At 37.8% G+C, this 553,957-nt stretch overlaps 6 protein-coding genes and 4 long non-coding RNA genes across 26 annotated transcripts; 2 read left to right on the top strand and 8 right to left on the bottom strand.

Annotated features, from left to right (window-relative positions):
* Positions 1-3,068: 3,068 nt before the first annotated feature.
* Positions 3,069-32,275, bottom strand: AASS (aminoadipate-semialdehyde synthase). Of its 3 annotated transcripts, none has more exons than XM_068189869.1 (24): positions 32,163-32,275; positions 30,107-30,327; positions 28,860-29,036; positions 28,187-28,271; positions 27,394-27,461; positions 27,134-27,280; positions 26,072-26,150; positions 25,853-25,980; positions 25,532-25,680; positions 24,245-24,367; positions 23,983-24,094; positions 23,400-23,459; positions 23,239-23,306; positions 18,021-18,142; positions 15,703-15,832; positions 14,733-14,843; positions 13,369-13,477; positions 12,851-12,991; positions 10,778-10,945; positions 8,558-8,653; positions 6,815-6,930; positions 6,553-6,641; positions 6,045-6,221; positions 3,069-5,599 (listed from the first exon to the last, which is right to left on the bottom strand). In XM_068189869.1, exons 2-24 carry the CDS (start codon positions 30,317-30,319, stop codon positions 5,481-5,483), a joined length of 2,787 nt encoding a protein of 928 aa, XP_068045970.1. In that variant the 5' UTR covers positions 30,320-30,327; positions 32,163-32,275; the 3' UTR covers positions 3,069-5,480. The 3 variants fall into 3 exon arrangements, with proteins under 3 accessions (XP_068045970.1, XP_068045971.1, XP_068045972.1); XM_068189870.1 differs by lacking the exon at positions 32,163-32,275 and adding an exon at positions 31,586-31,610; XM_068189871.1 differs by lacking the exons at positions 28,187-28,271; positions 30,107-30,327; positions 32,163-32,275 and having other exon boundaries at positions 28,860-28,975.
* A 24,286-nt stretch (positions 32,276-56,561) lies between these two features.
* Positions 56,562-59,184, bottom strand: FEZF1 (FEZ family zinc finger 1). Its single transcript, XM_068189868.1, has 4 exons — positions 58,289-59,184; positions 57,990-58,124; positions 57,558-57,690; positions 56,562-56,963 (listed from the first exon to the last, which is right to left on the bottom strand). Exons 1-4 carry the CDS (start codon positions 59,084-59,086, stop codon positions 56,659-56,661), a joined length of 1,371 nt encoding a protein of 456 aa, XP_068045969.1. The 5' UTR covers positions 59,087-59,184; the 3' UTR covers positions 56,562-56,658.
* A 9,462-nt stretch (positions 59,185-68,646) lies between these two features.
* On the bottom strand, positions 68,647-353,548 carry CADPS2 (calcium dependent secretion activator 2). Of its 12 annotated transcripts, none has more exons than XM_068189853.1 (30): positions 353,091-353,546; positions 296,792-296,905; positions 261,073-261,405; positions 240,334-240,414; positions 238,533-238,769; positions 234,211-234,332; positions 216,780-216,891; positions 206,139-206,278; positions 177,897-177,963; positions 172,242-172,350; positions 170,880-171,083; positions 163,203-163,339; positions 159,446-159,633; positions 148,406-148,507; positions 144,228-144,291; positions 142,030-142,153; positions 139,496-139,516; positions 128,721-128,824; positions 124,968-125,124; positions 117,726-117,867; positions 117,477-117,596; positions 109,502-109,657; positions 107,119-107,266; positions 106,101-106,115; positions 103,486-103,560; positions 100,031-100,114; positions 99,884-99,916; positions 90,189-90,296; positions 73,380-73,484; positions 68,647-69,603 (listed from the first exon to the last, which is right to left on the bottom strand). In XM_068189853.1, exons 1-30 carry the CDS (start codon positions 353,412-353,414, stop codon positions 69,433-69,435), a joined length of 3,897 nt encoding a protein of 1,298 aa, XP_068045954.1. In that variant the 5' UTR covers positions 353,415-353,546; the 3' UTR covers positions 68,647-69,432. The 12 variants fall into 12 exon arrangements, with proteins under 12 accessions (XP_068045954.1, XP_068045964.1, XP_068045962.1 ...); XM_068189863.1 differs by lacking the exon at positions 353,091-353,546 and adding an exon at positions 352,609-352,705; XM_068189861.1 differs by lacking the exon at positions 353,091-353,546 and adding an exon at positions 298,872-299,708.
* On the top strand, positions 88,255-88,895 carry LOC137473836 (uncharacterized). Its single transcript, XR_010999014.1, has 2 exons — positions 88,255-88,578; positions 88,622-88,895. It is a non-coding gene; the product is annotated as an uncharacterized lncRNA (long non-coding RNA).
* Positions 335,601-337,394, bottom strand: LOC137473837 (uncharacterized). The gene is made up of 2 exons (XR_010999015.1): positions 337,048-337,394; positions 335,601-336,523 (listed from the first exon to the last, which is right to left on the bottom strand). It is a non-coding gene; the product is annotated as an uncharacterized lncRNA (long non-coding RNA).
* A 5,684-nt stretch (positions 353,549-359,232) lies between the features above and the next one.
* LOC137474963 (uncharacterized) lies at positions 359,233-361,604 on the bottom strand. The gene is made up of 2 exons (XR_010999587.1): positions 360,850-361,604; positions 359,233-359,371 (listed from the first exon to the last, which is right to left on the bottom strand). It is a non-coding gene; the product is annotated as an uncharacterized lncRNA (long non-coding RNA).
* Positions 361,605-420,779: 59,175 nt separating this feature from the next.
* LOC137473835 (uncharacterized) lies at positions 420,780-430,693 on the top strand. Of its 2 annotated transcripts, XR_010999013.1 has the most exons (4): positions 420,780-421,512; positions 423,462-423,704; positions 429,729-429,841; positions 430,562-430,693. It is a non-coding gene; the product is annotated as an uncharacterized lncRNA (long non-coding RNA). The 2 variants fall into 2 exon arrangements; XR_010999012.1 differs by lacking the exons at positions 429,729-429,841; positions 430,562-430,693 and having other exon boundaries at positions 423,462-424,785.
* SLC13A1 (solute carrier family 13 member 1) lies at positions 429,835-460,919 on the bottom strand. Its single transcript, XM_068189866.1, has 18 exons — positions 460,791-460,919; positions 460,424-460,699; positions 460,238-460,318; positions 453,262-453,395; positions 451,348-451,476; positions 450,471-450,607; positions 446,441-446,628; positions 445,779-445,836; positions 445,623-445,689; positions 444,967-445,127; positions 442,254-442,373; positions 440,983-441,081; positions 440,792-440,893; positions 434,942-435,045; positions 433,930-434,039; positions 433,145-433,306; positions 430,800-430,937; positions 429,835-430,699 (listed from the first exon to the last, which is right to left on the bottom strand). The coding sequence occupies exons 4-18, from the start codon at positions 453,358-453,360 to the stop codon at positions 430,556-430,558; spliced, it is 1,818 nt and encodes a 605-aa protein (XP_068045967.1). The 5' UTR covers positions 453,361-453,395; positions 460,238-460,318; positions 460,424-460,699; positions 460,791-460,919; the 3' UTR covers positions 429,835-430,555.
* Positions 460,920-479,482: 18,563 nt separating this feature from the next.
* On the bottom strand, positions 479,483-529,879 carry LOC137473832 (V-type proton ATPase subunit S1-like). The gene is made up of 10 exons (XM_068189852.1): positions 529,723-529,879; positions 523,803-523,929; positions 523,632-523,700; positions 516,664-516,857; positions 515,580-515,623; positions 511,980-512,065; positions 492,428-492,669; positions 491,796-491,849; positions 484,955-485,192; positions 479,483-480,195 (listed from the first exon to the last, which is right to left on the bottom strand). The coding sequence occupies exons 1-10, from the start codon at positions 529,833-529,835 to the stop codon at positions 479,986-479,988; spliced, it is 1,377 nt and encodes a 458-aa protein (XP_068045953.1). The 5' UTR covers positions 529,836-529,879; the 3' UTR covers positions 479,483-479,985.
* Positions 529,880-534,121: 4,242 nt separating this feature from the next.
* On the bottom strand, positions 534,122-551,989 carry IQUB (IQ motif and ubiquitin domain containing). Of its 3 annotated transcripts, none has more exons than XM_068189849.1 (12): positions 551,876-551,989; positions 551,043-551,305; positions 550,058-550,207; positions 549,775-549,950; positions 549,388-549,543; positions 547,221-547,431; positions 543,391-543,566; positions 538,820-538,990; positions 537,246-537,422; positions 535,595-535,843; positions 534,988-535,173; positions 534,122-534,374 (listed from the first exon to the last, which is right to left on the bottom strand). In XM_068189849.1, exons 2-12 carry the CDS (start codon positions 551,269-551,271, stop codon positions 534,213-534,215), a joined length of 2,043 nt encoding a protein of 680 aa, XP_068045950.1. In that variant the 5' UTR covers positions 551,272-551,305; positions 551,876-551,989; the 3' UTR covers positions 534,122-534,212. The 3 variants fall into 3 exon arrangements, with proteins under 3 accessions (XP_068045950.1, XP_068045951.1, XP_068045952.1); XM_068189850.1 differs by having other exon boundaries at positions 551,043-551,301; positions 551,876-551,930; XM_068189851.1 differs by lacking the exon at positions 551,876-551,989 and adding an exon at positions 551,591-551,606.
* Between the last annotated feature and the right edge of the window lie 1,968 nt (positions 551,990-553,957).

Raw genomic sequence — 553,957 nt, 5'->3', positions numbered from 1 at the left:
TCTTTATTCAGGTTTTACACTTTTCTATTTTTTAGTCCTGTGGTCTTTGCCAGGGTTACATATTTGGTAATTCTGAAGGTTCAGGAAGAACAAGACGGTGATAGGACTCCTGAGTGCAAGCAAAAATGCAGTGTATCCCTAGTGGAGTGCTGTGAACAAATAGGATCTAGAACTATTTTAAATTGCAGAGTTTGGGGGTTGACAAGAGTTAAAAATATGCATTGTCCCAAATGATGCACATTTTTGTAAGAATTACATATACACATTTGTCACAGTGTTCAGGCACAAATTTGGTGCATACAAAGGTGTGCAATGGTTGTGCTTTGCGACATGGATTCTTTTCTTTTTCAGGTGTCCTGAGGGTTCCTTACTGTTTCTTCTAAAGCACTCAGATTTGCTGACAGACTCCATTTATACATCTAGGCTAACAAGGACAGCAATATTATGTACTTCTCCCTACTTATTCAAAAATTATAGAATTTTTTTTGATATCCTAATCTCTAGGGGTGTACATACCAGAAAGTTTAATTGTGATTTTATGGCCAATTGCAAATCATATTCCATAACCTTATTAGCAGATACTATACATCTGCACTTCAACACATTAGCATCTCATGTGCTACTTATTCAGCCTTTTCTTCTGGAAAACTGGCTTGTCGCCTTACATATCAAATAACAAGCATGAAGTTACTTCTGCTAATGTATTTACTGTTTCATATAGTTGTATATACAAAGTAAATTTTTGTTAATTAATTATTAACAATTAATTTTGTTATGTTTTTTCAAGCATCTATGGACCAAAAGCAAAAAAGGAATCCTCCTTTCTAAAATGCCATCTTGACATAACTGTTCCTTTCAACCTAAATGTTTTGCAGACATTTTAAAATTGTAATCCAAGGAATCAGCTGTCATTCAAAGTTTCTTCCAGAGATGTTTGTAATCACATTCATCATCTTAGCATGTTGACAAGTTATTTAAAACATAAGTGCTTAAGATAATCTCTTTACTCACACATATTGGTTCTGATCTAGGAAAAAAATAAGAATCATAAAAAAATCTTCTATAATCTTCAACTGTGATGGATTATAGATTTTAATAAATGCGTGTCAGTTCCTCTCTCAGACAAAGGCCATATTCTAATTAATTTTTTTCTTATAATCCAAGCTACAGACTCAAAAGACATACAGCCTGCCTATTCAAACTGGGTCAAGTGTGGAGAAGATGTTATGTATCTCTGGCAAAAAGTAAGATATTAATAAACAACATCAGGTTAAGCTTTTTTCTTTACAAAGCTGTAAGTCATGTATGACAGGGAAAACTTGATTAGTGATCTTCCTCCTAAGAAATCATAGAAGAGTAGAGAATTTAGAAAGAAAAAAGAAGAAAACAAGTAATTTACTATCACCAACTTTTTAGTGATTGTGATGTGGAGATTTAATACCTATGGAAAAGGTTTACAAGGATCAGCAGTAACTGCTGAACAGAAGTCATAAAAACTCATCACTATCAGTACAACAACAAATCAGCTAAAGACTTCAAAAAATTGTTGGACTTCAAAAATCAGTTGACAAAACTTGTTAGCAATGTTTTATCACAGTGCTTTTACGTGGCTTTACAATTCTTTGCTATGCCCTAGGATAATGTGAGTAATTTCAGACAGGTTGAAATTCTCTGTGGTAAATGCTTACTTCATGATGAGTTTAGCAAAGTTAAACTCCTTTCTCTCTTATTCTGAAGCATAAACAAAGCACGGCTGGGGAGGAGAGGAGCAATATTGTCTTGGTGGGATTAAAAACAGAAACAAAGGCCCCACTGCTACCCTATGTCTGAGGTATCATAGGTTACAGCCTTAGTTTTCACTACTTCCCTGCAGCAAGGCCCATGTCCAACCATCCACTTCTCACAGGTTTGTGCTTTGGTGGACTAGGGTTTCAAAGGGACAAGAAGGAAGAGAAGTGTCTCCCACAACATTTGGTAACATCATGTCCAACTCCCCTCCATTTCAAATTGCATTCTTTCTTTTCAAAGCCAAAACAAGTCAGGGGGAAAAAACCAAAAACTCTTATGGAATGGAATTCTTATGGCTAATGGAATTAATTTCTTTTTTTCTGGAAAATCACAACCTGTACACAGTAGTTTAGTATTAATATATATTTGAGATGGTCTGATTTGCCTTGATAAAGTTAGTTAAGACACTCACAGCTACATTTCTTTTTTCCCCTCTGTCATCTTGTTAGTTTTCCAGCCTAATCACAACCACTAGGGCCCATTTTTTTCCCTCCCATAAATAGCTATTTTGCTACGAGCTTACACCCTTTTCTGGTAGTGTCACTTTTGTACTCCAGTCCCTCCAAGGGATATAATTCTCACCTGTATGAAAATCTGGGGCTGAGAGAGTGAGAAACACAGAGCCAGTCTGAGTGTAATGGGGCTCAAGCACCTCCATCTCAAAAAGAAATTGTGAACTTACATGTCATGAAGATCTGGCATTAACATAAATTCCAAAATGAAAAAATGAGAGACACGCAGTGAAACAATCTGTTCCTTGAAGCCTGATGTGAACAAAGAGTTTAAAAGCCTTTCAGCATAGGCAGTGATAGCAGAAGCCGTGTGTTCAGCTGAGCAGTGTCCTCAAGGTGAGACAGGCTGTGAGATACCAAGGTTCCATGCCTTCCTGGGGCACAGGGAGATATCACACATCTACTTTTCTGTAGCTTACCACTTCGGTAGGTGTCCTTGTGCCCAAGAACAAAACGTGCTGGAAAAAAATGTGCTTGAGCTGAAAATTATCTAGATACAGATATACCTATGTATCTGTATATATATATATGTATATAAATATATATAGATATATCTTTATATATATATGTATATAAATATATAGATGGGCATGTTTAAACAATCCTTGAAGAGTCTTCTCCTATGAGTCTAGCAAGAAGTATGCAGACGTATTTCAGGCACACAGAAAAGTCCATGTGTAGGCATCCTTTCAATGTAACTATGTGAAAAACAAAATCCCATTCAGGTACATCCCATTATTAGACTGTAAAGATGAAATGACAACAAAACAGAGGAGTTCAGATTTATTTTTCAAGCAATCTCATGTATAAGATACAATTATCTTTTCAGTAATATGCAAAGAGAACTGAGAAGTATAATCTTCATACAAAAAGATGAGCAATAAATCCACTTGCATCTAAACATGGAAAACAAAATGTAGCATTGCACTGGGAATTAGAAATATATTCCAATACAAAATTTTTCAAAAATAGTAGCAGTGTTTCTTGATGAAAACACTGCAGTTCTCATTCTTTAGTGCTCAAAAAATATTAGATATTTGCAAAAAAATCCGATTTTCATCCCATACTGCATTTCCAAGGCAGAAAAGCAAGTACAGTGCATGATCATATACAGAGGACCGAGTCTGTGGTTGTGTATTTGTGGGCTAAGGGAGGGAACAGAGAATTCTCAAGTAAGATCCTGGTCTCACCAAGCACTGGACTGGAAGGGACCAGCAGGTACAAGTATAACTTAACCCTTAGTTGTAGGCCATTAATTTACTGGAGAAGGAGGAGGCAGCAGAGAGCAGAACATCATTGCAGTCTCCATCCATACCCCAGCTGCATCTACCAGCCTGACAACAAACCAACAGCCCGTAAGGTCAGTGGGAAGCTGAAAAACTTGGTAGAGACAGGATTTTGTGTAATATATGCATGGAACTGTAACAGAATCCAAATTCGACATTACATTACAAAAGCATTGTTTCAGTAGAAAAAGTCCTTCTCTTTCGCAGTAGCATCTGCCCTTCATCCTCCCTTCTCTCTTTGGCTCCTTTCACCTAACTCACTAGCAGTTGCTACTTCATTGCATCTGCACAAAGAAAATCCAAATCCTGAGTAGCAAAACCTGAAGATCAAAACTTGAATTATTGTTATGGCTGCTTTTCCCACCATGCAAAACAACACCTGGAATTCCAGCCTCTCGGAACTGTGATTACAGCACTGGTTCTTAGGAAGGAAAAGGCTGTGCATTTATCAGCAAAGGGCGTTTGTGAGCAAAGCTGAAAGCACACAGCTTCCTGCATCAGTATTCAGCTTTAGAAAAGGGAAGCTCTAGGCAGCTGCTCAGGTACCTGTGCAAATACAACCTGCCCAGAGCATTACACCTCACAGACCTAACTGGTGAAGTCTAAGTCATGCTTAGAGTTGCAAGGTGGTGTAGAAATCCCTAAGCAAAAGCCAGAGAAGCAGCCCTGAAATGAAAGGATGCAATTGGTGCTATGTTACAGAGAAGCTGCACTTTGGCTAAAGTTCAGTTGTGGACTGATGTGGCTAAACTGCAGCTAGAGTAGGGCTGACACATCTGACAGCACAGCATTCAGCAGCAAAGGAGCTGGCAAACTCCATCAGGCTAAAGTGACACTGTACTGAGTGGTAGGCATAGGTTCCCAAGTGAATGCTTCAAAACCATGCTAGCAGAAGGACAGAAGCTAACTCAAAAAGTGGCAATTTAAACCTCTAAACCTAGTGCATTTCAAAGCTGCATGTACTACACAATGTATTCCCTTTGTAACAGTACTTAACCTGGATGAGGCACACAGTGTAAGTGGGAAGAGTAAACATGTCATTTGCAGCATCTTCTAAGCACAGTAACTGTGTTGTATTTCAGACTGCCCTTCCTAGTTGCAGAGCTAAATGCTAATGTGCTGTCTCCTCAGCACAAGGCAACACGTAACAGCAGGTATTTCAATATATTGCAACCAGCTTCCACTCTGTAACATGAAAGGGTATGGGGGGAAGCTTGCTTTAAGTTTCCTTCCTCCTCCAATTAATTTAAATTTACATTCATTATAAAGTGGTGAAAAATATCAAGATCCAGGTTTCAAATATTTAAGAACTGAACATTTTCAAGATTTAACAGGATCTTATTCGCTAGTAGTGCAGAATTTCTAAACTATTTTTTGCATATTTTTATTGTGAAAATATTCATGAATAATGCTAAAGTGAAAGAGACAACCAGACTTAAAATTTAAGTATCATTTTCATCTCAATTTTTCTGAAAAATTATTTTTACCACATGAGCAATCAAACTTCATCAATGGAGTTCATTACCCAGACTTTTCCACCACAAAATAATCCACTAATAGATTTTTCTTTCAGTTTAAATTTGTTGCAATAATAACCGTATACACTTAGAAGATAAACTCTAATAACAAAAAACCCTTCTGAGATATTTTAGAAAAGATATCAGGAAAGGACTGATTGATGCTGAAACATGTACATGAAAGCTTAACAATTTTAAGAGGGAAATATTACAGTCTGTGAGTATTGACAGTTTCTACATCAAGCCTGGTCTTACAGAAGGCAACATTTGCATATGAAATGGCAGGTGTTGCCTTTAGCTGGTCCAAACTGAGATTCTAAAAGGGGAGGTGGGGGAACAAAAAAAAAGCCAAAACCTGATTAAATCCACTGTTTCAGTTACTGTTTGATAATGCTGCGAGTACTGTACATAATGCCTTCTGCCCGAACACGTTCAAGTATTGGCCCGTAAACATTCTTTGTCAAAGGTATGACCATGCCTTTTGCAGTTATTTCACCTGAAATACAGGCATTAACAAAACAGTGTTAGTGCTCTACCGGGTTTATTTGAGAAAGCTTTGGTAGCTGCACCGTGGGGTTTTTGTGGGGGTTGCTGTGCTGGACACAGCCAGATCGAGGTGCAGGGAACTGCTGAGTGATTCAGCCCTGTCGCATTATCAATTATAATTTATTATGCTAAAGGTTTTCTCTACACTAGTGTAACATTTCATATTAAATGACTTAAAAATCTTTGTGGATTAAGCAGTAAATTAAGAGTTGTCACTGAACGTCTGAACATCCAAACATGCAGATTAAAAATTCCTGTAAAGAAGACAGGAAGAGTCTGACAAATTAAAATAAATATACATAAATATACTTAAGAGACACTATATATTTACTTTCTACAGGCAAGAAGATAAAGAGGATTGAAATACTGTTACTGGAGTTGGAATAGCCACTTACCATCTAAAACCATTTTAGCAGCAATAGCTGCGGGGTATCCTACTGTTTTAGCCATTGCAGAATATCCTTTGTTATCCCCATAGACAACCAGATCAATAAATTTGTCTTCCAAATGGCCAGAAGGATGCCTGAGACCTATTTCACTTCTCATAACAATCATATCTCTCTCTCCAGTGCCTAAGAGAAAAGCACACAAACTATTTATTACTTTATTATTTATTACAGTCCCATCAAGATAAGGTTCCTGAAGAGCCAGGCACATACACAACATGCATATCAGGGAAGTGACTCAAGGCAAGGACTATTAAAGAGGACAGAACACCAAGACCAAACTAAAAGTGTAGCAGGAAAAGAAAAGGATAAATTGGGGAAATAGGGAACATCACAATACATTGAAAAACCTATCATGAAGGTTTATTAATGAAGGTGAGCAAACTAATCCAATTAAGGCTTATAAAAGATACTGCCTTGTTCCATTCAAATCCATGAAAAAGAATTTTTCACATACCAAAGGGCAGCTTCATCTCCATGTGCTTTGCAAGAGCCCCTACAATGGAATCTGCTGCTGGAACCGGTTCATCTCCCAATAAACCTAACCTGGCAGGACAAATGAGGAAGTCTTACATCATTGCCTATCAGCAGTATCATCTCAGTTTTTTAATTTCCCGTTGTTCAGCATACCAGTTTGACAGTCTTGATCCAAAATGGCTAGAATTGCAAACATTTCTTTTTTTAATTTTTAAACTTTCAAAATCATTGGAACATTTTACCATTCCACTGCTTCCAGCTGACTTTTGTCCTTCTCCAGTTTGCTAAATACAGCTTCTTTAAGAACATGGTGCTCAACAGGTGACTTAATTCCAACCAGTTTGCACATGAGCTCTTTCTGTTTGAAAACAAGAAGGGTTCATGAAGGCCTGACATCTGTTCCCACTCCATCTCAATCAACGTTCTGAGAACCAACTACTCTACTAAGATCAGTTAAAATCCAGGACTTCTGTGAAGACAGCTTATGTGTACTGGGAAAGTGAGAAAGCTTGAGAATTTTAATCACAACAGGTGAAAATAGGGTTTATCTTTTCCTAAAAAACTTTGTACCCCACCCCTCCACTGCTTCCCCCCATATTTTAGTCTTATCCCTTCCTCTGGCAGCAAAGAAAGAACACAGAAACCTGCATAAACAAGGAACACTAGGAGAACATTAGGATGAAAGAGAAGCCACCTGGAGACTGACAGAGTGAAAATTTAGAGATAGGATATCTTTCAGTTGGTCTACAAATAGACAATGTCCCTTTCAAAAGGAAGGAAACAGACCAGTAAGATGAACAAGGCTCTGGCAATTCTGTGAGTGTTACCTAAGAGATTTCTCATGATACTTGTGCATATCTGAATGCCATTTTGTGCCAACTAGATGCTAATTATTGCTTGCTTCATTCACAGCAAGGTGGATAATAAAAAGAACTATGAGCAGGATATGAAATAAGCAAGAACTGCAGAGTCTACAAGCTCATGTTAGCCTTTCTCTTCCACTTCCCTGACAGAGTAGATAAAGATGTAGAAACATCGCTAAAAAATGTTTGCAGTTAGAATATTGAGTTTATAGCTATTTTTACAGATTACGTAACACTGTATACTTATTCATTGAGGCTAGAAGAACTGGAAATTCCAGCCATCTTTGCAAAGAAAATTTGAAAATACCAACTCTAAAATGGAAAGTAGACAAAAAATTATGTCAAAATTTAAAAAATTAAAAAATTTTTAAAAACCCATTAATTCCCATATGGCCACCCAAAAACTCCTGGAGTTTGCTCATCTTCCCAGTACTATATGTTAGTCAGAGACAAGCAAGACTGTGGCCTTTTCACCTTCTGTTTTCTTGGTTCTGAGAACACTCAAGACATTCTTCAGCTCTTTCCACCCCACACTGAAATATGAAATACCCTGTTTGTCCACAGAGACAACAAAGATGTTGATGGTCAAATGTAGCAGCAGCACAGAGTCATGTCTTGGCTAAGATAAAGATGAAGTAAGGCACCCAAAGTCAAGAAAGAAAAGCTGCATAACAGAAGACCTAAAAAATGCTGGACAGAATTTTAATAGAAAAGAAATTAATATACTCCTTTATGCACAACCTCTTACTTCTTGATGCCCTGAAAAATACTTTTACACCAAAGATCATAAGCCAGTAACAATATGGACACTGCAAACTCAGAGCACTGAGGATTAGACTGTGACTAACAAGAATCATAAGACAATTCATAAAAACATGGCTATGGTTTTCTCTAGCTGGGGCCTGAAAGCCTCCAATGTCAGACACTCCAGAATCTATCAGGGAACCTGTTCCAGCACCTTATTCCATTCCTGCTGAAGAAAGTTTTCCCAATTTCCAGGAAAAAAAAATCAAAGATCAGGATGCAATATAAGATTTTCATTGCTAAGTACACCCAAGCCCAGCAATAAGAAAACCATCAATAAAACAGTGGAAAGAAGACAGAGTAAGCAGAGTAACTCACCCAGGTTAGAGGTGGTGTAGTTGAGCTTAGCAAAGGATAAGGATCTGGGTTAATTAATCCTAGTTTAACAAAGCCCCCCATAGTTCTGGAGTATCCCTGAAATAAAAGAATAACACAATTAAATATATTAATTGCTTGAAACTGAGGTATTCCTCCTTGGTTTGAATGCAGTGATAGACACAACCATAATTATTCTCTTGGGAAGCCAGCCATAATAACCTGATGCCAGTGAGGTCACTGCCACAGAGCAGTGTTTTGCCCAACACCTCTCCACCCTTCTCTACTTTTCAATCCTTTTATTTTAATGGTTTATTCTTCCATGGCAAGTACCATTGGTTGCTGAGATCAAAGGGCTCAGCTGGCCAGCACTAGCTGAAATCCCAGCCCATCACTGCACGGCTGTATCAGCCAGCTGGCCCATAAACAAACTACTGAATGCACAGAGCACAATGCTGAACTCTGCTCATCCAGTTTCACACCACTGGGATTGTGTGGACATCACACAGGCTGCTTTTAAAGGTAAGAATCTTGTGTGCTTATTTCTCATCTTCAGGAATATCAGACAGACAAAGCAGTAGAATGGTTTAAAAGGAACTGCAAAGGTTGCATTAGGTTGCACAATTAAAGAAGTCTCAACTGATTTCTGTTTACTTTTGTTTGTATTCCATTAACATTCCCACACAGCTGCTGGATACCTGAGAGCACTTACATGCAAGTGACTAGAAACACAAAAAAAAGCAGAATGGAGTAAATAAGAAAGAAGACTAATTAAATTAGGCGTCACTTATTAGGAGCACTAGGTTATGTGCTCAGATGGCCTTGCAGTGAGATTCTTCCGTGTGACACCTCTTTTTAGACTGACTCCATTAGCTACCTAAACTTAATCCCTAAAAGGCACTTTTAGGAGATGATTACCTCCTCAGTGAACAGACTGGCTTCTGCTCTGCAGCACAGCAGCATGTGCAAAGGGCCAACACTAACGTCTGTCCTGCTCAGCACTCTGTGCTGGCATGTCAGTACCATGCAGGTAGAGGTATGGAAACCCTTCCCCTCAACCCTACCAACACCACCCCAGCCCAAAGCACTAGCCCTGCTGTGGGGGTTAAGGAAACAGCACTAACCACAGGAACAGCATTCTTGCAGCACACTGACATCCACTTGGCATGTCACCCTGACAATTTTGCAGTTCCTTGTACTAGCACATCCAAAGAAGAAAGTTTTACCAGGCACCAAATGGAATAGATATTGTCACATTAGGATTCGATTATCAGATAGACAGCTCCCACATATTTTTACAATCTCTTCTGAAAAAGAGATTGTATCTAGACTGACAGAAAGAGAGCTACTGCAACTTATAACCCTTTTTCCCCCATACTGGCCTTCCTTCTTCTTCCATGCCTTTATCTAAGCAAGCTTACCTCCCAGAAATACAGTATTGCAACAGGGGAATTAAGACAAAAAGGACATACAACTTCCTCAGGCTATAGACAAATAAAAATAACTTAAACCCTAGCATAAACCTTAACAGACATAATACAAAATCCATAAAAGTTTTTTCAAACCTTCAATATGTTTCTAGGTTCATTCCTTCTTAATATATATGGATTGAAAAAAAATTTTAAAAGAAAATCTGACAGAAAAACATTGAAACATTTTCATTCTGCTTTGGACATCTAACAAATGAAAGGAAAACACTCGATCAGTTAGAACAAAAACACATTTATCTCTTAACATTTTACTTAGCTGACCAAAATTATAAAGATTCTCAAATTTAAGATTTCTAGTTACTTAATAAAAAACCTTCTCAGACTGATGGAAAATCATAACTTTCTGTAAGATTTTTACATTATGTTTTTCATGGGAATATCAGAAAACAGAATTATTTATTTTTTTACATCTTCTATTGATCTGACACCAGATACAGAGCCAGAATAAAAAGAGGAAACACAGACAATGCAAGACAACTGAACAACTGTCTAAAGCAAATAAAATTATTTTTCCATTTGGCAACAAATACCTGTTAAAAACAACAGGTAAAGCAACATTAAAAAAAAAAAGATAACTGCTTTCAATTGCCTCTCAGCTGGGATAATGGGGAGCTCATAAACAGCAAGTGCAGACCTACAAAAGGCAGAATTTTAAATATGCATTTTTATTGAAATTACAACATTCATCTCTTGAGGAAAATAATAATTACTAATAATAACACCAACAACTTACTTTGTATCTTAAGGTGCCTCTCAGTAAAGTGCGAGCTGTCTGAATACCATATGGCTCAGCATATTTTGTACTGTCTCTGTTAGGAAAACCTTCAAGGTTTAATCCTGGGAAAAAATCCATTGGAGTAACAGAATCCAGTAACGCTCCTCCAGGTGGAATATTGATAATCTAAAGTTTGTGAAAGAAAAGCAAATATTATTTTTGTGCAGTTGTATTCAACTTATTTTAGAACAGAGAAGATAAAGTATGCTCAAAAACAGGAAAAACATGTTTGGCATTCAAGTGCAAACAAAGGCCCAATCTAAACAAAGCAGTTGCCCAAGCCATTTAATCATATCTGGTGCAGGAAGAGCATGCAATGTGTCAGCCATCAAAGAGCTAAAACAAGCCATGTTCTTCTCACACACACAGTTAATTCCTGCTGCATTTATATTAAAATGGCATGTTCCCATTTCACTTACATTAATGTGATTTTGGAGCATGTCTCTAACTGCACCAGTGTAACGGGAGATTCTACCCATGAGCTCCCTGCTTTCTGGTCAAATAATTTATTATCTTGTTTAGGTTTTGTTTGGTGTTTTTTATATGGGAGAGAAAGCAGATATAAACAGAATGATGGATATTTGTTGCTTTTTTTTTAAAGATTAAAATAAATCAAGTGATATCGCATGGATATAAAATTATTGCCCATGTGTATCTTTACTTGAAGCTACAAATCACCATGGAAAGGAAAAAAAAGAAAAAAAAAAAAAAAAAAAAAAAAAAAAAAAAAAAAGGGTGACTAGTTCTCTTACCACTCCCAACCACAGCCTTGAACCCTACTTCCTTTAAGCAACTGAAGCCCAGATCTGCAATGCAGCATCAATACAAACTCATTTTCTGACTTCTGAGCAAAGGGACAAGGTTTACTTATAGAAGAAATACTAAAGCAGTGAAGCCTGCAGCAATGCCGAAAGATATTGTTGTGTTTGCCAGGAAAGACAGGTGTGTGCAACAATCCTACACAATGGTCAAAGACATAAGTATTAAGTGGCAAGGAGGAAATTTACTGACAGGTTCATTTAGTGCTCAAATAATGACTCATTCATATGCATGATCTAATTTTTCTTAGCAATGGGTGAACCCCATTGGAAATAAATTAGAAATATTTTAACATTTTCCAAGAACCCTTTTCATCTGAAACTTATACTTCTTTGCTTTTTAAATAATGATCCAACATACAATCCCTGCATTTATCCTTTCTTACTTCCATAAAAACAGTAAAGCACCAAAATTTCATAAAACATAAAAGATTATATTGCAAAAGATTTCTAAGTTTTGCAGATCAAAGAGTTTTAGGTAACTAGCTAAACTTTACAGTGGTTATACAAGGCAGTCTCCTTGACAATTGCAGTTAACTACTCTAAGCAAGTGACAGTGGAAATAGATAGTGCTGGAAAGCAGAAGTGTGATAATGGCTTGCAATAGCTTTGCACAAATCAATTACAATGTTGACATCAAACAGAAGCAGTGACATTTGTGAGGTTAAGTCTAATGACTCTTGCACAAACAGCAAAACAGAGCTTCTATAAAATAAATCAAAAAGCATTTCACAAAACCCACTCAGTGGCTTATTGGTATTACACATTGCACCAAAAGAGAAAGGAATCAAGAGTTTTACTATGCACTGTGCAAGTACAAAATGAAGCTGTTTGATTTATCAAGACAACTAGACAGACAAGCATTCTCACCTTTGTTTCACAGGACCAAAGATAGGGCAATTAAACAGCAAAAGCAATATCCAACAGGAATGGAAGTTGAACCCAGAAAAATCAACTCCAATCCAGTGCTTTGGTCTTTAGAATAAATTCCTTCCTGGCAATCAGTTTCCAAATAGTAAGTAAGAATTAAGCTGGCAGCAGCTAGGTATCATCATGCTCCAAAACATAGGACTAAGTGATTTATGCAACTGGCTTAGGCAACTGACTGCTACTGGCTTGAAAGTAAACAGCATCTTACAAGTCCCAGTTCCTTCCTTAGCCAAATACCATGGGTTTTGTCTGGTTTTAAATCAAAATTTTCCCATTACTTCACCTCTCCATCTTTTAAATATGTAGCAGACTGAACTGTATTCAGCAACACTCCTTGTGGACTCCAGCTGAACTTGTACCTCAGGGGATTGTCAGAGTGCTCTGGAGCTGGTAGGCCACCGCAGAAAGAAGTGTACGATACAACCTGTCAGTTTTATCCACAGGAAAGAAACAGTGAAGAGAAGACAGATCAGGATACATAGAGATCTACCCATCAGTTCTTAAAATTTCTGTTTCTGTTATCCCCCAAATGGGCCAGATGAGAAGGATCTACAGTGGGGAGGGGAAAACTGGAGGCACTGTTGGTAAAGGAGAGGAAACCAAAAGATACACTGGGGCAAAGCCATCTTAGTTGATGGTCTCACCAAGTGAATTAGTAGCTATGAAATTCAAAATATCAGAAAAAGTAAAATGTCCAGAGTCGGTTTCACATCAGTGACATGCTCAAAACCTGCATGGTGTTCAAAGAACAACTTTACTAATATAATCTTGGCAGAACTACGCACTACCCGCTAACCTTACCGTAGCACCAACTTCTTTTGCCTTGTCAATACATTCCATCGCCAACATGTGATCAAGACCAGGATCCAAGCCCATTTCACTGACAACTGTAATACCAGCAGCTTCTACACTAAAAATAACAGAAACACAGTGCCATCAGAATATTCACTGGCCTTTTATTCCATACATCTGTCCCATCTGCCCAGTGAATCTTCCCCAACACAGTAAATTCTGGGCTCTGTCTGCAGCTTGTGGGAATAAAGAAACAAAAGCAGATATTAAACCTGAAAAGTGACAACCATCTAAGAGCCTTCTAACCTTTGTTTCTCTTCATGTTCTGCACCTAGGTGCTGGTAGAAAAAAATTTTTCTACCAGCTATTCCATATCCCACAATCTTCTGGACAATGCTATAATGCAGGAAGGTAGCAACACAGAAAGCAGCACAGAGTTAGTCCTAATTGTCCTAAAGAGCTCCTACAAGGAAGAGAGACTAAAATGCCTGCTTGCCAGAATTACAAGTATTTGGGGTTTTTTTTCTTAATAGATGCCTACAGTCCCAGAGGAGTTCACTTATCACCACAAACCGAGGATTTATTTTATTTTCAACATCAGTTTGTCTTTTGACAAATGAGAAGTGCCCTTTTAAAGTTTTTTTTTCCTGAGAGCATGCTATATTCTCAATAAGAATGGTAGGAGAGGCCTCTAAATATCCCTCACTTTCTGCAACACTGATTCTCCACCAGTCTAGCTTTTTCTATTTTATCTTTTGTAAAGACACGGCATGTACAATTCTTCACTTGAAGGCACTTCAGATTTTCCAATACTGTGACTCAGTGGAAGCTCCATGCTCAAAACAACTTACAAGCATATAGTAAGTAAGACAATAGAAACATTAGTTAGAGTTGTCACCAATTTGAAAATTCTACAGTGCGTGTATCCAAAAGAAGAGCACGAAGGAGGAGATTACTGTAGATACAATTAGCAAAGAATGAGTTTTTATTAATGGAAGGCAAAGGATGACAAACAAGTTTGCTAATAGAATATGACAGCACAGCTACTCAGCTTGCATATCAGCCCAGTTCAAGCATTTTAACAGGTCTGAGGGAAAAGGCACATTAACATGAAATAGGATGACACAGGCAGAAAAATACATTCCATTATTTAGAGCATTAATCTAATCAGGTTGGGGTATGCACACATTGCTCCACTCTGCAACATGCACCTTTGGGAAAGTTTCTTGGTCCTCCATCACACAAAGAGAAGCAGAAATAATTCAGAAAGCAGTAATTCACAGTAAGTGTTGCAGGTGTAACAGACTGCAAAATATTCAGATAATGCATTAATGAAGGAAGGAACACCAGGGAGATGCTACTTCCACACCTACCTCTCCTGAAGTTCTTTCATGGCAGGTGTTAAGTAGCTGGCTGTTACCAAGTTCACTTTGTTGTCAATACATTTCTTAGCAACAAAAGGATGTGCTGAATAAGGCAGCAAACTACAAAGGAAGGAGAATCATGCAACATCAAAATTCAACCAATTACTTATCCTGTCACTGGAAAGACACTCAAATGTCTTTCGAAGGCCTACAAAAGAGCTCAAGTAATAGCTCAAAAAAACAGTCATACTTACCTTGCCCTGAGCAGTTCCATACCTCTGAAAGTGAAACACTACCCTATCAGGACGGCATTGTTGCATGCACTCAGAACAGGGCATTGAACAATAGAGAAGTCATTCTTGAGACAGCATCTTTTGTCACACTTCTCTGTGAACCACGAACTTCTCTCTAAAAACATTTTCTAAACAAGCATGCTGGAGGTTTAGAAGATGTAAAACTGCAAAACTGTCCTTGAGAAAGCTTGCATTACAAAGATCTTGGTGAACTACTTTGTGAAAAGCGCGCTCTATGTGGAATGGAAGCAACATTCATGACAGCCGTGGCAAAAGAAACAAAATGGCAAGGACTATGAAGTTCCTTCCCCTGATACTGGAATGAGTTCTTTCTTAATGGGATATTCTGAAGAAATTACCAAGATGCCAGAAATTTGCCTCCTCTTGTGAACAAGAAAATTTGATCCCAGGGACACATAAGCTTGTGGATGCAACTGGTCCTTCCTTTAACAAGGAAATCCATCTAACTGGTGAACACTTCTGAAGAAGTCAAAACCTCTTTTAAAGTTCTGATGCCCTGCTACATGAAAAGTCAGCAGCTAGTTACAACTAATTACATACAAAAATACAACCCTACATCTTGGCCATTAAAAAAAAGTTTATGTGTTGATTTAGGTCAATCAACTAGGAGAAAGAAGCAGCATGACTTAGGGTTGAGCCTATCATGTTTTACACAGAAATCTGACCTGATCACAAGGTCGTGTTTTTTCACCAAAGAGGACAGCTTCTCCTCATGCTTAAGGACATCCATATGAACTGGAGTAACATTTCTGTACTTCTTTGTCAGTTGTTCAAGTTGCTCCTTCATGACAGATACTGTTTTAAAAGTAAAACAATAAACCATTACCTATAGATGAAGCTAAGTTTAAAGTATACCCATGTATAATTGTGCCATATTTCCCAAAGAGGAACAGTTGCATGCATGTTTTCCTTCACTAACAGTTGAAGAAAAATCAGGCATTTAGTAAACAAACGTGTTCAGAAAAGCTTTCTCAATCCCTCATTCCACATATTTAAAAAGAAATATTTTGAAATTCTCTTTCAATACACTTTAACAGAATTCCTATTTACAATAAAGAATAGCCTAATAGCTTAAAAACCAGTTCACATCAATAACCATTTTTAACATGACAAAGATAGAAACATTAAGCTTTAACTTAGGTCAAGTGTGAGTAAAAGGTTCAAACTGACTACTTTTAATATTTACTTATGGCTTAGTCCTCTCAATCCCAAATACCACATTATAACTAAATGGGATAAATCCAGTCTCTGCCTGACTTCACTTAACTACCATTATAAAGAAAGTAGAACTGAAAGAGATCCACAATACCACCACCAGTATTTGCCACCTCTGACTGGTTTCCCATCCAGCTCACCATGCTGCCAGCACAAGCCAGAGAGAACAGAAAAGGAATAGCCAAAGAAAACAGCACATAGGGCACAAGTTTCTGGAGAATTACAAGGCATCAGCACTACAAGGAAAGCAGAACTAAAAAAGAGAACAATGGTAACACAACCAGTATTTGCTACATCTGACTAATTTCCTTTCCCAGCTCACCATGCTGCCAGCACAAACCAGAGAACACAGCCAGGAAAAACGAACAGTGAAAGAAGGCAGCAGGCAGGATACAAGCTTACGGAGAATTAAAAGCATCTGTGCCTCTGAGCTGGGGCCTTATTCCCTTATGGCCTTTCCACAGTCAGTGGGAAATAAACATTACCAGAAGGTTCTCTATACTCTACAAATCAAATTGTGCTGAGGGAAAAGAGCTAGACAAAATCATCTACAAATTCAAACTAAAAAAAAGTTGATTACATGAAGGTTTCCCAATTAAAGTATTCATCAACTGGATTTAAAGTGGTGTAGCTTAACAGTACAAAACCAAACATGGCACTGTGATGTGCATTTTGTTTTCTGCACCTACTTGCCTGCTGTCAAATATTAAACAAGTAATATGTTCATGTCTCTTTCTTTCGGAGCGTGTGTGCTGTAGAAACTGCATGTTTTTAAGCTACCCAGATAAGAGGCTATGTTTGTTCAGTGCCTGGCAAAACAGATCTTCCAGTTCACCTGGTTTCCCTTCCTGCTACTGCACTGCAGGGAGTGGATGCAACCTCTGTAGTCACAAGGAGATGGGCACTGCACATTGCTGTAATCCTTCCCTCTTCACCACCTCAGGCAGTGCTCATAACTAGGGTGCAGCTTTCCTAGATTTCCCCTCTTCCTCCTAGTAAATCTTTTCCCAGGGACTAAAAGCACTATGGTTATCACCATGAAGGGTAGCAAAAGCAGCCAAGTATGAAAGTAGCATGAAGAAAAGAGAAATCAGTGCAATAACAACAACAATCAACAGCAATAAAAGTGTAAGTTCTAAGGGAAACAACTTCTCAGCAAAGTATCTTTCAGGCAATAAGGCAACAGAGCCTGAGTTTTAAATCTGAAGTCCCAGAATCAGGGTAAAGTCATCATTAAGGGTACAGACAAGGATTATTGAGATACCCAGCCTGAAATATGCTACATATAAAACCAAAACAGAGGAATAAAAAAGTAGGCATTTGGTGCTCATGGGAAAATCAGGGTCTGAAGTTTTAGCACCAAGACACTCGTTGTAAGAAAAGCAGTTACTTCACTCATACAGATGTCTATAAAAACATTTTCATAGTCTTGTTGTGTGAGGCTGAAAACACAGCCAAAGACCAACAAAGTAACTGACTATCTACAAAACCAATACTGAGCTGAGACCAAAGCAGGTTAGAAGGAAAAATCCTTCTAATATCCTTAAAGATTACACATGCAAACAGTTAACTTTTAACTTGTCATTTTTAAATCAATTACTTAAATTCAAAATGCTCACAAAGCTACAAAATCCTTTTCTGCTGTGCATAATAACAAAGATTTCCTTTACCTCTTCTCAGAACCACATCCATTTATTATTTATGGGAAGGGTTCTGCCACATGCTTCAGTAAGACATAATACTGCAATAAAAACAAATTCTTACATACCAACTGTGATGTCAATGTTGGACTCTCTAGTGAGATATTCAAGCACAGGGCCAGAAACATAGCCAGATCCCAGCAATAAAACCCTCTTCTCATCACTCATCTTCAGTGACTGAGCCTGTTCCCTAGAAGGTGTTACAGACAAGATTAAAAATTGCACAGAAGGAAACTGTAAGCTGCCAAGGTTAACAGAAGAAGCACGTTTTAGTAAGTCTACAAACCAAGAGCTCTAGTCAGACCAAGAGTCAAGTTCCTAGCTACCTGATCCAGGACTACCTAGTAGTGCTTCCACTCTTCTGCATAACTTCTAGTTTCTTTCCTCTGACAAAAAACATGGTCAAATCTATCAACATTCCCACCACTTCTCTGATTTCTTCTAGTTGTTCATCAAAACTTTCCTCAGTTGTATTTTTCCCAATGGCCAAATTACTATAACCTGACAACTTGAGGGCTACTAATGTCACGTTGGGCAGTCAGAAAGGGATTCCAGACTCTGCCTTGCTCCTTTTACATCACAGTAACTGTTAAAGGACACAAAATCATGCTTGTGAAAGAGTATTTTGTGTAAATTATACTAAGTCCATATTAGTTGATCACAGGGACATGACAGTCAAAAAAAAGTCAAATAAAAGTTAATGCCCAGCCAAGAAATCATCATTGCAGACAAAAACTCAGATCTGAAAACCATCACAGTGTTTCAACCTAACTACTACTACACTCATAAATAAATTTAAGTAGATCTCCTGTTGATTTTCAATATAGAATGTATTCACATCAGATTTTGCATTTCTTTCTGTCAACCAGAATAATGCACTCAGCAGTTTAAATATGCTCTCAGAAATTCATAAATCATAACAGGAATACATATTTTGGTTGTTTAAAATTAGTTTTCCTTTTAGCTTTCCTTTTTGCTTAAATTTGCATTAAGTTGTAAAATCAGGATTGTGCAACTGTCCAACAAATGACTACATAGATAAAAATTATTTAGCAAAGGAAAAAATTCTTAAAGCATTCCTTACTTTTGAAGAAAGCTGTTCACTGGCCTACTGTTTAATCTAATTAATGGAGTTTGAGCTTTGGCTTTTCTTATCCCCATACCCTGAACATAAACTTCAACAAAGAGGTAGGACTTTCAAAGATACAATCTCATGGGAATCTTCATAAGCATATAAGTAAGATACTCAGTTTTCCCTTTGTCCACTAAGAGTTTATACCAGCATTGCAGATTATGCCTCAGAAAGAATCCTGACCTTTAGCTGACAAGATGATGTCCACTCTGCTGAAACCTGCTGTCATGGTTTGACACTGGCACGATGCCAGTGCCTCCATGAAAATATACTTTTTAAAATAATTGTTGTGAGATGTGATCAGGAACAGAGCAGAGCAGGCCCAAACTTAGTAACTAAGGAAAGAACTTTATTAAACTACTACTACTATAAAAACTACAAACACTAAATCCTGGATGAAGACTTTCTAAAACACCCCTCCTCCTCCCACCTAATTCCTAAACAAACTCAACAGTGAGACACCACCCAGGATCCTGATCAAGTTGCCACCCTTCAGATATTCGAATACTCAGTCTTTCAAGGGAGACAGGAGTCTCTCCTGTGCCACAGACCCCCCCCAGGAAACACAATTGCCACCCTTGTGTTTCCATGTCACACATGGCAATCGCCCGAAGAAAATTTGCCATGGTGACACTCTCCTTTCCATGTCACAGTGCTCTCACCACCGTGCATGGACAGACTGCTCATAGGGCTCCTTTAAGGATGCTTTGCCGTGGACCAAAAGAGACAACAGTTCAGTTTCTCATTTTGGGACTACAGTCCCCCCCATTTTCCCCTGGGGCTGAGGGTCCAAGAATAGAGGTCTTCTGCTCCTCTTCTTCTTCCTTGAAGATAGAAGGCTTCTCCACACTTTCCCTCTACTCCTCTGCTGGTAATCACTGAAACAGGTCTCCTGGCACACCAACGCACCACCCTAAGTGCAGCTTCTGTTAGGAGAATTTGGTTCAGCCTATGGCTAACAAGAGAAGTCCAGCCACAAGCCACTCCATCATCTCCTTCCAACTCGAGAATTTCTTCTTCCATCATCTCGGATCCCAGACTGTCTCTCTTCTACTTCAAATCAAGGAGGAGTAATATTTTACAAAGCCTTCATTTCTCAGGAAAGGGTTAAAAGCTCAGACTCCCTGGACGGCTGATATCTCTGCCCAGCAGCCGATACTCAAGGCCAAGGCTGGGCGCCTTCCTCCCCCCCCTTTCTCCTCCGCGCCGGCAAAGTTACAGGTGCCGTCCGGACTCTCTATCTCTTCTCTCTGGGGGGGGGGGGGGAATGACAAAGACATCTCCGCTTCTCTCTACCCTTCCGTCCACAGGAGCTGGCTTGGTTCCAGTCCTTCTACCCCTCGGCTCACCTCGACCAGGCCGCATGGCTTCCCCTCCCCCACCCAGCCCCATGGCTGGGCAGGGGAGGTCTGCACAGCACCTTGACCGGAACCAAAGAGAGCGAGCTCTTGGGAGTTCTTGCTTTTAACCCCCTGTGTTCTCAGAGGCGTATCCCTATCTTCAGTGGTCATTTCAGGTGCCAATATCCAAACTTGACCACTGATTGGTTTGACCCAACTTCCTGAAGAAAAAAAAATCACTTCCATGTCAAACCACGACACCTGCTGACCTTAGAAGAGGACCAACCATATGCCTGCTAAATAATATTTGGTTCAGATGTTTTGGAGGCTTCTCATGGCAGCCAAAAATCAATATTTTGGTTGTGTTTTTTCATTTCAAAAATGGCCATAACAATGATAGATGATGTAGAAGCCTGCTAGAGCAACATCTAATAGCGAGACAAACCAAAGCACTATTGCCCAACCTAAAGCATGGCAGGAAGTATCTGACTACATTTAGGGGCACAAAGCCTCAAATAATACCATTGAAAAACTACTCTGAGTGAAGAGAGTTAAATCAATACTAAACACATCTATACCATATGTCTGCAGCACATTCCAGCCTACTGTATCAGTACGGTAAAGCTTGAATTACTCTCCAAATTTCAGATGTTCCATCCTCCTTTGCTCCCATTCCAGAGCCTTTTTTAAAAGTTATTCTTTTCAGATAATTAAATCTGAAAGGTATGTACCAATGTATCAACTCTCTCATCTAAATTATTACTATAGATTACTGTAAATTTTGACCTTCATAAAAGTTTTACAGATTTCATTTTAAAAAAAAATTAAATTATTATTTAATAAATTCACAGAAATTCTCCCAAGCCCATCATATCCTTTTATATTGCAAACCCAAGGACTTTCCTCCTCTTCCTCCTATCAGAAAATCTTCCAGAGCTGTACTATTATGGGCAGAGAAAGAAAAGAATTCTTCTCCACACTTTAGGGAACAGAAGCGGTAGGTAGCTTGGAGTGCTGATGAAGGAGAAAGTCTTATACAAAAGCTGGATTTTGCAATTTAACTTGTCATATTTACTAAAACTTTTCTAGTGTATAGAATGAAGTCACACTTGAATCAAATACAGCATGTTTATTCTAGGACAGGCAAAAATATGAGCTGCCAAATGACCCATAAAGCATGAGAACAGAATCTACACAGCTCCAGATTATGCCTGTTCTCTATAAATGAGTTTTAATAATTCAGTTACAAATAACAATCTACACTGTTAATGTGATGTGCCTTTGCAGCTGTGGGTAAGAAACCAAAAAGAGTTAAGAAGCAAGTAAGGGTGCAAAGATGTAGATGAGTTTGTTTGGTAAATCTAATGGCACCCAAGACAGTTCAGCTCATGCAGTCTTGCTGTCCTATGTCTGAAATGTTCACAGACTTGAAGGAGTACTAGCAATTAGTCCAAATAGAACCCTCAGAAACTAAACTGGATGTAGCATAATACTTTTCTAGAGTGGAAACAAGTAATTCCTACAGGGCCTGAACAAGAGCACATCTCTATCTAAACCATCACGCAACAAGCAGTAAAACCCCTCTTTCATTTGCATCACCTCTGAAGTTTGCAAAATGAAGGATGATATTGTTAGCAGGTCGTCCTTTTCTGAGAGCAAAGTGAATTACACTACTGAACAAATGAACATCACATGCAGCAAACAGATCTGCAGAAATATCAAAAATCTACCCAAAAAAAAACAGCCTTGGAAATGAAGTCTCCAGATTCTCATGGCAGTTCACAAAAGACCATACAAGTGATTATGGAGAAAGCTAAAAAAAATACCAGATCCTTGCACTGTTTGAGGAATAAAAAAATTTGTTATTGAGACAGCCTCTTGAAGGGGGTCTATCAAAGAGCACAGAACAAAAATCACTATGAGCTGAAGCCTCTGAGAGGCAAATAGCACATTACTTAGTGTGAAAAATTCACCTATAGTTCATCATGCACAAGTTCATAACCAGAAGTCCCACACAAAATTGGAGAGGTTTGAGATGCAGAAGTCAACACACTTTTTTTAGTGCATAGTGCATGCAGTGCTTATGGTCAGACCAATTCAAATTTTTATAAGATGTACAGAGTAGCTATTACTGACCATGAACATGAACCCACTTATTGTGAAACTAACATTTTTCATATGTAAACTATAGATATTTGATAATGGTAAGGGGACAAGGGGAATGGAAGGGATGTGCAGGTTATTTATACTTTTGTTAGCTTAATTCATTCAAGGCTACCACTGGCACATAACTGCTGTGACAGGGTGTGGATGAAGTGGTAGCTGAAGCTGTAGGTGCATGAATATAACAAAAAGTCTGAGAGTCCCAGAGTCTCCTCAATACATCCAGTCACAGCACAGCACTTGAGCCATACAAGAAGTAACTAGATTCAAGGAATATTCGAGAGCCTTTTGCTTTCAGCCATTCCTTTCAAATGACTGTATGTTACATCCTTTTCAAAAGGGCAAGGAGTAACAGAGTAAATCTAGCATGTGGCTGTTTTCTGCCTCTGGTAAAACAGTTTTCATAATCCAAGACAGAAAAATGACCACTTTCTCAACGTCAATATAAGTTACTAACAGCACATGTTAATGATTTAGGCAATGTGCATGAAGAAATAAGGAGATCATCAACCTAGAAGACATTTAGACACAGTGCAGTGTAGATGCATTCCACCAAGACAAAAGAATAAATGAATGTAAAAGGGGAGTCAGAATGGAGAAAGGGTGGCTTTGTAAATCCTGAATCAAATAAACTTTAAGAGCCTAGATTACCTGCTCTCTCTCAGTTTCTGGATATATTGATACTTAGGTGTCAGTGAGCCATTGGATGCAATCACTGCCTGGAAACATATGAAACAGATTTTGAGGGCTTTTTGTGCCTGTATGTTTCAAAGCAGGAGAAGACAAGAGGGGTGCAAAATTGCAAAACTTACATCTCGAACAACAGGCGAGTAATTCTGTTTTTCAAGAGGTTCTGAGCCTTCTGATAACAGCTGTGGAAATAAGTTATTTCAAATCAGGTCATTTTATTAACAAATATTTCTCAAAGTAAAACATTAAGATTTTAAGCAACATTTAAATGCATGCAACAATATCAATATCTTGTATATTTGAAATACTTCTGGCTGCAATCAGCATCACTTGACTTTTAGGAAAATACAGGAATTCAAACAGCAGTCTGACTGTGAGGAATTGTTGAGTACCCAGGAAAATCAGATGTTTACATCTGGTGCAGAGCCCAGAAGCAATGAACTACCTGCCAGAGCCTGTTTTCTGCCTACAGAAAGTGTTCTTGACAAATCTGTAAGACATCCAGGTCACTCATGTCTCATTCATATGTTTCCTTTTCAAAGGATTCCCTCAAGACTTCAAAAACTTTTTCCTTTTTTGAAGTACAAAGTCAGTTATGTTCTACAGCAGATTCCTTTTGAATGTTTACAGGAGACCAGAAAAGCAACAATCAAGCAGATCAAATTCTGAGCCTTTTACCTTCTTTTCGGACACATAAGATCTTACCATCTCTTCAATATAAGGGAAAAGCATATCCCCAAAGTACTCTGTTGCTTCTATAGGAAGCTGAGCGGGCAGATTCTCAATGGAACACATCAGAATCCCCGAGCCTTCAACACTGAAAGAGAGAATACAGCTCTTCTAAACTGCTTCTTAGTACCTGAAAGGTACCACCTTTCAGAAGTGTTATAAATGCATTGTTTTTTCAATATAATGTTTCACTCTACAAGTTACAATGGATAACAGTACAAAGTAAGGGCTCTCCCACCTGTCGTGAGTAATATGCTGGTCAGCATCATACATACAAAATGGGTTGTCAATTGTTGTACACTCAGTCATAAATTCTATCGATCCTCCAGTATCTGCTGAAATGTCACATATGGCCAGAAGTCTAAAGCAATTAAAATAAAAAGACAGTGGGATAGAGCATTATACAAATTACTACAAAACACAGGGATAAAAGGTCACAAGTGAATAGAAAATAAAAGAAATGTGAGAAGATCTATGCGACTTGTAACCTTCTTCATCTCAACCAATTTAGAAGTCAACAAAGCACAAAAAATGGTATCCAGAAATATTATGGAAATTTGTCCCTATTATAGTCATCAGGTTTGCATTCCTATCAACAGCATCCAATTTCATGGAAAGACTGGCAGAATCCCTTCACCCATGATCTTTTCTCTCTATGCCCTGTACTGCCAACACCCCCTATTCATTTTCCATCTACCAATTCCCTCAGGTCGTGCCTATGAAGTCCTGAATTAAACTAACTTCCCATCCTAAATGGAAGCCTAAAGAAGTGGCTGCCTCCTACCAGTTCAAAGATAGCAGGTGCAGATGGAGCATTTATTAGCCTAATGCACAACCACTGGCTCCACTGAAGGTTAACTCTTCAACTCTTTATTTGTCATGTGAGAGAAAGGTGTCAAGAGCTGGCAGAGAAGAGACAAAGACCTGATTCCTCACCAGGATGTATTTTCATGTCCTCCCCAGTCTGTGATAGGGCTATTAGAGAAAGGGTAGCTCCCATCCCTACGGAAAGGAGACTAACCCTTAATTTGCACTCCACATTCTAGCCTTAAAAACTATTCAGGGCTGTGCATTCCACTACCTGCTGCAGAAATAAGAGGTGCTAAGGAACAGTTATTGAACTTGTACATGCCAGATGACAGGGTAGGAAGAACTTTCCCTAAAACTCTGCTCAGGCATAGAAACTTCTACCAATGCTGGTGCAGCAGGTACATTCCCAGATATCATCCAATACTTTTGTTTGTATTGGATTCTGTATGAAAATCAGTGGCAGAACTAACTCTGCAGAAAGACAGCTGATACCTATTAATCATTTCTACTGTGATGTTTTCAAAAACTCCAAACTGTGAAAACAAGACTGTAAAGCACAAAAGAACAAGAGCAAAATCAATGGGGCACCGTAGAACATGCCACAGAACAATGTACAGTAAACAGAGTAATTTACCATATACTGTGGTGAAACTGCCTAACATTACAAGTTAATCATCATGCTGCAAAACTGTTACAAGTGAAATGAGTGTCTTACCTGTGTGGTAATTCAGGACAGCCATCCATTGCACCAGCAGCAGATTTAACTGGCACCAGCAGCTTCTGAGTGTCCCGCCGACTCAGCAAGCGAGGACTATTTTGTTCCCAGTATATGCCATTAATTAAACAAGTTGTGTAGGGTGCAACCTGCAAAGAAAGTTACAGATGCCTGATGTTTTCATCTAGTATTTTAAGAAGCTGAAAGCACCTGGTCTAGGATTTTAAGTTAATGCTCTCTCATATTATGAATATGCAGAAGTGTAGTAAGTACAAACACTCTGTGGAAAACCTTTCATGAAAGAACAGAAGAGATGCTCACATCAATGTGAAAGCGAGAAACGTAATTTTCTGGATGTTTATCATAGTCTACTGGATCATATAGTCCATCACGTTTCCTTACAAGATGATGGTGACGACTTAACACTGTTCCATAGACTTTCCTGAGGTCTGAAGTTAAAAAAAAAAAAAAATAAAAATTAGCTCTTATACTTGGACAAAAAGTGTTTCAGTGTCTTTAATCACTATTGTCACTGCATACCTCCAGATCTGGAAGCTTCCTTTAACTCATGTGGTTCCACAAACTCACATGGGAGAGCACTGAACATTTCTTGAGCACCCTGAAATCATGAAGTAGGATTTACAATAAGTAGACCATAAATGTAATGTAACACTGCTCATTTGGTGTTTGAAAACAAATACAAAATGCCACATACAATTTGACAGCCCTGCCAGAGAACATCTCCAAAGATGTACACATTGTTTCACACATACCCCTGCTTACCCAAAACTAAGTAGCTTGGGCATTATGTGCAAGGAATTTACATCATTCCCCACTACTGCAGAATGCCTAAAACACAATCCAGTGCCTGGTTCTTATTTCTAATGGCTGAGCTGGGAGGCCTCAACTCAGCCACAAGAGGATTTTGCTGCCACTCTGAGGAGCAGTTTCTCTTTAGGAAAGATCCCTGAAGCCACTCCTCATCAACCAGGCTGTTCTAAAGGCCAAGAACTACAAAATTACTTCCCCAATGAGCTGTCATCACAACCAGATTTTCAGACACACCAACATTTTGGCTAGAAAGAACACATTTATGCAGGCAGTGACTTCGCTTTATGGCTGGAGCCTTGTTAACTGATCTTTGTTGCCAAAACCAGGAGTATTTTCCCTATGTCACAGAAAATAGCCCTGAAGTCAAGCATTTGTAAACCAAGTCAATGATATCCACAGATAAAAACTCAGCAGGTGTTGGAAAAAATAATTCTTTCCCCCATACTTTAATGGAGTGATTAATTTACTTTGTGAGCACAGAGTCAACAGTAGGGAGAGAGCGAGAGAGAAACCATGCAGGTTGGAAAAGAGAGAGAAGCAGTAAGATTTAATCCATGTTCATTGATAAGAAGTTAGCATGACAGCCTGGTTAGGCATGACCTCATATTAAACATTTTCATTTACGGTAGTTAAAAATTGTTACTGGCAAAGGAAAATGTGAAGTTCAAGCAAACAAAATGAACCCATCAACCCATTTTACCTGACAGAAATCAAATGCCAAGAATTTCTATTAACAATTATACAGCATTTCATTTTGAAGACAATTCTTACCTTAGAAACATTACCAGTGCCCGTGAACACAAATGTTAAGGGCCCCACTGACTTTGGCATCAGTCCCAGTGAAATTTCATATCCGGCATCCCGTACTGCCTGCACAGCCTGACCGCTATTCCTGTAGTTATGTGCCATCCCAATGTGCTGAAATCAAAGGCACAGACCAATCAAGATATTCTCCATATTCAAATACAGATAACTAGCCAATGCCAAAATGTTATTTAGCTAAAGAAAAATACATACACACATACTCTTACCATGAAGGGAGTGTGATGACCCAGAGCCAGAAACCGCAAACCCAATCCATGTAGAATGTTGATCATTCCTGTTGTTAAAAAAATACAAAACTGGAACATCAGTCTTAATTATAAATACGCACAGTTAGAAACTGCAGAGACTGCCTGAAGCCTCAAATCATCCCAGATATTTTCCCATGTTTTTATAATAATACTTGTAAAAAAAGTCTACATAAAACCAGAGAAGGAGAAATTTAATAGCAGTCCATGACCTTAAACTTGCTCTTAGCCCATTATGCATTTAGGCACCATTTAATATTCAGATATCCTTTTATGAGGTGTATCCACATCACCGGATTCCAAAGAAGGAAATAAAAGAGTCTCCTGAAGAAACAGTGTTAAAGTTCAGTAGAAAGAAATGAGAACCATGCCACACAAGAATCAGATTAAATGCATAACAGTGACAAACAGATGTTGTTCAAGCTCTCAGGACTGACAGCAGCCTTTTTTTTTATCAAAAGCCTAATCAGTTGATCTCTTGATATCTAATCTGCTCCAGATAGTACAATGGACAAACAGGACTTCAAGACAACAGCATAAAATATTAGATTTGTCAGGAATCCACATGACTATTTGACATGTCGCCGCATGAAAGTAGGAGGCACAAACCAGAATGGAAAAAGGCTGTTAAAAGCAAGAATTCAAAATGCAGTTAAAAACACATCGCAAGCCTCAACTTTCAGGAAGGACGGACAGCCAGAAGTATTACAGGAAGTCATTCGCTGCAAGCCTGCCTTTACTTTATACACTATACCTGCTACACCAGCCCACTTTCCAAAGGCCACAACTCGCATTCCTTTATGATCAACCATTTTTTCATAGTCAAACAGTCGAATTTCCTGAAAATACACAGCAAACCGAGTATTAAAATTTTCAGTGAATGCAGTCTGTGGCACGTTGCTCTCCCAGGAACTACCTTTTCACATGCCTTTGTCATTCTTAGTTCATAGAGCCTGATGGGTTTATTTATCGTAACAAGAATAAAGCATAAAAATAAAAACATAACGGTTGCACTGCATTTTTGTTTGAAAGCTTCTGCACTGTCCATGCCCTCTTTGTGCCACTCTAGCTGCTGCAGGTCCATTCACATCCTCTGCCAAGAGGCTGCTCATTTCAGTGTGAACTGGCTGCCTTCCTCTGAAATGGCCAATATGCACTCCAGCTTAGTAACTTCTCAACAACTCTTCGCGCTCAGAGAGAAAGAGACTCTCTTGAGCACACCATGCTCACAACTTACCTACCTCATGCACATGAAGAGACTAACATTGCAAACACAAGATCTTCTTAGCAAGAAATACTCAGTTTCAGGAAAGGATACTGAAAACTGTCCTCATTAGCCACCTACAAGTACATGTGCTGGAAGTAACATGTAACTCAGTTTCCATCCCATGTTAACTGACAATGATCTTCAATATGACATAATTTACCTGTCTTAAAATCTCATCCAAAAGGGGCATGTTTGCCTCTTGGGCTTTAATAGTGTGAGAGAAGAAGGCATAGTTCTTTTTAGGGATTAATTTGTCCTCTGGAGGTCTCTTCACACCTATTATCAGAGAAGCCTCAGAAATATCTTCTTGAATAATGGCACCTGCTTTGACATATTCCTATGAAAGACAAAAACCAAAGAAAATTTTTCTGTGTTTTTTCTTATTCAAATCTCAGCATATTACCAACTAGAACAGAGGAAAAATAAATAATTCTACCAAGCAGAAACAAGTTACTGCATGCAATACATTCACAAAATTTTTTTGATAAAGAGGTATCAAGTATCAACTTGAATTACCATGCCATTTCCTATTAGATGAGGCCAAATTATAATTATGTGTTAGCAAAGTACTTCATCTTAAATTTACAGACTACAAAAAGGATATTTTACTAAATTTGAAGTATCCTGCAGTATTGCAATAATGAACAGTCCTTTGTAAGGTGCTCAAATACTTGGAAATAAGTTTAGAGAAATATGAAAAATTCAAATTTGAAGACTGATGAAATGTGATTTTATAGAATTGTATAAGCTCAAGCCCAAGATGAAGAGTGATTTCTAAGGATATGCAATAGTATGATCTGCACTTTGATGCGTACATGCAAGTAGTCACTAATTTCCTACTTTTCTTTCAATTTTCATCTGTTTTCTCAGTTATCTTACAGCAGAGAATTACTGCTGCTACAAAAAACTGTAAAAGCTCTCTGTCCTGAATCTCACAGCATTAAAGAAAAAAACTCCTCATTTCACATGAAGAATAGGATTGAAGCAAGAGTGGAATTCACCAGATTCATCTTTCCTGTTCTTTTTAAAAATACAGGGTTTTTTAGAATTCTTGCCTTCTCACAAACAGAAGACAAAAACACCAATATTAAAGAAATTCCCAAGCTTCTACTTCAAGAGAGCCTAGAACTTCTAGGGAGAGTGATGACAGGACATTAATAAAATTAATAACAGAAAATTAATAAAAACAACTCCAAAAACCCACCATGGTGCCAATATTACATTAAAAAGCTAACCAAACTACTCCTTTTCCTTTCGACTAGCACAACTCCTCATTTAGCAACAAAATTTACACGTTTCTGGGGGATTTTATATCTTTCCTCATGAATGGCCTTTGAATATTATTTTTTCTGTACTATGGTTAACAGCTACACTATGATTTTGCTTGTGTCTCAAATGGGACCTTACCTTTTCATGGATGGCTCTTCGGTTTGACGGCTGCACCAAGACCTTGTATCCCATCTTTGTCAACTCCTTAACATGCTTTGGTGCTAGAGGTGCTCTTCTTTCCCATGCATTGACATCTTCCCTCCTGATTGCCAGCACAGACTTACGATGATGCCAACACTTAGCGTAGTGGAACATACACCTACCATTTGTGTGACTAAAGGCTCGGAGCATGGTAAAGCCTGATGGCAGCAAAGACAAAGTAATAAAACAATACAGGTACATATACAGTTCAGACATTGTTTGTGCAAAAGTTTGTGCAAAAGTTCATTTAGCATCTGCTGTAAAACACAAACCAGATACTTCATACTCTAGTTACACCCTACTGTTGTGAGACATTAATTCAATTTCAGTGAATTTTGTTGCATCTTGGTCTGATGAGGTGACCTTAGAGACAAATTTTCAATTGTAATAATTGTTTTGATTACTGTAAAGGAAGGCTTTTAATGTGTTCTATGCAGCTAGTTTTTAACTACAGGGCTTAAAAAGAATTCTGGAAACTTAAACTTTCCAATTATATTCATTTGCCACCATAAGCCAGGCAAAGACCATCAAAATTTGCATCAAGAACAGTCCAAACTAACAAACACACAGAAAGAAAGCAGAACACAGGCTGTATGGCAGGCTGTTGATTAAAAGATAAAAACCCAGCACTAATTATTTTTACATAACTAATGCTTACACGGGCCAAAAATGGAAGATAAGTTCAAGACCTTAACTACTGAGTAGCAGTGAGCATATGTGTGACCAGGAACAGCCATTTTTCACCCTAATATGAATTTTCTGCAAAATGGAAAAGCTTCACTAGAACAGATTCCCACTGCAGAGGAAAACCCCTTTATCTTCCATCTCATCCTCTTTGCTCCCAGAGAAGCCTACATGCCACTGCTTATTTCTGTAGGGGCACTGCCAGGTCCAGCATCAAGTATCCAGGAGCCTGAGGCCTTCAGATACTTAGGCGATTTAAAAGATACGAATCTCAGAGATAGGCTTCAAAAATGTGAACTTTGTTTCCAACACGATTTTAACTGATAATACCTGTATGTCTGTATCTGAATCATTTGGAAAATCCTGTTTGTTCTCATGCCTCAAACTTGTAAAATCTCTATATACCTAAAGACTTCAGAAGTCCTGTTTAACTCCAGGCTTGCTGAAACAGAGGGACTAGCACATGAAGGACGGCATGGAGGGAAGCACACAGTCATCTGCAACAGCTCCAAGTGTGGTCTTCCTACCATGGCTACGTTTGTCCACCAGCAAAGGTCACTGCACTCAAGTTGGAGGTATTTTGACGCTTCTCTTCAAGCATGCTAAGAAGGTTCTCAAAGCGCATAATAATCCCTCTCAAAAACCAGGCAGCCTTGTCACACCATGTCACTATCTCTGCACACTAAGACATAACGATGAGAGCAGTTTGTACTAAAACACTGCATCTCATACCCAAGCCTGCAGTGAAGCAAATTTCCCTCACACAGAGGACTTGCACAAGGAGAGAAGCGATGCCTTCCAGAGGGAGAGGCGACCGTGGGTTTCCGGGCAGGGAGCAGTCGGGTGACCTCCAGCAGGTCAGAAGTTCGTCCGCGTGCCCCCTTGTGTGTGCTCAGGCTCAGCAACAGCGATATCCACATCCCATTGTAAAAGTGAAACTAACTGCGGCATTCCAAGCCTGCAGCGCTGGGAACCCTCCGCGGCCCCCCCAGCACGCCGAGTGACCGCGGGGCCGCCACCGCGCCGCTCCCTCCCGGCCGGTGCTGGGAGCGGGTCGCACCCCCGCGAGCATCACTGGGGCTGGGACGGTGACAAGCAGCACAGCGAGGGGCCTCCCGCCGGCAGGGGCGACGCGCGGGAGGGGAAAAAATCCACGGCAAGCGGCAGGGAAAGGCAGAGGGGCGGCGACGGGCAGGGGGAGAAGCGATGTGCAGGGGCAGGGGGCAGGGGGGGCGGCGCCGCGGCGGGAGGGCGGAGGGCAGCGGGCAGCGCTGGCTGACACCCGGAGCGCCGGCAGAGCCGTACCTACCTCGGGCAGCGGGGCAGCGGCAGGAACGGCCGTGCGGCGCCGGTCCCTCCTCCGGCCGAGGTCCGGCGGCGCCGCCGCCCCGCGCCGCAGCCAACCGCGAGCCGGCCGCGGGATACACCTCCCTGCCCGCCAATGGCGCGGCCGCCCGGCGCCCCCCGCTCCCCGCAGCGCCGGCGCCTCGAGGAAATGCGCCGTTTATGGGAGCTGAGCAGGAAACATCCCGGCGACCCAGCGGGGCATGCTAGGAGGAGGCACTTGCCTGAACCGAAAGCTGACCGGACAGGAGAGGACTTTCTTTGTCAAGAGCTGTCAGCTGTGAATATTCCTTGGGAGTCTGGAGCCCTTACCAGGCCACAAGCCTTTCCAATGGAGGTGTTACAGGGATAACGTAGGTGTCCCTGTGTCATCTCCCATGTTGCATGTTCTGCTTTGTCCACGAGCCAGCTGCTTAAAGCACTCTGCTCGAAAGTTGAGGGATGTATTTGAAGTTGCAGTGTAATTTGAAACACTGACTTGAAAACGTGTCGAAAGCATAAGCATGAGCAAACTGGGGTTTTCTTCAGCTTTTTACATTGGAAGATACTTTCTGTATATGACTCCTTGTAACTGAAGGGTCTCGTATCTGAGCCACCCCTGAATACCCTAACTACTGTGATAGTGGTTAAAAATTTTCTAAAAGTTCCTGCTGTCCTGAGACCTGGGACATGATCTAGACACCAATAGGATCGACTCCTGTACATGAGAAGGAGAGGTTGATTCCTAATTATAGAGGATGTATGGATATATGTAGAGCTGTAGTTCTGGTCAGCTCTGCAAAACTGTATTTTACAGAACAGTAGCTAAAACCTCTTTTTACCACCAAAGCATTTCACTTTCAACGTATTTCTGTTTGCAAGAATGTTTAGAGATACCTTCATGTGTATATAAAAGAGACTTCACTTTTAGCTAAAACTCTATATACACTACTTTGCTTGGGGTCAAAGTATATTTTGTGTCATTTGAAATTACTGAGGTTTGTACATTTTAGTTTACTGATGTTTTTAGAATTTTCTTCTAGAGAAATGAAGTTCCAGGCTGGGCCAAAATAGTCAGCAAACCAAAAATCATCCTTCTTTAGTCACAGAGATATACTTGGTGACTCTGGCTTCACCCAGCAACAAAACCCTACATGCAAGCAGAAAGCGCAGAACAAATAAGGATGTGAATGAGATACTGCCAAAATACCATTTGGAGAGTTGATTTCTGCCACAGATTTGCCATCCCTCTGAATGGAAGTTGAGAATTTTATCAGCACCATTTTAATCTCTTCCTGTATCCAAAACAGACCAGAAGAACTGTCTTATATTTGAAGCATAATGGGCACTCCAAAAGTGAAAAAGGCAGCCTAAGCAGCCAGCATGGAGTCATGCTGTGACAATGTAAAGCCAGGTAAGGTGAATCCCACCTGCACTGTACTGTGTTCCAGATATGGAAGACTGAATGGCTTAAAAGGAAAAAAAACAGATCTGGAATCTTGACTTTACAAAACATGCTAATATAGAATTAGAGCTGTTTTCTGTAATAAATACCTTCTGGTCTGTGTGGATTGTGATTCCATCTGTCTGAAAAATCCTAATTATAAGTTCTAATTCTTACTCAGCTGGAATGCTTTTTACTCAGCACTGTGGGGGAAGTGCTGACTTCCATTATGGTAACAATAAACTCCCAGAACACATAGAGAGAGGTGGACTTCATAGATTTTGTTCTTAGACTATCACGTATAAATCTTGAATCTGTTGAAGTCAATCTGTTGAAAAACCCACACCAACTTCTGCTGGAATAGGGCTTCTCCCTAGGTCTCAAGTGAACAAAGGATTTGGTGTCCTGAAGACATTATTGCAGACTGTGTATCTACCTCTCAAACTCTTGTTTCTCCTTTAATTCTGGTTTTATACTGCAGAGATCAAGAAGTTCCCAGAAGCTTTCAGGCTTTCAGTCAGAATGAGGCTATTGAAAGACATGACCTTTTATTCAAAAGCCACTACCTGCAGTGGCTGTTGACTGCCACTGTGAATACTGACCTCACAGCAGAGTACTAGACATCACTGAACAGCACAGTGTTGTGTTCTCTACAATCACATAGAGAGTATATTTACATTCCTATTGCCCAGTGGGGAAAATTGCCTTCTCAGCATCCCCAAAGACCTTCCAATTTTAGTAACAGCTAAGATGTAGGATATGTGTGTTCTCATTCGTAAACACTAGAATTCACAGTGGCATCATTTATGTTCCTGTTCACTGTAAAACTTTGTCTTTTGCATTCACAGTGCATACTCAGACTGCTGCGTTAAATTGACATGTTTTTTTAAGCCATTCTCATAATCCTTAAGACACTGTGTAAGTATTTTTAAATAGCTCTGTAAATAAATCTAAACACAGAAGAAAATTACAGCCTGTGATGTCTGGTTAGTCAGCAAATTAGTGAATTGGCTGATTAGAAGACAAGTACCAATTCACCGCAAGAAACCACAGCAGCTCAGCTAAAAACACCGGATATACTTTCATAAAAATCTTCATTTAATCTATTAATTAGACTTACTGATGCTCACACCAGTAGGGCATTCAAGTCAATAACAATCTACCACTAATTATGGATCCATGGAATGAATAAAATCAAAACTGGGGGCTTGTTTTGAGATAATCAGGGGTTACTGCTTGAAGAGTCTGTTAAAGCAATTATGCTGGAGCTGTGTTAAAAGTGCAAACCTGATTCTTAGGCTCCTTCAGGAAATAATGGCTATCACTGCCCTAGCTCCTGCAAGTGAGGTTTGTCAGAAAGAGCTGAACTTCTGAAAAAAGATCACAACAAAACTCAACTGGTTTTTTGCATTTTTGTACCATTAGTGTCTTTATCAATTCGGTTGTAGGAGCATGTGTATTGTTCACATTTTAAAGCTGATAAAAATGACACAAAATTATGGTTCAGCCTACAATTCACATTCAGACAAGTGCCAGACCAGATGTTCAGGACTTCTTCACTGAAGTTTTTTTGCAAGAGTTCTTGATTCTTTATGGACTTTTAAAATCAGAGATATAAAAATTATTTGAACAAAACCATGAAAATAGTAGGAAATATATAACATGTATAGTGACAGGTTCTAGACCAGCAAAACTATTTCTAAAGCATGAAATAGAATTGAGCTGCTTTAAAAAAATAGCTATTTCTTTAATAAGAATACTTCTCATTCTTCTGTAAAAGTCAGCAGACTTAAACAACACAAGGTGTGTGCAGGCACAAGAATGAAGTTGTATAGGGAGGGAAGAAGTAAAAGGAAATGTCTGCTTAAGCCACAACTGCTGATTAAAAAAAAAGCGTGTTAGACTATTTGTCTCAGTATGGTTGCTTTTGACATCCATTGAGAAATACATGTTGGAGCAAGTCCTGAAACACAGGATGTAAAATGTGCTAATCCACCTGTTTTACTGTGTGAATTTTATGGCCCAGTTCCTTTTCCCTTGCAGTCAATTCCATCTGCCCAGGAATCTGCCCAGGACCCTGAAACAAAAACTGCTTCTTTTGTGTTACCCATAAAGAATTACTTTTGTATGACAAAAATACATCATAAAACACACCATTAACTGAGGTACGTAACCTTTCTCTGTAATTTTCAATATTTAGATCTTTAATCTGTTGTGGTTAAAAACACTATAGAGAAAATGATAGACCCACTACATGACTATATGGGGACACATTAATATGCACATATAACCATATGCATGTATACATTCTCATACTCAGTGTCTTCATCTTCTTTGGGAAAACATTTAAACTACATCCAGTGGACACATTTGGACAATCAAAAATATACTGAAAGCTACAGTGTCACTTAAGTTCTTTAAAAAGAAGGATTAAAAACTTTATATTGTGCTTGTGAAATCAAATCTTTGTGTCTTGGCCTTGTACATCCCATATCATGAGATAACAAATAGGTCCATAGCAACAAAGTCTACCACTAAACCATTACCTGGATTTCAATTCCTGATTAGAAAGAACAAAGCAAAACAGAAAACAAAACCAACAACAAAATTTTATTAAAAGTGTGAAAAAAAAACCCAAACCAAAACAAATACCAGCCCACCAGCCCTTGAGGTCATAGCATGACTTAAATAGGTTGGTTCTGAGTAGCTCTTTAATGAGAAAACGTAAATGCTTACCATTTTATCATTTAAAAGAAAGATATGAGAGTGAATCAAGGTTGCCTCTGAGTTCACAAATTAAATATTGTTTATCTTTGTGTGACCTCAGCAAATTTTAGTGTTTGGGGTACTGTTTTAACATAGGTATAAAATTCAAATTACTAATGTCTCTGACTTTATTTGTTAAAATAGAAAAAAACATTCACTTATTCAGGAGATCAACATGGAGAACAGCAGCATGAATTAACTGACTTATAAGGAAATTGTTTTGCCACTAAAAGAGATTCTATGAAACAATCAAAATCAAGGTGCAGAATGCAACTCCACTTGTTAATGGGCAATAACGAAGTAAAAAAAATTCTCAGGAACAATTTTCTCTCTCTCTTTCAAATATAAGAAACCAAACCACATTTCCAAAGAATTAATCAACAAGCTTCACAATCCTTTTTAACAAGAGTGTATTGTTGTTCTGATGTAAGGATTGACAGTTTACATGTTTGCTGCTGTATGCATAAAAAAACTCTACATGCTTTCCTCACAGCCATATCTCTGGAGACTTCAATCTGTAAGACACCGCAAGTGAGGATATATAACAAATACACAGTTAAACATACTTCATATTAGCTCTTTGGAGCATTTAACCATGTCCTATCTTCTCTTTTTCCTGAAATACCTACAGACATATTATAGTTAGTCTCTGCTCCATATACAACACTCAAAAATGCTTCAATAAATTAGGGTTTCAATACAGTCATACTGTTCCCTTGAGATTCAAGGGACCCAGATCTCAGTTATATCTGCATCCTTTTAATCACTTTGGAATGTAGTGGGCTTCTAAAGCCCTTCAAATGTATAGAAACAGCTCCTCTGAAAATAACCTTTGTTTAAGGAGTTTCTTTTCCAGATACATTACTGCAACAGAGCTCCAGAGCATCCCTGTCCCCAGAGCCCTGTGAAAGGAGACAGAATAGCAGGTGGGAAATGGAACAGGAGCATGACACGATCTTACTTGGCATCTGGTGATCTAGAACTCTGCTCTGGTTTCCAGGCCTCATGCAGAGTGCTTTATACATTTACATAATGATCATGGAGAATTTGTTCATTTCTCCATAATGATCATGGAGAGGAAAAAAAAAAAAAAAAAAAAAAAGCAGGAGCCAAACCTTACAGTGAGAAAGCATCAGTGACACCTGATGACAAGCATCAGTGGGTGACAAGCATCACTGGGACCCTATCACTATGTACCAGAAGGGATGAAAACATGGCATGACACACTAGAGTTTGTTTTCCAAAACAGAGTATAGTATTATATTTTGGTCTACATCTGAATATTGTAATGCTTTAGGAGAGTACTTTGCCAGTCTTGAGAAACTGTGGAGAGTACTTTTCTATAAATACATGCATATGTGTGTATGTGTACAGTGTGTGCATACAGAGAGTCCATCTTCTGAATTTTATTAAAGTAACACAATCCACCAATTTTGCTTTCCTGAAGGAAATCATGGTAGTTAATAACAGAATGAAAGAATAATTTAAGTTGGAAAAGGTTCATGATAGTACATTATACTTTATATGTGATAACTGACAAGAGTGATCTTCCTGATTATAACAGAAAAAACATATTTTGGTGTAGTAACTGTTCAGAAATAAAAGAGAAAGAAATTACCAAAGTGAAGGGTTTTCCAATTTTTTTCAACGTTTCCCAACAATATAGTTCCAAGATTTTGATAATTCAATTTGAAATAATCTCGCTTCAAACAAAAATTAAAGTCCTTTGTTTATTTTGAATTATTATTGCCATTCCAAAATAAAATTACTTCATTTTATAAACAAAGGTTTTTAAAGTAAGAAATATCTAAATGTTTGGGTTTTAATAATTTTGGGACAGCCATGGAAAAACTCAGTAAAAATAACACCAAATCTGAGTTTTTCAGGTGAAACCAGATGTCTTAATATTGAAAAAGTAGTCTCCACAGGGCAGGAAATGTATTATTTAAGTGACAGGTCTCCGAAACCTCTGACTATGTTGAACTGAAGTTTTTTCCATGCAATTCCTCCCTAACATAAATTTAATTGACTTTCAGTGAACAAGCAGCTGAGGCAGTGTCAAACATTACCAAGGGATATTATGCTCTGCCAATTCCAGTGTGAAAGCAGGGTACTCCAAGAAAAGTGGTAAAACACAAAGGACCAGTGCAAAAGAACTTGTCAGAGTGAGTTTCAACTCTATCAGGTTATCCTGCCTAAAAAAAAAAAATTACTTGAGAACTTTAGAAATACAAAGGAATGTGACTTTTAATCCCTACACATTGGAACAAATTCAATACATAGCATTGGCTGCTGGCTGGCTCTGGTGAAGAGCTCCCTCAAAGGGACAACTGTGCTCTGGAATGAGGATTTGGCAATAGGCAAAATTCTTGCCAGCAGCACACTGCCACATTGCTAGCAAGGTAATTACGGATAGTCTTTAGTGGCAGCCATAAATAGGATGTGTCAAAAACCAAGAAATTTTTCCATGTGTAAGAGAGAAGGATGCTATTTCTCAAAACATTTTGATAGATGGGATTTCTTGCCACTTTTCAACCAGGATATAATGCGTATGGTGGGGAAGACATTTCCATTGCAATAGTTGAAAGTGCTGGTACGTATAGAGCTGATAAAATCCATGTGCTGCCACTTTGCCAGCTCTTAGCAATACAGAATATTTCCACTTGATGGCACCAGATTTTTTTTAACCTTAGTTCAAAATAATTCTCTAATGAGATTTTGAATTCTGAGGAGATAATCTGGAAAAAATATTTATTTTATGCTTTGTTCTGAGTACATTTCTTTTCTTAAAAATCTGGACTTGTTTATAAAAATTGCAGTGAATTTCTTAGCATTGAGCAGGCTTTGACTCTTCTATTTGACAATGACAGTCATTCAAACTACCTGTTTTTTCCCCAATGCTTAGAGAGTATCTTCTTTCAGCAAAGAAAAGGTTATGTTATCATATTGTTATGAGCCAGCTTCTGAACGTGGATGAAAAATGAATTTTAAGATAAATAAGATAAATTTTGTTTCGGGCCCAATCCTGGAAGCTCCATGTGCATTTGCTTGTTTTAAAAAAGAAAGGCACCCATAAGATCATAGCAAAACAACAGGTAATTCTTTAAGGGTTAAGTACCAACTTTGATTTTTATCCTAAATTACCTGTTAATTATTATTAGCAATTACTGACTAGTGATTCTCCAATAGCCTTAAATACTTTAAAACTACTTTTAAACTCTGCTTTATTGTTCTGTTTAGGCAATAGGAGTGTAAACAAACAAAAATGTCATTTCAATAGTTGTCCAGTTCTTGGGGATTGCACAAGCGTCAGGCAATGGCCGGAATCATGTACAATGTACCAGATAACAGTAGACAGTATACTGGATAACATTAGATTACAGTAAATTTCCATTTGTTGTTTCTCATCTCCTCTTGCAACAGTAAGTTGGGTGAGGCAGGGCTGAGTCCTGTGTTTGTGCAACACCTGCAAGGGGAAGGGAGGATGATGTGGCTCATGACTAAACCTCCCAGGTGCTACAGTGGCATGAATGATGTACATAACCATCCATTCAGGTTCTACAACTGCAAACAAGCATTTTAGCCACATATAATGATATCTTTAATATTTCTGTCTATAAAACAAAGTATGTGGTACAGCACTGGGGTTTGGAAGGATGAAGGGCGCAGTTCTCTCTAGGGAGAGAATTGGGAAGCAGGGACAGAACAGCTTTGTTCATGTCTTCATCTAAAATTAGGCTACTAGGTAAAGGTAATTCCAGAGGCTGCATTTTTAGGTCTCATAGGAGTAGACTCTGCGATGTGTGCTCTGCAGTAGAAGAGCCCTTAGGATGTGCTGTATTTATTGGTCAGGTGCAAATTGACTGCTTAGTGTGTAAAGCAGGGCTGACATTTCCCAGGTACATCCCATTTACCAAGTGCCTGTGACAAAGCTTCTCTTTGCATACACAAGTGTGTACTGTACTTAGATGTTCAGATACGCAGCATGATGGAAGCTACTGTCACTGCCACAAACAGGCTGCCAGATATCCAAAGGTCTCACTTAATTTATGAGGAAGAGTACTTCTATGTAAAAGCCTAGGTAGAGGCTGCTTTCATCTACAAACCTCCCTTCCCTTCTGCTGCCTGCTCCCTTTTCCTGCTTTCAAGGTCCAGACTTCTCCGAGTTGGCCTCTGAATTGCTCTTCTGATCTATAAGATTTAAAAGATTATACAATACAGCATGATCATCTACTGCCAGTCCACAAATCTGTAATAAGACTGATTTCCTATCTTCAGGAGTATCTTTCAACTTTAATTTCCACAAGATTTCTTTCGCTAGTGTGAGAAAGTAAGCCACTTGCCCAGTCTTGGATGTTAAGATTTCTACACAATCTTAGTTCCAATTGAGACCTGCTTTTGAGGTAAAACCCCTCTCTTTGAGAAAATGAGTATTTCATGTAACTGGGGTTCTTGGACCAGGAACTGAACCCAGTCACTAAAACAACATCTGTCATGGTCTGTTTTCCTCCTTTGCATTCTAGAAGAACAGCATGGAAGAAAACTCGGTCCTACAAACATGTAAGGACAGCACTATTCATTAACATTCAGTTATTATTTTAAGCAAGTGTTCTTTTATAATTTCTGTCTAATAACAGAAATCAGTTATTTCAACTAACTATAAAAAACCCCAAGCCTTTCACTTTTTCATTTTACTTTATGCTCTTCTGTGTCTTCTTCCCTGCGCATTACTGTTATTCAATTACAACATGACATTTCTGGTGTTTCATTTTCTGTTAGAACCTGAAGAATATTGGTGAGGAAATCTAAGAGCCTGTGAAAAGAGCATGAGCCTTCTTTCTGTCTCTGGGAAATACAAATAGCAATAATTTCTAGCTAGATGTTTATTAGAGATGAAAAATAGCAACTGTGAACAATATTTCTCTTTTCCTTGCACTGAGGAAGAAAACTTCTGGCACCATAGCATCTTTCCAAGCCACTTCAGCTATCTAGCATCCAGTCCAAAGCAGCTTCTCTGGGAGCAGAGATCCTGGCAGGGCACATCAGACCCAGCACACACTGCAGTGCTGCCTTTCTGATAAAGTACATGGGATTTAACTAACAGATGACCCCTAGGACAGAGGTCTGACAGCCACATTCATTTTCCATGGGCTAATTAATCTCACTTAAACCCTTCATTTTCCCTGTGTTTTAGGGACCGCCCTTTGTTGGTCATGTTAGTCTTAACTCACAATTAAACCAGAAGTTATTAATGTCACACAAAAAGAAACCAAACTCAAAATTACGCTTTTGCCTCCCGTATTCAAAGAACTACATTTGCCTGCGTAGTATCCTGACAACATAATCATGATTTAGCTCTCATGTCTTAGCAATCATTTACTTCTGCATAGCCTCTTTTTTTTTACACATACTTTGTGTTTAATTGTTGTTATGAAGTTACTAGGAAATTCTGTCTCTGCTTAGATTCTGTATTATTCTGGCTGTAAGACACTGATTTGCTCACTTTTTGTTAAAGGATATTTCTGATATTGTTTTAGCAACCACACTCAAATCTAGGTGCCAAATGCCAGTCTAAGTTTAGAGGCATGGTCTGGGCCATTTTGCATCCATATTAACTATAGTGGAAAAGCTCAGTAATGACCAGGATACCCCCATATTTTACCTTTCCCAGATAGGAAGCTAGCTTACCCTGTCCAAGGTAAGTGTAGAAGATGCCTAACGTGTGCAGTAGGGATAAGCTAAGAGTTTGGGCACCAGTAGGAGTTTAAACTCTGAAGTATGAACCAAGGCATGAACCAAGGTCCAAGAAAACATATTTTTAACTGTTGGACTGGGTGATCTTACAGGTCTTTCCAACCTGTATTATATTCAAATTTCTGATTATTCACAGGCTTTCAGAGTATCTGTCTACAACTCTCCATTGCTCTAAGTGATCTTGTCAAGTTGTCATAGCATCAGTAGAAAAAAAAAAATTAACTGACCATGGGTCTTGTGCAGACTAGTGCCAGCAATGTGTTCTTCAAGGACTTAAGAAAACAGAAGCTGAAGAGACATGAAGTGTAAAGAGTTAATGATGTTAATCTGTGCAGGATCTGAAGCAGCTAAGTGGTCTGCAATCCAGGAAGCTGCTCGTTTCTGAAGAGTGTTGGGCAAAAAGACAGAGATACTGGCAAAGCAAGGGGCTCAAGTGGCAAGCTTACTGAAGCAGAGAGGGAAAAAATCGGACAGGTTGTTTACTCATGCCATTTGAGTTTTATTGTTTTGTAAAGAAAAGGGCCTTTCATACAAAGAAGTGTGTTGTGTGAGAGAAACAGGAACCCACAGAGGCAGCTAGTGAGTGAGTAACCCAGTTATACCTACGAAAACAAGCTAGATATTTCACTGATAAATGTGACATGGTGATGATAAAGATCACAAGAGGATGACACTCAAAAGAAATACAAAAGAAATCACTATCATAAGACAACTTCATATTAAAAAAATAATCATTAGAAAGCCATAACAAGCTATTCAGAAGAGCAGAGAGAAATACTTGCACCAGTTGAATAAATAGAAAGGTCGTACCTGCAAATAATTATGCAGACACAAAATGCAGCAGTATGGCACCAGACATTTTAATGAAAACAGAAACCAATGGAAACAGAACCAAGTAGGAAGGGCAAAGACATTGCAGATTTTTTTATCAGGTGTGGGTTACCATTATGCAGGAAAGAAACACACCATTAGTGAAGCTATGTACAAAGTGAAACAAAGCAAAACATTTTACATTTGCACCCCTCATAGACAAACCGAAAAACAGGTCAAAAGCACTAGGAAGTGCTTTGTGGTAAAGCATATGCAAATATCTAAACAGATCTAGAGAAAAAAAAGACATTTAAAATAGATGTTGAAATGAAAATAAGATGTATCTGTTGAGAAATAAGGTAGATAAAGTTTAGCTCATGCCATGAGATTATTACATTTTGGAAGGTTTGATTAAGAGGGTATACAACACAGAAGGCACAGAAAGAAAATTCGACCAAAGGAAATATCTGGTTTTCCATATAAGAGGACATGCTTGCAAACAGAGCACATAAAAGTTGATATGTTTGCTAAAACACCTACTGGTAAAGGACATCTCTCAGCTGGAAGAAGAAAAATTTAAAAGAGAGGGTATTGCTATTATTAGCAAGAATAATTAGTCATAACATTTCTGAGTATCATCTGTTTTCTGAAGAATGCATAGTATGTGGGTGGAATTAGGTAACTGGTGCATGTGACCATGTGCCTACCACAAAGTCACAGAAAGGTGTTACTCAGCCAGTTTAGCACTGGGTTCTTTCGACTATAGGCACGTAACTCAAGTGATTATCACTACTCCTTCTATACACAGTTACCAAAAAGAAAAGAAAAGAAAAGAAAAGAAAAGGAACAGAAAAGAAAAAAAAGAAAAGAAAAGAAAAGAAAAGAGAAGAAAAGAGAAGAAAAGAGAAGAAAAGAGAAGAAAAGAGAAGAAAATAAAAAAAAAGAAAAGAAAAGAAAAGAAAAGAAAAGAAAAGAAAAGAAAAGAAAAGAAAAGAAAAGAAAAGGAAAAAGAAAAAGCACATCGAAAGCAAAGTTCATTAAATCAGTTTTAGAGGAGATGGATCATGCTCTGGAAATGTTTATTTCTCTTCAGTGACTTTAAAGAGGAGTCTGGACAATTAAACTGTGAACAGTTTCTGTTAGGACAGATAAATGTCAGACAAAGCACCAGAAGAAATGCTTTTAAATTATTTTCTGTATCTATTAGACAAAATACCCCAAAAATTAATGTATTTTGAAGTCTTGCTTGTACCACTTGTTTAGTTTGAATATTCCTAAGTTATTCTCCCTTGCTGCAAGCACTTTTACCCAGGACAATATGTTAAGTCAGGCCCGTCACTTTTTATAGAATTAACTTAACGTGACACTAAATACTGAGAAGTGAAGACGCTGAAAAATAAATATAACAATCTTCTAGAAGCTGCTGCAGGCCTGGGTTATCACACCAGATAGCATCAAGAACATGGTCCTGTGTCTAAGTGGACCATATTGTTGAAGATGTCCAAGCTACTTGCTACTTCTTTAAATTTACACCCAGTCTTCCCTTCAGCACTCCTCAGAAAAATAGGGAGTGGACTGCAGCCTTGGGCATACTCTATACACCCAGCACAGGATTTTTTTCCTGCAGTTGTGCAATACATCCAACCCTTCCATACAAACACCACCTAAATTGCATAAGCACACGTGTGCACACTAGCTGCCTCTATATTAGTGAATAAAACATGCACTGAACTCCTTCGCAAGAACTTAACCTAACTGGCAAGAAAACCACAAAAACAACCTGTATTTAAATTATTAAATTTTCTTACTCTCCAAAAATAGAGTTAGCTGCATCCAACCTGCCCAGTGGGAATGGTCTGTGATAAATACGAATCCTTAACTGTGTTTGGGAATTATTTGTCTGGCTCTTATTAAACCATGCTAGTGACTGGACTAACAACTAAATTTCAGAGCCCAAGAGGGTTCCCTCAGATCTATTCAACTATTTTGGAGCTAGCCAGTATTCATGGTTCTGTACACAACCTGCACAGAGTTTTCCTTTTTGCTAAAGGGGAGTCTGTGGCTGCATGACAGTGTTGTCTATGAACAGTTTCTATTCTGATGCTGGAGGACTTCATGCAAGCCAAGGGCTCATGTGCAAGAGTACCTGACAGAACCAGGTTCTGGGTAGTGAGGAAGACACAGGTCTCTACAGGAATGCACAAAGCTCCAGACCAAACATCCAGAAATGACTGTATGGCTACAGACTTGAATGAGTATATGCAAAGTACTTTTTTCCTCTACATGTTTGTGTGAGGGTGAAAGGGGGTGGGGAATAAAAATTACCTATTTATGTAAAGGGAAATTATGAGAAAAACAAGTTTTTAATCTTGGGTTTTCCCAAAAACCTCCTGCTGAATTTCCACTGTTTGCTTTCAATTACCAGCCACAGAAAACAATTGCTTAAATCTCTGCCCTTCACATCTAAATCAACAAGCAGAGGTTTAGTTCAATTGGATTTCACAGAGATGACAGGATCTGTCAGTAACTTTAACAATGAAGATTTTCTCCTGTGTCTAGTCTTACATGCCAAGTTTCTTTCTGCTTAGCTACAGTCTTAGACACGATCCCTGTAATTCCAGTGCAAAAGCCTAACACAGACTGTTCCTTCAAAGCAGGGAGTGGTCTGTTTTGTATTACAGTTTTATAGCTAGAACAGGTGTTCTATTCCCCAGCTCATCATCATGAGGAGCATGCTCCTCTTAATTAAGAGAGTCTATCATCTTGTTATGACCCACTTTTGTCTTTAATATGGACAAATAGAAAATGATAGCATTAGGGGTCACAATGGGATTTAAAAATCAACCCACAGTTTTGGATTCCATCTGTCTTCCTTGACAACAGGTTCCTTCACTGGTGTGAGGAAGGTTCAGATCAGAAGAAACCAATAACAAAATAGCTTCTCAACTCATAGATACTGAATTCTTGCATATATTGGTATGTCAAAGATCAGGAAAATCTCCTGGTTTGGGAAAGCAAAGAAACAAAACAAAAGGAAATTATACTCACTTCCAAGGATCATACGCACGCCAAAAAACTTGAATACTGGGGACTCCTTCAGCAGAAAGCTCAAAGATGACCTGAGTTAGATTCCTAAGGATCAACTCATGTTTCAAACACTTCTTTTTACTGGATAAGAGCATGTACAAGATGCCCCAAGAAAATCAGCAATTCCTTTACGATGCTGTTAGTGTTAATAGCTAATGAACTGTAAAAGCAACAAACAGTTGTGGAATTGGGATATTTTTTTCATTGATTAATTCAATCTTAATTTGTTTCTGTTTCACTAAGAAGCTGCTACCTTATTCTGAGCTACAGCTGTGACAATTAGCAGCAGTATCCCACTGTGAGTATGAGGCTGATTGCATGGAACATCTGCAGTGGAATGACACTGCCCAGATATCTATTGAAGAGATCAGATTACTAACCCCAAAAATTAAGGATTAGCCATAAATATTTATTAAGCAGCACATTCTGAAATAGACTGTATCATGGTAACATTTTATGGGTGGGAAACACTGTCTCTCTGACTTATTATACCCACAATTGTTGATGCCCATTTTCGCTCAGTTGGTCACAGCACGGTGCTAATAGTGCCAAGGTTGTGGGTTCAACCAAATGGGCCATTCATTTAAGAGCTGGGCTTGGTGATCCTTGTCCAGCTCAAGTTATTTTTACCAATATAAATAGAATATTTAGATTTCATCTTTCTCATTTTCTGTCTTCAAAGTGTTCATATTTGGATTTTAACATAACATCTTCCCAAAACAATTTCATATCAAAGTGGATAATATTTCAGTATATACATATTACCATCTTTCCAATACCTGTGTCTCACACTGATTCAACTGAAGTTGGGGGCAAAATGTATGTTCCATGAAGCTTCTGTCTGAAGTTTTAATAAAAGTAAGTTATTTTATTAAAAAACTGCACAACAGTGTTCAGTATTATATACAATTGTATATAATAAAATTGTATATACAAATATATACAATTTAAGAAGTGGATTTAAAAAATCTGTATCTAAATTGTCAAGATTTTCTGCTGCTCATTCTGAATAATTCATTATGCAATAACACAGAATACTACAGTGTGTTGCCAGATTTTTAGAAAGAGTAACAGAGTAAAAGCTATAAGATACTTGGGAACATCCAGATCAAATTGGATATGGTGTTCCTGACAACTTGGAAAGCCCTTTGGAGATGAAAAATTATTAGTTACAAACTGCAGTACCATAAACCATTTTTTACTTTTTTAGATTCCTGACAACACAGGATAATTGTCTTCCAAAAATGTTTTTATCCAACTAGTTGGGCTCGAAGGGGAGAAAGGGTTGGTTTTTTTTTTTCATTGCATTTAATAGGATTTAAATTCCACTCTCAGGAAAAAAAAAAAAAAAAAAAAAAAGCCAATCTTCAACACAAAAAAAAAAAAAAACCAAAAACTCTCCCAAGCCCCAGAAACCCTCAGTGGGATCAGCACAATATAATTTTACATTGCCTTTTCAGTACCACAGCCTGGCAGAAGCCTCAGTGCTTGAGATCAAGGGTCTCCAAATACAGCTCTTCATTGTGAGGATAGCACGCAGCCTACAACTGCAGCTGCCACATTGAGTAGGTGTCAGATGACTTACAGTGAGTTTACCCTGGCACATGGGCTGCCAGTTAATTCAGGTTCCTCAGTGCAGAGAAGAGACAAGAAAGCAGGAGAGTGTCTGCAGTGATCACCACCGTCTCATCTCGCTCTCAACTTCACATCTGATCAGCCCCAGCAGTCTTGAGATCACCGTGAGCCTCCTTTTGGCTTCCCAGGGGTGGATATAAGGATATGGTGGCTCTCAAATATTTGAAGAAATTGGTAGGCGTCCAAGTGTGAGGAAGGTTCTCTGCATTTGTTGCAAATATTTCACATATAAAGCAAGAAGCATTCCCTCTTATGCAAATTCATAAAACCCAAAGTATCATACATTGAGTGGGAAATATGGGGTAGTTTATAAAGTTATATTTTCTTATGCTAGCCTTCACTGGGTAAATGCATTTATACTCCAGTACTATTACTTTCAAATACTAATTTTTGATGAAATGATACAGGTATCCAAAAGAAATTCCTCTCCAAGGAAGATACTTTTTGAAAGCAAACCAAGAACAGCTTTCCTGATTATCCCAAACAGTTTGAAATGTAAAGTTTGAACAATTCAATAAAATCAAATTAATTTGGGATATTTTTTAAAGAGGTGAGAGAAGTCTCCTATGCACTTAATTTTTATGCACTGAAGAATCCAGAACTATTCTGTTCCCTCAGCTGTGCTAGCTATTAGAAATAACAACTGTTTTGAGATTACCTGCAGCAGGTACAGCCTATCTGCCCAGGCACTTTGCTAGGCTTGGAAGTCCTCACAGTAGAATAGAGACACAACCATGGGCTCCAGAAGAAGTCATTCCAGCCTTCACTAATGGGAGCTCAAGGTTTCTCAAAATCTACCAGGTGCAAGCAAAAATGGCGTTTGACAATGAAATCTAACAATTGTAAGAATTCAGCTCATCCAGCAGGAAGAAGTCCTTAATCTGCACAACACAAGATAAACTATACACAGATCCAAGGGAAAAGCTGAAAACAACACAGCCACACAGTATTTTACACAACAGTATTTTTCCTCTCTCTAAAATGAGACACTGTGCAGCCAGGAATGCAAGGCACAGAGCTGCCAGTGATGATACCACACACTCACTGGGCAGCAGGACTGGGATTTCAGCTCTGCTTCCAAAGCTGCTGTATGTGTGCTCCACAGCACCCAGCTAAAACAGCAGCTCTGTTTCCTCTGATTGCCCGACCCAGGAGGGCAGGGGAAGGAGTCCTTTGTGCTCACTGTTCCGCCAGCCACATCAGTGTTTTCATGTCAGCTGCAAAGCAAGCTAGGAGGCTTGGAGAGTGCTTTCACTCGACATACTCCATGGCCAAAGGACTAGGATGGTCTACTACAATGCAGGTGTTGGTGCTGTGAGTCAGGCATGCAAAGCAGGGTACAGCTTCTGGCTATGTGGATAAGTAACCTTACCACCAAATTACTGTGCAAAAAGTGGTCACTATCACCATATGCTGGGATTTCATCTTGTTCACCCAGAAGACATCATAGAGAATGATGCTTCAGCAACTGGATTGTTTCAGGAGGCTGCTAGAACTCCAGACTGTCTGCACTAAAGGAAGTATCTAACATAGGGACTGAGTCTCTTTTTTGTGCTGCTAGAGGCACCTATGTCTCTCCATTGATAGTACAGAAAATACAGACATTTATGATCATTTACTTGCTATTAAACTGCCCAAAGTCATAAGCATTGCCCAAAGTAGACAGGCTGGTTTGCCTAATACCTTGAGCAAGATTTTTCTGAATTGAGCTTTGCTAACAAGAATAAAAAAATCTGAAAAACAAAATTATTCATAACCTAATTACTTCATGTGGATGAGGCAACCACTTGATTATAAAAAGTGGTGAGGGGGTAACTGTCTCTAAACCTTGGATAAAACAGTGGGACACTTTACAAGTTGGTGCTCCATGCTCCTTAGGAAATGAAAACAAAAAAGCCAGAGAGATCTGTAAAAGAAGCAGATGGCTTGAACAAAGAACATGACCGAAAAACTAGCTGGGGAAGCAGGAATGCTGGTTAGCAAATAATCTCATAATTCCAGAAATTATCTTCATTTGTGCACTAGGGTGAAACCAAGATCTTTCAAAAACCTGGGGACTGGGGACACCAACATTAAATTAAATTTAATTATTCATACCTGCCTATGAGTTGCTTAAGCACAGTAAGATAATTTTTAATTAAGCCACTTCTAAAAAGGCTTGCAAACTAAAAGGCTCGTGCAAACTAGATACTGAACACCTGTCACAGAACCAATCTCTTGCTGCAGATTTGGGACCCCCATCCAGTGTCCAGCCCCCTCCTAGATCTTACAGCTTTTTGACATTCATGCAAAGAGAAGCAAGCCAAGGAAAGCAGGGACAGATACTCTGATTTAATTATATGGGACAGGTATTCCTGAAGTGCTTGAAAGCACCTGAAACAGAAGGGGCGTTTTAATGTGAGCACGACCCCCTCAGGCAAGAACCCAACCCATCAGTCTCTTCCTTGCCCTTAAGCAGGTTATCTCTGGTTTGAAGAAAATTCCTCCAAATATAGCAAGTTTCTGTATTTATGTTTTGTCAACATCTACTTATAAACTTCTACAGCAATATATAAATGCTGATTTGTCAATTAAATTTCTCAAAAAAATATTTTAAAAAATCTTATAAAGTAACACCCTCTGTAATTACTATGGAGAGAGATGCAAGCTAAATTTAGTAAATGCAACTTGGCTGTGTTGTACTCCTCTGCACAAACTAAAGTAGCTCTTTGCATGCAGTAACTTTCACAAGTTGCTGATTGCTTTTTCAAGAACCATGAGTTTTGCATTGATGAGGACTCAGCTGCCTGTCTTGTGGCAGTTTTGTTTTGAGGTAAATCAGTTTCTGCTCTAGTTATAATCCTTATATATTTTCACAAAGAAAACGTAACAGTATGCTACATTTCTAAAGGTATGTGAGAAGCAGCACACTCCACAAGAACAGAAGAAACACTGTTTGTAGGGAAGGGTGTCTCTGCTTCTTAGAACTTGCAGATCAAAACAGTCCATGACTTAATTATAGGAAATCATAATAATTACACATTGCCAACAAAAGTAATTATGAATTTGTTTTGGTCTTCACCTAAAAGTTCTAGCCAGTGTTACTGCATCTTTTCAAACTGTATAAATTTGCAATGTATGCCATGAATTTGAAAATGTCATCTAAATTAAATTCGCTGTCTCTCTTGAACTGCTTCATGTAATGCAGTAGCACTGCTGGACATAAGCAACAGCATTGGCCATCAGCTTTTAGTATTCAGTTAAAGCAGCCAAAATGGTTTTAAAAAACATATTTTTGTTTATGATATGCAGATTAATGTATTTGCTGGCAAAAAAAAGAGAACAAATGGTTATGTGATTCCTGCATTCCTAATTTTAAAAGGAAATATATTGTTCCTTTTAAAATATACTCGGTTAGAAAATAAGATTTCTGTTTCCTTCTTATTTTTTGGTGAACACAGTAAAAAAAGCACTATTTATTGAGGTGTTTCTTATATAAAGCTAAATATTTTTCTAAATATATTGTGGTTCAGATTTTGTTTAACTTCTTCAGCAGACATTGTTTTACAAATTCTTGCTTGCTTGGGAAAAAAAAACAGCTGAAATTATTTATCGTCCAAGAGTTTTTAATTATTTTTGTTTAGAAAGAAAGTTCTTGTTCAAGGTTATTTTTATAAAATCGGAGTTAGACAAGGTTTTTTAAGTGGAGGTATACACTCTTCAGATATTTCATAGTAATATCAAGAGGTTAACAGGGAGTTTAGAAATATTTTGAAAAGGTTTCTTTTTGTGCCATCTGTTGTATTTAATCCCTATAAGCTAAAGTACTATGAATCAAAGTTTCTCTTTCCTGTTGTGTCAGTCTGCAACTAAATCTTATAGTCCCATCCCTGAAAATAAAAACTTACCTGTACTGTTGCAGATAAGTTGCTCAGGCTTACATTTGCAACGTATCGCTCTTCCATTTTCCATACAAAATAAAATTTTGTATTCCATACAAAATCTATGTATTAATTTGTAATATAATTATTCAAAAAATCAGAAAAGCAACTTCTCTATGTATTTTAATTCATTGGTAACTGAAGGTGATTTTTTAGAATTCACATCATAATGCTGGTGAAATATTAACCATCTAAAACACAAAAAGGGAGGAGTTTCTTTGTATTTCCATGGGCATGATTATTGGATTTAATACCATGCCTAATCAAATAGGCAAGGATTTGACTACAACAGAGTGACTGAAGAGTGAAGCCATTAAATAACTTCCATGGACGTTTCAAAGGAGGATAAAAGGTAGACCCAGCTTGTACTTCATAATACAACAAAAAGTTTTAAAAAGAGAACTTTTGTATTGTTTCAAGAGTTGCAGATTACTGAAGCAAAAGGACTTTCTGCAAACTCACAGGACTAAGAGTGAGTACAGCCATGTGTTGCAGAGGGTCACAGAGTGCTGTGCAGCCCCTAAGTGGTCATCCAGAAGTCATCCAGCCTGTACCCTTGGGCCAGAAGAGAAGGGGGACCCAGCATGGAGTGGAGCTGGAGCTACCACTACTTTCATGGAAGATATGGGAGTTAATACAATAGTAACTGTAGTTACTACTACAGTTCCCAGCAGGTTACAACACAATTCTCCCTCCATAAGGATGGCACCTGAGCAAACCAGTAGCTAAACAGAGAGTGGGTGGAAAGATTTACATAATTAATAACTATTTGGTATTAGCATGTCAAAACCCCAGGAGCAAATCAGGTCCCTTTTTCTTTTACCAAGCTCCAAAGGACAAAATGGTGACTGTCCCATTCTAAGAATGGCAGAGGAGGTACAGAGTTAGGAGCATTTTCTAATTGTTAGTGGTCAAGCACCGTCCAAATAAACTGTTCTGATACTAAGCTCTAATCAACATGCCTTCATTTGAGATGGCTCTGGATGAATTTGTTGAATTTTTTTTAATCTCTCTATTTTCACCACTGTATTTGTAAAGACTGGGAGTAAAAAATGATTAAAAAACATCAAAATTATTTTAAAAATACTTCCTTGACTAAATACTGTCCAGTATTCATTTTGGGTACTTTGAGATATCCTGGATTTCTATATGATGATTTCAGAAGCTATTAAAAAGCTGTGGATTTAGTTTACATTTAGTTTACACTTTGGCATGTATGGGGTTTTTTAAAAAACAAAAACACACAGTCACACCCCCTCTAACCCCTGCCCCCAACAAGAAAAACCCACAAACATTATTATTAATATCTTTGTCCTTTTTTTTCCTTTTTTTTCGGGGGGGGGGGGGGGTGGTGGGGGGGAGAATTTTTTTCTGTTGTTGAGAAGTGTCTAATCATGAATAAAGCACTAGGAAAACAAAGTCAATACCATTTCAGCTTCAGAAGGAACTTTGATGCTGTGAGAAGATCCTGCTGTGCTGTATTTTATTTCTACAGCAATATACAACAGCTTTGGTAATTCTGCTAGCTCTTTCAGATACATAACACTTTCAGTATTGGCACATGCTTACAAAACTGTAGTATCTGACAAGCACAGAAGAAGTTCAGTCCCATTTGAGAAATCCTGGGTGGGGATGGGGGTAGAGGGCAACAGCTCCTCCTTTCCAAGGGCTTTCTGCTCCAGGGTCCCATAGGCACCAGACTTGCCTGCCTTTCGTTTAACACTGAGGTGAACATGCTGTGATTGGTGGGAGGTGGGCTACACTGGTATCAGGATGCTAATGCTCAGCTCTGCAGCTCTGGATTTTAGCAGATCCAGACACGTCAAGGCTCTTCCCTCAGCATCCATGGGGGCCTGATAGAATGAGGCTGACCAGTTGTCAGACAGAATTCAGATCATATGGCGATGATGCTGATTGGCACACAGAAATGAGAACATATAAACTTTGCTTTAGGTAGAGATGGCTCCATTTCTCCTGTCAAAATTATTCACATTTAAAAAAAAAACAAATTAAAAATTAAAATCTTGTCTCTAGTAACGAGAACTGTTAATAGTTGTACACTTCAGATATACATAAAATTATAGCTTTTGTCTCTCATGATGATATCACCAGCTTTGAATTGCCTCTGACCATTAACTAGAAATTCACTTGACCTGAGATTAATCTTGAAAGAGAGGAAATGAAAGGTAATTCCGTGCAGGCCTTCCAAGACATGAATTAATACCAGTCTTTCACACAAACATGGTTTTATATAGTGAAATAACAAATGAGCTATCCTCATCTCCCTGTGAAGTCCCACATCTGTAGTGTTTACTGTGAGGTATCTAGGAAGAGAAATGCTTAGCTATGCTCATAAGTGGCTTTCTCTGCTTCACCTTGGAATGAAGCTAGACTGCCTCATTTCCATATCAAAACATGGTTACCCCTGCATGCATGTTCCTTACTAAAATATTGTTCTTCACCAGGAAGACATAGAAGAATCCAGATTATGCAGCAATTGCAGATCTTTTACAGGAAAAAAGGCAAAAAAACCCCAATTATTGCTTATAAACATGCAAATGGTCTGTGGTCAAGCAACACTGAAATTCTCTCTCCTCTACCTATAAATAAGGGAAAAATTACAGCTTCTGCATGGGGAAGACTGAACCTTCATTTCTCCTGGCATTTGGAAAGTAATCTGAAGAAACAAAATTGAGCACAGGCATCTGGGTAACCAGTGCACATAATCTCCAGTAGTACCTTCAGGTCTCATGTATGTGTTTGATTTGAAGCAGATATTATGTGCTCATCACAAGGTGGATAGATTATATTCTCCTTTTGTTTCACAATATATTTTTATTCATATCCCTTTGTCATGATATAAAATACTTTTAGGATTGATCCAATATTTCTACGGTGCTTGAATAGTTTTGAAATGGTTAAAATAGTTGTAAAATTATGATATTTTGCTTCAGTACCTTGGACTATCACACTTGCTCAGCAATAAGAAAAGCAAGTTGGACTTCTGCCTAAATAAGAAAGCAAGCTGGGCTTCTGCTTTGAAATATTTCCTTCAAGCACAGCCTCAGAGGAGTGGCACACCCGCATCAAAACAGTGGGATCTTTTGGACTCCTTACCTTTCATTATATGTCACAAAAGTTTTCTTTTTAACTACCAACACACTGCAGCCACCTGATCTGGGAGAAATTTATCTGTGCAGAAGCCAGAATGACACTCTTCTAGTCCCAGGATCTGAACAGAGCTGAAGTGTCCATAGGGCCAGATCCTCAAAGGACACTTGCTCTATCACCACGGTTCTACAGGAGCCTCTCCTCTCCGCCCTGCTTCATCCCGACTTCCAGTTTACTCGGGGTCACTTGAAGCCTGTCTCAACTCCCCTTCTTCCTGCCCCTGCTGCCGCAGTCCCTGGGAAAATCGGGGAGCGGCTCCTGGTTTCCCCAAGGTCTCCGAAGGGGAGACGCGCAGAGGGAGGCCCACGCCGCTGCAGTCCGCGCTTGATAGCGGCTGTACCGAGGACCCTCCATCCAAATCATCGGCCGCTTCTCCCCTGGAGCAGGGAAAAAGCGGCGCCCCGAGGGGCTGAGCCCTGCCGGGGTCCCGTAGTGTCTGCCCGAGCTGTGGATCTGACCTGTTGCTTTGCGTTTTACACGCAGAGCCGCCTGCTCAGGAGATTACCGCGGTAATCTGACACGTGTGAAAGGAGAAAGATGCGCTTCCCCTCTCAGCCGCTTTCAAAGGCTCACGGTGCTGACAGAGCCGCCGGCCCCAGTTTGAGGACCACACCTGCTGGTTGCGGGCACCCCCGGGGGGGCGTCCCAGCAGGGGCGGCAGGAGCGGCGCCTGCAAGGCGAGATCCCTCTCTTGGGTGTAACGCGTTAGCTATAATTGTGACCACGACGCCTAGCCAAAACCCTGGGAGAGCTCCAGGTGCACAAGATCTGGGAGAGACCCGGGATGTCCCATCGCCCGTTCTTGCAGGGCTCACTCTGGGGCAGACTCGCAGGCGCTCCTGACAGGTCCCCCGAGTGGGGCAAATCCCCAGCGCCCGTGGGACACCCTTCGCTTCTTCCCGGACCGCCCCGCGTGGCCGTCCTCGGGCCCTACCTCGGAGTGAAGCACGGCCCGGCCCCCTGTCCGAAAAGAACCCCGGAGCCTGAAGGGGGGCTGTGGGCACAGCCCTGAGAGAGCACAGGGAGTTGAACGGGCCCGCCTGCCCCGCTCGGGGGGTAGCACCTATCTTCCGTGCCTGCTTCGGTTACCCCGGGAGCGGTATAATCCCAGAAACGCCCTCCCACCGCTCCTCAGGCGCCCACCGACGGGCGGGCTTCGCTTTCAAGGCTCGGCTTGGCAGAGTCTGCTGAGCAGCTAATAACATAACAACCCTGCTTTGATCAATTCGAACTAATTACCCCTCTTAATTAAAGTCTTTAGCGGTTGCTTTAGTGTTTTGGCAAGGGCGAGGAGAGCTTTGCCGTGCGGCAGCGCCAACACTGCGCTCTCCGCCCGCCCGCCCGCGCCGCAGCCCCCGCCGCAGCAGTCACTCCTTGGCAAAGGTTTATTTCCATCAGGTCAACGAATTCTTTTTTTTTTTTTTTTTTTTTCTCCACGTGCAAGAATCAATGCGAATTTCAAATCCGTACATAGAGAACAGTTGTGTCCATATAGATACGATATTCAGGGGGAGAGGGAGAGGAGGGAACCAAGAAGGGTGGGATAACCAGCAGACAGCGAAGGCAGGGCAGGATCAACACAAGGGGAATATATATACATCGAAATAATTAAAATGGTGCAGCATTCCCGGCTCGAGTAATACAGCTTCCCAAATAAATACAGCAGAAATTGGCTTGGCGCTTTTTGTTTTGTTTTTTTTTAACCATCTCTCCACCTGAGATGCAACGACAACAAAAAAGTAGTCTGTAAAGAACAAAGGAAAAATTAAAAAAAAATAGGAAACAACCAGTCCCATTAACGTTAGTGGCGATATAGAGCATAATACACAAAACCGCTTAACAGGTGCATGCAAAGAGGCGGTGGGGCTCGCACCGGCGGGGCCGGCGGCCGCCCCTCACGGCTGGAGCGGCGGCGGGCCCTGCAGCAGCGCCCCGGGCGGGGGCGGCGGGTCGGGACCCCCCAGCTCAGCGGGGGGCCGGGGCAGTCCCAGGGCGCTGTCATGCAGTTTACGGACGTGCTTCTTGAGGTCAAAGTTCCTGCAGAAGCCTTTGCCGCAGGTGGGGCAGGTGAAGGGCTTCTTGTCGTTGTGGGTGTGCATGTGGAAGGTCAGATTGTACACCTGGTGAAAAGCCTTGTTGCAGATATTGCACTTGAACTGCTTCTCCCCGCTGTGAGTCAGTTTGTGGTTTTTGTAATTGCCTGGGAATGAGGAAAGAAAGGCAAATGGACCTGGATTTGAAAGACGGTCAATGAAAAGACGAGAAAACTATAAAAGCCACCCAAACTCTGTCCCATCACCAGAGTTCTGCTTTAGGATGAAACGACCGCAAACCTCCCGCCTTCTCTCCATCCTCCCCGCGGCTGTTAACACACGACAAGGAAAGGATCGAATAAACCAAAATCACGACAATTGCAGAGATAAAACTCCTGGGTTTAGACTTGACAGCAACGCGGGGAGAAAAAGTAGCTAAATTCTTGTATTTGGAGGGGGAAATAAGAGGAGAATTCGTTTGCCGAACCGCGCTGGAAGCTGCATGTTGCAGTGAAGGGAGAACAGGCGCTTCCAGCGGAACGACTGCCCCGCCATTCCCCCGAACAGAGACCTCTGCCCCGCTTCGTGGGGCAAGGCATGTGTCAGGGCTAGCCAACCTTAAAATTAACCTAAATATCTATTAATAAAACTTGAACACAAAATTAACTCCCCACCACCCTCCCTGTCGCAAATTGTCCCGACACTTGACCTGGCTGGAGAGGGGGAAGCCGGGGAAGAGAGAGGGTGCTGGAGACTGGTACCTTTCTGGTGAAATCCTTTGCCACAAAATTCACAGACAAATGGTTTATAGCCGGCGTGTATTCGCGTGTGCGTGTTCAGGGTCGAGCTCCGGTTAAAAGCTTTGCCGCACTGGTTGCACTTGTGTGGCTTTTCCTGGAGGGAAACAAACACCAAGTCACGGCTTGTTTGCTGTCTTGCGGGGTCTGTGTTCTGTTTAGCGGGATTTTATGAGCTGATATGTGGAGCTCTGTGTGTTCAACTGACGGCTCGCAGATGCCGGTGCGGGGCTCCCCGCCGTACCTACCGCGCTTGGGGCAAAGGAAATCTCCCCGCAGCTGCGGATTGGCCGCCCCCCACGCCGCTGTTTCGAGCGGCCGGACAAACGCCGAGCTCCCCGAAACTCGTGAGCGGAGAGTCTTGGGCAGGGAGGAAGGGACAGAGGATGGGCTCACCTGGGTGTGGATGATCTTGTGCCGGCACAGCGTGCTCGCCTGTCTGAAGCCCTTCCCGCAAACTTTGCAAACAAAGGGTCTGGCTCCCGTGTGTACCGGCATATGGCGCGTTAAGTTATAATGTGCATTAAATACCTTAAAAGAGAAAGGAGACAATAAGATAAAATTTTGATTAGAAGGCCAGAGTACCAAGGGGGAGCCGTCGTTTAAAAATCAAGCAAGCAAGCGACAGACAGCCGGCGGGAAGATAGACAGGGGCAGGAGGCTGGGGAAGGGAGGCGGGCTACGGTTCTACTTGCCTTTCCACAAACTTCACACGTGAAAACTTTGGGCTTGCTGCTCGGGGAGCCGCGGCTGAACTCCGACGTCTTATAGGCGATTTTTTCCGAGAGGATCTGAGCACTTTCTTTCATGTAGTGCTGCAACTGAGCCTGCGATAAGTCCTTGAAGGCCACCCCCGCCGGGTACTTGTCCACGGTCGGTAGCACCAGCTTGTTCCGCTCCGCCAGGTAAGCCTTGGGCTGCGGGTGCAAGGGAGAGCTGAGGAAATAAGAAGCCACCGGGTGGATGTTGACACTGGAGGACGGGTGACAGGGGCTGTCGCTTCGGTTGAAATAGCACAGGGCTCCCATGGCGTGGAAGGAGGAGTGATTGACCACTCGGGGTCTTACCAGTTTGTACTGCTGCAAGGGCAGGGCATCGCGGGGGAAATCTCCTTTCAAGCTCAGGGCACAGTTCAAGAGATCGCCGCAGCTAAAGGAGGGCGAGGAAGAGGAATCTAAGTGAGCCTTCCTCGGTTCCGCTCCAGCCACCGCTGCTTTGGGCAGGGTATCGTACGCCACCGGGACAAAGGGGATCATGCAGGGGATGGAGGAGTTGAGGTGCAGCGGATGCTTGGGGTCGCCTTTGGCCACGGAGCCATGGAGGAGCTGCGGGACGGGGATGGAGCGGGGCTCTGGAGTCCGCGCCATGATGCGCTCAATGGAGAAGGCGAGTGGCTTGGGCGTGCTGATCATGTTGCTCCTGGCAGACAGGCTTTCTCTGGACGGAGGAGTCGCTAGGATTTTGGTCGCCGTGTGGTTGCCACTATTGTCCATGGCCGAACTGCATCTGTTCTCCCGGTTTGAGCCGCTCTGGTAGACGCCTCTTTTTTTTTTTTTTTCCTTTTTTTTTTCTCTCTCTCCCCTCTCTCTCTCTCTTTCACTTTCTCTGCCCCTTTTCTTGTTACTGATCTGCGAGGAGGGAAACCAGCATTGCCGCCGCCGCCACCATCACCACAGCCTCCGCCAGCGGAACCAGCCTTCTCAGTCCAGTGGACTCATGCCAGCCCATCACAGTTTACTTTGGCGCACCAATGACTCGGGGACAATCGCTACTTATTTCTATCAATAGAAAGTGTTGTGTCAATAACGCAGCCAAGATCTCGCCAATCGTTAACTTCCAAGAGGAGAAGGTAAACTAGATAATTGCTCAATTCGCTTCCAACAGTCAACAGGAAAAGTTTTTCCCCCCCAGCAAGCGGCTACTTTTCATTGGCGCCCGTGCCTCCCCCGCCCAGGGAAGGAGGTGGCCCTCCCTCCTTCTCGCCTCTCTCCCCTCTGCCTCCCTCCCTCTCTCTTTTTATTATTATTATTTGCAATCTGCTTAACCAGGCTTTAGAGGCCAAGCAAATCCGAGATCAATTTTCTTGTTTGGCTTTAAATGACATCATCTAAAATCATTGTCCAAGTGCTAAATAGGGATGTGAAACCCAATTCAAGGGCAAGCGCCAGGGTGTTTGTCAAACAAGGTGCTGCAGAAGAAGCGGCTGGAGGGGAGGCTGTTTGTTTCCTTGCCACTTTCCAGCCCGAGCTCTCTTTGTGCGTGCGTACGTGTGTGTCTGAGGGAGGGAGGGAAATGGCTGCTCTGCTCCTGGGACTGCTCCTGGGACTGCTCACTGCTTTAAAGAACAAGGTCAGGTGGCGGTGAGCTTTTGGAAAACACAGTAGACAAATAAGCGGGGAACTTGCAACAAGCAGACTGCGAGACCAGCATGTGGGGAGGCAGGAACTTCCCGGGCCAGATGGAATGAGTGCTTGGGAGCAAAAGGATGATTCAAAACCTGGGGCAGGGGAAGAGAAGAAAAAGGAGGTAGGAAGAAGGAGTGCCTTTTAAATCCGAAGCCTTATTTATATATTTATATTTTTGTATGTATATACATATGTAGCCTGGATATACACTAAATATAGCTTCTGTGTTCTTACAGAATACATGCACAACACAAATACCGAAAACTCAGGGTTGGCACAGATAGAGCTCACACACTGTTTATAGATATATATGCACCCAAACAGATGCAATCCCCATGTATTTAATAGAAGCTTGACGGCCCTGGTCGGGGCGGGCAGCGCCAGCGGTTGTTCGTTCTGTCAGCGAAGCGGGGGTGGTCGGGGAGATGAGAGGGGCAGCAGTGGGTACGGGACTTTCTGTGTTCCCGCCCATCCCACCATCCGACAGTTCGGGCTCAGGACAAAGTCCCATTCCTCCTGCCGGCCTGAGGTTCACTCGACTGGTGACCGAAATAATACCCAGGAGAAACCAAAGGTCCCTCCGTCCCTGCCACCCCCGGGAGCGAGCGGGAAGGCCGCGTTCCTCAGCGGAGGGACCCATGCAGCAGCTTCCGTATCAGAGGTCCAGCACTGCCCTTCTCCGAGGCAGGGGGAGAGAGGCAGGAGGTATCGGGTTTGCTAATGGAGAGAAGCCTCCAGCGAGACAGGGAGGCCCGACCCCCACTGCTCGGGTACCACCCCAGGAACAGGCAAATGGCAGTGTCTCCCCCCGCAGCCGCCGGCCCAGGACAACCGCCTGGCGAGGAAGTGAGAGCAGGGAGGAAGGGCTGGGGGCCCAAGGAGAAAGGGAGAGAGAGATGGGGACAGGGAAGGAGGGACGGAGGGAGGCATCCTTGCCCCCGGAGCTGTGACCTGGCGGTTGTGACCTCAAGCCACCGCGGTTCCTTTTGAGGAGAGCAAGGCAGCGGCTGTTCCACGACGGTACCTCCGCGGCCGGGAGTTCCATGCGGGGCACGGAGGAAAAGAATATCCTGCGGTCCCCAGGACAGACGTCGAACGACGGGCAGTGGCCCGGACACCATTCCCTGCACACCCTGCGACCTCCGTGTCCGCCCCGTCCCTCCCGCGTCCCGGAGCTCAGGCGGGCGACAGGAGCCGGGGCTGGCCTCGGACGAGTCGGGATGGACACAGCCGTGCGGGCAAGCGTGAGGATCCGCGCTGGCCGCGATGCCTCGCTCCGGCCCTGCTCCCTGTTTTTCCCTGGCCTGGGGGCCGCTGACCGGGGCTGCACCGCTCACGTGCTTCTCCCACGCAATTCCCCACGGCAGATGGGTCTGGGCGTTAAGATCGTAATTGCTGTCCCGGATCGGGTTGCTGCAGCCGCCCGCCTTTTACCTGGAGGAAGGAAGGATCGTGGACTCGCGGGGGGACGCAGCCGGGCCCCCCCAGAGCCGTGAGGGGCAGCTTTCTCGGGCTGCCCGCTTCTCCGGAGTGTCGGTGTATCTCTCTGGTACTTTGTGTCTGCCAGAGGAGAATTTCCTCCTTCAGAGCAATTTACATTTAATTCAATCTAGGCAAATTTCCTCTTGATTGGTGCTAAAGAAGGGAATTATTGTTGAGTGGGTTTTAGAGGCTTCAAATCTCATATACTTAATATGTTAACAGCTTGTTCTTAACTGGTCTTTTTGGGATTGACTTTTTGACAAGTGTTTGAAAGTAAACTATGTAGTGTCATTTGAGCAGGGTAAATATCCCAAAGCAGCAATTACAGCCCTGCCATTGCAATTATACTGGTCTACTCAATATTGAGATACACTTTTGAAGAAGCGATAGCTTTATTATTCAGTACTTCCTTACGAATATACCTCCCTTTCTTTCGGTACCTCTCAGGATAATTTACATAAATGCCTAATTTTCCGTAGCGATCTAAAAGCAAAATTTTTCGGGGGCGGGGGGACGTTATCCTCTTCTGTCTCGGAGATGGAGCCTTGCTAGGTGTTGCCTGCAATATAGTTACTAAAAAAGTTATGAATTTTTATTTACTATAAAGTTACTAAAATCAACCTCGACATGTCCTTTTAGTCCTGTCCTGAGCTTTGCCTTGCTCTCGGACCGCATCTTTTTTTAAGTTTTACATATCTGCCAAGCCGCAAATATCCTGCAGTCGTGCTGGTGCAGCGTTGTTTTTCCCGAGGCAGAGAGATTTACCACATCTGAAAATCACAATAAGGAACCTCTCGGCCGGTTTCTATTGGGGGAGCACGGCGGGCTCGGGTTCCCTCCAGGCTGGCAGCATGTACCGAGTCCCAGTAGAAGGGGCCGGCGGGGGAAGGAGCCTGCCCGCCGGTCTCCCGCAGTTACAAACCGTCGCAGAAATTAAGGGCAAAAGTTTTGCCTAGAGTTGATTTCGTGCTCTGCCCGGGAAAGCTGCTGTTCTCTTTTTCCCCGTAATCGGCTTTGTGTTTCATTCGTTCCTAAGGTATGTTCTTGATATTGCTCACTTGCATTATTATCATAACGTATCTCTACATGCACTCAAAATCCGAGTCACCGGCGAATTCATCTCGTCGTCAGGATTACTTCAATCCGATCCCAGAGGCGATTAGAGGGAGGTAAAATACCGCCTTAGAGCCTAATCTTTAATTTCTTCCTCCTTAATAAAATGAATAATTCCATTGCGTTTTTAAGTAAAAAATGAATTGAAAAGGATAATAACTCCGCTAACCTTCTGTTGCTTGTATTAATATTTTCCTGGGAGTGTTTTACCGTAACCCTCCTGCCCGAGGGGGCTGCTCCCTCCGTGCGCCCGGAGCCGGCTCCGCACGACCGGGTACGGGCGGGGACGGCAACATGCCTCCTGGTTCCGGGACGCCTCTGAGCACCCCGAGCGTGGAGGGAACCAGGGAGGTTACAAAACATCCTTCTGGCCACGACATCGGCGGACTCGACGGCGGCTGGACAGACCCTGGTAACTATTATTAGTCGTCATTAATAGCGACACTGTCGGGATTCGCTGCTAAAGCTTGTGTTTGTTCTCGCTACGCATCAGTCCAAGACGTTCCCTCCCGAGCCGTCGGATTTTTGAAGAGGTGATTTACCCCGACGCGAGGGACGCCGTGCTCCCCTCAACCGCAGCGCCGCCGGCCCGGCCGCAGACCCCGCCGCGGCGAAACGCGTTGGCCCTGGCTTGTTACAATTCGGAATTAGCCCCTGGCTGCTGCGGTGCTGGAGGGCTCGCTGTTTATTCCTACTCAGAACTTGTCGTTTACTGTATTTTGAAGGGAAGTAAAAATATGAACGGGGGAGTTATAGCGGGGGGAAGTGGACCAGCCGCCGTCACAGTCTATCACCCGGCGCTGGGGGAGATCCCGACCGCCATCCTTTTCGGTGGGAATCTGCTGCTACCGCCACCCGCCCGGCTGCTGGGATGGTGGACGCGGCTCCCTGGCCCACCCGACCCCGGCCCCGGCCCCGGCCCCGGCTGCCGTTCTGCTCTGCGGAGGTCGGCCGCTGAGCCCGAGTACACCTCGCAGCAGCCTCGGGCTCTGAGGTTTCTGGATGGTGGGCAAAGGCGCTTGGCCTTTCCCAGTTTTTAAGTTGTAACACTTAGGCATTTTCTCCACTGATAATTTCTCCAGTGGAAGAAAGTAATATAAATATGTGCGTGCGTGTGTGTATATACCTTCCGAGACTATGTGTAATCTTCCCATACAGTGAGGGTATGTTGACGTCCTTCTATAGCAGTTCCACCGCAAGCAAAATAATAAAGTATTGCTATTTGTAACCGAATTCATCACAAAAGAAAGACATTTAACGCTGACCCGCAAAATATAAGTGCTCCCCGAGGTAAAACAAAGTTTGGCAGTACAGTACATTTCGTACAGACCCCCCTAAATGGAAAACCAAACTGGTGCAAATTAAGCCTTTTCATGCATAAAAAGCCATTAATCACATATAAACGAAATTACAAGTGACCCTCTAAAGCAGCGCTTCCGGCCCTCCCGTAATTCATGCGAGCGATTTGACTAAGTGTGCCAGCTCCGAACGTGGACTGCAGCTATCACGTCTAATCTAATCAGTCCGCCTGTGAGGGGACCCGGCGGTGTCATCAACTCCAAAGGGCCCTTGGTGGAAGTGGCTGGGAGAGGCCAGCGGCAGCTGGAGCCATGAATGACACTTTCTCATTTGTTCCTTTCCCAGTTCAACAAATGTTTAGTCCCGTTACTGCTAAATGAACGCCTTGCGCTCTTTGGCTGGGGGAAGCTATTTATTTTTAAGATTCCTGAATAGGATCAGGAGCAATTAACTTATTTTTTTGTTTCCATTTTCTGTCGGTGTATTGGGAGGTAACCTGGAGCAAAGCGAAGAGCCGGTCGTTGTGTGGGCGCCTGTGTGCTGTATTCCCGGCACCGGGATACGCCGGGCTCGCCGTGGCGACAGGAAGGTGCCCGCCGGACACGGAGCGGGACAAAACCCCGCTCGTTTATGGCGGGACCCGTTTCGATGTGCCGCTGCTGAGAGAGGGGGAGAAACCAAGTGAGAAACGTGAAAATAAGAACGGAAGTAGGAGTCGTGCCCTGCCGCAGCCGCTGCTGGACGGAGCCCGGGGAGGATTCCCCACCTTCTCGGCTGCTCGCTCGGGGCCCCTACTCGGGAACAGACACAGGGGACAACTGAGCCACCCTCGGAACTGAGGGGGGAGGAGGAAGAGGTGGGCGCGACACGACAATACACCTGCTAAGGCCGAAAACAAACTTTTTGTGTGTGATTGATTTTTTTGTTGTGTGCATTTTTTCCCCCAGTCGCTGTTAAAGTCCTCTGGAGGGAGGCCGGCCGTGGTGTCTCTGCGGGTCTCAGAGGCGTCCCGGGTTCCTTCCGTTTCGCACAGAAGCAGCTCCGCTCCCCTCCCCACCCGCTCTCCGACTGCCCCGCCGCTGCCGTGCGGCTCCCGCCGTCTGCTCCGCACTCCTTTGCTGGCGGTCAAACATCAGACTCAACCCTCTTCGGTAGGTGCCTAAGGGGCATTCTCTGTGCAGGAACCCGCCTCACAGCCTTACACTCCCTCCCCGGCCCCCCGCGCTCATGGCCATGTCCCTCGTGGAGCCGCACTTGCTGCCCACTCCGAAGTTGACACTGGTGTCCCGCCCGACCTCTGCGCTGGGAGTCTGGTGGGTCTCAAGAAGAGTTTCCCAAAACCTGGAAACATCCGGCACCTGACCCAAGATCTCCCGGGAGCCCAGGAAGCGTTGTTGTGGGTGCCATGTCCACAGGGCCAAGGAGGGAGGGAGGCCGCTCCGCTGGGCGCCTTCGAGTGGCCCCCGGGGTGCCCCGGCAGCCACTCACCCTCTCACACTGGCTGTTCCTCCAAAGCTGCGCCGGGGGCTGCTCTCCACCCCGGGTCGGGTTTAAAGGGAGGGGCCACTCTACAAGCGCCAGTCTCGGCGGCCGGACCCGCCGGTGCGGGCTCGAAGGACGCGGCCTGAGCCGGAGGCTTTGCTTATCTGGAGGTGGGAGGCTCAGTGCCCCAATGTCGCCCTGCCGCCGCGGTGCTCCCCCAGCCGCTGCCTTGCCTTGCCTATCGCCTCCTTGTCTCGGGTAAGCGACAGCCGAGGGCAGCGAGCTCTTGGTTCCACGCACCTTTTGCCCGGCGGCGGGAGACCTGCGAGCATCGCTTTCCTATCCCGGCCCCGAGCGTCGCTCGCAGCGGCGGCGCGCACCTGGTCTTGGCTTCTGATTCGACTTGTAAATCCCTGTTTATACCACTAAGACTCAGGGGGAATGAATTAAACGAGACCGCTCCTGTCCCTTTCCTAAGGGCTCCTTGCACTCCCCGCTCGCTTAGGACGCGTGGAGGTCCCCGTGGAACCCCGCAGCCCCGGGGGAGCGCGGCGGGCGCGCCGCTGGCTGCCTCAATCGAAAGCTCACAGCGAGCGGTGATGCCGTCGGCTCGGGACAGGCACACAGCTTCGCTTAAACGCCTAAGTTAACATGTAGAGGCGGCCCCTGCACCCTCCCTCACCGAGCACTGCCCTGGCTGCTGGAGGCGACAGTGCCTAACGCTGAAGCTGTCACGCAGCTACTCACTGGCCTTTTCAAGCATCATGTTGGTTCAAGGTTTCACAAATCTAGGTACTAAAAAGTTGTTTGCATTTGGAAGAAATTAAAGGACATTTGAAGCACTGTCTTTTCTGCACCTGTCTTCCATTGACGTCTGCTGCGCTGTCTCTTTAACAATAACTTATCCTATACTTTGTGTCTGAGTTAATTTCTCTTTCCCAAACATCTTGAAACTTCTTCACCGTTACATAATCTATGTATTTTTTTTTATTCTCATCATCTTTGTTTTGGGTTTTTCGTTTGTTTGTTTAGCATTTCTTTACTCATCTCTTTCTCACAAATATATCTGTCTTGTGAAATTTGAGTAACTCGAGCCCACTTCAAGCCACAAAAAGTCATAGTCTTGTCTTGTTTCTTGTTTGGGTGGGTTTTTTCTTTTTTTTTTTTTTTTAATTATGTCAGGATGTAGACAGGATTAACTGCTCTCGAAGGTATAGGGAGCTGGGGGGGACTCTCCCAGCTGCCTGGAGAAGGCCCCACCAGTCAGTGCCAGTCTCACCACACCCAGCCAGGGAGCAGGGCAGGGGAAGAGGTGGTGGCAACTCAGAGACCAGATCATTAACATGTTTGTAATGGTCAGAAAGCTCTGAAGTCAATCTATGGAATAGGTTCTAGACAAACAGGACCCATAAACAAGCACATGTGGGGCTGTAGCTGGGGTGAGAATCCAGCACTCCTTTCACTGGGGCAGAGGCTAGCAGCCCTGAACAGCGCTGAGATTGAGTCCCTGGACAGAGGCTGTGGGTGGGGGTCCTCCCAGGTGAGAACCATCAGGACCATGAAGGCCTACAGTCTCTTGAGGACCTGACAGGTGAAATTAATATAACCTACTCTGTAATCATCCAAATTGATAGGGAGAGTTGTTTGCCTCATCAGGAAATCCTTCTTGGTATGGAGGCAGCTTGGGACAGAGGAAAAGCCCCAAGGGGAGGCGAGTGCAAATCACTGTTTCCCACAGGGCTGGGCAGAGAGGCTAATGCCAGGTCACTCTCTGTTGAAGGAGACAGACCCATCACTTACCTCCTGGGTTGTCCTGGTGACAGGCACTTCTGTCCTGGTGTTTCGAGGTCCCACTCCAGCTCTATACACTGTTAGTGGCTTGCTAAGGATAGTGTTCAATTTGGATATTGCTTCCTATTCTTGTTTTACCTTGGAACCTTAAAAGTCTAATGTCTTCTGGTGAAAGCCCTGCACAGACCTGGCACAACTCTGCACTAGGAGTCCTTGGCAAGCACTGCAGGGCCACTGAAGTGATACCTGCCTTTACCTCTTAACATCTGTCTTCTCCACAGGCACCTCTGCAGGGTCTAAGGAATGTCAGGATGGGGAGAGGGGAAGCAGGGAGGCTTTTGCAGAGACAAAACTCCCTTTGTGTCTGACACTGATCTTTCTGCTTCATTGGGTTTAGGAGATGGGTGTTTCATTGGACAGCCTGGCTTCCTCTGCACCCTGCTGTCTGCCACAGCCAGACTGGGGCTGAGGCAGCAGCTCCTGCCCAGGCAGGCTATCCCTTACCAAGTCTGGGTCTCAGCCAGAGTCCCAAATGGCTCTTCAAGCATCGTCAGCTTCCACACACCAGCACAAGAAGGACAAATGACAGGAAAGGAATATGCAATTATTTTACTGCTATCAAAACTTAAATCAGCCATCTAGCAGCCTGGTAATGGGGAAAAATAATGCTTGGGCTCCCCGTGCCTCCTTCAGCCCAGCAGAGATGGTGATGAAAAGCTGAGCAGAATGGTCTACCTTACCAGCTTCCAGTTCTTCCTTGTAGTTGAATTCACCTCAGCTCATGAGATGGTTAGGCTGGTTTGCCACAGAAGAAAATTGCCACTTAGGATTTCTCTGTAGACACCTAGGAGAAGTGTAACTTGCCCTTCCCTGCTTGGCTGAGCTTCCAAGTGTGCTGAAAGCCACTTTTCCCTGCACCTCTCATTCTCAGTTCCTGCTTGCAATAGACCCCTGAAATCCTACAGACTGTTCTTGCACAGAAGCCTCACATCAACCTTGTAAACCCACCACAGCTCCTCAGTAAAGTCCCTTAGGTATAATGCTATGGCTCAACATGGACCTCAGTAACCTATTATTACTTCTTTGGATGTCATCTGTGGTCTTTCTGATTTTGTGTACATAAACTCAGGAATCAGTCATGCTCCCACAAAACAAATAATAACAAAAAAAGGTTGCTGTGTTTTTTATAAGCTGTGTGAGTTTTGACTGATCAAAGTTTGAATTCTTTCTAGTTCATCCTGAGGGCATCAAAAAGCAGGCAGAGGGCCCTGTCTGTTCATCTGCTACTGAGAGGTTTTTGTTTTTTTCCTTTATCAAGGCATTGTGTCCTTGAGTTTGCTATATATATCTGCTCCATGAAAAAAACATATTTGCTATAAATATCTGCTCCATGAAAAAAACATATTTGCTATAAATTACTATGTAAATGAAATAATTCAAAAACCTCATTCTCATGAGAAATCATACAATGGTTCAAAATGTTTGAAATACTGAAAACATCTTTTAATTGTAGAATTCTATACAAACTTGGGTGGATACATAAATGGCCACGACAAAATGTGTTCTTATTGCCTGAAAATTTTCACAGAAATACAAACATAGATGGCAAGCTTACTGACATCCAATGGGATGAGATATCATTAAACTTGCAAAATGAATAGACACGACACTCCTAAGCAGTTTGTATGTGTTTGACTGTCCTTGAAAGTTCTTCTGCTTATATACCAACCTCAATGTACAAAGAACCAAGATTAAAATTTTAATGCACATCACATAATAATGTAAAATTAAGCACAAAAAAGGTGAACAAATTGTAATCCTGAAAATACACTTTTTTTTTTTTTTAAACCTAGGGCATTGTCTCATTCCAAAGATGATTTCCTGTATAGTTGTGTTTTAAGTAAGACACACATCTTGTTTCAGCACAGGACATCAATATCAGATGGAGATACAAGAATGAATGGTAGCAAACATAAGGGAAAGAAATGTAATCACAAGTGGAACTCAAACTCCATGCCAGTGTTCTTGCAGCCTTAAGCAAAGCTATACATAAAAATTTGCTACAACCATTATTCTCAAAAAGTCCTTGGCACTTTTCCTCTGATAATCTTTCTTTTTTAATGGAGCAAATTACATTTCTGCACCGATATCATAAGGCAAAACTATAAAAGCAATTACAAGGACAAGTTGCCAAAAAACCCCCAGGCAAAGATAAACCCCACCCTCAGACCATCACCCCCCAGCTCTGAATGCTTTGTGAAATAAAATCATCCCTCTTCCTCATCACTGTCTTTCATTGTAATGCCCTGAAGTCCTCCTGCATCCGTGACTGAGACTGTGGCTTCCTCTACAGTAAGCCGGCTGTGCACGGTGTCGTAGGTTTTACTGTTCAGCGTCCCCTCCATCACGCCTTGCAACCTGAAGTCTCGGTAGGTTTTCTGTGGCAAAAGTAAAACATCTTGAATTGGACTCCAGCAAGTCTGAGTACTCTTTCACTATATGCTATATACTGGTCATTTCTAGCGTGCCAGTGGCACAGGTTTATTCCTCCTGCAGGTTAGGGACCTATCACCTTGATAAAGATTTTGTGGTCTTACTTTTTGGGCTGTGTGAGATTCCTACAAACTCTAGAGATTCTCATTTGATGGTCATTTCTTTAAGAGCTTGTATTTTGTGATACAGCATACTCTAACTGCTGATTTCTCAGTAACTTCCTTTTCTTTAATTTCTGCAATAAGACACCAGCTGAGAATTTTTTCTAAATACCTATTGAAATGTGAATCTGGCTACAGGTAGTTCAGTTCTGTAATTTCACAGAAAATGTAAATGCCTGACCTTTTCCCCATAGTGTAATTTTATTTCTATTTCTCTATACATTTATATGCCAAATGTGGAAAAATAATGATTATGTATTACATTATAATATGATATAAACTCTAAAAATGCATACAGATTATGATCTATACTATACAGTGCCAGAATTTCTGAGGTGACTACCTAGTTAATTTACATTCTAAGTCTCTACATTTTGATTCACATCTACTTTTTTTTTCATTTCAGAAGATTTTGTTTCCCTGGTATTCATCCTTCCTTTTTTCTTTGTTTTTCCATCACCTAAGAATTCTGAGTGGAATTGTTTTATTCATCAATGCTATGTTCAAGTTAGCACATGGAAAAATCATCTATGGACTTTATTTTTAAATTGTAACACATTTGAAATAATCTTTCCTGATATTACCCATAAAGGCTTAAAAAGTACACGTTGATCTAGGCAGTTTCTTATTTTGTGTATGCTATCACTACAAATTCTCAATGTTTTGGAAGAGAATATGGGGAAAAGAAAATGGAAGATAATTAAGGGCTATCAGGCCTATTCCTCTGCCTGAGGAGGAGACCATGTACGACCCTTAGAGAAAGAAAAGATTTGATCTTGTTTCACTCAATACTTCAGAGAACTGCAAAAGACCACTCTTAAAATGGGTAACAATTCAGTTGGGAGGTTTTTTTCTGCTACTATGATGATTATTTAAACCTTGTTTGAATCACTGCAACTGAGATTTATTTGACTTTCACAGGTCAACGTCAGAGTCAACGGATGCAGCTTATGTTTTGCTCACACACTCCTGCGAGTACCTTGCCTGGTCTTTTTCAAGTGCCACCGTTGCATTCCCTTTTTATAACACTGTGCATTCAATTTGCTTTGATGTTGTTAACAGGTCCTACAGCAATTTTCTTCACTTTTTCATTGTATTCTTCCCATTCTCAGACCAGCACTCTGGGGTTCAGACATTGCTCTTCTCTTGACATAGTTTTGCAGGATAATAATGTTCACTTCCAAGCTTAATTTTTCATTTCTCCCTAACTTTCTTGGTCCTTGACCCTTCTTTAGTCACACCCTTCTGCACGTGTCTCAGACATCTAATGAAACCCTTATGCCATCATGAGCCTTTAAAGAGAATAAAGGGAACAATGTTTCTTCTTCTAGGCTTTCTTTATAAGACCACCACTCTTGTTGCATCCAAATCTGAAAGAATTGTATTTCTCTTACTCATCCTGTGTCCTTCAAAAATGACCTCCTACTTATTTGGGATTTTACTGGTGGTTTTTTTTTTAAAAAAATATTATTTTAAAGATGTGACAGAAGCAATACTGCTTCCTATGTTTTTTTTTTTCTTTTTGCTTTGTTTTGTTTCATTTGTTTGTTTATAGTTTTCTTTTTCCCTAAAGCAAACACAAAAATGCCTTCATTCACTCTATTTTGGAGGAACTGTGCCTCCCCACATCTCTCTGGAAAAGTTTCTTAGGATACTCTTCTTATGATACTATGATACAGCAGGAAAAGTTTCTTATGATACTTGATACTTCTTGAACCATTGTTTTGTATTTCCCAGCAGCCTCCTGTCTGCTGAGTTCCCGTTTTACCAGTTTTATCTTCACCCACCAAAATTTTCTGTTTTCCAGAACCAATATGATTGACATCATCTTCTTCAGTCTTTAATATCTACAGAAGGTGCCATGGAGTAACACAGTTGGAATTTACATGCAGAGCAAACCAGGTATATGGGCACAGAAAGGCCACTGCCAGAAGCAGTGTTCCCATCTCCAGCGGGAGCCTCCTGCTTTTGAACAACACTGGCTAACCAGTGTGCCTGGTGGCAGAGGGAAGGCAGGTTGGCAGTGCTGCTCATTCACCTGAAATTCAGTTTTGTAAGAGTTTCTTTTACTCTCCCTGGTGATATTTCTCTTGTACAATTTAGCCTGCCCATTCTTAGATCTCACAGGGCACAGGTTATAGATCCTCCAACACCTATCTTCTTCCTCAGAGGATGATAAATACCATGGAAAGAGACTTTTTACAAGGGCATGGAGTGATAGAACACGAGGGAATGGATTCAAACTGAGAGTAGGTTTAGATTAGATATTTGTAAAAGTCTTTACTGTGAGGGTGGTGAGGCACTGGAACAGGTTGCCCAGATAAGTTGCGGATGCCCCATCCCTGGAAGTCTTCAAGGCCAGGCTGGGTGGAGCTTTGAGCAGCCTGGTCTAGTGAAAGGTGTCCCTGCCCATGGCAGAGGGGTTGGAACTAGTCAATATTTAAGGACCCTTCCAACCCAAACCATTTTATGATTCTGTGATTCATTTGAGAATAGCTTTAAAATTTTCACAAGAGCCATCATTTTAACAAGGAACAGCAAACTGCTTTTGCCATTTGGGCACATAATCAAGCGAAAAGCCAAATCTTGCTCCCAGAGAAATCAGTTAAGGTCAAAAACAGCAAAGCTAAGCTTGGGTGTTTCAGGGAGCCATCATTATTATGACTCTTTTCTAGCATTTCTCTCTGTTCTGTTCCTTTTTGCTAGTGAATCCTGAAAGCTGCAGTTGCAATTCCGGTGACCATGAATTAAAATGCTTCTGACTTTATAGTCATGCATGAACTTCATGAGAATTTTTTTTTAAGAAAACAAGGTCACCACTGACAACAGGTGTTTCTTATTTTGTACAGATAACAAGAGTGTCCAAAGTTAAACAGGATAGAATTAAAAGGAAAAAAAATCTGAAATGATTTTCTGTCTCTTGCCTAAGGGTATCAACTAAGATCTGAAAGGGAGTTAGGAGCAAACTTTCTTTTATGGTAGGTTAACCCATAATTGGCTATTGTAAGGCATGTTACACTCTGCTTGGAAGCATTTGACATTGGCCAATGTAAATGACTGAGGACTGAAGAGAAGGGATTCGTATTTCTGTTGATAGTTATCCCGGAGTATGAAAGATTAGAAAATTTAATACATTGAATGCTTCAATTAAGCCCAGTAGAGACATATGCACAAAAAAAAAAAAAGTTCATATTTTTAGGAGTAAGAGGAAAATGGAGAAGGAACATTATTGAAATTATTCAGGTAAAACGAAAAATCGGTAACAAGACAAATCATTTAATAAGAATAATCATACAGCAATGCTGTACAGCTAGCTGCAAAATTCCTTGGAACTATCTTAATTGTCCCCAAGTCTAGAATTTATGAAAATACAAGTGCACATATATATTTAAAATTAAGGGGTTTAATAAGTTATTTTACTCCTGGAATTTGCTACAACTGTGGGGAAAAAAAAATCCCAACCCAAACCCACACATTTTCTAAGCTTTGGGTTGATCATGTTATTACTTTATTATTTTCTCTCTGTATTATGCAGTCTAATGCAAACATATTTTATTTACCTTCACTATCTTGATGAGAGTCTTCAGCTGGTAGATGTGAAGCTGAACATCTAATCTGTCAGCCAACCACATGCATATGACTTTCATGGAGTTGCTATACCATTGCTGAAAAGAAGGATAATAAAAACCAACAACAAACACCACCAAACAACCCTGCAGTATTCATTTAACAGATTTGGTAATGAGAGGTAATGAAACACTTTGAAATGATCACAGATCAGCACTTGAAGTCAAAAATGATATAATTTCCTGTTATAAGAATTGCATGGGTCAGTGGGAAATCAAATAACTTGACCTAAACCATTCTTTACATGAATTAGCACCTGCCATTTTATCTTTCAGTTACAACATATTCAAGCAAAATAGTGTTATGCACTTTGTTATCTGTCAGTGAGAATGGATATTAAAGATACAATTACAGGAGAGAATTGACAGCTAAAACAGCCAGGGTAGAAACAGGTAGGGTATCTTGAGAAAGAATTTACAATAACTAGATTTTTCAATCCAGACAGGAAAACAGTACCAGAGAATAAGAAACTCAGCTTTTTATTTTCTTTGTTTTCTTTTTTTTTTTTTTTAATCACTTCATCATTAAGTAAAAACCATCAAAAATCCCTGGAAACTGTTTTTAAATATGATCAAAACACCAATCCACCCTTCCCAAAATAACTGTATTAAGGTTTTGGTTTACATTAATTACTAATTATAATTACAGTCTTATTTCCTTTTTATGTCTTAGGCATGGGTATGTTTTCACTCAACACTTCACAAATGGATGGGTTAAGAATAAGCCCTCTGCTGTTGGTGTCTATGTTACTGTAAAAAATGCTCAGTTCCAAATAGCTACTGTAATAGTTCTTTCACATTAACTGGATTAGAAGAGATTTTACTAAATATAGTTGTAGCATTTTTTCCCCCTCCTGTAAAATCACAACCAGATGTCATTTAGTCAAACTGTAAAAAAGAAGGGATTTTTTTTTTATTTTAACAGCAAGTGATTAAAAGAGTTTGTGTCATAGCTGTGTTTCTAGTCTCTTTTCCCACAGGAAGAGGCTTAAATTCTTTTCTAATATAATTTCCTGTGTCTTTGCAAAATACAGATATGCAAAGAGAGGAAACCGTGCATATTTAAAAATGAAGCATGTTAGGCAAGGTATATTTTGTGAGAGTAATTCAAAGGAAGTATCTAACATGTCTCATTATCCACCTCCACATGAACAAATAAACCAAAATATATACTGAAAATATGAAGACAAATTACTTGCTACTGGATGTAACAAAAGAAAGAAATAGAATGCTTCCATCAAAATGTAAGCTCTCTGTAAAAAGCTTGAAAGACATACAGTAAATAACTATAAATACCTTTTCCTTACAGGGAAAAGTCTCATTACATTGTAACTATCAGTTTTAAGAGAAGTTTGAGATTAGATATTCATATAATAATTCTTCTGTTTATTTTTTTGAATGTGTTAAATTATATTTTAATTAAAAATCACTGAAAAGAAATTTTACTTTTTAGAGTTTCTCCTATTAATTTACAATTACAGAAGTGAAAAAATGCACCACAAAAAAGGCAGACAGCTACAAATTTCATCAAAGTAGTTTGATTTAGCCACTATATTGTGGGACTGATTAGGTATCCATAAAATACTGTTTTTAAATAGCTGAATGACATTCTTTTCCTATTTACATTATTTCATCCCTAACATGCATGCTGGTATTGATTTCCTTTGTAGATACCTGCAAAATATTTTTAATGTGACAGATTTGTTACTAAGTGGTAAACTACACGACAGGTGTTGTATGTATACAGATGTCTAGAAAATGAAATACAATTGTGGTTATTAATTGGGGAACTCTACTGATCTAAATAAACATAAAAATTCCTACATCAAACATTCTACCCAAATGCAATAAGATAAGAAATTATGTTATCACTCAGACCCTCTTGTTTTTAATTTTTAACACAATCCTAGTAAAGAGAATTATTTCAGTAGGGGAGCTTTTTGAAAACTGATATTCTCCAGAAATGCATCCGTTATGTATTTTGTTTGTATCAAGTAGAATGCAAAACGGGCTCAAACTTGCTCAGATAAGCAATCTACAGACATTATTGAAAATTCTGAGACTGATTTTCCCATGCAACAAAACAGACAGATTACTGACAATAGATTGTTCCAGTTTTCTGGCAAAATATTTTAAAACCCAACCAGGACGCTTATTTAAGATGGATGCAGTAAAACTTCAACTCTACATACCTGTGGTATTCTTACATGCACTGAAAACAAAGCTAAGACATTGGAGGACGTTAATTCTCTACTCAACTTTATGAATGAAAGCAATATAATATGTTTTCCTTACTAGCTTTGATGCATTAAATTTTCAGTACAAATGTTTAATTTGGTGATTGTGAAATTATACTACAGTACCTGCTCTTCTGTCAACATACCTTGTTCAGGGAGTGACTGCTGTTTTTTTAGAAAAAAAGTATTTTTATTTTTTCACAGTATTTTTAATAAAAATCCCTTCAGTATATTTTTAGAATTCTCCCAGAGGTACTTATGGGTAGGATTCTTGTTAATGATTGGTCTTATATCCACCAGTTTTGAGGACTTAGTATAGGCTGAAGCTGCATAAACTTAAATATGCTGAACTCCATAACAAGAAAATAAAGATTTCCCTATAACTTCTTTTTGAGTCTGTTAAAAAGCACAGCACTGCAAATTCCTCTCAGAGAATCCAAGGCCACACATTTTGACAGCCATGGGCATGTTAGAGAGGCAGGGATGAATATCTTGTGACTGACAGGAATCTACTGCAAACCCCAAAACTTCAGTGATTGGATAATTGTCCTGAGATTACTCAGTTAAAACAACAGCGACAACAACGACAACAATCACTTTTAACCAGTTTTAAGAAAAAGTAACCTTCCCATTAGTAACAATAGCAGTGAAAGGGCAATGCATCTCTTGCAGATGTTCATTATATGGTACTACTGCCACATTCTTTGCTGTTGTCTATGCAAGAGTAAAGCAGTAAGTGCTTATTATACATTTTTCCCAAATCAGCAGATAACAGCAGCCAACCATTTTAACAAAAATGTTTGCCTCCCTATTTCCTCCTCTCTCCTTATTCACAGCCCATCCAGCTTCTGTAAGGGCATGCATTACTCACTTCATTTTCCTGAGATACCTCTTTCAAAGTAAAAAATAAGAGAAAAGGAAAGGCTAGGGTTGACTCTGTGAGACCCTTGTATTTATTCACACTTATTGTGCATGACTGTACACTGGTAAATCATATTAGCAGCCCGTCTCCCCATCAAGCTGCTACTTGCTTTCCAGCCCTGGGAAGGTTCAACAAATCAACAGGAGCACGGAAAACAGAACATCAGTCTAATCTAGTGTTTAAGGTGAAGTTTTCAAACCCAATCTAAGAAGATCTTTAGAGCAAGCAACAAGCTGAAGGGCTCAGAAGGTGGTATTGACAATGAAAGAGTGTTGAAATATTGAGAAGCGCAGCACTTGTGCATTTTTAATAACAAGAGGGTCAACAAGGACACAGCTCCCTCAGTGCCAATAGTTGCCACACCAGGGCTATAAACGCTCTCAGTTCATCAGATTTCTTAAACAGTTCATCAGCTTTCTTAAACATCCTAAACCCCCTCAGCAGACCTTTAGTCTTAAATTAACAAACCAAAGCAATGAAAGAGGGTGCAGCTTGAATGGCCAGCATTGATCCCCAACGGGGCTCGGCGCAGCTACAGGCACTGAAAAACTCGTTCCATTGTCAGGAGGAATTGACAAACCTCCTCGCCTAAATAGTCCAGCTCAGACGGGCTGGAGGCACGCAGCTGTAAAGGGCTCCCCTCGCCCCGCTCCCAGCGCTCACAATGCGCCAGGCATGAGCTCTTTGTCAGGCCCAGACTCTGCAATTTTCTAACAAGGATTAAAGTTGTTTCTCGGCAGGGCTAGTGAAAAGCGATTTAGCAACATACCGTGCTTTCTTCAGGCAAGTTAAAGAGAAGTAGTTAAGGAATTTCATTATTCTGCTGACCGGTGGAAATACAAAACAAATATAATAAATATTCACCACCTTTTTGGGTGTCTCAGCTATAACATTCGCAGAATGGTTCAATTAAATATAACACTTATTGGCTGAAAGCAAGCACTTCAAATTTATTTTTGAAGATTTATAAAAAGGTGCAGCTGTTTGCCACCTGGAATGAGGCTCAATACATAGCAATACACAATGGTTTAGTCCTTCTAGGGCTGGTATCCCTAACGCCTAAGCCACAAGACCCCGTTGAGTTTCTATACCTTGACTGCTCTTGATAAATGGGCATTGTCATAATGCTTTCTCCACTGAGTATGGCAGGGGAACAGCTTTTCTAGGAACTGCATTTTATGTTCCTGCGGAAGCCTTTATTGCACTATTGATCAGGAATTTAGTCACTCAGACAACAGGATGTTTCTACTTCCTTCAGCTTTGCATGCCCTACCAGAAACAGTAACAAAAAGTATACTTCTCACTAAAGACACTGAACACTAAATGCAGCATAAGCTAAAATGAGAAAATAATAATGAGCTAATATAAGACAAAACATGAGCATGTTAAAATTTAAGTGCTAAAATGCCTAGTTTTTATTAAAGGTCAATGCTGTTATATTGCTTCAAGTTTATGATAGCACTACAAGCAGACCATGGAACTTTTAGGACATTTAAAAAATGTTAAACACTAAAAAATAAAAGTTATTTCTTATAAATGCAAACAGCAAAAGCTGAAAAAGGTCCTGATTTAAGTTGTATAATTTATTTACCTTTTTACAAAATTTGAGTAGTCATACTGATTACCTTTGCTGAATGTTAAAGATAACGAGGGACACAAATGTCATTCATAGTGTTTGTGAAAATACTCAGAGGCTTAGAAATTATAGCTGTATTTTCAAATTAGGTATAGATATCATCCACTTAAATGAAGATTTTTACCTCAGTAATGATGAGTTCATAACACTCTTCTGAAAGCTAGGAAGTCACGGTAACTCTGAAAGCACCCCCCAAGTCAAGGGGGGATCCTCATGATGCCACCATATTTATTCCTTTTGCATCTTTTTTCCCCCTAGGAACGTCTATTTGAGATAAACTGAAAGAAATTAAAATTAAACTACGTATGAGTGGAAAATCTGTGGAGTTGGCCTTGTTGGAACAACGGGGTTAGCAGGAACGACAAACAAATTAAGCTTTTTCCCTATACAAAAAAAAAAAAAAATCAGATATTTAAAAGTCCTTGATCTAGAAAATGCCAATGACTAAACCAATATTGTGTCAAATGCAAAAACTCTATCTCTATTCCCCATTTTGCTACAGTCCCTTCCTACACTTTCATTCAAGGACTTGTCCAGAAGTCCTTCCATTGCTATGTCACTTATTTCTGCTGCAATGCTCCTGTGTTCCCTCATGAGCTCCTCCTTTGCTCTGAGACTCTGACACATTCCTCTTTCATCTCACCACTGTCTTACTCTCCTAATGCTTGGCACCATTTATCCAGGAACCTTCCTGGAAATATCTCAGGCTTTCATTCAGCTTCTGTGTTTTGCTTCCTCCTCTGGGCCTAAGTCACATTTGAACTTTATCTTTGGAATGTGCAAACATGTTGACAGCCTAAATTACAGGTATATGTATCAGGAAAGGAGAGGTGAGAAAGGAATCAGACACCACTGTCTGCTTCAGCACTCAGACTTCTGATACAAGATTTTGTCATTTTAGTGATTTGAAATTACAAACTCTGTTTGGGTACTTGGGTACTCACCCCCCCCTCCACCCACTTTAATTTTTTCCTACCCTTCCCACCCTCCAACCCCTGTTTGGTTTTGTGTTTGTTTTTTTTTTTTTAATCTGATTCTAGTAGATTTAAGAACTTGCTTCTTGCACTTTACTTGGCCAAGGAAGAAAGTTTTTCTTTCTTCCAGTGGGATGCTTCCTTTGCCTTTCCTTTGCCTTTCCTTTTTTTTTTTTTTTTTTTTTTTTTTGGTGCCATTACTCCAACCTCCTAGGAAGCTCAGAAAGCATTTTGTTTTTCTTAAGAACAAATACTTTCGTCTCTAGCCAGTCTCCTTTCTGCCTGTTTGAATGAAGGATTCCCACTGCCACTCCCAAAGCAATCAGAGGAAAGGAGCTCAACAGAAAAAGGAACCCAAACCTTGATGGAAAGACCTTGTTCAGAAATACTTTTGACAACAAACAAGTGAACAGTTGATGGATGGGATATTTTGATGATAAAAGGAAACAAAATTAATTTTCAGAAATCAATAACAAGAAGAAAAGAAAAACCATGGCTCATTTAAAAGCATATTAAGCATCTTTGAAATTCTTGATCAAAAAGGATATTATAGTTCTGAAAAACCAAAGAACATCTAATGTATGAAAAGCTTATCTTTTAGAAAGAAAGTAATTTTTTTATATTTTTGGCTTCTAATTAGAAGATGGCTAGTTGCTATAGAACTGCTGCCAATTCACAAGTAAATACACACTTTTAATGCAAAATATATAATACTCATATTCCCCTGTATTTCATATTGATTGTTAAACAGCAATTTACAATATTTATGCTACTTTATAATGTTTGTGACCTTCGTTTTTTTTCTGGCTTCTTCACATATGGCAGATAAGCTGGGAAACTGGAAGTTTGCAAAATTAGCCACATGTAACTTCCTTCCATATCTGGACATATGTAGTGTTACTGTTCTGATTTTAAACAGTAGGTACTAGCATGATGGTCATGACTGTGAGAGACTAACAGTATAAGCAGTTTCTCTGCTCTGGATATGCACTGCATCTGTGAACAAAACTTCCACAGGTTATTCTGGTGCTAAACTCTGTGGAGCAAACACTGTCAGTCTTGCTACACTGTGTTGTGTGGCAATTTGGGTATATCCACAAACATCCTCCAAGGCACAGAACAGGGAACATCACTTGAGTGACCCTGAAATGAAAGCCAGCTTGGATCCTCAAAATAAACAAATTAACATAATGAAAAATGACCAAGTTGTTACTCATTATAACACTTGCCTCTTGCTATCAGGCTCTAGTTTTAAAAGCCTACAGATGTATTTAGCTGCACAAATGCTGAGCAGTCTTCCTAAGTGAATACCTAACGTTATAGAATCATAGAATGGTTTGAGTTGGAAGGGACATTAAAGATAATTCTGTTCCAATCCTCCTGCCATGGGCAGGGATGCCACCCACCAGACCAAGCTGCTCAAGGTCCCCTCCAACCTGACCTTCAACATTTTCAGGGATGGGGCATTTCCCACCTCTCTGGGCAACTTGTTCCAATGCCTCACTACCCTCTGAGTAAGTACTTTTTTTCTAACATCTACTCTGAACCTACAGTCTGTCAGTTTAAAACCACTGTCCCTTGTTGTGTCACTACATACCCCTCTAAAAAGTCTCTCTCCCTCCTTTTTGTAAGCCTCCTTATGGTACTGGAAGTCTGCTGTAAGGTCTCCCTGGAGCCTTCTCTTCTCCAGGCTGAACAACCCCAGGTTTCCTAGCCTGTCTTCACAGGAGAAGTGCTCCAGCCCTTGAATCATCTTTGTAGCCCTTGGTAAGGCTATAGGTCTGGGTTCACTCTGCCTGTAAGGTATACAATCAAGACACCCATCTCTGCTTTAGCTCACTCATACAGAGCTCCCTGGGGACTTCTCACTCCCTGGAGTGAGATATCATCAAAGGGACCACAGGAAACCTCCTGTTAGCTGCATTCCTCCCTTAAAGTAAGAATATTCTTCATCTCAGTACCAAAAGCAAGATAGGCTGAAACTGGGTCAGAATTTGTGCTGTAGCTTTTACATTCACTTTAGTACTTTTTGTCCTAGAATCTTCTACTTAGACTCCCTGCTCCCTGTGGAGTGAGGTCAAGTACATATTTTTATTACAGTATTTAAACCATCCTGAGTTCTTCTGAGTGAGTATTTACAGGCAGCTCATTTCCTTCCACCTCATCAATCTTGACTCATCCATTTACTCTTTATGTTATTGCAGTGCCATGTGACAGAGCTGGATGTAGCTGTGAAGCTGACAGGGAGATGCACACTGCTGCAGCTACTCCTCTCTTATACCACAGGAATTGGACACTACACTGGGCTTCCCTAATGTGGAGCAGAGGTCCAGCCTCCTACCTCCCTATTGCATCTCTCCTCCCCCTTCTCTTTGGATGAAATGTCCCTGGACTGGGCAGATGCCTGGTTTTCTCCTTTCCATCCTGGACCCTGTTGCCATGAACACTCAGCTATGTAAATTTTACAGCTGTGTTGGCGTGGTTTTTTTGAGCTGATTTTTCTCTGGATTATTTTTACTTTTTTTCCTTGCTCTTTAAGTGCAGTATAATGCAAAAGAAAGTCAATGCAATGTAAGTTAAGAAACTATAACTTGAAACACCTGAAAATTATTTAAAGAAAATCATCTCTATATAGTTCAACACTTCTGCACTAAACCAGTGCAGCACTAAAAAAATCAGCACTAAAACTTCGGTTTCCCATGATTGAATAGGTGAAATCTGTGTCAGAGCACCCTGCAGCATCCTTATCTATTCTGATTTGTAACATAGCAACCTCTTTCTGTTATGTCTCACTTGTTATAGTAAGACCAGATTATTCTTATGGTTTCTGGCACTATTTTCCTTGTAATGTGATCAACAATGTGGTTGTGTGCCTATTTGTGAACACTTATGAAGAGTTTTGTTTTACTTTCCTTTTTCATCTAAGCTTGACCCAAATGAAATACAAGTATAAACATCAAACCTGCAAGTAAGGTTTGAGAAGCCACAAGGTTCTCCTGCTGTTTATACGTGTGTGAATTACAGTACATCAAGAAATCAATATTCCCTAGATGGTGCTTGTGCCTGGCACTTCATGGTGAACAAACATTAGGTAAGACAATACAAATGGTACAATGCTTATTGATTTCTCTTTACTGTGTAGAATGTGAAAGCTGCAGCCACAGTTAACACTTACTGTCAGTCTCATCTGAAGTTTCAGTGCTATTTTATATTTTTATAGTTGTCCATGCTCAATTGATTCTATTAAGTTGCTAGACACATTTCAAGCCATCTAGATAAGAAGAAAAAGTGCAGTGCCTGGAATGAGATGCTGCTACTTTATGCCTAGCAGGATAAAAAGGTTAAAGGACTAAATTGGGCCTGGATGTTGGAAGGAGCTCTCTTTGATTAGATAGAATTGTTATTGTTTTTAGTGAATGGATATTGTGAGTGATGGATAGATCCATATAACTAAGTTAATAAATGAAGGAACAGTATATACCAGAAATGCCTATGAGGAAACTGTACTGGAAGCTCCTAGTATTATAGACCCTCCCCAAACAAACAAGCAAAAATCCCTTGCGGTTCTATTTGATTGAAAAACTTCCCTCAGAGAAAAAAAAAAAACCAAAAAAACAGATTGGCTTTAAATTATTAAGTTTAGGATTTTTTTTCTCCTCGTTTTTCCTGTTGTGACTTGTAACACCCATTTAAAATTGCTTTTTAAGAGCAATTTATACATTGCTCCTTATTTCCTTTCTAATAAAGTGAGCTTCTCACACAAGTCAGGGAACCTAGGGGGTAGGGCAGTATAAGGAATTCTGAATATCAGGCTATGAGTTTTAGTGCCCTAAAAATAATCTTCTATTTCCCATTTATACTGAGAGAGCACTTTTAGCAAGATATCAGAATAACTATTTCATAGTTTCTTACTTCCCAGCTGGAAAAATTTAATATGATTGAATTGGTGTGAAAAAGGTGTCAGACATCCATTCCATGAATACTAAATGCAGACTGGACTATGGGATATTTAATGTCTTGAGAAAATAACTTTTAAATCTTTTTGAGTTGTGTGGTACAAAACAAAATGGAAATTCAGGAATGAAGAATGGCATAAAGAATGAAGACGTGAAAGTGTATCATATCAAAACCATATAAAATACAGTCATATTATGTCATTGTGTTTCTCTAGAGAAAACACTATCAGCTGCAGTACAAAACAGCTTACAAAGTGCTGAATATTCTGATCCTGAAGCAGGAAACTCTGAAGCACATGCTTTACTTTAAGTGTGTTGTAGTTGTACTGATTTCAACGGTACTGAGCTTTGCTGCAGTCACAGCACCATAATCAGCACCCTCCAAGAGTGGGCACTCTTTTTCTCAACATAATACAGAAAAGAAAAATCAAAGAAAACTTCTACACTATATGAGAACAGATGGAGGTTACATTTTTCGGATTTCAAATGAACATTTTTCTTTTATAGAGATTGCTACCTTGAAAAATGAGGCAAGTCTATTTGAAAATATCAGGAATAATTTAGTGAACTTTAAAAATACTCTGAACAGTTAAGTTTGCAAGATGTTGCTTCCAGAAGCAAAAGAAGAGTTTCCTATATTTGAGCATGTCAATATAACTCACTTTTTCAGTGACACTGCCTACAGTTTTCTTTAAAATTCTTTTACCAAAAAAGAAACAACTCTTTCAAAATGACAAAAAATTCTGTTATATCATGAGACAACTACAGAGTGGTTTTCATATCATGAGCTTTCTATTTCCCCTATTAAATAAGAGATGTAATTAAAGATGAGTTAAGACTTTGGTGAAAATCTAAAGAGCATCGGCAAATCTGAGCACTGCTCAGCTTTTCAATTGCTTTTCTACTTCTCGGTTCTTTTAAATGGTTTTCTATGGCAGGAACATTTTTCTTAATTAGTCACAGCTAATTACTGTTCTGGCATAGACAAGTAATCAGAAATGTCAGAGCTGCAAGGCTACATCTCCCTAATCCTTTGATAATAATTTAGCCTCCTGGGAGGGCCTCAAGCTGTGGTAAGTAGTGGCTGACAATAAGGCAAAATTAGGTGGGCAGCAGACCATTAGGATAGAAAAATAAAAAGCACTACCAAATCCTGCTGAGCACCATCAGGCAACTAACTACACTGCCAGATGAGGTGCCTGTTTAAGCCTGTGTTGTTAATTAGCTGATTCTACCAGACCTGCCACATATGTCCAGGTGCATCATGCAAAGATGTGTATTTCTGGGTTTGAGCCAAAGGACAATTTTGCACTGTGATCAAATTTCAAGAATCTGAGAAAGAAGCCCACATATTTCTTGAAGATTACTCTGAGTTATCAAAGAAATAAGAAGATCAACAAGCTACAATCCATTTTTGTTGAGTATTTTTTTAAGTAATTAGGCACGGTCCTCTCATGTTTCTCAGAGGTTAATACAAACACAGCTTTTGATTCAAATGTGGCCTTTAACCAAGTAGACCTTTTGTCAAATCACACACTTGCAAATAATTACAAAACAACAAAAGTGAAGATTACTTATTAAAATTAGCGTGACAGGAAGTAATTTGAGAATAAGGAAAAAAATCACAACTGAAATTTTCTAGAAAAACGTTGAATGCTAAATACTACAAAAACAGTGCTTTTGAGGTAGACATAAGCAACACAAGGAGTTGGTACTACTGAAAACTCAATTTAAATTAAGTGTTCCCCTTAGCTGTGTAACACCACGATTTGCACATTTTCAAACACTTTTTTTTGTAATAGGTCAAAAAACCCATAGAAATTAGGCAATTGAGTAAAGCATTTGACAAACAGAATGAATAGCAAACAGAAATTAGTCAGATGAGTACTTCATATCTCCATTTAGCCATTGAGCAGAGCACATATCATAATAACCTTTGAAGAATAATTAACACCTCAAATAATTTTAAGTAGTCCATCCCTGCTACTAATGGAAAATTAAAGCAATGGTTAGAATATGGGAACACCACTAGCATTTAATAAACATTCCAGACAAAATACAAACAGTTTTTCAACAGAACAAGAATATCACACTACATCTCAATCTTTGAAATACAAAAGCCAAAACCAGCTATGTAAATCTGGAGTGCTTAAGCTTTTAAACTGCTTATGAAGACGTTCAGTCTTTCTGTACTCCAAAGACAGTTGTATGAGTTCCCTCCCACAAGTCTTACACAGCTTGTTGAATTGCTACCATGCATGAGGCCACAGCCTCCAGGAAGTCCTCCCACTTGGGCAGTCCCTGCAAAGTCAGCAGGAATACTTCATCACTTCACACCAGTTTAACCCCCTGAGGAGATGGGCAACATCTGCTCACAGGTGCCATCTTGTACAAGATAACTATGGGCACCACTTTGCCAGTGCTCACCTTTCCCGGATGTGCACTCTGGCTATTGTACGTGTTTCTGGTACACTTGGGAAGAGGTTTCCCAGAAATGATAGCCTAAAATATTGGAAATCTTTTCAGTTGTATCAATGGTTGAACGGTGATGCATTAAAGCTGTTCTCTGATACCATTCTTTATTTCTCAGAGCAGCAATCACTTATGGCATAAAGATTTCATTGCACATATAGTCTTCATAAAACCGTAATCATACATCTGTTTACACCTTAAGTTTTCCACAACAGACACAAATATAACCTGTTAGATAACGCTCTCAATGGCAAATACACCAAGAAGGAATCTGCAGCAAAAATGTCTGAAATGATTTTTTTGAATATCCATACTTCACATGCAATTCACAGGTAAAAGAAAGTAAGAATCTACCCAGGTGGCACTTAGGAACTAGACATTACTACAGAAAGTAAGTATTGCATCAGTGTTTTAACAGAGCTGTATGCAAAACTTAAAAACTGCTTTTCCAAGAGATTTGTCAATAAAATCCAATTTTGTTTAAAAGAAATAGTTTTTAGTTTACAAGTCTGATGTATTTTAAAATGCTCAGGAGTTCAAGATTTATTAGTTCCATCTTAAAAATTCTAGTAGAAACATGAATCTAAGACAAGCCAATGGAAATAACCTGGCATGTTTATGGACACAGCACTGCACTTATTAAAGTTAATGGTAAAAGGCCTATTGATTTTGAAAAGGTAAAACCAGATCCCACGGGAATTTCATAGTTGGGTATTTTTAAAATCTGGTAATTTTGTGATCAGATACACAGCACTGTTTTTGGTAGACAGCACAGATGCTCTTACATTATCCATGAAACAGATTGTCTTTATAAATAAGAGAGGCATTAATAATAAATAGTAATATTCTCTATTTATTCTAGGTTTGTGAAATTATATTCTAAATATTTAATTTCTCCATTCACCAACTTGACTTACTGTCTTTTCTGAATACAAGTATTTCAAAAATTATTTACAAGAAAATAAAACTAAAGTAATATACTTTTTCTACAACATTAACCCAGAGCCACTGCAGAGCTTAATCATATGCAATAGATTACAAACGTTTCAAGTGCTCTTTAAGAAATGTGATGTCAAAAAACAAATAAACACTACTCTTCATCCCTCTCATGCCCTCAACTATAAGCTGTCACTGCATGAGAGTAGGAGATAAATGTCCTGAATCCCTGTGACAGAGGGAATTTGACAAGCAAAATTCTCAGCTGATTTTAGGAAGATCATTTCCATACTGCCAAGGAAGGCAAAAATTCCCATGTCTTTGATAAACTGACCAAGTGAAAAATCTTTGTGACTTCAAACCTGGTGGCTAGTTTTGAGAACAGGAAGGCAGCACACTGACCTGGGAGAGACCAATGCTACCAGAAGCACCTGGACATATTACGCCGCCTGCTGTCTATAGTCCTTCTGGAGGAGGTAATAATGAAATGTATCCAGAAGCTAAGTTTTTCAGTGGAAAGGAAGGAAAAAAAAAATCCATCTTGGTTCTGCTGCATGATCAGCAGATGTAGTGAAGCACAAGATTTAAATGATTTAAAAATGGTGCAGAAAAAACTACCAGCTCAGTCTTTTTTCAAAGTTACTAGAGATTTGAACATCTTTCATATTTAAGGATTGTATCACAAGCTGAAGCATTCTCCTTATTTTCATATTTTTGTATAGCAGGGCACTGCTTTTATAGGCTTACCAAACACTGCCATAAAACACCACATATTTATTTGTCTTCTCTCCAGTTTGAAACTACTCAGGTAGATTAAAAATGTTAAAACTCCTAGCTTTAACATATTGTGACTCACTGGCAGGCATTTGTACTTGTATCAATATTATTCTTAAATTTAAATAATCTTTTTTATGCACATAACTTGTGTGATAGACATGCTGTTCACTTGGTCACCATAATAGCTATTAGCATTAGCAGCTCTGGATCAAGTCAGTGATATCTGGACATAAATAGTTGGCCATTATACATTTTTGTGGGGTTAAAATAGTGTCTCAGGCCTGATCTTCTCTATATTTATAACTAAGACCTCTAGCACACAGAAAAGTCAGTTTTTTTGTTATTATGGATGAGGCATTTCCCTGGCTGAAGCACAGGAAAGAGTGCTTTTCCTCTTTCACTATGCTGATGATTACTTAGCTGATACTAATTCAATGTGTTTTAAGAGGAAAGCAACTGTGATCTACAGCTCTAGCCAGTCCAATGGCTTTACATAAAAAAGCAAATATATTTTATTCTTTCTATTGAAATATAACTTGATAAATTTGAATTTATAAAAAGAGTACCTAGGTTTTCTAAAGCAATAATTTAAAAAAACTGTTCAAAAATAATTTCCAAAATCTTGCTCAGTCAAAATGTTCTAAATTTGAATTAATGTCAGGAAAGGCAAATTAACAGAGTGAGATGACTTTGTTTTACATTTCTGCATGCTATGAGCTTCCATATTTGTTAATGCTTTTTTAGTGCTGCATCTGTCCAATCAATATCTCCTAGTGTGATGCTACATAGAAATGTGATACCAGCATGTAGAAAGAAAAACAGACACAAATAGATGTCTGATACAAATACAAACAATACACATTATGTATATATTTTTTCTTTTCTTACAGATACAAGTATTGATCCCAGCAGGATACAACGTATACTACGGAGTAAAAGGGGACAGAAATGGGTTTGCAAACTCAAAGGCAAGTGCTGTATCAGAACTTGTGTCCATACAGAAGATGTTTTCTTGTGCTGAAAAGCTAAATTGCTGAAATGAAATTCAGGAGAGGTCCTGAACCCATGTTAAAGCCCTACCGAAGCCCTGCCCCTGTGTCAGTGCTAAGCCAAAATCATGCCAGGAACTGTGCTGGTGACTTAACGGTGTGGAGGATCCCTTGCCAGTTCTCAGGCCGTGCCCAGGCCTTGGCCAGTGCCCCACGTTGACAGTCTGAAAATCAGTCCCATCCCACTACATCAAAAAAGTCAATGTGCTCTCTCCAGTAAGAGTTAGACTTGGCCTTAGGCAGATAATTTTATTAACATTCAGGAAATGACAACATAAGCAAAATTAACTCCAAAGAAAAACAAAAAAATAGAAACTTGAAAATGAAACATATGCTTGCAGATTCATTGCAAAAGCAAACTGAAGCAGAAGTTGCTAATACGGTTTTAGTACTTTGTGAAGGTGCCAGCTGGATGGATGATAATTTTTCTACCCCTGCAGGGCATCAAAGCTTTTATAAAATCATTCTTTTCACACATATTAGCACTTAGCTTATTATAACAGATGATACTTTTTTTTTTTTTTTTGTTTAGTAAAGATGCCTGGGAGTGTCTGGAAATATAAAATCTGAGAGTTAAGTCTTATTTTGACCACCCAGCCTAACAAACAACAAACACTGACATGACATACCATGGCTGAGAGTCTATGTTATGGGACCTTCTGTGACTGCCACAACTGTAGTGTCACAGTAAAGGCTGTGAATTGCTGTTATGAAAACATTTGCTGTAACTTGCATAATTAAATTAAACTGCCAGCAAAGCTTTCTAAAATACTTAGGAGATGACACAAATAAATGCATTTCAAAGTCTGTATTACGTTCCAGAATTAGTTTTGTAATAAATTCTATTTCACAGTGCTAGAGACGACTTCTTTTCCTGTTCAAATTCCTATTTAATTGTGACAGAGATAATTGTCACATAAACTGATCCCAGCTTATAGTTAAATAGCTCTTATTTTATATATATTTTACATGTGTAGTGCTTTAAATTTATACAGAAGATACCATTTCAGCTGCCTACAGCTTCTCCTTCAGCTAATTAAGGACATACTAGACATAAATTAGTAGTCAGAACTTGAATTAACTGAAATGTGATCATTTCTAACAAAACAATGAGGAATCAGGGCAAAGGAATGAATGGAAGAAGGCTGCAGAAGTTATTATCAAAGCTGAGGAAAATTATTGCGTGCACCTTGAGGATGAGGATTACTCTGAATTTGCAGAAGTCAGATTAAAAATTTGGAAATGAGTTTGAAAATTCAATAAATGTTTATAAAAGTCAACTTTAAGAAATTAGAAGTCTTAAACTGGAAATCCATAAAACAAAACTCTAAAAGTCATTCCACAGAAGTACCAGCCAAACCCACAGATATACCTGGCATCTGTATACTCTTTCTGTATACAAGCAGGCAGTGATATGTAGAAGTCCTTAATTTAGTGAAATTTGGTCTGCAATTGAATCCACAAACCACACCAATCCAATCCTCTCCATTAACAAACTAAAATCAAAAGATGGAATATAATTGGACTCCTCACAGTGGAAAAATTACTATTTCAAATAATAACATTCTACCAATTTTATTTGTCTTCTAGCACTGAAAAGTTTCACACAGAAAATATTTAAAGATAGGCCACACTTGACAGCTGAACCTTGTAAATAATGAACAAAAGAAAAAATTATCAACAGAGAAGAATATCTAAACAGCCTGCTGAACACCATCGAAGTCCAGCTTATCCCTTCTGATGTAGTAGTGATACCAGCAAACTTTGCAAGGCTAGTTACTTACATCAAATAACTTCTCTATGTACATTTCCTCATTGACCTTTTCTCGAAGGATATCCTGGTTTTGCCGAACAAACATAATGTAGGTGTCTGCTAGATCCATTCCTGGTTTCTGTGAAGAAAACAAGTGAGGGGAGAAAGAAATGGGAATGGAAAGACAAATCCCTCAACAACTGAGACTTAAAGGAAGTTAAGCATAATGAAAAAAAGTTAGAATATTCATACATGTACAAACTGTATTAACAAAACCTGCTGTAAATTCTGAGTTAGTTAACATCTTCAGGAGGTTTCACTATCAATGTAGTTCTGCATGTTTTAATTTATGGAAGCTCTAAGTCATAAATCTACATTGCCATATGCAGTTGAATCAAGTCTTGGCTCTGGCAACTTCAATGTCAAAATGGGACATATTCCCCTGATTTTGATAGTGAGGCTTTCCATAGATAGCCACTCCAGCCCGAGTGTGGAGATCCAAATCCTGCTATCACATTCAGAAAATACTTAAAAAAGCATTCAGATCCTTTTTCACTGCCTAAGATTTCTTCTAATTTACTTCCTGAGTACATCTGAATTTTGTGTTTCACATTAGCTTCAACTAACTGCAATTCAAACTAAGCTCAAGCACATCCCTGAGAGCAATGGCATAAAAAGGCAGTTTTGAGTGTAGTCCTGTACACTTATGTTTTGTAAACTGTTGCACTGGTGCAGTCAGCCCAGAGGATGGCTAGGGGAGGAGGAAGGACCAAAATTTTTCCCTTCCTGTACCAGTACATGTTCCGTATGAATAGCAGAGCAGGCATCATTTTTATACCACGCCCCCTAGGACATGTTGTGTGTATGTGGTACTACAGCTGCACAGGCACAGTGGTGGCTGAAACTGCTCTCTCCTCTGAATCACTCCAGAATCCAGCTGTGATTTCTGGATCTCTGTAGCCATGAAAAGTTGTTCCACAATAACACTCCTAACAGCCTGCAACTTGCCTTTTACTGGCAGCGTATGCAGAGCTGCTAAGGAGTTCACTTTTTTCTAAAAGGAACCAAGAATGCACACGGGCACTATGGGAAGTCTTCTGCAAATGCTCTCTATGTGAGCAAGCTTGTAAAGTATTACTTACTCCCAAACAATATTTTATAATGTTCCTGGCATGCAAAGGAATGCTTATTTTATAATACTTCATAGTATTATAGTATATAGTATAGTATTATAGTTTGAACATGGGCCTTAATATTTGTAGAGGATCCAGATTTTGCTAAGATTCCATAAAGAATAATTAATAGTTCTAAGGAAGGAGGACAAAAACAGTTATACCCAGCCCCTGAATTCCCAAGCATAAGACATGTCTATTTCTCAGTAACTGTTATTGTCTGAAAATAGGATATGAACAACACGGTAAAATATTTAGCATATATTTAAAGCCATTATGCATGAACATGCCCATATAGTTAAAATATTAACCTATCATTAAGGCTTCCTTTCTAGTCTGCAAGTGAATATTCAACTTTAATTTTTTCTTATTTCTTATTATCTTTTATGTAATATTTTGTAATTTATATGAACAAGTTTGAGCACAAGAGGGAAGGAGTGGTGCAACATGACCATACTAAAACTTGTCCAGAAACTGCTGTCATCCTACTACAGTAACAGGGTGATAGCATTCTTTCCTCAAAGCTGCAGTGAGTGAAACTCCTGGCTTATGAGGTTCAACACTTTTTACCCTGAATCTACCACTGACATATAGGGGAATATGTTCCAAAAAAAATATATATTTTCTTTTTCATTTATACATGTAAATATAAGGCAGTTTCATTTTTTAAAAGTAACCGTTAAATGTGGAATGATGGTCAGCTTTCATGCTTGTAGCATCTCCAAAACTCAGAGTGAAAAACTGAAATATCTCCTACATTTGGATTGGTCATTCCACAGGCAATGAAAGCTCATTGCAAACTCATTCCATCTATATATGCTTAGATGAAACTCTTTAAGAGGAAAGGAGGACCATTGATATTTATATCTGCATCACACATCTAAATCCTAAGCACAGATTAAAAAAATCTAAGACTTCAATAGACGAAACATTTTCTGTTGCAAAACCTGATTGACAGAAATCAATAGATCTCCTTCATAAAAAAGTACCTTCACTAAAATGTCATAGAAATGCTTAAGACAAATCACAAAGTGAAGCAGATTTAAAACAGAAAACTCCGTATTTTACCTTGGCATACTCCTTTGTGATGGCACAAGAGAATACAACCAGTATTGAAACCTTATGAACTTTCTAAAAGCTGATACAGAATTTACAGGAATTGGACCAGAGTCAACTTGGACGAATAATGGAAAAATATTTTGAAATATTTTTGAAATATTTGAATATTTTGAAATCTCCAGAGATGGGTGAAAGAGATAATCTAGTAAATGAAAGGCTGATTATAGTTCTTAAAGTTCTATTCAAGTGCATATTCAAGTGGAAGATTCATTAATCTTCCACTGAATTCTAAAACCTAGTGGTTCTGCAATTAATACAATATTTTCTTTTACTAAGTTCAATAAAAAATGTTCATCTTGCAGACAGCCAAAGCAAGAAAAGTAACATTTCCCATCAGCATTAACTCCATTATCTTTGAGATGTTTACCTAGTCTTGAATATGTGACATATGGGAATTTCACACCTAGTGAATATATTTTCATGTAGCTTGTGGCACAGGAGTGTAATCATTAAAAGAATATACACAAGTAAGAGTAACCGCAACAGCTGGTGACATTTACCAATTAGAATTACAGTTCTTTTAAACACTTTATCCTTCTTAATGTGTGCAGGATAATTATCTTTGAAATTGCTGTGGAAAAAAAATTAATTTTCCTTTTAAACAGTGTATGACTACAGAAAAAGTTAAGTCTGAGTAAGGCAGATTATCAATACTCCAACGTATGTCTGTTTTAAACCTCACCAAAATCATTGAGGTTAATCTTTTTTGCTCATGGTGGGTGAAGTACACATTAAACACTGAATGAACCAACAGTACATCAAATTCATCATTATCTCTTCATAATGCATTAATTGAATTTATTTGTTTTCTTTAATTTGAACTGAAATTGAATTTATTTTCTTTAAATTGAATTTGTTTTTTTCAAACACGGGCAAAAGAAAAGCAAACTATTATAAGAATCAAAATAGCATTAATGCTGTATATTTAATGTTTTAACTTTTTTTATAGGGACTATGTAATATTTGAAAACCTCTGATAACACTATTCTCTACTGATCTGTTTTAAATTATTAAGCATCAGAAAAAATCCAGGTTAATACAGAATTAAACCAACAAACAACAACTAAGAAGTTTCATGTACCTTAGAAAACAAACAAATAGAAACTGAGATATATTTTAAATAACTGTCACAGTGGGCATTTAATTGAAAAGACTAAAGCATTCCAGTCTCCACATCCATACTCAATAATAATAAAAAAAATCTTCTCAGAATCTATGGCAGAATATCTGCTGAAGTTAATTAGAGTTATTTGCATATCTTTTAGAGAAAAATTTAACCTGGTATGTTATCCAGGTAAGTATAAAAAAAAATATTGTCTGTAAGTTTCCCCAAGAAAAAAGGTGGTTTTTTAAATGATAGATAGAAAGTTATTTTAAGTTTGTTTTATTCAGAACAGCAGACAAGCTGTTTTGCCTATCTGAAAATGAAAGAGAACCAGACAAAGAGATGAATAGAGAAACTGAAAACACAAAGACATCAAATAAAATACCAGGAAATTAAGAGTTGTAAATAGGGTTACTTTGTCGCTGGTTACACAAGTAACTGAATACACTGGCGAGTGAATGAGTTTAAACAAGGGTGTAGGCTTCAGCACATTCTTTTTTAGGGTTAATCACTAGTTAACCTGGCAAGATGAACATGCTGTTTGGGGAAAAAAAAATTAAAAATCCTTGTTAATTATATATTGCAAGTGCTCTTACTTCCTGCTGCTGCACCTAATCCCACAGGTGCAGGTTGTCTCCTACTATTCACTGGTAGGTGGGTCCTGACCGCCAGGCACTTTTTCACAGCAATAAATGCAGATAAAGAAGAAACAGCCTTGTTTTCCCCATTTGAACAGGAAAATAGTATCATAGTGTCTATTTAACATGGAGGAAAATGTTAAAATACATTATTTGTTTCCAAGATGTTGTAGAAGCTGTTTTATGATTGATGTGCATGGTTCCCACTGGCAATATTTGCCTGAAGCACCTAGTGAAAAGTAATGCTGCATTGCCTTGATTTCCAGGGATTCAAATATTTTGCTGCTGAAAGATTGCAGTGGGTTTAATATTGCCACTAATATTAGGCATTTTCCTACAGGCGAGGTACACCTAAGCTTCTGAACAGCATTTTGCAGTGCAACAGTTTAGCAAAAATCTCAGTGAAAACCATGTACATTTTTAATACTTGAGTTATGTTTATTCTCACTTTGAAATTTGTCACAGAACATTTCTTTGTATCAGAGTATTAAATGAACTTATATTACCAAAAAACAAGAAACCAGCCTCAACCCACTACTCTGGTTTTACTGAGTTGCTTTCCTGACAAGGCATTAATGTTTCAAAGATGAGAGCAGATGCGAAAGACTAACTATACAATAACAAAATCCATCCAGTTTTGTGTTTGCTCTCCTCTCCACCTCTTTCCCCTCCCCTGGAGGGAGTCATTTTAAATACAGCATGGTTGTAACAATGCAATGAAAAGGAGAGATGAGCTGGAGGGGGCTATTGTGAGGAACACAGGAGCTCCTTATTCAGTGTCCACCACAAAATGAAAGAGCATTTTGGAAAATTTCACTGCTTGAAAGTTCTTCTCTAAATACTGCAAGGCTCATCATTGGGCTATGGAATTACAAAATTAAAATATCATTAAAATAATTTTGGAATAAAAACTACTTGTATCCATGGCTAGATCATCATCACCATCATTTTTTAGAAAATTAAATACATAAGCCAGGGAGGAAGGTGCACCATTTGCATAATCAGTCCAATATAAAGGTAACATTTTAATTTCACATGGTTATAAAATAAATTGTTTTGTTCAAATGAAAAAATGCAATGCATTTTTTCTCTCTTGAAAACATCTTCTTTAAAAGAAACAGCAACTTTGGCAAAGAGGAAATGTGTCTACTTTGAGAACTCTCATGGAAAATTTAAATTGATTCTGCAAGCATTTACACAAACACCTTTTCATGTACATACAGTTTTACTGCATTCATGGGGAAACACAGGCATGCAAATGTCTGCACCAGGATTTTGATTCTTAGTGCAAAAAGTCTTGAAACCACTAAAGCCCCTATGACAAAATTTGGTATTAAAATATGCTTTTTTTCCTCCATAAAGTTATATTTTACTATGCTATATTAGCTTTCCTGCTGATTAGTAGTCATCCTTCTGATTGCCAGTATCTCAAAAATACTGCTGACTTAAAACAGATGCTGCAGGGCTTTCCCTCCAATTCTACAATAGCTTGTTTTCACAGATCGGAAAACAGAAGGGACAGTTCTCTGGTCTGGGTATAAAGAGGAGAAGGAAGCCAGGAGAAGCCCTAAGCGTAAGGATAATACCCCTTCTGTGGTCTTTTTTTAAAAAATCGAAAGCTAAAAGAAAATCCAACTTAAAAATGACTAGCATTGTATGGCCACACCTGAATAAACACCTATTTCCCTCAAAAAGTTTTTTTCTTCTTAAAATCAGCTAAATGAGGCCATGCAGTACAAGTGTGATATCTGAAAATGAAGGTATCTGCCTGGTAGGAGGCAGAGTTCCTTCTTTGGCCTCTACAAGACCCCATAAGTCAAATGCTGGCACATGTGTGAGGCCCCTTTTCATACCTTTGATCCCCACATAAAGGCAAGAGTGGAGCGAGAGGGCTGGCATTGTGCGAGCTGTGCACTGCTGTCAGCCCTGGCTCCTTCAAATGGCCTCTCTGCACTTGCTATGACAGGTGGCCCATACGAAGAGAGGGAGGATTAGGTTCCTTCTGTGCCCTCTAAGTAACTGGCATAGATTACTGGCTCCTACAAAGGGATTTAAACATACCTTTCTGAACAAAAAGCAGTATATACATGAGCATGTAACTGGATGCTCAATTTGTATGAGTAATTGGTCTGGTTGTATTTGTCAATGCAGCAAATGTGTGTAGAAATGACTAGCCAAAGACACAATTATTTGTATGCAAAACTGACTTACATGATGAGAAATTGAACACAATGAAATAATCTACATGATTAAGGAATAATAATCATTTGAGATTAACAACATACTTTCTTTTAACCTCAATTTTACTGCATTCTTTCCCTATTCTCATTAATTAACTGGCTTTGTGAACAGAATATTAAAAAAAAAAGGAAAAATGTTACTTATACATCTCCTATGGATTGCATGGACTTTAAGTGAAACTAACAAAGGATTATAGTGGATTTAGATGAGTTCTGTATTCAAATCAGCTTATGCATTCCCAGTTATCAAAACATAGCATTAAAAAGAAAACCAATGTCATCCTTCATGCACTACTTGTGACATTTATGTTATTTTCCTCCAAACATTTGGTGTCTTCCACCTGCACAGCAGCCACATTTTTTTTCCACTGCAGAGCCTTGTACACTGCAACAGTTACCAATAAGGCGAGTGTAACAGCAACTAGATTTTTTCATTATTATTTTTAGGAAACCACAAGAAATCACTGTTATTCTTCCTAGTGTGGGTAATTTTGCACTACTGCTACTATTTCTGTCGGGGTTTCAGTTACCAAAACATACGTAGTGTCCATACAGCCCTCTATGCATAGCTGGGGAAAGCATTGAGAGCTCCTTGGCACTGCATATGTCCCACTTCTTATAGGGCATTCTGAAAAATTGAGGCTTATGTTGCATGTTTTCTTAAACAGTTAAAAAACCCCACAAAACTACTTTTTTTTTGTCTTCACTGGATGTAATTAATCATAATTCTCTAGCAAGAGTAATGAATAGAGGGGTAGACAGCAAGGGTAGGTAGCATTTTTACTAACCTATCTGCCAAATGAACCATAAGCCTGTGTCTATCTTTCTCACCCTGGTCCTGAGAAATTGAGGGATGCTGTCTCAGGATTGTGCATCCTCATGTCCAACTATTTATGGTCTAAACCCTCTTTCAATATTAATAGAATTAACCTTTTCTTCAAAATGAATAAAAATAATCCGGGAATGTCTTCCTTCCTTTTGAATAATTTACTATTTTTATTTACTTTTATTTAACTTTTTTATCCCCTTTACCTCTTATCCTCCATCTAAAACATTTTGCTCAGTGCTACCTTCATTTTCTTCTAACATCTTTTTTGCCTATTTTATTTCTTTTTATTTCACTACACACCAGCATGTTTTTCACTGTTTGCCAAATCCTGGTAGTCAAAGATGAAAAACTCTGTCAAATCCACACACTCAAACAACCCCCTACAAGCCCCCTGTCCCATCCAGCCCCCCTGCCTTCTCCCCTAGATGCACCAAGTGATCTCACTCAGATGGAGGTGGGGCACAGGGGCAGAATGCCATTGTCTAACACATGCAAGTCTGCACATATTTGTAACTACATCAAAAGAAAAGGCTGACTGTGGTCAATTTAAGTAACTTTCACACATATGGTAAGGAAGGAAAAGAAGAAATTTTACAACATATTAGGTCAAAATAAAACCATCAGGCATTTAATTAGCTTCAGTGCAGGTGTGCTAGGTCACCGCCACACTACCAAGAGCTCAATGCACATTCCTCCCTGTGTGCTGCCCCTCACTCCACTTCTCACTTCAGCTGTGAGCTCAGGTGATGACCTTGTGATGTGACGACTTTCAGCCTCCTCTTACAGCTGGAATTTTTTGCTTTGACATCTGGTGATTTCAGGCCCTATTCAGACTGGACAGCTGCCGTCAGTTGTGACAGTAAGGGCTCTTGGCCTCAACTGCATCTTCACAACAAAAGAATGTGAAGAAGCAAGAACAACCCCCAGCCTATGAAAATCTTTCAGTCCAGGTAAAAAGACCTCCAGAGTTTGAAAATCTTTGTCTGGTCAGATCCACATCTTCCCTGAAGCACAGTTTACATTTGTAGTTTCCAGCTGTGGAACTACAGTCCAGTTTAAATGCTCTGCTGTGGGAAAGGTGTGTGAGAAAGCTGGGAAGTGAAGACATTGTAATACTGCAAGGATCTTGACAGCCTGTCAATAATCTGGTCCTTTCTTCAAGCCAAGCACCACCACTCAGTGAATGTGAGAAGGGCAGTGGGGCTGCAGCAACCATCTCCCTGCTCGCCTCCCTCTTTCTCTGGAACAGTGAGCGCAGCCCCGTGTGGCCTGATTTGCAACATTCCCCAGAGCTTGTGGCAGAGTTATTTTTCAGTCTCATTTTTATTGTGAACTTCAACATTAGTGTATCCAGGCCAATGGTAAAAGACTTTGATGTCTCCTCCTCACAGAAATGTAATTTGGAGAGTTTTCCTATTACCTGAAAGAAGCCAATGAATTTCTAGTTTGTCCACTAATTTTTTCTTTGGGCCTTTAGGTCTTAGGTGCCTCAACAAGGACCTTTTGTGGCAGTTACACAGCACAATATATTAACAAAAGGTAAACTAAATTAACTGGATTTTATATGAGGTCATTTCTTTGAATGAAAGCCTACTTTTTTCTTTTTTATAAAACAAAAGAACACTTACAAAGGTTAAAAAAAACCCAGGCAAAAAAATAAGACAAAAGTCTGAAAACATTATCTGACAACGACAGAAATGTTACAATTTATCTTATGAATAAAACAAATATAAGGATAGCAAAATAGCAAATTCCAGAAATAGAGATTTTCCTTTTATTTAACACGCATGGATTGAAAAAAATCATTTAAGCTTGCATTTTTCAGGACAGAACTCCTGAAGGTTTTGCTGACCACCACACAGTTTAGCATATCTGGCATTCATCTATATTTTAAGCTAATATTTTTCATTTACATAATAATTGCCACTTATGTAATAATCACAGTCTTTTTTTGCTGTGCTGGGAAAACAAGATTTTTTTAGAACTGCATTAAGAAGGGATGAGAATGCAGACTTATGAGAGAACAAGTGATATTGACAGTGAAAATGACAATATTACATAACTTTGCTTATTTAAAGAAAAGATATTCTACTCTCATGCTCTAATAAAAATATTTTAACAGCTGAATTTTGCCTTTACGTATGAAGAGCTCAAACAGTTTCCCCTTTATTTTTACTTATAGCAAACAAACATTGCACAACCAATGGTAAATCAAATAGAGACTGAGCAAGCAAGGGGTTAAATAAGCAGACCTGAGTCCTGAAGTAAGAAATCAAGAAATAATGGATATTCAAGTACGATGCTTTTACTTGTTGCCTATACTACACATTTGAACAATTTATCCCAACAAAAGAGTATCTAAGTTACAATCCTCACTCTTCCACAACTGAAAAAGTGCATTGAGAATAACCTTTCCACAGTTTGCTTTGAGAGTTACTTATTGCACAAGGGAAATGAAACGTCCTCTCAGGGTTGTAGTGGCTGTTTAAATACTCTGTGTAAAGCTGTAATGAATCTCTGTAGGAAAGCAAAATGTCAACACAAAAAAATTTGAGCTAAAGCTCCCCTAATTTCTGATTATTATGAATAATAGAATAAATAAATCTAAAAGGGTTATACTTACCGGAACATCAACATATTTGGCAGCTGCTTTTACCTTTAGAAAATTAAGCATAAAACACACAGTAAGTACTTATTACTAAAAATTGCACACATTTTCAGAATTATGCACAGAAAAAAGAACAGAACCTTTGAGAATCCAAACACTTACAGTGAATGAAACTAATGATGAGAAGAAAGTACCTTCATCATATCTTGACAATTTAGACAGCACACCTTCTAACACTGAAACAACCTGGAGGAAAAGCACAGAGAAAAATCTAAATGCACAGTGTGAAAATAAACATTTGGAATGAGAATGTGAACTTTTCTTCCTCATATTTGTCTTAATCAGCAGGTCAACATGAACTGTAAATCTGATCACTTTCTCCACCTCACAAAGTGCTGAAATCAAAGATAATCTTCTTTCTACAGCTTCACTTATTGATCAAACAGATGGAAACTGCTGAACCACAGCAGAAATATAAACCCAACCCAAAGTGTCTCCTGAGGCAGGCCTGCTTCCAACACAACATTGCTGCCTCTAGAACGTAGTTGAATATAGCAGTGTGTGCACCCAGCATGTGTTTGGGTGGAAATCACATGTCATTTTCTAGGCCCACAGTTTCAAAGATGACGGAGCACAATTGCTAGAAGCGGTGATTGTGATACCATGTTTCATTTATTTTTGCTGTTAAACAGGAAACCAGCTCTGATTTCACCTGAAAGTATAATAGCACTGGTTTTCTGTCAGCAGCATGAGCTGTTGAGCTGCTACTCCATGGCCAAGAAGGAGGCAAGAAAATGTATGCCCAAAGTCTCTGGTATGATGTGGTTTCTCTCCCTTGGACTTCCACCTGCTATTGTCTGAGTAGCATGACTCCTTAGTAAGAGGTATGAATAGGTGTTTTTGACAAAATTTTGTTCTGACCAAAAAAAAAAATCTTATTATTTGCATTAATGACAGCTTAAATGTTTAAACTCCCCCAAATTTGCCTTAAAGCAAACTAATTTCCTTTTCACATCCCTCTGTGATATTTTGTTGCTCAAGTGATTCACAGTATAATACATAAAATATGTCAGCCATTGTATTCATGCACATTTATTTTACACATATAAATTGCTTTCCAGTTTATATAAAGATTGTTTTAAAAGTCATCCCCTGCTCCCAAAACAGTCATTCCCACAACCAAGAATATCATTTTATGAGTGTGAGGACAGAACAAAATTCCATCTGGCATGCTGTTAATGGGCCCTGTAACAGTGTCACAACAGTGTCACTTCCAGAGGAATTGAGATTATCACTTTACAATAAGCCCTGCTCTTAACAGTTCAAGGAGCAGGAGGAAGTGCAAACCTACATTTGTCATTTATCAATCTAACCTGTCATATTTACAGTGATTAATTAAGACACCAGTATATAGATGCCAATCAAAGAATAAATCCACATGACAAGAGAGAGTGGCAGTTGTTTCTGCACCCGCTTTATTAGACCAAATACCAGCTTTCTGCTTTGCAGTTGCATGCCTGCGAGAAGCTGCTGTTCATACTTTAACTCATTTTATCTGCTCGACAAGGATTCTTTCTCCAGAAAATGTTCAACTTTATCATGCAAAGATTGGCTAAGGAAAAGGCTGATTTCATAAACAACATGGTGTCCACAGTGCCAACATACAAATCCAATACAAGTGGGACACAAAATAACAGAGAGCAAAACATTTCAGCATCGAGGATGTCTGTTTAAACAAATGGCTTAGTTATGTAGCTGGAAACTTATTTTCTGAGATATCAGTGTACAGACTTGTGAAACTCTAAAAGTATTTCTGCACACACCTCATTCTATGAATTGGTTACCCCGAGACACACTGTGATTTGTTTCACTCTTTTGTGATATTCCTGTGATTTCCTGGATACTTTAGACTGATGTGTCTTGTGTAAAAACTGCCCAGTACAGTTTTTAACAAGTAAAACCTCAATGAAGGAAAGTGTTATTTTCAGTTTCATAAATGACTTGCAGCTAAAAACAATGGTTGAAACACTTATTTCACTGAGACTCAAAGGAGGTAATAAAGAGGTAAAGGCTGGAAAATAATGAAAATATGTTAGATGCAAAAGATGAATGCATATGGGTATCATGCACATTGATGTGCATTTTTTCTGGCCAAAACCAAGAGCTAAACCTCAGCCTTCCTTTGTACCCTCAGAAGCCTTCTGCCTTGAAACAGAAGCAATCAGAATGTCACTGTTATTTCATACCTCACATAAGGAGACACTGGTTAAGCTTCCAGTGATCAGCCAATGACATGGAATATTTGCTTCCTGTTTTGAGATTTCAGCTTCTGGTAATACTGTGATAACTAATAATGCAAATCCCTCTGTATTTACAGCAGTTGTCTCTAGAATTTCTTGTACATACATCCAGAAGGAATAGGACTATATTTTTCCATTTTTATAATCTCAGATATTAAGGGGAAAAAAAAAGTTTAACCTTTAATAGCACGATTTTTTCTGATCTAATTCCCCTTTCTTCCTCTTCCTTTTCAATAACACTACAGTAAGAAACTGGAAGATTACTTAGGAGCAATGATGGGCAACATATAAAACTTGAAACTGTTGAGTTGAACTGCTTATAATTATGTTTACATCAAAACTTCACTTTAGACCAAAAATGTGTGGCTTCTACACAGTTATCAATAAGTGGACACATTTATTTTAAACTTCTATAATGATTATACAAAGCCTTCCTCTTCAACTAGGTGTCAATCCAAAAGGCAGATTCCCATCCCCCATAGCAAGCTGTGACAAGCAAAAATAAAGGCATGATGAAAATATGACCAGAGTCTTACTTTTTGTCACTAACTCACAAATTGTAAATATATGGCTTATTCATCCTACTTTGAAAATCAGATATTTCTGGGTAGTTTGCAATGTACTGATAATAAAACTTCTTGTAACAATCTTTTATTTTCTGCCATTATTTGCTGTGTCCTTTGAACTATTCAGGATGGAAACTTTTTTTTTGTATCAGTCACTTAAGACTTTTACTGGAGTAGAGGTGCTACAGAAAGACAAGACATTGTTTAAGTTTTCTTCACTTATTCTCCAAGTCCTTGTATCAAAACACATTTTATTTTTAAATATGAAGGCCTAAAAATCAATTTCAAAAAACAACAACTTATAAAATATTTTTAATTAAATGGTTTGTGGACCAAAATCTTATTAAAAAGTTCAACTCTGGATAATGTCCACCTCTAAATACAAAATTTAAATACTAAATGCTAGGAAGAAAGTTCTCATGTAAGAAATTCAACAAAAAATAACACATGGTATTATGTAAGACAATATTGATTTAGTCCTATCGGTTCTACAAGCTGCTAGCAATTCCTGTGTACAACAGAAACATAGAAGACAAATTTATCTCAATAGCAGGCTGCACAGAAATTGTTTACTCAATTGTTATAAAATTTAATTTTGTAAATTCAGTATTATTTGCACAAATAGTATTTACAAATTGTGTTGTCCCCTACAATTTTCCTTATTTCCATATAGGAAAACTGTGATATTTGAATATATCTCCAAAGTTCAACCACTTTCTGATATTATAAATTAAAATGTAAACAGTTTTACCTTTGAAACAAGAAGTGAAATAATTTCTTTAACAGTTTCTTCAATCAAGTCATCTATTTTTGAATGGTATTGTTGCTGTAATTCAAAAGATAAAAAAGCATTAGCATGTATATGAACACACACTTTTGTCATAAGTCATAAATGGTGCAAAGCTGATAACCCTGCCAGATCAGATTTACTTAAAATTATCATTTTGAACATCAGAAGAACAAACCCTTGAAAATGATCCACCCAATCAACAGTTTCTTACATTCTGTGTTGAAAATTTTCCCATGTACACTGTTGAGTTAAGCAGCTAATGGGGTTATTATTTAGATGAATTGAGTTCTTATACTTATTCAGGCGAAGGAATGTGAAGGATAGTTTTTGTCTTCTCCTATATAATTAAGGTGGCCATGTATTTTTTTCTAAAGGGTTGGTTTAGCTGGAGAAGCAAAAAGACTAGAATAAGATTTAATTAATACAGCATTTCATGTCTGACAACTCTCATTCATAAGTTATTTTAAATGTCCTCTAGAAATAAAACGAGCTCCAATTGTTCATCCTGAAAGAGCCTTTCTGTTAGCACAGTGAGCTTCAGTTTATACAAATCTTACAATATGCTCAAGCAAGGGCAAAATTAAAATTTCATCAACAAAGCAGAATAGATGGTAACAAATTAATAGGCCATAGAAGGCATAATAAAACAGACTTCATTCTCCATAGACTTTTTCTTTTGATTTTTCATAAAGAAGCTGCCTTTAAGTAAATGCTTTTAAAATAAATCCGAAAGACTTTTTAGATAATCCTACCGAGCTCCCTTCTGAAATTAACGGGAACTAGGGATCCTATTCTGTCAAGGAGGCACATCAATTTAAACAGTAATTCTTCCTTTAGAAACATTTATCTGACAGCAAAGATTGTCCCCAATAGCCACTTCACAGAAAATGTGACTTGTAAAGACTAACCCTATCTTCCTAGTTCAAGGCTACTTGGAACAGCTAACAGCATAATGCTTGGAGCAAAAGTACTGAGGTCAGTGTAAACATCAGCCTAACTTAGCAGCTGCCAGCTGAATAGTTTTCAGAGTTCTAAGTTTTTAAAGGCATTTTTCATCCATTTCAGAGCTGCCATACAGATCAAAACATTCATTCTGATCTGCTGAATATTTTTAGGAATGATTTTCTAAAAAGCACAGATATTGAACTTGAGTTAAATTAAGAGAGAATAAAACTATGAGATGTGTTTGCCCACATACATGTGTCTGCTACAGATACTAACATCAAATGTAAATTTTTGCTTTTAATTTCTTTTCATGTTTAAGAACACTTGAAAAATGTAAATACACAACTCAGACAAACAGCTGCAGTCACACTGGAACAGTAAAAGAGTATATTAAAAATACATCAAAGAACTTTCTACATTTTCGTATTTATTACAGTCCAACCATATTAATATCTTGATCAATAAAATATTGTCTTGATCTGCTAAAGGGTCTAATCACCCCAAACAATGTGTGACGTCTGTTGCTTAGAAGTCTTCAGAAGGCAATGCTTTCTTACTGTCTGGAAACCATAAACAATTATTCTCCCACTGATGAATGTCAAAACTATATATACTCCTGTGATCCATAAAAAATCAGTAGTCCCTCCCAGAAAGTGTCTGCAACTTTATCTCCGCAGTACAGTAAATGACTTATGTTTGTACGATCAGTTCCTATTTTTTTGGTGAGTTTTTTTCCTTGTATTTTTTTTTCTTTCTTTTCTTTTTTCTTATTCTTTTTTCTCACCACAAAGCAAATATAATTTTGTAGAAATGGTGTATAAACAGTAACTTCACTTCTGAATAAGGCAAAAAAAGAAATTAATCAAGCTTTTCAAAAACCACGAAGTTCCAAAACCATGACATTTCTTTAAAAATATTTTTTAAATTACATTAATCTCATTTTTTTCATTATTTATTTTGAAAACCATGAGATCATAAATACTCTAATCCACTCCTCTTCAGTGCTGATTTCCACTAAAACAGTCACCCCCAGCAAAACAAAACTTCAGACCCTGGTGGACGATGATTTGACTCTGGGCTTTAAGAAGATGGCTGAACTTTGGCTCCTAGTGGACTGGCTGACAGTGCAGGAGGCATCATCCAGAGCAGGCAAGAGGAAGGGCACATCTGGAGAAGGGGGCTGTGCCATCTGTGTGCAGGGCATTATAGAGGTACTGGCTTTGCCTGTCCCCAGAGCAGCGTGTGCTCGTGTGTGTTTGCAGGTTACTGCTTGTACACGCATGAAAGGTGAAGTGGCAGCATCAGCTCAGAGCAAGACCTGATAGTTGTGGTTTACTTCTGATGAGCCTCACTGACAGATGAAAGAATTCTAAACTTTGTGACCTGGTAAGACAGGACACTGAGTCTGAAAAGCAGAGAAATGAAGACTTCATCTGGGATCGCCCTGGAGGATGAACAAGGAAAGAACTGGGAAACTGATGATCAGTCTGCGGCACAGTCAGACTGTGAAGGAATTCTGAGGGCCTGGCTAACAAATTAACATGAAAAGCAACATTACCATTTAAAATAAAAAGTGGCTGTTAATATTAAATGAAAATATGCAAATTAAAAAACAATGAAAAGGCACTTACCCATTGACTAGCAAACTGGTTCATGTCACGGAAAACCAAAAGGAAAAATAAAGACGACAGGGTGGAACAGGAAAATGATGAATGTCTCATTGGATTAGGAAAAAAAAGACAATTACATTGAATATGCTCACTTGAAAAGATCAGTCAATGAAATGAAGAACTGCAAAAATCAACTGAAAAACATATGTCCAAATAGCGTAATTGTGAAGGTGGCTAAAGCAGATATACATTTTTTGATGCCAAATTCTGAAAAATGTTTTTACTGTCTCTCCAAAACCAAATCAAACTAATTACAAACCAAATTACATGCTAATGCATTAGCACAGAAGGAACAGTTTAAATTTTTTGCTGGTGATCTCACCAATCTACATAGCATACTCTTTTTATTTCACAGATTATTCCTGCTGAGAGTGACAACACGGGAGTGATGGAAGTCAGTGAAGTTTACATTTCCTTCAAAAGCACATCAGTGCTCCACTGTGAAATATCTACAGTCCTGGCAGCAGACTACTGCCAGAATGGACCCCATCCTTGGAGACCAAATTAAAAAACCCCATTAAATTGCCTGATTATTTCTTTCCTCTGTTTTCAGCATATTCCTAGGCATGAATGCTGTGTCTATAATCCATTTAAAACCAAACCTTACTAAATTAAAACCTGTCTGCAAAGGACAATATTTTGGCTCTATTTTACAATCACAAAGGAGTCCTGAAGTGGGCTCTTTTTCTGTTGGAGCCTGAGAGAAATTCCTGGAGGGGCTGTGAGTCAAGAAATCCTCTGAATGTTCAACACACTCACAGGTCAAAGCAAACAAATTACAGAAGCACTCTGTGTGCTCTCTGGTGGAAGATGAGGGGTTGTGTTTTGCATGATGCTACTAGGGATCAGCTGATGCACACTTCTGTACCAACAGAGCTATGTGATGCATCTCAGTTAGTTTGAAATTAATCTAAGGACAGTCTGCAGTATGTTTCAGATCAACCAAACATAAGAATTAAACATACAAAATTCCACTTACCTCTTGCCCCCCATCCAGTATGCAGAGTTTAGCTGTCTGTTTCTTGGCGTCAACTAAGACGTTAAACATTGTGCACAGGTAAGAAGGTATACGCAAGTCTGTTGATTTGTTTGTCTTTTGCAGCTTCATTTCAAATGCAATTCGTGTTCTGTTCATTAAAACACAATTTAATGTGAGTATCCCTGATAATCCTGAACAACCACAATAAATATGTATAAATTTTACTGAACATGTTGGCTTAACAATATACATATGCATGAGAACATTTTAGAATTAAAATTCTGTAAATTCAGAATATCAACCTTTCAGTAAATAATTGCCCTGATGGTAATCTCAAGGTTTAGCACTTCTTTAGTGAATTCAGATGAACAATAAAAGTATTATCTTCGTGCTTTTTAGATAACAATATGTTTCCTTGTGTTTCACATAAAACAATGAAAATACCCCTTATTTTCCAGGTTTTCTATGCTAAATGCTGTTTATTGTATAAAATGCTTGTTTCTAAGAATATAATGAGAAATTCCTCTTCTAGCCTTAATGGAAAGATAATTTTAGCAAAGAAAATGAGTTTAATATGAATAAAATATTAATATTTATATTGAAAATTAAGAAATTTTAGGAGATGCATAATATAAGCTCCCAATTTTCTTCTCACAACAGTGTAAATAAGGAGCAATATCACTGAAATAAACTGTCATTCAACATACTTAAAGTGTTTTATTTCCACCCTTATTTTTAAATGTGGGTTCGAGAAATTCACACAATATTTTTAGAAGATGGGAATAGAAGAATCCTATTTAAATTTTAAAAGTTCTTAAGATCATATTAATATCACAAGAAGAGTTATAATAGAAGGACTCCATAATTTTTAGTGTTGCTACTCTAATCTTTATTACCTGACATACAGTATCTTTGACCATACAAAAACATAATTAGTGTATTAAGACTGGTATATTAGGTATTAAGTTTAAAATAATGAGATATTTTATAGTCATGTTGATGAGACAGTAAAGTTTTTTTTTTTTCTTTTTCCAGCTCAAAATCAATATAATCCATGTATTAGTAGCACTGAATGTCTTTTCTACTCTATGTTTTTTTAGACTAGGATTATACTAATAGTCTTCCAGTCCTTTAAGATTTCACAATTTTTCTATGATTTCTTAGATAACTGTAATTGACTGAGCTTCTATGCCAAATTCTTTAGAACAGATGGATTGCTTTAATTTTAGTGTTTCCTACCTTTCTTTGTTAGAGCTTTAAATTTTATTCCATTTCCTGTGCCATTCCACTTTCATAATAAAATAGAAAAGTTCTTTTAAATGTTTCTGGTTTTTAATAATGATTTAATCACTCTAGCTCTAGGAAAAGGCTCATATCCTTAAGTTTTACTCATAGCCTGAACCTCTAGACTCATAGCCTGAGGTTCTACTTTTTCCTACTGTGTTCAGAGAAAATGATGCAATATTATGCCATCTGTAAAGATTCTCTGCTTGTTTAGCCTTTCTTATCAATATTTTATTGATATCTGTGTAATATTGTAATATTACATAATATTGTAATATATAAAATGTAATATTTACATTTTATGATCAACCCAATTAAATTATCTACAAAATTTATTTTCCCCATTCTATTATTTTTTTTAAATCTGTATTTTTATATGTGCAGATTAAGCTTTCTGAAGCACCTGATTGTAGACCTCTTTAAATTTTCTAGACATACAGATATTTCTTCTAAACTCAGTGATATTTACTGAAAGCTATGGCAGAGGTCTTTTCAGATCACCCATAATTAATTTAAAAGAATATATCAAGAATGCTAAGATACAGCTCAAGGAAAAACAGCACTACATTTTCTGTAATTTTCAGAAGTTTAGCACTATAAAACTTAATTTCAGTTGGATGACTATCAGCCAGCTTTCTTATGTTTGTTGTATAAATGCAGAAATATTGTCACTCTGTGTTTGTAATATATTTCTTAGAGACAGTACTCTAAAATTGACAAATTAAATAATACTATTAACTGAACATGAAGAATAATGTAATAAAGGGAGAGGGAAATGCGCGAAAAGAGAAAGATTTCTTCTAGCAGAATTCTGAGTTCTGTTAATATTTGCCACTAATATGGAATAGAAAAAATCCAAACTTGATTTATTCTCTTCCAAGGGTCTATTCACAACAGATAGAGAAATTCTCCTTGGTATTTCCTAGATGTTGCCAAACTGCTGATTGCCAGATACTGTAAATAAACAGAAGTCATGATCTCTTTAGAACTGCCCTGGTGACAGTATTCTGGTATAGATATACCTCTGCAAGCCAGTATGAGCCCTCCTGTGTCAATTTTCACATCTCTCCTAATTTTTAAGTGATCATTTCAACTGTACCTTTTAACGCAGGCTTCTATCATGTCAGTGGCCATGAGTTTAAGTCTCTGCTCTAAATGGTGGGCAAATTCTGGTTCTGGCCAGTGGAGATCAAAAACAAACATCTGCAGAGCATCCAGCTTCCAGAAAAGATCTTCTGATGTAGCTGATCCATTGCTATAAGAAACAAAACAAAACAAAGCCCCCAAGAAACAGAAGATAAATGTATGGATGTCTATCCCAGTTGCCACATATTTAAGGTAATAAGATTTCCTTATCACACCACCTTCCTCCTTCATTTATGTGTATCTTTTAGCACAGTTACTTTTATTTAAAAAATGTGAAAATGGTAGTGGGAAACTTAAAATATATCCCCTTAGGGTGAAAAAAGTGAGCGATTTCTCATTTGTTGGCTGAGAACTATGGCTGGATAGGGAGGTAGATGGGATGCTGGGGAGCATAGAATTTCAATAGCTCAAGTTTCAGATCAAGATAGGAAAAAATATAGGGCACAGGAATAGTAGGGATATTTTGCAATATAGTAAAGATTTTGTGCATGTATTTTCTTGCCTTCATAACTCTGGTAGGTAAGTCTACCAGAGAAATGAGTATGCTAGTAGTAATACTGTAAAAGAGATAACCAGAAAAATAGCCCCTTGATAAATGCTCATGAATTCTAACTGAGGGAATAGCATCAGATGTGGGTGGGAAAAAAAAGAGAAGAGAAACAATTTAAAGAAATTTTTGTACAAACAAAACCAGCAGATTAATATGGCTCTATGCCATCTCAGATTGCCCATAATATTTTAAAGTTCTTAAATAAATTTAAATATGATCACTTGTGATAAATGCAACAACTTAAACTAAGCAGTAAGTTCATTTACACTTCCACTGTCAATACAGATTAATTTCATTTTCATGGTGTGTTATATTGCAATGCCTGAATTACCATTTAGGATTAGTGTATGCTATGCAATGTTGAATTCCAGGATGTGAGTGACACAAGCAACCAAAACTCAGTCTGACAGTCCCAATTCAGATCCAAACAGTTTAAATACATCTCTACTATAATTTTTCTTCTTCTGCCTTATGACTAAAGAAGAGAATTATCAAACTGTTAAGTGACCCCAGCTCTCATGGAAGGCATCAATGAGCAATGATTGTGCTCAGGACAGAGCAGGGTCAGATTCAGAATGAAACAACCAGAAAGGATCTCTAATGTCTTCCCACCTAATGCACCCCTCAGACAGTGGCACCACCACTGGGTCCCACCAGGGTAGCCAAGGCAGTGGGCAGTGAGGTGGATTAAAGCACAGCTCACATTCAGGGCCCTGAAGTGCAGCAGGATCAGCAGGAGCACTGCTTCAGTCGCACACTCGCATCCATCACCTTCCAGACACACACCCACGTGCCCCTTGTCCTCTGCTACCACAGCCAGAGCTGTCATCTGCAATGCTGCCTTGGTGGCCAGTGCAGCTCCAGACCAGGCGAGGGGACCATGACAAGCTGGCAGCAGGGGCTCCTGCCTAAGGGAAAGGCTGCCTCTGTGCGACCAGCTCTGGCTCTGGTTTTAATGGTGCAGGTTTTGATCTCATCATGGAGCATAGCAGGATATTCCACAGTCCAAACACACTTTTTAGTTTAGACTTTTTCGATATTATACGTATTTCCTCCACTTATGTTACACAGTAACTGTTATTTTGTATTGTATTGTGGTCCTGAAAGAAAACAGCAGCAACAGGAAAAAGGCCCATGGGACTGCTGAGGTTACAGCTTGCACAGGGGTTCTACCTGCTGAGGGACCACTTTCATACATCCCTAAGTTTAATTAAGGAACAGAAAGAAAAAACAACCAAAGCTTCTGGAAAATTTATAATCCTGTTAGACTGTTTTTTAAGTTATATGACAAGCAAATATTGAAGATATCATTGCATCTGCTGTGTATGCTGGCTGTGAGTGAAGCTGTAGATGCTTTGTTTAGACCTTAACTGATTCAAAAGTGACTAAATCAAGTTTTGAGATGATTTGGGTAAAGAATAAGACAAATCATATGGGGACAGAAATGGGACAATCTCAGTATTTATATAACTGTTGATAAAAACACATATTTTCTAGAAAACAAACCAAACTTTCTCAAGAAACAAAACAAATAATTTCCATCATCAGATCATAAAATTTAACCTTTTTATTCTCCCATAGTTGTTTCTTTTTCACCTGATGGAATTCCAAAGGAAATTCTTAAGGACTCAGGAGGACTAATGAATTCGTAATAACATAAATGTATTCTTATACACATTTACTACTTCATTGTAGTAGCCACTTAATTTTGTTTAATTAGACTACCAAATAAAGTTTCACAAATATAGTAAATGTAATAACAGGCCCAGTTCATGAAGAATTCATTCTCTGAGAAACACTAATTTATTTCTTCTCTTTTCACATCATTTAGAGTTTTCATCCTTCAATTTTTTATTCAGCATTGTCCAATGACATTGGAATTTGACTAACATATTGTACTAATAAGATGAAGAAAATAAAATGCTACAACAGAAATTGTTTGTTCCTGGTTCACACATCCTAACACAAATGTCTAATTTGTTTGCTAAATGCTGCAAAAGAAGAGCTAAACTCAGATTTTATGCCCTCCTGGCACAGGGGTAATTCCTGCATTCAAATCAAGATTGAATCTGTATCCATAATTTGAGAACTTTTTTTTTTTTTCTTTTTTTTGTGAAGGGACAGGACACATTCTTGGCTATTGAAAAGTTTTTATTTGAATGTGCATGGTAAAGCTACTTCAGTCTAAAGAAAGGAATAATATTGCTCTACCAGGAAACTGAACTGACATTCTTTCTTTAAAAACAATAATAGTTACCCATAGTTTTAAAATTAAGTACAAACTCTACTGCTTTGCTGGCCAAAACTTAACTTTTCAGGTACTGTCTAGTTGTCCATTCTTATTAATCATGTCATAGCAGTAACAAAAGATTACCCGGAATTAAAAGAGGCAAACATTATGCACATCCTGTTACATTCAGATTTATTTTAATGGGAATTTAACTTTGCAATTGGTAACATTTTGACTGGGAGAGTGAACCAGGTATCCCCAGAGGTCCCTTTTAAATTATTTTATGACTTTATGCCTTGCATCATACTGAACACAGCACAAAAGTAAGATGTTTCTCCAAGAAACTGCAGCATATCAAATCTAGGAATTGCATGCAGCCTTAATTCACTTAACCACTGACAGCTGAAAGAGGCAGCTTCCCACTGGGCTTGCCAGGTACCTAAGCAGTAGCAATTAGTCAAACAGCACACTAATAAAGAACACTGGTAGCAAGATACTCCCACGCATGACTTCAGAGTAGATGTAGAATGAATAATTTCTTGCCTACATATGAAACTCCATAGGGTGGCTTGGGATATGAAGATGTAAGTATTTAATATCTAAGAATATTATCAATCAACCCAAAGATTCAAAAGCAACTGGTTTCATTTCTTCTACTATCTACCATGGACAGGGATGGTAATTTTACAAATTACTGCAATTGTTCTTTTTAAGGCTACTACTGAGATACTACCCACTAGTGTTTTGGGAGGACCACTTACAAAACACGGCACAAGCACTACGTCCATTGTGAGCCCCCAGCTTGTGAACTCCAGCTTTTCATCCTTTATGCTGTCTCAAAATACATATTCAGGGCTCAGAAAGTCAATTGAGAATTTCTTCAACAGAACAGGATTTTCAATAATTTCAGTGTCAGTTGCACTCAGCCCCATCTCTCTACTTTTCACCAGCAGATGAGGCAGAAGGATGAAGCAGAACCTTTGCAAGCATCAGTTAGTGTAAAGTCCCTCAAAGACATTGGGGACAGAGCTATCCCATGACTTCCCTCAGCTCAAAACTGAGGCAACCTAAGGATAAAGCAACCCAAACAAGTTTCTTAAGTCTTCTTTCTTACTGCATATTAGTATTTTTGGAAGGAAAGAAATTTGCCCCAGAATATAAATTTGTCTTCCAGAACGCTCAATAGGACCTAGCTATTCAAAATTCCTTATTCATAGAAAGCAGATCAGCCAGATTTCACCACGCCATCAGTCCTATGGCCACACTTCTAAATATCCATCCTTAGAAATGCAGGCCATGGCCTCCTACCACTTTACTGGAGGTAAGCTCTATGACAGGAATGTATGTGGCACTGCAGACACAACTCCTCAGAACAGAGATGAAAGATGGTCTCCTGACTCCCTCAGCACTCACAAACACAGAGAGGCCCAGCACAGGAGCTCAGATGCATTCAGACCAACTCGCTCTATATCACTATTGGAGCACTGTGACTGCCCCAGCCTTTTCTCTCTCATCACTCATTATAGCTGAGCCATAGCAGGAAGAATATAGATGACACATTTCCTTTGATGTTGCTTTTTCTGGGTGGAAGACAAGACAGGACTATTCTCCTATAAACACATATCTTATTCCAGGTTTCCCCAGCCCTGAATTTTCCTGAAGCTGATGTTTTAGACTGGCACCTGAAAGCAACAGACAACCTCAGGCATATATCTACAATATTTCTGGTTAGTGACACTATGTTATGTCTGCACTGAAAAGAATAATCTATGAATTAAACTATAAACAATTAAAATTACCCACATATCTAACTTAAAAGTCAGGTCCAGAAGACACAAAAAAAAAAAAAAGAGCCATTTAAAATTATATCTGTGAATTAATGAATAAGGAAAAACTCCTCATTGTGGCTGATTGAAAGCTTTTACAGAATATTCAAACACTTTTACTCTTTAAGATTATCTTCAGCCAAATGGAAGAGTAATTCACAGTGATCTGCATGTCTAGCCAATGTGTCCTCTGAGTTATCTTCTCCAGAGACCAATCAAGAAAAACACTCATAACAATTTCCCCTTTTCATATCTCACTTTCCAATGCCCAAAAAGAAGTGGAAAAAAGGTAATGATATTTCTAAATGTGGTTATAAGTAGCATATATTTATTGCTCCAAAAAAATGATCAAGGACAAAAAAAGAAACAATTAATTAAAAAATATAAACAAACTTTTCTTGTAATGTTCAAAGGAATTGTAGCAACTTTAAAGTGAAAATTGGTAAAATCTATTTTCATCAATAAAGCACACAAATGGATGCCCAACTGTGAATATATTTTCACTTCTTTCTCTTCAGCAAAATACTTAGGTAGGCACATAATAGCTCTATTGAATATGAATATACTTAAACATGAGCTTGAGAGCATGGACACAAACCTTAGTGAAGTCCGGAGAATAATAATTCTCTTACTGGTACAGATAAAAGAGACACAGTACTTCAGCAAACCTTTAGCACAGTTGGCTCACAGAGTAGTCATTCTCATTCTTTTTGACTCTAGATTCTTCATTGTGTAATTCAAATTGATAATGATTAATTGGCCAAAATCATCACTTTCAAAGAGAAAGAGGAAAGTCCTGCAGAACTCTATGATATACATTGTCACCTTCTTGCCAAATCATCAGTTTTGTGGCCAGGAGCAGGCAGCACAGTGAACTGTGGAAGAAAGACTTGGGGGAAGCAGTGGAGTGAAGGAGTCCACTTGTGCTCCTGAATTAGATGACTCTGCTGACTGTATGTATAATTCAGTGTACCCCTCTAGTCCATCTAAGCTGGGGTGTTCATCACACTGAAAGGAAAAACTGTCAGAAAGCTCTGGGTTTTGCTTAGCAGATATTGGAACAAAGGTATTGGGTTACTCCTTGTTGAAGAACTTAACTAGCAAGTGTGTTCTTCCTGAAAAAGATGGGAGAAGAGGGAGAAAATAAAACCCTCCTCCTTTCTGTTACACAATAGTGAAAGTGACCCACTTCCTCTGCCAGAAACTGAGCCACTGTTACCAGGAGGAAAAAGGAAACTCCTTAGCATGGGAGGAGGGACAAGTGACTTGCAGTGTTTTTGCTTTTTTTTTTTTTTTACCCAAATATATGACCATTATAAGAATTTACTAGGCTCTATCAGAATGCAGATAGGCTGATTCTTAAAATATTGCCTGAATACCAAAGTATTGTAAAGGTAACTTCATGCTGCCTGCAATCGAGACTGTCAATTCATACACATTTTATAAATATGACCTCAAAGCTCTATGTTTTGGGGAAAGAACATTAAGAGGTACCTCCATCAGAGCCAGAATCACGGCAGATCTCTTCTAGAATGCTGTGTGGGGTGGCTGAAAGAGGTGATGGCCTTACAAAGGTCACAGCCACAGTAAGAGACACTGTTCACCCCTGCTTCTCTTGAAAAGCAGCAGAATGATAGCTACTTCTGCAGGTGCTTACAGCATGTCAACCTCACTGCTCACCAAGTGCTATGAACATCTCACTGGTTGGTTTAGGATTTTATGCATACTGTGTCATATATACCATTAAACTAAATACAAGAACATGTGCAAGGGGGATGAGCTCATGGCTGAATTTTACTGTGTTTGCACATGTTTTGACAACAGTCTAGATATATTGCTGCACAAACCCCTTCATTTAGGAAAGATCTACTACTATAATCCTCCAACCAGAATCTGTATTAATTAAAAATTCAGTATTCAAAACACAGGAAATTTCATCTGTACAATTTATTTTTACTGGATGGGGCTGCTAGAAAGCAGACTACCAGAGTACATCCAAGATTAGCAACTCTTAACTCTGAAAGCTATTCTCTGGAAAAAAGTGACCTTTGAAAACCTGGGGATAACAGAAAGGAATTTGAGTTCCCGAAGGCCAATTAGTTTGTATTCAAAGCTGAAATGACTTGCATAAGCACATCAGGAGAAACCTAGAATTACTATAGTAAATACAAAAGGTACCAAAGCCAAGGATTAAGAGGAATTCTGTCACTTTTTAGGGGAATTAACAGCAGAACAACAATGATAATGCTCCCTTTTTACCAGGAGTCACATGAAAAAAACAAGGGATAATGGGTTAGAGTTACTTCTGGGGAGTTTCAGATTAGAAAGTAGAGGAAATTTTTCACAATGAAGACAGTCAGCCATTGGAATAATCTCCCCCAGAGGAAATGGTGAATTCCCCAACATTGCACATTTTAAATTTTTTTCTGGACAGGGCACTAGGCTATCCTAGACCATGGTCTTGCCAAGAAAAGTTGGATGAGATGATCCTTGAGGTCCATTTCAACATGGTATTCGATGATTGTATTAACTCTTGCAGAAATAGATCTAATCCTATTTAGAAGTCTGTCACAAAACTTGAAAAGACAACACTTGTCTTGAAATGGTATTATCAACGTATGTGTTTTGAATGCGTGTTTTTTAAAGTCTTTCACATTCACGCTTTCCTAATGTAACTTTTGCTACAATAAGGTTCTTGAGCCTTTTTCTGACATATATTAATGTGTCCTTAGACAGAAATCAGACCTATAACTATGGGAATATTTCCACAAAGCATTTAAATGTTGGGGAAAAATCACAAAGTAATATTTTTTTTCAAGTAGACAAAGAAAGGGATGTACTTCTACCCTTGGTACTTATTAAAAGTTTACTACTTTCCTGTAACATGGTTATTTAATCTGATGACAATATTTACAATCAATGACTTTCCAAACCAATATAAAATGAGTTAATTAAACCCATGCAAAAAATATAATGGGCTGCCTCATTTTACAAAAGCACAATCTAAAATCAATCATCTAAAAGGCTCCCCACTGCTTATTAATTCAAAAGAGTCATTAGGCCGTTTAGAGTATTAAACATCATTCCTGCTATGGCAGATCTTTGCAAAGTTGATTTTCTACGTTATCAGGTTTAAGACTGCTATATTTTAATGCACTAGAAAGCAAACTCACTAACAGTCCATGCTTGGCTCACTCCCAAGAAACAACAATTTTCAACTAAGAGAGGATAAACACCATGCAATCCAAATACAGCTGCACAGAACACTAGCAAGGCCATGCAGAGCTGACATACAGTCAGAAAGTTATTGAAGAATACACACGTGGAGTCATACAAAGAAGTCATCCAGGTTGGTGTAGTAAAGCTAGGTATTTGTGGAAGATTAAGAGGCAAACTTGGAACTTTTGGAAGAGCTACATTAGGAAGACTGTTGGTGATGCTCCTGTGAAGAAATAAACAATGTAGGAATACAATAAAAAATAGAATATTTAGAGGACAACAGGGGAGAACCCCTTATTAGACAGAAAGCTATAAGCAGGTGCTTTGTTCAGATTTTGTAAAAAGCACTTACTTGACAGGTTGCCATGACTCTTGTTCAAGACCTCTGTGAATGGACTGAGCAATTGATGATTCCATGAGATCAATGTAGCGGACGACCATGGGAACAAAAATTTCTTGCAAGTGCTTGTGAAACTTTCCATTGCACAAAAGTGCTTTAAAAAACAAATGAGAGACAAAAATGTCAGACCTTTTGTTACAGGAAGAAGTGTAACTTAAAATGTTTTGTATACAAAGGCATTATGTTTTTGTACACAAAGGCATTATAAGAATAAGATCTAGCTTTGTAGGAAATACAGTTCAGAAAAGATAAATGAAATGTTCTAGAAGGACAGTGTAGTACATTTCAAACTGTCAGTATAATGAAAAGTAGGTACATACTAAAGTTCTTTACTGAACCAGAACCTTTTTTGTATCTTCTTAAAATTAAAAATATGCTTTGCTGAATCTAAACATTAGCAATTTTGTTCATTACTTTTACACCAAGACAGGACAAAAATACCTGAACGAAGGAAAAAAAAAAGTATTTGAATGCCATTTATAAGCAGTAGAATATTACCTATTTCACAAATGGGACTTACTACATGAAAAACTGCATACACATATAAACTGAACATGCTCCAAATCTGAAAATTAGTTTGCCGTCACTCCTGCCTGTCCCTGTATTTGCTGAAGTGCTCTTTCAGCAAATGCTAACTCTTAGCACACTAATGTCCCATCCCACCAAGAGAATATATGTTTAATGTTTTGAATGTGTCTGCAGACACCCTTTAATCTAGCACTGTAATAAGAACCTATGAGAGTATTCCCATGTACATATGGAAATCATAGAAGCTCAGCCACTGAGAAAAATTTCATGACCTTGGCAATCTTTGTTTTCTCTTGTCCGTGTTCTGTTGTTTTAAATTCTTTTGTGGGTTTCTCCTCCCACCCATTCCAGCATACAGGCTTCTTGTATAATTGGATGGGCACTAAAAAACACATTTTGAGGAGGCTTCCTCCTCTTCGTTGGATCACAGAGCTCACCATAGACACCATCCTTTTTTTCTACTATCAATGCCACTCCACGTCTATAATTTCTATAAATTCCAGAAACTACTTTGCCTTCCATTCCTGAATGATGTCCAGCCCAAACTGAACATGGGAGAGATGGAGACTATGGGGAAAATGTGCTGTCAAGTTTCTGTCCCCTATTGCTACTTGTACTGCAAGGAAGTGCCCTTGTTGCTGAATGTCTGGACACTGTGTTACTTTATTCCTTGAATAAAATGATCTGAAAGCAAAAAACTATTTTCTTGGAAACATTCTTGTAGAGTAATAGGAAATATTGTATCAATCACCTTTACATGAGGAAACAATATTATGTGATCAGATCTCTCTGGTTTTGTGTTTTGTGCTTTTCTTGCTAAGAATTTTGAAACTTTCAGCTTATTTCCAACCATTTTAGACATAGGGGTGAAGATATCAGATACATGAAGTTTTATAATAACAGGCAGCTAGGTAGCAGGCAGAGATTATTAGGGTTTCCACTGAGAAAAAGGCAGAGGTATAGGATCATCTCTTTATTAAACACTTGAGAATCCACCCTTGAGAATACCTATGAGTCCATTACAAACATGATCCATTATTTACACTGCTCCTCAAAATAACTGTTAACTAGTTAGTTCTGGCTTATTATTTATATATCAGGAATTCAAAAAAGTATTATTTTTCTCTATTTATAATTGTCTTCTATATCTTAAAACTACAGCACCTTTTACCAGCAACAAAAATGACTGAGGAGGATTTGGATATTAATACAAAGATTGCACAGTAAACAACTGATGAGCACTGCCTTTGAGAAACAAAAGTTTGCTGGTATCCATTTGCATATTAGACTGAGTTTTCAAGGCAACTTTGAGCTGAAAAATAACAACAAGAATACAACTGTGCCAATTAAATCAATCTTGCTGCTTTATAGTGAACCAGTGAAGAACTGTAATTAATAAGGCAATCACAGTTACTTGAAGGGATAAGCTTGCAGCTTAGTGTTTTCTGAGCACACCGCAGAAATGCTCTGCTACAAGCAGTGCTCTGGGAATTATAGTAATGAAGCCTCATGGGCAGGAAGGTGACTTGTTATTTCAAAGCCAGCATGACATTTTAAGAAGTCACAGGCAATAAAGGTGTTCAACTTCAAAAGCTGAATCACTTTCCTGACATCATGACACCAGTCTTTACAGGGAAGTGAAATTTTCCAAAATTATGCCAAGACTTACACTTCAACTCCATGAAATTTCCTCTGTATGTGGGTACACACTCACAAGAGAACTGTCTTGGATCAACAGATCCATGAGCATTCTGTTTTCCCAGGGTTCAGGACTTGGCAGCTGTGATTTACCCATCTGGAGATCTCCATCAAGGATCAATACAGGGCAGGGAAAGAACTCAGAGCACAGACATAAGTGATATAGCTGAGTATCATCAGACTCAAGGCACTCTACCCTAGGATTAAAATTGATCTTGCCAAAAGGTACCACCTGTGCATCAAAACAGATGGAAAATGAGAAATCCTTGAGGAAACGCCACGCTTCAGATCCCTCAACTACCACTTGTCTTCAAAGCTATGTAGCTTAATTCTCCATTGTCTTTTAAATATAGACACCCCACACCCTCTTCATATGAGCCATCATATGAGCCATGCATATTCACACAAGCAACAATAAAATGAAAGCCTATGCCAGAGCAAGGTAATGCATAGGCAATATTAAAGGAAAACACATTATGGGAGCAGAAACAGAACCCTGAACTAGATATTCTTGAAATATTGAAGTTGAAGAAGAAAATGATTAATTTTTTTCCATATTAGGAAATATATTAGCTGAAATATATTAAAATACAACAAGAAAATATCAAAGATAAATCTAAAGTCTAGTGATTCAGTACTGAAATGAGGTTTCATCTCTAACAGTAGGAAATGAATCTTCTGTGCGTGTGTACCACAGAAGCGGTGAGGCTTCTACTGCTTTTACTAATACAGGCACATCTTAGGAGTTTTCCTGGAGTCAGCATGTCATGCTGTTCTCAAGAGCTTCTGCAGAATCAAAGGCAGGGAAGCATGACACAGATTAACATGAGTCTCCTTTCCCCTGACAAAACTAGCACTCTGTCGGAGAGTCTGTAATTATCCTGTGCTTCATAGGACTCTATGGAAAAGATAACTTGAATTTTCTTGTGTATTTTTAAAGCCAAAATAAGAAAGAGTATATTTGAAGAAGGAAATATCCTTGAGAGTCCAGATTATATTTCTAGCAATTGAAACTCAACCATGACATGTGAAAAGAAAGTTTATATTCCTGTTAGTTTGCTGTTTATAGTCTGCCTCCACAGAGAATTTCTTAATCAACTAGTTAAATGGCAGTAAAAATTGCAAGTGTCCCAATTTATATGGAAATTATCCTGTATTCTTACATATAAGATATGTTTTAAAGCTGAAATGTAGAGGTTTGCTTTGTGAAATCAAGGTTAAAATTTATTTAATCTTTACAAGACAGAGTGACATAAACAGGGTATTACACAATTTACCTTTGTGTAAAAGTCCCATTAGGAAAAATGATTATTGCATATTCTGGAAAGGAATAATGTAGCTTGAGTTAACTCTCAGTATCAGTCACCAAGACATGTAGCTCTTAGCTGAAGGCAGGTTATGATTTCAAAGCAGTTCCTAATAGGACTGAGTCCCTGATCTAAGATACCCTCTACAATGAATGAGAACTGTAAGGTGTGAGGTATTGGGGTGGGTATACAGTTTGCTCTGATTACCTTAAATTCAAGTTGTTTTCTAACTTTACCCTCTAGTTTAAGATAGGGTACAATGTTATACATAAATTCTAGTCCAAAAGGGGTACACAGTCTGTAACAAAGCAGGAAGGTGATAATTCTGTTTTTGGTGGTGTTTGCCACTCTGCTACTAGCAACAAATAGTGGAAAAAAGTGTATCAGAGAATTCCTGTTTAAGTCAATAACCATAATTATGGCAATGGCTTTCAAAAGGAAAACACTCAACATGCTGTTTTTTTCTAAATCAGCTTCATCAGACTCTCTGCCCGTTGGAGCAGACTGTGGCAGAGTTAGAGCAGGTGCACACACATTCCACTGAGTAATACTTGAAGGAGAATGAAGACTATGAGTCACCTTTATAATACTACTGGTTTTGACTGGTTGATGCCAAGGTAGCAATGCAATAGTGCTGAGCAATAGCACAGGACAAAGTGTCAGCAAGTGACACTTGCAGAGAAAACTTGGTAAGGAAATGATCAGAATACTGAATATAGAGTTGGAAAACCTCTATAACAAGCAAAATATGTAGACACTTCATCTGACTAGGCATATGCCACTAAAAGACATCTCTCACACCACATTAAATGAAGAGGAATTAATATGTCTGTCTTTTGGGCACTAAAAACCAGATTAATCTGAAAAATAAACAACTACAGAATGTAAATAGCCCTCTAAAGCAGGCCCCTTCAAGCATAATTTATAGGCTCTCTGGACAAAAAGTATCATGTTCATTACAGAAAGTAAGACACAATCCTGGGACAAGTGTGTTCTTCCCTTTATGAACATCTAATTCTGGAAAAAGTAATTTTGCTGTCCTAGACAGATGCAGAGTACTGCTATCACTGTACAGTCTGCAAAGCTTTACAGAGTCAGACATAATTGTGTGTGGACAACAGCAACTCTGTAGATCATTAACATGTATATTATAATAGCAGCTACAGTAATTTTTTCAAATATTTACAATTTGAAAAAAAACACAAGAAATTTATCTTTAATCTATTATTCATCTCCACAATGAATGTAATTTTTTAATCCCTTTTTGGAGTTAGCAGAGAGATGTTAGATGTCAGCAGTTAGATATTCTCATGAGAGCTGTTCTCTCATGAGAACAGCTGAAGTATTTTACAAGATGGGAAGATCATCCTCCTCCCTCCATTTTTTAAAGTTTTTCAGTTAGACTAAATGGGAATGGAATTACTGATGTACCCTTCCCTGTGGAATAAGGTCAGAAAAAAATGGAGAGTCTTAAGGTGACACAAAATGGAGTCCCTCATGAAAGAAATGAGAAGATTCAGTCAGGACTTCCCCATCCTCCCCTCTCTTCATAAAAAATAATACACCATATTGGAAAATGAGTTTTTTCTCCTTGTTAATTGAATATTGACTTTGAAGTATTCACCTTGAATCTTGTACAATGTATTTTACACTGTACAAAATAGCACATTCACTATTATTTAAATATACATGAATATCAATTTTCATGATCTCAGAGTTGTTTTATTATACTTTCGTGACATAGTTATAAAAATAGTTTCACATGAAAGTTTTCTTTGATGCTGTAAATATAAGATTGTTTCTTTATTGTTAGGAGTTCTCTCATGTCAGGTTTACGTGAAAACTGATTCATGCACCAAAGATTTAGAGCTCATTTAATGCTCTCAAGATAGAATAACATGCAGGTGTCAGTCCTTCAAATTTCAGTGAAGATTAACCTAATATGCAATATGGTGACCTAACTGTTCTTCATTTGAAAGAAGTCTGAAAAGTAATCTCTGATATAGCCAGAGAGTGAGAATAACCCAGTGGGATTTCCACCTCTTCATTTCCTAATGAGTTTTTTGATAATGAGAGGTGACTCTGCCAGTCACTGTGGGCTCTATTATGGCTAATTTACTCCACTTCACTCTCCTTGTTAATTATTAACACTAGCCTTTTTATCCTCATGAGACCACATTCCAGTTTTTCCCTTTTTAGATTTTTTCTAAATATATGTTTATGAAGGTGATAGTTTTCAGGAAAAGATTTTCACTTAGGGTAAAATCAGAATTATTTATTTTACCTTGGAATACTGTAAAATTGATTATATAAGCATGGGAAGCTCTTGCTCATGCTTTTAATGCAGTTATAAGGTGAAAAGGCTGGTAATTAAAGAATAAGCACTGAGGTACGTTCCACTTGGGAACCACTTCTTGGCAGAATGGTCACTTGCCACTTGCTAACATGTCCACTGATTAATAGGTGACTAATTTCCATGGTTTCTTTCCAGCAGTTCTGGAAAAAGTGTGTAATTTTCCAGATGGCTTTCACCTGACAGAAACTGTCATTTAATATATCTATTACCATTAGGGAATTACTGAAATTGGTATACAGGTGTGATATTTCATACAACAGTTGTTTCATGTCATTCAGTTAAAGTTTTACAATATTTGTAATAGTTGCTTTAACATGGAAGTTTTCACAAAATGTCTTTCTTAAGCCTATTCTCGTAATTTGGCAATATTATCCATTTAATCTTTTAAGGAAAGAAAAATCAGCAGCCTATTAGCAATCTCTTACATGTGAGGACAATCCTTGTTTGTTTCTAACACTTCTCTCAGGTAGGAACCAAGCTCAAAGGAACAAAAATGACACAACAACAGAGTTAAAACTGGTGTCACAAATCCTTCTTATAAGACTACTTTAAAATACCTACAGAGTTTTCAGAAACCAAAGAATTGTTTAAAGTGCATGTAACATCACAACTAGAGATGTGCTTCCTAAACTGAAAATGTACGATGGTAGGAAAATAGGCTGAATATCCCATCTGAATAAGGCTTCAGATTTTTAATCTGGATTTTAGATGATTGGACACCACTTAAAGTAGTGCACAATCCACCTTCCAGGAGCCCAGCTCTTCTGAGATCTGCAGCAAGATTGAAAAATTCCTGCACCCTTTTCAGCAACCTTCTCAACTGCCATCATGGCAATTTTAGTAAGTTTCTGAAGTTGCAGTTTGTCCAATAAAGGATCCAAACAGAACATTTGTTGTGTGTATTTTATTCCATTCATGCTAATACTACTATACCTTTATAGACATAACTAGTATGAAAGAAGTTTAGAAGGCTTAGAAGGAAATATAAACTACAACTTCATTTAAGCAGTATAGATTACATGCAAACTATCAATACCTCTTCTACTACTTGTACATAATTGATTCAAAACTAAGTAATTTGTGAATACCAAGTGGTTAATGCACTGCCAGAATAAGGACTGAAATGGTGCAAGGATAGAGAGAAACTGCTCAGCTTGCAGGAAATGGAACACCAGGACATGTATCATAAAAATAGGCACCGTCACTTTTATTTTGAGCATTATCCTGTTTAGAAACACATTTCTAAGGTGTGGGTACATTGAAAAATCTTACGCAAACAGTATGTTAAAAAAATTAAGATCTTACTGTCATTTCTGAGGGCATTATTCAACAGCTGGAAAAGTGGGAAGCTGTCCCAGGAGTCTTGTGGCTGTGCCTCAAGTGCTGAATCCATATCAACAGAATACAGAGACAAAAACTTCTCTGCATGCTCAGCCAACAATTCTGGCCACCAAGCGAATGCCTGCAAACATGACAAAACAGAATTACTAAACACAAGCCAAAGCCAAGAGATGTGTTCTGTCTATGGTAGAACACATCTGAGTATGTCATGTCATGTCACTTCTCATTTGGGGAGGAAGAATGGGCTAACTGAAAAATGTGAAAATATTTTATAAAACTTTGCATCAAAAAAGTAAGAAATCAAACAGATTATTGTGAGAAAGGTCATATGATCAGAATAAAAATACAACACCAAAAAAATCAGAAAAAGAGAGTATAAATGCCTTTTTTTCGAGAGAGCAAAAAAAGCATGAAAGCCTCACTCTTGAAAAAATGACTGGATATGTTTCTTTTGGCTTCATTAAATTCTAAAGCAGATGAATTTATTTTTAAAACAAATCTTTATGAATACATTTTTCATTCATTTGGTAATCAAAAAGGATGGTTTATTGTGAAATTTTATTACTTGAAGTCTGAGGGGCTATTTTAACAGCTGGAGAGTGATTTTAATTCCTATTTTTGCCTTAAAGATGTCAGCTTCTTCTGAGGAAGACATCCAGTTTTTCTTGTGCAAAGCTATAAATCTTAAGAAGTTCACTAATGTCTGTACTCATTTTCAGTAACTTAACATGTTGGAACAGTTTTCTGTCAAAAATTTATATTCTTAGGCAATCCTTAAAGCAGAGAAGAAATCTATGAAAAAGATCATCAGCAAGTAAAGCCAGTTCTTCATTAAAGACATATAACTATTGTACCTTTTTACCATACATAAACCTAGGCTTTCAAATGTCAGTATTGGAGCTGAGCATTGGATCAGGGGGAGCTTTGTGATCCTGGAGTTAAAGATGAAGGTGGAGGGAGTTTATGAAACAGGATGAACATTGAATCCTACTGAGAGTGTTTTGCTCGGGGTTTATAAGAACATATGACAGTGAGAAATGCCTACACATGCAACACAGGAAGATGTCATTGCTTTCAAACTTATGCCACTCATTTTGAATATATAATTTTTAATATTTTTGAGTTGCCAGCAGGGAACATATCTAGCTTGATCTACACAAGAGCTGAATTTCCGCAGCTTCAAATAAATTCAGAGAAATCTTCACTTGTGTTTATGAAATGTAGGCCCGGGGTGGTGCAGACTTATGTAGTCAGGTCTGAAAGGCATAAAATAAAAGACAACTTCTGTAAAGTGGTCTACAAATGTGTTTTTCCATCATGGACTTTCTGTAGTTCTGCCTGTAATTCTGATGACTGCCTGTAGTTCTTTCTGACATGGGGCAAATAGAGAAATGATGAATTGGCAAAAGGTTCTAAAGAAATGCTGATCATCTCCTCCTATTACTGAAAAGTACTTTCTGTGTTCCAGTGGTAGGACTAAAGGATGACAACTGGCACCATAGTGAGGAGGAGAGATGATGCTTCAAAAACTTTGGCAAGAGTTTAAAATTGAGTCTTTCAGTTTCATCAAACTGGAAGAAATGTCTTAATGAACCTGTTTAAGTAAGAGTTCATTAAAGGAACAGACTCCTTACTCTAGAAAATAACTACATGAAAATAAAAAATGTATACAGGTACCGGCAGGGGACCCTTCTAAGCAAGCAAAACTCTTTTCAGAAAATATTGCCAAAATTTCAAAACAAAGCAAAAACAAAACTAGAAAATGAGCACATTTTCTCTCAATTTTCTTCCTTGTTGTAAATGACACTTCAAACCCAGACAGAAATTCTTCTGACTCTCTCTCAAGAGCAATGCATCATTACTTGGGCAGCAAGAGAGAAGAATAGGAAAAAAAAAAGTTAAAGCTAAATGTAACAGCACAGTTGCTATGGATAATAATAGGCTAAAAGCAATTAGCAATTGCTGACACACATTCTAGGAGAATAGAAACATTGCCTGAATTAAAGAAATAATGGAGTTCTTAGATTCTAGAAGGCACATAAATGTGGCTATGCAACACCAGAAACATCAAAACAGTTTCTGCTACATGTTCAATGCACAGTTCCATGCTATGAGCAGAGCAAAACAATGCTTAATTCATCAGAAATCACATACCTCTCTTCCCTTTGAGAATCCCCGACATTTGTAAATGTTATGAATTTAAAAAAAAGGGAAAAAAATCTAGTATTAAAAAAGTGATATATTATTTTACAGATTACTGATCCTTTTTGTCAACTGTAGCATCAAACACTGAATATTTGCATAACATTATGCTATGAAGTCTCCATACTTAATATTCATTTTTGAGTAGGGAATGTATAATTTGGCAATGATATATTTTAATACTGAAATTCTGTATGCCCTATAAATTTCAGTGAAATTGAACATATATTACATGAATGAAGGAAGGGGAAAATAACCTTAGCATTACCTTTCTTCTTTTCAAGGTACCTTAGATTAGATTGCGAACTTTTGCTGAATAAATTTTTCTGAAGGCACATGCAATATACTTATCCTGAAAAACATCACATCTCTGACTGCAAATAAGTAGTAAAGAATACAATCTTTGAACAGAGATGCTTAATCATTTATGATTATTTGATCTGGGTTTTGTTTCTGTGTTCTTTTCCACATAAGTCCAATTTTCTTATAGTCATGCAGGTCCTCAAAAGACAAAGACCACAATATATACATTTTATTAAGTAATCATTATACTGTAACACAGTAGCAACAGTAGTGTAGAACAGGACCTCCAGGGAATTAATTTCAAATCATCAAAACAGCTGTTTCTTCAGTATATGATAAAACATCTATAACAAGTTCACACATGACAGATGCAAGCTAAAACCCAGATTCCATAGTGTGATATAAAACCAGATGTTTTGAATGATCATATTTTATAACTATATATGCTAAATAATGTTTATCCCTTTGCATATTTTCCAAAAAAATATTTATTGAGTTTTTTGAGAACATTTTAAAAACAAATTCCTGAACCTTAGAAAACTGTATTTATTAATTAAATTTCAATAATATATACAGGTGTATCTGGCCAAGTTAAGTTTTTAATTCCTTGACATAAGAAGTGCTAGAATTCTAGCTATTATGGTTTCTGTATCATGAAGCAAAAGATGTGAAATTAAGAAACATAAAATTGTTTTATTCCATTTCTTCTACCTTACAATGCCATTTTAAAAAGCACAAGTTTAAGAGCGTACTTTTCCAATCAAAAGAAGAGCAGTGGGAATGAGATTATTATACCTATTATTATTTTTATATCTATAATCTACATCTATACAGCATGATGAAAAACAGCATTCAGTTCTATTTTCTTTCTATTTTGAACATCAGGTGAAAAGTTGGAAGGAAAAACTGCATAAGGCTATGAATTTTTTCCACACCATTTCAGCACCTCCAGCACAAAGATGCTTTCTCTTTTTTTATGCTCTTTAATTTTCGTTTCTAAACCTACAGTTCATTCAGGTGAATTGATGTAGAGTTTTATTTCACTTCACTTTACATAAGCTTCAAGTCTCTAATTCCTCTGTAAATGTGAACTGCCTTAAACATATGTCAGAAAGGAAAACTAAAATGTTTCTTGACAGACTTGCTTCGCATCAGAGGAGCGAAAATCCACAAACAAACCATTCTCTACAGCAAATGTAATTACAGCCTCACCTCTGAATGATGCTCTTCATTTTGCTGCAATACTTCGATACAGAGTTCTGCAAGGTGAAGAACCTCTTCCAGTTTTCTTGCAGGTGTTGCTTGATTCATGGTCTCTATATGAATATAAAACGTAAACCAAAATCGTTTCAGTTACAAATATGATTTACAGTAAGACAAAATTATGTCAGAAACTAATGGGAAACTGCAAACTGACGAATTTCGAAAGTAAAAGAAATTTCAAGTGTTAAGGATAATGATTTAATACAGATAAACAGAGCTGAATGTCCAGATTACTAAAAAGAGAAGATAATTCACAAGAGCATCAGTGGTCACTGTAAATATTATCTGATTTAATATGTGAGAAATAACAGGTGCATCAGTGTATTAGATGCTCAACTTTTGCAATAAGGTAGTCCTTTTTCTCTTCAAGGCCATATATACAAAGACAGCAGAGAGTGGAGACCTTTTTTGTTATTGTCAGTACAATGTCTTCTCACCAGTTGACACATTACTGTCATCAGCAAAATTCATACCTTTTGCAGCAGTCAATAATTCGAAATTTTTTATCAAAAGAAGATACTTCATTTTAAGTATATTTAAAAATAAGAAAAATGCAAACCACAATAATTCATACAACTAATTTCTAATAACTAATAATTCAAATAACTAATTTTCTACCTGCTGTTCATCAGTAAAGGTGAATCTGAATTCTTTCCGTACCATAGTGAAAAGCAGCATTATGAAATAAATATCTTATAACAGAATTAATACAAGCCTACTAAAAATTCCACCTAGAAGAAGCACAAATGCAAAAGTTACAAATTACATGAGGCACCTCATTCTACCCAGAAGACTTCAAAAGGGAAAGAAACAGCAAAGGTAAATCAAATGTCTGAAATACTTACAGGGAAATTAAACAACAATTAGTTTGCAAATTAAAAAATCATAGCACTAGATTTCAGGAAAAATCACAGGAGATAAGGGAAGAGTCCAACAGAATTTTTTTGCAAACATTTTAGTCAGTAAAAGTAACTTGTCCAACGACATAATCTGCATTTTTAGGGATAATTTCAGCATTAGCTATTAGAACTTGTTTACTTAAAAAGCTCTTGTTGCTAAGCATAAATGTATGGTCACATTAACCAGGTCTGCAGAGAACTTTTAAAGCTGATGACAAGGGCAGTGAGGGTCTCAGGAATTCTATTTTCTCTTTTTTTTTTGTGCAAGTTTATGGATCGCATGGATAGTAAGTCATGTGAATACACATCTTCATATGCAGAAAATTCTGCTAACATTTCCTTCCCACTTTGCATTCATCCTTACACAGACCATTAGCAGATTAATTAAACAATTCACATAATATTCTTGGTGTTATTAAGAATATTAATCTGCATGCAATAAATATTTTTAACACTTAACATTTCTAGAACATTACAGACATTTTAAAGGCAGGTGATCTTGTCCAGTTCTCCAGTCCTAACACATTAATGCATATTACAGCAATGAAATATACAGCTTTGATGCAATTTTTTAAGAAACACTAGATTAGACTCTCCAGCAAACATATACTTCAAAGTGACTAATACCCCACATTGTTTTCATGTAACAAAACAAGCACAAAAATTAGTTATTGAAGCAACTACAAAGAATTTTTTTCAAATCTTATTAGAAGAGACCACATAACCAGATATGTTGAAATACTTCTTTTTCTAAAAGCAGAATTTAGCTGAAGAAAGAGTTAGTGTAGAAACATGGGTCAAGCACAAAGCACACACAAGGCACAAAATTACATTAATAATGCCAAGATAACTGTTTTCAATACTGCACTGTATTGCCTTTACAATTCTTATACTGTAGAATGATTATATGAATATAACAACAAACATATTGAATCAAGAGAGATTAGCAAGGATCAGCCAAGTGCCTATTATTTAGGTTTTATATTGTAAAGACTACTATTGGATTCAGACTAAACCAGTGGTTTCTACACTCACCCTGGACTGAAACTGCTCTTTCTCCTAGTGGTCAGTGTCCTCCCCTCTCTGATCACATAGCAAGTACAATTCATACAGATAATATACATCACTAGTAGTGTCACTGATGTTAATGAGTCTTAGGAATAAGCCAGTGATATTAAGAGAGAGCATGACTGGAACATCTGATTTCAGCATAAACAACTCATTTTATTACACATTCAGCCTGATCTTCATTACCTCACCACTAACCAAGTAAACAAAATAATTGCATTCATAATTGCATACATTCCTAATGAAACTAAATAAGCTGTAAAATATTCAGAAATTATATCCTAGAAGGGCTCCTCTACATTATTAAGAAAGCAATTCTAATAATTATGTTGAATCTCATGTTGCATTTTTGCTCTGGAATAAATTCACTTATTCCACACTTGCAATTAGCTCAAGATGGCCTAAAAATGGCTGTTGAACAGATATCATTATCACTAGGGAGAGCACGAGAAAAAAGATTTACCACCTAACTGTGAGATTATCTTGCCCCACCACTGTGATAAGATCACAGTGAAGAGAAATATGGTCTCAGGCAAGTACCAATTACCTTGAACAAGGCATTAAGGAAATACAGTTCTGGTCATCTGTGCTGAAGTGATGGATTTTGATCAGAAAAGGAAAGGAGTTTTTTTTTTGGTTTTTTTTTTGTGTTTGTCTGAAAGGCATCATAAACCTAATAAAATGAAGGATGAAAGTGAGCATCAGAAATGTTCACACACAGGCAATGTAGGAATACAGTGTTCCCGAAGCAGAAACACTTGGGAAGGAAAGGACTTACCTTTGATCAGGGATGATACTGGCAGAAGAATACATCAGTCATGACAAATGATTTAAACTAGAGATTTTCAAGTTTTCAGTCATTGTGGGACTAATGTTCAGGAACAGTTTTTTTCAATAGGATTAGCATGTTTAGGAGGAAAAGGAGTATGAAAACTGTAAATACACCTTTAAGTTGAGTATGGTAGGTTTCCAATTGATGTTTCATGGCAGGAATGACTAAAAATGTGGGCTTTACTAGACTGAATGAATTCCAATTTCATGTTTCCATAAAATTCACCATGCTATTTACTAGTTTACACTGAAACTATTTATTACTAGCTAAAACTATGCAAATTACCCTTAATGTTTCTAGCTTTTCACAATATTTTAAAAATCATTATTTTCTTAGAAGATTTGTTCATAAGAAAAGGTGCCAGAGAATTGAACACAGTCTGTAACCTTGGACAAATGTCTCTAATTTTTTTTTGTTTACTTTTTCACAGAATAAATCAGTATATGCTCTTTCTTTTGCATGATATAGACTTCCCCACATTTCACTTAAGCTTCATATAAAGCCTCCTTTTCCACATGTAAGTTTCCACACCACCTAGCCATTTTCTTCTGTAACTAAAACCTTTCAAATTCTAGGGAATACGTCTTATGGATCTCAAACAGTTACATGTGTATATACACAAGGGGCTATGAAGTAATTTGAGAAATAAAGAATGAAATATTATTATTTTTTTTAGCCAAGCAAGTAGTGTATATGAAATATGAGTGGCAATAAATTCTTTTTTGGAAGTTTTAGAACCTCCAAAACACCTGAGCCAAATACTGTGCTTGTCTTTGTAAGCATAAAGGAATTACAGGAATGGAAATCAGTGCTGTCAGTTTTCATTATATTCATGATGTCTTTCTTCCAGCAATTACTAAAGGTTGTTAAGATGTGTTTACACTGTTCAAACGAACAAGTTGCAGCAGGAGTCGAGTCAGTAAATATGCTGCTTGACATCTTTTAGAAAATAAACAGAAAAAGCCATCAATCATCTGTTTCCAGCTTCACATCCTGCCAAAATGAAAAAGCAAACCAGGCTTTGCAAATAATGGATGTTTTCTCAAGTATGCATTACCAGTGAGTCACATAGGTACCGAGCAATATTGTTAAATGAGCTAAGTTAAATGAGTGAAGCACTACTGAAATGAAAAAGTGACTGCTCCATGAACCAACCGAGCCTCGGGCCACAAGGGACTGTCAGATCATCCAGTCTCACCTCTTGCATCACACAGGTCAGGGAACTTCTCCCCAGTCCTCCTTTTGAGACAATCAGGATGTCTAAAACCTAACAATAGTGTGTCTAAAACCTACCTTAAGCTTTCTTTCCACAAGAGACTTGAAGACATCCTTAAAGACAAATGCACAATTCACCTCTCTCATTTTCTCCCCAGCATGTAAGCTGTTAAACATTTGTGATTAATTTCTCATTGACATTTGCTGCGCACAGGAATCTGCTCATTAAAGAGGTATTTTTTTCTTGGTTATGAATACGATGCAGCTAGGATACTCCTGACTCTGGCCTGCCAGTTTCCCCCTCAGTGACACAGCATATATCCCTTACTGGTTTCCCCTGCCTTGTATTTCATTCTTCCCCCTTTTCTTCAAACAAGCATGTCCAGAACCAGTCTCTCAGGAAAGCCAACCTGTCTCCAAGCAGAGGTATTGGAAAAAAGGCAAGAATGCTGAGAAGCTCCCAAGTTCACAGCCTCAATGGGCTTACAGTAAAGCAGGACACAATGTAATTGATAAAACAGACACATCATCATTTGAGCTTTATGGAGCCAACTCTGCTCCAGCAGGGCCCATTCATTTGGCTTTTTAACATGTGAAGCCTGCAAGATTACTTGAAGCTAGTATATTACTACACCTGAACTGACTCTGAAGAGTTAACCCAAAACTGCTATAATCTACCCACAGATAATATAGATTTCACTGTGCTAAATTTTTGTGCAATTTCTCACAGAATTAATTCTGCATGAAAAAGTAAGGACGTAGATCTGGAAGAACATTCTATATTTTTCACATTAAAAAAAATCCAACCTTATAGAAAAAGTGGAATTTAGCTTTAATTCTGAAGCTGAAACCAGTCTTTACATAATTGCTTTCTAAGATTTCAGCAGTATTTTAAATTCTAAGGGAAAAAAATATAATTAATTACCATTATTAGCTATGTACAGAAAGATTATGAGATCTGTAAAAAGTTAGAGTTCACATCTCCTATTCCATGAACTACCATTTTATTAAGTGTTTCATGCTACAATATTTTCTGGTTTTTACAATTTATTATAGTATTCAATGGAATTACCTTCATGAGGCAATCACATGTTTTGTTTTTTTAAAGGGAAACTTGGCTCATCGAAAAGCATAAAAACAACAAAATCAAAAATGTAAAAGCAGAAGAAAAATCTAATTTTTTTACCAGTTGATCATCAAAGCATTTTATATAAGATTTTTTTGTATTCCGATTTTCGCAACACAGATACAAGCAGTTGGTATTCTCCTTCTTTTTCTCACTTCTAATTTCACTTCAAAGGAGGAAAGAACTAATATTGTCAGCACTTCCTGATACTGTAGAATAAAACTCAGAGATAACAAACATGCCAAACTGCAAGGCTTCATGAATAAAGAGAACTGGATAGATTAATAACTCACCTATCAGATGGAGAGAAAACTGACACTTGAAAATGCAGACTTAGTAAAAAGTATTTTTAAATAAACAGAATATTTTAAGATTCTAAATTTTGGAGCCTTACTGAAAAATGACAAGAAATCTAATGCTAGCAGGCAAGGGGAAAGGAAAAGCGATGTTGAAAATTATTAACTAAAACAAAATTTGATGAAATTACTAATTGAGGACATAAAATGAACAGCAAATAAAATAAAATGTAACACAGATTTGCAAAGGTAGGCTGAACTAGACTTGTGCATTTCTATATAGGATATTTTTGTATAAAGGAAATTCAGTAGATCTTATCTATTCTGACTTTAATGAAGCATTTGATACTGCGCCTCATGGGAAAACTACCAGTTAAGCTGAAGAAAATGAGGATTTAAAAAGAAACTGTGTGGGGTATAAAGAAGATGCCTCAAGTGAAAGGGAATACGCAGTGCTGAGAAAGTGCAAAAAAAGGATTCTTGAGAGATTCCTTGAAGATTCATGTTAGCTTTCTTAATATTTCCACCAGGGACTTTAGAATAAATATTAGAAGCACAATGACAATGTGTAAAACACGGGAAATAGAAAGATGCAGTAAGAAGAATTCAACAATTCCAAAGAATGGGAGAGAGAAATATATCAAAATACCTTCAAGAGTTAAAGGAAAACATATTAAAGTCCTTTAAGAAGGGACAATACATTTTGACACAAAATGATCAAAACTCTAAGACTGGGTTGAATTAACTTTTCGCAGAAGGGCTGTGTGACACGAGCATGATACAGATATCAGAACCCCGTGTCCCTTGACTATATTAGATAGAACATTTCTGGTATAACAGTACTGCTAGTACTGTGCATGGGGATGACTTTGCACAGTTCTTGTCACCAGTGTTCAAGAAGGTATTCAAACTAATAAAGACTCCTGAAATGATAAAATTGAAGAACAGGCAGCTACTCTGAGACAAGGTGATGAACGCCTAGGTTGCATGAGTACTAAATTCTTGTCTAAAAATGCGTTATAGGGCATGGAGGAACCGGAGATGATGAAATGCTAATGAAGGATGGAATTATCCCTCCCTCATTTGGGATAGAGGACAAGGTTGGCATGCTTAAGTTTGGGAACTAATTCAACTGTAAGGTGATGATACACCTGTACAGCAAATAGCACCTGAAATGACCTTCCTGTGGGTGAAGCAGGGGACTAAAAAGAGGAAGCTCAGTGACAAAGACTCAGCCCTACTGTTAAAGGAGGATGTAGATATGCTTACAAAGGAGTATCAAGATGCAGACCTAACAATCTGGGGATTCTTGTACAGGTACAAACCTGAAATCAGGGATGTTTGCTCATATCCTCATTTCCATTTAATTGCACAACAGACACCAAGAAGGTGCTATGCTGCTGTGCAACCCACTTCTGTTTGTTCAGTGAAATGAACATGCATGGAGAGTTCTAATCAAGTCCTCTCCACGTACAATGACTCTCTCCACTTGCCTTCTCAGCTTCAATAATGTTTGTAGTGTTCTTCTTTTTAAGCCAGACAGATCCTTCTGAGCCTTGAGGGCATTTACATATGACCCTTCCTTTAGAAACTTGTATGTATGTAATGAGTATGTTAATGACTGATGTCTTAAAACCCACCAAACTTCCGAGTTTCTCCTGACCTTCTCTTGTATGGAGTTAACATTTATTCAGCCTTTGGCAGCCTTTCTGATAGAAACAAATTTTGGCATGACAACTGATTTGTCTTTGAACAATTGTACACTCCAGAATAAATATTTACTCCAATTTTAATGGAATTTATTCTTATTCCTTTTATTCAAATGGTTTGACAGAAGAAGCCCAGTATACTGAGTTACTACAGAATTTTAAAAGTAGTGAGTTAAAAGACTACAATCTGTCTATTTCCTCAGAAATTAATATCCATGGACAATGACAAATACTGCCCTATTTGCTTTTCAGATATTTACCACTTTAATCCCTTTTATATTTGCACAACAAGGTAATGCCCCTGTGCTGAAAAATGTATTTATGTGTAAGTTTCTGTCTCTTCTCAGGCAATAAGAGCAGCAATACCAAAATTAATTAGTCCTCAGCCATTCAGTTTTCTAATAAATTTAAGGGGGAAAACCATTAATTCATGAGAAGGAATAAATAATACATTTTGTTACTCTGTGTGTATGGATGTGTATAAAATATAAGTAAAAAATAAGAAGTCTGTGTAAGGAAGGCTATCTTTTTTGAGGGAGAGAAAACAGGTGATGGAGCCATGTAAGTTCTATAGGCTCTTCATAGGAAGTATGCAAAATTCATATGAAGAATGCTGTTTGTCTCTGGCCTCAGAATCTGGCAGGTCAATTTTTGTTCAACTTTATCTATAGGAAGAGTTAATATAAGTTAAATACTGAATAAGAAAGGAATACATGCCATACAAAACAATTTAAAAAGTGCTTTCAGGTAGTGAAATCTCAAAGGCAGCATATGCTGAAATGAAAATGGGTCATACTTAAAAAGAGATTTTCATGTATTGATGTAGTGATTCATATCCTTTAAAAATTATAAACCTTGCTGCAAACTATCAGAACATTATATGAGAGTTCTTAGATACAGTTCAAAATTATAATAGTAGCTTTCCTGCTATTCTCTTCATAATGGTAATTACACTGACTGAGTAGATTAGCTACTCCATGAGAAATTCAGCTGTACATGTTATAAGGAATGACATGATGAACCCTGTATAATTGCCATGGCAAATGTAATTTTTGTTAAAAAATCTATTCTATATTCATAACAGTACAATGATGAGGGATGCTCAATAAAATGTCATCCTGACTGTAAACAAATATTGTTGATGGAAATGCTGCTTATGCCACCATGTTTGCTATTAAGAAAGTAACCACTGTCTTTGGGAAAACATTCAGAGATTCATTCAGCTGAGACTGTGAAAATGAGAGCACCTGGGGAATAGACCTGGGAACCTGGCAACCACACGGCCAAAAAAGAATCTGCATATTCACCTCTGTATTACCTTACGAGGACACTCCTCAAATTCAAGATTCATTATCAGTATATAGTGCACAAGTTAAAGGGTAAATAACAGTTATCTAGAAATAGTTTTTTTTCATTTTCCACAAAAGTACAATATATGGTATTAGAGCTAAGCATATGTGCATCAAGTTCATGATGAAATCTGTAGGAGTCCAGCTAGAGATAACAGCTGGATTTGGCCCTAAAATGTCATCATATTGGGATTCATCCCAGTGGCTTTGTCTTTTGCATCAGAGAAATACGTTCAATGCTTCACAAAATTCCAGTGGATACAGTCTATCTCCTTTCAATAATTTTTTTTTCTGAGTTTCTGATTAATTTTCAGTTGCATTTTTAGTCAGAACTGGTATTTGATTAAGCAACTAAATTATAAACGCAGCCTATAAACCTCTAGCTTCAGCTAACTCAGACAGTGAACTTACTATATGTGATATGCTTTCCTCTCATCCATTCTCTAATCTAGTTATTTGCCAGGTCACTTAAGGGACAACTTCACTATCCTGTGTTAAGAAGGGCTAAAGTTTCTTTCAAAGCATTTAAAATGATTAAAATCAGGTACTGTAATTTATTTATTTATTTATTTATTTATGTGCCTGTAACTTTGTCATCTATGCTTAATGGTTTTGGGTTTCCCACATAAAGAGCCTGAGAAAAACTAAGCTTAGCAAGTGTGTGGCACAAGGAAGATTTGTACTTGAGGTGATACACTTTGTATAAAAGTGTATACATTGTATAAAAGTGCACAGGCAAGGTTTTGGAGTGCAAAGGTGAAAGGAAAAAAAATCTCTAAAATGTCCCAAATGATTTTAAATTAATTTCAATTATTGTTTCTGAATTTCTAATTTCAAGAGATATTTTCTTTAATACCTAGAGGTGTAAAAATATTAAACTGAATATTTGTGCTATCTAGCTTTAGGTATTTTACACAGAAGGGAAACTGTTTTTAGGGTGTTTTGTATTTGATGCTGTGAGGTTGGCCTTGCACAGAGAAACTGCTGAAGGACCTTCAGAACACTCGGAGTCCCCTGCCTAAGGAACCTCTCCTGTTGATGGGAGGGGTCAGCAGATCATCTGAGCAATGCGGGCTACCATCAACTCACCCTAACAGACTGTGGCATGAATATCCATTCCACCAGCACACTGCCTACCCTCTTTAACAATTCCAGAAGATCTCCTATTTACAGGGCATTTAAAGCTTTTAAACAAAAAACAGTGGAAGTCTTAGAAATCAGTGGAATTTTTTTACTTCAGTTATGGATACAGTAGTTAAAAAAAGTAGTCTTAATAATTTGCTGGTAATTTTCAAGCCCCTCATCAGCAAGGAGCTTCTCTTTGAACTACCTTCATGCAACTTTGCTATCATCACACCAGTATGTCTTTCCAGATGGAAAATTAGTTCATCACAAGAGAACTACCAGCTCAATGCCTCTTCCCATAACTGTGGTTGATATTGTTTGTGAAACCCCGCAAAGCGCCACAATCAGTCTTTCTTTGGCTATCTATGTCAGGTAAGACAAAGCAGTGCACAGCTCTATTTCACAGTACAGGTATGCACAATCCCTCATACTTCTATTCAGTCAGTTCTACTCAGCTGCAAATACTACATCAGCTGTGCTCTTTGTATGATGATTTTTAAATACTGGGATATAAGAACTCAAAACCCCCTCCCTGTACTGTTGGAGAATATACACCATATCATCATGAAATCAGGAACACAAAGAACTACCATCCATGTAACCCTCAGCTATACCTATAATGTATCACTAATAAAAGCCATATCAGAGAAATGTAAAACCAGTTTTACAAGATTAGTTTTCCTAGCAATATCTTCACTAATAAACTGACCAATCCTGTTATGAAATGGATACAATTTTTGCAGAGGACTATGAAATTATATTTCTCTAAATACACAAACTGTTTTTGAATTTAACAGAATTAAAATTTCCTGAATCATTTAGTTATACCCCTTTCACAGAAAATACAACTTCACCATATTCCAAAACAGAAAACTGCTGTGCCTAAAATGATATACCTATTTATTAGCTAAACTGCTAATAAACAGGTACATCATAATTAAGTATCAGTGTAAGTACATGGACTAAACTACAACAAAATTAATTTTAATATTCACAAATGTTCTGGTCAGTATCTTGGTATTGTTCAAATCAAGAAAAATAATAACAACAGACACAACACACAACATCTGTAATACATGCAGACATGCACACAAATAATAATCACCTGAGTCCTTTTCCGCTGTTGCTAAATAAGAAAAAATAGGAAAGGAAAAACATAATTACAGAAATAAAACTCATATAATTAGAGAAGAATAAATACCACATAAGGAGACAATAGCTTCTTAACGTCTTGAGTACATCACACAAGTGATGGGTTTTTTCATGTGAGGGAGAAATGGTGCATATTTCTGAGTAATATATTTGCATTTACTAGCCCTATACAGTCTTTATTTCAAGCTCAGGCACTGAACTTGCATCCATATTGTGCATGGGAATTCATAATCATATACGAGAATATTATTTGTATTAGAACCTTCTTTGTATCTCTACTTTTTAGGTATTTGCTATTGGTGTATATAGCTGATATCATCTTGTAATATTTATATTTATATTTATATTTTGACTGACTGACTAATATGATGTTCACTAAAGAAATAGTCAAAGGAGAAAAATCTCCAAAAGATGTGCCAGCCACATTTGAGGACATCAGTAATATTATAAAGATAAGGACTCTATGCTTTCTGTATGCAATTTGAGGAGTAAGCATTCAGTGCAAATTCTAACATAAATTACTAATTTAATTCTAACATAAATTACTTTCAAGAGAAGAATGTAATTTCAGTGCACAGATACAGAAATGCTCCTATAAACCTAAAGAAGCAGAATGAAACCTATTGCTGAAAAATATTACATTTATATTGGTACATAAGTAGGGTGTTTGTAATGACCAGAGTATCAAAAGATACCAATACAGGTCTCATTGCCATTGAAATCCAGTGCATTGAATTTTCTGATGTTATGATGCTGGAGTCCTTTACTTTCAACAGTACTTTATTCTCAGAAAAGTACTTCACCTATTTCTCTTTATATATGCAACGATGTGCCGTGCTTTGAGTTTACAACTACATGAGTGTAAAACTATTTAAAAAATCTAGTTGTGTTCCAATCAAAAGGCAATAAATCCAAAAAAGAAAACTGCAAGTCAAAGTATGGGAGTAAGTTTCATGTGCTGTTCCAGCTTACTCAGTGTTAACAGTGTGAATATCTCAAAGTGCAAACTGCTACTTCAGGGGAAGTCCCACAATTCTCTAGGATACAGTAAAAAATCTTGGGAAAAGATTGATTTACATCATGGCAAAAATCTTTCCAATCCATTTTATTGTCAGTGTGTTCAGGTATCTTTTGCAAGCTTTTTTCATATTATAAAAATGTTTCTATATTTTTATCTACTCATTGTTTCAACAGGTTTGATACACGACTTAAATACTGAACATTAACATTTCTCTTTATGAATACAGAAATATAAAAATAAGGAAAACATTCTTTTTTTCCTTTTCATTTTCCAGAATAGATTTAATATTCATCCCTTTTTTCTTTAACACAACATGATATCATAATTAATTATGATAAACTGGTTACTAGGATGGTTTCATGTTGTTACTTCCATGATATAATACTGGTTGCTATAGTGATGAGATGGATCTTTTGTTAATCACTTGTGAGATTGGTTAACTCATGTTTTTCAGAGAATTTGAGCAGAGATAAAAATGGGAAAAAAGTTGGCTTTATAATATTGCTAAATATTTGAGGCTTCTTCAATTTGCTCTTAAGCTATCTCTGTTTCTTCTGGTGTATTGCTAGAAATATATGCTATTTAAAAATTAATATGCATAAAATTTGTATTTTAAAAAAAACCCCAGAATTAATACTACAATATTTTCCTGAGATTAACTCTAGCTCCAAAAATCCAATGCATACAGCTTTCTGTTCTTGAATACATTTGGACAGGAGTATCTCTAGCTTTTTGTACTTTATGGAGAATAAAAGTCTGTCTTGACAAAGCATTTGACTATTATGACTTCCTTTTTGTTCTACATATGGTTTACAAATAGTAAAATGACACTGTGCATCCTGGCCATTTTTTTAAGCAAAATTTTAGTTAAATTCATAATATACTTTACAGAACATATCGAACTTTCAGGAAAACTCCTGATTACCTTCAAACTTAGTATTTTGTCCTCTTAATTAATTAAATCAGGATGTAATTATAAGGTTTTAAAAATCAGATTTTTATTATACATCTGATAACAGACTAGTAAAAATAAATAGCATTTATCTATTTTTCTGCCTTATAAATACTTCAGAAAAGAATATATACACAGTTTTCAAATTTCAAGGCAGAGACACTGCTGTTAAGGAAAGAATTTCCTGTCAGTAGTTTAATCACTAGAAATAGCTAGAGAAATAAAAAATAACCCATAAACAACCTCTTAAATTTATGAAGAACTCGAAAGTAAGAACAAAGGGCAACTTAAATTAGGAAGTCCTAGTCTTTTATTCAAACAGGGTCCCAGGAGGCATATTAAAGCAATGAATAGGAAAAAGCTCCACAGTTCACCAGCTGAGATTTTAATGAGACATTTCCCCTTGCTGTGGAAGGGGTTTGTTCTGGAAAGGGAAAAGGCTGCTCATGGAATATGCAGTTAATAGGCATTGTTGGCTTTTACAGCCACTTCAGCAGTTGATTGCTGTACTAACCTTCTATTTTGGCATATTCTGTAAGTCGAGTGTAATTGATCAAGGCAGCCTTCTCCAGACATTTTCTAACCACTTTCTTCACCTCTTCTGCTGGTATAGGAGTGGCAATATCTTTCATTAAAACCTGTGTCAGAGACAATTATACCACTTCATTAAAATTATTTCCCCAACCCCACAGAAAAACGATAAAATTATCCTAAAGTTACTACAGATCTGATAATTATTGAAGGCAGAAGTCAAAAAGGAACTATTTCAGCTGGTGGAACTTCATCTTTGAAGGTTTCTGTTCAGCCCTGATTTGACTGCCTGTACAGTATTTATCCCTCCTGTTTGCCAACTTGCAACATGCCAGTCAGTCTTTGGGTGGCATCGAGACCAATAGAAGAAGAGAATTCCATGGATGGGCTGGATCATGGTTACCACTGAAGATGTGATTGTGGGAATTGGCTTGGTTCTCACCTGTGGAAAAGCTTCCACCAATGCAGAACCCTGGACTCTTCAACAGGGTAAAGTTATTGAAATTCAAAATGTCCTTGCTGTGAAAAAAATGTCATCTATATAGTGGACAGGGACAACATTGAACTTCCAGCAGAACATTTTACTGTGGACAAGTAGAACACTCCATATAAATGTTTTCAAAACATGTGAGTTGTTACCTCACCTATTGCACCTATTGAGGTAAACCAAGAATCCATACCCCTTTATATGAATGCAGCATAATATACTCAGGATTACTATGTTAAAAAAAATGTTGATAATTCACTTGCATTTTTATTTTAATTCTGCACTCCATTAACTTTCAACAGGTAAGTGTAAACAAAACTCAACTATTTTTATCACATTTTCATGTAAATAATGAAATTTCAGATTTAAAAAAATGCTTCTCAAGTGGATCCCTGGACAAGCTACACACTTATATATCTAAAAGTTACTGTTAAAAGGAGGGAGCAAGAGATGCAGTCTCCAAAGGAGGTGGTAGGAAAGAAACAGGTTTAGCAGCAGTGAAGCTATCAGGAAGACATTGCTGTGAAGCAGACTTCTAGAATACCTGCACACAAATATGATTTCTCTGTCTGTGTTTCCTTGCTTTTTTATTCAATAACTTCTGGTTATTGACAAGTGAATTTACAATATTCAAAATCTTTTGTTCTTGGTCTTATTTTTTTTTTCAAATTTTACAAAGACAGGTAAAATAAGATGGTTCTAACCTATTCTGTGTTCACAAATGTAGGAAAGCACATTTATTCCCAGTCAAGACTGACAGTGGTGCTGCTTGAGCACCAGTTAGGGCACCATTACCATTTGCAACAGCAGGAAAGGGGACAGGAAATGGATGTTTCAAAAAGCCCAAAGCAGCACTACACTACACAGCACTACAATCACCGAGATGGTAAGTGAAATAAAACATATATACCTAGACTCCCTATGTGTTTTCTGAACATGGCAGAGGTTTTCTAAGACAGAATTTCTATCCATGAAGTGTTCTGCACTGCAGAATAACTAATATTTGCCAGGATCAAACCTCTCAGATTTTGGCAAAGCAACACAGCCCGGGAACTAAACTTTTTTTGAATTCATACCTTCATCAGACTCCTGCTGATACAATTCCTTTGGAATCTCTGCTGGAATTTAAAATCCTTTTTACACAGAGATGACTGAGATGCTTTTATCATTATGAGGTATTCTCCTTTCCAGTCAGTACAAGAGGATTTGCTGGGCAGGAATTTATGTTTATAGCTGCCCATGTCAGATTTGCTGTGCATAGCTTTTGCTACTTAAATTGACTCAGATAAGGCATTTATAGACTATTACTTGAATTATAGAGAAGGTTTTTAATATTACATATGAGTATAGACAATAACAGCAGCATAGAAGGCATAAACAGCAGGAAATGGGGGCTCTAGAGTAGACTTGTACCACTTTAGGGGTAATGCTGGATAAGTGTTAAATATAAAAGGAACAGAGTCACTGACTACAATTCAGTGGCTTGAAGTGAAAGTCCAGTAAATAAGTCCTGCAGAAAACAGCTGTTTGCCTCTGTGGAAGACAATGAGAGAAAAACAAAAACAACCATCATTCCAGTCAGCAGTTCACACCAGCAGTAAAATACCTGAGAAGACATGAATCTGCTTTCAGCAACCTGAATGCAAAAGAAAAATGCAGGCTCAGCAGAACTTAAAATATGTTCTCAAACTTACCCTTTCAAGTAATGAAAGTGTGGCTTTTAAAGCACCTTCAGGACGTCCAAAAGGGAAACAGTATCTTAAAAAGTAAAAAGGAAAAAAAAAGAAAAAAAAAAGAAAAAAAAAAGGAGAAAGAAAAAAAAGTAAGAGGAACACAAAATTATCAGAATTATAAAATCTGATTTATGAATTTACTTTAAGATGTATCTGCATACAACTTGCATTATATTAGCAGAAGACTCCCTTAAATGAAGTACTAAAAAAAGCAGAAAGCCACTTTATTATTCTACCATGGAGTACATACATATAACAGCAGTATCAGCCTACCAGCATTTTAGGCCTAAGTGCAGAAAAAACACTAAAAGGCAGAAAGCATCACTTTCAAATTATCAGCTATGAAGCATATTTAAAGCTTTCTGATGACTTTAATTGTCATCTTCTTGGAAAGAGGTACTATTTCTCATGTAGCCATGACTGCTACTGGACCTATGAAGCAGAATTCTGCATACTGTATTTTATTTTAAAATTGGATTAAGACAAGGATAAAATGTCAGATATTTTAATTTCTGGAGATATCAATGCTGGCAGATATTCTGTGTTTTTTCTATTATATTAACATACCTTGGAAAAGCACTTATCTTAAATTTTAATAGCTACAACTTAAACCATAACCACTCGTAAAATCATGTAAATTAAAAAGTAATTGCATTCACAGCTTTATTTTTTATTTTTGTCTGCTGAATGATGCAATATAGCAGGTCAATGAGAATACAATGCTCAGGCAACTGTAACCTCTCTTAATCCTGTCTATAAATCTTACTGGGATATCCCCAATTGAAAAAAGGATTTTTTGCTTTGCTGAGATTATTTTTTTCTTATTATTACTCACTGAGAATGGTAGCCTCCTATTGTAATGTTTTCCACTAGTCAAATCTTTTCTAATGATAAAAGGATTCAGACCAGTGAATTTTAGATCTACATTTTAGTCAGCCAAAACAAAGCCTTATAAATGAGGTCAAAACAGGATTTCCTGCAGCAAGAATTCCAGTATTTACTTTTGTCTCTGTAAAGACTCCAGAGATAAAATTCACACAGCCAGGCAAGAGGTTAAAGTCCAAGACTTTCATGATAGCTTTCTCAGAAATATTGTCTCTTCCACATTTGATGCCTGAGAGGCTGGCAGAGATCAGAAGTCTCAGTGGGTAGACAAGGTGACAGAGAGGAAAGGTGTAAGTACCTTAAGAACTACTTTAGATGACAGCCACTAGCACAGGATGGGCTGACTGCATGTTAATCATAACGCAACCAGGCTGATAGCAGTGAAAATGAAAATTACAAAGGCCATAGGGAAGTATTAAAACTGGAAGGTGCGGGTCAGTTGGCAGGCAAGGGAGAGCATCTTTTCCAGATGGGTGTGACCTAGTCACTTAAGTGGACACAGTAAATGTTCAGAGCTGCTCTGAGAAGGCAGGAAGAGACATGCACTCTTCAAATAAACTGTCCATGACAGCTGACCAGTGCACACAACACTAAGCAATGGAGAGAGGGCAAAGCTTAGAATAAGTATCAACATATTGCAGAGAAAAAAAATGCTGATGATCTTTGAAAGTCTGTACCACTGATCCCCTAGTTAGAACAATTAGTTGATTACAAAATGTTAAGTGAGATTAGAGGAGGTGCAAATTCAAGATTTCAACTCTAGACATATGCACTTGACTGATATCTCATTAGGACAAGGTATAATGATAATATTTTGGGACACAGGTTTGAATTGCTTCCTTGAACTGCTAATTTAAGACCCACAAAAAACATATTCTGGATTCAGTCTCAAATGTGAAGAGGACATAGTTTGAGAGGTGTAGAGCAGAAGAGGTGCTCTGTAGCAATAAGACAATACAATTTAATAATGTAGCAAAAGAGAACAGACCAAAAAATTCAGTACACGTACATTTAGTACATGTATACACAATTTCAGTAATGGGATCTGTGAAAAAAATGAAGAACTTGAAAAACAAAAGCAAAAGATACATTCAAAAAAAGCAAGAAACCTACAAGCAGCCTGAGGTAAAATTCAAAAAAGTAGGAGCCAAATGCATGCCACAATTAAGAAACCAAAGTGGTAACAAACAATCTGACACCCTCTCTGTGATTCCATGAGGAAGATAAAGAGGTTACCATAGGGAATCTGGCATTTAAAAATAATAAAACTTATCTGAACATGGAGGGCACGAAAGTCTCTGAAATCTCTAGGAAATGTAACAAATAAACAGCATGGATGCCCAAACTGACAGTAGAAAGGACAGTGGAAACAAGAAACCAGCCTGGGAGATGGTGGGGCTACCTGATGACAGGGAATACAGGGCATTCAAGGACAGTAAGGCCAAAGAGAGAAAATCAATGTATACTCTGCATAAATCCTCTCTGTTTAATGTAGTTTTCCAAATATTTTGCATTTCACAGTTATCATAACAATTTTGAAGAACTGAAATATGGAGTTGTTTTAATACCATGTTTTCATAAGAAAGCAATCTGACAGACAAGGTTATTCTTTGTTAATCAACAGCAGTGATCCTTACACATCTCTTGAGTCAAGGTTTTATTTAAAATATTACTTCTATTGCTTTGTCAGGATGTCCTACATTGTGACTTTATGTGCTTTATAAAATCAGATTCTAAGGCACTATCTTTTTTCTTTCTTCCAGCAGTATGCCAGTATCCTCGTTTAAATCCAGACATTTCCCCTATTTTTTTATTTTATTTCTAATATTTATTCACAGTAAGAAATAGTAATTACTCCTCACCTGACAGAGTACAGTTTGTCTGTATTGATTAAATAGGATTTTAAGGCAAATCTTAGAGTACTCTGAAGGATGAAGTCATTCATGTTTGAATGACACAATTAATTGCTCTCAAGGAGGACTTTCTAATGCTGTTTAAATTTGCTTGAAATCCACCAAGACTGAGGCAGAAAGGTTCTATGGTCACTGTTGCAGCCCAAGCTCATCAACGTAACTCTAATGTGTAGGTAAGTGGACAGGATGGGGATTTTTATTTGTTCCAACTCAAAAGATCATTTAGACTTTATTAGACATTTAGACTTATTTAAACTTTAGACTAGTTTTGTAATTAGTCTCATGCATGTGAAGGCCTGAAGGTAGGGAGCACTGTGTATCATTTCTCTTGCAAGAGCTCTTTGTTCCCGAGGAAGGGAGGAATGAGGAAAGGAAAGACCGCTGTTTTTCCCTGAAAGGAATAATCTCCAAGGAGAACCATAGCTCTCTTTAGTTTAATAAGGATATGAAATCCCAAGTGAAGGCAACTATGTCCTCTATGCTCAAAAAAATCCCCAATGACCTATGATGCCACTGAATACCAGATATTTACCTCATCAAACCAGAAAGGCATTCAACAAACTCATAGTCAACCTTGCCAAACGAAAGTTCTGTTTCACAAAGAACTATTTAAACTGTGGAACTGGCTGTTATGATGTGATACAGAGACAAAAAATTTCTATAAATACAGTCTAAAAGAATTAGATTGACAGAATAGCAGCAGATAGGGTGGCTCAGTCTGACAAGTAACAGGCTTGGTGGTCTGCAATTTTTATAAGAAGTTTCGGAAATCATCAATTGCTACAAAATAGCAGGAAATCCCATGTTTCCTCTGTGCCTCATACTCCTTCTCTAAACACCTTCTGCTGGTTTTGACAGTCCTTAATATGACAAACTCCTTATTGAGCGTGATGACCCTTAACTTAAGAAAGATAAGTATATAATGAAACCAAGAAAATTACATTAAACAGGATGAAAAGTTTTAGCTGCCATCTATTAAAGATGTTCTCTACTCATATGATTTTCTTGATCCATAGTAATCCAAAAATAGTTATGGCACAGTCACTTTAATTCAGACAGTTTTCTTGGTTAGACTTATACAAAGCTTGAACTTTGAAAAAATCAACAAAATCAAGGACTGTATTCTTACATAATCTTTTCTATCACATTTCCAACTCACATATTACACAAATAAATTTCAAGTACGACCAGTTGTGTAAATAATTTATTCCATATTTAAGCTATTCCTTTGCAAGCAGACCATTTTATTTTCACTCCACTCATTCAAGACCAAAATTAAACACCATGAGACAATTCTTACAGAAAAAAATGTAGCATTCATCGAATAAATTATACACTCACCTGAAATGGCTTATTTGGTTTTCCAAAAGGGAGGAAAGTCTGTCCTTAATTTCCTCAAACCTTTCTTTCTCTTCCACAGATACTGTTCCAATTCCATCTGGCCTGTAATATTAAATGTTTAAAAATCATTGATATCTCTTCATGCTGATTTGTCTTTGGACAATGATCTTTATTTTTAAAGTTTTCATTTAATATGAGTGTTAACTCCCCTTTCCTCTTTCTCATTGCTTCAAAGGATAAGCAGTTACTTGTAAATATAGTTAAAGAACAGGCTGCAACTGGACAAAGAATTTAACTTTTGAGTTGAACTTTTCAATTGAAGTCCTAAGTTTCTCCATCATCTCAATATGAACACAAGTTAGCATAGAATTCTCTCAAACACTTTGAAAAGACAGTATCTTTTCTCAAGAAAATTAGTACTATTGTCACAGTAGGGAGGTCTACTCAAATCTTTTTAAATTTCATCTCCTTGAATCTTCTGTTTATTTTCCTAGAGGCACAATATAGCCAGAAGTGCTTTTAAAGTAAAGGTGGGAGGGAAATTGCAGCGAGAAAAGCCACAGCAGGCAACACCTAGGAATCCTGCATAGTGAGGATAGAGTTTGATTCCCTCTCCTATATTGACTAATAGTATCATGTAATCAAGACATCCATATAGGTGCAGCATTAAAGATGCAACTAAAAAGACTTTTAAAAACAAAACCACTGTCATTTTTAAAATATCAAATTTAAGTCACAATACTAAAAATGAGCTTATATTTAGTATATTAAACATACACTTTGTCTAAAGTCTTAGCCTAAAAGTGTTACTACTGTATTTATATTAAAATTATGACAAAAGTAAAAAAAAAATAAATACACAGCTCCCAAATATTATTTTTGCCATGCAGTCACAACTTCCTCACACACTGCATACTTTAAAAAGAAGTGTCTGAAATGTTCCTGTTACTTTTTTAACTTCTTAGCTCCAAGGTCTCACCTGAGTTTCTGAACCTGACACTATGTGTGGCTCTGTCCCGTATCTTCTCCAGAGCCTCCAAAATTATCTTAGTGTTTCTATAACTGAGAAAATTGTAGTAAAATGACATAAAGAAAGACAACATTCTTTTTTTTTTGGAACTTTCTGAATGTTCTAAGAATCATTCTAGGATTCTGTGAGCATCTTTTTCCTAAATTGTTTCTTTAACTTTCTGCAATATACTTAAACCTAGAAGGGATAAGTTGCTACCTGGTCATGACATAAACAATTCTCTCACTGTTTAAATCACTTATATTTGTGACCTGTCAAGTCAAGGTGGAAAGAATGCCTGATTTCCTTAAATTATTTTGAAGACAACAATAAAAAATCAGATATGGTGGGGATGGGAGTAGTGAGGCACATCAATGCACCATTGTATAAATGTGATGTGAAAGAGCAAAAAACTTATCTTCTCTCTTTTGATGGATGCCAGGATACTTTACCTCAGCCTTCTGACAAATAGAATGAGCTCAAATTTAAGTAAATTGCACTGTCTGATTTCATTGTCAAGAGAGATTGCGCTCTGGACTGATAAAGTAAATAGTTCTGTCATATTAAGCCTCGCTGAGGCATGTCATATATATGTCAGGAAAGACCTAGGGGTCCAGATAACAGTAAGTGAAAAAGGTGAGCCAGTAGGATGTCATATCTGTCATCCTGCACTAAGGCTGGGATCACTACGTACCAGGGACCTGTCACTTCACTGAGTTTGTTGTCATAAGGAACCTTGTTGACAACAACTAAAATTTTCAGAACTGCTAAATATATTTTTGCATAGAAGCAGATGTCCCAGAAGGAGGAGTACACAAAAAGGTTTTGTAAAATGACCACTGATAGCACTGAAAAATTCATCTCTTGAAAACATGCTTTTAGAAAATAGCATGAAGTCTAAACCACAATTTTGTCTCTTCTTCTTCCAAACTTTATTGCAACAATAATATAAAATTGCAACACAGTCCTGAGACAGATCATGCTGGTGATAATTTTTCTACTTTAGGGAATATATACCTGCTACTGATTAGAAAAGAATCCATGGAAAAAAGGAAACAGTTTCTGAGATAAGCTGAAATATTAAGAATAGATAAATACTTCAATACTTCCACTCATTTAATCTTCTGGACATTTTTCCTTTATTTACTTTAAAGACTGAATAAAATAAATAGCACTGTTTTGATCTGGTTACTTTGATTATATGATTACTGTGCCTGCAAGGAAAATCAGACTCACACAGTCATTTAGTTTTCAAAGGTTTAGGCCATCCATAAAGTATGCCAGAACTATTTTGCAATTAAAAGCAACAACAGATGTGTCTTTCCTACTGTCTCAAATGCTATGGACTTGATTTTTTTCAATTCAAAACCAGTACTAAGCTTTGGTATTGCAGCCTGGGAACTCTCTTACAAGAACTCAGCCAAGAAAAGTGATGGACTGTCTTAAGAAGAGTTTTCACTTTAACATCATCTTCTCAAGAAGGTAATGGAGAGTGAATTTTCCTTTCCTCCACATTCATTTTCCTCCTTATTGTTCATAACATTTTTTTGAATTAGAGAACTAGGTGAAACACTGAACACTCAAAACCTGAGTAGCCTTCTCTCTCTCACTCATATTAGTTTACCATTTTTTGAGAACTCTGTCAATTGGATTTGGATTGGCTTGTCTTATCTGCTTAGATCACAATCTAACTGGCACAGATATAATGTTGTCTCTGGTCACAAATCAAATTGTTTAATTCACTCAGACTTAAATATCACAAGAGATTTGAAATAAATATTTCATGAACTAGAACTAGTAAATTCAAGTGGAAAGTAGCTGTTTAACCATTAACCACTTAAATAATGAACCAAAAGTAAAGGTTGACCAGAATTTTAAAACTTATTTTTAACTGCAAAAATCTTGCAAGATTGTTGTCTTGACAGCAGTTACACTAGAGTAGCTGACTGATTAGGCAGTGGATTTTGGTTTTCCTGTTGCAATGGACTGTTTTTCCTCACATTACATAATCCTTTAAGGCTTGAAGTATCATCTAAAATTATTTTTATCTCTAGAGGTCTTAAAACCTGCAATAATTTGCAGAGGTACTTGATGAATTGTAGGATTAAGATTATTGTAAAAACCTACAGAAGGTAAGATAAAACTGTATTCCACTTCCAACAGGAATTAGACATGGACACTGGGTTGGCTGTGGATTGTTTCCAGCCCTCAACTTTGGAAACAGCTTCTCCTAGTGGCCTCTCGAAGAGAGAACAGTTACCTTAAGCAAGGCTGCATTATTAAGACAGCCTTGGAAATACTAACTGAACATGCCTGGTCTTCTTCCTCTGGAACATCATTGAAACTGGTCCTTTTTTGCATCTTTACATATTTTAAAAATTATAAAAGTATTTTCAATGTGCCTTTCTCATTAAAAACATAGACCATCACTTTGGTGTGTCATGAAAAAAAAAGAGTATGAGGAAAGTAATGTACAGATTGATATTCTAACATACACACAGGTATGAGCAGTAAGGCTGATCAAAAAGAATTTGCCATCTTGCCAGAGCAAGATGGCAAATTATTATGAAAAACAAAATAAAAAAATCTAATACTTCACCTAAGGTCTTTAAGACATTTCTGTAATAAACTACATTTCAAGGACATTGAAATAACAAAACCAAACTTAAAAACCATCCTTTCTTCTAGAAACAAATTGTTTTAGAAGGCTCCAGTGCTTTCTGAAAGCACTTGTTTTTATATCCAGCAGGATGTACAATCAAATGAAAGAACACTGACAAGCTTCAAATTAGCAAGATAAAAGTCTGACTGCTTGTTTCTTAGAAAGCCAAAGATTAAATTTTTAAGAATTTGATGTAGAATTTTTATTATCTGTTTATAGAACTTTATATTAAAGAACTTAAATATCCAAATTTTCCTTTAAAATGCAACTGTACTAAGGCTTTTGAAGAGTCCATGGTTTATGCTACAGAAATGTAAGAATGATAATTTCCACTATCATCTTATAGAGAGATACAGAGCAGACGTCTTTTTATCACAGAAAATGAAGACAGTGCATTACTGCATGGCATTCAAACACACCTTTAACCAGCAGACACTTGAAGACTGAGCATTTTCTTGATTATATTAACTATTCTTCGAATATTCTGACATAAAACTGGCACAATAGAGCCTTCTGCTGTAAGCAGTTCTCAGGCTGCTGTGACATCTGCTTACATCATGCCCTTTTTTCACATCGGAATGAAAATTACCAATTCTGAAGGTCACTAAAACAGATTAAGGTCATAAATCAGGTTGATTTCAACAATATTTTATGCAGTTATATTTTCTACTGAAAAGCAAAACAAGTATTAATATAATGTCATTTTACCCAATGTATAAAGTTATGTAAAGGCAGTAATTAGTTGAAATTAATAACAAAATATTGCATGACGTTTAGGGATGGTAAGCCTTCCTCTGTGCTCCATATACCATTAAGATGATCAGCTTCCAGAAAAGAAGGATGATGCAGATGCCTGACACAGGGCCTAGTGAAGAATTTCTATTCTCCACATTGCCCAACAAGCCTCAGAAAAAAAGGAAGATTATATTCACTTGGAAGAAGAGCGATAATTTTTTATTTTGAGAGAATACTGCTTCTCCATTAGCAGCACAAACTCACATAGCATATCAATCCTAAAAGGTCATTTTCTCATTCCATTGTTCTGGGCAAATACTGAATGATAACAAATGACTTCTGAACAAAAACGTGGGTTTAAGAATGAGAAATCACTTTCACCATTAGAAAAATGAGACAAACTACAAAAAAAAATAGACTCTTGTTACATCTCTAGATGCTGTATCAAACACAAGAGAGACTAGCAGACTGATGTTACACACTTCCCTAAAGATCCACCCTGTAAGGGAACTCAGGCTCCTTCCTCCAGCTGTTGGACAGCCTTGGAACAGATCAAGGATTAAAGCAAAAGGTCCTATTGCCAATAAAAACCAGTAGAAGTAGACCTTGCACCTGCTGTAATTATAACACAGACAGAACATGTAGGATTGAGACTGAATAAGAAACACAGCAGAAAGAGGAAGAATTTTCAAGTCCTTAAAACCAAAATGGTCCACAAAATCTTGTTAGCAACATTTTTTTGGGAAAACCGTCTAAGGAAAAGTCTACATGATATTTAAATATTTTATATATAAAATTGTGCATGTGAAAACATAATACTCCTAGGAAGAGACAACTGGACAAAACCTTTCATATCAGATGGTGACCATGAGCAGAAAAATGATGAAACTACTGACTTAAGTTCTGGAATCTTATATTAAGTCATATTCCATATTGTTTATGAATGTCACAAAATGAAGGAGAACTTATCAAGATACAGACAACCTTACTTTAAAGTTAAGTTAGTCAGAGAAGAAAATACCTATTCAGAAGTTCTAGGAAATAAAAAAACAGAAGAGATGGAGCAATGGAATTATACTATTTTCTTTATTTTCATGAATTTCCTTGTCCCAGATTTAAAAAGGACGATTTCTCTGAACATTTTTTTATGACTCGACACAAAGTGTAAATTTGCAATAAATGTTTCCTACCACAAAACACTGAAAAATGAAAAGAAATATATGAATACATAGCACTTTCCAAAGTTTCCATAGCTTCACTTCACTTGTGAAGTGAAACCCTTTATTCTACTCTATTTCCTCCAAGCGTAACCAAAGCAAGAAGCTTATCAGAGAATCTACATTGTCAAATGATGGCAAGGACCTAAAAGTAGCTTTCAGAGAGGGCAAGTCTACAACAGAAATAATTTTTTGTACTGGTGTATTATTATGAAGTAAATTATTATGAAGAGGATTTCTATGCTGGAACCCCTCTTTGTCCATAGCAAAAGGACTCTTCATTTTCAGCATAATATGTTTTAAAAAATGTAAGCAACTAAAAAAACCCCTTAATGGAACAAATGAATAAAACAGACAGCAGTAAATTGCCAGGACCACCTGGCAACTTGAATTACCTGTGGGTATGTGGAAGTTTTCATCAAGAACTTCTGGGGAATGGGAGATCAGAATCAAAATGGGAGGATAAAAATCAGAAAAAGTCTCCAAGGAGCCAAGGGAAATACAGGCCACTAAGTATTACATGCATCCCAGAAAATTAGAAGGAACCATAATATAAGGATATTTAAGGATAAAAGTCAGGAAATTTGGGTAAATATTACCTATTGTCAAGTCTGTATAGCTTTGAAGCCATATGACAGAGAAATCTTACCTTCTGACCTTGGAGTTCTCTAAAAGGATTGAAAACATGTGGATGAGTGTGACCTGATTCATATGAAATACCTGGATTTCCAAAGCTCTTCTGACAGTCCCTAATCAAAGGCTTTAAAGGCAATTAAACAGTGTCTGAGTAAAAGTTCCTACATTTATGTTTAAAATTAGAGAGGTGAGTAGGTGCTGTGAAGTCATGTTATCAGTAAAGTTCTGCAGAGGTTTGTGCTGAGACTTGAGCTATTTTACAGTATTTATAAATGGCCTGGCTAACAGCTGAGAACTGAGGTGACAGAAAATGTAATTTTAATAATATGTGGCATAGTGTGGAATTCTAGAAAGACCCCATGAAAACAGGTAGCAATACAACAGAAAACAATGACAAACATAGATAAATGTAAGGAAAACACAGTTATTCAGAATGGAGGTTTTACGATGGCTAATTCCATGAAATTGTCCCTGTTCGATACCAGTCAAAGGAGCAAATCAACACTGGGAAACACTAGAAAAGGATAAGCAACTAGCAGAAAACTTCCATCCAATGCAATCACTGTATTGTTCACTTCAAGTTCTTGAATCTTAAACAGCAAAGAGAGAGAAGAGGATTTTTCTTTTTTCTCCTTTAACTCTCCAATAGAAGCAGAGCATGAAATGAGATGTGTAGGAGTCAAGTTCAAAGCAATAGTTCTTCAAGCAAGAGGAGGCTGAGTTGTGAAACTTGCTGCCGAAGGTGTTGAGGGTGAAAAGGGCTTACAGTGGTTCAGGGGTGCAATGGACAAGTATCTGAAATAAAGACTCACTCCAGGTTACCAAACAGGGCATATTCTGAGCTGCAAAGAGTTTGGAGTCAGAAAGAGGAAATATTGCGCATGCTTGTTCTTCTTTTGCTCCAGGCAGGTCAATGCTGGAGACAGATGACTGACTGGCTTAGAAGAACCCTGACTCAATATGACTGCTCTTCTATGGAAACACACATGTGCTGAAGCTTTTACAATAAAGACAAAACCCCCAACCTATTCATCTTCAGTTAAATACTGATTTTTGTAGCCTTACTTTCACATTCACTTCTCATATCTGAACTTCCATTTCATCAGATATATTTCTGAATAAGAAAAGTTATATCAAGGGAATATGCTTGAATTTTGAATTTTTCAATTCAGTCTGCAACTCAGCAGGTGGAGAGAAGTCACTTCACACTTCATGTGATACCCACCAGCATTCATTTCAGACAAGAGGGACTAAATAGAAGTCACAGCATGAAAAGTAGACAAGAGTGAACATGATAGGGATGAAAACAATAGCTCCTACCTGGACTGTTTAGACGGAAATGTCATCATTCAGGAATGTCCTATAGTTCCCTGTTCTGCCCATTTCACTTTCACCAGCAATAAGTTTATGCATAAGTGCAGAGCAACAAGTTTACTTGTGAACTAACTATATTGATGAGGACTATATAGAATATTTCATATAAATGGCCATGGAATATTTCAAAAGAAAATCATGGTGATGAGAAGTCAAAAGAGACGGTACAGTAAATCCACATAGCACCAGAAGTACAGACAATGAAAGATGATTTTATTTACAGAAGAAAATAAAATAGTTGACTCAAATCCAAGGATGTATATTTGTTTAAACACAGTACAGCTATTTTTTTAGTGAAATATTTTCCTTGTTGGCTATTTATGAAGAGAATGTCTTAAGAGTATAATCTACAAAAGCAGAAATATCTTTTCTATATAAGCAGTTTGTTAGCCCAGTTGTAATGGACTAACAAATGGGAAAGGAAAAGGACAAATAAGCTTTGAATTTCTCAGTCTAGGACTCAGCACATTGTGTTTGACCCTGAGTAAACATTTCTGTTCCTAAACCAACAACACTGGCATAAGACACACAAAGTACAAGTATGCTTGATAAATCTAGCAGAAGTTGTTGTCTATATCTTCATCTCAGGAAAGAAAAAAAAAAAGCTGGGGACTGCTCTGTAGTTCTGAGATCAGGAGACAAGGTCTGCTGCATACAGCCTACACTGGAGCTCAGTTCAGGTCTCCTCTGTGCTCCAAATTTCCCTGAAAACTTCTACATGTTTATTCCAAGTGTTTTGAAATAAACCCATGGTACTGTGTTAAAATCTGCAATATTACAGCCCGCAGCATGAAACATGTTTCACATCCTACGGTGTAGCAAAACAACACACAGGACACCTGAAGATTCAAAAACATGTTGGAAGAATTTTGAATACATATGAAGGGTAGAAAGAGCCAAAGCTGATTCAGATTGAGTTTCTCCTCACCAGAAATTAAGGTGACAGAAACTTGTATCTGATTGTTTGACTGATGTCACTAGATTGCCTGTTATTTTAAAATTCATACATAAATGAAATGGACAATATGAACTACAGATACGGCTGCATTTCTACATGTTCCTCCACCACCTGACTTCAAGATCAATTTTGATGATCTTTCTCAGGCTTGGGGAGGGTCTAAGATCCCTCTGTGAAGCAAAGGTGACATATAAATTAAATACATCATGGCCAGAGTATAAAGCCCTTTGTTCTGTGGTCTTTCTGATTCCCAGACTGACTTACAAAACAAAAATGCTTAACGCCAGGGACCAGCCTAGAACTTTGGCCTGTCGTGCATTGTCTGTGAAATTCTCTTTTACCTTTTACTATTTCTTAGTGCTGCAGTAAATGAATGAGTGGGTATATTATGTGCCCATATATCTGTGTCTGTCATTCTGAGTGAGTGTGTCTGCCTCTGTCCTTGACTTACTTTTTTTCTTTCTTCATGTTTCTTTTTTCTTCCTTTTTACAATATCTCAGTTCTAGTCAGACCCTCTCTGTTCAACACTTCTTTTATTTCTAAAACACTCATAATATGCTATTCAGAGAATATCCGTACTGTAGGAATAGACAGAATACAGAGTGCTTACCACTGTGTAAATGATGTGCTCTCTGAGATATTTTCATGCACTGTGTGCACAGTTGTCCTTCACTCAAATTATGAAATAAAAAGAAATGTATCTACCTTTCTTTTGAATTCTTGAAGTAAGTTTGAGCAATTATCACATATGTTTGTCTTCTTAGGTTGAATCCAATAATAAAAAGGAGAGAAACAACAAAGACTCGGACTCAATAGGAAATACGAATGTGTCAGGTTCTTGAGGAACTGACGAAGAAGCATGCTTTTACAGAGAATAGGTTACCAAATAAAAGCCAGAAATCTCCTAACTTACTGGTATGAATGTTAAGATTCTTGACAACATTTCAAGCACATTCAAAAACATTTCAATTTTGGATGTTATCATGTATTATATATTGTCAGTCTACCACTATGAAATCGCTCAGGTCACAAATCCCCAGCTCCAGATGAGGCTTTGTCTGAGCCAGTGAAGGAAACAATATCCTTCCTAAGGATTACCTCTTCTTCTCTGGCTTCAGGACAAATAAAACAGCCTCTGTGGCTGACTGGTAGCAAAGCAACATAAGCATAGGTCTTGGACAGAAAATCTCTCTTCCAATCCTAATCAAGATTCAGTTTGGGGACTTCCTGAGAGTAATTTCATTTGGGACTGTGATGTTTTCCCCTAGTGTCAGGATTGGATGAGTTGGGAGGATCTATTGGGTTTCTTCTTGCTAGTTTTAGTCTTCTTAAATATATCCCATACAGCAGTCTACAACTCTAGTGCACAAAATAGACATAAATGCATGTTCTCCTATAATTTGATAGACTGCCTGCCCCACATCCCACTCAAGTACAAGGAAGACAGGGAGCAAGTCTACTGAATTGCCACTGTGATAGTCAGACAACAGAGCACGTGCTCTGACGTGAAGCTGAAGGAGTTGGGCTTGCTCAGCCTGAAGAATAGGAGGTGTTGAGGTGGACTGAATGACTGCCCTCTGTGTGTACCAAGTGGTAGACGACAGGCAATAGATACAACTACACTGAAATTAGAATGGTTCAAATGGGGTAAAGTCCTGACTGGAAAAAGCCCTGAGCAACCTGGTCTGACCTCATAACTGACCCTGCTTCATGCAGGAGGTTTGCCTAGAGACCTCCTGTGGTCCTTCCTGACCTGAGCTACCCAATGATCTGATCTGCAATTGGCGCTCTCCAGCAGCAGAGCTTGTCCTCTCACAGTCTGGAACAAGACATAGATGAAGCAGTGCTTCTTTTAAAGAATGTGCAAAAATAGCAAAGCAACAACTTTTTTTTTTTTTTTCTTTCACTTGCAAGTGGAATGAAGATACCATCCCAAGACAATCACTGTGGCCAAAAGCTCCTGAAGTAGCCTACCTGTCTAGTGGAAAGGATTGTAGAAGTGTCCTAGCTCTTCCTGGCTGGGGCTTACAGCTAATTCCCAATATATGTTATTTCTCTCTGTGATAGCACAGACAGAAGAATACAGTATAGTATGATTAGTTGCCAAGCTACAGACTGCAGAAAGTCAAAATTTCCCTTAAACCGCATAATTGTTCAAAATATTTACTGGAATCACCATTTAGTACCACAATATAAATGCAGAATGAAGAAGACTACCCTTTTAAGAGTTTTTTATCTTGAAAACATATTGCATTAAGACAGTACATGCTAAAAGGAGATTTCTTTTAACAGTAATCTGTACGGAACCTCCAGTACCCCTGAAGAAACTTTCGCTAACTGATTTCTGTTGTGTGCAGTTCCCTACCTGGTGAATGCAAGAGCCTATAAATACTTTTATTCAGACTATGCATTTAAATACTATGGATTAAAAAAGGTATCATAAATTACCTGTTACCATGAACATGAGAGGCACAAAATGCAAAGCTGTAGTGGAGCAAGGTTGGATCAATGACAGAACCATTTTCTGAATATTCAATCAGTTCGTCGAGATAGCAGAGATGGCGGTGACAGCCTCTCACCCCATAGCGAGCGCAGTATTCATCCAACACGAAAACCTGACCTGGGCTAAACCAGCCCTGAAAGGCAAAAAAAACACACAACATTTTGAGATTTATTTTCCCGCTCTCAGCTTTAAATCAGACAAAGAATAGAAACATAGATTTTTATGTCCATCACATACACTTTCTATATTAGAATGATTTCCATCTGACTAATGCTGACGGCACTGAAAGCTAGACCTACAATAGCCCTCTTACTGAAAGGATTAAATGTCAGGAAACTATTTGCAGTTATGAGATATATGAAATACCTTGTTTACAAAAAACATGCTAATACATCCAAAGTCTGGGACAGATTAAGTTATATATCTAAACCTAAAATAAACTAACACTTTTAAATAATTAATTTTGTTTTAGCAATCAATTATAAGATACAAATTAAAATTTGGGAAATGCTGAGGGACATTAAAGCACAGTTTCTGGATGGTCACTTCTCGGTGGCTGCAACTTTAATATTCTTACCACAATTCCACCCTTTACCTATGTAACATGCACGCACTTCTAACAACTTTAAAACAACTTTTACTAGTAAAGAGATGCAAAGCTAGATAGTTTGTTAAAAGCCACCTGAGTAAGATTTGACCTTAAATAATTATTAGATATTCTCAAGCTTATTGAGAGATTTCTTGGTCAGAGTCTTGATGAGAACAGCTTAACCCTGATACAGACATGAGCAAAGTACAGACACCTTCACATGATAAAAACAGTTCTTGAGTGAATCCAGAGTGGAAAAAATATAATTGAGTCTTGATGCAGAAGTATGATAAGAAGTAGCAGAGTGAGCTTCCAAAAAGCAGCATGAAGAAAACATAAACCTTGGAAAACTACAAATACTGCACAGCTGTTCTACGTAAGCATTTTTCTTTGTTCTTGTTTTGATCATGATGATATTTCCCTCTCATCATCTCTCATCATTCCATCTCATCAAATGGTTAAGAGGGATTGAGGAATACCTGAACTCAAATATACAAATAACTTGGATATGCAAAATGATTTTGCAAAATAAAGAATTTGCAAATACCAAATATAGCAGCTGAAGACCAATATTTCCCTAATGCTTGTGAATACTTCCACAAGATCCGATGGCTAATGTTTGTACAAAATATCAGCAGAAATACTATTGAACAATATGTAAAAATATATTCACATCAGTTTAAAAAAATCTGTGCTTTAACTTCACTAATATACTTGTTCGAGACATGAATTCAAGCTTTATATTCTCCCCAAACTCCTCAATTTAACATATTATCTCCAAACAAGAACACCACAATGGTGTTAAATATTTAATAATTATTGCTCCTAATTAATTTCTTTGAAGTCAGTGTTTCCATTGCTTTTAAGGAGCTTCATCTATTTCTAGAGAACATGTAGTTTTAGAACCCAGAACAGTACTCAGCATGTTAATCTAGTATCTGATCATGTTGCAATGCCGCATATACCTTACATAGTGTTTGATACAAAATATGTTATTCTATTGAAACAAGAAAACAAAGGTATTTAAACTGTATTTTTGCAATAATATGTATGCTAGCTCTAGATATAATCAACAGTGGTTATTGTGATTGATATTCTCCCAATATGTTGTCATTGTCACTGATCTCTCCCTATGTTTTTATGGAAAACATAACAAAATGTTGCATACCATTGCCTAGCAGTAGAAAAGCAAACGATTAAAATTTCTGCTCATTCTCATAAGATATAATTATGACAAGAATACAAAATTTTAAAGAACTTATTAATTTAACTTCAGTCTCTCTTAAAAGATCTGTTTCTGTGGTTGTTTTTCATATAAATGTGTGCTTTCCTTGCCCTTGTTCAATCCCACATCATGTGTAAGTCTCACAAACACATAACAACTATGTCCTACAAAGTACTGGTATTAGATAATCACATATTTTTTTATTTTTTAATTGAAAAAAACCCCAAAACCCAAAGTCCCCCACCCCCTTAATACTCTCCCTATACCATGAAGAATGTAGAATAGAAGAAATGTACATTATATAATAATTTAATACAGAACTTTGCATAATATTAATTCCTACACTTTAATTTTTTTTTACAAGTCATATGTGTGGTTACACTGTTTTTGTTGAAATAAGGGATGAATTGTTTCTAAAAGACTATGGGAAATGACCTGTTAGAGAAAAGAAAAATCACACTTACATGTCCATGTATTCTATTGTTATCTTGACATTCCCAATTTTTTTAAAATATAAAAATGTAGTTAAATATGCAGTTAAAAAAATTATCATCCATTCCACTTATTAAACGCTGAATTTAAAAAAGAACTGTGAGAAATACATCTGCTTTATGGTTGCTATAGCACTGTGCATTTCACCTAACCTCTTCTAAAAGTTCCTGATTTCAAGGTTATATTAAGTGTCTTACTATATTATTATTATAAAAAAAGAGTTTGACCCCAATGCACTGGTAGAAAGCTAACCATTTTCTCTTTGAGTGCCAATTACTTTGTACAGATGTACCTTCAGGCCTCTTTGATACAGTGTGCAACCCACAAACAGAAAATGAGTCCTTTAACTTTTCTATACATATGTATCTGGAAGTATTTTAAAAGGGAGGCAACTATCATCAAATAATATATTTTTCTCCTTTTTAATAGCTGCAAACAATAAAAAAAATTCCAATTATTATCTTTGTATTACAAGACTAGTCAGAACAATGGAAAAAATAAGTAAAAATCCCCATTATCTTTTTTTGTTGCTGTTGGGATATTAAAGTGAAAAAAAATTATGTGCTGTGAGGCATTTTAGATTCTTAGTGAGAGATCACTATTTCAAGCATAATATCAGGTGAAAAATAAAGCCTCAGGAGGCTGAGGTCTGCCCCATAAAAACCTGTTTAACGAGTGTATATAATCTGATGAACTTCCACGAGATTGCTGCTGGTCTTCTTCCCTAATGAAAACAAAACCTGAAGCAGCCCCATCCTCAACTAGTTCACAAAGCACAGAACAGAAAATGATTGTACAATAAAGAAACTGCAGCCAACATCTTACCTTTTATGATAGTAATGATGGTATTTGAATGTGGAAAACATTCATTTTCATACAGAGATCACATTCTATTTGCTTTTGTTTAATGATTATACTTCCCTTTGTTACTTGCAGTTCAGGTAATACATGTATGCCCATGTATCTATATTGCTTATGGGTCTGCCTCCCTTCTTTGGTGTTTTTCCTTCACACCAGAGTGGAATGAAGAATTATAAGACAGGTGAAAATGTCTGAGCTGAGGCAACTACATTTGGACCTTAAAATGCCTGTACAGGTGTCAGTAAATTCTACCACAGGAGTTCTTGCTATTGTCAAAACTTTCTGTTTTTATTCGAACCTCCCCAGAGGACATGATAAATTTCAGCTGATAAAATTGAAGACAGTTCGTGTCTCTTTGCTTTCTATTGAGTGGCACAGCAGCCGCTTGCAAGTATGTAATTTTCAAATTTAAAACCAATCGATTGGATCCTTTATTCCGCCTACAACTGCAGTTGTTGAATGAATGAGGAAGAAAGGACTACTTTGTAATAACTATTTCTCACTTCTTTATATCTATCTTCCAGCCAGTACTCACCAAACAAGAATAGGAGTCATTCAATCTGTGATCCAAGGTCTGTCTCTGAAGCAGTCTAAAGAGGGAAGCATGGTCAAATTTGCAGGGATTAGCAGAAATAAACTCATCCATGCCATGTTTCTGGCCACGGTCCGTATCTGTTATAAAAAGGAAAAATGTGCAGAACAATACGTGTGACTGTGTGTTCAGACTTACAAACACCAGTGTACACATGGCATATAAGTCTCAATATCTAAGCTTTCTTGAAAGTATCTCAAAGAAATAACTCATATAGAGAGATGCTTGCAGGGGAATTATTACAGAATGTCAATCTTTTAATCTGAAAAAATTATTACTGAATTATTTTTCTATCAATCATACCAATTTACTGAATGTAACAGTGAAAAAAATTGCTACCCAATGACAGATAAACCAAAATTTAGAAAGGCTGCCAGAAAACACAACATAGTACATGAAAAAAGTATTAAAGAATTGTTTTCTAGTGGACTCTGCAAATGTTTCAATTTAAAAACAATGTTATGAGCAGAAATGAAAAATATTCTGTAATTTCCTGGTTTAGTATGGCTCTCTTTTTAATTTTAGAAAAATAACCACAAAATATAAAAAAGGAAAAAGAAAAAGAAAAAAATCTAAAAGAACCCCAAACAGGTTTATGCATTTATTTCTTCAGAAAAGAAAGAGCATCTTTACTGCAGTTCAAAGTACCACTTAATAGAAATATTCATCATGGCTTGAAGCCTACTTCTCAAATGGCAAACTGGAGCAGAAATGAACACACTAGCTTGAGCTAGGTCATTTCCAGCCTTCTTTTTGTACTCAGCTTTTAATGAGACAAACCTTAATGTAGTAATGGCAAAGAGCTCCTTCAACCTTCCAGCAAAGTGTACTGAAAAAGGGAGCAGCATTTTTGTGTAAATACATTGAGAAAGCATCCCATCCCAAATGGCACTTCAATCAAAGGCCCAAATTTATTGTTCTTCACAGATTGCATCTTTCAACGCCTTTAAACCCCGCGGGTTTATCAAAAGAGAAGCTCTAGTGATTGCTTTCATTAATGTTCTGTTTTGTCAAAGTCTTCAATGTGAATTATCTATCTAGGATGGACAGAAAAAGCCTTACAGTGCCCAAAAGGACTAGTTACGTATTAGCACATTAGCTGTCTTGGATTCTATAGACTGTACTGGGGTGAACAGTCCTATCAACTTAAAAATTGACTTCCCCTTTCAATAGGGTCGGAGCTCTTTGTTCCTTTAAGTTCAAACCTATATCTTTTTATATTTGTTACCAGAAAAGTATAGATCTGTATAGTATAAATGCAATTTTGAAAACCTGCGTAGTAGAAATCTGAAATTTCTAAAGAAAGGAGACAAAAGTTTATTGATTAAACCCAATTATAGAGTCAGGTTCATAATAAAACTCAATATTGATCTGTGGGCATGATGCTAACATAATCAGTCACATTTAGAAATTTAGCCCCAGATCATATTGATCCATGTCAAGTCCAACTTTCAGCTGTATTTGTGGATGAGAACATTATTTAATTCAAGCTGAAGGATCTGCAACATCAAATCCTAGAAAGATACAGAAACTAATTCATATCACTTGGCTTTGCATTGTCAAAGCAAGAGTCACATCCATGTGACAGATTTCACCAAGGTGGATGTAGCAAATAAACAGTATGACAATATGTCGATGGTGTAAGGTATGAGACCATCACCCCAGAGAAGCAGCAGCATGTATTTTAAATGCTTGAAAGATCTGTAGCATATATGATTACACAGATTAGCAATATTTCAATGAGCATTAGACTAGCCTATCATTAATGACAAACCTAGCTCATATTTTTGACATAAGTACAGGAAATGCTCTCTCTTAATTAGTTCAATTTAACTGTATTTAAACACATTAATTCAAAGATAAACAACTGACATCAACACAACTACATTACCAAAAGTACTAAACAACATATGAAGTTATCTGTAGCTTCCAAAATGTCCAAACACAGATAAATCTCTTTTCAAATATGCTATATTTAATGTGCAAGTAACTGATTTCAGCATTTTGTATAAATTTTCCTTCTAATATCAGGTTTATCATATACTATAAATATTATTCATAGTAAGACATATGACAAAAAAGTACTAATATTTCTTTTTGCCATCATTTAGAAAATTATACAGAGTTGCATCATTCTTAAAACAACCTTTTGGTTTTTTATCTGGTTAACCACACTAACATAAAAAATGCCCATTTTTTAAGAGAGAAAGTGTAAGTACTGACAAGTAATGTAAGTATTTTGAAATCAGGAGATTGGATGTTGCAAATCAGATCCAGCATACTGACACAGTATCCAGATGATCATAATTAGTAAGGTGACCTACTGAATACAAAACAGCTTGTGAGAGCAGAATTTGCTATTACATAATTTGGGCAAAATAAGCAAAAGTACTGATTTAAAAGTATAAACATTTGCTAGATTTAATTCTAAAAGAAAGATCCATGACTGATCATCTTTTTGAGTGAATCAAGTAGTACAAAAAACATTGTCAAAAAGTAACAGAAAATCTGTTACCTAATATATTTAAGCAACAGAAAAACAACTAAAAACTTACCTTTGCCAGCTGTAGGCAAGCAGGAAATAACAGAAAAATAGATCTAGTGTAATACATTACATTTTTATTTATTGATATGATGTACAAACAAGATAACTGGTAAATATTTTGAAACCATAAGGAATTAAAAAAATGTAAGAACTTGAGCAAGGATCATGAATGAATTCATAAATGGTATATGACTGTGACTAAAAAAATTACTCAAGACTCTACTTTTAAAAATTGTTAGAGTGATTGCTTTTTTCAAATTCTTACATAAATGAGCTTTAGATTTCCTATTCAAACAACATGCAAATGCAAAAGACATATAGAGTGATATACTGTCATATAGTTAAGAAAAAAAAATACAAATTCATTTTTCTCTACATTTTCTCAATCTTGGAAAATGTTGGGAAGATATTTGGGGAGAGGTTTGAAGCAGTAATATTTTTCTTGCTTTTTCACAATTAGTTTTTCTTCCCTTCTTAATCCAATTTTTTGCCACGCTTTCCATGTTGCCTTTCACTCAACATCATTGGCTGCTATTTCCACGTTGCACTGCCTGTTTCAGGTTCTGCATTTCATCTTTTGGAAACTATCCTTTTTTATTTTCTTAATCAATATAGGACAAATAAACATATTTTCAAGCAATGTTAAAAACTAACAAAAGCCTTTACAGGAGTTTTAACACATTATTTGGTTGTTCTTTCAGACAAAAATTTTCATTAGGGCAGAACAGCATTCTAAGTATGCATTTTGCCATCTTTGCAAGAAACTTTAAATTTTAGTCCAGCTGCAAAGGCTATTAAAATCATCAAATCCTCACTGACTCAGCTCATACAGAGTTGACTGAATTAAGACTACCAAGAGTTTCATGTTTATGGCACATTCTCAAGTGGTTCTAGCATCCCTACCCAATGTCTCTGCCCCATTCCAGCCTAGAAGCAAATACACATTTCCTGCATCATCTACTCTGTGCTAGGGTGAACTACAGGCACTGGCCCTGCTGAGTGGTGACCTACTCCTTTTTGTGGCTCTCTGTAGCATCTCTGCTTGATTTTAAGCATCGTGAAAGCAATTTGAACTAGCTCAGGCAAGCAGGAAAGAAGAGAAGGAAGAGGCAAGCAATCTAGTATTGTAGGGATTAAAAAGCTTTAAAGACTAAGACTAGTAGGGTAAAGAACTATGACTCTGCTCCAGAAGGGGCTGGAACTGGTCGGAAAAGACAGTGCTAAGACATGCATTACATTCCTTCAAGTGCCACTCCAGACAGATGGTGACAGCTTACACTGGGAACATTTTGACTCCTGATCATTGACCAGGACTCCAAAGAACTACACAGGCCAAAGAGACAATCTATGACCCCAGAACTATATAATTTAGGTGTCAGGCCATGAAATAACTTCTGCAGAGAAAGTGGTAGAGAATGAGAAAACAGCTGGCCCATATGGTCTGTCAGGCTGGGGATATCACACTGACTGCCAGTATTTTGCTGAAGGGCAGATTTGAAGAGGATTGTAGATAGTTTTTACGTGTTCCTGACTAGTACAAAAGAGAGCACACAGGTGACTTGCTGGCTGCCTGAGGTGGTGGAGGCTGGTGTAAACATTTTCTTTCTAAAAGGGAGACAGGGATGGTTGGAGGCAAGAAGGAAATGGACCTAAAGGGGACTGGGGAAACATGAAGGGAGGGTGGAGTTACTCCAGTCTTCTTTTCCTGCAAAACCTGCTGAGAAAATTATGTCAAATAAAAAAATACCTTTGACTTGATTGTTTCTAAAAATGTAATTAATTGAAAGAGACTGTCTCTGAACTCATGAGGGTATAGGTTCAGAACATTTGGCTTTGTATTTCTTCATTAAGTCATGACAATCCCCTCATGTGCTACTTTTAACTCCTGTGTCATGAACAAGTTATTAGCAGTGCTAAGCACTCCAGCAGCCTTTTCAACTGTATGAATATATCTCCTAATACACTGCTCATTAAAAAAGGGATCACATCCTGAACCTTTATGTGATTCAAATTAATCTGCTTTTCATTGGTGCTTTCCCTAAAACATTAGTGTCCTTGGGAAACTTCTGGCTATTCTACAGTCATACATCCTTAAAGATTCTATTCTTTCATTCAGCATGCTTATGCAGAACAGTGGATCTGAAGGTCAGTCTCCTTTCCTTGATCATTTGCTGACATTAGCCTGCCTTCACTTTTGTTTTGGAGTCACCTAATACCACAAGACTGAAATACCAAGTTACTTATAGATGAAAAAATTGACTAGTATACATTTTAGAAGTTGGACAAGTACAATAGTAGTTTGATTCTGTTAAACAGCACTTTCATATGTTTTTCATAACTATCAAGAAAATTTCAGGATGAAAGGAGATATTTTATAACCGCAATACAGAAAAATATTGAAACATTTCTCCTCAAGTTGATTTTTTTCTACATCCTGCAGTTTAAAGATATTTAATTTTCTCCAAGTTATCAAAAATTCTTTTGGAACATTTTATCAGGGCGAGTTCATTTTTCATCTTAGAGGATAAAGAAAATGAGGACAGACTTTTGAGGTTTGAATGCCATTAACTGCCATTTGTTTCATAAAGCCCAAGCTAGTTTTCTACTTTCTGTATGTGGATATGTCATTGCATGATATACTGCAGAAACTAAAACAATGTGATCTTCTATTGGCTGGGAATGCTTAAATTGTGCATCAATAGGAAACTAAAAATCATAAAAATAGTAATTTTCTGTTCAAAATTGTATTTCCTAATACTAAAAATGTACCATAGTAAAGAACAAAAAATGGAAATTAATTTAATTTAATATATATGCCAGCTCTCAAGTACGTGGTGTTATATCTTGATTAAAAATAAAAGATACAGCTTCATGCAAACATTTTTCTATGGGAAAAGAAAACAAACTTTTCGTGAAACTGAATCTATTACATGTGATAAAAGGTCAGCTATAGCGTCTTCTTAGGAGTAAAACTATTCCTCAAGAAATACAGCACAGTATATATTTAAAGGAAGTAGGACTCTCAGAAAATTATTTAAGGTTATATGTGAAAACCCCAGTTCCTGAAGTATCTAACAAACTGATTAATTTGATTATGCCCATTTCTACCTCAAGTACAAAAGACAGAATAAAAGAATTTACTCATGTAGAGAGAACTGGATTATAGAAATCAGTCAAACAATAGTTCTAAATATCACATTAAATTAAATTCCAAAAGTTGCTCTATTGCAAAGAAATTTATGAATTATAATAAGTTATTAATTACTTTGTGAATTATTACAAAATATCAACATTAAAGTATATTAACCCAAAGTAAAATAATAATTTAAACATGGAATTTTGATTTATATACAGTTCAGTCATATGAGTTTGTGTAAGTAGATACATAAGCATGACAGAAAAATACATGATATTTTAGGCTTTTGAGCTTCCGTTATAACATCTTTAAAATAATCCTTACTTTTTCTGTGGTTTCCACCTGAGAACTGTATTCCATCTAAAATAATGTCTAAAATAATATCAAGATGTTACAATCTTGGTGTTTAATTCTTCAACATTATCAGTAGTTTTATCTCTGAAAACACAGTTTCAGTATATCCAAACTTGTGATTGTTTTTTGTACCTTTTTCTTTCTATAGCTTTCATTGCCCTGTGGTCAGAGTATTCTAGTTGCTTTCACTTCTGGGTGAACACTGTGTCCAAAACCAGGAGAAGGTCTTTGGCTACTGCTGTCAGTGGTCACTTCTTTTGTATTTTCTAATTGATGCACACGAAGTAGGGACATCAGGAAGAAACACAGTGAACTCCCACCCCCGAGCACAAATCCAGGGAATTGGGAGGAGGTGAGCAGAAGCACTTCTTGGCTGTTGCCTTACCTTTGCTTCTGCAATGTTACTTCCATCCTACTTCACCTTAATGGCCCCATAATGAATGATTATTTCACAAGGTGTTTCAGATTAATGCCTTTCCAAATTGTTTCAGATGAAAAACAGATGTCAGTGCTTTTGTGAGATTAAACTTTTTTCAATGACCTTGACACTGAAAAGCTCAATGACATTGAGAGCTCCTCAGGATTTTAGATAAATATTACTAAATTTAACAAGCACATTTTACTGTTTTCTGAAAGCAAACTGATAGAAGTTTATAAGATGAACAGAAGGTCGTGCGACTGAGTGATAGCAGGACTAAGGGAAGAGAATGGGTTTGGATCAACCTGCTACAGACTTCAGACACTAAACCAAGTTTAGTCTAAAATGTATTTCTCCCTTTTATCACTATGCATGTATGGTTATATGATAATGAAGAAGGATTATTGTATAATAATCGTATGATGGTCAAGAAATTTGATGGCCACTACAAAAGGTGATTGGATTGTACTCAGCCACTGTAACAATATAAAAAACCAGAAAAAGCTTCCTTTGTGCAGATATCTACATGACAGAATACTTTCAAAGAGATAATATGAAGATTTAAAATATGTTTAATATATGCTATCTACATTGATTTCTCTGAAACTATACTTTCCTTAAAGAAAGGTGATGAAAATTTAAGCCTGAATAATTTAAAGAATTTTTTATATGTAATTTAATATTACAGTATGTGCCAAAAAAAAATCCAGGAGCCCATCTATTGCCTTTCAACTCACAATGTACTGTCTGCATGGCAATTTTTTCATAACTAATATACATACAATATATGATAAAGCTGACCTAAATCTATAAAAATTCTGAGAATAGATTGATGCTTTTCTATTCAACACTACACTGGCTAGCTAATGAAATATATAATGCAAACCAAACACCGTCTCCATGGTAATATATGGGTCAGTTGTAAGGAATATGAAGCTAATTGTTGTATTTTCATGGATTATAATAAAAATAATGACCTACAAGTCAGGATTTCCCTTGTTGTTAATAATAATCCGAGTTAAAGAGCTTTTGGCTAACAATGAATGGCTAGACACATTTGCCTAGTGAATAAGTTCTGCTTAATTAAACTTCATTGAGGGAGCTGCTACATATTTTACCAGCAAAACCCAAAACCAAAGCCACAAAAGAAAAGAAAAGCCAACTTACAAAGTGGGGATATATCTGTGTTGGCATTGCCTCCTTTAAGATTCATCTTCTGAGCTTGACTTGCAGGAACAGGCTTGTAAGATTGACCTGTGGCTCTGTACATAGCTTGAACCCAGAGTATTCTATCCTGCTCATCGTCACTGGCAAATATCACGGTATCGCCCTCTTTAACAGCGTTGAAAAACATCCGACCACCCTGAAGACCTGAAGCAGTAAATAAGAAGGTAATCTTGATAAATATAAGTTACTTCTAAATCACCATCAATGTTTATTACATTACTGGTTTTACTCAGAGTATGTGTGCATGTGGAGGAGTGTGTTAAAACATTTTATAGGTATTTATGACCTAGAAATAAGATAAATCTAGAGCTATAAGGATCAAATGGTAACATATACAAGTAACATAAGTAGAACAAATACAGAAAGCACAGGAGAAAATATTTAAATGACTCCACTTTAAATTCAGCTCCAACTTATCTCTTATTCATCTTCTCTCTGCCATATGCTATTTCGCTTTTTTTTTTAACATATTCTCCTTCCTGGTATTATTTTATTAGCGGGAAATCCCTGTCAACTTTATCTTTTATTGAACAGAGACAGCTCCATATCATTTATCAGTGCTGCTCTTCCTTAGTCCTTTTCCTCATTCCAGTGTTTTTTTGGTAACTAATATACATAATGAGAACAGGACGCAACAGTCAACATGGCTGTGCTGGGATTTCTTCATGACAGAATTGTTTTGGTTTTCCAAACGCCTTCAGAGCATTGTTTGCATTCTCAATTATTCTAAACATCGACACAACATTTTCAAAGATCAATCTTCAATGTCTCAGAGTCTCCTAATTTCATAACCCTCCACTGCATAGGTAGAATTGTTTTTCTCTGCATGTGATTTCCCTCTTCCATTTTAATATTAACTTCAGGAGATTTTTCTGGTATCTCCAAATTTATTTTTGATTACTATGACTAACTTGTCTTTCACAGGCATTGTCATAATTTTTCTTCTTTTCTAAATTATTTATGAATATACTTCACAGTATACTGCCACATGCCACCATCATCAAAAAGAGAAAAGGGGAAGACTAACTAGAATTGACAACTTTCTTCTTGTATTATATGTGAACTTACAGTGTTTCAGGAAACTTCAGTGTAAAGTTTATTTTTCATTAGTCTTACAACAAACTTATTTCTAAAAGCACGATTTTTCACATCAGAATGTCCTAGTGGAATAATTACCAAAGAATCTTGGGATTTTTTTCTGCCAAAGAACCTTGGGAGTTTTTGCTGCTAGATCAAAATTAGCAAATTGAAACAGCTATTTTACACAAATACATTGTGCTACTTCAAAATAATGAAAAGTACCTGTGTGAGGAGCTGTGTAATCCACTGTGTATCCTTCTAGTTGCATCAGTTCTTGAGGCTCAGACTTCTTTTCTCTGTAACTGCACATTGCAAATGTGTATTGGCTAACCTGAATAAGAAAGGATTTCTTAATTAATGAATTGTATTTCAGAACTGTATAACAAACGTACCGCTGTTTAAATTAGCTTTAATTTGCACTGCATAAATAAGTCCCATTTTTTCCCTTTCCCAGAAGTATTTACAGTGTAAAATTTCTCCTCCTTTCCCCTTTCTGCCAAAATGAAGGAAAAATCTCCAAAACAAATAACCCACAAACACACCTCTCTGCAGTTTCCTGAAATACATTTTGGGCTGGAGCTTTATGAAAAAATGAAAGGAAGCTATTTAGATTCTGGTAGTGAAAATACTTGGTATTGTGGTACTGACCAAATTTCTCAGTATACTGTAAGAGGAAAAAAAGAACTATATTCCAAGAAATGGGGAAAACAAGAACTGTTATGTATAAAAGTACTGTTTGCAGAATGAGTGGCACAATTACCATGAAACTGGAAAAAGGAACGTATAATCCAGCCAATTCTAGCTAATGATGGCAAGTATCAGAACCTCCAGTTTGATTTTACAGTCTAATTTCTGTGCCTTTTGCATCTGTGTTCTCACCCACTCTGCTCACTAGATAAAGTACTGTGCAGGCCAAGCTGCCTGCAGCTGGCATGGACAACATTAGTTACTTGTCATCAGGTACAATTGTCAAAGAACTTATGAAGCAGTAAGAAGAGACTCTGTCACCAGGTGGTTTTTGACTCTGTAGACAGAACAGAAAATTATAAGGACAGGTGAGGAAAAGCTGACTGGAAAGATAAAGAATGATAAAGAAAAAAATGTAATATCTGTGAGGAGAAAAGCAATCACTGAAACAAAACTGAGGTGTTCCCAGCTCTACATGAAGAGCTGGGAGGATTAAAGAAGAAGACCAGAAGAAAGAGCACATCAATCTGTGAATACCTGAAAGTAAAGGGAACTGAATGTATACGCACCTCTGAAAATCTCATCTCCAAGGACTGCAGGATACATGGCCAACAGACTTGTTTTAAACTATCTGTAAAATTATACTAGGTTTTCCAGACAGGTAAGGAGCTCATCTGATAGATAATGGATTATTTTTATTTTGACTACTGATTGCTCAGCTAAAGTATCTACATTTATTAAAATAATACAACTTTAGGAATGATCCTTTTTGAAGTAAAATTTAGACAGCTGATTTCAGCTTCATTCATATATTTGCTGGTGCTGTATCTTTACTCTTTGTAAAAGGTTGATGCTTTTTGAAAATAAGAATTGAATGTGTAACCATTATCTGGGTAATGCTCTAAAAATATTTCATTATTTTACGTACTGGGCTTTTCTGAAACAGGACTATGCTATTTATGTGCATGTAGTGCATGGTGCCTGAACATCCCTGGCACAGCCTGTACAAGCAAAAGGAACAGGTGTAATAGCTCTCTCTGTAAAATGGCCATCGGGCCTCAAATGCCAAACTGGTGTCTCTAGAACCACAGCAGGAGTCTGTAGCGGAGAGAAACTAAACATAGCTCTTCTAGTTTTAGTTATTTCATTAGTTAAGCAAAGACAGTTTTACAGGGATAAGAATTTGAGAGACACTGTCATGCAACTGAAACTGAGTGTCAGCTTTCCACATCAGATTTGGTACATTAACTTCAATGGGCACACCAAGACCACATGAAATATACATAAACACAAAAGACAATCTAGTCTACCCCAAAATTCAGACTTTCAGGCCAGAAAGGGATTGCCAGAAGCAGCTAGTCCATCCTCTAGCATGACAGGAATAGCAGAATTCCACCTTGCTATTTGTGCATTGAGCCCACAGTCTTGCATTCATTCACGTCATACTTTAGAAAATTACTGTATTTTGATTTAAACATTTTAAGGTATCCCTGGGCTGAAAAGGCAGGGCCTTGCAGACAGGGTCCAGCTGGGAACAGGGCAACCAGCCCCTGCCCAAGCCATGGGCACAGGCCAAGGATGGACTGGGATGTGGAGAACTGGAGACCTGCTGTGGCATTTCTGGGGCTGGGGATGATGGCCCCAGGAGGCTGAAATGGGAGTCTGGGCTGGGGCTGTCTCTGCCAACCCTGTCAATCCTGACATGGGGCTCATTCCTATGCTATGCCCTCTGCTCTAGGCCTGGCAGCAGCATCACCTCTGTCACTGCTTGGTACTTCCCTGCTTATTGTCCCACAGCCATATTTGCCCTCATGGACAGACATGGAAGGAGCTGTTAGCTAGTCACACAACTCTGAATCCTCTGCAATTAGCATTACATTTAATGAGAGCTTCCTCCTTTTCTTTTCTTTGCAAACTGAATCTACAGTTTTAATTTTTGATACTGGACACTGTAGTAAAAAATTTTCAATTTATTCAATTTGGTTGAATGAAATAAGCTGCCCATATTTTTCAGATTTCTTCAGCCACTGAATGTTTTTGAAGATAAACTTGTGTAAGATCTGGGCTGTGTATCTTTATTCATTTTTAACCTTACCACGATAACAAGACAGACATTATAATGCTGCTGATTTTATTTTATCGAACGTATTGCAAATGTGTTCTCTTATTTTAAAGGAACAATCAGTCATGATTGGTGACTTCATCTTTTTGTTGAAAATTAGACATTTTGAAGTTTCTTCACCAAAGAAACAGGAAAAATTCAAGAAAATTTTGTTGGGGCAAAAAGTTTCAACAAAACAAAGAAATACAGAACTTGCCTCATTTATTTACACTTGAAGTCTCTTAAACCCTTTTCCTTATGGTCATCAGTGGCTGCTCTCACTTACTACAAAAAGAATCATCGGCACAGTCTGAAGTAACACTTTTAAATATAGATCCATGACTGAGTTTAAGTGTATTGTTAGTAGTAAATGGAGCTGAAATCTGCTTTGCCTAAGAATTCAGCAAATTAGCATAAATACTTTATAGAATAATGAGTACTCAATAGTCAGGACTATCTACAACACATTCTCAGACAAAAACAGAATCAGTTTGTCCTCTTGAACAGTAATCTTGACAGAATAAAAGGCAATTATCTTCCTACAACAGCATTTACTTGAATTTTGTTATTTTTCAGATGTCCAAACACCTGACTATCAGTTGTTCTACCAGTTTTGTAACAAGGGAGAAAACCAACAACCAATGTATTTACGACAGACAGATAGGTACAGAAGTGTGATTGTGACTTATGAGGAATGCCACTAAGGGATGTCCCCAAAGGGCACAAAGACTGTTTAATGTGCTGGGAGGAGGTGTCACTGCACACCTGGCAGCTGATTTTGTGGTGTCTGTTACAGGCCACCACTGGGCTGCCCACTCCAGGAGTTCAGCAGCAAGAATTACCTTGCGTGGTGTGTGTGTTTAGAAAAAAATTATCCATGAAACAAATGACTGACTTTTCAAACATTTGACCAGGTAAAATTAAAAGGACAGAAGTAGATCTGCATTCCAATTACTGGAGGAAGATACCAGACAGTAAATTAAGTAAAACAGGTAACAGCAGAGGCTTTCTACCAAGTGTTATGTCCCTGCCTTTTCCTGGCTTTAAATTAATAACCTTTTAGAGAAGTGACTGGATACTAAAGGAAAAAAATCAAATAAAATGAAGAGGTTAAAATTTCCAGATACAGTAACCTTTCTATAACGTTGATCTATTCTTTCAGAAACCACTAACAACTTGTAAAAGGTGCAGCAATAATGAAGGTGCACATTACTTACATCACACTCTGAAAAAATCAACATTATTCATCTAATGTCACAACTGAGTTAAATTTTCAAAGTGTGTGTAAACCATACTGGGAGCCTCTGCTCTAGCACTGAATTTCATGTCCTTGACATTTTACTACTGTAAGCTAGAAGTTAATATACAGAGGAAGACTTGTCAATAAGTCAATAATATATCAATACAACAGACTGGTCCATTACTGAATGCTTATTTCACATGTATTGACTTCAGCTTATTGCCAGGGAATGTATCACAGCAGGACTACATAAATGAGCCAGAGCTGTCTGGACAGTAAATATTGATTTAACATTGTATTTTTTATATAGCTTTATTGAATTGATAGCTGTTTTAAAATGAAATAGATGACTAAATCCCATCACAGTAGGAAAATTCCTGTAATATTCTCCTCCAGCATTTCAATTTCAGCATAGAGAGTAGAAAACAGTTAAAATTAACTTGACTGGAATAAACCAGTCCCCCAGATGATGGTTCCGTATTGTACGCACATAAAGACTGTGTCTCTCAGATGTGCAGTTTAAAAATCAGATGACACCTGTGGCTTAGAGGAAAAGAACAAATTCATTCTTTCTCTGAAAGGATTGACAAGTAGAATGAATGTTGAAGAAAAGCATGAAGGACAAAGGAGCATGTAATCTTACTGTTTTTCTTTGCAACTTGAAATGATTTTCTGTTCACAGCCATGCCTTGACAGCTATCCTATATAGAGATCTTCCCAAAAAATATTAATAGTCACAAAGTGTCCGCATCTCTTCACACAGGACCTTGGTAAAATCAGAACCCAAATGAATTCTGTAGCTTTACAGAATCTCCTTCAAATACTCTTAGCTTTTAACATTAAGAAAGAACTCTTTCAGTAATTTTTTTTACAACCTTATGATTTTAATCACTTAGGAGTATGAGGAGACCAGGTGAGTGTGACTGACAGAGTTATAAAGAAATCAGGCTTTCTGTAAAGCAGTTTTAGAAGTTTTTGTTCCTAATAAAGCCTCATTAAGAGGCTTCAACTTTTGTATGATACTTATGGAGACTCAGACTTTAAGAGTTTCTGTCAATAAAACAAAGGAGACAGAACATTCTCTGAACTTACTGTGAAGAACATAAAATGTAATCTGAAGAGAAACACCAACAGAAAACAATGACTTTTTTTCCAAAGACTCCCTAAAATCATTAATTTCTCTGTTTTGACAACTCAAAATCTACTATTTTATTTATCTCAAGTCAATATCACCATTCACTAGCATGTGAAAATACTAGCAGTTCTGGGTTTGGACAAAAAGTTATAAAATATGAGCACAGCACATTTTTGTGGCCAAGAACAGCTACTAGACCATATTTTATGTAACAATTACATAATTTTACCCAATTTAATATTTCAAGGAAGAAAAAAGTAGCATTATATTTAAAAAATCAGAAAAAGTTCTTAATATAAGTACTGTTGCTTTAATTTCAAAGGCAGGAAATATTTGCTGAGATAAAATAAATTTAACAGTAAGTACAATCCAATTTATGAAATATTAATTTATTTCAAATTGAGTGCTGGTAAAAAGCTGTCATCAGACTATTACAAAGTCACAAAAATTTCATCCAGAATTTTTCATGTTTCAGTTGAAACATTGCTCAGTGTAGGGACCCAATTATATATATATCTGTAAAACTTGGTAATATTTCTGTTTACTAGGTATATATATTAAAAAAAAAAAAGCTGGATGTCTCTGTGCTGTAAGAAGCTTGGAGTAGTACTGCATGTGTTGCCTGAAGACACTGAGTTACAAACTACTCCAGAAATCATACATAATTTATAGTCCAAGGATTATTTTATTGAAATTTCATGGCTGGCTACTAACCTGAACAAGGACAAAGTAGCGTTTTTTCCACCGCTTCCAAACCTTCTGTCCTAAAGCATACAAGTACCTGCAAAGGAAATAATAAAGGGAGTGGTTTTTCATTAACAAGAAGCATGACATTAGGAGGACCAAAAAAACACTGTATTAATTTACTCTGTCTACTGAACTGCTCCTTCAGTGTTATATGTAAAAAGTGATTTTTCTTCCATTTATTCATTTCATAAAAATGCAAAGAGACATTCCTTTTCACTAAAAACAAGACAAAAATCAGAAAAAATGCTCATGTTTGCAAAGATTAACCTGCTTATCACTTTTATTTCACTGATTTTATCTGAAAAATAGAAAAAAGTAGCTTAATGTAAAACACTTTTGACTACACAGAAATACTTTATGCTAGAAAAGTTGACATTCCCAACAGTTTTTATTCTATTTGTTTTCCACAGATTTGCTAGCGTTTATTTAGTCTGTGAGAAGTCAGTCCCAGAGATAGTGTGATAAAATGCTCACATAACACAATGTCAGCAGACACACAAGATTAAATTTTTTTTCAGAGTAAAGTAGAACCTAATTTCCCAAACAGAAGCACTTCACTATAAAGGCTCTTAGATTACAAAAACTCCTTGTCAATTTAGCAATTTCCAGGCTTTGAATCAGAGGACATAATCAGGAGTATCAACCAGTGAGAAGAGAAAACCACAGATGCTGATACTATTTGGTGGTAGAGAGGGCACACTCATTACCCAAGATTTTGCAGTCAATTTTCTGGCACTATAATGACACTTTTTCTGTCACTGTGGTCATGTTGCACTGTTGTTAACAAAGACAGCAAGAAGAAAAGGATGAGCTGTGAGATTGTAAGCAAGAGCCCATGAGTGGCAAGAATCTGCTACTTAAAACCTGACAGGAGAGCAAAATATTACATATGAGATGCCCCTGCTGGCTGGCCAGCTTCTGTCAAGGACATCTGGTACAGCTAGGCTGGTCAAAGGCAGAACAATGATTGTTCAGACGGATGAACGCTGGCTTCACAGGGCACTCTCCAGAGGATGCCAGTACACACATTATGAAGTAGCTGTAATAACCAGGATGGGAGATGGTTGGTCAGATGAACATGGGCCTCTGTGGTAAGAGAATATGGTCTGCTGCCCTCTACTCACTTCTGTGGCTTTGCTGCCCAGTAGTTTGCACCTCAGTCAAAAAACAGAGCAATGAACAAACATCTTATGTGAAATAAATAAGCAAGATAAAAGCAAAAACTTTTTTATACCTGTCCTGGGTGTACTCTCAAGAACGTTTTCTCCCACATTAGGCATCACAAAGGACAAATTTATGTCTAAAATAAATGTTCATTGTACTGCTTATTAATTGTTGTTTGTCAGATTATGTAGTGGCTCCCTTATTATAATTATGAAAACAGCGTTTGTCCTTCTTCAACTTCTGCTACACCTGTATTGAAGGGCTACTTTACTTGGTTACTCTGCTTTTTATTTGTATGAGAAGGAAAAAAAATTGGCTTTGTGTACACAATTACCTGTTCATGTGGCCTTCTTTGAATAGTCCAGATCTAGCCACAGTCTTTTTAACTTCTTAATTCTGTGACTATTATAAATTCAATGAAAATAAAGGAGTAAGGGTTATGTCAGAAAGGGTACAAAAAAAAGGACCTACCAGGGTTTATTTTAAAATTTATAATTTTTTGCAACTAAGGAAGCGTTTACCTCACAGACTTATGGTCACACATTCTTCCACAGAATACGAACTGTTTTCCTTCTCATATATGTTTCAGAGCATTAGCTTTCCCCAAAGCACACAACATTGCTATTGCCATGCTAATCTCTTTACTATTGTCAGAGGGTGGAGGGGAAATAAATTATGAATTTCACATAGCCTTGAAGCTTAATGACCTGAGGGAGAAAAGTAAAGAAGTCCACAGGTGGCCTTTGGTCTCTCTCAGCCCTAAGACTGCCCTGTGCTTCATGGTGATTCTGCTACTGCATCCCCCTGCATCCCCTGGAGTATCATGAAGGCTTTTTTTATATATGTGAGAAGGTAACTGCCGCATTTTGAAACTGTATTTTGAAAACCCAGTTGAAAATACACAGTACTTCAAAGCTACAGTACAAAGATATCCTGACCATATTCCCACCCTCTTGGCATTGTCTTAAATGACTGTAAAGAAACCATAGATTAACAAAGGCTTCTTGCCTCTTGCACATCAGAAAATGAGTCATCCAACCTTAGAAACTCTATGCTAATTCTGTGTCACTATTAACTGATCCTACTGCACAAAGTGCTTTTAAAATAATAGGTCTTAAAAGAACATTTTTTATCAGAGAAAAGGTGATTTTTTCTATTACTTGGCCACCATTTAAACTACTCTTCATGTAAGATATACCACCTATAGTTCTGCAGTACAGGCAGAAATAATATAAGATACAGTAAATTCAAACATATAAAACAATAAAGCACACAAAAAGAAATTAAATAGCAATGTGCGCTTTTATTCCTCCTATAAATCACTTCCAACTAAGATACTAAATAAGAGCTTCCTTGGAAAACAAAGAAGTGGAACATTAACTACCTAACATTAAAATTCACAAATCTTACATAAGACCAGGTAACAAAGAAAGCAATCATGACACAAAGCTAGGATTTAGTATAGAAATGCAAAGACTTATGCTGTCTGGTTTTACAAATCACTATAAACACACAATTATGTTATTAATCCCTCTTCCAGTGCCATCTCTAATGGTACCAGTTTTTTTCTAAAGTTTCCACCATCTACAAGGGATATATCCTGTGCTCATCTTAAGTGTGTCTGCTCCTGAAAGACAAAGAGATTAATTCTTACTCAAGAGTCTAACATTTTTAGGTGGAAGGATCCACCTAGGCTTCTAGAGTCTTCTTTGAGCCTTTCTTTCTCATTCATTTTCTATTTGGAGAAAAAAAATTAAGAAAAAGAAAAACAAATGAACACGAAGTACCTAAGAATCTTCAAGAACCTTCCTCTATTTAGACAGTAACATCTAGGATCTGTAGAAACTGCCATTGAGGTCTAGATCAGAAAAATTCTATAATAGCCAGTCTTCACAATTAAATGACACTTGGGCTTCACAATTGGAGCAGAAAATTAATAGGTTAACAGATTTAGAAGTGAGCTAATTCTTAGAGCTAAGTTGAAGAATGTTCTATTTTTAAGATGGATAACAGCATAACTTTCCATGAGTCTCAGGTAAAGGCCAGTACTGCAAACCAGAAGAGAATCTCAAAGTCACGAACTCACAGAGCTGCAGCCTGCTGTTTATCTACCCATAAATGTATCTGTATTCACCCAGAAGCCACAGTCACTCTCTCCATCCAAAATAATATACACAAAATGCACAGCATCAGTTGCTCAGACTATATTAAACACCCTCAGCATCAACAAGAAACACAGAACAGCCATTCAAACACTGTACCTTTAGGCAAAAGATTTTGTGCAATACAAACAAGAAACTGATATTCAGAAGTGCCAGTTGCATATTTCTAAACTCTAAGCACACCATTTGCTTCAATTTTTCTTGCTCTCATTTGGGTTCCAAAGTTGGGATAATCTAAAATAATTCTTGAATTATTAAACTTCAGCCATATACAAGGAAAGAAGACACTGAAATACTTCCCCTGTATCTGAGCACTATAATAGTAACTGCTTAGATTTGTTTTGACTTCTCTTTAAGATCATGTTTTGAGAATGCTTAATAAATATTCTGACAAGGAGAAAAGATTGATGTTTTCATGTACATGAAACATATATAGATGACAGACTTCTATTCTGTAAAAATATACAACAAATGAGATACATACACATAACATCTATGTCTGTACATATGCACATTAGAAAGTAGATTTATAGTTACTATGCATGTGTGGTTGCCTTCTTCAGTTTTCTTATATTACTCACATAATTTCCAGTAACTTAGGACTAATACACCTGCTTTCACTAATCACATAAAAAATATGTTAAGTCATGAAGTGTCACCCCAATGTGAAGATTTTCTAACGTGTTTTGTAGTAACATGAAAATGCAATCAAATGTACAAACCATGCAATCACTTTTCTGATACTTTTTCTTTCAAGAAGTTCTGCAATCTTCTTTTCTTCAATATTAAATAATACTGCTTTCTATCTCTTTACTCACTCCCAAATGAAAAAATAAAAACTGGATTTGTATGAAGTCCCAGAATTACATGATTATATCTCACAATGCTTAAAACATGGCACAAAAAAAACTCCCATTTAATATTTAAAGTTAGTTTTCCTGGAAAACAAATAAAATTACAAGAAATTATATTTCCACTACAAAACACAGAAACTCCCTGATAAAAATGTTTTATATATCATCTCTTCTCAGTCAGTATAATTTTCTTCTCCAGAAATAGAGCAAATAAAACGATCAAACATTTTCTTGTAAAAGTCTGGGCATAACCATGTTGTAATTACATAAAGTTTGAATATCTCTCAAAGTTTTTGTGCATTTCCTTGTGCTACCAAAATGCAAAACTATGTTACTAAATATTATAGTTCAGTTTCAGTTATGTGATGACATACACAGGAAGGAAGATAGCAGCTTATTTGCTTTAAGTCCTCACCGCACTGCGAGAGTGCAGGGTTCCACTTTTTGATGAAAAAAATCAGCACTAATGAATAGCTGAAAAAGCATAATTGTGTGTGGAATACCGGAGCTATTCACTGAGGGAGAAATGAGAATGGACTTACTCCTTCTACAGAGATCATTTTTAGATCAGCCTTTTTATTCTAAGGAATGAAGCAATCTATCTACATTTTGAATGATAAATTCTCTACTTGTAAAAGGCTTCATTTATCACAAACAATGAAAAAAATACAGAAAGAAAAATCAATACGTGTAGCAGTTTAGTCCAGCAAAGGCCTTTCTTAAAGAGAAACCTCAGTCAAGGTTGAAAGAGCAATTAATGCAGTCTCAAAAATCTGGGCCACTCTGATAGAGTTCGGTTAACATGTGGCAGAAGTAATCATCCACTTGTGAAAATGATTTTCAGTTCATTCTCAAACACCTTTCAGACACTCATGATCCCATTTAACTGACAACAATACAGGCTATCCGTGGGCATCATTGCATTCGCTGAGAGAGCCAATGGGGACCAAATGCCCACAGGCACTTTCAGTCATCCCGTGCCTTGCATAAAAGGAATCTTCCTTGCACTGCATTCCTCCTTTTATTTAACCCTGCAAGATTAAGAATTTTTTTGTTTTCAGTTGAGGACGAGGAGAAAACTGATTCAAGACAACAATATGACCTGGGTCATAAGAAACCTAGCTGTAAACATTCTCAGATTCATTTTAGTTCTTTCTGTGCTCTTGAGAAAGAGAACTAAATAAGTCTTCAACAGATGGAATGAAAAACAATCAGCCTAAACTACTGTAATTATGCCTGCTAAGAATAAAGAAACACTGAAGAATGTCAAGCAATAAAAACATCACAGCCACAGAAAACAGTTCCATTTATTCCAATAAGCAAGATAGTCATCTTATGAACAAGAAAATGTGTGGCTTTTTTTCCTGCTAAACACTTTTCACTTACAGTATAAATGGTTTTAAGACTGCTAGACAACCCGATACCCCTAGATTCTTTAACAGTGATATCTTACTGCACTCTAGAGCGCTTCACCATTTGTGAATATTCATGCCAGTACTTATGGAACCTGAAAGGCAACTACAATGGCAACTTGAGAATTATTAATCTAATTTATGTCATATCATGAAACCTATCTGGCATGTAAATGTGACTGTTTGTCAAGACAGAAAAACATTCTTTAGCCTTGAGAAAATTCCAAGCAATAAAAAGAATGAAATCCTTCAGATGCAACACAAATGTAGAAAGCACTCTGATTCTAATGTAATCTAATTGCAATGTAAACAGGTAATGCAGCACTACTGCAAAACAGCTGGTGCTGAGGAGCTGACATCCACCCTCTGTGCTTTCTGAGGCAGTTTACTTTGGACTAGCTCTAAACTAAACCCATGGACAAAACAGCTACCAGTGTTTTGTGGAATATATGGGTACACCCCTGAAGGTGATCTCTTGGTTTAATTTCATCTAAAAAGATAATAGCCTGTGACCACAAAAGCAAAGAAAGCAGGAGCTAAGAGACTGGTTTTCAAAGTGAAAACCTAAATTTAAATTCTGATGTTGAAGTAATAGAAAAAGTTTAAATTGCACTGCTCTCCTGAGCATTCACTTTGGCTGTGGAAACAATTCTTGAGGCTGACAGACCTAAAAGAACTTGCAAGCATCTTGAGCACCCAGAAGCAGCTGGGTGCCCAGCCTAGACATCTCTCCATACCACTGGAAGCACATGGCACCGCAATCAGACAGAGAAGACCAGTGATATTTTTTCCAGCCAGGCAGTGATACTTTCTGTGATCTAGAAAGCCTAAATTGCCGAGAACTTGTCTGCATGAAAAATTTACTTTTGTTTCTAGGTCATACACATCCACTGATGGAAACAGTCAAAAGGTGTTGAAAATTTTGATGGTAGAGGATAGTATGAGCAGAGAGCTCCTTCAGGATTGATACTTGGCTTTGATTATCTCTGACTGGTTATGTACTTCTTTTCACTGCCATTTTTTTAATTGATATAATTTTAATTTCATAAAGAATACAGATCTCTGCAGAATTTTTTTAAAATAAAACATGTTGGAAGAATGAAATACATACATTTTCATTCTAAAGACAGTAAATTCTAAGTATTTTCATAACATTTCTTGTGATTATCATGAGTAAGTATTTTAAAGTGCTTATGAATTAGTATAAAGTGGTATATCTAAACTAGCAAAGGCATGAGAATGCATGTTAAATTGGGTATCCCTATTTGTGATTCGAAATGAAGGACAGAAATTATGATAATGAATGAGTCTAGCACTTTAATTTGTGCACACAGAAGATGTTTATTCAGAATGATAAGATGTTGTCAAACTACTTTTAACAATTCTTGATAGCTGGATTTTTAAAAAAACCCTAAAAGAATTCAATTAAAACCACCACTTAAAAACATCACCAAAGCTTTGAAACAAATCAGTTTCGCAAGTTCTCACTTACATAGCATTATTCTCGTAATAGGAGCATTACTTGACACTTAACTCAAGTGCTTTGTAAACCAAGCAATTACTCCTCACAACATGTCCAGTGCAGGAGGTTAGTATTTCCACATTAATTTCTGTTGGGAGAGAAAACAAAGTGGAAAAGAGCAAGACTGCTCAAAACTTGAGGTCCTAGTGCACCAGAAGAAACACTCAGGAAAGCCTTACAACAGCCCTTATCTTCCAGAAGTTGGAAAATGCATTTCAGAAGCTTGTAAAACTGTTCAGCCTTTTAACTGTGTGTCAAAACACGCAACACACTTGTGATTTAAAAAAAAGTGAAAAGAAAATGTTCTAAACGGAAACAGCAAATTAAACGTATTTGTCTTTGCAACTCCACTCAGCCACTTTCAGAGATCATGTTTCCTTTGTATTTTGTATGGATCCAGTGTAAAGTGCTTGAGGTATATTTCCTCTTCAGAACTTTGCAGATTACCCTTTGGAAGCACCTTTCTGTCTCCATGGTCTCTCCCAGATCCCTACAGTGCAGACTCCTAACTTAGCTGTTGTAATTAGTTGTGTGAAAAGAGATTATATGAAGGAGGTTTTCTATACCTAGGAATCATGAAAAGTCAACCATGTGACATTCATGGAAAATGTTTGTTATTTGCAGCCTGACAAAATTATTCATTCTAAAGCACAATTCAGAATAATAAACCTGTTTGCTCTTTTCAGCCAATTCTACAAGGTAAAACTTCTGTGGATAAAATGGCTGAACTTAGCTAATAATGAACAGAGATGACATTGACTATAGAGATTTCAAAATGTTTGGCACACTTGGCAGAAAACAATTCTTGTTAGTTGTGCAACTACAGAACCATCCAGAATGAAAAGCACTAGAGTACAATTTAAGCAGCAGTGGCAAAAATGCAGTTACCTTTTTGGAATTCATACACAATCTTTTAAATAGCAGTCTCTTCCCATGTTGCAGAAATAAAGAGCTTTTTATTGGGAACTATATGATTTTCTTCTGGATTGAAATTTTGACACTTCATACTCTCATACACTAGAAAAGTCCCTTTTAACTTAGCAGATTTCATGTAAACATTGGATCCAATGAATACCACTTTTCTTTCTACCCAGCACACAACAGCAAGAAAACACAATGCTGCCTGTGTATCAGTGGTGTGGACTGTTCTCCATCGTGTCTCGAGCACCTCTAAGGAATGTAGGAACAGTGCCAGACATTAATTTCCACTCTTACACATAAGTGCCACCATTGAGGCTTGCTTCCATTAAGTCAAATTAGTTACATTTCATTGTAGATGTTAGCCATTCCTGGACAGGCTGCAAAAGAGAAATTTAATTGCAATGAATTTTTGCATATGCCAAGAGTAATATCTTGCTCAGAAAGTCCTTCATCTGCAGATGGGTGGAGTATGAAAGAATAAAGATGCCAGAAAAACAAATAGACTTCTAACTCCATGTCACTTTGGAAGAAACTTCTCCAAAAGAACACAGAAGTGGACACTCAGAAGCACTTTCAGGCCTGTGCCTTGTTCTCAACAGGACATGGAAGGAAGCATGCAGGTATATTTTCCCACAGATTCCTCATATACTCATGCTGATACTGTCCCTAGAAGCTTCTCCATCTAGAAATGGTGTCTCTGTGTTTGAAATTGGAATGGATTTTTGCTTAAATTAATCTCCATAATGATTTTCTCAACCATTTTAAACTTATAAAATCTACACTCAGTAGCACAGCTCCACATCTGAACTAGCTGTGCCTGAAAGCAGCTTGTACAGTTTATACTGAAACTGGCACACACTACTACTATTCAGCAATTGTCTTGTGGCACTGGAAGAGAGAGGTTCCAGTGTACAGGGATTTCTTTTAGAACCATTAGCATAATTGGATGTTTATCCTTGGAAATGCCACACACAAGCAAACAATCTAAAACTGATTTCCACAGGACTTATACCAGAAAACAAGAGAAATGCATCACTGAAAAATGTATCCCTTTTGAGAAAGTTCCTTGTGCATTTCTTCATGGTATTTAGGATTTTAAAAATTGATTGATATAATTAGGAAAAAAAAATCCTAAGATGGTTTTGGTTTGAGTGGTGGTTACGGAAAAAAAAAAGCTATGCAAGAAAGATATAAGCCTATAAAAACAGCACAAATTTGCTCTTTGTCAAAAGTTCTTTATCATAACAAATATGTAGAAAACAAAACATTCCAATGCTGTTCCCCCACTGGAGTTACTAAACCGGAACTGATTTGTGACTGGAGCTGTTGGAGTTTAGGAGTACAGAATACTGCCTGTGAGGGAGCATCAGAGCCATCTACTGGGGTCATTCCATTGCTGCTGCACAGACTTGTCTGCCAACTGTCTCCCCAAAACTGCAATGCTGCAGTGATAGTCACCTACAAAACTGCCATTGATTTTTTTTTAAATCCATAAAATCTAAGAGAAAATAGAAGCTGTAGTGCTGATGAATTGGATGTGAGACGAGGTAAGAAGTAAAGGTTCTCCTTCAAGTTTTAGAAATACTTTTTGAAAAATGGCATTTATTTGTAAATAACAAAAATGAATAAGATGTCTTCTATGGGTGTTTGGGTGATCAATTTAAAAACAAAAATTTAGTATTACTGATAATTATTGTTCAAATCTGAGATTGAGATTTTTAAAATTTCTTTCCCCAAAAAAAATTCTACATGTGTGTGTATATATATATATATATATATACACATACATACATACATACATACATATATAAAAGGATTCATTTCCTGCTACAGCTCAGTCAAGCATTAGAGGATAAAACAGTTCCTGTGTCCTGCAAACATATAAGAATAGCTGCCTCCACCCTTTAAATATTTTATTTACCACGATATTATAACAGAATTTATTGGAATTTGCAGTGCTAAATTTTCAACTAGGCTTTAATAACTCCCACACTAAATATTTTAAAACCTTCTTCCAAAACAGATCATGCATATACAGAGAAAAACTTAATGTTTATAGGTACTAAGAAGCTACACTTCAAAACTCCTAAAATTAACATGCAGTTCCTTTACCTGTACTGGGCAGGCAAACATTCACTTTTTTCAATTATAAACACTTTCACAAGACAATATAAACAATCAGAAGTGAGATTAATTTAGCTGCATTATAATCATACTCCCATGTTCTCCCTTGATTTAACCATGCTGCCCTCCTGTGGATGTCAGGACATGTATAATGCCATGGCCCAGACTAAGAAAACCTGGTTCAAATCGATCCTTATTTACCTGTTTGTGACAGACTTGAAGAGGAAGAAAATGCCACTGCGTAATCACAAAAAGTGGTTAAATTAAACTTCAGGGCAAGGCGTGTGAAACTTATATTTCAAATAGTTTTTAAATGAGTATTTTAAATTTGCAGAATTTCTTATTGTTCCACAAATCATGAAACTGTGGAAGCACAGTGTCATACATATTAATAATACATTTATTCTCAAATTAGGGGGAGAACATCCATGGCATAGTGATGAGTTACTTCATCTGCTGAAGTGCCAACACAGTTGAACACATACATTATAAAGATTATCCAGCAACTCAGAAAGCATAGAAAAAATTTGCAAAAGTATCAGTGTTTGGAAAACCAAAAAATGCTAATTAATTAAACTGTAACCTTTTTTGTATGGTATAGAGATACTACACACATCTTTAGAAATTATTGGGTAAAAACTATGTTACATCTTCAAAGAAAAATATAAAAATGATTTGGAACAGAAGAATCTAAAATTAGGAGAGGTCTATTATCAATTATTCAAAGAAATTCTCTCATGCAAAAAACATTCTTTTTTTATCAATTAAATTTACATAAAATCTCTGTTGTTATAAGGTGTGTTAATAATCAATAGGAAATTAATATTATGCACTAAAATGTTTCTATAACTTGAGCTTATCTATACTCAAGAGTTGTCAGATTTGTTGAATCACTGGTTTAAAACAGAACAGTGCAAAACAGATCCCTAAACCCCTGAAGTACAACAGCTGGGAGTGGCACAGGACTGTTGCTTTTCTTTCAGACTAAATTTATAAATGCTGACAAACTGTGATTAAAGTCTAAATGATAAAAAATGCTTTAAATTACTATTCTCTCTGATGAAAGACTAAAATTTTTAAAAGCTACAAAATGTAGTGTTATTTTCTGATGCTAAAATATGTTAGGAAGTAAACACTTTTTCTTTAAAATTTTCTTTAACTCAGAAACAAAAATGAAAAGTGAAATGTTAAATTTTAAATCAAGCCGCTCTGTCAAAATATTTTTTATATTGTTGAAAAGACTGTGAAATAAATAAGAAGTCTCAGAAATGTGAAAAAATGTAAGAAATTCTTTGGGACCAAACTAGACAAGACAGTTTAGTCACATGCCATTTTTTGCCAATTAGCAAAGTTGCTGACATGCCATATCAATAAAAACCAAATGACTTAAGCAGTGGGACTAATTAAATGAAATAAGGTAATTAAAAGCATCTCAATATATAATAAAAAATATGGCTGAAAGTGTTCTATAATGTTGTCATTTTATTTTCCCATTATCTGCTTCTCTGCTGAGTTTTAATCAGTATATCTACATGCATAAAACATAGTGTCCAGATGTTAATGTGTTGATGGCAAGAATCAGGTGTTCAATTAAAATATATTGAGTGTGCAAGGGAAAAACCAAGCCTTCCATTAAGGAGACTATATACAGCTCAATTAAAAATGAATGTAACATTTCTGATTAAGCTGAACACCCACATTCTATAATGACGATAAAGTTTTACATTACATGATTACTTTATTAACTTAATAATTCAATTCTAATCTAAGGATCACAGTTATTTTATGTTTGAAAATGGATCCATTGTTCTCAATATACAAAACAATGGTAAAGCTGCATTTACAGAAATTGTTGGTTTCCCTCCTCTGAAGCTTTTTTTATTTTCATCAGTAATGAATAAAAACCCCCGATTGTAATGTATGTACTATTTGTAGAGATCTTAGCCTAGCAAGTGTCCTCAGCTACTGGCAATATTTGTAATATTTAATACCTGTCCCACATGTGTTGCTTGCATAACTCCAATTCAATTTGGATGTTTTCATTACTCAGAATGTGTTTCTAAATTGCTTAACTAAAAGATCTGTAAAATTACATTCCATGCCCAGCCTATAGCCCTTAATCTAAAAAGAATAATTCCATACTCTTAAATCTCTAGACCTTTGCTTCAGATCTTACCTTGCCCTTCAAAACTAAGACTTTAAACCAGATGAAAAAGGTTAGAGATCTACAAACATTCAGCTTTAGAAAAGAGAATTGCTGTCAGCTATCCAGCTATGAGGGGAGTACGTTTTTAGGTACAATTCTCTATACCAACACTACTAAAAACTGAGCAAAGTTTCTTACTCTCTTTCACTTGGTCTGTGACATAGTGCATTCTACTTAAGACTTTCTACATAGTGTATTCTACTTAAGAACCTAAAATGATCTCAAAATTTAAATCAGCAGTAAAAATCACAAATGTAATAAGCCATGATAAAAATGTGAACTTCTAAGCCATTGATTTACTGAGCAAGGGCAACTAGTTGTGTATTTAGGAGAAGGTACACTTCTCTCATCACAGCCATATTGATTTTCATCTTTGGAAAAAACTATGAAGAAAAGAAGATGACAGTTTTGGGCCAGCAATCTTCTAACATTATAGAGAAGCCCTCCATGTGGAAGAAAAGGGAAGCTGGTCTGACCCCAATGGAGACTTAGCAGTGGAACTCAAACCTACTCCTACCAGAACACTTCCCCTGCCAATCTGTCCTCAGTTTAGTCCATACAAACAGCAGCATGAAAGTCCGTCTTAGAGTTCTTTGCTGTCCATTGTTCCAAAGACAAACCATGCCCAGGATTTAACATACATGTGCAGGAATTAACATACATGCATTTATCTTGAGACCTCACGCAGAGCACTGAGTCCAGCCCCTGGGCCAACATAAGGACAAGGACCTGCTGGAGTGAGTCCAGAGAAGGATCACAAAGATGCTCTGAGGTATGCAGCACCTCTCCTATGAAGAAAGGCTGAGAGATTTGGGGTTGTTCAGACTGGAGAAGAGCAGGCTTTGAGGAGACCTTAGAGCAGCTTTCCAGAACCTAAAGGGAACCTACCAGAAAAGAGGACAGGGACTTTTTGCAAGGGCATGTAGTGATAGGACAAGAGGAATGGCTTTAGGCTAAAGGAGGGTATTTTTAGATTAGATATTAAGAAGAAATTCTTTCCCGCGAGGGTGGTGAAGCACTGGAAAAGATTGCCCAGAGAAGTTCTGGATGCCCCATCCCTGGAAGTGTTCAAGGCCAGATTAGATGGGGCTTTGAGCAGCATTGCTGAGCAGGCACAAAGTTAATTTAAGATGGGATTAAATTAAAACAGATTTGTAATGGTAAGCACATAAAAAAGACCATTTGTAGTGCAGGATAAGTTGTTCTTTACAGTTTTTATTTAAATAAAAAGACCAAGTGTGCTAATAGTGCATAACTCTGTATGAAAGCATCACTACACTGACATTACAGAAACTGTCAGCCTACCAAGGTGATGCCTGTTTGGGGATGAGACATACTCAAGGCCCCCTGACAAAACAGTACGGTATTGATCTGCCAGCACAATTGTGTAACAGGACATGGACTATTTAAAGGGAGCTAGCCATGTCAAACATACTATTTGAACAAAACGAGAGTAGTACAGGACTTTGTATAGGGCTTTGCTATTATGTCAGAAATAAATGCAATACTTTAATAATTGAAATTATACTACTGTTGAGAAAAAACAAACCCAACAAACCACCTAATCGAATTTATAAAAAGTTACCTCTGCCTTTACATTCAGTATTGTGTTAGAATTATTTTTGCCCATCAAGAATGATGTATTATGAACTGAAATTCACCCTCAGACCCATGATAGCACAACTGACCCTACAGTTTCTGAGGCAGCATTCTGACACAAAGGGTGGATTAGATTTTTCACATGCTTTTATTTTATGAAAATAATTTTGCTGCCTTAAGTACCTCTGATTTTGTAAAGGTTTATATTCCAAAAGACAAAAATGAGGTGAATTTTACCTTCCTAGAAGTAACAGATGGGCAGCACAAGGCAGAAGGACATAAGAGGTAGGTGGCATGCCCCCATTCTTGCAGTTAATAGGACTGGCACTTTCAGTATAGAAATAATGCCAGGCCAGGCCAGACCATATGCAGTGTCAATGTACGCCAGCTGAAAATAATTCTCTCTTAAATTTGATGTCACAGATGAGTGTACGGTATTAAGAAACAACTCATCACCTGATGAGAAAGGCTAATAAATAAACTGCATCTTTCACCTGCACGACATTTGCGATATGCTTATTTGTAGTAGAATAAAGCAATAGAAACAAAATCTAAAACAACTATTTAAATTATATAGGTCCTGCAGTCTGGGAAAATAAGAATATAGCTTAGATGACTATGTACAGCATAATGTTATGAATATCATAATCAGTTACATCTCCATTACTACAGACTCATGCATGTAAGGGAAGTTTCTAGACAAGTTTCAAAAGAAACCTAGATGGCAAAAAGTTGAAAATTGTAATCTGAAATCAATAAAAAATATAATATAAAAATAACACATAGAGTCTACCATATATAATTCTGGAATAAGTTATGAAGAAGGAATACTTGCTCGTGATTTCACTCTAATGATATTGTCAGCATATTTTGGGTGCATTTACAAAGCAGCAAATTCAAGCAAAACTAAAAGTCAGATTTTGCTCTGAATGATGCTTTTCCAAAGCTATGGGAACTGAGTAACAATAGCATGAAGAAATTTCAGCAGAAGCCAGCCTGAACTTTCCAGTCAGACCAGACTCCTCAATTACACTGTAGAGTTACTGTGAAGTTCCTGATATCTGAACTTATTACTGCAAATTGTAGAACACTTCTGATATGATAAATTTCTTCATCACTTACTGTGTTAAAAATAAGCAGCCTCTTCTATGCTTTCATTTTAGTAAGACCAATGATGCATAGTCAGAAAAAAAATGTCCTGCCTATATTTCACCTCATGTCCATGAAATTACTCAGATCATGATCTTCCCTGTGAGGACTTAATAAGGCATGCATTTTTTGCTACAGCGTGTCAACAACTAATTTTTTAATACTGCCTTCAATCCACATAGCACTGACTGGTCAGACCACCCAGTCTACTTTCTACTGGCAGAAAAAAACATATGCAAATGAAACTTTAAAGTTATTACTTAGTGTTTTGTAAAAAAAAAATCCCAGTTACAAATCAAAGTTTTTTCTCAATTCCTTCCCTACAATTTAATTGGTCTATTTGCAGTAAAATATTAGTGGATCATTTCACCTTCTAAGTTACCAACAGCTTTGCTATTTTAATAAAAATAGAAAAAAAAAATTTTTTTGCACACTAATAACTTTCCAAAGTTCTGATTTGAACATTTCCAATAACAGGCAATACCTTTTATATTGAATTCTTTATATTTTTTTTTAAATACAGTAAAGTAAATATTTGTAAGCACAAATGCAAGATTTCACACAACATGTATTTCATGTACTTCCAGGACTGAAGCCTTAATGGAACCTTTGACATAGACATCAGTTGAAGATGTTGCCCAGTTTGGCCCAACCCCATTCAGGTACTTAAACAAGTACCTAAACAAAAAAGGATTTATCTACATTGGCTAATTAGTCTGAGTAAGGAGTGTGCTTTTGAAGAAAATCTTCTCATTTCCCCAAAGTTGCAGCAGTTCACGCTGCAGAATTGATCCACAGCAGGTGAAGTAGACTCCTCCTGCATTAAACAAAATCAGCTGTGGTGCTCAGCTAGTGTGCCTCACATATGCCAGCCACTAAGGTGCCGTAAGCCGAGGACAAGACAGGGCAGAGATTGAACTACATCACCAGAAAGACTTATGAAGTGATTATCAGATCCCCAGCAACCACTGAGTCTCTGTACAGGTCTGTTTGGGCACACCTCACACTAGGCTCCCTTTGTAGTCAAGAAGATAAATGCTAAACAGAGATCGGGTCTTCCAGATTTCACATCTCTTTGTATTGGGTAACATAATTTTGGTAGCCATTTTAGCCATTTTTAGTGGCTAAAAATCCTTCATAGATGCCTCAGACAACCCCAATTTACTGCTCTTTGAACTATTAATTCTTTAATTCTTCTGTCCCCATGGTAGGATTAGCACATGCAATTAGCCTTCTTAGGGCAGGGCTGAATCTCATCCCACTGTTGCAACAAGCGGCTGCTGCTAGAAGGTACTCAGTTGACCAAGCTCTCTCAGCAGTGATACTGCATTCAAATTTGCCTGCATGGAGAAGACATGAATTTGGAGTCAGTCCCATAAACTATGATGACAAGTCCTAAATGATGCTGCAGCACAGCTCATCGCCATCTTTATGGCCTGGAAATGATCCCTTCTCTTTGGTGACAAGCTGAGAATTGCTGTGAAAGGTTTTCTCACTCATTTTTTTCCTAACACATGCACACAAAGACCAAGAAGTTGAGATGGGAAGAGCTTTAAAGTTAAGAATTGCAAACTAAACACTGATAGTATAAACTAGAAAAGTCTACCTAGATGTTCCATGGGTCACTGAGATGTTTGGTCATAGGTTCTGAGATAGTACACAACAAGAGAATTGGCATTTATATATGAATGCAAGGCACCATTAAGAAAAACCATAAGAGGTAATCCATGCCAGAAGAAGAGGAGTTTAGGACACAGTGAGAATGTAAATAACTGCATTAAAGAAGACTGAGAAGAGAACAAGGTACAAAACCCAGTATGCAGGAAATGGACAAGTACCAGCATGACCACTCACCCCAACTGTTTATTTTGTGAGGTTGAATGAGGACTTTAGCAAAGTCGAGCCAAAGAAAGATTTGACACACATGCAGTACTGATCCTGGGGATTTTCTATACCTAATCAATTATGCATACTCCTTCCTAGTGAAGTGTCCTGGGTTGACTGTATGATGCTTTTATCCCCAGTTGTCTGTTCTGTTTATGCTGAATAGTAAGTTTTGCACCTTTAAGACTTGTTCCAGGAGTGAAGGGGGGAGAAGAAGCGCGGAGTTTATTTCCAGAAATGGCACTCACTCCTCCACATTCCCTGTCCTGGAATGTGCTGTCTGCGGATGGACAGACAGCGGCACAGAGCTCTCCTTTGCTTTTAGTTAGTTTTAGCTAGCTGGAGTGAAGAAGTTCCCTGGACTGTGGCTTTTCCTTTTCTCTGGACCTGCTCAAACCCGTTCTGGACTGAACCCCAGAAGAGCGCCGGCAGCTCGCACCTGTGTCCCAGCGGGCCCAGCCTGGGCCGTGGCATTTCCAGCACCGGAGGGACTGAGAAGAGACTGAGTGAGCCGAGCTGCAGCCCAGGGGAGGGGACTTTCCGAGTTTGTCCCTCTTTTAGAGCGGAAAGAAGTTTTATTTTTTAATATTGTTTAGGTTTTCTTCCTTAATAAACGGTTTATTCCACTTTTCTCCAAGGAGGCATTTTTTCCTGAACCGGTTGTGGGGAGGGGCCGATTGAATCTGCTTTCTAGAAGAACCCCTTTGGGGGCTCTCTCCCAGATTTGCCCTGAACCAAGACATGAAGGCAAGGAGATACTGAACAAGTGTTACTACAGTTATGATCTAAAGAATATACTTATTCAACTGAACCTGCATCATTGCCCACCAGAGCTGAAGAAAACCCATCTTAACATTTCAGAAATATGTAGCTTTAAGGTGAAACATAAAAAAAGAAACACCCTATGTAAGCAGTTGTAACAATTTTTTAATGTGAGGGTAGAATCACAATTTAAATATAAATTACATATTAATAAAGCCAGATTATTTAATCTATTCTCAATTCTTTTACTTCATTAAAAAAAAAGTTATGAGCAAAAGCAAACCAAATTTTTTCATAAGAAAAAAAATATTTAAAGTTTTACTATCAGCCTTGCCTAACCCATAGATATTTTTCCCATTAAGTCTGTTGTGATTAAGCTAAGTGAGTTTGGATCTAAATTTATATCTCAGCTTTTACAAATATTTCAGATTAATTTCTGTGGAATAAATGAAGAATGACACCTTAATTAGTAATGCTTCCCTTGGCAATTAGGATTCTCCTGGCTTCTTTCAGCAATTAAAGTGGCATTGGCATATCATTAAGATCTTCAAAGATTCCCTGCGCCTCCTCAGAAGCAATTACTGTATGAAGCATTGAAAATCAGGCTCATAGCTATAATCTGTTCTCTAAGGATCTAGCAGCAAGATAAACACTTTTGCTTCTTCCTTCCATAGTAATTTTGCATTAACCCATTATCATTATCCAATCACTCATTAATGTAATTTTAATGTGTCATTTTTCATGAAGTTCAATTTAATTTTTAAAAAGTAACTGATTATAATAAATTGATTTTGCAAAAGTGTGTAATAGTAAAATCATTTAAATGAAGACAGTTATCACATTAGCACTTTTCTCCATGGCAAAATGCTAACATTCATTTAGCACAATGAAATACCAGCATTAAGCACAAAGTAGCATGACAGAAAATACTCACCTGAGACACCTTGGTATAATAATAGTAACAACTTCATAGTGCACTAAAACTGCAGCTTATAACATACATAGGAAATGTTGACCTTAATATATACAAGTGCATGTTCCTTTATGAATGTTAAAATGAGGACAGGTTTATCAGAATTTAGCAAAATAAGATAGTTACACCTACATGAAGGACATTTTTTACCCTCTGACAAAATAAGCAAAAAATATACAACATTGCTTTTGAACGCAGTTGAATTGTTTTTTAATTACGGGCCAAAATTTGACCAATATTTCTGCAGAAATATAAATCCACTAACTTAGTTTTTAAATTTTCTGTTACTTTATCAGTAGTCTCATTCCAAATGTTGGAAGTCCTTGAAATACTTGGGTTTACTCTGTGCTGGGATTTATGAGTTTTATCTTGCAGAAAGGAATACTCACGTGGTTGTCTTCAGGGTCTCAGGGTCTTGGATCTTCAGAGTCAGCAGCTGTCTGTGATTTACTCTTGAAAAGAAAGATTATCTCCTCTTCATAAGTTTTCTTGAAAAGCTCTTATGGTTTCAAAGGAATCATGTTAACTTCCTGCTATAGTTAACTTACAGATCAACCACGCCAGTCTTTTCCAGTAGATGAAGTATTATGAAGTATTATTCAATGAAGTATTCTGAAGTTTGCAGCCAGGATATTTTCATAGCAGTTTGTGATATATCCTTCTTCAGGATTTTTCACTGAGTAAAGAAAATATGCTCTACACATAGATTTGTGTTGCTGAATGTTAGATGACACTCTGGCACACCTGGATGTAAAGTAAGGAGCAGGCATTCCTGGATATGCAATGGTATTTGCTGTGCTGCATACTTCAGGTGCTGATTATGTTTTTTTAAAAACCCCATTTTTTTTCTTCAACAGTCCACTCGTTTGAAATTCAAACAAAGCCTATTTCGTCAGCCACACAACATATCTTCCATAAGTGGTAAAAACCTTGCATTAATACATTTTGCTTCAGCACTACAGAGCCACCTACAGCTACAGTGCTTGTCTTGATCAAACCTGAGATTGTCATGCTAGGTCTAGACGGAACATGGATTGGGAAATGAAACTTTATAATTCACACCTCTTTTGTCTTTGAAGTCAAATAAACTCAGCCGAAACTCTAATACTTCTTTATGCCTTCCTGTCAGAAATTACAATGAAATCAAAAGTATACAGCAAGCAAATTCACGGTCGCATTGTCCATGCACTGAGCCTGAACAGGAGCCAACTAATTCAAAAGTGCTGTGAACCTGTCAGTGACCTCAACAGTTCTGTAGTGCAGGTACTGGCATCATTGTGTCAATGCTTGGGTTTTGTGTTGGGTTTTGGCCAACTATTATGTTTCCATATCTCTGCTACCAAGTCACATGACCTCTTCAATTACAGTAAAAGACATCTCCAATTCACTTTTGCTTCATAAATAAGTTTCATTATGAGACAATTCCCTTTGGAGATATACACTTTTGTTCATTTTTTGTATTCCAGACATATCCAATAGCTTACAAGGTACCCTTTGGAGAAGAGCTCCTCAGTGTGGGTAGATGAGAATGAGCTTCTTTGGACAACGTGGCTACTAGAGGCCAGCTAGACTGAGCAAACATTGTTGCATCCCATTTGCCAACAGCAGGACAGACAAGAAAAACTGCACAAAATATAAACTCAGTGAGAGGGAGTGACTTAGCTTTACTTAGACCCAGCTGAGATGAATACACACAATTCCTGTGATAGGATCATCTTGCAGCAGACTGCTGCATCCCACAGTGCTTCAACATGTAGCAAGATTTCACAAGGCAACAACTGTGACAAACAGGAATCAGGAATATTTCTGCTATTTGGTGAATCAAGAACACATCTTTACTTTGTGGTAATCCTCCCTTTCCTACACATGAGGAAGACTGGCTGAAGATTATCTTTTCACGGAGGAGTTTCAAATGGCAAAAAGCTAGTAAAAAAATCTCCCATTTGTATATGGATTGCTGGTCATCTCAAAAAATCCTGGAAGTCCTGATGTTGGCAGTGGGCAACCTCTCAAAAATTTTTAGAAAGATTTACTGTCTAAATTTATTTGAGACTAATTAGGAGTAATTGTAGTAGAAATGACAAAGATACTAACTACTGTTCTGAGTGCAATACATATAGAGAAAAAGTTTACCTTACTACCTCCAGTGCACCTTTTCTGTTTTTCAATTGCCACTGTCTTAGCACTGATAAACCAATGTGTCAAGGTACCCCACCCTACCTAGCAGCTGTTTTGAGAAAACTCAGAGAATGTTTACATAGCCTAAACACCTAAATTTTTTGGCTGCTATAGTGAGACCAATATGATTAAATGATGAGAAAAGAATTGCAAAATATCTGATGTTATGTAAAGCTTGCAAAATTCAAACAAACTCAACAGCTTCAATCTGACTTCTCCTATGCTTCCTGGTCTTGACATTCACAAATCAAAAAGCATTCTACCAGAGGACAAGGGAGAATTTTGCTCTTTGAGGCAGTAGCTGAAGTCATTGCTCTGCTACCCTTTTGTAAGAAGAAATGCAACGGCAGCAAACAGAAAGCTAGATGGTGCTACTATGCTGACTTTATGCTTACAACCAGATATGCAGCATACAAACTTGGAAAAATGAATCAAATACTATAAAGGGATCCAGAAGAGTTTACATATGCAGATGAAGAAATGCTGTAATTAGGTAAGTATTTGAGTATTTTAATATTTGATTCAGGAAATTATGCTATGTTGATAAGAAATGAAAAAGCGAAATAAATCTCTCAGATAATCCACTCTTGCTTTTGAAAGAGAAAAACATTAAGGAGAAACATATTTTCAGTAACTATTAAAAAGTAATATACAAAGTTTTATCTCATAGAACATAGTACTGACTGAAGTCTATGCTTCATATTACCATATAATAGCAAGCATTAGTAAGGATTTTCTAGGATGTTGGAAACATCTTAAGTATTATTAGGTTTCTAACACTTTCCTTCACTTTGAAGCAATACTACACATATTCATTTAAGTAAAATTAAACTTGAAGTTTTAAATTAGCAAAAATTTATTTCTATTTCATCTTTTTACTGTTTGTAAAACAATTTTTTTAGTTATTCTCACATATTTGTATGTTTTGGCTGAGAGACTAAGGACTGACACATTTCAAATTATGAAGGCTTATCTGTGACAGGGATCTTGCAGCACTTGCTAAGAGAAATGTGATTGTATTCCTGACATCTTACTTTATCTGTACAAGTAACCCAGAGTTGCAATAGAGTAATTTCAGTGTATTCACCTTGCATGTTTTTCTGAAATAATGGAAGTGGGAGCAGATCTCATCTTCAGATCAAATCCAGATTACACATCTTTAAGTTGTAAAGGTAATTCTGTTTCTCTTCCTGCTCTTCTTTGCCAGGTGACCATGGACAAACATCCCGTAAGAGCTGGCACCACCCTCCTTCTGGCCAACTTCTGTGCCCCAGTGGCTTTTCTCAGCTTGAGTTATGAGTTCAGTAGCAGCAATGACTGCAGTTTGTCCAGGTGACAGGCACACACAACAACCCTATCACTGAGAAGCCAGCAGGCCCCAGTGCTATCCTCAGCTTTGTCACCAAATTGTCTGTGACCTGGGGTGATCTCTGTTTATTCCTATGTTTCATTCCACTCAGCTGCAAACCAGATTATACTCATCTTCCTCTCCAAGGATGTGTGATAAGTGTCATATAAAAGAGAGGAAAAAAATACTTATCCTCTAATTCTGCATCTTAGAAGACTGCTAATCAGAGCATTTGTCTAACAGATTTCCTTTAGTTCTGAAACTGCAGCAGCAGGAGGAGAGATGTGATTCTTCAGTCACATTCAGGAACCAGTACCCTATTTACTGCTCATAAATGCTCTCCTAAGAACATCTCGGCCAATTTCAAGTGTGAAAGAGAAAAACATCTAAAATGTTAGCAGATTAATGGTGATCTTCATATTCTCAAAATACAATTATAAACAAAAAACACAAAGCAAAACCCAAAACATCAACAAGTTGTGGGAGAAAAATAATTTCACACAGATTCCTTACTATTACGGAGACTACGATTTTGAAGAAGTCACCAAAATACTTTCTTTATAGATGAGAGACAGAGAGAAAATTCTATGTGCTTGTAGAATATTTATTCTAAATGCAAAGGTTTAAGAAATTAAAGGTATCTCATTTCCATATGGAGCACATCATAGCAGAAAGCAGAACAGAACATGAAAGAATGAATTTTGCCCTTCAAATCTTGGAAAATACTCAGGGCAAGAGCAAGACAGAAATGTTTTACTTTGGAAGTCAAACCCAAATACTACCACTTAGTAATATTGTCTTGTTCAGGCTGTTTAATTAGTAAGAATTTCATTTTACTTTTTTTTTTTTTTTTTTTTGTAAGACCACTGAGCACTACTAATCCTTTTAAAGCAAGCTTTTAAAAATCATCTCAGTATTCTTTTTATATTTCTAGATTGTAAGCAATAGAATAATACCATTTAGTAACCACTAGGCTATGCTAAGATACAACTCAATCTACTTTTTAAAAGAAAGCATGATTTAAATGCACGCAGATGTGCAAAGGCACATCAGAAAAGGCACACAGAAAATGCAAAGGCCCATGCATTAGAAAAGATATTTAGAGTAACCCACATATCTTGAGTCAATTAACCTGTCCTGCTGGGGTTTTCAACCCTAATATAAATAGGAATTAAGGAGATCCAACTGAGCCTTCCTGAAGCAAACAGTACCTCCCTAATGCTGCTATTGTAACTCAACAGAAATAAACAGGCTTTTAGCATTTTATAGAGGAAGCTTTTAGCTCAAATTTTACTTTTTTCCTCTGATGATTTGTTTTAGATTCAAGATTGCAACAGAAAAAAAAATTAGAAATGTTAAAAAGTCTTTCATATGGATGTTTGCTTTACTAAGTAAAAGAGATTTTAAAAGTATCTAGTACGTGCTCATAATTATAGATAAGGGAAAGGTTATCAAATACTGTGAGAAAGCAAATACAATACAAATTATGAGAAAGGAGTCTGAAATATCATGAATTGTCAATAACTGGAACTGTTTGACAAATCCCCATTAATGAGTGATATTTACCTTGTCACTACTCAGACTAGCTGTGAAGGCTTTGCCTTCTAACGTATTGATGGGATTCAGATTCAAAAGGATGATTATATATCAGTCAAGTTGATTCCCACTTTGAGAGCCTCTCATGCAAATATAAAAATTTAAAATAAGTAATAAGATTATGTTCACTGTAAGATGTATAATAGTGTCCCATTTTTAAAGCATGTAACAAAAAACATTGAAAAAATATGAACTGTTTCCTTGATGGGTTTTTTTTAATAAGTCATATTAGTGGAGTAACACTAGAATAACGGTATGAATGTGTCAACATAAAAATAAACCTCTTTTTTGGAGAAGTACAAATGAACTGCAATTGAGATTCACAGCACTGTTGAGTCATAAAGATTTTTATTTCTTGCTCTTAGAAAGACTACAATTCATAATTAAAATCCCAACTTTATAATCTGTCTTAAAATATAATTTTTGGTTATGACTGTGGAAATCAAAGCGAGAACATGATTTCAAGGTGCTGCAGTCCAGAATGCTACTTGTGACTTTAGTACAAGACAGTATAATTTGTAGAATTGAATATTCTTGAAGCATAAATGCAAGACAAATTTTGAAGTCTTCCAGCAGATCCCTTGTGTTCGTAAGTAAAGTCTGTCTTAATAAGGAGAAAATTTTCTCAAGAGATAAAATTGAAAACCAGCATTCGGTTTGGCCTGTGGGTTTTGCCAACCCTGCAGTACCTGAAATATTTGGGCACAGTTCCCATATCTAAAAAAACTGTCTCTTACTGTAATTATCTCAGATAGAGTATTAATCTACTAAACCCCATCCTTTTGCAATTGGCTGTGGGATAAAATTTGAATTCAACTCTGAATAAATTTTGAGACTCTCATGTGAAAAACATTATGTAATGCCATCAGATTGCCTTCTTTTCCTATGAGAGACAACAAATCTTGTATGTTAGTTTGTTAACTCTGACATACAGAAAATGTAAGCTGTCTGGTTCAAACATTGGTTAAGGATAAAGCATGAGATACCTCTGAAAAATACAGTGAAGAATTGGAAGTTAGCTGGGTTGAACACTCTAACTACTAGAAGTCTGTTATAAAGGTTGTAAAATTCAACTTGCTGACATGATGAAATTCCAGGAGAAAGGATGTACACATTCTGTCATCCTTTTATTATCTGTTCCTTTTGTATTCCATGTACTCCTTCTGTACTCTATGACCTTATACTTAAATAGATGACAACATTCTAACAATAAAATAAAATAAAACAAAACAAAATAAAATAAACATAGATGAAAATCTCCCTTCCTTTTCACTATTCAGGATAGCAGCAGCTGCCTTTGAGCTCTCCAGCGCTTGATTTTATCCTATGACCTCTGTCATTATGTTTTATGCAAACCCTGCTTTACAGAGAGACTCGAATTTCCACATTGCAGGTTTTCCAGGGAATTGCAGAGCTGGCACTGTCATAACCCTGCTCAGCAGAGCACAGCCTTTGGCTGAGCAAAGTGACAATGCCTCCACTCCCGCAGCTCCTCCAGAGTGTGGGAACCTTTTCTACCAGATGCTTCCCTGAATTCACCTACGTACATGTATGATCCTGGGAGGTGGTACTATTTTCCCTTGATAATAGGACAATTGAAATACTAAAAATTTTAGGCTTCAGATATTAATGTTTAGGATATTTAGACATGAACAGCACAATTAATATTTAAAGCCTCATTTCCACTGACTTCAGCTAATAGCTGAAGGTGTGTGCACCTCTATGAAGTCAGATTCCAGTTTATCAAACTGGACACAGGAAAAAAATAACATACTATAACAGTTACTATAGGTGGAAACATTTCAGTCTCTTACAAGGAAGTCCTGTGCAGCACAAATGTGGATAAAAGTCAGTTTCTTTCAAGCAACCCTCAACTATTTTAACTGTGAATTATTGCTTTGCCTTTCTGATGATACTGCCCATCATCCATCACATGTTTCCAGTCTCTTCACAAATGCAGATTTCCCTGATAACACAGCATCAGTTCAAAACCAGAGCAGCTTTAATATGTGTATTGAAGCAGGTGGGAACCCCTCTTGAAAGAACAGCAAATGATCACTTAATACTTATACTAACCCAGGAAGTCAAGAGAAGGCTGCAGAGAGTGCCTGGATGATGGCTTCTCATAATATTAATAGCTCCTGACTGTACACACTAACAATTCTGCTTGCAGGTTTTCTTTTCCCTCCAAATAAATAACCTTTTCCTTCCTCGCTGCAACTCCCATGTTTCCTACAGTACCTCTTCAATGGTTATTAAAGGAATTCTAAAGTTTTTATTTCATTTCACATATATTAATGGTGGAGAAGTCCACACATCCGTTGATGCCCTAACTTTCCTTAACAAGTGTCTAGGTAATAACCATTATAGCTAATAGCTATAAAGAAAAGGAAATGATGACTGACCTAGAGCATTTTTGGTGGGAAGAACTACAGTATCTGCCTGAAGAATAGTCACAGCAATGAACCTGAAGTAAAATGTAGAAGTAAATCACAGTGCCAGGAGATGAGTATTCAAAATCAATCTGAGGAAGCAACCATCAGCAGCAGACAAAAGGGATAATGGTTGAACTAAATTATTGACAACAATATTTGATTGGGTTCTTTAATGGTCAGACAAGACTACTGATACAAACCAGTATGGAAAACTGAATTGGGGAGGTTAGGAAGACCCTCTGAAGACCCTAGAAGAACAGCTCCTTGCCAAGACAGCCTCTGGGGAAACACAGGAGCATGATGAGAGGAAACATTGGAGCTTTCTCCTTGTTGTTGGATCCAGTTGCACGTTATACTCTAATTGGGGTTGCAGACAGCATGACCCCAACAATATCAGTGGCCTGATCAAAAATGGGAACTTCTAGTCACTGCTTGGGATAAGTGCATGGCAGCACAACACCCCTGATGTGTTTAGGGTGGGAGTTTGCAATTGAACCAAGTCATGTGAAGATGAATCTGCTGGATATCATTCTTTGCTAATGTGCTGCAAGTCAGCCTGCCTCCATGGCTGCCTTTAAACAAGCCTGCTGAAGAGGTAGGGCAGCAAGCACCGTGCCTCCCTGTGCCCTGCACTACTGCAGCAGCTGAATACCGTCCAGCAGCAGGAAACTGAATCCACACTAGTGAGCTGGATCTAGATGTGCCACCATCACTAAACCATTTCACAGCTGTTTGGTGAGTGCAAATGAATGGGGCAGAAGGTGGGACTCACAGGAGAGCATCATGCTTTAGTACAAACACTTATCTCTGCTCTTTATTCCAACTTATTTATGTCACCTGAGTCTTCCTGCTTTCTCCTGCTACATTATCCCATTTCCCTTTTGTATTTGCTGCTGGGATTTGAAGTTTTCTCATCTCAGTTCCAGTCTCCAAGCACAGTAGCTCCAGTCCCTCGTTGACTCCATGATTGGTTTCCCTCCCTTTCCTCACAGTTCCTGGTCACCAGCCACAGGTCTCCATGCATCAAGTCCCATTGTTACAGTCCTAATCATTTGTGTCTAAGTTTCACAAAACCAAAATGAGGGATAAGATTGATACCTGGGAAATTTGAGCCCAACTGATTAACACTTTGACAAAACTTAAGCCAGTTTGGTTGGTTTTTTTTAAGAAAGTATCATACACAGGAAATTTTGGCAATTACTGCCTGTGTACAATGGACAGAATACAAACAGGAGGAAACTAAAAAGAAATCTATATAGCATGGACAATACATTGATTCTTTTTGATTGCTTTATAACAAAAGATACAAACTTGCTTACTATCAGCAACATTACCTGCTTTTGCAGGTGGGCTGAGGAATATTGGTGGCAGTTGATTAAAGGAGCTGTTTTTAAGAATAATCTATTCCACATAGTTTCGGTGTCAGACAGAAAAACATCCCTTAACTAGCATTCATATATAAATTTTTTTCAAGAGAAAGACCATACAGCAGACAAAGAAAGGAAGGGAAGACTATGTGGCAAATACTACTCTATTCAGGTATATAATTAATCCTATTTTAACAGAAAAATAAGTTTCTCCTAAATATTTTTAATCAAAGTGCCATAAATTCTAACACTCAAAACCAGTATCTAAATGAGACGGTACTCTTAATTCTGCATTTCAGACGTATCTTGTCATCTGTCTTTACACATCACTGAACATCTGAAATGAATGTTATTCCTGACTAGTCCAGACTTTTTGTATAAAATGATAATATAACACAATACCATAGTATAGGAAATGTTTTAGACGTTTATAATGTTTTACAAACTTTATGATTTCAGATACTTTGTTAAATACTTTTTAGATACTTTGTTAAAACACAGGCACAGTGAGACAAAATAATAAAATAGAGACAGCCAGGAAATAGACACTTACCCACAGTGTTTCATGTGAGGTGGTTTATCCATTCTCACTGCCAGTTTAATTTTCAGGTCACTGTCCTGGCTGTTTTTGGGAACTATCATTTTATGCAGATCAGGAGACTTCGGGCTATTGGACGTTGGATATAACACAACCTGCAAGTCATGAAAAGAAAAATCAACTTCAGCAAGTTGATTAAAAAAAACGCTTGTAGTCTTTAATGGAAACATCTAAGCAGTGGAGATTCTTGTTGCATCTCCTCCAATACAAAAGATGACTAAAATAGATTTCCTAAATCTAATAAACAAACTGACTCAGTCTCATTGTAACAGACCAATTTCAAAAATTAACTCCTTCCTTCTTTTACAAATGGGAATTTTCATATTATAAGTTAATAAAATTTCCTCCTGTTAATACATTTTGAATTCACTTTTTTTTTTTTTTAAGGAACAGTTGGCATTTCAAAAGGGTCATGTACAACTAAATAGGAGCCTAAACTTTTACATTATTCAGTGCTCTGCTGGAAACATCCTTTTGAAGCCATTTGCTGTAGCGTTATGCAACAGATCAGTCCTCAGTAGTGGCATTGCTTGAGAGAAGATAACCGAAGTGTATGTCTTGTTGCTGTCTCCAATTTTTCATCAATAGCATTGATAAAAGTCAATTTTAGTAAAAAACCACAGAAATTGTAGATGAATTCCAAAGCACCTTTGCTGCAAATGGAATATTATAGATGTAAGATACTATGTTCAATTCACATGTGACATTACACAAACCTTTTGTGTAATCCACAGTAATAGACATAAAAACCCCCAAACCATTGAATTTTAAATATTTAATTTTTAAAGCATTTAGATAAATTTCTTGAAACTTTTATTAACAACCAATTTTAGATTAGTGTAAGTCACAAGCTGTTAAATATTTATTTGCCATCAAAAAAATGTATCCATTTATAGCCAGTACAATTAAAAATTACTTCTTCATCAAATCCTTACCCAAAGTGACATGTTCAGCAGTTAAATGCTGCTGAGAAATAATTTCTTTCATTCTTATTATAAGCACTACTTTTGAATTTGGACTCTGAAGTATTCTAAAGTATCAGAATTTAGACTTTAAAGTATTCTAAAGATACTACTTGGGATACTTTCATAACATTCAGTGAGTTCTGAATTACAACTACCATGAATTACCATTATCATTTCAGAAGTATCAACAGTCTAAAAAGCATCATTCTTCACATCCTTCATTTCTTGAAAAATAAAATGAATCATTACATTAACCATCAAGTTAATTTCCTACACATAGTAGTACTTGGGTCATATATATAAAACACAATATACTGTCCTCTGTGTTACTGTGAAGGTTAAGTTAAGGATTTGAGCAAAACTGTCCAAGCAAGTATAAATCTAACAGATGTTATTAAGCCAAAACTATTGCAACAGTGTGATTCAGATCTAATCATCTGAAAGATGGTGTAAGTGGAAGGCCTTCAGTTTCTCATCTCAATATTTTGCAGAAGCACATTCTGTTAATATCAGGAGCTCCAGACAAGCAGAGAAATATGATGCATCACTCCTAATCAAATATGCAACCTTTGTAAAACCAGTGGAAGAATTAACCTGTCAGATCTATTGAGTACATTCAGTACCTTTTAAAGTGATAGCAGAAGAATCAGTACATTCTGATTTCAGAAAACCAGGTTACTTTTTTTTTCTTTTTCTAAATGCACAGAAACCACTACTTAGAGCTTATTCCTTCTTTTTGGTTTTCAATCTGAGTAAAAGGCATTCCTTAAATAACATTTAAAAACATTATGATCATGGCAACCTTTGTGTTCTGATGTATCAAAAGGGAAATTATTTTTAGTTTATTTATCCCTTTAACTGCAAGATTATATAAGCAGAATTATTATACATTCCTTGCATTTAATCACTAGGCAGTCACATAGGACTGTAGGTGATGCTAAGAATTTTTTCTTTTCTATAGTCTGCAGTTCCTGTTGTCCTGTAACAGCTTATTACAGCTCATGCATCTCAAATGACATCTTTCTCCTGTCAACTTCCTGAGTTTTTAGAATGCTGATGAAAATAAAAGTAGACAAGATAGAATTAATTTGTATCTGTGGTAGTGACGATTCCTTTTCTGAGTTTTAAAAGGAGTATTACAGAGCCTCAATTTCAAAGCTCTCACAAAGAATAAGTATCTGTCAGACTATATGAGCATGCACTGTGCTGGGTTTGTATTACATTTTGTCATGCCTTCCAGCATTAAACAATAAGAGCTTGAAAGAACTTTGCAATCAAACTTTTTGTTATACAAAAACACACACAAAGCATCTGACAAGCATTAATTATCTTCACAATAACCTTCATACCAATATTGCCCTTAAGGGCATTGATAGCTACTGTGTACCACAGCATCAGGTGGCACAAGCTGCAAACTCCCACGAAATCTCTGAAACCAAAACACTTGGCAACTTCTCCTTGATAAGAAAAGTAAAAAACTGCTGAAATTTCTATTAAAAGCATTCTCTTCACTATGGAACACTGCAGTATGAGGTCATTGCCATTGTCCATGGACAAACTTCCTAAGGTTATTCTGTCTCAGATTTCCTTAAGGATTTAAATCTTCTGGTTGTTTCATAATCTACTTTAAAAAATGAAATGCTATCAACTCAAATGTCTTCTCTGGCAGATATAAGAGTAACCTAGAGGATACCCTCACTGTGTCTAAAACTTTTATAAATTTAATAGAATTCCTACTGAATAATATATTTCTGTACTACATCATGTATTTCTGAAATTAATTTTATGTTATTTTTATTTATTTTATTGTTCATATACCTGTGGATATCACCAAGGTAGTTTATTCAGCAGCAGCACAGAGCATTATGAGTTTTTAGTATAGGAAAGTGTTTACTATAATTATACAACAGGTAATCAACATTAAAAAGTATAATGAACTATTAATGACTACAAAGCTACACAGCAAACATAGCTGCTGTGCATTGCATTGCTTCAACTCATTTAAGGCAAATTAATAGTATCAGAACAGCGTGGGTTGAGAAAATTCAGTAAATTTAATCATCTTATAATCATTAAAAAATACTTGACCACGTGTTCCAATTATATCTAGCATTACATTTTCTCAGGCCACACTGTAACTGAAAAAGTGTCAGGTTCACTTTATGCCTCTACTCATCTGGATGAAAAATAAACACAGAAATCTTAAATATTGTAGAGCACCACTTGTAGGTATTTGTGCAAAGTGATGTTCTCAAAATATTGTTTCTTAGATGTGAATGACTGAAAAATGTTTCTCTCTTGACCTTAAAAGTTGACAGGTATAAGGCATTGAAGCTAGTATCACTTGACAACTAAACTAACCACCATTTTTGTGATTCCATTATTTATTTAGGTCCCTAGCTGGATCACAATAAAAGAACTTAATTTAAGTACACCTGAGCCAAACAGTCAATCCAGACAAGCAAGTATTAATTCTATTTTTGGCCCATTGATCATATCTTTTTTTAAAGGTATGAAAGAAAGGCTGAGTTGTCCAAAGTACTCTAAAAGCTTGAACAAATAAAACTGAGGGCATTCTTGCTTTCTCAGAGAAGATAACTGAGCAAAAGATTCAGAGTCAAAAGCACTGTGTTGAAGTATCTCCTACTGGTACTCCCACGTTGAGATAAAGCTCTCATGCTAACCTTTCCTGGCTGCAGTTGTCCTGTTGTCAAAAAAATACGCAGCCTTCAAAAGGGACTCATGAAAGCAAGAGGCAAACAGGCTAGCAAGTTGTAAGCACCTTGAGAAAAATCAAGAGTCAAGATATTCTCTATATTTTCCCCCAGCTGACACTTGCGGCTGAGTGTCAGCCAACTTGTGTCCTCACGTTCTGGAGGCTCCCCAGTTCCCTACGTCCACCAAACCCCATGATATTCAAGAGTTGAACCCAAGTGATGGAGTTACCCACACTTCTGACCCAAGCGTTTGAGATGAGAAAGATTTTTCAAGTTGGGATGATCTAAGACACATTTTGAGATCTCTGAGCTGACTATGCTGAGTTTTGGCTCACTGTCACAAGCAAAAGAGATGAAAGTGAAGAAGATCTGCATCTTAATGCCCTGGCTGAAGAGGCAGGTAATGTTTACCACGCTATAACAGAAAATTGTTATCTTGCCTTCAGTACAGACAGAACTGTAAAAAAAAGGAAGATACAGCCTAGCCACAGTCTCCTCTTCATAATGCAGCCTGGGTCATCTTCAGAAAGCAAACCAAACCTCAGCCTAGCCCCATCCCCAGGGATGCTACTGATGCATGGGGCTGCCCTGGTGTCTCCCAGTCCTGTCCTGTGCCCTGATACCCCAGGGAGTTGCTCTTGCTTCTGGTATCCAGCTTCCTATCCTTTCTTCAAAGTCTATAGTCTCCAACAGGAAAGCTAGAAAATTTTCTGAGACAAAAGTTCTCATGCCTGATGTGCTCTTTCAGAATACAAATGGTGCTACAAATGCTGGTTTTTTGCTGCTGACCAAAAGAGCATTTCCTTTCTTTATCTTATTCCATACATAGAATGAAAAATTTTAACCTTTCAGGTCTGGATAAGTTGAAACAGTTGAGAACTGAATATACATCACGTGGCTTTAATCATAAGCAGCTTTGTGATATCTGTTTAGCATAAACAACGCACTCCTAGTCATGCAACAAATTCCACAATGAACTAGAGAAACCAAGCTCTCTAACTCTCATGCTCTATTTCTACCTCACTTTGTGATTATTTAAAGCTATGATAAACAGTGCCTGACACATAAGATCCCACAATCAGTCAACTGCATTTGTTGATACCTTTCATCATGCAACAGGACTAATTAATACAATAAAAGCATTTTCTTTCATGTTTTAAAATGCAGCAATTTGAAAAGATGCCAGCGCAAACAGAGAGGATAGGCAAAATTTAAGTTATGGAGCAAGTACCCATTATTATTGGGCACATGCAAATCAATTCTGCTGGTCATCCTCGGAACAAATATCATAGAAAAATCTCCCTAGTTAAATATGCTGTTTTACTGATTTGAAAGTAGTTGTAGAACAAAAATTATTGAAGCTGGTTTGGAATATGAAATAGATGACTAGAGAAACCCTTTAATGTTATGTTGTTAGTAGGCCCAGCCTCACTTATGGGACATCTGGTTTTGAAAGAAATGTCTACTGACTCTTCTCAAGATACCTTCTGCCCTAACTTGGAAGTTTGGAGCTGTTCTGTGTTGTCAGCCCCTTTTCCAAAAAACTGGCTAATGTCAGAAAGCCAGAAGCTGCTGTCACTGTGACAAGTTCTGCTGAATGCCCTAGCAGCAGCCTGCCAACCACAGCACTGCACTCACTTTCCCTGAGCATTAAGTCATGACACCCTGCTGCCAGGAGGATGAAGAAAAAGAAGATAAAGAAGAGACTCAAAACTGGAGGTAGAAAAGGGAAAAGGAGATGTCTCTCTTGAGAGTAATTCCCTTAGAAAAGTTATCACCTTCAGAACCCCTAAAGAATGGGTTAAAAAGAGGTCGATCACTGAGGGAGTTTATGAGTTTTCTATGCAAGCTCCATCATCTCACCTACTGAGTGATCTCTTGCTTTTTGGCTATGATTGCATTACAGCTGAAAAACCACAACAAGGCTTTGGGTAATAGGTGGTTAAAAAGAAACAAAAAAAAAAAGAGAGACACTGAATAGGCACACGGAGAGAGAGCTATCTAGAATACTGCTGATGAAAAAGAACTGGGAAGACTTCACAATTTATACAATCAACCTCTGTTGAAGGTGCTGGCTGAACACTAACAGGCCTTAGCAATTGATGAAAGTAGCAATTGATGAAAGTAGTCTTTGAGTCCTTCCCAAAGAGCCTCTACCCCACATCTAAGAGAGACATCAAGGTCTGAATACAAAGTATCTCAAGCATTTTCAATGAGAGGCACTCTCAAAGAAGCTACTGAGAACCTCCCTGTTAGAGTGGAAACAATAACACTCAGACACCACAGAGTGCTGAGAGCAGAATGCTTGGGGGGCAAGAGACAAGGGGGGAGTGGAAGAAATCTCTTATAATTTTCCAAACTTAAAAAAGAAAGACAGAAGAACTCAGGCCTGAGAAACCTCAGTAATTTCAAAGTGCGATGGAGGAACACAATCCCTAGGATGGCAGGCTTGAAATTAGCAGTCACAGAATGAGACTGTCTCTGCTCAGGGGCTCTTTGAATGTGGCACAGAAGATAAACAACATGCCCAGGGCAGTCGACATTCTGAAACCCATCAATCCTGTGAGTATAGGTACCTACCCAGTACTGCTATTTTATAATTTTAAATCAAACAGAGAGTAACAACATTAAAGGAAAAAAAAAAAAGCATAGCTGCATAGCTAATTATTGCTGGTTGCAGCTGACTGTGACAAGCAGGCTCTTTTAATTGAATAGTCAGAGCAACAAGGCTGAAATATTCTTATATTCAAAAAGTATCAGTGATCAAACACCACCTGCTGCTCTCCCATTGTATCCACATGTGTGCTAAGCACGCACAAGGGCTGTCACTTTGAATTACTTACTAGGTCGGAATATCTTTATACACAAAGTACTGAACAAGTAAAAGTGGTGTAAGATCCCTGTGTTTCAGAAACCACCAGGCTTATTTTTTCACAAGTAGTTACACCAAACTCTGAAGGCTTCTTTACACCTTCTCAGCTGTTGCATGTACAAATGCAAACATCAATTCTGCCTTCTGTATGCACATACAAAAATTATTCAAGTGGCTAGATCAGTATCAGTCACATAAAATCTGTACCACAAATTTCAAAGATATTTGACTAAAGTAAGTTCTTAACATTTCCTCATTAGAATAAGTTTAGCTTCAAAGATGCAGCCTGCTTCCCTTTCTAGATGTCAAAGTCAGGGGTTCAATTCTACTGTATGTAGAGGTCTGCACAAACAGACAAAGACCACTCCAAAAGCTCATGTTCTGCAGAGCCCAAATCCAAGTAACATCCTTTCCCCTTTTGTGCAGCACAGATCTTCGTTTTTAATATCAGTGAAAAACTGAATTTATATAACTGTTCTTCAGTTTGTGTAGAACAGAATAAAGGTTAAGATTTATTTTTCTTTGAAAGCGGTCAGCAGGAAGCCAGAAGAATGGAGGAAGACAGTCATATCAGACAAGGGACATAGGAAGTATTACTTCCTTTCAGTTAACCACATCTTAAATGCTTTGAAGGGGAAAGATGTTAAGTACAGACATCAACCCTTCTATCACTTGGTGCTGACCTAGTGGCTTCTACAGCAGAAGTTCTGAGACCCCAGCCCATGTTTTCAAACATGAAGTATAAAAAGCTGCAAGTATGATCTGTGCTCCACTGCAAGCACTGGCCTGCATCCCTTCTGCTCCCCAGTGAGCTAATTACTTCTAGAAATAAGCAGTGTCTTCTCTGCAAATGAGGGGCCTGCTGATATCAGGGTCTACATTTTTAGCTCCTAAGTTAGAGAAATCACCATCCACTGATGGGTTCAATGGAAACACCTTCTCCTCTACAGTACTGGGGACACCTTTGCTGGCTCATATTTCATACCTTAGATCTCTTTTCCTAAAAAACTGACCCCTTGGTGGCAGAATAAACCTTTTGATATGTGATGAAAGTTCAAAATTCAAATCATGTAACTTGATGCTGCCTTCTATTTCTAATTATAGATTAAACACAATAAAACCTTCAGGACAACTGCAAGGTATTGGAAATGCAAACTTCAGTAATGTAGAAAAGTGGTGTCAGGTCAAGACACACACATTTAAGAAAGTACTTGACAGATGAAAATTATTGTCCACAGTAAGCCTACCTCAGAAGGGGTAGGTTTGAGTTGAATTATTAAGTACAGGAAAAATGCCAGTAGGAAGTATCTTCAGACCTTTTCCAAGGATAAGAAACCTAGCTGGATCAGATGGACTCCTGCAAGTCACTGCATTGTAATGACCATGCATAAAGTTGCCAGACTTTATAAAAATTAATCTTATCCAGTGGGATCCCACATATTTTCAAATGCTACTTGAATTTGAATCTCTCAGACCTGAAAACAAAGACATCACCATCAAAAGAAGAGCTTGTAAGCTAAAATGTGTAGCACAAGAGTACATAGAACTGCAAATTATTTTGTAAAAATTCTGTCAAATCTTCTCCCAATTTCCTCTGAAGCTAGCAACCACCACTCACAAATACTCTGGTTAAATCAGAGAAGTAAGTTATAAGATTTCTTTTTCTCCTAAATTAAGGATCTAACCCCATGAGCTGGAAGTTGTCTGTCAGCAGCCACAGGTTTTACCAGACCTGGAAGGTGCAGAAGAACAGACACCCAAACAGGCTACTGCACAGCCAACAGTTATTATTATTTTTATGTTATTTTTCACTGCTAAGGACATGTGCAGTACATAGGGTCATTGTGGGAGGTTCATCTTTTATTGACTTATCTTTCTCAGAAGGTATACTTTGGCAAGGATGTGGGTATTTTCGGTAAATCAGGAGTATATTATAAAATAGAAAAGCAGTATCCAGGCATCTCTTGGATACTCCTATTTGCTATTCCCAATCTCAGCACAAGCTTTAATACAAGGGGGTAAAAAAGGTCATGGTCTTTATCCTTTTTCACAAGCGGGGAAAAAAAACTAGCAAAAAGAAATTATTTTAGTAGGCTTATTCTGGTACAAACTGCCAAATTTCCGAGCATCTGATAAAAGCAAACAGACTCCCTCCCAGCGAATAGCAGGAAAGTAAGAATCAGAAACAGATGATTGCCCTTCCCCATCTCATCTTTTATAGATCTTGCTTTGCCTCTGGGAAAGCTGGGTGAGATTCCAGCACAGGGCACTGAGGTCACTATCCCCTCTCAATTACCTGTTTTTTTTTTCCCTTTCCCCTCACCCCTCCCAAGCAAGAAACTTTCTTGAAACTGTCAGCTGGTTTGACCAGCTGACAAACACAGATGTGTCAGAAGGCAGCCAGGAGTGTGCAGGGAAAGGAAAGAATAAAAAACCCACATCTGTGGGCCCCATTTGTAGCCACATGACAGAAGTAAGGAAAAAGCTATATTTTACATTTGAAATGTATTTATTCTTTAAAATTAAATTTGAAATATTTTTAACTTCCTGTCCAAGAAACTTAGACAAGCTGCAGCATAAGAAAGCAGACCAAGGCTTGTACCTGAACTTTGGTTATTTGAGGTTGCAGACTCAGAGGATCTTGTTAAAACTTGTGATACTTAGCCTCTTTATATTGATGATGCTTCTTTTCTTCTCTGACTCCTTGGCAATGAGTATGCTGGCTACTGTTCACAATGGCCACACAGTCCCTGCTCCACTGTCCTTCACCTTGGCACTTGACTTCCCTTTTCCTTCTTTGAAAGGACTGAGAAAGGAGGGACAGAGACAAAACTTCTCTGTGTTTAGAAACACCATGCAGTTCCTGCAATTTCACCCTTTCAGTGTCTCTTCTATTGTTCTGAATCCAGATATTGGTGACTCTGGTTTGCTCAGCTGCACACCGTGGTGCCTTTGTGCCTGTCACACTGCCTGCCTGGCTCTTTCTAGGGTGTTCCCCCCGTGGGAACCTTCCCCATGCAGATCCCACCTGCACCTTGACCAAGTGACCTTGGAAGCCCCTAAAAGGGATATGAGATGAGGCAAGAAGTAATCCTGAAGATAGAGTCCTGACCTCAACAAGTGACACAATGCATGGGACAATGTGTCTTTGCGTAACCACCTGTGCTCGGAGGACACAAAATGCAGAAGAGCCCTGCTCTTTCCAACATATTGTGCTTGATTGAATGACAGACAGCCAGGACTCTGATTGTAGAACTAAACATTAAAATGTGAGCTATCTTCCATGTGCTACATGTCAGAGAGGAAAATTTCAACAGGAGAACAGGGGGAGAGTTGCAGAGCCTCTAGGCCTCATTCACCCTACCCTCTTCTTTCTATGATACATTGCACTCTCCAGCTCTTGATTTTGGCCTAAGAAGGACAAATTTACAGAATTTACAGAATAGTCTGAGTTGAAAGGGACCCAGAAGGATCCTGCTATTTAATGGATGGCCCATATGATCGAACCCATGACCTCGGCATTATTAGCACCGTCCTCTGACTAACAGAGCCAATATCAGATTGTCCTGCCATGAGAGGGAAAACACAAAAATGGAGAAAAAGCTCATGGAGTACAAGAATAAGCTCTTACTTTACTCTCACATATTATCCCTCACTCCTCTCCCATTCTGCTCCATCCTTCTACCACTTAATTAGTTCCTTTTCTTTCCCCCATTGTTTGATACATTTATTACATGCCAAGCCTTACCTCTCTCCCTTTCACTCCTAATTTGAATAGTTAAAAGCACTGATATGTCACGTAGAAATCAATGTTTTAAACAAGACAAAGAGAACCACCATGGATGCCTGATATAAGTTTCTGAATCAACATTTTGAACACTGATAAAAGTCACCCTTATATAAAAAAAGCACTGTTTGGTAGAGCCACAGCAGAACAGGCTGGTAATGAAGGCCTTATACCATTTTATGGCACATTTTATCAATAGTCATACTTCTACCCATCACTTCTCATATATTTTTCTTCTGTGCACATAATACTCACTCTTCCCAGTTCTTTATCTTCAAGTGCCAGCACCCCGGTGCTTTCTGTAAAGAGTTTTACTTTGACAACAGGTCGAGGGTGAGTAGTGGTGAAATCCCCTTGGGTACCCCATCTGCAATAAAAAAACCAACAAATTTTAACTGGGGCTGAGCACAGGCCTGAGAGTGATAGGAATGTAATCTTTTCTGCAGAATATTTGTCAATGCGCTCTTAGAACTTAATTTTCAAGCTTTAGGAGGAGGAGGGTGGGAAAGAAAAGGAAGGTATATTTTTGAACATCCAAGATCAAATATCTACATAGAAAAAATGGCTTTTCTCTGCAATAAAACAAATCAGGGCTTTTCTGTATGACTTTTGTCATAAAATATCAATCCAAAAAATTTTAATGACAAAACTCAAAGAACAGAAATTATAGAGAAAAAAGAACCAAGCAAGAAGGCAAATAAAGAGATATCAATTTTCTATGAAACATATTCACTATCTTCTGCATACCAGTGAAATTAATTTAGCAAAGAACCATGTCACAATTCACTTCAGGCAACTGCAGCATGAATAAATTTGGAAAATTAGGCAGAGAAAATCTTACATTATATACATATTCCAACTTAGAATGTAGGAAAAACATAAACACAAATGCAAATATTAGGAAAAAAATATTATCAGAATGACTACAACTCTGCAAAATAATTACTGCCACAAGGCTCCATGCTTTTAGAGAACCTTAATTAGGCAGACAGAGTTCTAGTTGTTAATCTCATATCTCAGTTAAAACACTTGTTTTGCCAGCCTTCCCCCCTCCCTCACCCTGTATGCCAGTGGTACAAAAAACTAAAGTTATACAAATTGGGTTGCAACTTCCTTCAATGATCTATTCCATTATCCTGGACAACCACAGGGAGCTCATTGCATTAACTGATTAAACTGATTGTGATTACACTAGTAGGTACAAACAACATGCAAAAAGCAAGCACAGCTCCAGTTTCTCCTTCTTTTGTCCACTGTGTGAGATATTACAATTATCAGAAACTAATAAAATAAAGAAAACAGATGGCCTTAAGAGTATGCTCTATAAAAGGATGTATTACACAAGCCAAAATCTTAGGACCTCATTTAGGAAAAGCAATAATTTTCATTTACATTCAAGAATACACAATCTCTCCAGTATTGCAATAGAGTAGCAATTTTCCAGCAAAGGGATCTACTAGGACAAAGTAAATGCTTCAACTAGCATGAGTTACAGACTTCAAGACCAAGTCTAGAAAGTAATATTCAATCAAACCAAAAAGATTTAAGGAAGCAGCAGTTCTGTATAAACCAGCCCTACAGGTGGCTGAACATGCCTGACTCTGAAAGTGAGGTTCACCACAAATTAACTGAAAATGTTGCACTAAATTCTGTCTTCTTCATTCTGACTAGGTTAGATAGATGCTTACTCTGTCTGTGGTGTGCATAGCTTTAGCCTCAGCAAAGTGGTAATTGAAATAGGAACTCTGACAAATTGCCTTCCTGAGTGTGAGAAAACCTGTTTATGATCTGATGATAGATGCTGCAGCTGGAGAATATGACAATGCCTAGCACTACTGCTTTTCCCAGTGGTGGTGACAGGGGTAGGTTTTGTCATAATACAGAACTGAAATTTCCAAGGAGAAAGTGCCTTTATAAAAGATGAGATAGTTGTATCTTCAGTTTAGCCTCCAGATCCCAGTATTCAGGAAGCATGCTGCCTTGAATTTGGAAACACAATCTAAGCACTTTGATAGCTGCATCCTCTCTCTCAGCTGTCAGGCTTGCTCCTGAGCTTCCAGAGGCATTAAACTGTGCATTCCATATTGGACAGGACCACACAAAAAACCCAAGAGAGACTCTGATGAAAATAACAAAACAAACCCAAACCCTCTCTACAAAGGTCTAGTGCCAGCATCAATTCATATGAAAGCAAAGAGAAAGGAGAGGTCATGCTGACTGAAGGGAACAGACCCAGCCCATCCAATGAAGAGAACATCACCTGCAGCAACCCAGCTGCTGCAAGCTGAGCAGCAGGTGTGTGCTTCAGCATTTGCTGGGGTTTGAGCACCCTAGCATCAGATTCAAAGAACTTCCTGGAAAATGGTGCCACTTTCTTTGGATACCCAGACTGCATCTCTGCAGGCAGGGATGGGGCACACATGAGCCTTGCCCAGGGAATCTGGGAGAATTTGCTCCTTCTCCAATTTAGAGGCACAGTGAGACACTGATGTGAATGGGAGTAACATGGGGTCATCCACCTGTTGTTGGCATTTATGTAGTACTAGAAATCACCTTTAACATTGAATCTGATCACCAGCCTTGACTGACATCCTTCTCTCATCCTTTGTTCCATCTGTAGCAGTAAGTGAAAATCCTGGGCTGAAAAAGAATGGTCTGAATCAATACCTAAAGCTAAATGTTCACGGTAGAAATACTCCATGCACTGATCTGCATGCTCCTGGACGATTAGGACTTCAGCTGACTCCCATAGCCTCTCAGGAACGTTTCTTTGGAAGTGAATTATCTGTCAGAGCTGATGATCAGAAAATTTACTGACTAGGTCTTAATATAATTTCTCATGAAAGAGCTCATGAGAAATCATGTTCTGTTAGAAAAGGCAAATCCAAGATTGCATCCTTTACTATCACACTTGCTTGCGGGCATCTGACGTTCCTATCCGCTGCCAATATAACAGCAAAGTACAAGTACCTCATCTTTTTGTTCCTTGTGTATTACTAGAACACAAGTCCTGTTTCTTTGAAGCTTAATGTTTTCGCAGAGGTATCACTATCAATTCATACCATTTCAAATCAGCACCCAAAATAGTGATATCATGTTGATTTTAGTTTGCTCCTTCCAAGAAAGAACATAAGAGACCCAATACTCCAAGCAAACTGACTTTATCTAGATAGATTGAATTCATCCATAAGCTGCATATTTAAAAGAACATTATTATGTTATTATACATAGTATTGATACATCAGGCAACAACTGAAGCAGAAGTCAGAAATGACAGCCTAATCCAAACTCCAACTTGCAGTCTAACTTGTATGAATGTTCATGCTAATAACAATTTGCAATTTGCATTTCTTTGTTTTGTCCGTATGAAATGAGGTGTAGCAATAAGAATGGCCTTTCTGGCTGTAGTTTGCACTGTCAACACCTCCTAATAAACTTCAGTTCTGTTAAAAATAAAATTCTGATCTGTAAAAATTGTGCCATGAATATAACAAGGTATCACAAACTCAATATTTATTAAGGATGACCCAAAACAAAGGAAAGACTGATTAAAGCATGCATGTATACATAAACTAGCCTATTTTGAAATACTCTTTACTGTTCTGAAATTATATATGTGCCCAAGATCTGTCAGATTTCAACTTTATTTTCTCCCCTGCCTATTTCTTTTATGACAGCTGGCCAGACTCCAGTCAACAAATCAATAATTTGTTTATTCTTCTTGTTTATGAATAATACTTCATTTTAAACAAATTCTATTTAAATGGATATCACACTTTCAGCTTCTATATCTGAGAGTATAAAAAATGATATCAGATCTCTAGCATACAGATAAATTTAAAATTTATTACAACATACATGCAAACAACAACTTTGAATAAGGTACTGTCCTATCATCAGCTGTGACTAAGAACTATGTAATTAAACTGCATCAATCTTACCTACAATGCCAAGATTGTAAATACAGTATTCCTAGCCAATAAACAAAATTTTACTGAATCACTTGTTATTTCCACTGTAAAATTACATCAATTTTTTTCTATACTTCTGAATATTTACTCTAGATCTAGATATCTGATCAAAGAGCTGGTGCGTTTAATGGTGGAAATAGGTTAGGAGAATACCTAATAATTAATGAAATCAATTCCTGAATAGTAATTACCATGTTGAAAATCTTGATCACCATTGCTATGATTTCTTGTTTCAACTATTAGATTTTTGTGCTAGTATAATTACATCCACTTTGTTTCTCAAAAATTTAATTATTTTCTTCCAAAACAAATTTGTTGCCTGTAAAATGCATTTTTTGACCCCTATTAAAGCATTAATATTTCGGGTTCTCACATTTGCTTAATATCTTTGGAGTGAGTATCTCCTTTACATTTAAAAGTTAAGCTGCTATGTATAGGTCAGACAAACCAATGCTTTTCTTTTAAGTTTGGGCTTGCACCCTGATACTTTTCCTGAAGAAAATACATTACTTTCCAGAAAGGAATTTTTTTCTGAACCACAGATATCGAAGTCAACCACCATACAAAAGATTGTTCACATTATTCATAAGACAAAAATTTTAAAATTGTTTAATTGAAATACTTTCTGCTTTAAATAGGAACTAAAAATGTGGTCTCCAGAATCTGAATGCCAAATAAAGAAAAGCTGATTTTCTTTATATTTTAACTTTCAACATCAATAACTGAAATATTTTCTGCTTGAAAATAAATCTTACAGCTGACTTTTACTTTTCATACAGATGAACCTGTAGGTTGAAACCTGGCTTTTTATGAAAAGAGAGGCAATTCTTTTGAGCCATTTTGATCTTGGTTGAGTCGAAGTATATTGCAGATAATTTACCTAAAGCTTGCTCTGTGATGGAGCTCCTGAAGGAAGGATGGAAGAAAGGTTGAAAGATCAAGCAAATTAATTCATCTATCTTATAAAATTGTTATTTACAAACAGTGTATCTTTAGTAAATCTTAACTACAAAGAAAAATGCAATGCTTCATGTTTGTAACAGCATATGTTTTAACTAGCAAATGTATGTAAACAATGAAAACAAAAAAGCAACCACCTCCACACCTTTGGAGGAGCCACTGATTTTTGAGTATTGGTTATTGATTCTTGTTAATGTGAACAATTTTGGTGCTGAAAGTGACCAGATGGGAAGTGCAAAATTTTAGACAAAACAAGTATGGATCTCATGCAATATTTATATTAAATAACTACCATTACCGTATGGTTATTTGTTTATTTTTTTTTCATCTTGCTAGATAAACTTTTGAAAGTAACAATTATTTCAACACTAACTGCTGCAGTGTTATCACAGCACTGCAGTGTTAGCTGCAGCCCATGTAGCATGCCAGATACCTCTAAAACCACCAACTTTAAGTCTAAAAAAAAAACCTAATTCTGCCTCTTCAGGCTCTCATTTTACCACATAATTTCTCTCTGTTTAAATAATATTCTGCTTTACCTACTCATTCTCTTTACTATAGAAACTGCAGTGATTTGATGTTCGTTCATCTTCAACCAGAAGCCACAGTCTTTTCACCGTATTTCTCTGCTGCTGAGGTATGTGGGCTGATACAGTAATTAGAGACAAAATACAGTGCCAAAGTTTATTTCCCTTCACTGCAAAAGTACCTAATGCCAGCAAGAAGGTGAATGTTTATTTCAGCTGAAGACTTATCACTGTGTCACAGAAACCCCTCAAAGGGAATTTATTCTTCTACTTCAGATTGGAACACATTTCATACACTGGAAACAGCAGCAAATTTCTCTCTCAGGTTTTCCATTTAACTCATGGTCTCTGTTAGGCAAAACTTGTTTTATGAGATCATGGGAGTGAATGTAATAAAATTTCTTATTCTAAGCAAAGATCTAGAAATTTTATTTTAGCCCTATTTATTGGAATACTTTACTTCTGATAAAATACCAACTCTAGAGAATTTTTACACCATTTTTTTGTCCTCAGCAATATGGAAATCTCATTTTGAAACCAGTATCAGAGTGTATTGGTCTCTTTGGTGCCATCTTTTGCATCTTTCTGGGTTTGATTCTAGGTTTAAGTCTTCTACATAACCTCAACGTGTTTCTTAACTCTTAATTAAATTATCTTAGGAGGCCTTCTGGAAGAGTTTTCTTATTTATTATCCAGACAGGGATGTGGACAGAGCTGGAATGAGCAGGAAGACTCACCCAAGCCACTTTGTTAGGCATCTTACTGCTCCACAGGAGTAAGAGATGTACTAGCACTTCATCTTTGCACATCTTGGAGCTGGACTGGAAATAGTATGTTGAGGTCTCTGCAGTATCTTTGTGTTTCAACTATGTCAAGAACTTAAACCAACTCTGCTGTTTCTATTTTGTTTAGAAACAAGCTTTAACTGTATAAAAACAGGTATCTGTAATCCTCAGGTTAGAAATCACACTCACAGTGCAAGTTGTAAGATGAAATGCCAGGAAATTAAAGGCCAGAGGAGGCTCAGCACCTCCTGACACATTCAAGTACACTGATACATCGAAACACTTCAAATCCAGGTCTGACAAACCTGCTGCTGCTAGTGAAGGATTGTGTGAGTGTGGAATTTATGAAGTGTTGCATATCATTATGTCCAACTGCACAGATTCAGAGAGAAAATGTGAGACTGTGAGCTAGGCTCTGTACCAGCAGTGCAAGTCACCCCACAGCAATTTGACAATAAATCTATAATTTGACAAGGAGGCTCCACTCACACAAATAAAAATAGAGTTAAATCCATACTTATCTGATTTTGGTGTTTTTACTGAGACTCCTAAAGAGAGTATTAGTCGGTGCTTATTGCTACTAGTTCTTCCCTGCTGATACTTGGAAAAATATCATAAGCATTTAATTTTCTCTTCTGAGCACAAAATTACTCATCCATTTGTTAATGATTGACACCAGGATGCTACACTAGAAATCACAGATTTAACTCTAACAGCTGTCTCATACACCCCAAAAGCATGTTTATTTTTTCTTATGACCACCATACAAAATAATATGAACATTGCAGCTTCTCCCTTTGAAAAAGGATATTGAAAGGTACTACACATGCAACAGAAGTTTATTGTGCACCACTATGGATTTAATAAAGATAATTCCTTATATGCAACATTACAACCACTACTTTAAGATATATATATATACACACACACACAAATATTTATTTATTTATTTATGCATTCTCCAGTACATCACTGAGATCTGGAACTAATGCTTGGAACCTCAAGGGAAAGAGCTGGTATCCTTGTATTTTTCTATAATGCTTAGAATGGGATTTACATTGTAAATGTTTTCCCTGGGAAATATTTTTTTTGTTTCTCTATTTTAAAATTACTCATTTATTTTAATGGAAGAACAAGGAGCATAATTTCCTCACTCAGAGCAAGCACATTCAACTGCAGCTGAAAAGCAAGGCATAAAGAAATCTCTAAACAAATCAGAACATCCTTTCACAGTAGAAGCACAGACAAGCCCCACGCTCAAGCACGCTGAACCATGAGGTAGCCATGTGTCTTGGCCTTTCCTTACTGACCTCACCTAATATTCTGTGACTCTTGTTCTTCCCTGTGTTACTGGGATTCCACTATTTTAAGCACAAATCTTGAGGAGAACTGCAGATTCATTGTTCTACAATCCCTACTGAAGAAATACTGATACGTGGCAGAAGTACTTTCTCTATTTAGGTACTCTCTTATGGGCTGTCAGCTATTGAAGTTCGAGAATGACCATGGTAATGGTTTTAACCCTGAGGTCTCAATTCAAGTGTTTCTAAAACTACAAAATGTAGATAGGAGAAAAAGAAATTATTCTATAGAGGTGAATGACAGGAGGAAGGGAAAGTACAGTGAAAAGGGAAGTCCTGGTATAAGCATGGAAAGTCACACAATTACTTTTAAAGTTCCTGTTTGATGCCACCTAAGCAGAGTCTACACTACTGTCTTTTACCCTTTATCATTTATTTCTGTCTGTATGGGAACTTTTGACCTGGCACACGAATAGTTTGAAATGTAGACTAACAAATCATCTCTTCAGCACTTCCAGAAAATTTGTGTTCAGCACCTGCAGCTGCACACACTAAGCAGCCCGTCGCTTAATTTCTGAATGCATTGTTGAGTTGCTATCGAGTGTAGTCAATCAAAAAAAGTAAATATTTCGGTAATTTTTCTTTTTCTGTGGATTCAGCAGCAAAATTAAGGGGTTTTAGGGTGATTATTACAAAACACTGGGAATCCCTTCTTGGAACTTTTTTCTCAAGGAACAGAAAGCTCCAAATTGTAATTTCAGCAACAGCAGGGATACAATGCTTTGATGGATATGCTATATTGTAATGCTCCTTTATACAACTAGACTAATATGAAGGAAAAAAATAATTATCTATTAGTATGTAGATTTTTTTTTTAGAATCTGCTTTCGGTAAAATAACAACTGTTTTAAATAAAGGAATTAACAGAGCTCAAAATTACTTTGTATCTGAGAGCTAAAAATTATCTATGCACAATCATGTATTTATTTTCAAGCATAAAAAATTATTAATGTATGAAAAAATTGCTTGTAAAAAAATCACAAGAAAACTGTGTCTAGTTTTTCTTTCAAACAAAAAAGTATCTAACAGAAACAAGAAAAGCAAACCAGAAGAGGGGTCCAGTGCGTAACAAGCAACTAAGTAAAAACACTCATTTAGGCTTCCTACAATGAAAAGAAGAAAAGTGCATTCTAACAGTACAGAATGCTGTTATGACAAGTATTTTCATTACAAACATAAAACAGCATGAATAAATTATTAGTCGTGTTTTCACTTCTCACTTTCAATACAAGCAACCAAGACACAAGCCAGGGTGAAAATTTTCAGGGGTATATATCTAGACTGACACAGTGCCAGGCACTGGCAACCACTGGCTCATATTAAGTGAACAATTCATGAGAAGCATTACCTCCAGTTTCCCACCAAGGTTCAAACCCATCTAGACACTGATGATGGGCACAAGGGCAAGACATGGTGATCTATGCTCTCGAAATTTCTATATGCATATTTATTTCACTTTTTCCTTGAAAGAGATAATTATGAATCCATCACAACACTGTTAAAAGTTGCAACTCCTATTCACTTCATGTTACTTTCCATTTTTGTAACACTTTAGACCTTCAAAATGTTGTGCAGACATTGACAAACTCACAGTACTTTGATGAAGCAGGTAGAGGCTGTCATGTCAGTCTAAAGATGTGGGAAAATAAATCACAAACGAGGCTGATCTACTGAGCCTGCCCAGTCTATCAGGAAAGAGCCAGGAATAAAATCAGAAAATGTCAGTATTCCAGTTGGCATAAGACCTATTGGTGTGTTTTATTCTGAACCCCTTTTATTGCTTTTTCTGACTTGTACTGCTCTTATCTGCTGTCCACACTACCCTGCTTTGTTTTCGCTGTCCTCCTACTCTCAGTCCACTGGTATTGCTTTCAGATAGGCACATTAACCTGTAGACTCACACCTTAAATGATGTACAGTTATTAAGAAATTTCAGGATCTAGAAATATATTTTCTTCATCTGTTCAGAGGACTATTCTGTATTCTAAAAGTACTGGACCTCTCGACACCTCTGAGGATCAATGCCCATACTAACACAGTAACAGCAAAGAAAAGTCTGCCCATGGTGGTGTGAAAAACAGTTTTCTGAATGTCATGAGCATTTGAGATGTATAAAGTATTCTTAGCCTGAACAGGATCCAAAAGCAGAAACTTCTTTGATTCAAATCCTTTTCCTCAAGATTTCTCTTTACCCAAAACAACAACCATAAACTAAATCAGGCTGTAAAATGTGTTCCAGTTCAAACACTGTATCTAGTAAAATGCTTAGCAATTAGTTTGAATGTACCAGTGTCATACTTACATATGCTTACAAGACATACAAGCAAATTTTTGAAAGGTCTCTTCAAATCAAGATACAAGAATAGGATATTTTTAAATGTAAAATTGGACATGTAAATCATACCAAAATTTAAGAAGAATCTAAAGGAATTTTTTTCATGTCAACTATTGCCCACAAACAACAATTGAACTTTTCCAAGATAAGACAGGTGCAGACCACTCTGAAACAAAAATTTTAATTTCTACTGAAATATTCCAGGAGGAGATGGGAGGTAAAATTTGAGGTAATCCTTCTCCCCCAACTTTTTCTTTGACAGACCACATGCCTCTAGATGATACTTTACAGGCTGCCCTTGCTCTCAGCTTGACCCAGCCAGAGACCAAGTAGATATATTAGAATAAGGCTTATCCTGATCAAAACCATTTTGCTTATAAGCAAGATTTAATTAGCTTTGGCTTCACCATGCTATTCATAGCCAAAGGCCTTCCAGTTTTAAGCTGGATTACACATCTGCATATGCTTTAGTACGATGTTATAGAAAGCTTATACCTGTCTGCAAGATATTAGTTGCATTTGTTGTGGGTCAGGTGGGAATGAGAATGGAAACACATACAACTTGTGCATTAAGCAGTGTGCAAACAGTCTTTCTCCGAGCTCTGATTATTAAAGTGAAAGGCATGGGTGGGACATGCATCTTCAAACCCAAAGATTTCCAAAATGCACAGTGAAATAAAACTGGTATCAGTCTTGCAAGAGACATGTAACATAATATTACATCTTAAAAAAAGACAGATACACAGCTATTCTTTCCAGTGGTGTCTCTGGATGAGGAGGGTTAATACTCTCTATATGCTACATGTATTATATAGGGTATATATATTATATACCCAAATATATGGCTTGGTGACATAAGGATTATTTATATTGTTAACTAGCCAAATAGAGCAGGGAATACAACCAACTTTAATTATCTCCTTTCATCCCAATTTCTTCCATGCTGTGCTTCTTTATCTGAAAACAGAATATTCCCTTCTAACAGTAGTGGCTTTCACAAGTCCCTTAGATAGACAGACTTAGACTATTTTGGGAGTTAATCATAGAATCACCATAAAATTTAGGCTAAAAGGAACCTCTGGAGGTCACCTAGTTCAAACCCTGTGCAGAGCAAGAACAGTTAAAATTAGGTTGCTCGGGTTATTATCCAGTGGAGTTTCAGATGTCTTTTAATATTAAGTGTCTGTATATAATTTGTATTTCTCTGCAATAAGAGAGATGAACAATTTCTTCTACAATATAAAATAGTAATCAATGACAGATCATAACATCAAGGCACCAAGTGAAACTTGGTGAAACTCTTTTGTTTCCATCATTAATCCAGAAGACACACTGGGATAAATGTGTATTCTTTTTTCTTCTCCATCATTTCCTTTGCAGAACCAAGGAAACACCAGATAATTTCCTACTGTTTATTTCTGTTTTTCCCTCTTAACAGCTGGATAACAAACATATGCGGTATTTCATCAATGCACCCAATTTTTTGAAAGATTGTTTCTTCATTGTATTTTGTGAATTGCTCCAAAAAGAAACACATACTGATATATGACAAGATGAACACAATGATGGAATTTATTCTTTAGAGATGTAAAGGTGAATTTTAGAGAAAATTATAACAATAATTACACAACTCAGTCAAGGCTAGTTCATGAAAACAGACACACCTTGTCTACTGTCATGATCCCCACTAGTCCCCTTAAAATTCCAAAATACTACTAAAGGATCATGCTCATCGTCACCAAGTTTTCAGCATTGTATACATCAGCATAATTATGTCTCTCGAACTTAAGCCTGTGAAATGATATTACTAAAAATACACAGACAGTCTCTAACATATAACCTCGCTTTTGTAAATGTTGCCTAAAATGTATTTATGACTTAAAGAAAATAACTCTGTATGTCAAAAGTAGGATGAACTACTTTGTAGTTGATCTGTGAGATCAACACTGGATTTTGCAGCACCTAGCTGCAAGTAGAAATCTTTCAGAGGTAATAAACAGTCAAAAGAACAGGTGATAGTAAAAAATTCTGATCAAGAAGCTAAATCCTAAAGAAAATTTATCCTCAGAAGCTAAAATAGGAAGCATATGACAGAAGCTAAGCACAGTTAGATCATGTACTATGAAAATGCAGTCTTATTAGTCCCATGTAGAAAATCCCATGCTCAAATATACCCATTTCAATAGAAAAGGCACCCAAACAAAGAACAGAAAAACCCTGTAAACACTGTAAGGAGAGTTAGTCAGCTTGCCAACAACAGAAGAGTTTGATTGCTGCCTCTCTGATCAGCCAAACTTGTGTTTCTGTCCTGCCTTTCTTCCTATGTACATTCTCTCATTTTCTATTTAAGAATCAAACCAATATGAGGCAAGTACAACTTTTTAATTCTACCTTTTCGCTTGTGAAAAAGCAAGAACCTAAATTCCTACACATTAAAACATTATGAAGAATGACTGCAGAAAACTAACAGCATAATTAAAGTATTACTGAATGAAACAAACTTCATTTATGCAGATCTATCAGACAGAGAGCAGTAGCATGTGGGAAAAGAGGAGTAGGTGTGCTTTCTCTTTCTTTACACACTGTGCATCTGTATTGTCAACCACCAGTTAGGTGACAGCTTTAAGTGTTATTGTGCCCTTGTTTCCCTAAATCAAAAAAACAAAAAGTCCATACAGATGCACGGACTACAATGAAGATGAAGAAAGAAAGATTTCTGATGTCTGGAACATGATTGTCCAACATTATAAATGTTATTTATCCTTTTTCCCTTGAGAAATGTTGTCTTAGGCCATATCCTCAAAACATCATATTATAAAAAGTACTATTTTTTATGAGTGAATTTGCCATTTAAGAAACTCTGAAATTTTATAAATTAGGCCTTTTTCTCCTTTTTTTAAACTGCTCTATGGAAGTCTTTCTATGCAGTCATTATTTCATGTATGTACAAGTTCTCATACTTCAAATACTTTATGGAATTAATGATGGTAGAATATGGCATAAAAATAATGTGAGCAGCATTTGTGCATTACTGACTGAGGTTCCCTGCCTCCTCTAGTCAGATTTAATCATGTATTCTTCACATACTTCTAACATATAATAGCCCTTTTAATAAGATTCTACAATCAATGGCAATAAAATATTATCATCTTATTTGTCTTGTTCACATGAAGAATAAATATCCTGTCTCTGTTAAAGTTTTCTCATCATCAAGTTATGATCTTTTCCTATTGGATAAGATTTTCTCATCATCAAGTTATGATCTTTTCCTATTATCCAATACGAAAAGATCATAACTTGATGATGTTTAGTACTTGATGATGTTTAGTACAACACATTTAGCACTACATATGTGACAAGAAAATGTCACATGTAGTACTAAATGATAGTATGTTCCCATTTTTTTATTTTTAGGCATGATTTTACATGCCTGAAACATGACACTTTCCGGAAATCACATTATTTAATATTCAGAATGAATAAAAAAAAAGGATAAGAAACAAATGTGGATACCAGACTCCACAAGATGTCTTCAATAACGTTTGAAAAATGAAATTAGCACTGGATTTCTGCAGATGACCCCCTGTGGCATCACATCAACAAAGTTATGCAAAGCATCATACAACTAAAAGGGCCCTCTGAGGGCTCTGATTACTGATCTCTGGTAGAAAAGGTCACAGGCTATGTTGATGGGATTTTCAGCAGGGCTAAAAGGCAGGAAACAGTTGGAAGGAATGAAGAAATATTTCACAGGTAGTTATAAAAATTTTATTTGGTTTGCATGTGAAGCTCCGTAGCTGATCTGTTTCCAAGACAAAAGCTCGATAAACCTACATTATTCTATAGCATTTGCATTTACTCAGAAAGATACATATAAGCAGTATTTCATTTAGGTTGCTAAAGAAGAAAATTAATCACTTAAGCATAAACTTACAAAATTATTATTCAAAGAGAGAGAAAGTAGGGGTTAAATGCATTAAAAAAACAGAAAATATTTACTACTCATGAAAACTGTAAACTGAAAGCCCCTTCCAGGGACTTTAATTAGGCATCTTCCCTTTAAGAATTAATATTGTTTCTAGTTTTTGTATTACTCTTAATATGGCACTCAGGGATTTAGAGGAATACTTATATACATGTATAAAAATACTTGAGAAAATATTCAGCATTTGGAATAGTGGATAAATTGTGAATTAAGTGTGCATTTGACTCATGTTTCCATTAATCTCTCCTCTAAGATCACACTGGCTTGCAGTGGCATTTTGAAACATTCATGTGAGTATCTTATTTTCTCCTTTTCACTGTAAAAGCTTTTGCATTTTCTGAGTAGTAGCATTGCACTGCATACAGTGATATTTCACAGATGAAAAAAATAGGCATAAATACTTCTTTATACTGGTTTTTTTTTCATAAATGTAGCTATCAGTTCAAAACAATAAAATGACTACAGAAAAATGTCTCCTGCCAGCAGTCTCCTACAGCAGGCTGGTGGTAATCATTCACTTTTCATCGTCTCATTCTATGCTTAGTCTGAGAGCTTTGGCACCCTTTTCTAGCTGCACATCCTACATAAAATCTGAAGTTACGATCTCCTCCAGGTTCACTGATACTTTTCCTTCATATCAGGAAGACAGTACTGAAAATTACAGCAGTAAAAGCCAGCTCCAGCAGCAGGCAAAGCAGGTAGGCAGTAGCCTCAGGCATCTAACAGCTGTTTTCTCTGTATCAGGAAAGAGAAAATCTGGCTGTGCTTGCCCACCAGTGCTCTTCTACCAGTGTAATTTCTGATTAAACTCTGCTAAGCCCTCTTGGTTGCCTCCACCATCAATCAATAAAAGCAATATTGCTACTGCCAAGAAAACCTGATTTGGCTCTAACAGAAAAACTAAACTATGGAAGAAAGCATGTCCCTTTCCATAGGCAGCTTCCTCCATCTTCTTACTGTTTGCTTGTAATTTGCTAATTTCATGCTTGTCTAATTTAATATCCTCCCCCATTGCCTCAAACGAGGTCTCTATCTGTGCTCAATAGCTAAGTCTCTAAATACTCATAATCATACTGCATGCCAATGTCTCCTAATCACTCTTGTCAGAAATGGAAAAGAGCACAACTCAGAGGAGCATAAGAACTAGATTCTTTTCAGAGCTCTATAATCCTTGCCCCTTTTAAGTTACACTGTTTTACAGGACAGCAGGCCAACAGCACCAGTAACTCCCATTTCTGTGCTTCCAGACTACAGTTCAGGGCATTTCTCAAAAATTCATCTTCTAAAGATGTATATGTTTTCCAAACAAATCCATATGACTTTGGTTTGTACAACACCACTTAGATGGAATAGCCCATAATCTGTCTTTTTCTCATATTCAATCAACTCATACCTTTTGAGCCTGAAGTTCATTTAATCAGTTTACAATCTTGCAGCAGGTCATAACATTACATCTTTTCCTAGAATCACTTCCATTGTTTTTGCATTGACTCCACCTTTTCTGGAACTTCCTTTTCACAAAGCTTCCACTTTTACAAGTAGGAAAATCAATTAATCTTTTGGTAATTTTTACTTAATGCATCTATATACTTCTGATTAATTTTACAATCTTTACCTTAACCTGCAGAATGAAATAAGTAGGCCATGAACTGATTGTGAACCATCCCTATCATTTTTTGCTCACCATATCTGGAAACAGCTAGAGAAAACAAAACCCTTAACATCCTCAGACTGTTTTCTGAAAGGAAGATAAACATGTCCAAAATTCAAAAACTTGTGTATTCTAGGTGATTTAAAGACTCATACCAATGACATCAGAGGATAACCAAGCGTTTAAAACAGACCCAAACAAGTTCAAGGGTGAGGAAAAAGAGCAATACACCATGAGAAGAAACAAGAACCTTAGCTGTGTCAGCAGGCAAAGGCTGTAGACACATGCTGCAGGGAACCATATGAGAGTAACTGTAAGATAAAGGACAGTTTGGAGATGTGCCCTCCATAAAAAAGCCTAGTGAGTCTCATGGGACCCTGAAACACCAGAAAACACTCCAAAAGGTCAAAAAATAAGCAGGTGATGTTGAATACCCACTTACCACCTTGCTTCAATGTGTACATCTCTGTGTCTTTTTTATTATCATGCCTTTCAGAAGGCCCTCATGTAGTACATGGAAATGATAAGAATAAGCATTCCAATACCCTGGAGAAGGAACACAACCAGGGACTGTGACAAATGAATTTTACATCTTGTCCCACATACTTTGTGTTCTGCAAAGCTGTTTGAATATGCTGCTGGCTTATTTGCCCAGAAATGTTGCCACAGCTAGAAGAAAGTCCACTAAATTAGATCTCCTTCTACTCACAACTGTAGAAGAGACAAAAGAGATAAAATTGTGCTTCTAATTTTGTCTAAAAAATTCTGTCTTTGTGGTCGAAATGGAATAGAAACTACCATCCCAATTCCATAGAAATGTTTGTCCGAGATTGAAAATCAGGATGTTTTCTATTACCATCTGTGTAGCAGTTGTCTTCTGGGCAGTTTTCCTTATCTCCTGTTAATGGGCCCATCAGTGTCTTGCCACATGACTCAGAGATAGCTCCCTCCAGGAGCCGTTTCTGTTTAACAGGTGATCAAGGACCCACCCATGACTCTGAATGACATCACCCATTGTGAGATGCTCCGCCCAGGGGGGAGGAGCTAAGCATTCCCACCTAGATATATTCTGGGATTTTTAGGCAGAGGGGCAGCCTTCCCACAGGTTTCCAAGAGGATACAGCTGGGGTTTCCACTGGACGACTACACCTTTTCTACAGGACCACTGCTCCAACAGAAACCACATCTGCCACTCCAAGAGGACTGCAGCCACTCCAATTTGGACTGCTACCAACACACTGGCCAAAGAGGTGTCAGGCTGTATTCTGACTTTGTCAGTGGTCTTCCTTTTGTATTATTGCATGTATTTTGTTTCTTTTCCCTTTTCCCAATAAATTCTATTTCTGACTTAAGAGTCTCTCACTAGTTTTGCTTTCAAACCAGAACAATGTTTTATCAGATATTGTAACAACTGCAATTTTTAAATTGTCTTTCACACGGCACACTATGGTGCCAGTAAAACCCCAACATACTGTCTGGAAAGTTATCTTCGAAAGATTCCAAATGACATTTTAACAGAGTGAAAAGTGTCTGAAGACAGTGTGTAGGTCAAACAAATCAACCAATTTAATTTCTTACTCTCTGCTACACTAACTGGTTCAACTACAGATGGCATGATGTTATCCCCCTCCAAGTCAGTTTGCTGACTGCCTCCATCAAAAATTAATTGAAAGAACTGGATCCTATAATTTAAAATGAAATAGGCTCAGCAGGTGAGCAAGCTTTGTCAAGATTGATTACTGAGTATTGATTTCACTCCAACTGAACAAGTTACACTCCACAAGGCCACCTGCACATTAACCTAGAATACATAAAATCACCTCAGGCTAACATCTATCAAGAGGTTCGTATTTTTGGAGGATGCAGTCTCTAGCTCTTTTCCTCACCTGTACATTCAATGGCTTTCATTTGGACAGCATGCACACTTTGTACCTACTTCACCCTAAGTAAGTATTATTTGTATTTTAACTTCTCAGAAAGAATTCAACATAACTACTCAGGAAAAAAATCACAAAACCTAGCACTAAGCTAATTGTGCAAATTGTAAAGAAAACCAGACAAGTTCTCCCATGACAGGAGAGATATGATGCAGCAAGAGCAGAGTGGCTTACTGTGGCCTGGATGCTTCTGCTTGGTCTGTCTGAAGCTTTTCGCCCCCTTCCACTTCCATGGTGCAGTAGACAATCCGATTGGGAGCAACTGACTTTAAACCTTGTACTTCCATTATAACAATCTGAGGAAAAGAGAGCAAATAGTTAATCCTTCAGAACAAATTACACAGCACAATTACTGCAGTACTAAGCTCTGTGAAGATTACAAAAAAAAAAAAATCAAAAAAATCCCATAGTCCACTCAAATCTTAAGACAGAGGAGAGTTTTGATTTTATCTTCTTTTTCCACTTTTAACAACATCTAGAAGGAATTGAAATTTTTGCTCTGTTTCTACTTGGGCAGTGACCAAAAACTCACTCCAATGATAATTTAAATGCCAATAGCATAATTTGAGACTCATGTCTGAATGTAATTCTAAATCTTTATACATGAGAAACTGTATTATCTAATCAGCCATTTAAGTGAATATTTATAAAACAAATAGGTTACTAAGTCTGATGGTAAACAAGTAAGTACATTGATCATATCTAGACCAGTAAATTATGGTGCTGTGTCTCTGGAGATTGCAACCCTTGAACCTCAGAAGGGATTTGGTGTTGTGCTGAGCAAGAGGCAGGTCAGAGCACTGGTATCAGCTCCTGTTAGTTTTTCCCCCACTGTGCACATCCTTTCCTTCTCCCAGTGCAGTACCTGCAGTCAGGTTCAGTATGAATATGGGGAAGAGGGATAAGAGAAACAGAAAAAGCCACCACTACCAGCTGTGCCCTACAAGTTTTCCTCACCAGGGAAATTTTCAGCTGGGCAGACCCTGTAGATTTTCACCTCCTCTAGACTACTCTACACTAGCTCAGAAAAGCCAAATGCAGCTCTACTTTAAATACTCTCTGCCTTTTATAAATCTTGTCACAGTGTGAAATTATTGGAATTTTTGCATTTCAGATGTTTCTAATTCAGAAGACTTGAGAACATAGTCAGGTTGCCCTGCTTTCTTTGGAAAAGCTGCTTTTCTTGCCAGTTCCCTTTGGGCCCATGCAAAGAAACTGGGCTCAAAGAAGCAAAGAAGCTGCCCTCAGCTAAACCTTACATATAAATCGACATTTGTTTAATTTGTTTTAATGGTGCCAGAAGTAATGACTACTTTTGGTCTCATTAGAGGAAATAGGTTTCTTATATCGGCAAGCAACTACTGAAATATGTTGTTACTAAACTTCTTCGCACGTGTGCCACTTTGTTCCAATTCCAGTAAATTAAATGACACTTCACCTCCAGCTATAAAATCCTTTTCACTTTAAGTCTCATAGAATGTTAGTAATAGATATATGTCTTGCAAAATTGCTAGTTTGTAAATATTACAGTGAGGCAACAGTCATTGATCAGACTACAGCATTTTAGACCATTTTTATATAACCCATAAACAATCAATACTGCCTATTATGGTTCATAAATAATAACAGCAATCCAGGGAGAATGATCAAGTCATCCCTCTTTCCCATCTATTGGTCAGGAATTCCAGCAGTTAGTTATACAGCACTAAAGATCCTTCTAGGTAATACTCCCTATATTGTCTTTCCACGTAGCAAATATATGTCCTTGCTGAATACTGACTTCATGTTTACTCATTTTTATGTTGATATGTCTTTTCCTGAGTTTCCAACTTAACTGCACAGTACACTTTTCTTTGGTAACAATTCTGGATTCCAGCACTGGAAAAAAAATTGCATTTCATTCCTTCCAAAGGAAACTGTCACTAGTGGATGTATTAGCTCATTAGTGGATAAACAGCTTCCTAAATACTTGTCTACTTTTGAAACTGTCTAACAGCTGGAGAATATAAATAAGTCTACTCCTACTACTATGGGTTTTATATTTTTTTTTCTAAATTTCTACAAATAGGATATTTAAGGAAATATTCAAATTGTAAAAGCAGGGGCTGTTGCTTGCAGTGATGCTCAGGAATGTCTCTGACCGTAGTCAGTAAGGTCTACTCCCACTAGAACACTGTTAATACTACTAGCAAGTTCTACTATTTATAATAACAATGCACAGTGACAGCAAGAACCCTGGCCACTTTAGCCTGCATCTAGAAATTTTGGGGCTCTTCCACTCTGTCCTACATGATGTAGATTTCCTATTCATTCATGTGCTAGTTCAGCAGCCCTCAAGAGGGATTCTGCTGGTTACCCTACAACTGAGTCCCCATACAAAATGTGACATAGATACGTTTATATGTTATTCAAAATATGTGAAATTGTGTACATTTGACCTCACATTTTCAAAAAAGGAAGTATTCTGTCTTCTAGGAAATGCAATCCGCATTTCTTTTTTGGCCATTTGCATAGAAAAAGATCACATCTTTCATATTTCAATCTTCATTAATATAAATTCAAATGTTTCCTTTTGCCCTTATGCCTTCTGAGACTTTGCTTTCCAAGAGCAAGATATGCACACACTGTTTGGCAAGAGAGTCAACTTATGTGGCTGCTATCATGTCTAAAATGAAAATCTGCCCTACTAAAAACTCATCTAGAGTAATATTTTAATTCTTTGCCTTGCACAGGATGAACTGTAGATGAGTTATCTTGCAGTAAATCTCTTTATCACTAATGGGGAAAAAGGAAAAAAAAAAAAACCAGTTCACCAGACCCAATAGTCTATGTACCTGGTGGAAGAGCAGAGGGGCTATAAACAAAGCAAAGCTGCTATAAATTTACCAGAAATTATATCTCTTGTCATTTTTCATTTCATGATTGTTTCAAACTTTTACTGTGCTTTTCCCCTAAATATCACATCATTTCTAGTACATAACAGTTCTCTCTCTAGAGGGACAAAGAAGGTTTTTCTTTCTCTTACATCTATCACCAAGCATACTTTCTTGAAGAAATATTATTGCCAAACTTTTTATGGTACTTTTTAGATTATTCAGAACTACTCTTGTAAATGCTATTTATGAACCATTCCAGGCTTGGTATTCCCCTTGAGGCAGACATGGCATATGTGATGGAGGCACACAGGATTCAGCACAGGAGTTATAAATACTTCATCTTCTCATATACTTCAACACTAAGGACTGCACTCCAGTTTTACATGCTTGATGAGCTAAAAACTTTTGGCATATAGAAGGATGGATCTTACTACTCTTTGAAAGCTGATTGTTGGGCTTTTACATTATTAGTTAGCAATATTAAAATTGCATATAGTGGGAAAAGTAATTTCTCTTTTATACAAAGAATTGAAACTCCTTCATTGCCCATATTTGATTTTTTTTATTCTGTATCTTTAATGATGATGACATGGGAAAAGTTATCTGACTTTTCAACACATGAAAAAAACCAGATGCTCGTTTCACTTGAGAAAAGAAAAATATTTAAAAGATAAACAATTTTTATTTCTTTTGAACTCTTGAACAATTTAAATATTTTAACAACATTACCTGCTGTCTTAAACAAACTAAAGCCACTTCAAGTGCATAAAACAAGTGTGGCACCTTCTGACCAACAAATACACAATGCACACTGTGGTAACGTTTTGATTCTACTATTATTGAAAGCGAGATGAGCATTTCTTGGTATGCACATTTGCAGGACTGAACTTGAGTTATGAGGCCAGGCTGGAGGAGGCTTTAATCCATCACGTCCAGTGGAAGGTGACCATGGAAGGAGCGTTTGAACTAGATGATCTTTAAGGTCCCTTCCAACCCAAATCATTCTATGATTCTATTCTGTCATCAGAATTGTTTAATAACCAAATGTATTTGTGGCTTCCTCTTGAAGTAAATTGAAATCTATACAGATTAGGACTGCATCCCTACAGGCCAGACTTCCTGCATAATCTCAGAAAAAACAAGACAGATTCTTGAGGAAAATGCAGAAATTTATAAAAAACTGCTATGATCAGGAGTAAAGAAAAACCAATAAATTGATATCTATCTAATTTAGATAAATTAGCATTTATCTAAATGCTTCTAGTGAGAAAACTCTATTCATTTATAAAATTCCAGGAAGGCATTCCTGATAATAAAAGTGTTTCATTATAAGATTTAAAATTATACTTAGCTATTTAAGAAACTGGAATTCATTTAAAGTAGTGAGGGAGATTCAACTTCCCACACTACTGTGTGGGCCCAAATGCAACTACTGCTGCAAGAGGAAAATGCATCATCCAGCTGTATTCTAAATCCTAATTACCAAAGATACAGAGCATAATTAACTTCTTTAACATAACATTTCAAAATTACCAAGAAAGGACTAATAAAAAAGAGTATCAAGACAGATATTCTAGCAATTTAAACAATCAACAAATTTTCTGTGAAATTTGCAATTACCTCTAATGTGAAGGAGAGTACCACATCAGATTTTGACAGCTGAACTTCATTTTCATCTCCTATGTCCAAGAATGCAGAATTCTGTGATCGCTTTAACTTCTGCAGTTTGAATTCTGGCCCACCTTTAGACACTGGCAGACTTTCCAAATTTGCCATCAGCAAATTCACTGAAGATCGCAACTCTTCTATGTACATGTTCTCCATTTCCCTTGTTACAAATTCTGGGAATTTTCTTTCCTTGGAAAATAAATTTTAAAAGTTAAGGTGAAAAAAAATTCCCACATTATAGATCATATTAATTTACCGATTTGCTTTCAGTTAAGAGACAATAAATAAGACTATAAGTCATAATTTCAGTACTGTCTTCAAAACAGTAATGGAAGGTGAATCCTGTCCCATAAATACAGTACAGTTAATTTCTGAAAGAAGAAATAAAGTAAAAATGGACCCTTGCACATCTCCCTGAACCATTTAACCATAAACCCAAGCTGAAGAACCACACATTAGGTGTTTTTGCTTACAGGTGTTTTAAGCATAATAATTAATAATACACCTTTATGGTTACCTTCAATATATTATAAACTGGCATTTATAAAAAGACCTGTCCACTAGTAGTTTTGTTACTTCATTTATTTGCCATGCTACTAATAATAAGTCAATCATATTTATGCTTCTAATATAAAGCTAATAAACTACAACCATGACAAGAAATTCCTATCATTGCTTACCTTTATTTTTAATAATGGGTCATTCATTTTGAAAGTAGTGTTTACTTACAATGCACTGATTTATTTTAAATAATAATCTCTTTCTTAAACATTAGATATAACTTAATAATATTTTTTCCTCAGTAGAAGTTAGACAATAGTATTTTAATATTGTCTTTATAACAATATACACAAAGAAGTAACATATGTACATGTGTAGTGCATATAGGAACTCATACAGAGCCAATTTTATGCACAGTTTCTCTGAATACTGAATACTGGATTCTTAGGAGAGTGTCATTCACGATTAAACAAAAAATGCAAATTATTCTAAAATAGATGTTTTACATATAAACAAGAACCAAACACCAATTCCAGTATATTGTCTGCAAAGACAGGCACCTTGCTGCTAAACTGGACAACTTCTATCGTTATGTGTCATAAGGCTTATCATAAAATGTTTTCTATTAAAACCTTTACAGCTGATTTTGTTTCAGTAACAAAGACCATGCAAGTCGACTGTGACCAAAAAGTCCTGCAGCAAGTCATGTGGACTGGCTCATCACAGCATCACAGAGCCAGTAAACGACATATTAAAAAAAAACCTAAAAATAAAACCAAGTCATTTATAGTTAGAGACTGAAAACACAGGCCAAGGTTCAGGGCTGTCTAGCAACAAACCCTAAACCCTTAGTAGTGTTTTTTAAACTTTACTATATCCTGTGAGGATCATTCAAATAATAACATGCCCACACAGAAGACAAATAAAACAGAGTGCTATTGTGTTCTTAAAATATCTTTCCTCTTACTAAGATGCCTTTTCCATCCAATGTGAAAAAAAAATGAGGTAAATTGGGCTTGCTGTTGAAGGAAATGGTGGATCACACAGGATATGCCTTTTCAAAACCAGGTTTTGCTTTCTCCCTACCCCAGTTGTCAGACATTCTTCAGAGGAGAAAAAATGCATCTGCCAGAGTGTTTTCAAACAATCTTCTGCTTAATTTTAGAATAAGAAACAGGAAACACACATTATGGATCATCCCACTCAATTTCATATGAAGATATGTTTTTGGTACAAGAAATCAATCACTTACCCTTGCCATTTGTTCTGCCAGTTGCAGTCGTCCATCTAGCTCACGTCTTATCTGGGCTGCTTGCTCATCTCCATTATCCAACTTGGAAAGAGAACAAAAGTAAATCCAGCTGTGAGAAACACACTGTATTTTAACTTTATAGCAAGCCAGGTAGCTAAAAAACAGGAAAAATTAATTTTCATCTTAAAATCAGTGAAACACTAAGCAAATATACAGCTTTGAGGCTTACCAAGACAAAAGAAATATAATGGCCACCATATAGCCAGAGCAATCAGGGTTTCTGAAGGGTAACCAGTGCTCCCTTGCATTTCTAATACTCAGGCTATACAGAAGTATTATTTCTTTATAAAAATAGCAGCTAAAATAATTTCTTCATTAATCAGAAAACTGGAATGACAGATTGGCTTAGAAAATGTTGCAAGGAGTTTGCTCCATGAGTTCCTGCATAGGCATATATAGGTATATGGAAGAAAACTGTGTGACTATGCCTCATAAGAATGATATTATTTCACTCACTAAACTCTTTTCTCCCAGTATTGCCCAACTGCTCGCATCAAGGCATATCCAAGTTGAGAACTTCCAATATTTTCATACCGACAGGATAGTCAGGACTAAAAGTGTGACTTCTATCAGGGAGGCAAAGGGGAAGGACACATCTCTTCACCTCAACAGAAAAGCTGGGTCTCAACAGGAATGAGACTGCTCAAGACATTTTTTACCTGTTTACTTTTAAAGGGCAGTGGAGGGGAGGGGAGGTGAAGTGGGGCTTCACCTCAGTGCATGGATCTGCACAGCTGGTTAAGAGGAAAAAAGAGTGACACATCTTGCCATCTTACCTGAATAATTGCCAAACTTAATTTTGAAAATCTTAGCATTTTTTTCCTTAACTCTGCATTTCTTTTCATCATCTCTTTGTACTTGAGTACTTAAAAATGTGATTTCCCTACTTACTTATTTTAAAACTTCAGTCTTCTTCCCAAAACACTTATAAATTCTAATGAGTTTGCTGTTTGTAGGTAATGATGTTATGTAAAGTATGGAAAAAAGCTGAAGAGGTGAAAAGCAAAGAAGGCTGCTTTACTTACAGAAAAGAGCCAAGGTAATAATGACTGGTAGGTCCTTCACATCTGTCCCAGTAAGAAGTAAAGCTGTTGATATTATTTTTGCAGTATGCAAAATGAAGTGATAATCAGAAAAACAGTAACCTTGATATCTCATTTCATAGGTCATTTTACCGGTTTTTATTCTAAACTCAAAAAACTACATGAAAAAATGACTTTACAAGCAATGCGCTGAAGTGATTATGAATGTGTACTCAATCATAATTTATTTATCTCCTGAATATGAAGTGAAAAAGGCAGAAAGATTGAGAAAATTCGGGAAATGTAAGAATTTGGAATTTCTGAATTGTGTCCACACAGCGATACACTTGATAGGACCCATCACATGAGTGGGGAAAAGTGACAATCATTATCATCAAGTGTACCCTTTTCCTTAATTCCATATTTGAAATCAGATCCATACCCAAGACATCTGTGGACTTCAAGTTATGACAACCATTTGAGTAATTTTCAAACTGTTAAATAAAAACTAGAAAAGCATGACACTGCATAGAATTAATATAAATGTAACAGTGCAGAACAGCTACTCAGATTCTTCTCAGTACTGCAATTGAAATTCGGTTAAAAGAAACCACTAATTTGAAAGGATTTATAATAGAGGCTTTGTAATAAAGGTTTTGTCTGTTTTTTTTTTAAGAGCAATTCACATTTATATGGGCATCACACACAGTGCTTCCCACTCCTAAATATAAAGTCATGTTTTTTAAAAATTACAGCATTAGAGATTATTGAAAAAGAGGGTATACAGAAATCTCATGTAACAAAAAACTTTCCCCCTTGCTGCAGCAGTAATTGTACCATACCATAGCTATTCACTGATTGCATCAACTAGAGATGCTTCCCATGTTACTTAAACCTCACATAACTAGTTTGTATTTTAGCAGCAGGGGATCTCACTACAGAACACTCTACAGACACCAGAGACCTGTTTTCAGTAAATCAGATACATTAGAAGACCTGACCAAACAAACCAATGTTTCCCTTAAATGCTCCACATACGACGTCAAAAACTTGTAAAACCTAGGCAAAGACATTGACTCCCCTTTTGAGGGCTAGTTAATTCAGTTGGAACATTCCCAAATGAGCAAAAGCATGAGTAAGACAAGTTTTCGTTCTGCAAAGATGAATGTGATTTTTAAAGCATCATCAGGAAAATCAGAATTTATGAGTGACTACACTTGAGTGCATAAAAAGTTACTTTGAAAAAAAAGACAGATCATCATCTCTTTTTTCCCCCCAGTGGTGTTACAACAGCTTTCTAAAATAAACTTACCACCATCAGACATCAAGCTATTAATTCAAAAATATTTTTATTTCTTAATGCTTGAAGTTGCCTTTATTTTTTCTCACTCTGATAATGGCAATTACCTTTGGAGATAGAGTGGGAGCATCCTTAAAATGCAAATTACCCAACAATTCTCATTAAGAGGATTTCAGTTGCTTATATAAGTGTCCACTTTTGAAAGACCGACTGAAGTTTTCTATTCCAAATTTCTGCTTTAAGGATTTCAGCCAAAAAACTCCCTTGCTTCTGAAGAGACCATGCTAGACAATAGACAATACACCGTATTCATCCGTAATAAGAAAAGTGGTGACTATCTTGTCAAAGAGTTCAAACGGTATCTTGCTTTGAAGTAAGCATATGACATTTAGCAGGATCCCAACTGTGAAAATCAGCTCAACTCTGATCACATTACAAACCTTTGAAAAATCACTTTTGCAGTAGTCAAGCTACAAACAGCCACTACCAGAGGCTAAATCAAATTGCACTCAGACACATCTTCAGGTTGCGCTGCCCTCTGTCTTGAATCTGCATGAAGTCAATGCTGCTCAGTTTATCTGGTCATTTAAGTAAGACTGTAAATTTATCAGAGTTAAAAATTACTATTGAGGAACATCATGCTATCTATCTTACTTGACAAACTGTTGCTTAATTTGTATGCCTGAACAGCGCAGAACAGAAATACGTCTGAATAAATGAATGTTTCTATATTTTAATAGGTGGGAAAAAGCATACTTTGCGATTATTATTCAAATTTTTTTTTCCTCTTTTTAAATTACTTACAAGGCTGTAATGTAGCAGTGTGTTTTGGTCCAAAAGAAAAAATGTACACTAGAAAAAAATGCGGTTAATGTGAAACTTAAGGTAAAAAAGGTATTAATGCTGCCAGGAGGTGCTGTGCTAAAGCCCCCAGCACACACTTACACTACTCTGTACCCAAACAAAGTCGGATACCCTACGCTCAAGAAACGAGATCAGCTTGTGTATAGATGAATACAGAACTGCTGTAAGTTATTGTTCTTTACCTTCACAATGATCAAACTGACAGTTCCTCCATGTGACTATTGCATTACTATTTATTATTTTAGCTTCCCTGCAGCTTTCTAATTCACAGTAACATCAACATGAAACTACATATACATGCCCATATTATTTAAAATTTCTCTACATTTAATAACTAAAATGATGCTACATATATCTAAGTACTTGCTCTTCTTTCTGCAACATGAAATCCAAAGTATTTCTTCCTTCTGCGTGACAGCAATGCTTGTTTTTCCTTTACAGATATCTTTTGTCACACATAACCAAGTCTGAGCCCGCTGAGCTGAAAGGTTGTTTGCAGATGCCCCTGTGAGGTAACCTGCTGGGTCCATCCCTGATTACTGCCAGACAGCCAAGGTAAAAACCTTCAATGTAAACCAAATGGAATAAAGGACTTGGATCTAAATTGTTAAGATAGTATAGTAATGAAAAGAAAGGTTTTCTGGAAGTAACTAGGATCCAGGATCAAGGCTGGAAGAGGACAGGGAAGTCCTAGCACTCAACTTTGGTCATCAATCAAGAAAGCAGCAGGCAGGTAATGGGTGTAGTAGATGCAAATACTGGCAGTTTTCAAATTACTGTCCTTGCTACTCTTATCTCTGACTCTAAGAAAAGGAATTTTGCTTCAGACAGACCTGGCGCCTCTCAGGCCCGCAGCATTTGTTCCCAAGCTTATCTTTACACAGGCAGAGTTGCTTGAAAGGAGCAGACTGGGAAAAGAATAAAGGTGTCTGCAGTGCTAAAGAGCCACTGTGCACTGAACACAAACAGCCTGCAGAGATTCCCAAAGTTTCCCAAGTTTGTGAACCAAGATTAGTAACTAAATATGGAAAAGTAGAAGAATCAACAAATTTCAAGTTAGGCCAAAACAGAAGAGCCATACCCAGTTCATGACTGAAATCACTTTAGGACATGAATTCAACAGGACTTGACTTCTGAAGGATAAGACTGTGATGGAAGTAAATTGCTTCCACATCATACAGGAGGTAAAAACCAGATTTAATTAAAGGCAGGATGTGTGGAGCTTTCTTAAGCTACTGCTGGATCTTTTGATAAATCTCCTTCCTCCTGTTTCACAGCAAGAAAGACACAGCTGTAAAAGTAAAGAAAATGTCATCCCTCCTCTATTTCAGTGGAGGCTGTGCCATTTAGCTTTAGTTTTAAGATATTTTCTCTTCCTTGTCCATAGATTACACAGAGGATTAATTAAGATTCATAAAAGAGATCAATAAAATGATATTTTAAAACTCTCTCATATTCTCTGCATGCTGTAAAATCCCTATCATGTATCATGCAAATGACTATGCTCACAGATGACCCAGACTGCGGTAGTGAAATCCTTTGGATTTCTCACAGAGCTCTGCAAACCAGAAGTTTTAAAGCTCATTTCCTGTATCTTGCCCTTCCCAACTCACTCCTTTTCCCAGTCAACATATGCAAATCCCTCAAAAATCACTAGTTTTGGCAAATATACAGAGAATTTTGTTTTAAAATACGTGCAACAAAAAAAAATCAAGTAAAACATAAGGGAAAGGATGTCAAAAGAGATATAATCTGAATAGTTAAAATAAAGAGGAAGAAAAGGCACCTACTTGTGAAATAATTTCTCTTGTACAATGCAGTAGACGTTTTCAAAAATTTTTATGACAAAACTCAGCTACCACTGATAATTTTTGCTTTCAATTTGTCTGCAGTAAGTAGACTTATAAAAGCTGCACTGGTTCAAAAGCCATATTAGGTGCTCAAACAACTCCCAATGCACCATCAGGCCTCACAGGCTTTTTGTATTGATTTTACTCTAGTAGAGCACAAGATTGCCTCTCAGACAACTGGCCAAGCTGATCACTCAGTTTTCTGGCACCACAGTGCCCTCAAAAAGCTCAAAAAACGGCTAAAATTAGTTTTATTCAAAAGTCTTACTGACTGCTAATTGTTTTTTAACAATTTTTTTGGGGTATGGTAAGCAGCAGTTTTATAATCATATAAATATTGAAATTAGGATGGAAGGTCTTTTAATGAGCAGAGAAAGCAATTAGCATATCATTCTCTGTAGTGTGTCAATATTGTTAAAAACAAATAATAATGAAGGTAGAGAGCAAGGCCAGTCAACAGTCAAATGCTCTACACTGGCTTCAGCTGAATAAAAAAAAAATCCAATCAAATAAATATTTTCAAAAACTGTGTCTGAGAAACTTCAGTGTGTACATATGTACAATGTGTATAGGACCTTGCTAAAAATTTTTTTACAATCTTTGTACTACCGAAAAAGCTCTAAAAAAATCATGTACAATCTCAGATAGTGAGATACTTTGTTCTCTGAAATATTTTTATGAAGTCCTAAACCTGTTTATTTGATTCCAATGTTGATTTATAAGATATCACTTTTACTAATTGCTTGTACTCATTAATTAAACTTGCTATATATTGATTTATAAAATATGGTTATCATAAAAATATGAAAAACAACCCAAAATCTAGAGTCATTATTATAAGAATTAATTAAATTAATTAAAAAATAATTCAAACTTGCCAAAATAAAAACTGAAAACTATAAAATTTTAAAATACAGACTTTTTTTTAATCAACCAGTGGATGGACCCCTAGGCAATTTCCAAAATAATCAAAACTGAGAATTTAATATGGCCTTTCCTTACATTCAAGTTTGGAAAATAAAGTATATGTAGTTTTGAGTTTTCAGCACTGGTTACAATGTCTCTGATGAGTAATTTTATTCAGGGACTTCCAATACCAAAATCGCAAGTAAAACCTACAATAGGACTTGACAATAAAGAGGAAATGAAGTACATACAATATTCAAGTTAGTCACAATGTACACAATGGGAAGAGCTAACATAAATCCACACCATTCAGTACATGTACATAGGTCAAACTTTCACTGTACATTGCCAGTACTGTAAATGGTAAGACAATTGAAGAAATAAATACATACCATATATTAATGAGAAAATTTCTATCAATAAAGAGTTTATTTATTAGTGTGATGTGCAGCTGTACAATGCAACTTCAGTCAATCACTGCTTCCCTGTCAATCATCTTTCCTACGTGAGTGCTATTAACCTTTCAGAGGAACTGTAAGTAGTGGAAAACCTTTTATTAACAGTGAATTTGATTAACCTTGGCCTTTATTGTATGCCCCAAATGTCATGTGACAAGCATCTTCTACATAGTATTACCATTACTGAAGAAAACTAAAAAATAAATTAACAGTTCAAAATTTATTCTAGACCAAATTAAAATGTAGTCTTCAATATTTCATTGGTTACTTTGATCTACAGAGTTGAACTGATATTTTGTAAACAGGACACTTGGAAGAGTAATGCAAATGTCCTTGCACAGTTAAGAATGAGGTTTTTGTTGGTCTATTTGGATTTGAACAAGACCCCAGCACCATTTTTGTCTATTTGAGCTGAAAAGAAACTAGAGCTTCCCAACCAGGATTTTCAGTAGTTTATAGGCATGGTCCTCCCTACAACACAGTCATATAATTGCTCTGCATCGATTGCCCAAATATAACATATATTTCATAGGACTGTTGGTGTTCTGATAACCTAAACTGCAAGAGTTGAAATCACTTTCTTGTCTTGAAAAAATCATGGCAAGCAGTATGTTAACAAATAAAGAGAATTTAATTAATGCCCACATATCACTTTTTTGCCTAGATATTGGGATAACACCATTTGAAGAAAGTCTGTTAAGACCTCCTATTTACCTCCATACTGAGTCTGCTACTAATTTTAACTCTGACTTCATGCAAAGATAAAAGCTGATGCTTTATTTGGTTCACAGAAGCTGTTAATTATGCAATGTGAGCATTCAGTGATAAAGATACTCTGACCTAGATACAGATATTTTAAATATTTATTTATTCACAGCAGTCTGTTTAGGCAACAAGGAGAGAAAAATGAGACAGCACGTACTTAGACATCTAATGGTCTTTAGCTAGTGTTTCTGTAAGTGTTACAGACTCTTTACTTAGCCTTGGAATCATTATAATACTTGGACATTACTACCAGCAGATTCTGAAAGGGGGAAAAAAAACCCAAATAAAAACAAATTTGAAAAAGAAAATGACAACATTAAACTCCCCTATAATTTGGTCCATATAGACCAGAATTGTGGGTGTGAAGGGGACAGCAGAAGAGATTATTTGGGTAAAATGATGAGGCCTGGCTGATCTCCAAAGCAAACATCTGTAATGATAGTTGTGGAGCCTGAGGAAATGTGTGGCATGTTATAAGCTACACCCAGACAAAATCCTATTAATGTTAAATTATGGATCTGCTCTCCAGCAACTTGTCCAAATCTTTTTGAATCTCTGCCCTCATAACTCCCGATGACAAAACGTTCGGGAAGTTCTCCAAAAGTTATATACAGAAGCATTGCCTCCATTTTCAATCACCTACAAGTTCCTTGAGTGTCCCAGTTTCTGGTGGTGTGGCATTTATTGAGTGAAGGTATACACTCACCTTACCCACTACCTTCATAACTTTGTAAACTTCAACAATACTCCTCCCTCCCTGTCAACCTTCTCAGCTGCAGACTGAAGAGTTTCAGCCCTTTCAGTCTCTGCAAAAAATCATGCTGTTCCATGATTTTCAATGCCACCCTCTAGTCCCACTGACCTCCTCTACATCTTTCAGAGAGGAAGAAAAAAGCTGCACACAATACTGAATGTAAAGGCTAAGAAAGTTATATACAGCAGGAAAATGATGGCACTGTTGTAGAAAGAAATAATGATTTCATCACAGGGAAACCAAAGTGTCTTTCTGAGTTGTAATTGCCCATGCTCAGTTCAGCATCTTCTGGACATGCACTGGTTTATTTCTCCGCCAATGCAGCAACCTAGGGCTACATTAGAGCTACATGAAATCACATCTTATCACACTTCTGCCCATGCAGTTTTGTGAGATCCTCCTGGAGTTCTCACCTGCAGCTCAAGCAACATTAGAGTAGACAAAACATTTTCATCTCATCTGTAAAGTCAGAGATTTCCCTTACACTGCCTTTTTCAGGACACAATATATTGAATAAACATGCAACAATTATCCTAAACAGAGTGAACCAGATAGAAAAAATACTTTAACTACCTAGGAACCAATCAAAATGAAAATATAAGAAACCTTTATCCAAGACCTCCTTTGAAAACATCCAAGATTGTACCATAAGAATACTGCTACTTAGACCTGGATATTTGCCACAGAGTTTGTCATTCAGAAAAAAGTGTCATGGGGTGATGAGAGTCAGACCACTGAGTGTATAGAGCAGCACTGTTTTTAAATAAAAAATATAAATATTAAACTGCACAATTAGATGTGATTAGAATCACATTATGATTCAAATTAGTGAATCAGTAGAGGATTATAGAGGAGAAAAAAGATGTTAGCACTGGTCAGAAGTGCCACTAAAACAATTAAATTTTCTGCCTCTCTTTCTCTTGGCATTTGCAATGCAACAGATCAGTTGACAAATACCAAGTTTGCCCTTACTGGTTGAAACTACAATGTTTGGCCACCACTACTAGACAGGATGAAAACACAAAGAAAGTACATTATGCTGTAACAGAAGGAAGGATAATAATGACAAGCTCTTATTATTTACAGAATTAGTCACAATAAATACTAAGAATACATCCTTCAGATAAATCCAGGACATGGATGCAAAGCGTCATTTTTTTATTAATAGAAGTGAAAGAATAAGTCTATAATATGCCATACTGTAAACATTTTTAATCCAATTATACTTTGATTTTCACATCTGCTTATTGGAGTTCAGGGATACTATTAAGACAGACTTTTCAAACACATCACAGTGCTGTCTTCCACACTGTAAATGTCAAATTCTTCAGTTGTTGCCAACTATGAAAATGTCTTCCACCCTAACTTTGCCACCAAAATTATGAATATCCACACACAAAATAGCTTAACTTTTACTTTTTTTTCACTCAAGTCTTTGTCTTCTTATTTTTATGAGTGTTCTTCCTACTCCTAGGCAGGGCAAAAAGCTTCAAAGCTATTTACAGAGCCTGTTGAACCATCTAAATAAAGTATCTTTTAAGTCAGAAATGTAAGGTCCTTAGGCAATCAATGGAGAGATGGAAAAGCCCCCAGAGTTATTTAAAGTGCTCAAGCAGTTATCTGTACGCCTACCATGAATACTGTGGAAGTCCCAGCTGCACTGGTAATATCTGGTGAATAAGAAGATCAAAGAATTGGGTGTTTTTATTCTCTCTCTCACCTTCCCCCAGACCCTGCTGAAATAGACACTGGTTGTCACTTTAAACACAACTTAGTTTCAGGTTCTGCCTAGGGAATACCCTCCCACACTCACGCTAGGCAGGAAGCGATGGGCCTTAAATGAGTTATGACTCATGTCCTGATCCTCCTTAGAAAAAGTCTTCCACCCTCCTCCTCTCCCACCACCTGCACAGATTACCATATCCAAGACAACCGAAAGATTAGCATGCAAACCTTGTTGGTATATGCATATTTATGTCCTAAAGTGGCTCACAGTGTTTTCTATTTTCCTGAAGTCATCCTTGCTTCATAAGGAAATCCCCTCTCCTTCTGCTTACCCCACTCTCCAAAAATATCATGCAAAATATTTTTTTTCCTTACTAATCACTGGTAAGAATTTCTTTGGGGTGTTGAAACCAAAGGGAATATACACAATTAGGGCAATAAATGTTAATAAGAATCGCATTAAGAAAGCAAAAGCACCTTGAATGTCATGTCAATATTTTTTCCAAGTAATTAAATATTGCTGACTTAATTAGACAGACTTCAGGCTGACAACTTTCTGCAAATATGATGTGGAGAAGCTAGAAGACAGCAGAAATGGAATCCAATTTTCCCGCCTTCTGTTCCATTCTATAGCACAAGCTGAAGAATGTTCTATGTTTCCACCTATTTCCAGGGGTCAGTGGTGGTGTGATGCAGAGATACCTATCCACAAAATTAAAAATCCCAAATAATTGAGTAAGGACTGAAGAAGAGCTTTAATCCAGAGATTAATGTATAAGAAGGCAAATTTCAGATTTGTGTTGCTCCACGAGAATCTGACTTTGCTATCTATGAAGGTTCTGATCTATGGAGTGAGACCCAAAAGACAACAGTTTAGGGCTCTTCAGTGTAAAAATCTAGTTTAAAATCCTCCATGCAGTTAGCAGTTCTGTTCACAATCACATCTTGCTTTCTTGCCACATTAGATGTGTCATCCTAGGCCATCTCTGTTGTCAGTCTTACCGTCACCTTTGATGTCAAGGTCACGTCACTGGTGCTCACACAGATTAAGGGGCAGCTGCTGGAAGGCTAAAAGGGCCTCAGAAATCTTTGTATCCTCACAGATGCAGGCTAGAGACAAAGATAAAGGTTAGGCCAGCAGATGTCCTTTGTCCAGGACAGGGAGAAGTTAACAAATAACACTTTGCTTAGTCTTTCTTCTGATCCCACACCCATGACCTGAAGTGTCCAACATGTACTCTTCCCACAACACAACTCACTCATCCACTTCTGCAGCCAGGGACCTGAACCAGTTTTCTAGAACAACTGCAGACACAGGGAGACTTTCTCCTGCTTCTAGAAGTTATTAACTTCCAGCTTCTATTCTCCTGGAAACATGGAGACTGCTAACATCAAACGTGTGAAAACACCAGTCTCCACAGAAAGTCTGCTATCCATCTTTAAGGCAAAGTAGTTACTCCAGTATGGTAAACATGGAATATCATTCACAGAAAAGCTTCCCAAAGGAGGCACAGGTGTTTCAGGCAAGATTCTGCTGTCTCCAGCCTCCTGAGAAAAGACACAGTACAGTGAGTAGACTGTGCCAGATTGATTGGAACATGAGTTTACAGTGTTCCTAGGAACAAAACAAAACTTCTCCAGAAATTGTGTATACCTTGGAGGCTCTCTCAGGCATGGTTCAGTACTATTTTCCCTCATTTACAGGAAGTTTAGTGTTCCCACATTAAAAAAACCTTGGCACTGCATGACCAGTTAGGAAGACAGCTTATTCAGAGGTGACACCAGGAGTAACTCTTCCCTTACATCATTTGCAAGGGCTATTTCTCCTGCCACAGCCCCAGAGTGCTTACCATACAACATCGCCTTTTAACATCAGCTAGAAGTTGACATTTCTACTGAATATATATCCTCAATATTATTACAGAATTTTCCTGTTTATAGCTAAAATGTCTGGAATTCAATTTATTTATTCATTATCTGAAGAAACATATTCCTATAAGGAAGAAGTACAGATGAATCCTATTTTTACTCTTCTCATACTTTTTCTCAGTAGGCTGTAAAATTTTAGTCTGAGGGCTACTTTTTTTTCCCAATATCTACTCATGTTACTGATCAACGTTATTTTAGTTGGCCTGAGAATTTTTATATAATGCCTATAGCACTAAAATGAAGATAATTACCTACCTATAAAAGACCTAGAGAGAGAAACAGGCACATCGTTGTAAACATTTCAAAAGTTGGAAATTATGAACATCTATTCACAAATCAGACAGCTTTGGCGCAGACACCAGACTGAATCTGAACAATTATCTTTGAAGCTTGTAATACAAAATATGGGAATAAATGAAAGGAGAAGCAGCATCTCCCTGTGTGATAGTGAGAATCAATCTGCTTTCAAGGTGAGAAAATATCTGGGATGGACAGCCTGAAAGCTTGAGAGAGTAGATCCTAGAGATCAGGACAGCCTCAGCAGAGGAGACAGCTGAAAAGTTGTCCTGAGAGTTCTCTCATTTTAGGACAGGCACAGAAATTCCTTCCTGGAGGACAAAAAATAAACACATGAATTATCACTCATTCAAAGAGAGCTGTAGATTTCTCAGACGTTTTACATAAACAATTACTCTTGCACAGGGCAGTCCATCCTGTATTATGGATGTGCTATTACATTTCTATTTGAAATATCACTGAATCACAGAATAGGAGGAGTTAGAGAGGAAAGACCTCTGGAAACATCTGGAAAACATCTAGTCCAACCTCCCTGCCAAGGCAGGACCAAATATAATGTGTCCAGATGAGACCTCCCTGAGTAATCTTTTCCGATGGTCTGCCACTCTCAACATAAAGAAGTTCTTCCTGATAATGAATTTATGGCCAAAAGATGTATCTATCATATAGAAATATATATATAGAGAGAGAGAGAGAAAGAGAGAGAAAGAGAGAGAGAGAGAAAGAGAGAGAGAGAAAGAGACAGCTCATTTCCATATTGACCTGCATCTTTGCCTCTGGAGTGACTAGGGTGCAGGAACCCCTAAGGACCTTCTCCTGGCAGCTATTAGCAAAGAAACTTCCTCTGAAGAAGGAAGAGCTACTAAGAGGGTTCTCCCTCAAAAACTCCAAAAATGGGAGAGAAAAGCAGCTAAGCTTCAAAACAAAAAATGCACTACCAGTGAGCCAGAGAGATACAGAAACAGGGTCATTCTTCTCCTGTGACTTTTCCACAGGAGTAGCCTTAGCCTCACAGTGGCTGCTGAAGACACCTCAGGATGAAAAATGCTGCAGAGAAACAAGTGATTGTCTAAGCAAAACTTCTTTATTTCCAATTGCTAAAGAAGAAATATAAAATACTATCATGCCATAAGAAGAACAGGTAACAAATTCATGCTAAGGGTCATTAACTTACTCAGCTTGCTCACAGGGATTCATTCAAATGCACATATAAGCTAGCAGTCAGACACATTAATAAACTTAATCATCAGTCTGGAAATGTGGCTGTAAAAATGATTTGTTTTGTATTCACCTACCTGAAGACACAGAATCTCTCCTTAAAAAAAGATTAAAAAATAAATTAATAATACAACAGCCTTTGGTAGAAAATATTTCTTTTTATTCCTTAATACTAAAGTAGACAAATTTTATTCTCATCTGGTAATATAAAACATATTGAGTCAAATGCACGGGTGATTTTAATATAAGTGCAAGTTAAATGCCGGATATATTTGGCTTTGAGTGTTCAGGCAAGCTTAACTCCCTTGGATCTAGAATTCGTGCGAATGTCAAAACACCATTAATTACTTCATTAAAGCTCCAAAAGAGTATTTAGGAGAAGAAATACAGGCAAGGTAAAATTAAATGCTCAGAGGATCTCCTTTTATAAAGCCCAGAACAACTTCCTTATTTCCTTGTGCTAACACAGCCATTCTACTGCTGTTCCTTCACTCACTGAAGGCCAAAAACAGTGTTAGAAAAGAAAGCAGCTTGAAAGAAAGATCTGCAGTCAAAATCCCAGTGCAGCTTGAAAGAAAGATCTGCAGCCAAAATCCCAGTGTCCATGATTTCTATCCTCTGGGAAGGCGTAAGACAGAGCAGGGTAGATGGGTGATTGATTCTCAGCTTCTCTCAGCTGATTCCCAGCCAGGCCTCTCATGACACGAGAGGTGATGCACAGAACAAGGCCTACCAGGATGCCAACTCAGAAAACACAAGAAAATCCACTAGTCTATGAGTGTTGATACTCTCTCAGTCTACTAGAGACCCTAAATGTCCAACTCCCTCATGGAGATGCGAAACAGAAGCCACATATGCATAAAGAGCTCTATGACAGAAAAATCCACATGTAAATTTCATCTTAAAATTGAAAGTGCAAAACTATCCTTCAGAGTTTTTCCTAATGCTTATACTGGAAAAATAAAGCTTTGAATAGTTTCATGGTTTTCAGAGGATCCACTTGTTTTTCTTTTAAATGTGTATGTCAAAGCCAATTTTCCTCATGCAATAGCTGCATAAGAAGGACACCGCAATACCTCAAGTACTGAAAAAAGTATTAATGCTGCCAACGTACAATTTCTCCCTGGTATTTTCTCAGTATTGCTTTAGCTACAAACAAAAATAATTCAAAGTATTTCATTATGTAGCTTGCATGGCTTCTAAACATTGTTCAGAGTCAGATACTTAAGCATGGTAAAAAGGTAACTTGCTTTTCTGAGGATGTTTTCATATTCTTTCCATCACTCTTCTATCATTAGAATAAATGAGAACAAATAAAAAACCTTTGGGCCAATCAGAGACTTTTTTCCCAAAGTAAACTCTGCCATTATAGGAAAAAAACATTTGTTAACAGGAGCTAAAACAGTCTCTTTCCAGCCTATTTAAATACCATCATTGCATGCTAACAGAACTGAAGCACCTGGGGTTACAAGACTTCCTTTTTCATCAGAACTCATGTTATTAAGTTGAAAATTCAGACTGGCCTGACAAGCACCATTCATTTTAGCTCTGAATTTCTCACAAGAGGATTACAGAAGTAAGCTTGGGAGGAATAGTTGAGGTTGCAGCACTATTTCCCAAAATACTTAAAGTTTTTGTCTTGAGTGAGATCTTTCCAAACCTTTTGAAAGGAGGTAAATACCAATGAAGCACATCATTAAGAAAATATAACTACTGAAATAACTTCATATTAAAATCCTACATGCATGTAATCAAGAATGACATCTCATGAATAAAAGGAAACATCCAAAATCATATAGGAAATGACAATTTATTTCTTCATTGAAATATTTGGTTTGAATTATTCTGCTCAAGAACAGACAGTGGCAGATCTTTCTTCCCCTTGAAGAGGGTAAAATCAATCAGAAAACAAACTCTTTTTTTTTTGGAAGGACAGCATGAAGGAAGATATATTCTGGTATTTACAGGTGCTAGAACTAAAAGCAAATGTGAATAAGCCTGAAGTGTGGTTATTTGCATTTTTCTGCTATAAAAGGCATGAAACACTTTTCAGGTTGACAGACACATAGGACAATTTTAAAGGACTGACCTGTTCTGTAAGAAAGGACATCACTATTATCCCATGACAATATGCAGAAACTTTCTAGACTCACATTTAGCATATAAAAATCCAGTCAACACTTGAATACTAACTACAACTCTACAATAGCCTCCCACAGTCCCACAAAATCACTGCTTTTCTTCTCTCCAGACATCTCTCATACCACTGCAGTCCTTTCTGTCCACTGAGAGGCCTGAGAGCTTCTACCCTCATTCCTGCCCTGTCTGCATCCACTCTGCAGTGTCTGCAAAACTGCCTTTCATCTGGACAGCAAAAAACCCTGCCCCATGCGGGGGCTGTACATCAGCTACCCAGCAGTAAACTCTTAGCAGGTAAGGCCTGAAAGTAGCAGATCTCCTGTATAAAGCAGGCGATGAGAACAAGACTGTGGTGTGGGATTTTATTTTTTTTTCAAGGGCAATAGGAATATCCTGGCTGAGGTGAAAGGACATTTTGAGCTCTATGGGATGTTTAAGACATCAGTGGATGTCTTAGCTAACTCCTGATGTTACCTTGGAAATACAGCAATGGACCGTGCCAATATTTTTCTCAGGTTACTTTTGTTATGCAAGGTGTAATTGCGCATGAAGTAAGGAATGATTGTCATTGGTGACCATCAGAAATACACTGGCTTAACAGAAGCTCTGGTCACATTATAGCATCTCACAGATGTCAGTGTCTTCTTGTGACTAAAAAACCTGCAGATACACATATTTATGGGTTCTAGAAGATACAGCCCAAACCATTTTTCCCTTGTGCCAGGCCTCAACTTAAAAAATTAAAGAATCTGTTTAAATTTTGGTCTAAAAACTAAACTGAGTCTTAGTACTTGTTAAATTACTCCAAGAAGAAGATTATCAACACTACACTGAAACTTTCTGTACAAAGATAATAATTATTCTTTATGCTTCATAAACTCACACTTGTCCTCAGAACTTATATATAGGGTATGAAAGTTTCTACATAAAATATCCAGAAGTATGGGAAATTCTGTGATCTGTGAAATAACTCTACTATTTCTCATCATTTTACCAAGGAAAGGATCAGAACTAAAAACATGCAAAAGTCACAAAGGCCTTGCTGCAAATTAAATTGCCCTTAATCTGACTTATTTCCAAAACTGCATAATTATCTGGACTTCAGAAAAGTGCTGGGTGAAATTGTATTGAGCACCATAAGCAGACTTCAGTCAGAAGAAATTCTTGACAGAAATTACTCTTAGAATTAAAAATAAAATTATTTATTATGGAAGATACAATATAATCCATTGTTCTCAATATGAGACACCTATACAAAAAGTTATATCTTGTAAAAGCTAAAGATATTCAAGAATCAGACACCATACAAGGATTTTAAGCTGATAATTTTATCTTGTAGCAAAGTACCATCTAAAGCTATTTCCAAAAGAATTACTTTTTGGCTGATTACCAAAACACTTAGCAAATAATTCTTCTTAGAAACTGTTACGTTATACTAAAAATTGTTTATTGCTTGTTAGAAAACAGAATGTAATTTTCATTGTTTCATTATGAAAAGTAATGTTCGCTCCTGTGGGCACCCAAAAAGAGAATTTAGATCAGCCAAAAAAGGCAACCCTATAAAGGTATTTTCAAAATAAAATAAATTCCTGTGTGGAATTACAATTTATCTGACAAAGAAATTCTGGTTCTGATGAAGCAGTGTAATAATAGTGCATGACCAGAAATCAGTTTAAGTTTGACTTTCAGTTTCACTTACTCCAAAGTTATCTTCTACATCAGTGAATAAATTAAAAAAAAAAGAAAGGAAAAAAGTATCATGTTTGATCTCTGTAAATCAAATAAACTGAAACATTTTGGCCAAGCATCTCAAATGCAAGTCAAGGAGCTCATTAAGTCCCAGCTAACTAGCAATCATTTCTTTATCATATAACACAGGTTGAGGCAACACAATGTAAATAAAAATCAGGTGAAAGTCTTAACATTTACAAAATTGAACTTTTTAATCAAAAAGACATGTGGGTGGTTAACAGCAGTTGCTGGCCATTCTCTAATTGTGAAGTTGAAAACAAGATCACAGAAGTCTTCAACATCTTTATGTGCACATCTTATTAATGTTCACTACCTAAGTACAACCTTAGGCCTTTAGTGTATGTTAAAAGATTGTGAAAAAAAGTTCTTCTTCAAAGAAAATACATAAAATTCTCATAGCTATGTGGACTCGGTTTGCCAGTGTCAGAGAGTTGATCTATCATTATTCACTTTATTTCTGATTAAGTTTCTCTGCTGGCTGAATGAATACTGGTTCTCAGTGTTATCACAGGAAGGATGGAGAGCGACAGCCAGTGTGGACAGGCAGGAACCCACACCCAGCAGAACTGTCTGCTGGGCTGAGATACCAAGATACCCATGGTTTACAAGTTGAAGGGAATGCTCCATTTAGAGCAGGCTGGGGAGCAGAAGCCGCCGAAATCCAAGAAAAAGTTACTAAATGCTGAGGAAGTCACAAGGAGGAGGCTGGCAGACAATACCTCCTATGGTTATAAAGAGCACCCTTGTCTGCTTAGCAGCCCTGTAGGAGCAGGATAATTTACTCTTATCATCAACATTGTAAGACATTTTTCTGTTTCCTATTTCCAAAGGACTGGAAGATATAAAAAAAATGGGGGAAAGAAAAAAGAGTTTTCTGCACAAATTATAACTGCACAGATTTGCTTTTAAGGGCAGCTGTTTCTCAGAGCTGGAAAATATACAGAATTTCATATATCTGATTCTCTGCTAGAAGCACAGGCTAGAAGCCAAACTAATCAAACCTCTATCAAAAATACAATTTTAACATCTATTTGGAGTTGGACTTATCTCACTGCTCCCAGACACTATTGATTATCATTATCTGCATGTCTCTAGTATTCTAAACAGCAGCAGCAAAGGGAAATGAAAGTGAGCATTTCCATACAAAGACAGATAGAGGCTTCTAGAGCAGAATGAAAACTGCTGGTGCTGACTGAAAACAGAGCCTAACTTCATCTCATCTTCTATAAATACACTGTCAATACAAAGGAATAAGATGCAGCCTACACTAAAATATTATTAAAACCATAATGAGAAATAAGGGATTTCACCAAAGGAGAAAAGGTATTACATTATCAGAAACGGGTTGCTGTCTACACTGCACTTCTTGGCAAGGTTAGGTATGATTTCTGTCTTTTTCTTTGCAACAGACTTCTCCTCATAACTTTGGTCTATTATGTGCTTGACTGGACCACAGGAACAGGATATGAAAATTGTTGTTGGTAGCAACTCTGTTGGAGTCCATAATGAAAGTTTTTGCTTTAGCAAAGTAAACTCATCCTTGCCTCAGAAAACTAATATCAGCTAGAACCTCAAAACAAGGGTACACACTTAAAGCCTTTCCCTCTCCATTCTTTCCAGCTTGAAGTACATAGATGCTCATTTATCTGCTCCTGAAGGAGTAGATTTTCATTACTTTGCATCCTCCAGTACTTACACGAATCCAGGGTAAACACTGTGTATTTCAGAGACCTGCACTGAAGATTTTACAGACTTCAATGCTTAAAAGCAGGAAGAGCAAGAGAAGTGCCTTCTCTTAATCCCTTTGAGTCATCTTTGCACATGTCAGGGTGGTCAATCTTTCTTCCTTCTTACCCACAACAAGGTTATTTTCTCTTTAATTTGCAAGTAAAAAATAAGAAAAGACAACCATTCCATGTTCACAATTCCACCACGTTAGAAGACAAAATCAGCCACTGGGATGTTTCAGTCTCTATGGGTTATGGACCAAGAATTTAAGACAGAAAATGGCTGACATTTGCCAGACAGTTTTGGTCCATCAAATTTTATACAGATATGAACCAAAACAAAGAGGTCTTCAAGTATACAGATACAATAACCTAGTGGAGGTATCATCAAAACCACTTCTAGACTAAGGGAACAATTTTCTTGCTTAATTGTTCAAGGTTCTACAGGTCACACCTTTTTGTGTCCCTCTAGCCTAATGCAGACTAACAGCAGATTTTGACTACCCACAGCAATGTGCAATGCAAGACTTCGCATCACCAGACACCAGAGGAGAGAGGAATACATATTGAGATTCTACTATAAGTAACAAGTTATCTGCTTGGCAAAAAATAGTGTTTTTTCCATGTTTTCATATAATGGAACAGGTTGCCCATAAGGTTTGAACAATCTGTCTCCATTGTCAGAAGTTTTCAAGACCTGCCTGGTAAAGCCCTCAGTAACCTAGGGTGTCCTCACAGCTGACCCTGCTTTGAGCAGGAAGCTGGACTGAATGACCTCCGGAAGATTTATCCAGACTGTCTCCCATGTCTCTATGTTCTATTGTATATAAAACTCTCCCAAAATTAAGCAGAATTATTCCCCCAGATTTAAATGCTTCTTCATCTTATTACCAACCCACATATCCCAGAGGCTTAGTGATTTACCTGAGAATTTAGAGGAAAAAGGAAAAAAGAGGGGACAAATAGGAAGAAAAAGAAGGAATACTTTCTATTCCTTTTAATTCATAACACTGCTCATAATTTGATGGAGCAGAAGTGTTACATACTGCATATGTTTCAATCATATAACAGATAGATGATTTCATGGTACACTAAGACATATAATTCATTCCTATATTAAGATGGCCTATAACTACAAACCAGCCTTCAGCATAATATATGAAAAACATTTTAGCTGTAATCTGGTTGACTGTTTTATAGATAGTGTAAGATTCTGTGTGATCTCAGTTTAAATGCTTCATCTATGTGCTTGGTTGTGAGACTACCACAAAAATACCTTCTTTTTCTTCAGGTTTTTCCTCCTTAAGTAACTGTTAATTTACACTTCCATCACTATGAACACTGGTTAATAAAATATTTTTACATACCAACAATATTACTGATTAGTGAGAGATTATACACATAAATCTAAATATGAGTGTTGAATGGACTGTCTTGGCCTCAGTAATTTACAGGAAAAATCATTTATCCAACAAAACAACAATACAGAAATGTGAAAATTAGCTTTGTAGAAGATGCTTGAATTGGAGCACATTTAGTTCTAACACTAACCTTCTAGACACTGGATGTCCAACAGGATCCTGAATCACCTGTCATCTATTTATGGCAGCAAATTTCTTTTAAAGATTAACACACAGGCTCAGAAATGTATGTGCATGGATATGTAATTTATCAGAGGGTATGCAGATATACAGACCATGGCACATTCCTCAGAATCACCCAAATCGTGTGAGCTGTGACACTGTAAAAGGAGACCCCTGTAGCATAAATACCACATTCTCTGCATACCCTTTATCCAAGTGCTCAGCAGCAATCAGATCATGCAAAGATTCCTTGCTGAGCAGTTTCATCTCCTTGGACTACAGAAATGCACCTAAAATTGAAGGATTCTACACACAGGGAGGAAGCACTGGACCTGATGGCAGAGGGGAGATATTCTGGACACAACAAAACCGAACGATACCAATACTTACTTGGCAGGCATTATAAATCAACTGGTGTTCCAATTTTTTGATCCCTAGAATCTGCTGAAACATTTCATAAAGCTGTTCCTTGCTCAGAATCAGCTCTGATACAGCACTTAAGGCCATTCTGTTCGGCTGTTTGCAAAAGTCCTCTTCTCCCCTGTATATGGCATCGTATTTGGCTAGCCAAGAACTTAACACTGTCTCTTTGCTTAATCCATCAATTTCCGGCAAACTTCGGACTCTCTTTTCTATGTTTTTCTTAAAAACATCTCTAAAGTCACTTGCAGAACATCCTCCACTGTGGACCATTCTTGCAACCCGGTCACTCTTGAGAAACACCTTTTAAAGTAAAAGAAGAGAGAAAAAAAAGAAACAAAACCAGTTAGCCATGGACACAAATACAAAACTATCCCTGTATAAGGCAATACAAGCTAGTATTTTGTTCCTACACAAGACAACTTTATATGACAGAGTTATACAGTTTATGTTTGTTAAGTTTTTCATAAAGAAACAACTGACCATGTTGAAACCAACTTTCCACACTAAGTACTTACACTGCATTTAGGCATAAATGTCAAGCATTTGTGCATAAATTTTTAATAGCTACACTAGATGAACTTTGAATTTAAAACAGCTAATTTAAAATTTACCCACAATGAGACACAAATCCAGGAGGAAAAAAGGAAAAAAACCCAACAAAAAACCCCCTAAAAAACTAAAGAAACACACAAGCAATATTAACAATTGAGAAGATAGACTCAAAGATAATGAGCTCTTTCTACTCTGTAGAAACAATACTAGAGATACAGTATGGGATTCTCCATGTAAAATCACCAAACATCAACATAAAAAGGCCCCTCCCAACTACTCATACTCTAAGATATGAGAAGTCAAATTACAACAACAAACCAATTAAATCAGTTCTAGCATTCTGTCAAAACTTTCCAGTGTTCAAGAATAGTTGTTTTCATCTCTTCTTTTAGAAGGGCCTCAGCAAGGTCAGTCTTTCCAGACACTGTATGTGGCCTGCATGTAGCTCATTTATAGCACCAAGTGTCATGAAACTGTTTCTCTACGAGATGCAACCAACAAAAAGCTGACGGTGCAGCACAATCACCTGTGTAAACAATGGATGTGTGCCTTGGGCAGGGATCAAACTACATCATGCCATTGAAAGGATAACTCAGGGAGAACCACCTGCTTTCTGCAGCAGAGGGAGATGAATCAAGGCCCTCCGCTCTGCATGGTTCAGCTGCTTGGGTGTCACACCAACATCCCACAGATGAAATGCAAGGAACAGATGAGAAATCACAAAGCTGAAAGAGAACCATCACTTTTCTGACTGTCTGCTCTCTTCAGTCAGATGTATGAACTGGGAATTAAGCATGCATTTTCAGATAGTCATTACAGACCCCAAGAGCTATGAAATCATATATGATTTTGTGAATGGAGATGATAGCACAGTAGAGCTCTGACTCCAGGTAGTATCTCCTGTTAGAAGATGGTGTACCGAACAACCAACCTAAACCTACTGGGCATCACTTTCAAAATATAGAAGAATGGAGTAGGAGAGGAGCTGAGCAGGCGAGTACACAGATGCAAGCAGATCAAGAAAAATTAATTCTAAACTTTTTAGTTCTTGTCATGCTACATGTTCTCTTGTAGCATATTTTAAAATGTGGTTACTTATAAAATGTATTTTTCAACAGATAATCTAATTGATATTGTTCTTAAATGCTGCAGATTAAATCTAAAAGAATTTGCCCAAGGAGATTATTTTAAAAAACCTTACCACCAATATATGCTAACCACATGTTATGCTCTATCTGTACTGAGATACATTTTCTTTTATGTAAACATAAGCTTCTAAGGTTAAATTCTTACCCATAATGGGACCTGAAATAATTACTGTCAATTAATGCTTATATTAATTTCCTCAAAAGGCTACACAAATATTGAATCTCATTTCAAAACAACTAATAGTCAGCAATTCCATTCAGCAATAAAACTTATTCACACAAACAGGTACAAGGATATTAAGCCTTTCCTTGTTTTAACAGTCTGCAATTACAGATGATTCATTCCTCATACATCTTCACCAGTAAAAAAAAGATTACTTCAAACTTATTTCAGCTACTTTGTAAAAAGTAAGTAATCTTCCATCACATTAGCCTGCACACCAACAAGAGAAAGCAGAGGCAGAAGACAGTGAGAAATTAAGAATATTTATAGATACTTTCCAGCCAAAACCTCATATTCATGCAAAATCTTGCACACAAACCAATATATTGCTAATATAGTCGGACCAGTCTTGTAAAAACAAGACAAACAAAATAAACAAACAAAACCACCAAAAAAACCCCCCACAAAAAACACCAAAAAAAACCCCAAACTCACAAAAACCCAAAAATACCCCATAACCCAAAAAACTCCAATTCCAAATCTGCAAAATATACACTGTAAGAACATCAGCATATCATTCACCTTGCATTACCTTCTTTCAGTCTTATTATTCAAATCGATTAATCTTGAATGAAAAGGCTCTGAAGCTCGTAGCACTTTCTTTGATTTATAAGCCATACTAATTCAAAATTTCTTTGTGATTCTGAAGTTTATTTTCCAAGATACTTTTTCCAGGAAAAACCCATTCCATTTTTTTTGACCACTTAACCATGGAAGGGAAGCACTATTGTAACAGTCGCTGCACATAATATTCACAAAATAATGGCATGCTCATGTTGGACAAAGCAATGGGTATGTGCAAAAAGAAAGTGAATATAAATGTGCCTTTGAGTCTAAAATGTTCCCTTCTCATGTGATTTGAGTCACTAACTGTATTTTTATTAAATTTTCAAAAATTATTGCAAGGTAATTATTTTTCAAGAAGGAAATTACTCAAGATACAAACCCAAGGTGTGAATAACAGGGTATGAAAAACATGGTTTGTTCTGCAAAGGAATCCACTGGACCTAAATCCACTGGTTTTTACTGTACTACTCCTATTTGAGTGGAAATATACCATTTTTTTCCTGAGGGGAAAAAACCCATAATATCATCTTTAAAATGAACTACTTGCATTTAAGATAATTAAAAATCAATAATAACATTTTAACAAAACTATTTCATACGCAAGGCTTTATTTGCAACAGAAAACCATAAGAAAAAAGAAATTCTATTAGGAATGTATCAAATGTATCACAAATTTAAAACAATAAGATGCGTTAAAAAGCTATTAAGTGTCTCATTAATCCTGTCCCTGAAAGATATATGGTACACTCCATGTTGAATGTAAAATCCTTTGTTTCAGTTAGACTTCTTGAGATTTGTCTGCTTGGTTTCTGAGCTTTCAAAGATTATATGAGCAGCAAAATCATCCCCATGAGGGAAAATATTTTTATTGATATTTATCTTTAAAGCAAAACACTAAGTACATTCACTAATCTCTGGTTCTTACTGCCTTCATTCCTGCATTTTAATTGATCTTTAGACTCAGTTCTAATTAAATAATTATTCAAAAACTTACAGTGTAAAACGTTATTTCAATTCTCTCAACACTAGTGGGAAACTGGAGATGAAAAAAATTAAGAGGCTTGAGCATAAAATATAAAATATCAGAAAAAGTTATTGTGGGCAAAAAGAAATCTAATTCTGCACGGAATTAGGACTGGCAGATCAGCCACAATCTTTTGGAAATCCACATATTATTCACAAATAATTTGCAAGACTCAGAGTCTTTAATGAAGCATTTCCTGTTACTACCAACATTTTCCAGACTTCCTCAAAGACATCCTGGATTGACACTATTGTCAGTCAGCATTTGAATGTTTAGCATCATTACTAGTTTATTGAATACACAAATCAACATAAACTGTCCATGTTACTCACTGTTAACAAATTATCAAACACGATAAAGGAATGCTCTATTAACAAATAAAACACATTCTGGAGAAAACAAATTGTTCAAATATAGGTTTCAATGGGCCATAAAAACCCACTTTGAGGAACTTTTTCAATTAATGTTATTTAGAGTCCTCCTAAATACTTTTGGACTGAACCACACCTTCATTTTCTGATGGATAAAGTTCAACTCATTCAAAGGTGAGAAAACATGTTTTTAAAAAACCCAATAACAATTGTAATCTACTGAAGCACTGTTTAAATCCACTTTTTTCCAATCATTACACATATGCAATTTCATCTACTGCAAATGCCAGTAAAAAACCTAATTCAAAATAGTCTTTAGCACTAGATGATTACCTTAAAAGTATATTTTTGTGTTGTGTTGTTTAAAGATGAAAAATCATTATTTAGCAGTGCCTACAACTTAAGAAAATATTAGAAATATTATGAAAAGAACTGATTTTCACTTCTAGAACATATTCCTTAAATAATTTTTCTATTTATTGGACATCATACCAAATTTAACTAATCATACAATTAAGCAACACAAACATGATTATCTTATTCTTTACTGTAAATAAGGAAAAAGAAAATTCAAGCAAATGTAGTAGAATAGGGGGACCACCTAGAATGATTTCTCAGCCTCTGAATCATTTCTCAACCTCTGAAAACTTCTCGCTCATCTGGCCTCTGTACACCTTCTAGTAGTGCTAAAGCACCAATGTTCTCCTCCTCTTTAAGCAATACAGCATTTGGAGCTTCATTTGCCATTTTCCACAAGACCCACTAGATATTTTTCTTCATTTTTGATGGTCACTTCTGTTCCTGTAGCTTTGAGGAGATCACATTTAAACTTTAGACATTTCCTATTTCTTAACAGTCAGGGCTCAATGCATCTTCTTTCATGGAAAATATTGTGGCAGCTCAAAATGCACACTACATCTCTGGGACAGCAAACTGCTAGACATACTAAGCACCATCTGAATCAGCTTATTACCTTTCTTACAATACCTATTTCAAGCTGCATAACAGCTTTTTGCACATCTGCTAAATTCTGGCATTGTGGATGCAAACTCTTGGGCTCCATGCACATTCTAGCACAGTAATAGGTGTGTGACAAGTGCACTCAGACACATGACCAAACTAGCAGCAGTTTGGTACAAGCTTCCATCTTGGCCTGGGCCACAGCTTGGCCAAGAACTCCTCTAGTTCCCATGTAATTTCTGAAAACCCACAAAGGAGCAGAGGGACCCAAGTGAGCACTGGCGCATATGACTTGGAACACTGATCAGGCGATTCACACATGAACAGCAGGTGGCTTTTCCAAGAACCATTTATCAAGGAACAAAGAAGGCTGTGGGTGCAAGAAATCTCAAGTAAACCTCTCCCACTGCATGTAAATTCAATAAAAGCCAACCACTGTGTTCCATATATGTGACAGATGAAGTGAAGTTTCTTTAAGCTCTCCCAGCTAAACAGCCTGGCTGCATAGCAGTGATCTTCTCTTGAGCCTCTCAAGGCTGAGACCCTTTAAAATGGCAGATCTTTGCTAAGCGACTGATATTGTGGGTAGCCTTTAGTATGATAGCTTTGACTTGTGCCTTAGTAGCTTTACTTATGCCTTTGTAGTTTTGAATCACTGTTCAAACAACTGTGCTGTAGAGTAACAGAGTGAATGTTGACATTGAACCTTGTTAAATCGCACTTTCACAACACCATATGCAAAATGCTTTTGCTAATACCTTTCACAAGGCTTCTTTAAGAAATCTAAATCATGCATTCATGACAAGATGGAATAAAAAACACAGCCACTGCACACAGGGCCTCTAAATAATAGGTTACCCAGGAGTTCTGATACCTTCCTCCTGCTATTACTATGATTACTTGTATGCCTTCTGAATTAAGCATAAAACAATACTTTCTTCCAGACTACCAACCAAAGGTGTAACAGGAATCTGTGCACTGATGCGGACCATAGGAAATGCTTCATTACCTACATTTGAGCATTGATAAGTGATTGCATCAACTTCTCCAACTGATGCTGCACATTATTTTATCTGTGAAAGGAGATGACGTCCTTCTAATTAGGACTATGCAGGTCTCTGTCAGCTTCCAGAAGCCTCTAATTGAGTGTAAAATATAGGACCAAACACTGCCTCCTACAGCAGCACAATGACTGATGAACCAGAAAGGTAACTACCTAGATCTTCAGTGTGTTTATTCAGGACAATGTACTGCAACTGATATTTGGGGCATCCTTAAAACATGCTAATGTTAAACCAGAACCTTTTCATATAACTTAGAAAAAAGACTGTCATGTAAGGCCTAAGGATATTTCTCTTTGGAGATTTTTTTCAGAAGTACACTATCACTCAGACACAGATACGCAGCTACACAGAGCAACATTTTCTTCTTAAGGATGTGTTCTTGTTTTAAAGGAATTTTCTCCTCCTTTAAACTTACCAGAAGAAAAGCTGGAAGTGTATTAAAATTAATGGCAACAATGTCATATCAGAAATTTTCAATTAAAAAATAAAAATGAACAGAAGTACCTCTTTGATAGAGACTGAACAAGGGCAAAAAGGACTTTGATGGAAGTCCAAGGAATATTCAAGTCTATGAAAGCTTTTTAGGTTTCTGATATACTTTTCTGATGTGTTCTGTAGTCAAGCTCCTGCTGTGCTTTGTACAATTACCAGAACTCTTGAGTTTATGACATACAGAATAATTTTTTTGAAGCAGCAATTTTCAGGGCTAAATTGAGCACTAAAATTTCTGCAAAAGACATCAATTCTCGTCCTGCAAACTAAAAGGAATTGAAATACCTCTCTTTAAAAACTGGATGTGACTTGCATCATCATGTTGTGCCAGAAGCATTACTTAAGGCAAAACAAAGCATAAGACATTTACTGTGTAATATTAAATAGCCCCAGTGCAGCTACTGCAGCAGCTCTTCAAAGTCACTGTCAAGAGATCTCACCAACCTAAAGTCCTTCCTGTTCCACAGGAATAAAAAGTATTCCCATGTCAGTCATTAGTGTGAGCAATGGTCTCTGGGACCAGCTCTCACACCCCTCAGTAGTTCTACTCTAGACTGAAATCACACAATGCATTATACCAAGATCTGGGGCTAGTTTGATGAAGGTGCGAAAACTTCTGACAGTTTGGAGAACAGCTGCCACAGCTATACATTGTAAAAGCAAAGGTTTATTCCTAGTAGCAATTAATGTATATCATGACCAGCGCTGTCTGCTGCTATACCTTGGAGCTGCAGAAAAAGACATTGTTTCAGATATTATGTTCTCACTGCACTTAAAACTGTCTTGAAAGAAAGAAAAAAAAAACATACCAAAATTATTAAGTTGATGTTTAGATTAGTTCAACTAAGCAATTACAAGAACAAGATCATTTTGGGTCAAAAATAAATAGTTAATGTAGTAGCATCATACATCCAAGAGTAATATAATTATTTTTATGCTCCTTGAATAAAATTACTGCACTGACTACTGAAATAGCATTTACATTGAAGAAGACATTAGTAGTTATCAATGCATTTTAATAGCTACTTCTAATAACTCTTTGCTGCTGAACAAGAGTGGAAATTGAGGTAGTTAATGAGATTTGCTCAGTGTTTTGAAATCAGAAGCACTTTTCACATTTTTAGAAAAAAAAAAAATTAGGCATTGCTTGCAGGTCTTATTCCTCCCTTGTTCTCTTTCATACCCTAGAAATATCCTCCAGGCACTATTTTGATGTTTTTTCAATGAAATTATCAGAGGTAAAGGATCCTATTTTTAAATCTATGTAAGTCATCAGAACAGAGTCCTCACCTTCAGGTAAAAGCAAAATATTTTAAGAAATCACACTTATAAACTCTGATTACTCTGCTTCAGAACTTCCATGATTATTTTGTTAATGAAAGGTTACTTCTCTTAGAAGTATACTCCATTGTACAGTTTTCCCTAATTTTGAGGGGGTGAGAAATCTGAAAAAAAAAAAAATCTTTAATTTTGGCTAACAGTGAGGTCATGGGTTTTTGCTTTTAAAACCTCTTTAAAGTAGCGCATTAAATTAAGGTGAAAAAAGGATACAAAATTTAATGTAGTAAACCATCATCATCCAAAGAGGCATAATCATTCAATATTTTCCTTCTTTTTTTTTTTTTTAATATATCAACTACCCTTCCTGAGCACATTCAGCTATGATTTCTTCTTATTAAGATTAATGGTTCAGAAACCATCACAAGCTGAAATTTTCAGGTAATTTACTTTGATTTCTTCAGCTCTTTTGGGCACAACAGCTGCACACTGGACATTTACCACTGCTTAGCAACCAGCTATCTGTAAAAAAAACCCCACCAAAACTCAAAGTCTTGAAAATTAAAATGTCTGCTACTGCTCCAGGGGTACATGCTTGTAAGCATACTACACAACACTGTGCACTGGGATTTGTTATTTTCCAGCTTTTTCAAAATGCACAAGCAATTGTCAATGTCTACCCAAATTGCTGTTCCTGATGGCAACACATTTCACAGAGTCATGTACTGCAATGTTCGTGCCTTGGGCATAAGAACAAACAGAGGTATAGTAACAATCACCATAAAAAATCCACAAAACTGTTTCACCCAGAAGCAGTGTTTTCTCCTGGATTAATTTATTAAAGTTAACCAGCTACCCTTTTGAAATGAGCATATTTATCCTCCTTTCACGGCTGATAACAGCAGCAATAGTTTTTGCACTCTAATGAGACACAGTATATAGATTGCTGCCTACGTGAGCATGGGTGTGGATTACTTTTGCTATGCTTCCACTTGGAACAGGCAGTGTGATTTTCATTTTAACAGCACAGTTTCCCCTTTGACCAAGCCCCATTGCTCAGGTTGAAACATGTTATAAGGGAGCTCACAGCTTGCTCTCCAGTGTGCTGATTCTGCCTGACAAGAACTCCTTCCTTTGGTGACCATTGGAAAGTTCCAGGATATGAGAATTTCAAAGGCTCTATTTTAGATAGCGTAAGACTGAAAAAGGCTGTTAAATTGAATGTGTAACACAGCATGCCTTGGTGATGTCACTGTAAAACGGCTTATTTTCACCTCACAACTGGTCCCTCTTTTCCAGCAAATTCCATAAGGAAAGTGTCCAACCCTGACTATAAGGGAAGAAGATGAAGGCTGAAAAAAATAATAAAGAAGAAACCAAAGATTAAAAAAAAAATACTTCAAACAGGAAACATATTTACACAGAAATAATGAGTAGCAAACAGTCTTGCTAAAAAGGATTAGGAATAAACATTTACTTAGCATATTTATCGATTTCACAATCAACAGATGATGACTAGTTTATACAAAACTACCTCTGGTACCTGCAAACTTGAGAAAAACACACACCTGCTTGAAATCAGTAACTCATATTTTCATTTGCCTTGCTAAGGAACTCCTCAATTCTGTGACTTTTTGGTGTTTACAAAACAGAAGCAGCCTCAGCACTTTACCTCTTATGATAATGCTACCTCTTAGGATACAATGTTTCTAAATATAAAAACCAATTTCTTCCATTAACTGTGAGAAAAATTGAAGTAAATGGGCAAGTACAATAAAGAAGGGAAATAGTCCTTCACTTCTCTAAATTTTCCTCTGAAGTCACTTGTGGTTCTAGTTTTTATTTCACTTGACTGAAAGTTATGTAAGTGACAGTTTTCAAAAATGGTATTGCACTGGGTTCATTTTGTCAGAGATGAAAAGAATTGGTTATTTCACTTCCCTATTACCATTAATATGCTTCTGCATTAACCATTTTCACCTGAGTATAGATTAATAGCTTTTAGCTCGAATGAGCATACTACTATATCTTTATTTTTGAATAAAGGCACTCTATATTCAGACCAGGTCTGCTGAGATCCTTTCAGTCCCTATCACCCACCACCACCCTACATACCTTCATGCAAAGTAAGGACAATGCTTCAGAACATATATTTTTACTGATCAATGCCACTTTTTCATTTCCAGTTTATATATTCTGCCATTGCAGCTGAATGCTCAAAAATGACCTGAGCAAATAGAAATTGGGCCGAAGCCACCTGAAATGTTGTCTCATAACATTATTTTTTCTGCTTTAGCAACTAAAAAAGTGCCAGCAAACTGACAACTTAAGCAAATAACCAGCCACTTTCTTTCCCAGTACTAATTAGTTTTAATGGCTTATTTTTTGGTGGAGTAGAAAGGGCAATGTTGGGTGGGGAGAAAGGTTAAAGCTCCGACTTCACTCTGTAGCCTAAGGAAACTGGAAAAGAACTGACACATCACGAATACTGCAAAACTTGGGTGGTCACAGGAAAACAAAAGCAAGAGTAGACTCTCTAAAGCCTTTGAAGGTTTACTGATGATGTCCTATCTACCAATATGGCATCTTTCTCCTGCTGTGATCCCCAGGATTTAGGGGAAATAGATACATGGGAAAATGCAGCCACTTTACATGTAAGAAAAAATTTCTTTTGCACCCCATGAAGGGTGACATTGTTTTAACAGTATTCTTGAGAATTAGATGTAGTGTACAGAACCGGCAGAGCAAAAGATCTACGAGAAGGAACCACAGCTGTGTACTTCGCATCCCAAAGCCGAATAGAAAAGGCTGCTTGCACTTATTGCCTCCTGCATGACTCAACAGCTGCTAGGATAGTTCACTACATCTGTTTAAAAAATAGTTCCATCATTACAAAAATATGGGAAGTAAGAACAACTCTGAAGAGAGAAAAAGAAGGTGACAACTGCCACAGGTATCTGGAACTGCTTGACTGGAGTCAAGTAAATGAAAAGATGCAAACTAGATGAAAGGAGTACAAACTGTCCTACTACCCATGTTTAGTGATGTAATTCACCCATTTTAGACACCTTTCCAAATGCTGGGCAAGGGTACACTGCTCCAGAGGACAACCCAGAGCTCCTAACGCAGGCTCTGCTTTGAAGCACTCCCTATAGGAACCTCTCTTGCCACAACGAGGACAGAGAAGCTTGCAAAGATTCATCGTCCAGACTGTTCTATAAAACATCCCAGGGCAAATGGTGTGAGTGCCTTCCAGAAGTTCTGAACAGTCACAACAGAAGACTTTGAATCATCTGGGGAAAAACAGGATGGAACAACACAGTTGAGTTTAATTGCAAGCTGATGTGATAGATAATACTAGTTTTGTGATCAGAATGTGTTAGGTGTCACAAAAACTGCTTCCTTGCTTCTCCCAAAGGACAATCTGTACTTCAAAGTGTTTCTGTTCTAAGAGGAAGATAAGAACGACAGAATATAAGTGCAAATGTAGGCAGGGACAATGTATCATGAAAATGTGAGTGCTTGGGGAATTGTTTTTTATGTCTTTGCGCTTAGAATGCATTATTTGTGTGGACATTTCTTAACAGCAACACCATCTCATCACTCATTAGAATGCATTTCTCTTTCAGAAAGTTATAAAGGATATTCAGGGCTGGCAGACACTAAGCCATTGCCACATGCAACTTAGCTGCTAGCTGTAGTCTTACAAATATTTTTATTCCAATACAACTTTCTTAAAAAAACAGCATTTATCATAAATACATTCTCTCTCTCCATCTTTATTAAGTGTAATCTTTGTGTGTCAAAAAACAACAATACATTTTCCTTGATTAATTTTTCACAAGGGTGATCAATTCATGGTGTCAGCAGGAAAGTTATAGCACACAAAAAGAGCTTCAAAATGCATTCTAAATCTTAAATCCTTCCTTAGATTTAATAATCACCATGCTGGCTGCACTTCAGACAGCAATACTTCAATGGGAAGATTAATGAACAGTTGGTCTGCTGTTTAATTCCCCTAAATTTTAGCATGCAGAATGCAAACTTTTACAAGTTGGACTATTTTCATGCATTCCAATTATATGTCAAAGTCCAAATAGCTTTAAGGGTAACTTTGAGGCTTCTTAGTCATCATTAGAGTACTTAAGTTTTAGAAAATATTAATTCACTATACTTCAACATTCTCTAGACCATTTTAAAGATTACCTTTCAGGATATCATCTCATTTCAGAAATGCCTTCAATTTCTTATTTATTTATAAATAATTTTACACAATCATCAACTATTTTGCCTTGCTAGTAGTATTCTGTGGCAAAGATTTAACTTTATTTTATTTTGTTTCTTAAATTTAACTTAAGACACAAAAAGTAAGTTCTTCTCTACAGCCACACCAGCCAATTATTGCCTCTATCTCCTACAGGAACAACTGCTGCCTGTCAAGTTCCCACTGCCCCTGACCTCCATGGCGTCCGTACTGCTCAGGTAATGCCTGAAGTCCAAAACAATGGCAAGGTGAGGTAAGAAAATTTACACCCAGCCTGGGACGATGGGGAAGACGTCCATATTTATTCTCCTCCCTCAGCATTTCTACAACTATGCCTTTCTTTCTTGGGCTTCCAGAGAGAGGTGCTGATAATAGCAGAACAACCTATGAAACTTTGTTTGCAATAAATGGGGCAGTCTGAAATTATTACAGAGGAACCTCTTGCCTGGAGATAACTATGGTTGTGTACCAAGGGACAAACCCTAGTTATCTATAGTTTTGTTGTGCGTAATACAGAAGCAGGAAAAAAAAATTCTTCACAATGCTCTTACAATTGAGGGCCCCCCAAAAAAATCCCCAAAGTCCTGAACTTTTTTGCTTCACAGCTCCCAGCAACAAGTACAGTGTGGAGAACTGAGGATGGAAAAAGAAATAAAAAAACAATACCACCATGATGTTGAAAAGTTCTCCATCTCCAGTGTGTGCCCAGTCTGGTTTCAAATTCACCCTAACAAGACTTCACCTCTTTCTCTTTTCTCTAATTATGGGCTCCAGTTTCAATAAACCAGAAATGTACAGAAAAGTATGCTTATTTTTAAGCTTTGTCTCTCAAATGACAGTAGCACCTATATTCCAAAATGTTTTCAAGCTAAGCCAGTCAAGAGCTTTGGCAAGAAATGCAAATGGTTTGCAAGTCAAATGTAATATGCAAACAAACATTACCCTCCTGCTGGAAAACCAGCTCTACTTACACCAAGATAAAGCTTAAGTTATTTGGTTATTGTGACTAGCCTATTAGTCAACATCATAATGCACTTTTTATGCCAAGAGAGAAGACCACACATCTCTTGTCCCCCATAGGGCCAAATCCTGAACATTGCAAAGCCAAAGTCTGATTGCAAATTCTTCTAATTTTAGTCTTTGTACTGTCATTCCACTAAATTTCTAGTCATAATTCCACTAATGCATAAGATTTTTCATTTTTATTACAGCTCCTTTTAGACTATTCTCAAAACATTTTTCCCACTTATCTAAGAAGCAGACTTACACTGATCTAAGTAGTTTTTATGAAAAAGTAACTCAATTTTGCATCAGGCTATTTGGAAACATTTGCACTATTCATCTGCCAACTTCTGAAACATATTACTCATACCAAGAGCCTTCTGTCATCTTCTAACACAGATTTTCTAATTTGATGGTCCGAAGAGCCCAGAATAATCCCTAAAGGTTTTTTATTTTAATCATAAATTTTATGACAGCCAGAAACAACCTCCTTATCACGGCCACTTCTACAAATGATTGCACCTTTCAACATACTTATTATTACTGACAGGTTAATTTACTGTAGAATTTGCATATTTATCATGATCACTATTTAAATACTGAAAAAAATCTGTTACAATAGAAGCAGTAAGTGTGTACTTAGAATTTGCATTGTGGTGTCATTTCAGAATTCATGGCTACATTCAGTGAAATAATTCAGATTATTTCACTCTCACACGAGGAATTTACCTCATAAAACATGAAACAGGCAAAAGGCTAGAGAATTTGAACTTGTAAGGGGTAAAGATTAAGAAAAGGAAAAAAACTATAACAAGAAACACACTATTGGAAGGTAAGTCTAATACTTGCTGCAGTCACAAAGTCAGTACGCATCTGCCCAGCAAGACCAAAAAAGTGAAGGAGAAAAGAGTTGTTACAAGACTGTCAGATTCAAACTACAAAGCCTGGCACACAGGAGTAAAGCTGTGCAGCAGCTCTGCCACATCCCAGAGCACATGCTCTTGGAGCAGCCACAGCTAGGAAGATGCACACAGCTACAGGAAGCTACTGCAAATACAAGAATGCTGCCCTGGCATTACCTGGAGCTGCCCTTGTTCTCGCCCAGCACATCCAATTGGTTTTGGCAGGCCCTCCTTCACATGCTGACAAAGCCAAGTTGTTGTATGTTTTGGCAGGTTGCATTTGTAATCTGTCTGCATTAAATTATACCAAAAACTCTGGAGCTTCCAGGCACAAAGCAAAGTTCAGTTTCAGCCGTGCAATCCAGAAGCAATTAGAGCTGCAACGTCATCAAGTAAGAAACTGGCAGTGGAATCATCATAGAGGCAGGTTCATAAACACATTGTCAAAAGGCAGGAAAACTTCACTGTCATGCACAAGCTTTGATCTTTTGGGATGCAAAGAACAACTGACATCAAGAATGAAAAAACACCAAGCTAAGCAGCCTCTTCTAGATTTGAAAAAGCCTAAATCAAAACTTCAGAAAAGGCCGTTATGTCTCAATGCCAGCAACAGAAAGAGATATACACTGAAATTTAACCAGATTTTAGCTTTACTTCAAATAAAGGTTCATGCTAGCTAGCAATATTTCTCAGTACTTAATTAAAAAGCAAGATGCTACCTTTTTAACCCTTATTTTCCTCTCTGTAACCTGTAAGACTGGGAATGCTCCCTGCTGGAATATTCCCAGGAGATACCCAAGAAGATACATCTTCCGCTCATCCAAGGTCTCCCCTGACTCCATGTGCAGCAGCCACTGAAACATGGCCCAGGCCCCTTTCTCATGGCTACCCAGACATACTCAGAACTAACACTAAACTGAGCAAAGCTGTTAAACTGGATGCACTGTTTTTTTCATCAAAAGAATTCTCCATGCACTGTTTTCTTCATCTAAAACACTGTTTATAAACAGCATCTATTTTTCAACATTATGCCCATAGAGTTAATGGGTAAGGAAGTCATAATAGGAGGGAAAAAAGACAGTTTTGTTACATATATATAAATACATATATATGTCATGGTTCCAGCCCAGTAGTAACTTAGGAGCCCTAATTTTTTTACACTTTCTATATATTATGCCATGCTTCATTTAATGGTTTTTGGTTGATTGGTTTTAAGTTTTAGAGTAAACCTGAGGCTGGGCTTCCATTTTGCATCTTTATTTAAAGAAGAAAAAATTGAAGGATTGGAGACCACATCAAAATAATCCATAATAACATAGAGATTTTACATAAATGCTACATAAGCAATATGAACTTCTCCAACACAGTCATGGAGATCAATGTTATCAATCTAACCCCAATGGAACTATTACTGAGTTCCTCATCTTTTTAGGTAACATCTTCTGATATTTCAGTTGGGATCAGAAGACAATAGTTTAGTTTTTCTCATTTTATCTAGTTGAGAACTCTAGGAACAGTGTCATTAAAAAGTTATGTTTTCAAATTTGTGCAAATAGGACTAGAAAAGAAATGTACCCCGTATGTGTACCCCGACCACACAGAGGTGGATTCTCTCCTGACTTATTGGGTGCAATTCACTTTGTGTTTTTATGTAACAATTATGAGCCACACACTACATGAAGAAAATGCTATTAAAGCTTCTTCACATGTCACCACAGAATCGTGATTATCCATATCTAAAAGTGAAAAAGTATGGAGAGGGCTTGGAGGGGGGCATAATCTTTTATTTAAAAAGAAAATTGCTATCTGTGGACAAAGTTTTAATCTGCTACAGAATGCTGGAAAAATGGTGAACAATCATGTCTAATTATTTTCCATATTACCATTAAAGTTCTTTCATTGATGAAATCTGAATTGTTGTGTGTGCATTAACACCAGCTCTGTCACCTAAATAGTGACCTCTAACAAGGCCAACAATATTATCATTTATATTTCCCCTGCAAATTATTAAAATGCTAGGAAAAAGAAGTAGTCTTGAGGAAAAACGCTTATGAGAATCTGAAAATGGCAGCCACCCAAAGGCAGCCAATGCCTTCTGCCCAAATTTCTCATCAAGTGTTCAGTGGCTATCTGGCAGCTCACTCAAATCTGCTGATTATCTCAATTCCATGACTCAGTCATATAAATCAAGGAGCTGACCAGCTGAAAATTAACAAAAAATTTTGTTTGTAACTGAAACAACCTGCTCAATCTTTCTATGAGTTGACAAACCCAGCTCACAGCTTGGCTATGCAGTAGGAACAGTGAGATGGGGGGAAAGAAATCCTCCTATGGGCAGTTTTCACTACAGCCTCTTCCAATGAATTCTCAAACCACCATACTCAAAAGCATTTACATAACACATCCTAAAAACTATTTCACTTTTTCCATTTATTTAAACCATCAATTATTTAAGTAGTTGTAGCATACAGACATCAGAAGCCCTTTATAATGTAAGGAGCGGGGAAAACTCAGGGTCAGACCTCAGAAGGACCCTGCAGCTCTGACAGCAGGAATTTACCACACAGCACCAATTTCAGGCCTAGGCGCCTCCACACGCTAAAAGCATTGTACCAAAAGGGTTGGCATAACATTACAGGGTTCACAGATGTCTAAACACAGACAAAAGGGATGATATCTAAATATTCTATTTCTCTTCAGAGCTCCACTGTCAAGCATCAAGCTGGCTGAACTAACTTGCCTCACAGTCCTGGAGAGAAATGGTCAAATAATTTAACTGAGACACAGGCAAGAAGCCACTTCCTTCACAATGTGAGGTGACGGAGGTTGGGAGAATGAAAACTATATCTCCCATTCTCTAAAGAACTAATTCTCCATCAATGAGGAGACTGACTTTCCTCAGTCAAGGAGCCTTCTCCATCTTCCTAATACAGCTGGGACATGGGAAGTTGGCTCTCTGGATTGATGTTAATTACAACATTCACCTGGGAGGAAGCAGTCTTTATTCTTAGTTCCTCCTCTAAGGCATAGTAATCTGTTTTAACCAGCAACAAATTAATTTAAAATATATAAACATGAGCATGAACAAATCACTGGAGAGAAGCATTAAAGAAGATAAAATGCTGATAGAGTAGACAGAAAAATAGATAAAAGCTCTGGAGAAGTTACTGCTATTATAGTTCCTAAAGTTAGAAACTGCTCTCAAGCTTCATGACCTTGTTTACATCTTTAGAAAATAAATATTTAACCTTCTGAGCAAGGAATTGGACTCAGTTAGCATATGTGAAGTCTGATAAGGGAAATTTAGCTTATATTTAACTAATATATCAAAGCTGTAGCTATTCTGATCTTAAAGGTTCCAAGAAACCATCTCATACAAAGGCCTAGCCAAAAAGGGAATTAATGAGGGTCATATTAATTAGCGGGACAGTATTTTTTCCTTGTGTTAACAAGACATATAGCTAAAATTGAGTCTCCTTTTGCCAGACCAAAACTAGTTTAATGGAAGTTATAGGTATCAGTTAGAAAAGATTCTGAGTAACACCCTCAGAATTTAAATTTATCTTACATTTTTTTTATTTAATGAACAACAAGAAGTGCTGAATCAGAGACAGAGAGCATGCATCTTTGTCTTGGTAACTACAGAATTTTTCTTCTCCACTTCCCCCTATCAATATTTCTCTTATTGATCTCCTACATTTAATATATTCTCTGTTATACTGGTTGTTACCAGCTACAGATGTTTTACACTCAGTTTAATTGCAGGCTCTCCTTCCTCATGGATATGGTTACTTTTATCCAACACATTTGCAACTCCAGTTTGCAGGCAATCAACTCTTATTAAAATGCTCCTAATTTTCCACATCCATTTTCCCCCTCCCACCCAGTGAATCTTAAGATTTTCTTAAGCTTCAGGAACTTTAGCAATTTTTCTATACATCAGAAACTGTGAGAGTAGTTGCATTTACTCCAGCAGCCTTGCTGAAGAGTCTTCATAATCTGCACTCTAGTTTACAAATAAATAAAAAATATATACACATAATTTTACAAACATATGAACACACACACATACACACACACACACACATATGATGTTCTTTTCTATGGCTCTTTTACTTCTGCTATATCCCTTTCTGGAGATGGAACAAATATAGCAATAGACAGTAATTAAAGTCATTACAAATCATTACAGTTTGATATCCTGGCGTGCACTGGGAAGAGTGTGGCCAGCAGGTTGAAGGAGGTGATCCTGCCCCTCTACTCAGCCCCAGTGAGGCCACACCTGCAGGGCTGTGTCCAGTTCTGGGATCCTCAGTACAGGAAAGACAAGGAACTACCAGAGCAGGTCCTGCAGAGGCCACAGAGATTTGGGGACTGGAGCATCTCTCTTGTGAGGAAAGACTTGTGGGAGCAGGGTTGTTTAGTCTAGGGAAGAAGACTGAGAGGGGATCTCATCCATGCATACAAATACCTCAAAGGCGGGTGCAAAAGAATGGTGCTGGACTCTTTTCACCAGTGCCCAGTGACATGAGGAGCAAAGGCCATAAACTAAATCACAAGTTCCACCTCAGCGTAAGACTTTACACTGCAGATAACAGCGCACTGGAACAGGCTGCTCAGGAGGTCATGGAGTCTCCCTGTCTGGAGACATCCAAAATCCACCTGCTATAAGAAACTGACTCTACCTCGGCAGAAGGTTTGGACTAGATGATCTCTGGAGGTCCCTTCCAACCCTAACTGTTCTGTGATTAATGGAGAATAATTATTGATTTGTTTTCTTTCTTGAGTAGTTTTCCTTTTGCAGAGTTATCACTTGCTCTCTACTGATCATAGTTGTGGTTCCTGCCATCTCAAAATACGCTGCACCTGAAGATATCTGCCCCCTTCAAATGAGAACCATTTGTACAATGGATTACTGGAAACTATTTTCAGCTTTTAATGTACACATTCTGCTTAACTGACATTTCTTTAAATTGCTTTTTCCTATTTATTTGGGGTTTTTACAGACTTTTTTTCCAATTTTGTCTAAGATAGGATGTTATGATTTCATTTACAAACAATCTTGAAGTTATTGCTTTCTCCTATAGTTTGTTTTTTAAAATCTGGTACAATCTTTTTCCAATTTTCATCAACCTCATCCGTTTCTGGCTTAGATAATGCCCATCTTTTTCATACAGCCCTCTGGCTGTCTAAACTTTAGCTAGTTCTTAACAAACCTCCTCCTCACAACATTTTCCTCAAGAACATACTGAAATGCTCCCAGCACAAGGCACAGGGCCAGCTAAACAGGCAGGATGAGCTTCAGAATGCTGCCATGGAAATTCTACTCTTTAAGTCCTATTTTTACATGACCCAAAAGATATTCCTTAGAAGTCCTATATGAAAAATCATTGCAAGAAGCCCCAAAAATATCTGATGGTATTTTACAACCAGCTACATGAAATCTCCAATCAAAACCATCTAAAAATAATTTTTCCTTAACTTTCCCCTCCTTGTAACAGAAATTAAGAAACAAGCTTCTCCCACTCTCAAACATAAATCAGCAGACTGCATGAAGAAACTTCTACCTCTGAAGCTAATTTTTCTGTATTTCTTATCTTTAAGACTGTTGCTTTTATCATGGCCACAAGACATATATGATTAGAACTACTTTAACATAATTAACACTTTTTTTAGTTTAGGGTGTTTGAGGTAGATGTTTTGGCAGGCAAGGCTGTTTGCTTTTTACATGTTTTCTTTGGGGCTGGATACATCCTTTCCTTCTCTACACTTGGTTATCCTGTTTGTCAGTCAGTGCAATACTGTCCACACTGCCCTCACCAAAGTTTCTCTTCCAGAAGTGTGGCTCAGGATGCTGCTGGCAGACAGAGGAGCCCTGGGAAGCAGCACTGGGTGCCTTGCACATGGTTGCAGTCTCAGACCAGCTACGGAACTCACAGCCCAGCCAGCAGCATCCCATATGGTCAGCACTCTTGCTCATCAGGCCCCATGCAGGTGAATGGTGCAGCCATCCAGCATGGCACGGAAATGCAGAAACAGGACAACTGGAGCTCTCAGAGAAGAGAACCAGAACGAGGAACAAGATTTAGTGTTGCTCTGGCCATGGCTGTAGCAGTCATGGCTGCAGAAGCACAGCCATGGAATGAAACAAGTGGCAATACCAACACACTCAGCTGAAACTTATTTCTGAGGCCTTCTGACAGACTGCTCCATCTGCCCTCCTGAAAGACAATTTTTGAAGTGGTTTAAGTGTCCCTGGTACCTAAATGCTGTAACAATAATTATCCTCTGCTGTAACCAATTTGTTTTCCTGCCTTTAGCTTTCAGCTTTGCTAATAAGCTGTCAATTAGTTATGCAAATCTGAAAAACAAACATTCAGCTCTGTTTATGGCAACCTCTTGCTCGCTGGCATCCAAGTTCACTGGGTCTGTATTTTAGATGATGAATTTGATTATCAAGCCCAGCCCCCATAGAAAGCAAGGAAGCACCAGCAGTTTCTTTTTAAAACACAGACTTATATGCTAGAACTGTAAATAGCTGTGTGCAGTTTTGGGTGATATTAGAAAGATATTAGCTATTGGAGAGCATCCAAAGGACAGCAATGAAGATGGTGAAGGGCCTTGAGGGGAAACCCTATGAGGAACAGCTGAGGTCACTTGTTCTGTTCAGCCTGAGGAAGAGAATGAGGGAGACCTCACTGCAGTTACAACTTCCTCATGAGGGCAAGAGGAGGGACAGGCACTGATCTCTTCCCTGTATTGACCAGTGACAGGACCCAAGGGAATGGCCTGAAGTCCTGGCAGGGAGGTTTAGATTGGATATTAGAAAAAGGTTCTTCATCCAGAGGGTGTTTGGGCACTGGAACAGCTCCTCAGGGCAGTGGTCACAGCACCAGCCTGACAGAGTTCAAGAAGCGTTTGGACAGTGCTCTCAGGCACAGGGTGTGACTCTTGGGGATGGTGCTGTGCAGGGCAGGAGTTAGACTTAATGATCCTTGTGGGTCCCTTCCAACTCAGGATATTTTATGCACATAGAATTCCCACCAAGTTTTGGTCCATTATTCATCCTTCATCTGAACAGATAATCACTGGAAAAATCTGTTTTAAATCCTGCTTTTTAAACACCATGTCTCCTTATTTTTCAGGAACTCCAAACAAATTTCAACCAATTTCAATGTACGGCCAAAAGCCAGTTTCTGGGCTTGGACTGGACATGTTGAAACTTGGCAGATGTAACAAATTGAGAGAGATTTCTAATTTAAACAGATCTGTCAATCAAAATGTGAGCACCAGAACCTTAGCATTTCTACAAAATGTAGCCTGATATGCTGCTCTAATCCAGATTAAATAAATTTCTGAAGACTGTAATGTTATGAGTCCCTTGCTGAAGCTCTATTAATTAGCTAAGTGTGTGCTGAATTTTAAATGTAAACAGCCTTCCTTGCAGTTGTTTTTTTGGGAATACATTTTATTTCACTAATGGGCCATGCTTAGGCCATCTGTGTGACCCATGATCAGGCTGACAGGTAGCAGCTGGATCTCATCACACAGCAACATGTGAATTACAAGCAACATTTTACAGAAATCACCTTTGGATTTTCATTTTGTGACTTTTTCTGACTTCCATTTTAAGCTTCTGTATATTCCAGACCCACTTCACCTTCCTTCACCACAAAGCTTTCTCAGTTAATGAACAAAGTAAAGAGAAAATCCCCCCCCAAAATCCAACACACCCCTGCACACACACCATAGTACCTACCACAGTAGGTTAGGTATTTTGTACTCATTCTGAATCTCTGAATTGCAGCAGGGTTATGTCTCAGTTGATTTCAACCAGAACAGCAACTGTTTCATGATCACAGATTTGCAAAATTTAGAAATGCATTTTAAATGTAAACAAATAAATGTTTTAAAGAATCAACAAAGACTGAGCTAAATGCTTCCATTAGTTCAAATAGTCTAATAAATATTATTCAGTTTTTACACTGGTATCCAGCAAAAGAATGCTGGACACTGAAGTCCTGGGCATTTTTCCTCAAACAAAGCAATGGACTCAAACATGCAGCAGGTGCAGGAGACCTTTCTGGTACCTTGCTCTACCCAGAGAACAAGGAGACAAAAATGTAGCAAGTCTGCTTCAGTATGAGTATCAAAGGGTCTTTTGGTGCTTTTGGTGCTGAAGGTAACAAACTCCATCTCAGAGACTGTCATTAGGCTAGCTCTAACAATACTTTGACAGGAAAAGTAGACTTCCTTTTCGAATCATTAACTCCTGTATCAGAAGTCTGCTGAGTGGAAAGGGAACAGTCTTTAACAGAAGCTTTAACGCATCCACACTGCTGTTTAACTGTAACCTTGTCTGACACCCCAACAGCATGAACTTAACATTCATTAACATCTCTTCTAACTTAGGCTAACAAGCAAATTAAGACCATCACCAAAAATTAAATTTGCAGACTATCATAAGTAATGTTTTCTCCATTGTTAACCTCAGTACATTTTAAGAGCTTTCAAGGTTTTTTCCCCCTCTCTAAACAAACAGTAATAAGAAGGACATCTTAATACTGCTTTCACTGCACACAGCTATGCCTGCTCGTGCTTTGCAGACTCCCCTGCCATCTGTATTCACTATTACTTTTTCAAAGGGTCGGGTCTGGGTTCCCAGACAAACACAGGGCTTGTCTACTTCTAAAAGAAATGTCTCATTCCTTGACTAGTTCAGTTATTCTAGTCCCTGTACCACATGTTATTTACCTACACATTTTTTTCAGTCCTTCAGGATAACTTATTCAACTTCGTTACGATTAAACATGAACATTTTGGAAGCAGCATTTGCCTCCTGTCTCACTTTAGGAAAAGACATACGCACCTTTCCTTTTAGTAGACAAAATCAGGTTTAAAGAAATAATTACTGTGAAGTCTACAGCCCCTGCAAGTCTTCATACTTAAGTCAGGAGAAATTACTATGCATATTCAGATCAAGAGCCATAAAACAATGCTAAGCCTGAAGACATCCACAGTGATCACTGTGATTCTCTGATTCTGAAGTGATGCACTGCGGCAGGACATTCCTCCCTCCCCTTCCCTTCTCTACCAACACATTCAGCTGTTGTATATGGATGAGATAACCTGACAGGGGGTTCTCTCTGGCACCAAGAGGGCTTAGACCCTCAGTTGAGAAGAAACATCTTGGTCTGGACAGCAGATGCAGAGAGAGAGAGAAAATTTAAATATCATTGACTGAAAGTCACTGCTTTACGCTATAAAAGTGACACAAATTATCACAGAGACAGAAGCCTCTTACACACTCCCTGGAAATGTGCAGGGCTTCTCCCACAAAGTTTGGATGCATTTCCCTGGATACTTTTCTGGAAATTGAGAGGAAGGATCATCTGTATCTCCCATCAGCAACTGGATGGTAAGATACCATCAATTGAATCCTAATCTATACTATTGCTTCGCTAGCTGTAATATAGGTACCTCCATTGTGCTGTATTGTTTATCTCCTAGCAGTGTTTGTTTATTTAGTAAGTCATCTGGTAAAGTCTTATGTCTGCTAAATTTGTGTGTATCAAATAAATAATTTATTTTGTAATAGACCTAATTTTCCATTATTAAGAACTTGCAACAGGAGTGGGTTTTGGGGTCCTGGCCACCTCAGTGAAGTTACTATCTACTGCCAGAGGCCTGGGCAAAGACAAAAACTCGTTTAAAACTCCCCTCTCCACTCATAACATACACACAGTTCTTCTCACAGGCAATGGTAGAATAGAAATATGCATTTCATCTTCCCCTCAAAATGCTTGGAAATTTTTTCAGTGACTCCTGTTCAAGGATGCCTTATCTTTGTTCCACAGGCAGTCTTAAAATAGTTATAACATCTCCCACATGTAAAATTTTCTTTTTTTCCTGCCATTTTTTGGTTACAGAAGTCTGACCTCTGCTTCATCAAACTGTCTTATAATGCTGGCAGACAATTCAGTCTCCACGGGCCTACAGAATGCAGTTAGATGCAAACTGAACACCTGTTGGGTCACGATTATCAGGCTGGCACATTAGAAGGATGCAGCCCACCTGCAGTTCTCAGACCCATCTCTGTAATATTGCCAAGGAAACAAAAGCTGCATACTCCATCTGGGTTCACCCTCAAATGTAGAAGAGCTCTCATTGCTTAATATCAGAAACAAGGCATATTTCCAGAAGAATACTTTTCAAGTAGCTCATGGGGTGACATCTCAACTTCTGTTTCAGAGGTTTCAAAAAGAAAGTACTTTGGCATCCGTACATATCTGGGGCAGTGGCCACTACCATGAGTCCTGTGTGTTTAAAGCTCACTCCTCAAACAGGGAGAAACTTGTTACTCACATGAGGATGATGGTCTTTTATTCCTCGTGGTCTTTTATTCATCTTCTCTTCAGGGCCTGTGATTGGTGTGGACTTGGATCTATCCTTCCTTTCAGTCTTAGCTTTGAAGATCAACACCAGTGTTGAACACAATGAACTATAAGTACATTTTAGAGTGGCATAATGGCAGCATCAGGAGAACTGAAGTAGGGAAGAAGGACGTTTTACCTTTTCCTTTCTCATCAGTTCATCATCAGCAAAAATTGACTTTCTGAAGCTGTACTCACTGCTAGTTGGATTAAGAAAGTGGTAAATCTCTTTCATGTGGAAGGATGAAAGCTTTAGCTTACTTCCCAGTGAGCCTTGATGGTTATGCTCAGTAGTCCAAGAGGAAAAAAGAGCTAAAAGCATCACAGTGAGCTGCACTGCCATGGTGGGGCTGTGGATTCCCAGCACACTTTGAGACACACTCTTTCTTCTTCCCCACGAGCCCCTTGCCAGAATTAAGGCACAGAAGACTCATCAGCTCAAAGCATGCAGTGAAACAGAGGGAGATAAATGGAATGCATCACTTCTTTTTGTTCCCTTGTTTCATTTTCTCAATTGTATTTGCCACATATCTGAAGCACAGTCAGAAGGCTGAGAGTTGGAATAAGGCAACACAGATCATTTACAATTAATCACTGATTACTGCTGTAAGCCTCAGATCAGAATTGGTGTTTCAAAAGAACTTTTTTCTCAGTTACACAACTTACATCAGTTACTGGAGTCCCAAGGACCAGCTTACTTGGTCTTTCCACAACTGAACATCTGTAAAATTTTTAGGACAGTATGCCACTGTCAGAAAAAATGGCTGTATTTTAATATTACTTCTCTAAGTGTATTATTCCCGCCTAACACAAGCAACGAAAGAATGGTCAGACAGCAACTAAAACTACTTTACTACATTGGAGGAATTGATTGTGGAGGAAGAAAAGACAACAGGGTAAAACGTCGCCCATATGCCTTCCCATAAACAAACTTCTGAGAAATGAGAAAAGGTAACATTTTAACAACTGATGTAAGGCTCATTTTTCAGATACAGAAGTGCCTGCAAGGAATACAAATACAGTAACCACAAGCTCCTCCTGGTGTTGAAAGGCAAAACTGAAGAACTGGTTAATTACCTCATGCTGTTACCAGTGATAGAAATGTGGACAGGTAGAAGACCTCCCTAAGCCCTGATGACTAGAACTGAACAATACACTCCTGGAAATCCTTGCATGACCCTCCCCTGCCCTGGGATTTTTTCATCAGGCACTATCTGACAAAGGATACTGAATATCTTGGATTTTGATCTGACACAGTATCGCTGCTTGAATGTTACTAAGTTTGGGAAACTTGCTCATTGCCTTTTTTTTTAATCAAGGTTTTTTTAATTATTTGACTGTTTTGTTTTGGTGTTTTTTTTCATAGCTTTCTGCTAAGTTTTATTGAGCTAAAGATGCTCAAAAACCAAGAAAATAAGGTAATTTCCTTTCCATTATGAAAGATTAAACTTTAAAATTACAGAATTACTTAACTGAAGGCAAAAATTAAGGGTATTTTCTAATTTGCAGATTTATCTCAAATAAAATATGTCTGCACTACTGCCCTGGAGGAAGGTATAAGAGATGACAATAGAGTAAAGCCAAAGAGGTTTCAGTGGGCATTTCAGTACTACTGATTACATTTCATGTGTCATGGCTCAAAAAACAGTACAGAACTAGATACTTAGATTTGCTTTGTTTCCTTTTGCTTCCATGTAATTTAACTACTTATAAAGGAAACACTCTTGGAAGCATTAAAAACTGAATTGCATTCAGAGACAACCAGTAAAACAGTGAAGGGGTAATATTTGGATACTGACTCTTGTAATTTGTCCACAGATTCCTACCACAGCATTCCAGATTGTCTGGACATAAATAAACAAAGAAGAACAAATAAACCAAAAGAGAAAGAAATAAACAAGCTGTAATTTAATAGAGAAACTGAAAAAGGTATACTCCTTTTATTGTTAATGTTCAAATAAAGATTATAGAAGACTTGCAAGTGAATAGACTCAAAAAGGGAGATAAGTGTGACTAATCTTATACTGATCAGGAATAAAGATTTGAGAAAAGCTTGGATTTCCTTGAAATTGAAAATTCATCTCTGATTAATATACTTCTTACTCTTAGACTTGAAAAGCTCTGCGGCAGGAGTACCCCCATCCAAGGAGTAGAATAACATATTATTCATGAAGTATATTTATCATAGGGACACAAACACAAGGAAACAAAGCATGCCTGCTGCTCTCAAAGGAAAACCTTCCTAGTTATGAAAAGTACACCAAGAACAGAAAACTTAAATAAAACAAAAATATCAAGGTCTCATCCCCAGGACATTAGTACTTTTCTCGTGCTGGGCTGCCAACCAGCATGCTGACACTCAAGCTGAGGGGAAATGCTGAAAGTAATGTGATACTCATAAGTTTTTAGCTGGGCAGTGCTGCACTAGTAGCATGGTGAGCATCTTAACAGTTCCTTTGGCATCAGTTCTTAAGATATCAGGAAGCACAAGGATGTCCAGAGAATTCAAGTCATATGCACATCAAGGACCATATGGATCTCTAAGTACAGGTGCAGAACTTTTGACTATTTCATAAGAAAAAAAAGAAAAAAACCAAAAGCAACCAGCAGCATGGTCTTTAATCATCTTGCCAGTCACTGGCAATTGTGCAAGCAGGCAGGCTGTGTGGGATTCTGCTCTGAATGCTGAGCACATCTCTGTGACTACAGAGACAAGCAGACAGACAGAAGCCAGCTCTGGACAAGCTAACTGAGATACAGACAGGGTAGCTCAGGGAACAAGTGCCTTAAACACGTGCTCAAAACACCTGCAGACATATTCTTCTTCCTTTACATTATTCTTAAAATTCAAATCCCTTCTGATTGCTCACTTCTGTAAGGACCATCACTACCTGAGTGAGAGGAATTACAGAGTAAAATATAAAGCAGTACAAAGTACCAGAACCACACCAGGATTTGGGGCTGTGTTTGCAACCCTGAGAAATAAGAAAGTGAAAGGTCCAAAGAGGGACCATAATAAATGTCTGATATAAAAATATATACTACAGATTAAGAATATGTAATTTGCTCAGTATTTTTGTTTTGCTAAGGAGGCATAAGGCAGACACATTTATATAAAATGATAATTCAATAAAAGAAGGGATTGTACACTTCACATTTAAAACAAAGCAAGCTAAGCAACGACCTTAAATTAATGCAATGACTTTAAGTTAATAGGAAAAGCTGAATGAGGAAATTAGGAGAAATGGTTTAATGGCAAGGCTAAGTGGAAAGAAAGTTTCCTTAATGAGGTAGTTACTGTTCACTAGCAATGCTTGAAGAAGGCATTCAGTAACTTGAACAGACTCAGTAATCTGTTTCTCCTAGTATGCTCTGTTTAAGATAATGTTGTTTCTTGTTCAGAATCTTGGGTGGATAGAAACTTTATGCCCGCATTTAACTTTGAAGAAACCTCTTGCTTGCTCAGTGAGGATAGCTTTTTAAAGGCAACATGAAATAGAAAAAGCATCTCTACAGTACTTAAGGAAATAAAAGCTTGAGAAGAATCTTGTTTTCTAATACAGCTTTTCAGAAATACCCCATGGTGGGAAATGTAAATCAAGCAATACTCGAGAAAAAATCACTCAGAAAATATTTACATCATTACTGTTTGTGTCCTGCCTTTGCATTTCTCAGGATATAAGAATATGTTGTTGGCTTTTGAAATTACTATCAGAACAGATTTGAAATGGAGTTGAGAGAGATCAGTGAGAATTTAAAGCCTCACTTCTCATTTACTGATTTCTGGATTTCAGCCATGCATTTGCTGACTTTTTTAGCCCTTATTGCCATGCCTTGTCTAGCTTGGTTTACTTAGAGATTAAGAATTCACCATTAACAGCACTTTTTCAAGATATTACTTTTAAGTTTAAAAGATTTTGAGAAGTCACACATCTCTAAGGATTTGATGGGTAAAGCTTTCTAACACAAAGTAAAATAGTGACAGAGAGCTTCAATTAAAACATGCAAACAAAAGTTATTTATCCCACCCTCTAGAAATCCAAGAGTAAGCGAAACAATATACAGAGTAAATACCAGTCCTAAAAAATTCAGTCTGATGGTATATGAAAACAAGAGGTTTTCTCCTTTACTGCTTGTTTGTTGAATGGCCTGGGTTTTGGGTGTTTGGTTGGTTGATTGGTTTGGTTTGGGGTTTTTTGTGTGTGTTTGGGGTTTTTTTTTTTGGTGTGTTTAAGATAGAGAAATCAATTAGATAGTAGTTTTTTGCAATTCAGAGAAATGATTGATTAGATGAATATAGCAATTTTGTGCAGTGGATTGCTAATCAAAATTTGAAGCGGAAAGAAATTACATGAGAAAATTCTAGAACCTAAAGAGTCATAAGACAGAGAGACCCTGACTGGACTAACTGTGGCTCAAATGGAGTCCATAAGCATCTTATAAGAATTTTCATTTGTATTGAGATACTTCAAGTGTACTATAAAGGTGAAACTACACACCTCTCTCTGGTCAAAGAGAGAGACAGAAATTCAGTCATGGCTGATTATCTGTTTGACTGCTAAAAGGAGGAAAAAGTGTCCTGTTGTTCCACAATGATTTAGAGATTCCCCGAGATATTGTTGAATGGAACCGTGACACACAGATGTCATGATATAAAGGCACTAAAGAAAATTCATTGGCACTAACAAAACTCTAATGAAATATTTTGTGATACTATTTCCACATCCAGCGGACTTTAAGGGCTCTGTGCTGAGACCTGGCAAAGGTAGCAGGAAGGATAACTTAAAAGATCAAGAGTTATCATCCTTTCATCATGAAGGGAAAGAAAAATCCTTCCACATAATGATTTTCAAATTTAAAAAAAACCCGCAGAATAAAATGTTCGTATCTCCTGAAAGATTCTGGCAGATGGGATATTAAACTGTCACATGTTTTCCTAATACCAGGCTAGCTGAAAAAATCCCCACTGCCTTTAGTTGCCCAGAAGACAGCATCAACAAAAACATGTATAGTCTGTGTCTCAGTGCAACATGCTGTTAATTGCAAAACCAAGGTCCAGATAAATTTTGTTTTCCTCTGAGACTGAGTAAAACAGAACTGAGATTAGGGAAAAAAACAATTATGCAAAGCAGACCAAATTCACTGTTGTGTAACAGTGTGGGCCATTGCTGGTTTTCCAATTGGTTTGTTCCGATTAATAAACATGCAGAATTTATCTAATAAACAAGTAGCTAACATCACATAATGCTTGCTACAGTAGAGACATACCTCACTACCCAACATTAATTACCTCTGCAGTGTAGTGTCAGAGCTACAAGGCATCCTTCTTGGCCTGGGACAAAGTCACCAAACGAACAAAAATGGATACCATTACTGGAAAATTTTTTTAATCTACATCCATTCCGTTCTGTCTTCCTATCAGCAAATCCAAATCAAAGGACTGGTGTAAGTAATGCACTAAACTCTATCCATCAACCACTACCTAATTTAAAAGTTTGAAATACAGGTCTTTTACAACCACGCTAATATAGAAACCTTATGGCATCCTCAAATGAATAGGGATCATCCGCAAATATCAGTGTGCAGAGAGACTGGACAAACACAGTTTCAGCAGTAGCTGTATGTTTCTGTGCAGATGTACAGCCTCTCTGACACCATGAGAACGAAAAGGGAGTTCCAGTCTGAAAACACAAATAATAGTTACACGTAGTTATGTGTAATGCAAGAGACTTTGTGGATTTCAGCACTGATACACTTTCCATGCAGCAGCAATACAACAGCACTCTCAAGAGAAAGCTGCACATCACAAAGCCTGCAGTTCCACTCTATCAGGTCTCTCCTTAGCGTGGGAGAGGTCGAGATCATGCAAAGCATGTTTTCATTTGTTGTATCTTATCTCCCCCCTCACTTCTTTCAAGAAAATAATTAGCCTGCTAACAGTGAGACAATCTCCATTACATGCCAAATTGTGGCTGGTGATCCAAAACACTGAAGGCATTAGAGCTTCTTCAACGAAGCGGGTGACCTAAATTAACCTGTGTTAAGCATCTTTCCCGGGGGGGCCCTAGAACTTTTATGAAGCTTTTCAAAGAACTGGTCTACACCAGACATCTAAAATAACAGATCCCATAGCATATTACACTGACCTCAAGTCTGACCATGTTTTCAAGCAAGTGGAAGGAAACTGTGGAAGTGCTAATAGGTTGCAACTACAAATGTATCTGGTGTTGAAAGGCATCCTCACAAGGCAAACCATATGATTATCCTGAAGTTAATATAAAAACCTATCCTTTTGAAACAGCTTCTCCAAATGAGACTGTACCAACCATAAATCCCATGCTGGTGTAGTACTCAGATTTTTGAAGAGAACCTGAACAGAGCAAAAAGCCCATATTCTTAAATACATGCGTATGCCAATTATGACTTTAAAAAAAATGAAAGCAGACATCAGTGAATTTACGCTCTGAAACTGTTAGCTTCTACACTTATTAATCTAATGTATTTAAATAAATGGTTAATCTACTGATTCTGTTGTTTTATCTCCATAATATAAAACCAGAATTTTCCAACATTTAATTACTATTTATTTTGCGTGTACTATGTTTTGATTCTAATGAATGCTTTCTGTTTCCTTTAGGTGTCATCTTCATCTCTGAGACATTCATCAGGATCACCTATGCCTTTTGTTGCCTCGAATAAAAATGGTGGGTCTAAAATAGCTGATAGTAAAAATAAAATTGTAAAAGCAAACAAAGCACCATTTAGTCCAGAAAGCTAGTTCCTTTTTCTCATTTCATCAGTGAGATCCTTCTGCCCTCACATCCATGCAAAAAATTTTCAGATGAAGTTTTCCATAATCACAGCATCGTTTCACTCCTTTCTTTACAGAACTACATCAACTTTTTTTACAGAGTAACAAATCATTTAAGGTCTTCATACAAAAATTCTCCCATGAACACAATTCATCCTTTTCCAAGGATAAGTGCAAGGGCTTGCATTAGCAATTCAGGATTTGGTACCAAAGGAGCTCAGTAATTGTAGGACATTTGGCCTACTTACTGCAGAAGATGAAAGGTGCCACCTATGCACACTGGTAGGAAGGAAGGGAAGTGCTTTCTTTTGCCATTTAGAATTCTGTTAAGGGTAGAATTGGGTTGGATGTAAGGAAGAAACTTTTATAATATAGGTGGTAAAATACAGGACCAGATTGTCCAGAGATTTTGTTGATGCCCCATTGCTGGAAGCTCTCAAAGTCAGGTTGGATGGGACTTTGAGCAACTTATCTAGTGAAAGATGTCCCTGCCTGCGGCAGGGAGATTGGACTACATGATCTTTAGAATCCCTTCCCACTCAAATCATTCTATGATTCTATAATATGGGTCTTCTTCTCTTTCTTATTTTTTATTTAATTTGTTTTCTACTTTTAGTTCATTTTTGGCAGCCCGGTAGTGCCAAACTCACACCTAGGTTTGTGTACACAAATCCCCTCAATTTAAACAGAAAGTATGTTAAACATGATCTTTGTATCACAGGCAAACTGGCACAGTCGAAAAAGTCTGATTTTAAATTCTCAAACACCCCACAGTACTAAGCGTTACAGATCCTGCATTTAACATTCAGATTTAAGCAGCATGAAGTAATCATGGCTTAGAACCACATATTTAAAATGGAGCAGCAAGAAAAGCAGAAAAAATACCAGTATGGAGTACTTCTTGCAGCTTCACATTACTTTAAGCAGAGTTGAAAACCTGAGAACTTGCAATCATTACAATATTGAAAAAGTTTTCACAGTATTTCAAATATTCATTAAAGTTCTTTGCACCCATTTTACTGATACCTAAGACTGCACACATTCAAAACTAAAGGATTAGCACAGTGAGTTTAGCCCAAGGTATATGCATACCTACTGGAGGTAAATATATTAAAGATGGTGAATAAACCTCTCAGGGCTCTGCCCAACAGCATTTTCCAACCTCAGTGAAAGAGCATGCAAGAACTGATGAATGAAAGATTATCTACTATTTCACAAACAAGTTTTTTAAATACAGGGTTGAATTAAGCAAAAAAAGGATTTAATTTCATAAGTCACTTTCTCACTTAATTTTATACTTAGCACTGTGTCAAATATAATTACTCATAAAAAATTGCCATACGATTTAATTTTTCTCTTTATCTGAAAAGCAGCACCACCATCTGATGATCTTCTGATTAGAATCTGGCTCAATGTCTGCAATGGAATTTTCCACACACAAAAAAATAAAATCCTATATTAATTCTGACAGAAGGATTTCAGAAAGAGTTAACATTTCCATACCTTCTCTAAACTGAGACTGAAGAGGAAAACAATCATACTTTCATGTATACAAAAATGAAACATGCTAAATTTCAGTGAGATTTTCAGAAAATGTGGTGGGATTCTAGGGGGAGATTACAGAGAACATGAAAATAACCTTTTCTGGAGAGTTAAAGAAGAATTTATGTAACTTTTCCTATGAATAAGAATTTTTTCTACTACATTTTTAAGATAAATGAAAACTGATGCCAGCTTATTCATACACAGTCTTAAAAACAACAGCAGCATTGGAAAAGACATAGTGGAGAAAATAAGGCAAAAAACTTGACTGGTGTAAACTTTCCAAGTGGTTCTGACACAGAAGCATGACTTACAGCCTAGTGAAATTAATGCTAAAATTCACATTTATTTATTTAGCAAACAAATTGCTCTTTCTGGAAATATTTATTAAAAATTAAATCAAAGTCTGGGCAATAATAAGTTCCTAAATCCTTGGGGCTTTTTCTTAAGATTCTTAAGAGGACACAGTCTGAACAAACTCATTAATTACAGATTACAGTGAAACACCTGCAACTACTGATACAGAATTTATGTCACATCCCCAAAATAGACCTTCTCTTTCACGTTCAAAGTTAAAGTACAAAATCAGTTATGGTAATGAATATACCCTGGCTTTGCAAACAATACTATAATAACTCTCAAACCACGACTACTGCCTAGGATTAAAAGCAAGTTAATAATTTTCAGAATAAAACAGTTACTGAGCAGACCACATACTTCTTCCCTGCCCTCTCAGGTAAGTTAAACTGTAGTTGAGCAACTAAAATATAAAGAAATTAACACAGAAGTTTGTAAGATGCTGTATGAGAGAAACAAGGAAGATGCCCATAATTCAAAGTACTAACAAACATCACCACCTGGAAGAGGTGATGGACCATACGTAGTAGACATAGAGAGGAGAAAGCATCAAAGCCCAGCACCAACAGAATACACAAAGAAGTAAGAGAGACTAGTATTTTCAACCAGTGGGTAGCAAAGATAAGGAAAAAGGCACAAGAGACACATACAGGTAAAGATGATAATATGTGATCAGATACATAAAATTTGATTAAAATGCATTAAAGAGGAGCAGTAACTTGAACTAAGTCTCCAGATGGATTCCACCACTGCACTGGTCATTAAATCTACTGGTAACTACTACAACCCTGAAAAGAAATTAAAAATCACTAGCAAATGCTGACTTAAATTGCACAACTGAAAAGGGCTGTGCAAGTCTGGAAGAAGTCTGTGGAAAGAATGCAAAATGGAATTGGGAGGCTGGGATAAACAAATAAAAAATACTGAAATTACAGCTGGTATATCAGCCCATGGTATATTAACACAGGATGAAGCCTCTGGTGTCATTATATCCTTGACAGTAATGCTGAGAGTTTTGGAATTCTCTGTTTGAAACTGGACACCCAAAACACTTAATTCAAAATGGTGAATGTCTGAAAATAGCTGGAAAATTTGAGCCTTTCATTTTATAAGGCTATCTTAGATTATTATGCACAGCCTTTCACTGCAAGAGCAGATATGCTAAAAACCAGTTCTCAACATGTCTAAAAATTTTCATTTAAAAAAGGCATGAAGTAAATCTTAACAGAACAGTTACTGTTTAGACATTTATTTTAAAATCACTTTTATTCACTATAATATCCTTTCCAAAGGCAGATTACTTCCTCTAACACATCAAGCTTTTTACGCAGTGTCCTAAAGAATGAACCTTTAAGTTCTTTTCAGTTCTACCCCAAGTTCAGTGTCTTGAGACATCCCCTTACTCTGAAACCTATTGCTGGACCACTAACTAGCTCAGCCTTGCCCTGCACCATCTTCCAAACTGTCCTTCCTCACAGCCTTAACTTCTTCACTGGCTATACAGCAAAATGGATTACTTTCTAACCACTTCTGTCATGTTCTCACAAACCTAAAATAGTACCTTGAGAATGTTCATATTCCAGTTTCACGTGCAGACCTATCCTCATCTTTTCACAAGTGATTTTGTGAGAATTCCTTAATTTCAAATGCCACAACACTGATCAGACCATAACATGGGAAAATTCACACTGAGTTTTATGGTTTCTATACAAATTTCTGTTTCTACACACTGAGTCCATGATTTCAGCACAAAAGGAAAACATTTCCCCATCCCTCTTTTTTTTCTTGTGCAATATAATTTATTATAGACAAAACCAAGCTAGGACATAAGTCACATCTTCTTCTGCTTAAGGAAAAAGTAATTCACTAGCAAACAATAGCTGACAGGAAAAATGAACAAATAGTATACCAAAAATAAAGCTAATTTTGAAAAAAAAATTGTGGTAGGCTGAAATATGAAGGAAGATCTCTCAAGAGGCAGAGAAGTTTAACATCCAACCTTTTTGATTCATTGAGTAGGTCAGAAGTTAGATGAAGCAAAATGAACACACAGTAACATTCACTAAGAGTAACAAGTTAATTCACTAGCCCTATGCTGCTGATGGACAGGGAACAGTTCTCTAGCTTGGAACTGGACCTGTCCCTTAGGCAATTAAAACTTCACCTCCAGATCTGCGCTGGGGCTGTAGGCACTGAACACGCCTTGGAGGTCACAGCAGATTGTGAGAGCTGGCCCATCTGCATGGAAAGCTTCTGTTCCTTCTGACGGCAACAGGCAGGTCTTCACCAAAACCTTCTGCATGGAAACTAAAAATCTGAAGACATATTTCTCAGGATGGTAACTTACAAAGTGCTGATTAAAAGAGCTACCTTGGACATATGGAGATAAAGATAGCAGTGCCTAGTTGTATCAAGTGCTGCCAGGAAGATTTTTAGCACCAGGGGTTTTTCATTTTATCTTCTCTTTTAATTTTTTTTTCCCTTCTTAAAAAAGGGTGGATATTTTCCAGTTCAGTTTCTCTCTTGTGCTCAAGCAGTAGATTTCAACTTCTAAAACAGCAAAGCTGGTTTAGGAGGAAATAGTTTCTAGAAGGTTTGGAAGTTCACAGCCTTTGAAACTTAAAATTACTTTTCCTGCACCTGCATTAAATGGCATACTATGAACATTAACAGGGAGAACAAAGCACACAGCTCACCTCATAGTAACTCCGCACAGCATTGCAAAACGCTTCATCTGCTACGATTTGCGTCTCCCCGTTCAAAAAGGCCTGGAAACGTTCCTTCAGTACCTGCAGCTGCTGCTTGTTGAGCTATGCAAGAGAAAAATAAGGAGAGGGGAGAGAACAAAAATAAATGCACTTAGTTTCCAAGTAAAAATACATAGCACTACACACACTTCGACACTTGTGAACAGGAACAAAAAGACGGGGCTCCCTGGCCACCTGGCTCCCTGCAGAGTGGCAGCCCTTCGGAGTCCCAGCTGGACAAGCCACGCTGCGGCAGCCAGACATGCATGCAGGCAGCATGCAAGGAAACTTCTGCTCCTTCTGGTGTCCTTGGGATGCCAGAGGTAGGTCTGCATGGATACTTCTGTGCAGTATTTTATATGCATATGCTGCATATAATGGTTGATCTTCTCCATGGCAGCAGGAGTTAATAAAATTAACTCTTAGCTTGTCTTTAAGTAAGTAATTTTCTTTTCGTCCTTCAAATTACTGAACATAAACAACTGAGATGCCTCCATTTTTTGGAGTAAACTAAGCACTGGAGTGCTTCAACAAGCACTGGAGTGTTTCAACAAGCACGTGCACTGTGAAGAAAATGGAGTTCTAGCCACTGATGCTACAACACTATGAAGGACATGAAACAACTGGATCTTAGAGAAGAGCAGACAATGGCTCCAAGACTGACACCCAATAACACTTGGTGAACTTAATATCAAAGCTGATTACATTTTAAAAACAAACTCCTAAAAGAACACATTACACAATTAAACCTTGCAATCAATCAATTTTTATCAAAGTTTACTTTTAAGGGAAAAAGCAAAGTTCAGAAACTCTCTAGGGATCCAGACACAGGATTCCAAGGTTTCAATCCACTCTTGAATTATTTAGTGGGATATTTCTCCTTATCAAATCTGTGAGAAATTTGAATATCACATCATATTCTTGAACTTTAACACTAAAAAAATTTCAAACACAAGTGACAAAAAAGTTTTTCATCCCTCCTGTATTTTGCTTAAGTAAAACTAACAAACAAATGAATAAACATATAGCCAGAAAATGTAAATATTTTTTCAGAGGGAAGAAAGTGATATTTGTAATGGCTAACCTGAAGCAAATAAGACTGCCCCCAATGGCACAATAATTTCTTATTGAAGAATTTTTTGGCATCTACAGTAAATATGGTGGCCTTAGGCTTTCAGGTTTCTTATGACTTTAAAGTCATTTAAGCTACAACACTGTTATCAAATCAGCAAAATCTACTATCCTGATAACGGGCCTATTGTGGACAACTTTTATTTTCTTAATATCACAGGAAGATTTTCATTCCCACACAAAGTTTGCTATGTTTGCAAACTCATGTGCTTCTTTGAAAAATCTAACAATTTTCTGCAAAATTCTCCAAATTGATTGCAAACCTGAAAGGTGTTTTCTCCTGACAGGAAACAACTGACTGGGTATCAGAAGTCCTCTAAAAAAGAATGAAATATAGGCAGTAGTGATACAAAGCCAAAAAACTATGCCTCTGAAAAAAAAATTCAAGCTAGTTAAAAATACATGATAATTCTGTTCCTCATCTTAACAGAACAATTAATGATACATAACAAGCCCCAGGAGAACTCAATGGAAAAAAAGGTCTCCTGTGGAGGCAAGCAAACTTCAACAGAGGTTGCTGTGTCTTGGATAAATTTCCTGGATGAACTCCTGAGAGCAGCAGCCTGACACTGACACCGCATCCTGTACCACAGCTAATTAAAAATCAGTGGGAGAATTATCCATATTGTGTCTGCACATCCACCCAAAATGGCACCTATCCACCTGCCTACCAAAAACCCACTCCTTGTACAGAACCTTCACAACACTCGACAGCTGTTTCTAACAGAAATCAAACTTCATTCCACTGATTTGATTCCTCTTATTCTTCTCTCATTTTCTAAATACTTTGGACAAGTTGAGGTACCAGAAAATGCAAATCATTATGGATGGTTTGAGGAGTTTTTTTCCAGCATACACATGTTCTTTTGGGAGGCTTAGAAAAGAGACAAGCACTCACACGGACAGTGCCCCTCTGCTGAGCGGGCAGCTCCTTCATCCCATGGAATATTCACAGCTCTGCTACGAGAGCAGGCAGGCTTCCTGCCAAGGCAATTATGAAAATGTGTTTTCATGCTTGCAGACTTCATTCTTTAGGTGATTTGCTTCTCTATTACCCCCACACCAAACAAAAACATTATGAATAAGGCAATGAAATATAAATTTAATTCTGACTTTCTCATTTCTAACCATCATAGTTCAGCAAACTGAAATGCCTTTAAAATATTTCATATATGGCTTCCATAATCACTACTTTAGGTAGTAAGGATTTCTAAGGGTTGAGTGGCATTTTAGGATTACTGTGTATTTCTTAAACTACTTTTATTTCCGTGCAAAATCTGAATGTACAGAATACAGTTCTCCTGCAAAGCTGAAAAATAACAGTATTTCCAATGGAAAATATGAAAAGCTACAACCTACACTAAGGATGATCTGAAGTCTATTTAACATGTCCTAAGTACTGTCATGTATAGAAATGCAGTTAACTGTCAAGATACAGAATAATTTACAGTAGTCTACTGCAGCATACAGCTCTTCTGGGCCTTTTACTTGTCCGAATATTGAGTGTACAGCGAATTCTCTCTCATCTCTTTTTTTAAAGTTGGTCATTTTTAATGAATTCATTAACATTCTTCAATTTGAAGCACTTAAAAATGAAACAAAGCTAACAGTAAAAGTAATAGCTTGGAAATGTGGAGATAAAAAGAAAGACTAATTGCATTGGAATGCTGTAGTAGCAAAAGCAGAGAAACAGGTGTTTGTACAGGACATTAGCTCTTGGATACTGCCAAGCAGCTCAACCTGTCAAAGTCTGAGCTACCTTTTAAGTTGGTCAACATGGAAAAAGAGAAGACATCATGTATAATGATGAATCCCAAGAGAAATGCCTAAATTTAACGGCAGTAATCCCAGGCAGATTCCCTCTGCCCACTCCCTCCCCATAATGGAGCTCAAATCCTTTGTAGCAGCACTTCCTTTCAATGGCACAAGCCCTTTCCTCTGCTCTGTGCAAGATCCATACACATCAGACCTTTGCTTTCAGTCCACTCTCATCTTCACTGTCAGTGCCTCTGTTTCCACATTTTAATTTTAGTAGGAAGAACCACAAACAGGAAATTTAAAATTAAAAAATACATTACTATATGCACCTCCAAATGCAAACTGAACTCAGAATACCACCAAAAGTATACAGCAAAGCCTCATTGATTCTGTTGCTTTACATTAACCTGCTTCAGTTTTGTATTGCTTCTTCAGATTTCGCATTCTCAGTGGTATAGAATCTGTTGTCATAACTCTCTGTGATACTTCATTATCAACTACTGCTGCTTCATGGGAGAATGTATACTGTAACTAAATTCCAGTGACTCAGAATATCAGATCTGATTGCATTCTGCAAAATGACTGAAGATAAGTAAAGACAAATTTAAGGGAAAACAAGATTAACTGCTCTCAGATTTGTTTTTCTTTATTGCAGTCACACAACAGATACAAACCTTTCTTCCCTTCCATACCTGTGTCTTTCAAAAAAGGTAACTTTTTCTTTCACTTTGCATTTGCTAACCTTAGTAAGCTATCAAACAATAAAAATATTTAAGACAGAGTGAACTTCTCAAAGAGCTATTTAATTAAATTAAGAATAACTTTTTCAAGTTGCAGTAGCAATTTAACCAGAGTAATATAAAAGCATGAAAGAGCTTCAAGCACTTAACCACTAAAAAACTTTCTCACCTTGCATTTAGCATTTCAAATAAGTCATATATCCAGATATATTCCTATTTGAGCATTAATTTAAAGATTTCCTTTTTCCCTTCTAAAGTAAAAGTTGGGTATGAAAACCTAGAGGCACTTCTGGTTTAGCTCCACTTATACCTTTGAACAATTTCAATAAATGGTTTTTACACAGAGTTTAAATTCCTTTTTTTATAAGAAGTCACATTTCAAATAGCTGTCGAAGTTTAGGGAGTTATTCCAATGTCACGAGTTTTGCTTGTAATAATAAACTCCAACGAAGGAAAAATGATGTATGGGTTTTTAAGAGTAATACTGCTTATTTCTCTTTGAAAGACAGAAGGGGAAAAAATCCCAAACTGTAGCTTCACTGCGCTTGATGCTTCATTAAGAGCATCTTCATCTGCTTCTCACTGCCTACGCACACAGAGCACTCACTACTGCCCTGATCACATGCAGCCAAGAGCAGCTGGCAAAGCCGTAACTGCCGGGACCACTGCCCCGAGAAAACTTCAGAAGTGAACAGGTTCGACGCGTGCCCAAGCGCGGCCCCGGGCGGGCTGGCAGCATGCGCGCTGTGGGCGCGGAGCAGCGAGCCGCGCGCCGCTCGGAGCCATTGCCACCTCGCGGCGCTCCCAGGAACACCGCGGGCTGCAGCCCGCTCCCAGCGGCATCCCTGCGAGCTTCCCCAGCGCCGACCTGAACACCAGCAACAGCTCTGTTTGTGCTCTGCTCCCTCCCACACTGCAGCCTGCAACCACCCTTTTCAGACCATATGGGTATTTAGGGAAATAGCAGGAGGTGATGACTGCAACTATAGACAGAGCAAGATGAAACATTTCTTACACAGACTGCAAAAACACAGGGGTAGGGAGGAGCCGGCCCAAGAGCCACCTCCTGAACCCTCAATGCTGCAATGTGTACTCTCTGTAGCACCAAACCTAAGTCCCCTAACGCTTCCAAGAAATAAGAAGCATTTTTATTTCAAAATGATGCCATTTTGTATAATGTATTTGACGGCAGCAGTTGGTTTTGAAAAACTTTGGTCAAAGCTGTAATTTTTTGAGATCAGAGTGGAAAAAGAGCCTGATGAGGGTTCCCTCAAACAGCTGTCCCTCTCTTCAAATTCAGTCAGGAGATAAATTTTCGTCTGGTGAATTAAGAGAACTGAATATACAAATAAATCTTTTTTTCAGTCAGCTTCTCACACATCTTTGAACATAACTTTGTTTCTTGTCCTGAAAACCTCTTTGTCAAGGGAAAAACCAAAAAGACCCTAAAAAATAAGATGAAATTCTGTCAAGGACTAACTCATCCCATTGCCACAGCAGCATGCTCAAGGATGTTGAGCTCAGTGGCTCCCTCCCTGTGTCTCCTCTGCAGGGTGTCCTGATGCAGCTGCAAGGCAACACTGATGGTCAGCCCATCACAACAGCTCTCCTCTTCCCAAATCAGCCTTAGCATTCGAATAGCAGGACTGCATCTAGCAACAACTGAAAAAACTCTCATTCTCTTGCAGAGTGAGACTCAAAAGCCATCCCAGCCTTCACTACCCTGCTGTAATTAGAGCTTCCCGCCACCCTCCGAGGTGGTGGGGAGGGCTTTATCCACAGGGTCAGACTGGTAAGCTACACACAGCTCCTCTGTGAGAGCCAAGAACAAGGCATGGAGCCTTAGGCTGAACCCATCATTATCCTCTCTCTCCAGAAAAACGTAACTTATGCCACATCATTGCCCTTAGTGTGCTTCATCTCACATTGGTGATGAGAATAAGCCTGCAAAGCAAATAGCCAGTTATAAACAGTGATTCTTGCTCTGTTTCCTCTCCCTCCCATCTTGCCTCCTCTTCCAGTATCTGCCTACAAAAGGATAATACTTGTATTTCACAGCAGAGATAGAGAGTATTCATTTATAATGGATTACTTTCTTCTGAGGAAGAAGACTAAATAAACAGTATTAGAAAATATCAGTACTAAGACAGAGGTGATAGCTGTGGTTACTGTGCTGAATTATACAAGTCTTAATTATGTGCAATAATGGTCCTATACAGCATGTGGGTGGCACACAATATATGCTGTCCCCTACTACTCATTGCATAAACCGGTTTGATTTTCTAAAAAAAGGATAAATATTTTGCTGTCACTTAGCAACCTCGGCTGTTCTTTGATTTTCTTAAAGTTGAAGTTATTCCAAGTAAAGCAGTGTCTATAAGGATTCTGTTTGCTGTCACTCCATGCACACTACACTGAGAACATAATCCTAGTGCAACAATTCAGTGTCTTGTAGCATCAAATATCAGATTACCAAAATCAGCCAATTCATTTACCAAACACATTTATCATTCTTTATAATCTAACAAGCACAACATCGCATTTATCTTTCACTGGCTTGTTTAAAAACTGGAAACATTACCATTACCATAATGGTCAGTCAATTCCACTTACAGGGTGTTTAAGTTATAAATATTTTATGCATCATTAAGTCTGAAATTTTAAATACTGTCATTGTCCAGAGGAGCATATTCAAGATTCTTTGGCAGAATTGTAAAACATCTCACAAGGATCAGAGGGTTTGGGGGTTGGTTTTCTTCAGGGAGTAGAGGTGATGGCACAAAAATCCCAGGCAGTGAGTAAAGCAAAGCCTGATTTACATGAAGGCATTCAAGTTTATCTCACTGACCACCAAAATATAGAACTGGAGACAGATTCCAGCAAGGTCAGACTGGCACCTGAGAGGAAAAGAAAAATAGGTATTTTGAGAATGAAGAGGAAAAAGTATTTTGTGGGGGAAAAGAAGAAATAAAAATCAGACTTTCCTAATTTTTTGGCAGAAGAGTGAAAATATATAAATGAATACAGGATAATTTAACTGCTTAGAACACACTCATAACAATGATAGGTTTCTTTCTTGTTGAAAAAAAAATCAAACTTTTACAGACTTTGTCATGCTAGAAAAGAATCTGCTATGTGTTTTTCCTAAAGGCAGTAAATAACACACCCCAGTAAAAGCTATCTCCACTGAGATGAGGTTGCCAGTACAGCTGCAATCATTTTCTTTGTACCTACTCCTACTACCTGCGATTTGCTGTAGAATTTAGCTGACAATCATCAGCTAGATTTATAATACTGTATTTGCTTCCTCTGTGCTGTGCTTCACCGATCTCAGTCTGGAGTGGCTGCCAAAACTCTACAGCTAGGGCGGCTATGTTCTGCTGTCCCTTGGGACGCCACTCCTTGAGGCCATGTCCCATGCAGAGTACACAGGGGCACTGCAGCCTTATTTCCTTGAGAGTGTCAGAGTTACAAGGAGAACAGTCATGCCTGAAAGCTACGCAAACAAAGCTTCCAGCCAACAAAACTGATGATGACTCATGCAGTGACCATGAAAATCATGCCTAGTAGGAATGCACAGTGATATGTGGCCATAGTGGGAACCTCAGCTACCAGAGCCTTTCATAGAAGTCGGGCCTGGAAGAGACCTTCAAGATCACTCAGTCGCAACACCTGCACTGCGGGAAGCAAACCTGCCACTAGACCACTGGTTGGCTAGATGGACTGGTCTTCTGATCTATTAACAAACAGAAGAAATTAAAGAAACAGAGGTAAAGTCTGGCCTGTAAGGTCATTAACAGTTAAGTAAATCTCATATGGACATGTATACTTTACACACGTCAATACACAACCCAATTTAACTATGGTATGGTGGCACGAGGATGCTCAAAGACCCTTGATATTAGATACCACATGGAAAAAGTAAATACTGTGCTAACCCAAATGACCTTCTGTTTTGTCAGGCAAGGACACCCCTGCTCGTGAAAGAGGACTTCAGCTCTGAAGGAGATATCCAGGTATCATCTCATCTTGTACACTTCTATTTGTAATATACTCTTCTACCTTGGAAACCTGCAGTGGGAAAAATTTCTACTTCGAAATCCTTTCCCAGCCTTCAAACGTTCAAGATGATCCTTCAAACATTCTCATCTCCTACTTCTCTAGGAGCCTCAGGAATACATTTGTAGCAAATAAAATCTAGAGACTATCTGAACAATAAATACAAACATCTGCACAACCATCACAATAAACATCCTCCATGACAGACATATCCAAGTCCCTGAATACATTTATTTCTCAGCATACAATATGAATTAGAACCAGCACAGCAGATAATCTCATGAAAGCTACAGGGATGAAACTAAGCAACTGCACATGGCAACCAACCTGCACTTAGCAGTTCCTTCACTGCAAAGAGAGCACTTCCCATGAAAGTGCTTCTCCCTTTCTGACTTCTCAGCCCTATCTCCCAGAATTTTCTCTGGAAACTCTCTGGAAACTACTTTTCATTAACCTAGAGGATTGCAGTACTCATGAACCCATGAAAGTTTAGTTTGGTGTTGCATTATAAGATTCTACCAGAAAAATGTCCAATAAATAAGTAAAAGTTTTATCATGTCCCCTGCCAATACTATGTACACCTTTCATAAACAACTACCTATTCTCTAACATAAGTAACTCTGAAACTTTTTGCTTTTGTCACAGATTTTAATCTCATATACTAATATCTCCCTTTTGTTTCCCCACCTCCCCCAGTCATAAAGACCAATCTAATAGAAGGCATTTATTTTTCCCACAAATCTTCACAAATTTTCACAAATCTTGTTCTTTTTAAATCAAAGAGCCATGATTGCTACAGGATTATTCAACACTGGCAGTCAATCTAATATACACAAATGGAAATTCTTAATACACCACTAGGCTTGCTCATCAAGATATGTAGGAGACCCTCCACCATTCGAAGACTTAAGTATAAAGGAACATCTCCTTGAACCAAATATTCTAGCAGAGGGAAAGGATTTGAAAAAGCGAACAACAGAATTTATTTACATGCACACAATTAGGAAGTCAGACTAGACCATCAAAGTCCCTCCGGTCAGTTTGCAGAAAGTTCTCAAGGCTTAATTTACGTGGCTGAAACTACTGAGGAGAGCAATACAGATATTTTATTGACATCTGATTGAAGCTTTAAGCAGTACTCCACTTAGTTTTGAATTCTCAAGCTAAGATTAGTTTCGAATTATCAAGCTGAAAAAAACCAAAGCTTTCCAAAAGGGATGCAGAGGTAACATACAACCCTCGAGCATTACGATCAAATGGTTTCTCTCATGTCTAGGTACACTAGACATCCTTTCTGTACCAAAATGCATAGACATACTATCCAAATTATGTATTTAGTCCTACTGAACCATGTATCTGAAACACAAGATGGAGCATTCCACAGACCATTTCATTGTGGTTATATGTACATATACCATACGTGACTAAATTGTTCCCTTTCAGCAAAGTGTTATTTTAATCTATGAAAAATTTAAAGTAGCACTCAAACATCTGTAAATATCTTTTTTCCACAGCAGATTTAATAATGGGCAAATTCATTAATTCCTGCAAATTTACTCACCTCTCTAGAAAAATGAGCTTGTCTCAGAACTGTATGCTATAACATTTAAGTGTAGAAGGAAAACACAGTACATAAATCTAAATGTACAGTTTTCACACTCAAATCTGTCAGACTTCACACAAGAGACTGGTACAATAATGCTATCCAAAGCTATATTTTGCTGGGTGATCTTTATGCAATTAAGAGCCTCAAGAAGACACCGTATTAAAATTCCCTCAGAAGGAGAAATACTCAAACACCCTTCCACCCTGAATATTACAAAAACCTTCTGTTTCAGAGATTTCAAGCAAAGGGATCCTCAATGGTTAAATAGAAACTTATAACAGTAGCTAACAGATTTTATTGTCAGGCTTTTCGTGATAGTGATAGTGATTCAGAACCTTCTCCTCTTTTGATGCCTTTTAACCCTTTTTCTAGTGTTGCCTTTTGTTATGATAAGTGATTTCCTCTGCATGGTATATATTCATATCACCCAAAATTTTCAAATTTATTTCTGTTTATCAGCACATTTTTCCCATCTCATCCTTGTTCCTGTAGGGTTTTCTTGGAGGGACGAAGCCACTTGCTGCCTTTTTTCTTTCATAATCAAGATTCTGGATTAATTTCCCTTTTCTACTTAATTAAATAGCTCCCGCTTCTTAACCATTTGAAATGAACTCACAGTATTTGCTATCACACCACCTACTAATTATAACCTACAAATTTCATTCCTAGTGTTATTTCTGTCTTCCCTTCTGAAAATGTTCCTTGGTTCTCACCAAGTCTTTCTGCAACCTGATATGCACAATTTTCTGTGTAGGCCACTACAATTTTCATAACTGATGAGCTTTAATTTGGTCTTCAGCACATATGTGCTCACACAAGAGAGCACTTGAATAATGGACAGTAGCAGTATTTTAACATTTCTGAATAAAATAACTGTGTTTATTCTCTCTGCTGTATAATGTGCTATCTGAGTTAGAGATCAGCCCCTTCCCTGCAGAGTTGTGGTGAAGGGCAGCAGACAGGTCCTGAGTCTCTTACCTTGGGAGTTGCTTTTCTCTGGCCCCTGTGGGGGCTACGAGGCATGCATCAGCACCTCATCTCCCGCCTCCCTGATCCTCAGCCTGAACATCACCCACTGACACATTTCCCTGGCTTGGTCTTCAACCTGCCTCATCACCACGGCCTTCCCAGAGGACCACTGGATAGAGGCTGACCTTGACCAGTGTCTTCAGACATGATCATGACTCTGGCCCCCATTTGCATCCCAGCTTGGTCCCCTTAGGGGTAAATCTGCCCCTACTGCTCCCTGATGACCCCTTCATTTCTATTTATCACCCTCAAAATCATCCCTTTCCTAGCAATAGCCCCAGATCTTCACATCTCTCCCCTCCTTCCTTACTTCTGCCTCCAGCTTAAGTGATCACAGAGCTTCTAACATGCTGCTTCCCATGTTCCCTCTCCTCCTGCTCCTGTCAGGTATGCTCTAGCAGAAAGGTAGAACAACACCCTTAACAACCAACCCTCACCCCCATGAATAAAAATGTACTTTTAACATTTGAACATACATTACTTAAATAGAAGCAGAAACAACATAATTCATGACATCTCTATGTAGATCTCCACATCCACACTGCATAAATTGCATAAGCTATTCCCTGATGTTATCAGAATAGCTTTCATCAAGACTTCCAATCATTTGCTTTCAAATACAAACCATGTTGTATCTTTGTCTTCCCCATTTCTCTATGGTTTTCAAAATTTTGCAGTCTTTCAGGTTTCATAAATTTTCTCTTTACGTTTCTTCTTTCCTCACAGAGAGAATCCTAAAGATTTTATCTTTGTATTCATCACAGCTCACATGCATAAGTGGATCTCATTCAACAGGTTTACCTAGCAGACCATCCACAGGTCTCTTTGCTTCTTCCCTCATCTCAGGTTTAACTTGGAAAAAGGGACTGGTGTCATTCTGGTATCTCTCCCATGGTGCCCAGGTGTCAGCTTGGGTCCTGTAGCCCTCCTCAGGCATTCACAGTGTTGTCCATGTTCGATTCCTTTCCTTCCTTCTCTCACTGCTGATGGAGAGACACTGCAATTCTCAATCAGGACTAGAAATGGAAATAACCTTCAGCTCAGGCCTCCTTCCAGGGATAATTTTTGCTTCTCCCTACATAATCTCTGTGATCCAAATTTTCCTACATTCAACACAAGCTGCTTATGCTTGAGCTATTTTCTCAATTTCTACCTAAGCCCAGTATCGCTATCTTCCAAAGACATTATTCACTACTGCAAATATTTGCTCCTTTCTTTGCCATGAAAAGAAGGTAGACAGTTAAGCTATAATTCAGTCATATCACCAGTTTTACACAGATGCATTTTTCTAAATCAATTAATGGAGAAATGTTGGGGTTTAGGTTCCTAATATTCTTATATTAGATTTTTAAAATTAAGTGTTCAATACAGTATCTAACTAAAGATTTTATGTCCTTTAGAGTTGTATCCCAGTACCTCACTTCTCATCAGCCCTTCAATGCAAGCATCAGGAACCATCAGACACATTGCAATGCACAATACAGCACTGAGATAAATTTAATTCTGTGAAAATAGAGCATAAAAGTCTGAAGAAGTCTGGCCTTAACCTTATCACATATCCTACTCTAAAATAAGGAGGAATAGAATAATAGAAAATTCTGCTTCCCACAAGAAACAGTACTGGAATAAACCACCATCCAATTGAAATTTTAATTAAAAGAAAAAAAAAACTCATCTCCAATTATAAATCAGAGGTTAGATTAACATAAGATTTCAGTATCAGTAATACATTCTTACAGGAAACAAAAAAAAAAAAAAAAGAAGAAGACAAGGTTAATTAAGGAGTTTTCCACTCTGCAATAATGTTAGTACTAATTAAAAAAGTTATTAAGCTGAACTTATTTCCATAGGAAGTTACTGGCAAAATGTATTTCTTTTATTGTAGTCTTTGATGCCTTGAGGGAGCAGAGCTAAATGGCTGAGTCAGTCAGTAAAACAGCAAACCAATTCCCTTGCATCACATTCTCCTCCACGCTCTGAATACTGATCAGGAGAGAATACTGAAAACAAAAGCTGAGTGTCTGCCAGCTGAAACGTGACTCTGTACCATGCCTGATGTATTGATAACTTGCTCCCTCTTCAATGAATAAACCAAATTAATCACAACAAACAATGAGGTTGTACAGTATAATACTACAGATTTGTTTATACATGCATATTCAATTCAACAGTAAATAAAGGTTGTTACTAAAACTCATTCTACAGGAAAGTTTTGGGGTTTTTTTAAATTTACAAAATAACAAAGAAAATCCATTGGTAACGTTACCTGTAAAATCTTCACTCTTACTCTGCACAGCATACAGCACATGTATTATTTCTCTCCTCTTTTTTAACAGCCTCCATAGGTCAAGTAATGGAGAACAAAGGCTTCAAGACATTCTCCAATAAATCAATCCAAATAATCACATTAGGCAAGAAGTTACTTCAAACAAAAGTTCTTCCATTACAAAAACATGTATATCTGAAGATTTACCTATGATCAATTTTTTATAGACACTCCTTTTTATACTCATGGTAAGGTTCACAGGTTTCTGCCAAAACAGCCCATGTCAGTGAAACCCCACTATTCCTTTCTTCAATCAAGAGTCCATGCTTCCCTGCTAAGAAATAAAAGTATAGTACACTTCTGGGGGGCTCCACGGCTCCCCTGATAGGGGAAAACCTCTTTTTAACAGTTCTGTGCCAGGATTGAGAGATGCATGGGAGTTTTTCGGTCGTCAGGTTGCTGTTTATTTTTATCTTATCAAAAGTTTCAGCATGCCCTCTATACCAGACTTAGTGTGCAGGAAAGTACATCAAAACTGGTCACAAGATGTACAGTTTCAAGGTCCTTTAAAGCTGCTTTACCCAATTAACTCTTAAAACATGCTTTATTTCTACCTTTCTACCAATAACTTATCCCTTGTCTGTCCACGTAACTCTGCACCGTGGCTTTCCCCAGCCAATCACCCTGTGCCACCAACACTGCAGAAAATGGAGTAGGTGAAGAAGCAGCAGCAGCTCGGACAATGCCCAAGGACATCCATCTTGCCTCCTATCTACCTCTATACTAAAAAACCCCAAAACATAAATTTCTCACCCTGTGACAAACTATACTATTCTCTATTATTTATTTCACACACTTGTAGACTCCAATCCATCCCAAAATCTTGGAAGCTTTTTCCATGGGCGAAGGTTAAAAGCAGTGCTTTCCTGGGGGTCAGGACCCCTTGGGCAGGCAGAGAAATATTCCCTGTGCCCTGGGTTCCAACATAGACTGGAAAGAGAAGAGGAGCAGAAAACTTGACAGTTTTATACCATTGATTTAGACTGCAGTAATTTCCAGGGCACACTGTGGAATCGGGTTTGATAAAACATAAGAGATCAGAAGGAAAAGGCAGCAGCATCCGATGCAGCCTGGGCGGAGCAGGGACAGATGGCCAAAGGTCTAAATGAGGAAGCCAAGTTTGAGCCAAGTTTAGTAGTTTGTCACTAGCATTCCAATAGAAGCAAAAATGGTCCTTTGATTTGATAAAGTAACCTGAAAGTGGAAATCATGGCATAGTAACAATATTTTGCTGACCCCCAGCTCAACCCAGGAAACCAGGCAAAAAGTGATCATGCTCCTTTCCTCTCTTCAAATGTTTGCTAGAGATTAAGTCACTTAAACCAGTGCCAAGGTTCTTTCTGGAATTGCAGGACACAGGAATAGATAAATTCTATTTTTACCACCTCCAAATTTTAACCCAAACAAGAACATTTCTATGTTCAGAGGACAACACAGCATCTAGTAACTTTTTTCAGATAAGTATATCACTAAATCTGGATTTGTTATAAATATCCTTAATTAACTTGTCACAGATTGTTCATTAAGGTTTGAAAGGGAACTGGATTGACATAGTATTTTGGGACACATGCATTTGTTAAACTCAGTGTAAAAAAAATTGTCAGATCAAGATTAAAACAACATTGTAAAAGTCTTACAATTCTGATTAAGAGCTAACTAAAAAAATAGACAAGGAAACATACCACACAGTTACAGGGAATCTAATTGTGAGAAACATTATTAGAATTCAACAAACTTTTATTTAGAAAACAGAATTCAAGGGAACAGAGTCTAGAAAATGAATACCATAAATAAAGTTTGGTAACTACTTGTATAATAAACTGTTTGGATTTTATGTACACAGTAAACAACTTCAAAGGAACAACTGGTTTTAAAACTTGGTCTGAGGATATGAATGAGAGGATGGAGTCTGTCAAACAGTTTTTACATTTCATGAAATCCCTGTATTACTGACATCCTAACACAAGATAATATAACTTCTCAATCAGATATTGTGCTTAGCTTCTACTTACACTAGAACAATTTATGTTATAATGTTAAGAAATAGACAGGAAAAGAGACATACACAAATAAAATTGGTTAGCCATGAGTGAACAGCCCAAGTCTCAAGTATCAGATTCACTAGGGTTTCTGAGATTGGGACTGGCCAGCTGCAATTGAAGGACAAAGCTCAGTGTGACACAAGCACCAAGAGGCAATGTCCTGTGCCAGACTTTAATAAAGGTGTACAATAAAGAAGAAAAGTGGAAGCAAAGAGCTGCAAGAAAAAACCCTGAGTACAACAGCAACCAGCGAGTGGACCTGAGAGTAAGATAGGCTGCAGATAAGTGAGCAGAGATGAGGTTTCCTATTATTTATCACTGAATGCACATTAAAAATCTACTGGGAACACTTTCATTTTGTCCTCTTGAAATCAATTCCCAAATTATGAAGTATAGAAAAACCAGTGAACTTTTCTCAATTTACCTTTTCTTTTACACTGACAATTATTTTGATTAACATTTCACAAGTTAAGGTTCCAAGAGTTCTTCCACTCCCTCAAGTTGCTACTATCCTAACATATAAAAATTAGGTGTCCAAGTCATATAGGAAGATAAGTAAGAAAGTACATATCATACAGTCATCATCCCTCTTTATTCCTAAAGTCCAAACATTCAATCACAAAGAGCAAAAAGAGGATTCCATACACATTTTATTGTCCTAGTCTTCTACAAATCTTCCTATTTTCCCACCCTCACAAGGAGTGCTTTTGCCCTTGATGAAGGGGAGCAGGAGGGGGAAGAATGAAATAATAATATTGACTGTTTTCTCTCTGGTTAAAAGAGCAGAGAGATTATGAGAACAAGCAAGCATAGACATACCAAAACTGCATAGTTTACTATCAACAGCTAAAACTGCTGGCTAAACTAAACACTGTTTTTGCCTCCAAAACAGTAAGCTATTCAGCAAAAATTTAAGCATTCAAGGGCTTATTAAAGATCACAAATAAACCAATTCATGACCTATCTCAGCTCTTCCAGAGGCATAGCTTTCACTCTTTATTCTTTCAGAATATTTTCTAAAAGAATGCCCAAAACTCATGTAGTTTCCCATATGGTTACAATTACTTCACATGAAGCAAATACTGTATATTTCAATGAAAATATATAGTAATTAAGTTAAATTTTACCCAGTGCATTTAATGGATTAATACACAAGGAAACAGCCAGGCATTAACTAGGGACGGTAGTCTGACATTACCAAAAGTCAACTCTGCCACCATGAGATGAGTAGCTCTCACAGTACAGGATTATTTCCAACACCATTTACAGTACTAGCAGCATGTTTACAACTCCAGCTGTGCCAAGAGCCCGTATGTTCCAGCACACTGGCATGTGACATTGCCACAGTCAGCTCAGAGCTCTAAATCATGTCACAAAGTAAGCTTCCCCAACCCTCCCTAAGCATAGTTCTTTCTACAATTTTCCTAACAGCTTCTTATTTTTGGGCAATGTCACCAAAGCTCAGTGTGTCCCATGCTTTTGAGATATGTCTGTTTTCATGTCCATGTGTGAATACACCATACAGCTGGTACACACATGTCCAAATAAATCAATCCAAAATTTCTTGGAAGAATCAAGCATACTATGCAAGTACACATCATTTGTGTACTTCTCATGCACAAAAATCAAAGAAAAATGTAGGATGGCTGGGATATGTAGAGAACATGCAGTCCAAACTCCTATTCAAAGCATAGTCAGCAATCAAAGTTGCTGTAATGCCACTAATACAGTGCTCAGGGCCTTGGCCAGCCCAGGCCTACCCACCTGCAGTAATACAAATTCTGCAAAATCTCTTGAGCAACTTCTTCCAGTGCTAAACCACATTCACCATCAGTACAGAATTTCCTGATATCCGGATGGTGTTTGCTTTGTTGCAATTCACAGCTTCTGCATCTTAGCCTTTTGCTGTCCATCTCTCAGAAGAATCTCCATTTCTTCTATTCCACTGACCCACCTCTTCAAAAGCTACCAGGAAACTGCTTTTCTGTACATATCAATAGCAAAGTTACTAATAAAAAAAGGATTAATACTGGAATATATCTGTCAGAAAAGAGGAAGATACATAAGGCAATAGCTAGATGTGTCTTCTGCACTGGTAAAAACAGGAACACTTACCGAATCGAAAAAATAATAGCATCACCCTTAAGTACTTAGTTGTCTGAGAGAGATATTGCACATTTCTCTGGGTGGCTTTCCTTGCAAACATCTCTGCATTCTTTAAAGGTTCCCTCATCTCCAGACCATGTTGCTAATAGCAGAAAATGTGGAAGTCACGTTCAAGGCATCACAGACAGAAGATCCTGTGCGAAGGTCCTTGAAAGTGCATACATTGATTCTGCAATCTCATCTTTCCTGCCTGTACCAGAAAATTAATTCTGATACTGTGCTTCTCTGTGCAAAGTAGTTCAATGAGATTTTTGAAATTAGAGTCACAGTGCACTGAAATTATATGTGCCAGAACAAAGTTTTTAGTTTACAGACTGCAGTCACCCTCCAGAACTGTGCCTTAGAAATAGCTCAAATTCAGAGTTAATTATGCTGAAATCCAAACTTAAGACTAAAAGCAAAAAGTATATGCAAGGTATTTAAATACAGCTAGTTATTCCTCCAGAATAACCCAGAGAAGAAAAAAATCCACAAAACGTGATGAATCTCCTATATCTGCTAGAGTCAGATCAAATTCACCAGGGAGCAAATATCAAAGCATATCTGAAAACACCAGTTATTGCCTGCTCTGCAGCACAGCAAGACAATGGCTCTATAGATGACTTAACTGTGTTTCTAAGAGTTACTAATCCAATTCAACTTTATAGCACTGGTTTGTTTTTTTTTTCTCAAAAGGGAAAAAACCAGCAATACTTTGTGAATATTTTAGAAATAATGTTCCAACTGACAAATTATAGTCTTTACCATATGTATGGGAAGCAGTTGAGGAGGACTTACTATTTCTTGAAGGAGCTGTTCTGCTTGGGGGACAAGGTCAAGGGATGATGTTTTAGAAGAGTTGATTGCTTAGCCCAGTTATTCTGAAGTGTGAGTTACCTAGATTGATAAATGTGTATTTGCCAGGTTTCAGTGACTCAAGATTACTCCTATTTATTTTAATAATGTTATGGATTCCTTATTTTTATTCATAATTAATCACATGCAAGCTGCAAAAGAACTGAAGGAAAGACTCCCTAATGGTTAAGATGGGTCTAAAGACACAACCTCACATAATATGTCTCTATCACGAGACACGATTAAGTGTTAAATTTTTACTTATTTTTGAAGAAATTAAGTTTCATATTCTGCTTCTGTGGGCCAGATAAACAGGTAGATATGTTTTCTTCCAGTATTTTTGAGCATCAGTTTCCTCAAAAATCTTCATATGGACTCTTTCATTGACAACAGAACATGGTTTAGCTGATACTGTGTATACACAACTGAAATTTATCATCCTGACCAGAGAAACTGAGTATGTTCACAACCACAAATTACTTTCAGTCATACATCTGCTGCACAGTTAGCGTATGTCAACTATGGTAAGAAATGTCTGCCAAGACTCTGTATACTGATTTTTTTTCCTGGTTCATCAATATGCAATTCCTTATTGCCTTCTCCACTTGTTCTGCAAGAAAATGTTGGAAGGAGGACTATGAGTTCTTGAATGGTACCATCCAAGTGAGTTTTAACTCAGAGGCTGAGTACAACAGGAAAGCAGGCAAGCTTCTTATGAAGCAATTGGATCTTTCAGCTGTGCTGAAGAAGATATTAAAAGAGTACTGATGAGGATCTTCTAGTTCCCTTGAAATGACTTTCCACCATAAAAAGATCCTTCCCACTCCTTCCAGTCCCTATCAGAGTTCTGCCTCGTGGCATTTGTCTTTACTCTGTTCCACTGCACTCCTATTGAGTTTCTCCCTGACTTCAAAGGCCAAATATCCATCTGTCCATTGTGAACAAGCCTTTCCAGCATCCACAACTAACAGAAGAGTATATCCCAAATATTTGAACACTGGCAGAATTTATCCATGAAAGAGAGAAAGAAGAAAGTGTTTCCTCACACAAGTCCAGCTAGGTCTGTGCCAGCACAATGGATGCTAATTTCAACAGAAGAACAAAGATAGGTGAGTAGTAAGACTGCAGTGATATGGAGAGCAGAAATAGCTCTCATACGAAATGGTGCATTTTTGTGTTTTAAAACAGTATCTCAGCTACTTAAGCCTCATCAGCACAACAGCAGTGTGTCCAGAAGGTGATCAGCAGACAGCACTGGCTTCCGTTGCCTTGCCATAGAGAAAACAAGTGGCAGAGGAAGCAATACTTGCCTCTGAAAGGCCCTCTGAGCTCAGTAATGCATGTGAGCACAAAACACCCAATTCATAACAAACTAGCAGAAAGGAAGGCAAAAAGCAAAAGCATCAGCAAGATACTACAGCCACTTACCACGTGAAAGCTGTTTATCAATAACTACCACTTCCACACCAACATCAACCCCAAAAGCAACAATCTGGATACCCATGAGGAAAATAAATCTCAAAGTTCAGGGGATTGCTTAACTTTGGCTTGGAGAGAGAAGCTAGACAAAGGGGCATGATTATTTGGAAGTGCATACACAGGGTTTTAGTTTGGTGTGATGGTTTTGTTAAGAGCTTTTGTGCAATTTTCCCCTCCTTTTCTGTTTTTCTCCTCAGCATCTGATATTTTTCACTGGAAAGGAAAGAAATAAAAAACCATATTGCACTAGATCAAGTGATTGAGTATTTTTATGATTTTTAGCCAAAACGCTCTCCAGTAAAGCTGAATTACACCTATTTTAAACACTCTCACTTTGGATGAAAAACCTGATGCCCACTAGCTAAATTCTAAGCTGTCGAGATTCCAGGATTTAGCTCTTTTCATAAAATAACATATCCAATTTAGCTTTGTCTCATTTCAGTAAATATTTGCTACTCCTACAAATAAGTAAAGAAGCTGGTAATGATCTGTAATTTTTACTGCCTAAAATTTGGTCCTGTTAGATAAGACGCATGCAGTATCCCATAGAAGCTCTAAATCTTGACCTCATTTGCAGTAAATCATTGTTGTTAAATCAGCATCCTAGACTTATTTTGTGCTGTCTCTGCAGTTTTGTTTAGATTCACAGATCTATCTGAAAGCCTTCTGGTCTCCCATGTTAAAATTAAAGAAGTGTCTGTATCAAGAGGTTTGACTGTCCAGAGGTTTGACTGCATTGACAAGTACAGTCAATATATTAATACCACTGCTAGCCCATCTCTCCTGTAGTAACAGACATTTGCTGGAAGTTCATAAAATTTTCTCAAGAACATGAATTCTTGTTCCGAGGTTTAAAATGGAGTGACAACAAAATATGCATTTATTAGTTAAAAGATAATGAACTGTAAACTCAAGTCGTGTTTAAATTACCCATTCAATTCGCAAAAACCAAGAACTCAAAAGAAACCAGAACTGAAGTTCCCACCTTAACTTGCCTCCAATATTTCTGTACACATTAGTGTCAGACAGCCCGATGTCACAAAAATCATCACAAAATATTTTTCTCATATGACATTAATCTTTGTATACAGCATATACACAGATGCATGCACATTTGTCCTCCGTACATGTCAGGTAACTTTCTAGAAGGTATCTTCCATCCTGAGGTACCCCACTGCCCCAGTGACAAATTCAGCTGCTGATTGTAGACAATTAAACTGTCTGATTAAAAGCTGAACAAATTTGTATGAAAGTAGCAGATAGTTTAATTAGGTCAGGGAAAATCCAATCAATAGACACAACTCTACTTCTACAGACAGAGCACTTGTTGAGACAGAGGGTTGACAGTCCCAAAATCCTATTACCTCAGTGAGGATGAGGTTAAGAATGCTCATTGTATACCACTTGTTGCTGTAAAACCAGGTAGCTAAATAACTGATGGAAACCCAAACTTCACTCTTTGCTGCTACAGGGTGATCTCATTTGCACAGATGATGCTGAATCTCAAGAGAAAGTTTAAAAAAATAAGCAGTCGTGGAAAAGAACTGAACCAAGAAGTTGAACCAAGTATGTTCTGATCTGTCTTATTAACCAAAACACTTCAATTAAATCTATTATGCAAGACTGCTTCACAGATTTCTTGGCAGGAAATTCAGGGGGGAAATACGATAATTAGTATTCTAATTAATGATAGGAAAGGATGATGGTTAATAAATTTGGTCAAGCACACTGACTCCAAAGGATACATATTAGTGTTGAAAAAAGCAGAACAAGAAGTTAACAAACTCCCTACATCCTAACAGTCCATAGGGAACAAGAAATCAACCCAGGTGACAAATTCTGAATCTTAGAAACTTGGTTTAGAGTTCAGATTTAAAACAGCAGCAGATGTTATTAACAACTGGGAAAAAAAATGCCTTTATTTTAAAGTAGTCAAATTGTCTTTTCTAAACCTATATAAAGCATGAATTCCAAACAGATTTTAACAAACTAATTACCTAATCTGCAATCACATGCACAATCAGTCATGTCTGCAGTCCTGGAACTTGAAATTTGAAATATCAGTTGAATCTAATCATGTAACCATCCGTTGTTCCAACATAATCATAGAGAATTTAAGGTTGGCAGGAATGCCTGGAAGTAATTTAGTGTAAACCCAGAATCAGAACAGAACTAATTTCATATAAATCAAGCTGCCTAGAGCACTAACAGGGGTATCATTATCAAGGATAATTTAGAAATCCTTCATTTTTAAGTACCATGTTGATGAACTGGTATAAGAAAAGTTAAAAAAAAACCCATAAATTACTTCAAAGTTATCAAAAGAAATGAAACATTGCCTGTCTTGTGAATAATATTAGACTGCATTTCCCAGAAAGGTTGTGGATTCTCCTTCTCTGGAGATACTCAAAAGCTGTCTGGACACAATTCTCAGTGAATGTGCTGTAGAGGATCCTGCTTGAGCAGGGAGGCTGGACTAGGTTGTCTCCAGGGCTCCCTTCCAACTCTACCTGTTCTGTGATATTTAAAGGTCTCCTGAGATAATCAAACTGACCCAATATTTACCATCACAGATGAGTCCCAAGACACTGCCTTTCTGCTGTCCTAGTTTGTCAAATGCACTGGAATAATGGTATTTGGCAGCTTGGTGCTTTCATAGCCTTTACTGTACACTTATTGCAAACCAACACAGAATTGCCTGTTTTACAAACTAACATAAAGTGGTCCCCTTCACAATCCCCTTATTCCTTAGACACTGAAAAATTGTGACAAATCAGCTGATCATATTTTATTAATTAAAATTGGGAAATGCTTAAGGAAACAGTTTTTCCTACACCATTTCTTCCACCCCTGCCTCCCCAAAAGAAAAACCAAACAAAAAATGTTGGAGAAAAACGTCCCCAATCTTACAGTTAAAACAAATTAAACTGTTAGACTTTGGAGTGCAAATATTGAGTCAATATAAACTTTCAAAAAGCCCCAAAATCCAACATATACCAGCAATTGTAATAAAATTGTAAGTTCTCTAATTTTTCCCAGGCTTTTTTGGAAAATCTCAGTTTATACCTTCCTTCTAAGATGGCACAGAAGCATTTAGGGCAGAGATATGGTGAAGGAAAAGGCAGGAAGAAACGTACAGAAACCGTACAAGATGTACATACAGGTGAAAGAGATGAAACAATCAGCCGTGCTTCAAAAGAAGACAAAACTGAGAGCTAAAATCAGATGTAGCTACAGAACACACAGTGCATCCTACAAGTAACAAATATGAATGATATAAATATGGGTCACTTCTCCCTGTTTCACATGAGGACACAGACAAGATTCAATTAATTATTTTTAATTTATTGCCAGAGTTGGGGCATCTGCTGTTTCAATTTGTTTAGACAGAAAAAGCTTTGAAACATAGTGAGGGGGGAAACAAAAAAATAGCTGCATAATTTTTAAGCCTTAGTGTTATCATCAGCACAAATAATTCTCAGTTTTATTCACCTTTGCACAAGAAAGTTTCATTGAACCCAAAATTTAGGATTTTCCATCTTCTCCCATCTTATTAACACAGCGCTTAGAAGGACTAGTCTCTATTCCAGCTTCTACCCCTCATTTTATTCCTACAGCAGGGTAGTATTACTATGAAAGATCCTAAAAAGTGCTTAGTGAAGAGAGACTTCCTCTAGCAATTTAGGATACTGATCAAAACACCACATCTTCTGGGAAAAATTCAGACCCCTTAGTCACTGAAGAGACATTTCCTGAGATGGAGAAATCAGTTTTAATAGATCTGTTGTAGCAGAAAGAGCTTATTTCCAAAAGCATCCTTCTTCTAGAAGACAACTTACAGATGAGAAGCTGCATAATTTCCAAGGCAAGATGTATAAGCAACACACAGAGAACAAAAAGTGATAGGCTCTTTCTTCACTGCAATAGGGTGAACAGAATAATGATCATCCAGCTCCAGGATGCAGCAGGAAGAGACCACAGTTAGGTACTGGTGAAAATTCAGACTCCACCAACCAAGTGTCAAAAATCTCAAGTTTATTTCTTTGTTAACAGTACAAAGGCTGGCAAGTTACAGTGCAACCACAGCCAAAATAAAAGGCTTGTATGATTACTAATTTGCTTTGAGATTAATCATAAATTCCTATCAGTATGACAAAAATAATGAAACTGAAAGAAGCAAGACAATGCAGTATGATACACATAGTGCATAATCGCCTTGCCACTTCAGAGGGAGCTGGGAAGAACCTTATACAATTTCCATCAGTTCAGTCAGAGTGGCCCAGCACATAAAAAATATGATTTCCTGATCAGTGTCGTACTTTCCCATTTTCAGGTTTTTTTCTCACAAAGATATGCAGAGTGGGCTCTCAGAAATGGGCTTTTTTCCCTTACATTCCTAACACAGACCAAAAGTTAGCATATTACTGAACATTATAATAACAGCAGGGCCTAGTGCTAAATCTTTTCTCAAGAATCCTTTACACTGATGATTTCTACCTTTCAGAAAAAGGACTTAATTCTCTTACTTAAAAATATCCCTCACAATCAGGAATATATGTATCAACATGGGGAATTGCAAAATATTTTTGAATGATTGTATTACAATAGCTTTTACACTAGATACAAATAGTATTACTCTTTCTTTTTCCTTTTTAGAGATTTGCAGAACCCCATTTTACATGCATGCACATGTGCTAATGGTAATATGAAAGGCTTTAATATAGTGTCTCCTGTTAGCAGATGGCCCTTTGGTGCTGTGTTTTACTAGTTTGTTTTGCCCAAGAAATACTTGGCTACAGAACTCCAGCATGTCATTGATTTTATTATGCTGGTGAATTATCTCAGAGTCTCGTAATACCAACTGCTTAGGCAGTTATTAATTTAATTTATGTTTTGTTATTACTGAAGAAACCTCTTTGTTATTCCCCACTGCTATCACTGTCTTTGCATCAATCCCAACTGATGGTTTTCAACACGTATCCTTCTTTCCATCAGTTCATTTTCCTTGTTTCCTATCCTTTTGGTGCTCTGGGTGGATTCAGCATCCAGCTGAGCTCCCATTTCAGCCTGTGCCCTGGCTGTCCCTTCCTCCGGCCAGCACTGGTGACAGACTCCCTGCCAGCCCCCGGGCTCTGGGACAGGTGCCAGCCAGGCCATTCCTTTGCTCATACGCTCCAGTGCCTCCCCAGCTCGCCGTGCGGCACGGGGCTCGTGCGCACACGGAGTGCAGGAGGGGAGTGCTGGTGTGAGACCATCCTTTGCTCCTCGCAGAGGCACCTGGCACACCGGCAGCTCTTCCAGCCCTTCTGTCAGCTGCCAAGAGCACAAAGCAAACCTCCTTGGTCTGGGAAAACAAACACCACTAAGCCAAAGCTCACCATGCTAATGTTTCGCGCAAAGCCGAGTGTGATACATTTACTTCTAAACACAACTTATTCTAAACACTTCCAACAGTTGAACCAAAATAAATATAGTGGCCAAAGAAATAAAGGCTACTTTTCAGCCATATGTAGGTCATCCAGAGTTGGAACTTAAAACTCTCAGATCCACCACACAGTTGATAGGAATGACTGGAGGGGAAGCAGCATGTAGAGCAGCCCATATGGGCAACATATGCTCCACCAGGAAACCACTAACTTTGTGACAGCAGCAGATTATTCAGGATAAGAGATGTTTATACATGGCTCCAGGAACAAGAGTGCTGTCTAAAGATGGCAGGCAATATATCCAACTATAAAATATCCCATTAGAGTCATCTGCAGGAAGAGTACAGGTATGCTCTCCTGCTGCAATATTAAACAGCAAAATGGGCTACCATGCACAGGCACCTAGTACAGCCAAGGATTTCCCGCATGAATTCAGTCTAGAGGCAATGCACTACAGAAACTTCTGTCTAAAAGATCACACAGATTAAAAAAGATAACTAAAAAAAGGCATGGCACATTTAAAAAACATTAGCCAATCAGCCAGAATTTGTGTATTACCATGTAAAACGTTAAGTTTAATACACATCCTTTCCAAGAAGGCTAAAAAGCAGAAAACTTTTACCCACTAGCACATAAAGTGCTCAAAACCACCAGCCAAGAAAAGATCCAGTGAGCTTTGGAAAACTGTCTAGGTCAGAGGAGTTATAGTAATCTTCTATTCTTCTCTTAAAAGCTGATAAATCCTACTTGTGTCACATTTAAACATGCCCAAGCTTAAAATAGAAAAAAAAAATAAAATTCAGTTATCACAAATTCTTCAGGACCTTAAAAAAAAATAAGGAAAGCAGGGTAACACCGTTAGTGTCTGTCCTAGTTCAGATAGGAACTAATTAATAAAACAAAGCAAAAAAATGCTAGCAGGCAAAAAAATGTTAATGTGAGCTACTGCAACCAACAGCCAAAGCTGTTTGTTATCTCTAGGTAAAGACTAGTGACTATTAAATCCAAATGTGAATTATTAATTTTGAGTTTGCCACCAGTTTTCGTTTGATGTGCAGAAAGGTGTGCAGAAACTGCCTCACTTCCTACGTGTGATAATCACAGTAAGTAACAGAGATATTTATTTCTGTATTTTCTTCAGAACTCAGCTTGAAGCCATATGTAAACCTACAACTTTCACCTGTAAAATGGGTGACTAACAGCTGCATCCCATAAGATAATAACACAAAAAAATCTTTAACAGTTCTGAAAGCGTCTAAAAGCCAAAAGGTACAGCTATAGTGTTTGAATGAGCTGTGTTGTTTTGAGGAGATAAAATAACTTTTTTTTCTGTATTCTGCTTTGACTAGACATTCAAAGTTTTTCATGAAAGCCTATGATTTTTATGAGCAAAAATTAAAACTGATGTTAGACTCTTTGGGGCAAGGAGAATCAGAAGATATTCTAAAGTAGCAATTTATTATTTCTATCATATTTCCCAATTGCCTGAATTGAAAGACTATCAACAATATGAGAAACTCATGATTGCCCGGTTTGCAGATGATTCCCCAGAGACAGAGGACAGTGTGTGATCCTCTTCTCGTCTCACACTTCTATTTTGTCTCCTCTTTTTCCCCTTTACATCTCTTGTAAAACCACATGCTTCACAGCAGAGTTCCTGTAGTGTATATTAGTAACATATGTTATAAAATGTATACTATTTTAACTATTCAGAGCTACACTCTTTGCCATACATATACAGATACACTTTTACTGTATGTGTCAAACCTATTTACACTGCAGAGGGGACTCCACAGGTGCACATAAATGAACACAACAGTCATTTCCCCCCTCCTTTGCTTATTCTTACAAACTGCACTTGAGGGGTGACCATCTAGCTCAGTTCTAATCTAAGTGTTAACATAATGGAAAAGCAAACGAAATAGAGGAAGGGGAAACCCAGCAATCTGCTAAATCCTATCTTGCTTAAAAATACATTCTCTATGCATTCTGTATGTATATATTCACAATCTCACAGACCTCTGTTCTCTGTTTTACAGTCCAGAGAGGATGAAGGTTAATTATCCCATAAAACTCTTGCATGCCAGTAAAAGAGATTCCTGGTTTGAACTTCAGGGCATGCAATGGATGCATTATGGAAGAAAAGTGTATCAGAGAAACTGCACAACACTATCAACTACTTTTCCTTTCCTCTCACATATCTTAGTACTAAGCAGTTATAAACCCTTAAAGGAAAGTGCTACCTAATTATGTCTTTATCAGCATTTCTTTATATTCTAGCTGCACAAAAGACCAAAGTCATAATCTAAATGCAAATTAATGAAGATAAGCCAAATACTCAGAATTTTTAAGAAAATCTATTTTCTAAAAAAAGAGAACCACAAAAGAAATTTAAATATTAAGAATCATAGGATAATTAATTTTGTTTTCAAACAAACAGATCTCAATTCAGAATGATGTTTATTCCACTTTTTGACAAGAACTTGTGATTTCAAGTCATCAGTTAATTACACAGCAACTTGTCTGGCAATAAAATCCCTGTGACAGAAATCTTAAAGCTCAAAGACAATTTCAAGTTACAATTTCCCTCCATAGATTCAAGAGCATATGTTATGTCAAGACACAGATTTCTGAGTTTCTAAAGTTCTGGAAGAGCTTTCAGGGATTCAAACACATCCTACATTGTACAAAATTTCTAGGTTCAGCCTTTTAATTTGAACTAGAAAGGTAGGACAAAAAATATATTGATGTTGAACTGGACAAATAAAAGAACTCAGTTAAATTCACATGTAGAAAGCCTCTGACCCACTCAAGTAAAGCAAAATAAGGCAAGTCATTGATGGGAAGACAATAACAAGCATTTTAATTGGTGAGTTTAAATGTGTTATTAGTCTTCTTTAGATTGAAGAAAGATTTTGTATATTTTTACAAGCACTGCAGAAAAATAAATTATAACGGGGCAAATACATTGAAAAAACATTCTATGACAAACTAGGAGCACAAGAATCATTATTAACAAGATACTACTTTTTTCAGTAACTGTGGCCAAAGCTTCTACAACAAAAAGTCCAAAAGACTCTGGTCCATCCAGCAGGCTCCATCTTCTTTGTACCCTTACATGAGATGTCTTTGAATACATATTGTATAAAGAATATTTATTTATGCTGGCAGCTGAACCATCAGCTTAGGCCCCCTTCCAGACAGTGCAGACCAGCAGGCATAGCACAATCTGCTCATCCTAATGCAAATTCTAGAGATGAGACCCTGCAGCCCTGGAATGCCTGCCTTACCTCTGCTGACGATGGAAAGTGACCTGCGAGACACAGCCAGACATTTCCACTACCCAGGCTCTTCTCAGGGGTGCCAAGCAGCAGGACAAGAGGCAATGAGCGGAAACAGAGGCACAGGAAGTTCCACCTGAACATGAGGAAGAACTTCGTATTGCGCAGTGACCAAGCACTGGAACAGTTTGCCCAGGGAGGCTATGAAGTCTCCCTCCCTGGAGATATTCAAAAACTGTCTGCACACAATCCTGTGCCGTGTGCACTGGGATGGCTCTGCTTTACCAGGGAGGGTAGCCCTAATGATCCACTGTGGTCCCTTCCAACTTGAGACATTCTGTGATTATGTGGCTCTGTGATGAATTCCACTTGTTCTGACATATAAGGTCCAGTTCCCTCATCCTTGCCATAACTACTAAAACTTAAAAATGAAAATAAAATAAATCTATTCCTTTAGAAGCAAACATAACTTCTAAATGAAAAGAAATCCTCCTGCTCACAAACTATCAGAAATGTATTAAAAACTATTTCGCTTAAAGAGGCCATTAAAAATGGCCGTACTCTAAGTATGACTCAAAGTAAGTATGGCCATACTGTAAGACTCAAAGTCTTACCCAAACTATAAAGAGCACTTTTACCCATACACTTAAAAAAGGTACAACTGAAATTAGTGCATTCAAAAAGGAATCTGATATCATTTGCATCAGTAAGCAATAATGGAAATATGATTCAACTCCCAATTTAGAAAGACAAACCGAATTTAAAAGGGTTTTTTTGGTTAAAATTCATCAACAATTTTAACTTAATGTCAAGTTGAACTACTGTATGAAACTGGATGCTACTCAGTTTTTAGCTGTAGGCTACTAGTGTGTTTCTAACTGCATTTCTTTGGCTTCTTAATCCTTCCGGAAGAAATTTTACTTTGTCTTACAGAGGCTTCTCACAGATAGCTTTTTGGGTTTGTTTTTTTTTTTTTTTTTTTTTTTGGATTTCAAGTGATCACCTACACTAGAAAAGTCAATGTGACTTCACCAGCAAGAACTCTATAAACTCAGTTCAGCACCTATGCATTCACTAGCACAGTTAAAGACCAAAAGTTTCTGAGTAGTAGTAAGCGGTTACTAGAAGGGGTTACTGCTGGAAAGTACTAAGTCCTGTTCTTCCACATCACATGAATTCTTAAGTCCTCTCTACTAGGCACATACATACAGTAACTACAGTTTAACTCGCCAAAAGATGTTGGCATTTGTAGGACTTGTGGTTTTATTCTAGAAACCTAAAGAATTAGCACTCAATAATATGAAGTAAGTTACAATAATTCCTAAGATTTGTATTGTTTCAGAGCAAGATCTCTCAGTGCTAAGAAGTGAGCTATTAAAGAGACAATGAAACTGACTTTAGAGCAATATTACATGTACTTCAGTATAGCTTTTCTTTCAAGCATATCAACAGTCTCAAAGTCAACTGGACTATTCAAGTAACAGTGTAAAACACTTATTCCATCCATTCCTTGTCAGCACTTCAGCATGATTTTCATCAAAGGAATTTAATTCTTCTTTTGTGCAGGAAATGATAATATTTGGAAATGTGAACAGAATTATGCTCACATGCAAATATTTCTGTACACTTGAACAACAAACTATTGGATACACCTAGATGTTTGTCTCTGCTATTCTGAACAATAAAAAAGTGTCTTGAAACCCAGAAATTCAGCCTAGTTGCCAATATACCCCATGACAGTCATGAGATGTGGGACTTCATGCTGCCTGCAACCTTGTAAAAGTACCACTGAGGTTAGCTCTCCATCTTTCCCTGATGACCACACATCTCAAGGGCTGAGCTCTCCCCTACCTGCTGCAGTCCAAACAGCCAGCCTTCTTCACACCATCTTGTCTATTAGTTCTCAATGCCAGCTCAAAACTAAACATTTCTTCAAGTGCATCAGGTGGGGGTGGAAAGAACAGTAAAAGCAAGTATTTCTGCTGTGCAATAAAATGCAAAACTTTGGCAAAGAGGCCTGGTCCCCTGTTCTTCCTTCCCTAGCACATTAAAAGTTAGGAGGGATGAAACTCAATCTCTGATCTTCAACAGTGGTATAGGGTCACCTTTAGCGACAGGGTGCATCAACACAGCTCTTATTTCCTTCCTGGAACAGATCAAAGCCACAATGGACAGAAACCTCTATATTCATGTTTTCTTTGTCTCCAAGTAATAGATAAAGCCTGAGAGAGACAAAAAGAGAAAATAAATAAGCCTCCCTAGACACTTCCAACTAAAACAGCTCTTTCATGTTCCAGACTTAAAATTACATCCAGTTTGGGCTTGAATACATGTGGCAAAAATACTGCAACATTTAAAAAAACCCACCAATGCCACTGGTGTGCAAAGGGAGTAGAGGCTGCTTAGCACCTCTGAGAGTCCACCCTCACACATAGGGAGGCCAAGTTCGACTTGCCTTCCTTCTCGCTTTTTAAAGACGAATTGCAGGGAACAGCAATAATCACCATGAACCAGTAACATTTAATACAAGGGGGTTTAAATGACTCCCACATGCCCTTTTATCACTAGAGAGAACAAAATCGAAATATTTGTAAAGTCGAATGTTTTTTCCTCCTGCATTATTTAAACCAATTGTTCGGTTTTAAATAAAAAGGAGCATTATGAAACGGACTGTGCAGCTCTTGATTCAAGACTATTCCTTCTCTGGCTGCTATGGCAGATAAAAAGAGCATAATATCCAGTCCACCTAGACCTAAAAAAAAGAAAAATAATTTAATTATATCTTTTTCAAAAGTAAAGGGGCATGGAAGACAGATTTAAATGTTACCAGAAGAAAGTAATCATGATTATTATTCTACTAGGAAATATCCCTAATGTATATAGAACAAACCCCACAAATAAAGAAGCAATCACTGTGTTGTACAAACACACAGATCACTTCTAAATAAATCTCGCTCATCCTATGCATGATTTAACATAGATGCTTTGCTTGGGTAAGCAAGATTGACAGCACTCAACTGGAAACCCCTTAATTGGATCACACAGCACAGATTTCAGTTTTAGGCTGTAACTTTGTTTTTATGTGCCTGCAGTGATCTCCCCTTTCACCACAGCCCACCCCACTGCCCCACTATCCCCGGCAATGACCATGGTGACCAGTAAAGGGGTGTAACTTGAAAAAGGTCCTTGAAATACTTCTGTAGGCCATGGATTCAAAAGGATGACGAAAGAATATGCCCTGCATCCAGAAAAGGTATTTTGCCCTCTGCCTAGAACCAACCTCTTGTTTTAGACAAATTACTGCAGAGGGTGTCATTGCCCAGGCATTGACCATGAGAGGATGCAGGGGTGGCCTCTCTGAGGGAGGCCAGGGCTGCCCCGGGATGGACACAGCCATTGTCACAGACACCTCCAACCCACCCTCCACAGGGCACGGCTGAACCCCTCAGGCATGGTGACAGCACCCCTGGGAAAAGACACTTGAGAAAGGGCAAAATGTTGCCCAGCAGTAAGGAGGGAGGAAAAAAAAGTGAGAACCAGTCCTGTGACACTCAGGTTAAGAGAAGTGCAGGGGGTGCTTCAGGCCCCAGGCAGAGAGACCACAGTGCAGCAGGTTTTGCCCTAACAGCCCATGAAGACCACTCTGGAGCATGTGGTATTTTCTGAAGGACTGCAGAGCATGGGGAAGACCCATGCTTGGACCAGGAAAAAGTGTGAGGAGGAAAGAGCAGCAGGGAGAAGCTGTCCTGTACTGATCACAGCCCCCATTACCCTTCCCACTGTGCCACTCAGGGTGGAGGGGGAAGAGGTAAGTGAGCTGGAAATAAATAAGTGGTAACAAGCCTGGGAAAAAGATGAAGTGCAGTGGGAGTGGAAGACATCTTAGTTTTGACCACCGTTTCTCACCATCCAACTCTTGAGACTGACCATAAATTAAATTAATTCTGATCACGTGAAGTCTGTTTTGCCTGTGATGGCAACTGTTAACTGTCTACCTCGACACATGAACTTTTCCATCTTATTTTCTTCTCCTGTCCTATTAAGAAAGGGAGTGAGAGAACAGCTGGGTATGTTTGGCAGCTGGCCAAGGTCAACCCAGCAGAGCTATAAAACTAATTTCAGTCTACTCAATCAAGTCTTTGGCAGCTGTGTACTCTGAAAAACCTTCAGAAGCTAAAACCTCCCTCTGCAGCCAAAACTCCACAAGGTGCTGGCTTGCTCTCTGACACAGCTAACAAGCAAACAGAGGTTACAAAAGAAAACTACAGACAGCCATGCTGCCTTTGCGAGTGTAGTCACACCATGTGTTTCCCCCCAGTCAGTGAGACCACTCTACCCAGATTAGGGTATCACGGAATCATAGAATAGTTTGGGTTGGAAGTGACCTTAAAGATCATCTAGTTCCAATCCCCCTGCCATGGGCAGCAAACTTTACACTAAACCAGGTTACTCAAAGCCCCTGCTGACCTGGTCTTGAACACCTTCAGGGATGGGAAGTCCAAAACTTCTCTGGGCAATCTGTTCAAGTGCCTCATCAACCTCACAGTGAAGAATTCCTTCCTAATGTCTAACGTAAACCTATTGTCCTTTCAGCTTAACGTCACTCCCCCTTGTACTATCACTATGTACCCTTGAAAAAGTCCCTCTCCAGCCTTCCTGTAAGCACCCTTTAGGTACTGGACACTAGATATGCAAAGATGGTAAAATAGAAGGTAATTTGATGAATGATGAAAGAGAGTGAGAAGGTGGTGAACAGTTGGAAGATGACAACTGAGAAAAACAGAAAACTAGAGCTGGGTTAGGTTGCACAAGGCTGGGACAGGACCTGAAGTTAGCACAGGAAAATAGAAAAGAGACAGTGCAAGGAGACAGGACTTACAGGAGAGCTCCATTACAAGATGACTTTTGGTAGAAAAGAAAAATTAGTTAGGAAAATGAGAAAGACCTGGGTGGAAAAGCCCTCACAAAGTCAGTTTGGTGAAATAAGTAGAGCTGCTGTCAGTGTGATGCCTGCCCTATGGCATATCCTTCAACATGTCCAGGAAAAGCAGCAAGGCTGCCCACCATGGCTAAACCAAAGTCAAATCCCAGCCTGTGCTCACTGGCAGCAAATTCCTCCCTCACAGGCACATGGGCAGTTAGGATGATTTGCACAGTGCTCTTATTACTGTTAAATCCCCTCTGACAGGGAGTGACCAGGCAAGGGGCAGAAAAAGGGCCCAGCAGGTGATGGAGCAGCCTCAGAGCGCGGCAGCCTGGCTGATGCTTCCCCCAGCGCTGCCACCAGCTGCAACACACGGCACACAGTGCTCCTGCATGGCACTGCATGGAGGGCACCAGCCATGTCTGCCAGAAATGCCCTCTTCTCAGCTGCAACCCTTCCTAAAGTTTCTCATCTGCTTTTTCACTGGCATTCAGGTCTGATATAAGCCTGGACTTTAAGAAATATTTAGTTCTTCCTCCATCAAGCTTTCTAAACCATCTGAAGTGCTTTCGACCAATGTATTACAAAGAAGTAATTATTTGAAAGATTACATCTCAACAATACTTTTGTTTATCCCTCTGAAACAGTTAATTCGTTTCATCCCCTATCAAAGTGAACTCTGATAGCAAAAAGTTTGCAGAGCAGACTAGGCAGCTCGCTGAAAGCATCTCTACTCTGAAGAAACAAGCAGCTACACAGAAGGGAGAAGGAGCTCTTATGGATTCTCAAGTGCCAGGTCTGAAGGATGTTACACTTGAACACAGACTTGCAGTAAACAAAATAGAAATCAATACAAATGCAACATTATGCCCACAGCACTTTTGTTCACACTTGTAAGAATCTTCTCTAAGTAACTGCATCTCTGTGCTGAAGTTCACATTCCAGCTAAACAGAAGCCAACAAAAGGCTCCAAAGAAACCAAGCAGGAAGAGTTTTTAAACCTAAAACCAAAATTGCTTTTCCTCATAGTCAAGAAAATTTTAGGATAAAATACTAAACAAAACAACCTTTGGCCAAAAAGATCTGTAGGTAGCATCAGGGTTTTGTTTTGGTTTTTAAACAAAAAGCCATGTGACCCATGAATATGGTTTGAGACTATACAAATGTAGGCTTAAAGTTTTGACTTTTTTGTTCTATTTTTTAAAGAAAAGCTTTATACTTTGGCTCCAAAATAAGCTTATCAAGCTAACTAACTTGCAACAAGAGTCATAAAGAAAGAAACACACAGGGATTAAAAAAAAAAAAAAACCCCACACAAAACACCCTCACCTGTGTAATATAAATGATAAAAGTTCATGATCTCAGGAACACATAGATTCTACAATGGAAGACAGTCTTCTATCAACACAGGAAGAAGTTAGTCAAGAGCTTAATACTAAAACTTCCCAGAGCCTTTCTGACCAGAAATTTCAGCACCAGAATTGTGCATAGCTACTACAGTGTCGCATGGATGATACAAGTGAGCACAGTTCCCAGGGAAAAGAGAGATTGTGAACTCCATGGCAACACAAAGATAACAGAACACAACTGGCCATTGAAGGAGTTACCAGAAGCATGAAGAATACTGAACATATATTCCATTATTTTTTTGGTCTTGCAGATTTAGCTCCTGATCCCTAAAGGCATCATATTACTTAACTTTGTATTTTAATTTTCATGTTGCTTAGATATTTCTTACATACCTTAAGCCACATTCATTAAATAATTCACATTTACAGATATGACACTCTCAACGGTTTGAAACTTCTTGGTATTCCAATCTGGTTTTACAAGCTAGCCAGCTGAAAACAAAAGGAAACAAAACCCACCCAAAATGAGTGAGTCTTTAATGACAACTCTGCTCTAATGTTACTAACCTACAGAAGTCCTGTATCATGATCTTTCATGATATTAAAATTCACTGTAATCTGTGTGTCTGTTACTTCGAATGGAACACTGATTCCCCAAGGCAGTCTCCGATCTATAAGTGAAAGCTTGCAAGGAAGCAAACATTCTCATAAAGGCACTAAGTTTTCCTTCGAAAAAACCTTGAAACTTGAAGGTTTAAATTTTAAAAGCCCATATGCCAAGAAAGTTTGCTTTTAGAAACATAAAAAAGGAGGTAGAACTTTTTTTATTAAAGACAAACCAAAGATAGAATGTTGTGAAGCATGAAGTTACTATGAAAGGTTTCAGAGGCAGCAAGCTACCTTGAAAGGTCTTTCCAGAGAAAGACTGAAAATAAGATCAATACTCTTGAGAAAGGAGAAAGCAAACAAATAGTATAAAGCATAAGATTCTATTTTTCAAATTACCATAGGTAGAACAAGTGCTATCATCTCCTGAGATCTAACCTCATAAAGTTAAGAACTAGACAGTCCAATACCTAATGCCAAAGCTGAAACAGCACATGCAAGCAAAATATTGTTGCGTGAGTCCTCACTCATTTTGGATTTGATGAATTCTGGTCTGAAGGAAGCGACTCCATGCAAAACATGATGTGGTAACAACACAGCAAACCAGAAAAATAAATGCAACACCCACATTCAACTCTAGATACAGTCTATATTGTAAACAGTTTGGTAACACTTCAGGATGCAGGGTATATTTCCCTATAAGAGAGTCACACAAATATATTCCTTACCACAACTTGAGTGATACCCCAGGTCAGCACTGCCCACTAGCCAGACCCAGGCATCTGTGTCCCACCTACACTGCCTACAGTTGGAGAACTCAGTTCATGGGGAATTCTTCTCTAGACCTACAGAAATTTTTTTACCCTATTAACAGTGGTCAAACCCCTGAACAGATGCTCAGAAAGGTCAAGAGTCTTCACTGTTGAAGATGTTCAAATTCCTCCATGTGCTCAGTGGAGATCTTAACCATGCAGTCAGTGTACCCAACCGAGCAAGTCTCTTGTCACTCTACAGCACATGCCTTATAAATATCCCAAATTAGTGGATAACCTAACAAATGAACTGATGCACACATATCTCTGCTGACCAAATAACCACTAACTAAATGGGAGTCCAGACAAGAGTACCCAAATTTACATATTCCCTTCCCAAGCTTGTCCTCTTGCATGTGCAAACTTCTCTTTCCAGTTAAATACAGAACTGAAAATTAGCTAACTCATTTCTGAGTCACTGATTGCATCCATGACAATACTGCCACTTTGACATTACAGCATTTGAGAATAAAGCCTCTTTGTGTATGAAGTGAGGGAAATAATCCTATTATGTGGAAGATTTTTAAATTTACAATAATTAGTACATTCCCTGCAAATTTTCCATTATTTTATTTGTAAAATAAGTGAAAATGGTTGCAGCACATGATAGTGTAAAGCACACAGACTCATTTATTGCATGTAGGACACAAAAATTGTGCAATCACTAAAGAGGCTGACACAAAACTTTACCTCTCTCAGTTTCCATCCTGATACAGCATCACAGGTTAAAAAATACTCTGAAAGTGAAACATTTTATTACCCAAAAATAACAGATGTTTCTGGCATCATGACAAGACAGCAGCATGTTCACAACATCCACAATAACTCAGAATTTGTGGAAGATCCACACTTAAAGGGGGTTAACACTTAAGGAACAATGCTTCTCTTACTTTAGAAAACAAAGTTCTGTGTAAGCAAAAAAAAAACCCCACCTTTTTCATAACAATAGATAATGAATTATTTAATTATAAATAGTATTGAACAACAGAAAAATAAGGAAAATAATCAGTATTATGTGAGCCTTTTGTAAACATTGCCTCATCTTTTGACAAGGAATTTTCCTCCAGGATTTGAGCTCCATGTCTGCTAAATTTTAGAGCCATGCAAATAATGGAAATTCAGCCTAAATTTCTAACTTCTAACAACAAGGACTTTCAGGCATATTTACACAAATCATATTGCTCCTACAAACAACTGCTACAGAGTTATCTAAAATAAATAGAAAAAAAGATTGATTAATATGTTGGTTATATACAGTGAAATCCCACAGCCACATGTTGAGGAATAAATTCACATTTCTTCATGAGCCATCTGGTTTAAAGCTAAGTATTCTTCTCCTCCACCAGAAATCTTGTATAAACATAAGAATAGTAGGTTATTTTTCTTTCAAAATGAACACACCTATCAAAAATCCACAATTCCTTCTAAGGCAGATTCACAAACACATCCCTTTCTGAACAGGAGGCTGAAAGAAATATCAAAAAAAGAAGATATTTTACAATCTGGCTGTGGGCTGCTATTGCCACACACCTAATCTTCAGTGCAGTAGTAACCATTCATATTGGTATGACTTCACTCAAATAACACTAAAGTCCTTTCATCACCTCTAGGTGCTTCGAAATTACAGACCAATCAGGAATTGCTAAGCTAAGCTGCTTATTAGCTTAACAGGCATTTTAAAGTCAAATAACAGCTGATTTGCCTTAGACAACTAATGTTTGATACCACTGTATAAATCACCCAGGTCTTTTAGATGCTTGTCTCTTCTGTAACAATAGATTTTATTTTTACACTCATAAACAGCAGGTCCCCAATCACCAACAGCTTTGAAATTCCTATTCATTTTACTAAATTAGTATCTTTAAAGCAGAAGAGCTAAAAGAGTGAAGAGTTTGAGGGGGTCCTCAAACCCCCTCATGAATGATCTTCAGAGGCACCATTGTCAAAATAGGTAAAACCATAAAAATTAATTTTGGAAAAAATACCAATTAGTAGGAAACACTATACTACCCAAACTAAAAGTATGCTTAGTTCTGGAAAATTTAGCCAAATAGGAGTTTTCCTTTGTTAATGCTTCTAAAGTTCTCTTCAAAGTAAAAACATTCAAGCAAGGGTGTCCATTACCATCAGTAAGGGAAAATTCAGACTGCCTCCTCTAGAACAAATATTTCCTCCTCTCATCTGCATATCCTTACACCATGTATTGACTCCTCTGCCAATACTTAGACTCCTGAAACATAGTTATAAAAATTACAGTATTCAGATTACACGATCGCAGGTATTTCATTAAAAAACAGCAGTGAGGATGGGAGTTGTACTTCTGCAAAGCATATAATGAAACTTCTTCAGTTGCAGCTGCATTCCGTGGTCTCACTTTCAAGAGAACTGTAAAGAGAGTTGTAAAGATAAGAAAAAACAAGAGACACATAAACCTCTATCAGAAGTGTTTCCCCCATTCATCAGTAGGTCTTTAAAAAGTACTACTTCCAGGGAGAAGGAAACCATTCAAACAAAGGGGAATGTCGAAATCTCCCAGTTTAGAAACAAACCCAACAGCTGACTAGAAACAGTCAAAACCTGGCAAGTTTTCGTATCACAATAGTCCATGCTCAAATTTACCTATTTTAATACAATGTTTGGCTCCATGGCCATACCATTTAAGTCCTTCTGGACAGCTTGGTGGAGCCAGCATTTAACATTTGCACACTCTTAAAGACAGAAACCCATAGTGAAAGGGGACACAACACTATTTAGCCATTATTCAGATCTGTGTATATATATAATTATGTATTTTTAACTCTGCACCAATTATGATTTAATTTCTTGATTTCTGCTTAAAGGAAATGGCCAAGAAAATTTTCTCACTCTTCCTGATGCTGGCAAACCTATACAAGAATGAGGTATTTAAATTAAAATGTTAAAGTTTACCAGCCTGTTCTTTTTTTTCTTTTTTTCTAACTCCTACTGCCTTATCATTGCAGACTGGTATGATTTTTCTCAAAGTCTACCACTTAAAAGGAACAATCTCTGAAATGTTTATTTCAAAGTGTTGCATAATGTCATTATTAGCATTTTATTTCAAATCATGACTCATGGACATTCATTCTGAAGAGCTACAAAATAAAAGCACTAGGAAGCACGCAGTGAGAGACCAGGACAATAATGAAAATGAGAATGGAAATCAATAAAGAGAAAAGAACTAGAGCAATGGGACCTGGACCATATCACAGACCATAATTCACTGGTGACTAACTTAGACTGAATGCTAACAACTGAATGCTGGCAGGAAAGCATTTGATCAAAACCTACCTGACAGAGCACAGAGCTCAAAAGGCAAATCAAGAAGGTCTCTCTAAAGCTACTCTAATTAGAGCTTAGTGGTGTGACCATTTTTTTTTTGTTCCCTTCTTAAAGATAAGAAAAAAAAAAGGCTAAAATAGTCTTAAAGCTATTACTCTCCATAAATGCTTAGTTACAACTTCACAATATATTCACAGAGCATGTACTTGTGCAAAATCCCACTGAACCAGAAGTTTCCCTGCTCAAGTCCCCTGAAGACCAGGATCTGAGCAGGGCACAGCACACAGGCAAAGGGGAAAAGGTTAAGTGGCTCCAGGACAGCACACATATTTAATAACGTGACAGCAGACCAGATAAGATCAGATGTTTGAAGGAAACAATGAAAGGAAGTTGGCTGAAAGCCTCCCAGCCTTCCCAGTTTAAGTCAGGAGTAAATTCTTATCTTTAATCCTGCAAAAGTTGCCTAAGAAAACTTTGGTACACATTGTACTGGTAGTTTATGTATCTAACCAAAGGCAAGAGAACACGATTCCTGATGTCCATCCCTCCCACTGTCACAGAAAAAAAATTGCACAGTGATTACGTATATGTCAGAGGAACTGTGCTGACACTTACTACATAGCTATTGCACTGGCAACTAGGGGGTAGTCTGATATTCCAGAGATGTAATTTCCTTTCCAAACTTCAGATAGAACCCAACTTTCAGTATTTCTATTATTTTCAAAGTTACAGTAGAGGAGCAATACTTTGATATTCTTCCTGTTCTGCACGGAAGGCAAAATGATGAAGGATCGACGCATACAAAAATCAGAGCTTCCAGAGACAGAGTGTCGCAGTGCGTTGTCATGTTGTGCTGGGCAGCAACAGCAGGGGCGCGACCTTCTCCACGTGAGCTCTGCTATTCCCAGTTATCGCTTGGTCCGGCGCAGGAACAGATAACGATGACATAGAACTTGGGGTAGAACTGGGTGGATTTATTAGGTCCACGACCTGGGACCCCAAGACAAACTTGGGGGGGGGTGGTCTGCAGAGGGCTTTCTAGGGGGAGTGGTGTAGGGCAAGCAACCAATGAGGGCATGGCAGGGGAGGAATCTAGGGCAGGGCTAACACTCTATAAACCTATCAGGTACAGCAGAGGAGGGGGATAAAACAAAGTAACAAATGGAGTATCGAATACTACAAGATGGACAAGGAACACTCTGGAAAAAGGGGTAGGGATAGGGAGGACTGACAGCTTGGGAGGGAGGAAGTTCGGGATGGGCTTGGGGAGATTGATAACTCGGGAGGGGAGGAGATTAGGGAGGAGAATAGTGGGCAAACACAAACTTAAAAACCACACCACAACAAGAGAGCTTATTCCTTCCTCCAACGCCCAGTTCTCCACTCTTCTACTGAGACTACCAACTTAATTTGACAGGATTTTTTTTCTCCTTTCTAAAGCTTTTCTTCCTTCTGGTGCAAAGGACCAGGCAATGCAAGCCTAAACCAAAAGACACATATGCCATTCCATAAAATCCGGTACATCTGAGGAGTGTGAGAAGTGGAAGAGCTGTGGTGAATGAGGTTTGCTTAACTTTGTGCAATTAAACCACACAGGAACAAGAATAAGACTTTCAAAGTGATTCACTTGGTCCCCAGCACAAGCACAAGCACCAGACTCAAGAAGCACAGAAAAAAATGACTGACCTTCAGAAAAATTCAGAGTATATACTTTGTAACAGCTTTTCCTAAATTATTACTTAAAAATGCTGAGTAGGAGTAAGGCAGATAGGCCAAGGCCAACTTTCCAGTGCTGGGAGATGCCTGAAGTACCACACTACAGGCAGAATAAAAGATGACATTGGACCATAAGTAACTCACTCTTGTGTTCTATTCAACCACAAAGTTGTGGTGTCAAAGTAAGGAAAGTTAGGAAGGAAACACCAGTCCATGTTTTTTGTTGCACAGAGAACTCGTGTCTATACATGCCAATGGGTTGTAAAACAAAAACACAGGCTCAGTATTCTATAGGGAAGGATTAACTCCAAATGCTGCTGTTATACATGTTATTCATGCTATACATGACTGCTACAAGCACACAAGTCATATGCAAAAGTATAATGAAAATTCACAAATCTAGACAGACTCTATGGAGAAATCAGTATGTCCTAGCCATTTAACCTCCTGAGGTCAACAAAACGCTTGACCTAACAGATGTTTCGTAAACTCTGCTTTGCAGTGTGCCAAATGTGGCCAGGGCAGAATGCCAGGAACAGCCTATTTAGAACCTTACTGGACAACCAGGAACTCAAGACTATTGATGGCAGTTGGGATAAAAACAATTAGTACACAGCAACACTGCAAGTGAATTCATACAAATTGTGCCACTGAACACGTCTTGTTCTTTATCACCACAGCACTTAATTATTTTGAGAGCTTGCTGATAGGCATGGTTATTGAACACAAATCTGGTCTCAGCAGTTTGCATTTTGTCAGGAAGATCTCTTTAGCCTGGAAACTGAGAAGTGGTAATTTATTCTCTATGTCAAGGAATTAAGAGGAGTTAGTCAATTCAGTTATATGAAGAGAGACCTGAATAAGCCAGCATGCAAACTCTTTAGAAGAGTCTGAAAGCTATCCAGCATCGACCAAAGTATCCTCCTTCCCAAAAGAGGGCAGCAGGTCTCTATATGCAGAGAAGCATAGACTCCATAGGACAAGGACATAAAAATAAGGTTAGAGTCAGGGTAAGGAGTAATAGCTGACCCAGAATAGGAAGGATTAAAAAGTCACTGATTTACCACAATTACTTAAAAGATTATAAAAATCAAGTCTTTTTATTCTTGCTTTCTGGCTGGAAGAATGCTGTAGATCTTATCTAGACAACAGTTACACAGTGGAGATACTGCCACAAAGGGCAAAAAGACTCCAAAAAATGTGAAGGTATCTGTTAAAAGAGAAATAGAAGGAAAGATAGCTGAAAACTGACCATACATACAGTGTTTCCATGTTGTTATGACAGAGAGAACAGGAACATGACTACAGATATTCTGAATCTGAAGACTGATATTGGCATTCAGGGCTGGGATGCACTAGCACACAGAGTGGATTAAAAAAAAACGTACTGGATAAAAAGATGTACTGGAAAACAGCCATCCCAGGAGCTGTGGTAACAGAAATGGGGTGAAATTCAGCATCCCAAACTTAAGGCCAGGACTCACAACAACTTCTGCAATATTTTTGTTCTCCTTGGCTGCCTTAGCACACTCCAGGCATCATGTTTATGTGACATGAGAACAAGGGGGCATTAATTCCAGCTGCAAAACCTACAGATAAAGGCAGTTAGGACAGTCAGAGAAGAAGAGAATCTACTGCCTGATGGATGGCTCAGACCTTGGATAGTTTCATATAGCAGAATGAGACGCCATCCTCTACAAAATCCTTCAGGAAGGAAAAGCTGTTATTACAGCAGAAGGGCAGAGTTGACAGAACAGGAAGTGGGTATAAACCAAACCTGCAAATGCATTTGTCTGGGAAACAAAAGTCCCACAACTATTAGAGCAAGGAAAATCAGTAGTGAAACCTACTAAGTGAAATTTCACCTGCTTATCAAAGAGAAAAGAAACCTTATTTTTGGACTCACTTATTTGGGACTGACTCAACACAGGAGGTCCCTTCCCATTTGTAGTTCAAGTATGATACACAGTAACTTGTCTGTGTGTTGAATACATTCATCAGCTTTGCAATGATTTTGCAGTATCATCTTTCCATCCTACAGCAAATCCACAATTTCATTCAGCTGTGATATTTGCCAGCATGTTTACTTGGTGTACCTGAGGCCCAGCACCTTTGTTAGCCTGGCTTATTACATGTTCTGTCAAAGGCACAAATACAGTAGCAGAGCTGTCTGGCAGCAGATGTGTTCCCAGGTAAATATCTGGTGATTCAAAAAGAATTTTGTGAACTGGCAGGGGAATAAAATACCTGTTTTCACACAATACATTGAGGGAAAATCTACAGCTCTCCTATTTGTGCCACCTTTCAAAAAACAGCCCTTATTTTGGTTTCCTAAGTTGTATGAACACAATTCGTAAATACACACATTAAACTGTTTACAAGCTACTGCATCAGAAATGATGTCCCTAACTCAGACAATCAAATCCTCCTCAAAACAGGATTAGTTTAGTTCATCTTGATCTTTCTCACTCTTCTGCATTGATTGCACAAATTTATTTACTTGCAACAGAAAAAAAAGCCAACATATTATTTCAATGCTTCATTTGGCTTAAAATTATTAGGCTCAAAATTAGCAAGCAACTTACTAGTATTTTGAGACAGTTTTCAATTTTGGTACCTTAAGTACTATTTTCTTATTACTTATTCATATGAATGGCTGTGGTGAGTACATGCTGACACCTGCCTTACACACACAAATGCACATACTGTCCAAGGATGGGTTCACTCCATTAACAAAACAACTGATTTTCTCCCTGAATACTTCAGCCTTTCAGAAAACAAAGGTTAGAGGCTACCTATCTTATTCTGATGTTATTATGCAATTCTGTTCATTTTCCAGGCTCTCCAGCACTATAGATTGAAATGGATTTGCATCATTGACCATCTGTATTTCTCAGAGCTGCAGCTCCTCACACCCCTTCACTCAATCTCTGAGCAGACATATTACTCCAGCTATTATGGTCAATAGACATTACCCCATTTATCTTATGAGCACTGACTGAGGCAGTGTTAGTCTGACCACCAATATGAAGCAGCTGTTCCAGCCTAACCACATCACTACTAAAAACAAAATAGATCAATTTCTTTTTTTTTTCCCAAAAAGTGACTTATGTTGGCTGCTCTGTAGCCTCACTAAAATCAGACTGAGTAAAAGGTAAGCACTATCTCTACAGTTGTGCAGTACAGGAGGAGAATTTTTTCTTACTGTTTTATTTAAACCACATAATTGAGATAGCTGTTTTCCTGTTGGACTCATTATTTTTCCACTATAAGAAAAAACTCAAAAATTGAATCAAATTAGGAAAATAAATTATCCTTCACACTGAAAAGATGTATGCTTCCAAAGCAAATGTCTTAAGGCAAGGTACAAATCCATCCTAAATATAAAACCAAGCAAAATACTTAAGTCTTATGCCTGTAAAACTTAAAAAGCAGAAATAGAATACTAGAAATTCAGTGCATTAATTTCAATGGAATGAACTCTGACCTGGCCCTAGGAAATCAGATCAATTCTACAAGCTCAATATTAATAAAAAAATAAAATCTTCACTATCAACACAATTCATATGAACATCTTTGCTTCCTCACTACAAGGTTTAGGAGTCTTGTCTTTGAAAAAGCTACAAAAGCCAAGGCAGAAATACACATCTGCAGGGTTTGGGATGTTGGATTTTTTGGCTTGGTTTGGGAGGCTGGGAGTGTGTGATGTTTGTTTTAAAAAAAATTAAATGGCAATTTACAAGTTCTACTACAATAAACAGAACAAATAAAAATACATTTCTGAAAAGGTAGTAGTATTAAGTAATTTCTACTTCAGTATTTTCTGCTTAATGTATAACTTTAAAACCAATGAGATCATAACGTGCAGTGCAGCACTCATTCTAATCCCCTTCCATAGTACCTATAGCTTTCTTCCCTGCTTGCCTCTGCCATGGATCATGGTCTCACTTGGAGCACACACAGGAGTCCGTTGTGCTCACATCCTTCTTGCAGGATGTGAACACATTCAGAGTTACAGCATACAACCTTATGGGACCGTACAGATACTCGTCAGTTCATTGTAACACACAACCTCATGGGACCAAGGACATCCTGATGAATCTACTGAAGCTCAGAACAACTAAAAGACACTACAAAGGACATGGGTATTTCAGTTCTGGGGTTGGTCCCTCTGTGAAGATGAATCCCACATAAAGAGGGGCTCACTACAATGACCACATATCAATCATTGAGAATTAAATGTCATGCCTTAGGTAGACATCACACAGGAGTGGGTTGATTGTCCAGTCTAACTACTTCAAGACCCATGTTCCCTTCATGTGCACCCCAGCACTCTGGGGTACCTGCAGCCTCCCACCTCAGCCTCCAGCAGAGACTTAGAACCAGTATAGGAAATTGCTCTTTGGGTTTAATGCTTCCAAGCATTCATTTTTATTTATTCCTATCTAAATTTTTATATATGTGTAAATGTAATTGAGGATTAAGGCTATTAAAAACAGTTCAAATTATTAAATTAAGGAGTGCCAATTAGGTGAGAATACCCAAACAGATGCCTGGATAAAACTTTATCCTTGATTAGCCCCTTTAAAGAACTGCTTAGGATAAAAAAACTTATTAATTGAGCTTGAGAAGAAGATAAATCTTTAAATTTTCATTTTTTATTCTGTCAGATGTAATTTCCATATTGCTGTTTTTTCAAGAACATCAAAAAATCACAGTCCATTTGGTGGCCCATACACTTGACAGCCAACAGTTGCTACAGACACACATGCTACTAATCAACACAGAGGCTGCTACCCAGAGGGCCTCTGCAAGCACCAAAGACCTCTCTCAGCTCTATGAGCAGTGAACTATTGCAAAGCCAACTATTAAAACAAAATACACTACGTTGGCATATTTCATAAGCAGGTTCTATTGAAGTCATATTGAAGTCTATTGAAGAGAGCATTTGATATTGAAATGGAAATACTATTCCTATTTTACCTGTCATTCTGCCCCTATTAGTCCCTGCCTCAGCACTAGAAAGCATAAGCAGGGCAAACTTGCAAGTCAGTTCAGGTCTATCTGCAGGATTAGATTCAGTGGATGGCTCAGTGTGTCACAATATTTTCCAAGGGCACATTATTTGCTCTCTGAAGATATTCTTGAAAATGATTTCTTAGTCATTAATTATTCATTCTATTTCTTATAATCAGTTCTTTTAATTAGTATCCCAGGCAGCTTTGCTGAGGATCCCACACTTTCAGTAATTAGGGGCATTTTGTTGCCCCTAATTAACTTCAGACATAGCAAGACTCTTATTACTTTGTTCTTTCAGCTGGTTTTATGTTTGCATTGCATATGCTGTCCTGCTTTAATGGCTCAGAAAGGAGACTGTTGTGTCCCTGTTGTGCTATTTATCTCATTTAGGTTCCATCTCTCTTTCTTGACTCTACATTAATTGCAGTATATTAAATCTCTCCGACTCTCTGAAATCACGTCTACACTGGCAAGCAGTGTGACACCAGAAAAGTGCATCTGTACAGTGAAACAGAACCTGCCAGCCTGTACAGTCTCCTACTCTTTTGTGCTGCTTTCTACAGTTAAGTGCACTTGTAACATACACAGTTTGTAATACAGCAAGAGGGTCATGTATGGAGGCTTTACCCAGTTTGCTGATTTTATTATGCCTCTGTGGCCTCTTGAAGGCCATTCTGGACTGAGTTTTGACCAAACGTTGTTAGCAATCAATGGGTTAATAAACCGTTAGAGTTTAAATATCCAGAACACATAAAACAGCTAGAGGTTTAGTAATAATCTGAATAATTTTATTATTTTAAATAAATGATACTTCTCTTTCTTACACAGTGTTTTTCACCTAAAGACAGTAAGGTATATTAAAGCAGCAGAAAGACTGGTGTAATCCAGTTGCTCCAATTAAAGTTTGAGGAAGAGTCAAGCAAAGGCAGCAGCAGCTCTGTTCACAGCATGCCACTGACCTTCTGGGTGATTCAGCAAGGAAAGAGGTATTAAAAATTCCCCACCCCAGGCTTTGGGTAGTGGGGGCAAAGAGAAGACAAACAAATTTTCATCTGGCACCAACAGAAGTCCTGTAAGGTACATCCTACAATCAGGGTGTCTGAAAGAGAGCCACACACAAAAATACTAGCACAGTCTGGTATCAGTGGGTGACTGATCTGCAGAATAAAAGATTAGCTTTACATTACACAGTTAAGAACAACACTTCCTTTCAGCAACACATGAGCAAAATCATCGATATATATGCACGCACAGCTGGATCTTGTAATTTTCAGCTTTCCACTGTAGGATATTTGGGTTTTTATATTCCAGGTGATAAAATGAAAGGCTTATATTCACAAAGGATAGCTAGTCTTATAATAGCTTTATATAACATTTATATAATTTTATAATATTTATTACCACAGTAGAATGCCTGGGAAAATTAAGTTATTAAGTACCTAAATACTTGGATGGCAGAGAAAGACAACTTTAAAAGCTAGCCTTAATCTCAAGTAGTGTTTTTAAAGTAAATTAATTTGGGAGACAAAGTATGCTGAGAAGAACCCGAAGTCATATAAAGAAGACTGTCAGAATATTTAAGCTAAAACACATCTAGCTACTTCATAACCATGTACTAGTATGCTCAGAATCTCTACTGTGCGTAACACGTGTGGCTATGAGAATGATACTGCATTTGGAGTTAAGTCACCGCAAGCAGAATCTAAGTGTCCATTCAGGCAAATACTCCGACAGCTACCTGAAGATCACTACAAAAAGAAAAATTCTAATGGAGTTTGTTAACTTCCATCTCCACATAACACCACTATTTACTCTTAAATCCCCACTGGTAGAAGACTGAAAAATCCTCTGCCGTTTAATGACACTGTAGGAAGGAAGAGGAAGTGAAAGGGGAACTGATTTCTAAGATGATTAATATCAGATCTATACCAAACAATTTCTTACTTTTTTTTTAATTTCTTCTCTTTGCCTATGCTCCATCCATAAGGAGGTCAAAACAATATAAAAATTAAATTGTCAATATTAATATTTTAGCAATAATATGTATTTGATGTATTAAATAGGTGGAGTGGAGAAACATTTGTAGAACACTTCTGAATAAGAAATAACCTTGCTACAAGGCCTCAGAATACATAATTTACAAATAAATCAAGGAATTTATGAGCAATAGGCACAAACTGGGGATGTTTCCCAGCAAAAGGCAGCAAGATAAACATTCGGCGTAGATTGCCTGAAGGTGAATTTTTTCTTAGAAAAAGAAAACTCATGAATTCACCATTAGAAAAACCTAAACATATAAAACAACTTCAACTTTCTGCAGAAAAAAAACAGTTTTCCCCAGTACACTATATGCTACTGCTTTGATTTTCATGCAGTCCAACTTCTGCATACCATTTTTCTCACCAGCTCTTTGCCCTAGCTTTTCTGTGTTACACTAGCATAGATTTTGAGACTATTCCCTTACTTACCAGTTTAATCACGATCCTTTTTATTAGACCAGTATCTTTCTTGCAAACTCACCCCCCAAGATATTCCTCTTTCATTTCTGTTTGATACTGAAAAGCATAACTCTCATGACCAATGGATTTGTCTGCTAGAAATTCATTCCTCTTTAACTTTGTCATTGTCCTTGCTGAACAGTTACTCCACTCCAAAATTAATTCTGTTCCATACACTTTCTCAAGTTAGTCCATAAAACTCTCCATCACTGGTGGCTACTTCTCCTCTAATCGTTGTAGATGTATACTATCTCTTCAGAAGTCTCATTTATGCCCTGTGTATTTGTCCTTTCTTCCACATCCTTGGCTATGGCCCAAACAAGTCTACTGAAAGTATTATCCTAAGGATTCTTTTTGTGTCTATCACTCAGAGTATCCCTCCAGCACTTTCATTACACAGAAACTGCCGGCCTCTATTTCTAAAACCCCACAGACAAGACAATTGAACATAAATGAATAATTAATGGTTGAGAAAAAAAAATGGAAACAAAGTTGCAGAAAAATTCTTGTATAATCACCTTCTCTTTTTCTAATTTTGATTCACCAGATCACATATTTAAAGAAGTACTCACTGTACCTCTGTTCATTCTTCACAATGCTGTTAATTAATGCTTTTCCCCTTCCTGACAGGAAAAACACTCAAGAACATTCTTGAACTCATGCATACAAGCAGTCACACTTGAAGAGAAGCATATGCTTTATCTCCTCACTGCAAAATAAATAAGGACCAGAATAAATTCTATTGAGCAAGTACCATCAACTTCTAGAGAGTTTTAAATACAAAATTAAAAGCCTTCAATGCTTATGGCTGAGAAAATAACCTTCAAAATGCAAGCTTAAGCTGATGCAGCCTGGTACCAACATGCAAACACTCTATCTCTTCTGCTGCTCAGACTTACCCACACACAGCAACAAACTGAAAACTGCCTTTTCACAGCTGCTATTCTGAAACCTGGGGGAATCGGCTGCAACGCACAAGAACTGGGCTGCTTTCAATTCAGTGCCAGCACTTCTAGGCAGAAATGGGCACTGGAGACAGGCATTAGGCAAATGAGAAGGACTTCAGCAGACTCTGTTCCTCCCATGCCTCCCATGCTGAATGGCAAGAGCCAGAAGTCAAAGAGAAGTCTGAGTGCCAGACCTTTGCATGCCACTGCCATCAGCTGGTAGCAAGAGGAGTACCTTGGAAAGAAATACAGGAGGCATGTTTGCAGCTAATGTGCCAAAAAAAACCCTGTATGAAAACTGACTTCAGGATTAAATGTTTAAAAGCCTTCGAGACTGGTACCTGGTTCAGAGAGAGTAACATACTAAATGGGGCTCAGTACAGCTAAATACAGAACCAGAGTCAAGGCATAAAGACAAACACCCCAAAATACATTCCTTAATGAGCAGAGGTGAGGCAGCGAGCCCAGCACTTTCCTAGCAGACAACAAACACATCATCCCATCTTCCTCTAAGGATAACTCTCGAGTCAGTAAAGCAAGTCTTGTCCCGGAGCTATTAGCTTTCCACTCATAGCAAGGGAAGCAGCAGGAGGCAGGGTTATGTTAAGCTAGCAATGTAAGGGACATCTACACACAAGCAAAAAAACAAGGATAATGGGAGACTAGAACACAAATACAAAGGTACATTAAAAAAGCAAACCAGTACATACTGAAAGCAACTTCAGGATGATACTTGCCAGTATTAAAAATAAATGGTACAAAGCCAGAAAGAGAAAAACCAACTCCAATAACCAGCATGAAAATGGAAAGGCAATTGGTTAGTAGTGTCCCCAGACATGAACTGATGACAACAGGTTTGCATGGGGGAGCAAGGGGGGAAAAAGTGAAAATTTGCTATTACAGAAATACATTGTTCAATGAAGAGTCAACTAGCAACCAAACAGTATTTTCTGTTCTGGCAATAGTGTACAGTTAAGGACAGCATGTAGTAATTGATATTTTGATATATTGTACCTTAGGCAGGTAAAGGAGTGCAGTTCAGAGGGGAAAAAAGTATTTTCCTCAGCTTTGTTATTCCACAGCATCAATGAGTATATTTCACAGATGATGAAAGTATTAAAGACAAGATGAGCTGATTTGGTATTTCTGCCTCTCAATCACAAATTACAGCAGTTCAGATACACAAAATACAACATGAGAATAACAACTGCAAAGGGTTAGAAATGCAAGGCATCCCAGCCTGACAATTCCCCAATACAGTCCCTGAAGAGAGGGTGGCAATCAACTGATCCTTCAAACTTTCCTCCTGTCAGGTGCCCTGTAAAAAAAAAACAACTAATAACTAGTCTTCAGTCTTCCACAGGCACATTAAATTGGGTATTTGCCAACAGAGTTAGCACATTTGTCAAACGTTGTGGGTGACAGAAAAAAAGAAACAACCTGAGGTCAGGCACTTAGGAAAAAAAAAGTTCCATCCACTAATAATAACTACTCAAATTTCAAAGGCAAGTATAGGTAAAACAGGCAGTGAAAACAAAAACAAAGCAAGCAAAAGAAGAGAGTGATAAATTTTTCATCATATTAGACCAGGTTTGCAGACTCTCCAAACATGTTCACTTCATTACACAGCTGCTTACCAATATGTGGTTTTCCCAGCACACCGCCAGCTTCTGGCCAAGCCACACTGATCCATGCTGAGCTGGTAGGCCAGAAGAAGAATTTAAGATTAAAACACAGCTCTGATGGGTTGTCATTTCTGAAGTGGCACTAGTTACTAGGAGGCTTTGCTTCTCTCATCACCCTTCAGTACTTCTTCAGCCATGGCTGATTCAATTGCCCATGGGGAGCAAATTTCCTAACTGCAGGCAAAACCAACTTCTTCCCCAAGCAGCTGGTTCTCACAGGGGTAGAAAGATCTATTTGTGAATAACCTTGTCTCAACACATAGACAGGTCTGTAGGCTACCATATTATGGGTTTTGACAGGATTTAACAGAACTCTCTATACTCATTTGGCTAAAAACTATACACAGCTTAGAGCTCAATGACCAGGTGTTATGGGGAAAAATAAGGAAATAAACTTGATTAAAAATGACTTTCTATAACACCACAAAAACAACTGAAATTTGTAAAGGAAGCAATGAAGGTAGAATTGGGAAGACATGTTCCTAGAAAGATCTTTAGTAGAATTTTGACCAGATGAACAAGTTTTATAGCTATGTTTGTTCTCTGAAATGTGTCTACAGTTTCTGAAAACAATAGTTTTGGATGCATTGTCCTTGCTACCTTAGCAGTGCAGAAAGCAATATCTAATGAAGCATGTTCAGAGGCCAAGAGACAATTTTTCTTTCCCAAAACATGCTTAGCCAATAAATAAGCAGATACACATCACCAGCTCAAAAACAAGAAGATACAGGACTTGAGACCGAAGAAAGACAAACACTGGGAATAAAACTGCAATCCAGAGAATGAAGCTTAGCCTCATAACCGATATTTCCTGACAGTGTTATGTAGTGAACATGCACCATTATAAACCTCTCCTTTACAGATAAAGTCCAAGAAAGAAGAAAGAATGAATGCACAAAATTCAGATGAAAATAAATTACTGTCTATTGCTCCTGCTTTCAAGAATTAGCTTGAAGTCAATGCTTTTGATCTACTCATGATTTAATAGCTGGATGGGAGAGAAGGAATGGAAGGAAAATAGGTCATCAAGTATTCAGGAAGTAAACTCACTCAGTTATGAATTCTACATGGCCAGATCAATTACTTCTAATACCTATCACCTATGAAAGCAAGACTTGAATTATCAGCTTTGATGCACTAAGCCTTTCATACATTAAAAAATCTTGTTTAGCCTAGGAGTGCTACTTCTCCCTTAGTCTTGGATTTCTTGGATTTTCTTCTCCCTTTATTGGATTTTGAGAAAGAAAAACACAGGAAAAACAGAAAACACACGTTTGTTTTTTTTTGAGTTAATTGTAGCAGTTTGTTGTCCCTTCCTTCCCCAGGAACTTTAACTCTGATTCACCTCCCAGATACAGAACCCTTTAGCTCTTTACACTCACTGAGTACAAATGGGTAGGTACATATGGGCCGTACAACTGATTAGTACAAACAGCAGTTACCAGGGTCATTATCTAATCACTGACTCAGTACATATATACTTATATATATAATATATGCTCACATGCACCACTTTCCCTTGATGGAAGACAGTAACAAGTGAATTTATTTCACTAAATCTCATTCTATGGACAAATTCAATCTGGTGGTTTGAGATTCGGGGTAGGAGAACAGAAGAAAGAGGAATAGGCTTAGTTAACGACTGTCTTCTCTTTTGTTGGGACTAGAAACAAGGAGGAGTGAAGAAAACAGAAGAAAAAATGGTGAAATATGTTTGAGGGGACTCATAAGAAAGTGGTTGCTACAGAAAAGTGACAGTCTCTTTAAACCAGCAACTGACAAAATTTGCTTTGTAAAAGAACAATATGTGATGATGCATCAATATTTCTCTGCAAGGTGGAAAATACACGACTAAATGTTTACAAATATCTGTTGAAAATATGTTACTAAATACATACTAGCCCTTCTCTGTAGAGCCTCCATCTTCACCAGGATATGCTACCTCACCTTGAAAAATAACATCATGCTTCAGTTCCACACCTCCAATATTTGATTAATCCCCCTTCTCTATCAAAAATCTACCAGCAACCAAAGTAAGGCAGGATATAATAGCAACTAACTCTGAACAGTTAAAAAAGAGTATATCTATCACATATGCATCCCAGAGACTAAGGAAAAAAAAACCCCAAAGAGCAAACCCTGGGTTAAATTACATTGACTTTATCATTAAAAGCAAGATAGGGGAATTGATGGACTCTGGCGAATTATGCTAGTTCTTGTTTTTTCTTAAAGTTTGATTTTCTTTTTTAGTTAACCTTATCTCTCACAATACAGCGGAGCTAATTTTACTTAGTGAGAAAAAAGAAGGAAGAAGAAAGGACAACAGAGGAGTGAAACACTGCCTGCATTCAAAATTCTTTAATTAGTATAACAGAGTCCTTAAGTATGGTGGTTTCAAGATACCATATAGTACATTTTAATCTGATACTAAAGCAAGAACATAAGAAGCCAGCCATACTGCGACCCATTTCCTTACTGATATTACAAGGCAGTCAAAGATACTTGATATATGAATTCCATCTCGTTCCCTAACTGGATAATATGTTCCACATTAAAAAGGAAGCAAACTGCATTCCTCAATATTTGCTCAGCAATATGCCAAATGAACTGGCAGAAAGAACAAATTACTTCTGCTCTTTAGCAGGGTGGATACTATTATTAGGCTCTTGAAAGACTGCTGGTGCAAAAGTACTACAAGGAGTTCACAAGCTGAAACGACACAGCACCATAGACTGTTGTTCTAAACCGTACCCTGGATAAGCCATGATGGACAGGGCGTGCTGGAGCTAACAGTTCCAGTTGCATAATGCAAGCAAGGAACCTCAGGCCAGCTCGCAGTGGACAGCCAGCCACATGCTGTCACACAAGTCAGAACTGAAGCAAAAGAGCAAGAGATCAAGTCCATATCTGTTTCCTATCTTAGCAGATAGAAAATTAATTCAGGAAGTAAGACAGACTTGTATCCCATAGAATATGAGTCATAGAATCACATAATGGGTAAAGTTGGAAGGGGCAACAGAGGTTCATCTAGTCCAACCTCGCTGTTTAAGCAGGGTCATCCCAGAGCACATGGCACAGGATTGCATCCAGATGGTTCTTGAATATCTCCAGTCAGGGAGACTCCACAGCCTCTCTGGCAATCTGCTCATGTGTGCAATCACCCGCACAGTATAGAAGTTCTTCCTCACACTCCAGTAAAGAAGTTTTTTCTCATATGCAGGTGCAACTTCTGTGCATCAGTTTCTGCCTGCTGTCTCATCTTACTACTTTGCACCGCTAAGAGTATCCTCTTGACATCCTCCTTTCAGATACTTATATACATTGATAAGGTCCCCTTTCAGTCATCTCTTCTCCAGTCCACCTGTCACACCTCCAGAAGTATCTTCCTTCAGGACATGGTTTAAGACAGATGGTTGCACTCTCATCCCCAAAGCTGACATGGGGCCACCGTGCAGCGCAGAGAACAGAAGTTAGACATAAAAGAGGGCTCCTTCAGACAGCTCTCGGCAATCCCAAATTATCAAAGCAGGTTTTCTGAACTCTCAAAACTCATGACCAGTTCTATTACCCTACATGCAATAATTTACTGGGTAATATATCCAAAATTGAGGAAGAGGAAGCATGGTTATGTGCATTTGATTAGGTCTAGACAGAAGTGCAACTCCTCAAAAGACTTATTTTTTGTGTATGTCTTATTTAAAAACACTATTTCCTGACCAGGAAAAGACAAGTCATCCTTGTTCTGCAGCTAAATTCCTAAATATGACAAAAGTCACTTTGTACATACAGCAATTAATGCAAAATCCAGAGTTCATTTAAAAATAGTAATTAGCAAGAGCGATATTTAATTGTAGGTATCAAGTCAATTTTGTCAAATAGTCTGTTCATTGCTCATAGTTAAATTCACAACAGTTTTATTTCTGCATGAACTGCACATCAGTGATCTCTTATAATACATTCTATTAACAAAATAATTAATACAGCAGTTATTTTTAAAACAGTTCCTATACTTAGTGACTTAGATCAGTGAGAACTTCTAAATGCTCAGTATCTTCTGCAATTGATGGCCACAAGCTGCAACTTGGAAGCTGATTAGGAAAATTTAATCAAGAGGGGGCCAATGGAGCAGTAGAGCAGGTCACACAGACAGGCTGAGAGATCTCATCCCTGGAGGCTTCTCAGCCTCCTGCTTAAACCTAGATTGATATCAACACTACATCAAGTCTGCTTTGGCTTTGTCCAGTGGGAATTCACACTCACAGACATCTAGATATCTCTTCAAAATGGAATTTCTATGATGATTCCATGTTTGGGCAGGGAATTTCCAGTGGGTTAAAAATTTTTATTTCAGATTTTCTGAGGCTTTCTGTTTACAAGATGTCTCTATTCAAGCTCTAGAGTTTAAGTACCTAACACTTAATATAAATAAAATAATCTTCCAGAAACAATCTTATTATTACTACCATGTTGCCACATTAACTTGTCTGAGAATTCACTAAACACAATTACTTACCTACAGCAGGCATGCTTCAGATACCCAAAAACATTTAGTACTGGATTTTACAAACCCTTAGACATATGGAAGTATCAAAATCATAAAAGCCAAGTAGAATTAAATAATTTTTGTGTCCTATCACTATCCTTCTAGAAAGTGATGTAGAATGGGGTTTTTGGTTGTTTCTTTTGTTTTGGATTAGTTTGTTTGTTTACAGAACTGAAAGTAAAAACCCAATTTTTAGATCAAACATTTCAAGAAATTAGCTTTTAAGTAGTTATCTGGAAATTTAGTGCCTTAATCTGAAACTTTAAGTATTCTACTTATTCAATAGCTCAAAATTAAGAGGGACTAACCATAAATACCTACACACACCTGCCAGTTCTCAAAAGCTTGTCTTTCACGTACAAGACACAGAGAACAACTTAGGTCAACCTTCATTAGAAGGTCATTCTCACCACTAATACGCATGTTGATTGTTTCTATGTACAGAGAACACACTCGATAACTCATGAAATAAAATAGTTTTCTCGTTCACCTGTGTTTTATGGGTTAATTTTCTCGGGTTGAGTACAGACGGTCAGAACGCGACTGGCAGCAGGCACCTCTGGAAGGTTTAATTCCGCCCATCAGGCACCGCCAAGAAGCGGGAATATATCCTCCACCGCTGAACGGCCCAGCGCGCCCGCTCCCTGCGCTCCCGTGCCCTTCGCACGGCGACTTCGAGCGCAACTCTAAAAACTTAAACGACTTCACCCCTGGTGACTGAGGGATTTCTAGATGAAGGGTGTGTTTTGGGCAAGGCGCGCTGACACCCAGCCCTGCAGCGGCCGCTCCGGCAGCGCCGCCGGCGCTCCCCGCGCCGTGCCCGGCCGGTGCCGCGGCCCCGCTCAACCTGTTGCGGGCCGGAGCACCGCGGCGGCGCGGCACCGGCGGGCGGGACGGGACGGACGGCGCGGGATGGCCCGTGGGGGACGAGCGCACACGGCGGGGCGGGGGAGCGGGGAGGCGGTGGCTCACCTTCTGCTGCCGGCGGGCCATGTCCGTGGGCTGCTTGGCGTTGAAGGGGTGCGCGATGCACCTCGCGATGAACACGTAGAGCTGCAGCCGGAGCCGCTGCTCCCGCTCCTCTCGCTGCAGGCGCTCCTGCTCTTCCCGGCCCTCGCTCAGCACCGAAGGGCTGGGGCTGGCTGCCCGTGCCGCCCCGGCCTCCCTGCCCCGCGAGTCCCGGGCGGGCTGCGGCAGCGAGCGCGGCGAACCGCCGCCCGCCGCCACCAGCACGTCCCGCCGCTCCTCTTCCAGCAGCTCATCGGACTCCTCCTCGCTGGAGGAAGGGTCCAGCATCGCTCTCGGAGGGCGCGCCCCGCGGCCGGGCACGGAGCGAGGCGGGGAGCGGCGCGCACCTTTCCGGACACGTCGAGTTTACACACGGACTGTTTCCGACCGGCGGCGGCCGCCGGGCGGGAGCGGCGGGGCGGGGAGCAGAGGCGGGGTTTGGGAAGGGGAGTCGAGCCTGGGTTGCCGTGGGAATTGCTCCGAGCGGCTCCCGGCGGAGGCAGAGGCGGGACTGGGGCCGGGCTAATATCTCCGCCCGCCCCGGCGAGCGCAGCGACCCGCGAGTGTCCGGGACGGAGTCGGGCGGGCTGCGCTGGGACTGCCGTAACACCGCGCCTGCCTAAGCGCCCCAGCGCACGGCGCGGCTCCGCTCGGTTCGGCTGCCCTGCTCCCAACGACAGGGGCAGTCCCTGGCCAGGGAGCCCTCAGCAGCGCTGCTCCTCTCGGGCCCTGCCGGCCCTGGCAGCGGCTGGTGCGGTGCTCCTTGCCCCGCGTCCCGGCCAGCGTGGGAAGCGCGCCCGCCGCTCGCCAGCCGGCTCGGACACACGGCGGGACTCCCTGCTGGACGGGCAGAGCGGACGCTGTGCTCGCCGACGACCCCGAGCGTCGCTGGCATCCTCTGCTAAGTGTTGGTGCGGGAATGAGAGGCATCTCAAATGGCCCCAGAAAAGGAAGCCACTGAAGCCGTGCATTTCTGAGGTGGCGAGTGGGGTGATGCCGAAGTGTATATTGCTCTCGCAAGTTACTTCTGTTGACAACTTGCAGCCACAAATAGGTGGTTCACATCTGTCTGAAATCGTTTTTCTAGACTATCTGACGATCCAGATAGATGCATAGTCTCAGTGGTTGTTGTCACAGTTAAGGCTCTGAGAAACATTCAAAAGCCTACGACTAGCACTCGCTAAAATAAAAAAGGCTTCGCCATGTGAGAGCCAAATTTCTGGAGTCTGATCAGGGCATCCTGGGAAGGCAGGCTGGGAGAGGGAAAGGACATCAGATTTCATGTGGATCAAGTCTTTCTGTCACTCCCTACAAACCCACAGGTGATGGTGCTGGTACCAGGGTGGACAAGGAAACTACTGAACAAGGAAGTCTCAGGGTCTAGGAGGACAAAGGCTGGAGGGATGGACTGGTGCACAGAAAGGCCATTCCTCTGTATGCAGCTCTAAAACGATGGCAGCTGAGTCAGTGTCCGCACTGCTCCAGGGTCTGCTCATTAGCAGTGGCAAGTTTTCAAAGCCCTGTATGAAAACTCAACAAACTCAGTCAGCCAACCCGATTCTCATTGTATGAACTGAGCTGGGTTTAGAGTGATGAAGGACTCTAGTCCGTTATCAATATTTTGAAGCGCTCGGTATAGTAATTTAGGAAAGGACCTTTAAAGCTGTCGGTTACCTCCCCAGTGAACCAGGTCTCAGAAGGTGGAATTCCTCCTGCTGTGGGCAGCAACTATTAGCTAGATGGCAGCATTAAGCATTAAGAGCCTGAGTTCTTCTACCTCTGGATCTGTACCAGGGGAATGAAGGGAACACTGAGGGAGAATCCTGCTGATAAACACACTGGCTTTCTTCACACTTTGGGTGCAAAATGTAGCAGTCGAAAAGAAATAGGTGGACTATTTTTATGGGTGGCTTCTGTCCTTAACATTAACTAACAATAGTAAGCAAAATCTGTGAAATGCAGAAAGGTAGCCAGGGAAAAGCATAAATGTGAACCTATTGAACATCTCTGGTCACATTTCCTCAGCGCAGTAATTGCTAAAGCCATTTTTTGTGGGACCACCATCATCAATCACATGCCAGTGCTTGTGTCTCCATAGTCCTATAGTAAAGGGGTAGTTCCATAAAAAATATGGTTACTGTAAATAACTTTTTCACTAAGAAGAATACAATTTCCACTCAGATTTATGGATACCTGTTGCAAAAACTTGTTCTCATTCTAATAGCAAATAAAAATAAAGCAACACTACAAAAATCTTGCCACTAAAGGTATGCAAAGCACAAATTGGGATGTGAATTCTATGAAACTTTAAAGCAGTCAGGTCCCACACAATTTTAAATATCATGGCTCAGTCCAGCAGTGTCATCTGTGAACTGCTGCTGCATTAAAGCCAGGATGATCATGTTATCATACATAAGATTACATGACTCTTCTTTTTAGAAAAGATTATGGTTGCTCCACTAGCTGCCTGAACCTTTATGGAAGGGAGAAGTCTCTCTTACTTTCTCTCACACTTTATATCAGAATCAGAATTGTTAACATGGACAGGAATTTTCTTAGCTCATCTAGTCCAACCGGTGGAGTAGGGTCACCTCAAGCAGATTGCACAGGACTAGGTTCAATCAGGTTTTGAATGTCTGCAAGGATGGAGACTCCACAATCTCCCTGGGCAATTCATGTCCATGTTTGACCACTCTCACAGTAAAAAAAGCTTTGTCCTTTGTCTAAACAAAATTAATTTCCTGTGCTTCATTTTGTGCCCATTACTTCTTATCCTTCCCAGGGCATCACTGAGAAGTGTCTGTCTCTGTGTTCTTTATTCCCATCCATCAGGTATTTATAAATTGATAAGATTCCCATGACCCTCCTCTTTTCCAGTTTGAACTATCCCAGCTTTCTCAGCCTCTCCACATAGCTCACATGCTCCAAATCATTAATCACCTCCAGCACATCTGCATTCCTCTTGCATCATGGAGCCCAGCACTCTGGATGTGGCCTCTCCAATGCTGAGGAGAGGAGAAAAATCATACCCTTTATCTGCTGGTGGCACTCATTGTAATGCAGCCCAGGATGCCGTTTGCCTTCATTGCTGCAAGGGTGCATTGCTGGCTCATGTTCAGCGTGGTGTCCACCAAAACTCATATCTTTCTGAAAAGCTGCTTTCCAAAGTCAGCTCCTAGCCTGCACTGATGCGTGGAGGCTTTCATCCTTTAGGTGCAGGACTTCACAATTCCTTTTGTTGATCTTCTTGAGATTCCTGTTTGCTATTTTCTCCAGCTTGTTGAGTCACACAACCTCAACAGTCACACAGTCATGTAGTGTATCAACTACTTCTCCCAGGTTCATGTTGTCTGCTAACTGTCAGAGGGTGTGCTGTGTCCCATTGTCCAGGTCATTAACAGAGATGTTAAATGGCATTGGTCACAGTATCAATCCCTAGGTACAGCACTACTGATGTGCTATCAGGTGATCTTTGTGTCAGTGATCACAAACCTTTAGGCCAGGCAGCATAGTGTTCTTACCCAGCCTGCCTGCCTTTCATCAGTTTGTCTATGAGACTGCTATGGGAGAGAGGCAGTGTTGAAATCCTGGATGAAGTCAAGATAAACAACATCCACTGCTCTCTGCTCATCCACCAAGTCAGTTGCTCAATCATGGAAGCCTATGAGGTTGCTCAAGCATAATTTCTCCTCCATAGACCCATGTGGGCTACCCCATCAGGTTTCTGCTTTGAATATGTTTGGAAACAGTTTCCAGAGTTATTTGCTCCATCATTTTCCCAGGAATTAATGTAAGGCTGACTAGTTTGTAGTTCTTTTATTCTCTATTCTTTTTTTCTAGTCTTTACTGAAGATAGAAGTGCTATTGGTTTTCTTCCACTACTTAAAACATCCATGTCTTCCCTAGAGTTGCATGCAAAGGACCTCTAGCAAGTCAGCAAAAGTCTCCTGCATTGCTTTCAGGCTTCAGCTTTTTTCCCCATATCTCCTTTTCAGGAGAAAAAGATGAATTTTAGAAACTATTTAGATTTTGTTTTCCATCAGACCAGGCTCAAAATAGAATATTCTCAGCATGGAATTGGATACATTGGTAAAATGAATTGACAGTAACTATCAGCATATCTAACAGCTTAGGACGAGCACCCTCATCTTCTGCAGTTACTTGTATCACAACCCTTTATTGATCTTGTGTGTTTCTGTTCTGTAAAGCCACTCTTGTCTAACATTATTTGCATTTTTACTTCTGATCTCTTGTCGATTCTGGGTGCTACTTTTCATCTGGTGCATTTAAATGTAGAGTATATTTTTCAAATATATATATTAGACGTTTCTGCAGAGCACAAAAGCTACCTTTATGGAACCATTTTTGTACTTCCCTGATAATGCTACTATCAAACAATGGTGGTATCAGTCTTATAGGAATCAGTCAGAACTTGTCCCTGCATTCCTCAGATGCTTGTGTTCAAATGCTCAGCCAGTTAAGTGCACAAATGTCAATGCATAATATTTATATTCAAATACTTATAAGCTTAAAAAAATCCAACCACAACAATGAAAAGCCAATCATTAGTTCCCATTAAGAAAATTTAAATAAAACCATTTTATTTATATTTACTCCTCAATTTGTCCAACCTCAGATTTGTATACAATTGCACTCATTCAACTGCATTTTTTTTCTGCCTAGATATTATATTCTGCCTTACTTAGTTTGTAGAGTATATCAGTCTAAACAAAATGGTGTTAAGAACTGGATTGTTCTTTTTTATATGGCAATGAAATGGGGATATTGTTGTCAAAGTTTGCTTTTTAGGGGATAAAAGAAACAATAAAATAGCTAGTGGCTAAAAGATCAGTTTTGAACTGATTTAAGGTATTTTTCCCAAGATAGAAAAATTGTAGCTATGTTTTCAAATCCTTCATTTGAGAAAATATGTGGCTAAAATTAAGGTATATAAGAACGTATTTATGCTCAGTAAAAGATTTCCTAATAGAGAATCAGTGTCTTGTAATTCACCTGTAACTGTCTTTTGGTCATAAAATTCATTATTATTTTGATGCTCAGTAATGAGATTTAGCTTCATGCTTAGCACTGCCATTTTAGACACTTCTTGTACTATTTTTCTCTAATGTTTTGGATTACAAAACTGTAAGCTTGAATTAAGCATGATTCATTAAGCATTAATCTCACCTTGTGTTGTTTGTAAGCAGGTCATAGCCAAAGCCAGACATGCCAGTGATGTTTCTAGGGTGCTTTCTAATTGTTTTTTCTTGAGACTGTACCACACCAGGCAGCATTTAGTGGTGGGTGCATAACTGCTTCACCCTTTCCCTTACCCACTGTATACCATGAACTTGTGGAGAAAAACTGGAAAGCATGACAGAATATTTCCTCAAAAGTACAAAACCTAAAGTAGAAAAACATATTTTTAATGATATTTAGGGGATTTCTTTTTGTTTTAATAATAAGATGAGTAAATTGAGTATGTATTGTATTTGTGGTCTTGCTTACTGCTTCTGAAGGCATTTGTTGACACGGTTGTCTATTTGTATGTGTGAGCTTTTGCCTAGGCAAAAACACATAATAAAGATGCTCTGGGGCCTATGGTATTGTTAATGTGTATTTACAATCTGCTTGGAAGAATATAAGTTTGAAAGTTCAAAAGAGCTTACATTCTTTTCCTGATGATTTCCTGATGATCTGTGTACAATAGATCTTCAGAAAAACTAAGTTACCAGCAGTCATATACTACTACCACTGTAGTGCTCACCTCTATGGTATGAGAAGTTTATGCATAGCTAATACATTTTCCAGTCCTCCAGCTTTTCCATAGAAGATTAATTTAATCCTTTGTGAAGAGTTTACAGGAGGTGGCTAAAATTTCTGCCAGTTTAATTTCTGAAATGTAATATAAATTAATTTCATTTCAGGAATGCATTTCTCCCAGAGGCATGTCAGATGGTACCTCTCTATTAATTTCAGGTGTTCTGTGCAGATTCAAGTATTTGGATGGGAATTTGAAGAAAGAAATCACTAGACATTGTGGTGTTGACCACACATAAAATGGGTAGTAGTAATAACGGATTTACAATGAACAGAACTCTTCAGCTTGTGTTGTCAAAATAGAGCTCTCCTTTAAAACCAGGCTTGCCACCAATTTACCTCATAGGGGGTCTTACTATAGCACAATACAGGTTGTGGGACTCTGCATAAATATTCAGACAGTTTCTTTCTGTCTTTCTCTCTGCCTGAAAAGACAGGATTTATTTCTTTGGTCCTCTCAACCAGACAAGCAAGTGGCAGAGCATTCGCAGGCTTAGAAAATGGAGAGGTTGCACTCTTGCAGCCACCATCAAACTGTTACTCTGCTTCAAAGTCTTTCTTGTTCATCGCAACTTGCATTTACAGAAAATGTGTAATATATACTTCTTTTCCTATTTAAACACCTTTGCTCCACTGATATATACCAGAATTGCAGAGTTTGGGACAGCATTCCTCCCAAACTATTCCATTTTATCTGACTCCCTATGAGCAATCATTGAACAAAATGGCTTTTATGTCCTGATAGCTCTTTTTTGCAAGCCAGAACTTGATGCCAGTGTTCATGAGTTAGATAAGTCTCAGACAAGAGCATAGGGAGGATCCAAGATCATCCACATGCTTGATTCCTGACTAGCTTTCCTAGCCCTTAAAAGGGCTTCCCATTGTCTTTACAGATCACGGAATCACAGAATATGTTGAGTTGGACGGGACCCACAAAGATCATCCAACTACTGGACCTGCACAGCACCACCCCTGAGAGTCACATCAAGTGCCATTGTCTAAATGTTTCCTGAACTCTGTCAGGCTTGCTGCTGTGACCACTTCCCTGGGGAACCCATTCCAGTCTCCAATGACCTCCATCTGAAGAATCTTTTTGTTCTATCTAACCCAAAACTCCACTTTTGAGTCCTCAGGGGCAGCTGACCAGCATAAGTAATGGCATGAGCTGATTCATATAAAGAGAAAAACCTAGGTTAGATCCAATCATTTCCACACCTAGGTCCCAGTTTTGTAGCTCATGTTTAGTTTGTGCATATATATGTGAATATACAAAAATATATGAGTAAATGCTAATCATATGCCCTGCTCTGACATTTTGGCTGTACTGCATTACTCACGAGCTGTGCAGCAGCTATGTAAAGAGTAGGTTATCACTAAGAGGACATATTAAAATTTGTGTCACATCATGACTTAGTACTAAAAGCTATTCTATAAAATAGAGACTTTTTAATTAATTTGTTTCAGGGTAGTCTTGTGTCTGAAAGGTAGTGTTCTTTGCACCTTAAGCTCAAATACTTAAAGCAATTTGATTTTCACATATGGGGTTGAAAAAGTGACACAAATATCTTCTTTAAAATCCTAAAGAAATATCCAAATTAATTTCTTAAAGGAATGCTTCTATCCACAAGAAACCTCTCTACCTCACAGCTGTCTTTATTGGCAATGATGTTAGGACCTTGTACACTACAGAGCCTATTGTCCTGTTAACTTAATAATGCCTTTCACTTAAAAGTGAAAGTCTTAAAATTAGTCTTGTTATAGGTTAGTGAACTTCTGAATTAGCAATATCAAGGAATGTACAGAGCTATTATGGCATAGCCATAATACATTTATACTGTCATGTGGCTGTTATCATTAACATACAGGTACCATAACCAGGGACTGTTACTACTTTCTAAAATACCTGGTTTCTTAGCAAGCCCAGATGACACAGGATTCACTGTTGTGAGTGGTGTGGAGTCTTTCCAGAAATACAGTGGAATGTGGTATCCTTTAGAGGACATGCTGTACGTGATGCTGCCAGATGCAGCTAGTGAGTTCCATGGAATCCTGTTCCATGGAATCCTCTGGAATCTCCAGAGGAATGTGCTTACTTAAGCCCCATTCAGTTCTAAGAGCAATAGTAGAAAGTAGACTTGGAAAGGAACTTAAGAAGTTATTGGGATCATATTTCTTCACCGAAGTAAGATCTGCTACAGCTAAGTAATTTTTGACTGATGCTTGTGTAACCTTTTCTTGGTACCTTCTAGTATTTAATCTTCCTAGTCAAATAGTTCCAACACTGAACTTTTTCAATTCAGAGAGCTTGTCTTAATGTTACCCCAAGCCTCCCATTCTCAAAACTTGTGCCAAGCAGCCTAGTCTGTGTTATTGATTTTCCAAAGATCCCAACCTCTGTCCCTCCTCACCCTGCACTGTGTTTATTCAATTCCTGGGCATACGGGAGGACAAAAACACTTTGGCTCCACTCCTTTTCCTATTGGAGCTGTTCTGCTCAGTCAAGGCAAGAGTGGACCTTAAGAACTCTCTCTGTGTAGGAGGGAAAGACCCTGAAAGGAATCTGTCTGGTGCAAAGTGGGCTCATCTGAGAAAATACAACATGGTGTCCATCTTTTTATGCTGAAGGGAACAGGCAATTTCAAAGGGGTCATGACCTGCTTCTCCTAGCAAGGAGAAGGTAGCATAGGGTGGATTTTCAGGGAGGCAAGTCATCCAGGCCCCATCCCCCTTCCAGGAAGCGCTGCAGGGCATGATCCTGCTGAGAACTTGTGGCACTTTTTGGGCCTAAGCAGAGGAAACCAAGTATCTCATTTTTCTTCTCCCTTCAGCATTGCCTTCGAGCTTGGCTCCAGTCCTGCAAAGAGGACAACAGAAACAAGAGGGGGCAGTGACTGGAAGACACTGTGAGCAAGAGCAAGCGCAGGAGTTTTCAGCCTCTTGCCAGTAATGAACTCAGAGCCAGTAAAATCTACATCATTTCCATGAGCAATTTAAACATATTAGTCTCACCTATCTGCAGCAAACATGGAAAATAATTTATTCCTTCCCTATTTATAAAAGGGTTTTTTTTTTAATAAAAAGGAATTATCTTCCTCCTGCTCACGATCCCTGAGCATCCCTGCAATGATCCCTTATTCTTCCTGCACAGGCAATGGATACATTCAAAGTACACTTTCCCCAAAATGGCACTGTCAGAGGTAAGCCAGTTTTACCACATCATGCTGAACAGAATTTATGAGCTTATGGACTCTTACCAGGAACTGGGCCTATAACTGAATATCATCATGGGTGACTGCCTGCATTGTTCAGGAGAGTTATTTCTTCTTTGTTCTGAACTCTGGAATTCAGTCTCAGTCTAGTCACTTAGAATGAATTTGTCTTCCTTTAAGGTGCGTGCTGAAATTCAGGTGGACTGACAATGTCCTTTTCGTATCTTCCATTCCATTTGTTATGGAAATGACCTGTAATTTATCATGGCCCTATTCTGCACTGCCCTGACCTACGAGTTGAGAATCATCCTTCTGGAAAAGAAAACTGATTAAACAATCATGCCCTAATGTTTAGAATAACAGTCAGAGTCAATGTTTGTTTTGTCAGATTGTGGATAATGAAATGGTACAGAGGATCATTAACACAGTGATTAATGTAAAGAAAATACTTCTAGATGGCAAAGCAAGACTAACTGTTTAATCAAACCATTCTAAAAGGATGATGAGACTCTGGAAATTTCTTCAAGAGTTTGAAATTATATCAAGGGAACCTTGTGTTTCTGACCACATCTTTCCACTGCATGTTAGGAAACCATCTTGATTCAAGCCCTTAGGGAGTGATTGACATGGTCATTTTCTGTTTGGTGATGGAGAGATTGTTCGAATGCATTGTCAGACCTTTCACGGCATATGGTCAAAAACAAAAAGAATCCCTCTTCTCAGGCTTGAAATCTGCATTTTGAGTACTCAGACAGTCATAATGTGCTCAGATGAATGGCTATGAATTTGATATAGCTCCCTGAAGAAATCCTTGCAAACAACTTATATACTTTATTGCACAGAAAAATGTTGCAGAGAATACAGATAGAGGCAGCTGTACCAAGCATACCCAAGGGCTGTGCACTGGAAAGGGCAAAAATCTTGTCGCTGTGATTATGCCTCTTTGAAAAGTCTTTTGATCATACCAGTTGTCCATGTTTTGAATGTTAATCTTGACAAGTTAGGACTCGATTCAAAGTCCACTGCTGACAGAAATAGCCCCTTTTTTCTCATCAGTGAACTTTAGCCATTTGTTTTCCAAAGGCTCCTAAATTCTGCTCTGCCTTTGAACTTTAAGGAAGTTGCTAGTTGGATATGTCAGAATAGAATTATTTTTAATCCAGGGATAAGAGAAGTCTTGTTAGTGTCTGGATTTATCTTTTAGAAGACCTTCCTATAGCCTTTCTGAAGGGGAATATCTTTAGACCTAGCAAGCTGGAAACATTCATTAATCACTTTCTTTTTAATTACTATTCTGTGGCCAGACTTGGATAAAATATTTCTTTTATTTTGAACCAGCACAATAATTTAAACCAATAAGTGGAAGTGACAGGGTACTCTTTTCTCTCCATCACCATTTGAAAATTTTCTGCTTTCTCATGCTCTCAGCCCCTTTGTCTTCTAACAGAATGCCTTGTGTTAGCTGAAGATGTGATTTCAATATAGTTGTTTTAGTACAGTTTCAGTGCAATTTTAATACAGTTCAGTTCATTCCTCTCACAGGTGACCTTATGATCCTTTTTCCAGGAAATTTTTGGTTAAAACATGAAGTTGCATTGTTCATGTAATTTGCTACAATCTTAACAGCATCTTTAAATTAATCGACGGTAGTTAGTATATTGAGAATTCAGCTTTCATTTTTCCCCACCCCCTCCCAAACCCCCCTGTCCTTCTGCCTGTGGAGGGAAGTTGGTCATTGTGCTCTAATGCCTTGTCATAGTTAAAAAGAGTGCAATATAAGTCAGGCTTTGCCCAGATCTGGTGACTTCAAAGGCAATATTACGATTTGGGATCCTGGACTCCCAAGAACTTGAGCTTGGTACTGCTGCCTTTGGCTGTATGCATCTTTTTATAATGTCATATTGGCTCTTCAGCCTTTTATCATTTTCTGTCATATGGTCATTCTTCCAGGAAGGCTGTCGTAAAATCATTAAAAAATCAAGACTTGTAAGACTTTGATTTGAAGCCCTGACATGATTTTTCTGAAACTACCAAATTTCTGCCTGGCAGTAAGCTGAAAGGAGTGCTGGAAATCTTTGCCAGATAAGTAATTCCTGCATTTGCTTCTAAAGTAGGAACATATTTATAGAATCATAGAATATGCTGAGTTGGAAGGGACCTGTCAGGATCCTGGTCCAACTCCTGGCACAGGACTCCCCATGAGCAATACAAATTTTTATTTTTTCAACTTTTCATGTTGAAAAAACATGAATAAATAGATATTTTAAGTAAAGTGGATATTTACTAAGTAAATTTTTAAAAATTACTTCTGGGGGTTTTATGTTTAATTCTATTTTTTCCCAAAATATTATTTGAAGACTGTAGAGTCCTAGATGAAAACATGTGCCTCAAAGCAAATTTATTGAAACATATTTGACCCCACAATGGATATACAAGTAGAGAGTGACATTTTCTTCATACATATTTATGTATGTAAAATTTATGTATGTAAATATTAAATATTTGTGCTAAGATAAATAAAATATTTGTGTTTAAATATTTGTGTTTAAATATTTGTGCTAAGCTAAATCCAAAGGCAAACAACAGATATAAATATAATTTCTATTTGCTGTCCTGCATCTTGCAATCAGTTCTTTGAAATAGAACCTTTGGGGAATGGTTGCTGAATAATGGCATGAAGTTAGTATTAAAGAGAAAGTTAACAAAATGAATGGCAGAAGTTATGCCAAATTCACCTGCCACTCATTGCTACTGAGTTTTGCAACAGGGTTTTTGATCTCCAGCAGCACCTGCCTGATCTTTTGATTACAAACATACAGGTGAAGATGTGATCATACCGCTTCAATGTGAAGCCTCAACACTGTTATCAGGATATTGTACTGGCCGTCCTTTGGTTTCCAGAGAAGTTTAAGACATTTATTGTAAATCAGAAAACTATAAAAGACCTGGGATAGGACAGTGTGGGAGAAAGCAGCAACATACTCTTAATGACCTAAGACAAAGAAAACCTTTCTCCTTCACCGTCAGTGGTGACATTTCAGGAAGGCTGCAAACATACGGTCTGATGGGATATTTGAAACCTATGCTTCCTTGAGAAATGAAATGCCAGACGTGAGTTATTCTAGAAATCAATTAATATTTCAAAGCCCCTAGGATTTCACTGTATGCACTATATTGTTGCAGGGTATCTAGAATTTTAGACTGTATTTTACATAATAGTCATGTAATTTAAAATATTTGTGTACAACACATACAGATCCATCCATCCATCCATCAATCCTACAGACATTTACTTCCACCATTCAGGAAGGTACTTAATTTTGCCTGCAGACTTAACACTAGTCAAGCAAGTACCTTCAAATCTTTAAGACTGTTGAGTTTGATGAGTCTAAATCCTATATTTATGGTTAAACACATACTTACATGGGCTCCCAAAGAGGTGGAGTTTTATTGTGCGTTGTTCTTTTTTAAGTGATAACATGTTTTTTTCTTATAATCAGATTTGAATTAGTCAAGAAAATCAGGGTTTGTGTAGTCAGTCACTGTTAATGAGTTGAAGCATTCAATGGTTCAATGCTTAATTGAATACTTTAAAAATCAAAGCAATAAACTCAGCTAATGCTTTTCTTGCTAAGTGACAAATGGCAAAATACATTTAATTAGTTTTGGTTTTTTGTTTTTCTTTTGCAATGCTGATGAAAGGAAAAAAAATTAAGGTCTGGCTTTTACTTTCACAAAAGATTCTATTTGGCATTTATGACTAAGAATGCATGAAATGACAGTGAACATTTACACCTCCTTTAATTAAATTATCTCTTAAATAATGGGCTGTTAAATTGGAAAACAAAATTGCTGGTTCTTGCTATTTGAATGTGGTTTGGTTTTGTTCTGTTGCATTTTTTTCTGGAGTTTCTGGAATCATCAAAATAGGAATGAATTTAAACTTTCATGGAAAGAAAACTTACAGAGATAGTCAGTATTATTTAAAATAGAGGTAAAAAATGTTGAAAATTTGACCCTACTTCATATGAATTGCCCTGAAACAAAGAGACAAACAAAATGAGATTTAAATTAATGTGATATTAACATGCTTAAGAAATTAACAGCAAGTATTTTGATATCTCTTATATGAAATTTTAGTACTTGTTGAAATCTGTGATACTACAGTGGTGGGAATACTTGGCATCCTGAGCACAGACTTGGTAGTTAAAAGGAAGGTTTGCGAGAGTGTGTCAGAACAATATCCTTTCCCATTTCCAGAGCTTCTCACTTTTCCCATATACAAAATGTGCAGCAATGGATAGTTCTGCCCTGCTACTTTTTGTTTGCAAAGAAACATTTCTGCCAGCAGATAACCAGCTGCACTCATTAATCTATAAAGAAATATCCATAAGATGGTGCTGTATCTTAAATCTGACCAGAGTAATTTGCATTGAAAAATAAAAATTATGCTGCAATTGTAGCTTAGAGCTCTTGTGGTAAGCTGTGTTGGTAACAATTTCTTTGGCAAACATATTGCAAATGTTAGTTTCCAGTCACTCCAATATGCTAATTTACATGTATTAAAATATTAGTCACAGCATTTTTGTTCAAGCCTGAAAAGTGTAATACCAGCTGAAAGGAGGTATCAGTCATGCTCACGGTTATGAGCGGTCAGTACCTTGCTTGCAGCTGAGTTTCACTCCCTCCTACTTTGCTAAAGGCAAGTGATGGTCCAAGAACTCCTCGAGACATTACTTTAATGGGGAAAAAAACACCAAAAAAAAAAAAAACCCAAAAAAACCAGTGCGCTGGGGTGTCTTCTTAAAGGGGTAAGTTGGCTATTAAAGATAATGGCCAAATCTGTCCAGCAAATGAAAGACTGTGGGAGAAATGAATCTGAAACATTACAGCTACCCAAGAGCACAGATTTGATGTGCAGTCAACACGTAGTTTTGTGAGATTTTGGTGATAACAATGGTTTCAAATGGAGGACTGGCTGGAGAGCAGATAAATACAGCATTATGGCACTGGAGCCTGGGCAGTGCATCGTAGCTCAGTAATAGCCTTTCACCACATCTCGTGGTTGCAGCAGTGCAGAGCCAGGGCTGAGGTGCCAGGCCAGCCAAACTGCTGACAGGAGGAGGGAAAAGAGGTTGTCAGAGAGGGAATATGGTGTCACATCTCCCAGGTCCATGCAATTCCATGTGTGGTTTAGTTAGGAGGCTACTATACTTCAATGACCTCGTTGCACTGGGAATGTTACATTCTGGGGGCATCCAGGTGTGCCCACACATTTTTCTCCCAATTAATTTCTCTGAAGGGGTGCAATGGCAAGAGCAACTGATCAGTTGATAAATCTCTGTTTTTCTGTACAATGTCTTTCAGTTACTCATTTACTTCTGGAGTTACTTGTACATAGTCTGAGTCAGTTTTTCTCTATGAAAACAAGAATCGGGGAAGAAACATCCAAAATATCCAACACAGAAGTAGAGGGAGAAGGAAAGAAGGTTCAGTGCAGCATAATGCTGTGGACAGTAATGAAAAAAAAGGAAATGGTGAATGATTTTTTAGTGGTCAAGACAGAGAGCACTAAGTTTCAGAAGCGTACCTGAGCTGATCCAGTATGGTCTAGGAGATAGAATATGCCAATAAGAGGCTTATAGCATCTTTCCTCTGTTTTAGAGGGATTTGAATGATAATATCTGCAGACTGCATCCTCCTTTGCCTTTTTGGATAAACCTGTCAGCCTGTTGATTCCAGACCTGGTGAGACTCCAATTACCTCGTTCGGTAATGAAGGTAAGAAGGACTAAGTAAAGAAGGTTAGAAACTTTTTATCATATGGCTAATGGATTTAATTCACATGTAAATGTTATGGAGAAAAACCTGTGTTCTTATACTCCTGACATAGTCCTTAGATTGAAAAAAAAATCAGTACTTTTGGTGAAAGGTACAATACAAACTTGAAAGATATTTTTCAGTTTTTTCTCCTTGTTATTTAGCTGTTGATCAAAACCTGAAATATCATTCTTAATAGCATGTGGTCTTATGATAACACCTCTCTGCAGGTAAATTGGTTCTTGAACCAGTTCAGAGGATCAGGAAAGAAAAGAGGGAAGCATAAGCTTCTTTAATGTAGCTAATATAAACTGGAGGCTAAAATATACATATATAAAGCAAATGTAGTGTATGCACGATTATTCATGAGATGCTCTAGGATTGGTTGCAAAAGATTACATGACAATGTAAGACTAGAACTTCTACCTTGTATCATGTAACAGATGTCAGTATATTCTGGTTTAATTTAATTCTGTGAATTCTTGTTAAAGATGCTTCAGAATTTTTTCTTCCTTTCTACAGTACCATGTTTCAAGCAGCTTTTTGATTGCTTTCTGGTGTAATGATGCAAGACCTGATCACAGAGACAGCTAACTCTGCTGATGTGCTGTGTTATTATAATGCCACCTGATACCTCATTTGTCTGATACATTTTGTAGCATACCACATCAACAAAGCAAAGTGGTCACATCATTTCTAAAAAGATGGAATGTTTCAGTGACAAGTATGAATTCAGGATAAAAGCTATACATATGAAGCAGTGGCAAAATGCCCCTTGGCTTTGTCTTTTTCACTTTATGAAACTTGTAAGATAATTCAAGACCAAGAAGACCTATTAAAAAATATGAACTCAATGAACTCATCTGTTATAATCTTGACATGACAGAATTCTTGGTTTATTTTGTATATATACTATCGTCAAAATAAGAAAATTAAAAAAGTAAAGTGTTTCTGGACTGTCCTTATTTTATGGTTTTATAAAGCAGCTATCTCCCGGAGATCTGATGACTAAATACTGTGTTTTCAGTTGGTATATAAATTACATACAAAAAAAGTAACTTCTAAAATGAATTCTAATATAAGTCATAAAAGCCACAGATGCTTGTAGTTAACAGTCTTTGTGACAGGTAAAGGCCCTAGAGTGTCTCAGGAGGAATGGGTTCCTTGTGCAAAGGTACCTCTTGAGAGACTAAGTCCCATGAAACAGGAACAGCACAAACAAATCACTTCTCTGAATTCTGGTTCTGTGACAGAACATAAAAGGGAGGTAAAGAATCAAGGAACCGGGTTCCATACCATTAAGAATATTTAGATGCTGTCCCCTATTCCTGATGTAGGTATTCTTGAGGACATCCCAGGCTGGAATACGGCCTGCATGTATTTTACACACTTTTACAGTGCCTCTGTAAATCCCGGGTCATCCACTGTGACCACAGCTGGAAGACACCTCTCAGAGTTTCCGTGAGGTTCCATCACTTGCACCATTCCCCACCTGGACTACAGTGCTGTGTCTACGCCTGGCTTTGTCTCACAGAGAGACTGCATCTGCCTGTGGGACAAGGATGGAGCAAGCTCCCTTCCTCCAGGTTTGTTGCTGTGGCTCTGCAATCCTTGGGCCAGACTGCAGTTCTGATGGATGCCCTGAGCAGCAGACAGAGCGGCTGCCTGGGAGAGGTGAGACAGTCTCATAACTGAGGTGCACACAGTGTGTCTGCAGGTACACAATATACCTTTCACAGACCATTACTTCTTTTTCCCTGCAGGTTCCTGGTTCACATTTGTTATTCATTATATACTGGCTTACTGATCAAGTTTGTCCAACTATGCCTTCGGTAGGCCCCAGTGATTTGGTGCCTGCTGTTCCCTGTTTGGCCTCCTTAGCAGGCTGCTTGTAGAAAGTAGACTCTTGGACCCACTATAGATGTATGTTCTTGGACTCCCATTCTCTCTGGAAGTGGACTAAGGGCTGAAGTTGGGACGTCCTTTCCAGCATTCCTTCCATGCACATATATGTGAGTACTCTGTTGCAGTCCTTCTGGGACAGGTAATTTCGGAGGTACATTTGTTTCCTCTGCAGTGGAGAATTGCTGTTCATGGTCTGACCGTGGGCCTTCTCCATTTTTTTTTTCCTTCAATCCATCACATCCAGTTGCAGTGCTTTCCCTGCAAGGTCACTGTTGGACCCCTATGTGACATTTGTGATCCAGTTTCCTGAACATGCTTTCTAAGAGACACTTTTTCCATTTGGATGGAAAGTCTCTGTCACTGTCATCTCCAAGGAGCCCTCTGGGCAAGCAACAGGATGAAGAGCCCTGAGCCTTCTCTCCTTTCCCTCACACTTTCAGGCCTGAGAATTCCTGGTACGTTTGTCAGGTGGCTAGACAGTGAGGTTGATGACGGAATTTACCTTTCAAATGGTAACTGAGTGGCACCTACAAATGTGAATGCAGCTTTGAGATAAAGTCCTTTCACTCTGAGTTAAGACCATCCAGCAGAGGTGGATGCTGGTCTGCTTGTCCCTGTAACTTTATCAGTCAGGGCTGCTCAGACTGGAAAAGTTCTTGTTATTCCCAACCAACAGCAGAGGAGATGAATCTCTGTCTCTAAAATACATTGTCTTTTATGTCCATTGTTATGTGAGGTCTTCAGATTTTAAAGGTTTTTTCCAGCCTAAATGATTCTATGCAATCCTCAATTGAAATAAAATCTATATACTATTTCTAAATCAAAGTCTGCCAGAACAAGATTTACAGAACACTTGGTAGGCAGGCTTTGCATTATGATTGCAGTACAGAATCTCAAAATCTCTTTAGCAGATTCAGTGCTGTGAAGGTTCTATGAGATTCAGTGTGGGCCTGGGATGCTACAGGACTCTTCTGAGACAAGGGTACGACAGGCCAAGGGAGACACATCTCCAAGGAGAAAATTCTTGTTTGGGCAGTGGTCAAAATGTTCTTGTTCCATCTGTTTCAGTGTCACAGCCAGTAAGTGTTAAAGCATGGCTAGTACAGAGAGGCTCAGAGGGGTTTAGTGTGCAGAAAGGAAGCATTGAGGATAGTGCAGTGCTGGGAATGAGTCTGGAAGCTTCTCTTCAAATGTTTTCAGTATTTTTAATATGATGACCCCAGCTGAGAACTAATTTGCATGGATTTTAGCTTTACAGGGGAAAAATACAGCGAAAAGCAGATTTTGTGAATTGCTGCTTAGAGAGCATACTTGAGCAGAACTTACTGGGCTCGTTTGTCAGCTAATTCATTAGGGTTCACATCCGACTGTCAGGGTGCTTGGCTGTGTTCTGTAATGGCATTTTTTTGCACTGCTGAACAGCAATTTTGCAATTGCTGCATCAATTATTACAATGTAAAATATTTGATATGCTATTAGATGAAAAGTAAATTTATCTTGTGCCAAGAACTGCATCAGAATGTGATAAATGCACTTGATGCTCATTGGGCTTTACAGAGAGAGGCACTTGAAAGAGCAGATTGTCTGGAATGAAACTACCATCTGGAAATTTTGTCTGAAGCCTGATTACAATTAGGGTTTAAAGGGCCACTTTAAAAAAGTGCTCCTTTGAAGGAAATCTATTTGTATGGGTAATTTAAAAACCTAACTAAATTTTAATAAATTTTGATGAGGTGGAGGTGTAAATAAGCCAATATTTAATTTCTATGTCTTGCATAACTAATGTTTATCAGAACTAAACAAATTTAAGAAATGCTCCACAGTGTATCTGATAAGTGTATTGGGCATGTAAAGAACAGTGATCTAGGCTATTTGAAGATTTTTACTTGTGATTAGCAAGAGATATTCTATGTATATTTTTTTTTTTCTTGAAAAAACTCATGCAAATTAGAGTCTTCAAAAAGATAGTCATAATTTTCCTGGAAAACTGTGAGCTTGAGGAAATTTGGTTTAGAAATAAACAAGGCACAAAGATTCAAGCAATTATGTGATGTGCTGTTACTTAGGAGCCAAGGTCTGTCACAAATGTCTGTTTTTTCATTATGGGATTTTAACAGAAAAATGTGAGTCACAGCCAAGCTCTCCCAGTTATTTTGGCAGTAATTCTTTAAATGACCCAAATGGCCAAAATTATATATGGTTCATTCTCTTCATCTCTTCTCCAAGGAGGAGAATTGTGTGGAGGGCAATGCTTGGCTTTGATGGACTTATTATCTGAGAGTACATATTTTTTATTTAATTTTTATTATGTTAGCTGTTTTTATTTTAAAAGAAAGTAAATTTGAAGCTGTTTTCTTTGAAGTTGAAGCAAGAGGGTGAATTTTGCAGCTGAGCTTACTGCCTATGCAAATTCATATCACATTTTTATATGCCTGAAAAATTGGAGTTATCTGTAATAATTTAGAAATAAAATTATTTTGTTCCTGATGTATAAACTGTGATATTCATCCTGAATTTTCCATCTGGTTTTGGCCTGTACCATGGGGCACCTTTAAGAAAAGCTTAGTGCTGGTGGACCTGAATGGTACTCTGTGGGAAATCTGTGCTGCACGTGTATGCAATGGTGCTGTTCCACAGCTCCTCATGTTGTTGGAGGGATGGGCAAGGGCACTTTCTGCCACTCACCTGAGTGCTTTGTGTTGGGGCAGGTTGCTGCAGCTCAGCAGAGACTCTGGGAAGATGTGCAAAATGGAGGCAGCTGCTGCTCGCCAGGATGGAGCGGGGTCTCCCAGGCAACTGAAACTGTTTGGAGATGCTGGCTGTGAGAGTTTAGTGGCATGGAGAGATGAGAGAGCAGGCCTTAGCAACGGGCTCAATTGGCTGTAATGAATATGTACCTCTAACCACAGATGACTGTGCAGAAAATTCTTCAGAGTAATTTCATCTGCCTGCTAACATTGTCCTCCCTTACCTGGACTCAGAGCCAACCTCCTGGTCCTTATGTGGGAGAGAATACACCTGAGGATGAGGCAATTTACTGACATTGACATGATCAAACATTTTGAAGGATAGCCTGAGTTGTGCGTGATCTGCATAGCAGTGCCATGCACGCCCGTGCCATTGCTCACCTGCTGTTAGCATCAAGGAGCTGAATTGCATTCTCAGTAAGCATCATTTTCAACTGCATCAATAGGCCTCACTGGGGATAGGAAACAGGTCACAGGAAAATGGAGAAGACAGATTAAATAGGAAGATGTTCACAGGACTGGCTTCAAGAAAATCTTTAATATAGAGTTCTTCATACTACTGTTATCACTTAGAAATTAGATAAGACTTATCTGCAGTATATGTAGTACTGACACCATCAGGGCTATTTGCAACAAATTACAGATGCTTTAGAAAGAGGGACAACTTTAAAAAAAATTAGGAGATTTTTCATTTAGTCTTGTGCATATCTGTTCCAATTATTTTCTGAAAATAGTACCATTCTCTCTTTCCTGTATTTAATTATTCTCTTTATATAAATTATTCTCTTCATCTATCTCTGAGCTCTTATTTTTCTACATTGTATTTTGTGGGGATAGGGACTCTAGAGCCAGATGCATCATTCTGTCAATTCAGAGAATGGCACTATTATACTTTTGCTATTACTTTCTCACCCGCTCCTTTTAAATTCTAGCAATTTGTTTGCTTCTTAACTACTTTCACAGAGAGATCAGAAATTTGATTATATCTAAGTATTTGATGATACCTAAGTCCATTTTCTGAGTGGCTAGAGTTAATTTAAAACCAAGTAGTTTGGCTGGTTCAAATTGCTCCTTCCACTGCTCATTAACCACACATTTATCAACTTCTAAGAAAAGCTTAATGCTTTTACCTCTCTTAATTAGATTACATGAGAATAATAATGGAGGAAATGTATATTTTTGTATCATTTTAAGAAAGAAGGCATTGAAAACTCAAGTTTAAATGAATCCTCTGTCAAATCAAGATGAGACCCTGGTACTTACTCGTGAAAGCCAATTACTTCTGTTCATCAGCCTTCAGAAGGTCTTTGCCACAAAGGAAAAAAAAAAAAGGAAAAAAAAAGGAATTATCAAGTTAACTTTCAGAAATTATTTGTCTAGCCCTAGGGAGGGCTGACAAAGAGTAACACATTCAAAATGTAATGTCTGAGTTAAGTGCAAATATTCTTAAAGTACTACACTTAATTGGGGTTATATTCCTTAATGCCTTTCTCCACTTCCCCAAGATCAATGTGCTTTCAAATTTCTTTTTCCTGATTCACATTCCAAAATCTTCTCTCCTTCACCATTAAAATTCCTGCCCAAGGCAACTTAGTTGTTCACCCTTGCTCTGCATGTCCACATCAACATAACCAAAAGGGTGCTCCAAAATCAATCTTTATCATCAGTTTCTCTAGTCACATAATTCCTAAATTACTGTATTTTCTCTTATTATAAGAAGCTGAACCTTTCCTTTGGACCCCTACACAAATTTTGTCCCAAGATAGCCAAAGCTATTGCTTATGCTGTCAGTTATCTCTTGTCTTTTCTGCTTCTGACACTGTTCTAAAACACTGCAGCTGCACAGGCATAAGTAAAGCAGAGTCTGACCTGCAGAAATATTGCCACTAAGAAAAATGGCTGGAAGAAATAAAAGGGATCATGGTGTGATTCCCAGTTTACTCTTGATTTTCCAGGGCAGTCTGTAAAAGAATATGTGATGTAGAAGATGCTGAAATGCTGTCACATTGTAAAATTATTTTCACCAACATAAAATTATGTATAAAAACATAGTTAGCAGTGTGAGCTTTCCATACCTAGTCTTTATTCATTTGATCTGATTTTACTCATTTGATTTGAATGGATTCTTACAGACTAAATTAGACTTCTTTCATTTCCTAGGATAAAAAGACTATCATGAAAACTATGTCATCATTACTTCAGTAGCATCATTACTTCTGCTCTTAAGATAATAATATTTAAAAAAATAGTGAAAATTCTGTGCTTCCAGGACTAACAAAAAGTTTGCCAACTTTTCAGAAGTTTTACACGTGGAAAGAAAAATAAAACCTAGTTTAAATTTTCATAATACAGGAAGGAAATGGTAAATATTTTTATTTGTTAAAGTAACTTTATATTTGTAAATGTAAAAATGTCTTAGTTTGACACATATGGTATTCTTGATATATCATCTGTCATATTCTCCACTGGTAGATATTAAGATCACTGACTCTAGCAGGTTGGCATTTTTTCACCTTAGTTGTATAACTCACCCAGACGAAGAACATGAATGTAGAAATGTAGAAATGTAGAATGTAGATAAGTAGAATGTAGAAAGACAATATTATTATTATTACTACTGCTACTACTACTACTACTGTTTTGATATATTTGTTAACTTATGAGCCTAACAGTAGCTGTAAACCATGGAGGGAAGACTAGAGCCTTCACAGCCTCTGTTCTTTGAAAAGGTGAACCTGGAAACTGTTGTTTTAAGGAAATTCTGGATTCCTATTTGTCATGGTTTGACACTGGCGCAATGCCAGCGCCCCCATGAAAATGCACTTTCCCAAATAATTGCTGTGAGATGTGATCAGGAACAAAGCAGAGCAGGCCCAAGCTTAATAACAAAAGAAAAAAACTTCATTAAACTACTACTGCTATAAAAAACACAGACATTAAATCCAGGATGAAGACCCTCCAAAACACTCCTCCTCCTCCCACCTAATTTCCAAACAAACCCACAGTGAGACACCACCCAGGATTCCTTATCAAGTTGCCACCCTTCAGATAATCAATACTCAGTCCCTCAAAGGAGAGAGGAGTCTCTCTTGCGCCACAGATTCCCCCAGGAAACACAATTGCCACCCTTGTGTTTCCATGTCACACATGGCAACCACCCAGAGAAAATCTGCCAGTGTGACACTCTCCTTTCCATGTCACAGTGCTCTCACCACTGTGCATGGACAGACTGCTCATAGCACTCCTTTAAGGATGCTTTGCCAAGGACCAAAAGAAACAACAGTTCAGCCTCTCATATTGGGACTACAGTCCCCCCCCATTTTCTTCCTCCCCTGGGGCCAAGGGTCTCAAGAACAGAGATCTTCTTCCTCCTGAAGACAGAGGGCATCACCACACCCTCTTCAGCTTTCCTCTGTTCTCTCCATTCCTCTGTTGGTAGTCACTGAAACAGGTCTCTTGGCCCACCACTGCATCCCCCTAAATGCAGTCTCTGTTGCAGAAGAATTTGGTTCAGTCTATGGCTAATAAGGAAAGTTCAGCCACAAGCCACTCCATCATCTCCTCCCACCCAAAAATTTCCTCTTCCAACATCTCAGATCCCAGACTGTCTCTCTTCTACTTCAAATCAAGGAGGAGTAGTATTTTACAAAGACTTCATTTCCCAGGAAAGGGTTAAAAGTTCAGACTCCATGGACGGCTGAAATTTCTGCTTAGAAGCCGATTCCCAAGGCCAAGGCTGGGCACCTCCCCCGCCTTCTCCTTCTCCTCTGCCGGCAAAGTTACAGGTACCGTACTCTCTGGACTCCCTGTCTTTTCCCTCTGGGGGAGGGGGACGACAAAGGCATCTTTGCTTCTCTCCACCCTTGCGTCCACAGGAGCTGGCTTGGTTCCAGTCCTTCAGCCCCCTCAGCTCACCTCGACCAGGCCTCATGGCTTCCCCTCCCCCGCCCAGCCCCATGGCTGGGCAGGGGAGGTCTGCACAGCGCCCTGACCTGACTGGGACCAAAGAGAGAGAACGCCTGGGAGTTCTTGCTTTTAACCCCCTGTGTTCTCAGAGGCGTATCCACACCTTCAGTGGTCACTCCAAGTGCCAATATCCAAACCTGACCACTGATTGGTTTGACCCAACTTCCTGAAAAAATTCACTTCCATGTCAAACCACGACACTATTGTACCAGCTGCAGCAGTGGCATTAACCCAGTGAGAGTGTTGCAGGCTTTCCATGTGAGATACTAAGCTGGTTTCTGTGAATTTACATATTTTCCCTAGAAATTCTCCTGAAGTCTCTGTGGCTTCTGAGGTGAGCTCTCAGAAGCATGTCACTGAGCAAGAGGGCTTTGGAGGCCAACAGAAGGCAGTGGAGCTCAGTTCTGAAAAGAAAACACTGCTATGGACACATTTGCTGTCCTGCAGGGAAGGCTCAGATGTCCATATTGTCTAAGGACTGGAGCAGTATTCAGCTGAATGCTTTTTCTTTCAATAAATCACTCAGCTCATTATTTTCCTGGAAGGATTACGAGAAATTCTTTCCCAGGAAACTTCACAGGTTTTGTTTTCCTAACCCCTTCTTTATTCATATAGGCTTTCCCCTAAGTAAGGATAGAGACTGTAAACCTCCCTGCAGATCTATCCTTAAAGTAAACAAATAAAATGAACAATATTGTTGAACAGGCATCTAGGGATTGGACAGTTGATACTGGAATTACCTAACAGCCATCTGGCTCTGAAAGCAGGAATTGGCTGGCAGTTCAGTTCTAAAAGAAACGAACAACACTGAGTATTGCTCCCTGACCTTTTATTTTTTATTTGGAGACAGAGAAAAAAAAAATAGTATATGGTGACTATATTGAAGAAATCTGTCTCTCACACTATTTCAAGGAAATAAATGACCATAAAAAGACTAAATTCAGACTGAGATCCATCCTGTTTTATTTGATTTTTTAAATGAATTTTGTGAGCTAAACAAGCCTCTTTCTATTATATATCTGTGATGTGCTCTCAGGCCTGTACTGTCCCTTTCTTCCCAGGAAAGTGGATGAAACTCACTGTAAGATTCTTCTTTTCTAGAGGACAAGTCCCAATTTTTCTGTGTGGAGCAAGCAGCCATGCACAGCAGCTTCTCCACTCAGCCCATGGCCTGTACTGTCCATTGGGGTAGCTCGCCTTGGCCACTGGTGCCCATCAGTCTGGCTCAAAGGTGTGTTGTCTGTGGGCTGAGAACTTGTTCTTGTTTTCCCATAGATGGTTCTTGACAAATCTGGCATTTGATAAAAAATCCAAACTCATACCTCTGTATCCACCTTTTATGATCATATGCTGGGTTCACACAGTGGGCTTCAGACATTGGGCCTTATTCAGGGACTGAAGAAGTCTGAATCTTTTTTACTGACTTCACTGGTTTAAGGCTGGGCTTCTTGCTTTCCTTAAAAGGACTTCAGATGAAATATGGAAGTGATAAGGCCTTCAGTGTCGTGCGTGATAATTGCTCCTTCTTTGTGTGTGGCATTTTTTCAGTGATGCTTTTCTATTTTCTTAAACTACATGTCACTTAGATTGCTTGAAGCCATTACACTTGATGATTTCTTTGCAAAATGAAGTGGAAAAACATATTCAGTCAAGGCTGGCCCCTGAAGAAACCCATTGTTTGCAGTGATTCGATTTAATTTCAAACATATCACATCAGTTTCTATTGTTAAGTTTAGCATTTCAGCACTATGGAACCTGATGAGACAAAATTGCATTTTCACTGTAAAATCAGATTTAGCTTTTTGAATGATGAACTGGTAAGTGATTGTATTTCATTATGTATATTGCAAAGATAAGAACATGCTCTGCCACACAATAATAACTTACAAGCAGCCATTTTTGGGTTGAGTTTTTTGGTTTTTTTGCTTGTTCTTTGAATATATGTTTGTGTGTGAGAGATATTTGGGTCAGAAATTGCCAGGGCCTCTGAGTTTTAAGACCCCAAACTTTGCCAGTGTGGTTGAATCTACAAATTTGTTAGGATGTTCCTTTAAAGTGTAGTGTTGTTTCCATAGCCTTGGACTTTCTGACACTGTGCGGCTGACTATTGTTGTTTGCTTAAGTGCAGTGTGATTAGCTGTCCTTGAAAAAATCATCTGTGACAGTTTGATCGTGTAGCAAAATGCCAGGAGCCAAAGGACACAAGAACATCCTCTACCCCCACCATATATGCTTACACATTCTGCAGCAGGTATATTATTTTAGGGTTTGATTTGGGAAAATATTCCTAGGAAAGACAACTGAGAAAGGTCTATCTAGTTAAAAGACACTGTCCTGAGGATATGTATGTGTCTATATCTTGGCATTTGCAGAAAATGATGTTTAAGTGTGTTTATTTTCCAGAGTCATGGCCTTAGATTTATTCTCTCTGGAGTCCCTCAACTGAACCAATGTTAGACACCTAGACTTGGAAGGCCCAGTAATCCTTTTAACAATTTGAGTCTGCCCTTTAATTGGGTTTGCAAACTCCTTGAAATGTGGCGTGACTTTAAAACTGCAGAATCCTCAGTTTCCAGCATGAACATGCTTTCAGTTTAAAAAAAATCGGAATTTATTTGTTTACATACAATTTAAAATTTAGGTTTTACAGTTTTGAATGTAGAAGATGCTTTTCTATAGGTAAAACTTCTGAAGGTTTGATAAATCATTTGCTCTACATAGTGAATCCATATTTTAAATATTTTTAAAATGTAATTACATGAGACAGAAAATCTATTCAGATATTAACAACATTGTTCTTCTATGATATTACTGCTTTTTTATTTGCAAGAATTTAAAGAAGTTCAGTGCAACCTGGAAGAAGTCAGTCTCTTGATCTGATGGGTAAAAATTAGCTGTGGAAAGTTCATGCAGTGTAAGACTGATCAAACTAGCAATTACTTTTTGTGCTCCTACTTGAAATTTTTGGGAGGATTTTTTTTTAATGTTACAATTGCCAGAAAGTCTTTAAAGACTAGACTGAGGATCAGAAAGCTTTCTCAGGTGAATTAAATTGAATGCTACAGATTTATGGCTGTTTTCCTTAGACTAATCTAGAAGCAGGTTTGTAAAATATAATACTGTTAAGCAGACTGAGAAATTTACGTTTTGAAAGTCTGTTTGAGAACACCATGAAGTCTAACAGCTATGTGCACTGTCAAGCCAGCTAGTTTGGCTTGATTTATTCCTCCTTTCTCTCCTCTAGCTGTGAGTCTCTGGATTCTTGTAACACACAACTTTGCACAGTTATTTAAGTACATAGCAACATAGCATGGGAAAAAGTATAAAGTAATAGAATACTTTGATTTAAGCACATCATCATCATTTTGCACAGCTTGCAAGATCACAGAAGCAGAAAAGTACTTGGAAAATCTGCTGCCAAGTATAACCGGCCTTCTGCATGGTCCAGTCCTTTTCAGCATCTACCCAATCTGTCCCAAAGTCTTGTGATTCCAGCCACCATTCATATCATCCCATCATCACCAGAACAGAGGAGCTGTTTTATTTCATATTTATGCCATAGTATATAGCACATAACTATTTTGATTTACATGTAAAGAGCATAATCTTCTCTCTCTGCAACCAGGAATCAAACTCACTCAGTTTTGATGCAAACATCTTTTTTCCTCAAGTACCTTTGAGCAACAAACTGACTCAAATGGTGGGCTGTCAGGACATTTGATTTATAAGTTTTGACTAGTTAAATAAACCTATGTCATGACTTTTAACTAAATTGTTTTGCTTTTGCCAAATTTCCTATCCTTGTGTTGATTGCTGCTGCTCTGCTTTTTATTCTCCTTTGTTTCTCCTCAGTAGCATTTTCTACACTGTAATGATACTACATAGTGCTGAAAAAAGTATATATGGACAAACTCATCATTCAAATATTGAAAAATATTAAATAAAATATATAGACTGCATTTTATTCACAGAAATCCCCTGCTTATTACCTAGGGATGTTACTCAAAATGGTAAAATTTTATCAGAAAAGGCAGACAGGTATCTTATCTGAGGCTGTATATCCTTCTGTCTAACTTTCTCATCTGGACTGTCATCTTGTTCTATACATTTGTGATACAATTCATGTATTACATGGGCACAAAGTGATGTTGACAGGTACAACTGCTACTTGACAACTTGTCCCAGACATTAATTTCCTTCTGCATTAAAAAAAAAAACCCCAAAAACCTACCACCTGAATATCCTCTGGACTTGCAAAGATTAATGTTTATAGTGGTTGGTCCAGAGAAATCGTGCTAATCAATCATGGTCCTTAAAATTGTTTAATATAGAAGGCATTTAACAAAAACTCTTTCATCCAAGACTGTTTTCTAGCCCTCACCCAGATGTCATTCCTTAGGAATATCTTTGAGGGAATAAAGTAATCATGTTCAGGAATGAATATTCACTGGCAGATCAGAAAAACAATTACGAGAAATTGAAAAGTGACCACAAGCAAACAGGATGTCCTATAGAACTATAATTTGAGATATAGAAATGTATTTCTTAAGTATGACTGTGTACTATTTTATTTCAGGAAACCAAAGGCTTCTCAAGCCTGATTTTTCCAAGCAGGGATTTTTCTGCTAGCTGCTCTTACTCCTGTATTGCAGCATTTTACATATCTGATGATTTCTATATTTGTCACACCATTTGCAAGCAGCTGTACTTTTTGCACCACGACTTTGAGTTAGCTAAGAGTCAGAGACAACTTTAACACAGGATTGCTGTGCAAAAAAAAAAGGCCAGATATGGTTATTATTAAGCAATTACAGGCCTGGATGTCTCAGCAAATCACCATGATCACGACCTTGTTCTGTCTATTGATGGCAATCATGCTACCTCATGCTGTGATCTTGTTAGAGCTCATAAGCAAAGCAGAGTGGGGCTGGTAAGGCTGCAAGATGGATTTATTTGGAAATAAAGCAGAAAAAATAACACAAAATGAATTGGCAATTGAAGAGGTAGAATCTCATACAGTCAGCATTGCCAGTATACAGAATTTTATCCTAAAGCTTCTTCTAGTGGAATTTTTATTGTCTTCTGATTTTCTAGGCTACTAAGGAAAAATAGGTTTAAATTTAATTAAGGACATTCTAGATAGAAAAACAGATTTGAAAGATATCCCATGTGTACATGGTAAGATGGTAAATGCCTTCCTGTGTTGCTCTTTTAAATACTCTCACATTCTTGACATTTGGCTTGCAATCTTTGAGTACCTGGGCAGAAATGGAGCACTCCACAGCAGTACCCCTATGATGAGACACAGCTCCACAGAGCTCACCCTCTCATGGCAGTTGTACTTCTGACCTTAGAGCCCCCACCTCTGCCAGGAGTGAAGCACCTGACCATCCTGTGCTTCAGGGGGACCCTGGGCAACAGACTGTGCTGAGTAAGTCAAAGGCTGTATTTTTCACCATATCAAGTTTTTCTAAAATATAAGTGAAAATACACAATATTTTCATTGCCATAGGAAAAACTATCCTTGCACTGTTTCCCATGCCTGCTGCTTCTTATCCTCACATCATTAGTTCCCTTGTACTAAGTCAGCATCCTGTCGGCTGTACAACAAAGGATTTAAGATCTGAAGTGGGTTAGAACACATCACATTTGGGGGGAAAAAAGAGCCAAAAATATCATAATTAAAAAGAAGATAAATTAATTTAAAACAGTTTAATAGTTCCAGAAACCTTATGGATTTTAAAAATCATCCTCACAAACTTCTTAAACAGTGATAACAATAATGACTTGTCTTAACTGAAGCTATGTATAACAGACTTGCAATGAAAGGAAAAAAAAATCAATAACTGAATGCTGCTTGGAACACCCAGGAGTGACCCATCATCTAACTGGGTCTGACATGTGGAATCAGAGATTGAAAAAGAGGTTGCTCTGCATAAATTGTGCGTGCACCAGCCGGGAGGCAGTGTGAGTGGGTCGCCTGGTTTACCCGTGCCAGACCTGATGGGCCTGCTGAGAAATGCTTTGCTCTCAGGCAAAGTGCTGGAAGGGTTCTATCAATTTTATTGAATTTATTTTAAAGGTCTTTGAGACATAATTTCTCTCTCTTTTCTGCAAGGCAATTCATCCTGTGGTTGATTGTGAGCACAGCTGAATAGTTTACATTAGGCCTATAGCAATATTAGGGCAAAGGTTTGTCAAAGAACAATGTAGCTCCTAGAAATTGAAGGTGCCTTATTGTAAATACTGCAGGCAAATGAAGTCCCAAAGCAAAAGATTTGGTGAACTAGACAAATTCTTTGTCACTTAGCAGTCTGCAGCATTCTTTCATGTAGTAGAAAAAAAACTTCAGAAATCTGGGTAAATACAAGATATGAAACCCTCTCCCACAGTTTTGGCTTTTCTATTCCAGATTAAAAGATTGAAGTGTTGGAATGATCACATAAACCTTTTCTGTTTGGCATGTGGCAGATTATCCCTTTGCCAAACATAAATACATGAAGATCTCTGCAGAGACTTCATAACAGCTTGGCAGTAAAGAAAAGCTGAGTCTTTGAGGTGAGAGATATATGAGATTATTTCATGGACTAACAGAAGCAAATCGAGAAAGGATGTGCTACTTATCAAGATCTTAAACACTTCCCCTTTGCAATCTAAATTACATTAGGTTGTCTCCAGCCCTTGGGCAGATAAACTCTATAAAGGAATAAAGATGTCAAGCACAGACCTTAACTTTGCAAAAAGCTGTTATGATTTAAGAAGTTCTTAACCCAGAGGTGTTTCTTGGAACCTTTCTTCTGGGGATACTTGCTTCCCAAGCTATTCTGCTGAACAGATGGGACCACAGAAGCATTCTCTTTGGAGCATTTAAAGAGGTGATCTGAGTAAATTTGCCTGATTTTGCCTGAATTGGATGATGAAAAATTCACCTCTTGTTCCAGCAGAGCTGAAAAACCTCTCAGCTCCAGCTGGTGCATCGATGCAGGCCTGAGACTCCAGCTGGCTCTGCAGGGGCAGGTCAGCTCTGAGTTTCGAAGTGCAGTTCACAGTTTCACCCTAGGTCATTAGCAAATCAGAATAAACCCCTGATTTTGTTAATCAGAGATCATTATCTTGGTTCAAAAACTGCACTGAAAAAAAAAGATCATCATTTAACTGTTAACAGTTTTGTCCTTTGGGTCTGTCCCTTGAGTTCCTCTCTTTCACACATACAATTACTTTCCATATATATAATTGGTTTTGAATCTCCTCAAATGACATTGAATATTGCTCTCCTCTTAGACCATTAGTTATAGTAAAATTAGCTAATCTTAAAACCATTGAAACTCACATGAAAAATATGTTTTTAATATAACTGTCATTGCTCACTGCAGCTTGATTTTACCTTGGTGTCTATAATGATTGAAGCATTTAGCTAATGAGACCATGTCAGAGATTACTAGAATAATGTAATATGCAATGCCTGATTATGTATTTTTAATGCTTAGGGTTTTTTAAGTACCCTTACAATAAATAAGAAGAAAATAAAAATATTTAGCTCATACAAAAAGATACTAAGATTGCCTTTTCTTTCTTTTCTGTTCATACTGATTACAAAAGCTACATCAGTCAGCTCTTTGGTGTTTCAGTAGCCAAGCAAACAAGTTTCTGTTTACGGCGGTGCCAAGCAGAACAGTGCCATCTAGTCGTCTGCGAGGTGGTGATTCCCAGTGCCGTGCTGTGACCTGTCCAAGTGTGGGCTGTAGTTCTCCAACTGGTCAGTTCATTGCTCTTATGACTTGGTTTTAAGGAGGACTTTCCCTAAACTGCTCCTATATCAGCAGCAATGAGGTTGTTTCAGACTTTTTTTTTTTTTTCACTGTTTGTGGAATACCCTGAACACAAAGAAAATAGAGCTGAAAAATAGTTCAGAGTTTTTAATAGGTGATTTGAGTTATAATCAAGCATCATAGTGGCCCTGCCACCTGATAACACATACTAGATTTGCTCCTATGAGCTTATATAAAATCCATTTTTTTTTCACCTTTTTGGGTAAATTATATTCCTTTAGTTAGCAGACCCCTACAGAACAATTTATTATCCTAGTACAGAAATTAGGAATACATTACTTAGGGAAGTATAGAGCAATAAGTGAACCTAATTGGTAGCTGTAAAATGCTGGAGTAGAAGTTTCTGTGAGAAAGCTCAAAAACTGGAATCATGTTCACATGAGTACAGATATTTATTTTTAATTTTGGAAGGTGCAATACATAATAACAAAATTTCATATATACTTTGTAGTAAGGAAGGGACCCTGTGAGTGGAAACACTTCATTTTTTTGTCAATTAGAGATGGACATGGTAGGAAATAAATGGCCTTGCATGCTGCAAAACGATATTTAGATTAGAACTCTCTAGAGAGATTAATACAAAACCTACAATACACAAAGCGATTTCTGCTATCCTTTCATCTGGTTTGAGTTCAGAGAGTCTACTGTGACCATCAGATTCAGCAACAATAGAGTTAGGACTCAGATCTGGAAGCATTTATATTGTTTCCATCATCATGGTGCCCAAGATCCTGAAGCCTTGACTTGTTTATCCCAGCAAACATTACATAAGAAACAGCATATTTGAGACAAGGTAGGGTAGTGCTGAGTGCCACTGCTGGAGATGTCCAATGAGAGCTCATCTTGTGGGGAGGCAACCAAAAGGCATCCTTGAAAAATTAGAAAGTACAGAGTAGAAGGTGGTATTCTGGGAATGGGAGCTGTGAGGTAACTCTGGACATTGAGTAAGAGGTTCAGGGGGGATAGACAGAGGCTGAGAGGAATCCAAAACACACGGTGTGTAGCTGGAGAGCATAAAAAGGAGAGTCTATGGAGAGACAGGGAGAACTGCTATAGCCACAAGCCAAGAAGGTACTCCTTGAAAAAAAAATTTTGATAGCACAACTGGGCAAGAAGACACATCAGAAAGAGCAAAAAAATTGTAATAGTAATCACACGCCAAATCATAAAAACCTGGACAAATATTTAGCTGTAAGATACTAAGAAATATCATAATGTAGAAATATTATTTATAAAAACTGTTGGTGATTTGGAGTTGTTGCCAAAGGTGCCAGCTGTGCTGCAGACTTGACTGACAGGCTGGATGGAGGCAGTTTCCATGGTCATGACCAAAGGTGCAAGAGACATAAACACAGACAGGAGCAACTGCACACAAGCAAACTAAAGGGCAGGCAGAGTGGGAGGGAATCAAGAGCTGATGGGAAGTCAGGATCACAAATTTAAAGTCACAGAGAGGTAGAAAAAGTTGGTAAGCCCAGGACTGGCAGTGGCACTGAGGTGATGTGGGTGACGGAGAAGAATCTGGTCATGAGGGGGTCACTCCCTGAGAACAAAGGCAGATGTGTGGCTTCTGTTGCAGCTGAGGAAGTTGTAATCAAAGCCATGAGCTGAGTGGGATAGTTCTACACATACATCTATCCAGCTAATTTGGGCACAAAGAGTTAGAGTGAGTAGAGTGACATCAGACTGGTGACCTGCCACTAACGGGGTTCTGCAGGGCTGCATCCTTGGCCTTGTGCTCTTCAACATCTTCATAAATGAGCTGAATGCAGGACAGGAAGGGATACTGAGCAAATTTGCAGAAATTTGCACAAAAAAAAACTGGGAAGAGCTGTTGATTCCCTCCAAGGCAGGGAGGCCCTGCAGAAAGACCTCAACAAATTAGAGAACAGGGCAATCACCAACTGTTTGAAGTTCAACATCAGAAAGTGCTGGACTCTGCACCTTCTGGACAGACTGGGGAATGAGATGCTGGAAGGCAGTGCTGCAGAAAGGGACCTGGGGTTCTGGTCAATGGCAAGTTGAATATGAGCCAGAAGTGCCCTGGCAGCCAGGAGGATGACGTGTGTCCTGGGATGCATGAGGCACAGCATCACAGCCGGGCTAGGGAGGGGATTGTCCTGCTCTGCTCTGAGCTGGGGCAGCCTCACCTCAAGTGCTGGGGGCTGGTTTGGGTGCTACAATATAAGAAAGATATAAAATTATTAGAGGGCATCCCAATGAGGACAACAAAGATGGTGAAGGGCCTTGAGGGGAAACCCTATGAGGAACAGCTGAGGTCACTTGGTCTGTCCAGCCTGGAAGAGACTGAGGGGAAACCTTGTCACAGTTTAAAACTTCCTCATGAGGGGAAGAGGAGGGGCAGGCACTGATCTCTTCTCTGTGGTGACCAGTAACAGGGCCCAAGTCAGTGGCCTGAAGTCCTGGCAGGGAGGTTTAGGTTGGATATTAGAAAAAGGTTTTTGACCCAGAGGGTGTTTGGGCACTGGAACAGCTCCTCAGGGCAGTGGTCACAGCACCAGCCTGACAGAGTTCAAGAAGCGTTTGGACAGTGCTCTCAGGCACAGGGTGTGACTCCTGGAGATGGTGCTGTGCAGGGCCAGGAGTAAGACTTAATGATCCTTGTGGGTCCCTTCCAATTCTCCATATTCTGTGATTCTGTGATATTGTATCAATCTGAGGTTATGCAGTCCTGTGCTTATAAGGGACCAAATCATCAGCTAGTGCAACTCAATTAATATCCATCAAGAAACATATAATTACATGCAGAGTGTATGTATCTTGTTCTTAGCTTTTTGTTGTTCATTTTGAGGTGAGGAATCTATTCTTTTCAGCAGGGGCTATAATTTCATTCAGGAAAACAAGTAAAGAAAGGTACAGATAAGTCATTGATATTAATGGAATCTGCCTGTGTGGATTCACTGTTCATAAAACACTCCCACTCTTAAACTCAGTAGTATTTGTTTTGTAATCCTTTACATTGTGTGCTCTCAAAGTATCTTTTGGAACAAACAGTTTTTCACATAATTGTTCTAAGCCATAACAACACGAATATGTTACATTCATAATTCTGTTTTGCATTCAATCAGAAGTTCATTTATTTCACCTTGAGTGTCTTACACTGGGGGAAAAAATAAAAAATTATATTTTCAGGCAGGAAGGTATTTTCTTCTAGTATGTTCTTTTGCAGATGGTGAAAATATTTCTCACAAAGGTCTAGTAACACAGAGAAATTAAATACATTTTTAGTTCTGAGATGGGCCAAGCATAATAAAAAGTCAGGAGATATGGTGATCTGAGGCTTTGCAGCCATGTGTTACTGTAAGGCTGTAGTGTGGTAGCCGTGCCTACTCTGGCCACCTGCAGATTTTATATAAGGGCAAACCTCATCCCCATCACTCTCCAGTGCACTCTGGTTTTCTTGGAAAGGAACTGGAGTGACCAGTCAGAGCTCTCCAGAGGCTCCTTCAATCTTCTTCTCTAGATAGCTGTGTAACAAGGACCTGTGTGGGTCTACAGTTTACATTGGAGAGTTCAACTGTCCAGCAAGAGATTGAATTCACCAGTAACTCATCAATATCCCTTCCTTTCACAAACCTGTGACCATCGGTCTAATTAGGTAGTGCTTCTTGTTCTGCTCTGTAAAAGGAAGTGGTCTCTTAGCCAGACTATATCTGTGATATATTTTATTGATTTCTTGCTTCTGTATTACTTATGGTCATGATAGTGACTAAATACAGTAAATTCAAATGGAAAAATTTAAGGAACACAGACTTGATAGAGGAAAAAGTACTAAAAATTTCATGAGTAGCCATATTCTGTACTGAACCAGTGCCATGGTTCAGGCTTGCCTCCTGGAAATGCTGCCTCTTCAATTATAGATTAAGTTGAAGGTTTACTGCTTACAAGAACAGTGCTGTACAAATCTTCTCTGATTTAGTCTGAAAGCATCTGTATGCCTTTGATCCCAGATATGTAGACTTAAAGGTGGGGGTAACTCTTGTGCTAAGAACTGGGGGAAAAGCAGGCAGTCCTGGTTTCATTTCCTGCCTGTGCCTCAGACTTCCTATGTAACTCAAGATAAGCCACTAAGCTCTTTGTTCATTATTTCATGCTCTGTAAAACTGAGATACTAATACTTCCTTTCCTTTTATATGTTCATATTCTTGCCTAATAAAGTAGTTATTATATAATACGCCTTCTTGCTGAATGTAGCTGGTATTGCATTTGTGTTAAGTAAATAAGTACATGAACACAGAACTCCATTTTTTCATATCCATGCATATTCAGGACTTGCTCATAAATGCAAATTTGTCTTGAATGTAAGTACTTGCACTGTCTGCCTTGTATATTCAAGTCTGTGTACTGATCTAGGGTAGTTTCCAACTGGACTTGATAAATAAGGTATCAGTTTTCAGGACCGAAGAGTTCAATCAGCAGTAAGCTAGTTTTTTTCTTTGTATAGTGTTTATTATCAAGTAATGAGGAAGGTTTATTTTGCCATATACTTCTTTGCTATGGTTGGAATCCTTAGAATCTATTTCTTCCAGATTTCTAGTGCATTATACTGGAGATTCAATACCTTTGTAAATCAAGAGGTTCTTCCTCTCTCCTTTCTTTCCTGGGAACTTTTAGTTAATAAATTTTAAATGTAACTGACAATCAACTTGAAATTCTTAACTGGTATTTTTGTACCAGCTGTGAAGGCTGTCCTTTATGATTTTTCTCAATTTTCTTACAGCCTTGGAATGCTGAATAAAAGATTTATGGCCTGTGTTAGTAGAAAACTCATAACAAATATCATTATTAGTTAATGAATAGAAATACATTTGGATCTAAGGCTGATAATGGGGCTAAGCTGAGAAATGAAGTAGTGTTATTTACATCTCTTTACAAAAAACAACAGAAATTAAGATCTTTATCATGTATCCTGACTAATCCAAACTTGAGTAAATATATTTATTCTCTCCCCAAAGTCTTCCTGCAGTCTCAGTGGCTATGACTTTATGCACCTTAATCCTGAACAGCCTTGTAGATGTTCATTTGTACTAAACCACGCTGTATCTTAGAACTCAGCTGTAGATAGAGAGATTGATCTCTGATGCAAAGTGTTGCCATTAGGGCAAATCATACCTATCACCTGTGTCAATGACAAACTATCAGCTTGTACCAAAGAGCGTGAGAGAAACAGGGTTATGCAATCCCACTGTAGTTTTATTTTGGAACAAAAAGGTGCTTCTTGGCTCTGATCATTAAAACAAAGAAAATTTTTCCTATTATTAAGAATTAGGACATACTGGTCTATAAAAAATGCAGTATGCTGTACTTTTATTAAGCATAGGCCTAATCTGTTGGTGGCATATTCTAAAAATAAAAATGTCTAAATTTCTTGGCTCTTGAACCTAAGAAATGAAATCAGCAGCTGGTGATCTTCTGTATATCTTGCTCTTAAGGTTTCTATATTAGATTTTTATAGTTTTATTTGCTTAGATGCTTCAAGGCTTTGTTAATACCTATCTGCTTTGTTTGGCAGATATCAAGTAGAAACTAGAGTCATGGAGGCTACTAATAAAGCTTAGTTCAAAATGATTACTCTGTGCTGTAAGTATTGTTAAAAATTCCTAAGTCCAAAGTGCAATTCTTATGGTTTTACATGCAATACCACTGCAATTTGATATGCTTCAGACTGACATAACTTTATTGTATTTTGTTGTGAAAGCCATAATCTCTGTCCTATTCATCATCATATTTAGAATCTTAGTCCATGAAAGCTGCCAGTAAGGTTTAGATAGTGTCGTTTTCAGTTTTCTGTAGTGCAGGTAACCTGCCAGAACTCAGGTGCCTCTAACAGCAGAATGGTGGTGGGGAGGAGACAAAGGGCACATCTCTAAGACCCTATAAACAAAGTCATCCCTCTTGATGCAAAAATGCACAAGACCAAGGGAATGAGATTATGCTATAGCAGCTTTTGGATCGGGCTGACTCTGTGAAACTGTTTATGAGGGCCAGCGGTTAAGATACTGGGTAATGAAAACTGGTGGCTATAGATGCTTGATGGGAACCAGAACAGACAGTCAATACATCAATATAACAAAAAAGTCCTTTCCCTTTCAAGTTGCAGCTTTGTCTTGTCTCTTGTAAAACCACATTTAAAAATTTTCTTATTTAATATTACAACTCAATATACACAAAACATAGCAATGAAATAATCCAGGAAATCCCCACAAAGCCCTTTTACCAAAATTAAAACAAGCTTTCAGTATGAGAGTATTTTTTTGGGGAAGTTGTTTGGTTGTTTTGGGTTGGTTTTTTTGTTTGTTTTGTTGGGTTTTTTTTTGTTTTGCTCTGTTTTTTTTTTTTGGGGTTTTTTGTTTTGTTTTGTTTTTTTTTTTTCTGAGGGTCTAGTAGTATTCCTTCCTATGTATATAGCAAAAGTATGTCTTTCTGCAGAAAGTGTGAGACTTCTGGACTACCCCTTAGAACTCTGTATCTCCACTACTCCATCTAAATCTTCTTCGGTATTTGGAGCCTGCTCATTTTGAAGTTACTCATGACAGATGTATGCTGGATGAGGAATTGGCATTATACTGTCAGAAATGCTATTTAGCTTTGCTGTGATGTCCTTTCTGGTAGCCTTACCATCTGCAGGTATATAAAAGTAACACTTGTTCAGTGAATGCAGAATAAGAACAGTTTATGGAGGCAGCCACACAGAACATTACAGAAACTATCTAGTTGCCTGGAATATTAAAAAGAACATCAAGATATAAAGTACTAATCTTATTAAAAACTCCTACAGCACTGAAAAGCAGACAATAGCACTCAGGGTTTAGGAAAAAGATTGATCTTTCTGACAAAGGACAGACATCATTAAAAATGCTAGAAGTTTGGACCAGCTCCACTGAAATTTAGGGCATTTCTTTGAGTTTGCACAGACAAAAGTGAAGAAAGAAATTAACCATCAGTTTCTAAATTTTTAAAATAGTCTGATAAATGGATGCCTGTTCCCTTCTTCTTTATCAGAGGGCTTTCTATTTAGCTCACATTTAATTTCTTAATGAATCAGGTTCTTGAAGAGACAGAGCTTTATCTTCCGCTATCCTTTGATTCACCTTGATGGAATTAAATGCTTAGGCTTTACTTGCCCATTAATATGGTATTCTAAGACACCTGTGTTTTATGCATTCTAATTGCTTATGCTTGTATGAGCTCACATCTTGAAACTTGCTACTCTAGTGTGAGTCTGTAAACAGTCCCCATGTATTCTTCTAAGACTTCTTTCCTCCCTTAGTTTTTAATACTTTTCAATGCATTCGTTATTAAAAGTTTTCATTGTATGAAGACCTTTGCTGCAGAGATGCAGTACATATGGACAGGCACAAGTCTTCATTTACCATGGTCAAGCAGGTCAAAGGAATCAGGATGTAGATAAATGTTTCCTAACAGACTTTATGTTAAGCAGGACGAACTGTGTTGACAGAGTTTTGTCACACTAAAGCCTTATAAACATTATACATAAATACAGTCTTTGATCATTTAGCTGGCTAATAGCTGTATTATTTTGGTTTTGTGGTATTGTTCAACTAAAGGAAGGCTATAGTTCCTCTGCCACTGTTTTTTACCACTCTTTTCTGTAACATGACAATTTTTCTAGTGCAGGACTGGCCAAGACACAGAGACTAGACAACATGCATCATTCAGGGGACCTCCTCTGCCAGAGTCCTTATGAGTCTCACATTCCTTGTTTTATTCATCGCAGCCCTGAAATGGTCAGTTTCCAGCTTAGGAGAAGGGTATGGAAGAAACTTATCAGTTTGCTTTAGAAGAGGTTGCCCCCTGTGTTTTGGCTGATCTGTATCCCTGGACCTTGGCTGTAGGCATGAAAATTCAAAATAGAGGGCGTGATTAATTTCACACTAATTCCACTGTGAAAGGCAGCCACAGTAAATGGAGATAGAGTGCTGTAAGATTCAGATTTGTTTCAGGCTTCTGTTATAGTGCTGGACTTAAAACACTGGCCAAGTCCTTTTATTCTGTCTTAAAAAGTGTGTATTTAACCACTTGGGGAATAGTGGCAGAGCAGCTTAAAATTAGCCACAGCCTTGGTCTTGGGCAATGATCACAGAACTGGTGAGTAATTCAGCTTGGCAGGGACTTGGGAGGTCATCTAGTCCTACAGTACAGTTGCAGAAAACAAAGCACAATTCAGTTCTGCTACTTTAGTACTGCTGCCTGAGTCAATACAAGAAAAACAACAACAACAAAAAGAGAAATATTTAGAAGTTTTTCTCTGAAAGGAATGATTTCTGTAATTTTAGTCTAAAATACTAATACTTTGTGAGTACATTTTCTCTGTATGCTCTGTATTTGTTGTAAAAATATGTACCAACAAATCATGGTGACATGGTTAGTAGAAGAAATTAGAAACAGGAGCAATTTCTGACAATTATTTAATCTTCTACATGACTGTTGGTTTTTGTGATAACAGCACAGTCTATAAAAGGAAGATATCCCCAAAGATTTCTCGGTTTCTAAGTCATGCACATTTAATTATTATATTATGAAACACAATTATGGTACCCTCAGGAATTTTCCATCATCTTTACAAACAACCTGACAAGAAGCAAAAAAAATGTCAGGAAATAATCCAGTAAAAATATTTGCATCTGTTTTACCTCACTATATAAAATTAAATACAAATCTCTTAAATATAATTGTAATGCTCTTACAAATTATATTAGAATGTGCTCCTTAACACTACATGTAATAACAAAATTATTATTCCTCCCTAGGGAGGTGGTCCTCTAAAGACAGAGAGATCACAGAGCTAGCTAGTATAATACCAATTTTTTTTGCTTCGAAGTAGTGCTTTTGAAGCTCATATTTTTTTAGATATATAAAGTAAGGAGTGCTTATTTTCATCACATCTCTTAATTTATCTACACTGAATTTCCTCTGCCATTTTTCTCATCCTAGACCATAAGGAGTCTCTGCATCTCTTTACAGTGGTAGTTTTCTGTGTAATCTTTTGTACTCTCATTATCTCCACACTTATCATTGTCATATATGGATCCTATTACAAAAAGACACGTATGGGATAATATAACACATGCATATTGAAGGACCTGTATAGGAGGCAAAAAGAGCTGTGTTCAACATCTGCAGAAATGGAGTTTGTACTTGGTGGATCTGGGAAATGCAAAGTTCTCCCTCTTGTGCTTTTCCCCTGTCCTAATGTGAAGTTACACTGGGTCACCTGGATTGAGGTGGATTTGGGCAAATTGCACTGCAGTGTGGATGCAAAGATAAAGAGGTGGGGGCACATGCACACAGGTGTAATTCTTGGCTGCAGTTGAACCCAGCTGCTGGGCTGTGCTGATCTGTGTGAGATCTTTGAGAGAAAGGCTGTGCTTGAGCCTCCTGTGGTCCGTGTGCTTCTGCAATGAGTGCTGTGTCCACAAGCAGATGCTGTAGCCTAAGGGCCAGATCTTCCTCTTGACTTCCTCAACAATAAGGCCACAGTGAATGTGAGGAAGAGATTTGATTACCTATAGCAACCTCATGGATTTGTGGGCAAGTGCACATCTCTGGAGTGGTGCAGGAGATGTTTCACAGGGTCTTTATGTGGCTCATGATACTGGAGATGAAGAAAGACAGGAAGAGGAGATCTTGAGGTGCACATATTGTGCTAGGGACATCAGTTGATGCAGTTGAGTGCCCTTGGCAGCTAGAACATGTACACTGATAAGGTGGGGAGAACGACCCAGCATCATCCTATTTCTTTCTGCCCCACACAACCTTCATAGATGGGCGTGTGTTATCGTTTATTCATGAGAGAACTCACCGCGTTTCAGTAAAAATCACTTCTACCGCAGACTGCTGATGGCTAATCAGGGCACATACCTTACTTTGTGTTGCCTTGTCTATTCCAGGTCCCCAAATACTGCTATTACTGGTACAGGTACTGTGTGAGCTCATTCAGAAAGCATCCTAGGGCCCAAAGTGATGAACAAGGGTCTTGTTATTAATAGGTCAAACCAAAGGCTCATACCCACAAATTTGTGCTCATTCTTGCCTTAATCCACCAAAGACTGTAAGCACATGTTTATTTTGAAAAGCATCAAGTACTCTTGAGTTTCTGTCAGACTACTCACATGTTTCCCATTTAACTTAGCTTTAAATGTTTTGCTGAATCAGGGTCAGAAGATACTTGTAGGGACTGAACCCATAATGCCTATTCCTGGTTAGCTGTCCCAGATGTGACAATATCAAATATTGCACAGTTAAACAAGAACAGCCTTGTTATTCAATAGCTCATACTGAAACATAAGGTGACCTGCAGGTGGATCACTTGTGTGAGAAGTGTGTAATTTTGGCAGAATCTTCGAAGAATGAGACTTCTCATCTTCAGATTACAGCCAAATTACCAGTTTAGCAAAAATAAGGGCTGAGCCACCATCATTGTCCAGCTGAAAAGATTACTTCATCCTCTAAGGGTGTCATGCAAGCTGCATTAACGATGGGCTAATTTAAATTTCTTATGTTTTAGCTAAGATTAGTTCATCTAGTGACATTTAAATTTCATTTGCTTGCAGTAATTTTGTTGTGCAGAATGTTGCAGATAACAGAAATGGCAGATTATGTAAATAGCAATTTATAAACAGCAGCTTTTTTCAAGCCATTGTTCTGAACATCCTACCCAAATTGCCTCGTACATGTCCCTCATTTTAAATATGTGTGTCTGTGACCAGACACTTTGCTTCAAAAAACTTTTATAAGTTTCACCTGTCTCCCAAAGAGTACATTAGTTAAATTAAAATTGCTGTTGAAAGCCAGTAATTTCATCAGCAACAATAGCAAAAATATTCCTGTGCAAAGGGCAAAAGATTTAACTCAGCCATCTGCTACAGTCAGCAGCAACAACATTGCCAAGTGTAAGTACTTGAAGTGAGATTGACAAACAATTCACACACACACCTTTATTTTTCATTATGATATTTGGACGTCTTTTCTAATTATAGAAATGAGGGCTTCAGACATATATTTAAGCTGAATATTCATACAAATCCTAGCACTAAACTCTGCATCTTTCCACATGTCTCTGATTCATGCAAGGACAGTGCTGTCATCAATAAGCAGTGCTGCTCAGGAGGGGCTTCGTTGGGGTGGCATAAGCACTTGCAGCCAAGCATGGGGCTTTGCAAGTCCTCCAAGGAACCCAAGGAGGAATTACTAAGTATGGTTTCTGTTTAACTACAAAGATTTGAAGTGAAAAGCTAAAAAAAAAAAATAGAAAGAAAGAAAAGCAGAAAGCAAAGGAGGGGATGGATTTGCTGAAAAGAGATGATATAAGCTGAAGGCCAAACATAAATCATACTGCTAAATATCAGAGGGAAAACATGAAGAAAAGCAGCATTTCCAGTTGTATTACTGAGGGTAGATAAGGGATTGAATTAAGCCCTGCTTCTCCAGTGGTGGTGAGGGTGTCTTAAGCTGATGTGGCTTGTGTGAAAGCTTGGTGGTTGCCTCCCAGCAGCAGCAGGTCACAACAGCCCTGCCAGGCACGCTTTCCAGCATGGCATTTTACCAGCCCTGCTTTCCTCCAGGAGCTACACCCACAGGTTGTGCCACTGGGTGGGGCTTTTAGAAAACTCTCCGTTCTCTGTATGGCTCCTCTCTGTGTCTTCCCTTTCTGTATTTGTGAGTGATTTTCAGAAATACCAAAATTCAAACAGTAGCCAGAAGGAAATAATTTTTATGTGAATGGGATTCTGCTGGTCTTTTTGGGGTCAATTAATTATATTCAGCTTGACTTTAGTTTTTCTGGATGAGCTCTTTCAATGCCTGTCCTAGAGAGAATCAAACAAAAAATATTTGAAAAGTGCAGAGAAGTAGCTGAAAAGTGTTGTGGAAATGTCATAAATGATACAAAGTATGTATTGCATAAATAATGGTAAGAAAAGGAAGACAGAGTTGCATGAAGGGTGAACATGCAATTAATAGTGAAGTCATTTAAACCCAGTAGTCACTGATGAATATATAAGTATATGCACAAACAGCAAAAGCTTTTAATTGTGTAATGATTATCAGTAATTATTATTGAAGTATCTCTAAGGTATGTATTATATTCAGGCTGTTTAATATATTAATAACTACTATCTTAAAAATTACTATAATTTAAGTACATGTTTATCCTTTTTTCCAAGATAATATCTGCTATGTGCTTTTATTATTGCTCAAATATAAACAAATTATTTCTAGGACATGTACTAAATAGTGCATAACTACTCAAATAAATTCTTTTATATTTATATCTGAGGTAACAGAATTGCATAACACTTTAATGGCAGATGCAGACAACAAATACAACTATGAATAAAATTGTAAAGCTGTATAATATACAGATATATACATAAGACAGACCAATTAAGAGGTAAATTTTTGGGGCGTATGGCAGGGGGGAGAAGAAAAAAACATGCTGTAAACTATAAACTGTGACTATCCACTTTACATGGATCTCTCAAGCACGACCAAAGAAGAAAGCGTGAACATGGAGAGAGAGGGGTGGAAAGAGTTCATTTGAGAGGCATTTAATTTTCTCTGAGGTCCATTGAGATAAGGATGTGAATGGAGTATACTTCAGAGAAGAAAGCAATTCAACAGCAGCACTAGAAGCTGTGTCCATACTGCATTTAGCACAAACACTGGCTTTTTACCATTGCGACTGTGAGTCATGGCTATTTGAAAACCTTGGCAGCCCTGTGGAAAGTTTTGGTCAAGTCCTGGGGCAGCAAAAGCTCTCAGCACAAATCTCAGGAGCTATTTGGAGGCTGCAGTCATTGCAGAAAAAGCACAGGGGAGGCTGCCAGTCCCACAGTCTGCCCTTGCATGTGGGATAAACACACAGGGGGGAACCTGCCACACACAGTTTCTGGTTTCTGTCTCTCCAGCCATGAAGAAGAGATTGTCTTCTTGCCTCAGAGAGTCAAAAGGCTTAAATGGACTGATACAAGGATGAGTACGGTATTTTTGTGGGCACATCTGGTCAAAGTGGGCTAGCAAGGACTAGCAAAAAGGCACTGGATGATGACGTCCTCTCTCTCTCTCTTACCCATCAGGAGATACAAGGATGTTTTAGATACTGTCTAGCTCTCAGTTAGACAAATGTATCTTGAGGGACTGAAGAGAGGGATAAACTCCTACATGAAGGAGCTTTCAGGAGTGATAGCTGGTGGCCAAGGAAAAAACCCAATTTTTGAGAAATCGGAGGAGGTAATAGCAAGGCTCATATGCTGTGCCTGCAGCTTTTGTGCTGCCCACTGTCTGGAGCTCCCCAGATCATTGGGAGGACAATGTCCATCCTGTTTTAGAGGAGAACATGTAAACAGGTATATGTGTACCTGCTTTGGACGTTTTTAGGGTGACCAAAGGAGGTAAGCCAGTGACAGGTGTGATTGGGTGGCTGGTTCCTGTGTTGAAGTCATCAGCTAATATTCATTACAGCCAAAAGATGGCTTTGACTTTGAGCTGCTTTCAGTGTAATGACTAGCTCCTAGTTTTGATCTCATAGGTCCCTACTTTCCTAATATAATTTCCAAGAAGGTATTTATCATACAATTTCAGAAAAATGTACAGTTCATTATGAATTCTATTCAGCTAGCTAAACCATTTAAATAAATTTCTACTATCATGCCATTTCTTATTGTAATTTTCAGAAAAATATATAGCAAAATTCAAAATGTTTTTTTAAAGTAAACAGAAATACTTAATCATATTTATTTTAAAAACTTTTCAAAACCTGAGTAGTCTGGGATGAGCTATTTTTTGTAAATTACATGATATTTTCTCTCTTTTGATAGAATTTGGAAAAAAAGGGCTGAAGTTGAAAGATGTATTCAACACCAGAAGCATATTCTGGTACTGAATAATAATATTCTATAGTATTAAAACATATTATTATATTATTACATATATTATTCTATATGTCTAAATGCTAACTTTGGATAGGCTATCTGCATTCCATACACATTGCTGAGATTTTGTTAGATTGTTAGATAAATATTTGCATATATATATATTAAAGGTCTTTTGCAATCAAGTCCTCTATAGCTCCATTCAAACATATCTATGGTCTTCAAAATTTGCTTTTTCCCCCTCTTTGAGGTTAAATACAAAACTGGATCCTGCTTGTCTGAAAAACTGCAGAAATCTCTTTCTTAGCTTGCCTCAAAACTTCTTTAATCTTCCTCTCCCCATTTCTTTCTCAAATCTCTTTCATAGGGTATTTTTTTAATCTTCTCAACATGATAGGAATACAAAACTCCATTTGGGGATCTAAATTAGAAGTTGGTAGTCTAGGCGTCTCACCAAGAGAAAACAGCAGAGAACTCCAGAGAATAATGCAGTTCTCCAAATAAGTTGCTTGCTTAACCTAATTAGTTAGCCTAAGTCAAGCTGGTTCTGTAAGTGCTTTACCCTGGTGACTCCCTGACTTCTGGATGAATAAAAAATATTATGAATACTTATGGAGCAAACTTTCAACTACATTATCCATTTTGATGCTTGTGATTTGAAGTTTATAGGCAGGTTTTTATTCATGTCCTGTGCACAATTGGAGTTATATGAAAAATAACAGAGAGCATTATGCAACTTAGGACTTAATACCTTTTGATCAGAACTAAAATAAGTAAAATCTTTAAATATTACCATTTCTTAATTTTCTGTTGCCTGCATTATTTTATCCACTTTGCCTTCACCAAAATAAATTGTTTTCTATTTTCTAAGTTCCTATATTATTATTTAATGGAAAGATGAGCTCTGAACTTCAATACCAGAGTACTTTCAAAGTAGAATTGATTATTAGTGAAATAATTGTCTTAATAATTTGCAACCCTTTTGTCTGTAGTCTATGTATATCACTAACATCACTAAGCTTGGTTGGCAATTTATAGATTTTAAATTGTAGAGAGACATGGTGATCAAGTAATTTAACCACTTGACTTACTAGAGCATATAAAAATGTAAAAATTCAGCAAGTAATTTTGGCACTTAATCAATTATTTTCTCTTTAAACTACAGTGTCTCTTTTTGAATGATAATTCTAATGTAAAGAGATCAAATAATGGAAAATCCACTACAATACCTTCATGGGCTGCTTCATTGCTTCTTTCTTACTACAGTGATTTTCTAAAATGGAATGTGTCTTGTCCCTCTGAAAGTATAATTTAATGATTACTGGGAAGACTTGCATTTGCTTTCAGGTAATTGTATATGCTTTATTTCCAAAGTTAAGTTTACTTAAATAACCACACATATAGTGTATAATTCCAACCAATTCCCAACCATTGCTGTTCTAGTTAATTCTAGTACTATTTAAGTGAACCTGTCACTCCTACACTGTATTATTGTAAGAGACCACCAAGCATAAGTCTGGCAGTTATATCAGTTCCCAAGGCAGAATAGTGTCATAAGTTTCAGTAAAAAAAAAAAAAAAAAAAAAATAAAGAAGAAGTTACTTGCTAGTTTGGGGACAACATTAATTAGCTGTATAAACCTATAACAAGTCTTTGAAAGTTAAAAACTTGTTCAAAGTAGTAGATATTGAATGCAGCTGCATGAGCTTGGAGCCTGCTCTCCCATTTTGCACTGACACTGGACAGCATCCCACCACTGCACCTGGGATGAGGTAGGATGATGTCCCCTGCACTGGTGAGCTGGGGTTTTTCAGCAGAATATGAAAGTACAGGGTAAGTGCCAGCTACAGCTGAGACACTGTGGCTCCCAGTTACCCCCTAGGCAAGTGGCCCAGAACCGGACACTGGGATGCAGATGTCACCTCCACAATCCCAGCAGCTGATGCTGGAAGTCACAACATACCAGGTATGCCAGGGCAGCGGTCATCCTTGAAGATTATTAGGTATAATTGCCAAGTTTCCTCATTCTGAGTGTGCTAAACTCACTATTATTTCAAACAACCACTGAAGCAATGACACAGGGGCAATGTCTTTGTGAACAAAACCAGCACTTTCTGTGTGCAATGCATCTTAGTTCTGGATCTCAAGGTCTATTGTTTTCACTTTATGTTTCACTAAAAATACATTTTCTGCTAGTTGAATCCAGTGGTGGATTTTTCTGATGCACAAGCCATAGTGACTTTATATCTCTACTATTTTATCTATATCATCTATCAGGCTGTCTGTAAAAGCTATTTGCTTGTATGGTCCCTGTCACACAATGTTGTCAGCAGAAAAAAAATGAGGGCAGAATTTCTTTTACTATTGGGAACTATAATATAGTACAATTCAGAAGTCACAATAAAACCTCACGGATGTTTGTGAAATGTGCTGGTGATTTATTGCTGTCTAAAGAATGTCAGTTTTCCCCTGTCCCCTGACTTAGTAGATGGGACTCTGAATACTGAAAGAAATGAATTATTAAGATTTAAAGGAAACTAGAGTGAATAAGAGGGTATTACAGCGCAGCTTGATAGAGCTCCATGCTAAAGGGAAGGGAGAATGTGGTTGTCCTATGAGTATTTCTGACCTATACTGCCCCTTAGGCAGTGCTAATAGGGAGGAAAATGGGTACAGTTCTCTTTTGTTCACCCCTTTCAGAATAAGAAATGCAAAGGTAGTTCAGCATAATCATGACAAAGCCTCGGTGGTGGTTACAGAGTTAAGGACAGAAATCCTGTTTCCAGGACTGGCTTATCTAGCCTAACCTCATGGAATCCGCTGCTGTGAATGTTATACAGCTGGTAGAACTACAATGACTCCCTTTCCCTTCAGCCTCATTATTGTTTGAGAGATGTGGTGGGAAGAAATGAGAACAGAAGAAATCTTGTTTTCAAGCTTCTGACTTGACATGAGTGCTGTTCCACGAGGTCTGGCTGGTGGAAAGATTGTCATTGTCTTTAAATGACAGTTCTTATCTCTAATGTCAGAGGGCAGGGTTTTTCTCTCTCTCATTCTCTGTCATCAGTAATTTCTGAATTGATTTGCCATAGAAGTTAGTAATCCAGGAAGCCTCCCTACTTTCTGATATCATCTTCAGGATCATTCCTTAGATATGTCTTTTGTTACGATAATCTGCATATTAGATCAGCTAGCTGCTTTTGCTCTGGTTTAATGACAGAAGGAAAAAGCAGCATCTGTTTTCTGCTGAGGACCTGCTGTGGTGTCTCTTGACATGCAGATCCTGTCAGCAACCCCACAGGGCTACCCAGCAAATCCTCTCCAACTAAACTGAGGAGCCTGAAAAACGTCCAGTAGGGAAGCCCAAGCCTGTTTTTCAGGCAGGAGCACCCCGGGGTTTCACTCTGTCACTGAGCTGGGACATAGTTGGTGTGTGCCAGGAGCTCCTGGGCACTCTGCTCTGGATGTAGTCAAGAAGCCTGTGATCAGATGAGTGATTGCTGCTTCAAAGACAAGGAAAACAGAGGATTTTGAGTGTGTATTTCGCTATCCATTTTTTTTCTTTTAAACTTTGATTTTAAATGATTAGTTCATATTGCATAAAATGACACATTCTCTTTTTTAGTGCAAGGTTAGACCATCTGATTATCAAGCTTACTGTTATGTGGGACTCTAGATCCCCAAGGGTCTTTGTCTGCCAATAACCTTAATTGCAATTCACTGTAATTGGCATCTTATCTATTTTCTCTACTTCTTTCCACTTAGAAAATTCAAAATGCTGGCAAGTTAGCTCTCTAGTATTTGGTGAATATAATAATTAAGAAGAAATTGGCAGCCACTTAATTGTTAAACTTTTTTTTTTTAATTAAAACTGCAGTTAAGCTTTTGATGAGGCACAAAAGTAGAACTTAACCATAAACAGACCTAGACTCTTGCAGGTTCCTCAAGCCCTAGTCATTCCCTGTGAAGTTAGAAAGAGTCCAGAAAAAAATAAGGAAGAAGACTGGGAATGATCAGGGAAACAGTATGCTGTTAAAGGGTTTTTTTTACAAGAAGTCATGCACCAAACTAACTTTGAAGTTTTATGTGGTAATTTTCACTAATGTTACAGCAACAGATAAAATCCCACACATGACTGAAGGAGAGGAATGCAAATGAGGAATACACTGGTCAGGACAGGGGAATTAAGAGGAAGCTGACTCAGAATCAGCCATATTCTGATGTTATTCTGAGAAGGGGTGGGCTTTGCTCCTTTTCTGAGAAGGAAGGGTTGTTTTTCTTCATAGAGGCATAGAGAAGAGAAAAAAGTTAATATTTTAAGAGGATGTTGAGGGAATTGTAGGGAATTGTAAATTTGTGCTTATAAGGGAACCTTAAGCTCAATCTATAAGCATGTGCTATTACTGTTGAAAGGTTGGGGTGAGAAAAGGGTTCTGTACTGCCTCGTGGTAATTTATGCAGTAGAGGTGTGTGTGTGTGTGTTTGTATATTTACATATATTGCTTATCTACTGTGACAATATATGCATATATAGAGATATTTATGCTTGTGTATGCATTGTATTGCAGTTGATACACAAAAATCAAATGCCATGAGAAAATATCTGAGCTGGACTGGATCTGAGGTGAAGCCCGGTGGCTTGTCTCTGACATGAGCCATGCAACAGGCTTGAGAGAGAGGCCAAAGCACATAGTGTTGGCAGGAAGAGGATCATGTCCCTGCCATCATGCCAAGGTCTGTCTGATCTGAGGAAAAATAGAGACTGTATAAGCCTTCAGGTATAAAGTTTAACATTCCTTTTTACATTTCCATTTCTTAGTGATAATATTTCTTGGTATTATTGCAAATAGTGCCTACTGTGTATTTAAAAGCTTTGTCCTAGAGTCTGATTGGGAGATGCTTTCAGTGCAGGGCTTGACAAGGCTGGCAAAATGAGAATAACCTATCCTTGATACGGGAGGGTCAGAGAGATAGGGCACAACAGTCTTGTAAAATGGAAAATTCTTGCTGGTTTCTACAGATGAAAAACACTGGCTCTGTAACCATAGAAACATGATGGGCCAAGGATGATGTTGAACTTCTGATGAATTTCTTTCTTTTAGAACAAAATGCTGTTTGGAGGAAGAGATATAGTGTAGATAAGGTGAAGAAATAACAGTATTTTTCTTTCTGTACTTCCTTCTCTCTTAGGTTTTGGAATGCTTTATATAGTTCTTCTTATTCCACTTTACTGGACAGGAAAGACATAACCAGGGAAGCAAATATCAGTTCCCTGAAGTCACAACTCATAAATAGGAATAAATCCCATCTCTTCTCTGGTTAATCAGGGATGAATTAATAGAAATACCTAAAGTGCTTACAAAGAGCTTTTTGAAGTAAAATTTTTTTGAGATGTGACATGATTTCCTGTCAGAAAGACAATATACTCAGCCTTGCTTTTTGGCTATGTGTGTACAGCTGGAGATGTGTTATACACCTCTCAACTACCTGCTCTCATGTAGTCAAACCCTGGGCAACTGCTCTGATTTCTTGCCTAAGCTAAAGGCTTCACTTTCTACTTCTATGACTTTTTTGCTTGTTATATCCCACCTGTATAGATATATTTAGGCAAGTTTGATGTCTCTAGCCTGCTTCAGTCACACCATTAATAGCATGGAGATACAGCTTGAATCTTTCACTCTGTCTGTGACAAAAAATAAGACATGCTATAAAATTCAAACATGCAACTTTCCAATAGTATTTTGGGTAGTAACTCCTAAATATTCCCTGAAGATTTAGGATAATATTCTGCTCTCCCATAAAAATAATAAAGTCGATTTAGTTGGGGGCTTTTTGGTATAAATGAGGAAAAAAGTTTTCAGTAGAAAAGTGACAAGATAACAGGAACACACTGAGTTAGTCTGATCGAGAAGGGGAAATCTGTAGCAAGCTGGCCAGTTTTGCTAAATGTCAGTTGTCCTACATGTTGATGTGAAACAAAAGTCTCACCAACACAAAAATACAGATGTCAGCCTTAGCGAAGACTGGAGATCATATACTGCAATTGCTGAAAATAAATGAAACACAAATGTGTTGCCTGGAATTTATTTGCCAGGAGTTTGATCTATATCCAGTTTCCAAAAATACCAGCAGTGCAAAGACATTTTCTTTCTAAACCCATAGTAAGTGCACTTAAGCTGTGTAAGAAATTACTTCTGTGAAAGAAAACGTTGTTCATTGTAAGACTGTCAACAGCCCTCCTTCCATGATGAAAGAATATACGTATATGCATAAATATTAAGAGTACTCACCAAGCATCCACAGATATGACAGAGGATGTGATAGAAATTAATGATATGGCAATTACAGAAGTAAACAACAAGCTTAAATCCACAGTAAGTAGCCTTTTAGTTGGTGAAGGAACTAATTTTTTATTCATTCAGATTAGAAGGGAGACCTTTTTCTGTTAGACTCATGCCTACGAGAAAGACTAACAGTGGAGAGTAATTTATGCTCCTGACAAGTTGAGGCACCCTCTCAGACCTTAGCTCTGGGAAGGCAGCAGCCCTGTCCTGACAGCAGGTGGATGCTTCAGAGTCCCTTAGCAGAGTCACCCAATACAAGCACTCCCTTTGATAAGGGTCAGGTGCCAAAGGCAAGAGAACTTTCAGAGCCAAAAGACAAGATTATAGTGAATTTTAGATTCAGTAGCAGCTCACTTCAGATCATTTGACATTGTACATCAGATGTCCACTCGACCCAGCATCTTGGCTCACAGGTGATATTATTTGCTCAAGATACTGAACCTTTTCTACTGCTTTCTAAGAGACTTTCCCTGATTTTGCCAGAGTTTTGGCAGCAGTTCTTGAAAACATTTTTTTTTTAATGAGGAACATCGGTAGTTGATGCCAAATTTCAAACAGAATATTAAAAAATAAACTGTTCATAAGAATATAAATGAGTTTCACCTAGGGAATGACATGTAAGACAATTTAAATTCTGAGCTTAACTGCAGAATTGGACTTTGAATTGTGCCAGAGGGAATTCCCCTTACTATGAAGACACTGCAAGGGTAAAGAGAGAACTTGTTTGGAAAACTAAGTGTCTTTCAATAATAAAAGTAACAGCCCCTTGAAAATGTAAATTAATTTAAGACAGTTTCTATGAGTTTAGAAATTATCAACAACAAGATGTGTGTCTGTCAGTGTGCATGTGTAGGAGGCAGGCAGAAAGGGGGAAATTAGGTGTAATTCACACTCAGAAATGTAGGTCTGGAGGGGGCCAATCATACTAATGAGTCTGATTCTCCCTCATCTTTTTTATTTCATCTTACTAAGTGCACACACAAAAAAAATCTTAAACTCTATAACAAATTTAAGGCTTCTAGTATAAAATATATAAAATAGAAAAAATTTTGACTATGCCAAGGAAAGAGTGCAGGGGAGCTCAAGTAGGCTTCCAGTATCATGCCTCCCATCCTCTTTGTTTACTTGGTATATATCTGTCAGAAATATGAGGAACAGCAATTTAAATATGAGGGGCATTTGAAAAAGATCTGTGTTAAAGTATAGATCAGTAAGCATTTCTATACAGTTCCTGTAGGTTAACATTGTGAAGATCAACATCTACAAAAAACCATGCTTTATTTAGAAGTTTATCGGATTAATCTCAGCCATGGCACTGATAATTTTCCACAGAAAATTTCTGCAGAAAATCTTTTGGCCTGCTGACTTAATTTGCATGAATTTTCAGATGCTTGAAATTTCTGTTCAGTTATGTCTCCTTGTACTTTGCAAACATACAAAGTATTATGTCTGGATTATTCAGTATCTGATGCATCATGCTTCCTCCAGTCCATCAGTGCTTTCATTTTCCAGGGCATTGGCTCGTTTCACATATTTCCCAGTAAAAGGAAAACCCAAAAATGTTTTTATGGTTTGTAGCAGACTCTCTTACCTAATATCATCAGCCTTGTTAAACCTGCCTACCTTATTAACCCCATCAGGATGTGGACATTTTTTTTCTTCTCTTCCCAGTTTCCTCCTCTTAACTGTAAATATTATTAAGGAGAGTGTATTTAGTTGGTTGAGTTTTGCTCTGAAATTTTTGAAACCCAAAAAGGTTTATGTAAAGTTAATCTGTTGTAACTCTCCTCTTGATTTCAGATCTTGGCATTTAGAATCAATTTGATGTTTAATGCTTTTAAAAAGAGCAGGATTGCTTTCAAAAAGAACAGTATTGTGAAGCAAGGCAATGGCTTCAAAGCTATTATGACAGTATCCATAATCCAGGGGCAATTTCAGTTTGCTTATATTGGAAGCATTTTAGTACATTGGAAGTTGTAATAAAACTCTTTCATTTGTGAATAATCATACCTAGAGCTACATGAAGATCTAATAATTTCTGTAGAGATGAGTAAGTAGTATACACAACTGTGTTTAACCAGCATCATGGGTTAAACAAGTACATGAGAGGGACACTTTGAACCATCATAACAACTGGAGAAAGATACTGTCATCTTGGTCATATCTATTCTCAAAATAAAACAAACACACTTGAGAAATTGTCTGGTTTTACTCAGGTGACCAAATGTTAGACTTCTAATTCTAAGCTGGATATCCTACCCTGCCTTAATAATCTGCATGACAAACATGCAACCAGAGCAATTCAGTGTATTCTGAGATACATCTCTAGCATAAACCTGATAAATCATCAACAGGACGTGTGTCTTTTAATCCCGTAATTAGAAACAGAGCACAACATTACAGGCCTTGGTAAAGGCCTAGGTGTCTAATGTAGACATGTCACAAATAAATGAAAGAAACTTTACCCCTGTTGAACAGATTTATGGAAACTGCTTTTTTCCTCTAGGTCTCTGATATACAGTACATCCTACAAATCTAGGTCTTCTAAGGGTCTTCTGAAGATCAGTGAGGAAATTACTCTTTAGTATCTTAGTCTATGGATGCTTTAAATCACCATCTACCAGAGTATACACTTTTAAATTTAGAACCAATGAAGTCTTAAATTCTAAAGGCGTTAGTGCTTTGTCTGGCATTCCTATTCCTATTCCTAGTCTGTTTGTCCTTTGTCTTGTTTTTGAGAAAAAGTACTGGCAGGATTTTCTTGCAAATTTTCTGAGAAGTAAGCTTTTCCATCCAAGAATGTTTTTATGCAAATAAAATAATTTATTTTCCCAGCTTAAGGTAAACATTTGTCTTTTTGAATGTTTTTGGCACAATAATGATCATATTTGTATTTGTTAGTTTGTCTGCATCAATCAAGATACACTGTTCCAATTGACTTTGAATGGTTTTACATATTAGGTAATTTTTAACATCTGTCTCATTATCTTAAATTATGACGCTAAATATAATTTCAAACTGGGAAACTGGAATTTCTGGTTTTATATAAGAAGTCTGATCAAAAAGGGTCAATACTGTTCCTCTTCTATGTTTTGATTTCAATAAATTGTTATTTTTTGGAGAATAAAGGACATAATTCCTAAAATACCCAACCAGTTTCACTGAATATCTTGTTTTCCAGTACACAGGTGTGTGACATCCATTTCTGAGCCAGGGATAATAAGAAAGCTCTGTCCTACTGCCCTGTCTTTGACATTCCAAACAAAGGCTGTTTGATGGGAACAGACATCATCTATTTTTGTAACATAATGTACCCTGTGAGGATGTACTGTCTGATAATGAGGGCAGAAAGGAAAAATAGGCAAGAGAACAGCAATATAAAAAGTTTTCACTGGATGCAGAAATGGAATCACACAGCAGAAATGTGCAGAGATCAAGGATCTTACAATCATATAGACAAAAAATTTTGCTTTCATAACTACAGGTTATTGCTTCTCCCATAATCAAACAGGCAGATATGTAAAAGAGACTTGAAGGAGTCATACATAAAGGATAAACCTAAACAAATCTAGCTAGGCTTATTTATGTAAACAAGGAGACATATGTTCTTAAAGTCTTGGTTTTCCCAAGATTTTTATAAGCAAAAGCTACTTGGGCAGTAACTTGCACTCATATCATTTGTAGCTGTGGACTAAATTGTGGTCTTGTGGATATCTAGAATGTATTTCTGTGGCCTGACTCTTGTACCTCACTGTACAACCTTCAGTTATCTAACAGCCCAACCCTTAAAGAGAAATTAATTTTATCCCTTACATACTACTCTGGGTCAAGTTTGTAAGAAATTTAGCAAAACATAGTGATAAAGGCCTTAAAAATTAATTTAGAGATATGTAGATGAGATGGACTGGATTTAACTTTAGCTGATGCAATAAAAGATTTTTAAGGACTGAAATAATATTTGTTAAGCAGTATCTGTGATCACCCATGCTGGCAGAAAAAGGATCAAGACATAAGAGGGAAAATATTCAGTGAAGACTCCATAATTGACTCTGAACTGCCAAAGTGAAGGTCATGCCCCATGTCTTTGCAGTGATGAGTAGGTGATATAAATCTTGGGAAACCAGGCACCTACCCAGAAGTGAGCTTGGTACATTTAGGCTCAGATCTCATTTCAGGGTGAGTATCATTTGGGGAAAAATCTTCTGAACAAAAAACATCTCTTGCTAGTACTTAACAGGGGAACAAAGTCTTCTTTAGCTCAGTAATTTGGTAATTTCCTCCCTCTTACTTCCTTGCAAATTTTAGAAGAGCAAAAACTGTAAAAACCTGTAAAACTCCCAAAACGAAACTCCTTTGCTACTTGTTTCCTGGCTTGTGAGAATTTTGTGGTTTATTAATCATTAGCAAAGGTTAAGTATGCTTTTGTTACTTAGCAACCATGATTGGTTTTTAAAAGTTTTCTTTCAAAATTTATCTTGTATTTATCCATGTTTTTCTCTGCTCCTTTTCTCCTCCCTTTAATACAAACTCAAGAAGGTTTGAATGCGGCAAGACATCTGGACTCACAATCTTTGCTCCTACCTGCATAAACCTGACAAATGAGAACTAAAATTCAAACCAGAGCAAGAGAGCCATTTGTCTCCAATCTACACGAGGACCTTAACTGGCTTCCAATTTGCACTTTGAAGACTTTTAAAATTTATTTTCCTTTTCAGTGTTTTGGTTGTGGTGGGGCTTTGTGCTTTATCAGTTTCAACCCAAAAATGGAAGCCTAAATTTAGTTCTGAAAAGTGTGAATAATTTGGGTACTAGTTAAAGTATAATCCCTGCTGTATTCAGATTATATTCATGTACATTTTAACTTCAAATGAGTACTTAAGCCAGTGTAATATGACTATAAAGCTTGTAAACCCAAAGGCTTACCTGCTTTTTTCCCAAGAATGTCAGTTACTGCAATAAAAGACGTTACTTGTCTCTAAAACCTTTGCCTTGCTTCCCCATTTTGTCATATTAAGTTGACATCCTAGCATAGCTAAAATCAAGGGGAACTTTCCTATTGAGTTTTCTAGGGTCAAAATTTCACTTTGTAAGTGAAAAAACAAAGACAATTGAAAAAAAAAATAAAAATCATAGCCTGAAGATATGAAATGCTAAAGCAGCCAGCTATCACAGCTGCTAAGCTCTTGTTTCTCCCTGGGAGCTGTGGAGCAGGGCATGCATGTGAACTGAAACTGCTGAGGCCTCTGGCTGCTGATGAGCTCCATTCTTGGGAGCTGGTAGAGCAGAAGTTACTTGGGGGTCTCTGGCGGCCAGCATAAAGGTGGATTCCAGTTATCAGTGCAAACAAACCAGCCTGTTTCAACTCCCTGCAGGTATGTGGAAAGCTTTGGAACTGTGAGTTTATATTGACAGGATGAGGAATGTACAAAAGGTACAACTAGAAAGATAAGAGGAACTTTTGCCAAAGTTTTTAAATTTACCCCTCTTTGGGAGAAGGCTTCTGTATGTAATCTAGGAGCAAAACCAGAAACTACCTGAGGCTGATGTCATGGGAAGCAAAGCTGAAAATCAACAAAAGGTGGTGTGGACCCTAATGATTCTGACTTCAACATTTCAACCCAAGAAATTGCCTTGAACTCTCTGCTCTGACTTGGCTGAGAGCAAAGTAGTGTGATTGGTCTCCAGAGGGAAAGGTTCTAGATGAAGCTCAGTGCACAAGCACGGAGAATAAGCAGCACCAGCCTCCAAAAGAGTGCTGGCCACAGCCCTTTGGCAGCAGGCAGCAGCAGCATGGATGGTGTGGGAGCCTCTTTGCTTTGCAGAGATGCACATGCCCCACCTGTGTACTCTTGAAGACCAGCTGCTCTCCTGCATCACTTCTCAAAGCCTGGGGAGCTTCAGGCAGGTGTCCAGACTTCTCATTCCTCCATTAATAGGACTTTACCTCCAAGAAAACAGAGAAATATCTGAGGAAAGTTCTTGCTTAATTCCAGGAGTGTTCTGCAGATATGTCCTTAGATGGGAACAGCATAAGCCACTCCAATTTGTCCATCAATGTTTTTATACCAGTACTAATTGAATGGTCTTTGGGTTATTCAGACTTACCAAACTGACTTCTTCCTTCTAATGTGCTTGTGTTTTTCTTCTTTACAAAAAATAGCAACATTTACTAGATTTAAACACCAGGTTAAGTGCATTTCAGAGACTTCCCCAAATTTACTTTCAAAAACAGAAACTGACATTTCCTTAAAAAAATAATAAGAAGGGAGGAGAAAGAAAACCATCCCTGAGCTGACAGAATGCAGCAGTAGGAGGCAAGCATTCAGCTGGCAGTTACTTACTTCCTGGCATGCAATTTTAATTAAGGAGTCAGCATGTCTGCTACACAAGCCCACAGGAGGCAGTAACTAAAAATGACTGGGAAAATGTCCATGGATAAAAAGGTAGGAGAATTAAATAACAACACTGTATTATAGAAAGCTAATTGAATATGTTCATCCCTACTTTTTTCTAGATAAGACCTATTACCAAAGGAAAAGTAAGGACAAATTTCTGTATCACAGTATGCACAGTAATGCCTATTTTGCAGTGTTTAGTAAAAGATTCACTATTGGTCTAAGATGAATTAAAACCAAAATCCTTTTCTTCTGTTCAGAAGTTGTGTTCTGAGATACCGATTCATATTTTTAAACTAGGCCAGAAATCTTTCTTTCCGTAGACCAAAGCTGTAGTGATTACCTAGCTAAGTAAATCAGCAAGTAGATTGCTTTAAATCACTTTATAAATACCTTTTTCCCCCTGGTATAGTAATGTTTTCTTTTTCTCACAGAGCCAATCATTAGGACAGAGAGGCTGATTCATATCCTGTACTTTTGACAACCATTATTAATCATTCCAAAGGAGTGCTGTGAAATCCTGCATTGAAATTTCATTGTTGGCTCTTACTTTCTCTACTAGTAAATATTCACATGGAATGCTAAGGAATAATAAGGAGGAACCTCATGCATCTGCCTTGTTTTATATCTGTACAGATCAAGCTGAAAGAGCTGGGATTAAAAATAAATTGTGAAGGAAAAAAAACCACTTATGACTAAAAATTAGAATTATGTGTTCTGCAGAGAAAAGAACTGGTCAGCTAATCTCAGTCTTTCTATCTTTCTGTCACTTGCACTTATTAAGAGCTCTTCAGTGAGCAGGTTCGTAGTTTATGCTTACAGCTACATAAATTGCTGGAAGAGGATTACAGAATACAATTAAGTCAGATGACAGAATCAAAAAATATTTCAAACATTTATTTTTAATTTTTGTAAATGTCATTTGATGGACTCATTATCATAGAATCATGGAATGGTTTGAATTGGAAGGCAAATTAAAGGTCATGTAGTTCCAATTCCCCTGCCATGGGCAAGGATGCCATCCACTAGATCAGGTTGGCCTGGTCCCCATCCAAATTGGTTTTGAATGCTTCCAGGGATGGGACATGCACAACATCTCCTGACAGCCTGGTGCAGTGTCTCATGACCCTCAAAACGAACAATTTCTTCCTTATGTTCAATCCAAATCTACCTCCTTCAGGATAAAATTGTTGTCCCTTGTCCTGTCACTACAGACCTTGGTAAAAAGTTTCTCTCCATCTTTCACATAAGCCCTCCTCCTATACTGAAATGCCACAACTTCTCAAGTATAATGGGTGGTATCTTAGCCACCTTCTCTGCCTGTTCCCTCAGAACTCATGGATGCATCTCACCAGGTCTCATGGACTTGCATGCCTTCAGATTCATTAGATGGTTTCAGATCTGATCTTATACTGTAGAAAGTTCTTCATTTCCCCAGTCCCTGCTTTTACTTTCTGTGACTTGGGGCAGCATGGCTGGAGCATTTGCCAGTGAAGATTGAAGCAAAAACTTTGAGTACTTCAACCTTTTCTGCATCCCAGGTAAATCAGTTTCCCATTTCCTTCTGCACAGGACCGTTATTTTCCCTAGTCTTCACTTAATCACCAGCGTGCCTATAGAAGCTTTTCTTGTTGCTCTTGCCATCCATGAAAGTCCAGGGTAGGGAGCTTGCTGTGCAAACTCCCTGCTCTCCTAAGTGTCTTAGGATGGACTTCTGCTGTTTCAGTCTCTGCAGCCCAGGCTGCCCTTAATCTTCACATTCTTCACCAGCCCCTCCCTCCATGTTGGTGTGAAAAAGGTCCAGCATAGCACCTCTCCTTGTAGGCTCCTCTAGCACTTGGAAAAGGATTGATTATGTCCCACTGTGTTGTCGCTTCAAGAGCTATTGTTAAAGTCCCACATGGGGACCAGGGCTTGTGAATGTGGGGCCACTCCTACCTGTCCATACATGTCCTCATCCCCTCAGCCTCCCTGGTCAGGCAGACTATAGCCTGTAGCAGACTCACCTACAACATCACTTGTCCCTGCTCTCTCTTTAATCCTCACTCACAAACTCTCAATCATCTCTTCCATTCCTATGTGGAGCTCAAGGCCCTCCAGCTGCTCATTGATGTAGAAGGCAACTCCATCCACTCATTACCCCCACCTGTCCTTCCTAAAGAGCTGTATCCTTCCATTCCAACACTAAAGTCGTAGAAGTCATCCCAACATGTCTTCATGGTGCAAGTAATGTTATAGCCCTGCTATGTGTTTAAAACTTATTTCTCAGAGAATGTAACTTGAGATGAAACACTGAACAATCAGTAATGACTTTAGGACTCCTTCTATTGGACTGCCTTTGTGAATCAGGGTTGATGGGATAGTGTTTGGAGCAAGCTGAGACCTTGGTGTGAGTTGTATGATGCCATACACATCCCTGTCTGCTTTTCCACAGCCCTGGAGACCATATCTAAAAGATTCTAACATTATTAATTATGATTTTGATGTCTTTCTCATATGAACAAAATTAATGAGAAATTTGGTTTTGTTTTATTGCTTTTCTTTTTTTGTCTTAACCTAACCTACAGGGATAAATTTTCCTTTTTTTTTTGCTGAGCAGATGAGAAAATAGCCTTGATTTTTTTTCTCATAACCTGAGAAATCCAGATACAGACAGCATAGCCTAAAGATTCTGTAATTTAAACCAGCTGACAATGATCACTTCAGGAGTCATAGACTCCCTGAAAATTGCCATCGTTTACTGACTGTCAGTTGCTTCTTTTACCTGTCTTAAGGTAGAAAATGCACTAAAGGAATTGCCAAAAGGGATTAATAAAGACCCAGCAATAAGCTCTATATCACTGTGGCATTCCAAGCAGAGTACTTAGAGCAATTTAGAGCAATAAAATGGAGAAGACAATAACCAGTAGGTCTACAGCTACTAATTTTGCTCCCAGACCACAGCCATATCTGATAGAATTGAGGGGTCAGGGTCTGCTCTGTGCAGACATCCTCTGCACCTGCCAGCAGCTGTGGAGAACCTGGACATGTGCCACCAGGTTTAATCAGCTGATGTGTTCTGGATATTTTTTATAAATATCCTGAGGCAATAGTTGGAAGTAGGCTAAACTTTTAGCTATTTTACTGTTTAACATCTTGTCCGAAGCATCCTCTAGTGGGTGTCTCTCCCTTATTTCTAGAAGTAGTCATTTCAGAGGGCAGAAGCTGTGCTTTTTAGGATAGCTGCTAAGTCAAATGAATCTTCTTCGAGGGCCATCTCTCTCTCCCCCTTGCAACTAGAAAGGAACTCCAGGAAAGGGGATTAATTGAAAGACCTCTACTGTAGATGGCTAAAATGTAGGGCAAATAATTTAATGCAGAGAAAAGTATCGCTCTATTTCAATACCAGGATTTTAAATGTCTAAGCTCCTACTTAAGCCTGTACTTTAACTTGGTGAAAGTCAGATTTTAATTTAGTTTGAGCACCAACTCTGGATTTAAAAATGAATTATTTATTTTGTACATGTAAAGAAGAGGGCAATGTCCAAATGATGTTACAAATCTGCTTTAAATAAACTCAGTTAAAACCAGTAGCATGCCTAGAGTCTCTCTCTATAATTTTATATGAAGATGTGAAAAAGTTATTTAGATGAAATAAAGCTGCCTTCAGGCAGTTTTAATTTTTAACAGAACTGATTTGACTGATCACTATATTGCAGACAGCATGGCTCCTGGCTGCACAGCAGGGATAACATTTTTATATGGATGAGCTGTTTTTGATTAATTTATTTGTTATAGAAAGCTCAGGTGGACCTCTGTAACATCAGAGCATGGTCACTGCAATGGTCTAAACATGTACTCACTTACCTGTTCATTTATTATGTTTAACTGGTAGCAGCTCATGGAGAATATTTCCTCCTGCCCATGCAAAAGCTGAGTGATCTCTCCAAGGCCATGTTGGGAGTCTGGGGAAGCCTGAAAGCAGGAAGGCTGTCCCACCAAATGCATCACTGCTAATGGACATTCAGCAGAACTTGGAGATGATTTCCCAGTTGCCTGTGTGCATTATTTTTTTGTTTAAGGCATATCACAAATATTATCCTTGGCAAACATTAACGGTCTTTTGGACTTTTCTAATGGAAAAGTAATCTTGACTTTTAAATTTATAAAATTTAAATTAAATGTGCAAGAGCTATTGGTTTCTATTGCAATTCTGGTATCATCCTTACCTCCAATTTGGCTCTGCCACATCCTTTTCAAGGATATTCCATGATATTACACAGACTTCCCTGCTAATTTAAGATTTATCTCTCAAGCTCCCTGCCATGAAATGTATTGTTTTGGGGGTTATGTAGCAGAAATTCATGTGTGCCTCTGGATCCAGGTCATTAAATATTTAAATGTCAGTTCAGGCTAATTTCAGTTTCATGAATTGTTTGCATGAAGCATGTAAGCAGCTCAGAGGTTGGCCAAGCCAAAAAAAAACCAAAACAAAAAAACAAAAAACACCTCAAAAACAAACAAACAAACAAACAAAAGAAAAACAAAACCAAACCAAAAAAACCCAACCCAAAAAAACCTAAAGACACATGAGAGATAGGAGTCAAAGAAAAGGGAAAGCAGGAGAATAATTGCCTGTGGCATAAGTTTACAGTTTTAAGGTAAGTTTTGAAAAAGTATTACCTCATTTTTCCTCTCATTTATGTAACTGCACTCTTCATGATCATGAAGAAAAGCAGAAAACAACCCTAAAACCCCCTAAGTTAGATGGTCTTGGAGCATAAAAATATCATCACTAGCACTGAAAGAGAATATAGCTTTTTACAGATATTTAGGCTTGTAATTTTTTAACACTGATCCTCTCAGGCAGTTAGATCCCCTACAGGACAGGTGGAATTTAAACAAATAAATATAATGGTGTTCAGAGTAAATCTATTTATGACAGAAAGAAAAACACTTGGGTAGGTTCCCAAATATGATGAACAAATTAAGATACTCTTGGGTATATCCAACAGATTTTATCTGTAAATTTTATCTATACAAATGCAATATTAAAAGCTCAATGGACTTTATCCTGCCTGGTATCATTGGCCACTACCCAGCAAAGCACTTACACATTGGTTATTTTAAGGACAGGGTGTCCTGGTTTCAAGCCAGAATACCCAGCAGCATAGTGGAACGAGACAGTGATAAGCAGTTTGACAATACTATCCTGCTGCTTCTCAAAGACACCTGTGTGCAGTTGATTCCAACATATTATTTTACCAATATGTATTGAAGATACAGATAGATTATACTTTTTCCTCCTTTTTTTTTAGTGCTAAAGAAGTAGCAAAATTGTTGTGCTCTCTACAGACTAACAGCCGGATAAATAATTCACTTCTGTATATGTGAATATGATAAAGAGAAGAGAACAAAAGGGAGTGCTAATGTGCATTTCTTTTATGGCAATTTTTCATTGCCATAATTTTACAGAATACGATTCCTGGAGATGCAGTCTGTGAATATATCTTTAGTTCTTCCATCTTGTTAGGAACGCATTATTAGATTTTCACATCTGTCATTTGCTCACCATAAATGCCAGCAGTTACTATTTTTTTCCCTTACCTTTTGTGAAGTGAAAGGATACTTTTCCCATCCAGCTTCAACCCAAATGACTAGGATAACAACAAGAATGTGACCTACCACAAAATTTTAATTCATTCTCAGCAAAACTCACATTTTAGAGTATCTTCCCTTGGGTGAACAGAGGACAATGAAAGAGCCGTGATCTTTCCAACCAGCATACAGCCCATGGATGGTAAGAGTTATTGGTGTTAAATGTATTAAGGGGCAAATTCATATGCCTAGAATCTTTATGGGCCGACAAGACAGATTGTTGGATCAGATTGTTGAAGTCACAATTAGGATTTCAGTTCTATAAGTCACATTAATAGTTCTTGTATTTAATGGCTAACAAATAGAACAGTCTTAATTTCTCAGAGAGCAGTAATTCTTCCTTTGGTAAAAAGACACGGATTTGTCAAAAAAACAGGACTATTAAATTAAACTATATTCTCTGAATAAACTGTATTTATTTACAGGCATCTGTTTTAGTCTGCTGCATGTGACCCTTTTATATGTTTATTTTTACAAAGGCCAGGTTCTCTTGGTGCTATATCTTCAAGGGATGTTTCAAGAAAAGAGTGTCTTAAATAAGTCATAACTCTCTCTTTTGATCTCTGCATGCTAGCACTCCTGGGGTGGGGGGCTGAGGGATTTACCCTGATACCAGCTGGAAAAGGAAAAGCAACATTGACCAAGAAGTTATTAGGGTTATTGGAAATTTGGGATTTATTCACTACGTGGCAATTTGGTACAATAGAACATTCTTATTGTATTGTGGACATCTGTATAAGGTCAGTCAAAACCTAATCTATTCTCCTGGGGGCTCTCCAGACAATGTGCATGTGCTTAAACATTTCCTTCTGGATAAACAGAGAGTGACAAAACAGGAGATTGTTTTTGTAGAAAGTAGCTGGAAACTGAATGAGCAAGGGAAGAAAGCCACCCATTAGGGAAGCTTACAGGATTCCTTGCTTTAGATGTTAAAAGGATTTGATGTTTTCTGTAACTGTTTCAGGTTTTCTTGAACTTCTTTAGCTTTGAACCATGAGGTCTAGGGATCATGTTTATTTTCACTGCACTGTACTGTCTCAGCAAGAGGCTCCTTCACCTACAGCTATTTCTCAGTCTGGGAAACAATTAACCTTATTTGACTTTGCTATTGGTACACTGAGAAATAGATGGTATTATGACATCATCTTCAACTTGAGTATGCACAGTTTTAACAAAATAATATGGTGAAAATTTCAGCACATTTTCTCTGTTTTTTCATCTTCTTCCAATAAAACTATTAATTCTATTTTGGATAATATTGAGCAACTTCTTTTGAATGTCAGCAATCTCCTAGAAAATTGTGATGGTGTTTTTATTCCATATCCTCATAGTATTGGTTAAAAAAAACACATGAAGGTTGAGCTACTGGTTAGAATGAAGCAGCAGAAAAACAGTGAAGAAAAGCCCATGGCCCCTATCTCATGGTCCTCTCTTAGACACTACACTGAAATTCTGTACACAAACTCTTTCCTAGTGAGACCTGAGTGGTAATTGTTATGTTGCTACCTGAATATCAGTTATTATTTTTTCATAGATCCATGGAAAGCCTCTGATGCAAATATATTTATAGCTGAATATGTAATGTTGCATATTAGCTTCACTTGGCTGTAATTAGCTGAGGCAATGCTAATTAAAACTGAAACTACAGAAAGTCTTTGTATGATTATTTAGTATTATCTAGCTTGTGTTTTTCTAACTGCTTCCTGTAGTCTAATTAGTGGCATAGGCCATTAATAAATTCAAGGCCAAATTATGTTACCTATCTTAAAAATAATAAGGAAATCAGTTAGACGAATTGGAAATATCAGCAGGCAAAGCTCAAGGACCCTAATAGATTCAGTGACCTTTATCCTCGAGATAGGTTAGTATTCATTATGGTGCTGTCATCATTTCCTTAAATAATTTAGATGCCATTGTTTGCTTCTTGGAGGCACATCCATAAGGTTCTATAAAGTCAGCAAAACCTGAATACGTACAGATGCTTCTCAGAAATAAAAGACAAGACTGCTACTCCATTATATCCTACATAGCTGCCTTTAATTTTATGCTGTTTACAGAACTTCCAACATGCTCCTGCATATTTAGTTCAATAATGTTGTACATCCTGAAGCACAAACACATGAAGTGCCAGAAAGCCTATTTATGTGTCTCTTCACACTGAGAAGGTTTCTTCTATGTCCATTTTAGCATGATTTCTTTATCATGGATGGCCCAATAAGAAAGAAATCAGGTAAAGAAAAGCTATAGCTTATACCATGTGGCTGCCATATTTGAAGTAAAAACAAAAGCTTTGAACTTAATATAAAATATTAAACATTAAATAATCCAGAGAATAATTTCTATTTTCTCAGCTGAATTGAATGTAAGTACCTTCTGTCTGCTGTGGTAGTCAGTGTTTTCATGTTTTATGTGCTCATCTTTTCTGTGGTTTTACAATTGCTTAGTTATTTATCTAATGTTAGTCAGTTCAGTTGGTTCATTCCATGTGCCCCTATTTCTGTCCCTCACAGTGGGTTTCTCCCAAGTTGTTTACCCCAAAGTTTCCCGCCACTTGCCTGTCCCTCCGCCTGCCAATCCCCCTGCTCCTCCCCAGTTGTCCATATATAGCTATGTCAATCTGAGTTGCACAACCCACCTCCCTTGTCAATCTTTATCCCCCCACCCAGTTTTCTCAGGAATGTTCCCTGTCAGTTACCCTATGCCCCACAGATGATTTGTCCCTGAAACCTTGTCCCTGCCTTGTTTATTCCCCATTGGTTGCTGTATGTCCCACACTCCTCCCCAAGTTTTCCCCCATTTGTTGTTCCCAGACCGCTCCTTTACACGCCTACACCCTTTATAAGTTGTTACAGAGTGTTGTTTAGTTGCCATTTTGCTGCATTTCCCTGTGGAATGGTATTGCCCTCCTGGAAGCCCCCTATAGCTGTGACTGTTAGAATGATCCTTACTTCCTCTTTGTACCCCATTAGCCCAGAGCCAGATAACCCAGACCTCCCAGACCCTAGATAAAAAACCCCACCACCATTGTCCGTCCTCTTTTTCCTCCTTCTCCCCAGAGAATAAACACCTAGAAACTGAGCCTCTGCAAATATCTCGCCTAGCTTCTGAAGCTTCTTATCCCTGCAGGTCCCCCAAGGCTGGGCTAGCTTAGCAGGTCAAGAAAGCTAACAAGGGGGAAAGCATCAGCATTTGTCCCTGGCTCCCATCGAGAATAAAGTTTCTTTGGCTTGTCACACAGGTGTTCTCTCCCTCGTTTCTTTGTTTCAGGATCCTCATCTTTCAGTCAGGCAGCTTTACCCACTCAGCTGCCTACACCACTACCAGCTATTCTCATCAGAGACTCTGGAGTGGCCACTCTCGTGGCTCTCCCCGGCCACCAAAGGAGACCTGCTAGCCGGAGCCATCCTGTCTCTGTGGCCGCAGCCTGAGAGCGACATCTGCCTTGAAAAATTGGTGATGAATCACATCCATTCCACTTCTGTGCACCTTTGTGGAACAGACTCATAAAGGGTATAACATCTGAGCTCCCATGACTTTTGCAATTACAGCGTGCCAACGTTTAGTTGTCTGATAACGTGCACACTTCTGCTGCCTGGCACGCACAAGGACACCAAGCTGAGCAGAAGCCATGAACTAGGACTGCTTACTGGTAGCTGCTTATTGGTTCCTGTCTTTCCAGAACCCTCCACAGACAGTATTCAAAATGTACTTCTAATAGCAAAGAACATAAACAATGCAACAGAATATTGTTTAACAAACACATTTGAAGGAGTATATAGTCTAGGCCATAGTTTACGGGGTAAGAGGTGTAATTATTATGTCACCAAGAAGAGAAAAATCTGACCTTTTACTTCTGTTTCAATTTTCATACAAAAGTCAGTTGTAACGAAATGCTCAATAAATGGGAATTATAAAGGGTATGGGAAGCAATCCAGAATAAGAAAAGAACAGGTAAAGGACATTTGGACAGGTGTGATGTACTCAGACTAGGGATAATTTATTGAATTTTCCCTCTTGAATATTTCAGGAATTCACATGAAACGGTTTCTGAATAATCATCACTTCTTTGTGAGAAGATAGCACACAGCAAGGTCTGACATGACTAAATAATGAGCAACCAAATGTGTCAGGCTCACTTGGATACACAGAATGCTATTTTAGTAATCAAATCACCAGTTTAAAATATTTAGAGGATAATAACTTGGTAAGAAACAGCCAACACTAGTGTGTTAAAAGCCAGTCATGCCAGAAAAAGCAACATCTTCTCTGACTATGCAGCAAGACTGGTCTAGTAAATGAAGTAATAAAAGTAGTGTATCTTAGGTTTAGTAAGGGTTGTCTTGCACTGCATTCTCCTGAGTAATTTAAAGCGATGTGACTTACAAGAAAGTTACATAGTGTAGGTTTAACACATATATGGCGTGTTCAAAATCTGTGCTTAAAAAACAAGGGTAATTTGCCCAAAACAGTGGAAGCATATATCTAGTAGATTATCTTTGAGAAAATTTTGGTTTTGGGTTCCTATAGCATTAGTTTAATCAGTGATTTAGATAACATGTAAGGGACTGATATAATAAAACCTACAGATAACGGAAATGTTTTGTGGGTTGTGGACTCTTTGGAGACAGATTTAGAATTCGAAACTGTATTGCTAAATTGAGTAAATATTCTGAAATACAATCAAAGCCCCAACCACCCTGGTCTTGAACATTTCCCGGGATGAGACATTCACAGCTTCTCGGGGCAACTGGTTGCAGTTCCTCACCACCCTCTTCATAAAGACTGTCTTCTTAATATCCAATGTAAGTCTCCCCTCCTTCAGTTGAAAACATTGCCCTTTGTCAGCAAGGTTGCTCTAAATCCATTCATCCCCCAGTTTTTATTGATATTGGGATTTGCTCCAATCCAGGTGCAGCACCTTGCTCTTGGCCTTGTTGAACTTGGTGAGGATAAAGATTTCATGAAGGTTCCTTATGAAGGATTCCAATGAAATTAACTTAATGAAGTTAAGGACGTCTTACCTGAACAGAAATAGGATTGAAAAAATCCAGGGTCTGTAATGGTTCATAAGCAGAGAAAGTAGCTTCTCCAAAAGGAATTAAAAAATTACATAAATTGCATTTTTGGATGTAGAAAAGAAGTGTGGATTACCAAACTTAGAGCTGATGGGTCTTTATCTAGATTTATCAGGAACTTCTGCCTATATATGATTGAACCTTAAGAGGTCCCCACCTCTGTGGCACCTGAGTTATGAAGGGATGTGAATATAATGCAAACTGTCCAGAAAAGCACAAACAAATGAATAAAATTTTTTAAAATAATAATTATGAAATAATCAAGTGATTTAGAAATTGAAAACTGTCTGATTAATAACTCCCTAGGCAGATATCCCACTGAAAATTTTCCTCTGTCAGATAAATACTTACACTTTGCTTAAAACATACATGAGTTTTCCCATATCTAATTTTGTCAATATTTCTGGGCATCTGGGAACTCAAGATAATGAACTTCACAAAGGAAATGCTGCTTCTATATACCGATAATTACATGAGCAGTAACACTTGTCAGACTCATCTACCGGTTAAAGTGTAAGTTGTCGCTGTGCTGATCTACTTGTGACTGGCACTGGCATCATGCTCAGGAACTTACAGAAACATCTTAGTTGTTTCAGTCTAGAGAGCTGAAGTCTGAGTAAGTGACAGAATGGCAGCTAAAGTGTTAAACATAGACACAAAACAAACCATTGCAGAGACCATTGATCACTTGGTCACCACGTCCTCTGGTTCCAGCTGAGACATGGCTAATTTATGTGAGAAAAATTGAAATTATATGTCATGGATTGGAATACATATAATGCAACTTCCTGTGCTACCAGAGTCTTCTTTCTTGAAACTCAAGTAGATGAACTTGGCATTCATCTGAATGGAGTTCTCTTTTCTCGCTAGCTTTTTTGAGGGTTTTTTCCAGCTGGAGCAGTACCTCCTGAAGTTAAGAGCAACATAATTACCTGCAAATACTAATATGTTAACCAAATTAAAAATGTTTAATTATTTTATCATGCTTTTTGCATTTACAAGTATTGTTAGTACAAGTTCCTTACTTGTATTAACAATACAAGTATCTTGGCTATAATCAAAATTGCAAAGACTATTTATTGTAGTAATAAGTACCTACAGAAACATTTTGTTATTGCTATGCTTTGAGGTTTTAGTAGACACAGGAAAATATGGAAAAATGCCCAAACCAGTTCCACATTCCAACTGATATTTAGTTACTTTCACAATTAAGATGGAAGCCAATATAATGCTAGCAATTTATTGCTTGGTCCTGCTGAAAGTCATTATTTTATCCTAGGGGAGCGCATATCTTGGGAAATAATTCTATTTAATTTGCAACCATAATCAAGTGATGTGATTTTATTTATGTATGAATTTTATTTACAAATGGATTTCAGCAGGATGTAGCTCACAGCCTTTGGTAATCACACTGCAAGGGCTTACAGCTATTCTTAAAAGTAAAATGAGTGGGATTTTCTATACCTCAGATCCACTGCTACATAGTTCAAACCTTTCATTAATGTTGTCTGTCACCAGTCTCTGAAAATGTTTTTTATTTTCATTTGCTTTGTTAGCCTAAAAGAACACTCACAATTTTGCTAGGGCCCTACACAATACAGCAGCTAGCAGTAATTAGTACTATTGTTTTCTTTTAGTATTTTTTTGCTTTTCTGCTAACACGACTTACTTTTCAGGAAAACAGCTCAATGGCTTCAAATCAGAGATAACTTCACATTTCCCAGATGGAAATGTGGACAAGTGGACAAGGAAGAAGACCCAAGGTGTGCTGAGGGGATATGCATTCTATAGGTTTTTGTAGAAACTGAACCAAGTTGAGGATGACTCCTTGGACTGTAAGCTTCTTGTGTGGGTCTCTACTGTCAGAAGACAACCTTGACAACAATCCCAGGAGCTGTGCTCCCAGGTGACAGTGCAAGGTAAAATCCATGGGAAGAGGTTGGATTAGGGTCCAACTAATATTTATCTGCCTTTGGTTGTGACACAGTTTGAGGGAGCATTATAGAAACAAAACCTGTGTGGTTGGACCAAGATCAGATGTCTACTACTCTACTTTTTCACCTTTGAAGGGGAATAAGAGCAGATGGAAATTTCCATCTTGGATTAGCTAGGAGGAGATTTGGATTTCCTGTGATTTAGTCCAATCACAGCTGTGAAGCAGAAAACTCCTAAGCTCCTGGCAGCTTCATATAATAATCTTCATTGACCTTGTCAACATTATGCCTAACACAACCTATTTTCTCTTTGTGGTCTGTAAAATCATACTGTAAGTGCAATACAACTTGAGAGTAAGGAGGTAAGTGGCTGCAACTTCTGCTGGAAGTTCAGCTTTAGTTATAAGACTTTAGTCATATTTCACTATCACATAAAGAGGATTCCACACCTAAGAATTTCAAGAATGGAGTTCAAAAATGTCACCCATGAGATACTGCCTAAGCCATGTATTCAATAGTTGCTACACTGAAAATACACTGTCTAACTAGCAAAGAGTTAAAGGCTTATTAAAATTGAATGATTGTTCTTCATGGGTTTAAACTCCATCTGCTTTCACAGTGAGAACAGGAAAAATTATAGTACTATCTGTGTCATCCATTTCCTTCTCCTCTGATGCATTGTAATAACATCTAAAGAAAGAACTAGCCACCACATGGTTTTCTATATTATGCAAACTGAACTTTTCCAATCCATGAAGAAGAAGTTGTCAGTAGAAGTTGTCAGTCTTGTACATGGATCATTACCAGTTTTGAAAGGTGAGACTCAGAACTGCAGGTTGTATGTTAGCTTTTCTGTCTCTCCCTCTCTCTTCCTCTTCCTTCCTCTTCTTTGCTCCCTTGTTCTTCTCATTTATTTTCTTTTCTTCATTTCTTCCTTTTATTTCTTCGCAATAAGAGACAGAGCTTTTCAAGATAACTTAAGGGGGAAATTGTTCAGAGAAATCATCTAGGGGAGCAGAAAATGCTTTTCCCATTTGTTATGTATTCAAGAAAGTGCTACAAAATACGAGAGATTTAAACATTATTTACTTGCTGAGACAAGAAGTAAAAACTATCAAATGCTTATGGTTTAGTTATTCTGGACTCATTAGCCTAGGATGCTAATGTTTTTTAGCTTTAGTACATATGCTTGCCTTGCTATCTGTGCTCATGATAAGCACAGATGAAGATGGACATCATATGGCATAAATTCAAATATTCAGGATGAAGAAAACCTTACCTCAGTGACGCTCTGTGTACCAAAAGAGCTAAGAGCTCTTGTCTCTTAGCCTGTTGAATTATATTGTTTTAGATCCCACTTACAATAAAAAGACTTCAATTTTTAAAGTAAACACCTGGCCTGGAAAACCAGCTGTCTTTATTTTAGGATAGGCTTTGAAACTTTTTTTTTTTTGCATGATTACTTACCTAAAGAGAAATACTCAAAGAAAAAAATCTGTGATTCTGCCTGCCTGCTTAGTGCTGGAAATATTACACTACTCTCTTAGATTTTTCAAATTAGTTCCTAATTTAGACATCTGTGAATGTCACTGTGCCTGTATCTCTCTGTGGGGTATGAGACCAGAATCCAGCTACAGCAAAATATTCTTATCCTCAGCTTCCCTGGGTGAAAGTGTCTCCCTGTGCCTTGGAGGGGGTACCAGTGTGAGACAGCACAGGGGTGACTGTGGTCCCAGCTGCCAGACCCAGAGCTTCCCCTCACAGCTCATTGCCCAGGCTATTTACTTAAAGCTCTATTTTTGGGGCTCAGGAATTTTTCTCTGCTAGCTCTAAGGTCTGTCAGAAGAAGGCTGATCCTGGTAACACTGGTCTCTCTTGAGATGTAAAAGATGTGGGTTCAAATTAGTCAGCATATGAGGAAGGGTCACAAAAAGTTTTCATGGTTCCTGTGTTGTTAGAGGATGTTGGAGGATGAAAATGGAAATCTCTATGGGAAGGAAGCAAGATGCACAAAAATGTCCTGCATCATTCCTGGATTGATGCCAGAGGACAAGAGTTTCAGTATCATGCTTTTAACTAGAATGTTATTTTGGACAGTTTTGGGTGTATTAGCTTGCTGGTTCCTTAGACTTCTTGTGGTACTTTTTATCCTACATCTTGTAGAGATATTTTGCAAACTTAGGCCAACAATCTGAAATTTTCACCCAAGTTTCTACATTTGCCACAACTGAAGATGGCAGTATCTGAGGAACTCCCCTGAAAGATGACCAAACTAAATGCTTGAAGTGACTCTTCCAGCTATCCTTGTGGGTCTGCTCCAGCATCCTGACCTAAAATGGTTATTCCTGAATCAGAAACCAGGTGCTAAAGAGCTATTTTTCATAGGTATATGCCTTGCTTTCTGACCTTCTAATTTCTGATTAATCCCAAAACTATTTTAGACTGTGATATATTTATTCTGTGTTTGTAGAAGAACATGGCAGAGAGCAGATTTTTTTACTCCAACTGCTTTTCAAATCTGAAAGATCTTTCTCTTTTTAAAATTATTTTAAAAGTGGACTTTTTCAATATCCAGCAAATTTAAATTATTCTCAGCAGGTATTTTCCTCAGCCATATATATGAAGAGTTGAGCTATAACAATTGAAAAATGTTTAAGAAATCTCAGGCACTTTTATTGACAAATAGCTTTTCTTTGCAGATCAACTTTAGCTCTTGTTAGTGATAAACATGTTGGACTGTACAGTATTCAGAAAATATTTATTTTAAAAATAGTAGATTTTTATTGTAAAGGAAAATTGTGCAGAAATTGAACATTGTACAGATAGAACAACATACATAAACTTCCAAACACAAAAGTATTGGGGAAAAACACTGACAAGAATTCAGTTCAAGTGATTGTTAAAACCATAAACTATCAAACTAAGTTTGCAGAGACAAAAAACTAAGCTGATAAGTGAAGTTATAATTTCTGAGTAATAGCTGCAAAGTGATCTGATATATGTGCAGGCCTGACCACTGGGGGATGTCCTCAGATGCTCTGGGGCAGCAGGGTGTCACCATCAGAGAAAGTGGTATCCTGCTGTGGGCTGCCAAGGGCAGGGCAGGAGAGAGGGCAGGACTAGACTTCTGGACATCTAAGGGGTCTCTAGAAGCCTTTCAGTCCTGCCAGCAGCTGCACATAACATGCAAGAGTATTTTTGTTGTTGTTACTCACATGCAAGGTGGTTTATTATCCACACGTAATCAAAGAACTGTAAGATCCAGGATTTTTTTTTGTTTTGCTACACTCTTCCTGACCTGCTGTGCTGCACTGCTCTTGAGCTACAGGCTGGTTGATTTTCAACCAGCTAGACCCTGGCAGTAAACAAACACTTTTAAAATTTCATTTTAAAAGTACATAAAGGGATTTATGCTGTAAGATTGATTTGATTGCCTGATTGTAAAATAGAAAAGTCAAGAAGACATTTCCAGGGTACACATGGTTTGTGCACATCTTCCAAAATAAAGTGAAAATACACTAAATATAGCATAACCATAGAAAAGGAGAACAAAGACCGGGCACATATCCCCAGTGAAGTGCATGGCAAAAGCTCCTTCTAATTCATCAGGAATGGGATCACAAATAAACAGCAAGTTACAAATATTACTTATGTACTATTACAGTAAGCTAATTGGACTCATCCGATTCAAAGAAAAAAAACCACCTTTTATATGGAAATTAGGAACAAAGCAATTAACAAATAGTTAATGTCATCATATATTAACCAACTCTTAAAATAACTGCAGGTGCATTCCCACTATTTGTCCTAATACAAATTCTGGTCAAAGCAAGGAATATAATAGCAACATATGAAGAGTGTATTTCTGCTGGTGATCAGCATAATGATATGTGCCTGCAGTCCAAGCTAAATCCACTCCTTGGGTACCAGATTGCCACATTCTGAAATTCCTTTTCCTCCATTTCAATGCTCTCAGGTGGGGAATATAATATCAATATTAATCCCTGCACTGCAGGGCTGTTAATTTTTACTTAAAACATTCCTAAAAGCTTTAAAAATAAGTTAGTAATAATAACAAATAATCTCAAATGTTGAGTCTGACCCATTCCCTAAAATTCTTCCAAAACAAGTTAATAATCCTGCTGAGAGCCTACTTTCCCAGTACTGCCAACCTGATTGTTCATAACTCCTTATTTGCAAGATACAGTCTCCAAAAAATCATGCTTAATTATTTACTTTTGTCACTAATTTAGTACATTATGACACAATTAAGATGCTAGTTGCCAAAAGTCAGTTTATATATAATTGTGTTTCATTTCAACAAATACAAAAACATGTGATCCAAGAGATGACCAACTTTACAAACTTCTCCCTTGTCTCTTTGTGTATTATCTGCTGCATACAACAATACACTGCATCCTTCATTAAACAATTTTACTATTTTTGCTTGTTTACTAAGATACTTAACCATAATTTCTGCCCTGAAAAAATAATCTAGGGAAATTCTGTGGTCTGCATTACATAAGGGTTCTGACCAGACAGGCCTTTGTTGTCATATCATTTTATGAATAAGCCAGAAAGTAAAGAAAATGAACATCTGAAAATCAACTGGCACAAACAGCTTCAGCTTTACTGAAAACTGTATCACTTGTTATAGTCAACAGACCTGTGGAGATTAAAAATATCACATCCAGTGGGAGTGGTGAACATAAGGCCACAAAGAGGACTGTCTTCCCTTTTTCATAGTTCATGAAAAAGTCAAAAACCCAGTGTTACAAACAGAAAAGAATCTATCCCAAATAAAAGGGAGAATAATGAGTCTGTTAACCTGAAATTAATATGCTTGCTCATTTGTTTAAAGATGAAATATTTCACCACAAGGCCAGTAAAGCACTGGAGAACATTAGTCAGGGAAAGTGTGCATGTTGGGTTTCATGTTGGAGAGTTTCAAGATGACTAGACAAATCCCTGAGCAACCTGGTCTGAAAAGTAATAACCTTGCTTTGAGCAAGACTGAACGCTTCTGAGATCCCTTCTTCTTGAAATACTGTGATTCACTGTTTCCACTGCTCTTGAATAATTGGGAAATTTCTGACAAAATTGGAAAGTGATACCTTAAAGTAAGTAAAAGCACTCTTTGCTGGTCTTCCTCTCTGTGCCTTCAGGACCAATGGCCTGAGCAAGCCATTAGATCCTGCACTGCACATGCTTATGGAAAAATACCCAATGATATAATCCAGGATTTGTATCCTGGATTAGTTACATGTATCAGCATTTCACTCGGGTACCTGACTTCATTTAGCCATGTATATCTGTAATGATAATCATTACTACAGGGGATCAATAAACATTATTTGCATAGTGGCAGCTCCCAATTGCCCCAGTGATGGTCATAGCCCTATTTTGCCACTGTATTAAAAATTGTGATAGCAGCCTCAATCAGGCTTGAAAGCATGGTGTTAATACTTCAATATTTACACAGAATCATTCATTAAGAAAAAGTGTTTCTTTAATATTTTGTTGCAGCTGAACCTGCAACTAATAGCTACAGGTAACAATCTACATATACAACATTATAAACTGCATTCTGGCATTCCAGAAGTTATGACTGACATCTCTAAATATGCAGTATCAAAAACAAATGTAAACCATTAATCAAAAACCAACAGCATTTTTTGGTTGTTGTTGTTGGGAAAAATGGACACTATCTTTAAAAGACAGATTGATGTTTACAACTATCATATGGATGTCCCAAGGCATGATCCAATACAAATACATGCAGCTTTCATTCAGACTACATTCAGACTACATGCTCTTTACAAATTATCACAGACCTTCACAACAAGCAAACCTACAGTCTTTATGGTGAAAAATGTGTAACAACCAAATAGAACATCGTTATTTGTAGATATCTTTGAACTCCAACTTACATGCTGACCACTGTTTTGTGTTTAGAACATTACAGTATTAACACAGTCTAGTAACCTTAAACTGCCACCTGTCCTGCAGATATCATGAGCCTCCTGGTGAAGATTCACTTGGCTGACAGATTGACTGTTAAATCTTCAGCACTGTCTTACAGTTTCATTCCTCAAGGAGTTACATCTACTTTTGGTAGAGAGGTATAATGATAATTTAGTCTCCATTTGCACAGATCAACTCAGGTCAATCAACATATGTCTATCCAGGGAAATATATTTTTTTTCTTTTGCAAGAGCAACAACATATTTTAGTGAGGTCCTGAGAGGACGTAGGCTAAACATGCTAAGTATACATTCTCCTTCCAGGTTACAAGGTGCTTAATAGATAAAGTGCTGTGTAAGTGGTCATGCTGCTCTTCTCCAGTTTTTGTGCATTTTTGACTGGTCTGTAAACTATGGGTTCAAGACAGTCCCCTGCCTGATCTTTTGTTTGTGATCAACACTGTTTCAAACAGAGCTTGAATCTAGAAAACAGAATACCAACATGCTACCCGACAACCCCAAGTAAGTAATAACAATGATTTGTATTTGAAATAATAAAATCTAAATTTCATTATTCTGCTACCCTGAGAATGGGGGCAAATTGCCCGTGATAATGGCTATGCACATTTATTTTTTCCTTCATAACATGAAGATATAAAAATTCAGACTAGCTGAACTAGATTAGAAACCTGATCTAACTATGATCTTTAGAAAGTCTAGCACTCTTCCTGATTAGACTCTCAGACTGGATCATCAGTCTCTAGGACTGTGAAATACAGCATTTATAGTAATGTAGATCCTTATCATTGTGGTGACTGAAAGCATTTTAAGTGACTCACCACATGTGAGAAAAAAAAGGAAACTTTTTTTTTTTTACAGCCCAGTGCCATTTGTAGATGGAACGTTGAGTGCCCAACTTGGGTAAGTGTAGAGATCAAATAAAGGCACTATCCATGTCATAATCCCAAGCATAACTACAGCAACTCCGATGATGTTAATGCCCAAGCCAGCTTTCACCTAAAGAAGAGGATAAAGAAAGAAGAAACATGCATCAAGACAATGAAAAAAAATTTTTAAATGCCAAAAATCTCCTTTAGGACCTTTGCTTAAAACTCACCATGTCCATAACAGTTAAATGACCATATGAGAACACAATGGCATTGGCTGGGTTTGCTACAGGAAGCAGGAATGCAAAGGAAGTACACAACGTAGCAGGTATCAAAATGAAAAGTGGGTTCACATGAATGGCTTCAGCCTACCAAAAAATGAGAGTACAGCTGTCAAGGAATGCACTTGCCAAATTAAATACAGAAATACAAACTTCCTGCATTAACATCAGTGAAATGTGAATGGAACTGTCAGTTTAAACAATGAGAAAACATCTTTTATGGTAAATAATTTTTTAAGAACATTACACAGGCACAAAAGGCAAAAAAAGATGATAAAGCTGAAATTGTAGATAATACATTATTGATGATCCATATGAAGGGATCACGTGTAATCCCAGTAAAGTTGTGAATGGTGCTACGGTGGGGGTTGTTGATCTGCTGGAGAGTAGGAAGGCTCTGCAGAGGGATCTGGACAGGCTGGATGGATAAGCTTTAACAAGACTAAATGCTAGGTCCTGCCCTACGGTCACAACAATTGCAGGCAGCGCCACAGGCTGGGGGCAGACAGGCTGCAAAGATGCCTGGTGGAAAAGGACGTGGCTGTGTTGGTTGATGGGAGCTGAACAGGATTCAGTGTGTGTCCAGGTGGCCAAGAAGGCCGTTGCCATCCTAACCTGTATCAGCAATTGTGTGGCCAGCAGGACTAGGCAGTGTTTGCCCCCCTGTACTCAGCACTGTTGTGGCCACACTTTGAGTGTTTTGTCCAGCTCTGAACCCCTCGCTACAGGAAAGATATTGAGGAGTTGAAGCATGTCCACAGGAGGACAATGGAGCTGGGCAAGGGTTGGGAGCACAAGTCCTTATAAAGAGCAGCTGAAGGGGCTGGGGGTAGTCAGCTTGGGGAAAGGCATCTCAGGGGAGACCTTATCACTCTCTGCAATGCCCTGAAAAGAGGGTGGTGGGGGTCTCTTCTCCTAGATAACTAGTGATAGGACAAGAGGAAATGGCCTCAAGCTGCATCAAGGGAGGTTCAGTTGGACATCAGGAAGAATTTCTTTAGTGAAAGGGTTGTTAAACATTGGAATGGACTCCCCATGGAGGTGGTGGAGTCATCATCTGTGGAAGTGTCCAAAAAATCATTGGACATAGCACATAGTGTCATGGTTATTTGGCAAAGCGGTTATAAGTCAAAGACTGGACATGATGATCTCACAAATCTTTTCCAATCTAAATGATTCTGTAATTCTGTGAAAAGAGAAGTAACATTTATTTGAAAGAAAGAGAAAAGGCATTAGTATGTGTCAAGGCTGGCCAGGAGAAAAAGCTACAGACTAAAAGACAGTCAAGAAGTTTTGAAGAAGAATCAGATGTTTTGATAAAGATCATGAGAAGAAAGAACAGAACTGATCTAAGGACAGAAGAAATGGGAATTACATAAAAAGCACATCTATTAGCCCTCTCTTCTCTTTGTGACAACCTGTAGTGTTAACCACTTTTGCTGAAGATGCAGTGCAGAAGAAACCCCAAGAGAATTGTCCTTTTAAGAGCTTCAAATATTCACAAATAGTAATGACAGCATCAATTTTCATGTTGAACTTTACTGGAGTTTTCTGAGGTAATTTTCTTCACAGTGGCTTGTATGTTTTGGATTTATGCTGAACACAGTGTTGACAATTTAGGGTTGTTTTCTTCTGGCTGAGCAGTACTTATACAGAGCAAAGGCCTTTTCTATTCTTCTCACTGCCACGGTGATGAGGAGGCTGGGGTGGAATTGGCAGGAGACATAGTCAGGACAGCTGACCCCAACTGACCAAGGGATATTCCATACCATATGGCATTATGCTCAGTGTATAAAGCAGGGGGAGTTTGTGGTGGTGGCATTTCTTGCCTCAAGCAACTGTCATGTGTGATGGGGCCCTGCTTTCCTGGAGATGGCTGAACAGCAGCCTGCCCAGGGGAAGCAGTGACTTAATTCCTTGCTTTGCTTTGCTTACATGTGGGGCTTTTGCTTTCCCTGTTAGATTATCTTCATATGAACCCATGAGTTTTCTAGCTTTTCCCCTTCTAATTCTGTCCAGGACCTCTCTGGTGTGGGAGTGACTGAGCAGCTGCCTGTGGCTTGACTGCCATCTGGATTTAAATCATAAAATGAACTTTAATCTAATTTTACTAATGTTTCAGCATTTCTTGTTAGAAACACCTAAAGCAACCAAATAACCAATGCACAATACAGGACAGCAAAAAACCTGCATGAAGTATTTTACTGAGACTTTTTAAAACTGCTTCTTTGAACAGCTATATTGTTACAGATGATAGAGTAGATTCTGATTAAAAATAAGCTTGTTATACTCACCAAAGGAGATAGTATGGGCAAAAAGATCGTAATGGTAGCTGGATTACTGGCTACTTCTGTTACTGAAGTGACAATAAGGCAGGATATCAGGATAACCAGCCACAAGGGTAATGATCCTAGAGGGGTCAATTTACTTGCTACCCACTCAGAAAGTTTTGAAACCTGTATAAGGAATGTGAGAACATGATTGTGTTTAGCAAGTCACTGAAAGGAAATTTTTTTAAATGGACTTATCTGCTAATAGTGAAGTATTTAGGTAAAAGAGAAAAATCTGAAATATTTTCCATATTTCTACCACATGTTTTTAAGACCATTTTTCTAATTCAGTGGTTCCCTATAGGAGCCCACACAAACTATATACCATTTATTTATATTTGCATTTCTGAGATGGTTAGAGGAGTCTTAATCAGAAGATGGCAATACGAGTATATTAGGCTTCATAACCAGAGTCTAGGTCCAAAGCTGCTTGATTTACTGGAGTAGTCATCAGGCTCCACATGGGAATTATCTCAGTGACATTAAGGCTTTGGAACCAGTGTTCCCCCATCAGATCTAAATTAATAAGAAACAGTAGTCATCACTGTGCATAGTCTTGGAAGACATAGGAAACTTCTTTTTCTCTAAACCTGCTTTCTGAACATCTTGAATATTCATCACATTTATCCTGTTCAATATTGCTACAGAATAACTTGCTAAAACAAGAGAGTAACTGAATTCACTGCATGTCTGAATCACTCTTGATTGGGTCACATTATTTGTTCAGTATCTTCTATAAATTGCATTACCTCACAGCCGTCTGCCAGTGCAAACCCGCCACCAACAAGAATAGCTATTTCCCAGGGCATGCATGACTGAAATTCCTTCCAAGTAATCAGTGGAATGTAACCAAAAACAGCTAGAAAAAAAAAAATTAAAAAATATATCTACCCCTCCCCCCACCAACACTTAAACACATATTGACAAGCTCTTGAAATAATCTCCCTGAGGAAGTACTTGGGAAAAATTCAAAACCAAAAAACTCATCATTTTAATATGAACAAGGTTGTAACATGTTCAAGGTTTCTCTGGCAGAAACAACCTGCACTTACTAGGAGAGATCTTTAACGGGAAAACTGTCATGACTTGGAGACATTAGAACTGTGATGCTTTCCACCAGTGGGGCATTGGCCTCTTTCCCCTCCTTCCCTATGTGGAAGACAGTTGTGGGTTATCAATGAGTTCCATTTACTCAGTAAAATGGTGCTATTCAGACAGATTGCTGAGCAAATGCTGTTTCACTTAGACTCATCTAGGGTCTGACCTTCCATTCTCTGTGAACACCGAGATCCCATTGTTTTCAGCAGCACAACTGAATGCATAAAGAGGATAAGCCAGAGGTGTACTTTAAACAAAATTCCATTTTGAAGAGGAAAAATTGCATGATAATGAATTAATGTACAATTTTGGATTTTATAGGGTACCCTAATCAAGCAGTAACATTTTCATACCATAGGCCTAGCCCTGATCCATGCAGCCCATTTCAAAGCCCATTGCAGTCAATGGGAAGGTGGTTTCCACTGGTGTCCATGGGCTGCAGGTAGCAGCTTCCTGCACAGCACTAGCTCCTGCTGCTCACATTGTTTAATTTTGGCACTGACTTCCAGGCCAGGGATGCTTTACACCCCAGTGCTTTATACACTCATTAAGACTTCAGCATTAGTATTTAACAACATTCCTCTAACCAGTGCAATAAGTTACATTTACAGTAGCATCTTAGATACCTTGTTGTAGTAAAATTGACATCAAAATATACTCAACTGTTTTCTCCATTCGATGTCCTAGGCAAAGTTTTTGCTGGGATAATAAAGAACAGGAGCCCTATCACTAAGGCAGCTGTTGAATCTGTAATATAGCTTTTATACCTAAGGAGAAGTCAACAAGAAAAAAAAACACATAAATATATATAGTCAGGAGAAAGAGGGGAGGAGAGAGGAAGAGGATAGAGTAGTAGGAAAGTCCACAGTCTGCTGTGGACTGACCATAACCCTCTCTTCATCATCCCTTCCACCACTAGGTGTGGTGGAAAGAGGTAGAGGAGTTAGGAATGGAGTCAGGTTGAGCCTGGAAAAAATAGGATGAGGGGAAAGTGGTTTAGTTTTTGCCTTTGTTTCTCACCATCCAACTCTATTTTTAATTTGCAGTTAAATTAATTTCTCCCATATCAATTCTGCCCATAATGGTAACTGATAAGCAATCATTATTTCTGTCTTTATCCTAACACACATGCTTTTTGACCTTATTTTCTCCCCTGTCCTGTTGAGGAGAGGCAGTGACAAAGTGGCTGGGTGGGAACCTGGCAGACAATCAAGGTCAGTTCTTCTCATCTATAGAAATTTTTAGTGCAGGCCCTATAAATTCATAATTAAATATTTTGAGTAAGTATGTATTATTTTGCCACACAGAAATAAGCTGGTGGAGGGGGATATTTAGAAGTAGCTGATGCTTAAATAACTAGTTTTTACAGTTTAAAGATAAATTTAATAATTTTAATATGCTTTGCAATAGATTCAGTTAAGAGGCTTTAAAGAGCACAGTGCATACCCACAAAGGGCATTTTCTAGCTGAGGAAAGGCAGCAGAACTTTATTATCATCCTCCTATGGCTGTTATTACTAGGTTCACAGTTACAAGGGTCATGTTTGTTTTGGTCATTTCCAGTGCCTAAGAACTGTTTGTACTACTTCTTTCTCAAACTGCTTCAATATCCTTCTAACTTGTAAAGAGTAGCCCCAAGACCAGGCAAGGTACCAAGCTGAGCTATAAGGCCATTTTAACACATTCAAGCCTGCTACTCAGTGTTAGCTGGTGACATATCCCAGTCTGTCTTATTTCAGTCAAGATGGTCATTAAAATGAATAGAAATTTTACTGAAGAAAACTAAGCAAACATTTTCTTAACCTTGTTATTTTTTTTCTATTCTCTGCAAGTTCTTCTGTAAGATTTTCTGAACCAATACACCAATATATTTGTTCTCCCAACCTCAGACCATATGCTTTCTAAATATTCAGCTACAGTAGGTCCAATAATAGCTTCCCATCAGATCTTTCCAGCAGCTTAATGTATTATACTGAACCAGATCTTTTCACTGAAAACAAAGAACAATTCTCTCAGTTATATGCTTACAAATATCTAATCCTTTGCTTTCTTAAGTGAATTTCAAACAAAACCTTAATATGCATACCTGACTTACACCAAAACCAGCATAATTTTAGCTAACACTGTCACAAAATGAAGATGCCATAGAAGTTGAAGTGATTATCTAATATTTTCTGTCTCCTGCTTCCTAGTCTCCGCCTGCATAGAAAATACATTTTGACAAAAAATGTTACTACATGGTTTCTTAAGGCAGGAGGTTCTGCCTGTATATCATCTTTAGCCTAGGATCAGATGCATCAGGTCTAGAGATAGAAAATCTCTTCCTCTTGGATCCTATCCTACATTATTTTAAGGCTTGCTAGAAGTTTTGAAGGAAAGTGAGATCTAGATACAGAAACAATCCATGCTGTCACTTTCCTGTAGGCAGCTCCATTTTCACATAATGGTTGAGTTTGAAAGGGGCCTCAGGAGGTTGTCTGGTCCAACTGCTTCTGTTCTGGCAGAGTCACTCAGATCCAGCTGCCCAGGACTATGTTCAGACAGTTTTTTAATATCTCCAAGGATGGAAAACCAAAAACCTCTCTGGGTCACCATCACAGGTAAAACCATCTGCTGATGTTCAGGAGGCAACCTGTAAGTTTCATTTTGTGCCCACTGTCTCTCATCCTGTCACTGAACCTCACTAAGAAGAGCCTGACTTTCCTCTTTGCTCCCTCCCATGTAGTTTTAAACATTGTCAAGGTGACCCTGCAGCCCCCTTCCTGCAGGGATTGTTCGTCCCCAGGTGCAGGACTTTGCACTTAACTCTAGTTGAACTAGGGAGTGCAACATTTGCTCATAAACTTAGTATTCTTGATGCAAAACACCATTCTCAAAAAACCTGCTTGGGACACACACAACCTCCTTCCACCAGTCAAACTATTATGAGGACACACACATGATGCCATTCCAAACAGAAGCTTTTCAATCATGATCAAATTTTGAGATAAATATGTAAACGCTGTAATACAGCATCTACCTGCTTATAAGACTTATAAGACTGCAAATCTGATTGTGCTGTAAAGAAGAAAAAAACCTGTTGATTCAAGAGATCGCACAATGACTCCAACTGAGATCATTGTAGAGAACATGGCTGTGGACAAAAATACATTGTGGTCTTGCATTAGAAGTAAAGAAAGGATTAAATCATGAAGAAAAAATACAGTACATCCAGGCAATAATCTGAGGAAGAGTGAGGGAAGCTTACCTTGCCTACATCAGTGGTAATCAGCTGCAGTTCAGTGTTGAACTTTCTCTTTCTTATGAGGCTCATAAACCCAAAGGCCAAAGGCCAACCTGAAACTCATCTAATTGAAGCTAATATCTGACAGCCTGGAATCAGACCAGGACATAGAAGGAAACTGCTGTAGCAGAAATGACATGTGATCTTATGCTGTCAACAGATGGGGAGGAAACAGGCATTTTTACCCTGTGCTGCTCTCTGTAGTGTTATACAATATTTATTAAAACATCCTGCTGTCTGCTCACAGGAGGAGGTAATAGGTGCAGGGTAGGACAGTAAAGGAAGTGTATTTAACAAATACACTTTTTTTTTTTTAATTAAGAAAAATAAACTGGTAGAGGAAATGTATTTTTGAAAGGCATCTGATAAAGCTGGGAATAATGGGCTCTACTCAATACTGCTACAGCAGAAATGTGGATTAAAAACTGACTGACAGCACAAAAAGCTCTTAAGAAGTATGAAGGCAGCATAAATAAATAGTGGTATTTCTGCTGGGACTTCAAAAAATATCAGTGTTTGCATATTAAAGGAGTACTCAGTGACGTGACAATGCACACAAGGGTCTGAGAACATGACCACGAGTGGTGACAATGATGGGAAATTTTGTTTGAAATAAAGATTAAGCATTTAATTTAGTTCATCAAACAAAGCTTATAAGGTGATAGAATCACAAGATACATATGCTTTTAAAGCACAGAAGAGTTTTTTAATCCAACAGAGAAAGACAAAAATAGATAACTGGAAGCATATTCAGACAGAAAGCACTATGCTAGTTTGTCTTTTTCAGTTTGACAACAGACATGACTATCAACGAAATTAGCAAATTCCAAAACCTAAGGAACCTGGGCTTTGCCACCCTAACATCAAGCCTGGTTTCTTTCTGGAAATTCAGGTTCTGATAAAGTAAGTTCCTACTAGGTTTAACACACAGAGCAGTGTAACTCTTTTGATCTTCAGCATGCTAGAATAAAGGATCGGACAGCCCTTTCTGGTTTAAGACCAAGAGGGTGGTGCAATTCCCACCTAATAGGACGCACTCACTAGTCTCGGAGCAACATTGTGGCTTTTCATAAGGTGGCAGAACTTCCCTTAGGCTTCTTGAGACTGTGGGATAAAACCCTGTGGAAAGCAAGTGCTGTCAGATTTCTGTTAAGGGTGGAGAATATTTCCTTATAGTTGTTTCCTGTACCATGAACTTAAAGAAGCTGTGCACATCCCTATCTCTGTACTTAAGTCCAAAACACTGAGCAATTTTATATGCAGAGGCCTGAGGGAACAAGTGTGTAAGAGATGTAATCTGCAGTTCAGTGCACTGCTACAAGCCTCTTGGACATCACAGTGACAGCAATACAGTTCCTAAGATCTGAGGGGTTTTTCCCCTCAGATTTCTTTGTTGCCGCTCTTGTTTGGTTTGGGTTTTATTTCTAAGAATATGCCTTGCTCACAGCTGTACCTGTGCTGACCCTATGTCCCACTCCTTTATTTTCACTGAGACGTTTTTGTTGCTGAGAAAGTATTAACCTAATTTACTGGTTTTATGCCTGTTAATAATATAATATATAATTGATTGATAAATAAAGCTATCTGGAAATAGGATATGAATAGTAAGAAATGCTTTCTTTCCTCTTAAAGTACGTAAGGAAAGCTTTGTTTCTCTTCAGGTTACCTCACCCAAATTGCAACATAATTCAGCCTAATGTGATATGACACACGCTTGCAGTTACTTCCAAGGGCAACATTAGAGGGCATCCACAAAGTAACATCCCTGTGCAGAACCTGTAACCCTGCTCATTTTTGAGAACATTCTGTTTTTCTCCACCAATGAACAAAATCCTCAGACAATGATAACCAGTTTCAAATAGGAATATATAACTCTCTGGATGAAAAAAAAAAGTCATTTGAACCCTAAGTCCCATATTTGAAAAGCTTTTTACAGTGCCTGTATTTCAGTTTAATATGTACCTCTTTAAACAATGCTGGGTGAGCACTGGGTCTTAATAGGAAGCAGGAAGAGAAGCCAACCCTGCCTGATTGCTTAGCTGATTGTTTAATTAGGTCACCACTCCAAAACTATTTCAAGAGTATAATGTTTCATATGAGACAGTGATCATCAGCTCTGCTGTTGTTATAAGGGAAAAACAAGTGTCCTTTTTCAATTTTTTCCTGATGATTAAAAGTAAATAATTTTAAAACAATCTTAGTTTTTAATACACTTTTAATGGTATTTTGCGCAAAATAATTTTGAGTTACACTTTAAATCTTCGAAGTGCTACAATTATTTCTTGTGACACTCCCTCCCAGACTTTCTGGAAGAGCACTGGGAAGGTGTGTAAGTGGTGGAAATATACTTTAAGAGAGAAGGCATGAGGTATGTGTGTTCACGTGTCATTTATCACAAACACACAGGAAAACAAAATGGAAAATTACCCTTCAAGTCTAGAACTGGCCTTTGGGATACCCAGTAATAAATGTTAAACCCATAAGAACCTAAACAGCATTAAGTCCCACTTGTTCCAATCCTGCAACTACTACCTGCCACTCCAGAGCAAAACTCAAAACTTTATCACAGAAAAACAGAACTGAAATTACAGTAATTGCAGCAAGAGAAAAAGCGATATCATGGTAATATAAGTTCCTGTAAGACTGACTGATTACTTAGGGAAAGAAATCCAGGTGATCCTGTAAAAGTTGCAGCAGAAAGCAAGAAAACCCTACAATGGTTCTTGACTTTTTGGGGTTCAGCTGAACTATGACTTTAAGGGAGTTATGTATGAACTGACAGTAATTTGTACCATTAAGCTCAGCTGTCAAAACAGGGGATGTTGGCCTGCATGCATATAAGTGTGCTGTCACTAAGGGCAGTAAATAAAAAAATCCTAACCAGACTTATTCTTTGAATTTCACACTTGATGAGGAAGTGGGGTACTTTGGCATCAATTGTTATGCAATCTCCCTCACCATATTAAGCCAAAAATCTAGTAATAATCCCTCTTAGGAGGCACTTTATTTTATCCTATAACATGTTTTACACATTTCAGCTATTGCTCAGATATATATGTGAAGTTTCTGGAGTTTATCTTCTGTATACACTACAAAGGTTTGCAACACGTTTGGCCTGGGATATTTCTGAAATACTGAAAGTATTTTAATTTTTGAGAATTGGTAAGAAAAGAAGGTATGTAGTTAAGGGACAGTAAAGGTCTTGTTGGTTTATCAAAAGAGATCACTTACTTTGGGAAAAGTGAAGACCATCCTGGGATGAAGCCAGGATCTCTGGTGAACCACAGGAGGGTCATTAGAATGAACAGGACAAGTGTAACAGTTTCTGGGTAGCTATAGCAGAAGTAGAATGAATTATAAATTTTTCTGAATTGACATTTAGATTTACCTGCTCTTGTTTGCAGATTTATAGTTTGAAATACCTAATTGGTCCAAGTTTCTTGTACTCCTCCTGAATCACCTGTGATGAGGCCTCTTCTCTAGCTGTTTTCTTCTTGCCACACTTAAACATGTTTTTTAAACTGGAATGTAAAGCAGCAATGTTGAATGATGAGATAATAGTGTATACACAAAAAAATGTCCAACCTTTCCAGTTACCAATAGCACTTGACAAATGTAAATTTGTCACTTTACAATGCAGTATCTCCCATTTAGTTATCACACAGCAAACTTAGCATACTGGAATTAATTGACAATGCCCAGTGGGAGACTGACAGAGGCAGCAACAAAGTATGTCCTATTATTGACCAGCTCATTTAGCCAGGAAAAATGAAACTTTAAACATGTGAACAAATTAAAATAATCAAATATATAACTCTCTTTAAATCTATGGCTTTGCTTTACTTTGTTTTTGAATGAAAAGGTTTTATCATTAGTAGTAGCTTACATATTGATCAGCAGGGTATTTGCTACAAGCCAGGTTTTCATTCTTGGATAAGTCTCTTACACAATGTTAAAAAGAGCATTATCAAAACAAACAAGGAAAATGAAACTACAAATGTTCACTTATAGAGTGGTAAGCATGGGAGGATTCTGTCTGCTTAAAACTAGTCTCACTTTTCATGTCTTGCACCACAAGTAGCCATGTAATTTTGGAAGATTGTTGTCCCACCTATCTCTCCAGGTATTAGTGAACACATGGAGAAAAAGGATTTGAAGAATCATCCCAAAAGATGCATTGTCCTCTCCAAAACCATAAAAGCCAAAGCTGTGTGGAGAAACAGAAACCCTACCATACTACCACATATAAATTTAGGATAAGCAGAAGTTTCTTACCTCACATTTACAAATACAGTCATCCAGTTTATAACAAACATTGTTCAAGTATTCAAAACAATGCCTCACTGCAATAAAGGATGTATTCCTATGACTCTTCCAGTAAAAAAAAAGTATATTATTTCAGTATTCTTTTGTCTTTCACACACACTGATTAACAATGATGTGTGTATATTATAAATGAGTGAGTCCATTTGTGGGATGGACTTTTCACACTGGGCTGAATAGTCCAGGATTCTTATTTTAGAAAATTCTTGTCCATCTGGAGATTGAGTCATACTAATCAAGGTCATAAAATCACCGTTGCTGTATTTTCTTCCTATTGAGCCTATTAAACTAAGATGCAATATTTATTCCTGGTACAAATAATCTTTTATATCAATAACCTTTAGTTTTATTGATTATACCATTCACTTACTCAAACCCAAGGAAAAGCCACTGAAGCCAGAGCCAGGAGAGCAGCAGAATAATAACTGCAATGGGGATGGAAAGGATAAACCAGGAGCCAAAATTGATGCACTGGCAACCTGGGTAGCGTCTAGATAAAAGCAAAAACAAAAGTTTAATTCACCTTTGCAAAGGAATGAAGACTTGTGAGAATTACCAGAAAGAGCTTCTGTGGGAGAATATTTCTGGCTGGCAGCAGACTTCAGCATGAGGTGGCCTGTGGTATCCTCTTGCCTCACCCTCCCATCCTCTTTCTGGTCATCATGACCACTACAGGAACCAGCTGTGCCACTTATTTGAGCAATGGATCAGCAGCACGTCTGGGGATCTGACACTGACTGAGGGGTGTCTGAAGTGAGTTCAGTAAGCAAGGGAGGGCCATGTACTGTCTAAGGGCAGTTAGGACTATAAAGAAACAGAACTTGAAAGAAAGGATTTTTTTGAGATGTTCTTTGGAACAAGAAAATATACTCAAATAAAAAAGCTCCAATGAATATAGAAGACAACAGCGGAAGTAACACTGAAACTTGTATTGTTTAGACTTCCATTACTGATTCAAAACTGATTAAAATCAAAGTTATTATTACTAATTTCCATAAATGTTCATTGGCCAGGTGAATGATGTCTCCACTCACCTTGTTTCTTTGAGGCTGTCTCAATCTACTGTTTGTAAATGCGGGTCATTCAAGCAGAGATCTCCCTTCCATGTGCATTTAAGAAAGGGGAAGGGCTTTGGTTCTCTGAAATTGCTTTACTGTTGAATTTAATTGATGCCAGATAGGCAAAAAAGGCGGAGTAAAAACCAGCCTGTTTTCCAATTTACTTTATGAACAGAAGTTACTCTTTCTTTGAGATCTTCCAGCTCTACTGAAAGAGCTTTTAATGCTAGAAGTGAGAAAATTCAAGTCTCCTTGAGCAGCTTTCATTCTTGATGCAAAAATCAGATGGAAGGGAAAGAAAAATGTCCAGACAGGGGACATCCTAATGACTATTTCCAATTATCAGCCAATCTTTTGTATTTCAGGTCTTGCTAGAAGGAAAATAATTTTGATGATTCCATAGTTTTTTGAGGCTTTAAGTGCTTATTATAAATGCTCTCTGAAGTACTGTGCAAATTTTGGATTTGATCTATATTTACTATGATGCTTACATATATTGCAAATAAAGTGCTAGCAGGCACCAAACCTACACTCCTGCCCTTTTCTGGGGTGATGCACTAAGTTGCAATTGTACGTAATAATGGGACAATGAAACTCTCAATATAACGATACAGAACATATAAAGCATTGTGCTGTTACATAATTTATTAATTGCATGGCTATGTACCTTTTATTACATGGTTAACCACATCAATTTTTGAATGTAAAAATTCCAAGATAAGAAAGAACTGAAAGCAGTGTAGTAATGATGTAACATTTCCTCACTTGCTAAAGTGTTTATGATCTTTCCTAAAATAGGTGTGATAAGTTCTTATTGAGCAACAAAACAAGCTCTTAAAAACTTTATAATAAGGAGTCAATTACATTACAAAATGTTAGTTTATTGTGGTCAGGTTCTACAAAAAGTTTGTACGGGGATGAATATTTGTGGAAGTATTTCTAGTAATCAGAATACTGAAGTTAGGTACTTTTCATCAGAGAAAATGTTCCTTGGGTAGAATGGATGATCAGTTTAAATGTTTTTTTAAAAACAATCTATTACATAGTTCTGGTTGGATTATCTGCTACTGTTGGATTATCTACTACAGGTCTTGCCTGAAGCAAGGATGGACAGGACATACTGATTTATTTTCTAGACCTATTTTTTCTGGAAAATGAACAAGTGTGATTGATTTTAACAATCCTCTTTCTACAGTGATTTAGTGTCAATAACAGTAAACTCTTTGCAGGCAAACTCTACAAATGCTATCAATAACTAGTCTTCAACAATTTTGTCATGTGCAATACAAACCAGTGGATGGAGGACAAAAAAGGATTTTCCTTTATTTTATTTCAGAATTCAAGTAGGATTACTACTAGCAATGGTAGTTTGCAGAGGGAAAAAAAATTATCAGCAAGAACTATTGGATTCCAAGGGGTTTGGAATGAAATTTTCCATTTTTTTTTTCAAAGAAGTTCTACTTAAGAAAGAAAATGAACATTGAAAAATGCTTTGGAAAACTTAAAACATTGTTCCATTGAATGCAAAGTTTCAGACTGCCTCAAAATTATTTGCTTTTTTGTTGATTAGTGGACCGAGATTTCTCATTTCCACAGTGCTTAGCCTCTTGAAAGTCTCCTGATGCTCTTTGCTAAGCTACTTGAACTTATTTCCTGCTGCAATTAGAAATTAGTAACAGATCTTTAGATAGTGCTTGTTCTATTTATGCCAAGCATTGCTTTCCTTCTAAGAAAAATCTCCTTTTCCATGTAGCTACCAAAATAGTAAAGTGCTACTTAACCAAACAATGGTCATCTTGTTGCATGAGTTGGCAGATCACTTATAGACTTTACCTGTGTAAGGCAAATACAAACATGCAATTTCATTTTATCCCAGTAAAAAAAAAAATTAGGAAAACCAATAGAATCTAATAAATCAAATCAAAGGGCAAGGTTTCTAATGTGATTTAGGGAAGCCATGTGAGATCTAGAGAAAGAAAGTTAAACTTCTGGACTAAGAAGAGTGAAAATAATATAGTCTCTTACGAATTGAAGTGCTCAGTAAAAATCAGATTAGTCGACGTTCCTGTGATTGTGGTCAGTCCTCCAATGGTAGCAGAATAAGCCACACATAAACACATCACTTTGAAAACCCCACTGTATTTGTCCTTTCTGCTTTTTCTCTCCGCCTCATCAGGTGGAAGGTTCTGCTTAGAAAATATACACCAATTAATGTATAAGAAAGGCTCATCATCAGACACAAAAATAGAATTTGTGGATATCTCAGAAGAGCCGGACACTTTACTGGCAATATAGCTGTCTGCAGTGTGGTTTGGTTTGCAGTTACACTGATAATGCAGTTATTCATGTAAAGGAAAAGAAAGCAGAGTCAAATCCTGAAGTCCCTTCCCTGATCTTAGTTTTTACAGAACTGCCTCTGTATAGACTGATACATACACACACCCCTAATATATAGAGTTTGTACTCTGGTGAGGTTGTTTTAACTTTCGTAAAATGGGAGGACAAAACCAGTAATGAAATAGCTATATAAGCAAAGTGTGTACATGTGTCTGACTACAGGTATGTTTCTTATTCATATGTAACCAGCTGTAATTGCCACCTGTGCCATTTTAGGTGTGGCACAGAAGTGAGATTTAGGTTAAAATAAGTTTCACTGCATAATAAAAAGACACTTTAGGTACCTGTTCATTTCCTTTTTCATTTTCCTTTTCAACTGTGCATACAGTACTACCCACATTGTTGTTATAGCTGGAAAAACAAAGGCATGTATTGTAACAAACAGATAGTCTATTTAGATGGATTCTTAGAACAGAATATACTAAATTAATAACAATTACCCATTAACTTGTTTTTCTTTCTCTTTCCAATCTGGGTTTTCATATTCTCCTACATTTTCTGTAAGACAGTGATGCAAAGATAGAAAAGCATTTAAGGGAGTAAAACTGGAAAGGCTCCATCAAGATGTCTCATCCCATGCACTCACTTCACGTTATCCCATCAATACATTTGCAAGCACCAATCTCAGAAACAGTTGATTTGTGCCCTACTCCTTCATGACTCCTCAGAATCTGAATCTTCTCATGAGGAGAAATAGTCCTAATTTACAATCTAACTGTGAAGGTAATCAGTTTAGATTCAGTTGTTCTTCCAGCATTACCCTGTAGCTTTAAAGTGATCTTTTCCTGTGCTAACATTTAGGCCTTAGCATATCTACAGCCTGGAGATGTATTTCCTTCCAGCTACCTTATAAGGCTGATAAGAGAGGCTGATAAACCACCCTCTTCCTATCTCCCTTCCTCTCATCCAGCTGCCACCTTCTGCACTTGTTCAGTTTTAATTAATCTTTGTGATCATGAGAGAGCTCACCCACAGTAATCCAAGAGAAGACTCACAGTGAAGCATGAGGTGATGCCAGTACTTCTCTGGCATTTAACTGTACTTGCTGTGTTCCTTACTGCCCAGTGAGGGGGGCAAAGACAGAACAGCAGCGTGTGCCTACCGTCCAGCTCCAGGGCTGGGTTGATGGAACCATTAGAGCAGGACATCTCCAGCTCATCAGCTTCTGCTTCAGCTCTGATGATCTGCTGAGCTACAGCTTCAACAATTGGCATCACCATGGCAGCAGCAGAGGTGTTGCTGAGCCACATTGACAAGAAAGCACAGCTAACCATGAAACCCAGCATAAGCCTGGAATAGGAGAGAAGAGTCTGTGACTGCTACAGTAACACCTCCTATCATCAGTCTATTTTATATAAATGAGAACTTTGTCAACAGGAAAGATGAAACACTGAAAATCTAAAGCTTGTAATTCTGAGAACATTTTTGAATTGAAATTGTCTTGATCTAAGACACTGAAATTATCATATTTAAGAGGTTCAAATATGTTTTAAAGTGAAGCAGAAACAATAATACTTATTTACAGAATTATAATCTATTTGAACCATCTTTGAAGAAAGAACACCATGCATGTAACGAATTCAAATGTGAGTTAAAATGGCTACACTGCTGATGTTATTAATCTCATATTGTACAGTCTAGTTCAAAACCCTGGAGTTATCACTTAGACTGTTAAGTTCTCTAGATATACCAGTTCAGTTATTATAAGAAGAAATATTAAAAACTCAGTAAGAGATACGAAACTTAGTTCTTATTCAGAGCACCAGGACAATTATAGGCATTATTTGGGCTTCAATAAATGTCATCTTCAATATTAAGTGGGAAGGGGAAAGTCGTTATATATCCTTAATCTGGTCTTGGCTCAACTTTTTCTAAGTTTACTACAAATATTAATGCAATACACTGAATTGCATCAATGTCTGAAAAATCAAACATTACATGTCATATCTGGTGAAGTTGGATTGTAAATTTAGAATACAGGTCACAATGTTGTTTTTAATGCATTTCTTGGAGTTGGAAATGTGAACGGTCCTCTTAACTTCCTGTTCCAAGGTTCTGTTACTGACATTAAACACCTGCCATACATCATCACAGCAAGAGAACTTAGTGGAGGGAGGGTGGTGTTGCACCTTTCCATCAGAAGACATCTGTGCAATTTGTAAGTTCTTTGCCTTGATCATAAGCTTCACAAAAAAAGTCAGTTTTACTTAGTACATGAAGCCAATATAGATATTATATAAAAATCATAATTTGATGATATAAAAATACCATCAAAATGTCTCTTATAGCCTTTCATTTCAGCTAACGGCAAAAACATTTCAAATGGGATTTTTTCTCAGTAGGGGAACCTTGTCTTTCCCTGTGCACTTCTAATTGCAGTGATGAAATGATCTGTAGACCAGCATGTCACAGACCTGATTCAACACAAAGTGTCATCAGTAGTTTAAAACTCATTAATTTAGGCAGGTTTTGATTAGGTCCTCAGACAGAAGTTAGGGAGGAATTGTGTTTCTCATGCAGAAAATATGGGTCAGAATAAGCACACTGAATATGAATTTTCACACCGTAGAAAAATGCCCTTTTAGTAGGACTGGCAAGAGGATATAAAAATAAAACAAATTAAGACATTCACTAATGAATTTTGAAACTATTCATCATAAATTTCCAGTATTAGATGGATTGATCGTCAGGTTACCATTCGGTACAATGTGGTGGGCTCTACTGAGGGACTCTAAAAGTGAGTGCAGAATTAGAAAATATATCTATTCTGTTTGGCCCCAGTTTTTCTGCATTATTTACCCTGTGGTATTGTTAAAAAAAATATTATGCATGTAATGTTGGAAAATTATTTCATTATATCCAACTACAAAGTCACTCTTTGCTTTGTAGTGCACAATCGGTATTTTATTACCCTTTCTAGTCCTTGCAGGTTGCATAGATATATTCACCTTTCTCTGTTAGTCTGCAGACGTTACTGCATAGCTCAAATGACAGAAGGCCTTTACACAGAATCACAGAATAACCTGGGCTGTGAAAACCCTTTATGATCATCCAGTCCAACCATAAACATAACACTGCCAAGTTCACCACTAAACTGTGTTCTTAAGTGCCACATCTACACATCTTCAAATACCTCCAGGGCTGATGACTCAATCACTTCCCGTGGCATCCAGTTCCAATGCCTGACCAACCATTCACTGAAGAAATTTTTCCCATTGTCCAATCTAATCCTCCTCTGGCCCAACTTGAAGCCATTTCCTCTTGTCCTTTCACTTTTCACCTGGGAGAAGAGGATGACCTTCCCTTGGCTACAGCCTCCTTTCAGGGAGCTGTAGACAGTGATAAGGTCACCCCTGAGAAGCTTTTTCTCCAGACTGAACGATCCCAGCTCCCTCAGCTGCTCCTCTTAAGACCCTCATGCTTCAGACCCTTCACCAGCTTCATTGAATTTGCTCTGGACTTGCACCAGCTCCTCAATGTCTTTCTTGTAGCGACGGGCTCAGAACTGAGCACAGGATTTGAGATGCAGCCTCACTGGTGTCGGGTACTGGGAGACCATCCCTGTCCTGATCCTGCTGGCCACATATTTCTGATACACATCAGTTTCTCCAGAAGAATATATAATGAAAAATCAGAAGTCTCTTGCTATTTTACTTCCACTGCTGCACCCTTTATGATCTGTAATGCAGAGGGCTCGTGCAGTGATATCTCTGCCTTGGGCTGGGTGAGGCTGCAGTGGGCACAGGCTGCCCGGGCTCTGCTGCGAGCAGCTGAGGAGGGAGTGTGCAGAGAGCAGCCCCGTGCCTGCCGCGGGCACAGCTAGTGAGCAGCAGATGCTGAGACGTGGGGAGATCACCGATCTACCTTCACAGATCATTTCATCATAATCTTATCCTCCCTTTGTCATGACCAGGAAATGTGATAGATATGAAGGATCCTTCCTCAGGGTTACAACTCTGGAGTTGCTTTAGTTATCCTCAGATGCTGGCTTCAGGTTTGACTGTTCACAGCAAGTTCCCCAGCAATATTCAGCTTAGCACAGCACACCATCCACTTGTGTTCTCCCTTTCAACATTTCAGTTAAAAGATGAGAATTTAGGAGTGTTCAAAAGAGAAGTCGAAATAACTAAACCAGCATAGCACAAGAATACAGCTTAAGGTAATGGAAGGCATTAGAACAAGAATGTATGGAGAATTTTTTTCCAAACAGAAAGCTACCAGCTATCAAAAGAGGCAGAACTAAATCAAAACACATGTGATATTTCAAATTAGGTCAGACAAATTACTGATGAATAGAAATAATCCAGCATTCTTATGAAGTGTCATTAGTTAAATCACTTAAGAGGCATCTTGATTTTTAGACCTGGGGTTTCTGGTTTTCTGACCATTTGCTTCCTTTCTGCTTTCTGGCAAGGTGTCATGACCTTGCTGTATTCTGGAAAGCTAAACTTGCTCCATAGATCTAATGAGCCTCTGTCAGCCTAAACCTCTTCTGCAAGTTTGTAAAGCAAGGAAAGCAAAATTTTTCACTTCCAAAAATATATGTTGATAGTGAGTAAGCAGAGTATGATTTCTTTTACCTTATCACCTCATCCAGCTGAGGAAGTGCCTATCCTTTGATTTTTTTTCATATGTAGACAAAGAAAAACACCTTAAGTAAGACCTTATGTTAATGAGTTTTCCCTTCCCCACCACCTCCTTAGTTCTATGATTTTGTTTTCCCCCTCACTGTGTATTTGAACACTTTCTCTATTTTCAGGAATGTCCAGAATTTTGAAAACACTATTGAAATAAAAAAAAATCAGCATAGAACAAATTTTATGTTGTAGGCATTGGGTGGGAATGTTCCAAAGACCATCAAGAACCCCTATATTATTTACAAACTAATCATACTTCTTGTTCAGAAGGATCCTTATTATGAATAGAAGCACTTCAGGGAACTTTCAATTAGGATTTCAGCAAAATATTAAAGTGTCACCTACAAACCAGTCATAGCAATTTAAATATCTGCTTTGTTTGAGTAGAAAAGAAAGGCTGGATTTCTACTGTAGAAGAAGCAGTAGGCAATTATTTCTGGAATACATAACTTTCCACAAGTATTGCTGTCCTTCAAGACAATGTTTAGCACATACCATGCAGGGTTGACACCCACCAGCATCACCATTTTTAAAGCCACTCTTTTGTGAAGATTCCATTTTTCTATTGATGTTGCCAAACAAATTACTCCAATCAGCAGCAGATGAAAGTCTTTAAAATAAGCTGATGCTACCTGAAAAAAAAAAAAATCAAAAAGGAAAATAAACCCATTTTAAAAACTAAATTATGAATTTCTTTTAGCATTTGTTAATACCATTCTAATGAAAAGAATAAGATTATATTATGAAATAAATAAAGAGACCCTTTTTTTCTTAAAATTAAACTATTAAGGTCATTGGCACTGTTAAATTCATTTAATCAAATGATTCAAGAATAAATGCACTGAAGTGCATATGGTTAAAACAAAGTAAAAATAAAGCTTGGGATAGAACAGCCTAAAATCATCAGTCACATCTCACATACATAATAAATCAGTAATTTAATATTGTTTTTGTTACCTTTTAATCTATCCAACAGGTAAAATAACAACTTTAAGCGTAGACTTAGATTATGATTATCTGTGATTTCATCTCTGGCATGAAGGTGTATAGTCAGCAATTTGCACATGGTGTCATTGTTGTGACATTTTGCCTCTATAATATTAAGGGTATTTCATAGCTACCTAGCATTTTCCCATCAGTTGGAATCTAAACACTGAGCTACTATCGAGAAGAAATTATTAAAGAAATTGTTTTAAAAATGTGAACAAGTCCTGAAGACAAAGCATGTGAGCAAGTCTTGAGGCAGAACTATTGTGATCGACACTCAGCAAATCCATGCATTTGCCTGACAGGTTTCAACATTATGTGCTTCACTCTTTGGAGTTTTGATTCCTGATATGCACAGTATAAAACAGAGAAAAATAAAGGTTACCTGCTTGGATCCCATTATACCAAACAACGGGAACATAAAGGCAGGGAGCAAAGCTGAAACAGCCAGTGGCAAAGCTTCTGTGAGCCAAAAGATGGCAACTACAAACAGTGTGTATGCACATTCTGCTTCCTAGAATACAAAAGGCACCAGTAAAAACATGCGTCGGTCATCCAGGGGAAAAAATCACAATTCAAAAAGTACACCTCTATCAGTAGATTCCCCACACCTGGAAAAAGTATGAGTCAAAGGACCTGCATTTAGGGTAGTTATTGTGTGCTATTGAGAATCCTGCTGAGATATGAAACACAGTCAGTAAAATAGGTGTAGAGAATTATTTTCTAAGAGATAGTAAAATGATTCAAATTCTAACACTCAGGAACAGTGGGAAAAAAGTCAGCTGCCTATTCCTTCAAGGACAATTAATCATCTTCTAGGTCATTCTGGAGCATTCTCAGGCCATGAATTCCTATAAATCAAAAGCATTTTGCCTCTGTAAGCAAACTTTTAAGACTCCAGGAGTACTCACAGTCAATAATTGGTCAAATGTTTTCTCTCCTTAAGTCTTGTCATCAGTAGCAATAAGGCAAAAATATCATCTAACAAAAATGTTATCATACAATACTGACAAGAAACACAGCTGCTGTTTTTTAGGCTTGTAATTTTAGCGACTGTCTTTTATTTCAACTCCTTAAAACCAGGAGGGGTTTTTTTTCCTTTTTTTATCATTTTTTTTTCCTCCCAGGAGAATAATTTTTAATACTGTCTGTAAAATGCAGCCCCAGACAAATATAATGAGGCGAATTAAACCTAGTTTCTTCCAGAGTATTAGAAATCTCTTTTGTGTAGTTTTTAATTTATACTTCTGCTTTCAAGGAAAATGCTTTGGAACTCTTAGTACCCCTGGTTAGGGTACGAAATTACTCAACAGCAGCAGAGATGATTTGTACTGGGAACAGAACAGCTTAATGATGTAGCTCTTGGAACCTTTGACTGGAAAACAACAATATTAAACCTAATCAGTCAGCTGTGGCTATCATTTATTTGGGGGAAGAAATTTTTGTTATGTATGAAACAATTTGAAAATATCCATTCACCTAGCAAATGTTCATCTCACTTAAGTCCTACCACGTTAAGAATTTCCCATGAGTTTCCTCTCAGAAAGGAAACTGAAATATTGAAACTGTGATGTGAGGGTGTGAAGTCCCATTGCTCTGTAAGCACCATCTAACTGTGATGCGAAGACGTCTGAGCCAAATTTTCATGTATTGTCATACATAGTATGTATGATAACACACCACAGAATTCCATTTCATTCTGCTGGCATCAGAGCTGTACCAAATAGAGTCACTAATGACATTGTTAGATAGCTGTTTCATCAATGTGGAGTTGTCCTAAGAGTTAGTGAATGCCAGAATTTATTTAAAGTAAAATAAAACTATAGATTTTGCTCTATTTAGGAAACAGAGAGAATTTGTCAGGTCACTGAATTCAATAATTTCCTATCAGGTAACACAAAATGTGATGAACTTAAAATTCTTTATTAAACAAAAAGTAATTGCAGGTCTTTTCCTGACAATGCTTCTCCATTGTCAATCATAAAGAGCTCTTTAAAAGAGTTCAAAAAATAATAATGAGAATAATATTTTCAATTTAGTCCAGATGTTGTTAGTAAAAAAATATGTGATTCAGAGCTTCATGCATTCAGTAAAGAATTTTACGCTGAAGCGGTCTTCTCTACATTTCTGTGAAAATACACTGAGTTAACAAAAAAATAATCACGATGCAAACATCATTACTCATTCAAGGTCCTTTCCAACTCAAACTATCTGTGTTTCTGTTAATCTGAAAAGGTCTAGGAATCTCAATCTTTACATACAGGTGTAAAATAATTCTCTCTTCAAGCAGGTCACTTACTTTGGTTTTGATGATAAGTGGAAGTGGAAGTAAAAGCAGTGGGGTGAGGACAATGAGCAGGAACCTTCGGTAAACCAGGAGGTAGCTAAGAATCTTCATGGTTGATGGCTGTTAGATGAACTTTCCTGAAGAAACTGCCAAAAAACATGTCTGACTTTAAATAGCTGACTCTGATTAATATTTTTCCAAGCTATCACCTTTAGCCATTGCTAAAGCAGGCCAGTAAAGCAAGTTAAAATTAAATCTGGGTCTTTACTGTTTTAGTGAGTTTATTAACAGTAGGTTGATAAGATAAGTGTCCGCCTTAAACCAAGGCTAGATGTCAGCCCTCTCAGGACTTTCTCTCCCTGTGCTTCCTCATAACAAGTTTATGTAATTACAACAGGTTCTAGACAGTCAGAAAAATAAAACCTTCCAGTGCTTTTCCAGTCACTGCTGACTTCCGTAGGAAGTCAAAACATATAACATACATAGAATATATATTCAAAACCAGTTGGGGCATTTATGTGAAATCATAAGAAAGATAATTTTATTAAACAGAATTAAAAATTTTTCATCGTCTTCTCCATCTATGGAGATATTCAAAACTTCCTAGGACAAGATCCTGAGCAACCTGACCTGAACTTTGCTCTGCTTTGAGTAAAGGTTTGGCCTAGATGACTTGCAGAAGTAAGTCCCTTCCAGCCTCAGCCTTTCTGTTGCTTTTATCTGTCTAGAACCTAAAGTATATGAGAAAAACATGGCCTTTTTTTCTATCTTGCCAGGCAGGGAATAGCTAATTTTCTCTTCTCATGCAGAAAAAGAGTAAGTTCTTTTTTATGTACATCATACAAAGTTTTGAGGCAGTCTCAGAATAGCAGACTTTTTGAGACAAAAGTAAAAAATAAATAAAACCTTTTTCCTGAATTTTCCCCTTTTTCAATAAAAAGAACACTTGGTACTGTCTTTGTAATACAACAAAATAGCATCACATAAAGAACAGGAAAGGATAGGAAAGAATATATATATACTATCTGTGGGTGAAGATTAAAAGGGGGAAGAACACATTATTTGTGCTCAGAATCTTACATGAAGCAGAAAATTGGAAGAGGAGATAGATGAAGAGTTGAGTTGCCATCAGAACCATCCAAAGGACAGGTAATAAAGGTAGATTTTTGCTATCCATATAACCTTTTGATTAGAAGAATCCCATGTGTCAAGGTGCAGGCAAAGCAAGTGATCAGATTGTTGGTGTTGAGTACACACTTCTGGTTTCAGGACTTTGGCTATGGGAAAGCAGTATCTCATATCTAACTGTCAGAAAGCAATTGACTGAAAACCCAAGGGTGGGAAATAAACTGGAGAAAGAAAAATTAAATAACAGCCTTGCTACTGGGGAATTGGGTAAACAGCTTTGACACAACCTAGGGAGATGAGACTGAGACTTCATGGGAAGATGATGTAAGGGATTAAAGATGTTCAAGTGAACTGGTAACTTTTGAAGGGGGCTGTTCTAAATATATAAAGACAAACTTGTTTAAAGAATTCGGAGAAAGAATTAGGAAATCTTCAAATAACCAAAAATCAAAAGATAATTGCGTGAGATCTGGAAAAATTTGTGCTATAAAGGAATAACACATATTTAGACTGATAAATTCAGAGGATTGTGATATGAAATATATTTCAGTTGGAGAAGTTACAGAAAATTTCTATTAAAGTATCAAAACTGAAAGGAAATGAGAGGTGAGTGATTTAGTAAACAAAAGGGAAGACAAACTGCAGACACTGCTGGAGTATTCAACACTTTCTTTGCTTGAGTCTTCACAAAGGTAAATGGAAGTCAAATTAATTTTAATATGAAAGATGGAACTATGGGGACAGTGATGGTGGAAGCAGTGAATATTTAGATTTAATATATGTATTAAAATTAACAGTTCCAGAAGAAATTCACCCATAATCCATGGGTGATAATTCATACAGTAATCTGAGAACTATTTTAGAATATATTTGAATATATTTTGTTATGCCAAATATTTGAAAAACTTTGGAGTATTACAAGTTTTTAGAAAACTGATCAGACATAAATGGATATTAGATAGTTCACATTAACTCAATTTAGTTTTCTTTTTTTCTTGGAAAAATTCACTTAGTGACCAAAGATGTAAATTATATGCATTTTATTTTACTTCAATAAACTTTTTAGATAAACTAAGAGCAAGTCAGAGGTAAGCACAGAAGAAATGCTCTAGGGGAAATTATGCCTGTGTGTACAAATTATTTTTTAAAAGTTCTTCTTGAAGAGCAGTTGCAATTGTTTTGAAGATATTTCAAATGGCATCCTTAAGAAGTCTATTCTGCTTAGTTTTCTAGCCCATATTTTTGTTGATGTTTTTGAAAACTAGTAATCAGCAGGACAAAGATGAGACCTTCTACCTGATACTAGACCATAAAATTTGCTTTTTCAGCATTCTTAGAAATCACTGCTATAGCAAAATGATGCGTGGAAATAGAAGTCCAGAACAAAGGAGAAAAGAGACTTCCAATACTGATTCAAATAAAATATTGCTGATGAAGTGTAGAAATTGTCCTCCATAATTAAAATTGAAATTCTCAAACCTGGCTGCAGGTCCCTGGTCAGCTATCAGAGATGGTCAGGGCAGAAAAAGGAGTTACACTGAGGAGCTTTCCTTCCAAACTTATGCTGAGATGTTTCTGGACAGTCAAGCTTCTACAGGTAATTTCAGAATAGACTGACAGATAGATGCACAGGGAGAGAATAAATTTGCAGTGGACTAAGTTTAATGGTGGAGAGCTGAAGGGTTTCTGAAAGAATGGAATTTGGGACAAAATTTTCCTTACAGACAGGAAGAAAGAATAAGAGAGGATATGCAATCCTGCTTAAAGAACTTTAAACATACAGCTCAACATGTGAAGATAAAAGTGGTCTTAATGTGATTTGAGGTGCTACTGAATGATTATGAAAAAAAAAATTATAAATTCAAATTGAAAAATAAATAAGGACATATTTGCAACACTGTAAAAATTTAAAATAGGCAGAGTTTATAAGGATAAAGAATATTTCTAGTTGTGCTACCCAGTGTTAGCTGGTCTGGGTCAGTATTGATCCCTTAATCCCTAGCCTTCTTGGAAAGCTTAATTTATTTTTATTATGTCTTGAGTTAGCTGTGGACATCCCCTGTGTGTTTTCTCAGTTGCTGAATTTTCTGGTTAATTTTTTCAGACCTTAGAAAAGCCTGTAGGAATGGTCCTTTTATGCTGAAGTTTTGTGTAGATAGCTGTATTTGCAGCTTAGTTTAGGACTGCTTTTTCTCTTTAATATTTGAAGAAGGCCTGTGTGCTCCAAAACATAATTGTGTGGGATAGCAAAGCAGAAGAAGTGTTTGAGAAAGAGGAAAGAAAAATTCATGTTTTTCCAAAAACTGATTTTTCAATAAAACAAAGGAAGATGAGAGATCCAGTTATGGGGAATGAGATAGGAAGAGGGACATCATCACACCCCAACAGATACAATGAGATAGAAGTCATGTCCCCACTGGTTAGCGGACAAAAAACCCCCAAACTTTCCTAGGCATTTTGAGTTTCTGTAGAATGCATATTCAGGACTCACAGTCTGCTTGTGAGTTCTTTCTCTTGAGTGATCCAAGAGAACTGATTTGACTGAAGCCCTGATCAACAAACTGTTGCACAGATCAAGCAGCATAGAGTTCATACAGTCCCCATGGGGCACTCCAGGCAGGACCAGATGAGAGAAATGCTCTCTGTGCTACTGCCAGGAAGCATGACTCCACTGGAGTCTCTGGCAGAAGGCACCTGCAGACACCCAAGGTCAGCAGTGTCAAGGGTGTTGGAGCCAGGGCTATAGGGCAATTTGCTCTAAGACCTGGGTACAACTCATGGGTAATGTGGAAGAATGGGGATATTTGTTGTATGTCCCAAGGACGTTAAACCCTGGGGGAAAATAAAATGCTATTTGATTTCCATATTATAGGAAGTACTATGTCAAGAATCACCTGAAGCAATGGAGAATGAGCCTTGCAAGAAGACAGGCAAGCGCCGCGATGACCCAACATGAGCCAAAAATGTAACACAATCTCTCCTGTCCTGAGCAACCACCACAACACATGAAGGCCAAGTCATGCATCACACAACTCAATGGACCTTTTATGAATGTTTTACAGGGGTGATCTATAGACTGTGAGAATCATATCTGTATATACATGTATCACTTGACAGGAAAGAGAGTGGCACTTAGTAAGGTTGTATTGGATAGTGTAAGACTTGAGTGTGACATACATTGTATGGACTAAGGGCTAGAGATTAAGCTGGCATGGATGGATTTTGCTCATGGCAGTCTGTCATGGTGCTGGTTTGGACCATGTGATGTTTTGAAAGTGTGACTAAAAATGTGGATAACACACCTGTGTTTTGGTTATTCCTGAGAAGTGGCATCAAGATATTCCAACTCTGCCTCTCAGTGAGTAGGCTGAAGGTGTACAAGAAGTTAGGAGGAGACACAACAAAGGTAACTGACACAAACTGATTAAACAGGATATTTTCTGCCATATAAAAGCAGGATTAGCAATAAAAACTGAAGCAGGGGGGACAGGTATTTTGGGATGAGAGACATTGTTCAGAGCCTGGCTGGGCATTGACTTATTTGTGGGAGCTGGTCAGTGCTTACTACTGTAATTAATTGGAATTCATTTTTTATTCCATTTTATTATTCCTCTTTATTTTGCTTATTAAATGTTTTTAACCCACAGGTTTTCTCACCTTTGCTCTTCCTATTTTCTCCCCTGTCCCACTGGAGTCAACAGCTGAGTAGCTGCATGGTGCTTAGCTGGTGAACCAAGTCAACCCACCACACCCTGTCAATGGCCTTGTAAGTTACAGTACCACTCCCCATCTTAACATGAAGTTAAAAACCTTTGGATCATCACAGACAGCATGGCAATATTACCAGACCAAGAAGAACATTTCAGTTAAGCAATATTTCCTGAAAATTTCAAAGCATGCAGAATTTAGTACAATGTGCAGCAAGGCAGGATCCATAGAAAAGTGAAAGGGGCAAAAAAAATATTTCCTTGTCAAAGGTTGATCATTCAGAATTAGTAGGATAGGTTTATAGAATGAGATAAGTACTATATTAGAGCAGCACTCTAATAGGAGGAAAGATTTTTTTACACCAGTATATGACTAATTATAGTAACAGAAATACTACATATACTTACAAGAACTGTAAGATGAATAAGGTATTACTCAACAGGAAGAAATCTGTGGAAAAACACGTCAAAGGAATGTAATAAAAGAATCTTCAGAAAGACATTTGAAGGATTTATGCTTCTACAAAATTATATCAATTATTTTCAAAATTATAATTATTGATAACAAAAATGAGAAGCGTTACCGAAATTGTTAAGTTTTCTATATAGAAAAACCTGAATTCTCAATTTACTACGATCTGCACTGTAGGGGAAAGAGAAGAAAGCTCCAGAAATGACCTGGGTAAGCCCTGTGGTGGGATTTACTTCTGATTTTACACTTACATATCTAAATTGGTCACCATAACCTTTGTTTCACAATCTACAGATACATGGAATACTCCTCCCCTGCTCAACTGAAGTTCTTTAACCAGGCTGAGATTAATTACAGGGTGTTTTCTCTTCACTGACTACAAGCCTTATTCAAGGTATCTAACTTTTGGATATCTGTGGTAGGACAGACTTGTTTTATCTTCTGCTTGTTTGGGAAAAAAAATCTTAAGAAGCTCTCTGGAGTTAAGCTACAAAAGACCTGGAGCACTGAGCAGAGAAACAATCTTCTTTCCTTTGGTCTTAGGGCTTAGGCAAATGGATATAGCATTTACCCATCATTAAACAAGATTTTATCATTATTTTCAACTTCATTATTTTTTTTTTAAGAATTAGCTTTAAATCCTTATAATTGAAAAAAAAAATGGAAACCATCTCTAATTTTATTTGTATATTAACTTGCCAGTGGCTGGGATCAAAGGGTTTAATTATTGCCCGAGAAAAATTAAATGTGTTTAGTACCCAATACTGATCTCCACCTTTAGAAAGATGCCATTGAGAATAAATTTTCACTAAATAGAAAGCATGAAAATTAATTCAAAAGCACTAATTCCTGAAGAACTTGCATGTTCTACAAAGCTTTTAACAGGCACAGGAAATTTTGCCTGTTTCCCATTGTTGCTGCTCATTATTTTACTTTAAAAACATAAAAGCTTTTGGAACTGAAAATTCTATTAACATCCCCATACAGCACATAGAGACAAGTAAACGCTCCTTCTCTTTCCCTTTTTCTTTTTCTTACTACAGAAGTGAAAGCAGAGCTGCACTGAGTGCAGTTCCACAGTGGTGGAAGTGAATGTGTGGTCACATGTCCCATCCTGAAGTTTTCTGATTTCTAAGTACATATCCAAGATGATAACAGACAACTGATCCAACAACTCTACATGCTCTAAAAACTAGGTTACTAAATCTTTATGGAACTGTAATTGTATTTTAAACTGTGGTTTTCCTTTTTCAAAGTATCTCCTAAGGAACAGACTCTTCTAAGTTTAGCTGAATGCTATCAGGGACAATGAGATTTGTATAGAAAAGGAGGTAAAGAATCAAGTCAAAAGTACCTTTTGGGAATTTCAATAGCATAAAATTTTGAATAATATGTGATATTTATCTGCAGATTGAAGATGGAGACTTTGGAGGCTTCTGAAATAATTTGGATGTTATATTCCTATATTCTGGGCCTGACATACTAAACAGCAATAGTAAAAGAACACTAAACCCCATTTATTTTTATAATATTCCTTGCATTTCTCTTTCTACACTACAGAAGAGCTGAGAAAGTTCTCTTTGAAAGGGATCATTGACACCTTTTGGAGAAGCAGTTCACAAAAACTAGATTAAATCAATTTTCATCATGTTATGAGAGAAGAAACACATTTTATATCTACATTCAGTCTATATTTCTGAATGGAAAGAATCTGACACATTGAATACACTTTCACATTCCTTACTGCATAAAAGCAAACAAACTGAAAAGAAACAAAATCCAATTACTTGACATTGGAAATTTTAATGAGCAAGAAGTTCACTATTCATTGTAAACATGTTCCTTTTCATTTTTAATAGAAACTCACTGTACCTAAATTACCTTAGTGTCATGATTTTTCAAGATGACCTCTACTTAGAGACATTTTCTTTGAATCAGTTCAAGTGCTTCAGAAATCACTATATATTCTTCCAAGTTTCTGAAGCAAATTGCTCTCTTCCAATGATACTAGGCAGCACAGAGGTTCTCCAAGATTCTCATTTATTCTGGATATTCCATTCCTGTGATACTTCCTACTGGAATCGCTGCACACACAAAGTGACACAAAGGAGAATTTCCAAGACATAAACTACATGTAAACTTCCTGTTCATGAAAAAATGTAAAAGACAAATAAATAATGGGATTTTAAAACAATAAAAAGCCTCTATATGTGCTTCCTATACTTGAAGTACACCTTGAGAGCTTAAGTCTTAGTTATTTGAGATTCATTACACAAATTCTGTCTCTACATCAATCTGCTTCTCTCAAACAGCTCCTTGATAATGCTTCTCTTCACCTCTGAAGCAGCTGTAAGCAGTTTAACTTCAGGGCTGAAAGCAATTTAGCTTCATCAATGAGATCTTGTGCCTACAGCAAACAAATTCTGCTGAGAGTTTTTCCTGGATAGAGCATGACATTAACCAGGTGAGTTGAATTCCACATACTCAGAACACATCCTGGACACTTGTCAGGCAGGCCTGAAACTCAGCCTCCACAGCATGTTATTTTCTTGGCCAGGACCTCTCTGTAAGTACAGTCCTCTTGATGAAGGAGCTGCCATGCTTCCAGTTTGCCCAACGGTTTTCTACACCCTCATTCCAGAGGCTTCACTGAATGCCTCAGACTCCTGTACATGGCGTCCAATGTGCTCCTTTTAAGGACAATGCACACATGCCTTTTGGCAACTGACATCTGCCATATTCTGGCAAACTTCCCTTGCCAAAAACCAGTATGGGCTGGAAAAACCCTGAAGCCTTCATAAGCTCTTCCTGCATATTCTGCTCATTGACTGAACAGGCAATAATATCATTCTGTAAGAGACATGTCCTCTGGGCTGCTGTCATGTGCCCTTGGTACAAAGTCACAACACAAACCTTGAAGCATTTATAGGCCTAATTTAACATTTAACAATTTTTTGCCTCCTTAAAATACGGCTCTATGTTTATTCTTGTTGAATGACATGTAGCTGGTGCTGTGTGAACCCAAAACTTAACCTGAAGTCGATCAGCATGTACAAGCCTTCTTTCCAGAAGAAACACTCTCATAGTCTGGGCGAGTTCATGTGCACATTGGAGTAGTTATAAAGGCAGAACTCTTTGTCTTGCACCATGACCTAATTCTCTGATAGCAGAGAGTTTTCAGACCTCTTCCCACTGAAATGTGCACATTCCTCATGAAAGGATAGAGATTGTGGTAGAGTTAACACAGATTTGTAAGACTTCATTTCATAAAGTGCTAATAATATTCCTCAAACTTACAAAACACTGGCCTGGTAATGAATTTCAAAATGTATGTCTGAAAATAGTCCACAATTGTCAGCAAACTATCTGAGCTGCAAAAAAACTATGCGTGCTCTGATAAAACACCATCCTATATTTTTGATTTTTTACATTTTGGAGGAGGAATTTTATTTTAAAATTTGTTGCATAACTCCTAGGTAAGTGTTTTAACTTTTGGAAGTCTACATTCAAAGGCCAGCTTGGATGAGCTTTAAAAAACCTGGTCTAGTAAAAGATGTCCCTGACCACAGGAGGATATGGGCTTGATGTTCTTTAAAGCTCCTTTCCAACCCAAAATATTCTATGTTTGCTTTTATACAGAATGCAAAAGCAGCAGGAAAACATTCTGCCTACAGTGGCACTATAAAAGGTGTCTTTGTTGGCAGGGTATTTCCCTTCATGACAACAGAATCTTGTATGTGGACTTTTATCAAATAAAATGGGAGTCAGTAGTACCATAATGTCTGTTGTGACACAACATGAGAAAGAAAAATATTTAAATCCTTTCCCCAATCGTTTGCTATTTTTTTTTATTTTTAATTATTCCAGGTGATGACAGATAATTGGAAGTGCTAGAATTATGCTTCTCATAATTTATGTTGTCTGTGTTATGATGACATGCTAATGTCATCAATCATGCTGGCCTTTATCTGTTTGATCAGTTGTGTTATTGTTGAGAAAATATATTAATAAGCCAAAACCGTTAGCTATTATGCTTGACTTAGAGCAAAGTTCAAATTCACTTCCTTGGATAAATTTATTCTGGCGAAACACAAAATTGAATAAAGGTAGTTTGTCATAATTTTGTAGGAACTTTTAATTGATAGATATAACTATATGAAATTTCTCAGTGGTATAGTTATTCTAAACCAATCATTCCTAGATTTAATCTTACTTTTTTTCTTTTTTTAAATTACTAATGATTTTAACAGTTTGCTTCCCTTCAGTAAAAGACATATTTCCATTTTATTAATGCACTTTGTAAGTTCTCACATTTTTCCCCCAGGTGATATTTTGTTAATCAAGTTTCTGCATAATTTTATTTTATCTTTTGGAGATTTTTAGAATTCTTTATTAGATGTTCTCCCACCTTGACCCAAAACCTCACATTAAAACTTTGTTCTTCTGAATAATAGCTGTTTGTCATAAATGTCCACATGTAAAAAAACTACATGAATAAATGCATCTTATAATGTGTAATGTTTGACTTCATAATACTTTTGAGTTTAGGGGAAAATTTTTCTGTCAGTCTTCTTATGTATTCTTTTTTTAATAAAGTTTATCAAACTGCTAGATGACCTCATCCACAGTTTTCATATTGATATATTCATATATTTAGCCAACCTTCAGTTCTGCTTTCCTTGTTCCTTTCGTAAATTTTCAGTCATTCTTTTTCTCTCTTGGAACTTTCAGTAATCATTTATCATCATCAATAAAATTGTTTCAGTAATTTATTTCTATAAGGTCCTGAGAATACATCATAGCCAGATCAAAGCTGGGCTAATCATATTCAAGACATTATTTCTTAATCTTGCACTACTTTTGAACAATAAAGGTACACATGTATTTACTCAGGGATTCTTTGTAATCTTAACTTTCTCATAAAAAACTTCTATTATATCTACCATCAAAACACACCACACAAGTACTCCTATTGCCCCTTGTTGCTGCAAACAAACTCAAATTGCAATAAAACTGACTTGTGAATTAACTGTACATTTTCCTCTTTTTCCTCTTTTTTCTCATTCTGTCAAGACCTAGCAAACACTCTCCAACCTTGGGTTGGTAGAGTGTTTCCTACACTGCCAGGACACCGAGCACTTTACTGGCAGGAAGTGTGGGCTCCTAACATGCCCCAAGCCAAGCAGTATCAGGAAAATGGGCCAGGCTCAAGGAGAAACCTTCTGCTGGAATAAGAAGATAAGGTACTAGTACACATTTCACATCTCCAGCCCCATTCAGCATGGCTGAGGAAATTTCCTGTAAACAAAGTTAAATTTCAGGCTGAAACTGCAGCAATGAGAGGAGTCTGCAGCCAAATAACCACCACCAGGGTGGAGTAGAAGTGGTGAAGACAGTCGCTGCTCTCCTCTTCATGCCTATATCCATGTGTATGTATTTTACTACCTACAGAAATTAATCATTGAATATTAGGGTAGCTATGTCATTAATAGTATGTCTTAAGAACAGTTGAAAATTCAGAAACATTTCTGGGATGTTTCTACCTGCATCTGCCTTGTCCCACTGTTTACATTGCCCATGCCCAAGGTCTATGGCTGTCATGTTAAAGAAAGCTCATCTCTGAAGAGTAAATTCTGCTTTATAATAATGTATTTTCATAGATTACTTCTTTTACTATGACAGGAATTCTCTGAGGGAGTAATGGAGAGTCAGGAAAAACATCACCTGAAAAATTATTTTTGAAAAGGTCATGAGATGAAAACTGACCAAGTGCAAATTCTCTTATATCCATAGAATTAATCTGCACAAATTAGTATGCATCCTTCTTAATTTGAATAAGGAGCTTTCATCAAGTTGGGGAGCAATCCTCTTAATGTCGTGATTTAGGCAACATGAGACTCATACCTCATGTTGCAAATGTTTTTTTTCTTGCAAAAAATTGATTTCTTGTGGGATGCAAGATCAGCCTCCTAACAAGAAAGTATATATGTATCTGTAATTTATTCAATAGTAAAGGAAAACGTTATTTAAAAAAAAAAAATTCCAGTGAATAAAGACTAAAATTCAGATATGATATCACACTAAAAATCCCACTTTGATTTCTGTAGTGTGTTCATTAAATTAACACAGAAGAGAAAAATATTAATCAGTAATTGCTTAACCATTAATATTTTCTTTAAAAATAGACCAAGCTCAGAGATCAGGTCCAGAGTTGCACTGAACCATATTTTAGGGCTCTTCTAATTTATTTCATTTGAATTTGGCTCAGTATTAAATTCTAACATCATGAAAGTTCAGGGAGCATTAATCATGAGGTGTGACTTGCACCATCCCCTTCTCCTTCATTCTGAAACAATTACCTTTTTCAGGTTCAAAGCAAGCTCTAAATTAATATTGTATGGCCATGCTATTTTTGTGGAAAGAATCAGAAATCTTAAATGAACTTAAGCGGATATATTTAAAAAATGCATAAAGATGCTATTACTTTGTTCTTAGATGTAATTCTGAGTCTCCTACAGATCCCTGGAGCGCTCTGGTTCCAAGCCAGCCAGCTCAGTCACGTGAGGCTGAGCTCTCAGCCTCCAGGGTTAATGGGCTCATGCAGGTTTGCATCAGTGGTGGGCAAGGCACTGTTGGGCAATCACAATCACAACAAGTGATTTCAACAGAAATTTAGGAGATGGATTTGCAACACATCAGCTATTAGCTTTGTGTAGCAGATATGAAGCAGGAATAAATTATAGAAATAGATCATTTCATATCACTAAGAGCAATGCATAGAAACATGCTCAGATGGCCAGGCTACATTCCCAGCAGCTGCTCCCAAAGCCAATATCAGCTGAACAATTTAATTTTGGAAACAACTCATGCCTTAGAAATAAGTGTTCCGCCTCTCTTAATTTTCTAACATGCAAGAGGTTTTTTTTTTTTTTTTTGCTTTTAATCTAGTTTCAGTCTGATTAAAAACAAAAAAAGTTTGTATATTAACAGCTCCTGTGGCCTGGAAACTCGCAGCCTTTGCCAGCCCTACTGACCCACTTGCCTGAAGGATCTGCTTACATCTGGGAAGTCAAATCACCAGATCCAGTGGGCATAAAACAGGAAGAAAGTGGCAAAAGCATACTTTATGGGTCAAAAAAACCTGAAACATCTTTTATGTCTTACAAACTAACAGTATCTTTTTTTAATTATCAAAAAATCTTCATTAGCTGTATATTTCCAACTCCCAGAAAAACATGAAGGACAAGGAGGAGAGAGATACAACACCACAAATATGTAAAGTACAGAAATGTGGAATTTCTTACTGGAATTAGCTATGGAGAGACATCAAACACTGTCCCCTCTAACCTAGCTTCAGGTCACTACCTCTATTCTTAATATTTGCAAAGATTAACAATCAGCCAATTTACATATATATAGCTCTGTAAAAGATTTACAGGTTCAAATGGTAGGAATGAGTTTCAGACATCCTGGCAAACTTCCTATCTTCACGGTTCTTCCAAATCAAATCCCAGTATATGTTCTCTTCCTCACCACCCCTCTCCCCCAAAGTAAATGAAATTCATCCAACAATAGTGGAACTATACCTAAAAATACCACAAAAAATTCTATTTTATTCTGACTTTTTCAGAACAGGGTCACTATTTTCTAAAACATATCCTGCATGATTATAACTTTACTTATGAAGAAGTTCAGGGTATATAGTTCAGGGTAAGAGATGTTTTTGTGTACTGCTGGGTAGAAGGGCACATTAGCACTGGGCTTCCAAGGGCTGGATTCTTAACAGAGCAAACTGAACAGCAGCAGCTCAAATTAGCTTCTCAGCCAACTCTTGGATACACTTTAAACAAATTGCCTGCATTTCAAGAAAATTATCCTTTCCTCTACTTTCCTGATGTGTGACACAGTAACTTTAATGTCAAAAAAACATGCATAACACTCTTGGTCAACTTCCCTTGTGCTATGAACACTGTTTTCTACCTGATTTAGCAGTTTAAGATCTCTGTAGAACACAATTATTTATCAATACAAAGGAAATACTTCTTGAAAACAACTTACATTCCCAGCTATGGTACTCAGGGCCAAATTGATACAGAACCATCTGTTTGGGCTTTCTCTGTTTTAACCCCTGATGAGGGTAATACAACTCCCTTTTTCTGTCTCCAGTAATAAGACAGGCACAATTTAATGCTGGCTCATCCCAAACATCCGCTTGTCCTATGGGACAACATCACCAGGCTCGTTGCTTTCCTCTGAGAAGAGGCAGCTACTAGTTAACAGCAATCATTGGCAAGCAGGCACATTCCTCCTGCCTGCCCAGAGGTGCCAGTGGGGAGCAGAGGCCAGCTCTGCAGCCCTGGTCCAGAGCAGGGCTGATAGCTTCACCTTCAAAACCAGACCCAGTCTCTTCTGACTGCTGAGGTCAAGACAGAGATTTCTGCTGTGTTAAAGCCCCGTCAAGGGGCTTCCATTTGACTTTGGGTCCTTGGGCACTAGATGTGTGCAGAGAGTAAGTACTGCTAACCCACTGCAGCCAAGCATGCAGAGTGGTCATGGTGTCTCTTAAAAGATAAATATGTTGTGTGGCTATGCAGGTAAACACCACTTTCCCCAGGTATTCTGAACAATGACAATGGGAGGTTAATGAGAGTTTCTGTCAGATTCTGAAAACTCTCCTGGCTACTCAAGCAGCCTGCACATTCCTCTGTCACAAGGTTCAATGCCTCCACATTCCTTTGCAGAGTGTCAGAGTGATCTAACAACAGGAAACCTGCTCTAGCTGGTTGCAGAGCAACCAAGGAGACAAATAATCTGTATTATAACAATTTGGTCTTCAACCAGGCTCAAGTTAGTATTGTTGGGTCCAGGGAACAGTTGATCATGGCTGGGTGATGAGACTGCAAGCTTCCCACAGTGTTCAAGTGTCCTCTGTATTCCACTTCCTTGTAGGTCTCCTCAAAGGCAACTGAGGGGCTTGAAAGCTTTAAAAAACAAACACACTGCTCCCTAAACTAAATAGGCTTTATTATAATATAAAGTGAGTCAGCTAACATTTTAAATAGAAAAATATAAACTACTTAATATGCTAGGAAAATTAAATAAATAAATATTACCTTTTTACACAGACCACCCCATCTCCAAAACAGTCCTTCATTCTAATGTTGCTTTAGCTAGTTTTGCGTCTTCCTGACGAGAGCAAATTCTGCACAGCCCTCTTATGTGGACAGTTTTCCCTCTGCCCCTGCCAGGGCTGGTCAGCTGCTCTGTGCTCCTTGCAGCAGTTCCCATCTCTGTGCCCTGATCCTTTGCTACCCCATCCTGACAGCTCTTGAACCTGCCCAGTTCCTCAGCACTCTCCCTTAAGAGCAAGTTCCATCATCCTGCCTTCTTTCCAGTTGGCTGAGCCAATTAAGTTTATATTTAAGTGATCAGCATGAGTACATCTGTAGCAACAAATGAAGTGTTTAAACTGCCTGGCTCCAAATTTCTCAGTTGTGTAGACCAACTGGCTTTTTGGTGACTAGGACTTGGGCTAAGATTAGTCAGGCCCTGCTGCTCAGCCTTGGAGGCAAAGGGAACTGTGCTGCCCACAGCCTCATTAAAAGCCATTAATTCTGTTACTATCTTCCTCACCTGTCTTGTCTCTTGACAGGCCACACAGCAAATTCAGCAAACTCAGACGACCTCCTCAGCAGTCTGCTTTGCACCCTGGCTGCCTTCTCCAAGACACAGGTGACTCACGTCAGCCCCGTTCCCTGAAAACAGAGTGCAAAAGAGCTCATGAAACTGAATGGCATCCTCAAACTTTGAGAGAGGCACATGCAGGCTTGTGCAGGAAGTCAGGGCTATTGCGGAAAGGGCCATTGCAATCAAGGCCCGTCTTTTATTAAAAAAACCCAAAAAAAACCCAAAACAACAACCCAATTAAAACTCACAGTCAGAATAGACTAAGCTGCAAAACAACATTCTTGTTAAGTTCATGCCCACTGTTATCGATACTGCAGGCAGTGGGACTATAAATATAATAATTAATGAGGAAGCTCCTTACCTAATGCAATTTAACATTGACTAATCTCTACAGCTGAACATACTTGGTTTACAGCTAGTGACTGATGTGGTGCAAACTGTGGCTATATCAAATTCTGGCAGTGGGGTGAGTTACAGCTGAGTATAACCCAAAACACACATTGCACTCTTCTGAGTTTCAAAAGTCTATATACAAGATTCCCTAATTTCCTACTATTTCACTTAATTCTAACTAATTATGCATTTCCATTATTTTTTGGCAAGGTTTCTCTTTGCAGTGGTTCTCCATGGTTTGCTGTACTATGATTTAACAAAAGTTTCTCACAGAAAACAGCAAAAAACCAGGCTATTAATACACTGCAGTAGAACTATATTTTATAGAAAGCACATGCAGTATTTGTAACATAAGTGTGTGCCAAGTTCAAACTTACGACAAAGCAACAAGAGCAACTATTTTTAATACTCAAAGTTTCTCATAAGCTCTGCTGTTGCAAAGGTCAGTAGAATTCTAAAGGCAGTAAACTTTCAAACCTTTATAAGTATATAAGATCATTTAGGGAGGGTTTGCTAGGATTATTTAGGAGCTACACAGTGCACTGTTAGTACATAAAAGGTAAGATTTCTTTGTTAAAAATTCTCAGTAATCCTCACTAACACATATTTTTGTGTGTCTTATCACACCCCAAAGGAAAGAAAGAAGAATAATTTTTTTTGGGGGGGGGGGATGGTGGGCAGGGGAAGTACTTTATGTTTGTGTACATCTCTTTTGTTAAAGATTCTGAATTATTAGTACTATATTGTTAAAGCTCATATGTATATCCAAGGAGTTTACATTAGTCAACTGTTAGCCACTGTTTACCACAAGCTTATGAGAATATCCACCAAAACCACACAAAGAAGATGACATAAATACAATCAAAGCAAATCCATTTAGAATGTGAATGACTATTCATGTTATTAATACAGCTGTAATTATTACATATATTCAGCTTTCCTGTCTCTGGACAGTGGAGCTGAGCCTTTTATGCAATACCAGAAGCAACTTTTTCACAGGAAGAATGAAGTTTTCCAGTATTTCCATTTTTCATCTCATTTTCAGTATGCCCTGTTATTTCTGTCTCTCTGCTCTCTTTCTTTTCTCTGCTCCTCAGAGGACTTGCTGGCAGACTAAACTACAAAAAAATCTTAATTAAAAATGGTTCCTTTCCCTGCTTAACAGGACAGAATCCTCACAATTCATTTAACCAAAGAATTTTGTCACAGTCAGGCAGAGTATTACTTCAGGAGAAATGGAAAGGTTTTCAATACTGGCTTTTCAAAGGACTCTGCTTTCACTTACTTGTTGAAAATATTCAGGCTTCACAAAAATTGAATGCTCTGTCATTTGTCTCTAATATAGCTAAAAAAATGCTAATAATTTTCATTCATTCTTCAGATAATGAAATATAACAATTAATATTGTGGTCCTGAGATTCTAATGTTGACCAGGCTTGAGTGGTTACCTGTTTAAAGGGTGAAGGAGAAGCAAAAACTTCTCCTGCAGGAAGAGCAAGGGATTAAATATGTGTGACCTTTTCTGCTTTGAACATTCAAAAAATATTTTGAATACAGGACTGTTTACAGAGATTTTCCTAATTTTTTTTCAGTTCATATACAATTAAAAAGTTAGAATTTTTCATCTCAGCAATTTGTATAAGGGAAAAATATGTATTAGGCGTCTAAGGATCTGGTTTTCTTACAGCCAAGAAAAACCCCAGTGAAAGAATTGAAGAAAATAAAATGTTCTGAATGTGTGGAATTATGAAAATTGTTCCTAACACCAAAACTAATGAGATGCTAGAGCAGATATTCAGGGAAGTTCATGAGAGTACTACATGGAAGCAAGGTCTGAGGACAAACTAAATGGTGATAAGACTCCTTACAAGTGATGATGGCACCCGGAGCTCTTGCTGTGCCTCTGTGTGTGTCTAGGCGCAGCAATGGCAAAGCAGAGGTGGTGTTTCTCTGTCTGAGCCACAACAAGGTGTGTGGGTGGAAGCTCCACCTGAACATGAGGAAGAACTTTACTCTGCATTGACTGAGCACTGGAACAGGTTGTGCAGACAGGCTGTGGAGTGTCCCTCACTGGAGATATTCAAGAACTGTCTGGACACAATCCTGTGCCGTGTGCTCTGGGATGACCCTGCTTGAGCAGGGAGGTTGGACCAGACGACCCACTGGGGTCCCTTCCAACCTGAGCCATTCTGTGATTCTGTGAGATATATAGATGCATAGATGGATAGGTAGCTAGCTAGCTAGAATATTTCCTGTTGTTTGCTGAGCCAGTGGCTTCTATAGCAGCATTTGGTTTGCCAAAAATTTCTGTTACGTGGTCTACATATTTAACTGAAGGAAATAATTGAGGAAGCATTTTCAAGAAGACCTTGTTTTCAGTCCAAAATCAAGAATTTTATGGAGCTACTTTATGGCTAAGTAGTACTTAATAGGACTACAACAGTATTGTGTTATTTCTGCTCTAAAACTGGACTCCTTTTTTACTCTCAAAATTACCTGTGTTAAAAAAATGCCACATCAGCTGAAAGCATGAACAACAGAAGAGTATGAATTTGGTACTTTATGTTCTTACAATCTTGATGCAATCATTAGGTAAAATAGGATGCAATGATAAAATAAGAGGATAAAATTTCAGTATTTGCCCATTATTTGAATATCAGGACACTTGTCCTTCCCAGATGCTTTTTAGGAATACTGGACTCAAACACTCATGAGCAAAAGCAGCAGGAACTATAATTTTTTGAAGGTCTATCAAGGCTTGTTTTGTTTCTCAAGAACCAGTTAAAAAAACCTGGGGGAGAGGACAACAAAAAGACCACATCAACCATGTTTCATCACTTCCAAATACTTCCATATTCTTTCATATTCAATCACAAACATGGATGTAACTTGCTACAGATTCCTTTGACTTTTTGATTTCTTCATAGAAAAATTCCAGTACCATTGAACTAGGCCATAATTTCCAAATGTTGCTCTCCCTTAAATACAGTTATATCTGCAAGGCACCTGGCAGATTGTGTGGGCAGAGGAGGGAAGAGGGCACCACACTGTGCTGGCAGATCCCCAGTTATTACAAAAACAAGGGATGCCTGACAACTAAAAGAAATCAGTGCCAATTTTCTCATAAATGGTTAGCAGAATAGCTATTACTTCACTGATTAAATCATCAGCTAACTAACAGGTTAATTCAAACATTCAAAAACTTCATATTGTTGCTATGTAAAATCATCTCCGTTCTGTTTTCAAGCTTCTGTGTATTCTGGTGAAGACCTGCTTTGTCTCTCAGAGCCTGTTGCCATGGAAGTGACTGAAATATTGTTAGTTAAGCAATAGCCTCTATTTTCTAAACAAATAAGCAGGTTCCTTCTTTAAATGGGCCTTGTGCTACTCTCAGGTGTGCATTGCACTTGTCAAATGATTTAAAGCACAGAGCTCAGCTCGAAGCAAGCAGGTCACCTAGCAGGAAGGACCAGCGAGAAGGTGTTGCCTTGTGTGGGCAGAAGGAACCTCAAGTTTCACACCTGACGGTATTTCCAGATCAGATCAGGTCAACCCTCACTTCTGCTGCTTTCTGGCTAAGAACACTGAGAAGTGGAGAAACAATGTAAGTTTCAACTCAGGCCAAGCTTAAAGCCAGAAGTCCAGATAGATGGCATAGTCCCATGAAGAAAAATAATGAAGCGAAAGCAGGCGCAATATTCAAATGCCAAATCACTTTTGCCTGTATGATGGGAGCATGATAATACTTCGTCTGTTTGGAGGAGACAGGGCAGGACCACCGTACTGCAGAGGATGAAGAGGTAAATCTGTATAATCTTCAAATTAATCCCTCAGGTTTTGGGGGGGAACTGCTAATTTTATGGTCCTGGACAAACCACATGGCCTACACAACCAGGTTGTCTCAGGTAATAGCTGTAGCTTATTCATGCTTATATATGGCAATATACTGTAGCATGCCAGAAAAAAGAGACTGTATTCTGACAAAAAGCTTCAGTTTTAACATATACATGAAATGATTTCCATTAATACATCAAGATTTGGAGACCCTTTCTGTATCAAAAGCTTGTATTAGTATCTGGTATGAAATGACTACCACCACAGTACCACCAGTAGAGTGAAGATACAAGGTTCCTTAAAAGAAGTATCCAATAGAAAATTGTTTAACATTGGCCATAGTATTTAAAGGGGAAAGATCATCCTCCTCCCAAATACAGTAAAACAATAATATGTAATGACAATAATGAAATTATTTCACTTAGAACACAAATGACAGTTGCAAGTGCCCTTCAGGGTACAAAGTGCTAGAGCACAGATTCTATTGCAGTTGAACTGTGCTGACACTTTGAGACAGGAGGCCCTATATATTACACTGTCAGGGAAGCACACAAGCTATAATTTTGATCACTATGTAACTTCTGGATACAACATAAAGAGCTTCTGGAATGAGAGTCCCATTGCAGAGCACCTGAATCCGACCCTGGATTTGCAGAAGATGCATACACTCCTGATTAGACAACGGGCAGATTTACTTCAAGAGTAACATGCAATCTTACTCAGTCTTGGAAGTGAAACCACCAGCTATCCAGATGAAAACAGTGACCCTGATGAAGGAGGCCCTCACCTTTTTGATAAAATAAATTGGTAAAAATAACTAGATCAAGTGTTAACCAAGAGTTTCATAACAAACAGAAGATAGTAATTCATTAGGCAAAAAATCTGTATCTTTCTTAATTCCTAGACACCAGTTTTATAGAGCGTTTCTGATAATACAATTCAGAAAAGTCATCATTAATCTTTAGCTCATTTGCCCACTGCCAGAAGCATGCTTAACCCAATAAATCCTTTCTGTCCCCTTTGAACTTCAGAGTGCTATAAAAGCAATTATAGCAGATACAGGTTCAAATTATGCCAAAACATGAATAAACTATAAATTCCCTTATCTATCCAGCAAATAATTTTTGTGCTATTTAAGGAAAAAGAAAAAAAAACCACAGGATACTAATTTATCTCCATTTAGGTATCTATTAATCACTGTTAGACCACAGAAATTGGTAGCAGTAAGCCATTAAGGTATAAATTCTGATGTCAAAACAAATCAGTACACTGGCAAAAGTTCCTGTGAAAATCGAAATCAATAAAAACTGATGGAACTGGTCCACTCTTGCAGTATAAATACATATCCGAGAAAGCTCTACAAGCAAAAGCAGACTATTTTGGTATTGTAATATTAATTAGTTATAAAAAGATAGATGAAACCTCAGATTTTTCTACTCAGAAGTCAACTTTCTGTTTCAAGGACTCTGGGGTCTAATTCTGATGTTTCATGCAGGTGGTGAGATAAACGTGATATAGCTGCACGGTACCCTCCTTACATTCCCTTTCAGCCACCTCAGAATTTCTGGAGGGCAGCCAAAGCAGTCACTTCTGCCTTAGTTTGCAGACAGCCCCAAAGAGTGGCTCTGGGAGAGAAAGCTGAAGATTTGAACAACATTCTGAGACAGCCCAGCATCACACAGCTGTGCACACTTCTACTGAGAGTGGCTAGGTCCTTTGTTTTCAGTCTTTCTTTTCCAGGCAAGGGCTCGGGAAACCCCCAGAAGGGCAAGGATTCTCACTGTGGAGGAAGAGATGATGATCTGTTCTGCCCTTCCTCTTCTACATTTGTTTTTCCTCTTTTTCACTAAAGGGAAGAATTGAGACTTGTTGGGGGCCTGGGCCATCCCTGTTCAGTTGCAGTCTGAAGATACAGAATGAGAGAAGGTGTCCACAGCTGGATCTTGATGCTCTTTAACTATCTTCTGCCACAGACAGTCTTTAGGGGTCTTCATAGCAGGACACGAAACAGAGCACTCCAGACCTTGTCCTGACACAGGTTATTAGCTGAAGTGTGTTGAGGCATGCGGAGACAGAAAACTCATTCCCTGAAATGGAGCTGGTCCTGCCTCTCAGGCTGTCCGTAATGTTGATCCTGCCAAGGCACTTGGCTATTTGCATCCTTTATATTTCCCCTTTTGACAACTATAATAAAGGTCTTTCCTCAAAATTGCTACATATCAGTGTTTGCAGCTATCTTATTTGCTCCTCTGCCAGGATTTTATTACTCAGCAGCAGGAATGGCAGACCCAGACAAGAACCTGCATCTCTGCTACTCTAGTGCACAATCTGATACATTACATCATTGGTGCAACAAGAGAGCACAGCAGTGTGGTCTTAACAGGGAGCTGAGGCACAAACATACATGAATGAAAGGCAGGGTAGGTAGGGACAGCAATATCTTAAATCATGCCAGTACACTTCAGTGGAAGATACCTGTTAAATAATTAAATTGATCACTCTGCTATCCACATGCATCCATATTTACCCAAAGTAAATAGAATACACAAAATTATAATTCAAACTTTACATCAGTAAGTACTTAACTTATCCATCTTCCTAAATTAATTTTATGAAAGCATTTGTTAGGGTTCTCTTTTACATTACAAACAATATTTTTGCAGTTTTCATTAACGAAAGTTAGTTGCATATGATGTTGTGCTGACTGTACACCATTCATTTGATGTTACTTTTATACAACTAGCTAAAGAAATACTAAGAGTAAAAATGGGTTTCTCAGTCTTCCTCTGGACACTTACATTTCTCTCTGCAAAGCAGAAAACATACAATCACTCAGTAAACTATCTTCTATTATGGCAATAATAAATGACATAAAAAACACTCAAAAATGAAGCTCAGCTATAATAATTCAAGAACATACCAGCTCCAGGGGTTATACAGAAATCCAGATAATCTGGAGCAGAGAACCTGTGTTTCTACAGGAGGTATACAAAAAGTTGTGGTGGAGAGAAGGAAGCCACTTCATTTATGGGACATCAATAGCAGCTGATTTGCTCCTGGGCTCAGTCACTGTTATAAGTCCCCTTTCCACCTACAAAGCAGGAAGATTAAGAAAGACACTGGCCCGCATTTGGGTGAGGAGAGACTACTTGTTTAAGGGACCACCCCTTGGTAAGATCTCTTTTTTTTTTTCCTTGCCCCACCCCCCTGTACTTCAAACATTTGTAAGCCTTTAGAAATCTGAGTTCTGAAGAAACTGTTCTTTTCTCCTTTATTTATTTTTAATAGGTAATGAACTAACCTGAGAACAGAACCTTTATTAGCAAACTGAAGATCAGGGTTTTTTACTGAAGGTATTAGACACCATGAGATTTTTTGGCATTTGTGCAGTCTGAAGGCATTGTGTTAGTGTTGCTTTGGTTTCTTACTTCCCAACCTATTTTAATTGCAATAAATTAATGTTCCATAAATCTTTTTAGCCCATAGTGGTATTGCTAAATGGTATCACTGTCTTTATCTTGACCTATAAGATTCTCCATCTTATTTTCTTCCCTCGTCCTGTTGAGGAGGAGGAGGGAGAGAGTAGCCAAGTGGGCATCTGGCAGCCAAGCAAGGTCATTCCATCTCAGAATGCAAGATTAAAACACAGCCTTCAGGAAAATGAGTCCTCTGCCCCCGTTATGTGCATTGTCTCTTCCTCTTGTTCAGTGTAACAATAAGATTGTCACTCTACTTGCCCTGAAAATCATCACCACCACTATGTTTTTTGCCAGCAGTGACCAGTATCCAACATTCAGACTTCTTATGTCTCTGATTATCTTAGGAACTAGCTTTTCAAGGTAATTCCTTGTTTTCAGCCTCTATAGCTTCTCCTGTTTGACCTCAGTTTACGCTGAAATAATTACAGAAGTATTTAATGCCTGGGCATTGCCTAATAATTAAGATGATTTAGATTTGCATATAATTTATTAGTCACACAGAAAGAAAGGTGGAGCTAATTACTTCATTGAGTTTTGCCCTGCAGATGGAATAACCTGTCTTCCTTTATTGCCTCCATAAAAATACTATTCTTGGACTATTTCAATTATAATTCTGTGTCACTATAAGTCATTGATGGGTTTCTGTAGGATTTGTGAAATGAGTAATTTCACAGGCAGAGAAACAAACATACCAGGACACAAATCAGGAGGTTCAGATTCTAGCTCCATCTCAGCTATACCTTTCAATAAATGATTATTGCTGCATTTTGTGATGAAATACTTTATTTCTTCAGGACTTCTGTGTTTAGTTTTGGGATTTCTGTGGTTTAACACGATTCTTCAGAGTTAAACTGATTTATTTGAGTTTTGCTGTACTTTTTTAAAGCTCCTGATTTTTTTCCCATAAAATTTAATTTATATATATGTAAATTTTTTAAAAAATGCTTTTACTTTTCTAACTAGTATTCTTATCCATCATCCCCTTCATCTTTACTGTATATTTTTTAAATTGGTAGAGAAATGTGCTAGCACACACAGAAGTCAGTACTTCTGATAAATTCAGCAAACTCTGGTAGAATTCCTAAAGGCTCACACTTTTCCAGACAGAGCTAATATTCTGTCTGGAACAGCTCCCAAAACAGGCATGTTTTAACAAGTACATTTATGATTAAGCAGAATTGTGAAATCAGAAGTATACAGAACTGAAAGGCTCCTGACAGGGTTTCAACTTTATTCAGAAAGGGAAACAAACACAGACAGGTGCAAAATCCTCCTAGAATTTCCTGAGGCACAGTGCTATTTACAAAGAAGGAAGCCAGCCCTGCTGAATGAAGTGCTCAGTTGTCCTTGTCCCCAGCCACACCGAGTGTGCTGGGCAGCTGCAGGGGTTTCAGAGGGGATGGGGACTCCAGCAGCCTGCATGGTCCTCTGAGATGGGGTTTTGGATGTCTGTGTCCAGGTGTTGTCAGCAGGAGTGGCCCCTGTGAGAAGAGACCTGAGCAGCATGGTGGGCTTTTGCCAGCCAGCCAAGGTGAACCCATCCCATGTGGACAGAGAACACTTCCTTTCCATGACAGACAAGCCACTGTCCCCAGAGCCCAGTCCACCTGGCCCGCAGGACAGCCAGAGCTGTAGATAGTTCCTTTCTTTTCCTGATGTGTTTTCCAGCGCAGACATCACAAGGATAAGTCTGTGGTTTGATCTTTCCATTACAAAGACATCCCAAGTCGCTATAGAAACAGACTATGTGCCTCCAAAGGCCCTACTTGCCAAAGCATGGTATCCTTGCTGTGAGAGAAGGTAGGAAGAAAAAGCTTTTCCCCATTAAAAATGCATTCGCCTTGGAATGTGTAATACCAAACACATCAAACAGCTCTTCTGAAAGAGGCTTATCTTTTCCTCAGGGCACAGTCAATATGAGACTGTTTCCTTGCCCTCTTCTCCAGAGTCCATCCTAGGCAAGCAAGAGAGGATATAAGCATTCCACGTGCCATATTATAATCAGGACACTGTGAGCTGTATGAGAGCCCACAGGCTCAAGAGCAGGCTGGACAAATTTATGGGCTATAGCTATACCCAAAGTTATTAAATAAAAAGGCAACACTTCTGGTTGTGGAAGTACCTGAGCTAAATGGTGGAGACTGGAGAACATCTGCAGGGAGCATTAACAGATGCTCTCCATACTCATACCACTGCTGGAGATAGAATCCTAAGCTAGGAGGTCTGATAAAGCTCTTCTTCAGTTCTTTTTATTGCCACTATTGAACAAAATCTTTTCCAAATTTTACTGAAGCTTGATAAAAGTCCTAAGAAAGGTGTTTTCTATGAATCAATTCCTTTGCATAGCATTTCCTTCTTCTAGCCATAGTTACATGACTATTATGTCAATTTTCCATCGTCACACTCATACAACTTGCTTTGAAAGGAGAATTAATAGAAAAAGTCCAGTTGTCTCCTGGCAACTAATTTGTGCAAAGAAAATATGCCTTTCTAACACAGAGGTTCTGTGTAGATCAAATGCATTCTTTGAGGTTCAGAAAAGCATTTGGGAAAAATATTACAGCACAGGAGACACCTCTGCTAGTTACATGACACTTTCCTTTTGTTTTCCAGGTCAGGATTGAATGATTCAGAAGGAATAGCTTCAGACAGTATTTAATCTACTTTTTTGACTGCATAATAAAAGTGTGACACCCAGTAATGATGGATAGAAACTATTGTCTGTCTAGATAAATAGTTGATTCTAACTACATTTCCTCTGTATCATTGTACTATGACATGGATCAAGATCAGAAAAGTTAGAATTTTTCTAATTTCATAAATGTAATTTTGTCAAAATTATATTCTGGGGGGTTTTAACTACTAATTGAACATGCACAGTCATAAAAGTGTTCCAAAAGAAAGAATAAAAGTCTTATTTTTACCATTTTTTTACCATTTTATCATTGCATTTTACTATTTCCCAGTTCTACATAAAATTTAGTAATTCATTCCATAATCCGATTACCCAATATGAAGATGCAGTGTTTGTATTAATTGCAGAAGAATACAGAACACAATGAATGTTTTCAGGCTTCTAGAAGCACTGAGATGACCATAAAATGCTCAGACTTAAACAGAACATTGACACAGTGCTTCTAATGATTTTTATATGATATTATTTTTCTTTATTTTTTTGTGAACTTCTTAACTTTTCCAAAGTTGCCGGGAAAATGGAGGAGGCTAAGAAAACTACTTTATCTCTGTTAAGATGCTGTCTGCACATTCAATCATAATAGGTTCTCAACTTGAAAATCTGCATTCATTGCCGTGACACCAAATCTAGTTTTGTGATCAGTCTGGACAAGGACCTATCTGTCACTGACTGACCTCCCATCAGCTGTCCATTGCTAAAGCAAACACAAGTCAGTGTTACTCAACATCATTCTCACAAATGTTCGATAACAGCAGATGGAAGCTGTTATCTACTCACTCTCCTTTGTGATACCACATCTGAACAAAGTGATGTATTTTGAAAAGACTTCTCAGGACCATTTATTTAGTGATTTATACTTTATTAGTTCTGTACATTTCTGGATGCTTTACTCAAGAGAAAAAATTTCAAAACACTCTTAAAATTTCTTAAGATGTAGCATCATCATGACACTAAAAAGCCTTTAAAGAGACCATTATTTTCAATATATAGTTTATCATCAAATATTTTATCCTTCCCAATATTCCGTGTTTTCATATGTTTTCTTTGCCAATAGAAGTTAATCTGAAGGAAGTTTTTAATGGTCTTTCTAATAGCCAGAGAGAGTAATAACCTCCAGAGTCTCACTTTAGAACCTTAACACAAAAAGCTGTTAACAAATGATCATAATAACAGATAGAATTATTATTGTTGCCAAACACAAGCATCATTTTTATATGTAGTTTAATTATCTGCTTTTCCTATGATATCTCTTTAAGTTAAACATATTATGAAGTAAAACAGTTATAAAAATCATAAACATCAGATTGGGAAAAGCCAGAGTGGCACTAAGTCAATCCATGGCTATTCTGTCTGAGGAACTGATAGAGCTGGACCTTTGGGATCATCAAATCTGCTGTTTGTTGTGAGCTGCATGATCATATGGATTCCATAGGTAAGGATCCACAGTAAAATTATAGATGTCACCAAGCCCATCCAAATTCCAGGAGTGAAGAAACCTGTACAATCACTTGCATAGGAAAACTGGTTGTTTATAATGTTGAAGCCTTGAATCTGAAAATGAGGAAAGGTACATAGATGAGTGCAATTAAGCATAGTCTTTACTTTCAGGATATATGTAGTAATTACAAAAACCCACATCTTTTAACTATCAATCATACTTTCTGCCCATTAAAAAAAAGAGTGAGAACAAAATTGTCTGCAAAACAGTTTTCCAGATCTCCTTTTCATGCAGGAAATTAAAGATGTAGAATCCATTTCTTTGGTAAGAAGTAGGTTCCCCACTTCAGAAATTTTTATTACTTTTAGAAGTAATGTCCCAGAGGGTACATGTGGTCAGTATTCTGCATTCACCGTATTCTGATCAGTATTCTGTATTCACATAATCAGTATTATCAGTATTCCCTGATGATCAGATCTATAACCACTTCAGAACCAGGAAACTTAAAGCACTCAAAGGCATGAGAATTAAAGCTCCTCAGATCACTAGATTTGTTGAAATAGTCTAAGAGTTTTAGCTAATAGCTCCTTGACTAACAAAATTCCTAGAACCTACTTTAAAATACATCTCATAAAGATGATATTTTTTGGCTGAGTTTTAGTGAGAGTTCAAGTAGAAAAAAAGCTGTGAAATCTTTCTTCATCCCTCCTTGGAATTCAAAGACTCAAAACAGAAGGAAAGGTTTGCTTTATTGAAGTATGGGATATGTGCTGTCTATTAATTTATAAAATCTATATAAACTTTTCCAGCAGTTAGAAACGTTTGCAATATCTCTGATTTGACTGATTTCATAATGACTGCCACTGACTGTACTCCAACCATATTATTTTCCTCAGAAAAATCAACCAATTTGGAAATATATTCTCTGTCTAAATCCCAACTGTACAAAAATATCAACAAACGGAATGCCTTTGAGACCACTGACTTCCTAGAAATTTTGTTCAAACCAATCAAAGGATTAGAAAACTATGAAGAAAGGGAAGACAATCTCCCCTCTACAAACATGCACATAATGGCATAAGCACTGATTCCTTTAGAAGGAAAGGAATAAAACTGGTGGAAGAAGAGGAAGGAAAGAATTAATCTGATTCATTTTGATTAATTCTTAAATAATTTTATAAAGACAAATTAAGACTGGGATTCTTACACATTTACAGAATCTTTGAAATGGGTGCGCAAGGAAAGCTCCAAATATCATTAACCCACTAGTAAAGAAATGACATGTTAAAAATTACTATTTTCCATAAAATATTACCAAATTAAATTAAAAGAGGATTATTTTACTTAAATCACTTCTCTCACCTGGCAATAAGCAAGAAAGCAGAAGATCATGGATTTCTACTTTTATGTGTTCCCACACCGTGATTAATCCATGATTTACAATAAAATAAATGGAAAGCTTGAGTTTATTTGTGGTAATAAAAGAGTTTGTACTTCCTAGGAAAGGTGTTGGTACAAACTGAACAAATCTACCATGCAACAAATACACCAGTAAACACTCTGGGTTTGCATTCAGCCATGGCTCAGGTCCCTAAAGTTTATGTAATATGTGTGCTATGAGGAATGTCTGTACCTTCCAGAATGGTGATTAATAAAACTAATGTTATGTGAGGGACTAAAGGCTCTTAAGATAATGTGGATGCGAAGACAATTTTATCAATTCAACCTTTTAGAAGAATCTTTCCAAGTCAAATCATGGTAGCTAACTCACAAAGACTGTCTGCTTTCACCAAAGGTACTCAAACTTCTGATTAAAGCAGGATTAGTGAACATAAGCTGCAGGGCAGGACAACTATTTGCACAGCTTTAGAGAATACATGACTGCAAAAGCCTTTGATTGTTAAGCCACTGCTTTGACCAAAAGTGAGAATGTGAATAAGGAGTAATGAAATGTAGCCTGAAAGACTTATTGACAGTAAAACAGACAGAAGGTGATGATTTATGTCATTTGTGTTCCCAAAAATGGATTGAAATTCTGGAAAACAATACACATTTCCTACCACATTTACAAGGACTCTCTGAAGTACTTAACAGGAATATTCAGTTTAGAAGGGCTTTGCCACTCCTGATTTAGAGCCAAAAATACTGACATTTATTATTTAAATTCTAGTGGTCTTATATATATATTTTTAAACAGCATTATGCTTATTTAACCATCTAGGTGAAAGATTCAATTGTACATTCCTATAATGCTATGTCTACTTTCAGGAAGGAGATGAAGAATATGCCAGGTTATTTTATTCTTTTTCTGAAGCTTCATCATTTATCTGGGGGTGTTAGATACCAGGCAAAATAATGAGAATCTCAGCAGCATATATAGAAGAGTTAAAAATACTTACATGTGGTTCTCTAATATTTATGAATGCAAAAGTCATTTGTATACAGGCCATTGTACAGTGGAAGTTTTGATTTTGGTATTTAGACCAGTCATTTGTCTTGATTATACAAGTCTGTATTTACTGTTAATTTTTAAATATTTTTGAATGCAGATTTCTCATTATATGGCCTTTGACAAAAACTTCAAAGTAAAATATGCTGGGTTTATGGCTCTTAAGTGCACACCAAACGTCTAATTTTTGAACTTTGAGATATTTGAGCTAAAAAGATTCAAAATATTCTTAATTTTGAATTTTTGGCAATTTTTCCTGGGTTTCAAAGTACTTCTCTACCACGCATACTAAAGAAAGGCAGTGTTCTTGGTGGCAGCCTCCTCTTTAACTTCATTGGCAAATATGAGATCCTCAAAAGTACAAAAGGTATCATGGTAGAACAACCATTCCTGTAGCAACAACAACCAGCAAAACCCCCACCAAACCCAGAGCAGTTTTGGTGCTCTGCAGAGGTATGGTGACATCCTAGGCTGTGACCATGCCTAGCCAGCATCCCACAGAGCTTCTTTTAGATGGTAGTGAGTGAGGCAGCTCCAGATCTGAAGTTAAAGCCTACACCTGTTCAACCTTGCCTAGGAAAAAACTATGCAAGTCTTCCCTGTGCAGCTGCCATTGTCCCTCTGTTACTGTGATTCAGCTTCCAGGACCCAGCGCTGCAAAGTGCAATTGTGCCAGTTTGATTGGCATTAGATCCTGGTTTCTAACTCATTGCGTAACATTGACATGAAAATCATGTTTCTCAGTTTCATCACGAAGATTTTATGCTGGCTGCAACGACTGAACACATCCCACATGCTTTTTTCACCATGCAATAGAGCTGGGGGGTTTCTAAACCTTACGCAGTAACAAAGACTGAGATCACCTTTCAATATGTATCAGTGGATACCTGGAAAAGTATGATTAGGTCAGATAGAACTTGGAAATGAGCCCAGAATGGTGACCTTCTGTTTTCTTTTCTCACACCACAGAAGAATATTGGACTGGGAGTTTTCAGGCTGTGTTCTATGTTTAGAACACAGTTCTTTGTTTCTTGATCAAAGAAAAAGCCCTTTCTCAAGAGCAACTGGAGTTTCTGTTGTCTGAGAAGTGGAAGCAACTGTTGTTCCAAATCTATAAGGAAGGTGGGAAACCACTACTTCTGCTCTTGGTTAAGACCAAAATGAAAGGATGCCTACTAAAGTTGGAGCAAGGCCTATTTAAGCTTTAAGAAAGCAGTAATATCAGTGCATACAGAAACTGACAGAAAAGATAGGTGGAAAGTACACACTTTGTAATTTCATAGGTCATGTCCTTTCATATCTTAGTGATGTGAAAACCAAACTCCAAAGAGTTTACTAGGCAAAGTACAGTTGCATGAACTATGGTATTTTCAGGCCTTTACAAAAACATAACATCATAAGGAACCTTCACAACATTGGTATGTATTGCAACATTGTTTCTCAAAAAATGGTGAGACTTGATACTGGAATTTGTGGAAAATAAATCTAAGCACCAATGCTCTTTCTGTGACATTTCCATTGCTTAAGCAGAAGTGTCAAGTCTGGAGTCAGAATTTTGAGATTTGGTTTGTTATCAAAATTATTAATACAATTATATCAGCATTTGTATCCAGTTATCATGGAGTTAGCTCATGTTTGACAAATAGAGTACAGTTTGGAATTATTCCTATTATTTTCATGATCTCTTTCATCAAAGAGATCCCTTAGTGCAATATTGTTTTAAGACAGAAATTGTTATGCTTCTCTTAATTCAAGAGCAAAGCTCAAATTAGTAAAGGTGTAATCATCTACAGCTCACATATGTAGTCTTAACTACTACTAAATATGCAGAAAAGCTATGTGTCATTCGAAAAAAGCCATCTGCTTTCCTTCTGGGTCATGCAGGAACCAGTACCATTCCTGATCGAAGTCCATGGCAAACCTCCCGGTAAATCTAATTGCGCTGGGCTTTGTTTCTGTCTGCAGGAGTACAGACAGTCCATGTCACCAAAAACAGCAGCCACACTAAGCTGTACTTTCCCAGGTAAACAAAGCACCAAGAAATCAAATAAAAACAAAGTTAGCAGCATAAAGGCACCCACCTAAGAAGCCCCTGTTTCCATGAGCAGCCCAATTCATTAAACAGGCATGAGGATTTAGCCATTCTTTGCCTGATTAAGCGCATTTGGTTTAATTGGGTTTTCTTTCTGTGGACAACTTCATAGTTTTGTTTTTCAAAGCTGTGCTTTCATGTTTTCCTTGTTCAGCAACTGGCATCTTTTTTACCCCTCTACTGAATAGCTCACCTAGGGGAACAGCTTTTCTTTTATGTTTTCCCTCAGGCTGGAATGAAAGTAAAGGCATTATGAATGTGTGTCATTCACCTCCTACAACAACAAGTAATAGTTCTTGGAGTAATCTCTGAAATGGCAATGCATACTCACTTGCAACTTGGAAATGAAAACATCCCAATTTTTTGCCTCATTGTTGGATGGAACCAGCCTTGCAGGATAGAGACTGCTTGTTCCCACCAGCTGACAATGAAATGAATACTCTGCAGGGCCAGAGATGCCAGAAACATTAAATTTAGCTAACTTTTCTCCATCTTGTACAATCTCAACTGAATCTAAAGTGGACCATCTTCTAGCTGAGACTTCATAGAACTTGTTGGTCATTAAAAACCTAGGAACACAACAGAGGACAAAAACAAAAAGTCAAAAGGTGAGAAGGAAAAAATTAATATGCATTTGGTAAAGTAATAGCTAAAGTAACAGATAAAGGTTCGCTATTGCTGGCTGCAAACATCACAGCTGAAGATGACATGGCCTCCCATGTCATTAAGATTGTTTTAAGTGAAGAGGTTCTGTGAATGTGTTTACTACTTAGGGTTTCACCTCACAAGCACTGCTTTCTATAGCTGTGGAAGGCAAGAAGCAAATGCAGTTTCATTCTCCAAGGGCCTCTGCCAGTGCTGTATTTCATCAGTTACCAACAGCTTATAATAAATGGAGGTAAAGCTGAGAAAGTGTCAGCAAGACGGCAGTGGCTCTGAATAAACATTTTATGGGATTTTTGGAAAATTGCTTTTATGACAGGTATAGGCATGATAGCCATTCTAATTTATCATTGCAATTCTTTCTTGGCTCAAATGCCTAAATGGCAATTTCCTTTGCAAAAATCTGAATTTGGCATAGAAGACAGAGCTCTCTCTCACTGGTGGGTCAGGAGGGATTGTCAGCTCTAGTTTCACAATTTGAAGTAGGCTAGGCACAAAAAACAGTTTTCTTATTTTGAAAACATCTGTGTATGTGTGGTATTGCATCGGTTTATAATAATGGAATTTGTATTACTACCAATGCAGTCTGAACAGCTATGAACAGACATAACTGAGAACATCCAGACATCCAGAAGTACATTCTGATCCTTTACAGATCAGGACTATGTGCTCCTCTTTGCCACTTTTTATACAGTTTTAAGCACTCAAGCTATTTCATAAGGAAATTATAAGCCTTTCCCTTTAGTGTACATTGTTTAATACTTTAACCCTACTTGGTCTATGCATGTGTATCTCTACATAGTTTGCTAATGATTTCTTTTGATTATTGGTAAGCACGAAAGATTTAGAAGAGAAATTTATTTATCAATACATAAGACGTGCTTCAAAATGAAATATTTTAATATGTCTATCCACAATGGTTAACACTGTATGTTGACTTTAAAATTTGAAGCAATAACTTAGATGCAATTATGATGCAATTTTGGTTCAAAAGATAGTATAGTCATCTTAAATGAGGCACAATAGAGACTATTTTATGTTCTGCAGGCAATATGTATATAGAGAAAATATTCTCTCTGTAGAATATTGCTTGTTTGTTCAAATTAGTTACTTTCAATATTGTGTCAGCCACACAGCATAGAATCTAGCCACAAATTATGCTTTTTTAAAAAATATATATTAATAATCAGTGGCTTTTGATTCAGGTAAGTTCAGAAACCTCAAGAGTTTCAAAATGCTCAGAAGGAATTCCAGAACACAGTGTCATTGAAGTGAGATAAGGATATTTTCTCTTATGGCATTCTTTATGTTTTAAGCCTGAACAGTTCTACCCATAAAACACTGAGCTGCAAGCATCAGTGAAAAAGAAAAAAAAAAAATTCATCCAGTCCACATTTACAAATATATATAGAAAATATTCTATTCTTATATAGCTACAAATTTAAATCTTGATATTATTGCTAGAAGAAAGGAACATTTTCCTGATGTACAGTACGATCTGAACAGAATTTCCAGGGTGCCCCAGTAGCAATGCTGTAGGCACTAGCTGAATACCAGTTATAAACACAGAGAAGATTACTTAAATGTTTATGAAAACCACAGAGGCTGGGTGTGGTCTGTACTTTTGCTGATAAGATGAGAAAAGTGGTAAAGCAGGAAATTCCTTTTAAACTGACCAAATGAACAAAAACTTTTAGAAGGCTATGTATGTGAGTACACTCTAAAATGACTTTGAAGGGAATGCTGTCTCTACGCATTACACCAAAGACTAAAATGTTGTGTTACTTGCAGACTTAAAAGAATTAACATTCTAATTAGTTAACTAGTTGAGCACAGTTAACTTAGTAATGAAGGCTGTTATCCTTAGCATTTTTCCAAACAACTAACAGTGAATAGCCTCCAACAAGCACACACTTAACTGATAATGAGTACAACTATAGTTCATTAAATTACAAGAAAAAAAGGCATTCAAACAACAAAAATCTACAGAATTACTTAATTTAGTTTAACATTTTCTCAAATGAGTAGATAGCAAATAGAACATATTATAGCAAATTAATGATACAGAGCAGAAAGAGAACAAAGGCTTCATCTGCAGAATGGAAAGTACCTTGACTTCTTAAGGAAATGTTCATGTTAAACATTAGAGACAGTTTTGTACATTAGAGACAGTTATGTACATTAGAGACATTATGTACTTTATAGTATGGTGGCACAAAAAATTCCTGGTCATGGGCCAAGCTCCCTTTGTGCCAGATAACTGTATGAACTCTGAATGCCACCACCACTGATCATGTCTCATGTGGCTAATCATTACAAGCAGAGGTATTTCTGGAGCAGAAGATAGCTAGAATTACTGTTTCAAATATTCAAAGAGAAACACAACTGTTAAGCAAAAGAGTTTAAAAGACGTTTTTCGGGTCAGTTCTGTTCTGTTCTATACACTGAGCAACAACAGCAGTCAAGTATGTATCAATGTAAGTTTGGAATACTAATGTTCTGCACTCCCATTCTCTTTGACACTTTTCTCCAGAGGAAATGACAGACAAGTGCTTGAATTGGATCAGTTTATGAGAGAACTGAGATGGTGCTTCTTCCAGCACAGGACTACTGCCCACTGCTCCCACTCCTGCTGCAGCAGTGCCTTACTTTCCTAACACTATCACAACAACACTCTACAACCACACCCTTACAGCTCATCTCTCAGTGCAGGTGCAGGAGGATGAGTGAGACTGTAGCTCTTGCTAGAGAGAGCGAGAGGGAGGTGCCAGCTGTGTGTGTGCACAGGATGAAGGAGCAGTTGCAGCTGTCAGTGGGAGGTGGGATGTGACCAGCTGCTCTGTACGTGGGCACAGACTGCTGTTGATAAGGGGGGCAGCCTTTGGATCCTGCTCATGCTGCTGAAGTTACTGAAGAATAAACGGAGCTACTTGAACATGGTCCTCTCTGGAGTCACTTTCAAGATAGGCTATCCTAGACTTAAATAAAAGGCCTTTACAGTGGCAAAAAGTGCAGTTGTGGCTCTCAGCTCTGTTCCTTCCACCTCTCAGCCCTGCTTTTTTCCTGCTTGTTAAGGCAGACCATGATTAATTACCAAGGTGTAATCTTGAAAAAGAAATCAAATCAAAATGAACCACGAGGGGAAAACAGAGGTTGCAACATATCTCTATGGATTTTAGAAGCTCTAGACAAGAGACATGCTGAGATACACTAGGTGAATAAAGTGTTAGCAAATCATGAAAAAAGTCAATGGCTTGTTCTGGTTCTGTTCCATGTATCTTATTATCTGCATTATATAGCATGTACTGCTGTATTATGGTAGCTAACAGAGGCCTAAAATGACACCATTGTCTCATCAAGTGACAATCCAACAGAAAACTAAAAATAATCAGGTGAGTCTTCAGAACTATTGTTAATTTATAAGGGCTCTGAGGTGTTATGGGTTGATACCAACCAGCAGTCAAGCACACATTTAGCTGTTTGCTCACTCCCCTTGTTCAACAGAACAGGGGGGAGAATAGAAAGAGAAAAATTGAGGAAACTTGTGGGTCAAGATGAAGACAGTTTAATAAGTAAAGGGGAGAGGGGAAAAAAAGCAAAAAAGCAGTCAGTCTCTAGCTCCCACACACAGGCCCATGCATAAGTGAAGGTCCAAGAAATGGTTACCCTGGAAGCTACTCCCTACATTCTTCCTCTATTCCATTTTATATTTCTAAGCACCTGTGTCATAAATAAAAATTGATCAATTTACACGTATTTGTGTTTATTTGCCCTGAAGGAATATTAAAAACCTGGATCACACCTGGACCAGTGGAATAAATCAAATTCTCCTGCAAAACACAGCCAGCCTATGCTATTCTTATTTGCTTGGCATGAAAACATCCAGACCTTACCTGAGCTTTCTTTTAAAGTCCTCATCTATTGTGGAGCCTGAGTTTCTTATTACAGCTTCAAGGGCTGTTTATGCTTTTTGGTATTTAATGATAATGTGTTCAAACAGAAGCACAGGTCAAGAAGGATTTTGTGAATATTTCTGCCTCTACTACAACAGGCTCAAAGGATATAAAAAATTTTCCTGAAAAAGAAAGAAAACATGAACCATTCGCCTTTTGTACTGGCATTTTTGTTTAAATTACAGTTTGTCTGCAGAGTTGCTTCTAATTTCTTCTCTCCAGATGCAACTCAGATTCATGACCACATTAAATTTTTTATCCATTTTATTAATTAAAGTCATAAGTTTTTAATAGACTACTAAACATAATTCTAAATAATCTTCAATAATCCATGAGTGCACTAACATCACATTTGATCTTCTGCCAGTGCCAAAGGATTTTGTTTCTATAGTACTGTCTCAGGGTTTGCAATTTGCCATTGTACTGTTAAGTGAAGCCTGTTGACTACCAAAGGGAACAACACCTTTAAGATCTAGCTGTTAACTAGTTTTGAAGCACAGTATCATGCTCCATAGGATGCATTGTGATTTGCACTATTTTCTCGAACTGTAATTTTACTAGAAAGGTTGATACTATGCTGAGGATAGCCATATTCAGGACAAATGTAGGAAACAACCACATTCATTCATACAGAAAGAGATTACAGCAGACCAGCCAAGACTTGTGCTAGGATGTGCAAAGATGAAGAATGAGAATCAGAGCAGTGTTTTGGAGGGCTTGTCTCTACCAGAGTGGGATAGGAGTACTCAAGAGCAGGCAGAAGAACATCAGGGCGGCACCAGAGAAAGTGATATTTTGGAACTTGTAGTAAAAGGAAAAATACAACTTTGGTAGAGTCTTAGTTTGAGATCAGTATCTCTTGAATGGGATCCAAGGAAAATATTTTCTTAATTCCCCATAGTGTTTAGGGAAATACATGTCTCTTTGATAATTTACATTACTGAGACCAGGGCATGCTTGACACCACCAACAAGGACAAGTCCCAGGGATCCTATACGCTGCTAACTCCAATAGTCAAAAAAGTAAAATTACTATACTAACAGCAATCTTATCTGTACAAAGCTCTTACAAAGCTCTAGCTAGTTGAGGGAGAAGGGAGATGTATGTCTGGCTTTTTGCCACCTGTCATGATCTCTGATACTGACTACAAGTGTCTCTATGCACTCTGAATACCACTCCAAACACATCACTGACTCTCCTCAAGACAAGTTCTTCTGGGATCCTTTTAACTTAACACAGAATGTCTTTCTGACTCAGTGTAAATAATGGTATTTATTCATTTGAGCATTCATCTGGACAGGCTGGACTGATGTGCCGGGGACAATGGTATGAGGGTCAACAATGTCAAGTCCTGCACTTGGGTCATAACAGCCCCAGGCAGAACCACAGGCTGGGGACAGAGTGGCTGCAAAGATGCCTGGTGGAAAAGGACCTGGGGGTGCTGGTCAACAGCAGCTGAACATGACCCTGCCTCTGCCCAGGTGGCCAGAAGGCTGACACCACCCTGGCCAGTATCAGCAAGTGTGGGCAGTGATTGTCACCCTGCGCTCAGCACTGATGAGGTCGCACCTCGAATCTGGTGCACCTCGAAGCTGTTGAAGGGACTGGAGCACATGTCCTGTGGCATGAGGTGTGGCTGAGGGAGCTGGAGGTGTTTAGCCTGGAGGTGAGGATGCTCGGGGGGACCTTATCACTCTCTACAACGAGGTGACAGGGGGTTTTAGTGAGGTGGGGTTTAGTTTTCTCTCCCAAGTAAGAGGACAGAACAAGAGGAAATGGACTCGAATTGCACCGGGGAGGTTTAAGTTAGATATTAGGGGAAATTTCTTCAGTTACAGGGTTGCCAGACCTTGGAAGAGGTTCCCCAGTCAAGTGGCTGAATCTCCATCCTTGAAGATGTTTAAAAGATGTTGCACTTAGGACATGGTTTAGTGGTGGACTTGGCAGGTCTGGGTTAAAGATTGGATTCAATGATCACAGAGACATTTTTCAATGTAAACAATTCTATGATTCTCCCTTTGATTTTTCTTCCCTGGTCTTCCAATTCCCTAGCTTTTCTTCCCTCTTGCCATGGTAGGAGAAATATGGTCTTGTCGCCATCTATGGAGTAGTAAAGACTTTAAAAGAAACTTTTTGCACCCCTTATTAACCACAAGCTAGCACTAACAGAGTGCACTGGCAATCCACATTAGGACTCAATCCAGCCCTGGCCATGCAGGTAGATTTCAACCCCTCAAAGTTTTTGCAAATCACAGTTAGATTTACCTGAGAGAACTGTGGAATGATCCCATTAGTAAAACAGGAAGCTGCATATACCAGTACCTTGCAATATGGATGTTTGCCTACAATATTTTTTCAAAACTTTACCTGAGAATAATAATATATTTTCTGTACAAGGACTGTACTATTGTTTTCCTGCACTGTGACTCTTCAGAAGAGAAAGCAAAAAATAAATTAAAAAATATTTTCATTTAACTTCTTCCTTGTTTTTGTTCCTAATTTACTAACAGGTATTGTAAACCACAAAAGATCTACTGAAAATAAATCGTAAGTTACCTTATCTCTAGGCTGCTGATTCCATTCACTGGTTTTGTGTATTTTAATGACAGTCTAAGAATAAGAAACAGATTTTTAATGTTAGAGTAGTCAGCTTTAATTAAATCATTGTGACATTTCAATTTGAGGGATATATTGTAAATCAGTAGGCAATTACAAAAGTCATATAGCAAAGGTTCAGTACATAGAAAAATATGACTAAATATTTCCAGGGTTTTATTTACCCAAGAGCAGGTGCTTCAAAGAAAAGGAAAACAGAGATCATGTTTCATTAATGTACTTCTAGCTGAGTTACTACCTTGTAAAACTGGCAGTACTTCCCTTCAAGGGAATGAAATTATGGTCTCATTAATGTCAGTGGAGATTTTTGTGATTGTGAGATCAGGCACAGGGAAACCTCTTTGGACCAAACAAGGAAATGGGGAACATAAGAAGAAAAAAATCATGACAATAACAGGCCTCATCTGAACAGTTTTTGTGGTCTTAACTTTTTTCTTCTAAGAGTACATTTTTAAAATTTTTTGGATGCTTTAGAAGAAGAAAATTAAAATAGTACTGATTTTACATTGTAATATTTCTGAAAGTTTTCAGAATTACATATATTATGATATGAAATTTCTTGTGCTACTCACGTTGTGTTGCTGTCTGTGCACTCAGAGGCAGAAATATCCACATTCTGTGTTAAAAATGTTGCATTTGTCAAATCTATTAAAACTGAACCGTTGGCTTTGAGGCTAAAATTACTAGCATAAAAAAGGATGCATGTGTAATTTCCAGTGGTTACATTCAGAGGAGGATATGATAAACTTTCTTCTTCCTCAGTAGCCATTAATTGTCGTCTTAATTCTGCCACCACATCAGTTCTTCTAGAATTCTGTAATAAAAACACATTAACAATTCATCCCATTGTAAGAGTAATTTCAGTTGAAAACAGACCTTCACTATTCTGTACCATGAGCCCCTGTTCTTCTTGAATCCTCAATCAACCTCAACAGTTGTTACTGTCTGTCTATTTAACTGGTGGTGTGGAGGCTAATGAGGCAATGTTAACCTAGGTTCCCAAGGCCAGGTGTCCACATGTGAAAATAAGCACCACTGATACTAGGCAAATGAATGTAAAACAATACTGGTAGTGTTGCCTTAAGATAGTAGCATTCATTTGTGCTAACAGGTAGAAGAAATTTTTTTTGCCAGAAGAAAATAGTGAAAGAAATTTAGCTTTTTTTTTCCTGCAATAACATCATGAGAAAATTTCAGCTTGCTAGTTCAGTAACACTCTCCTCTTAAGTAAAAGTAACAGTTTTTGCAGTCTTTGTTTTAACAAGCATGAGAGCAGTCTACTTAGCTACAGCAAGATTATTTTTAGACTCTTCTGACGGCTTCTGGAAAAAGATCTTCGCTCATTTGGCTGATGTGGTGAACATCAGCCTGCAAGAGACACATAGGCTTTTAGGATATTTCCAGGAATATTTAGGATATTTCCAGGAATTCCATTTAGTAGGTAATGCTTTTTAAAAATGTGCCCAGGGCATCCTTGGTAAAGCAGCCCCACAGATATCAACAGTTAAAGCAACCTTACCTTATCACACAACAAATTTATTTTGTTCTTATCTTACTCCTCTTTTCTTACTCTATTCATATCTGGGATATTCCATCTATTTTTGAGTCCTGTGTCAGCTTTACAACTTTGTATGCTACAAGTGGCCTCTATCCTTGTATAACTTTAGGGTACAAGAAATGAAAGGCATCACAAGGGTTACAAGGATTACCAGAACTGTAATTATGTGGAGCTATTGCCTAGAACTACTTTTCATGGGTTTAAAGACAAGTCAAGGACCGTTTTCCAGTCTGAAACAGAGACTATAATATTGCTTTATCACCTGCTTGTGGAGAGGAGCCCCAGAAGATTTTGTCACGTGAATGGCTGCTCTGTAAACAGTATTTGCCATCTGTTACTTACAGCTTGTCTTTGCAGGTACCACATTCTATCAATTAAGCCGAATGGGTTGCATTAAAACCATTTGACTAAATGCTCCAGTGAAGAAGGCAATCTTTCCCTCCCATACATGCATACTTTATGAATTTCTTTTTAATTCAGACTAGTGCCTTTTCAAATACATCAGAACAAGCATTATTTTAAATGAATACCATGTTCTTTAAAAGAAGAGGATACAACAAAAGAAAATATTCAACTTTTGATATAAAACTTTAAATCTTTCCTTAGACTTTCCTGAAATATAATAATTTTATTTCAAAATTAGAGGAAAAGCTGAAGTCTAAATTATATCCTGTCTAACTATTGACTTTACAATGTGGGCCCCATGTATCATCTAAAGAGGGCTTTAAAAACCACCTGCTAAGAGCTGAAAACAATGCTACATTGGATACTGTGACTGGGATAACTTTAGGGATTAGGTCGAAGTACCTTAAAACAAAAAGAAAGGTATTAAAATATAATTATAAGACTACAGCTTTATTTCTATTGCTCTCTAAGCAGTACTTTGCCATGAAGCTCTTACATACAGATTCCCTTGTCTCTCTCAGAAAGCATATGAACCAAGAGAGTGTAAACCTGGAAAGAAGGGCTTTCAGAGGCAAAGAAATCCACTAGTTTGATAGGAATAGGCAGACCATCAGGTCAATGCATGGCTCCAAGGCTGGTGTCAGTGGAAAAATTTTGCATTTGTTGACAATGGGATAATCTACCCAACACGTGGTCCAGTGACACCTGACGGGATGCAGCAGTCTCAGAGGGGAAGAAGAGCTCTAGCCCAGGAGCTAGTGAGGCTTGATGACAAAGCTTTAAATGAGCTTGGAAGGGGGAAGGGAACAAAACCAGGCTGTCCAGTGATGAGCAATGAGATGGTGTGCCAAAACGTGGGGAAGTGAGCATTAAGGGGATCCCTCAATCTGCTTCCACCTCAGGTATTCTGTGATTCCATGAATTAAGCATGCTTGAAAACAGAGAGGGATATTTTAAAACTTAGTCTTCAGGCTGGAAGTAGGATCTCTGAAACAGCCCAGCCTGGGACCCACTGGAGACCTGAGGACAGCAATTGCTCCTTCCAGGTAACTCCAGTGGGAAGCTGTGAGCTTCCTCACTATGTCCTTGTTTCTCTGTTTAAGGAACATTTTCTTTTTCTTTTGTTGCTGCACAAACATGAGCTTTACCGAATCAAAATCATTCTCCGATGTCATATATTTCATGCTAAACTATAAATTACAAGACACTTCCTTGACAAAAGGATTATATTTACACTGAATTACTGTAAATCAAATTAGATTATTTAGGAACAATGCATCGTGGAAGTGTTGCCAATCATCACACCGTATTTAATTCTCAGTTCAGTATGCTCTTCTCCTTCACCTAATCTGAACTGAGGGATGTGTGAATCACTGACTTATTCTCTGAATTTATCAATGGTATTTTTGGTCTCAGTCATGCAGTAAACAACAGCAAGACCTGATTAAATAAGGTACAGAAAACAAAGAATTTACATTTTCCTAGAGCACAATGGAATGTTGTAATTACTAACTGAACCTGCAATAGAGGTAGCCTGAACAAACTTCTTCCCTTTGATCTGATTTTCAAGCCTCCAAATTCACAATCATTTCTCTTGAAAACAATAAAAGAAGCAGATCTGGGAGCATTTTGATACACCAACATACAAATCTTTTTCAAAGCAAACAGACCTTACATCCAAAATTACTCGTTTTGTTGTTGTTGCCACAATTTTGTTGCCTCTTCCAACACAAAGTGGCTAGTGACAAGAAAAAAGATTTGGGGCCATTTTATACATTTGAAATTACAAATTAGTTGAAAACAAATATAAATCAAATAGTTGCACACACATATGAGAACCATACAAAATACTGTAAAAATGAAACTTTCATTTGCTGAAATGATGAATGGCAATGAACGAGAAACAGATTACATTTCACACTGGTTACAACATGGTATTTTTGAATATCAGTTCAATAGATGCTTGTGTCTTCTGTTTCAATCTTTTGTTTTTTGACTTCTTATTGCTGTGTTAAAGTGTGCACATCAAGAATAAGAAAACTGTCCTGGTGGGGCTTGCTGCTCCTTTTCATTTCTAACAGCATAGACTTATGACCACATCCTCTCTGTGGGATTGTTGCTCTTACTGAAAAGGTATTTCTGTACTTTTAAGGAGGGAGGTGAATAGGCAGAAGGGTCCATTCCCTTTCTCTTTTCAGGCTGTATCTTAGTTTAGTCCATACATCCATACTACATTGTGCACTACAGTTTGTTCTCTGTATATACCTGACTTGGATGGCAAATGGCAATTTTTCCAATTTTAGTCATAACCTGATTAAGACAGTTCTTAGTATTGCAAAATTACCTATGAATCCTAGCTTCTACTAAAAAGAAAAAAAAGTGCAGTATTAGAGCCACATATTGCTTATTAGCATTGCACAGCATAGCACTAATGAAGAAAAGAACCTGAAAATATTTAGAGAATGCATGTAGAGACAAGTTCACAATACATTGTAAAAATGAGGACAAGGAATCCTTTTGGATCACATACGATGCCCTAAATCATGAAGCGCAAGGTCCAAGGTCCAGGTGCTGCAACTGCTACAATAACACGACAAAGACAAATACCTTTTATCTGAACTGGATTTTGGGTTTGGTAGATGGAACTGCATCCACATATCATGTACCAACTGTAATTCTTTTCACAGGATACCGAAAGAACTGTATGCGTGCATTTTCTCAATTTGCTTTAACAGGGACCATCAAAATCTTTTTTTTTTTTTTTTTTTTTTGCAAGATGTCCTTTAAAAAAATGACACTAGGAGGCTGCCATGTGCTCAGTGGAGGGGTACTGCAAAATGGCAGATCTTGCTTCTTTCTGGGGTTTGGCTGTGGCATTTCAGAAGCCACTCAGCATTCACATCCCAGCCAAGTATCAGCACATTTCAAATGCTTTTTCTGAAATTATCATTTCAATATTCCTTCCCACACAAACAGATCAGTTTTCCTCCATGCTTTCTATTGGATATGGCCTCATGGTCTCACTATGGATAGCATCACCACCACTTCTGCTAATACATAATTTTCCTGAAGGATAGTGTATCACGAATCTGTGATGCAAGCAATCTCACTGCTAAAGGTCAACAATTTCAAAGACAAGCATTAGAAATTGGTATAACTGTAAAAATGTTCTTTGTGGTGTCAAATTTACAAAATCACAAATGCAGCAAACAGAAATATATTTGATTTGACTTCATTCTTTCACCTGCCAGTGGAAGACTGTAGCATAACAGTTTTTTAAGCTTTCAAAATCTAGAACATTAAGCAGAGTTACCAATTATCTCTATTTCTGAAAGTTTTTACTGTTTACATTTTTATGATTTCTAACATTTTGGGATTTTGTTTTTTTAATTTCCCTCTAGGCTGATTTGTGGCTGCCTCAGATCTGGAAGTGTTTAAGCCTAGGTTGGATGGGGCTTAGAGCAACCTGGTCTACTTGAAGGTGTTTCTGCTCATGGCATGGGGATTGGAACTGGATGATCTTTAGGATCCCTTCCAACCCAATTTTACATATTTGTACTGCAACTGTAAGCCTTAACAAGACATCAGAATAAATTTCAATAGCATATTGATATTTTTCCCAGAAGAATCCTTGACCTGTATTTCCCATCTCTATTATTACTATGATGAAGCAGGTAAAAAAGAATGCACAGAAAAGTGCATTCATTTATTAACAGTGATTACCATCATTTTAGTGCCTTGCATATATGACCAACCTTACTGTCTCACATTAGTATCTGATGGCTTCCCTGTTGAACCATGGACACTTCTACCAGCAAGCCAAATGGCTTGGCAACTGTGACACTCAGCTTGTACCCGATGCTCTGCATCACTCAGAGTTTTTCACAAAAACAAGGCTGGGACACGAATGTTAAAGTCAAAATGCATGTCTTACAGTAAGAGATAATGATCTCACTGTAAAACATAATGTTCTCTTTTATAATTGATAGAACTGCTGTGACTTGTGGAGATTACCCAAGTCATGAGCAAGGACTTCAAGACCTTCCGTTAGAAGAGACAACAAAACCACAGTATTTACTACGCTGCTCAGTTCAGTGGCCAAATCCATCCATGCATGAACACAATCTGCACTATCAGCTCACATATTCATGTCTAGATCTGCTTCTTCACAGGCCTGTCCTGTAGCAGCACTGGGATGGATAGAAGATCTCTTGACTGCCATTTACAGAGAATGGAACTACTCTGTGCTACTGACACTGTTAGACAAGAGAGTTAGCAGGGACCATGCAAGCAACAGAACCGAGAGCAGAGCAAGGAGTTGTGATACAGCACTTGTGAAAACTTCAATTCAATTCCACTTGAAAGGCTTTAAAATCAGACAATGTGTGGTACATACAAGAACATCTGTAAATGCAGTCTCCATTTTCTGAAGAAATGTGTATTTCCTGTTATTTTCTTGTTACAATTTTCAAAGAATTTTTATACCAAACTTTTTCATCTACCTTAAGAAAGAGCAGTAATTTTCTACAAAAATATCCTAATTTTAGAAAGTAAAACAGAATATGTATAAGCTGGAATAGCAGATGGAAGGATCTACTACACTTAATTTGCCACCTGAAATTTCAGTTAGGTCAAATAACCCAAACACAATTATTTCAATGAAAACAATGTATTGGTCATCTTCAAAAGTGTTAGCACTTACTTGCCCCTTTTTAGTAAATCAGATTTTGCAAGCAATATACAAAAGAGAGAAAAAATATATTAAGAACTTGCCTTATAAAACAAAATTAATCCTGAAAGGAATTGACCAGATGTATCATTCAAGAACTATTTGCCGATGCCAATGTCCCCAGGCTCAGCATTTGATTTTGGGCCCTGTTTCAGGCAATTCTGCCATAGAGATAAAAGAAGCTACAGATTTTGCATAATTTTTAGACTGCTAGGGGAATGCCCACTTCTAACTGGTTCCTTTCACCCCTTTCTTACATCCATATGTAAAATTCAAGTTGCTATGGGAGATGTGAAAAAGGATGGCAGAGCAGCTGCTGCAACAAAATGCAACAGATATGCAGTGCGAGTTGGACAGAGGTTACACAGGGGTCTGGTGGGTTACTTAATTGAAAAATACAGATAGGAGCCAAAGTGTGTTACTCATAGTGCTGGGAGGCTTGCCAGCACTGTTTGTCCCAGATGCAGGCTATTCACAGGGAAATTAAAAATCTGAAGACTCTTAAAATTTCCCCTTTCTCTACTTAATATCTGGATACTGCAGGACTTTGGAGGACTAATCTGCAAAACTGGCCAATAAATTTAGCCAACTGGATATTTTAACAGGGAAGTTAAAACAAGCATTTTTTTCAGAGAAAATCTATTAAAAGGATTTTAATTTCTGCTCTGCTTTCTTGCACTTAATATGCATACAATTTTTCTGACAGTAGGGTATGGAAGGTAGAAGGTGTATATATATAAATGAAATCCTCATCAGAAAGTCTAGACAAAGCTAATCTTAGAAATAGTATCCATGCTTTTTATAAAGCCTCTTCCAAGAGGAAGAGCCTTCCTCTTCCAAGTTTTTCTCAAAACAGACATTTTCCACCAAAACCTAGTTAAATCTTCCAGTTAACACACCTCAGCCAATGTCACCCACCACAGTTTCATAATTTCCTTTATCTCCCACCAGTCTCTAGCCCATCAAATAAACCAAAATGAGACCAAAGCATGCAGTCTTTCCCAGCAGTTAGGTGGAACTATCACCTCTGTGTCTGCTAGCTATGGATCCTTGTCAGGATGCTTTGATATGAAATTTTGGAAAATGGAAATTTATAAGGTGAGGCTTATTAGAAAACAAACACCAACTTCCTTCCACCATTCTTGTGAGATTGCTTTAGCAGCTTGATGCCTATTGCTGTTCTTACACCATATCCAGGATTCAATGCCAGGTAATGGCAAGCCTGGCTGGAGATTTGGTTCAACCACAGTCAGTTTTTCCTGCTGGAGGTTCAGATCCTGAGAACTGAGCATCAGGAGCAAGGAATATTTCAGGGTCATAAGGAAATCATGTATTAGGGAGAAGGAAGGAGTTTTTAACAGCAAGAAAGCACAGCATAATCCAACATTGGCCTTCCAACAGTTCTGCTCAACGTAAGGCAAGAAACCCTCTGTTCTGTTGCAGAATTTTCCAAGTGATTTGGCTGAATCCAAGTGATTTGGCTGAAAGTCCCAGAAGAGAAATCTAACTGTTAAAATAACTGAGGTTTAACTTTCATACTGTAGTGCACTAAAAAGTAGAATGTACATCTTCTATTTCATTAAATATCAATCTAGGAAATCACTCAATCAGCCAAAATCAAAAATCAAATCACAGAATAATAGTTGCAGTGTTTCAAAAAAATTGTAAACATTGAGGTTTTCATAAAACAGAAAAGACAGAACAAGAACAAAATATGCCATATAATATCAAATTTGATGTCAGGCATCATTTTATGTACAGCTTTCAAAATAATTCTTCCATCAACAAATTAAATAATATGTCTGTGACATTTTGTCAGGAAAGGGATTAGCTTCTTGCCTTTTTTCTGGTCTACCAGTGACACTAAGGAATATGTAATACAGCAACTCAATACCAGAGGCTCCCATGCAAGGCTGGAGGGAGTTGCAGGCCTGCAGTGCTGTGACACTAGGTGGGATCCCAGAGGAAACAATGACTTGTCAACCTCATGCCAGGCAAATTTGCCTTTTCTCTCCCAGCATCCCCAGTAAACAGGGGAACACTGGCAAGTCCGAGAGCTCTCCCAACACTGCCTCTAGCTCTGCTATACTTTTAAGGCTGCTAGCACAGGTGACTGTACAGGGGTCTGACCATACAGGACTATTTCCTAAAATGATATTAATACCACAGCTTTCTTTAATCGGTCTATTTTCTTAGACAGCTTTCTAAAAAGAAAGATATAATCTATTAGTAGACTGAAATCGGTTTAAATTTAAAGTTGTCATCTAGCAGGAATGGGTAATACAATCCTTAGAAAGAAATAAGCTCTGTGTTTCAATACCAAAACACTGCATTAACATTCTGTTAACCTTTTATTAACACCCTGGCTACTTCTTAGCTTTGTGTGCTTAGTGCTCTAATGTACAAACTTTGAAAAGAGACATGCATGCAAATCCAAGTTCGCAGATTTTTATGGAAAAGCCTTTAGGATTTAATAAAAGTAACTTCTAGTGAGAACATTTCAATACCCATCCCTAAAGGAAAGATATATTCCTCTGCTAAAATCATAAATATGTTTGAAAATTCTGTTAAGAAATTACCATACTTTATCCTAACTTTAGAGGCATGCATGCTGCACTTAGGAATTTAAATGGCTGCATAGTTTGACAGTTGGACTCAGTGATCTTAGAGGTCTTTTCCAACCTTAATGATTCTATGGTTTTGTATACACAATGACTATGTATGAATAATGATGTCCCCTCTTCACTTTTCAAAATGGCAGGAAATCATTACTGCTGGCTTTGAACAGTCTAATACTTCAGGGAAACACATTCAGGGTAGGAGTTCAAAACACATCTGATGCATGCATAAATATAACAGATCTAGAACTTCACAACAAAAGGTCTTCCTACCACAATACACTGATGGTCCAAAATCAAAATTTTCTGTGGCACTACATAAATAAAATCATTTTTGTTTCAGAAATTTTTATAAAGTGAAAAGAAAGAATATGAAATTTCACTTGAAACTAAAATTAAATAATCCACGTTCCTTCTTACTAGTCCTAACTGTATTACAGACTGGATGCATTAAAATGTAGGGCTTTGTTATTCTGCCATCAGATCTCACATTTCCCAGAATATGTGATCTGCATTTTACTGATTAAGAGCAAATTTTTATGTCCTATGTTAGTAAAGCCTGTGTTTGTTCCTCTAACAACTATTTCTCTACCACAGACAGCAGAGCTGCAGTACAAAACTAATTATACAGGATACAAATGGTTTTTTTCAGTGAACGGGGCATCCCTGTGATTGCACCAGCTTTTTCTTTTACAAACTTTAGTTTAATTTCCTATGGAGGGAAGGAAGACAAGAAATACTGCAGGTAGATATTTAGGCTAAGGCTTGCTCTAACCACATGCAGAGGCCACCCAACCATACAGCCACACATCTCTCAGCTCCGGGCTTTTCAGCCCCAGGTACCTCATGGGGGTGATTCACACGCACGGTCATCCTCTGGGGAGATGTAATCGTTTCCCACTTCTAAGCCTGTGCTTCCCTAAAATGGGAATGTGTATCTCCCTTCGAAAAAGATCATGCCAGTGGGCTTTGGTGTCAGGAGAAGGCACTGAAGACACAAGTCTCTGTGATCACCAGTAGCAATGAATGGGGAAAGGATTCAGATCTCCCAGAGGCAATTTGCAGATGCTTAATCACAAGGATCTTGAAAATCCAGCCTGTTTCACTGTACTGAAAGTAGGGAAGACTGCATCAAGCATGAGCTGCCACCTACCTGATTTTCAGCTGACACAGTCACTTCTTATGGATTTCCTGGTTGCCAGCAGAACAATGATTTACATGCAGTAGGCTATTTTATGATGTGGCAATTATTTTCATTTTCAGAAGTGGCAGTTCTACAACAACCCAATAGGCGAGCATGAGGAGGAAAGTCCGTGAGCTTCTTATAGTGGAGCTTTGCTTATTCTGTTGGCTGCCTCTTCTGGCTCTTGGCCTTTAGTTAAATAAGTTACATATTACTTTTCACACTCCTGTTCCAGAAAAATGCTATGTCAATATCCCAAGCTTCTACTGCCAAGACACGACACCAGCTAAACTGTGTGTGGGCAAAGGTCCACCTAGCTCACAGCCAGAGCTCCTGATAGTAACTGGCAGCTGAAATAAGAAAGGGTAAATACAAACAATACTTGTCATAGGGTGCCGTCTTTGAGTTCTGTAATCTTTGGGTTAGAAACCTTCAGGGCTGAAGGTTGCATTCAAATCAACACGTGTAAATAGGACCTTCTTTCCACCCATCCTTCCTATCTTTCTTCCATTAGTTTATGTAATCACTGAAATCTGTGTGCTTTTCTCATCCAAAAATAGTTCACTTTTTTTCTTTAAAGGGTTTTGGTGCCCCTGAATGCCATGTTACGGTCTGAGTGGTGAATGTCATGAATATTTTCCAGAGACAAGTAACATTTCCTGTTCAGCCTGTCCATGTAATTGGTGGTTTTATTTATTATTTCCCTCTTGAATTTCCCTTACTTTTCCTAGCTGAAATATTTTAATCTTGTATCCTTTGGAGATGGGGTGGCCATAACCACATGCACTATTCCACTGGCAGACTTGTACTCAGTAATGGCTTAGTGAACTGAAGCTGCTTTGCCCTCCTCCTTTCCAACACTCTGCTTGCTATTCATCCTACTGCTGACTGCTGGGATGTTCCAAGAGATCTACCCACGTGTGTACTGCAATTCCTCTTCTGAGAAATAGCAGCCACTCACTACAGTGTAATCTGCATATTCAAGGTTTTCCTACATGTTACTTTTCTTCAGACTGGATTGTATCTGTCTTTTTATCACTCAGTAATGCAGTGCTGTGAGTAGTTTCTCCAACCTGTCAGTACATCAGCGAACTTTGGCATCTTTGAATTTCAGCCCCCTTTCCATACTAATGACTCTGCTGAACAGCACAGGCATCAACATCAATCCCCACAGAGTTCCACTGGCAAATACTCCCCACTGTGAATGAACATGAATCCTTTATTTTTATCCTTTGTTTCCTAATTTTAAAGATTTTACTTCTGCTAATCTCTAAAGATTTTACTTTTTTACCCATTTTACTTTAGCAACACAGTCACTTTACTTGCACATCCTATGCCTCTTAGAGAACACTGAAACTACACTGTATTTTCTTCATAGATCCACATATTTATGACTACAGTTTCAACCTTTTTTGTCAGTACGGAAGGTAGGTTTCCTGGAAGTATTTCTCCAGATATATAGAGCCTCTTTTCAAGCACCATGTTGCACTTGCGATGAAGGCTAAGCTATTTTTTAGTCTTCATATACATTATAAAAATTGTAATTCAAAAACTGTAAATTAGAAATCATGATGACAGTTTGTCAGTTTCTTATTTTAGTTTAAACTTAGGTGAATAATATATGACCTTGATGATACGACACAATTAATTTTATTTATTTATTCTGAACTCTCTTCTTGCTAATGGAGTAGCAGCAAAATGTTTTGAGGCTCAATGACTATCAAAAACGTGTTTGAAGTGAGAACTTCTTTATGTTCTACCACAGCAATGATCAACACAAAGGCCATTTGGCTTTGCATTGTTACTCATTTTTCTGCACTCCTCCTTTTTTATTAGATTCAGTACTCTCTGAAATAATTCCTGTCTCATGTGTTTTTATGAATAGTTTTTGTGTCTTGTGTACATTATTCCTCTGAATCTCTTTAGGTCTACCATGTGATGCTGCACCAAATCTGCAAGAATTTATATTTCTTTTAATTTTACGTATCATACAGGACTATGCTTTTTGAAATGTGACTATTCATCACTTCATCTTTTTCACTCTGTTAATTAAGACAGTTTGGGATGTTTTCATGTAGGGAGGAAGGTTAGGGGGAAAAATGTTTTTTTTGGCATATAATTTGACCTTTTAATATGTTGGGTTGAAGCAGTTTGTATTCCAGATATAAGCAGTGTCAATCCATATAATTAGTGGAGATTACTGGGCAATTTATCAAATCACAGACAGATGGATTATTTTAATCCTTATGTTAAAGACATATCCCTTGGATATTGCATTCAGCCTCAGTCTTCAAAGACTGTTCTTAGAATAGGTCTCCAGGATTCTCAGAATATTTATCTTTGTCTCCTGGAATCCAAAATTACTTTAAGACACAATATCAGTCCTTTACAGCTCTATTCTGTCACTCCAATACTTTTTTTACCTAGGCATTCTCCTTCCAGAAAGTGTTTAGAATGCCTATCAGCATGTCATATAAATATGCTTGTTTACAGTTACACATTCCATTTAATCAATCCTATTTTACCCTTATTCCTCAATTTCATTCTGCATTATTATGTTTATGACTTCTGCTTATATATGACTGCATCTTTTAGAATACTCATTGCAATTTTTATGCCTGCATTTTACCAATGTATGGTAAATTTTAGTCCTAAGACACAATTCATCCTTACCTGTGTCCTTCTCCACCATAACTCCTCCACCCCAGTTTTCCTGATTCTTAGTTTTAAAAGCAAAATAATTAAAACTTTCTGATTTGATCTATATGGAACATCTGTATAGGTTTCATCTATGCCTTAAAAACTTAGCATCTGAAAATAACAAAACTGCTCTGATCAGATAAAAATAATAGTTCCATGCTGCCCTTTATTTAGCAGTGAAGTGCATAAACATATATATAATATAAAATGTAAGCTAAAAAGTTGTAAAAATGTTTAAAGTCAGTGAATCTTAACTTGCTGTGGTGCAAAGTCTAGAGTTACAGGTAAAACACTAGTTATTTCTCTGAATTCCCCTCTAACACATTGAATGAATCATACAGAATTTCTAACAAGAATCTCTCACATTTTCATCACTCAATTTTGAAACTAATTTGGCTAAATGTTTGTTCATCTACAGTGACAACTAACTGGCTTCAACCCGCCTCAAACAGTTCTTTTGTAGTTATTTAAAAATACTCTACCTCTGTCAGAAAAAAAATTCTCAAAACTGAGTTTTCTAGAAAATAATCAAATTTACATTCTTCATCTACAAGTTAAAGTTTATGTTTTATTATAATGGCATTCATTAAGAGAAGAGGACAAAAAAATAAGGAATTCCTTTTTTTTTTTCTTCTTTTAGGCTGGAAACACTGATGCTTTATTATACTGTGCCAAACTACAGTTGTTCCTTCAAATGTAAAAATAGAAGACTAAATGAATAAGGCAATTCCTGTATTCAGGGATATGTGAGGATATTTAATCTACACCCCAGCTCCTGAAATGGCATCATAAGCATTTTTCTAATGTTTATTCATGGGAAAGCTCACATTATGTAATGTTTGAGTATATTAAATGGTCAAAGGCATTCCATTAGCCAGAAGCTGTGAAGTCAGTGGGGTGGCTGTTTTAGCATTTAGTATCCTCGGAGTGGTAAACTGAATAGTCAACAAAACAAAGGGGAGCTGGATGTAAGTGGAAGATGCAGCAGAGCAAAATATGATGCATTTTAAAATGTGTTACATGGAAGGCAGAAACAAAGAAACCATAACCACAAGCACTTGTCAAAGCAGATGAAAACTTCTCATACTTCTTCCAGCTGGAGTGCACAATAGCACCTGAAGAAATCTCCAAGAGACACTTTTTAAGTGTCAAAAGTAACTGCTTGTGTGACAGATTCCAATGTTACTTCTGATTGTAAAAAGTTCCTATAACTCTTGCTTGGCTCTGAGTGGTATCAAAGACTCAACACGCAGAAACACCAACTAGAGCAGACTGCTTGTAGAATGGAGTCCAAAGCTGATGGTAACTGAAGCTCTCTGAAAATGTGGAGGCAGTACAGAAAATTTAAACAGCATTTCACTATGCATCTGTAAAAAGTGAAGTCAACAAAATGAGTATCAGCTGCAATGTAGCCATAAATCTCCTTTTAGCAGTATGTGGTCCCTCAGCATTCAATCTCACTGAGAAAAGATAACAGCTACAAAACTGTCTTGCAGTTTCACAAGAAAACTAGTAAAATGTTAAGGGACACCTATGAGTATCAGAAGGATGGGGAACTTGATAAGATTTATGATTTGAAGCATATCTGTCTTTAAATCATTGCATCCTTTTTAACCTCTCCAATTACAACAGCAAGGTAAAATGATGCATTACCACAAGCCAAAAAGCTAACCAGAAGAAAGCAAAGTAGAGAGGTGACCATGATCAAACTCCTCAAGCACACAGAAATTCATATATTCATGAGAACTCCTGATAAAAGAGTAGAACAAGGACTGCAGAGGGGTTTGGTTCTCATGTAGAAAAATAAGCTATCAAATGACTTTCAAAGGGAAGCAAAGTCTTGGCTAGACATTCATCATATCTTGAGATAAGTTTCTGTTTTTTAATGTAGAAAAATATGAGAAATGTTGAATGAGAGTTTTCTGACTATATGTACATGTCAAGATCTAACCGAAGCATGATGACTGCCTTTAAGGGTGAGTTTCATCTCATCCTGCAGTGGTCTCCGACACAACAGTCAGAAGGATCATAACCTAAAAATCCTTGGTTGTAAAGAGAACCCTGGTTGATGACTTCAGATATAGACATATAGACCTCACTTGCCCAGAATTAGGTGATACAAATCACTCTGTCAGCCAGAGAGATCCCAACTCATCCCAAATCAGCCAGACCTACAAGGTAAAGCATTTCAAAACATGAGCCACAAGACTCAGCACTTGCCTTGATGGAGGAAGGCAGGTCCTTTATGAGATGGTGGGAGCAATCATCAACTGGTTAGTGAAACCATTTCAAGTAGGTCACCAAGTGGTGTCTCTTTCAGAGTCTTAATTCTATCTTCCTATTTCAAATCACAGAATCATAGAATGCCTTGAATTAAAAGTCACATTAAAGATCACCTAGCTCCAAAGCCCTTGCAGAGACACCTTCCACTAGAGAGGCTGCTAAGGGTCTCATCCAGCCTGTTCTTGAACACTTCCAGGGATGGGGCATCAGCCTGTTTCAGGGCCTCACCACCCTCAGAGTAAAGAATTTCTTCCTAATATCTAATCTAAACCTACTCTCTTTCAGTTTTCCCCTTTTTTAGGAAAAACTACATGCTCTTGTCAAAAAGCCTGTCTCCAGCTTTCCTGTAGGTTCCCTTCAGGGAACTGCAAGGCCGGAAACCTTGAAGCTTTCTCTTCCCCAGGCTGAACAATCTTGATTCCCTTAGCCTTTCCTTGCAGAAGAGGCGCTCTAGCCCTCCAATCATGCTGAAACTGGAACAGAACAAGAACCAGTCTGAGCAAATCTCCATCATGCACTGGGGTAATGAACTGATAATTATAATAGCCTAAAGGCATCTGTGTCTGCACTGACTAAACTAAATAACTCTTGCTCATCAAATCAGAAAAGACACTCAGTCAAAGGTGAGTTTTGCTTTTTAATTCACTTTCTGTGAAGCCAACACCAGTCTGGAACCTTTTCTAATATACGCATTTCTCACATCTATTTTTTTCTGCTTGAGGCAATGGAAGATAAAATGAATAAGACATAGCAATGTTATTAAGCCATAAAAAGTCCAAAAGCAAGGAGCTAGAGCTTTCAGAAGAGAAGCATCACAAAACCTCTTTTTTTGGGAGCTTTATTGTATAAAATTAATTTAGCTAACTGGAAGGAGATTACCTTTTTTTCTTTTTAAGTGTAATACCTATAACTAATTTCCTTCATCACTGACAATAAGGCAACTAGTGAATGCAAAATCTTCCATAGCGAATGATAGCTATACAATTTACATAGTGCATTTGAAGATCACTCTCAACATGATTAAAGCCTTTTACTTCTTTTATATATTGATCTTGGTTATCACTGGGAAGTGATCCTGTAGCTTCTAGATTATGCAATATAGTCTTTATAGTTTAACAAAGGGAGTTAGTATTTTCATTTACAGTTACCACAGTTCATACCTTCTGCAGCTCCAGCACAACCAAAGATATGCAATACACACCAAGGAGAGGTTATATACAAATACACAGAGTGATGAACCCTCAAAAGTGCATTCTGCTTTGGCTTTTCTAGCTCTGTGCAGAAGCTGACAACCTTGAATGCTCTGAAATAACTTAAAGTTACTGTGAGGGGCCAAAAAATGCTTCAAATGGTTTTATAAAGTATTCAATTTATACAATTGAGAAAAGTTTAAATTGCTTTTATTTTAAAAATGTAGAACATCTTAAAATACATTGCTTCAATTATTTAGAAGTGCTTCAGCTGCTCAAACTTAGTTACTTTAATTTGGAAAGTCTGTTGAAATATGCATAGGTTTAAAATCTTTTTAAACTTGACCAAAAAATTCCTTCTCTTAATTCCAATTTTTCATTAATTAAAAATATTTTTCATTCCAATTGTTCTAAGTACAATTTTCAGCTAAGAATGCCCATGTGCCTTTGATTTTAAACAGTAAAGAGCCACAATAACAAAGTAAATTTTGTTTTTATTTTGGATCTTTGTTAAAAAAAGAAATAGAAGAAAAGACAGATCACAAGTTCTGGACTAATATTCTCTGCCACAAAAACACACAGTACACAGAATATCAATGTGAGCTTGCCTCCTCATGCTACTGGGTTTTTTTCTAAGTTTGGTCTCCAAAATCCAGTCTCTGGAAGTTAATTTCCCGGGGAGAATTTTTGCAGAAAGTTCTTGTTTTTTCTTCAGTAGAATTAGCCTTTGCCCCAGAGCCTGAAGGGAGTATTGAGATCACCTTGCTGCATTAGGCAGAGGTTTTCAAGATCCTACCTGCATGCAAAACCCCATACTATTTTCAAATGAACACAGAACCCCTTTGAGGGGCTCATCCACTACTGGCTTAAAGAATATTTATGAAGTCCATTTAAGTGGCCTCTTACTCCTTTGGAAAAGATAAAGGGACTTCCCTCCACATCCACTGAACACAGGTTTTCTAGGTTTTATTCTTGTAATAAGAATAGCAGTGCATTTTTCATTGTCCTAGCTCCTGAAAACCTTCCAGCCTCTCAAGATCCTGTTGGCATTTCTCATGCTATATCTAGACAATCACACAAATGTCTTTCATGTTGCCTACACCAAGGAAAGGCAGGTGAAATATTCTATAAGCAACTGGCTGATGTTTCATGATTGCTAGGCCTTGTTCTTGTGGGAGACTTTAATTTGCCAGATGTCTGCTGGAAACTCAACACAGTGAAGAGGCAGTCTAGGAGGTTCCTAGAGCATGAGAAAGCTAAATTCCTGACATATCTGGTGAGTGAGCCTACCAGGGACAGTGCCCTGCTAGACCTGCTGTTTATTAACAGAGAAAGGCTGGTGGGAGATGTGGTGGTTGGAGGCTGCCTTGGGCATAGAGACCCCAAAATGATAGAGTTCACAGTTCTTGGTGAAGTGAGGAAGGCGGTCAACAAAACCTCTGCCTTGGACAGTCCTTAATAACAAAAGAGTCCAGGAGGACTAGACATACTTTAAGACAGAAATCTTAAAAGCACAGAAGCAGGCCATCCCTATGTGCCAGAAGATGAGCCAATGTGGGAAGAAGACCGGCCTGGCTGAACAGGGAGTTGTCACTGGAAATAAGAGAAAAAAACAAAAACAACAAACAGTTGATGACTTTTCCAAGAAGGAGCAGGCAACTCAGGGAGAGTAGAAGGGTGTTGTGTGTTGTTAGGCCATGCAGAGAGAAAATTAGAAAGTTGAAAACTCAGCTAGAGCTCAAACTGGCAACCGCTGTGAGAGATAATAAAAAGTGTTTTTGTAAATAAATTAACAACAAAAGGAGAGCTAAGTAAATTCTCTATCCTTGGAAGTGGGATAGGGGGGAACATTGTAACCAAGGACCAGGAAAAGGCTGAAGTACTAGTACTTTCTGTGCCTCAGCCTTTAACAAGACTGGTTATCCTCAGGGCGACACGCTGAGCTGTTAGACAAGGTGTGGGAGCAGAATAGAACCCCTGCAATCCAAGAGGAAGCAGCTAGTGACCCACTGCGCCACTTGGACACTCACGAGTCTATGTGAGTACAAAGGACGTGGCTGTGTTGGTTGACAGCAGCTGAACAGGATCCAGCGTGTGCCCAGGTGGTCAAGAAGGCCGTTGCCATCCTGGCCTGTATCAGCAATGGTGTGGCCAGCAGGACCAGGGCAGGGATTGCTCTCCTGTATTCAGCACTGGTGAGGTTACACCTCAAGGGCTGTGTCTAATTCTGGGCCCCTCACAACAAAAAGACAGACATTGAGGGGCTGGAGCATGTCCAGAGAGGGGCAGTGGAGCTGGGGAAGGGTCTAAGGAGCAAGCCACATGAGGAGTGGCTGAGGGAGCTGGGGTGTTCAGCCAGGACAGGAGGACCTTATCATTTTCCAACTGCCTGAAAGGAGGTTGTAGCCAGGTGGGGGTCAGCCTCTTCTTCCAGCAACTAGCAACAGGACAAGCAGAAATGGCCTCAAGCTGTACCAGGGGAGGTTCAGGTGGGAATAAGGATGAGTTTCTTCCCTGGAAGGGTTGCCAAGCATTGAAAAAGACTGTCCAGGAAGCTGGTGGAGTCACCATCCCTGGAAGTGCTCAAGAAATTACTGGATGTGGCACTTAGTGCTCTGGTTTAGTTGACATGATGGTGATCAGTCAAAGGTTGGATTCAATGCTCTTGGAGGTCCTTTCCAATCTTAATGATTCTTTGAGTCCAGTATCATATTAGGAGCTCAGATTGTGTTACCTCTGAAACAGATAGATATGGTTCTCTCAAAGTTGCATTTTTTAGGATTCAGCCCATCCTTTAAATGTTTCTCTTCTTAATGGGAACTCTTTTTTTTTTTCCTCAAGGCAAGACTGTCTTCCATTTATTCACATTAAAATTAAAAATTTAATTTTTTTGATTGCAACCTGTATGTCATATAAAAAGATAATTCTGCATAAATAACTATCCTGCATTGTTACTTAATGTGATATGTGATCTACAAATTATATTCTGACTATCAGCAAGGGTGAAAACTTAACCTTGCAGTTGTAAATACCAAGTATTGCTTAAAAGAAATTAAACCAATTAATTTTAAAATGGATACTTTAATAGCCTTCAGTTGATTAGTAACACTCTGTTTATACTAACCAGCCACACTAGGAAGTTTGATAACGTTCCACATAGAACTCACTACAAAATCACTGGAGTTAAACTGAAAAAAAAATTAACTTACAGTTCTTAAAAACAGTAATAAGTTCTACAGACAAAGGCAAATTTATAGTCTCCTAGAACAGTAAAACTTCAATAGTTATGTGATACAGCTATCATATATGAAAATTCATGCAATCATTCCTGGTCAAAACCTCCTATAAAATAGATTGCTTGTCTGTATAATCTTGAAAATCATCTACAGGCTTCTTCTGTAAACATTATGCATTGGATGATAAAAATCTGACAGGTCTAGGCACTGAAGATTACTCACCTTTGAAGGTCTCACTGCAGTATAAATGACCGAAAAATGAATCCCTCGTTCCTGCAGATCCATGGTCACTCTTCCAATTATTTTGTCTGTAAAAAGAAATGTATAATTCAACATACTCAGTAAGCTGAGAAAGCTAAAATCCTACAGCAGTTGGAGAAGTAATGAGCTAGATATTTAAGCTTATTCAGTTTGTTTAAGCAACTTAAGTGCTCATTCTATCTAGGTATAACTGGGATAAGACACTCTCAGTCTCTTGAAAAATGCACAATTTCAGTGAGATAATTTAAAAAAATACAACATTTCAGAAAAAGGGATGATTTTGAAACTGAAAAGTAAAACCATGGAAAATATATCCAAAAGTTTGAACTTTGGGCAATTAAAAGCAGGAGAAATCACTTCAGAGATTTCTTTCTTTAAGACAGTATATGCAGGCTGTATATACTATTAGTCAAGTGATCAGTTAATAAATAAATAATAAAACTTAAGCAGTGTCATTCTGTGAATTACAAAATACACGTAACTACCACTGACAACATTCAAAACATGGTGTTTAGTGTGGGGCATGATATGCATAATACTGGTAGCAATTATTTCTTTTGCCTTCTGTGGATTTAAAGCCTGCTTCTGCACCCCCACCAGGACACAGAAAATTTTCCTGTTCATTACATTGGAGGCCAAAGGAGAAATATGGTGGAGTACTTCTGAAAAAGGAAGGAGAAGTCAAATAAGGAAGAGAGGGCCTTTCAAAGAGGTCCAAATATGCCTCTACAAAAGATCTTCTTCTAGTTCTGAAACCACAGGCAGTTGCAATAAATGCTTACAACTGATAAATGTTTTCAATATTTGTGCAGAAACATGAACATCTGGTTATAAGGAACACAACAGCTGTGAATCATGAGCCATTATTTGTGTTGTTATTGGGACTGCTTAAGAAGCAAGCAAGCAGACTCACATTTACTGTTTCAGTGCCTCCACACTTCTCATTCATGTACCAGTCTGGTGGATGGAGATTTTGTAACCTGGACGTACAAACTTCTCAGATTTTGAGGTTATACTTTACAGAAATTGTGTTTTATTTGCAACTGATGAAATTAAGAATTTGTATTATTATCCTCTTTAACCACTTTTATTTACTGTAATTATGGTGTCCTGGCTGAGTAAAATATTTGGCTTTTGTAAATATTCAAGAATTGCTTTTTTCTGCAGGATTTCAGCTGAGCTGATTTCCTCATATCAGTCAAGAGTCATAGCTCTGTGAATTTTCCTTCTCAAAATTATTGCTAAGAGAATCTACTATGAGAAATGTACTTAGAAAAACAACTGCCTAAAAACTACTGCCATAATTACACTGGTTGTGGAGATCCAAGGCATTATGTAATGTTGATTTTGTAATGTGGATTTACAGATTTTGGAAATTCTCTTCAGCCTTACAAAAATTTGCAGAACAAAAAAAATATGTATAAAAATTCAGAGACTGACTTTGGGTTTTCTTTCAATAAAGCAACCAATAGCTTTCTGAAATAACATGTTATTTGGCATTTCCCTTCAGAAAGGAGATACATGTAACTATAGTTACCAGGAACATCTATACCTCCTGCCTTCAGGAAGATTCTAGAGGTAACTCCTTCATCCAAAGAAGCTTCTGTGAACATCCTTATGACAATAGAGTTGACATAGATCTCTTGTTTGCCTGTGATCAAAACTCTACCTTTCTTATGAAGCATTTTCAAGTTCTCCAAAGAAAAGAGATCAGACTGTCCACTATGTTTTAGATCACCCAAATTAGGTTCCTACTTGGGAACAATAGTGCAGATTCTGTACTTGGCCAAGCAAAGTGGCACATCTTCCCTAATCCACACACCTTCTTCCCGATTAAAATCTAGTTGATACTAACCAAAAAGTTGGCATAACCTTTTCTTCCATCCTCCCACAGATCACCTCTTAACTTTGCTTTCCCAAAACAAGGTGGCCTGGGACAGCAGTTGCTTGAGTCTACAGTGTGGCCTGGCAGCCAGGAGGGCCAACCCTGCCCTGGGGTGCATCAGGCACAGCATCGCCAGCCAGGCAAGGGAGGGGATTGTCCTGCTCTGCTCTGAGCTGGGACAGCCTCACCTCACGTGCTGGGGGCTGGTTTGGGCACTACAATGTAAGAAGGATATAAAGCTATTAGAGAGTGTCTAAAGGAGGGCAACGAGGATGGTGAAGGGTCTGAAGGGGGAACGGAGCCTTATGAGGAGCAGCTGAGATCACTTGGTCTGTTCAGCCTGGAGAAGAGGAGACTGAGGGGAGACCTCATTGCAGTTACAACTTCCTCATGAGGGGAAGACTGCTGATCTCACCACTCATGACCAGTGACAGGACTCAAGGAAATGGCATGTAACTGAGTCAGTGAAGGTTTAGGCTGGATATCAGGAAAAGGTTTTCTACCTAGAGAACTGCAATAGAATGCCCCAGAGAAGGGGCAGAGGACCAAACCTGACAGAGCTCAAGCAGCATTTGGAGAACACTGTCAGGCATGTGATGTAATTCTTGGAGTGTCCTCTGCAGGGCTACGATGGACTCAGTGATCCCAATTGGTCCCTTCCAAATCAGCATATTCTATGATACTATGATTCTAGGGCTTGGGAAGCTTATTCTTGAATCCATGAAGCTGATGAAAGAAATGTCCCATAAAGAAAAAGCCACTATTTAGCCAAGACTAATATTAAGCCAAGGCTCAGCTACCTAGCTGGGGACAAGAAAATAAAATAACTCCTCTGCAATTCAGAGATGAAAACCCAACTGCTTGTTTTAGTATAAAACCCACTCATTTTGGACTAGTAGAAAAACAAACAGAAAAGGATACAAAACTAATTTCAGTACTAAGGCATTTTCCCCTGATTTTCAATTTTGCTGCTGATTTTACAACCCCACTAAGAACACTGTTTAATTATCAGCCCACTACACTGTAAACCTCTAAAACTACCGCTTCAGTGATTTGCACACTTTATAATTTGATTTCTAATTTAGAGTAGTAAGTGAAAATTCTGCAATGAAACGCCTCTCAGTGCCATTTTCATGTATGGCACCTCTTTTTCAACCAGATGCTAGGCAAGAAACATTTTTTATAGTATTATATTGAGAGATTCAACTTTAACAAGTAGTGTTTAATACACTGTAAAACCAATAGAAGATTAATATCAAAGGCAAAGAAGGCCGCCAGTACGGTTTTATAAAGATTAGAAAAACATTTCCTATTCATACAGACACCCTTTGTTGAGACCAAGGCCTTGGAATTAATTGCCAAATGAGCCTGGCACCTCCAGCTGCCAGTGTGCAAGGTGAGATCAGAGGGGCACCTCAAGTTGCAGAGACATGCAGGTTTGGGCTCAGGGAATGAGCAAAGGCCCATGCCTAAAGCAGACGTGAATTTATCAAGCTTACATTTCATGTCACAGACACTTAGTGTCTGACTGAAACTAAGACAACCAGAGCTTATAAATACTGTAGAAGGGGAGTGGGATAAAAGCAAAGCAAAAGCCTGGGAACTAGAGAATGCTACCTGCTGAGGTGAAACCATAAATGATGAAATGTTAGTTATGTCTAGGTACTATTACTTACCATTTTCAGCAATTGCTTCCAGGGTGGAAATCTCTTTTAAATCACTGGAGAAAAAGAGGGAGAAAAATAATTAAAAATCTTTCCTAGGCAAAAATGATGTGAATCAGAAATGTATGAAGATACTGACTGATAAAAGGATTACTGTCAGTCCCTCTGTTATTCTTTCATCTCCTTCTAATGACCCTTTTCTTCTGCAAAGCCATTAAAAATCTAAGGACCACATCTTCAGCTTATTCTTAAACCCCTCAAATTTCCTAGGCAGCAGAGAAGCCATGCTACTGACAGTATTTTGGTCAGCCTATGAGAAGCTTTTTTTTTCATTTGATGTTGGCCCCTTGTTTAACATTTGCACAGGGGCTCTTTAAAATTGTTATCATGTCTCTTTTTGTGTAGTGACGTGACAGCTAGAATTGCATTTGTTTAGAACACGTTGATATCTGCACCTTACACCAACATGGACAGATGCCCAAGTAACAAGGTGGGAAGAAGAGTAAACAGAAGAAGCTCAGCAACTATGCCTTATGTCTTCTAAATATACATTCACCTGAAGGAACAGTCTCTCCCTTTCTCTGTTAGATCACAGCCCTCATAGAGCTGGAAACATTAAGAATTATAGCTCTCCTCTTCCTTCCATAGCAATGGAAAATCAGGCTGTTTATTAGCTTCAGGTTTGTCTGTATGTTTATTTGCTTGCTTATTTATCCTGCCAGTATTTCTGACCCCTGGAATGCCTTCTAGCAATTAGTTCTGCAGGTTAATCATGTGTCGAGTAAAATAATTGAGCCTTTCTGCTAAAAAGTGTGCTGCCATTTAGTTTTATTAGCTGCCCCTTTGTGCTCATATAATGAGGCAGAAAAAATAGGAATGCCTGACTACCTTTCTCAACACAATTCATCTATTACACCTGGTAAGCTCATCTGGGGACTTTGAGAAACACCGACTTTATCCTTATAAGAGAAACAATTTTGATAGCCCTACAAGCTTGCACTCTGTTTTTCTGAATTTCCTGAATACAAATGCTATTTTCAAAAGCTCTAAAAATCATGCACACATGTGGGTCGGCTTGTTCGTGATAAGCCCCTACCTGGCAAGTGGCTGCAGCTGAACCACCAGTAAGTTTGGGTTGGATTCATTCACTTCCAGCTGAGAGACATTGAGATTAGTTACATTTGTTAACTTCCAATCTCCTGATTCTTGAAGAACATTCAGGAGATACCTGGTAGCCTTGCAGTCAACAGCTGGCAAAACTAAAGATGAAGGAAAAGACTGAAGAATTTCCTGTAAAAAATTAATGAGATGTTTATTTACTTGCTTAATATTCAGTTGCTTAATAATTAACACAACCTTTTTTATAATGTATCCTTAATTTAACATTCAAGGTGAGGGACCTCCACAGTAAAAGAGCATGTGAATTCTCACCAGCTTGATTGATGGTGGCTTGCAAGCTGCTCCTGAACTTTCTTGTAGCAAGCTGAAAGCACTCAGTAACACCAAATTTTTACTGTCTTTTCCACATGTATGGGGGAAGAGGAGAGCTAGATGATGTAGAAGTTCTCAAGCTAAGAGTGTAGTTGTTATGACCACTACCAGAAGCAAAGCTCAGATGACTCTAAATAAATGCCCTTGGATGTGAGAAAGCTCAGTGTCAGACACCTCCAGTTCCAGCAGCTCCACTCAGTCAAGTCATACTTTGCATAGAAAACACCCTGCATTTGTGTACATCCTGGTGGTACAGCACATGGTACAGAAAAATGTTGAATTTGTAATTATTAATTTTAAAAAGCTGCAGATTTCACTGCAGACACACACAAACAAAATTCATGTCATACTTTCCACCTTTTTACTCAAAATAAGAATTATAAAGCTCAGGCTGAATTGGTTCAGATAAAGCATCAGGTTATCATTCACTTTATTTACAAATCTGACAGCTGAGTTCCTGATACAGATACTTGAATGAAATTAATTGAAAAACACTGTAATTCTTTAAATTTGGAACCTGCATAGTCAAAAAACATCTTTCCAAGCTTTTTTCTTGATAATAAAATTACCCTGAAATATCTGGGGACACAAAATGCAAGATGAAGATTTGAAAATTATCAAAATTAATGTAGCCTGTATTTAATGTTGCGGTGGATTGACCCTGGCCTGATGCCCGGTACCAACCAAAGTTGCTCTATCATTTCCCTTCTCAAATATACAAAGCAGAGAAAATAAAAGGCTTATAGGCCAGGGAGAGTTCACTAACCAATTACACAAGAAAAAAAATCTTGACTTGGGAAAATTAATTAAACTTATTAACAATCAAATCAGAGTATGATAACAGAAATGAAACAAAAGACACCTTCTTCCCACTCCTCTCTTCTTCCAGGCACAGCATAACCAATGATTCTCTACCTCCTGCCCTGCAGTGGAGAATGGGGACAGAGAATGGGGTCTGTGGTCAGTTCATGGCACATTGTCTCTACCGCCTCTTCCTACTTGGGGGAAGGACTCTTCATACTCTTCCCCTGCTCCTGCATGGGGTCCCTCCCATGGGAATCAGTCCTCCATGGACTTCTCCAAGGAGAGTGCTTCCCACAGGCTGCAGTTCTTCATGAACTGCTCCAGTGTGGGTCCCTCCCAAGCAGTGCAGTCCTTCAGGAACAGACTGCTCCAGCCTGGGCTCTTCTCTCCACAGGTACTGCCAGGAGCTTTCCTGCAGGCTCACAGCTTCCTTCAGGCACCCATCTCTCCTGGCACTGGGTGCTCCATGGGTTGCAGGCAGATCTCTGCTCCCCCGTGTACCTCCATGGGCTACAGAGGCACAGCTGTCACACCATGGGCTGCACCACGGGCTGCAGGCAATTGAGTATCTGCTGCTCTGCTGCCTGGAGCACCTCCTCCCACTTCTCCTGTGCTGCCCTTGGTGCTGGCTTCTCATAAATTCTCACTCCTCTCTTCTCGAAACACAATCGCTTCTGTGCAGTAACTTCTTCGCCTTTTAAGATATGCTACCACCGTCTCTGATGGGCTGGGCCCTGACCAGTGGCGGGTCCCTCCTGGAGCACTGACACTTTTGGACATTGCGGAAGCTTCTGGCAGCTTCTCAAAAAAGCCACCCCTATAGCCCGCCCACTACCAAAGTCTTGTCACACAAACGCAATACAAATATGAATACTAGAAGATATTTTTTTGTTGAGTCCTAGTTTACAGCCTGTTAACTTTGCTTTTGTATTTTCTACATTTAAGTCCAGATTAAGTCTGTTACTTGATCCAACACTGAGATCTTCAAGCCGTTGCAGACTCTCCCTCTCACTCTGATGCAAGTGTTGTGGTGTTCCTAACACTTTTCTCCTACTATTAATTTTTTTCCTTTTTTTTCTGTTCTTTGACTGCTTTTCTGACCTGCTCTCCAATTCTTTCTAATTGCTCACATCTTCCTTCCTAGGCAAAGGCTACAGATACTTTCATATTTCTATAGATGCTCATAAGGTAGGATTATGCAGCATTGTCTGATTTACCAGACTAAGAGAAAAATAACTGCAGAAATGAAAATAGAGCAGAAAGCACTGATCTTGTGTACAGGTCTTTGAGTAGTGTTTTTAGCACCTCCTGGAAAAAAAAGATGAAACATTTAATTTTGTTTACAAGTTTGAATTCAGACCTCAAATTCTGAGCAATTCAATGTTTTTTGTTTTATTTTCAATATTTTAATCCCCTGTCCCATAGCAGCATCCAGAATGGCAACAGCCATTTCATCCAAGGGTATATATTAAGCAGATTACTCATCTAATATAGAATAAGATGTAAAATGTATCATTACTGAATACTATCTTAATTGTGTCTCTGCTCCTAACCAGTGCTGCACTGCCATCTGTCTCAGCTTCTAGACACTGGTATTCAGCTGCTTTTCATCTGAAGGGTAGACACAGCTGGATATCAACTCAACAGCCTCAGGCAGGCAATCTGATCCCATGCCTCTTTGTCCTTCTTGCTATTTGGCAATTGTGCACTTTTCTTTACAATACCCATATGTTGCTTTACACGTTTTAGGATTTCAGCTACCATGCTTGTTCAAAGCATGAAAACCCAAAAAAGGGGTGGAGAATGAAGAGGATATTGAGAAACACCTGATGCTGGATTCATTCTGCTAAAGAAAATCACATAGTAGCTAGGAACAGGAGAGGGACAAGGAGAGGGAGGAAGGGGAAAAGAAGGAGAAGGGGAAGGTTTAATTTTAACTTTCCAATTATTATCTATTCCACAAATGTTAACACTGTAGCCATGCCCTTGAAATGTATGCATAAACCTGTAAGTTATAATTTTAACAAAAATTGATCTGATGTACTTTACATGATAAAGTGTGTTGCAGCTACAGGAAGTATTGTTGAAAAAACCTCCATGCTGTTCAGTATAGTGGGAAAAATGACACCAATTTTTTTCTTTTTTCTGAGGGTTACAGGCAGATCCAAGGGTCTGTCAAGAAGAAAACCTGAATTCCAAGAATGGGAGGAAGCATTCCAAAGAATAAAATACAGAGTATAACAGCAACAAAGGACTGTACTGTGGAAAAGATTGATGTGGCCTTCACAAAAAAGTTTTGCCTAACAGCTCTGCTGAAGATGTCTGAAGGAGCCAATGGGCATGTACTCTAGGAAGCTCTAGGTGGTACAGTCTACTTGGATCCACACAAGGCATTTGGCAGAGTCTTGAAGCAAGGACTACTAAAGAAACTAAGCTGCTTTGGAGAGAGAGGCAGTCTTCACATGAAGGTAGCTAAAGAATAGAGAAAGATTTAGCAAGCAAAGGATTAAAAAGTATCTGTTACTGCACTAGAGTCTGTTCTGTTTCATATGTTCCTAAACTAGCTGATAAAAAGATAAATATTGAGCTAATGAAACTTGCCCATCATGCTGATATTTTTGGGTTAGTAAAGGCAGTGTCTGATGAACTACAGAAGCAGCTTCTGGCACAGCCTCTTGGTCAACTGAGTAACTGATAAGATTCAATGTAAATTGATTTTAGCACAGTACAGGGTGACAGAAAAACAAGCCTAATTTTACATACACAATAATAGATATTAGACTCAGAACAGAGTGTTACCCTTCAGTAATGAAACCTTTGGAGTTATGGCAGCTCTTTGAAAATGGTAATTCAGAGGCTGATAGTGATGAAGATTGAAAAAAATCAAATATTAATAGTATTTTAGAAAAGGCTAGAGAACAAAACAGCATCATGTCACTGAATAAATCTATGATGAACTTTTAGCATGATTATTGTGTAGTCCTGTGCATGTTCCCTTGTCAAAAAATAATATAATGAAACTAAAAGAAAGGAAATAAAGAGAGTCAAAACTTTATTAGAACCTGTGTATCACATGTGACTAAATAGTACTGCTCAGTCTATGACCACTGAGTGAAGACAGGATGGAGTTATCAGACTACAAGTGGCAATGACTTACAGTCATGATTATGTAGATGCACAGCTGGTCACTAATTGGAGTGTGTTAATATACACTGCCGTTCTAAGGAGCTGAGCATTGTCTAGGGAAAGCCAAAGCTAATATTAAAGAAAAATAGTGTGTAGGGTAGGTGGCTTCTTGAGAAAGAAGTTCCCTAAATGCTAATCCCTGTATTTTATTATTTAATTTAGAAGTTGTTTGAAAGTTCAAGATAATCGATCTACTGTAAGATTCCCTTTGCATTAACTGGAATAAGATTCCTTTATTGCATGCAAACCCATTGATACCAAATTCTCAGAACAGCTGCTAATGCAGCTGAACAAATCACATATCTGCAAATGTTTCTGGGGTTTACAAGTCTATAACTCTTTTTCAAATAACACTTTCTTCTTGTAGAACACATGCTGTTACATGCTCTTATACATTCTAAATGAAATCTCCAGCTTAGGTTTATGAATAAGTTTGCATTTCTGAGGTTCATAAAGGAGGATGCTTGAGAGCAATGGAACATTTATTATACCTTCAGTGATCATTTGTATAATATAGAATGTGTAGGTAAAAAAACTTCTGATTATGCAACACCAAGGATTCTAATTTCCCAAGTGAAAAAATTCAGACCCGACCTTCACTTTGCCCTGTGTTGTGTGAGTATTATTGCAATCTTACATAGCATGATTAAGAATTGATTTCTTACCCAAAGTATCTCAAGTGGAGTTCAAGTAATATGATAGCAACCCAGCAAATTTTGTAGAGTCTGTTATGCCCAATATGGGTGACTATAAAGTTCCTTTTCTGGCCCTGAGAACTTCTGGCCCTATGCAATAGATACTGACAAAACTCCCTCTACGGGCACCTAGGTGAAAAGGAAGTATGTAGTTTATACCTCTCATTTTCTTTCACACATGTGAAAGAAAATGAGAGCTATAAACTCACCTCACCTCCATCAAACTACACTAAAAAAGCATTAAGATTGCCAAATCCAACAGAACAAATGTAGGAAGTGCTGGAGCTAAGGTGAGCAATTTGTAAAAGTAAACTGTCCAGTTTTAAAGAAGTCATAATACGGAAAAATATCTCAGCTCCAAGACAGAGAGGGAACAGAGACAAGGTGAGAAAGAAACCAGTTGCTGACATTTATTCAAATTGTTAAATACTTGGGTATAAGTGTTTGACCTGCCAGATACAGACAAAGATTTACTTAAACATGACATTTTGTTTAGCTGAGGACCTTCTCCTCAGCCCTCACTGGGTCCCCAGTCCCCTTGTATACCACCTGATTTCTAAACCCATCAGTCTCTGGCCTTATCTCTAGACTTTAAAGCCTTTAATCTCTATCTACAGTGATGATGGAGTCCTGATTACAAGGTAAAGAAGACTGTTTTAAGTACTTTGATATGCCTCTTAAACATCGAGGGCCTACTTAAATAAGACTACCACATAAGGAACTTGCAATGTAATGCATTGCAATGCATGTCAAACAGCTGAAATTAAACCAGTTTTGTAGTCAGGCAGCAACAAAAATTTGCTCTGGACACAGCCTTGCAGAGATGTAACCCTGAGAAGGTAAGACATAGCAGAGAAGAACCAATGCATCTGCCTGCAGACACAGCCACTGATCCTTACAGTACAGATTATTATGACTCTCATTCATTCCTCAGAAAACCCATGTAGATACTCTGAATAATTGTTTCTCTTCCAGCATCAGCATTAAAATGCTGTTATATGACAAAGAGATTAATAGCTCCAGTTCTACTTATACAAGGAAGATGTGAGGTTCTTAGATGCAGACAGGTATTGGGTGAATATTTATGTATTTAATTACATATAGTGCTTGCTGTGTGGTGCTTGGGAATTTACATTTCCTTGTGTGCTCTGATACCATTTACATTACTAATAGCTCTGTTCATCCTGCACTGCCTCCAGGAAATGTCTTTATAACTTCCACAAGTGAACATTTTGTCTAATTACATTTCAATAAACTGTCATGTAAGTACAACCATAGATGCTCTGCACAAAATCTATAAACCTTCTCAGTGAGGACAAACTTGAAGCTGTTGACTGACTCAGGAGGAGTCCATCTTAAATTCTGTGCCTAGAGTTTATTTCAAGTTAATCAACTAGCATTATTTTTTTCATAAAGATTAAGGCAATATAGCATCTGGTGATATATTAACTTAATACAAATATAAAACAGTTAACTCCCAGAATGAGCTTCAATTTCTGTAAAAACAAAATAGGTATTAAATTCTGAAAATAAGAAAAAAATTTATTGGTTGCTATGAGTTATTTTCTTCCTATGGCTTCAAAACAGAATTTTGGGGTGTTTGTCTGGAAGCTTATATTGTTTCTTACAATAGAAAATTGCAGCATATTTAAGAAGAATTTTGTCAGTTATGATGAATTGTGAAAACTCAGTCTTTAAAAATATAATAGCTACAAAGCATGTATCTGCAAACTCAGTCTATTTCCTTTAACATATCTGCTTAAACTGGAATAATCTCAATAGAAAACTTCTGCAACTCAGTGCCCTTTGACCACTTATTGTCTCTATGCATCTTTCTTTTTTCTTTTTAAATACTGCACATAAAGAAATAAATGAGATAAATGCTTGCCTGAACATTTTGAAATGGATTCTTGTTGCCATAGGATTCACTGAAGTATGTGAAATCATCTATGCTAAGCTGAAAAACAAAGAGAGTAGGTTGATGAGAAGGAGCCATGGCATCTCATTTAGGTACAGACTTGTGCTCAGTATTGGTGAGAAAAAAAATTGGTTTACATACCCTATCTTGCAGGAACAAGACGAGGTTTCTGGAGTTCTGGGTAAAAAGAGGCTGCAAGAGTGCTGTCAGCTCCTGTGCTGAGACAACTTGTCCTTCGTGCACTGCAATGTCTGGATTCCACTGTGATCTACAAAGGAATAATTCCTTTTTCTGTAGTATTTTCTGCCAATGATGACACCTTTCTTTAAATATACAGCAGCAGGTAATGAAATCATCATTCATTTAAGATCAACTTTGCAGTTCAATTTACTTTCATTCTACTCAAGAGAAAAAGAATTTGCCCATTTATGCCTGTATCAAATTGACTGTATCACAGCAAGAATGAACAGGGGTAATGTCTCTCTCTATTTTCTTGTTTGTGTACAACAGCCGAATTGCATCTTTCCAAAAAAAGTTACCTCCTAAGTGCAATGAAGAATACGTGGAAAACATTCAGAGAGAATTCCCAGACGGCATTCCCACTCCCAAAACACTGCAGTGCTGACAGATGGAAGTCAGGAGGAGTAGAACCCAGACTAGATCACAAGTTGTTTTAAACTAGTATTTTTTTATAAAACTTTCGTTAGTAGAAGTGTCTTACAGTGCCATTGTACACAGGTTCTCTCCTAAGGTTTTCATGATGAAGGAACCATTCTACAGAAGCCACTCAGAAAAGCCACCATTCCAGCAGCAGGAGCTTTTCTGAATGGAATGACTCAAAGCACCCAGCTTATAATTCTTTTTCCAACCTGTCACTATGAGGACTGGACAGAGAAAAAACTCATCTATTTAGTTCTGCTGCTACAGGAAACAGACAAAACAAGAGGTGGCATTATTCTTTCAATACCTCATTGGGGTTTTAACAGTATGCAACATGAGTTGGTAGGGATGAAACTTTTTATGAACATTTTTATCCTAGGTGATCTGACTAATGAAAATTACCTCTGGAAAAACAAGTTGAACTTGATGCATAATCTTCCATCTTTGCCCAGGTACACATCAACTGCTAAAACCTGAGAAAACAGGTATTCCAGACACTCTAACTGGTTCTAATTACAAAGAGTTGAATATATGCAATTGTTATGTGCACTAACCTCATTTATTATTGATTGCAATTTGATCAAGCTGAGATAAAAGTTAAATTTTCTAACCCAAAGCAATTTGCAAATGACCATTGCACAACAAGCTTTAATGAATGAGAATAACCTTTGCAGTCCTTTAAGATGGGGGCAGAACAGGGTTAATGAACACATAGGTGGGGTTCAATGTTGTTTTTTTGATAAAGAAAATCTAAATTGCACTCCAAGTCCTCCTTGCAATTCCAATGAAGATTGCTGAAAGTGAATCGGAAGTGCCACATTGCACCCATGGCAGAGATAAAACGGGCACAGTCCTGCAGCACGAGATGATCCCCCTCTCACTTCAGACTCCAGGGTTTGGGAAAGCATTAGAGCAAACTCTATCCCAGAGATTCTGAATGACTCTTCAGGAACTGACTTTCATATTGACTTTGTGTCTTGCACAGCCACATCAAAATACTAATGATATCAAAGAAAAAGCAGACAGAACAAATTAATAGATGATAAAAAAAATGTCTTGTGTGAAAGAAAATGACACTGAATATCTTGGTATATTTATTAAAAAAAAAACCCTAAATAAATCCATTTCATACCTAATCTCAGAGAAAAAAAAAAAGAAGCTTTTGAGAGCTTTGGGGACTGGCAATTAAGAATAAAAGGTAACAGAAAGCACATCAAACAAAACCAAATTATTTGCAGAAGCAGAATGGTAAAGGCTTTTGCTGTGAACACAAAACCTCAGAAGTTTAATGATCCTCTTTTAAAACATACTTGCTTCTATGAAATTCCCTGTTCCTTGAAACAGTTCTTGTTAGCTATCTAACCTTGAAAACACCTTTTGTGACACTTTTTAACTTTCAAGCAGTCAACTTTAGTAACTTCATCATCATTAAAAAAAATCTGCACCAGTTGATTAATAATTCTATTAAAATGCAGCATTTGCCTAATACTTATCTTCACAATATTATGCATGCATTTATTTTGCTTCTTTTTTGCTAAGCACTATGCATGGCAGTAGGGAAGGCTACGTCCTTCACTGTCTGCTTGGTGAAACAACATTCTCAGCGTGGTTCAGACAGGAAATAAAACCACAGCAACATTTAGGCTGGAAAAGACCTCTAAAATCATCAAGTCCAACCGTCAATCCAGCACTGCCATGTCCACCACTAAACCATGTGCCTAAGTGCAACATCCACGTGTTTTTAGAACATTTCCAGCTGACTCATCCACTTCCCTGTTCCAATGCCTGACCACACTTGCAGTGAGTGAATTTTTCCTAAAATCCAACCCAAATTTCCCCTGGTGCAACTTGAGGCTGTTTCCTCTTATCCAATCACTTGCTAGCTGGGAGAAGAGACCAACCCTCACCTGGCTACAGCCTCCTTTTGGGGAGTTGTAAAGAGCAATAAGGTCTCTCCTCCACCCCCTTTTCTCCAGCTAAACACCCCCAGGTCCCTCAGCCACTCCTCACCAGACTCGTGCTCCAGCCCCCACAAGCCTCCTTGCCCAGTCAGTACGTTTTACCGGGCGCTTTACTGGGAGCTGCAGGCAAAACAGAGATCCGTGAGTGCCAAGGACTCATGGATACACGGAGGATGTGCTTTCCTGCACGCAACCAAGCAGCTCATCCCACTGAGCTCCTCACCTCAGTGACGGATGGCACGGCGTGGAACCGGCAGCAGGCCAACACACATATCGATTGCTATTATCGACTGCTCACACAAAGTCTTGTGTCCAAAGGCACACAGCCTCCTGCAGCCATCCACACGCCAAGCGCATCAGCGCCCCGCCACAGCACCAGCAGGGCTCAAAATGACAAGCATCTCTGGTAATGTATGTGTGCAGGAGCACACAGGTTTAAGGAATCCTAAGGAAGCTTTAAGTCTGGGGAAACTTAAAACTCAACTGCTCTCTCTATTCTGCCACAGTCAAACAATTCCCTAAAAAAAGAGGAAAGCAAGCTTACCTTGATACTTTGCTTCTTTCTTATACATCACTACTCTGACATGACAACATTAAGCTCTTTCCTGAACAGTATCCTTTCTGGAATTTGAGAAATTAGGTTGATGGAAGCAAAGATTTCAATATTTCCTGTATCTGGACCCACCAGGAGGGCTGATGGAAAGACTTCTAACAGTCTAACTCATGATCTTACTTATTTGCTTGGTAGCTGGCTTCAGAACTCTTTCCTACAAGTTATTTTTGTCAGTTATTCTTATTCAGTCTTCTCTATGAGGCACCTTGTGATTATCACCCAAGAAATCATGTTGGCACACAGTGTGTCCATAGGCATCCAATAAAATTATAGCTAAAAAAATTATTTTCCTTTCTATGTTACACCTTCTTTCAGTAGATTTATCAGTAAAGTCCCTGTAGTTTAGGAAACAGTGCAAACATACTAATTGGCATTAACACCTTCTCAAAGTCACTTATAACCTGGGTTTGCCAGAAAAGGATTATTTTCCCTATATAAGCGTAGCATTAAAAAGGAAATAATGTATTTGATAAGACTGTAGGCAAAAATCATTCCTAAAACAAACACATAAGGGGGCAATCACAAAAGCTAATTTTAATGAATTTATTTGCTCAAAGTCCTTCTCTTTATCTGTGGAGGGAAAGAAATTCTTCAGAATATTAGTTCAAAATGGCTAAATCAAATTTGTTCTGCGTATCATATGCAAGAAGAGCGTCTCAACCTTCCCTGCTTCAAAAACCCAACCAGGGAATATTAGTTTAAAGGCTGATGTAAAATAAAGGTCAAATTTTCCACACCAAAGTTATCTGAAGAACATCCAGTGATATATTCTTTTGTGAAAAACTGGACAGTGACATACTGAGTTATTCTCTAGATGAATTGAGAAAGAATGTTGTTTTTTAAAAAACCACTTTTCTCCAAGTAGGGATCTGCATTTTGCTTTCTAGAAGGAAGATGTATTTGATTTACTAATGTCTCTGTGAGAATTGATATCACACTTCCCGTTGCTTTGTGCACTGCATGTGTTTGTCAGCTGTAGGTTTCACCTCTATCTGGCATCTAACATTATTTTTAATAACATGAATACAGTATAGTAATAATGCATAAAAGAGACTTTAAAGCGTTACATTCTCTAATACGCTGTCCTGAGATATGGCTTGGCAAACACTGGCTAGTTCTAAATTAGCACAAAATGTAGTATCCTTCAATTATTCAATATCAAATCCTAACAGATAACCTGGGAAAGGGTGATGGAATAGATCAGTGAATCACAACTTCTGTTGATTATTAATTCACTAAAACTTTTATACTGGTGGGACATGTTCCTACAGAGTGAACAGATATCCATAATTACTGTAGTTAACTTTCCTAAGACTCTTAATAGTAATTTCCAAATTTCATAGGCCTGTGGATGACACACTGCAAATCTCACATCACTGTGAAGTACCAAATGTAAAGCACAGCGTTAGGGGTTAGCAACAGGAAGTTTTTGTAAGTGTTACTTTGTTTTATAAAATAATGAAAAACTGCTTTTCACTTGCTTCATAGGCCTTCACAGAACTAATTTTGGCCCCACAAAAACTTCTCCTTTCAAAATGCAAATGTCATGGCTGGAGGAACACTTCTTCCAGAAAAGGTTCTATTCCTGGAGACATGAAACTGTTTACCCAGTCCAGCATCCTGATTTTCTTGCTCTGGCTGGATTTGTATTAACCAGAAAAATCCACAGTAGAACAAGCTGCTAATTGCATCTTGTTGGAAATTTTGCTTTTATGACCACATAGGATTAAGTGATAAGATCTTGTTTATATATATAGCAAGTATGTTTTTTATATAAACCAGGAAGTAGGACAAAGGAAGAACTGATCTTTTCTTAGATGCTTAGAATCACTTTTAACCTAAGAACAGTGCTTTCTAACATTTACTTTGCTTTTAAATACAGGAGTATTACACAGGGGTAGTACACTCATATGAGTGCCTGTTTTCCATAGTGGTGAATCACTAAGTATTTTGAATATAAAATTGTCTTGATGTTGAAACTTTTTTTTTTTTTTTTAGGGGGCTATAAAATCAAACTTTTTCAAAACATGCAGATTTCCATATGCAGAGTTTCACGTTTTGGAAATCTATAAAATATGAGTAAACATATGTCAAAGTTAGTTAATAAATGGCCCATATTTTTCTGACAACTTTACATATTCAGTATCCACTGAAGCTACTGCATTGCCCAGCCTGCCGTATTTCTGAAAATCCCAAGTAATGGTACAAAATCCTTAAAGTGATCATGAATAAAATTCCTGGTTGGAAAGAAAGAGGTCTATACGTGATCGTTTCAAAACAGCTTCAAAGTCCTATTTCATCAGTATATGCAAACCCCTGAATTTCATGTGTCTCTGGATCTGTCAAGACTGCAGCTGTTTCAAACAACTGATGCATATACACACAGCGATGTACTTAAGAACCTGTATTTAAAAGAACATTAAAGTGAAAAGTCAGGGTTCAGAAGTTAGGAAATCCAAAGCTTAAAAAACTGCCACCGAGTTTTTGGTTAGCTCCTTTTTGTGTCACTGCCTTATGTTGTGGCTTTAACTCACAACATCTCTAACAGTGGAGTTCAAAGATGTTTTAGGGTGAATAAAGCACTTCTACTTCAGGTTAGTTTACAGAATTTATTTACTTCTTTCTGCTCAGCTTAGAACACTAAAATTATAAATAAAAATGGGTAAAATCGTCTGTTGGCTTGTATGATGACCAAGGTGCAAATTTATTTATTGGATCATTTTACTGCCCAGAGCTGATTTACCATATTCGATGGCACAGTACGTTCTGTGCAGACACACACAGAGCAGGAGCATAGGCAGGGATACACTTTGATTCGATTTCTTACCTCTGAGTCGACCAAAGCAGCATCGGCACATGATGCAGGGACAGAGAGGTTTGGAGCAGCACGGCAAGGCAGCACACGAGCAGGGCTGGAGCGGCGGGGCACGGCCGTGCCATGGCTCCCGGGCCAGCGGCACAGGGAAGTGCGAGCGTGTGCACAGCGCGCTTCCCGCTCGGGCTGCTGGCGGCCGGACTCGGCCGGGCTGCGCCTGACGCTGCTCTGCGACAGCAGGGGCAGCTTTCAGAACACGAGCTTCCTTCGCTGCAACTTGGGAGTTACTCATATTTTTAATACTTCCAGGTTTGTGATTTAAGCAGCTTGTAAAACTCTCTGCAGTGACAGCACTGTCAGTTTCCTCTAACCTTCAAGTGCAAGGGAGAGCCATGAAGTCCAAACTCCTGTCCTGTGCAGGCTGATAACAGTTATATAACTTCAAAATGGAGTTTACAGAAAAGTTTTCTGTCCTGCACAAAATATATGCTGCAGAATTTCCATCTTCTTCCCCTGCTACATATTATTATGTCCCTCAGCTTATTTTCTTCACATGTATTGAGATCTGGCGTCACACATTTGGGTGTTGACAGGTTTGAAATCCGCAACAAACTGCGGATTTCAGCAAGAAGGAAGTGAGACGGAAAATGGCACGTTCAGAGCCACCGAAACACAGAATTGTTAAGCTATCTTTTGCATGGAGCAATGCTGCCCCAGAAATCAAAAATATCTCAAGTCAAGGGCAAATTATAATCACTCCAGAATGTGACACTTCAGTATTTCACAAGTCTCATGCAAGAACAAAATAGTCTTACAGAATTCCTTCATGCCCGGAAGCAAATTGCTCTGGCATGCTTTTTTGTGCCTGCCAAACACTGAGCAGTTTCTACACCTTGTGACTACATTAGGCAGCAGCAGCCTCAGCACATGCTTGGCTCTGTGCACAAATGCCTCATCAGAACAGGATGTTAGAGATCATACACAGAAGTTATGAGCCATGTTAAAATGAGTTGTATCAAGGGAAAAAAAAAGGAAGCACAATGAAATCTGTACAAGATGACACAGAGGTCAGAAGACATGTCTAAATCTGAGCACAGGTAGCCACATTAGTTAAATCCATTTGCCTTGAATCACAGTATATTATTATAGTGTGGTTGCCTAATATAAGGCAATTTGTTCATCAACTCAACCTGAAATCTGATTTCTCAGAAAAAAATAATTTTAAGGGTAGCAATAAGACATTGTCATGTTCCTTTTCTTCTCCATGTTACCTTTACATAACATAGAATTTAACTCTTTAACTGTACTTTTCTCTCTTCTCCTCAGAGATATATTAGAAATCTTATCTGTCCCCTTTACCAAGGCAATGTTTGTTTGTCTGTTTAAGGGGGTGTACAGGTAAGATAGCAAACCTCAAAGACAGAAGTAGAAGCACCTAGACAGAATAAAGGAATTGCAGAATTTCCAACAAAACTCAGTTTTGCATAAGGATAATATTTGACACACTAACCAATTCACACACTGTTACAAAAATGTCACCCTAGGCCCTACATCAGATGCACAAATAGTTTGCAGGTCCGATCACGTTCAGAAGAGCTAGCTGGGTTCACAAATCCATGGTTTATTGAATGTAGCTTCTTTGGGAATGCTGGTGACAAAAGCAGCTGCTGCAGAATATATCACATTAACAATACGACTGCAATCACAAGTTTACTTTCCTGCGTCAATACTCAGCATAACTGACGACCCAACACTTACCAAAAAGCATCCTTTTTGTGGAGGGTGAGAAAGACAAGCCTGTCAATCTGTCCCTTAAAATTTTGTGTCAAATTCTCATCTCCCACTGAGGTATAAAATTGAGATACTTTTATACCTTATTAACCACTATTGTGCAAAGTGCTGTTGGTGGGACTGTACTCAAACCTTCCACTCTGTAGTTGCATTGTATGGAATATTTCCTGGTAGGAGGTGTACTTGGTTTGTACAAAACATTTCTGGGCAACAAGAGGAACACAACCACATGGTTTCTACCCTCACTTCCTGTTCCTCCCCACGGCCGTGGCAACACAAACCACAGGACTCTGCCTGGGTTCATACGTGCTCTGATCGCCGTCAGCCCCTTCGTCACATCCCGATCTTTGCCTTCTCTTCACTGCTGTGTGCTTCCAGCACACACAAGTGAGATGCACAGTTGGTGGGTATGCTCTGTATTCTGCCTTACAGAAACAGTCTTAAAACTTCTTGAAACATAACCAGATTGTTTTCTCTCAGATTACCATATCACTTATGAACAAACTTTTAACTGAAAACAAACTGACTTTTCCTTTTTAATATTTCGCCACAAACCGCAGTTTGGGAACAACTGAAGTGAAAAAAGCTTTGAAAAAAAAAAGGAACGAGAAGAGCCTATTGAGTGGGATTTTAATTTGCTTCACTAAGTAAATTTAGCTCCAAAATATATCTGCATATATTTTCTCCTTTTTTCTTCACTCCTAAAAATGGTGGTTTTTTTGGACACTGATTTGAAGGATGACATTAGTTAGAAGATGCTTATTTTGCATGCTTTGGAAAAGCATGTTCCAAATATTAGTCAAGCATCCAACTCACTATACTTCCAGCACAAATTTTTAGCTATTTACACAAAAGTTTTCACAGTGTGACTAAAGGGCACTGCTAGGAAATTACTAACGGTGGTGGTGAATGGAGTTCACATGGATCTGGGACACAGTCACCAGTGGTGCTCCCCAGGGCTCAGTACTGGGGCCAATACTGATTAACGTTGTTACCAATGATCTGGATGAGAGATCTGTTGTTTAAGGGTGAAGAAAGAGATTGAGGTGCTGGAGAATGTCCAGAGAAGGGCAGTGAAGCTAGTGAAGAGTCCATAGAGACAAGAGAAGATGACCTCAAGTTGCATCAGAAGAGATTTATGTTGGATGATAGGAAAAATTTCTCCACCGAAAGGGTAGTCAAGCTTTGGAAGAAGCTGCCCAGGGAAGTCATGGAGTCACCACACCTGGAGGTATTTAAAAGCCATGTAGATGTAGAACTTAGAGTTTAATGGTGGACTTGGCAGTGTCAGGTTAATAGTTGGACTTGATTTTAAAGGTCCTTCCAACCTAAATGATTCTAAGGTTCCAGAAACCTCCAACACTGCATTGCATTGGAATCAATGGCCTATTGGCTTTTCACATTTGTTTGAACTATTTCCTTACTTTTTATTTAAATCATCCGTCTGCAGTTGTAAATTACCTTTTTTAAAATATGTTTAAGAAGGAAGGGAAAAAAATTTATAAAGAGGCAGATTTCTATCTATGTGACTCATTGTCATTCAACCCATAATTTACTTCAAAACGCCTTTTATCACTCTGGGGGAAATTCAGACATAGCAGCCATTCCTATCTTAAGGCTCAGATGTCAGAAAGAATGTAAGTCATCAGCTGAAATGCTGATGTGCTGCAATTCTACAATTAGTTCAGTACTGAACTACAATCCAGAACTTAATTAAACTAAAATTCTGAATTTAATAGTAAAATCAGTGGAAAGGTTCCAATAATGTTAAAATGCACTTGTCAGCCAGGTACCGGTTCTATAGTTCATGTTCTGTTCAGGGAGTCAATTTAGTTTTCAGCTGTTTACTGTCAAATATGTACTTATTTCTCTTTGTAAATGCTACTGCTTTTTCCTAGGTAGTTTCATTTGTTAGTGCAAAAGTCTGGGTCAAAGCCACATCTTAAAATAGAGGTTTCAAGAAGTACCTTGCAACTTTCTGTTGGATTTTTGAATTTACACCATATCATGTTTTTCTCTATAACTATGATCAAACATAAACTTTCTTAATTATGGGGAGAATTTGCTTCTTCAAATAATACAAACTCCTCAAAAATAAGCATATTTGAAACAGTCTGAAATGTGTATTTCAAATTATGCTATTTAAATTATTATACTCAAATTATAATAATTACAATAATTCCAACATCGGATACAATAATTACATGCTGGCAGTTCCACTATGACTATCTAGATGAGCTACGAAATGTAAAGTTGTTCTTTTTGCACAAATGTTTGCAGGCAAAGCAGCTACATCTGGAAAGCTATATGTATTCTGTTGTTCCGTAGGAATCCAGGGTTTGAGGGGGTTTCTGCCTTATGTGCTTAAGACAAGAAAAATAAATTTAATACAGTGCTATAGTATTAATTTTCTAATTAAATGGTGACAAAGAATTAAGAGAATTTGCCCAACAGGAATATTACACTGCAGACAGAATGTTCCAAGCAATGCAGGAAAAAACAGAAAAATAATCATTGCTTTAAAACATGAGAATTTACAAATCTCTTTAACAACATTTTATTTTTTTAAAATAAGGTTACAAAACTTGAAATGCAGTTAAATTAACTCATTGATATCAAATTACTTTATCATTAGAAGTTTATTTTGATCTGTATAATAAAATTAGGGTATTGATGAAAAAGTATATTTCTTTAAAACATAGGAATTTACTTCACTTCTTTAACTTCAAAGAACTATGTTTTTTGCAGGAATTTGCCTTAGACTGATTGTTACTTCTGTGCAAAAATGATGACATCACAGGAATCTGAGCAAAGTAGTTTTTTGCCCGGATATGCTTTTGTTCTATTCTGTAAATAAATGGAGCTTCATAAGTCTGAAAAGAAAAATAAATTCAAATAACATAAATACAATTCAAATACCTAAAAATATATGTGTTGCTTCACATTTTAGACATTATAAATAGTGACCTTTTTATAAACTAAGGCAGATCATTTATTTGTATATATATATAATGAAATATTTTGTAGTTCAATAGTACTATCTTACGGCCCAGTAGTGAAAATTTCTCCTTGTGACATATTAGTCATGTTTTAAAACCAGAGTAACTATTTTTATCCATTCAAGATAAAAATTATTTATTTCTTTATTTCAGGTGAGGACATTTTTACTTATATTTGAAAATTAAATAAGGCAATGCTTAGATAGCAGCATTTGTAAGGTGAAGACTGTAGGGGCATTCCTTGCATTTCAGGAGGGAGAACTGGGGCAAGACAGAGTTCAGGTACCTGGAGTGAGCTGTACATGTCAGATACCTCCTGGATTACTGTCCATTTTGTTTAATTGTACAGATGCAATCATTTAAATAGTCACAATGAGCCAATTTAAACACAGATAAGTGTAACAACCAAATTTGGCCCAGCATAATTAGTCACAGGATTCTATTAAAACATAACATAATGTGGAAAAAAAAGCCCATTGAAATTTACCTTCTGAAGGTTACACAGCTTAAGATGTGCACCTGCCTCTTCTTTAGTGAGGAGAATAGTGTTCCATGGAGACCACTCATGCTGCTTATCCCACCTGACCATAACCAAATCATACAGGTCACTGCAGGCACTGAGAGCTGACTGGCAGTTCCATATGTTCTCAATCAGGTACTGCATATCTGGAAGCTGAAATACAAAACAGGGTTAAAAAGGAAGGAGCATGTTTCATTCTACAAGTCTTGCACCCATGTAAAAATCCAAATAAAGCTTTGGGTAAAAAATAATTTCTATGCCCATGGACTATGTTCACTTGGTTAAAGAGCACCTTGACATACACATATACTTTTTGCATAGTCGTTGGAACATCTGATTCTTTGACCTGTCAGCTAGACTTCTTTTAGTGTATAGCTTGCAAACCACCTTTTAAAGTAGACCTATGCATCAAGAGCTTAAGGGTTTATTCTTTATGGTGTGGAACATCGCATATCACAGGAAGAAACTGCAGCTTTTAGCCCATTTCTCAACCTGTCCACAACATACACAAAATAAAGGACATATAGTCAAAGCCACTGCCTACTATGAATTGCAATGCTCTTTCCAACAGTACCTGAACTAAGAAAACAATTTTACTATCATCCTGATAATCAACTTCAGACTTCCTGAGATCTTCTAGTATAAGTCTGTACTTGAAATATGCTCCTCGTTGCCGAGCCTCATTATCAAGCTGGTAACACGAGCGACATCTGCCAATGGTGTGGGAATTCGCAGGAATGGGAAATTCAGTAGGTGCTAAGTACTTTTCGCAGCTATGACAGAAGTAAACATTTTTATAAAGCTTTAAGGGATCTTGTGGAACCTAAAAATTAAAAAAAAAAAGTTAATTTACTACAGGGTATCTTTTATTACTTGTATGTTACTCAAACACTGTCAGGATATGTCTTCCATATCTTCATGCAAGTATTTTAATACATAAAAGCTAGAAGTATTTATTTTAAAATATCCAATAAAGTATTGTGATTGTTCTTGGATAGGATACCAAGAGTCACTGTATTTTCTTACTGCATTTGCTAAAATCAGTTATATAAATCAGTTAGTTTATTTTTAAGCTATATGAAGATCCTAAAAATTATGTTCCAGTGCTCTTCCTGGTGCTTTTATGTATGCAGATTGTCAGTTATTCTGGAAAGATGGCAACACAGAGGAAAGATGGCAACACAGAGAAAAGAGAAACTAAATTCTCTGCATTTGATTTTTCATGCAGAATCTTCCCTTTACGGCAAAGACAAAAGCCTGAGATTATGGGCATATTATTATTTTGGTATAATAATACAAAATCATCAGACCCACATGTCCGGAAACAACACAGGGGAAGAAAATAGACTAAACTTGACAGCGAACTCCTCATCCCCATATTCTGTCATGGGTTCTGAAAAGAATGTAATGTAGTCTGTGCAGACAGACCAAGTCTGTAACTGGATAGTTTGAGTAGTCTGATAATCTTCAGTCTCTGCTATGGTACATCTGCTAATAAACCTAGTGTAAAATTAACTGTTAGTTGGTTCTAAATCTAACATCTGCATCTAAATCTGACAGATTCTCTACTCCTGAGATAACATTGACCACTGTATGAGGAATGCTCTTCTGATAGATGCAAAACAGACATTGCTACTTAGAGCAGCAACATATGATAGTGAATCATATTTTTATTTGTAATCCGTAGTCAGAATAGAAGAACACTCACACAACACTAACTACATCTTCTTCGCACACAGTAGCAACTGATTCTGCAACAGAAGCCTGGAACAGTTTTTGCTTAGGTGCAAGCTCACTAGACATTGACGTGGGCTATGTTCTTCCTTTCTGGATGCACAGCATGCTACCTCTTGACCAGCAGAAAAAAACACGACTTCCTCTCTCAGTATATTGGTACCGCTTTTTTCATTTTACTGATACCATTCCGTAAGATCTACCATTTATAACTTTCAGATTTTTATTTCAGACACAAGAGTTCCTGGGCTCTCTCAGTGCTGCCAGCCACTTGTCAGGTACTTATGACCATGTCTATGCCCCATGCTTCCTAACAGGACTACAAAAAATTTATTTGTGTGAAACCTATGTACTTGCTGCATTTTACTTCCTGAGGAATTCCTCCACCAATTCTACAGCAAAATGTAAAATAAAAAAGCTTTCAATATTTTCCATCCCTCTTCTCTTTAATTCAGTGGCCACTATGTCAGGCTGCAAAATAAGAACAATACCTTAATTAACCCAGCAACCTGAGGGTTAAACTCTGGAATTTTGATGTACTGGAGAAATAGTGTACAAATTCTTTTCCTCAGTCCTTCCAAGTTGCATTCTTTCACCTCTCTTGACATAAGATCAATTTCCCTGTCAATTAATGCCACTATTTCCTGTGTTAATTTACATTCATGTTCCTGGAAAAAAAAAAAGAGAGAAAAAGGAAAATAAACTGCTCAACAACAAAGACGCAAACAAACAAAATAATTTAATAAGACATGGAAGCAAACTATGGAATCTATGGACATTACCATTCATACCTCTCTATGTTCATGTAAGAACATGTTCACAGAAGAACTCGCTAGTATCTCAGGGAAAAAAAATCTCCAATGAAACAACTGTAGAACTACAAAAGTGAGAATGCTTATAGATTCTGTTTTAAAGGGCCTGTATATGTATAGCGAAGCTGTGAGGAGCTGTAAGCCTGGAAGCACTAAAAGATGCTTAGCAGAGGTACTCAACAAGTGCAAGTTTTTAAGTCTTCAAAAATCCGAAGAAATACTTCCCTAAGAAGCTTCCTTTGTATGAGATTGGAGGTGTAATATGGATGGGTTTTAAAAAATGCCTCAAGAAAAACCAAAAAATCCACCACACAAGAGGCATGGGGGACTTTGACAGTATTCCTGGAAATTAGTCACTTCAATATTTCAAATGCTTGGCAGGAGATTCTCCAGAGAGAGAGACATAAGAGGTGAATGAGTTCAGTGATTTCTCAGGTAAAAGAGAGTGCTAATTTACAGAAATTCACTTGTTCACTACAGCAATATTGACTTGTGTTAAGATGGGCAAGAGTTCATAAACCAGAAGTGCTCTCAATGCCATAGTGACTTTAAATCAAATACTGGCACTACTAAAACAAACAGCAAGATGCTTGTTTGTTGTAGTAAGATCAGGAAGCAGCATTCTATTCTAGGCTGATGTCATCAGTATCATCCTGAAAGGACTTTTTTACTCATTCTTTTTGTACATGAATAAATAAATAAAACCAATATGAAAGACTAAAAAAAAATGCAACCACCTTCTAATTCATTGGGAACACTAGCAGCAACAGTGGAGGTGGGGTGTGAAGGGCAAAGAGAAGAAGAAAAAAATCAGCAATTGCTAATCCAAACTAATAGACAGATAAGGTTCTAAACAGATATTTCAAAGAACTGAGGAAAAATAAATGGCAATTGCCACATATATCCCTGCCACAGTTCTCATAAGGTTGATATTAAGTAGTAAACAAAACTTTGTACTAAAATTGTATTATGTATTAATAATATACAAAGAAGTCTAAAACCATGGGGTTAAAATTCTAACACAACCTGAAGACAAATATACACATGATGAAGTAAAATATGAATGTAGAGTGTATCTGGAATGTAAATTACACTTACACACCAGGTAGTACATGAGGGTCTCCAGCTGCCAGCTCACCATCACGGCACTTGTCTGCCAGCAGCAGTATTGCTAATGTGTCAACATAATTAAGTGACAGCACCTTTGGAAAGTACAGCTTCAAGCTAAACATAAATAGAAAACTAAACCTCACCTTCACTGTCCATTTGAGTGTTAACAGCACAGATGTTCTCTCATCTTTTGGGATGTCCCTTGTGTTAATGCTGCGGTAGATTTCAAGTAGTTCTTTACCACGGAGTGAGTTCTGTGTATGCATTTCAGTGATTTTTCCATCAAATGCTTTCCACCTCCTAGGCTGTGCACACTTCAGAAACAATTTGTAGAACTCTGAGCTATTAAAATCTGACCATCATCTTAACAATGGCATTATGTTACATCAAGTTTCACCAGAGCAAATAGGGACTTAACGTTAATGCTTGACTAATGCAAAAGGCTAATTCTATTGTCGATATTGATACAGCATCTCTTCCACCAAAGCAAGCATTCAACTGGACACTTTATTTAAAGCTGCAGGTCATGGCATTTCAACTTACAGGCTATTAAAAGCAAATAATATTCTCCTACAGGGATATGCTCTACTTCTTTAAAGTGAATTTACTGACAGTAGTGTTAGAATACATTTGCTCTGTATTTCACTTTGCAGTCATAAATCACTTCAAACTATCTGTAGGTCTGTTGACTGTGTAAAGATTGCAAATTTAAGACCTTTAAGTCTACTGCAGTAAAAAATATCTCCAGGGAACTGTTCTATTCATACGAGTTGCAGAGAAGGACAGAAGGAATACAGTTTGTTAGTGCTAGGGCAAGGTGTGTGTTTACAGTTTACCAGACACTTCACCTTGCTTCCTGTTTGCTAACTTAACCACATGGCATATGCCTTATGCTTCAATTATCTCTTTGCATATCTTTAACTTTTATAGACAGTAAGAAGTTACATCATGTCACCTGCCCCACAAGGTCTAAAAAGTACAACCATTTTCTTCTTTCCAGAAGATTGGTTTTGGTTGCAAATCACACTGTTACATAAGGACAACAGGTATCCAGTTCCAATAGAAAGGTTTCAAAAGCCTCTGCCCCATCATTACTTAACATTTCCTTTTCTTAGGAAAAGGAAATGTTTCCTCCTTCTCTTTCGGGAGAGGTATATGAAACCTCTTTCTGTGTATTAATTATTCTTCTTCACTATATTTGGAACTTAAGTGTTCACTCACAAACTTCACCTTGCAGTCTCAGTGTGACCTAACAACAGGAATACTTTATGCAGTATTCACACGCCTAGTAGTTTTCTGGACATGACACCAGCATTGACACAATCATTATTTTGATGAAATAGACTTAATATGGTGATAAGTTATAAAAATACCAAGAATATTAGATAGCTAGAAGAGATATGATTAGTTATCACCACGATCAAAAGCTTTCCTCACTTTTAAATAAATAGAGTTAGGTAAGGAAAAGAAAGACAAAATAATTTTACAATTTTTTTACAAATTTTACAAATATTTTACAAATAATTTAACATCAAATTAATGACACTTAATTCCATTATCAGTGGGGGTAGAACTCTAATTAAAGGAGATATTGTTAACTAGAGCCAAAATTAAGAAATTTCAGAGCCAAAACTAAGAAATGCAATAGCAAAACCAGACATTAGCTAAAAAAAAACCCCAAAGCAATCAACTCTTAATTAGTTGGTGAAATCCTTGAATTTTGGCAAAACTAGAACAAGGCAATTTTTTCTCTATCATAAATAGGGAGTATTCTACTATAGTTTTGTTTTGTTTCACTATATTTGTACAATACTAGAAATTAAAAAAAAATCAAAAAAAAAAACCAACAACAAAAAAACTAACAAACCCACACTTTGCAAACAATAAAATTCAGACCATCTTAGAGGGTCCATCATGCTGACAATCCTTTGTATGTTAGACTGGGACAAACCACTGTTTTCCATGTAGTAGTTAATTCAGTACCTACATTTGATCTTCTTCAAGGAAATCACTTACAATTACAGACAAAGGTCATTTGCTAATGCTAGAAATAATCAATGGCCAGAGTAGACCCTAAGAAATACTCAGTAAAATTAGATTTTTCTGATAATTTGCAAACCCAATATGTGCAAGTAGTCTTGGTATCCCATTCTGTAAATTATATTTAATACAGACCAATTCTGTCATTATAATTAATTCTTCAAAAATAAATCTGTAACTTCTGTATTTTTCTTACTACCTTATCATAACTGGGTATTACATAAAACAAATTTTAAATGTAAAAATGTGCAACTTTTTACTGAAAAAAGAAAAATCACAAGTTCTCTGATTTCAGGACTATTTTTCTGTACTCCAGACTGACAGGAGAAAAACTAAAACTTTGAGATCTTCTGCCAGCTTTCACTTGTCTTTTAGTCTGCTGGCAGTGCTGTGGAATTTACAATAATCCTGTTATCTGTATTACTTCAGAAAGCAAGGTTACTACAACTACACTCTGCTGCCAATGCATGAAAGCAGAAAAAGTGCCTGAGGAGAGAAACATACCACCACAGACAGAGAGAAAAAGGTAAGTATAATAAAATAAAAAAATCCATGGGATGTGTGCAGAAATAGTACAAAGCATGAAAGGTATGAACTGAGCGACAGTTAATAGTTACGCAAATTTCATTAAGTCAGTATGATTGCTGTATAAAAGCTTAATCAAATATTCCTCTCCAAAGTACAAATGCTGAAGAAGAACGAGCTCAGCATAAAGAACCCCCTAGAACATAGGGTACACACAACCAGTAGCAACCTTCATAAGGGCACACATGCCTGTGGAGGTACATGCTTAAAGCAGCAAAGAAGGGAACAAAGGTTTCCATGGAGAAGCAAGTTTCATACCACATTGGCTACTGCAGCTTGCAGTCTTCAGATGTGAAAGATATTATTGCAGCTTTAACTGGCAAGTGTCCAGATTGACATTACCAGCTTGAAGTTCAAGAAAAAACAAAATAATCCTTAATCAAGCACTCAAAAATAAATTTGATACTGTAATTTAAAGTGCTTAAACTGCACTGTTATCGTCATAGCAAACCATCCATTTAATTTTGAGAGTTGCAAAATTATATTTATTTTATCTTTTCAAAAAAATGCAAAAATTGTTACTTTTTTCTCCGAGTTAGAGCTAACTATGTCAACAGTTTGAAACAGCACTCAAAATCCTACAGCTAATATGATAAAAAATGTGAAAAGTTGCTCTAGTTCAGAAGCTCAATAGATTTTAAAACTAAAAAGATTACAGTCTCGTTCATGAAAAACATAATTTATACATTTAAAATAGGAATATATAAATTATTAGTAACTGCTTCAGGAAAATGTCCACTGCTTGGAAAGACAAAATATCTGTTGTCTCTAATGTGTCTCCTGATTCTCCAAACATCAACTGTCACTGAGAGTTCTTGTGCTGAAGAACATTTTGCTTCTGATTTTAGATGCAAGAAAACTGTACAGCTTGTTAGACTATGTGCTGGAAGCAATCTGTACAGGTAGGACACTGGAAATCAGTCCTTATGGGAAAAATAACGACAGTCAGTTAAGAGAGAAATATATTTGCTTTGACTGTTCCAGGCTTCGTTTTCTTAGAAGGTAACAGAACACATTGTAAGTAGTAGAAGCAAACATTAAACATAGAAATTATTCAAGGCTCTGAAAATATTCCTCATTATTTGGTTTTCTGGGCGTTTTTTTCACTCTTGAAAGCAGTAAGAGAAAAAACAGTCACACCACAGCGATAAATGTGGTAACAGTTCCACTAATATTTCAGATAAGCAACTTGTTCATAATGAGAAATGTAATGCATTTTATCAAATCACATTTAGACTACAGTTCCCCTGCATCAGTAATAAAAAGAATGAAAAAAAGTCTCTTTTGTACAAAACTGACATTTTTACTTTTGAGCACTAAATAGCCAAAATTTTAAAATAATAATAATAAAAAAAATTAGATAGCTAAAAACCATTTCTTTTGCAGTATTTCTTTTCATAATCATGTCACATACTTTGGAAATAAACTATTACTTTTTTTCCAATGGCTGGATGTCCACCTAAAAGGACAAGGTTTTCTGTATTTTACATTAAGATACCATTGAATTTAACACTATTTTAAATCATCTTTGTGAATGAAGGAATTCTCATATTTTCTTATAAAGACTGAAGGAACTTCCCTTAAATATTATCCCCAAGATTATACAAGAATGAAATCTCAGTTTAAAATTCTAATGGAACTAAAGTCAATGATTTAATAACTGAGTTCAACATTAGATTCAAACTCTTCTTTATACAGGAAATCAGAATAAATGCTCTCTTTAAAGAGAGACATATGATGACCAGAGGCCTATACTCATTTGGGAAATTAATGACAACTTTATCTCCTGAAGGATAACATATTTATATTATTATAATTAATTATATGCATTGTTTATATTTTTAATAGTTAACAGCCTTACCAATGCACTGTTCAACCTTTAATTGGTCTGACAGCTATGAAATTCTCAGCTTGGAAAAAGAAACTTACTGAATTGTATTGACACAAACAACCACATAATTTGGATATTTATAACATTAGCATTCACATGATTAACTGTTAAAAACTACAAAAGGTGCTTTTTGTACTTTGCAGGTGTATTTTCTGGTCCTGTACTTTGGTATTCTTTATTATCAGCCTCATTACTGACCTTAACCAGAAAGTGCAGTATTGCTTTTTGTTGATTCTCCACATTAGCATTTAGTTTGTGCATCCCAATGCAAGCAATGAGCTGTGTCTCTTCTTCCAGAAGTGCACAAAGTGCTGCCTTTCTTTTAGCTCCAGTAAGAGTTCTGTTAATTTGCTCAGTCTCCTCCTGCATCCATACTGCAGATACAAATGGTTTGGGTATTTTTTACAAGATGCTTTCCAGCAAAACTTCTGCTTTCATATTTAAGAAAAACATAACAGACTTTTCTTTCAATATTCACTAAAAACCACTTTCCATTTTAGGGAATTGATGGTTATAGCTATTTTCAATACATGCAAGATGGCCTAGAAATGAATGTAAATTATACAGATGTTCTGTGAGAGTATGTGTGTGTACATCAATTCCAGACTGCCAATTTGTACTCCAAACTCAAGGATGAGTAGGAGAAAAAGAATTTGTATATTGAGAAAAAAAATTTGGCTCCTGTGGAAACGTATGATGAAATGGCTGCATCTTACTGTGGCACCACTAGTACTCAGTGCTGAGAATATTACTGCTTCTCTCTGCATAAATGAGTAAAATCTAAAGAAGCTTGAAGTCCTCCAAAACCGAGATAAAACTTAACTGACAGTAACATTTAGCACTTCACGTCTTACATTGAACATTGCAGTGGCATCACCTTTTGCCATCCAAGACAGATGAGAACACAATAGTAACTCGACAGTCATTGCTTTACTCTCCCTTTCCTTTTCTACAACATAACTAACCAAATGGGTGAAAGTGGCCCCAGAAGAAGCCACAGGATGGTCATGACAGCAGCACATGGATCACTACATGCTCTGTAAGAATCTGACACTTTTGCTGCAGATATACAGACTACATGGCTTTAGAGAAATCTGCTTGTAAAATCAAACTGTGTTTACTGCCTTTGCATATCCTGTAACAATTTCTGGCTTCTCTGAAGAGTCTGATCTAGTTCAAATACCTCTGGAGTTTTGTAGGGAATTTTATAAGATCCAAAACTTCAAGATTCCTGAAGAATACCTCAAAGTGTTGTAATCATCCCAGAACAGTTACGCAAAAGCAAAACCCAGCATAAAAGAAAACCATTCAATATGTGATGCACTGAAAAAGCCTGTAACATCCTGGATCAGGTAAGATTAGAGGCAGGAGAAGAGTAAGGAGGAAGGCTTATTTTCTGCCTGTGGCTTCTTATCTACAATACCTTATGTTTTCCATTTTTAAATATTTCAATTCATTTCCTTAAGGCTCTCCAAGCTGTAATATGACAGGTGTCTGGCAAGTTCTGAGAACCCAAAGATATATATTTTAAATAAAGTCAATTCAGCAAACAACACCATTATATAGAATTAATTTACATGAACCTTTATTATGCCTGAAGGGGGCAGCAACTTCTAAGGTGGAGCTAATAAATACAGTAAGCAATTTTATACTTTCAGAAATTAAGAACCTGTCATTCACCATTGATACCCACCTCTTGATTCCCCATTTACATGCAATCAAGTTAAAACACTCCTCTTAGATTATCTGTTCTGCAGATTATATATCTGCAGAGATTTTATTCATTATGATTTTTATTCCAGTGTTTATATAGTAAAATAGTTCATACTTTTCAAATAAATAATAAATGCCTATGCAGACATGCTGAATATATAGACAGACCTCATTCACACTATATAGTCAACAGGCAAGTTTTTGTACCACCAGGAATTGCTTGTACTGGCTGACCCTGTAATAGTAACTCTGTTGTGATTGCAGCAATAACCTTCACAGATCCCTGGAGGACAACAGTCTCATTCTATTACTGTCACAATGATTTAGCTTGTGTAAATTTTTGGCACTGTAAGAATGCAAAATTGTTCCAGATGCAGGTAGGAAAAAAACCTCAACTTCCTAGAATCATTAAGCTCTATTAAAATGAAGAGCATGACTGCAACTGGAGAAGCAACTAGTCAACACCAGTTAATGAAAACTAAAGAGTGAGATTGATACCAACCATTCATTATTTTTAACAAAACATTAAAAAAAAACATTTCAAATATTGGAATTTGTTCTAAAGTGCCACATGTTTTTTCAGGTTGCCTAGACATGAAATTTCTGAACATGCTTGGCTGAAAGTTATTATTTGTGAATTCAAAATCATTAAATTAAGCAAGAGACACTTGCATAACCATAACTTTCAAATCTAAAAATATCATGAAGATCAGCACTCTTCCATAACTTCAACTGAACTTGGTTGTTTCTACTGCAGGTAAGACTTTTCACACTTAAAAAAAAAAAAAAAAAAAAGTGGATCATACATCTGATAGCACACTAGTCTGGAAGCACCTTCCTGAATAAAATATTACAGAAAATCAGATGGGAAATAGTAAGACTTCTCATAAGTGGTAAGGAAAAAAGTACTATTTAAGTACCTTGGCTTTTGATTACTTAGATACAACTTGAAAAGGGCTTGATTCTTGGGAAGTGAAAAGCAAACCGTCTACAAAGAAAAAGGGGGGGTAGACAACCCCAAACAAACCACAAATCTCATGAAGATACCATTCCAACAACTGCAAGCTTCAAGACAAGCAATAATTTTTACATTTGTCACGAACAGTGATATTTATAAATCATTTATTAATTCAGACAAAGCCATTTGTTCAATGTCACACAAAGTATGACAGCATTAGAAGATTAGTGTATAACTTGGGAATTTTTGAATCGTGATCCTGAGCTCTATGAATAACACATGCCACCAAATTTATGCTCAGTTTACCACTGAAGAAAGAGCTGAGATTCTTTAAGAGCAGGTGGCTTTGCAATGAAGTTGGTTATCTATTAGGTCAGTACTGCTACAGGGACAACAGTACCCAAACTGGCAAAGAGCTAGACCATAAAGCACTGAGATAAAGTAACTGAGATAACATAAGAATTGTTACAAGTCACAGTAAAAAATTCTGGCTTTAAAAGAGGCATTGTAAAAGACCAAAATTTGTCTTGCTGTTTCATTATATGCTGGTACAAGTACACAGCTTTTGACTGTTTTTATTTTTCCAAAGGACATACTCTAAGTTTTTTGTTCAATTTGCACCATTAGATTCTTGTAAGGTTTTATGTCAGTTATCTGCAGTATTCACTTTTTTTTTCTGGAAAAGTTAAGAGGTGCTTGCCTGTATTAAACATCATCTACTCCAAGAACGGGAAATATATGACTTTCAGAATGTCCTACAGAACTCCTAAGAGATTTTTAAAATTTTGACAACACAGTTTTGTGAAACATGAACTAGAAAGGAGAAAAAGCATCAGGAGAGGACAACTAAGACAAAAGGAATAACTTCTGTCATATGTTGTAAAATTCTGTACAAAAATTTTTCAGCACCTTAAATGTAGAGTGAAAGATAAAAGCAACTCTGATCTAAAAAGACACCCTTTGGTTCTTCTTGACCTTAACTTTAGACATAAATAAAAAATGTTAATAAAATGCCAAAGAGCACTATTCTATAAGCCAGTTATTTCTAAAAAAGGTGTACTGGTTTTGGCTGTGATAGAGCTAATTTTTAGTCATAACAGGTTGTAAGGTGCTGGATGTTGATAATACAGGGATGTTTAGTTATTGCTGAACAATGCTTACATAGCATCAAGGCCTTCTTTCTATTTCTAGTAATACATGAAAGGAAAATAATTATTTTAAAATGAAACAAATTCCACTGTAAAGCAGAAAAAAAAAACCCATGGAAGTATCTATAAAAACATCTAAAACCCTAAGTTTCTTTTAAACAAACTGTACTATTTTGTTGCTTTAAGGATATCCCTTTAAGAAAACTTACATTCCAAGTCATGGTACAGGAGCTCAAAGTCTTCTTTTGTTTTAGGGTTCAATTTTTTCTCATATTCCCTCCTCAATTTTTCTTCTTTCTCTCTTTTTTTCTGTAATTCTTCTTGTGCCTGCCATGCCAGCCTTAATCTCTTGTGTTCCTTCAGATTTTGTACTAAATTTATAGCATGCCAACGACGGAAATATTTCTGTAATACTATTACCTATATGTGATACAATATCAAAGAATCGTGAATTTAAAACAAAACAACATAGTATTTTGGAGCATAGTATTATTTCTTAACTGTTCTTTTCTCCAGCTTCCTAACTACATTTTCTAATATTTTTCTTGTACTGAAACTAATCTAAATGTTACAAAAGAAGTCACTATTAGTGACTGCTTAAACTATTCGTTTAAGCACTAGTATGATTCCTCACTTAGTTAACTGCAAGAATTTAACCAGTGGATAAAATCGGTTCAAATAATCAGATCAAAATACAAATTACATTTAAATATCCATTTTTCTTTTTCAAATCTCCCCTTAAAAATGTCTTTTGGCATGTACTCTTTTTATTCTTTTCCTTTTCTTACTACCAATTTACAGAGTGGAAATGCAGACACATTTGCAAAATTTCTTTAAAATTTCTAATTACAAAAATCAACACATAGGCACAAAATCAACTTCATTTTATCTGTGAACAAATAATGACAGTGAAATTACTAAAGCTGTTAAGACAGAGATGAAAAAAGAAAATTAAATCATCGACCTTCCCAAGCTGTGGCTACTGAGGAATGGGGAAATGTCTATGATATGTTAAGGGAGGATAATGCACAAGCCTCACCTTCTGCTGGCTGAGTTAGCACTTGCACTACAAACAGTTCAGTCAGATCAATGCCATGAGGTACCAAGCATTGTTCAGGATTGAAAGCTTTCAAGCACAAAGTCATACTAATACAGTTGCACTATCTCGGGTAATACCTTAATCTAAAACTTCTCTTGAATATGTCTTCAAACAGTATTTCAACACAGACCTATACTGCACTGTGCAAATCCAGCAATGTGAACCAACACCAAGATGACGTCTCTCTACTGTGCATTGTAAATTACCTATAGATACATTACAGATTTCAACAAGTGTCACTAAAGACCACAGTAAAACATACTGGTAGTCCTGAGGAAATTACTCCCTACTTGGGTCCCACTTCTACAAGATGCTCATTTGCCATCAGCTAAAGCTGACCGATTTAAGAAGTTCTTACAAGAAAACTTCTACCCCGAAAATTTCAAAGATCTTGCCAACCATGTCAATACAATTATTCTACTTAGACACTTGGGGAATCAACTGTTTCTCCATTCAGTTGGATTCAGACTGTCTATTTTCAGCAATCAAATTAATAACAAGAGCATTTACAAAGCAGTGCCTCATCTAACACAATTTAGGGCACAATTTGAGTTAAACGTGCAATCACAGAACACATGGTTTTCAAAAAGCAGAGTGGAATGCCTAAATGGCATCCTCTGCACATTGAATATGCAGAATCTGTAATCTGAATTGCCTTCATGAGGCAACTCAGTGCACCAGAAAACCCCATAGACTCACTGCCTGTGTTTTAACAGCCCATTTCTACTTTAGTATCAAAGCAGGGAGCTTGAACAAAATCCAAAACAGACCAGTTTGCCCAAGGTAACCTACGAAGTCTGATAAAAAAATCCCCAACCAGACAAAGAACAACAGATTGTTCTCAAATAATAGATCGTACTCAAAACTCAAAAGCTTGATTGCAGATCTCCTAAATCCTAACCCAGTACTTCATTTATTTCAGGCCATACATTAAGCATGTAGCTTAGGTTCTTTCAAAGAGATCATGAGAATGTTGTAAGAACAAGCCTGTTTTAATCCTTAATGCTCTACATGGAAACTTAACTGTCACTGTGAGACAGAAAACAATAATTTCAGAGTTCTTACTATTTAAGAGATTGCAAATTATCAAATGTCACTAAAACCACAGAGCAAACACGAATTTCCCCTGTATCTGAAAGATTACAAAAGATGAGCATAAGACATTTTACAGTTCACTTTTAAATTCAGTCTTTGAACACTCTGAACATTCATTAAATATGCAGATAACCTTCACAAAACATTATATTACAGATATTTTCAAACAGATAAGGACTTACTGCTTCAAGTCTACGTTTATGGTATTCCTCTGCTGTAAAATACTTCCCAGGAGTTATTAGTTTGTCAGTCATGTTTGATACATAAAGGCCAATTTTAGTCATCTGTGTCGATGTTGTATTTCTTGTTTGTTGTTGCGTATTTTTTTCCACAACAGTCTGGGGAAAAAAATGCATGTCAGATTAGAAGAAAATACACAGAGATATTTTTTCCTCATTACAGTAAGTGGCAAAATTAGCTCTTTGCAATAAAAATCACAAGAATAATGATATTTATCTACTAAATACTCATTTATCTCAGATTTACTTCCTGTTTCCTATCAAAATAGTGTCAGATTCTATTCCATTTGGCAAAAACAACATTCTAAAAGGACATTACAAAGCCTTTACCTGTGTTTCCCTACAAAATAACTGAATTCCTTTGTCAGGTCGTTTTTTGGGTTTTGTTTGTGATCCTGCATTATGAAATTCCACTCCTGTTGACATGTTCCTAAATCCACCCAGAAAAGGTTTATTATAGGTAGATCTTTCAACTTTTACAACTACTTCTTGAAATGAATTCAAACCTGTTAAAATGGAAGTTCCAAAATATAAATACTGCTTCTTTCAGTAACACATCTAGATTAGACCACAATTACATACGTATCGATAAACCTGCAAAAGCAGCATTTACCTGTTTGTACTCTGACAGTTATGACATCAGGCATGTGGTAATCCTGTTGAATGAGTTCTCCAGGGAAACGTTCCTGATTCTCAAACTGGACAGTTTCATCAGAATTAGGCCCAGTCTTCCTAGGTGCTTCATTATCCTCAATCATGCTTGCTAAAAATAAAACCAAAATTCATTCCTGAGAAGCTTCTCAAAACAAATAACTCTTTGAACTTTACCCCAGGATGATTTTATTGTAACACTGCAACACAATATAATCATCTTTTTTTCAGCTTAAAGATAGTCTATTTGCAAGCTGAAATAGTATTATTGTACAATTTTAAAGGCGGTATCTAATGTAATATCGTCACCACATAAATATATTCCTAGCCAGCTACTCAGAATGAGAGCAGATGAATGGAACACAGCAATGAGGAAAGTAGTCAGCAAGTCCATACTAGGAACTGTTTATTCACTGTGCTCAGGTGCTGAACAGCATATGCTCCGTTCTGCTCAAAGAACTAAGAAAATGGGGTCCTGTATTGGGAAGAGGAAGTGACTGAAGACACCCAGAACACTGAAGAAAGGGGTAGGAAATGATGGAGCATTTGGGAGACTGCAGGAGAAAGACACAGATAAAGAAGGGTGGCAGGTAAGTTACAGGGGAATCTAAGAAAGGCAAAATAGTAAGGTGATTTCTATAATGTTGCCTAAACTGTTAATTTAAATGCACATACAAAATATGTATACCTACTCATACACATTCCTGGAAATAAAGATCATTCTATAAAATGCCATCTAGAAATGACCACTACAGTTTGTGATAAAGAATACATTCCTTACCTTTGGAGTATGTTTCATATGAGAATTTAAAGTGTTACTGCAGGACCAAATCCCAGCAAGCATAAACAGAATGAGGGTGTGTGGGGGTGCAAGAAGCTATAACCAAACTGAAGAAAAAAATATCTCTTTAAAACATTAATGCCAAATATTTTAACAACTTCTTTACCTGTCTCTGTCCCATTTGCTGTATTCTCTGGTAGTACTGAATTTTGAGAAGGAGACTGCTGGTCCCAGCCCTCCTCTGACTGTGCAGTGCCTGCAGGTTCTGGAAGCAGAGGCTTCTCTGCTGGGTACCCAGCCTCTCCGACTGCTTTTCCTTGTGAGGATGCAGGTGATTGCTCTGGACCTGACCCTTCTGATGTAGCAACTTCAAAGCCATCTGATGCATCTTCCATTTTCTAAAGCATCACTTGCATGCTTTTAACCTTTCTGCAAGAATAATCACAGGATCTATTATAAATTACATACTGGCACATTTCTACTACCAGAATTATGGGTGACTTACTGTCCTGAAAAGCTTTTCCTGTGCCTGTTCCCAAAAGGCCCACTGAGAACAGTACGAGATCTTTGCTTGCACCAAACAGAAAGCACTTGTGGCTGGTGTTTACCAAACGTAATACTCCAAGGCAGGTAGCCGGCACAGTTCTTTTTACCTCTCCTTCTCTGCCTATAGAGCAAGATGGTCCAAGGGGTCATTACCCAGAGACAGCACACCGTTACGGTTTTCCGAGTTGCCACCGAAATTATTCGGGCTGCAAGAGTCCTAAGCCCATGTTCCTCAATATAAAACCACAACCAAACCCGCACGACCCGGGACGCAGCTCCCGGGGATGCCAAACCGCTCGGGAGGGCGGGCGCCGGGCTCAGCGCGCACCGGGGCCGGGGCTGCGGCCGCCGCTCGGCGCACGGCTGGGACCCCGCACCCCGCCCCTGCCCCTGCCCCTGCCCCTGCCCCCGCCCCTGCCCCTGCCCCTGCCCCTGCCCCTGCCGCCGCGGCACCTCCCGGCCCGGCGGCGCTCCGGACGGGCGCTGCTCGCCCCGGCGGCGGCGCGGTAGCCACGGCAACCGGGCCGGGCGCCCGGGGAGCAGGAGCGTGCGCACTGGGGAGCGGGGCCGGGCCGGGCGGACTGAAAACGCGCCGGGACGAGAAGGGTCAGGAAGCGAGGAGAGGGAAGCGGTGCGGAAGGACAAGCGGCTGCCCTGGCTCCCTCCAGCCCCTGCAGGAACCCGTGCTGGCGGCCTGGAGCGGCCCCAGTGCTGCCACACCCGCAGTGGCCGTGCCCACGCTGTGACCCTGATGCAGGCGATGTGAGCTCGTACCAGCCCATAGCGGCACTAATGTATGGAAACACCGTTTTTCCTTATATCCTTCTGCTGCAGATAAAAGCTGAAGTTGTACTTAACCCCCAGAAGTCTTGGATATCGAGAAGGGGTGCTGTGGGTGAGCGGTGGCAGCCTTCGTGCCACACACCGTCACTTCCGAGCCGTGTGGCAGTGCCTAGCCGTGACATGGGTCGTGCATAATCGTGCTGTTCTCCCTGGAGGGTCCGTGGTGTGAGCACTGAGGCTGTTAACTGGAAATCAGGGACATGCAAATCAGAATGAAAACCGTATGAAATTGGATTTCCTGGTGTTTGAGGTGCCATTTCTGACACAACTCCTGCAAACGTTTTCAGTATGCTACAAGAAAACTGAGCGGACAGTCACATCACACAGCTTTCAGATGTGAAATATTCATTGCTGTCTTCCAATTTCAGGAGAATCCTGAAAAAAAGCATTTCAATTATTGAATTCAAATGAATACCCAATAATTGTATGCCATGATCGTTACCATGTTTCACAGACATTGTTTGGCACTTGAATGGGACCTCCTTCCCATCAAAAGGACAGAAATCTCCCATTACCACTGCTAATGCTGTTTTTGATAAAACCTTGTTTGAAGTCCCAGAATAGGATCACCATTTATCCTATAGCAAGATACTGTCATTTGTGTCACTTTCTCACTGTTACATAGTTGATTAAACATTCAAGCTCATTTTCGAGTTGCAACGATTTTTCTTTTTTTTTCCTAATGAATTTTAAAATAATAGAAATAAAAAGCAGCTTTCATTCGTCTCCTCTTGGTTTTGGTTTCAGGTTCAGGACAAAGCCACTTGGGATAGGTTAAGCAGCACAGATGGCAAGTTAGGAATGGCAAAACCTCAGTACTTGCTCTGCTCTCATGATGGGAACGTTGTTTTCCTGGCGTAACAGGCTCTGTCTCTGCTAGGCCACATCCTTGCAGATAAACTACTTTTTTATTCACATGACTTCAATCAGATGATCTCAAGGTGTTTTACAGATCTAAAGTTTGTTAACTCTAAAGCTTGCAGCAATTTACCTTAATATATTACAACAGATAATAAAATTCTTTGCATCATCGTGTATTTCCAACAATTAAAGGAGAAAAATCAAGCAAAATCGTTAGCCTTCAAATTATACCTTGCTAGCATATTCCGCTTGGAATAAATTAGGGCCTGTATGGAGGACACAGATGTGCATTTGTGAAAGGAAGAGGAGAGTATGCTTTTATCTGAAACTCAGTTTTAAAAGGCCATATATCAAATTTCAGCAGAAGTGGGCCATGAAAAAAACTTCCTCTCCCCCGGAGCATGATTAATGAGCTTATAGGAGAGCTGTTTTTGAATCACATGACAAATACATCTTTAGAAGTAGAGAAATTTGAACAAGAAGAGAGTTCAGCAAATGTCTCAGTTATGGGAGAGCAGAAAGAATTCCAATAGTTGCTACCATATTCTGGCAACTTTCCCTCCCCCTCCACCTCCAGGATTTCATGCCACTATCATTTATACTAGACTTCGTTGTGTTGTTTTTTGTTTTTGTTTTTTTTTTTTTTTTTTTTTTTTTTAATTTATTTTGATTCCTCTCAGGTCAGCTCAATACTTATTACCAAAATCCATTAATTTTCATTACTCATGTGATAGCATTGGCCCTCTTTCAAGTCTGTAATCCCTTAATATTTCTCATGTGAAAATTGTGTTTGTTAACTTTAGCAAAGTCCTCTTCTGGAATGCCATCTAG

Source organism: Anomalospiza imberbis, chromosome 5 (genome assembly GCF_031753505.1).
Source record: "Anomalospiza imberbis isolate Cuckoo-Finch-1a 21T00152 chromosome 5, ASM3175350v1, whole genome shotgun sequence".
Lineage (NCBI taxonomy): Eukaryota > Metazoa > Chordata > Aves > Passeriformes > Viduidae > Anomalospiza > Anomalospiza imberbis.
This window is presented reverse-complemented; position numbering and strand designations above follow the sequence as displayed.

Coding starts and splice junctions, on each gene's coding strand:
- IQUB (XM_068189849.1), bottom strand. CDS start 551,271: ATGGAAGATGCATCAGATGGCTTTGAAGTTGCTACATCAGAAGGGTCA. Junction 550,208..551,042: donor AGCAAATGGGACAGAGACAG/GTAAAGAAGTTG, acceptor TTTTATTTTTAG/CAAGCATGATTGAGGATAAT. Junction 538,991..543,390: donor TACTGCACTTTCTGGTTAAG/GTCAGTAATGAG, acceptor TTGTTTCTGAAG/TGTGCACAGCCTAGGAGGTG.
- LOC137473832 (XM_068189852.1), bottom strand. CDS start 529,835: ATGGCACGGCCGTGCCCCGCCGCTCCAGCCCTGCTCGTGTGCTGCCTT. Junction 491,850..492,427: donor TGCACAGACAGCAACACAAC/GTGAGTAGCACA, acceptor TCTTATTCTTAG/ACTGTCATTAAAATACACAA. Junction 480,196..484,954: donor TTTTCATTTCCAAGTTGCAA/GTGAGTATGCAT, acceptor CCTCATTTTCAG/ATTCAAGGCTTCAACATTAT.
- SLC13A1 (XM_068189866.1), bottom strand. CDS start 453,360: ATGAAGATTCTTAGCTACCTCCTGGTTTACCGAAGGTTCCTGCTCATT. Junction 434,040..434,941: donor GACATCGAATGGAGAAAACA/GTTGAGTATATT, acceptor TTTTTTTTCTAG/CTGTTTTTGGTTACATTCCA. Junction 430,938..433,144: donor TGCCCATACTATCTCCTTTG/GTGAGTATAACA, acceptor ATTTTTTGGTAG/GCTGAAGCCATTCATGTGAA.
- CADPS2 (XM_068189853.1), bottom strand. CDS start 353,414: ATGCTGGACCCTTCCTCCAGCGAGGAGGAGTCCGATGAGCTGCTGGAA. Junction 216,892..234,210: donor GCAGAAGCATCCAGGCCACA/GTAAGCCACTCT, acceptor TTTTTATTGCAG/ATGGGGTACCCAAGGGGATT. Junction 177,964..206,138: donor CCTCACATGAAACACTGTGG/GTAAGTGTCTAT, acceptor TTTCCTTTGCAG/GTACTTGTATGCTTTAGGAC.
- FEZF1 (XM_068189868.1), bottom strand. CDS start 59,086: ATGGACAATAGTGGCAACCACACGGCGACCAAAATCCTAGCGACTCCT. Junction 58,125..58,288: donor CGTGTGAAGTTTGTGGAAAG/GCAAGTAGAACC, acceptor TTCTCTTTTAAG/GTATTTAATGCACATTATAA. Junction 57,691..57,989: donor ACAAGATCATCCACACCCAG/GTGAGCCCATCC, acceptor GTTTCCCTCCAG/GAAAAGCCACACAAGTGCAA.
- AASS (XM_068189869.1), bottom strand. CDS start 30,319: ATGCTCCGAGCCTTTAGTCACACAAATGGTAGGTGTATGTTCCACTAC. Junction 23,307..23,399: donor ACTCGCCTGTTGTTCGAGAT/GTAAGTTTTGCA, acceptor ATATGTTTCCAG/GCAGTGATTGCATCCAATGG. Junction 13,478..14,732: donor ATGAAAGAACTTCAGGAGAG/GTAGGTGTGGAA, acceptor TGTTATTTTTAG/TGTAGAAGCTGCTGGTATTA.